The sequence below is a fragment of the Euprymna scolopes genome, chromosome 22 (assembly GCF_053919585.1).
Source record: "Euprymna scolopes isolate OS-2025 chromosome 22, ASM5391958v1, whole genome shotgun sequence".
NCBI classification, from domain to species: Eukaryota; Metazoa; Mollusca; class Cephalopoda; order Sepiida; family Sepiolidae; genus Euprymna; species Euprymna scolopes.
The window spans coordinates 105694247-106164246 of NC_136503.1; the positions used below are offsets into that span (position 1 = coordinate 105694247).

The following is a 470000-nucleotide window of genomic DNA, read 5'->3' on the forward strand; positions in this document are numbered from 1 at the left end:
TCATGAATCATGATAAGAAATAAGTAGTTTTGTGGAGTTTTTTTTTTTTCATGATAAATTTTACTTATGTTTTGCTCTATAATAAAGATTAACATCAGGGCTCTACGGACAAATTTATCTTTATTTGACCTTTGACAACTTAATATTCCCGTTTACTAGCCAAATAGAAAAGTTACTAGCCAAACCCACATGACTTTTAGAATATGACATTTTAATTCTGCGACGAGTACGTACATCATAAAAATTTTCCTGTGTGTGTGTTTTAATAAGCGTAATTCTAAATATACAACAAATTTTATGTTAATACTTGAAGGTATAAACATTCTAAATTTCTCAGATATTTTTTAAACAGCCTTCGTTAAAAAAAAGGAGTATATTGTTCTATTAAACTTTCATTGTTTAAATAATTTTTTTTTTTTTATAAAACGAACAAAGTTGAAAAGATATTTTTCACTCAGTAGTGAGCTTGGAAGATTGTTAGTGAAAGAAACACAATCACCAAAAGATAAGCGTTTCATTATTTCTTGTCGCCACTTTGAAAAATCACTCGCAAATGCGACTGTTTCACTTGCAATGTAGAACCCTGACATATATGGAGGGAACCAAGAAGAATTAGAGGAATTCTTTAAAAGGAAACTTATCTAGATAATACAAGCTCAACAATTGGGGTGGAGCTTATATATGAAAAGAAAAAGAAAAAAAAATATGACAATATACAGGTATATACTAATGCATATAAATTTCACCGATATCGATACAAGATATACCACCTAAATCTTATATTGAAAACTGACTCTCTAAATTCTTGTGTATAGAAAACTGATCCTGTAAATAATCGACCCTCTAATTATTTTTATTTCTTTTTCCCTTTTCAAAGTTTGATGTATGTGTCTGGTTGGAGAAGCTGAATCTTCCTCATCCTGAGGTTGTCAAATTGATCGAAGTTTTGTCAACGGCCTTCATCAGTTGTGGAGCTGAACCAATGGCCCGTGAGTTGATGTTGTTTGAGGTGAGCAATCGTCACTTTATTTTTCTTTTCTTTTTTTTTTCTTTTTTTAAAACATTTTCACGTTTTAATCTTTCTACTTTTTTACGACTGTGCATTTCTCAGAATGTTAAAATAGACAGGAAAAATAGATTCGTGTTTATTTTGGAGGCTTGTCTAGAATTCCCCCTCATATTAAAAAAACAAAAATAAAGAAAAATCTGTATGATGTACATCCCCATGATGAAACGAAAACATCATTTTCTTAAAGTCATGTAGATTGATCAAGTCGTTTTGTTTTTAGATAAGAGAGTCAAATTTTATGAATATCGGGGAAGTAACTGTCTCACCTGCCATTTTAAAAAAAACGTGAAGAAACAAAGGGAGATAATATGAACTGCACGCCTGTGGAACGTTCGTTTCCCTGCTTTCCAACTGACTACAATATGGTCGCCTTCAAGTACAACGTGAAAAAATTCTTGATGAAACGTCCCCTTAAGTAATCCAATTTACCAAATTTCAAAACCCATTAACCCTTATCCTCGAGTGGCCTCTGGGCCTTAATAAGTGGTGAAAAAAATAAAATCAATAGTAATTAAAAACTTGTGAGATTTATGTTGTAATGCCTACAAAAACCCATTAATCACTTAAAAATGATTTTTTTTCAAACTAGGGGAGGGGAAGACTGCCACTTTTTGTTTATTCATTAAATTTGATTTTCTTATTTAAAAATAAAACTACTAGATCAATTTACATGAATTTTGGAGTGTGATATTTTCGTTCTGTCGCAGGTACAGAAATCATACAAATTTTTCTTTTTCTGAATATATTATAATTATATAGACTGATTTGTTTTAATCATTTCTTTTCAGTTGTTTTGTACGCATCTCCACAAAGTCTTGAATGCAAGTTTTCATCTGTATCTCTCTCAAATCCTGTCCATGTTACTTAAAGGTAAATTTTCAGGGTTTTTTTTTTTTTTTCATTTTTCTTTTTTTTTTTTTTTTCATTTTTTTTTCATTTTTTTTTCATTTTTCTTCATTTTTCATTTTTTTTTCGTTTTTCTTCATTTTTCATTTTTTTTTCATTTTTTTTTCATTTTTTTAAAATTTTTCTTCATTTCAACATTCAATCATTACTTCTTAGTCTGTCTATTTGTCTGTCTTTTCTTGGAAACTACTGGACAATCTGGTTGAAATTTTGTATGGACTTTTGTTATAAGATACAGCCAACTAAGTATTATGGACAGTCAAGGATTAATAGGGATTAGTATTTAATGCAAAAATTAAGCACAAATTTAACCATATCCAACCATCAATTTAGCATAAAGCACCTAAGTTAATAGGCTATAATTTATGCCCGTTTTTAATGGACTAGAAACTCTAGTATATATATATATATATATATATATATATATATATATATATATATATATTTTAGTCATCGACATACAGTCCTGTTTCGTTGTTTCACAACTCATAAAAAGAGGAATAGGTAGTTTGCTTGAAGCATTGCTGATAAAGATAATATATGAGAGATTGGAAAAGTTAAGACCCAAGAGCAGAAAAATGAAAGGAAAACAAAAACAAACAGATGCGGTCATATTGAGACGATGGTAAACAAGTATCTATTTACTTTTATTTATTTTTTTTATTGAGTAAAAATATTTCACAAACTTCAGCAAACTAGGTAACATATGTCTGGGATAGTGTAAAGTCCATTAATGGTGAAAGTCTTTTATTAATTTTGGGAAAAAGGCCTCCCTTCAAAAAGAAAATTAAAAGTGATATTCAAAATGGTGGAAAAATCAGGTACGCAGAAACAGCAGTGCTGCAGCAAAACTTAATAATAGCTATATATATATATATATATATATATATATATTTATTTTATTTTTTATTTTTTTCTTTCCTTTCTCCCCCATCACTACCTTTTTCTATGTCATTTTTTTATCTTCACTTCCCTCTCCTTTTCATTTTTTTCTCTTCTTCCTAGTAAAATAAAAAAATAAAAATAAATGGATACTTGTTTACAACCAAATTAAATTATACGCATATAAAATTCATGGTTACAACTTCTTTTGTTCTCGGAATGCATGCTGTTTCTTTTTTTGGTAATTACATTCCGCTGTCTTTCCAGCCAAATGCTTTCAAGACTGTTGACGCTAACTCTGGAACTGACTAATTATTTTTTTTCTCGGACTCAAATTCTATGTGTATAAAACTCTTCCTTTCTAACTACGGCATCATCTACCATATAGCATAAAAGAATCAGTTGCCTTATTTTTGTTACATATTCACTCATTATTTATGGAAACTAAAATTCTTAACTGTTTGTTTCTAAAATTCCATTTTACCAAGTTAAAATTCCTAGTGTATATTTTAGCTGACATTCCAGTTTGCCAAATTCCAAACCCTATTGAAATATCTCGTTGTCATCAGCATTATTTCTCTATTGCATTTTTAACATTCAAACATCTACATTTTTAATAACTACAATCATAATAATAATTGTCTAGGTTACTTGGTGTTGCCCGGCAGTCCATAATATAACATCAATAGTTCTTTTTGTTTTTGTTTTTTTTTTTAAATTCTTGGTAGTTTGATGTTTTAAAAATAATAATTCATTAAAAACAAAGCATTTAATATTCTTTACTTTTACCTGTTGTCTCATTGACAGTTTCATCGAAAGGTCGGTTGCATGTCAAATGTTGGCAGATATTCAGTGAAACCTGTTTTCCTTACATAGCCGAATGTGTCACACCTGGCAGTTTTGATGAAGAATATCAACTCCAACAGATGTCTGTGACACTGCCATCAGCCGCTCAACTCTCGACTCAACAGGTAAGTCTTCCACTTCCCAATATACCTCTGACATCAACAACTTTGTTTTTTATCCAAAATTCCCCTATATTAAAAAACAACAATGAAGAAAAGTCTGTATGGCACTCATACCCATTACAAAATGAAAATAACGTATTCCAAAAATCACATAAATTGATCTAGTTTTATTTTTATAAAGAAAATCATTTTTAAGCGATTAATAGGAATTCCTAGGCATTACAATATAAATCTAGTATGAATTATTGTTGAGCTTGATTTTTTTAAAAAATTTATTTAAATTTTTTTTTTTTCATGGCAGATGATGCAGTCACTACTCCTATACTCATAAAATTTGATTTTATTCTCTATAATATAAATCTCACCTGTCTGTTTGAATGTATGTATGTATGTTTGTATATATGTATGTATGTCTGCCTAAAATTTTACACAGAGGCGACAGATTTTCACAAGATCAATATAGTTTTGAAGCTCGACCCTTGAACGACAAATATAAAAACAAATTGGCTAAAAACATTAATTCCTTCACCCTCAACTGGACACTTTCCTACAGGGGAGGGGTCGCTATATTCGTGAATATTTTCGAAAGTCATTCCCTCTTTTCAATTGACTAGCCTTAATTTAAACCTTCGCCACTTCCGGTTTGTGATGGACGCAATGGCAAAGATGTCACTTTTTTTTTCACATTCTTTTCTTCCTTTGCGGTACCGGTTTGAGTCTGCCTGTCTACTATCACTTTTTTTTTTTTTTGCTCAAAACACTTTCAAACACCCCGGCAATGCCGGACACCCAGGCTAGTTTAAAAATAAAATGACTTGATCAATTTACATGGTTTTTGGAATATGATATTTTGTTTTGTCACGGGTATGTACATCATACATATTTTTCTTTATTTTTGCTTGATAATAACCGCACTTTCAAAAGACAATCAGGGAAGGTAAGTATGGTTGTAGAGAGAATGAAGTCAACTTTTCTTGTAGTTGGTGAAATCATCCTCTATTGTTGAGTAGAGGAATCAATGGCTGCTCCATGCAAGAAATGAGTATGCACGGAATATGCCGATATTATAATTACAACTAAAGTAAATTTATTTACAGCATGGATAAAATTATTAAATTGTAAAAGTTCATAGCAAAAGATGCGTGTTGGCCTCAAGTGTCTTTGATGATAGATCCAACGACAGTTTGGCGGTTGTTCGTCATATCTGCATAGTAGCGAGGTCCAGCGAGAAAGTATGACACAAACCAGAAGTGAAGGTAAGCTGTATCGCCTCCTTGTGACAAAGAATGATATTACCAGAATTAAAGGGCAGTAATCGTGATTGACTTAAAGCCATCAGTTTGTATTGCCCCTTAGTTATCATAGCTCCCAGGTTCTCTGTAGTCCGGAGTTAGGGCATCTGGTGCTACCAGATCAGGCTGTCTGAAAATACTGGCTCCCTGACCTAAAGGTTCTGGATATGACCTAAAACTATATCCGATGGTGAGGCCCCACCTTGCGGGCTTGAGGAGTGTGGAGCCACTCTTTAATTGCCATTGCTCCCAGGTCCACTCTGACCCGGAGTGGTAGTACCTGTTAGGGTCCCAACTATGGGTTAAATAGAATCCGACTTAAAAAACAAATATGCTCCATTAAAAATCGTTCCTCAAAATAACTAGATTCGGCATTAAATAACCTGAAAAAGGTTGATATGCCGTAAAACAAAAACAACCAACCAACCCTGATCTAAAATGTACCGAACATTTATGTTATTGTTTTTTTTTTTCTTTTCCTTTGTGAAACTCAATCATGTTTTGCAAAGTCAAAAAACAAAATGTTCTGTACAAAATAACCAAGCCAAACATCATGATTAAATATTTGAGATATAATGAATTTCAAGCATAAAACCTTTTTCTAAAATTACTGGATTCAACATTAAATGACCTGAAAAGGGTTGCTATGCTGTAAAACTAAACCAAACCAAACCTGAAATAGGTGGATCAACTTATAACAAATAAAGAGATCAAAATCACTAATTAATTATATCCTATCCATCGATGTCTAAACACCTTATGTACTCCCCAAGAGACTGTCTTATTTATCACCATATCATTTCTAGTACATTCCCACAGCTTAAGCGATTTTTAACCCAGGATCATCAAGTTGACCACAGCTGACCTTTCAGTATTTTTTTCCATTTTCTGTTATTTTCAACTAGCTAAATTAAATACTGATTGTTTGAAAATAAAATAAATTGTCCGCAGAAAGATGATGAATTATTCAACATGATCTTTATTTCAAATCACTGACCTGTGTGTATGAGAGACAGAGAGATTAAAATCACTAATTAATTATATCTTAACAGCCTATGTCCTTACATGTCTGAGCATCTAATGTGCTTCCAAGCCGAATATCTTTGCTATCACTCTGTGTCTTTGAGCCATGTGATGTCACATTTGATTTTAGCACATTCCTATTGCCTGAACAATTTTCAACTCGGGATCATCAAGTTGACCTCACTTGACCTCTCAACAGTTTTCCATTTCCTATTATTCTCAACTAAGTTTTATACTAGTGGATTTACCCGCTTAATATTGAACACTCCAGTTTAGACTAAACTTGGGAGGAATTTTAGTGTAACTTCAAACTCCTCAAATTGGGGCCTCAATATTGGATGCAGTTCCGTGTCAGTAGTTGATAGCTATGAAATATGATAGGTAAAAAAGAAGAAAGGTGAATTTTGGAGTGGTAAGGTAGGTTTGACGTTAACTCCTTACTCAAGAGTGCCTGAGGCAGTTTCATGTTGTACTTATGACAATATGCTTTTTGATAATTAAAAAAAAAAATCTATGTACTAAAATCACAAATTAATTATATCTTACTAGCAGCGGTACATAGCATTGCCCGGGTGTAGAGAGGTTTTATGGTAAGAGTATTGATCAACATAGCCCTAAAAAAAAATGTTTCAATACCCCCTAAAAAGAATGAATATAGCAGCGAGTACCTGTACAAAAAAAAAAATAATAATTGATCAACGGAACCCTAAAAAAAAAAAATTAATCAGCCCTCTAAGAAAAATGAAAATAGCAGTGAGTAACTGTGCAAGGGTAAAAAAAAAAATGGAGTTAGCAGGCAGGCAGGCTTGAACCTGCAATGCTAAAAGGAAAAGGAAGTGAAAAAAAGCAAATGATTTAGTCACCATGGCCACCAATGTTGTCACCGTTCAAATTAAGTCATTGCAAGGTGTGACTTTGCAAAAATGTTGCCGAAAAAAAGTGACCCCCTTCTTATAAAAAATGGCCCAGTTGACGGTCAAAGAATTAATATTTGTGGCCAGTTTTCGGATATTTGTCGTCCGAGAGTTTGAGCTTTCAAACGATATCTATTTTTTCAATGTTTGGTTGCGTGTGTCGAAAGTTTTTTGCAGACATATAAATGCACACACACACACACACACACATTTTGCCTTTTATATATATGTTTCACATGTCTGAATGCCTTGTGTAGCTTCCAACAGACTGTTTTTTCTATCATCTTCTCTCCTTGAGCCATATGATGTCATATTTGTTTCTAGTAAATTCCCACAGCTTTAGCAATTTTTAACCGAGGTCTATTAAATCGACCTCAGCTAACCTTTTAGTGGTTTTTCATTTTCTGTTATTCTCAAATAACTAAATTATATACTAGTGGATCTACCTACTCAACATCTAAGACTTTGTGGAGTCCTGCTAAAACATCGCAAGACATAGAAAAAAAATATTCCTTGTGTCATATTTTGCCTCTGTTGGGGAAAATGGGTTAATACCTGTTCTGACCATCCGTAGATGTGCTCTTCCACTTGTACTTTCAACGAATACATTTCTGTTTAATTATTCTCTATGCGTTCGATTTTCTTTCAGCTGGCAGAGATACTTGAACTGCTTGCATCGTTCTTCATGGAACAGCGATTGCTGAACAAGGAGAGCAGTACGTTTGGTTTGTACTCCAAGTGGCACAGGTATGTGCCATACATCGCCTCCATCAGTGCCGGTTTTTTGAAAATTCTTGCTTCCAAATACCCGGAAACTCTTTATGACGACCAATCAGTGCAAGGTAATACATATATACTTACTCTCTCTCTCTCCCTCTATGTATATATATATATATATATTACAAACTCAAGTATTAATTCCTTTCATTACAATTGTTTCCGCAGAGAAATACACTGTTTGCTTCTTCAAATGGGAAGAGTCTAAATGGAAGGGAGGGAGATATGATTTTTTGGGGACACATGTGGATATTAAGAAAACAACTTTATTTTTATCTCCTCTTTCTTTATATAGTAAATTTTTATATAATTATTTTTTCTAATTTTATCTTGCTTTTTTGAGTTAATACTTGAGATTCTAAAATAAAAAAAAAAAATATTAAGCTCTACTAACATCTTGAGCACTTTTTATCCTGTTTTTTACCACTTCTACCTCTGAGAACACACACATATATATATATATATATATATAATTATTTACTATAAAAATTATTAAATTCCTACAGACACTAGTGTTTCATCTTTTTGGGAATCATCAGTGCAGGGTGTCACGATAAACACTGGTCGATAGATTCGAACCCGGCAACAGAAGCCACCATTTGGCCACGGTTAACCACAAGAAATACACTTGAAATTTAAACATTTATTTTTTAAATGCTTTTGAACGTCTGTCAGTGTAATCTAATACAATGATCTAGATAAATAAGAGCTAATATGACCGACTTTTTATTTCCGCTGAAAGTGCTCAATGATAAGAAACGAGTTTCTTAAAAGGGCTGACATAATTATTTATTATAATAATTGTTAAATACATATATATATATATATATATATATATATGTAATAACTATTTATTATAATAATTGTTAAATATATATATATATATATATATATATATATGTAATAACTATTTATTATAATAATTGTTAAATATATATATATATATATATATATATATATATATATAATAACTATTTATTATAATAATTGTTAAATACATATATATATATATAACTATTATAATAATTATTAAATATATATATATATAATAACTATTTATTATAATAATTATTAAATACATATATATATATATATAATAACTATTTATTATAATAATTATTAAATATATATATATATATATATATATATATATATATAATAACTATTTATTGTAATTATTATTAAATACATATATATATATATAATAACTATTTATTATAATAATTATTATATATATATATATATATATATATATATATATATATATATATATATATATATATAACTATTTATTATAATAATTATTAAATACATATATATATAGTAAAGATTCCCGGGCAACTCTGAGTAGATTATCTAGTATATATATATATATATATATATATATATATATATATATATATATATATATATATATATTTAATAATTATTATAATAAATAGTTATATATATATATATATATATATATATATATATATATATATATATATTTAATAATTATTATAATAATTATTAAATACATATATATACACTAGATAATCTACCCAGAGTTGCCCGGGAATCTTTACTTTCATGCCATATCTCTCAAATTTCTTTTGTAAAACTCGAAATGAGTTGAGTTTTGAACAAAGCAAAATTTTACCCCTTCGGCGATATGACCCTTTTTAGATGCGTAAAAATATAAACTGTAAACATTATATTTTTAATTTTCTGGTATGTTATCTTGCAATTTATTAAAATTTATATTTTGATACTGATATAGTTTTTGAACCCGACAAAGTAAATAAAATATGTACCCCTCAGAAAGCTTTCTACTCTAATAGTTTCTTCCCGCGAACAGCTAGACTTTTTAACTCCCATCCTGCTACCTGCTTCCCTGACTGTACTGATATGCAGAAGTTTAAATGTAATGTAAACCAACATCTTGTTAATCTTTCTTAGGCATAGTTCCAAATAGTAGCCCTTTACGTCCAAGTGGCGATATACTTTGTTAGGGTTGAACGTGAGTAAAAAAAAAAAAAGAAACTCAAATAACAAAGATTTTTTTACAATGTAGAGAAATCAATTTTTAAAGCAAATGCGTTAATTATAAAATGTTTACGATGAAACTTTCTATAACCGTGTATTATATTTAATGTTTGAAATGAGCATGATTAAAGTAAAAACAAATTACCAGGATCCATTTTGCTCTAAATAATTAATCTGGCTGAAATACCAAATGATGTTTATTCTAAAGAAATATTAGCTATATTGTTGATGATATTTACTTAAGTCAAAGTTCAGTTTAACGACGTTCAGTGATTGACCTTAGTATGTTCATCGGTAGAGATTCGGAATAAATGCTAATTCGTTTTTTGTTTTCGGGATCATATAACACACACATATTTTTCTGTTGTCTTTTTTAAATGTGCTCCTTTGTGAACAACTGTGTGCTGCGTTCGGCCGAATTAAGTTTGAAATGCATTCAGAAATCTTTTGTTTGTCTTTTAAATAAATAAAGCTTACTTCAATTTTTTTCTACTTTAGCAAACAATTAAAATAAATTAAATCAAGTTTATATAATATTCCCAAACAGAACAATTAAAACAATTCTATTAATAAAAACAATTAATAACATCAAGCTAATTATTAAAATAGATTTTAGTTAATGTACTATGCAAAGTATGAGGGGTGTGCAATAAGTAATGCCCCTGACCCACTTCCAGTTGTCTGATCTAGCTGAAATTTTGCATGTGCAATGATTTATATCTCTACGGGTTATGTGGCAAATTACAGCTCTGAACTAATTGTGGTTTCTGTTTTACAGATGTTTGAACTGAGTCAGGTGTGAAATGGATCCGGTTTTTGTATTTGAAAGGACGCACACCACAGGAGACTTTTGATGAAATGAAAGAAACTTATGGTGATAATGCCCCATCATATGACCTTGTAAAACGCTGGCATCGTGAATTTTTTTTTTTTTTTTTAAACAGTGATCACCATTTATCAAGGCCCGGAAGCCACTCATGGATAAGGGTTATTGCAAGTACATTACGTTAGTGTGGAGATTTGATGAAGTGTTTACTTAAGGGGGCGGTTCATTAGGAATGTGTTAACATTGGACTTGAAGACATCCAAGTTGTAGTCCGGAGGGAAGCAGGCAGACGGAACAGAGTTCCACAGGCGTGCAGTTCTAAGAAAGAAGCTTTGTTCATGGAATCCGCGTTTTGATTTAGGTACAGATATAGAGTGGGGGAAATTTTTCACAGTGGATTCAGCTAGACGGGTGTTTTTCGTGAAAGATTGGTGAGGGGGGACCAGAGATTGGAGCTCATACGAGCACCTGCCATGAATAACGATAAAACAAGGTTAGGCTCGCAACGTCTCTTCTGTGGGAGAGAGGTTGCAGGGTAGAGAAAAGGGCATCCCCCACTAAACCACGAAGTCTATTTTGTACTCTGTCAAGGCATGATAGGCTGTTTTTGGCAGCTCCCGCCAAGATATGGCAACAGTATTCCATCCTTGGACGTACTTGGCTTTTATATAGATAGAAAATTGCATCAGTAGTGAGATATCTTCTGGAGCGGTAGAAGGATCCCACCATCTTTCCAGCAACCTTGGCAACAGACTTGATGTATGTGTTCCATTTCAGATCAGGAGTAAAGGTCAAACCCAGAAGCTTGTCAAAACATGGGGCCTCACCCAGACGAGAGCCATCCATCACAATTGATGCCAGCTGGGGATCAGAGCGTTGATGATGTAAGGATAGGAGTTTGGTTTTGGATGCATTAAAAGTAACCAGCCACATCTTTCCCCACTGAACCACGCGCTCGAGATCAGAGGAGAGAGAATTTAAACATGGCCAGAAAAATGCTATTGATGAGGCATCTGTCCGTCAAGTTGAGGCTGCCATTTTGGAAGATCGCCGCATTTCTATTTGCCAAATAGCCCAAGATGTCAAGATTAGTACAGGGTCTGTGGAAACTATCATTCATGACCATTTGCATATGCATAAGGTGTCTGGCAGATGGATTCCCAGGTTGCTCACACCATTCCAGAAGCGAAAACGTGTCGAGTGCTCGAGGATGAATTTGGAGATGTGCCAAGAAGATGAGTCAAAGTTTTTCAAAAGACTGATTACACAGGATGAAACCTGGGTCCATCACTATGATCCAGAGACCAAAGCCCAGTCAATGCAGTGGAAGCACTTGGACTGACCACTTCCAAAGAAGGCAAGGGTGCATCCCTCTGCTGGCAAAGTCATGCTCACAGTCTTCTGGGACCAGGACGGAGTAGTGCTGACAGATTTTCTGGCAAAGGGTACCACAATTACAGAAGCCTATTATGCTTCACTTTTGAAGAAATTAAGGGAAGCTATCAAAATCAAGAGGTGGGGCAAGATCAGCAAAGGTACCCTCCTCCTGCAGGACAACGCTCCGGTCCACAACTCACATGTCGCCAGATCAGAAGCAGGGGCATGTGGTTATGAAATCCTTCCCCATCCTCCCTACTCTCTTGACCTTACACCCTCTGACTTTCACCTCTTTCCAGTGTTGAAAGGAAAGCGTTTCTCAGATGATGCAGCCTTGATTTATGAAGTCACGTCGTGGCTGGAGGACCAACCTGGGGGTGTTCTACAAAAGCGGTCTCCAGAGCTGCATTAAATGATGGGAGAAATGCATAACTCTGGGTGGTTCCTATGTAGAGAAGGCTAATAACTGTGTCAAGTTTCGTTGCTCTACTGCTATGGGAAGTGGGTCAGGGGCATTACTTATTGCACACCCCTCGTAGGTTACTTCTTGAATGTAGATTTCCTTTGAATAAATAGTATGTATAGAAATCCTGCTGGAATAAAAGTGTATGAAAGTTTGTTTTCTATATCTATATATTAATATGTGTGTGTGTGTGTGTGTGTTATTTTCTGTTTCACGCTTACATCCGGGTTGTTTAATTGTTATGTACTTCCATTTTTTTTGTCATAAATATATAATTCTTCATAAGTTTTGGTTTCGGTTATGACTGAAGAAATTCAAGTTATATATATATATATATATATATATATATATATATATACACATATTGGTTTCGGTTTCAACTGATGGCATTTAAGTCATCTAATTTTTTTTTATAAATAATTTTATCTAGAATTCTTCATAAGTTTTGGTTTCAGTTTCCATTATTGCTGAAGGAACTCAAGTTATGAATATATATATTTTTATTTTTCATAAGTTTTTATTTCGGTTTTGATTCAAGCTAATGAACCCAAGTCATATAGATATATTTTTTATCTTTGAATTCACAATTTTTCATATATAAAAATCGATAGAGCATTAACTCTGTAATAATATATACAAAATCTGCAAGAATTAAAATATCATATTTAAGCTTATTTTACGACTGGGTTTTGCTGGCTTTTCGTGCTAGCTTAGATAAATACTTTTGCAGTTTTAACAAAAGAGCTACAATAATATCATCTACAGAATGTCAACATCAATATATTACATATGAATGAGTCCCCTGTGGAATTTCCACATGTCCCGCTAGTGTATATATTAATACGATAGAGTGTGTGTTATTTTTTGTGTCATGCTTACATCTTTTTTCTTCCGAGTGACTATCGTTTAATTGTTATTATCTTCCAATTCTTTTAATTAATTATTTTACCCAGAATTCCTCATAAGTTTTGGTTTCGATTTCAATTATAGCTGACATTCTCTTATGTCTTTAATATATATATATATATATATATATATATATATATGACATTCTCTTATGTCTTTAATATATATATATATATATATATATATATATATTTTTTTTTTTTTTCTTCATAAGTTTTAGTTTTGGTTTCAATTCAAGCTGATGCACCCAAGTCATGGATATTTATTTTTGAAATCGCAACCTTATAATATATAAGAATTGATGGAAAATTGACTCTATAATAATATATATGAAATCTGAATAAATTAAAATATCATATTTAAGTATATTTTACGACCGGGCTACGCTGGGAATCCCTGTTAGCTAAGGTAAATACTTTTGCAGTTGTAACAAAAGAGCTACAATAATATCAGGGCGTCTCCATTTATGCTGAACGTCCACAGAATGCCAATATTATATATGAAAAAGTCTGCTGTGGAATTTCCACAGGTCCTACTGGTTATTATGATTATCATTTTTGTTATTATTTATAATTATAATTATCATTTTTATTATTATTTATAATTATGATTATCATTTTTATTATTATTTATAATTATGATTATCATTTTTGTTATTATTTATAATTATGATTATCATTTTTATTATTATTTATAATTATGATTATAATTTTTGTTATTATTTATGATTATGATTATCATTTTTGTTATTATTTATAATTATGATTATCATTTTTGTTATTATTTATAATTATGATTGTCATTTTTGTTATTATTTATAATTATGATTATCATTTTTGTTATTATTTATAATTATGATTATCATTTGTATTATTATTTATAATTATGATTATCATTTTTGTTATTATTAATAATTATGATTGTCATTTTTATTATTATTTATAATTATGATTATAATTTTTGTTATTATTTATGATTATGATTATCATTTTTGTTATTATTTATAATTATGATTATCATTTTTGTTATTATTTATAATTATGATTGTCATTTTTATTATTATTTATAATTATGATTATCATTTTTGTTATTATTTATAATTATGATTATCATTTGTATTATTATTTATAATTATGATTATCATTTTTATTATTATTATTATTTATAATTATGATTATCATTATTATTATTATTTATAATTATGATTGTCATTTTTGTTATTATTTATAATTATGATCATCATTTTTATTATTATTTATAATTATGATTATAATTTTTGTTATTATTTATGATTATGATTATCATTTTTGTTATTATTTATAATTATGATTATCATTTTTGTTATTATTTATAATTATGATTGTCATTTTTATTATTATTTATAATTATGATTATCATTTTTATTATTATTTATAATTATGATTATCATTATTATTATTATTTATAATTATGATTATCATTTTTGTTATTATTTATAATTATGATTGTCATTTTTATTATTATTATTATTTATAATTACGATTATCATTTTTATTATTATTATGTATAATTATGATTATCATTTTTATTTTTATTATGTATAATTATGATTATCATTTTTATTATTATTTATCATTATGATTGTCATTTTTATTATTATTTATAATTATGATTATCATTTTTGTTATTTATAATAATGATTATCATTTTTATTATTATTTATAATTAGTATTGTCATTTTTTATTATTTTTTATAATTATGATTATCATTTTTGTTATTATTTATAATTATGATCATCATTTTTATTATTATTTATAATTATGATTATCATTTTTGTTATTATTTATTATTATGATTATAATTTTTATTATTATTTATAATTATGATTATAATTTTTATTATTTATGATTATGATTATCATTTTTTTTTTATTATTTATAATTATGATTGTCATTTTATTATTATTTATAATTATGATTATCATTTTTATTATTATTCATAATTATGATTATCATTTTTATTATTATTATTTATAATTATGATTATCATTTGTATTATTATGTATAATTATGGTTGTCATTTTTATTATTATTATTTATAATTATGATTATCATTTTTGTTATTATTTATAAAGTTTAATTAATAAATATAATAACAAAAATTATAATAATAAATACAAAAGCAACATTGAGCCTGGTCAGTACTAAATGGTGACCATTTGGAAATACCAAGTGCTGTATGTGCTCTTTGCTTACCTTGACATTGTTTCCAGTCATCCTAGGTTTCTTCTTGCCACTGGAATCCAACTCAGGAGAGGTGTGGTTGGGGATTGTGCAATCATTGCTTCATAATTACTTAACCACCTTTCAGAGGGTATCCATTGTATCTCAAAACAAAATGGAGGCCAAGAAGAACATAGGCAACAGAAGTAATAATTGTAAAATTAGAGTGCTTAGTATTTGAAAAGAAAGAGCATAATAAAAATGGAAACAATTGAATTATTAAACGTATTTATTTATTTTTTCATTCTGTAAACCTTAATTTTTATTTTATTTTTATTAGCAATAGATTACATTTGGAATATGATAATTAATGTATTTAGCCCGTGGATCCGGCCACTGAAGGGGCCTGTCCAAACTCAACTGCTGATCCCCTGGACCGCTGGAGATCATGAAGCCGCCACAATTATGGTACAGAATTTCTGTGATGCTGTGCAGTATATCCATACGTTTTATAAATGTAAGTATATGAATATCTTCTTTGCTTGTCTCAGAGAAAAGCCCTCCCCCCCCACCTCCTTTTTTTTTTTTTTTTTTTAAGAATGCTAAAGAAAATGTAATGTGTAAAAAAAAGAAAAAAGAGGTGGGTGGGTTAAAAATGCAGCTCATTCAAGTGGAACAAACAAAAAGAAAGAAAATTTATATGTCATTAGCAAGAAAGTAAGGCTTGATCTTAATCTATATTTCTCTTAGTCTTCTTGGAAACTACTGGGCTGATCTGGCTGAAATTTCGTATGGACCTTTCTTATGATAAGGTGTAGCAAACCAAGTATTATGGTATCCATTCGATGCACAGTTAGGGATTAATGGAGAATAGTTGACACAATATCACATTTACTCTCACTTTTTCTCAGAAACTACCGGAGCGATCTGGTTGAAATTTTGTATGGGCCTTTGTTATAAGAAGGTGCAGTGAACAAAGTATTATGGTATTTGTTCATTGCATGTTTAGGAATTAAAAAGATTATTTAATGCAAAATGAGTGCAAATTAATCATATTCAACCATCAATTTGGCATAAAGCACTCATTCTAAGGCAACGGGCTATAATTTTTTTCCATTTTTAACTGCCTAAATAATTTAGTAACTGATAATAATAATAATAATAATAATAATACAGTAGAACCCCTAGATACGGCATTAAAAATTATTAACAAGATACAGTACAGTATATAAATAATACACATGTATATAATCAAATAACATTATAAGTAACACTGTAAGGTGGGGTAAATACCATAACTAGGGGCCAAAAAAGACATTGTATTCCACATCGTAACCTAAAAAAATCGTATTCTGGAGTCACCGTGTCCTGGGGTTCTACTGTAATAATAATAATGAAAAGGAAATAATAATCATGTATACAAATTTACATTTCATGATAAAAGAAGAAAAAGATTAATCTCATTAATAACTGATAATAATAAAAATAAAAGAAATTTTAATATAGACACAAAAACAGTCCCTTATTCTCATTATTAGAACCTATTTATTTATTTTATTGCAATGGGAAAGAAGTTAAGAGTAGTTGGAGTCATCAGGAGCGCTCTACGGATCATTTAATTTCCAGCCAATCTGGAAAAAATATCACCACATCATTAGTCAACATATAATTTGTCAAAAGTTATTTTTAAAAAAAACAAACAAAAAACGGGAGGGGCAGATAACTCTGGTCTAAATCCATTTTATTTATGCAGTATTACTTGAGTTTTCTAAAGTTTTTGATACTTGTACAATTTAATCAAGACATTAAAAAATGAAAATATCGAAACAAAAAGGTTATGTTGTACGTATCCGTTTTGAACTGAAGATCTCTGGAAAAAATTGCACTTAATTTGATCGAGTAGTTTTTTTACAGCGGAAAAACATGTTTTTATGAGAGCGCGTTGAAGACAGACATCTTGTATTTGTTTTAAATTTTTGTTTGAATTTTAGAAACGCCATGGGGAGATAACTCCATGTAAAGTGCTGACACTCCCTCCACATCTTTAATACTAGCTTTTCTTCCTAAAAATCGATCATTTTGCTCGGTATCATAACAAGTTGTTTTTTCACTGTAAAATAAAAACTACTTGATAAAATTAAGTGAAATTTTTTTTCCGGAGAACTTCATTCCATAACAGATATGTACAATTTAAACTTTTTTGGATATTTTCATTTTTTAATGTCTTGCCTAAACTGTACAAGTGCCAAGTTTTCAAATTTAATCTTATAAAATAATATTTTCAAAAGATTATATTATATTCATAAACCATGTTTGTTTTACTATTCTTTTCTCTTATTTCTATGATTTCACGTGTTTTTTTTTTGTTTGTTTTTTTTTGTTTTCTGTTCTCTTATTTCTGTGATTTCATAAAATGGTTGTTTTTCCACTGTTGCGTGTTTTCTAGCATTCATAACGCCTGTCAACCACACTCAGGAGATTCTCGGAAGACTCTGGGTTTTCTACACCTCAGTTTTAGCAACAAGGAAGATCCCTTCCTACTGTGTGACGCTACTTAATGTCGAACTTGCGCTTTTACCCTGGGAACAGCTCACGATTGATCTACAAGTGGCAGAAACCATGGCAACTGTGAGTAGATTCGGTTTTGTGTCATATATATATATATATATATATATATATATATATATATATATATATTATGGGGTGGATGGGGCTCACCATTGAAATTATTTCTAATGATCTCACTCCCCTCCCTTTTCATTACTTCTCCCCCTGAATTTTCCCATTTCTAACGTTAAATGTATATAAAACAGTGTTGTCTTCTTTACCCTTACTCTTGTCGCTGTTTTTGTTCCTTTTCTAATGAGAAGCATTTAGATTCGAAATGCCATTGCCTAAAGAATATATATACGTATACATAAATATATATGGAAACAATTTTGTGTTTACTATAAACTTTTTATGCAAATATTATGCAAGTATAAATCATGTAGAATATCTGCATGAATATAATTACACGTAATAGTTTACTAAAGATGATCATCCCATAAGAAAACCGGAAAAAAAAAAACTAATAGGGAATTAATTAAAATGAATTTTTAAAAGAATATGCAAATTAGCTAGATCTTTTTCTAGTGAATGCAATTCCAGAACCCATATATAAGAAAATTGTATTTTCTTTTTAAATAAATAGAAAAGGGGCTGCCTTTTTTCTGTTGTTCTTGGCCTTCGTGCCAGGATCAAGGTGTAGTATCTGTTCTGCAGATGCTGCACTTAAGATAGTTTGTACCAGTCAATGGAGGGGAAACCCTCTATACTGGGACAATTATTATTTTTGGTAACCAGAGTGCCCCCTTTTTGCCTACTTTTAGGGGAGCTGGTTTTTTACCCAACATTAAAAACGGCCTTGTGTCTAATTTGCTTTGGTGGGGAAGCAAATAAATACATTAAATAAATAGAAAAGAGGATTTTAATATGAATATCAATACACACAAAAGAAAAACGGATTTATAGGACACATACACCAGATTATAGGTATCCAAGATTTATAGGACACATACACCAGATTATAGGTATCCAAGATTTATAGGACACATGTACCAGATTATAGGTATCCAAGATTTATAGGACACATACACCAGATTATAGGTATCCAAGATTTATAGGACACATACACCAGATTATAGGTATCCAAGATTTATAGGACACATGCACCAGATTATAGGTATCCAAGATTTATAGGACACATACACCAGATTATAGGTATCCAAGATTTATAGGACACATGTACCAGATTATAGGTATCCAAGATTTATAGGACACATACACCAGATTATAGGTATCCAAGATTTATAGGACACATACACCAGATTATAGGTATCAAAGATTTATAGGACACATGCACCAGATTATAGGTATCCAAGATTTATAGGACACATGCACCAGATTATAGGTATCCAAGATTTATAGGACACATACACCAGATTATAGGTATCCAAGATTTATAGGACACATACACCAGATTATAGGTATCCAAGATTTATAGGACACATGCACCAGATTATAGGTATCCAAGATTTATAGGACACATGCACCAGATTATAGGTATCCAAGATTTATAGGACACATGCACCAGATTATAGGTATCCAAGATTTATAGGACACATGCACCAGATTATAGGTATCCAAGATTTATAGGACACATGCACCAGATTATAGGTATCCAAGATTTATAGGACACATGCACCAGATTATAGGTATCCAAGATTTATAGGATGCATGCACCAGATTATAGGTATCCAAGATTTATAGGACACATACACCAGATTATAGGTATCCAAGATTTATAGGACACATGTACCAGGTATCCAAGATTTATAGGACACATGCACCAGATTATAGGTATCCAAGATTTATAGGACACATACACCAGATTATAGGTATCCAAGATTTATAGGACACATACACAAGATTATAGGTATCCAAGATTTATAGGACACATGCACCAGATTATAGGTATCAAAGATTTATAGGACACATGCACCAGATTATAGGTATCCAAGATTTATAGGACACATGCACCAGATTATAGGTATCCAAGATTTATAGGACACATACACCAGATTATAGGTATCCAAGATTTATAGGACACATGCACCAGATTATAGGTATCCAAGATTTATAGGACACATGCACCAGATTATAGGTATCCAAGATTTATAGGACACATGCACCAGATTATAGGTATCCAAGATTTATAGGATGCATGCACCAGATTATAGGTATCCAAGATTTATAGGACACATACACCAGATTATAGGTATCCAAGATTTATAGGACACATGTACCAGATTATAGGTATCCAAGATTTATAGGACACATGCACCAGATTATAGGTATCCAAGATTTATAGGACACATGCACCAGATTATAGGTATCCAAGATTTATAGGACACATGCACCAGATTATAGGTATCCAAGATTTATAGGACACATACACCAGATTATAGGTATCCAAGATTTATAGGACACATACACCAGATTATAGGTATCCAAGATTTATAGGACACATGTACCAGATTATAGGTATCCAAGATTTATATGACACATGCACCAGATTATAGGTATCCAAGATTTATAGGACACATACACCAGATTATAGGTATCCAAAATTTATAGGACACATGCACCAGATTATAGGTATCCAAGATTTATAACTAATTAATTCAACTGAGTGCTTAATAAAAGGAGGAGAAGATATATTCTATTAATATATATTATTCATATATTTGTTTCTATTATATATGTAGATTTGTTTATATTAATATCTGATATTTCCTAAAAACCTCTGGCCTTGATGGAGAGGATACTAAAACTTGCTATTGTTTCAAATGATCTGAAAGAAATAACACTAAGGGGAGACTTGATTCCAAATATTTCTCATATGTTATATCTCCATTTTTTTTTGGAAATAGGGTATGATTATAAATATCTCCAGTATCAAATAATCCTTATGCACTGTGAAATTTACTTTATGTATGAAAAGCAAAGAGGGGAGATATAACATATGAGAAATATTTGGAATTAAGTCTCCCCTTGCTGTTATTTTTAATCATTTGAAATCATAGCAGCAAATTTTAGTCTCCCCTCCATTAAGGCCAGAGGTTTTTAGAAATAAATTAGATATTTTGTAATTCATATGCAAAACTAGGAAAACAAATGACTATGATTGGAATATTTTATGGCTGTAAGAAAAGTGCCAAAAATAAGCTCTGGATAATGGATGATTCCCTAAATATGCGACCTTAAGGGCAAATGTCACAAAGGCCACTACACAAGTCAGGGCATTACCTTTCCAATGAGCCTTCATTTGTTAAATTCTGATCAATAGTTGCTGAGATTTGAAACTTATAAACTTGCAAAAAAAGGTGATATATATATATATATATATATATATATATATATATATACATATAAATGTTTAAAGATACAAAATTTATATAACGATTTAAATAGAATGTGCGGAAATTTCTCAAGAGCTCTTTCGGCTATCATCTCGTCAGGAAAAACTCGATAGCATACAAAACAATATTATTGGCAAAATTAAAGAGCACTCCAACATAAACAAATTCCTGATGAACCGCCCCTTTAAGTAAGACACTTTATCAAATCTCCAATACTAGCCATTACCACGATACTATCCCATTGATTACTGTACACACAATAAACCTTATCCCCCAGTGGCCTCCAGGCCTTGATAAGTAGTGACCACCATGTAAAAACAAGAAAAATCAATCGGATTTTCCCATTTGACTTTGATTCATTTTTTAAAAGATTTTTAATTCAGCAATTCTATCACAAATTTTACATAAGAATGCACTTTTAGATTTTATATAAATTCTCTCACCTTTCTTTCTATAAGGAACACACAAACAACACACACACACACACACACAAACATTGAGTTTTATATATCGAGATATTAGATTATTTGAAATGGATGGGATCATAAAGGATGACTGGTAATTGTAGACAACTTTATAAACAGACTAGGATAACCTATGACCTTTTGGGTCGTCTTGAAAGACTAGAGAGTACGAAGAGGATCTTGAGTTTACCTTTGGTAGTCTTGTAACTGTTGCTTCCCTTATTTTGTCCTTTAGTCCTCACATTCCATGAGCAATGTTTCTGACAAAGAGGGAAGAATTGCAGTTTTCTGGATCTGATTCTACCCATCTAACACATTGTTACCTAGTTTTGAACCTTAAAGTGGTATTTTTTTCAGCTCCTTGCATCAAGTGGCTTTATGCCTTGTCTAAAGCGATTTTCATAAAAAGAAAAAGAATAGACAATATTTAGTATATATATATAATCATTATATATACATACACATATATATATATATATATATATATATATATATATATATATATATATATATATATATATTCTTTAGTTGTAAGCCATGTTTTAGTTTCAGAAAAGTTTCCGATGGGTGATTATTCTATACAAGTCCTGGAGATGACGAATTCTCAGTGGACAGCTGTTCTGTATACGTTCCGGACTTTCAATTAACCATTAATTTGTCAATGTAATACCAGAATGGTATTGATAGTGTCATATTCTTCTTTTTTTTTTTCCTGTTTAAAAAACAAACAATTCTATCAGAGCGAGTATTTATCTAAAGTCGGGAAATAATAGAATATCCGTTGTATAGAGTATCCGTCTTGTAGAAATTATTTAATATTTAGTTATCGTTGATCTTCAGTTGTAAGCTGTGTTTAGTTTCAGAAGAGTTTCCGTTGGTAGTTATTCTATACAAATCCTGGAGATGACGAATTCTCGGTGGCAGTCGTTCTGGACTTTATAATTTTGCAGCCAAGGAGCAAAAGATCCTCCTCTTGTTGACACGAAAAAAATATGTGCAAGGTTGCTAAAAAGGTTTAATTTTTATGGAACACTTCTGGTTTCTGATTGGTTGATAGCAGAACGTGAATTAATTTGATTTGTCAGTTCCTAGCAGCAGCGTTTATAAATAGAATCTCCCAACTCTGAGGGACCATACCTCCCCCATTATGAGTCAAAAATATTGCAACATATATATATATATATGGGGAGGAGGTCACCAGTTTTTAGGGTTGTTGATCATTAGTTTTATTGGAATGTATACACGCCAGTTTCCGGTTATACTTTAAGGAGTTTTGTAAAAAAGAGAAGCATTTTTGGGATGTGCCAGATTCAGAGAAATATTTTCAGTGAAAAAGATTTTCAGTGTTTATGTTCAAATGTGAGAAAAACACGAGACATTGTCATACGGTAAACAAAACAAAATAATGAGTTTAGAAGGCATACAATCACAAAAGAGATAATTTTATATATGTTTAAAATGGAAGATTTACAGCAATAGAAAAACATAGAATGAGTTTAGAGTTCTTGTAAAAACAAGAGATTCATTTGCTGAGACATTAGAGGAAATCTGGATTATTAATTAAAAGCAGGGGTCAAGAAAATCGTATTCAAAACTTCTCTGCTCAATTAAAATAAATTATAATTCATAATTGTTTTTAAGGGTTAATGTTCATTTGTTTATCATATTAGAAAATAGTTTCAGTGGTAAAGTTTGGGAATATTTCAATGAATAAGGTTTAACAGATGGACAGACGATAATAAGTCAATGTGTTAGGTATGTGTCTGTATTTTCGTTAATGTTTGTATATATGAGTGGAAGGAAATGTTGCAGAGATGATCACCCATAGTAGGGGTGCCAGTGACACTGATCTACAGATTTGAGTCAACTGAGTTCCACTGGTTTGTTGAAGAAAAATCTGGCTTTTAAAGGATTTAGGTGGCTTCCAGAAAGACCATTTCAAATAAATTCAGAAAGTTTTCTAATTGGCCCAAAATATAATTATTTGTCTTTATTCAGGACAGTGTATGCGCAGACGACATGCGTACAAACGTGTTTATGTATTTAGATTTTGTACGTCGATGTGTAAACATCGACTACACTATCATTATGATGACAAGAAGAAAGAGTGAATGCCAGTCTGTCAGAGCGAATGCTACATCGAAGTCTCGACTCTAACTGCTTTATGATTCTGAATTTAAAAAAAAAAAAAAAAATAGAGTGGAACTTACGAAATTAATTGGTTCCGGCTTGTTTTCGCATCTTGAAATGTTTTTAGATAATTAGTGATCAGATGATTCTTTACTATTGAACAGTTTAGATTATTATTATTTATTCGCTAGGAGTAGTCACACAAGCCATCATCAAAGATTTCTCTTTGAGAACAACTTGTGGTGTTCTCTGGAGTCTGAGTGACAACAAGTCTCCTCAGATTTTTTAAAGGGTTTGAGTAACTACTAGAAAGACCATTTCAAATAAATTCAGAAAGTTTTCTAATTGGCCCAAAATATAATTATTTGTTTTTATTTAAGATAGTGTATGCGCAAACGATATGCATACAAACGCATTTATGCATTTTGATTTTGTACATCGATGTGTAAAACATCCGTAAACATCGACTACATATAGAAGAAATAGGATGGCACTTTTTTCTTTTTTTTAAGTCGTTAATTGAATATTCAAATTTTTTCAGAATGCCAAAACAATATTTTTTTTTCTTTAAATAGGTATTTAAAGATATTAAGCAAGCTTTTGGCTCAAATGAGCCGATTTCAAGCAATTTATTTTTTTATCTTTTTTTTTTTTTTACAGCCATCTTTCTGAAATTGCTTTCAAATTTGTTTTGTATTAATGCAACGTTTATTCTTTTTTGTGCATCTGTTTAGATTCGAGAAAGCGGCAACCCCGAATGTTTTCAGATGGTCAAAGTAATTGCTCCGCACATCAACTGGAAAAACTGCTTACAAGGTTTCATAAATTCTCATCCGGCCACAATCGTGGCCAAACTGACATCGTATCTCTTTTACCTCTTTTTACAATTAGCGGGAGATGATAAAGACAGTTTTTTCGCACTGGTAAGTACCGCGATTCTCACTTTTGTTGTTGTCTTCTTCTCCAACGTACAAACGTGTCTGTTTTTTGTTTTTAGCCACTTCTTATTTTCTCTTTCTTCCAATATTTTTTAATCCCCCCCCCAAAAAAAAAACAATTGGTTTATATTGATGTCATTAAGACCAATGTATACCCTGGTTTACCATAAAACACAATAGCAGTCCTAACCACTAAATGATTATTAATATGGTTACACTCGATATTGAGCACCAGCAGGGAGACCCGACATTGCCCAGGATTAAATTATGATCAACAAATATTCCACACTTCCAAAACTTATTGTCATCAAAATTGATGAAATTGCCCATTTTTCAATCAAATCGATTGATTGCCTGCTCTTTACGTACTCACCTGCAGTGACTTAGTACACAATACATTGTAGTTAACAGTGCATTGTAAAAAACCTATGGTTGATTTTATATAATTATTTTATATATAATGGCTTGAATTATAGTTTTAAATGCAAAAGTCAAGTATCATGCTTCAATTGGGCTCTAAACAAAAACATTAATTTCGAACGCGCCTCTGTCATATCAAAGAATCTATTGTTGATTTTATATGCCCGGCCTTTTTGCTTGTGCGGTAATAAAACTTCTCAAATGCATTTGTGATTTTAGGTTGTATAAAGGTGTTAACTTTGGTCAAAATCGCCTGTTTCTTCTTTAATCAGATCAGTTTTTGATACTTATCGGGGACATTCCGACACAAAACCTATCTAAGAACACTCTCAGATGCATAAAGTACATTTGTTTGAAATTTCAAAAAAAGATCTGGCCAGCCTTTTTGGAGTCCATAGGGAACGATCTCACACAGACACAGTGCCTTCTATATATAGAGATATTTTTTTAGCGTATTTGAAATTACTATAAAATAATTATTTTATAATATTTGAAAAAAAAATTATATATCAAGTAATTAAATTTTTCTACATTATGCATTTAATTTTTAATGTCTGTTTCAGATTTAAAATTTTTTATAAATTTCTCAAATGACTTTTTTGAACACGCAATGTCCATTTTCCTCTCCAACCTTATTTGTTACTGTCTGATCTAAACCATATGCATACACAAACTGAAAAAAAAAAAAAATCATGTCGTTAAAGATATAAATGTATATCTATGCATACAAGGAAATAACACTTATGCTTGCTGTGTTAAAAAAGTTTTTCCAATATAAAACTTTAATATATCATCAAAACAATAAGGAAAAGCAAAAAGGGGAAAATTAAGAAAAAAAAAAAAACTCCTACAGGCCATAGCATTTCAAAGCTAAATGCTTCTCATCGGAAAAGGAGAAAGACCATAATTATACAAAGTGCAAATATTGATAAAAACTTGCTTAATAACAAATATATGAAATTTATGTAAATTTTGACATTTTTTTTTTCTCTCATTTCGACGTGACATGAAAGTACATAAGTGTTTTTTTTTTTTTAATTGAATTACCTTTTTCTCTTCTATATATCTATAAAAGTGAGAATGTGTGTGTGTGTGTGTGAGAGAGAGAAGACACTTCTCAACCTATATACGCAATGAATTTTTGATCCACATATTTGAAATTTGGTATATAGGATATTCAGACATGCGGAAAACTTTTTAATCAGTTTTTATTCCAGAATAAAAGGGTTGCTAAAGGGGTCAAAATTAGCAAATTGGTACTTGAGGTGGGGGTCGCTGGATTTTTTTATTTGTTTTCCAAGTGTTTCACAACTGTACGTGTGCGGTCGAGAAACACGACAGCTTCTTTATGTTAAGAATAAGATTTTTTTAAAACACTTTGTAAATCTTGTGTCAGGCTGATGTAATGGTGACCATACTTGACTTAATGTCTTTGTTTTGGTGTCAGTATTTTTTTTTTTTTTTTACTAACAAGAAGTGAACTGTTTAGAAAAAAAAAACATAATACTTGCATGCACATGTCTCCATTTATGCGTATTTTACAACCGGGCAATGCCGGGCGGCTTGCTAGTCTCTAAATAAATCGGATGCTATAAACGTCTTATTCATTAGAAAATTACCTCCACATGCTTTGCTTGCATCAGTTCCGTTTGTGTTCCTGTATCCTCATAAACACGGCCTTCTTACGTTACGAAACAAAATGGAATCACTGGCGGTCGTGACTAATTGCAGTTTTGAACATGTAATTTGATCTATTGGTGATTTCTTTTCATGTCCGCAGACAGAAGAAGTCGTCTCAATGTTCATGACAGCTGAAAATTTGTCTTGGACTTATTTGGATTCTTCCAGCTTCACCCAATCGGTTAACTGGTACCTCCAACATTGTCAACCAAAATCTGTCCTTGCTCAACGCTCATCATTACAGGCTCTGGAATTACGGTACGTCTTATATCTTGTTTAATTATAAAAAAAAAAAGTTTTCATGCATGCAAACAGCAATTCTTCCCCCTTTTTCAGAAACATCACTGAAAGAACGTGAGGACTAAAGGACAAAATAAGGAAGCAAGAGTTGCATTTCACGTTAATTGCACTGCATTTCTTGTGTATTCAGTGCTGCAAAAAAAAAAAATTTGAGTTGCATCTGAACTTCTTTCCACAAATTGAGCAGAAAAATTGCCCCCCCCCCCCCCCGGGGAACTTTTGAACACTACAACCACCTGATCATCACTTCAATTTTAGTACATTCATTCTTAAACCTTTAATTTCAATAGCATTCCACCAAGTCTTCTGTTGTTTCACAAACGAGTACTAAAACATCGGCATACAGTATCTATTCTGGACAACTTGTACGAAACTTAACGTTTAATGGATTCTAAGCTTTTGAACACAACAACCATTGATCATCACGTTCATTCTTGACTAAAGATACTTTATCTGAAAATATTTCATCCAAGCTCATTGGCTTAACATTCACAGGGAACATGAATTGAAACAGATACACTGAGAGCATTGCCAAGGCTGCTGCAAAGAATGTTCAAAATCATATGATGTCTTCAGAGGAATCTGACCAACAATGGACCGAAGTCTATGGAGAACACTAATCATGATTTCATCTGTGTCATGAACATGCCATGATACAAAAAGAAAAAGATCTGCTGCTAGTCTCACTCTTAGACAGGATTCCAAAGAGAGTCGCCAACCTAATAGGTCCCACACTGTCAGCTAGGCTTCAACCTCTGTCCCACCGACGAAATGTTGCATCCCTCTGCCTGTTTTACAAGTATTTTAATGGTGGATGCTCTGACAAACAACAAGGTCATGCATCCCTTCGACATAAATACTCCCGACAAACCCGACAAGCAGCAAAATCCCACCCCTACACAGTAGAGATCCCTAGATGTAAGAAAGCCTTTTACTCTAGTAGTTTCTTTCCCTTTGACTGCTAGACTTTGAAATTCCTTTCCAGGTTCTTGTTTTACCGACTGTACTGACATGCAGAAGTTCAAGTGTAATGCAAACAGACATCTTGCTGCTCAACTCCCTACATAGTATCCCTGCAAATTATGTCCCAAATAGTAACCCCCTACATCAAATAGCACTGTGCCTTGTTTGAGGTGAAAATGCAATAAATAAAAAATAAATTTTAAAAAAATTCTTAAACTTTTAATTTCCATAAGATTCTTTAAAGTCTTCCATTGTTTCATCATAAGCAACTGCTGAATCCGCAGCATCTCTTGTGTATGAAACGTAACAAACTTAACTGTTATATTTTAACGACACAATTGTATGTTTTCTTGATTTTTCTTGAGTCTTTTCTCTCTTTCAGGATAATCAAATCAGCCTCCAAATTCAACCAAGAAAGCTCCGCTTACTGGAATGCTGATATCAGCAAGAAACGTGTCGGTTATGTTTACTGCGTGGTCCAACTTTTGTGCCAGTGTTCTTACCAGGATGACATCAGCGAGGAAACATTTAGCAACACCATTTTAAACCTTCTTACGGAAATCGAGACTGTTGAAATATCAGGTAAGATTTATTATCATTAGAAATTGGCATCGATTTATTAAAGACTGAGGAGTACTCGTTCGCGATTGTGCAGTATAGTTAACAAGAACAAAAACAAAATAAATGAACAACAAGTAACTTGGTTCTTGTCCAGAAATCCTCCTATATTAAAAAAATCAAAAATATAGAAAATTCTGTATGATGCCTATACTTGTGTTGAACAAAAATGACATATTCCAAAAATCACAAATCGATCAAGCAGTTTTATTTCTGTTGTATTATGAATAAGCGTATGGTGGCGGGAAAGAACCAGACAAACAAACAAGTTTAATTTTAAACGATTAATTGTTCAATCATTTGAAAAAAAACTTAAGAAAAGCAAAATAATGTATTCTCCAGTTCATCGACAGTTTGTCGCTGCCGTTAAGGTTATTCATGTCAGCATAGTCTTTATCGGCGATGGAGAATTATTTATTGTTCACATCTTTCTTTGTTGATAAAATATGTCCGTGTTTGTTGTTCCTTGTGGTGTTGTTTTCGATAACAATATCGAAGGATAAAGCCTGCTTTTCAATAAGAAATGTCTAGTGTTAGCAACACAACAGATTTGTCGTCTACTTGTTACGAAAATGTTGTTCCTCTCATGTTTAGATGGGGCATTTATTCAATTATTCTTCACGGCTTTGTTGATCCTTCATGGTACAGATTTGTCGTCTGCCAGTCAGCTATATCAAAACTTTGTCTGCAGTCGTCTCTTCCCTTGGGCAAGCTGTCAGGTCTCCTGGTGTACATAGCAACAGTATTGCTAATAACTGCATCGGGGTGATTTGATTGGGATTAGCAATAGATATACAGCTGTCATTTGTTTGGTAGTAAGTAGCAACGTCTTCGCCGATCTGTTTTAAGATTAGTGATAAATATACAGCAATCACTGGCTTGGTCAGTGGTCTGGTGTGGAAGTTAGAATTGGCCGCTGGTAGACCAGTGAAGTTGTAGTATTTCTCATTTCTAGTTAGTCGAGACCTGTGGCCAAACTGGCTAGGGGTTAAAGTCGGTTACTCTCCTAGGTCTCCTAGAGTTGGGTTCTCAACTGACAGGGGGTTGTGCGGCATGCGCCAGGCTCTATTGAGCCAATCTCCTTAGTCAGCTTGGCTCCTCTCTATTTAAACATAAATTTAGCAAGTGCCCAGCTCCTACAGCAAGTCTCTTCTGATTGGTCAAAGTTGGATTTTGACAGCCAATCAAACTGCTGGAAATTAAGCAAGCAGAGTTGAGTATTTTGTAAAATTAGTAAATATTGTTGTTTTTAGCTGCTGCTGCTATTATTTGTCATGGTTGGGGCTGTCCCTTTTAATTTCATAATGTATTTGCTGCTCCTGCTAATTTGTTTTCTTTGCAAGAAAGCTTCATAAATCAAAATGAGATCTCGCTTTCAACTTCGTAACATTTTTAAATAAGGAAATCAAATTTTGTGAGTAACGGAAGAGCAATTTTGTTCACCATTTTGAAAACAATCTAAAGAAAACAAAAAGAAGATAACTCAACAATAATTCAAACTAAAATTAGCTATGTTTCTGCGATTTATCAAGAACCTTTAAATGGGACAGAGATTCATTTGTTTTAAATGGGTGTGAAAAGTGATAACGTACGTACGAACATAAACTTCAGTTTGTTGTTTTAGTACCTCATTGTAATACGTCTTCCTATTCCAGTAGTTTCTTTCTAAGGACTGCAATATTGTGGAATTCTCTTCCTGCTCACTGTTTTCCATCTGCCTACAGATGTCAGTGTATTATTATTAGGGCTGTGACAACAGAATACTCTTTTCATTCTTTTGACTCTCGAGTATATATCCAACACAGTCAATCAACCAAGAACCACATCAGTCGATATAAAAACATATAAGCTCGATTCATTCATATCTTGTCGCTCCATCTCTTCAACCAGCGGCGTGCGGTTTCATTACCAACACTGAGGTCTTCGTCCGTGCAGTTGGGCCCCAGTGGGCAAGATGTTAAAATGTGCTCGATGGTCTGAACTTGGGCACCACAGGGGCATTCAGCAGTTGTAGAGTAACCCCACATGAGGAGGTTGTCGCCAGTTTTTGCAACTTTTGCCCGTGCCCTATTCAGAGTGACCCACTCCGAACGGGACAGGTGTGTGCCAGGTGGTAAGGTTTCACTGGGCTCTGGCAGTGCTATATTTGTAGACTGAGGGTCTACCTCTCTCCACATCTGCAGCCGGTAAGAGGATGTAGGAGTGTCCGGTAGTTCCTCCACTGTGGCAAAGCTTCGCCGGGACACAAGTCATCTAGCCACCTCCAAGTATCCATAGAGAGGGTGTCTGGGGTCTTCGAGTTGTTTAGTATGCTCAACTCTCGCAATTATATCCCGGCGGACTTAAGCTATTAACGGATATATACTCAATAGTCAAAACAATGAAAAGAATATGCTGTTGTCACAGCCCTAATTATTATATAGATTATATTTCTGAATATTTGAGATGAGGATTGGTTATTCGTTTTATTCGAATTCTTGTTGTTCTCATCTTGAGTGTTAGTTTTTATTTTTTGCATACTTGAAAAAAAATCAATTGTAAAAAATGATATTCTTCTGAAGGTTGAAGGTTCAATTCTCAGTGTGGGCGACTGAAAAATATAATTGCGAATTATTTAGGATCTCTATCCAGTCATGACTGATGGAACGGGAGCATGCTACTCCTGTGAAGTAAATAAAGGGTTCTGCTCGAAATTCCATCCAGATGCCCGAGTTTGATAGAAACATTTCAGAGTTTGACAAGATACACTTGAAGACGGTCGGAGGTTACATCAACCAAAATGTTGTGGAAATGACATTCAAGATGAGAACAGTCGTCCGATGAATCCAAATAATATAAATATAGTTTATTATCTAAAAAATTTTTATTTTTTTTATTAATATTTACATTTTTTAATTATTATTTTTAATTATTATTTTTTTTATTAATATTAAAAGTTTTAATTATTACTTTTTTATTTATATTTTAATTTTTTATTATTATTTTTAATTATTATTTTTTATTAATATTTTAATTTTTTAATTATTTTTAATTTTTTTATTAATGTTTTAATTTTTATTTTTTTTATTAATATTTACATTTTTTAATTATTATTTTTAATTATTATTTTTTTTATTACTATTTAAAGTTTTAATTTTTATTTTTTTATTAATATTTACATTTTTTAATTATTTTTAATTATTATTTTTTTTATTACTATTTAAAGTTTTAATTATTATTTTTTTATTAATATTTACATTTTTTAATTATTATTTTTAATTATTATTTTTTTTATTAATATTTAAAGTTTTAATTATTATTTTTTATTAATATTTTAATTTTTTATTATTTTTTTACTTATTATTTTTAATTATTATTTTTTATTAATATTTTAATTTTTTAATTATTTTAAATTTTTTTTTTGATGTTTTAATTTTTTAATTTTTTTTAATTAATATTTACATTTTTTAATTATTATTTTTAATTATTATTTTTTTATTAATATTTTAATTTTTAATTATTTTTTTTACTTATTATTTTAAATTTTTTTAATTAATATTTAAATTTTTAATTATTATTGTTATTAATATTTTAATTTTTAATTATTATTTTTAATTATTATTTTTTATTAATATTTTAATTTTTTAATTATTTTTATTAATATTTTAATTTTTTAATTTTTATTTTAAATTATTATTTTTTATTAATATTTTATTTTTTTGATTATTTTAATTATTATTTTATTAATATTTTATTTTTTTAATTATTATTTCTAATTATTTTTTGTTAATATTTTATTTTTTAATTATTATTTTTAATTATTTTTTTATTAATTTTTAAATTATTTTAATTTTTTAATTTTTATTTTTTATTAATATTTTAATTTTTTAATTATTATTTATATATATTTTAATTTTTTTATTATTATTTTTTATTAATATTTAAATTATTTTTTATTAATATTTCATTTTTTTAATTATTTCTAATTTTTCTTTTAATATTTTATTTTTTAGTTATTATTTTTAATTATTTTTTTAATTATTTTATTAATATTTTAATTTTATTATTATTATTTTTTAATTATTTTTAATTATTTTTCAATAAAAAATAATTAAAAATGATAATTAAAAAATTTTAATATTAATAAAAAAAATAATTAAAAATAATAATCAAAAATTGAAATATTAATAAAATAATAATTAAAAATGTTTTAATTTCTTAATTATTATTTTTAATTATTTTTTTATTAATATTTTAATAATTTTTGTTTTATTACTATTATTACTTTATTATTAAAAAAATTTTTCTTCTTTATTTTATTTTTTTTTTCAAACTGTAGTTGCAGATCGTTACTCCCAGCATGAAGAATCTGTCGAGATGATGAAGGCCATGTTCAGCCTACTGAATAACTGTAATCCCGAGGGTGGCATATCCGAACTGATCACCAGTACTATCTACAGTTGGCTGGAATCTTCCGTCCATAGCATCCTCCTGCTGCCCACCATCAGTGCTGCGTGTCGTGCACTGGCCAGCGTATCCAACATGGCACAAATCATCGAGAAATGCATCGACGTCTACTTCAGTCCAGGTTAGAACCGTGCTCATCAACTTCAAATATTTTTTTTCTATTCTATTGTAAACCTATAGGATTATTAACAGATAGAGTATGGCAACCATTCAAGGGAAATAACTCTCGTTGACTAAGATTTAAAAAAAAAAAAAAAAAAAAAAAAAAGAAAAACCAAGAAGAGAATTTTAAGGCGCTCAAATGAACATCAATTGTACTTTTTATTAAAACTAGCCCGGGTGTTTGGAGGTGTATATTGTGCAAAAAAAAAAAAAAAAAGAAAATTTATAAATATTTAAAATCTTAAAAAGTGCAATAAAATGCCGATTACATTTTTATTAATGAATAAGGCACGTCTGATTGAGTGTAAATAAAAAATTAATTTTTTTTTAATTCTAGTACCTTGTTTCTGTTGAGGCAGACATCTTTTTCAAGAAAATAAAATATATTATCAATATAAGTGTGGGTTAAAGTTTATTAAATAACTATAGAACACTTAAAACAATTCTCTCGCTAAAAACATTCACTAAGATACTGCTATTTAGTAAAATTGATATTTCTTAATAATGCAAATGAGGTGATCCCTTAATTGTGTATATATATATAGTTGTTTTTTTTTAATTCTAGTATCTTCCTTTTTATAGTTTAATATTAATAGTTTTTGGTAAAATAATTTTCCAGTTAAACATTTTGTTGAACATTTTTCTGTTGAGGCAGACATCTTTTTCAAGAAATACCTAACATTTTAAAATTATATTTATCAAGAACACTAACGACAACAGAAATAATAGCATTATATTTATTAATAAAACGTGCTAAAGATCACATGAAAAGTATCATATAATGCAATATTTACAAAAAATATTAAACATTTCTGAGTTTAAATGATTTATAGGAGTGCCATCGTTTGCCTGAGGTAGTGGTTGAATTTAAAGGGAGAAGGCCAGCACTAATGTTTTTGCTATTTAGATATATAGATATATGCCCCGATTTTTGTCAATTATTTGTTTCTTTTATATTTTTCAAAATAAATGCCAATATTGTTGGACATTTTGGAATTGAAATTAACATTACAGGAAATGTTAGTGCCACTGATAATATTCCGCTTGTTATTAATTCGCTGAGGATTGTAATTTTTAAATATGCATCTATTTAATTGAACACACAAATATTTCATTGCAGTAGGAAAAGTTCTAGTGACTTTTTCCAAGTGCTCAGTATTTTATTGACATTCATTACAATGTTTGAGCATTAAAGAGTCAGTTTTGAGCAAAAATTTGAATTGTTTGAGTGTAAATAATATAGTTTTTTTTTTAACTCTAGTATCTTCCTTTTTAAAGTGTAATATTAATCAATAGTTTTCAGTAAAATAATTTTCCAGTTTAACATTTCATTGCACATTTATCTGTTGAAGCAGAAATCTTCTTTCCAATTGAGTTATAATGATTTATAACAGTGCCATTGTTTGCCTGCAGAGATGCAGTTACAAAAAAAACCCTCCCAATATTAAGAATGGCTTTCTAAATAATAATGCTTGTATTTCAGCACGGTCCGTATTCCATAATAGTAAAATACTTGTTCCCTTCTTATATTAGGAATTATTTAATTGCCTTATATGAAAAATTATTTAATTCTTAGGTGTAAGTACAGAAGATTTAAATATGATCCCCTTCCAATATTAAGAATGGCTTTCTAAATAACGTTTGTATTTCAGCATATTCCATAATAGTAAAATACTATCCCCCTCCTTATATTCAGAATTATTAAATTGCTATATACTGTTAGTTATCAGTACAGAAGATTTAAAAAAAAAACTCCCAATATTAAGAATGGCTTTCTAAATAATAACGCTTAAATTTCAGCATGGTCCGTATTCCATAATAGTAAAATACTTGCCCCCTTCTTATATTAAGAATTATTTAATTATTAGGTGGAAGTTCAGAAGATTTAAAAAGAAAACTCCCAATATTAAGACTGGCTTTCTAAATAATATCGTTCGTATTTCAGCATGGTCCCTATTTAGTAATAGTAAAATACTATCCCCCCTTATATTAAGAATTGTTTAATTGTTAGGTGTAAGTACAGAATATTTTAAAAGAACCTCACAATATTAAGAATGGCTTTCTAAATAATAAGATTTGTATTACAGCATGGTCCATATTCCATAATAGTAAAATACTTGCTCCCTCCTTATATTCAGAATTATTTAATTACATTATATAAAGAATTATTTAATTGTTACAGAAGATTCTAAAAAAGTTCCCCTCCCAATAATAACGTTTGTATTTCAGCACGGTCCGTATTCCATAATAGTTAAAATCTATCCTCCCTCCTCATATTTAGAATTATTAAATTGCCTTTTATTAAGAATTATTTAATTGTTAGGTGTATGTACAGAAGATTTTTAAAAAGTTCCCCTCCCAATAATAAGAATGGCTTTCTAAATAATAATGCTTGTATTTCAGCACAGTCCATATTCCATAATATTAAAATACTATCCCCCTATTTATCTTAAGAATTATTTAATTGCCTTGTATTAAGAATTCTTTTATTGTTAGGTGTAAGTACAGAAGATTTAAACAGGATCCCCTTCCAATATTAAGAATGGCTTTCTAAATAACACATTTCAGCACGGTCCGTATTCCATAATAGTAAAATACTATCCCTCTTCTTATATTTAGAATTATAAAATTGCCTTATATTAAGAATTATTTAATTGTTAGGTGGAAGTACAGAAAATTAAAAACAAACTCCCAATATTAAGCCCCCCCCCATTTTCAAATGTCTGTTAAAAAGTAAATAATTAATTTATGTACCAAAGTTTTATATATCACAAATTGAAGATAAAAGATCAATAAATAATATATTCAAATTTAAAACAAAAAAAAGTAGTGTTTTTTAAAAATTTACCTGTAAAGTCCGAAGTTTAAAACCTTTTTTTTTAAAAAAAAAACACGTTTTGTTTTTTGTTTTTTTTAATGAAACCTTGGTCCTTGCTCCTTTAATTGAAAAAAAAAAAAATTAGGGCTTGAATTACATTTTTCGAGGAGTTATAAACTTCGAAAGATAGCGGGTGGAATTATTCAATAGTTTTCACGAAATTTCTGACACTGCTACTCTCTCTCTCTCTAGTAATAGTAGTGATAATAGTGCCAGCAGACAGTTATTAAATGCGATTGGAAAACTCTTAAGAAATTAATTTGTGAGAAAGATTTTTTTTAAATCGATATTATATCAAATTATATAAAATAATATCTTAAATGAAACAGGAGAACATGGAGATTATTTTTATCAGTAATCCGAAGGAATTCATTAAATATTTGACAAGAAAATTAAAAATTTGTCGGGAATAGTAGTCTGTAAGTATTTTGTTTGTCGAGCAGTGACTTGCTCGACTAATATATATATATATATATATATAGAGAGAGAGAGAGAGAGTATATATGAACACCTTGCCTTTTTTCTTCGCTCACCTCTCTCTCTCTCTATATATATATATATATATATATCTTTAATTCTAGCATGCAGCCAGTCCGACGCTGTTAGAAATAAACAGTAGTAATAGTTTTAGCAGATAGTTGTTAAATCTTATGTTATGGTAGTATAAATAGTCGCTCTGTTGGAAAACTCTTAACGATCGATTTTGGAAAAAAGATTTTTTTTTTAAATCGATATTATATCAAATAATATAAAATAATATCTGAAATGAAACAGAAGAACATGGAGATTATTATTAATACTATTCTAATAGAATTCATTACATATTTGGCGAGGAAATTAAAAATTTGTTTTTTCAAGTGGTACCTACGGCGTGATTACTCAATAGTAGTCTGCAAGTAACATTTTGCTTGTCGAGCAGTTACTTGCTCGACTAATTCCAAAAATCACATAAATTGATCAAGTAGTTTTATTTTTTATAAAGAAAATAATTTTTACGCAATCAATGAGAATTTATAGGCATTACAACATAAATCTAGTATGAATTATAGTTAAATTATCTCCCTTTGTTAAATTTTTTTCAAAATGGTGGGTGAGACAATCACTTTTTGAATACTCATAAAATTTGATTTTCTTATTTTAAAATTTAAAAATGGTCAATTTACGTAATTTTTGGAACATGATTTGTTACGGCTAAGCACATCATACAGATGTTTCTTTATTTTTGTTTTTAAAATTTTTGAAATTTTGGACAAGGATCGTATTTTTTGTTAAAGTTGCCTTTTTTTTTTTCTTTTTTTTTTTTTTTTTTTTGTCTCTGCAAGGTTATAGTATTTTAAAAAGTTGTCAGTTCTTTCTTTTCATGTTTGTTTATTTTGTTGGGTGCAATTAATTCATTACTATGTGACCCTTCAAAGTTTGAAAGGAATTGGGAAGCCTTTAAACTGTCAAATAAAAAGTAATTTCTGAACTACTCCAAGACAAGATTTTACTTATTATATTTTTATAACAAGTTGACTCAATTCAAAACCAACTCCCAGGCGACGCTGGATAGGAAAACTGGTTCATCTGTTGGAATGACAAAAACCATTTGTTTGTATTATTTGTATTAATTAGATTAATGTCCTCATCTTGAGTGTTGCACGACATTTCGGTAGGTGGAACCTCAGACCTTCTTCAGGTATATAAATCGCCATATTTAGTAAAGAAACGAGAAGGGGTTTAGCGCAACACTTTCACGGTTTCATATTTACGTGAAGGTGAACATAAATTTACGAAAAATTATCAATAAAAATATCAAGCAAAAACAATATTTCTGAATTATTTGTAACAAAAAAAAGTGCGTTCAAAGTTTAATTATCGATGTTCTGTTCGTTCTCAAAAGACAAACGATACCCTCTGTGCTTGCAATTGTGAGGCAAGGGTGGCGCAATCTCCAACCACACCTCTCCTGAATCAGCACTGTTTGGGTTCAGTGGCAAGGAAAAGTCTAAGATGACTGGAAACAATTTTGAGATGAGCAGAGAGCGCATACAGCACCTGGAAGTCCCAGATGGTCACCCGTTTAATACTGACCAGGTTCAACGTTGCATAGCTTCGATGATCCAGCGGGATTATGCTATTAACCTAATGCAAGTTCTTAAAAACCTTAAAATATATAAAATAAAAGTTGTTGAAAAAACAATTGTCAAATCAAGTGTTATCCCATGTTGTCTCGTTCACTTTTAAATTCAAAATCTCTTGATGAGTTTTGTTGAAGATTGGAGATTACATCGATTGAAACATTGTGCAAATAACAGTCAAGATGAGAACATTAGTCCGATTAATCCAAAAATTTAAGAACTCTGAAGACCATCTGATCATCCTAGGAATGATCAATAACATGCACTAGGAGTTTGTTAAGCGTAGATCCAGCCTCACTCTCTCATCCCAACTAGCCTGATCCAGCGGCAGGATAGGGTCAAAACAGCTGAAGGCCAGGTGGGCTGGAGGAGTTGTCAGAGGTGTTGATATTCTCTTACCTGGTATTCCCAAATGGCTACCCATCTGATACTGGCCAGGCTCAACATTGCTTGACTTTGATTATCAACCAAGAACTGGTATGTAGTATTATAAAGCATTGAACCCCCCCCCCCCCTGCGCAAAAAAAAATTACTGCTGATAATTAATCTTTGTTTTTTTTTTTTTTTTTTTTGTTTTGTTTTTTCAGAAGATATCTCGTTAGAGAACGGAGACTGGGCATTGATTCTGTCGGACATTCAATTTCCTGAGCTGAATTTGTCCGAGTTCTTGGAAGAAGCGCAACAGCAGGGGGCCTACCTTACTTTGTATGCTTACCTCCAACAGAAACTGCCTTTGACTGTCGACATCAAAGAAGAACAGGCCTTGATTTGGAAAGTTCTTGACTGGAGTGCAAAGGGAAAGTCATGGTGAGTTTATTCCCTACTAAGAATATCTGAGCAGCCCTACTATTATTCCCTACTGAGCAATAAATTGAGTTTATTTTCTCCAGGAAGCAAACCGATGAGTTGAGATGAGGATTTGAAAAGCTAGCGCACGAGGATAAGAACACTCTTCCCTACTAAGAATATCTGAGCAGCCCTGTTGGCTTTCCCCAGTAGGGACACCTTAGGTAATTAGCAATAAATTAATCACTTTTCAAAGAAAAAGAAAATAAAGCCTTGGTGAGTGTAAATCCTACCTCAACCCACCAGCAACAAAGCTGCTTTCAGATTGATTGTCAAGGATGTACCACCTACTGAGATGAACGTCTAGATCATAAGCACTTTATTCAACGTCGCCAGAGCATCATATAGTGTTGCGATGTTAGTATTTGAATAATTGACGAGAGAGAACACAGTAACAGTTAAATAAATATGTATTTACAAAAATACATAAAAAAGATAAATTGAGCCATATCTTTGATCAACTGCTGGACTAGTGGTGACGACCATACTCTCCATGTGCCCGTCTCTGACTGACTTGGCAAACCGGTCCTTGTTACTTGGAAGTGACATCATGGAATAGTTCATTATTCCAGGGGGTAGGAGTGCGTCCCCAACATATAGCACAATTATCATATTTGATGCATCTTTTTTACATATTAGGTATTTTTTTTGACGTTATTTCAATAAATGATTCGATACTTGTACAGTTTAATCAAGACATTAAAAAATGAAAATATCAAAAAAAGTTTATATTGTACGTATCTGTTATGGAATGAAGTTCTCCGAAAAAAATTTCTCTTAATTTCATCAAGTAATTTTTTTTTTACAGCGAAAAAACAATTTGTTATGATACCGAGCAAAAGATTTGATTTTTAGGAAAAAAAGCTAGTTATTAAAGATGGGGAGGGAGTGTCGGCGCTTTACATGGAGTTATCTCCCCGTGGCGTTTCTAAACTCCAAACAAAAATTTAAAAAAAATCCAAGATGTCCACCTTCAACGTGCTGTCATAAAAACGTGTTTTTTCCGCTGTAAAAAAACAAAAAAAAACTACTCAATCAAATTAAATGAAATTCTTTTTCGGAGATCTTCAGTTCAAAACGGATACGTACAATATAACCTTTTTTCAGTATTTTCATTTTTTAATGTCTTGATTAAACTGTACAAGTACCCAATGATTCTTGCCCAGAATTACCCATATATAAAAAAAAAAAAAAATTGTATAATGTATGTAGTTATGAAGAAACAAAGATACCAGATTCCACTTCCATTATCTTCCACCAGAGAATTTTTTTATATATGATAAAAATCTCAGAAGAGGAAGTTCTAAATGAGATTTTGTTTTTTTTGCTCTTTTCCTTCGAATCAAATCTCCAATAATCGAAGTTGTTATCATTCGAGTTTGTATACCTATTTTTTCAGAGAGAAGGCATCTTTTATTCTCGATATTATTTCCAATGTTTTTATTTATTATTTTTTTTAATTATTTTTTATTCCTTACTTTTTGTCTTATTTTGTATCCTGTACATTTTTTTCTATTATTAAATTTTTTTTTCTACCCAACTCCAGTCCTACTTAGTATGCCTCTTCTCTTGCCTTTGAAATTTTTCTACTCCAATAGTTTCTTCTCCAGGACTGCTAGACTTTGGAATTCCCTTCCTGCTTCCCTGACCGTACTAACATGCAGAAGTTCAAGTGTAATGTGAACAAACATCTTGCTGCTCAACTCCCTACATAGTATCCTTGCAATTATGTCCCTGATAGTAGCCCCCCCTACAACAAAGTGGCAATGTGCCTTGTTTGGGGTGAAAATGTAATAAAAAAAAATAATTAAAAAAAAGAAAAAGTGCTCTCACCTCCCCTTTCATTGTATTTCCTCTCCCCTTATTTTTGCATTTCTAATCTAAAGTGTATTTAAAATCAGTGTTATCTATTTAGCCCATATAATAATACCGTATAATGCTGATTTTTTTTTTCTCCTCTTCTGATGAAAGCGTTTAGCTTTGAAATGGCATGGCCTAAGAAGATCCCCCACCCCCCATTATTTCCCTTTAACTTATTGTAATCCTCTTCAACCTTATTGACAATGTAATAAAGTTCTTATTTAATGCTTTGATGTTTATCTCCTTATTTTTTTTTTTAAATACAGTATTCCATTGAATGTCACAGATAGGGACCAAGACCACCTGTGATATTCGAAAATCCGTGAAGTAGGACAAAACTATTATTTTTACCTTATTCAATTGTTTATTAGGCTGTAGTCCATATTATTTGTATTCTTCGAACGACTGTTCTCATCTTGAGTGTCATTTTCACAGTGTTTCGGTTGATGTAACCTCCGACCTTCTTCAGGTGTATCTTGTCGATCTTGGGAATTTGGATTGAATTTCAAACAGAACCCTTTATTTACTTCATGGGGATAGCATGTTCTTGTTCCGTCAGCCATGACTGGATAGACATCCTAAGTAATTCATAATTGTACACTAAGGATTGAACCTTCAACCTTCAGGAGAATATAATTTTTTTACAATTGATTTTTCCCAGTATTCTAACCACTGCGCCACGGGTCCTTGCGAACAATTCTAGTACGGATTTTTGGAACCGTAAACCTATTTTTATTTCTAGTTATAAATATCACTATTTATTACTAATTACTCCTACATATTAACATATATCTATCTCTTTCTATATATTAATGTTTTTACTTATTACTTGTATATATTATCTATTTTTTATAATTACTGGTTCCCATATCGTATTGAATTCTATACTAGGTCTACTTATTCCCCAACATATGTGCTGTTTCTTTCAGTCGTCTTATTCTTCATCGCTCCTCCCTGTCTATAATTTTTACTTTCTCCCATAATGGTAGATGGTTTCCCTTTTCCTTCCAGATATGGTCCCTGTAATGTTTTTAAGCCACCCTTTACTATATTGATAATAATAGAAAGGTTGTAATACTTGTTACGTTGTACAGTACATTATTACAGTTTAGTTTAGGCCTCTTGATTCCTTTGGGTCTATAGGGCCGCAACGACGCTCCTCCAACGGACCCGGTTCTGGCTGGTCTTCTTCAGTTCGGCGCATTTCATTCCGGAAGCCCTGGTCTCAGCTTCAATGCTTCTTTTTCATGTCTGCCTCGGGCGACCAATTTTACGCTTGCCTTGCAGGTTCCATTTAAGGAACTGCCTGGTGATGTTAGATGCAGTTTCCGCAAGGTGTGGCCAATTGAGTTCCATTTTTGTTTTTTGATCTCTATCTCCATTCGGGTTTGGTTGGTCTTGTCCCAAAGTTGTTCATTGGAGGTGGAGTCTCTTGCCATCTGATGTTTAGGATGTTTCTGAGACATTTGTTGGTGAATGTCTGGAGTTTGTGGGTGTTAGTTTTGGTCACACTCCACATTTCTAAGTCATAGAGTACAGTTCAGTACTATACATAAATATGTACAGAATATTTGATTATCACGGTTTATATGGGTTTATAGTGGAAATCCGTGATATTAATATATTGGAAAACCTGTGAAGTAATGAGTCCATGATAATCGAACTGCAATTACTGTATATTTGTATTTGTTTCGTATGACCATGATCTTTTCTCATTTCCGTTGCAGTAGTGACAATGAAGCCAAAATGCTGTTGTGGTGGTACCAGTGTTTCAAGATATTGGTGCAGCAACTGGACAGTCAGTTATGTCCCACGATGCCCATCTCCGAGCTGATTGCCTCGTTCATTGTCGTATTGACACCACTGGCTGAAGACAAAGACACGACAGGAATTCTGGGAGCCATTGGCCTTGGTCGAAGGTCGAATCTATCAATCAAGTGAGCCTTTGCAATTCAATATCATCTTTTCTTTTAAACTAGGGGGGGGGGTACCCGGCGCGATGCCCGGGTGTCTTGAGGTAAATCAAAACTCCGGCAGGGGGTTAAATAATAAAAAAAATATTTTGGTAGGTGAGTGTATGAGGATCGAACCCGTACCTTTGAGTTTGAAATTAATGTGTGAAAAAAAAAAACGTGCTAAGTTAACCATTGAGCCACGGCGACAGACAACGCTAAGCAGGTTATTGAACTATAAAAACAGGCGTGCGCAATAAAAGTTAACTCTGCTGCTTCCATTTGACCTAATTAAGAAGGTCAAATAGAAGTCACGCAGCGTTTGGGTTTGTTTACCCAAATTTAACTGTTTCTTCCCCCAACAGATGTTGGGGAGGGGGAAAGCCGCTCCCAATTGTCCAGATTGAATAGCAACTGATCATCAAAGCTGATTGCTTCTGGACGTTTTTCCCGGCGCAATGCCGAAGACATCGTTTGAGTTTAGTTTCACTTTATTTATACTAAAAAGCCCAATCAACATGCGAGAAGCCAAAATAGCAATAATTTTGTAAAAGTCGGCGTAAATAAATCTATAAGTTACATGCGTTCCCAAATCCTACATATTATTATCTAGAACCTATATACACAGTTTTAAGCGATAGTAACGACCCCGGGAGCGTGTGCGAGAAAAGCCTTTTGAAGACATACATTAAATGGTCACACACATTTTGCCTTTTATATATATAGATTAGTGAACGTTTTCGGTACTCCTTCATAGATCTATCTAGATCAAGTGTGAATGTTGAAACAAAATAAAAAAATATATAGTAACATAACCTGTATGATGTACTTACTTGTGAGGGAAAAATAAATACAAGTGTTAGAGCAATTAATCAGAACTTTGACAGATCAGGCTGTCTGAAGATATCGACTTGCTGACCTAAAATGCACCAAACATTGACGTTATTGTCTATTTCTTCCTTTGCCAACACTTTTTTCAAGCACTATGGATAATAATAATCACGGTAATAATCACGACAAGTTTATGAAATGCAAAAATTCTCATATTTTAGAACTATCGAACTTCATAATGAAAGATTATCATTGTGAGACCGTCTTAAAATCTAAGTATCGTTACCTTTTAAACTAACTAAATTTAAAAGTAAAAATTTTTTAATCATCTATATTATAATTCTAAAAACAGCCTATCCTGCCTTGACAGAGTACAAAATAGACAACCTCTCTCCCAAAGAAGAGACATTGCGAGCTGTCTTTGTTTTATTTTTATTTCCATGGCAAGTGCTCGTCAGAGCTCCAATCTCTGGTCCCCCATCGCCAATCTTTCATGATAAACACCCGTCTAGCTAAAACCACTGTCAGTAATTTCCCCCACTCTTTATCTGTGCCTAAATCAAAACGTAGATTCCATGAACAAAGTTTCTTTCTTAGAAGTGCACGCCTATGGAATTCTCTTCAGTTTTCCTGTTTCCCACCTGACTACAACTTGGATGTCTTCAAGTCCAACATAAACAAATTCCTGATTAATCGCCCCCTTAAGTAAGACACTTTATCAAATCTCCAATACCAACTATTACTACGATATTATCCCATTGATTATTGTACACATAATAACCCTTATCCCCGAGTGGCTTCGAGGCCTTGATAAGTGGTGATCCCCCATGTAAAAAAAAAAAAAAAAAAAAAATTCAGATCATAAAGTGTTAATAATTAAAAAAAGAACGATAGTGGAAACAAATTATTAATTACTCCCCATACCCAACAAAACAAAAAACATCTGACCTAAAATATATTTCCAATTCCAAAACCAGAAGCCATCATCAAGTAGATTGCTCCCTTTTTATCAACTAGACTTAAGGCTATTATCTCTAGCGTGTATGCAAATGAACTCTCGAAAAATACTTTGGGTGTAAACTAAAAAAAAAAACAAATTCAAAATCGTTTTTGGTCCCCCAACAAAAGAAGGGTGCACCTGTAAATTCACCCTCGTCCGTTCGTCTGTCCACACTTTTCTCAATAACTACGCTTTGGAATTTTTTGAAATTTTGCACAAACATTAAACATGATATGAATAAAAAAGTAACAGAACAGATTTTCCAGGCAAACTCTGGTTTCAAAATTTGTGCTAACTACACAAACACACGCTGACTCAAATTTTATGTCAACAACATCGGAGAAATTGAAAAATAACATATCTACAACCATGGAGTTGTAGATGTTATTTTTTCTTTTGGTACTTGTACAGTTTAATCAAGACATTAAAAAATGAAAATATCGAAAAAAGTTTAAATTGTACGTATCCGTTATGGAACGAAGTTCTCCGAAAAGAAATTTCACTTAATTTCATCAAGTAGTTTTTGTTTTACAGCGAAAAAACAATTTGTTATGATACCGAGCAAAAGGTTCGATTTTTAGGAAGAAAAGCTAATATTAAAGATGGGGAGGGAGTGTCGGCGCTTTACATGGAGTTATCGCCTCATGGCGTTTCTGAACTCCAAACAAAAAACAAAAAAAAAAACAACGCGCTCTCATAAAAACGTGTTTTTCTGCTGTAAAAAAAAAAAATACTCAATCAAATTAAGTGAAATTTTTTTCCAGAGATCTTCAGTTCAAAACGGATATGTACAATATAACCTTTTTTCGATAATTTCATTTTTTAATATCTTCATTAAACTGTACAAGTACCTTTAATTTAGAGAATATAACCCGACAGTTCGACACATTAATTGTCAATATAACAATTGAAAATTATTCAAATCTTCCAATATTGTCATTATTTTTTTAATTTTATTTTTTACCTTGTCTCATACCTAACAGTGTTTTTCGAAAAGACTGTATCACCATAGCCTTACACACTATGCACAATGTTTCAAGAAAATTACAATATCTTCACCCCCCCCCCCCAAAAAAAAATAATAAATAAAGATTCTTTGTGTAGTTTTTAATGTCAAGAACTCTGAAAATTCCCTGCTACATGCTTAGGGCTATGGAATATTAAGCATGCAACAAATATATATATAAAAATAACCCTAGAGTTACAAAAAATAAGAAATATTTATTGTACCTAAAACATGGAAACATTTATTTTAAAATTTATTTTCTTTAGAAAAAACAAAACAATATTTACAAATATTAAATATGCTTTCTTTGTTCTACCAGACGTTTTAAAGCATTTAAGGGAGATAATCAAGTCTAACTTCAGTCTAATGTTTTCATTTAGAAGAAAGACAGAGTAAAAAAGAATATTGAAATAATATTTCTTTGGTTAGAGAGAAAGATAGAAAGCATTATATTTACCAGAAATCCAGTTTTTTCTTTGAGGAATGCAGGTAATTGATTCTTTTTTTTTCAATGGGTTCCTTTTGGTTGGAGAATTATCTTAGGAATTGTGCCGGAATCAACAGTAGTTAGCGTCTTAGCAACTGACATCTCAACTCGTTGATTATCTGCTTCATTAACTTGACTGCATAATGAAAGAGTATACACAAACACCGTTTTTTTTTTTTTTTTTTTTTATAGTTTTGGTGGATGGAACATTCCAGAATTGCTCCAAATAAAATATTTTTTAATATTCCATATTTTAGAACATTCCAGAATCTCTCCAAATGGAATACTTTAACGTTCCATATTTTAGGACGTTCTGGAATCACTCCAAAAAAGAACATTTTTATATTTCCTAATAATGTAATATTTTTAATAGTAATAATTATACATTTTTAATATTATTATAAAAAAAACTGGAACATCTTAATACTTTTATGAGGAAAATGTCCTCCCATGACATCCCCAAAAATGTTTCACTTCATTTCTACTCCTTTCTTTCTTCCCACAGGTTCCGCCTGATTGCACGAGCATTGGCAGTATTTCTTCACACAACCATTCACCCTGATCTCTCTCTGCGGGTCCACCCTGAGATGTCTATCATCTTCCAAGGACCTGGAAAGCATGCCCTCAACTCCCTGAAATGCCTCAGGAACAGCCGCCAATATGCCTCGCTGATTAACGAAATAAATTATTGCTGTGATTTTGTGGTCAACCCGGCCAACGTGTTCCGACACTCGCTCTCACTTTTGGAACATCTTGTGCGGAACTTCTACCCCCATAAGGGCTACTGGACGGTGTCATTGCCACCGTTAAAGCCTTCCACACCTGATTCTTGAAGCCTCATAATGCCCTCTTCCCTTTCTTATACACACACCACACACGCATGATGTAAAGCAGGAAATGAAAATAAAAAAAAATAATACGACTGAAATTCTTTAGCGGAAGAAGATCGACAGAAGATTGTGTATTTAAAAAACAAAAATACGGCAAAAATTGAAAACGGTTTTGAAACTGATGATGCTTCGACTGACATTTCACAGGTTATCCTCAGATGACATCACAGAATGTGTTGCTATAGAAATAGGATTTAAGTGATGCTTCATTAGAATTATACCAATTTTAAAAACAAAAATACAGAAAACTGTGAAAACCCCCCCCCAAAAAAAACTTTATAACCATCGTATGTCATATTCCAAAAATCACAAATTGATCAAATAATATTTTTGTTTGTTTTTACTAAGAAAATCAAATTTTATGAAGAAGTGACACGTCATGTTTTGATCTGAATAAGAGAGAGACAACTCAATTTGAACTATCGAGATCAAAATTAGCCTCATAATAGCTACAATTTCCTATTAAAAATCGCTAAAAATGATTTTCTATAGAAAACAACTCTTTGATCAATTTACATAATTTTCGGAATATGACATCTTTGTTCTCGATGACAGGTACATGCAAAAAAAAAAACTTTTTTTCCTGCAATTTAGTTTTTTAAAATAGGTTTGATTCTAAATAAGCACCGTTTAATTTGTTAAAGGTTTTGTCTCGGCCAATTTTAACCATCTGACATTTGCCAATTGTCCAAATCGGAATTCATCGTTCATCTCCAGATTTCCTTCGATGATATCTCACTCTGGGTGGAAATTTGAAGGGGTTGTCACTGCTCTCTTTGATTTGTTTTTAAATCCTGCGTGTAAAAATATTGGCCTTATAAATTATCTGACGTCACTCATGCTCACTTTTGGTTTTTATGCAAATGCAATGTAAAAGCCAGAAGTGAACGATGTCCGAGAAATAGTATATTGCATGAAACCTTTGGCTATGACTGAATGGTCCATAAGTTTTATTTAATTATAATGCGCTATCAGAGAATGGATCGAGCACTGTTAACAAATCTAAATCCAATATTTTAATCTGCTTCCGCCTTTTTAAAAAGCCGAACACACACACACACACACAATATATATATATATATGCAGTGCTTATCCATAATTCTCTCTACATAAAAAAAAAACAATAAAGAAAAATCTGTATCATGTCCGTGACAGAACGAAAACCATATTCCAAAAAGCATGTAAATTGATCAAGTAGTTTTATTTTCGTGAATAAAAAAAAATATCAAACAACTAATGGGAATTTGTAGGCATTACAAAAGGAATCTTGCAAAGTTTGAATTATGTTGAATTATCTCTGTTGTTTCTTGAAACTGTTTTCAAAATGGCGTTGCGAGACGGTTGCTCCTCAGTCATAAAATTTGATTTTCTTTGAAAAAAAAGAATGCTTGACATGGTTTTTGGAATACGATATTTTCTTTCCATCATGGATACGTTTTTCTTTATTTTTGTTCTTTATATAAAGGAGTTGTGGACAGGCACCAAATATGATTATGGCAAGTAAGCTGCACAGAAACGTTATTGTTTCATTCAATGAAGGAATACCTCAGGCCAACTGAAAATTAACATCCTCCCATTCCTTTTATGCTTAGATAATTTTACAGGCATCTATTATCAATTCGAAATATTAATTTTTATTGCCAACATGAAGCACCCACTTTTGTCAGTTAATAAAACTTAATTGATTTTATATATATATATATATATATATATATATATATATAAAAAGAATTAAAAGTTTATTATATCAGGTTGAAAAGAAAAAGAACCTCGATGCATTTCAAAGTTATTTAACTTTTCTCATATGAATTACTCCTCCTAATAGCGTAGAACTGTATAGTATCAAGATAGGGTTTTCTTTTTTAAACTGTATCTTTATCAATTTCATTTATTACTTTTATTATATATAAAATAAAATTTCTTTTAGTTTGTCTGTCCATTCCCCTTTTTAGGGATTAGTCATCACAGTACCACATTTATTTTAAACGTTTTATCGGAAACTACTGGACTGATCTGACTGAAATTTTGTATGGACCTTTTTTATGATAAACCGCAATGAACTTAGTATTATAATATTTATAATATCTGTTTGATGCACAGTTAGGGATCAATAGTGATTATTATTTAATGCAAAAATGAGCACACATTCAAAAAATCATCAATTTGGTGCAAAGCATTCATTCTAAGTCAAAAGTTTATAACTTTTTCTGGACTGAAAAGTCATATATATATATTATATATATATATATATATATATATATGGTGGCGGAGAAATTACTGATGTTTTTGAAATTTGCTGTTTTTTTAAAACCACCCATTATTTTATATATATATATATATATATACACACACACCGAACTTTGGAGTAATTCGCCAACTTATATATGCGTGGTTGCCAAAAGAGCACTTTTAGCTAGTTGCCGCAATTACCCCAAAGTATGGTATATATGAGAGAGAGGGAGGGAAAACGATTCAAAATAATTATCACCCCCCCCTCCTAAAAAAAAAAAAAAAAAAAAAATCCGGGGAGGAGAATCAAAATTTCCATTTTAATAATTTTTTGCAAGAAAATGAAAAAGATAAAAATCAAGATAATACTAAATCCTTTTGTAAAACCATTTTCTTTCCATATTGAAACAGATATGAGGAATTATTATAAAACGGTCATCAGACAAGGATTTAAACAAATATTTATTGGAACTTCAAAGTTTATAATATTGAGTTTGCAACAAAGTTCTTACTATTACTTAAACTGAAAATGTAAAAAAAAAAAAAATTTAAATAAAAATAATTAATTAATAATGAATTCTTCCCATCATTAAGATTTTTAATTGGTAGAAACAAAAAAAAAAATTTAAATAAAAATAATTAATTAATAATGAATTCTTCCCATCATTAAGATTTTTAATTGGTAGAAACAAAAAAAAAAATGAGAGCAAAAAGAAACGTGTTGAAACTGTTTGCATTTTTTGAACATTTCATTTTAATGATCTAAAAATAAATAAGAAAAGTAGATTCCAGGATTTTAAAACAATACAATAAAAATAAAAAAAATTATACGTGGGAACTAAGTTGCCAACCCAATGTATAAACTACATAGTTATCTTTTAGAAAACACTTAATCTGAGTCTAAAATAAGGAACTCATCAATAAATAAAATTAAAGATAATTTAATGTTCTATTATGGTAACGAAGTGGTTAACGTCAACACCACAGATTGAAAACCTGGTTGTGTCAAGTCCAAACCCACAACTGATCTTGTGTCTAACCTCCTGGTGGGGCGTTTAAATAAAATAATTTAAAATTCTTTGGAACTTGCAGACGTCTATTGTCTCGTTTCGCCTCCTGTCTACATCATGTTAGCATGATTTACATTTTTTTGTGTGTGTGTGACTTTGTATGCTGCTGTTTTTGCTGAAAATATCACCCCCCCCCCCTTTCTATAAAAAAAAAAAATCAGGTGAAGAATCTGTAATTAACAGTGAATAAGATTGAGTTTTGAATCACCCAATCTTGTTTTCTTCAATCTTGGCCTTGCAGGAAAAAGAAAAACGATGGCTTTGGCAAATGATTATAAAAAAATATAAATAAAGAAATTATTTGGATCTTTTTTTTTTTAAATTAAAACGAAAGCTGACAAAATACAAAACTTTCTGCTAAATTTGATAACAGATTCTTTTTGTTTTTGGTTGCAAAAACTATCTGAAAAAAAAAAAAATGTAAAATTGTTAATAATAAAATATTTCAAAAAAAAAAAAAAAAAAAAAGGATAGAAAACTGACCTTATTTTGTGCCTGAGGATTTTTTTTTTTAAATAAGAACAAGAGTTATGCCCTTTAGATATATATTTTTTCTTTTTCTTCAATCCTCTTTGAAATCATTCAGCAGTAATTAAAAAAATGAGTAAATGGTACGAAAACATTCAAATGAGGATAATTTGTTTTATTCAGACTACGAATCTCAGCCTGGTTGTTGTCACAACGTTTTGGCTGATGTTATCTCCAACCTTCTTCAAGCGCATCTTTTTGAACATAGACCCTGCACCATTCGAGTAGCCAGTCTATCGAATCTGCCTTATGAAAAAAAAAAAACTCAAACAGCTTAACTTTTTCTACCTTGAACGCCAACAATAACGTGATGATCTCATTTTTGTTTGCAATCTCAAGACCTATTATTTACTCCTGCTTCAGATAGAGATCTACACGGACACTACAAGAAGGAGGGCAAACTTTTTCAAGCAAAATCCCCGAATCTTGGAATATAGAATAAATAATAAATGCACCAACACGGCAATTCATGGTGAATTTGGATATGTGCTTGACTACTGTGTCCTCTTTCATGTAAATTTCAACAACTTTTTCCCTGCATGGCAATTAATGCATGGTTGTTTAAATTTTTTTGCCAAATAAATTGAATTAAACACAAAAGACCAACTTGGAAATCTTCCAATTGGTTTCCAAATCAACAATGATGTATTATATATATATATATACAAAAAAAAAAAAGGTAGGCTGCATCGGCTGACACGTTGTGGATAATTACAATAAGAATGAGGATAGTCGTCTGAATAATCCAACAAAAAAAAAAAATGGATTTTTTTTTTTTTTAATTTTATTAAAAGTCAAAACGTTAGAGACTTTCTTATTCCTTTTTTTTATCCTCAGGTACAACGGGTTGAATTCTAGAGTATTTATTAATATGTATATACATATTTTTTTTGTATATTTGAAAAAAGAAAAACCATATCAACAGATTATTAATTAATTACAGTACGTTATTGTTGTTGTTGTTGCTATGAGTGAGTTTTGAACAAGTGGGTGCGTCTGAAAGGATGAAAAACGATTGTAAAAAGGGGTTAAAAGGTCAGACAAAAACATTTTCAAAATGAGAGACATTTGACTATGGCTGACCTTGGCTCCACAAATTCCATTTTAAAAAATTTTTCCTTTTTTTTTTATTATATATAATTTTTCTTTTTACAAATTTTGTTATTTTCTTGTCCTCCATTAAAATTTTATTTACATTCAGTATTTTTCTTTAATCATTTTTTCTTTTAATTAAAAAAAAAAAAATGGAGAATGCTATTCCGAAAGAAAAATAAAAATAAATGCAAATCTGCTTCTTTTTTTTTTTTTTTAATTTTATTTTATTTATCCGGCATCCAGGGACCTTTACAGAGAAGGGGTGGGATTTCGCTGTTAGTTGGATGGATCAGGATTAATTACATTGAAGGGGACCAAGTTTAGCAGAGCATAATCTGAATGAGGAATTGTTGGTTAAAATCAATCATGGCTGGGAGGGGCTTCAGTATGAATTTAATTTAGAAATTGCAATGTTAAATATATTTTCTAAATTTTATTTGGTGCTTTTGCAGAATAATGAATTTTAAAAAATAGTCAGCGAACGTACTTCCTAACTTCCGGTGTAGCTGCTATCAAAATGATGACAAGGCAAATCAGTTTCTTTGCTTTTTTTTCTCCTACATCTATGCATGTACTCTTGTTTTTTTTAGATTTTTCCGATTGTTTTTTTTATTTAATAATCATTGAGAAGTTTTTTTTTTATTTAATAATCATTGAAAAGTTTTGTTTTTTTTATTTAATAATCATTGAAAACTTTTTTGTTTTTTTGGGTCTTATTTTAATCAAGAATTATTGAAATTAGCTTTATTTTTATGAATTCTTGAAAACACTTTTTAAAATTTTAATAAAGAATTATTGAAATTGTGTTATTTTTATCTGTATAATTTTGTTAATTTTTATTGTTTAATCTATATCTATAAAAGTGTACATTTCCCTATGCAATAACTCTGTCAATTTTTAAGTCTACAGACTCAAAATTTGATATGGAGTACTGAGATTTGGGAAAATCTTTGTAATCCGTTTTCGGCCATTCGGATTTGAACTTTGAGAACTCTACAAACTCCTCCACCAATTTTGGGTCTAAACACTTGAAATTTTAGATAAAGGTTCCTTGGACATGGAGCTAACTTAATAACTTGATTTGAGCCCAAAACAATAAATGTTAAGGGGTCAAAGTTAAAAAATTGACCGCTTTTTTTTTTTTTTTTTTGTGCTCAACATACACCTTCAAACCCCCGGGCAGAAATGCTAGTTTTTCAATAATATCATTTTCTTATATTTTATTTCAATAAATCGCTTCATGTTAGAAAATGAAGGAACTGATTTATCTTGTCATTGCTTCCAGTAGCAGACATGCTGGAAGTTAGGAAATACGTTCGCTGACTATATAAGCAAACACTATTATGTAGTTATGTGTGTCATGTCGAAATTAGTATACATTCCAAAAATTATGAAAAACTGATCCGGTAGATGTGTTAGTTCTGTTTAATTTATATGATTTCTGGGATATCGTGTTTTCGTTTTCTCATAAGTACATATACCTTACAGATTTTTCTTGATTTTTCTTTTTTAATGTAAGGGGAATTCTGGGGAAGAACATATTCTTGTTATTAAGAAATAAATTAAGAAATTATTAAGAAATAAATGCGAAAAAAAAAAAATGTTGTAATGTTGAATAATTTTACCTCATAATGTGATTCTCTTAATTTTTCAAACAAAATATTTGAAAAAATATTTATTTGTGAATATACATTCGTCATTTCATTAAAATCAATCAGTTTGTTTCTTCTTCAGGTTATGGCTTGCATTTCAGGCAGGATGATGTCTCTGTAGTTTTTCTGCAATTCTTTCATGTAAGCCAGATGTTCCCCAACATGAAAGCCATTCAGAGCCTCTTCCTGAAATCCAAAAGAAAATGGAACACTCATCTCTGTCGATAAACAATTTGAAGGGAGATAAAGTTATAGTGAGTTTACAAAGTTTTCCATCGTTTCTGAATTTTTGGAGAAAAGGATTGTATAATTCACATTATTTTGATTATTCGGACTACTGTTCTCATCTTGGATGTGATTCAAAATAGTAAACTGAATTGAGTAGTAATAGTATAGTTTCGGCTTCAGATGTGAAAGTAATAGTATTGACTACAGACAGATACCCAATCTCCATTATTAATAGATACCATGAAAAAGTACCTTTCTCTTTTCTTCAGAGACTTTTTTGATAAAAGCAAAAATGCAAGAATTTGTCTGCTTGGAGACTTATTACACACTGATAACAAGTTGACTGAAATACGACGCTGCATCATACTTAAACTCAATATCTTTTTATCAAACAAGGATTTTCATTGCTCATCCAATCATAAGAAAGTAAAAAAAAAAAAAAAAACTGCCCCACAAACTGTGACTCCTTGCTCATCCAATCATAAGAAAAGAAAAAATAAAAAAAAATGCCCCCCAAACTGTGACTCCTTGCTCATCCAATCATAAGAAAATAAAAAAAAAAATGCCCCACAAACTGTGACTCCTTGCTCATCCAATCATAAGAAAATAAAAAAATAAAAAAAATGCCCCACAAACTGTGACTCCTTGCTCATCCAATCATAAGAAAATAAAAAAATAAAAAAAATGCCCCACAAACTGTGACTCCTTGCTCATCCAATCATAGGAAAATAAAAAAATAAAAAAAATGCCCCCCAAACTGTGACTCCTTGCTCATCCAATCATAAGAAAGTAAAAAAAAAATGCCCCACAAACTGTGACTCGTTGCTCATCCAATCGTCAAAAAGTAAAAAAAAAAAAAAAGAATGCCCCACAAACTGTGACTCCTTGCTCATCACATCATAAGAAAATAATAATAATAAAAAAAATGCCCCACAAACTGACTCCTTGCTCATCCAATCATAAGAAAGTAAAAAAAAAAAATGCCCCACAAACTGTGAGTGACTCACAAAACTTGACTCAAGCAAAATTTATCATACTCGCTACTAATTATGGGATTTGAAGAATAGGAATATAAAAGAAAGATGGCATTAAAAATATGAACAAACTTTTTGGCCAAAAATTAATTCTCATCAAATATTGAAACATGCTAATTTGAAATATGATGCTGCATCATATTTAAACTCAACATCTTTTTATCAAACAAGGATTTTCATTGCTTGTTCAATCATAAGAAACTGATTGAATCACAAAACTTACCTCAAGTACGATTTATCATATTCGCTACACCAAATAGAATTAGAACATAAACCGATCTATTCAAAAATTGTTAGTGTCGAAAAAACTGACACTAACAAAATAACAAACGTTTTGGCAACTAAATATTTTTTGTTTCACACTCTAGTGCTTTCACTATAGATTTGAAAATTGTCCGTTTTACCTTGAGGAAAATGTTCAGATCGTGTTGTTGAGTGTGCAGAGCAATGTCCGTGTGAAGGTAACGCAATATGGCCATGCAAACATACACTTGGTAGTCGAGGCCAAGCACGCAGCATACGCAGATGTAGTGCACGATATCGGGCCAGTCCAAATAGTTCCAAAACGCCTGCAGCAGCCATTGCTGACAAATCTGAAAAAGATAAGAAAAATGACACGTGATTATTTATTCAAGCAAAAATATTAGACAGAACTTATTAAACTTAACGAATTCTTGCGGCTTGCAACGCATGAGTTAGAGTACAATACCATCATTTTCAATCTGAAGCCAGATCCACAGCATCTCTCGAGTTTCTTCTTGTTGCAATCAAATCTCTCTCGATTGTCTGTTTCTAGTTTATTTTTTTCCATAAGTGGTCAATTGGAGCATTTGATTGACTAGGGTCAATCTTAGAGTATGTCTGATCCTGCCTGCTGGTTAGTGCAATCTCTGACTTCTTGGTTGATAATTTTATCACTTCATTTGATCCAAAAAAAACTTTAGAATCAAACGCATCGAATAATTAATAATAAATGAACAACAGAAGAATATTTGGTAAAACTTGTCGAGAGCATCTGTTTTCAGGTTGTTTTGAAAATGGAAATTTAAATTTTATTCCATTTTAATCTTTCTTTTTTAAATTATGCGTGCACCAACAAAATCAAAAATTTACCGTTCACATTCGAAATGTCAACTTTTAAAGGTTTTTGGGTATGCCAACAAGGTTGGGGGTGGTTATTCTGAAAGCCGTTCTTAACATGGGGAGTTTGGGAGTGTCTATTCCGAAAACCATTCTTAACATGGTGGAGTTGGGGGGGGGATGTGTATTCCTTAAACCGTTCTTAATATGAGGAGGTTGTAGGCGTTTCTTCCGACAGCTGTTTTTCGTTGTTAGCCTAAACCTATAAAAGTCGACATTTCGAATACGAATGGTGAGTTGGAATCAATGTAAAAAAAATATCAAAGATTTTAACAAAAACTGACTTTGTCATTTTTTGTTAATAAAATTTAATTTTCTTTTTTTTTAGATTGTTGAATTTTATTTTATCGATTACTTTTGATTGTATTGGCGCATGTGCAAGAAAAAAATAAAACGGAACAAAATTTTAATTTCCGTTCCATTTTCCAAACAACTCCAAAACAGAACGCTCTCAACAAGTTTTACCAAACGTTTTTCGCTTGTATATATGATAAGTGAACATATACTACAATAGATACCCAAAAGTTGGAGGTAATACCTGGGAGGATTGTATTATGATAACATATACTACACTAGCACTCCCATGTTTTATCAAAGCAGGACTCACTTTATGTAAGCTGAACTGGCTTCCTCCAAAGGAGAAAAAAAATTTTTTTTTTTTTTTTTAATTTTTTTTTATTACATTTTTACCCCAAACAAGACAAATTGCCACTTTGGTGTAGGGGGCTACTATCAGGGGCAACAACTACTGGGGTACTATGTAGGGATTTGGGCAGCAAGATGTCGATTCACGTTACACTTGAACTTCTGCACGTCAGTACTGTTGGGGAAGCAGGGACCTGGAATGGAATTCCAGAGTCTAGCGGTTCTGGGGAAGAAACTATTGGAGTAAAAAGATCTTTTACATCTAGGGATCTCTACAGTGTAGGGGTGGGATTTAGCAGCCAGTCGGGTTTGTCGAGGGTGCTCACGTCGTGGGGGCACAAGTGCTTGCAGTTCGTCAGAGTATTCATCACTAAAATACTTGTAGAACAGGCAGAGGGATGCAACATTTCGTCGATGGGACAGAGGCTGAAGCTTAGATGCCAGTTCAGGGCCTATCAGGTTTACGACTCTCTTTTGAACCTTGTCAAGGAGCGAGAGACTAGTAGCAGATGCACCAGCCCAGATGTGACAGCAATACTCCATTCATGGGCGAATGGTGGCCTTATAGAGGTACAGGATACTTTCGGGTGTTAGTAGTTTTCTAGCATGGTAGAGAGAGCCCACCTTTTTTGCAGTGGCCCTGGCAATGCCTTCAATGTAATTGTTCCAACTCATGTTTTCTGTGAACGTTAGGCTAAGGAGTTTGAAAGATGTACTCTCAGATAAAGAGTCGTTGGCCATTGCTATAGGTAGTAGAGAGGGTTTCTTGTAATTATTTCATGGGAATACCAAATTCACAAGTGTTTTTCACTTGCTTGCATATTCCGGTTAGGGTAAATGACAACTTTAGGGTTAGTAGTCCTCTCTCTCTCTATATATATATATTTTCCACGGTCAAACATTGCAGACCACAAATTCCATGGTTGGATTTCGTCGCAGTTTACTTGATCTGTGTTAGTTAATAGACTTTCTTGTGTGCGTCACATTTACTTATGTAGCAGGATATTCACCTTGCATGCCAAAGGCTCGGGTTTTAAATTCCGAGTTCGGTTATGTCTAACTGATGAACCCAAATGAGTATGAAACTCGAGTCTTCGACTTCTGGTTTGTTGGCTGTCATGGCTATTGTGAGCTGCGACATTGTTTTACTGGAAATAATTTTATAATCTCTCATATTCTGAAAATATATATATATATAGTGGAAATGGTAATTAATAAAAACTGAAGAAAGTGCTCAATACCGTTGTAGAGCAGATATGCGTTTTATTTTTTAATAAAATGCATATATATATATATATATATATATATATATATATATTAGACATTAGCTCCCCTAGTGAGGAAGTAATGTCTGAGAGGATGGTATCATGACCTTGCTACCCCCTCCCCTGAAAAAAAAAAAAAAAAGGGAAGAGATAATGCCTATGAAGATGGTATTATGACAACAGAACAGATACACTACCCCATCCCCGCCCGAACTGGACACTGAAAAATAATATATCTATTTGAAATAGTAAACTGAATTGAGTATTACATGATAGTAATAGTATAGTTTCGGCTTCAGATGTGGAAGTAATAGTATTGACTACAGGCAGACAGATACCCAATCTCCATTAATAATAGATACCATGAAAAAAATACTGGAAGTTTCTAGAGGAATCTCTTTCTCTTTTCTTCAGAGACTTTTTGGATGTAAAATACATTCAAATACAAAAATAAAAAAAAAAGAAAATCATAATTTGAACACAAGACATCCACATAGGATTCGTCTTTTTTACTTCCCTCTCTCATAGTTGACTGACGGACACTTGTTGAATTTGATATTCCCAGGAAACTTTCTTCTTTAGAAGAAGCTGATTCAACCCACCTAGGGTGAGTACTGCTTCAATACAATCCACGTACTATGCTAGCCCTCCCCCTTGTATCGTTGTCATGATACAATCCTACCAGGTATGAGTTGCCATGCAGAACAGGTAAGAACTCCGCAGCATTTAATCAGCTCTGCAAGGTCTGGAGAAACCAAAAATTTACCTTCAGATCTAAACACAACATCTTATTCACACTGTTTAATGGAAGTGAAAGTTTGCATCTTGAAATCAGTCGAAGAAATTAGACACGTTTCATTTCAAGTGCCTTGGATAGTTTCAAGGGATCAAATGGAATGAATGAATTATCAATCAAGAAATCACAGATTACAGTAACCAACAGGTGGTATCCTGAATAATCTGCAAATGGTCATCTGGATTGGTTTGGACAGACCTTAAGATTGGCTCCAAACAAGTGCTAACATGAACCCTTGATAGAAAAAGAAGGAGAAGAGGGAGAGGGAGACAAAAAATGAACTGAAAATAGAGAATTGAGAAAAATTTGATTGCAACAGGAAGAAACTGCTGTGAATTTGACTCGTGCGTTGCAGGACACGAGAGTTCTTAAGACTAAGTGAGTCTATCTCCTTTCTTGGTCATAACGTCTAACTAAAAATATAATCTGATGGCATATTTTCAGAGCAAACAGTTTGACGTGAAATAAAAGTCTATCAGAAACATCTTTATTTTTATAGTTCACAGGTTTATTTACATTGCCAGAAAATAGAAGTGAATGGTGGCTGTTTAAGTATCCCTACCTCTCCTCATGCTTGGGGATGGAAAAGGGGTGTATCTTCTGACAGTCAAGATATGTCTACTGCAGGGAAAATGCATCAGAAAGAGAAAGGAAGCAGAAATGATCTCTTCTGGCTGTGATGTTATTTTCTTAGATTTGGTCGCGCACAATGGCCAAATGAAGAGTGGACAGTTCACTTTTATCGATTGTAGAAGTTATAATGAACAGAATCCTGGCATTATTTGGATTCTTCAGACTACTGTTCTCATCTTGAGTGTTATTTCAGATGTATGTTATCGACTTCAGAAATGTTCCACAAGGAGCCATGGCATAGTGGATAAAAGTATTTGGTGAAATTCAGTTTGGAGGTTAATAACAGGCACAAGGAGAAATTAATTAAACACATATCTAAGGAAATGGCAGAAACACTAGAGGATGACCTCATATCTGTAGTGGAATGGAGACAAAAATGGATGGTCACATTCAATGTTGCCAAGACTAAGCTTGTTTCCTTCAATAATTACAAGAAACCTTCTCAACCACCAATAGCAATGGCTAAAAACACATTACCTGAAAGTACTTCCTTTAAACTCCTCGGCCTAACGTTCACAAGGAACATGAATTGGAACAGATACATTGAGCGTTGCCAAGGCTGCTGCAAAGGTGGGTTGTCTCTACCGTGCTAGAAAGTTACTTATGCCTGAAAGTATCCTGTGTCTCGGAGTACTGTTGTCATATTTGGGCTAGTGCATCTGCTACTAGTCTCTCACTCCTGGACAGGGTTCAAAAGAGTCGCCAACCTGATGGGTCCTGAACTGTCATCTAAGTTTCAGGCTCTGTCCCATCGACGAAATGTTGCATCTCTCTGCCTGTTCTACAAGTATTTAAATGGTGAATGCTCTGATGAACTACAAGCACTTGTGCCCCCTCGACAAGCAGCTAAATCTCATCCCTACACAGTAGAGATCCCTAGGTGTAAGAAATCCTTCTACTCCAATAGTTTCTTCCCCAGAACTGCTAGACTTTGGAACTTCCCTTCCGGTATTCTGCTTTCCCAACTGTACTGACATGCAGAAGTTCAAGTGTAATGTGAACAGACATCTTATGCGCCTTTCCCTTCATAATATCCCTGCAACTTATGTGCCCGACAGTAGCCCCCTACTTCAAAGTGGCACTTGTTTGGAGCGAAAATTGGAAAAAAAAAAAGGGTTGAAGGTGTGCAACACTTAAAACACAATGATGAATTACTTAGGACTTTTACCCAGTCACGATTGACGGAACGAGAGCATGCTGCTTTCATGGATTAAATAAAGAATTACGTCCAGAATTCTGTGCTGATTCCCAAGAATGTCAGAGTGAAGAAAACTATGAAAATAAAACTGAAGATGAGAACAGCAGTTCAAAGAATCCAAATAATATGAAGAATCTTTGCAATTGTGGAGGGGCGGGGGGGGGGGCGACTGCCTCATTATACAATAGTAATCTGCTTTACCAACCTGTGCTGCAGAGAATCCAGACATCCTAAAAGCCGAAGCTACAAGGGGTAGTTCTATTTGCAGAAGTAAGTCCACCAGGTAGGCTGTCGTTGAGTAAAGCAATGGAGTAGTGATCAATTTTTGTTTCGGTAAATGAGAAATCTTTAAAATAGGAAAAAAAAAAAAAAAAAGATTTGATTATTGTGAAAAAGCAAAACATTCCAAGAATGGATCAATTGGTTAAATGAAACTGTTTCTTTTTTTGACTCCCACTTTCTGTTGTGCAAAAGTTGTTAAATTTACAATAAAAATTTTAAATTAGTTTCTTATAAAATAAACCTAAATACATACATTTGAAATTGGACTATTATCAATATTATCTAAGACAATAAATATAAATCATTTATAAATAATCTATATATCTATAAAAGTGGGAATGTGTATATGTGTGTGTGAGATGACACTTCTCAACCTATATACTCAATGAAGTTTTGATCTACAGACTTCAAAGTTGGTATATAGGATAATCAGATATGTGGAAAACTTTTTAATCAGTCTTCATCCAGAAAAACCTGAGATTTGGGAAAATCGATGTGATCGGTTTTCGTCCGGAAATTTGGCGATTAAGGGGTACAAAGTTCAACGATTTGACCTTTGAGAACTCTACCAAACTCCTCCGACAATTTTGGGTCTAAACACTTGAAATTTTAGATATAGGTTCCTTGGACATGGATCTAACTTAATAACTTGATTTGAGCCCAAAACAAATTTTAAGGGGTCATAATAGGGGTCAAAGTTTTAAAAATTGACCACTTTTTTATTTTTTGCTCAACCTACACCTCCAAATACCCGGGCAACACCGGGCATTCATGCTAGTAATCTATATATCTATAAAAGTGGGAATGTGTGTGTGAGAGAGATGACACTTCTCAACCTATATACTCAATGAAGTTTTGATCTACAGACTTCAAAGTTGGTATATAGGATAATCAGATATGTGGAAAACTTTTTAATCAGTCTTCATCCAGAAAAAAAACGGCTGCTAAGGGGTCCAAATTGAAAAACTAATACGTGGGGGTCGTCAGATTTTTATCTGTTTGCTAACTTTTTCATGAATACAGATGCATGAATGGTTCACAGATTAATTATGTAAAAAATAAGTAGGGTTGAAAATATTTTTTAAAGACTGGCCTAATGGTTATCGTACTTGACTCATTGTCTTTAGTTTTTGGTCTCGATCTCAGCTCGAATATTTTTTTTTTTCTTTTTACTTACAGGAAGTGAACTGTTTAGAAAGAACATAATACTTGCATGCGCGTCTCAGTTTCTATATGAATTAAAATATATTGATGCATATTTTACGACTGGGCAATACCGGGCCGTCTGTTAGTAAATTAATAAAGTATTATATAAAATATTTTTTTATGTTAATTATAACAACATGACTGCAGTATAGTAATATATTAGTATGGCATTGGTAACTATACATTGGAATTCAAAGATGGTATAACTAAAAGAAAACACAATTGTAACTTCGCTTCTGATTTTCAGATTTTGTAATCATGCCCGTATTCCCTTTTTTCTTTTTTTTAAGTTAATGAGTTCCTATTCTTCTGATGTGTGAGGGAAGAATAGATTAAAAAATTGAAATAATTATACTTCTGTGCTACGAAACAGGTGCTGTCAAGAATTGTGGAAAGAAATAAAAGGTAAGATGGCCAACATTTTGAAAAATAAAAGGATTGGTATAAATAAAAAGTGAAAGATAATTGAATAAGCATATTTTTTTCCATAGTAATATCTAGTAATATCTAGTAAGTAATAAATAATGATATTTACAACTAGAAATAAAATAGGCATAAAGTTCCCAAAATTTGTACTACAACTGTCTGCAAGATAAGTAATTTTACCCGTCCTATGATGAGTATTGTTTTAGTTGTAAAATAAATATACATTATTAATATTATTATTATTATGATTATCTTATTATTATTATTATTATGATTATCTTATTATTATTATTATTATGATTATCTTATTATTATTATTATTATGATTATCTTATTATTATTATTATTATTATTATTATTATTATTATTATTATCATGATTATCTTATTATTATTATTATTATTATCATGATTATCTTATTATTATTATTATTATTATCATGATTATCTTATTATTATTATTATTATTATCATTATTATCTTATTATTTATTATTATTATCATTATTATCTTATTATTATTTATTATTATTATTATCATTATTATTATCATCTTATTATTATCTTATTATTATTATTATTATTATTATCTTATTATCTTATTATATTTTTATTACTATAAATCTGAGGAAATCAATGCTTGTTTTACCTGTTATTCACACAAAATACATGTTAAAATATTCCTTGATTTTGCGATTGCGTTATGTTTTAGAAAAATGTTTATATTTAAAATTAGCCGTAATTTTATTCATCAAATCACTTATCTCAAGCTTTGTATAACTTTCACCCTCTCTTATTCACTCGTGTTACTTCTGTTTTAGGTGTATCAGAATTTTTGTAGGAATTTTTGACACTCCTAACACGAAACTGCAAATAAAATATAAAAAACTCGTAATTTCTCTTTTAAAAGTGGGTTGTTTATTTTCTTTATGGATTTTACTTCCAAAATAAACTATTAAGGTTGTTTAAAAAGTAATAGAAATATTTTTTTTTATTTAAAAAAAAAAACAGTAATGAAATTAATTGAATTTTACGAGCTCAGTATTTTTCAATTTTTAAACTTTAAAAATCTAGCAAAGTTTTTCTATTAATTCTATTTTTACAATATTTTCAGGGTCAATGTGAAATTTTATGCTCTTCCAATAAACCGAATATAATATTTTAGACAAACGTTCTTTTTTAAATTCACCCCCCAGCCCCCCACACATTTTGAAATGTCTATTAAAAAGTAAATCATTAATTTACTCACCAACGTTTTATATATCACAAACTGAAGATAAAAGATCAATAAATAATATATTCAAATTTAAAACAAAAAAAGAAGTGTTTTTTTTAGAAATTTACCTGTAAAGTCCGAAGTTTAAAACCTTTTTTTTTTTAATCACGTTTTTTTTTTTTTTTTTTTTTTTTTTTTTTTAATGAAACCTTGGTCCTTACTTCTTTAATTGAAAAACAAATTATGGTTTGAATTACATTTTTCGAGTAGTAATAAGCTTGGAAAGACAGGAGGTCGAATTATTCAACATTTTTCACGAAGTTTCTGACACACCTACTTCTGTTTATGAACAAAGTTAGCGAAACAAACTATAAATTAGAAGATTATAATAATCCGTTATAAACACTAAGAAAATATCCCCACAAGTATTAATACTATTTATCCCATATCTGGAGAGAAATACGAGAGATGAGAGACATGTGATAATAGCCCCCCCTGCATTAGTGCATTGCATTGCATTCCTGCAAGACACTCGCAACGGATACTCGTCATTCTAAAACAACTATCAACAATTTCCCTTACTCTCTATCTGTGGCTAAAACTAAACATAAACGAAGATTTTATTAGCAGAACCCCCACCCCACACACCTGTTGATTATCACATGGTCGTTTCCCTCTCCTATTTAAAAAAAAAAAAAATACCCATTTTTTTTCAAACAAAAACGGCTTAAAAACAATGAACGATGAAAGGGAGATAATTCATGATTCAAAGTCGAACAAAGTTATTTCCCTTGAATTTAAGGATTCATTTTTTTTTTTTTTTGCTTTTTTTTATACCATGAATAATAATATACTTATAAAAGCCCAAGGGCCACTCGAGGATAAAGGTCAAATGAGTGTCGTCTTTTTTTTTTCTTTTTACAAAGGAGTCACCACTTATCAAGGCCCAGAGGTCACTCGAGGATAAGAGTTAAAGAATGTACTACTGTAGTCAATGGGACAATATCGTAATAATCGCTGGTAGTGGAAATTTGGTAAAGTGGAACGGCTCATCGAGAACTTGTTTACATTGGACTTGAAGACGACCATATTGTAGTCAGCTGAAAAGCAGGTAAACAGAAGAGAGTTCCACAGGTGTGCAGTTCTAAGATAGAAGATTTGTTCATGGAATCTATGTTTAGGTTTAGGCACAGATAAAGCATGGGGGAAATTGTTGATAGTGGTTGTAGCTAGACAAGTGTTTCTCGTGAAAGTTTGGCGAAGGGGGACTATAGATTGGAGCTCAGGCGAGCACTTGATATGAAAACAATGATAAAGCAGAGACAGGCTTGCAACGTCTCTTCTTGCAGGTTGCAGGAAAGAAAAAAGGACATCCCCCACTAGCCTACGAATTCTATTTTGAACTCTGTCAAGGCAGGATAAGTTCTTTCTAGCAACTCCTGCCAAGATGTGGCACTAATACTCCATCCTTGGACGTACCTAGCTCTTATATAGATAGAGAATTGCATTGGCAGTGAGGTATCTACTGGATCGATAGAAGGATCCCAGCATTTTTCAAGCGATCTTGGCAACGGATTTGATGTATGTGTTCCATTTAAGATCAGGAGTAAAGGTCAAGCCCAGAAGCTTGTCAAAACATGGAACCTTCCCAAGACGAGAGCCATTCATTTCAACTGATGCCAGATGGGGATCAGAGCGCTGATGATGTAAAGATAGAAGCTTTCTGTCATACTCAAGAATCATTCCGTCAAACTCGGGAATCTTTCTGTCGAACTTTAGAATTTTTTTGTTAAACTCAGGAATCTTTCTGTCAAACTTGGGAATCTTTCTGTCAAACTCAGGAATCTGCATGAAATTTCAAACGGAACCTTTTATTTACTTCATGCTTTTGTACTGTCAGCCATAACTGAATACATAACTGAATACATAACTGAATACATAACCGAATACATAACTGAATACATAACTGAATACATAACTGAATACATAACCGAATACATAACCGAATACATAACTGAATACATAACCGAATACATAACCGAATACATAACCGAATACATAACTGAATACATAACCGAATACATAACTGAATACATAACTGAATACATAACTGAATACATAACTGAATACATAACCGAATACATAACTGAATACATAACCGAATACATAACCGAATACATAACTGAATACATAACTGAATACATAACTGAATACATAACCGAATACATAACCGAATACATAACCGAATACATAACTGAATACATAACCGAATACATAACTGAATACATAACCGAATACATAACTGAATACATAACCGAATACATAACCGAATACATAATTGAATACATAACTGAATACATAACTGAATACATAACCGAATACATAACTGAATACATAACCGAATACATAACCGAATACATAACTGAATACATAACTGAATACATAACTGAATACAGGTGCTAAGTAAGAGTTTGACAGGAAGATTCCCAAGTTCGACAAGATACAATTGAAGAAAATCGGAGGTTACAGATGAGAACAGTAGTCTGAAAAATCCAAATAATACAAATAACGAATCCACATCTCAAAAATTCAGAAACGCAAAACCTGTTTGTTTTTTAAAATAAAATAAAATTTTTTAATCTCTTTCCGGTCACTTTTTTAAAAAAATTTTTCACCCCCCCCCCCTTCTTCCGTCCTGGTCTAAGTGTGGATTCAACAATTCCTAACTCACCAAAGATGGAAGACATGCCGGCCAGATGAAAGTGGAGATAGGCAAGCATGACAGTTTGGACAACAGTCTCCATGCTTTGTCTTTGTTTCCGTTATAAATCAGGAAGATTGTGGCAGAGAACCAATCAAATCCAGGATAATATTCCATCGGAAATTCTGAGAAAAAGACTTTAAGGAGAAATTAACACAAACTTATAGGGAAAAAGTACAGTAGTACCCCACGATACGACATTAATCTGTTCTGGGGTTGGAATCGTGAGGTGAAATCGCTGTATGGCTGGGCCTAAGCAAAATTTTAAACAGTACATATTAAGAATTAGTAACAAAATACAGTACAGTATATAATACACATGTATATAATCAAATAACATTATCAATAACACGGTGAGGCCGGTAAAATAATGTAGCCAGGGTTCGGAAAAACATTGTATTCCACCTCGTAAACTGAAAAAACAACATATTCCTGGGTTCTAATGGGTGTATAGATTGTAAAATGTAGAATCAAAATTGGGAATCAAGAAACTCTAAACTATTTAAGGTATCGGTATCGGAGAAAATTGTTATTACTTTCCAATACCAAAAAACGATTCATTTGGTTTGTTTTTGTTTAAAACTTAATTTTTCATTGTTGCTACTAAAGATAAAATGGTAAATGTGTATTGGTTTTAAGCTACAAACAAAATTAAAATGTATAGATCAACCACAAAAGTATATTTTTATGTACATAGAAATATATATCATAGATTTTCACAGTAAACTAAAGAAAAACAACTCTGTAAATAAATATTTAGTGATTTTAAAAAAATCGGAATTGGTAACTGTATCAGAATCAGGAAAAATTTTGGAATCGTCCCATCACTAATATATTTATCACTCTTTTGGTTTTCTTTTACAAACTATGTGAGAATGTATATATATATATATATATCCAACTTTTTTTCTTTAAGAAAGCAGGACAAAAATATGTCAGAGAAATATAAACAGAAACTGAAGTGCACTGTATGTGGCAGATAACCTTTGCTGGTTTTGTAAATCATCTGCAATCACACAATCAAAGATAGGAACGACAGTCTTATGAGGAGCACACCTGGCAACACTAAGTTGTCATATTTGTGGTCTGACACGACATTTGAGGATTCACAATATTATCATGCAATCACCTTTACAAGAAGGAAAGTTTTTATGTCACATATGTGTATTTTCATGTAGGACTAAAGCTGGGTTAAAAAGTCACCTACGTCACATTCTAGGTTAAAGATATTCAACAATAAAAACCATTAAATTTAACAAGGCTGTTGATATTGCTTAATAAAAAGAGCAAGATATCATTTTATTCAATTCAGGTAAACAAAATTACCATAAGTCACAACAATAAATCTACTGTTTCAATCTAAAAAGATTCCATCAGGCGACCATAGCCCCTGGTCTTCATTGAGGCAAGTTTTATAATGAAAAGAAAAATATAAAAGAAACATTTGAAAGGCTTTTTTTTTAAATTAATAATTTCTAATGTGGGCATTTAGGAACATATGTTGGGGTTACTAGGAGAGAGGGAATGGGGTTTAATCAGCAACCACGACACAATTAAGAAGAAAGATGAACACTGGAGGCTATGATTGGCTGATGAAATCTCTTTAGATTGAAACAGTAGATTTATCGTTGTGACCAATGGTAATTTTGTTTACCTAAATTGAATAATATATATATATCTACACTGAATATTCTGCGTTTCATCCACTCTAGGACTCCTCAGGCTGAAGAGTCCTAGAGTGGATGAAACGCGGAATATTCAGTGTAGCTTAATCGCCATATATATTTTATAAATTACTAACTAGCTCTACCTACGTATTGAGCACTTTTAAAGTAAATACTTAAAGTTTACGCATAAATCTATACTTTCGTATATTAATTTTATGTGAGTAAATTAAGTACTTTATATATATATATATATATATATATATTGGATATTTGTCGTCTGAGAGACCAATCTTTTTAACGATACCAATTTTGTCAGCGTTCGTCGCATCCGTCGAAAGTTTTCGGGAAGATACACACACACACATTTTACCCTTTATATATAGATTTTCACACAGGTTCCATCATTATATTTTCTACATTCATTTTTAGTATTTGAGTCTCAATCATTCGAGCTATAAATTTTTTTTTTATTTGTTAAATGAGTCGGTCATCTACATAGAACTCACAAAGATTGCGCCTCAGAATTGTCTGAATTTTATTAAGTCCTCCTCGTTAGTCTCCGTAAATTTGCAGGTGTTTAACCCCGACACCAAAAACAGCAAGGCTTAGAGGTCACGTGCAAAATCGAGGAAGTTTTTTTGTTTTTTTACCCTAAACAAGGTGTATTGCCACTTGGACATAGGAGGTTACTATATAGGATCATGTCTAACAGGAAACTGTGGGGAGTTGAGTAGCAAGATTGTTCATATTACATTTCAACTTCTGCATGTCAGTACAGTTATAGAAGCAGGAAACAGGGAGGGAATTCCAAAGTTTAGCAGTACTAAGGAAAAAAAAACTACTAGAGGGACCTCTACAGTAAACATGGAGGATTTTGCTGTTTGTCGGGTTAGTCGGAAGTATTTACATTGAGGGGGACACAAGTACTAAGAGTTCATCAGAACATTAAAGTGCTATTTTGAACCCTATCTAAGCATGGTAGATGCACCAGTCCAGATGTGGCAACAATACCCGATGCATGGGCGAAGGGTTGCTCTGTAAAGATACAGGTGGTAGTAGTTTTCTGGCATGGTAAAGAGAACCCACCTTTCCGCAGCAGCCTTGGCAATATCCTCAATGTATTTATTCCAATTCATGTTGCATGTGAATGTTAAGCCAAGGAGTTTGAACAATGAGCTTTCATGTAGGGTGTTATTTGTCACTACAATCGGTGGTTGAGAATGATTTTTGTAATTGTTAAAGAAACAAGTGAAGCATGCATAGTCCCCCGTGAGTGCATATTGAACGAGGCATAAAAAAGTGAATAAGTTCAGCATTCCTCCCCCCCCCCCCACATTTAGCCCCAAAAGTCTCCAGGGGACGTCAAATCCTGGTGAAAATGAACAATCGGTGCAGTTTTAGGCCTTAACATATGTAAATTTGAGTTCAGCACCATGCAAAACTGCTAAATAGACATACACAGAAAATTTTGGACAAATATGGTAAAATAGTCCCAAAAATGGAGTTCTTTTAGTAGCCCTAAAAGTGCCCCTGGGGCACACCCAAGAGTTATCATGAAGTACAAACAAAATTATATAGAAATCAGTTAGTTACAACTTTTCAGAAAGTTTTATAAAAATCCAAGGCATCAATTATTTTTAAAAAGTACAAAAGTGTCAATTTTAGCCATTTTAACCCGAAAGACACCCCTAGGGGGGCAACCGGAGTTTTCCTGGAAAATCCGTTCTGTTACTTTTTTACTCATATCATGTTTAATGTTTGTGCAAAATTTTAAAAAATTCCAAGACGTAGTTATTGAGAAAAGTGCAGACGGAGGAACAGACGAACGGACAAGGGTGAATTTACAGGTCCACCCCCACTTTTGCCGGGGGACAAAAAAAGGCTTAGTCTTAGTTTTAGCACAAAAAGGAATGAAGCAATGTTGTCGCACTTATTGATTTGTAGTTCTGTGTCTAAAAATGTCTTTACTTTACAGAGGCCGAGATGACCAGAATGTGACAGATCCTGATGCTGACTTCTAAATGTTCACTGGATCCCTGTTAGAACAGAAGCCAAAGAGAACATTTAAACTTTTTTCTTTTTTTGCATGAAGTTATGGTGCTTGTGTCGTTTTGGTATCGCACTATTTTTGAATAGTTTTTTCAGGTTAAATTCAAATTTCATGTCTTTTTTTTTTTTTTTTTTTTATAAATTGTTAGGTGGAAGCACAGAATAGTTAGAAAACACCCTCCGCTCCCCATGTTAAGAATGGCTTTCAAAATAAAAACATTATTTCAGCGTAGTACCAAAAATATCAGGTTGTTGCCTAAGTTCCCGCTGTTTCATAAAAATTTATTGTTCTAAACCGTTTTGCTATTTGGTAAAGTATTATATATCATTATGTTCTTATTTGTCATACGCAGAGGCAGAGGCGACCAGAGTGCAACAGATCCTGATGTCGATTCCTCGATGTTCACTGGATCCCTGTCAGCCAGTTACCTCTGACACTACCATGTCTAAACCTCACCTCTATCACACATTAGGTTTGGTTTTGGTTGTTTTCCTTTACGGCATATCACCCCTTTTTGGTTATTTAATGCCGAATATAGTAAGTAAAAAAAAGTTTTTAATGTTTAAAGTTCTTTATATCTTTAAATATTTATTAATGGAGTTGTTTTTTTTTTTTGCAGCATATCAACTGTTTTCGGATTATTTAATGCCAAATCCAGTAAATTTGGAAAAAGGATTTTTTATGCTTTGAGTTTCTTTATGCTTTCAAATATTTATGGTGTCTGGATTGACTATCTATATGTTTTGTAGAGGAAAATTGTTTTTATTTTTGACTTTGTGATCAAGTTGTGCAAAGAAACAACAGCAAAAAACAAAAACAAAATAATAATATTAATGTTTGGTGCATTTTAGGTCAAAAAGTCTGAACTTTAAGGAACAAGGATCCTTTTGCTGCCAAGAATTTCTGATTTATTTCATCGGTCAGTAAAGAATCCATCCATCCATAGCCTTGAGCCCCTAAGGAGCATAGGCCATCTACAACTTTGTAGATGTTTTTGTAGTGACTGAGTTCTTTTTACGGGATGAGAGTGCTGGCCCCACGCCTAACCTTTCCAGAAGGTACATACAGCACTTAGCCTTCCCAAATGGTCACCTATCTGGTACTGGCAAGACTCAACGTTGCTTAACTTCGGTGATCTGGCGAGAACCGGTGTGTCAACGTGATTGTGCCGTACCCAGTAAAGAATGGACAATTAATAAAAGGATACTTGGTCTCTGGTCCTTGTCCAGCGGCTCCTTCTCTCTGGCGTGTTGTGGTGGCTGCAAGAGGTGGGCACTGGTGAGTTGAAGCAGTTGACCCAGTTCGTCAAAATGGTCAACTTCTTTGGACAACAATCCAAGCCGTTCTCCATATCTACAAAAAAAAAAAAATTCAATTCTTCCAAGACTAAGCTTGTTTCTTCAAATAATTACAAAAAACATTCTCAACCACTGATAGCCATGGCTAATAATACACTAACTGAAAGTTCTTTGTTCAAACTCCTTGGCTTGATATTCACAGACAACATGAATTGAAAGAAATACTTTGAGGACATAGTCAAGGCTGCTGCAGAGAAGGTGGGCTCCCTCTACCGTGCTAGAAAATTACTCACACCTGAGAGTATCATCTATCTCTACAAGGCCACCATTCGCTCGTGCATGGAATATTGCGCCTACATTTTCCACTAGTCTCTTGCTTTTTGACAGGGTCCAAAAAGAGTCTCCAACCTCTGTCCCATCACCGAAATATTGCATCCTTGTGCCTGTTTTACAAGTATTCTAATGGAATGTGCTCCAACAAACTCAAGCCACATGTACAAGCAGCAAAATTCCACCCTTTCAAATGTTGAGATCCCTAGATGCCGGAAAGCCTTCTACTCCAATAGTTTCTTCCACCGGACTGCTAGACTTTGGAATTCCCTTCCTGGTACCTGCTTCCCTGACTGTACTGACATGAAGAAGCTCAAGTGTAATGCAAACAGATATCTTGCTGCTCAACTCTCTACATAGTTTTCCTGGAGATTTGGTCCCAAATAGTAGCTCCTTACATCCAAGTGCCCTGTTTGGGGTAAAATAACAGTAATATATATATATATATATATATATATATATAAATGACAAAAAGTCTATATTCCAAGATATTGTTCATCTTACCATTTATATTATTCTTTCATCATGTTAAAATGTTCCATTTTTTACAGTACCTGTTTTGTAGCGCAGAATCAATTGTATTAATTTATGAATATATTCCGCTTTTATCTAACTGAGAATAATCTGAGCTCCAATATCTGGTTCCCCCTTGCCAATCTTTTGTGAAAAACACCCGTCTAGCTGAAACCACTGTCAATAATTTTCCCCATTCTTTATCTGTGCCTAAATCAAAATGTAGATTCCACGAACAAAGCTTCTTTCTTAGAACTGCACGCCTGTGGAACTCTCTTCTGTTTGCCTATTTCCCACCTGACTACAACTTGGATGTCTTCAAGTCCAACATAAACAAATTCCTGATGAACCGCCCCCTTAATAAAGACACTTTATCAAATCTCCAATACTAACGATTACTACGATACTATCCCATTGATTACTGTACACGCAATAACCCTTATCCCCGAGTGGCTTCCGGGCGTTGATAAGTGGTGACTCCCATGTAAAAAATATATATATATATATATATATATATATATTAATTTTGCTGAGTGATGGGTTAGTCAGATGGATTTACATCGAGGGGGGCATCAGTGCAGCAATTTCATTGGAACATATTCCATTAAAACATAGGGATACAGCACTGTGGTGATGGGATAGTGGATGGAGCTTGGTAGACTGTGGAGTTTCTTCTTTTTTTAAAGAAAGTAAAGACTAGTGGCTGATGCTCCAACCCAAGTGTGACAACAATACTCCATGCATGAATGAATGACGGTTTTGTAGAAATATAGGATTTCTAGCTTGGTAGAGGGAACCTACCTTCCTTGCAGCAATCACAGCCTTGGCAAATTCAAGTCTAACTGTTTAATTATTTGTTTCATTCACCCTTTCCCAATTTTTTTCATAGAAATCGCTTGAGACAAAGCATAAAGCAACTTAACGTAAGGAGCTAACAAGAACAAAAGATGATTATCACAAAGGCAAGAGATGAAAAGACCAAGGCTGGAGTTAGGAGGAAAACAGGGAACTTGCAGACATTGGAAAGAAGCTACTGGAATAGGAAGCTGTATTAAAATAAGATATCGAAACAGTAAACTGTATGAAGACCACTAGACCAACGAGTCAAACGACCTGGAACAAAGGAAGCAGAGAATAAATCAGACAATTCTGAAGAGCACACATCATAATAATATTTCTAAAAAAAACTGAGACCAGCAACATCACGTCTGTGAGAGAAAGGTTAAAGTGAAGAAAAAAAGAGTCGGGCCAATCAAATTACAGATAGGTTTGTGCACCTTATCTGCAATGGGACAGAGATTTACCAACCCAAATATGACGACAATACTCCATAAATGGTCTGATAGTAGATTTGTAGAGATAGCGAATAATCTCAAGTGTGAGAAATTGTTTAGAGCGATAGAGAGAACCGATTTTATGAGAAGCAGAAAGAGCAACGGATTTAATAGTAAATGGACTCCAAAAAAGGTTTGATGAGAAAGAAGGACCAAAAAGTTTTAGAGTCGATTTTTCATCAAGAGCAGAACCATCCACCAGAATTTCGGAGAGAAAAAGAAACACATCTATGATTGAAAGATAGGAGCTCAGTCGTAGTTAAATTAAACAAGCCACTTTGTATCCCAATTCATAACTGAACCCAAATCAACTGTATATTTCAATGGAGGCAGATGGACAAGAAGCAATACCAGAATAGAAGGTGATATCATCAGCATAAACGTTTATTTTTCAAATAGTATTCAGTGTTGGACCTAGAATAGATCCCCGAGGAACGCCGCTATTGATAGGAAAATAAAATAAAAAGACACCATCCAGAGCTACTCGCAAACTTGGATGAGAAAGAAAAGAAACTTCTTAAATTATTCAGGCGAACAGTAAGAGTGTCGTAGCAGAGTCAAAACTGTTTGCAAATCGTCCGAGCGCACAGATTAAAGCTATAGGGCTAAGATTTTTATACTATTTCAAGTTCAAAATGATAATAATCAATTTCAAAATAGACTTATTTTCCAAAAAAAAAAATTAATCAACTTCAAATTGGAAAACAACTTCAAAATGAGAATTAATATAATACCAATAAATTTAATTCATTTAAATAATAGTTGGAATTCAGCTGCTTTGAAAACTTTCCAACCGGACTATATGCATCATCACACTGGATTTAATTTTGGACTTCATTCTCTCTAAAGAACTATTTTTGCCTTTCAGATTATATTAATAGAATCTTCATGCAAGCTGAAATATTATGCGTGATTTATTTTTATATTTTGTTTACATATCCAACATTTTTTCACTTGAAGTTGATTAATTCATTTTGAAGTTGATTCATTTTTTACTTGAAAAAAAGTCCAATTTGAAGTTTATTATTATTTTGAATTTGAAATGGTATAGTTTTCATAATAGGAATTGTCTACAATTTAACCAAATTAGAAAAATAACAAGCATGACGAGACATGTCTGTGTTTATTTAGAATTCAACCTAATTAAAAAAACAAAAATACCGAAAAATCTTTATGACACAAAATGAAAAATTCAATATTGCAAAAGTCACCTAAATTGATTGAATAATTTTTTTTTATATTGAAAATCAGGTTTTTATTTTCCTTTTCATCTAGGTAAAATTATTTGATATCGCAGAAGCTGACTGACATGTTAGATGTTGACCAGGCAACGTCGAAAGACGTGCTGGTCGAGGTTTATTATGATTATTCAAGCCAAAATGTTTTGTCAGCTAAAATATGTTTTATGATAATCAAAATATTTCGAATAAATATTTATTTACATTAATTTAGGAATGTTAACTTAAAAATGTCATCATAATTTAATTTAGTTGACAACTTAGAAATAATGACATGTAAAAGCATCAGGTGATTATCTTAGTGACGTATACTGATGACGTCATTTAGAAGGGGGATATGGTATTTTCGAAATATGTAGAAACTGGTTAGAGTTAGTCGGGAGAGGGACAGAGACGTTTGACAGATCGGAATGGCTTCAAATAGAGGGGAGTCAGAAATAGCAACAGTCAAAATCAGGGAGAATTTCCATTGTTGCTTTTCCATCAAGACAAGACCAAAAGATGGACTAGATATGCTCCTGATTGGCCAGATGTTGAAACTCCAAATAAGTTTTATTCGTCCCTTTGTGTTGTCCCGTCATGAACTGTATTTAAATGTACAATCACATATAACGAATTTTCTAGATGGTCATAGATACACACATATGATGATCGCAACGTCTTGTCAGACGAGTGCCACTCCCTCAGACACTGAAAGTTCATGAGCCCGAAAAAGACATATAGTCCTGCCAGCGAATTCACATGCTCAAGCAGACATGACACTAAAGACGATCATTTTTATACATACATATATATACACACACACATACATACATATGTACACATATCACACACATATATACATGCGTACATACACAATACGCACACATACATATACATACACACACACATGCAAACATAAACAAGACGGTCATTGGTATACATGCATATAAATATATACATGTATACATACATGTCTATAAGCATACGCTCATATATACCCATATGCATACACAATGCATAATAAACAAACATACATATACATACCCACATGCATACATACTCATATATATACATATACATCCACATATACAAATATATACACACATATACTTACACATACACTTACCTACATATACATACACATCTATATATATGCATTCATATATACACTTGCATACAATCACATACACAAGACAAGTCCTGGATACGACCTTAAACTATATCACATCGTGAGGCTCCACCTTGCAGGCTTTGGGGAGTGTGGAGCTACCTTTTAATTGCCATTGCTCCCAGGTTCACTCTGACCCGGAGTGGTACTACCTATGGGTTAAATAGAAACCGACTTGAAAAAAAACAACTATATTCTATAAAAAATTTTTCTTCAAAATCACTGGATTCGGCATTAAATAACCTGAAAAGGGTTGATATGCCGTTAAAAAAAAAAACAACCAACAAACATACACAAGACAATAACGAATAGCATAACACTTCAAAGGCCAGCAATGATCAAAATCTTTCTGATTCTCTCTCTTCTGATCTTGAGCACATGGTACAATGGGGAAAAAGGTGGCTGATTAATTTTAATGCATCTATAACCAAGCTTCTCTTTTTTCATCATAATCACTCTGACACCCATCAGCCCCCAACTGAAATGAATAGCTCTCATCTCGGGGAAGCACCATATCTTGACAAGCTTCTGGGACTGACCTTTACTCCTGGTCTGAAATGGAACACACACTCTGTTCCAAGATCGCTGGAAAAAAATGATTAGGTCATTTAGCTGCTGCCGATGTAATCCTCTATCTATATAAGAGCCAAGTACATCCTAAAATGGAGTACTGTTGCCACATATGGGCAAGAGATGCTTGACGTTACCTATCTTGCCTTGACCGAGTTCAAAACCAGTTTCGAAACTTAGTAGGTGACACATTTTTTTTCCTTCCTGCAGCCTCTTTCCCACAGGAGATGTTGCGATCCTATTTCTGCTTTATCATTATTGTCATGGAAAGAGCTTGTCTGAACTCCAATCTATGGTCTCCGCTTGACAAACTTTCACAAAAAAAAACCCCACTTGACTAGCTACAACAATTATGAACAGTTTCCTCCATTTTCTATCTATGCCTAAATCTAGATGCAGATTCCACGAACAGCTTCTTTCCTAGAACCGCCGCCTGTAGAACATGGGTCTATTGGTCTGTTTCCTTGCCAACTACAGTATGGTAGCCTTCAAGTCTAATGTAAACAACTTCTTGTTGAACCGTCCCCTTAAATAATTAAATTCTACCCAACCTACAGTGTTAACAATTACTACACTACCACCTTACATTCATTAATCCTTATGCTTGAGTGGCCTTTGGGCCTTGATAAGTAGTGACTCTCTTGTAAAATACACACACACACACACACACATATATATATATATATATATATATGTATGTAAAATAAAAATCTTGCTATTGAAAATTTATTAAAATTCTCATTAAAAAAAAAAATTATAAACCTGTAGGAAGGTATGCAAAATTTTTATTATTCGACAAGGAATACACATAAACAAGAATAACCTTATTCCGTGGAGTTTCGAATGTTGTTAATATATACATACATATATATATATATATATATATATATATATATATATATATATATATATGTATGTAGAAGTACAAATAAACAAGAAAAACCTTATTCCATGGAGTTTTGAAGAATGCAGTTGTTCTCATCAGAGGTAAGAAATTTGCAAAATATACAATAAATTTTGGTTAATGTATTAAAGGGAACTAACATTATGAAATTAATTGTACTTGCATCCAAAAAGTTATTTAACAGTTAGTGACAGTTTATAGGAATTCAATGAGATTAATAAAGCAAGAAACAGGAAAAAGAAAAAGGATATGATAAAAATCCAATGAGAAGAATAGTAAAATTAAGAACAAGAAAAATCCGAAATGGGTTCATTGAAAATCCATTGGTAATCCATAAGAAAGCAGATTTATAAACGTCCAGGGAAAACTGCAGCTTCCAGAAAAAGAACCTATTAGATCATAGACAAGTGAAGATTCATTTTTTCATATTCTGTGAAAAAAATAGTCATAAAAGACTTCCTTTCTCATGCACACAATAAGAAATGTGACAATCTCCTGTTCTTACCTGAGGACCATCTTTGAGCCCATCACTTGTAACGGAGATAAGGGGGTACTTTGATCAAAAACTGCTTCAGGATCTAAAAAAAGAAAAAAAATAGTACGTAAAAATATTTGGATACATATAAGACTCTAACAAATGGAATCACTCACAAAATCCTTTTTTCAATACAAACATACAAATTTTATTTTTCTTATTTATGGAAATCGCTCCAGACAAGACACAAAGCTATCTATTATATAAATCTCGCCTATCTGTTAGTGTGTGTGTATGTATGTATGTTTGTATGTCTGCCTAAAACTTTCCACAGAGGCGACAGGTTTTCATGATATTGATATTGTTTTGAAGCTCGACCCTTCGGACGACAAATATCGAAAAAATTGGCTAAAAAAAATTCACCTGGGCACTTTTCTGGGGTAGCAAAAAATCGTTCCTTCATGACAATTTAGCCAAATACACACGCGCAAAAACGTTCTTTCTTGAATTAGTTTAAATATAAAAAGAAATGACTTAACTTCCCTCCTGGAATATTGTAATTGGCTGATTAAATTATAAATACTTAACTTGGAGAAGGAACCATCCACTATGACTACGAAATTCCTACAGCTACATACTTAGAAAATGGGGCTATTAAGCCTGACATAGTGATATGGGACAAGAGGGAGAAAGTAGCAACCCTAGTTGAAGTCAGTGTCCCTAATGATGCTGGCCTTAATAGAGCAGAGATGGGGAAAATAACAAAATATCAAGGACTTATGCACGACATGAAAAGAAACTGGAATCTTAAGAAGGTAGCAATCATTCCAGTCATTATAGGAGCAACCGGGCTAATGAAAAAGAATTTCAAAAATATCTAGCGAATATACCCGGTGAACCAAGTGCAAAAGAAATACAAACAATAGCATTTAGAGGGACGGTTAGAATCTTAGCAAAGTCTCTCGGTTGGAGTAGCTAAACTAATGGGAGAATGTTTAGCATCCGGTAGAATGCCCCATCCCCAGGAAAAACAAAGTAATAAGAAAAGTAAAACGAAGAGACATCGAAGGGCACGCTGCCTCACACTACAAACTATTTGTCAATACTGCGAGATACAAGATTTATCACTCAAACTATTTCAAAAATATATATATCCCTTTCTAGGGATCATAGCAGTAAGATATTGGATTTAGGTTAGGGTTATGAGCTCATATTGATATGTAATATATCCCAGGTTACGCCAGCATGTGGGAAATTCTGATTTTGCCGTGCAGGTAGGCTAGCGCAAAAAGAGCTCAAAGAGTTAATGTTGACATACATCAATCGCTGTAGTTAGGGTCAGCGATGTCACCTGGGGTATCATTTCGGTTCGTTGAAAGGAAACGTAGAAAGAAAGAGAGAAAGAGAGACAGCATGAAAAAGAAAGAGAGAGAGAGAGACAGCATGAAAAAGAAAGAGAGAGAGACAGCATGAAAAAGAAAGAAAGAGAGAGCATGAAAAAGAAAGAGAGAGAGAGACAGCATGAAAAAGAAAGAGAGAGAGAGACAGCATGAAAAAGAAAGAGAGAGAGACAGCATGAAAAAGAAAGAGAGAGAGACAGCATGAAAAAGAAAGAGAGAGAGAAAGACAGCATGAAAAAGAAAGAGAGAGAGAAAGACAGCATGAAAAAGAAAGAGAGAGAGAGAGACAGCATGAAAAAGAAAGAGAGAGAGACAGTATGAGAGAGAGAGACAGCATGAAAAAGAGAGAGAGAGAGACAGCATGAAAAAGAGAGAGAGAGAGAAAGACAGCATGAAAAAGAAAGAGAGAGAGAGAGACAGCATGAAAAAGAAAGAGAGAGAGACAGTATGAGAGAGAGAGACAGCATGAAAAAGAAAGAGAGAGAGAGACAGCATGAAAAAGAGAGAGAGAGAGACAGCATGAAAAAGAAAAAGAGAGAGAGAGACAGCATGAAAGAGAGAGAGAGAGACAGCATGAAAAAGAAAGAGAGAAAAGACTTTTTTGGCTCGCATACTACCCAATTTGCCTTCCACCTTTGGACGAGACAGACATGTCGAGTAACTCAGAATGGGTAAAAAAAAAAAGGAAGAAACATAAGAAAGTTTGAGCGGTCGAAAATGCAATATCTCCACCCCCCAACCCCCACCCGCTGTTCACTCATAAGACGAATAAAGAAGCCATGCCAGAACATCGGTGTTATGTCTTCGTCAGATGTTCTCTTTTCAGTATCGACCAGTGACAGGAAGAAGTCGCATCCTCAGAGCAGAGAAGAGAACAAAGTAAAAAGGTATGATGCCTTATCGCAATGCATATACACACACTAAAAGTGACACGACTACATCTATAGACACATATGTATAGACATACAAACATATACAGACAATCATGGCTGCGCACGTATATAGACACGTACACAATAATAAGAGATGAATATCAATAAGAAGAATCAAGACAGAAGAATCTCCTCCTCGAAAATGTAACAATATAAATGTTTTTTTTTTACATTTTCACCCCAAACAAGGCACAGTGTTACTTTGATGTAGGGGGCTACTATTGGTGATATAAGTTGCAGGGGCACTATATAGGGAGTTGAGCAGCTAGATCTCTGTTCACATTACACTTGAACTTCTGAATGCTAGTACAGTTGGGAAAGCAGGAACCCGGAAGGGAGTTCCAAAGTCTAGCAGTTCTGGAGAAGAAACTATTAGAGTAAAAGGCTTTCTTACATCTAGGGATCTCTACTGTGTAGGGGTGGGATTTTGCTGTTTGTCGGGGATATTTACATTAAGGGGGTACAAGGACTTGTAGTTTGTCGGAGCATCCACCATTAAAATACTTATAGAACAGGCAGAGGGATGCAACATTTTGTCGATGGGACAGAGGTTGAAGCTTAGATGACAGTTCAGGATCTATCAGGTGAGCGACTCTCTTTTAAGCCTTGTCCAGGAGGGAGAGACTAGCAGCAGATGCACAAGCCCAAATATGACAAAAATACTCCATACATGGGTGAATGGTGGTCTTGTAGAGATACAGGATACTTTGAGGTGTAAGTAGCTTTCTAGCACAGTAAAGAGAGCCCACCTTCTTTGCAGCAGCCTTGGCAATGCTTTCAATGTATCTGTTCCAACTCCTGTTTCCTGTAAACATTTAGCCTGACAGAAAGATTCCCCAAAACTCTGTAACTTGCTTATGATCATACCCAGGACAGCAATATTAATGAGGATATTATTATGATGAAAAACTATGCAAGTTACCATTTTTCAGTATTGAGTATCCACATTAATGTATACGGCACAATCATGCTGACACGTCGGTTCCCGTCAGATCACCAAGTTAAGCGACAATGAGCCTGGCCAGTATCAGATCGGTGACCATTTAGGAACGCTAGGCACTGTATATACCGCACCAAGTCATAAGAAATTTCTAGTTTGGTATCTGGAGGCGCATTAATTCACTGGGAGAGATGAACCCGTAGTCGTAGTTAAAACATGCATCTAGGAGAAGGTAACTCTGATGACGTCGGCAGCAGGATGTTAAATGGCAGTGGAAGAGGATGAATCACTAGCAGATCAACGGTTCTATGGTATTAAGAGGTATGTTATTTGACTGCAGTTTTGCGGATGATTTAAGGACATTGGATAGGTGTAAATAGGCGAGTCAGATGCCACTGCGGTGGGGAAGGTAATGGCAACCCACCCCATGAATTCGGCCAAGTTCAAGATCATGTGATGTCTACAGAGGAATCGGACCAACAATGGACTGAGGCGAACACTAACCATGATTTCATCTTTCGCATGAAAAATGTCACGATATGAGAAAATAATAAGATCCACATTAAATTACATGATCCAGTTTGCATTTGGTTTTTGTTTTTTTTTTGGATTACCTGGATTATTATTGGAATAATTACAACCAAAAGCCAAGAAAGTAGTTGAATTTCCTGTTCATTTCGTCACTTCCTTTAACACGCCAACTTAATTATGTGTCAAAGTTTCCTCTTTTTAAATAACTAACACATCCCACATATCATACTACAGCAGTGCGACTGAACCCTCTTGAGTTAGAAGCCATATTTATATTTTATAGAAGAGTTTCCGATGGGTGGTTATTCTATACAAGTCCTGGAGATGAAGAATTCTCAGTAGACAGCTGTTCTGTAAAGGTTCCAGATTTTATAATTTTGCTGCCAAGGAGCAAAAGATCTTGTATTTTGAAAGGTTGCTAAAAAAAAAAAAGGATTAATTTTTAGGGAGAAATTCTGGTTTCTGATTGGCTGATAGCAGAACGTGAATTAATTTGATTTGTCAGTTTCTAGCAGCAGCGTTTATAAATCGAATCTCCCAACTGTGAGGGACCATACCTCCCCTATTATTAATAAAAAATATTGCAACAAATCCTGACAATGTGTGTGAGTAGAAAATATGTAATGCAAGCCCCGAAAACAATTTAGAAAAATGTCTCCCTCACCTGCAGCAGGAGGATATGTGAAGTCCGTTTCAAGGCAAGCCGAGGTGACTTCCTCCAGCAAATGTTGCACAACTGAAACAAAAAAATTAGTGTTGGGACGATTAATCAGAATTGGGGATCGAGAAAATCGTGCCTACTTTCCGATGCCAGAAACGATTCTTGTATTTGTTTATTATTTTGTTTGTTTTTTGTTTTAGACTTAACTAAACATAAAAATTGTAAATATTTATTGATTTTAATCTAAAAACACAATTAAAATAAATCAACAACACAAGTGTATTTTTACATTCACAAATTAACGCATTCACTGCCAACTATGAATATTTTCGTACCCTGCCATTTACTTAGCCTTACTTGTTACAAGTAAACTCATACTAACAAAAATTTTTTTCTATTCGTCAATATTCGCTCGGCACATACGATAACTGTCTTTAACTTGGACTGGCATCTCAAAATAACACATATTGAATAATATGTTTGCGTTTTATCTTATTTGGTCCCTGCCATGTATGTTTTTTTTTCTAGCGAATACGTATATAAGTTATAAGTTGAATAATTCACTATAAATAAAAGCTGATTTGAGTTATTTTTATTACAAAAAATATACAAACTGATTAAAAATAACAATTCCTTTAGTAAAAGTGGCTCGTGACAATTTCTTTAAAAATAAATACAAATTTAATATATTTTCTATATTATATCAATGTGCATTATTTGTTGACTTTAGATTTTTGGAAATTGCAGAAAAAAATAGCTTGACAATGACAATCAATTTAATAGAATTAGCAGTGAATGCGTTGATCAGAATCGGGAATCGCGAAAATCAAAACTTTTTAAAATCGGCGAAAATTGTGCCTACTTTCCAATACCAAAAACGATTCTTGTAATTGTTTATCATTTGGTTTGTTTTTGTTTACAACTTAATTTTCCATTACTGCTACTAAAGATAAAATGGTAAATACGTATTTGTTTTAAGCTGCAAACAAAATGAAAATGTATAGAGCACCCACACAAGTATATTTTTAGGTTTTCTTGTCATTTCAGCAATGGCTAATATAATTAAAGAAAAGTTAATATATAATTAAAAATCAATAAAAATAAAATAAAAAAGATATTTGCATGATGACATTCAGCAAACTGACACCAATTAAAACATATTTTTTGTCACCCTTTTAATTAATCTCTTTGTTGAGATTTTTTGCTGAAAATAAAATATTTTAGATAGTTATTTTTATTACAAATATTCTATTGAATCGGGATTCCGAATTCCAGAATTCTTTTTTATGCAAATTTAATGCTTCACATTTTTTAAAGAACATATCAAAATAAAGATTTTATTTTATGCAAAATTTTAAAATATATTTTTATTATATAAAACAATTTTGAAAAAAATACAAAAAAACATTTCAAAGTAAAGACTAAAAACAATAAAACAATACAAAAATAAATAGATGTTAACTAGTATACATTTTTTTCACTCTCCTTAGAAGAGAAATTCCTTTTTTTAGTCTTCAGAGCACAACTGAATGTGGCAAATAATATTAGGTTGGTGCAAAAATAATGTTTCTTGACTTTCAACTTACAAGTCGAAAGTCAAGAAACGTCATTATTTTTGCACCAACCTAATATTATTATAAAAAACGACATTATTTCCACAATATAATAATAAATAATAATTAGTAATAAAATAATAATAAAAATAATAAATAATAATAAAAATAATGTCGTTTTTTATATATAAGTCGAAAGTCAAGAAACAACATTATTTTTGCACCAGCCTAATATTAAGGATGCCCACAGAGTACTACTGAAAGAAAGTTTCTCCCACGCCTTTTCTTTGTAGATAAATAATAATAGTTAAGAAAAGATGAATTAAACCCAAAGTTAACGTCTTTCAATTTAAAAAAAATGCTAACTCATTTTCTATGCTGTATAAAAACCATGATAACATTAAAAATCGTGTTTAATTCTTGATAAAATTAAATAATATAAGTGGCCATTTGACCCCCAAAGAATCTTTTTTTCTAAATTTTAAATATTATTTTTTTGGGGTTATGCTGATTAAAAAATATCAACTTTGTGGGAGTTTGTTGTGTATTTCTGAAGTTTTAGCCAAACACACAGACACAGATGATTTATTGTATACAATTAATAAAACACAAATTGCTGTTTTAAAATCATATCTGGGGGAGGGGGAATAGATCTCATAGGACATACATGATGATAACAAATTCCAGAGTCCAGGATGGTATCCATTTTGCTAATCATGAATTTGAGCTTTGATTTGAAAAGACAGGGTAATGTTGACTGCTGACATACCTGTTCCTTGTAGCTGGGCTGGGTGAGTGCAGAGCACATCAGAGACAAGGGCACGCAACTCTGTCAGCCAGACTGAACAGCGGCCACTCTCTTTTGGTGCACGCATTGTCGACAAACGCTGCAGTTGATCATTGTCTACGAACAGAAAATGAAAAAAAATATTTAATAAAAAAATTAAGAAAATGAATAAGTCTTTCTCCACTCTCTCGCTAATAACAGGTGGTAATGCCTAGGAGGATTGTGTCCTGAAATTGAACAGATACAACAGGCTGGATAGAATCTAACTTAGCATTTCTATTTCTCAAGACAGTGTTGCAAAATCTTTCTTTTTTTTTTTTTCCTCGTTTTTACTCAAAACAAGACATACTGTCATTTGAAACATAAGGGGCTGCTATTTGGGATGGTGTCTAACAGAGCACTGTGGTGGGGGGGTTGAGCAGCGAGACGTCTGTTCACATTACATTTAAACCTCTGCAAATTTTATATTATTTAATTGGAATTCATTATTGAGATGAGTATTATTTATTAATTTATTTGTTGCGGACTATTATCCTCATCTTTTTTAATTGTTGTTTCACAGCGTTTCAGCCAACTATTCCCCTGGCCTTTGTCAGGTGGTAACCGCGACGGGAACTCCAAATCTCCTAACTGCATTCTCAGCAATTACAGCCATCCATAGTTGTTGTCGTCTCACCACGTTTTGGCCAAGTAAGCCTCAGGACAGCTTTGGGTAGGATTGAATCCGTTATCTTCAGACAATTCTCACCTGGAACCGTATAGATTCAACGTCTCTATCCATTGCACCACGGGCCCCGAAGGGCGATCAAGGTTGGATTTTTTGGTCCTATAAATCCACGTTTATTTATTATCTGATCTTCCATCGTCGAGTCCGTACCGAATAGTATATATTATTTAATTGAAATCCATTATTGAGATGATTATTATTTATTAATTTATTTATTGCGGACTATTATTTTCATCTTTCTTAGTTTTTGTTTCATGATGTTTCGGCCTACTGTTCATCTGGCCTTCGTCAGGTGATAACCGTGATGGAATAGAAACTACGAATCTCCTAACTGCATTCTCAGCAATTACTGCCTTCCATAGTTGTTGTCATCTCACCACGGTTTTGGCCAAGTAAGCCTCTGGTTGGTTTTGCATAGGATTGAAACCACTACTTTCTATTGCTGTAAGTTAGTACAGTCAGAGAAGTAGGACAGAAGGAGGGAATTCTAATATCTTGTATCCCAAGGGAAGAAGAGTAGAAGGCTCTCTAGAATCTCGGAAGTTCAACAGTGAAGGACTGGGATTTTCTTGCTTGTCGTGTCAATCTGTCGAGGGGGCACAAGTGCTATAAGCACATTCCATTAAAGTACTTGTAAAAAGACACAGGGATGCAACCTTACGGTAAGGAGACAGACGTAGGAGCTTGACTGATAGTTTGCGACTATTATTTGGATTACCCGAACTACTATTCTCATCTTGGATGTCCACATTTTGGTTGATAACATGCAACTCTGGAACAGTTAGTATAAACTCTTTTCAACAATCAAGATTATATTATATATATATATATATATATATATATAATATAATGTAAATAAAATACGCGGAAGTTTCTCTAGAGCACTTTCGGCTATCATCTCATCAGGAGGAGAATCGATAGCGTAACAAAATAATATTATCTCGAAAGTTTAAAGAGTTCTAACGGGGAACTATTGAATGTGCCAAAAGTACGGGGCCAAGCTAACATTAAATTTATTGTCGTTTAAAAACGATTAAAATATTGGCACAACGAGGGAAGAAAAGAAAAAAGCGGGACAAAAGATTTAAAGTTGCCCAAAGAGAAACAATGCGTTCGCTGTTTCTTTTTTCGACACACACACACACAAACACATATATTACATATATATACATATTATATATACATATTATATACATATATCATATATTATATATATTATATATGTCATATTATATATATATATATATATATAAAATATATTATATATACAAACATATTATATATATATTATATATACAAACATATTATATATATATTATATATACAAACATATTATAGATTATATATTATATATACAAACATATTATATATTATATATTATATATACAAACATATTATATATATATATTATATATACATACATATCATATATATATTATATATATATACATATTATATATATATTATATATACATACATATTATATATATATTATATATATATACATATTATATATATATTATATATACATACATATTATATATATACATATATTATATATATTATATATATATATATTATATATATATACACATATATATATTATATATATATATACACATATTATATATATTATATATATACACATTATATATATTATATATATACACATATTATATATATTATATATATACACATATCATATATATTATATATACACATTATATATATTATATATACAGACATTATATATATTATATATATACATATTATATATGCATTATATATACATATTATATATGCATTATATATACATATTATATATGCATTATATATACATATTATATATATACATATATACATATTATATATATTATATATATATATTATATATACATATTATATATACTATATATACATATTATATATATTTTATATACTATATATACATATTATATATATATATTATATCTATATATTATATGTATAAATTATATATATTACATATATATATTACATATATAAATTATATATATTACATATATATATACAATATATATATTATATATATATACTTTATATATAGTATATATACTATATATATACTATGTATATTATATTCTTTTTTCGACACACACACACACAAACACATATATTACATATATATACATATTATATATACATATATCATATATTATATATATTATATATGTCATATTATATATATATATAAAATATATTATATATATTATATATAATATATTATATACATTATATATAATATATTATATACATTATATATATATTATATATATATATATATATATATTATATATACATACATATTATATATATATTATATATACATACATATTATATATATATTATATATACATACATATTATATATATATTATATATACATACATATTATATATATATTATATATACAAACATATTATATATATATTATATATACAAACATATATATATATTATATATACAAACATATTATATATATATTATATATACAAACATATTATATATATATTATATATACAAACATATTATATATATATTATATATACAAACATATATATATATTATATATACAAACATATATATATATTATATATACAAACATATATATATATTATATATACAAACATATTATATATATATTATATATACAAACATATTATATATATATTATATATACAAACATATCATAGATTATATATACAAACATATTATATATCATATATTATATATACAAACATATTATATATTATATATTATATATACAAACATATTATATATTATATATTATATATACAAACATATTATATATATATTATATATATATATACATATTATATATATATATTATATATACATACATATTATATATATACATATATTATATATATTATATATATTATATATATATATACACATATATATATTATATATATATATACACATATTATATATATATACACATATATATATTATATATATATACACATATTATATATATTATATATATACACATTATATATATTATATATATACACATATTATATATATTATATATACACATTATATATATTATATATATAGACATTATATATATTATATATATACATATTATATATATACATATATACATATTATATATACATATTATATATATTATATATACATATTATATATACTATATATACATATTATATATATTTTATATACTATATATACATATTATATATATTTTATATACTATATATACATATTATATATATATTATATCTATATATTATATATATAAATTATATATATTACATATATATATTACATATATAAATTATATATATTACATATATATATACAATATATATATACTATATATATATTATATATATATACTTTATATATAGTATATATACTATATATATACTATATATACTATATATATACTATATATATTATATATATACTATATATATACTATATATATTATATATATATTATATATATATACTATGTATATATCCTATACTATATATATACTATGTATATATACTATATATATATACTATACTATGTATATATACTATATATATACTATACTATATATATACCATGTATATACTATATATATACTATATGTATATACTATATATATACTATATGTATATACTATATATATACTATAATATATATACACTATATATACTATATATATATATACTATGGATATATACTATATATATATACTATGGATATATACTATATATATATACTATGGATATATAATATATATATATACTACGGATATATAATATATATATACTACGGATATATAATATATATATATACTACGGATATATAATATATATATATACTACGGATATATAATATATATATATACTACGTATATATACTATATATATATACTAGGTATATATACTATATATATACTATATCTATACTATATATATTCTATATCTATACTATATACTATATATATAGTATATATATATATCCTATATATATACTATATATAATATATGTATACTATATATATTTATATATTATATAAATTATATATATATTATATATATATTATTATTTATTTTTTACACAGTGGTCACCACTTATCAAGGCCCGGAAGCCACTCAGGAATAAGGTTATTGCAAGTACATTATGTTAGTGCGGAGTTTGGATGAAGTGTTTACTTAAGGGGGCGGTTCATTAGGAATTTGTTAACGTTGGACTTGAAGACATCCAAGTTGTAGTCAGGTGGGAAGCAAGCAGACGGAACAGAGTTCCACAGGCGTACAGTTCTAAGAAAGAAGCTTTGTTCATGGAATCCACGTTTTGATTTAGGCACAGATAAAGAGTGGGGGAAATTTTTCACAGTGGATTCAGCTAGACGGGTGTTTTTCGTGAAAGATTGGCGAGGGGGGACCAGAGATTGGAGTTCAGACGAGCACCTGCCATGGAAATAACGATAAAACAAGGATAGGCTCGCAACGTCTCTTCTGTGGGAGAGAGGTTGCAGGGTAGAGAAAAGGGCATCCCCCACTAAGCGACAAAGTCTATTTTTTACTCTGTCAAGGCAGGATAGGCTGTTTTTAGCAGCTCCTGCCCAGATATGGCGACAGTATTTCATCCTTGGACGTACTTGGCTTTTATATAGATAGAGAATTGCATCAATAGCGAGATATCTTCTGGAGCGGTAGAAGGATCCCACCATCTTTCCAGCGACCTTGGCAACAGACTTGATGTACGTGTTCCATTTCAGATCAGGAGTAAAGGTCAAACCCAGAAGCTTTTCAAAACACGGGGCCTCTCCAAGACGAGAGTCATCCATCCCAATTGATGCCAGCTGGGATCAGAGCGTTGATGATGTAAGGATAGGAGTTTGGTTTTAGATGCATTAAAGGTAACCAGCCACGTCTTCCCCCACTGAACCACGCGCTCGAGATCAGAGGAGAGAGAATCAGAGAGAACTTTGTCATTTACAGCCTTTGATGTGTTACCGTAGATGGTCATGTCATCAGCATAGATGTCAACGAATGATTTAAGTATGCATTTAGGGAGGTCATTGATGTAGATCAGGAAGAGAGTTGGGCCCAGGATTGACCCCTGAGGGCCTCCAGCATTAATACCACAGGCCTCTGATTTTTGTCCATCGACCACTACTCTTATGAGCCTATCGAAGAGAAATGATTTAATGATTGAGAAAACATTTCCAGTTATACCGTAGCTGGAAATCTTGTGAAGTAGACCCTTATGCCATACTTGTCGTAGGCCTTTGATATGTCAAGAGCAATTGCCCTAAAAAGGAAGCCTTTGTCAAGAGATTCGCTAATCCTGTGAGATATAATTGTTAGCACATCTGCTGTAGATCTTGCAGAGCGGAAACCATATTGTGTGTCACTAAGAAGGTTGTTTCTGCTGAGGTGGTTGATTATTTCTCTATTTAATATGGATTCCAGCAACTTACTCATAACACACAGGAGACTTAATGGTCTGTACTGAGAGGGAGATAACTTATCACCTGAATTCTTAAATACAGGGCAAACTGATGAGATTTTCCAGGGAGTCGGAAAGCACTTCTCCTTAAGGCAGCGATTAAACAGTTTCGTAAGTATGGGAGTAAGTTCTGGTTGAAGCTTTTTTAACACTATAATTGGGATGCCGTCAGGGCCAGTTGCTTTACTGGAATCTAGGTCCTTGATTAGCTTGGCGACCTCATGCACGGATATTTGTATGTTACCTAGCGTGGTCTGTGTTATAGGAGGAAATATGGGGAGTTGATGGCCTTCGTCGCATAGGGTAGAATTAGCTGCAAAGTTTTTTGCAAATAGTTTGGCCTTGTCTGATGCTGACGAGATGACCTCTGGTCCATTGATAATGGTTGGGATAGAACGCACACTTCTGTTCAGGATCCTATTTGTTATTTGCCAAAACTGGTGGGAACCAAGCCGCTGATCAGCTACCTTGGATTTAACAGACTGGGCATATAGCTCTCTTGCATTTATATATTATATATATTATATATATATTACATATATATATTATATATATTATATATATGTTATATATATTATATATATATTACATATCATATATATTACATATATATATTATATATATTATATATATATATATATTACATATCATATATATTACATATATTACATATATATATTACATATATATATTATATATATTATATATATATATATATATTACATATCATATATATTACATATATTACATATATATATTACATATATATATTATATATATTATATATATATATTACATTACATATCATATATATTACATATATTACATATATATATTACATATATATATTATATATATTATATATATATATTACATATATATATTATATATATTATATATATATATTACATATATTATATATATATTATATATATATATATATATTACATATATATATATTATATATATATATTACATATATATATTATATATATATATTACATATATATATTATATATATTATATATTATATATATATTATATATATATATAGTGTATATTTAGGCAGCATTTTCTCATTTAGACAAATATTATTAAATAGCACGAAATTATTCTGTTTTACAATTTTCTTTTTTATCTTCTCCAATCTACTTTTTGTGTTTTTCTCGAAATTGTATATGTTGGATCCATAATCGCGAGCGCTTTCGACAGAAGTACACACATGCAGTGGAAACAGCTTCAAATAATGCCAATCTTTCAATCAGACAATTATTTTTATTTACTTACACAGAAAAAAACTTCATCACAAGATTCACTCCTGAACTAAACAGATCTTAATATCAACACACAAAAACATGAAATGCAAGGCACACTCGCATGCACATCCATATAAAAATACACACCCACACATAAATCAGAACAGACACATTAAAACACACACACGCGCGCATACAACCACACATAGACAAAACACCCCTCCCCATGTTAAGAATGGCTTTTTAAATAATAACATTATTTAAGCAAGGATCACTCTCTGCATGAATACCGATTAACGTTTTGTTCTTTGCTTTTTTTACCGTATTTTTTTTTTTCTTTTTTTTTTTTACAGAAGTTGTTTTTATATAAGAAAATATGAATGCTTATAAAGAAATTGGGTACTCGTGCACTTATTGATCCGTGCTGAAATGATAACGTTATTATTTAAAAAGCCATTCTTAACATTGGGAGAAGAGGGTGTTTTGTACCTATTCTGTACTTTAACCTTACAATTGAATGAAAAAAACGGTAAATTTTTAGATTAGGTCCACCTCCACAATTTTCTTTTAAATGACGACTTTTGTAGGTTTTCGACTATGCTGAATACGGAAATCGCATTGAAATTTTGCAGAAATAAGTAGTTATCGAGATATTAAAAATTTGTATAATGCATTGTAATCTCTGGCAGCCGTCTTTTTTACACGCTTGCGCACGTCATAAACAAATCTACGTGCGTAACAAAGATGGCTGCCAAAGAATACAATGCATAAAACAACTATCTATATCTCGATAACTAATTATTTCTGCAAAATTTCAATGCGATTTCTGTATTCAGCATAATCGGAAACCTATAAAAGTCGCCATTTAAAAGAAAATTGTAGAGGTGGACCTAATCTAAAAAAAATACCAAAAAAACATAAAACTTTAATTAAGCTTGGAAATACGATTTAAAAAAATAGCGCGGATCAGTAAGTGCATTAGCACCCATTAATCGACTCACGTGACCTTATTAACAAATATTATCAAAGGCAAGATATGTTACTTTATTACCGAAATGGATAATTTTTTTTGTTTTTTTAATGCAAAATTTTATTCGGATCAAAAAACACAGCGTTTACTGTTATATTTGAAAATTACAAATGGCGGCAGACTGTGTTAACACATTAGGTTTGGGAAAATGAGTTAAAACTAAAAAAAACTATACAAAATACTGTTAAAAACCACTGAATACATGTCTGCCTATGTCACAGTAACATATATTGAGTGAGTTCCTGACAGTATTTTGTATAGTTTTTTTAGTTTTAACTCATTTTCCCAAAGTTAATGTGTTCAACAGTCTGCCGCCATTTGTATTTTTCAAATATACAGATAAACACTACATTTTTTAAAACCGATTAAACATTTTACACTAAATAAAAACATTAAAATCTTATCCAGTTAGGTAGAAAAGTAACTTATCTTGCCTTTGATAGCATTTATTTGTTATATTTATTTTTCAACAACTTTTTCGTTTCTGTGTTTAGTAATACAAACCCGTTTTATTTACTATAACGTTTAGCCGGCTCGAAGAACAGTGTTTATCAGTGTATTTGAAAAATACAAACGGTGATGGACACTGTTGATGATGTTAAGTTTGAGAAAATGATTTAAAACTAAAAAACTATACAAAATACTATCAGAAACCCACCGAATATGTCAGCCTATGTCACAATAACATATAATCAGTAGGTGTCTGACATTGTTTTGTATAGTTTTTAACTGATTTTCCCAAACTTAACGTATTCAACAGAGTCTGCGAACATTCGTCTTTTTCAAATATATAGATAAACACTGCGTTTTTGAGCCGATTAAACATTTTACATTAAATAAAAACACTAAAAAATTATCCAATTAGATAGAAACGTAATTTACCTTACCTTTGCTTTCATTTATTCGTTTTTGAACAACTTTTTCGAATCTGTGTATAGTACCCCCCCCTACCCAAATATTAATTAAAAACTCACATTTTTGAATACAATAAAAAAGAAAACTATTTAGCGTTTTAATGGTTTAGCAACTTTCGGCTTAATCCACTGAATGTTGGTCGAGCCCAAGCCATGATTGATGGTAACTCCCGAAGATCCGGATCCAATTCTGCAAGAGTACCATTTTTTTTTTTTTCATTTTCGCCTTTTTTTTTTTTTACTTTTTGGAGTGGATTGCTGTACTAAGAATATAAGAAACATGCATTTTCTCTTCTTATTAGAATTTTCCATTACACGAAATTAAGCCACAGCAACGCGTGGCAGGGTACAGCTAGTATATATATATATAAACGAGTTCCTTCAGCTTTATAAAAAAATAGATTACTGGATTGCCATCAGCTATAATCAAAACCGAAACCAAAACTTATGAAGAATTGTTGGTAAAATTATTTATCACAAAAATGGAAGTCCATAAAAATTAAACGACAGTCACTCGGATGTAAGCGTGACACACAAAATAAATAACACACACGTTATCCTATTAATCGACTTAAAGAATCAAAATTTTCCATAGTTCTGACAGAGACGGTTACATTCCACCATTTTGAAATAAAGAAATCAGAACGTGATTCAGAAAAATCTACCATAAACAAAAATAGTTCGCATCCTAAGATTTTTCAAAGTCTGTGCAGCAAAGTAATTGAACTAGTCATGTTTCCGATGAGGCCAGCCATATGTAGAAGAAATAAAAAAAAAAGAACGAAAACTGCTATCAGCAGTGTCGCCCCAAGAAAGCAAAGAAAATATTTGATATTTCGTTTATCAGTGACATTTCTTAAAGAAAAGATTTGTGACCTTTTATGCCGTAGATGCGACCTTTTATAATCCAGCATTTAATTTGGATTAAAGTCACATCTCGGATTTTACGCTAATGGTCGATAGTGGGTGGCATTCATTTGGATGACTGTTGTTTCGGAAAGAAGGTGTGTGAAAAAAAATAAAATAATAAAATAAATAAATAAATAAAAAATGGTAGGATCCTTCTACCGATCCAGAAGATATTTCACTGCTGATGCAATTCTCTATCTGTATAAAAGCCAAGTACATCCAAGGATGGAGTACTGCTGCCACATCTGGGCAGGAGTTGCTAAAAACAGCCTCTCCTGCCTTGGCAGAGTACAAAATTGGCTTAGTGGGGTATGCCCTTTTCTCTTCCACAGAAGAGACGTTGCGAGCCTATTTTTGTTTTATCGTTATTTCCATGGCAAATGCTCGTCTGAGCTCCATTCTCTGGTTCTCCCTCGCCAATCTTTCACGAAAAACACCCGTCTAGCTGAAACTACTGTGAAAAATTTTCCCCACTCTTTATCTGTGCCTAAATCTAAACGTAGATTCCACAAACATAGCTTCTTTCTTAGAAGTGCACACCTGTGGAACTCTGTTCCGTTTGCCTGCTTCCCACCTGACTACAACCTGGATGTCTTCAAGTCCAACATAAACAAATTCCTGATGAACTGCCCCCTTAAGTAAGACACTTCATCAAATCTCCAATACTAACGTACAGTACACACAATAACCCTTATCCCCAAGTGGCTTTTGGGCCTTGATAAGTGGTGACTTCTTCGTAAAATAAAATAAAAAAATAAATAAATAAAATACAAATGATTACTTTTCTTTCTTTTTTTTTTTTTGTTCAGGTTAATAAAATCAAGGAAGCAAAAAAGAGATAGGGAATTCCAAAGTCTAGCTGTCAGAACAAAGAAGCTATTTGAATAGAAGGTTTTCCGACATCTAGGGACTTCAACAATAAAAGGGGTGTGATTTTGCTGCTTGGTGGCTTAGTCTGGAGTATATCTGTCAAGGAGGCACAAGTGCAATGAGTTCCTCAGAGCACATTCCATTAAAGCACTTGTAAAACACACACAGAAATGCAACATTGTGGTGATGGGACAGAAGTTAGAGCGTGGCTGATAGTGCAGAGCCAAGTAGATTTGAAACGCTTTTCTGGATTCTGTCTAAGAATGAGACACTAGTCGTGATTCATCAGCCCAAATGTAACAATAATACTCCATGCATGGGCGAATTGTGGTTACGTAAAGATATAGGATACTCTCCAACATCGTAGAGGTAGTCTACTTTGCAGCAGTCTTGGCAATGTCCTCAATGTATTTGTTCCGATTCATGTTGCCTGTGAATGTTAATCCGAGGAGTTTTAACAACAGGCTCTCAAGTAGGGTGTTATTTGTCATGGTTGAGAAGGTTTTTGTTGTTGTTAAAGGAAAGACGCTTAGTCTTAGTAGCATGACAACGTTTCAATCGATGTAACTTTCAAACCTTCTTCAGGTTTTATTGTCAAACTAGGGAAGTGACATGATTGATTCAATGTTTTGTCCATTTGAGAACTTTATCAAAGACAATCTATCTATCTATATATATATATATGGTCGGTTGATTTCTCGTATCCGAGAATTTCAGTTTCCTCTTCCCTCAGTGTTTGGATCGCAGATGGCTTCTCAGATCAATCTGAGCGTGGAATTTGCATGGGCAGAGAAGGCAAGCAATGCTTGGCAGGGGGGCGTTGCTGTTTTCTTGCCTGCCTCTTGATCTCCACCAGTCTTCTTCTTTCTGCCTCGCATCCTTTGGTACCATGTATGATGGATTGGCGCCACAGGCACCGATCCTGAGATGTTGTTTCCCAGATGTGAAGATCAAATCCGGTGTTAGGGTGAACTTGAGTTGGTCTTTGTATCGATGTAGAGGGCGGCCGATAGATCTTATTCCTGTGGCTAGCTCAGAGTACAGGGTTTGTTGAGGGAGCCTGTTTTCATCCATTCTGAGGATGTGCCCCAACCAGCGGAGTCAAGAGAGTAAACAGCTGCAGTATTGAGGCCACCACACACACACACATATATATATATATATATATATATATATATATATATATATATTATTATTATTATTATTATTATCATTTACTATAATAATTATTAAATACCTACAGACACTAGTGTTTCATCGGGAATTATCAGTGCAGAGTGTTGTGATTAACACCAGGCAACAGAAGCCATGCCTGGCTTCATTAGCAAGGACCCAATCAATTCAGCTACCATTAACCGCGACAAATGCTGTTGAAATTTAAATATTTATTTTTTTCAGGTTTTTAACGTCTGTCAGAGTGATCTAATCATTATATGATGATCTGCACATACGAATTAAATTGACCGACTTTTTATTTCAACTGAAATGCTCAACGATAAGAAACGAGTTTCTTAAAGGGGATATCATAATAATACCTTCAACTGGACATATATATATATATATCCCAAGTAAAAGGTATTCAAGAGGGAAAACTCATCAATTAAAACAAAATTATTAAGAGTGCTCAATAAAAAAGAGCAAAATATAATATTTTCATGCATATAGACAAATATTTCATCGTCGCTACACTGAATATGCTAATGTTTTGGACAATTGGTCGGTAATAACCAAAAGTCTTCATCAGGCGAAATAATAATATCTATAATATAAAGCTGAACGCCTGTGTGTGTGTCTGGTCACGAATAGGCTCCTATATGTTTGACTATTATAGAAAACTGATTACATATAATGATAAAAGATGTATCGAGACACAGGAATGGGTATGTTTGATCTGGCATAATGATGATTCATTAAAATTCTGGGGTCTGCATACGCGCCTGGTCCACAAAGTATGGAAATAAAAAAGTTAAAAATTAAAAAAAAAAAGCGTTTACAAGTGTTTTTGATATAGATGTACATAAGAATACTTTGATAAGTATGTTTTAATTTAAATAGGGATGGTATAATAAAATTGTGAGGTCTGCGTTCACGCCTGGCCTCCATAGAATGGAAATAGGCACACACTTTAATAAAGACTTTTCATATCTATCTATGTAAGTATACTTTGATAATTATGTTTCAGTTTGAAGAAATATGGTATAATAAAATTATGGGGTGTTCGTTCGCGCCTGACCTCCATAGAATGGAAATATGTCACAAAGTTTAACAAGGTTTTTTAATATAGATCCACAGAATATTGTGATAAGTGTTTCAGAGTGAACAGGTATGGTATAATAAATTATGGGGTTTATTTTTATTTTTACTTTCATCATATTTTGCTTTGGTTTTGATACCCCAAATTCGAAGCTATCTTTTTACAACCCTTCCTTTTCATAACCTATCATACTTTCATAAATCAGAGTCCATTTTCTGTAGGCTGTTTTTGAACCCAGTCAACAATGAGTACTTTTGCTAGTATATATATATATATATTTTACCATACTTTACGGTAATTGGCCCAAGTCCGGGGTAATTGTGCCAACTAGCTAAAAGTGCTCTTTTGGCAACTATGCATATAAACAGCACTTTTTTTTTTTAGTTGGCGCAATTACCCCAAAGTACAGTATATAGTTGACCGTGTGTGCGTGTGTGGAATGATCACTAGAAACTATTGTGTCAATTTTTGGTTTACAAACTTGATATTTGATATATGGGATATTTAGACCTGTGGAACAAATTCGATTTGGTTTTAGCTGGATAAATAACTTCTACGGTGTAAATATTGAAAAACTGGAACTTGGCAGGCATAAGTCAACTTAATTTGTATATTCCATGCATGTGCAAATATACATTTTTTTATTGCATTTTCACACCAAACAAGACACAGTGCCACTTTGATGTAGGCGGCTACTATCTGGGACATATTTTTCAGTGATAATATGTAGGGAGTTGAGCAGCAAGATGTCTGTTTACATAATACTTGAACTTCTACATGTTAGTATATAGACTTTAGAGCTAGACTTCCATAACTATATATATTCTGTAAATACATTTCTTAAGGGTGTGTGTATATATATATATATATATATATATATATAGTGAATAAATGACAAAAAACTATATTCCAAAATTCATGATGTCGACCATCTTATAATTTATTCTTTTAATTCGGTTGACATTTACAATTCTTGACAGTATCTGTTTCGTAGCGCAAAATCAATCACTTAATTCTTATATCAATCAGTGAATCTATTATGCCCTTAACTCATCAGAAGAAATAGCAACAATCAATCCGTCAAAAGGAAATAAAGTGCGTTTTGACATGATTAAAATCCGAAAATTGGAAGAGAAGCTGCAAATACCTTATAATATGTTTCCATTACGCCATTTAAAAATTATAACTTATAAGATGGTCAACATCACGAACTTTGGAATATAGACTTTTGTCATTCATTCACTATATTGCTCTGTAATTACATTGAGCTTCTTAAATAAGGATTGGTATATATTATAAGAAAATATATTTCCACATAGAGTACTGTTTCGCTGTTTCACAGCTCATCAGTGTGGCTACACAGGCAACTGCCTCAAGCCAGGAGCGAAACCCGACCGCCCAAATGACAGTCAAGGCTTCTCACCATTGCGCTATACAGCTGATGCTGTGTGGGTAACGAATTAACGATGTTTTGACATATATATATATATATATATATATATATATGTCAGGTCATGTCATATGCTATATATAACCCAGTACTACCTGCCTCATGGTCGGGTCACCAGCGATTAAACTGGTTCCTCCGCCAGACTTGTTTGGTGAGGAGGGTGGCTAGTCTGCCTGAAGGATTAAAAACAAGACCTTCCAAAGGGCGAATGAACTCTTTTTCGGGGTCAACAGCCAACTAGCACCGTGTTTGTGTGTATGTATGTGTGTGTTGGGGTGGAGAGGGCTCCCGTAAGCCGTGGTGAAGGCAACCGTTCTAGGAGAAGCAAATCTCTGATTTAAAAAAACCTCAAAGCAGGAGACCAGTACCCACATTAAGCTGGTCTGCAGTTTAAGTTGTTGATGGCTATCTTGCTCTTACTTGTTGCTGGATCTCAACATTTTGAACCGAGAGAGAAACTTAGCTGTCGTACAAAGCTAACACTCTGTAACATCATCTGTGTATAGATACTCCTTCAGGCATTTGTCTATTAAAATGGTCCTGTGGCGATGGAAGTCATTTTTGGGCTCATGAACTTTAAGTGTCTGAGGGAGTGGCACTCGTCTGACAAGACGCTGCAATCACCATCATATATATATATATATATTATGGCTATGTAAAGACCAAATTTAAATTTGTTCGAAAACATTCTTTATTTTAGATTGTGAAATTAAAAAATAAAAATGAATGTGTCAGCTGACCGGTTTCGAAGCTCGCTCAACAGAGCTAAAATCGAGCTTAATTACATTTTAAAAAGAAAAGGGGGGTGGGAATAATGAATCGGAGATGAAAAAGTAGGGGTGGGGGAAAATATATGTATAAAAAAAGGGGGGATTAATTATTAAATAGAAACTAGATTAAGCTCTAAGAGATTCTCTTTTTGTTTGCAAAGAGAAGGTCTCAGAGTCTTAATAAATATAGTTTCTAGAATTTTGAGATGATAAAGAGAGTGCGACTTGCTAAGGATGGAAAAAAAGTCTGCACTAAAATTCGAAGCGCAAATACGATTATTATAAGGTGCTCTCCTATAGATGAGCCATGGGTATTACTCAAAACGTCCGAAGGTAGGTAGTTTCCATTTCGAATTTTGGATGGAACATGTTGTTTTACCCTATTATCTAATCTTTGAGACGTTCGCCCGACGTAGCGCACACCGCAGCTACATTTAAATAAATAAATAATAGAATTGTTGGGGGGGGGGAAGAACGTCTTTACAAATTGAAGACAAAATGGGTTTACAAGAAAAAACAACACGGGTATTTGATGCAAAGTAACATTGTTGTATGACAGAAGAAATTTGCTTGGCAAATCTTTCACTAACATTACCTAGCCAAGGTAGGCGTAGGTAGATAGGGTATTTGTCGACAGATGCCCGTTTAATTTTATTGAAATTAGAAATAAAATTTTTAATTGTAGATTCCACGATTTGCAATGGAAAACCATTATTGCAAAGAGTCTTGGTAATAAATGTGACTTCATCATTTAATTTGGTCTCTGAACATATCATACAAGCCCTATGGATAAGGGTGTTGATAAGATTATATTTTTGTTTAGTGGGGCAAAAAGAGTCCCAACGTGTGTAAAGACCAGTGAATGTAGGTTTACGGTGGATGGAAGTCAAGAAAACGGAAGGTGCTTTACACACCAGTACATCTAGAAAAGGAAGGGAAGAATTACTTTCCTTTTCTATAGTAAATTTTAGAACTGGGTGAATATTATTAAGGGATTCAGAAAAGGTATCTGCTTCCGTTTCATTGTTGAACAGACAAAAAGTGCTGTCAACACACCAAAAATAAATATCTGGTTTTTGAAAGCCAGATAAAAGATTCTTTTCGTGGAAACCTACAAAAATATTTGCCAGAGCTGGTCCCAGGGGAGAACCCATCGAAACACCATCTATCTGCCTGTACATAACGTTATTAAAACTGAATTCGACCGACATGGTGGCGAATTCCATAAGTTCCACAAAAATATTCTCAGGAATAGGTGGAATTGGGAGCTGACTGCGATAAAGGCACATATGTCAATAGTCTCTGAGAGTAGAACGCAGGTAAACAGGCTTTCAATATCAAACGAACACATAAATTTGTCAGTCTGAGTATAATTCTGCATAAATTTAGCAAAAGAAAAAGAATCTTTAATGCAGAAAGAACTATACTCTTCCAAAACTGGTTCTAAAATATTAGTAAGCCATTTGGCTACTTTATGTTGGGCGGAACCTATCATGGATAATATAGGTCTTAAAGGTACCCCACTCTTATGGGTTTTAGGTAAACCATAGAGACGGGGACGTAATGAAGCAGTCGGTCTGATTAAATCAGAAATAGAGGAAGAAAGAGCTCCACTCTTCACCCATTTGACTAGACATCTTTGGAATCTAGATTCAATAGATACAGTAGAGTCATGTGTCTTTACCGGACCTAGCTGTATAAATTTAGAGGTGTCATTGAGGATTGTCATCATTTTATTGATATAATCCTGGTGGTCAAGTATAACAACACCAGAGCCTTTGTCCGGTTTAGTGATAGTAAGAGATTTATTCTGGCGTAGTGTTTTGATAACACGAAAATGTTCATTACGCTATTTGGATTCACTAAACGAGACTGGTGTACCTGCATATGAATGAGCAATATCATTCAATTTCGCCTTAAGTTCACTCACCTTACTGTCGGAAACAGGGGAAAGTTTTGCTAATTGAGAAAAAAAGACTTCGAATTCAGAATAAATCTCTTCAGTTTGGGGTTAGAAGGGGGAATGCATGTGTCCAACTCATGTGAAAGTATATTCAATTCGAGTGTGGACAACTGCGAGGAAGAGATATTAAGGACGTTTCTAGAAATATCCGGACTAGTCGATGAACCAAATTTTTTAAAAATATTAAATGTTGCAATTTATTCTGGTGTTTTGACTTCAACCTGGAAAGACTGCGTTCGTGTATTCTTGCAACATAACGAATAAATCGTATTTTATCAAACAAGGATAAACTGCCTACATAATTTCTCCATAATTCAGAGTACTTCCTTCTCAAGTACGCCAGATCGCAAGAAAGTTAAGACAAAAAATTGGAGATAAATGCATCTTCAATCTTTTGTACAGGATATAAATTGGCTCTTTTTATTTTAAACAAAATAAAAGAGGGATAGACTTTATTGCTCTGGCACATATATAAAAAGGATTGGTTAGTCTGCATAGTTCTTATTTTACTCCTAATTTTCAACAATGAATTTAATCCATTGATTAATTCAAGTGGGTACCTAGTCTTAAGATATTTAAATATTTTTTGCAGGGTACAAAATTTTATTATGGCTTTCCATTGCAAATCGTGGAATCTACAATTAGAAATAACATTTCTAATTTCAATAAAATTAAACAGGCATCTGTCGACAAATGCCCTATCTACCTACACCTACCTTGGCTAGGTAATATTAGTGAAAGATTTGCCAAGCAAATTTCTTCTGTCGTACAACAATGTTACTTTGCATCAAATACCCGTGTTGTTTTTTTTTGTAAACCCATTTTGTCTTCAATTTGTAAAGACGTTCTCCCCCCCCCTAACAATTCTATTATTTATTTATTTAAATGTAGCTGCGGTGTGCGCTACGTCGGGCGAACGTCTCAAAGATTAGATAATAGGGTAAAACAACATGTTCAAACCAAAATTCGAAATGGAAACTACCTACCTTCGGACGTTTTGAGCAATACCCATGGCTTATCTATAGGAGAGCACCTTATAAATAATCGTATTTGCGCTTTGAATTTTAGTGCGGACTTTTTTTCCATCCTTAGCAAGTCGCACTGTCTTTACCATCTCAAAATTCTAGAAACTATATATATTAAGACTCTGAGACCTTCTCTTTGCAAACAAAAAGAGAACCTCTTAGGGCTTAATCTAGTTTCTATTTAATAATTAATCCACCCTTTTTTTATACATATATTTTTCCCCACCCCAACTTTTTCATCTCCGATTCATTGTCCCCCCCCCTTTTCTTTTTAAAATGTAATTAAGCTCGATTTTAGCTCTGTTGAGCGAGCTTCGAAACCGGTCAGCTGACACATTCATTTTTATTTTTTAATTTCATAATCTAAAATAAAGAATGTTTTCGAACAAGTTTAAATTTGGCCTTTACATAGCCATAATAAAATTTTGTACCCCGCAAAAAATATTTATTTATATATATACACATATATATATATATATATATATATATATATATATATATATATATATATGATTAAATGGGTAAAATATTATTGTGGGATTCGCATTCCAGTCGTGCTTCATCGTCATGAAATAGAAATATGTTTTATTTTATTTCCGATTATTTGAACTACTGCTCTCATTTTGGATTTTATTCTCACAACATTTCTGTCGATGTAACCTCCGGCCTTCTTTCCTGATTGCTGGAAAACCGCTTCTGTGGTACCAATTTTCAAGAATTCTGGCAAAAGAAATGACCCAGTAAATTATCGCCTCATTTAGCCTTCTCCCACTTTTTGCCAAAATCTTGGGGTCCTTAATTAATCAAGCTCTAGTCTAGTGTCAATTCGTGGCCATTTTTTTCTTGTTCTCACGTAACGCTTTATACTACTTGTGTGGGGGGGTGGGGACAAACAAACGTTTTAATGTAAGTAAAAACACTGAAGAGTTATCTAGCTAGGTAGAAGAGTAACTTGCCTTTGATAACATTTCAAAATTTTTGTGTAAATAAAAACACACAAAAAAATTAATGTTTTATGTTTGTGTTATTGTATTACTGTTGATATTTTCGATTCTCCCGGTTCCGAAATTGCATTGTCTCCCCTTGTTCTGCGTTCTTCAAATTGAAACAACAAAAAAAGTTTGTTCCATGGCAGTAATGTAAAAGTGCCGAAATTAGGTATCGTTTGCGGCCGTATCGGCTGAATGCGTTCTATCGAATGTTTCATAAAATTTTGTTTATATCTTTCAACTTTCCAGTCATGACGCCCCCCCCCACCGACCATTCATTCAATAACACCAGATTTGAATCAAGTGACCAGACGACAAAGCGCAGATGCCGAGCAGTGAACTTTAACGGGAAATGTCAAGAGAAGAGCAATAGCATCGTTCATGATCCGCTCGGAAATGACTGACATCTTCCATCTTCCTTTTTAGCGAATCTCGTAGCTCATGCGGGCAAACGAATGGATCCTGTCTAGCGTGGCGTCTCCCCGTGACACGGACACTTTTACGTCAATTTTTCATCTCGGTTGGAAATCCACGCCTTTGTCGACACACACCAAAACCAGACTGGGATGACGCGTCAATCTTTTCTGATGAGACGCCATTATTCCCCAACCACTCTAGGAGCCTGGCGTCATTTGTGAGGGGGGGGGCGAGGGGAGTAATAATTTGATGATGTCACAGTCTATTGAAAAGGCACATAGTGAATCAAAATATCAAGCCATACCCACCCCATTTATCTAAGAAATCTCTCACTATATATATATATATATATATATATATATATATAAATTATTTACTATATATATATATATATATATATATATATAAAATTATTTACTATATATATATATATATATATATATAAAATTATTTACTATATATATATATATATATATATATATATATATATATATATATAATGCGCGTTTCTTCATATTTATTTACTGTGTGATTTTTGATTTTGATTTTATATGTGCATATGTATTGTGTGTATGTGTGTATGTACGTACTTATGTATTTAAGATTGATGTGACACTTTCTCATTGACTATACCTCTTCCTTTCTCCTCTTCCCTCGTGCATGCGCATCATTTTCAATACACCGATAAAGACTGGAGGATCGGTTGAAAATTTTGTACTTGTAAGAAAAGTTAATAAAATTTTTTTTTTCATAATAATATTTTGTATTCCTGCACATCACAAATAGAAAACGAATACAGGAAAGTTATAAATTGTTATAATTTTCGTATTCTTTTTTTTTTTTTACATTGTCATTATATATATATATATATATATATATATATATATATATATATATATATATATATAGTAAGGTATCTATATATATAAAAGCGAAAATGTATGTATGTTTGTTCGCTTTTTCTGTATGTCAACAAAAGGCTTTTTTCAGAGAAGCGGTCGCTCGCTTCACAACTTTAAAAAACTTTTTATATCACATATAAATCGTAATATCTCACAGTTAACAACGAAGCTCGCCTGTCTATTTAATTTGCTCGATTTCGGGAAGATAAATATTCAATATTTGTCGCTCGCCGCATGTGGCTTAGTCTTTTTCCTATAACATCTTGGGGGGGGGAAGCGTTCAGCAGTAAATGAATACTATCCCGCAGTCAAACTTGACCTCATTAACTCATTAAAACGGGCACCTGCTAAATCCAAGTAATTAAATAAATTCAAACGTGTTTCTGTTAACATCTCGCGGTGGGGCAATGGTTATCGTCACAGGTTTCTTTGTTTTTATTTCACACTTTAATTTACAACTTTGCCTTAACGGTTCGGATTCGATCCTGATACTTAATTTTTTTGAACCCCCACTCCACACCTCCAAACACCCGGGCAACGCCGGATACCCCTCGCTAGTAAAATATATATGACAATTTACTTACTACCTAGCTCTACCTACGTATTGAGCACTGTTGAAGTAAATACTTAAAGTTTACGCATAAATTTATACTTTTGTATATTAATTTATGTGATTAAATTAAGTATATATATATATATATATATATATATATATATATATATATTGGAAGTTGAAAGTATTGAAAAGATTGTTGAATTCCAGTAAAGGTCATTGATAGTGCTCAATCAAAGAGAGCAAATTCTTGATTTTTTAAATTTTCTTTATACAAATAAAGTCATGTCTTGCTACGATGTGCAGACCGTTTCGATCATTATTGATATCATTAGGCAAGAAAAATTTTTGAAAATGAAAAAAAGTTGAAGAACTTTTTTTAATTTTAGAGGAGAAAATATTTTACCAGGTCTAACGTAAGATAAGACCTTTAAAGGATGCCACTCGTTAGATATGGTAAAATATTTCCTCTTCTAAAATTGTAAAAAGTTTTTCAACATTTTTTTTTTAATTTTCAACATTTTTTTTCTTGCCTGGTGAGATCAATAATGATCAAAACGGTCTGCATTTCGTAGCAAGATATGACCACGCACACACACTAGTAGGGTAACCCGATGTTGCCCGGGATATGATGATTAATACTCCCATATTCTTTTTTGTCATAAAAAAAAAAATCGATTGATTTTGGGGGCCCATCGCAGTGCACCGGGAGGAAGCTTCCATGCCTCTCGCAGTGACTTAGTTCCCAATACATTGTAGTTTACATTGCACTGTAGAGAAACCTTCTGTTGATTTTATAAAACTATTTTTTATATAATGGCTTGAATTAAGGTTAAAAATGAAAAAGTCAAGTATCACGGTTCAATCGTACTCTTAACAGAAAAATTTATTTTGAACGCGTCCGTTTCATCAGATTATTTCGATTATGGATTATCGATACTTATCGAAGACATTCCGATTTTTATCAAAGTTAACACCTAATAAAGCCTGATATCACGAATGTATTTGAGAAGTTTTATCACCACACAAGTAGAACGGCTCATCATATAAAAATCAACAGTAGGTTCTTTGGTATGACAAGGGCGCGTTTGAAATGAATGTTTCTGTTTGGAGCACAATTAGACCATGATACTTGACTGTTTCATTTTAAACTTTAATTCAAGTCATTATAATGATTTCCTTAACATTTTATAAAAAGAAATAATTTTACAAAATAAACGGTAGGTTCTCTACAGTGCAATGTGGACTAAGTCACTGTGTGGAGGCATGTGAAGCTTCCTGAATGAAAACAAAGGGAAGAATACTTGGATTACCACCCACACACCCAAGAGAGAGAGAGAGAGAGAGAGAGAGAGAGAGAGAGAGAGAGAGAGAGAGAGAGAGAGAGAGAGAGAACAACAAAAATATAAGTCCAAATTAAATTAACATGATTTGAAAAGATTTGGGAAGCAACAAAGACAACGAATAAACAAAAACATACACTCACACACGGAAAAAAGAATGAAAATACAGAAAAATGTATTTAAAAAGAAAAAAAAAAAAAGGAAAAAGAGAGACATTTGTAGAAAGAAGAAAAAGTAAACACGAAATTAACGAGTACATTCAATTGATAAAATACTGTGACATTCATGTTATATAGACACCTCCAAAATTCACCACAGAATTACTCCCCTATATGTAACACGATGCAACTTTATTATAAGTAAATACTATCAATATAAGTTTTGTGCCATTTAAAAGAAGAAGGACAAAATAAACTAGTAATAATTAAAAAAAAATTTTTTTTTCATCGTACGAAAATAATAAAATTGCGAGACGAAAATTCGTGTTTGCATAATTGACGCTTTAAAACAACGTTCCCGCGTAGTAAGAATTCCGAACATGAAAACATACCCATGTTTTTTTTTTTTTTTTTTTTTTTTTTTTTACAAGGGTGTCACCACTTATCAAGGCCCAGAGGCCACTCGAGGATAAGGGTTAAAAGGTATACATTAGTCATTGTGATTTTAGCATAGTAAACAGTGGGAATTTTGAAACTTGGATTACTTAGGGGGACGATTCAATTAGAACTTGTTCACATTGGACTTTTTCTTTTTTTTTTTCATAGATATCAACTCATTATCAAGGCCAAGAGGCCACTCAAGGATAAGGGTTAAAGAGTGTACAGTAGAAATTGGACAATATAATAATCATTAGTAATGAAAATTTGTTAAATTTGATAACTTATATGGAACGGCTCATCAAGAACTTATTTACGTTAGACTTGAACACAACCATATTGTAGTCAGCCGGAAAGCAGGAAAACGGAAGACAATTCCACAGGCGTGCAGTTCTAATAAAAAAGCTTTGTTCATGGAATCTACGTTTAGGTTTAGGCACAGATCAAGAGTGGGGGAAATTATTGATAGTGTTTACAGCTAGACGAGTGTTTCTTGTGAAAGTTTGGCGAGGGGGGACCAAAGATTGAAGCTCAGTTGAACACTTTCCATGAAAATAACGATACATCAGAGACAAACTCGCAACATCTCTTCTGTGAGATAGAGCTGCAAGGAGGAGAAAAGGACATCTCCTACGAGGCTACGAAGTCTATTTTGAACTCTATCAAGGCAGGACAAGTCCTTTCTAGCAGCTCCTGCCCAGATGTGGCAACAGTATTCCATCCTTGGACGTACCTGGCTCTTATATAGGTAGAGAATAGCATCCACAGTGAGATATCTACTGGATCGATAGAAAGATCCCACCATTTTTCCAGCGGCCTTGGCAACAGATTTGATATACGTGTTCCATTTAAGATCAGGAGTAATGGTCAAGCCCAGAAGCTTGTCAAAACTTGAGGCCTCCTGAAGATGAGAGCCATTCATTTCAATTGATGACAAATGTGGATTAGAATGTTGATGATGTAAAGAGAGAAGCTTGGTTTTAGATGCATTAAAAGTAACCAGCCACTCCTTTCCCCATTGTACTACGTGCTCAAGATCAGAGGAGAGAGAATTGGAGAGAACTTGGTCGTTTACTGTCTTAGATGTGGTACCATAAATGGTAGTGTCGTCAGCATAAATGTCTACAAATGATGTAAGGATATGATTTGGAAGATCATTAATGTAGATCAGGAAAAGAGTTGGGCCCAGGATGGATCCCTGAGGGACACCGGCATTAATACTGTGAGCTTCTGATTTTTGCCCCTCAACTACTACTCTTATGAACCTATCAGAAAGAAATGATTTAATAATTGAGAAGACTTTTCCAGCTATACCATAGCTAGCGATCTTATGAAGTAAACCTTTATGCCATACCCTATCAAAGGCTTTAGATATGTCAAGAGCAATTGCCCTAGAAAGATTGCCACCGTCGAGAGATTTGCTAATCCTATGCGATATAACTGTAAGGACATCTGCTGTAGATCTAGCAGAACGGAAACCATATTGAGTGTCACTAAGAAGGTTATTTTTGTTGAGATGTTTGATTACTTCTGTATTTAACACAGATTCTAGCAACTTACTCATGACGCACAGGAGACTTATTGGCCTGTACTGAGAGGGGGATGAGCGATCACCTGAATTCTTAAATACAGGGCATACTGATGAGATTTTCCAGGGAGATGGGAAACTATTCTCCTTAAGACAACGTTTAAACAGTTTTGTAAGTATGGGCGCTAATTCAGGTTGAAGTTTTTTGAGTACTATAATTGGAATACCATCAGGGCCAGTTGCTTTACTCGAATCAAGGTTTTTGATTAGCTTCGCAACATCACGTACAGATATACGTATATCACATAGCGTGTTTTCTGATACAGGAGGAAATATTGGGGGTTGGCGGTCTTGGTCGCAAAGGGTAGAATTAGCTGCAAAGTTCTTGACAAAGAGTTTGGCTTTGTCTGATGCTGACGAGATTACCTCAGGTCCATTGATAATAGTTGGGATGGAGCACACGCTTCTGTTCAGGATTCTGTTTGCTATTTGCCAAAACTGGTGGGAACCAAGCCGCTGCTCAGCTACTTTGGACTTAACAGATTGAGCATACAACACTCTTGCGTTCCTTATTACTTTCTTACAATGGTTGCTGGCAGTCCTGAAAACGGCTTTAGTTTCCATACATCTATTACGTTTGAAGCAGTGGAAAAAGTGATTTCTGTGCGCAATGGCAGCAGCACATTCTGGAGAGAACCATGGCTGGCTGTTAGGTTTTTTCTGAAACTTTTTAGAGGGTATGAAATGGTCAATACCTACAATTAACCATTCAGTTAGGTCTAATACTATAGAGGACACATCCTTTTTAAACATGGAATGCAGAGGTAGATCAGATATAAATGTACGGAAGCTATCCCAGTCAGCCTTAGTGTATCGATATACTGTACGATGAAGAGGTACGTCTGGGGACTTATTACATTTCATTTTTATCTTAATTGATACAACAGAGTGGTCGGAAGATCCAAGAGGCGACAGAACAGAAACTGAACATAGTTCAGGGCAAGTTGTGAGAAAAAGGTCTAGTAGGCTCGCATACTGGCCGTCATTATCGGGCACACAGGTAGGTTCCTGAACAATCTGAGTGAGGTCATAGGCAATGGAGAAATCATGACAGAACCTCCCCTCATCATCGGTCTTGTTTGAGTGGGTCAACCATTCGACGTTGTGAACATTGAAGTCTCCACATACGTGAATGTTAGCTGAAGGATAAGCAGATAGGACTTGGTCAATTTTCTCAGATATGCTTTGAAAGATAGTAACTCCACTGTTGTGGGGGCGATAGAGAGTAAATATAAATGCAGTAGTGTGAGCTAAAGCAACCCGGAAGCACATATAGGGTAAGTTAGGATCTTCCCTGGAGATGTCCCTCCCACATGGAAAGCTATCTTTAATATAGGCACATATTCCATGCCCATGGCGATCTTGGGGGTCAGATTTAGAAGTTAAGTTAGAGTATCCTGAAATTGCAAACTCATCTAGGGAAATAGCCTGTCCAATGCCAGTTTCACTTAAAAATAAAAGGTCTGGTTTAGTCTCCTGTAATTGGGTTTCAACCTCTGGAAGGTTAGAACGAAGACCCCTGATGTTGGAGAAGGAGACATGGTAGTAGGGGTCTACGTTGGAAGTTGGGGAACTGGGTTTAATCGTGTATTTTTTCTTGAAACTTGTCATGATGAAATTTTGGAATTTGTGGACTAGGTCGACAGATTTACTTAGAGCAGGACAGAGAAGGGAAATTAAGAGAGAAAAAGAAACGAAGAATTTTTTTTTTTTTATTTGTAGCTAATGATAAGGTAAAGCCGTAACAATTACCCACTAGTATGGCATCGTATTGTGTTAATATAGTGTTAATATGTGTTAATATAGTGTTAATTCATTTTATTGTGTTAATATAGTGTTAATATTATTAATATTGCAATTAAAAAACTGATATGAATTTAATAATGTTTTTTCTAATCAATATATACTACAATCAGTTGTATTGCCAAGAAAAAGAAACTTCCTAAAAATTAATTAATTTTTAAAGGATTAAAACGATTGAAATTCGATGATTTCAAAATGTTCCGTTACAGCATAGATTTTTGATTAACGGCGTTTAAATTTTTTTTTAATATGAAGTTATAATATAAACATAACTCTTGCCAGCTGTATTATCGCCAGATTAGACACGATTGAAAAATATTATTTCACAAAAAATAAATATTTTGTTGAACACTACGATATTTAGTTTGTCTCTTTTTACCAAATAAAAGTATGGAAGCCGGTAATTAACCAAATGAACAGTCGTATATATTTAGTAAACCGTATTTCATATTTAATATACAAATGTTTGTAATATTATTAATCATTAAGCTGTGTAAACCTTAAAACTTAACAAAATTATAGCGCACAAGTCATTTTTTTAAAAACTTTTTAAATCATCACTATATATTGAATCCAATATGATACAATAATAAATACGAAATCTGCATTAATAAAAATATGATATTTAAGTGAATTTTACGACGGGCAATGCCGGGCGCCCTGCTAGTATATATATATATATATATAATGTTTGTGTGTGTGTGTGTGATTTATTTTATTCAATTCAGTTAAACAAAATTATCATATGTCACTACAATAAAATTACTGTATCAAGTATCAATCAAAAAAGATTTCATCAGGCTTCTGGTTTTCATGAAGGCCAGTATTTTAATCCAAATAATATTAATATCAACAATCTTGTTAAATTCAATGGTTTTTATTTTTGGATATCTTTACCTAGAATATACATGTATGGATAAAAGTAACCTTGTCTGTCAGTGTGCAAAACGTTCTCTACAAAACTACTCTGTCAATTTTTGGTCTATAGACTTCAAACTCGATACATAGGTAATTCGTAGGTTTGGATATTTGTGTTACCTTGATTTGGATGCTTCCATTTTGGTAAAGTTGGACTGTAAAATGCAGGAACTGGAAACTTGGAAAAAAATGGAAATGGATACGGATCTTCACAATCCTGGAATGTAAAAATAAATAAACGAAGGGATTAAATTTTAAGGTGAAATTCTTTGAAATAAAAAAAATCAGATAAACAAAAAAATACAAACAAAAATATGAAAATTAAAAAAAATTCAAATACACCAAGCAGAATGCATGCCTCCATAAATGTTCAAATAAAAATTATCAAATAAAAGATTAAATAAAATAAAAATTACCAAATAAAAATAAAATAAAAGTTATCAAATAAAAATAAAATTAAATTAAAATTATAAAATAAAAAATGAAATCAAATAAAAATGAAATAAAATTGAAATTATGAAATTAAAAATGAAATAAAACAAAATTATCAAATAAAAAATAAAAATTATCAAATAAAAATGAAATAAAATAAAATTATTATATAAAAAAAATTTAAACCTGACGAATTCTCACGAAAATGAAACGCAGAATATTCTGTGTAGCTTAATTGCCATATATATTTTTATAACTTACTATAAGACACTCGTCTATATAATATATACTCCCCCAGTATACAACACCAGTCGTTTCTGATAAAAGGTGGGATGAACAGACAGACAAACAGAAATATAATATAGATATAGTTTTATTTATTTCAAATATTGAGTTTCGTTTTTGCTTTTAGGAAGTGTTTTCTAGTCAAATAAATCTACTAGTGTTGTTTGGTTGTAAAATACGCTTAATTCTGATACTGTAATTGATACAGATTTCATATTTATTATTATGGAGCTAATTCTCTGTTGATTATTATATTGTACCTAATATATAGTTTTAATTTCTGAAGTTAAAAAAACAACAACTTGAGTGCCATTAGCTAGAATTGAAAACAAAACACTTAGTTCTATATCGGTATTTGCTACCATCATAAATTAACGCATTTAAACGTATAAATGTATATTTGCGCATGCATAGAATAGACACATTACACCAAACTATGCCTGTCATGTTCCAATTTTTCAATTTTGACATCATTCTAGTTATTTTCCAGTTAAACATCAAATCAAATTTTTTCCATAAGTCTAAATATCTTATGTCAAGTTTCAAGTCTGTAGACCAAAAATTGACAGAGTAATTTGGTAGAGACTTTTCCTAAGGCAGACAGACAGTGTCACTTTAATACATAACAAATGAAGCATGCATGGTCCACTGTGAGGGCACACTAAATGAGGCAAAAAAAAATTATAACCCTTATCCCACAGTGGCTCTGGGCCTTGATAAGTGATGACTACCTTGTAAAAAAAAAAAAAAAGATTACTAAATTCAGCGTTACCCCACCCCCTCTGTAGCCCCAAAAGGTCCCAGGGGACATCAAATCCTGGTGAAAATGAACAATCGGTGAAGTTTTAGGCCTTAACATATGTAAATTTGAGTTCTGCACCATATAAAAAAAAATGACTAAGTCCATCATTTGCCCCCCCCCACATTTAGCCCCAAAAGTCCCCAAGGCCTTAAAATATTTAAATTTGAGTTCAGCACCATGCAAAACTGCTAAATAGACACACAGAGAAAATTTTGGACAAATATGGTAAAATAGTCTATTCTATGCATGCGCAAATATACATTTATACGTTTAAATGCGTTAATTTATGATGGTAGCAAATACCGATATAGAACTAAGTGTTTTGTTTTCAATTCTAGCTAATGGCACTCAAGTTGTTGTTTTTTTAACTTCAGAAATTAAAACTATATATTAGGTACAATATAATAATCAACAGAGAATTGGCTCCATTATGATAAATATGAAATAGTCCCCAAAATGGAGTCTTTTTATTAGCCCTAAAAGAGCCCCTGGGGCACACTCAAAAGTTATCATGAAGTATAGACAAACAAAATTATATAGAAACCAGTTAGTTACAACTTTTCAGAAAGTTTTATAAAAATTCAAGGCATCAAATTTTTTTTAATAAGCACAAAAGTGTTAATTTTAGCCATTTTAATCCGAAAGGCATCACTAGGGGGGCAACCGGAGTTTTCCCCGGAAAATCCGTTCTGTTACTTTTTTTACTCATATCATGTTTAATGTTTGTGCAAAATTTCCAAAAATTCCGAGGCATAGAAAAGTGCGGACGGACGAATGGACAAGAGTGAATTTAGAGGTCCACCCTCCTTTTGTCGGGGGACTACAACGTGTTCTTTTTAGAGGCGATGAACTTTAAATGGACAACTCTCTTTTCTTTAATTGCAGCTTTGGCAACTATCGGTTATTTTGAGTTCAGCTTGATTTGGCAATTCATTATGTGTTTCAGCAGGACGGAGCCACAGGCCACACAACACGCGATACAATCAATTTACTGAGAGAAACATTTGATGAACGAATAATTTCACAAGATGGACCCGTCAACTGGCCACCTCATTCATGCAATCTAACTCCATTAGAACATTTTCTTTGGGGATATGTAAAGTCTGATGTCTACACTGGTAAACCAGACAAAATAGACTACTTGAAAGACAACACTTGATGCGTTATTGCGGAAATACAGCCTAATTAATGTGTGGAGTTGTGAAAATTGGACCTCTAGATTACGCCGGGTGAGCCGTGGGGGTTATATGCCCAAAGTTGTATTTAAACTATAAAGTTAGAGTTAATCGTAATAAACCACATGCATTTGTAATATAAAAATATTTTTCTCTGATTTAATTTAAAGTTCGCTACTTAAAAAAAACCCCAAAAAAACACCCGATATACACAGACATGACAGAAAAGAATAGGCACTAATATTTTCCGTAAGATTCATGTTTACAAATAAAAATAATGCTGAAATAAATTCAAGTATCTTATTAAAATTACATCTAACAACATTGAAGCATGCTACAAAGCAAAGGAGCATCAGAATTATCAGAATTTCTGCAAGGACAAATCATAGCTCAACATGAAGGTGGTCTTAGTCAATGCAAAATAGCAGGAAATCTTTTAATAACCCTTTTTACTGTTACTAGAGTGATCGTACAATTCACAAGAGAAGACAAAGAGTGCACAAAACAGGACCCTCTGAAAGAACCCTGCGTCTTGTGTAGTGTGACCGCCTCGGGGAGTGATTACAGCTCCCCATTTGGGGAGATTGTGACCCCCTAACACTGAGTAAGGCCGGGTGATTAATTATGCTGATATTGTCTGTTAAACATTATTGGGTGCCCGGACAGCAGCAGGTAACCTAGCTGAAAGGATGAATTTATTGTGTTTTTGTGAAGCAGATATATAATTTTATTGTTTGAGAAAACAATGGCAAGAGATATCATTTGAAAAGTTATAACAAAATATAATTTCGTTCTTGGCCTGACGGACCCCAGCTCAAGGATGTCTGGCTTTTTGAGTACGAGAGGTTAAAGTGTCAACCTTTCTGGGCGTGTGAATGAATTTGAGTTGTGGTCTCAGATTTGCGGGCCTATGAAGGTTGGCAGGTTTGCACACACACAAGGAACATGGAATTCCCCGGATTGACGTATCTAGCAGTGACTGGTCTGGGGAACATCCTATCCTAACCCTTCACCTTCGAATATAAACAAATGTCCGGGCCAGAGAGGAGCAGATTGGAGCCGAATCTCGAGAGAAAAACACAGACTCAGAAAGATGCTACACCCACCTTCCATCACCGTCACCACCGTACAGAACGAAGAATAAGATTCCGGACTGTTTTCTGGTGTAATTGAACTGAACAATTGTACATATGTAAAACACCTGTAAATTTTGTGAATTAACTTTTGGTAGACTAGAAACCAGCTGTGTTTGTTTTCTTTTGGCTGGCATGAGAAGCTAATTAATTTTCAGTGGACGCCGGCATCGGGAACCGACGAAAAGACCTGAGATGTGGAAGAATCTTGTAAAGAGATTCTGGGAGAAGGACGATCGCAGCCAGTTTCGACGGGGTCAGAGGCCATATCTGGTAACCTGTGACTGGAGGATTTTAGACTTGTGAAAAGAAATGATGAAGAGGATCCTTCGTGTAAAGCCTCTGACATTGCAACACGAGCTGGTGTCAATCCCAGAACAGCTGTCAAGTATCTTCACAAGCTGGGCTACTATGGTAGAGCTGCGAGGAAACCTCTTCTTTCTGCCAATATCCAGCACAGAAAAGATTAGGTTGGTGGAGAGACCTATGATCTTTTGAAGCAATGTCATTTTCTCTGATGAGTCACGATTTGCATTATTTTCTGACAGTGGAAAGGTACGGTTATGGAGGCTCCCTCAGGAAGAGTTTGACTTAAAAAGACTGCAGCCAATGCTGAAACATGGAGCTTTCTCATTCATGGTATGAGGTGCAATTTGAAGTGATGGTCGCTCAGTCCTGGTGGAGTGCAAAGGAAACATCAATTCTGCAAAATATGTTTCAATAAAGAGAAAAATCCCATCCAGGTTGTCCTCGACGGTCGTACATCTAAACAATATGATATAAATGCGGGAGTGCTCCAGGGGTCTATCCTTGAACCTCTACTGTTCCTGATGTTCATAAATGACCTCTCCGACAAAATTTCCTCTGAGATGGGTATATATGCTGATGACACACACTCTATAACAGACACAACAGGAAAACAAATGAACACATATCAAAAGAAATGGAAGAAACACTAGAGGATGACCTCCAATCTGTAGTGGAATGGGGACAAAAATGGATGGTCACATTCAATGCCGCCAAGACTAAACTAGTTTCATTCAATAATTACAAGAAACCTTCTCTATCACCTATAGCAATGGCCAACGACTCTTTATCTGAGAGTACGTCTTTCAAGCTCCTTGGCCTAACGTTCACAGGAAACATGAGTTGGAACAATTACATCGAGGGCATTGCCAGGGCCGCTGCAAGGAAGGTGGGCTCTCTCTACCGTGCTAGAAAACTACTAATACCCAAAAGTATCCTGTACCTCTATAAGGCAACCATTCGCCCATGTATGGAGTATTGCTGTCATATTTGGGCTGGTGCATCTGCTACTAGTCTCTCACTCCTTGACAAGGTTCAAAAGAGAGTCGCCAACCTAATAGGTCCTGAACTGGCTTCTAAGCTTCAGCCTCTGTCCCATCGACGAAATGTTGCATCCCTCTGCCTGTTCTACAAGTATTTTAATGGTGAATGCTCTGATGAACTGCAAGCACTTGTGCCCCCACGACGTGAACAGCCTCGACAGACCTGACAGGCTGCAAAATCCCACCCCCACACTGTAGAGATCCCTAGATGTAAAAGATCTTTCTACTCCGGTAGTTTCTTCCCCAGAACCGCTAGACTCTGGAATTCCATTCCAGGTCCCTGCTTCCCCAACTGTACTGACATGCAGAAGTTCAAGTGCAACGTGAACCAACATCTTGCTGCCTAAATCCCTACATAGTACCCCAGTTGTTGTTGCCCCTGTTAGTAGCCCCCTACACCAAAGTGGCAATGTGCCTTGTATGGGGTGAAAATGTAATAAAAAAACAACAAAAAACAAAAAAAAAAACATGAAAGACTCCTACCAATATTAAATTTGTGACCATTTATTTTTAATTTTGTTCTATAAATTATATAGATATATATATATATATTTATTGAAATAAGCTGTTTCTATGGATGTCTATTCGTTTCTGTCATCTCTATGTGTAGATATATAAAGAACTTTGTGTGTGTCTGTGTGTGAGTTTGTTCCCTATGAACTCTGAAACTGCTGGAACTATTTTTATGAAATTTAAAGAAAGTTACTTTTATTATCTGGCAGTTTCTTTGGTTTTGTGGTGGGAAATGTCTTTGATAAGTATTGATAATCGAAAAAAATCCAATGAAAGAATGAATGGGCAATTTTGACCAAAGTTGACACTTTATACAGCATACCAACATATCCATTTGATAAGGTTTTTTACCACACAAGCCAAAATCAGAAGCTCACAGTATTAATGCCGGTGTCCCTCAGGGATCCATCCTGGGCCCAACTCTTTTCCTGATTTACATTAATGATCTTCCAAATCATATCCTTACATCATTTGTAGACATTTATGCTGACGACACTACCATTTATGGTACCACATCTAAGACAGTAAACGACCAAGTTCTCTCTCCAATTCTCTCTCCTCTGATCTTGAGCACGTAGTACAATGGGGAAAGGAGTGGCTGGTTACTTTTAATGCATCTAAAACCAAGCTTCTCTCTTTACATCATCAACATTCTAATCCACATTTGTCATCAATTGAAATGAATGGCTCTCGTCTTCAGGTGGTCTCAAGTTTTCACAAGCTTCTGGGCTTGACCATTACTCCTGATCTTAAACGGAACACGTATATCAAATCTGTTGCCAAGGCCGCTGGAAAAATAGTGGGATCTTTCTATCGATCCAGTAGATATCTCACTGCTGATGCTATTCTCTATCTATATAAGAGCCAGGTACGTCCAAGGATGGAATACTGTTGCCACATCTGGGCAGGAGCAGCTAGAAAGGACTTGTCCTGCCTTGATAGAGTTCAAAATAGACTTCGTAGCCTCGTAGGAGATGTCCTTTTCTCCTCCTTGCAACCTCTATCTCACAGAAGAGATGTTGCGAGTTTGTCTCTGATGTATCGTTATTTTCATGGAAAGTGTTCAACTGAGCTTCAATCTATGGTCCCCCCTCGCCAAACTTTCACAAGAAACACTCGTCTAGCTGTAAACACTATCAATAATTTCCCCCACTCTTTATCTGTGCCTAAACCTAAACGTAGATTCCATGAACAAAGCTTCTTTCTTAGAACTGCACGCCTGTGGAATTGTCTTCCGTTTTCCTGCTTTCCGGCTGACTACAATATGGTTGTGTTCAAGTCTAAAGTAAATAAGTTCTTGATGAGCCGTTCCATATAAGTTATCAAATTTACCAAATTTTCATTACTAATGATTACTATATTGACCAATTTCTACTGTACACTCTTTAACCCTTATCCTTGAGTGGCCTCTAGGCCTTGATAATGTGGTGATGCCTTTGTAAAAAAAAAAAAAAAAAAAAAAGGCCCAGCATAAAAAATCAATAGTAGATTCTTTGATATGACAGGAGCGCGTTCGAAATGAATGTTTCTGTTTAAAACACTATTGCACCATGATACTTGACTTTTTCATTGTAAACTTAAATTCAAGCGATTATCACCGCTCAAGCAGAAAGTCAGGCATATAAAATCCACAATAGGTTCTTTGATATGACAGGTGCGTTCGAAATGAATGTTTCTATTTAGAGCACAACTGAACCATGATATTTGACGTTTGCATTTTAAACTTTAATTCAAGTCATTATATATAAAAATAATTTTATAAAATCAACAGTAGGTTCTCTACAGTGCAATGTAGATTACAATATATTGTGGACTAAGTTACTGTGGGGAAGCATGCGAAGCTTCTTCCCGGTGCATCGCGATGAGTCCTCAACTAGAGCAGATAATTAATCGATTTGAATTTAAAATGGGGGATTTCACTGGTTTGGATGACAATAAAAATACGAGATTGTGAAATATTCATTGATCATCATTTAATCCCGGGCAATGTCGGATCAGTGTATGGCACAATCACGTTGACACACCGGTTCTCAGCAGATCACGGAAGTTAAGCAACATTGAGCCTGGCCAGTACTAGATGGATGACCATTTGGGAAAGTTAGGCGCTGTATGTACTTTCTGGAAAGGTTGGGAGTGGGACCAGTACCCTCACCCTGTAAAAAGACACCTCGCTACAAAAACATCTACAAAAAAGTTGTAGACGGCCTATGCCCCTCCAAGGGCTCAAGGGCTATTGATGGAACGTCGGGTCACTCTGCTAGTATATTATTAGAAGAATACCAGTCTCAGGACGAGTAAAATGAATTCCTCAAATGATATATAAGTACTTTGAAGTGTGACCGACTACTGCTCTTCTTGAGAGTAGCAGCTTCATCTTCCCATCATCCAGATAGATACTCAGCTTTTTACAGAATGCAACAAAATGAAAGATATATGAAAATAAAAAATAACGCAAAAAGTCTTGTAAAATATGGTTTTGCTATGGTTTCTCTTTAAACGAACATTCGAATATGATATTTACCGATTCCGATGGCAAGTATAATTTAATCAGATGCAAATAGGAAAGGAAAACAAGTCTTTGTTCTCCCCCCCCCTTCACTACTCTTCTTCTCTGTCGCGTTTATATACTTTATGTAATTTTGGACATTTCCAATAATTACATTAGTGTTGTCGTCATCTTCTTCTTCATCATCATCCAGGTCTTAGAATGAAAAGGTTGATTATTCTAGGAATAAATTGGTCTCAAAACAAACTGACATATTCAGGACCACCTCCTCCTCTTCCTTTTTTTCAAATATGATTTTTCATAAAACTAACAGTTAACAAAAAAAAAAAAAATGTATTGGAAGTCTATACTAAGCCTTTTAACAACATCATCATCATCATCATCATAATCGTCTTCATAAAAAATGTATTGGACATCTATTCTAAGCCCTGAACCCATCATTATCATTTTCTTCATAAAAAATGTATTGGACGTCTATTCTAAGCCCTCAACCCATCATCATCATTTTCTTCATAAAAAATGTATTGGACATCTATTCTAACCCAACATCATAATCGGTTTAATAGTTATTTTACATGCTGATATGTGTTGGACGATTTTCAGAAATCAACCCGTAAGTCTTGCATTTCAAACTGTATTTGTCATGAAGAACGAGTTCATAGTACTTGGATCCAGGGTTCAAATCGTTCGACTGGTAGTATGATTATGTCAATTTCTATACTTATGAGTATAAAACCATAAAACATATGTCTATGAATATTAAAATATTTATTAAATAATAGTTATCTATCTATATATATAAAAGACAAAACGACCACACGTGTTTTTGTATGTCCAGTAAAGGCTTTTTTCGCTGGGGTTCTTATATACTCCTTAGATTATAATATCTAAAATTTGCGAAGGGACGTCATCTCTAGATTTATTTTGATCGACTTTTATAAAATTCACGCTATTCCATCCTCTTGCATGTTTGTTTGTGTTTTTTGTATAAATAAAGCGAAACTCACTGATGCAAAGGCATCAGTGGCCTTTCATGCCGGGATGTCTTGAAAGCAATTTGCGTTGATCATATCAGACAATTGCTATTCATTTGAGAGTTCCCCCTTTTTTCAGGGGAGCTTTGTTTCCCCAACATTGTGGGGAAACAAATAAATGAAATGGCAGAAAGCTGAACGGGCCTTCAGCCAATGTTCATTTCTGCAACTTTTTGACTGACATTGCTAAATTTGAACGCTTTTCACTTCCTATGGCCTCATAGTGTAGCGGTATGATCTCACGTTTTCTTTCACTTTCTTTTCCGCCTTCGGATTCGTCACAGGTTCGAGTATGACACTATTGGTGTCATGAATGCATGCAGTGAGGTGCATATTGCAGGTGTTTGACCGGACAGGATGGGGTGAAAGAGTGCAGAGAAATGCAAAACCTTAGCTAGGAAAATAGAACCAGCCACCGATGTGTCATTGTAAGCTTGTTAGACGCAAAGCAGATGTTGTGTTGCCTCAAAAAGGGAGACAGATTTGGAATTATCTACATGTCAAAAGAGATGGTCTTGTTTTTCAAATAGAGGAAGAGAGGGCAGAAAAGGGGGGTGTTGATGTCTGATTGGGACAAAACAGAAATGTCTATGGGATTTTGTCAGAAAGAGAAAAAAAACAAATAATAATTGTTTTTATCTCATTGTCGTTATATATCTGTTAACATGAAAGGTTGTTTTTAAAACCTTTGTTGAGAGATTTGAAGAGATCCAGAGACCCTTAGCTGATTAAGGCTGACAACTTAGAATGGGGGTCAAGGGTAAAGGTCGCCGCCAAGCATTGTTCGACTTGGAATGACTAATCACTCCTAATTTGATAAGTAAAAACCTCAGTACAAATTAATAGGATAAAAGGGAGAGAGAGAGGTGCTGAGTGGACAAGACGTAGGGTAAGCTCTAAGAGGAAGAAAGAAAGGGTGTTTGTTACCACTCTCTGAAGGAGAGGTGGGAAAAGGGGTTGGATTTTTAGAAAAAGGAATTCTAAAAAGGGAAGAGTTGTAGCCAGCAAACGGAATGGCTGGGCTGGCCAAGCGCTCCTGATTTGGGAGCCCTCAGGGCCTGATGTTATGATGTTAACTAGCCTGTGTTAATGGGAAATCTGTGACTCTACTAGTTTGGTCTTACATCGTTTCACTGCTATAGTCAGTCACCTCAATTTAGACAGTAGCTGTTATGAAGTAATGAAATTAATAAATAGTTTGTTATTGTTATAAACCGGAGTTCTGTTTGTTTGTGGTGAGGACTCTTCATTTTGCAGCCAACCGCAAGGACCAGCGGAGTAATTGATGTACCCGGAGACTACCTACATAGGGTAGGAGACGATTCGATCGAGAGGCAAAGCGCCCCACCATGAAAACACAATGGGTAAGGACAATCAACAGGCTGCCTTGTAATGGGACAATGTACGATCGAGAGAACACCTGTCACATCGGGTGGAATCCGACGAGGTTAAGGACACCTGGTGTGGTTGGTGCGGTATCGGTCCTCGTTATACGAGCCTCCCTCCCTACTAACACATTTTTTTTCTTTTACACCTCCAAACACCCAGGCAACACTGGGTACCCCGGCTAGTCTATAAATATAAAAACAAAAATGTGTGTGTGTGTATGTATGTATGTTCGCTTTTTGTGTATGTCTGTAAAAGGCTTTTTTCCGAGAAGGGGTCGGTCGGCTCACAACTTCTTAAAACTTTTTATATTACATATAAATCATAATATCTACGAGTTAACAACAGAGGTCGGTTGTCTATTCAATTTGCTCGAATTTGTAAAGATAAATATTCAACATTTTTCGCTCTTTGCATGTGGATTAGGCTTTTTCGTATAATAAAAGCGGCACTAATTCTGGCGGTATTTTCCGATCATGATTGCCAAAAATGTCAAAAAGCAATCAGATTTGATCAATGTGGAAATTTTCCTTATATCAGACAATTGCTATTCAATTTGGGCAATTCCCTTGTTATTGAGAGCTGCCCCCACCAATATCTTTAAAAATAAAAATAAAAAAGCATTCACGCAGTAACTAAAATACTGTCCTGCAATCAAAGTCGACCTCATTAAGTCATTAAAACGTGCACCTGCCAATTCTAAATAGTTAAATAAATTCAAACGTGTTTCCATTAGTATTTCGCGGTGGCCCAATGGTTAACGTCGCACGTTTTTTTCATTTTAAACCCACCCCCCGGAGTTTTGGTTTATCCAAAAACCACACACACCTACAAACACCTGGGCAATGCCGGTTACTCCCCGCTAGTCTATATATACAAAAGGCAAAATGTGTGTGACCATTTCGTGTATGTCTCGCAAAGGCTTTTTTCGCCGACGGTCCCGGGGGGGGGGGGGTTACGATCGCTTAGAACTATTTATATACCCCCTAGATAATAATATCTAGGATTTGGGAATGCGGGTCGCCTCTAGATTTATTTACATCGACTTTTATGAGATTCGCGCTATTTCGCTCTGTCGCCTGTTTGTCCTGCTTTTTAGTATAAATAAAGTGAAACTAAATTCAAACGGTGTTCTTGGCATCGCGCCCGGAAACCTCCAGAAGCAATGTGGGGCCAAACTCCTTATACCAGACAGTTGCTATTCAATCTGGACAATGGGGAGCTGGTTTCCCCCTCCCCAACATCTTGGGGGGAAAAACCAGTGAAAGTTGGGTAAACAAACCCACCAAAAGTTAAGTCCGCTCCTTCTATTTGACCTCATTAATAAGGTCAAATAGAAGCAGCAGAGTTAACTTTTATCGCGGCTACTTAAATAAATAAATTCAAATGTGTTTCTGGTGTATGTCGTGGTGGCCCAATGGTTAACGTCACACGTTTTTTTTATACACTTTAATTTCCAACTTTGCCTCAAGGATTCGGGTTCGATCCTCATACTCACTTACCAAAACTTTTTTTAAAAATTTTAACCCCCCCCCTGGAGTTTGGATTTACCCAAAACCACACACACCTCCAAACACCCGGGCAACGCCAGCTACCCCCCGCTAGTATACTATAAAGGGCAAAAATCTGTTTAAATGTATGTATATATGTTTGTATGTCTGCCTAAAACTTTCCATGGAGGCGACAGATTTTCACAAAATCGGTATTATTTTCAGGCTCAACCCTTTGGACAACAAATATCAAAATCACTGAAGTTAAACAACGTTGAGCCTGGTCAGTTTCTTCATAACAATTAAACCAAATACACAAGCGCAAGAAACGTTCTTTGTTGAACTAGTTCCAATATATAAAAAAACCCACCTAACTTCGCTCATGCAATCATAGACCAGTTATTGTAGTGGCGGCATCGTTATCTTAAGATTGCACGTTCGAGCCGAGATATCAGATATACTTTTTTTTTTTTCGATTTTTCAAGTTTTAATATTGAAACAGAGGTTATTTATGCCATTTTTAAGTTCGTTTATTTATTTTTATTTTTCCATCACGTTTTTTTTTCTTTCCGATTTCTAAAAAAGTTTTAACATTTAAACAGGGTTATTTATGCCATTTCTTTTTCGTTCGCTTATTCTTTATTTTGCATCACGTTTGATGTTTTTTTTTCCGATTAAAACAAAGTTATAATATTTAAACGCGGTTATTACGTTCGCTTCTTCTTTATTTTACATTTTGTTTGGATTTACTTCCCCACACCTCACTATACTCGGGCAACGCCGAGTACCCCCGCTAGTCGATAATATAAATCTCACCTGTTTGTTTAAATGTATGTTTGTATGTATGTTTGTGTGTCTGCCTAAAACTTTCGACAGAGGCGACGGATTTTCACAAAATCGTTATCGTTTTGAAGCTCGACCCTTCGGACGACAAATGTCAAAGAATTGGCTAAAAACATTAATTCCTTCACCCTCAAATGAGCACTTTTCTACAGGGAGGGGTCGCTTTTTTCACCGATATTTTCGAAAGTCATCCCTTATTTTCGATTGACTAGCCTTAATCTGGGTTTGACGATGGACACAGTGGCAAAGACGTCACCCTTTTTTTTTTTTTTTCCCCCACATTCTTTTCCTCCTTTTCGGCACGGGTTTGAACCTGCCTACTACCACTTTATTTTTCTTAACACACATCTCCGGGCAACACCGGGCACCCAGGCTAGTATATATATATATATATATATATATATATATATATATATATATGTGTGTGTGTGTGTGTGTGTGTGGAAATAGTATTTCAACGAGATAAATAGATGAAAAAGGAACAAACCAAGTAACACGTCCATCAACGTTTCGTCTTTATTGCAAGACTTTTTCTGGACAAATGGATTTAAGAAAATAAAATACCAGTACAATATTTTAAAATATATTTGTTGTCATGAAAAGTATGACTTTGTTCTATTTCAGAACGAAAAAAGTCATTGGAAATTCCATAAAAAATTAAAAAAACAAAAAAAAAAAAAACAGTGTGTGTCAGTTTTATGAACCATGTAAGTTGATCAAAATAATGTTTTTCCTATATCTTTTTTTTTAAGGAATATATCCAACGAGTAAGCCACTAAAAATGCGATAAAGACATAATTTCGTTGACTTGTTAGTTGCAAATGAAACACTACTGTAATAATTTTCCTTTTGAAATGTAATAAGCTACCAACATAGGAGACTTGATTTTGGAACTTTGAAAAATATTATACATATTTCCCCAAAAGCTTTTGACTTGATGGAGGCGAGACTAAAACTTGTTGCCATGGTTTCAGCAGATCTAAAATAACATCAAGGGGAGACTTGATTCCAAATATTTCCCATATGTTAAATTTCTCCTCTTTTGGAAATAGAATACGATTATGAATATCTCCAGTATCAAATAATCCTTATACACTGTGAAATTTACAAAGAGGCAAGTTTTAGCAGATTCAAAGCTATTGATGTTTTATCGTTATTTCCTTGGCAAGTGCTCGTCTGAGCTCCAATCTCTGCCCCCCCTCGCCAATCTTTCACGAAAAACACCCGTCTAGCTGAAACCACTATCAATAATTTTCCCCATTCTTTATCTGTGCCTAAATCAAAATGTAGATTCCACGAACAAAGCTTCTTTCTTAGAACTGCACGCCTGTGGAACTCTCTTCTGTTTGCCTATTTCCCACCTGACTACAACTTGGATGTCTTCAAGTCGAACATAAACAAATTCCTGATAAACCGCCCCCTTAAGTAAGACACTTTATCAAATCTCCATTATTAACGATTACTACGATATTATCCCATTGACTACTGCACACACAATAACCCTTATCCCCGAGTGGCTTCCGGACCTTGATAAGTGGTGACTCCCATGTAAAAAAACAAAAACAAAACTTTTAGAAAAATAAACCAGCTTTATTTTATTACTTTGAGATGTGTGTGTGTGTGTGTGTGTGTGTGTGTGTGCGCGCGTGGACGCGCGTGAACATTAAAATGTACAGCTTTGTTTTGGCAATATGTTATATATCATAAATAAATAAATATTTCATGTGACAATCCGGATTGCGTTACGACGGCCGGTGCTGCCGTAAAGTGGCTCTAAGCCTTTCTCTTAGGGAATCCTAATCCGTAACAGCTTGTCTAATTTCCCCTGGGACTGAGAAAGATGTACGGATTTAGATCCGCTTTGCTAAATGTGGATGAAAGAACAGTTTGGAACATACTCTTTGTCACCATTTTCACAAATTCGTGATGACAAGCGGAGGACAGAAACAGAACGGCTTTAAAACACGACCCGAAAAATACATAAATAATTGTGAAAGACGAGAATGTTAAATAAATGTCAATATTTATTTTTTGTTTATTGATGAATCACTACTTATCAAGGTGAAAAGCCACTCGAAGACAAGGGTTAATAAGATAGATGGATTGTCAGTTGAATGATGAATAATTGTGAAACACGAAAATCTATATGAATCTTACCTGTCTGTTTAAATGTATGTATGTTTGTATGTCTGCCTAAAACTTCCAACAGAGGCGACAGATTTTCGCGAGATCGGTATTGTTTTAAAGCTCAATCTTTCGGACAACAAAAATCGAAAAATTGGGCAAAAACATTAATTCCTTCACTTTCAATTGGGCACTTTTCTACAAGGAGGGGTCGCGTTTTTCGCCGATATTTTCGAAAGTCATCCCCATTTTCGATTGACTAGCCTTAATTTAAACCTTCGCCACTTCCGGTTTGGTGATGGACGCAACGGCAAAGACGCCACGTTTTTTTTTTTTTTTTTCACATTATTTTCCGCTTTTGCAGCACGGATTTGTTATGAGGTTAAATGGTAATAAACGAAAGGAACACAGGATTTTTAGGAACGAAACATGTATTCATATAGATTACAGGCACTGTGAGTTGAGTAATCGCCCGACCTGCTTGGTCGCGTGCCAATCTCAGACTGCCAGGCACCGGTACTCGATACCGGAAGTGACGTCACCATTAAGTCCATTAATCCCATGGAGGGGCGTCTCCAACAGGATTCGAGCCTGCCTGCCTTTTTGGCTCAATACACACCTCCAAGCACTCGGGAAAGGCCGGGCAGCTAGACTAGTGTTAGATAAATGTCAATAGTCTTTTTTTTTTTATTAATGAATCACCACTTATCAAGATGAAAAGCCACTCGAGGATAAGGGTTAATGAGATAGACAGATTGTCAGTTGAATGATGAAGAATATGACGAGAGGATTGAAAATGATGAATGGAATGAAATATTTAACCGTTCATGATAAGTATCTGTTAACACTGCGTTAGTCATCTGCGTGTTCCAAACAGGATTAGTCCCATGGATTGTATAAACATCACAATACAAAAATGTTTATAGCGTTATTATTTTGTAAAATATAGTTATCCTGCTGGTTTGGGATATATCTACAGTTGCTGATGAACAGTTTGATATTAATATAAAATAATGCTGTAAAATCTATATATCTATAAAAGTAAAATTGTGTGTGTGTGTGTGTACATTTCCCTATCAAATTACTCTGTCAATTTTCAGTCTACAGGCTCAAGATTTTACATAAAGAGGTATTGGGGATTTGAGAAAATCTTTTTAATCGGTTTTCGGCCAGAAATTTGGCTGTCAAGGGGCCAAAGTTTAACGATTTGACCTTTGAAAACTCTACCAAACTCCTCTGCCAATTTTTGGGTCTAAACACTTGAAATTTTAGATTTAGATTATTTGGACGTGGATCAAACTTTTTAATTTGAGCCCAAAACGATAAATGTTAAGGGGTCAAATTTTTAAAAAATTCGACCTCTGCGGTCTCTACCAAATTACTCAGCCAAATTTTGGTCTAACATTTGAAATTTTACATAAAGTGTATTCAGACACAGAGCAAGCTTTTTAATCGTTTTTTAGCTGAAAATTTTGCTGCCAAGAGGTCAAAGTTCAAAAGATTTTACCTTTGCGGTCTCTAGCAAACCATTCAGCCAATTTTGTGTCTAAACATTTGAAATTTGACATAAAGTGTATTCAGACATGCAAGATTTTTTATCAGTTTTTGGGCGAAAATTTGTCTGCCAAGAGGTCAAAGTTGAAAGAGTTGACCTTTGTAGACTCTCCCAAAGTCCTCCGTCAATTTTGGGTCTAACACTTGAAATGTTAGATGTAGGTTACCTGGACATGAATCCAACTTTTTAATATATATATATATATGCATATGCACATAAAGTTATGAACAGTACATAGGGCCCGAGCAAACCCAGGCTGAACTGCTAATAAATTATAAAACTAAGGAAAAATTAAGATATTACATTAGCTAAACTCATAATTACAAAACTGAAAGAGTAATAATTTGTAAATAATAATCCCATCAAAACTTATGATAAAAAAGTACCAAAACATATTAATCCCATATTAAATATTACAAAATATATAAATCATGAAATCCTACCTACATTAGTCAGCTGGAGTGACTGGACTTCTCAGAAGGACCAAGCGACGGCTACTTCCAAAGAAAACTGAGATACAACGCGTTATACCATGTGGGCTATACTCTCACTGAGTCAGGAGAGTACTGGGAAGGAGGAAAAGAAATAAGTTGCCAACTAGGAATTATGAGCACTTAAGCAAAATTGAGGTGACAAAACATAGCATGGGACTAACGTAGGGTTAATATTGGATTTGAGGATGACCATGTTTCATCATGCATGGAAGCAATCCGATCATAATGTGTTCTACAAACAGAAATTTCTTAGAAAAAAATTCTGTTCATATTTTCTCTTATTTGCTACAAGGCATATATATATATATATATATATATATATATATATATATATATATATATATATGTAAAGTGCTACTATTTGGGTCCGTATCTACAGGGATACTATTAGCAGCAAGATATCTGTTCACATTAAATTGAAATTATTAGCAGCAACATATATGTTCACATTAAATTGAAAATTTCTGCATCTTATTAAAATGCTGGCAATGATCCTGCTGTCATAACTTGGATCGGTAGAGAGCATGAGTTGTACAGCGGCGCATCTCCGATCTTGCTTGTTGAACATTGTGTCACTTTCAGACATGATAGAAAACTATCACTCTTGGGATTTGTACACAACTGGCCAACTATTAAATGACCTGCAACAAAAAAAGAAAACCAGTTTTCATCAAACGGAAATGGAACCATGTCGTCTTTTCTAGGGCAAGAATTTTATCGTTCCAACCTGTAAATTTTTGCATGTTAATAAAGTAGGAAACAGGAAGCGAATTCCAAAGTCTAGCAGTTCGAGGGAAGAAACTGTTATAGTAGAAGGTTTTCCAGCATCTAAGGACGTCAACAGTGAAAGGGGTGGGATTTTGCTGCTTGTTGGGTCGGTTGGGAATATGTACGTCGAGTGGACATAAGTGCTATGAGTTCATCAGAGCAGGCTCCATTAAAATACTTGCAAAATATCACAGGGGTGAAGCATTGTGGTGATGGGACAGAGGTTCAAGCTTGGCTGATAGTATGGGATGTATTAGATGTGAAATTCTGTTTCGGACCCTGTCTAAGAGGATGAGAGTAGTGGTAGATGCACCAGTCCAGATGTACCAACAATATTCCACGTATGTGCGAATAGTGTCTTTATAGGTTGCTCTCAGGTTTGAATAATTTTCTAGCATGGTAGAGGGAACCCGCTTTCTTTGCAGCAGCCTTGGCAATGCACTCGATATATTTGTTCCAATTCATGTTGCCTGTGAATGTTAAGCTGAGGAGTTGGAAAGGTAGGGTGTTATTTGTCATGGCAATTTGTGGTTGATGAGTTTTCTTTTTGTAATTGTTTAAGTAAAAAAAAAAAAAACGGCCGAAAACACAGAAATTATATGAAAAACGAAAATCTTAAATGTCAATAATGAATTTTTTATCAATGTTCACTGTTATTCCCCAACATTTTTCGATAAATCGACAACTTTTACACATGTTTGAAGGAAAAAGAAAACCATTGAGTCTGAACGGAAATAAGTTCTAAAAACTTAAATGCTAAAATAATTCAATCAACTGAAAAAGAAAAGATTAAAAAGAAAACGACACAAAATTGACAACACCAACTTATAACCCTAATGGGAAAGCAGAAAGGTTTGTCGACACCTCCAAAAAAGCATTGAAAAAGAATAACAACATTGACACGGAAGAAAAGAGTATTAAAAAATACCTAACAATTTATAGGATAAGGCCAAACCAGGATACTAATGCAAATTTATCACCAGCTGAAATAATGTTTGCCAGGAAAGTATGTTCTGTGTTCGACCGATTAATTTCGAGAAAAAAAAAAGAGAAAACAATTATTAAAGATAATGCAAAGTACAGGACGTATAAGGACGGTGATAAAGTTTTCATATAAAGACATATAAAGCAATTGAGACCAAGATACATGGAAACAGTCGAAAACCGAGAGCTACCAATGGAATGTTGTATGACACTTTCCAAATGGGTCCTCCAAATAAAAAGGAAGTATCAGTAACTTTGAAAACTAGTCACTCTCTGTTTTATCGTTATTTCCATGGCAAGTGCTCGTCTGAGCTCCATTCTCTGGTCCCCCTCCCCACCAATCTTTCACGAAAAACACCCGACTAGCTGAAACCACTGTCAATAATTTCCCCACTCTTTATCCGTGCCTAAATCAAAACGTAGATTCCATGAACAAAGCTTCTTTCTCAGAACTGCACGGCTGTGGAACTCTCTGCCGCTTGCCTGTTCCCCCCCCCCCCCGAATTCAACTTGGATATCTTCAAGTCCAACACAAACAAATTCCTGATGAACCGCCCCCTTAAGTAAGACACTTTATCAAATCCCTAATACTAACTATTACTACGATACTATCCCACTGATTAGTGTACACACAATAACCCTTATCCCCGAGTGGCTCCTGGGCCTTGATAAGTGCTGACCCCCATGTAAAAAAAAAAATAAAAAAATCGAAGAATTCACAAATGCAAACTGTAAGGAGAAATGAAAGAAAAAGGAAAAGGTTTAAACGCTTTGGTTCAATCTCAAAAAGAACTAAAACGCCTTCGGACCGGGATCAAAGTGTAGTATCTGTTCCGGCAGATACTGCAAGCAAAGACCATATGTGGGGTTGCCCCCCACATATAAGACCTTGGTCAATGTAGGGGCAACCCTTCATACCAATTGTCACTATCCATCTCCCCTACTCCCCGGAGAGTTGGTCTCCATTTCCCCTTCACTCCTCACTTTAAAAATCGGCCTTGTGCCTAATTTGCTCAGTGGGGGAGCAAATAAATACCTCAAAAAGAACTAAATGGTAAAGCCAAATTCTAGGGAAGAATTTAGCTTGAGGGAAGGTGTTAAAATGGAATGACCTAGCATCCCTACGTACAATAATATACAGACAACGTAGAAATACTCCTCCGGGAATCAGAGAGTTCCAAAACACCGAGCGAGACAGACTCTCGTCTTGTATCCTCTTTGTAAATAAACCTTTGGATTTACCGTAAGTGAATGTCCTGTGTTATGATTATCTAAAGAAAGATATATCAGGTTTCAAATTTTTGGATATAGTTGGAAGTAAGTTTACACAAATTATAAAGATAATTTAATTATCAGGGAATACTAGGGGTATAATTTTTAATTTATTATGATTATATAGGCACCGCCAAAACTGATGGGGCAGGTAAGTACTTTTTGACGGACCGTCTTTTTAAAAATCTACCAAAAATCAGGTAATTATCCAATCAATACGAAATTTTCAGCGATTATTAAGAGAAGAATGAACTTTATAACAGTGTACTTATTTTTCATAAACAATATTTATATACATATTTTTTTTTTTGCTTACAAACCCCCTTTGTTTTGAGGCGGTTCCAAATATGCTTAAAATAATCATCTGAAACTGAACAAAACATGTTGTTGTAAGGGACAGGATTATAGATTAAAAAAAAAAAAAAAAACTTGTTTGCATACCTTATTTTGACGTCTGAATATCAGAACTTCGATTGTGTTTAATTATCCCGCTTTTGAGTTTTGAAGTGTGAAATTCGGTGAATATGTCAAGTAAAATAATTTAAGTTAAGCAAAACAAAAAAAATTTTTTTTAAATATTTATACAAAAAAAGCCATTTTAAAATCTTTGATTAATAAATTAACAATTTCTTTTTAGCGAGCCGAATAACGCATAACCATTATTAAACAGGGCATGCTTTGAAGAATCGATACAAAAAAAAAAAATTCGATAAATATTGGGCCCTTTGTGTTAAAAATATCATTTTTTCGATCAGGTTTGGAAACGTTTGCCGCCTTTCGACTACGGTGGACCAAACACACTGAAATAATTTTTTTATTCTGCTTTAAATTGCCCCCCCCCATTTTGGAGAGCCTGGCCCCTACACACATACACATTAAAAACCAAACTCATACAAATGGTCACCCATCTGGTACTGGCCAGCCTCAGCGTTAATAATACATTGAAATTTTCGTCACTGAAAAATAAGTTTTTTTTTTTTGGCTTTTTGGTCTTCCGTAGTTTGCTTTTTATCAAGTACAAATGTAAACAGTAATCAAATCGACTCGAAGTAACTGGTTGCCTATATGAATAAGTGGAATTATTTGAAATCCAGGTACTTATATTATAATATTTTTGCATATTCTCATAGAAAATCACCCTAAATCTTAGTTAGACAAGAAATAAAAAATTAATTCTTTCAAAAACCAGAGGTTGAAGCCCAATTACAGGAGACTAAACCAGACCTTTTCTTTTTAAGTGAAACTGGAATTGGACAGACTATTTCCCTAAATGAGTTCGTAATTAAAGGCTACTCTAACCTAACTTCCAAAACTGACCCCCAAGATCGCCATGGGCATGGAATATGTGCCTATATAAAAGATGGCTTTCCATGTGGTAGGGACATCTCCAGAGAAGATCCTAACTTGCCCTATATGTGCTTCCGAGTTGCACTAGCTCACACTACGGCATTTATATTTACTCTCTATCGCCCCCATAACAGCGGAGTTACTATCTTTAAAAGCATATCTGAGAAAATTGACCAAGTTCTATCAGCATATCCTTCAGCTAACATTCACGTATGTGGAGACTTCAATGTTCACAATGTGGAATGGTTGACCCACTCAAACAAGACCGATGATGAGGGGAGATTCTGTCATGATTTCTCCATTGCTTATGACCTCACTCAGATTGTTCACAAACCCACCCGTGTGCCCGACAATGACGGCCAGTATGCAAGTCTCCTAGACCTTTTTCTCACAACTTGCCCTGAACTATGTTCAGTTTCCGTTCTGTCTCCTCTTGGATCTTCCGACCACTCAGTTGTATCAATTAAGATAAAAATGAAATGTAATAAGTCCTCAGACGTACCTCTCCATCGTACAGTATATCGATACACTATGGCTGACTGGGATAGTTTCCGTACATTTATATCGGATCTTCCTCTGCGTTCCATGTTTAAAAAGGATGTGTCGTCTATAGTATCAGACCTGACAGAATGGTTAATTGTAGGTATAGACCATTTCATACCCTCGAAAAAGTTCCAGCAAAAACCTAACAGCCAGCCATGGTTTTCTCCAGAATGTGCTGCTGCTATTGCGCACAGAAATCACTTTTTCTACTGCTTCCAACGTAATAGATGTATGGAAACTAAAGCCGCTTTCAGGACTGCCAGCAACCATTGAAAGAAAGTAATAAAGAACGCAAGAGAGTTATATGCTCAGTCCGTCAAGTCCAAAGTAGCTGAGCAGCGGCTTGGTTCCCACCAGTTTTGGCAAATTGCAAACAGAATCTTGAACAGAAGCGTGTGCTCCATCCCAACTATCATCAATGGACCTGAGTTAATCTCGTCAGCATCAGACAAAGCCAAACTCTTTGCCAAGAACTTTGCAGCCAATTCTACCCTTTGCGACCAAGGCCGCCAACCCTCAATATTTCCTCCTGTATCAGAAAACACACTATGTGATATTCAAATATCTGTATGTGATGTTGCCAAGCTAATCAAAAACCTTGATTCCAGTAAAGCAACCAGCCCTGACGATATTCCAATTATAGTACTCAAAAAACTTCAACCAGAACTAGCACCCATACTTACAAAACTGTTTTAACGTTGTCTTAAGGAGAATTGCTTCCCATCACCCTGGACAATCTCATCAGTATGCTCTGTATTTAAGAATTCAGGTGATCGCTCATCCCCCTCTCAGTACAGGCCAATAAGTCTCCTGTGCGTCATGAGTAAGTTGCTGGAATCTGTGTTAAATAGAGAAATAATCAACCATCTCAGCAGAAATAACATTCTTAGTGACACACAATATGGTTTCCGTTCTGCTAGATCTACAGCAGATGTGCTTACAGTTATATCTCATAGGATTAGCGAATATCTTGACAGAGGCAACCTTTCTAGGGCAATTGCTCTTGACATATCAAAGGCCTTTGATAGAGTATGGCATAAAGGTTTACTTCATAAGATCTCCAGCTATGGTATTGCTGGAAATGTCTTCTCAATTATTAAATCATTTCTCTCTGATAGGTTCATAAGAGTAGTAGTTGATGGGCAAAAATCAGGAGCTCACAGTATAAATGCTGGAGTCCCTCAGGGGTCCATCCTGGGCCCAACTCTTTTCCTGATCTACATTAATGATCTTCCAAATCACATCCTTACATCATTCGTAGACATTTTTGCTGATGACATTACCATCTATGGTAGCACATCTAAGACAGTAAACGACCAAGTTCTCTCCGATTCTCTCTCCTCTGATCTTGATCACGTTGTACAATGGGGAAAGGAGTGGCTGGTTACTTTCAATGCATCTAAAACCAAGCTTCTATCTTTACATCATAAACGTTCTGATCCCCATCTGGCATCAATTAAAATGAATGGCTCTGGTCTTGGGGAGGCCTCAAGTTTTGACAGACTTCTGGGCTTGACCTTTACTCCTGATCTTAAATGGAATACGTACATCAAATCTGTTGCCAAGGCCGCTGGAAAAATGGTCGGATCCTTCTATCGATCCAGTAGATATCTCACTGCTGATGCAATTCTCTATCTATATAAGAGCCAGATACGTCCAAGGATGGAGTACTGTTGCCACATATGGGCAGGAGCTGCTAGAAAAGACTTGTCCTGCCTTAATAGGGTTCAAAATAGACTTCGTGGCCTGGTGGGAGATGTCCTTTTTTTCTTCGCTGCAACCTCTGACTCACAGAAGAGATGTTGCGAGTTTGTCTCTGCTTTATCGTTACTTTCATGGAAAGTGTTCAACTGAGCTTCAATCTATTGTCCCCCCTCGCCAAACTTTCACAAGAAACACTAGACTAGCTGAAAACATTATCAATAATTTTCCCCACTCTTTATCTGTACCTAAACCTGAACATAGATTCCATGATCAAAGCTTCTTTCTTAGAACTGCACGCCTATGGAATTGTCTTCCGTTTTCCTGCTTTCCAGCTTTCTATAATATGGTTGTCTTCAAGTCCAACGTGAACAAATTTCTGATGAGCCGTTCCACTTAAGTTAACAAATTTACCGAACTTCCATTACTATCGATTACTATATTGTCCTTTTGACTACTCTACACTCTTTAACCCTTATCCTTGAGTGGCCTATCGGCCTTGATAAGTGGTGACGCCTATGTAAAAAAAAAAAAAACTTTTTTTTTTTTTTTAACTATTTATGTACGTTTTTTTGTGCAAAACAAAACACGCCAATTGTTAACTTTTGGGGGAAATTTAACATTTAAAATTTAATTAAAAATAGAAAAAGTTTTACATTAATCTGCTTCTATATGATAAAATTCAGGGTTTTATTTTTCTGGAAAAAAAGTTACTCCGAAATAATGGATTTTAATAAATGTAATTTCGTTTTAAAAAACAACTTGATTTTTCGGCCATTTTTTGCGATGCCTATGATTATATTTTTAACTTCCGTCCTTGGTTTAATTTTAACTTTTTAACTTATGATTAAATTTTTAATTAAATCTATCAACCAATTGTAAGTTCTTAGAAACATTATATTTACGAAACTAAGAGGTTGCTGGTTTCAGTATGATTAATCGCGTGTTATTCATTTTTTTTTAACCAGATTTAGTTAAAAAAACAAAAAAAAAAACAAACTACATCTGGTTTAAAAATGGATAAATTGGACTTGTGTTGTTTTGTTTTGGATGGAGAATTCTTTGTTGCAGTACAGACTGGATTGAAGAACAACTTTGGCCTGGCACCTTCGGATGGGCATGTTAACAATTCCACTAAGTATTCTTTTGCATATCTTTGAACTCTGAATGACAAATAGAAATACCATGGTGAAAACAATAAAAGTCTTCTTTTTTTTTATCACTCACCTCTCGCAGGACTCGGGTTGGCAGAATCCGCTCTGTTGGGCCACCAATCACGTAAGATCGGACCAGAATGTGATTCCGTTCGACCGATAGCATGTCAATCATGATGGAACTACTGTAATTAGAATATGATTAGATATCTATGTTTTTGGAAAACAAACAAACAAGTAAAAATAAAAATTGTTTCAATTGTATTATCGATTATTTTTGATGGGAGAAAAGAATAAATTAAATCTGTTTACAAGGAAAGAAAGAAGGAAAAAGAAACATAGAAGTAGAAAAATAAGGAGGAAGATAAAAGAAAAGGAGGAAAAGTAAAAAGGGAAGAAAAAAATGGAAAAGGAAAAAGAAGAAACGGAAGAAACTGATGATGATGATCATCATCATCAGTTTAGCGTATGTTTTACATGCTGACGTGTTATTTTATTTTATTTTTTACTTGGGAGTCGCCATTTATCAAAGCCCAAGGCTACTCGATTGGTTGGTTGTTTTGTTTTTGTTTTACGGCATATCAACCCTTTTCAGGTTATTTTGAAGAAATTTTTTTTTATAGAATATATATTTTTTTCAAGTCGGTTTCTATTTAACCCTAACAGGTACTACCACTCCGGGTCAGAGTGGACCTGGTAGCAATGGCAATTAAAGGGTGGCTCCACACCCCCAAAGCTGGGGCCTCACCATCGGATATAGTTTAAGGCCATATCCAGGACCCTGAAGGCCACTTGAGGATAAGGGTTATTAAATATAAGCTAATAGTGTAGTAATCGTGTGACGGGACACCGGACGATGCCGGGTGTCCCGTTCAGCTAGGTGAAGATAAGAATGCTTATGGCCGGGGGGGGGGGAGGGGGGAGGGGGCGTGCTGATACTGTGTCAAAGATTAAGACAGGCGTTTATGAGGTTTTCGGGAGACATGGTATCTGTTTTAATGGCGGAAAAAAGAAATAAGTCTGAAAATGTGAATTTCGGACAAAGAGATTATTTTTCTAGTTGGATCTGGTGAGAATGAGTTTTAACTAATGTAATTGATTCGGACAGTCTCGAGAATTTGGGTTCCAAAATGTCTGCTCAGGCGTACACATCGGCTCTCGCCCCGCCTGGGGTGAGAGGGGCAGAAACCTCAATAAGAACTAACTTGAAAAGATCTTGTTCTTAGCTAGAAAATTAACCTGATATCTCAAGTATACAACCTGCATCACGAAGCGCGGATAACGAAAACACGACTTTAAACAAATGTAGAATGATTGCAAATAATTATTTTATTTGGTTTAAACGAAAATGACCTCAGAGTTTTTTCTTTGTTTTTCGATTGCCGGCATAAGTGAAGATGCAGTTTATTTCAGGTATGCCCTGACGCCAGACGACGAAAACACATACAATAAAACCAGAGTGACGGCCGAAGAGGACAATGTTGCCACACGGACTTGGGGTCATGCACGTTTAACGTGCCTTGAGCAGCGGAGGTATGTTTTCCAGTGACCAGTGCGAGTCTGGTCACGCTGGAGGGGTCCACCACTAGACGACGCATGCCCGGGACACGAAAGTGTCACATTCACGTGCCAGTGACATATATCTGTTATAATCTGGTGCCGATGACTATCACGATCTGTTGCCGTGACTCTTGTGTCACAACGTGACACGTCCCGTTACAATCGTTAATGGTGTAAATTGGGTAGAATTTGATTATTTTATGGAGATGGATCAACAAGAACTTGTTTACATTGAAATTGAAGCCTACTATGTTGTATTCAACCGGAAAGCAGGCCAGTGGAACAGTGTTCCACAGACGGGGGGGGGAGTTCTGGGAAAGAAGCTTTGTTCATGGAATCTGCGTTTAGATTTCGACACAGATAGAGAGTGGAGGAAATCGTTTATAGTGGTTGTAGCTAGTCGAGTGTTGGGCGGCTTTTAGAAATTGACTTCCAAAATACACAATCTCTGACCAGGTCTTTATTTATTCCTCTTTCTCATAAATCAATCTTTATCCCTGACCATTGCTCCCTTTCCCACAAGTGTTGAGAAGTAGGGGAAAAGTACAACAAATGAGGATGAAATATCGAGGTAGATGAGGGAGGGCTAAGGTGCGGTTGTAATTATAATGACGGAAGCAAAAAAGGGGGAAGACTTTTAAGCCAGTTGTGTGGTAGTTATTAATCTATTAACTGAAGAACTGAACAATGGAGATATTTTTAGGACTTGAAAGGGATTATACCAATGGTGTAGCAACTATTTTTGCCACCCGGAAGATTTGGAAGATTTGCCCCTTCTCCTCCTCCTCGTTGGCCATTGATAATCTGTAAAACTTAAAAATTCCAGAAAGTCCTCAAAAATTATGTTCATGGAATTACCATCAAGGATCTAAAATCCTTAAAAAAAAAAAAAAAAAAAAAAAAAAAAAAAAAAATATATATATATATATATATATATATATATATATATATATATTGGACACATAAAACGTATTACAACTTTAAAAAACGCATTTTGGTATAAAATTTCAGATTTTTTGTTAGCTTTTTTATTATTAAAATTTTTTTTTTCTATTTTCAATTTTTTACTCCCTCAAAACGCCGCCTTCTGGCACGTGCCATCTGGGACGAACCGCTTCTCCCACCCCCTTTTGGCCACGCCACTGGGTTTTATGTTTTATTGAGGGCTAAAGTGTGGTCGTAATTAAGATGATGGGAACAAAAAAGGGGGGGACTGTTAAGCAAGGTGTGATAGTTACTCAACTATTAACCAAAAAACTGAACAATAGAGGCATTTTTAGGCTTGGCAAGGGGTTTTATGACGTTTTATGACAATTGGGAGCTGGTTTTGGCAATTTTTATTTTCAATTTTGGTAGCTGGATATCTCCAATATATTGAATGACCTTGTGTCTAACTTTACCCCCATGACAAGTAAACAGAGATCATGCCACCTCAATTGTTTTACATTTACTAACCCAATAACTCATCCATTCTTTCAATGTGGCCAAACCAGCAAAGTCTCCTGTTCTACACACATCTACCTATGCTGTCCAGATTTAATCTTCCTCTGAGGTCATCAAATCTATGTCTGTCTTTAAAACTTGCATTACACATCCAATATATCATTCTCATTCCATGCAACACATGTCCTCAAGTCTGACTGACAAAGATTCACTTCCATACATCAGATGAAATTAGAAGAAAAGAAAAATGAGAAAAGGGTAAAAAAAAGAAGAGAAAGAGGAATATGAAAAAAAAATAAAAAGAGAGAAAATAAGAAAAGAGAACAGAAAAAGAAAAAAAAAACAATTAAAAAAGAAAGAAAGAAAAATGAGAAAAGAGAAAATGAAGAAAAAAGAAAAACAGAAAAGAAAAACAAATGAAAGAAAAAAGGAAAAAGAAAGAAAAAAGAGAAAATCTAAAGAAAAAAGACGAAGAAAAGAAAGGTTAAAGAAATACGAGTGGAAAAGAAGAGAATGAGAAAATAAAAAAATGAAAGAAAAAATAAATTGATTAAAAAAATAGAAATAAAAAGCAAAAGTGTAAAAGCAAAAAAACAAAAAAAAAAAACACCAAAAAACAAGATGTACATAGAAAAATCAACCCTGACAAAAAAGAAAAAAAGACAATTGTAATGTTGGGCCCTTTGGCTATGATCACAGCGTAGTATCTGTGTTATGTTGCGACGGGCACTGCCAAAACGTCTGATCGATTATTATTATTGATTTGATAACTGTTGTGTAGAAAAAAGTTATGCAGAGAGAATGTTTTGAAAGAAAGGAATGTTTAACTAAAATATTTATGTTAAAAATATAACGGACGAATTTTAATTTAGATTCATAAACAATAAGATATTGCAGAGATATTTATGTAGGAAAATAGATTTAGGAATTAAATGTTTGAAAACAATAAACAATGGAATTGACCTGCTAACAAAGAAAGAGTAGATTTTGATATATAGACTAGACATACAAGTAATTGTAGAGAGAGAACGGGAGGGGGGTCGTCGACGAGAACAGGTTGACTTTGTCAGTCATAGAAGCAGAGATAACTAAGAAGCAAGCATACCCGGTGAACCAAGTGCAAGTGAAATACAAACGATTGCACTGAAAGGGACGGCTAGAATCCTGAAAAGATCTCTTGGTTGGACTCACTAAAATAGGGGTAAATGTCAGACATCTGGTTGGATGTCCCATCCCCTAGAAGAAAAAGTTTAAGAAAAATGAAAAAAAAAAAAGGGAGAAATAATGTAAAGACAAAAAAAGAAGAAGCGAATGAGAACAAATGAGGAAAACCAGAAGAAGTCTTGTAATTACTGCTCCACAGTGAAATGTTTTCCTGCATTATCAAAAGGACGAAGGGAGCCACAACCTAAGATTAGAAGACCGTTATTAAACGGCCATTGTGTGTTTATGTGTCATATTTTTTTAACTTGTCCAAACTAATAACTGTTACCCTTGTCCATGTTACGGTGAACTCTGTTAGAATATGTGTAAACATGCACACACCCACAACGACATTTATAACCACTAGACGATACACGATCATCGGTTTTATACACACGTGTACTATATAGGCTAGACGTGCATAAACGCACGGATACGCTCGTTATACCCCCTCAATACACAACACAATGAGATAAGTAGAAAATAGAAAGAGTAAAAGAAAGCAGAAAAAGAAAAATTAGAAAAAAAAAATTAAAAAAGAAAGAAAAGACTAATGTTTGTGCAAAATTAAAAAAAATACAAGCTATGATTATTGAGAAAAATGTGAATAAATAAACAGATGAATGATTTGGGAGCAATTTTACCTCTATAATACCCACTAGGAAGGTGGACAATCAGAGTTATTCCAGAAAATCCGTTCTGGCAAAAATTTACTTACACCATTACCAATGTTTGTGCAAAATTAAAAAAAAAAATCCAAGGCGTGGTTATTGAGAAAAGTGCGAACAAACGAACGGGAGTGAATTACTAGGTCCAAACCCTCTTTTGTAGAAAAGAAAAGAAAAGAGAAAAAAAGAGAAAAAGAACAAAGAAAATAAAGGTTAAGAAAAGAAGAAAAAAATGAAGGAAGAAATTAATGAAAAAGAATAAAAATGAAATGATTAAAAAGAGAGAGAAAATAAAAAGTAACATTGAAAAAAAATGAGCAAAAAAAAAAAAAAGGATAAAGAAAATCACAAAAAATACATAAGAGGGGGGGCATAAAAAGAGGTGTGGTAACAGTATAAAGAAAAGAAAGAGTGCGCCAAAAAACAGGAAGAGAGAGAGGGGAGAGATAAATTATCGTATATGAAAAGTGGAAAAGGCGGTTATGCGTTGTTGGCGACATTCGCCATCTTGTGTGGCTTTTGGCTTCTGGCAGAGAAACCAGCATCGCGTCGCCTGCCACGAAAGGTAAGAATTGCAAAAGTTTGTGTTTGATCCGTACTCATCACCGTCCGTCAATGCAGCGTCATCCTGTGCTTCGAGGAATAATTCTTGGAAATGGTACTGTGTCTCCAGCAGTAGGCAAGCGTCCAGGGAACAGACCAATCCGCTTAGAACCCTGCAGCGATCGCAAAAAGAAACGAAAGAATAGTAAATCATTTCGATCACATCAAAGTCTCGGATCAGATGAGATCAGTCGCGTTTTGTTATTTATAATTTGACATTTTACACATTCCCCAACTTTTATATGGAAACACAATAGCGATATAAAATAAGAGTATCAGATATTCCATATTATATGATTTATTTGGAAATTTCTGAATTTTTGAGATGAGGATTAGTTATTTGTATCATTTGGATTCATCAGACTACTGTTCTCATCTTGAGTGTCATTTTCACAACGTTTCGGTCGATGTAACCTTTGACCTTCTTCTGGTGTATCTTGTCGAACTTGGGAATTTGGACGGAATTTCGAACGGAACTCTTTATTTATTTTGCGAGGGTAGCATGTTCTCGTTCCATCAGCCATGACTGGATAGAAATCCTAAGTAATTCGCAAATGTATTTTCTCGGTCGCCCACACTGAGGATTGAACCTTCAACCTTCAAGAGAATATCACTTTTACAATTGATTTTCGCGGTACTCTAACCACTGCTCCACAGATACTAATTGAGAATTACCTAGGACTTCTATCCAGTCATGACTGATGAAACAAGCCCTGTGAAGTAAATAAAGGGTTCCGTTCAAAATTCCCCGAGTTCGACATTAATATTCCTGAGTTTAACAAGACACATTTGAAAAAGGTCGGAGGTTACATCGACTGAAACGATGTGAAAATCACACTCAAGATGAGAACAGTAGTCCGAAGAATCCAATTAAACACAAATAACCAATCCTCATCTCAAAAATTCAGAAACGTTCAATCTATATCTTTTTATAGTGACCAACGTGTTGGAAACCCATCCCTGACATGAGTGTTGTCCTACTGAAGATATATTTTACTGAAAGCACGCGAGGGTCGGATGTAGATGGGGAAATCAACAACGAAATACATCAGAAACATAACTTTTATTTAGTATAGTGGTTAGATTTACCTGCTCACTATCGTGCTACATAGTTCGCTACTTGGAATCCTTGAAACGAAAATTTTAAATAATTAACATTGCATTCATATATTTCTTGTAGTACAGCCAGAGAAACAAGAAACAAGGAGGGAATTCCAAAGTTTAGCAGTTCAAGGGGGAAAAAACTATTAGCGTAGGAGACTTTCCGGCATCTAGGGACCTCACCAGTGATTGGGGTGGAATTTTGCTGCTTGTCGGGTTATTTGGGAGTATACATTAGAGCACATTCCATTAAAGTTCTTGTAAAAAAGACACATAGATGCAACGTTATGGAGATGGAACAATAGTTGGAGCTTGGCCGATAATGCAGGATTGGAGACTCTTTTTTGGACCCCGTCTAAGAGACGCCAGCCTTTTAAATAAAACCATAATAAAATACAAAGAAAGAAGAAATCAATTCGCCTGAGCAATGCTGTGTGTATGTGGACGTGGAGGGGGGTAGCTTTTAAAACTTTGAGTTTAGACTCGGGTAGCAATGTGTTGAAAATTAAATTGGTCTCTCTAAAGGCTGGAAAGGAACATTTAAGCCGAAGTGTAAAATGTTTTGTTAACAATATCAAAACAGTAATTGAACTTAAAAACAAAACGTCACTAGCACGAGGGAGGAAGAAATGAGATAATCTAGAGAGAGAGAGAGAGAGAGAGAGAGAGAGAGAGAGAGTAATCAGTCACCATCTCTTTCCCTTTTCTCTGTGAACTCTTCTCGTTCATGCCTCACCAGAATCTTTCTTTCTAGCAAGCTATGTTAGTTTAATTTAAGAACGGTTTTATAAATTTATCTTAAGTCACTTTAATCAATTACTGTGGATATCAGCCAAACTATTGCATATATACAGAAAAAATAGGATAATAAAATTACAAATGAATAACATCAAGTATTAATTTATTATGAACTGTGCTTTTTGCATAAATTAAGCATTTAAATAATTTGGCTAATTCGTCTGTACTATGCAACATTTCAGATAGATAGATAGATAGATAGATAGAAAGAGAGAGAGAGAGAACAAGACATCTTTCTCGATGTAGCGTCGTTACACGGAGAAAGAGAGATAATAATTTGAACTTATGCATGGTCGATATAGCATTCTTTTTAGTTAGTTCAATTTAAATTCTTCCCCTTTTTTGAAAATTAATAAGTATATATTTCAAGAAAAATTTCAGTAATTGATGCATTTTTAAAAAAAATTAAATCATTTTAATTAATTACTATTAATATTGACAACACTATTACACATATATGGAAAAGATATGATATTAAAATTACAAATGAATAACACTAACATTAATATTTTATAAACTGTCATACAGATATACAGTATTTCAGAATAGTATGTTGTGTAATTGATTTAACTCACATTAACCTGTTTTGATGATAATACAGTAGAACCCCGGGATACGGTATTAAAAATTAGTAACAAAATACAGTACAGTATATAATACACATGTATATAATCAAATAACATTATAAACGTTATATCTATATATCTATAAAAGTGAACGTGTCTGTCTGTCTGTGTGTCTGTCTGTCTGTGTACATTTCCCTACGCAATAACTCTGTCAATTTTTAGTCTATAGACTCGAAATTTGAAATACCGAGTACTGAGATTTGGGAAAATCGATGTGACGGGTGTCAGCCAGAAATTTGGCTGTTAAGGGGTCAAATTTCAACGATTTGACCTTTAAGAACTCTACCAAACTCCTCCGACAATTTTGGGTCTAGACACTTGAAATTTTAGATATAGGTTCCTTGAACCTGGATCTAACTTAATAAAGTGATTTGAGCCCGAAACTATAAATTTTAAGGTGTCATAATAGGGGTCAAAGTTAAAAAAAAAATTTACTCTTTTTTTTTTTTTTTGCTCAGCATACACCTCCAAACACCCGCGCAACGCCGGGCTGAAATGCTAGTATACCATAAAGCAAGGCAAATACCGTAACCAGGGATCTGGAAAATATCGTATTCCACATCGTAAGCTGAAAAAAAAAAACGTATCTCAGGGCCGCTGTATCCCGGGGTTCTACTGTATAGGAATGATAAATAGAAAAAATACTTGAAAAAATTCAGTTAGAAAAATTACATTTTTTTTTTTTACACGGTAGTCACCACTTATCAAGGCCCGGAAGCCACTCAGGGATAAGGGTTATTGCAAGTACAGTACGTTAGTGTGGAGATTTAATAAAGTGTCTACTTAAGGGGGCGGTTCATCAGGAATTTGTTTACGTTGGACTTGAAGATATCCAGGTTGTAGTCAGGTGGGAAGCAGGCAGACGGAAGAGAGTTCCACAGGCGTGCAGTTCTAAGAAAGAAGCTTTGTTCATGGAATCTACGTTTTGATTTAGCCACAGATAAAGAGTGGGGAACATTTTTGACAGTGGTTTCAGTTAGACGGGTGTTTTTCGTAAAAGATTGGCGAGGGGGGACCAGAGACTGGAGTTCAGACGAGCACTTGTCATGGAAATAACGATAAAACAAGGATAGACTCGCAACGTCTCTTCTGTGGGAGAGAGGTTGCAGGGAAGAGAAAAGGGCATCCCCCACTAAGCCACAAAGTCTATTTTGTACTCTGTCAAGGCAGGATAGGCTGTTTTTAGCAGCTCCTGCCCAGATATGGCAGCAGTATTCCATCCTTGGACGTACTTGGCTTTTATATAGATAGAGAATTGCATCAGTAGTGAGACCTTCTTCTGAAGGTTCAATCCTTTGCGTGGGCAACCAAAAATACAATTGCGAATTATTTGGTATGATGGAATGAGAACATGCTACCCTTTTTGAATTAAATTAAGGGTTCTGCTTGAAATTCTGTTATGTCATGTCAGTTCTAAGTTACACTCCTCTGGAGATTGAAGGTTCAATCCTTAGTGCAAAATATTAAAAATACAATTGTTAATGCTTTATACGTATGTGGGGCTGCCAATAAATTTTCAGACATTTTTCGTATGGGCAATTTTCTTGATAATACACACATGAAACTCTAGTCCCCTATGAACTGTCTTGATGCCCATCTTAGTCATGATAACGCCTTTTTTTCTGGTCTTCTCTGAGAACTCTTGGGACAAAATTTCTGCATCTTCAGTTCCTCATGAATAATTGTGTATGCAGTTTCCACAGTTTTAAATGCCTTTACAAAAAAGTCTGGAAACTTATTGAAGGCATCTCATATACACATATATTCTCAGCATGGTCCATACTCAAAACATAATAATGAATTATTTTTAAAAAATTTTTTTAAAATTACATTTTCATCCCAAAAAAGGCACAGTGCTACTATGCTGTAGGAGGCTATTATTTTGGATATAATTTGTTGGGGTACTATGTGGAGAGTTGAGCAGCAAGATGTCTGTTTACATTACACTTGAACTTCTGCATGTCACTACAATCGGGGAAAACGGGAACCTGGAGGTGCTCGTCTGACCTCCAATCCCTCGTCCCCCCTCGCCAATCTTTCACGAGAAACACCCGTCTGGCTGAAACTATTGTCAATAATTTTCCCCACTCTTTATCTGTGCCTAAATCCAAACGTAGATTCCATGAGCAAAGCTTCTTTCTTAGAACTGCACGCCAGTGGAACTCTCTGCCGCTTGCCTGTTTCCCACCTGACTACAACTTGGACGTCTTCAAGTCCAACATAAACAAACTCCTGACAAACCGCCTCCTTAAGTAAGACACTCTATCAAAACCCCCAATACTAATGATTACTACAATACTATCTCATTGATTACTGTACACGTAATAACCCATATCCTTGAGTGGCCTTCGGGCCTTGATAAGTGGTGAACCCCATGTAAAAAAAAAAAAGAAAAAAGTTTAGCAGTCCAAAGGAAGAAACTATTAGAGTAGAAGCTTTCTTACATCTAGGGATTTCTACTGTGTAGGGGTGGAATTTTGCTGCTTGTCAGGTTCGACAAGGGTATTTATGTTGAGGTGGTATTAGGTTGAACCTATTAGGTTGGCGACTCTCTGTTGAACCCTATCTTAGACTAGTAGCAGATGCACCAGCCCAAATGTGGCAACAATACTCCATACATTTATTTAAAACTTCTACCCAATCATCGCTGGCGAAGTGAGAGGATTATACCTCTGCGAATTAAATAAAGGGTTCCATTCGGAATTCCATGTAGATTTCTGAGTTTGACAAGATAGACCTGAAGAAGGTCGGAGATTACATTGACCGAAACGATGTGAAAATCACACTCAAGATGAGAACAGTAGTCCGCAGAATACAAATAATATAAATAAGCAACCCTCATCTAAAAAATTCAGACCCCCCCCCCCCCAAAAAAAAAAACAAACAAACTATTTTTTCATTTAGATTAGAGTAGATTAAAAATGGATTTACCTTAATCCAAATCCATGGGATTCTTCATAATTAAATAAAGAATGGATTTTTGCTGGATTGTTCAGGATGATAAGACGATCCAAAAAGTCCTGAAATAAAAAAAAAAGTTAAGGTTACAGTTTATTTTGTTTTACGGCATGTCAACCCTTTTTGGGTAATTTTAATGCTGAATCCAGTCATTTTGAAAAATATTTTTATGATTCAAGTTCTTTATATCTTCAAATATTTATTCATGGTGTTTGGTTTGGTTGTTTTATAGTGGAAATTGTTTTTGTTTTTGATTTTGCAGAACATGACTGAGTTTTGGAGAGAGAACGCAATAACATCAATGTTTGGTACATTTAAAGAACAAAAAAACTGCCACATAAAATTACTTGCAAGTTTCGAATCTTGAGTTCAGATATGTTCTACTGATGAGCCCAAAAGAAGAGCGAAACTTGAATCTAGGACTTCCGGTCTGTGGCTTTCTTGTTTTGTGTGAGCTGTGAATGTCTCACAAGTAGGATTTTTACACTTGCTAGGACAATGTCATCCAACATGCTAACCTAGCGAGCAAATTAATAATAGAATTTTCAGAGCGTGGGAGATGATATAATTATTTCCACAATCAAGCAACATCGGTTGGATGACCACGCCCCTTGTTTGAGACGATTTTCTTGTGCGTGACATGTTTGCTCAAGTGGTTGAGTACTCGCCTTGCATGCAAGAAATTTGGGTTTCGAATCCAGAGTTCGGATGTGTCTAACTTATGAGCCCAAATGAGGACGAAATTCGATTCTTGGACTTCCGGTTTGTTGGCTTTCATGGCTCTTGTGAGCTACGACGTTGCTTAATTGTGGAAATAATTATATCATCTCTCACGCTTTGAAAATTAATATATATATTTAAATATTTTTTGCGGGGTACAAAATTTTATTATGGTTATGTAAATATCATCTGTAGGAGAGCACCTTATAAATAATCGTATTTGCGCTTTGAATTTTAGTGTGGACTTTTTTTCCATCCTTAGTAAGTCGCACTCTCTTTATCATCTTTAAATTCTAGAAACTATATATATTAAAACTCTGAGACTTTCTCTTTGCAAACAAAAAGAGAACCTCTTAGGGCTTAATCTAGTTTGTACATATTTCCATTCTATCGAGGTCAGATGCGAACGAACACCCCATAATTTTATTATACCGTATTTCTTCAAACTGAAACATAATTATCAAGGTATACGTACGCAGATAGATATGAAAAGTCTTTATTAAAGTTTGTACCTATTTCCATACTATGGAGGCCCAGCGCGAACGCAGACCCCACAATTTTAATGAACCACTCTTCTGCCAGATCAAACATACCAATTCCTCACATCTTCTATCATTATATGTAATCAGTTTTTTAAAATAGTCAACCATATAGGAGCCTATTCGTGACCACACACACACATTCAGCTTTATATATATATATATATATATATATATATATATATATATATAGAGAGAGAGAGAGAGAGAGAGAGAGAGAGGGGGGGAGGGAGAAGGCAAACAGAACGAAACATAGAGAGAGAGAGAGAGAGCAGACAGAAGGAGACAGAGAGGGGGAACAGAGGGAGAGGATGACAGAGGGGGGAATAGAGAGAGAGAGAGAGAGAGAGAGAGAGAGAGAGAGAGAGAGAAGGCAAACAGAACGAAACATAGAGAGATAGAGAGAGCAGACAGAAGGAGACAGAGAGGGGGAACAGAGGGAGAGGATGACAGAGGGGGGAATAGAGAGAGAGAGAGAAGGCAAACGGAACGAAACATAGAGAGATAGAGAGAGCAGACAGAAGGAGACAGAGAGGGGGAACAGAGGGAGAGGAGGACAGAGGGGGGAATAGAGAGAGAGAGAGAGAGAGAGAGGACATCTCTTCTTGAAAGTTTTATCCAGGAGAATGACCGTACGAGAGAGGGGGGGGGGCAAAGTGCAACTACTTAAGTTGGGATTCATCTCTTGTGTTGCAAAAACGCGGTTACTTTTCATGACCCGGCTCCTGCCTTCTATCAGTTGTAATCAAGAGAAATCAATATCGCATGGAATAGTTGGAAACGAAAGCACGAAATGTCCGGCTGTAAATAACACTTCTTCTGAAACAAAAGCTACAAAAGAAGGTTCACCATAGCCCTCACTTTCCTTTTCGAGAAAACCACCAGGTAAGTACCTCGCTGCCCCTCTCTAACCAACCGCTCGCCCAAGAGACTGTTTCTCTTTTGTAATTATAAAATGTCAGCTTTTTTTTTTTTCTCTATAGTCATATAGCCATTTATTCATATCATATTCCAAAGATTCTATTGTTGGTATTGGTTTCACAGATATTTTTCTGTCCAGAATTCTTTCGAGAAAGACATCCTGGTACTTACGGGAGGAACCACGTGAAGGTTGCCAACATCCATAAGTGAAAGTAATTTTTGTGGAACGAACTGGATTCGAACTTGGAATGCCCAGGATGTCAATCTGTGTTGTTAACCACTTGACCACAAGCATGGCTACCCGGTGTTACCCAGAAGCAAAGATAAAAAAAAAAAAAATGAAAGAGTTAAAAAATGTTTTGATACTGATTTCGAATTCAACCTATTTTCAAAATAAAAATGCAGATTTTTTTTTTTTTAGAAACTTTATATCCGTAGCCATGAGGAGAAACCACATGAAGGTTGCCAACATTGTCAGTCAGTGTGGTTAACCACTTGATTTGGTTTGGTTGTTTTGTTTTATGGCATACCAGCCCTTTTTGCATTATTTAATGTTGCATCCAGTTATTTTGTAGAAGGTTTTTATTCTTTAAGCTCTTTGTATCTTCAATCGCTAATTTGTAGTGTTTGGTTTGGTTGTTTTGTAGTGGAGTTTATCGTTTTTGTTCCCTGCCTTGCAGCACATGGATGAGTTTTGTAATGGAAGAGGGAAAATGGTTACAGTATTATTGTTTGGTACATTTTAAGTTAGGAAACCAGTCAGGAAGTGGGGGAGATAGAAAAAGAAAGGGGAAATGGGAAGGAGGAAAAAGGAAAAGGTGGGTTGTTGTTTTTGTTTTTGGTTTTGCAGAGCATAATTAAGTTTTGCAAAAGAAAGTAGAAAAACAAAAAGCATCAATGTGCATTTCGTCTCAGGAAGCCACTATCCTCAGACAGCCTGATCTGGTAGCATCAGCTTAATCACCTGAGTACTGTCTTTATAATAGTAAAATGTTTGCAATTATTATTCAGACTACTATCTTTATAGTAATTGTCTGTATTTTTTAGATGAGGTGTTTTCATTGATTGAGATTGTCGGACTGACTTCCTCATCTTGGTTATCGTCATAACGTTTTGGCTGTTTTGCCCTCCGGCCTTCATCATGTAATAATAATAAAGGGTTGGGTTTGAGACTCCTAACAAACGGTTCCCCAGTTCGATACAAAACATCTGATGAAGGCCGGAGGGCAAAACGGCCGAAACGTTGTGACGATAACAACCAAGATGAGGAAGTCAGTCCGACAATCTCAATCTACTATCTTTATCTTGGTTGTTATTTTCATGTAAGGTTTGATCAGGTTGAAAATGGGTAGAATTTGATTATTTAAGAGAACAGTTTAACAAGAATTTGTTAACATTGTGTTGGATTTTGGCCAGGGCAATGTCGGATGTCGGATATATTGATGTTGCATTCTGTAGATGTTCAGCGTAAGTGGAGACACTCTGATATTATTGTAGCTACAATAATATCACCCCAAACAAGGCACATTGCCACTTTGGTGTAGGGGGCTACTATCAGGGGCAGCAACTACTGGGGCACTATGTTGGTATTTGAGCAGCAAGATGTCGGTTCACGTTACACTTTAACTTCTGCATGTCAGTACAGTTAGGGAAGCAGGGACCTGGAATGGAATTCCAGAGTCTAGCGGTTCTGGGGAAGAAACTACTGGAGTAGAAAGATCTTTTACATCTAGGGATCTCTACTGTGTGGGGGTGGGATTTAGCTGCCTCTGGTTTGTCGAGGGTGTCTACGTCGTGGGGGCACAAATGTCTGCAGTTCGTCAGAGCATTCACCATTAAAATACTTATAGAACAGGCAGAGGGATGCTACTACTTTATATATATATATAAAATAAAAGTTACAATAAGTTTACTAAGGTAATCAAAATGGTAAACTTAAAATATATCATAAATATTAAAGAGTTAATATTTACAAGTAAAATAAACTCAGCCAGATATTATAAAAAGCTCAATAAAACCGAAAAGGAAATAGAGCTTATCCATTCATGTGAAATCTTTTTATTATTTTTCTTTTGCCTCCTGTTCCCCTTACCTCACCCTTTTTTTTTTTAACCAAGTAAGATCTTTGACTTACTTGTAGTTTCATTAAATACTTTTATATGCAAAATCCGATCCTGCATTTTGCTAATTCCTGCCCTCTGATGAGAAGGAGAGTATTTCTTCGAAACTACGCGGATTAAGGACTATCAACTTATCTTGTGCTTCCTTTTTTTAAAATTAAATATGTTTTTAACTCTTTTTCAAGATGTCTTTTAACATATTTTATTAATCATTTGTTCATATATATATATATATATATATATATATATATATATATAACCTTTAAGTTCCTTCAGCTATAATTGAAACCGCAACCAAAACTTAAAGAATTCTTGATAAAATTATTTATAAAAAAATTAAGGTGCCATCAGCTAAAACTAAAACGGAAACCAGGACTTATGAAGATTTCATGATAAAATTATTATTTTTTAAAAATAGATTATTGGAATTCCGTCAGCTATAATCAAAACCGAAACTAAAATTTATGAGATGTTCTTGGTAAAATTATTTATAAAAAAATGAAATCACTTGAGTGCCATCAGCTATAATCGAAACCGAAATCAAAACTTATGAAGAATTCTTGGTAAAATTATTTATTACAAGAAATGGAAGTACATAACAATTAAACGACCCGGATGTAAGCGAGACACAGAAAATAACACGCACGCTATCGTATTAATATATAGATTTCGATAGCAGAAGAATGTTTTGAGCTACGACTGGAATTTAATGTTATAAATAACTAAGCCAGATAACAATAAAATGTTTACAGGGATTTTTAATAATATAAGATTGGAATGTTTGGTTTAAATAATCCAGAATATGTAGAGAAAAAAAAAAAACAAACAACATTTTAATGAGGACAGTCTTCTACCCTTGATAAAGGTATGCTTCTCTACTGAAAATTTGGACTTATTTGTAGGTTTGTGAATTTTTATTTGAATACTAGCAGCACCTGTGTCCCACCGTTGCCTGGGGAAAATATAAAATTCATATTTGTAGCAAATATGTTTGGATTGCTGAAAGGTTTGTGAATTTTATTTGAATACTAGTAGGACCTGTGTCTCGCTGTTGCCCAAGGAAAATATTAAATATTTATTTGTAGTAAATATATTTAGATTGCCAAAATGATTATGAATTTTATTAACGATTCCATGGGTGACATTTTTTTTCTGTCAGGGGAAGGGGGGTGCTTAGAGGGAAGAGGGTCAACCGAAATTTAACTAAGAGGCTCCATTTGATTCCCTAGAAGTTTGAGTAAAAGTTCTGACTTACAACCATAGTCTGCGGCACTTCGCGGAAGCTGTACGTGTCTTTGTTGGCAAGTGGTTCATTGGCTAGTAACTCATAAACTGCAGGAAACGCATAGAGAAGTGTCGACAGACGGACCAGTTGCTGGAAAAAGATGAAAATAAAAATGTGTCACATCAGATGTCGTACAGCATGCAATGGCGATGTGGTTTACTTGTATTCTGTACATAAAGATGTTATAAAGAAGGTTATCACAATGCATAAAATGAAAAGAAGTGGAACAAAAATGAAGCGGTTAAAAAAAATTTACAGTAAATGTTGTCACAATGATCTAATATGTGTAACCTCTTTATAAAATAAAGTTTTTCTCACAATGTTTATGCAATTTCAAACAAATGTACTTTACGTATCTGGCAGTGTTTATAGACAGGTTTTGTATCGGATTGTCTTCGATAAGCATCGATAATTGAAAAAAATCTGATAAAAAGAAGAAATGGACAATTTTGACCAAAGTTAACACCTTATACAGCCTAACATCACAAGTGCATTTGAGAAGATTTATCACCACACAAGCAGAATGGCCAGTCATATAAAATCAACAGTAAGTTCTTTGATATGATAGAGACACGTTTAAAATGAATGTTTCTGTTTACTGCACAATGGAACCATGATACTTGACTTTTGCATTTTAAACTTTCATTCAAGCTGTTATATATAAAAAATAATTTTATAAAATCAACAGGAGGTTCTCTCCAGTGCAACGTAGATTACAATGTATTGTGGACTAAGTCACTGCAGTGAGGCTTGTGAAGCTTCCTCCCACCAGAATTGGTCCACAACTAGAGCAAACAATCGATTTGACTGAATAATTGGACAATTTCACCGATTTGGATGACAATAAAATTATAGAGATCTGAAACATTCCTTGGTCATCATTCAGTCCCGGGCAATGTCGGGTCTCCCTGCTAGTTGTTGTATAAATAAAACTGCCAATTTGTGATTAATGCAGTGTCGTTGTTGCATCGGTTAACCTCCCACCTCATCTTTGCACCCAATATCCAAACATTTGTTTCTGGCTGAGGCCTTACAGCTTCCGTTCATTTCTGGTTGATTGATGACTTGTGGTCATGACCAGTGTCGCCTTCACAATACAAAATCATGAGAAAATAAATTTGGGAGTCAGAAACGAAGAAATGATTGGATGCACGAATGGTTTTTATCCTGTGGATGACATCAACTCATGGACACAAAGTTATCCCATCAATTTTAATAATTTATTGAGTTTTTGTCAGTGCTTGTGTAGAATAATAGGATTTCAAATAAATGCATTTTATTTTATTTTATTTCATTTTTTTTTTTACACGGTGGTCACCACTTATCAAGGCCCGGAAGCCACTCAGGGATAAGGGTTATTGCAAATACAGTACGTTAGTGTGGAGATTTGATGAAGTGTTTACTTAAGGGGGCGGTTCATTAGGAATTTGTTTACGTTGGACTTGAAGACATCCAAGTTGTAGTCAGGTGGGAAGCAGGCAGACGGAACAGAGTTCCACAGGCGTGCAGTTCTAAGAAAGAAGCTTTTGTTCATGGAATCTACGTTTTGATTTAGGCACAGTTAAAGAGTGGGGGAAAGTTATTGGGTCGCCTTCACAATACAAAATCATGAGAAAATAAATTTGGGAGGCAGAAACGAAGAAATGATTGGATGCACGAATGGTTTTTATCCTGTGGATGACATCAACTCATGGACACAAAGTTATCCCATCAATTTTAATAATTTATTGAGTTTTTGTCAGTGCTTGTGTACAATAATAGGATTTCAAATAAATACATTTTATGAATTGTCTTCAATAAGTCTCTAGACTTTTTTTCCGTATGGCCACTTTTATTGGTAGTAAACACATGAAACTCTAGTCCCCTTCGAAGTAATCTCCTCCGGCTGCAATGCACTTGCTGTACAATTCTTCTAGAAGGCCCCATAGAAGCCCTCTTGTGTGAGTGTGTTAATGACCCATGTCACAGCTCTTTCATCTCCTCAATTTACTCATAACAGCCTCTAAGGTTTTCCTTGAGCTTAGAGAATAACCAAATCATAGGGAGCAAGGTCTCGACAATAGGGTGGGTGAGAAACTATCTTTATGCTCATAACTATGTCTTTCTTTCTGATCTTCTCTGAACACCCTTGGGATAAACTCCGCGCAAATCTTCTGCATCTTCAGTTCCTTGCAAAGAATTGTCTTTAATAAGTCTCTAGACTTTTTTTTCATATAGGCACTTTTATTGGTAGTAAACACACGAAACTCTAGTCCCCTTCGAAGTAATCTCCTCCAGCTGCAATGCACTTGCTATACAATTCTTCTACAAGGCTCCATAGAAGCCCTCTTATGTGAGTGTGTTAATGACCCATGTCACAGCCTCTTCCATCTCCTCAATTTACTCATAACAGCCTCTAAGGTTTTCCTTGAGCTTAGGGAATAACCAAGTCATAGGGAGCAAGGTCTGGACAATAGGGTGCTCATAACTATGTCTTTCTTTCTGATCTTCTCTGAGCCACCTTGGGATAAACTCCGCGCAACTCTTCCGCATCTTCAGTTCCTTGCAAATAATTGCGTGTACAGTTCTCACACTGACATCAAACTTTGCACTTATTGTCTCTATAGACACACTACAGTCCTTATCCATGAAATTCTTTATTTGGCCAATCGCTAATGTTCTTTCTTACTCCTCCCACCCCTCTCATCATCCTTCACATACTCCCTACCTTCCTTGAATCTCTTATGTCATTCAAAAACTGATGCTTGATGCATGCAAGATCGTCCAAAACCAGTCTGAAGTATTCCATTAATTAATTGTGGTTGTTGCATTGGCTAACCTCCCACCTCATCTTTGCATCCAAACATTTTTTTTTCTGGCTGACCCCTTACAGCTTCCATTCATTTCTTATGCGGTCATAACCAGGGTCATCTTGACAATATAAATCATGAGAAAATAAACGAAATGATCGAATGCACTTCATCGACACAAAATAAACGCATCAATTTTAATTTTTTTTTCCAGTGCTTTTGCAGTATAATAGGATTTCAAATAAATGCATTTTACAAAGTGTCTTCAATAAGTTTCCAAACTTTTTTTTCGTATAAACACTTATATTAATGTAAACACAAACTCTAGTCTCCTTTAAAGTAATCTCCTCCAGCTGCAATACACTTGTTGTACTGTTCCAACAAGTTCTAGAAGTCCTTTTGCACAACCTCTTTCATCCCATCAATTGTCTCATAACGACAACCTTCAAGGTTCTCCTTGAGTTTCGGGAAAAAACCAAAAGTCACAAGTCTGAAGTATAAGATGAGGATAAAGAATTGTCTTGTTGCCCATCTTGGTCAAATAGTCTGTGACAAGGATGAAGTTGTGGATTGCACCCTTGGAGCAAACTTTGTGCAAATTTCTGCATCTTCAGTTCCTCGCCAATAATTGTGTGTACAGTTCCCACACTGACATCAACCTGTGCAATTATTGTCTCTTTAGACACACGACGGTCCTTATCCACGAAATTCTTTATTTGGCCAATCAACTTTAGCGTTCTGACTTGACTCCTCCCACACCTCTCATTATATCTCACAGACTCCTTGAATCTCTTATGCCACTCAAAAACTGATGCTCGATTCATGCTAGATGGTCCAAAAGCAGTCTGAAGCATTTCACACGTTTGTGGCATTTTCTCCAAATTTATAACAGAATTTTATTACATATCGTTCTTCTAAAGTGTCCTCACGTCCACATTGCATTTTTGAAATTCACCAGCTATGACAATCAGGCTTTAGTAGGGTGTATTCCACTCCCTGCTGTAATTAGTCATTCGAACCTGAAATCATAAAAATTGCTCAGTCATCTCATAGAATGTATAGCAATAACATTCTAAATTTTCAAGTGTCTACGACAATTTTAAATGCCTGTACAAAAAGTCTAGAAACTTATTGAAAGCACCTCATATGTAAAAACAATTACTTACGTGTCATGTCTAAATTAATAAAAACAATTACGATCAACGTTTTTGAGTGATTTCAAACTTGGACCTTTCACCGATCACAGATAAATCAACTTGTGATATTCCATAAATGATGCCTTCGTCGGGTTTCGATCCTGGCTTGAGGCAGTTGCCTGTCTAGTGTCTCTGATGAGCTGTGAAACAGCGAAACAGTACTGTATGCGGATGACTATATATATATATATATATATTTTTTTTTTTTTTTGTAGAAATATATTTTATTATAATATACACCAATCCTTATTTAAGAAGCTCAATGTAATTACAGAGCAATATAGTGAATATCAACTGAATTAAAGGGATAAATAATAAGATGGTCAACATAATGAATTTTGGAATATAGTTTTTTGACATTTATTCATTATATATATATATATATATATATATATATATATATATATATATAATCGGGGGGCAAACATCTTTTAGACTGCTGCTTGTGGGTTAATGAATTAACGATGTTTGACATCGTCCAAATGCCTCCGCTCGATTTGTTTACACACACACACACACACACACACATATATATATTTTTATTTACAGATAGTTTATATGAAATAAGTGATTGGAACCGTTGGTTTCAAACCTGATAATAGGGGAGCGTTTTAGATATCTGTTGTGGTGGCACACATTCATTTGCATATGTGGATAGTAATTACACATAAATAAGAAGACTCAGTTAGTCTGAGTGTGTGTTCACCAGAAGCCACCGAAGGCCGCCGAGAGCAGATATGTTTCTCCAGCAAAGACTCTCTTATTTGACACCATTATGTAAATATCCTGTAAATATACCTTTTCCTAATACACTTCTTATTTGATCTACCTTTGTTTGTTGAGTCGTCATTTGTATTGCTTTCTACGTTACTTGTTTCAACCTGCAAACTTGACAATATCCATATCAAGTTTTCTTCAGCCGATACTTATCATTAGAAACCGACGGTACTGATGACTCATCTAAACTTTTTGTATATAAAAAATATAAATAATATGCTCTTATTTTTGGAATTTTTTCCTTATAATAATCTGCGTGAAGTTTTTTTCTCCAAAAAGTATATCTAAGTATACATATATATATATATATATATATATATATATATATATATATATATATATATATATATGTATACACCCACACACACAAAGAAAAGCTCATGAGGAGGAATCTACTAATCAAGGAAAATCAAATTCCAAAACCAAATATAAATATAGTTATTTATATTTTAATCCCAACCAAATGAAAAAGCTCAATACATTCACTGACGATAGTAGAGCTTATGATAAATAATAACAGATTTGTAAAGTAAAATTTTATAAAAAGTTTTTATCATTTGGCAGAATACTTCAAAGCTGGGTGCTCCTTAAGCCGCGAAGTTTCAAAGAATGCTATTTCTTCTCATCTGAGGAAAAAATTGTTAGCAAAATAATCAGAAAGTCACGTTAAAAGTTTTACCATTTCTATGTATTTGTTGGTAGCTGCATAGGTTGAAACTTAAAGTTTTATTATTTGTAGTTACAAAACTTAAAAAAACATAAGATGTAAATATGCAAAACAGTTCATTCAGAGTTCAATGTTATAAAAAAATGACTAACCGTATTAGATAAAGTCCGGTTAAAATACTATAAGTAAAAATTTTGAATTAGATTCTGTAAATTAAAAGTTCATATAATAAAATACAATATATATATATATATATATATATATATATATATATATATATAGAGAGAGAGAGAGAGAGAGAGAGAAAATAAACAAAATGTAAAAAAAAAATTTCAATAACGATAATTTTCCTAAATGACTTTAAAAGTGAATATATTTAATAACAATTGATTTACTGAGGAACCCCCCCCCCAAAAAAAAGCAAACAAACAGAAAACACTTCTATAAATATCTTAAAATCAGTTCAGTCTTAGCTATCCCTGATGATGGATCCAAAAGTACTTGTGTCAACATTGATTATGGCAGCTACAGCAGCCAGTTCTTGCATAAAGCAAAAAAAAAAAAAAGGAAGAAGAAGAATATTAGAAAGGATCCAAACCAAAATATGCAGACAGGAATTGTCTGCTATTTAATGAAGTATGCCTAAAGCAAAGTATGCCTAAATGCACACACCCACATGTAAATTAAATCTCTAAGTTTCTTTGTCACCGACAGCTTTCTTCTTACAAAATTACAATTTGCTCAGATTTTCTTGTGGAACATGTTCAAAACAATAAAATATAATTCGATTTAATTCCTTTTAGAAAATACTTTGTTCGGCTTTGAATCATATATGGCAATGTCATTATTTTTCTCACAAATCCTTCTTACTCCTTTCCACGTTTTTATTTGTCAACTCATCCTGCCACCTAAACTGTCCTATATCTACTAATCCTAGCATCTTCAGGCATCCTTTCAATGTGCCCACACCAACGAAGTCACCTGTTTCAAACACCACTGGATGGATCATCTTCAGCATCGTCATAGACTGTAATAAACCAACCCTTAATGATTCAAGATTTCTGTCGACCTTCCAATATTATCATCATTATCATCTACTACAGCAGCTCTTCCCTTGAAACATATTACTACCGATAAAACAAACAAAAAAAACATACACAGTTTATAATTATACAATCATGTGGTCTTTTTTTGGTTGTCATCAGGTTTCTATTTTTTACTCGTTAGGATACACTGATCAACAGACTCTTATTCATCATCACCATGGCTTTCACTATACGGAAGTTCCAGAGATAACAAAAATAAAAAAAAGATAAAGTGCTTTTATGCATCCTTTAATTGTGCCCACACCAACGAAGTCACCTGTTCCAAACATCACTGGATGGGTCATCGTCATCATAGACTGCAATAAACTAACCCTTAATAATTTATTTTATTTAATCATTTGCTGACTATTATCTTCATTCTCTGATCGTTTCACAATGTTTCGGCCGATTATTCCTCTGACCTTCATCAGGTGGTTAACCACGACGGAATAGGAATATCGAATCTTCAGACATCAGAGGAATAATTGACCGAAACATCGTGAAAACAACAACGAGAAGATGAGGATAATAGTCCACAAATAATTAAATTAAATAAATTCTACAAATTACTCATCTCAAAAAAGAATTCAAAATTAACTCGATAACCCTTAATGATTCAAGATTTCTGACATCCTTCGAATATTACCATCATTATCATCTGCTACAGCAGTTCTTTGTTTAATTCGATAACCCTTAATGATTCAAGATTTCTGACATCCTTCGAATATTACCATCATTATCATCTGCTACAGCAGTTCTTTGTTTAATTCGATAACCCTTAATGATTCAAGATTTCTGACATCCTTCGAATATTACCGTCATTATCATCTGCTACAGCAGTTCTTTGTTTGAGGTATATTTATTATCCTCCCCTTCCCTCACCCTAACCCTAACCCCTTCCCTCAATTAAAACACGTTTTATTATTCTTCACTGATCTCTTTGTTTTTTTTCTTGTCATCAGGTTTCACCACACCTTTCTATTTTTTTTTTTTTTTTTTTACTTGCTAGCTGGCTTCAGGGTACACTGATCATCAGGTCCTTGCCTATCAGCACTCATGATATGGTCCTCACTGAACAGAAATTCTAGAGATAACAAAAAAAATTTTTTTTTAAAATAAGGTACCTTACTTTTTGACAGGACCGATCGATAACTTCGGTCGGCCAGCATTTTTGACGAATTGGAGGTGTATCCGATATGGGACATTCCAAGATGGACCAAGTATCAACCAATTGGTACCGAACATAATCTGAAACCGCAAACAAAATACAATGGAAATTTCTAGAAGAAAAAACAAACAAAAATGTCCTCCGTTTCATTAAAAATAGACAAGTGCCATAGTCTGTCTATCTGTCTGTTTGTCTGTTCCGCTTTTTCTTGGAAACTACTAACCCGATTTGACTGAAATTTTGTACGAACCTTTGTTAAAATAGGTACACCGAGCTAAGTATTATGGTATCCATTCGATACACAGCTGAGGATTAATATGGATTTGCATTTAATGCAAAAATGAACACAAATTTAACCATATTCAACCATGAAGTTGGCATAATGAATTTGGCATTTTGAGTCAACAGGATATAACTTTTTCCTGTTTTTAATGGGCTAAAAAGTCTAGTAATAATATTATATAGGGTTTCATTGAGAGAGTCTTATTATAAGTGATGCTTAGAAAGAGTCTTATTACACGCGCAGTCTTAGAAGAGTCTTATTAGAGTGTTTGTCGTTGAGAGAGAGTCTTATTACAAGTGATGCTGTTGAGAGAGAGAGAGAGAGAGAGAGAGAGAGAGAGAGAGAGAGAGAGAGAGAGAGAGAGAGAGAGAGAGAGATGTTGTTTTAAGAGAGATTGTTCGTTTATAACGATTCCTATATATTAAATGTTCATTCATTAGATGTGTAGAATGGAAGAGAAGGAGAAGTGAAGAGATAGTGTTCAGACAGTCTTAGTGTAGATATGAGATGTAGAGACGTGTATGTAATGACATTTTATAACACAGATATATAGACATATAATACAATTTTCACTTTACCTTTTTGTAAGAATCACAAACACAAGACGACGTTTTATCAAAACACATGATGGATTTATTTCTTCACGACCAGCCGTGGTTTTCAATCATCAAGAATTCAAAGCTTCACATTTTAGCTTCAAAGTGATCGTCTCGCTTCCTAGACGTTCGAATTCTCAGACCCTCTCTCAGTTTCTCACTGACTGTCTCTCTAACTAACTAACTCTCACTTCCTATATTGAGAAATCCATGCATGTCCGACCAACGTGACTAAAATTCACGTGCCATCAACATGCGTGGACTTGCACGTTTCTCGAACATTCTGATTTTTCAATAACCTATTTTTTCTTTATTTTCACAAAGGAATTCAACCTACATATCTAATTTATTTAACCAATATTTTATTATCCACATTCTTTTAACAATTGAATAGTTTATTTATTATTTATTTCATCCGAATTAACAATTTACTGGACATTCCATTTAAACCTATTGTTCTTTAAAACTTATGTCCAAGGTTCGATTTCTGCTTTCTCTTATTTTCATTTTAACTAATCTCTCTATTTTTATAATTATATGAAAAGGGGACATGTAACAATAAATAATTATATAAAAATATTATTATCACCCCCCCCCCTTAAAAACAAGGATTGAAACTCTAGGAGAATTTATAATAATTAGTCAAACTCGGCATATAACCATGTTCCGGCCCCTTAACAGTTATGTTAGGGAGAGGCAAGGTGCGAATGAACTCGAAATCCGGGCTATCAAAAATGGAACCTGGAATTGAATGACCTGGTCCTATGACGCAAGTCGTTTTATGGGTCAGGCTATTGAATGGAGCAAAGTTCGAATGAACTTAAACCCTGATCGACAAAAATGAAACCCAGGAATGAGATGACGTAATTCGGCCGCAGGTAAGACCAAAAGCAAACACCGAGAACATAGGTCGATGACGTAAATTGGTTAATGGGTTACGAGGTCGAATATCCATAAAAGAGAAATGATAAAAAAAACAGGCAGAGAGACGCGGAGAGAGAAACGAGGCAAAGACGACGAGAAACTGCCTGTCACGTTCGCAACCACATCTCTCCCACCACCACCTCTTCACTCCACCGCTGCATTGTGTAAATATGAATGCTTGTCAAATTAACCAAGTTTGTTATAACAAGTGTCTCGTTATTCATTGATAAATGAACAGGGTAATTCCAATCAGAGACGCTTACAACAAGCATATGTGTATAAATATCAAACAAACTATCTTTCTAGCTATCGAGGTATTCAAAAATCTGTGATAGTTAAATTACACACTTGGTGCTAATGTACCCTGGCTCTAGATGAAACACTAACAGTCTTCCTAAGACGAACACCAACAAAACAGAATAGACGTCACTATCATACCACCCAGTATATAACAGTTAAAGGAAGTTACCAGGTTGCATTATATTGCTTCAGAAAGTATCTCACTTCCAACTCAATCTTCTAACTCTACAAGATTAAATACGTCATATCGTTATTTCCATAGAAAGTGCTCGTCTGAGCTCCAATCTATGCTCCCCCACCAAACTTTCCCGAAAACACTTGTCTAGCTGAAACCACTATCAACAATTTCAACCACTCTTTAGCTGTGCGTAAACCTAAACGTAGATTCCATGAACAAAGTTTCTTTCTTAGAGCTGCACATCTGTGGAACTCTATTCCATTTGCCTGCTTTCCAGCTGACTACAAATTGGTCGTCTTCAAGTCCAACATAAACAAATTCTTGTTGAACCGTTCACTTACTAAATTGACCAAATTTCCACTACCAACTATTACTATGATATTATCCCATTGACTACTGTACACTCATTAACCCTTATCCTCGAGTGGCCTCTTGGCCTTGACAAGTGGTGACTCTTATGTAAAAAAAAAAATGGAATACTGTTGCCATTAGGTGGAGTTCCTAAGAGCATAGTTTCTTGCCTTGACATAGTACAAAAATGTCTTCGAAATTCAGTGGGTGAGGATCTTTTTACTCCCTTGCTTCCTCTTTCAGAAGACATGTTGCGGGTCTGTCTCTGCTCTAACGTTACTTTTATGGTAGATACTCGACCGAGCTCCAATCGTAAAACGTTCACAACAAATACTTATCTAGCTACAACAACTACATTCACCTTCTATCTATATAAGTTCCTGTTGAGCAGTCCTCTTAAATAATTAAGCCCTACCCAAGTTCTCCTATTACTGATCATGTTGCCTAACTATCTAAAATTAACCCTTATCTTAGAGTGGCTTCTGGACTTTGATAAGCTATGACCCAATAAAGGATATAAAATAAAAATATAAGTCTGCTGTATACTTAAGTCACTTCCTCCTCTTTCTTCTATTCCACTGCCTTAGCATGCTCTTGTGGAACCACATGCTATATAACAATAACAATCGCCGACCCCCAATGCTGTTTCCATTGTTTTCTTCTTCCGGTTCTGGCCATTTTTTTTTTACAAGGAAGTCACCATATCAAGGCCAGAAGGCCAATCAAGGATAATAGATTATGAATGTAAGGTGGTAGTTTAGTAGGGGAAGCTCCATGTTTTGATAAGCTTCTGGGCTTGACCTTTACTCCTGACCTGAAATGGAACACGTACATCAAGTACATTGCCAAGGTCGCTGGAAAAATGGTGAGATCCTTCTACTGCTCCAGAAGATATCTCACTGCTGATGCAATTCTCTACTTATATAAAAGCCAAGTACGTCCAAGGATGGAGTACTGTTGCCACATCTGGGCAGGAGCTGCTAAAACACTGTATCCTGCCTTGACAGAGTACAAAATAGGCTTCGTGGCTTAGTGGGGGATGCCCTTTTCTCTTTTCTGCACCCTCTCTCCCACAGGAGAGATGTTGCGAGCCTCTTTGTTTTATCATTACTTCCATGGCAGGTGCTCGTCTGAGCTCCAATCCCTAGTCCCTCCTCACCGATCTTTCACGAAAAACACCCGTCTAGCTGAAACCACTGTCAAAAATTTTCCCCACTCTTTATCTGTGCCAAAACCAAAACGTAGATTCCATGAACAAAGCTTCTTTCTTAGAACTGCACGCCTGTGGAACTCTCTTCCGCCTGCCTGTTTCCCACCTGACTACAACCTGGATGTCTTCAAGTCCAACATAAACAAATTCCTGATGAACCGACCCCTAAGTAGACCCTTTATCAAATCTCAACATTAACATACTGTACACGCAATAACCCTTATCCCTGAGTGGCTTACGGGCCTGGATAAGTGGTGACGACCTTGTAAAAAAAAAAATCGTTAATGGTATAAATTTGGTAAAATTTGGATTATTAAAGAGAATGGCTCAGCAAGAACTTGTTTACATTGGACTTGAAGGCTACCATATTGTAATCAGCTGGGAAGCAGGCCAATTAAACAATGTTCCACATGTGAACAGTTCTAGGAAAGAAACTTGGTTTAATGGAAGCTGTGTTTAGAATTAGGCACAGATAGAGAGTGGGGAAAATGTTATTGTCTCTCACATTAGCGACTTCCGAGGGGGAGGGCGAATATGGTTTCACAAGTATAAAAACAACTCAAAACAAAACCTCAAGAGAAAGAAAAGACTCCAATACATTCTTGCTATATGTGCGTGCATAACACCATAGTGGGAAACAACTCTCTAAATGCGAGTTTAATGTTCTGGCCATGTTCATCAGTCGGTTAATCAATTCATTTCCTTATCTTGGCCTCCTGAAGCTCTCCTGATCTGTTCCGAGCCACAACCTGCCTTCAATTTGAAAACGTCCTTAATTATTGCAAACTTGAGCCTTTTCATAAGCTGTTCCTGTCGTAATCTGTCGCAGAATTCACTCATTGTTTGTAAACTAACTCTGAATATTCACTCATTGTTTGTAAACTAACTCTGAATATTCACTCATTGTTTGTAAACTAACTCTGAATATATTGAATATTACATTTATATTATATTATAGTATATTATATTATATATTGAATATATATTATATTGAATATATTGAATATTATATTATATATTGAATATATTGAATTCACTCATTGTTTGTAAACTCTAAATATATTGATCTCTACTGTCCAGTCCTTTGTTTTAATCATTACCACACATTGATTAACAATCCTATTTTAGCTGCCTTTGTGTCTCTTAGTAAACAACTTCCTCCTCATTGTCCTCCTACCAAGCTCATTTTTTGCAACTTTTGTTCTGCTAGTAAATTCATTTCCTCTTTTTATAATAATTTCTCTCTGATTTTTTTTCTCAGCCACAACCTACCATCAACTGTCTCCAACTGGAGAAGGTTCTCAACTGTTGCAAACTTAAGACTGTTCGTAAACAGTTCCTCACTGTCGTAAACTGTCACAGAATCCACTGCCACTTCTAAAACATTCTGTAAACTAACTCAATTATAGTCAGCTTATGTATTTTCTCTTACTTACCCCACTGCTTATGTTCACTACGCTATAATTACATTGACTAATGTATACCCATTAACCCTTATCCTCGAGTGGGCTCCAGGCCTTGATAAATGGTGATTCCTGTGTAAAAAAAACAAAAACAAAAAAAAAAAAAAACTTCCAGTGCGTCTGCTACCAAAAGAAGGTGACAAAGCAAATCAGTTCCTTCACTTTTATTGTTCTTCAGCATTTCTATTGTGACGCAATTTCACCGAAAAGAAGTGCACACAGTTTAAGAATAAGCAATCGATGACATATTAAAAATTTATGTTCGTATGTATGTAGGGTGTAACAAAAGATATGTGTGTTCACCCCAGCAAGATGGAGTTTCTCCTCATCGCTACTATTGTAGGTACTGGTACAACTTTTGAACCAGACAAACTGACATTTGCTGACATAGAAATACATGGTTATAGTCAGCTAATGTACTTCCTAACTTCCAGTGTGTCTGCTACCGGAAGCAGTGACAAGGCAAATCAGGTCCTTCGCTTTTTTCTCTCATCACTTATATTAAATATTTGGTTATAGTCAGCTAACATACTTCCTAACTTCCGACATGATTGCTACTGGAAGTGGCGACAAGGCAAACCAGTTTCTTCACTTATATTGTTGTAAAGTGATTTATTGAAATAAAATATAAGAAAAGGAGGTTATTGAAAATTAATAAAATAAAATAAAAATAACACAATTAGTCTATATTTACATTTTTAATAAAAAATTTTTCAAATAAATTTTTACTAGAAATTTTATAAGAAGTATATGTTTATGAAATTAAAATAATTTTTTTAAAAATTTTATTTTAAATTTTATAAGTATATGTTCATGAAATTATAAAAATAAATATTTTAATTGCTTTGAAATTTTATACGTATATGTTTATGAAATTATAAAAATAATCATTTTATTATTTCATTTGAAATTTTATAAGAAGTATACGTTTATGAAATTATAATAATATTTTTTTTATTTTATTTGAAATTTTATAAGTATATGTTTATGCAATTATAAAAATAGTTTTTAAAAATTTTATTTTATGAAATCATAAAAATATTTTTATTTGATTTGAAATTTAATAAGTGTATGATTATAAAATTATAAAAATAGTTTTATATTTTATTTGAAACTTTATAAGGATATATTTATGAAATTATAAAATAGTTTATTTTATTTGAAATGTTATAAGAAGTATATATTTATGAAATTATAAAATAGTTTAAAAAATATTTTTTTTAATTTTATAAGTATATGTTTATGAAATTATAAAAATAGTTTTTATTTCATTTGGATTTTTATTAGAAGCATATGTTTATAAAAATATGAAAATAGATTTTTTATTTCATTTGAAATTTTATAAGAAGTACGTATTTATGAAATTATGAAAACAGTTTTTTTAATTCTATTTTAAATTCCATAAGTTAATGAAATTATAAAAATAGTTTTTTTATTATTTTATTTGAAATTTTTTAAGAGGTATATGTTTATGAAATTATAAAAAAGTTGTTTTCTTTAATTTTATAACCAGTATATATTTATTAAATTATAAAATAGTTTTTTTTATTCTATTCAAAATTTTATAAGTATATGTTTATAAAATTTAAAAAAAAATAGTTTTTTTTATTTTATTTGAAATTTTATAAAAGTATGTTTTTGAAATTATAAAAATAGTTTTTTATTTTATTTAAAATTTTATAAGAAGTGTATGTTTATATAAGTGTAAAAAGTTTTTTTTTTATTTTATTTGAAATTTTAAAAGAAGTATATGTTTATGAAATTATAATATTTCTTTTTTATTTTATTTGAATTTTTTAAAAATATATATTTATGAAATTTATGAAAAATAGCTTTTTTGTTTTATTTAGATTTTTATTAAAATATGTTTATAAAATTATACAAATAGTTTTTATTTGAATTGTTAAAAATCAACATAATCACACGTATTCATCAACGTCATTCAAAGTTGTAAAAACACTAAACTTGCTATAATAATAACTTATATTTTTCTTAATGTAGAAATGGCTGTCAGAAAATATCTTTGAAATAAATGAAATGATAAAAATAGATTTTTTATATTTTATACTAGCCTGAGTGCCCGGCGTTGCCCGGGTGTTTGGAGGTGTGCGTTGAGAAAAAAAGTGGTAGTAGGCAGACACACTTGAATCCGTACGGTGAAGGAGGAAAAGAACGTGAAAAAAACAAAACAAAACAAAACAAACAGGTCGAGCTTCAAAATGATATCTATCTCGTGAAAATCCGGCGCCTCTGTCGGAAGTTTTAGGCAGACATACAAACATACATATATTTAAACAGACAGGTGAGATTTATATAATAGATGAAGAAGTATATATTTATGAAATTATAAAAATATTTTATAATTTTAAGAATATAAGATTTTTTGAATTTATATAATACATATATGTTTATGAAATTATAAAAATAGAATTTTTTATTTTAAGAATAAGATTTTTCTTTGAAATTATATAATAAAATATGTTTATGAAATTATAAAAATAGTATTTATTTTAAGAATAAAAGATTTTTTATTTTAATTCATATAATAAATATATGTCTATGAAAGTATAAAAAGTTTATAATCTAGTCGGGGTTATCAAAATGTCGAAAAGAAGTGCACGCAGTTTAAGACAGAAATAATCAATCTACAAATGCTGTGATAACATATTAAAAATTTATGCTTGTATGTATGCAGGGTGTAACAAAAGATATGTGTTCACCCCAGCAGCATGGAGTTTTTCATCATCGCTACCATCGTCGTGTACAGGCTTAGCTCATTGGATACTCGTACAACTTTTAAACCAGACAAATCGACTTTTGTTGACATAAAAATACATGATTATAGTCAGCTAACGTACTTCCTTACATTCAGTGTGTCTGCTACCGGAAACGGTGACAAGGCAAATAGGTTCCTTCACTTTTATTCCTCTTCAGTATTTCTATTGTGATACGATGTATTGAAATAAAATATAAGAAAACATTGGAAAATATGCAATAAAAATTTTAAAAAGTAATCCTTAAAAAATAAAACTAATTTCAATAATTCTTAATTGAAATTTTTAAACGTGCTTTCAATAATTCTTAAAAAAAAAAGGGTACAAAAAGTGTTTTCAATAATTTTTAAAAACCAATAAAACTAATTCCAGTAATTCTTGATTAAAATAAGACCGAAAAAACTTTTCAATGATTATTAAATAAAAATGAACGATCGGAAAAATGTAAAAAAAAAAATACAGGCATGAGAGAAAAAAAGCTAAAGAACTGAGTTGCCTTGTCACCGCTTCCGGTAACAGACACACCTGAAATTATGAATTACATTAGGTAACTATTACCACTAACTCAATTGTTTTATCCGCTGTCCTAGTCATCTGCCAAACCTTAATTAACAATCCTATTTTAGCTGCTTTTGTGTCTCTTCATAACTAACTTCCTCCCTATTGTCCTTCTACCAAGCTTATTTGCTATAACTTTTGTTCTACTGGTCAGTTTATTTCCTCTTTTTTATTATAATTTTTCCTCCTTTTTTAAATTCCTAACACTTTAGAGAAGGAGAGAAAGGGACGTTGATATTATCACACTTTAAATCATTAAGATAACTTAAAATGCCTTTAAAATGAGATAGAATACGAATATAAATGGCAGTATTCGAAATTTATTTACATATGAAATCTGTAGCGCCCATATCTGCCATTAACTAGAAAGTGTTATGATTGTATGGACGCACTAATGTTCACAAAAATTAATTTCTATAATATCCCTATCAAATATGGTGTTTAATATATTACACACAAAAAATGTTCATTCGATATATTTAAAAATATACAACTTGTTTGGGTCTGTCAGTAAGATACAACAGTGGTGTAAACCATGTAATGCTTCTTCTCTTTATATTACTATTAATGTTGCACTTCTGTCTGGAGGATATTTGAATATGCTATCGTCAGAAAACTTTATGGATAATATTGTATCAATATTATTAAAACGGTTCACTGATTATTATAATAGAAAGAAAAAAAAAAGACCAGATTCAGAAATTAAATAAAATTGAAATAGTTTATTATTTCTTGTGGACCCAGAACCAATAGATCTGCAGATAGGTAACAGGGTGTGGCCTGGAAGTTGCAGACCACTAGTAGACTATCTATCTTGGATAGGTTCGTATCTGAATTTGGTACTTATGCAGAGAATGACCTATTTTTTGTGAATGTTTCTTCAGCATATTCTGGCAGCTTATTTAAACCACCAAAGTATGCTGATCAACTTTTGAAACGTTAGAAAAAAAAGAAAACATCATGATAGAAAATATTTATTATATTTTTTATTTTTATGAAGAAAAATGGAAATACACAAAAAATTAACGAATATGAATGAATATTTAATCTTTTTATAAATGAAAACTTTATTTTTATATAAAAAAAAAAACGTTAAGGAGTTTTTTGTCTGTTTTTTTTTTTCTGTAAAGGCTAGGTGGTAGGCTTTTTTACTTTGAAACTTTTCGATTATCTGCCAGGGATTCCTAAGGAAGTACTCTTTGTGAATGTCTCAGAGGAAATTGTTGGAAATTATCAATGTAAATATATGTTTTAAAACTGTGAAAATTGTAACAGTTGTCTCCCTTGGACCATGTGAAAGGTTAGTTCCATTTCTTTATGCTTTGATAATGTGTACTTCCCTTTTACATAAACGAGGGAGTTGCTGTTTTTCTCGCTTTTTGTCTCGAAATGTAAATAAAGGCAGGCATCTCTTTGTATCTGTGTCATAGACGAAAAAACATGTTTATGAATTAATTTTCTACTGTTGACGTCATTTTGACTTCTACAATGTGAATCCTATTTAAAACAAACAAGGTATGTTTTACTTAATTCTTAACTTTAATAATTATCAGAAATTTTTCCAATCGGTCATAGTGAGTTCCAAAGTGATGACATACTCTCGCTGTAAATTTGAAACAGTTGCAATTTTGTATTTATTAAAATGATTTATTTTTAATGATTAAAAATTTGTCACCATTAAAACTAATTTCAATTTATTAATTGTTGTCTGCTGAGGGTCTTGCCATATACCATTGGCTTACATAAACGGCTGGAATATGCTGAGGCAACATTCACGGAAAAACGGGTCATTCTCTGCATAAGTATCTTGAATTCACTTTCACTGCTTTTGTTTAGATTTTGTCAAAAAGATAGAAAAATGAAAATAAAAACTAATTTCAATCGATCTTCACTGACCTGTAGTTTGCAAAGCTTGAACTCCAGCAGCCGTTGCAGCAAATATGCTGATCATGAAACCATAGCCAAACTTTTCATATTTGCTCACCTGCAAACCATAATTCATCATTCATCAATGCAGTAGATCTTCTAGATATGGCATTAAAAATTAGTAACAAAATACAGTACAGTATATAATACACATGTATATAATTAAACAACATTATAAATAACACCGTAATGCAGGGCAAATACCATAACCAAGGGCCGGAAAAAATATTGCCTTCCACATCGTAACCTGAAGAACCATATCCTAGGGCTACCGTGTCCCGAGATTCTACTGTATCATATTATAATGTACGTTTGGTGTCTGTATTTACTTTTGTTTTATGACATATTTAGAAGAGATGTTATATGTCTCCCTTTGCTCTATTATTATTTTATAGCAAGTCCTCGACTGAGCTTCAATGTTTGCAACAAATACCCATCTAACTTCAATAATTTTCTTTACTCATTATCTGTGCTTAAAACTAAATAAAAATTCCATGAGCAAAGTTTATTTCCCAAAACTGTTTGTCTGTAAAACACAATATTGTGGGGCTGCTTTTCAGCTGACTATAACATGGTCATTTTTTTAGTCTAATATAAAAAAGTTCTTATTAAGCTAGTCTCTTAAAAAATTAAGTTCTATCATAACCGATCATTCCGATGTGATATCACCTAATACTCATTAATCCTTATCCTAGAGTATGGCGTGTTGCAATATTTTGGGTTCTAATGGGGTATGATCCCACACAGTCGGACGATTCTATTTATAAACGATGCTGCTAAGAACTGACGAATCAAATTAATTCACGTTCTGCTACCAACCAATCAGAAACCAGAATTGCTTCATAAATATTAAACCTTTTCTGGAGCAATTTCACATGTTCTTTCCCGGGTTTCGACACGGTAAGAATATTTTGTTCTGTGGAACTGTCTACTACAAACAAGTCACCTCCCAGGACTTGTGTGTAACAGCGAACCATCTGAAACTGTTCTGAAATTCATAATGGCTTACACTTCTAGAGGTTATGTGCCCAGCGTGCGTCTTTATTTCGATGGATCCGAATCAAAATTCGAATTGTGGCAAGTTAAATTTCTGGGATATCTACGAATCCAAAAGCTACACAAAGTACTACAAACACAACCTGAAAACAGAAACGACCCCGACTTCATTGAAAAGAACGCAACTGTCTTTGCGGAATTAATACAGTGTTTAGATGACCAAAGTCTATCACTGGTAATGAGAGAAACCCTGGACGACGGCTGCAAAGCATTAAACATATTGAGAGAGCATTATTTATCGAAAAGAAAACCCAAAATTATTTCTTTATACACTAAACTGACCTCTCTAAAACAAATGGAAGCCGAAACTATTACTGATTATATTATAAGAGCCGAGACAACTGCAAATTCTTTAAAAATGTCTGGTGAAGTTATAAGTGACAGTCTGTTAATTTCCATGGTCCTTAAGGGATTACCGAGTGATTTCAAGCCATTTACCACCGTGATAACCCAGAAAGAAAACCCATGACTTTTAGCCAATTCAAGGTAGCACTCAGAAGTTACGAAGAAACTGAAAAAATGATCACAGAAAGAAACGAATCCACAAATATCATGAAATTTAAAAATACACACATAAAAACACCAAAATCGAATTATACCCATGCCAGGAATAAAAAACGCAACTTTGCCAAAAGCAGTTTTTTTTCTAAGAAAAGTACAAAAATTATTTGTTATAATTGTGGACGACCTAATCACAAGAGTTTCCAATGTAGATACAGGACTCAAAATGGCGACTACATTAAAAATGTAGAGAGCTCTGTTAGCGAACATACATTTTTATTTTCGTGTACATTTGATACTTCAACAAACAATAATAATTTTCTTGTCGATTGTGGGGCCACGGCACATGTGGTTACAAAGGAATCTGATTTTATCAATTTTGATCCCAATTTTAAGCCACAAAATCATTTTGTAGAACTAGCTGACGGGAGTCGAGTCAATGATATCGTTTTGAAAAGAGGCAATGCGAAAATCTTGCTAAAGAACAATAAAGGTGAATTGTTAAGCTATTCTCTTAAAATATTAAGTTCTATCATAACCGATCATTCCGATGTAATCTCACCTAATACTCATTAATCCTTATCCTAGAGTATGACGTGATCATTTGCCAGGTTAGGATTACTTAGTTTGTCCGTGTGGACGTTTTTTGATCTGCTATTATGTCCCCGGAACGGCAACCAGCTCCTTATGCTATGTGTCCGTTTGTTATGTTGTTAGTTTACCGGAAAACACCGGAAACTATTAAAATGGTCGGTTATTTCGATTGAAATGAAATAGTTGATTATTATTATTGGTAAAAGTATATTGTTAGATATAAGTAATTTAAAGATGTAAACAGTTATGTTAAGTTGAATATTTACATTTATTAAATGAATGTTAATTTGATAGATGGAATTCAAGCTAACCATAATATAAGCAAATATACATGACAAAATACCCCAAAAAGATCTTTAGGCTACGTGTAGTGATGGCGTTATAAAAATATAGGTTTTGAAATGCAGTTACGTGGGAGATGAGTTTCGATACGCAATGCGTTAGAGACGGATGGGGGTTTTTATGACGGGGGGGGGCTCAATGGAAGTCAGAACAGGAGCAACTTAGAAAAATGTAATCTTATACACAGCGGCTAACTATGAAAAAGAACCCAACAAAGAATAAATGATTATATTTAAAAATATAACTTCCGGCTGAGCGTTTTCACTTTTAGAGAGAAGCACCTTTAATTTCAGGACGCATAGAAGAGACGCACGGAAAGAAGATTTGAGGTATGTTTTGGTTGCTGCTCTAAATGACAACGATAAAAAATAATGTTAACTTATGTATACACACATCAACACCCAATAAAGAATACACTAGACGAATCACACACACAGAATGTGAACACTCATAAGAGATTCATTATAGAAACGCCCATCTGTTATATATATATATATATATATATATAAATTTAGTAGGAATGGTAATTAATAAAAACCTGAAGAAAGTGCTCAATACTGTTGTAGAGCAAATATGCGTTTTATTTTTTTATTGCCGTTTTTTCTGTTTAGTTACATTTTTGTTTCAGCTACGCGGACGTTTTTTGGCCGTCTTGTAGCCTCCTCAGACTTTTATTCCACCATAAACGAACATTTCTGTAAAGTCTGAGGAGGCTACAAGACGGCCAAAAAACGGTCGCGTAGCTGAAACAATAATGTAACTAAACAGAAAAAACGGTAATAAAAAAAACAACACCCAATAGAGAATACACTAGATGAATCACACACAGAATGTGAACACTCATGAGAGACTCATTATAGAAACGCCCATCTGTTATATATATATATATATATATATATATATATATATATATATATATAATAGGACAACAAGAGTATGAAATGAAGACACAAAACAATAATTATTGGAGCTTATACAATAGGACAAGAGAATGAAATGAAGACACAAAACTATATATAGATAGATATAGAATAGTTCATTTATTGAATAATGGAATACAGCCAAAATTTGGGGGATAGAAGAGACTCTTTATGCCAGGGCATTTCGAAGCCTAATGCTTCTCGTCAGAAGAGTAGAGAAGGTGCTAGGTAGCATGGGGAAGATGCGGCGTCTAGCGTAGGGTTCATTAGGGATGAAAAAGATTAAGAGGAATTATAGAATGTTGGGGGAAGCTTTATTGAATTCTAAATAAATAAGAAGCTTATTATATATAGTATGATATATAAGAATATATATGGTCTTTAACATAGTATTGAGATTAAGGGGTATATGTATTATGGTTAAATAGGGGGTGTATTGTTGCTGCATGGTAATTTATTTTAACGGTTTGTGGGTTGTCTATTTTCTATGGAGTGGGTAATTTTGATTTTGATTGGGGGGGGGGTATGCAAGGTTGTAAAACTGAAAGGTAATATGCAGCAATATATTTATAAGTTTCCACTGTTATGATATAGAGATTATGATCATAAGGGGGCGGTCGGAGATTAGGGTGGCAATGACTATGAGTGCGTATACCTTTATGCAAAAGGTTAAGTATATTCAATTTTACTTCTAATTTATTTTCAGCTTTATTATTACTACTATTATGTAATTGCCATTACTATTATCTTCCGTACTATTATAATTACCCTACTATTATTTGGTATATGTTTACCACTCTCATAAGTAGCAATGGTTTCCTTACTCCCCCACTTTAACATCAATATGTATACTTAACCTTTGCATCAAGTTATACGCACTCATACCCCCCAAAAATTAATCAAAATTACCCATTCCATAGAAAATAGACACCTATGCTACCTAGCACCTTCTCTACTCTTCTGATGAGAAGCATTAGGCTTCGAAATGCCCTGGCATAAAGAGTCCCTTCTATCCCCCAAATTTTGGCTGTATTCCATTATTCAATAAATGAACCATTCTATATCTACCTATATATAGTTTTGTGTCTTCATTTCATTCTCTTGTCCTATTGTATAAGCTCCAATAATTATTGTTGAGCTTGGCATTATCCAGATAAGTCTTCTTTTGTAGAATTGAACTTTCTCTTTTCCTTTTACATTAAGCTATATATATATATATATATATATATATATATATATATATATATATATATATATCACACACAAGACAATCATATACGCTTGCTATACGGCTATGATGGTTATCTACACTGCAGTATACAACATAACAGTTAGTGCCGTTAGTGCTTTATATTATATTATACTAGCCTGGGTGCCCGGCGTTGCCCGGGTGTTTGGAGGTGTGTGTTGAGCAAAAAAACAAAAAAAGTGGTAGTAGGTAGGCAGGCTCGAACCCGTGACGCGAAGACAGAAAAGAAAGTGAAAGAAAACCTGATGTCTTACTCCTACTCCATGACACGACCGGAAGTTCGGAAAGCTGAAATTAGTAAAGTCGTTCCAACTGATCTGATGTTTACAATTACAATTCAATTCTCCAGAGAGAGAGAGAGAGAGAGAGAGAGAGAGAGAGAGAGAGAGAGAGAGAGAGAATGCATACATAACACTTGAACATTGTTTATTTAGTTTTTGTGGAGTTCTTTTGGGTTTGACCTTTCGAATTTTTGGTATCGTTTCGACACAACTTTCGTAAACAACTATCAGCCACACCTGGTTGATTTATTCTCACATTTTCAAAATCACGCTGCGTCTGTACGACACGTGCGTGCATCCCTACGAGAGCGAGCCTGACATAAAGGCCCAAAATGTGGGGAGCTAAACGTTCTCCCGAAAGGGTTTCTCACCAATTATGGAGCATTCCAAAAGTAATGGCTCCTATTTTTTATTCCGCCCGAATGGATCATAGGGGATTGCATTATTATGATGACTAAACTTGAAAGTTTCATTTCTCTGTTGCAGATATTGACGGTGTGGGACTCTAAGAAAGCAACCTCTGTCATGGATGTGCATCAGAAGCAGAGGTGCGTCAGTGAATTCCTCCATGCAGAAAATAATGGACCAGTCAATAATTGACCGGCGCCTGTTGAACGTTTATGAAGCCGATGCAGTTGATGTCAGCACAGCTAGGAGATGGGTTCATTGATTTCAGAATGGCGACTTTTATGACTGAACCATGAAAAGTGCACTGAGAGTGGCGGTGACTATGTACAAAAATAAATTCTGGAACATAAGGCTCGCTTGTTTTAATGTTTTAGGGTTTAAAAAAGAAGGTTACATTCCACAATGATAATGATGATGGCCGAATCAACAATCGCGTTTAATTTCAAAAATAACAATTTCTGTCATTTCTTTTATTTAGACACTCGTTGGTTACAATTAAAAATGTATGTAAGAGGACGTCGACACTTTCCTGCAAAAGTTGCAAAACCTCGTAATTTCCCTTAATGAGGATATACATGTGCTTGGGGGCTGCTCATGAATTTCATACTTCCATGGAACAAATACACAGAGGATATTGCAAAGGCTGCTGCAAAGAAAGTGGGTTCCCTCTATCGAGCTAGAACACTACTCACGCCTGAGAGTATCCTGTACCTCCACAAGGCTAGCATTCGCCCATGCATGGAGTATTGTTGCCACATCTGGGCTGGTGCATCTACCACTAGTCTCTCCCTCTTAGATTAAGTCCAAAAAAGAGTTGTTAATCTAATCGGTCCCATTTTATCAACTAAGCTCCAGCCTCTGTCCCATCGCCGCAATGTTGCATCACTGTGTCTGTTTTACAAATATTTTAATGGAATGTGTTCTGATGAACTTGTTTCACTTGTACCCCCTTGACGTACATATCTCTGACAAACCCGCTTAGCAATAAGATCTCACCCCTGTACTATTGATGTCCCTAAATGCCAGAAAGCTTTCTATTCTAATAGTTTCTTCCCTCGAACAGCTAGACTTTGGAATTCCCTTCCTGCTACCTGCTTCCCTGGCTGTACTGATATGCAGAAGTTTAAATGTAACATAAACAAATATCTTGTTAATCTTTCCTAGACATGGTCCCAAATAGTAGCCCATTTACGTCCAACTGGTGATATGCTTTGTAAGGAGTGAACATGATTAAAAAAAAAAAAAAAAAAATTCCTCCTTTGGAGTAAGATGGTTAAACCTGCATGAGGGTTAACAACATAAAACAAAATCTGCATTATATATTTTCTATTTTAGAGTGGAAGGGACCATGAGTGTTGAGATAGTTAGCAAGAGGGGGCCACGGATCATCAAAGGTTGGGAAACATTGACCTAGTTTAATATCGAAAGGTCTGCAAAAACTTATTTTATAAGGTGCCTTCAATAAGTTTCCAGACTTTTTTTTCCGTATGGGCACTTTTATTGATAGTATAGATGAGATATTGATAGTATAGATGAGATATTGATAGTATAGATGAGATATTGATAGTATAGATGAGATATTGATAGTATAGATGAAATATTGATAGTATAGATGAGATATTGATAGTATAGATGAAATATTGATAGTATAGATGAGATATTGATAGTATAGATGAAATATTGATAGTATAGATGAAATATTGATAGTATAGATGAAATATTGATAGTATAGATGAAATATTGATAGTATAGATGAAATTCTAGTCACCTTCAGAATTTATCTCCTCCAACTGTAATGTACTTGTACTGTACCAACAACTTCTGCTAAACACTCGCAACTGGTTATAAAAATTTCTCATTGTTTATTTTTGTATAGATAAGTTTTTAATGACAGATTGACAATCTAATAGGTGTAGTGATGGAGATGGCGGTGGTGGTGTGTGTCTCTCTTCTCGCTGTGCCTTATTTTATTTGGCCTAGATGACGACTTCCGATTGGCCAACATTTCGATTGGCATGTGGTCACTCGCTGCCCAGATATTTTGTTTGACGTCATCTCCTTGGCTCTCCTAGACTTGTGACCGACTTCTTTGTTTGCTGTCCTTGACCTCACAAAGATTCTGCATGTGACCCTTGGTCACGTTTTCTGGCCAAATTTATTGCTTAACCTCCTACCTGGGGGTCTGCTATGCAACAATAAGAGGCCTTACTTTTGGAATGACCCTCGTATTTATAATTCTTAAAAAGACTAAATATAAAACTAGCATGTCACATATTCATTATTGTAAATAAGAAATCATTAGCTTTGTACAGTTGTGAAAATGTTGAGAGTGCCATAAAACTAATGGAACAGTAAAGATAGTCTCTTATGTGAGATAGAGAAAGGCAAAAAGGTCCTGGATTTCGAAAGCTGCAATAGTTAAGGCTCTTGGTGCCAGACATGGTTTTTCATTGAATGAAGCTGTTAATTGGGTTGAGCTCTCTAGTAAGAGAAGTAATAATTTGCCCAGCATTACTCTCCTTGATTAGAATGGAGTTCTCTAGGTAACATAAAAACATTATAATTTTCCTTACTGGCGTGGTGAGTGAGTTTGCATACAGCTAAAACTGCTGTCTACTATACAAGCAATTGGGTTTCAAATCTCTTGAAAGCCTCAACATGTCTAACCATATAGAAAAACAGTTATATGGGGAAACAACCGTTTCTCTTTCTTTATATATATACATATAAATACACTAGCAAAAGTACCCGTCGTTGACTGGGTTCAAAAACAGCCTACAGAAAATGGACTCTGATTTATGAAAGTATGATAGGTTATGAAAAGGAAGGGTTGTAAAGAGATAGCTTCGAATTTGAGGGGTATCAAAACCAAAGCAAAATATGATGAAAGTAAAAATAAAATAGATAAACACCATAATTTATTATACCATACCTGTTCACACTGAAACACTTATCACAATATTCGGTGGATCTATATTAAAAAACCTTGTTAAACTTTGTGACATATTTCCATTCTATGGGGGTCAGGCGCGAACGAACACCCCATAATTTTATTATACCATATTTCTTCAAACTGAAACATAATTATCAAAGTATACTTACACAGATAGATATGAAAAGTCTTTATTAAAGTTTGTGCCTATTTCCATTCTATGGAGGCCAGGCGCGAATGCAGACCCCACAATTTTATTATACCATCCCTATTAAAGTTAAAGCATACTTATCAAAGTATTATTATGTACATCTATATCAAAAACACTTGTAAACGTTTTTTTTTAATTTTTAAATTGTTTATTTCCATATTTTGTGGAACAGACGCGTACGCAGACCCCACAATTTTAATGAATCATTATTATGCCAGATCAAACATACCCATTCCTATGTCTCGATACATCTTCTATCATTATATGTGATCAGTTTTCTATAATAGTCAACCATATAGGAGCCTATTCGTGACCACACACACACAGACGTTCAGCTTTATATTATATATATATATATATATATATATATATAATCAAGAAGAAAAATTAAGCCGAAAGCTTCTGTAAACTTATAGCGAATATAAATATTAATATTTATATAGTAATGCCAACCAAATAAAAAAAAGCTCAATACAACCAAAATAGGAAATAGAGCTTGTCATAAAAGAACACGATGAAAAACTGCAAACTATAATTCAAAAGAATTTAATTTTTGATAGGATGCTCAAAAAGAAATATTATTATTATTAATTAAAATATTACTTAATATTTCTTTTTGTCGAACAATAAATTCTTGTAAATTATAATTTACAATCTTTAATTGTGTTATATATATATATATGTATATATAAAATAAAAATTACAATTAAATTCACCAAAATGATCCAAGATGGTAAAATTAAAGTATATTATAAATATTAAAGAATTAATATTTATAAAGTTATCTCAGCCAGATGTAAAAGCTCGATAAAACCAAATAGGAGATAGAGCTTATAATACGAGCAAACAGTATATATATATATATATATATATATATATATATATATATATATATACATACACACACACACACACTTTTATAGGCTAAGTGTCCGATTGTAGTTGAGGGTGACCCTAAGGTTCCCTTTTCATTAGAGGTGCAGAGGAGGACGCCACTCCATTCCCAGGATTACCTCAGTTGCTCTTGATCCTCCCCTTATAATACTGAGTATTTAGCAAGGGAGACATCAAGTATTATATTTTTAGGTCTTTGGTATGAATTGATTGAGGACTGAACCTCTGTCTTCTGACCCATTAGCAGACACTCTTACCAATATGCCAAATGGGTTGCTTTATGTCTTCTTACAAAAATTAATATATAATGCTACTAAGCCTCATGTCTACAATTCTTATTCCATGATTTTGAATAGAAAAATGCCTAACATTTAAGGCTTGCTTACTAGTTTTTTTAGAAGATATAGAAATTCGAAGAATCTTGATTAATTTGTATTTAATGACTGGAGATCAAATTTAATGCAAATCTGAAATATTTCAATTATAATGGGAAATCACAGCATATCAATAATTTATCAGACTGCTACCTACTTGGAGTTCTTTGGCCATCCGACTGTTCATGTATGCAGCACACGGATACAAGAGACCCATCTGTTCAAGAAGTTGGATACCCTTAGCGCAACTTGCCATGCTCAGCAGACCGTCTTGCAGAATCAACTCCCAATTTGAATCAACACTGAAAAAAAACAAAAAAAAAAACAATTTCTGTCATATATAATTTTATTTTCAGAAAATTTGGAAATTAATTTAATCTTGCGAAATAATATTTTTAAAGATGTGATGAAACTTGTATTCAAAATTTGAGCCACCATGCAAACAGACACGAGGGAAAAACGAATGAAGACATATCTAAGGAAATTACTAAAACGTTAGAGGAAGACCTCCAATCTGTAGAGGAATGGAGACGAAAATGGATGGTCACATTTAATGCTGTCAAGACTAAGATTTTTTCTTTTAATAATTATGAGAAACTTTCTCAACCACGGCTGATGACACGCCACCTGAAAGCTCTTCATTTAAACTCCTCAACTTAACGTTCACAGGGAACATGAATTGGAGCAAATACATTGAGGGCATTGCCAAGGCTGCTGCAAAGAAGATGGGCTCTCTATACCGTGCTAGAGAGTTACTTACACCTGAAAGTATCCTGTATATCCACAAGGCCAGCATCCATCCATATGTAGAGTATTAATGTCACATTTAGGTTGGTGCATCTGCTATTAGCCTTTCTCTCCTAGACAGGGTTCAATAAAGAATCGTCAACCTAATAGGTATTTGCTTAAGTGACTCTTTTGTTGCTTTAGCCACTTTTTCATTCATGTAGATGCCGATGTGGCTTAGAATCCAGCAGAAGATTATGTATTTATCTATTTTTAAGGTGTTTATTTTATTTAGGAGATTTGTCATTTTTTTTTCTTTCAGTGATATGAGTAGCGATAGAATCTTGATTAATTTGTATTTAATGACTGGAGATCAAATTTAATGCAAATCTGAAATATTTCAATTATAATGGGAAATCAAAGCATATCAATAATTTATCAGACTGCTACCTACTTGGAGTTCTTTGGCCATCCGACTGTTCATGTATGCAGCACACGAATACAAGAGACCCATCTGTTCAAGAAGTTGGATACCCTTAGCGCAACTTGAGAATTTGTAAGGATGAGATAGTTTTGATGGTTATCAATTGTTATTATATCTAGCGCCAAATCAATGGCAAACACCTCTGCACTAAACACAGAAGCCTCACCCGGGAGTCTTTTTTTTTTTTTTTTTTAATTTTGTATTTTTATGGATAGTTGCAAATCCTACCCTGTCTCTATTCTTCGATCCCTCTGTGTAGATTTGTGAGTATTCTTTATGTTTATTTTGGATGTTAAGCACTCTTTATGGAAGGTTGAGAAGGAATGGGTTTTTGTTTTAGAATATTTACTCAATTTTAATATTACGGATGGTTGTTCAGCCATCCAAGGTAGAGTTTCCGAGTTGATAGATTCATGTAATTTTGTTGTGTCTATTTGGGTTTCTGTGAGGAGGTTCTTTATACAGAGGTTGTGGTAAAGATGTGGAGATTTTTGGTAAATATTTTTGGGTTTCAAGTTTTTTATAACTTCAGATATTCCTTCCTGGTGCCTGTCTTAGTTGTCCTGCTCTGCATCACATCAACCCTTTTGGAATATTTTATGCAGAAACCATTTATTGTATTAGAGTTGTTGTTTTCACGTTTTTCAAATCCTCAAGCAACTATACATGATGTTTGATGTAGTTATTTTGTTTCATAATACATCAACCCTTTCTTTTGGGTTATTCATGCTGAATTCTTCGTAGAAAACTCCTATGTTTCAAGTTTCCTATATCTTTCATCTCTAGTTCGTAGGACTTGGTTTGATTGTCTTGTAGTAGATTCTGTTATTTTCATTCCTGCAGTACATGATTGAGTTTTGCAAAATGATAATAATTATAATGTTTTTGTATGATGCGTCTTAAGTCAGGAAGCCAGTAGGGAAGTGGGAGAGGGAGGGAAGGAAAGAGTGGGAAGGAGAGGGGAGTGTGGTTTTTGTTTTTTTTTGCATGCAGGACACGATTAAGTTTTGCAAAGGCTTAGAAGACAAAACAAAAATGTGATAATGTACGGGTCAGTTATGATAGGAAGCCAATATTCAGACAGCCAGATCAGATAGGACCGGAAAAAAAAAAAAAAACAAATATGCAGATGGAGAAGATGAAAAGCAGTTTTTGATTTTTTTTATATAAAAATAATTGTAAAACGTTAATGAATGTGTACTTTTTAAAATCATATTTGATTGTTGCGATGTTCTCATACTTATCAGCGTCCATTTTGAAAAATTTGAAAATGGAGTCTTGATCTGTTTTGATTGGATGAAATGAATGAATTTTCTGTTGAATGAGGAAGAATTCAAATGAGTTGGATTCTCGATTTGTTTTTATCAATGACTCACTTCTTATCAAGGCCAAAATTAACTCAAGAATAAGGGTTAATGATATGGGTGGATTGTTTGTTGAATGATGATGAATATCATGAGAGGACTGAAAATGACGAATGAAATTAAACAAAATTTGATGACTTATGAGGATCGTTTATAAAAGGTATTTGTTTACATCTGCTTTGAAGAAAACTAACCGACGACGAGTGTTATATGAATTGATTCTGACCGAGAAAACAGTAATTCTTTCCCCTTTGTCAGAAATATCGCTAATAGAATGTGAGTACTAAAGGACAAAATGAAGGAAACGAGAGTTTCATGGCTGTCGAAAGTAAAACCAAAGTTCATTTCTTATTCTCCTTCAATCTTTAAAGATATTGTTTGAATGTTGCAATATTTTCATGTTAATCAGCATCGCTTAAAAAAAATGAAAAGAAAAGAGAGTCTTGATCTGTCTTGACGAGATAAAGAGGACATTAATTAAAGATGTCGACTTTAGAAAAAGAAAAAAAAAACTCTAGAGATAGCGAGATGTGAACTTGTACAAGAAAAATGTTTTTTAAAAACATTTTAAAAAATCTTTAAAAAAACATAATCATAATTCATAAATGTTAAAAGCTGTCAAAAAGTAAAACCACTTCCTAATCCCCCCTTCCCACACCAGTCTTTACAGACATTATTTGAATGTTGTAATATTCTTAAGTTTATCAGCAGTTGAATGGACAAAAACCACTTTAATAAAACAAAAGAATCATAAAACAATAAAGAATTTTAAAAAGGGAAACACAACACAAACCAATGAATACTTGAATGAATATGTACTTTTAAAAACTCTTCCTCACACTTTACAGATTTGACTGCTGTAATACCTTCTGCAACAAAAATTTCACATACAGGCCCCCCCTTCGTGGGTATCCATAGTCTGTTAAGACTGAAGGAGCCTGTCATATATATATATATATATATATATATATATATATATATATATATATATGAGCAAACAGTTAATAAAACATGTTAAAAAAACACTTTGAAATGAGTTAAAAACATATTTAATCTGAAAAGGAAACACTAGATAAGTGGATAGTTCTTAATCCGCAGAGTTTCGAAGAAATACTTTCCTTCTCATCAGAGGGTAGGAATTAGCAAAATGCGGGATCGGATTTTGCATGCAAAAGTATTTGACGAAACAACAAGTAAGTCAAAGATCTTACTTGAAAACAAAAAAAGTGAAGCAGAGGGAATATGGTGAAGAAAAAGGTGATTACACATGAATGGATAGTCAGGTGGAAGATAAATAATCCGGTGACGGTAAAATCCAAATATATAACTCTAAGAAAGTTAATTGAATTTCCATTTGCACAAGTAAAGTCCAAGGAAATCCCGTAATTGGAAGAAGATGGTCCATAATAATCCAAAGGCAGAAATCCATGGAAAAATTCACAAAAATGTGTACAAAGAGAAAAAGGAAAAAATTCCAATAATATTAATAAAAGAAAAATAAGATATGCTTTTCACTCTACTGCCGAGATATAAATATAAATAAGAAAGATCAAGGAAGAAAAAGAGGAGAAAAAAATGGTGATATAGTTAAATATAAAATAGAGAAACAAATGTCAAAATGACCCAGACAGGAAATGTTAAAGGCGCGAAAAAATATATAGGTCAAAATAATATAGGTCAACTGAGATGTACAGGTCATCACTTAAAAAAAAAAGGTCAGCAAGAGTTGTTAGAAGACACTAAATGGAAAATAAATAAATCAATAAATAAATAGAAAATAAATAATAAATTAACAATAAATAAATAAAAATGAAAAATAAAATATAAAATAAAAAAATGAAAATTATTTTAGGGGAGAGGATGGCCGGTATCTGCAAATTCAGGAAAAAGCAAGAAAAAAGTAAGTAAAAGCATATAGTAAAATATAAGTAAATATACATACAAGATATGAAAGTGTGGGTAGATTGATATATTAGATAGATAGGAAAGTTTAAAGAATAAAGCAGAAAATGCAAATAAAAAAAATATATATAACAGGCTCCTTCAGTCTTAACAGACTATGGATACCCACGAAGGGGTGCCTGTACGTGAAATTTTTGTGGCAGAAGGTGCGCAATCTCAAACCACGCCTCTTCTGAGTCGACATTTTTAAATACCAGTGGAAAGTAAAGTGCATGTACAGGATGACTGAAAACAAATGCCGAGATAAGCAGAGAGCTCATACAGCGCCTAGAATTCCCAACTGGTCACCCATCTGGTACTAACCAGGCTCAATGTTGCTTAACTTTGGTGATCTGACGAGAACCGGTGTGTCAATGCGATTATGACACACACACACACATGTGAGAGGCAATATATATATATATATATATATATATATATAGCCTCTCTCACACACACACACACACACATTCTCACTTTTATAGATATAATAGCCGGCGACCCGGCGTTGCCCGGTTGTAAAATATGCATAAATATAATATTTTAATTCAATACAGAAACTAAGACATGTGCATGCGAGTATTATATATTTTTAAACCGTTCATTTTTTGTGAGTAAAAAAAAAAGAAGAAAATACTTAAGCTTGTACCGGGAAAATATCCAGTAAATAAAACGTTGTTTAGTAAATCATTATTTTTTTGCATTTCCATACACCAAACATGGATATAAATATCACAAAAACATCCACTGATTCATAAGCTTCATTTCGGTACCTAACTTGCCTGGGTGAGTTTCCTGTAGGCTGAGAAAAACCGCGCCACACACAGACAGATAGACATTAGGAAAATTTATAATAAGATATAAGTAATCTGTAATGTGAACTATTCACGCATGCACATTCGTGAAACGGTTAGCAAACAGATAAAAATCCGATAACTCACATGTACTAATTTTTAAATTTTGAGCATTTAGCAGTCCTTTTTTTTTCCAGATGAAAACGGACTAAAAAGTTTTTCATATGTCACTCTACATACCAAATTTCAAGTCTGTAGATCCAAAATTCGTTGAGTATATAGGTTGAGAAGTGCCTTTACACACATTCTCACTTTGATAGATAGATAGATAGATAGATAGATAGAAGCTTGGCTTAAAGGCTAAGCAATGAAGGTGGAGAGTTGTATATTCTGGTTTCGATTCTAGCTGATGGCACCCAAGTCATATATATATATATATATATATATATATATATATATTAGATATTTGTAGTCATCGACGTACAGTCCTATTTCGTTGTATCAAAACTCATCAGTATATATATATATATATATATATTTAAAAGAGTGTAGCCAACAACAATTGTGGGTTTTTTTTAAAGGTTTTCATCATATTTTTATTTTAAAATATTTTTATAACGCGTTTCGAGCTTAGGGTGTGCTCTCTTCAGATATTTTCGTAAAAAGTTTTTCTTTAAAATGGGAGTTTGTGGATATGCCTCCGCTGATATTAAATATGTTTTTCATAGTGGCGCGATGCGTGTGTTCAGTGTTTAGACGTTCTGTCTCCAAGTGTAAGTGTTTTCACTGTGACCGGTCAAAGTTAGTTTCAAAGAGTGTTTTTTAGTCCATATGGTGAAGGTTTTTATGGCTTCTTTAGGGTTCTTTTTTATTTATTAAAGACTTTCTTTCCCCATGTATAGCATACACTCACACACAATTCCATACGCATACATATATATTCATGTACATGTACACATGCACACGCACACAGGCACACACACATACACACACGTACATACATAGAAATATATGTAGGAGCATACATATATACACATATACATACCCACCTACACACCCACACACGTACTCGCATACATCCACCGCTAACAATTATTTTTATTTTTTTATTTTTTATTTTATATATATATATATATACACTTTTTTTTTTTTTTTTTTTTTCCCACCAAAACACGCATGTATATATGCGCTTAATCATTCAGACATATGTACACGCACCCACACACACACAAGTAAGATGGAGAATAATAGGTAGAAGATATATATACACACATACACGCACATACACACATATATGTACACACATATATGTATGTGCACATACACTCACAAACATCCACATACTATGTAGGCACATACACATACACACACACATGCACACACACAGACATATGCAGGGGCTCACACATACGCGTATATCCATATTCACACGAACACATTTACTCACTCATACATGTGCATACATATGTATATATACATATATACACATATACATACGGATGTGTATATACTCATCCACCCATATATATATATACATATATATATATATATGGGCACATGCACTCACAATCCCACACACACATACATATTCATACCTCCCACCTCATGTATATATTGGTTGAAGTTTCCTTTCCAATCCATGCACATATGCATACATGGATTCGGTCACCCAAACATAAGTGCACGTATACATACAAACAAGATGTAGCATAGATAACAGATGATATATAATTATACACACACGCATACACAATCATATGCGTACACCCATACACATATACATACGCACACATGCGCGCACACACACACACACATACGTTTAATTTCTAGTTGTTTGTTTAGTTAAGAGAAATGGTACTGTACTGGGTATGGGCGCGCGCACCCGCGAAAGTGTGCGTGTGCCCTATTGTGCTTTTTTGTTGTTTTGTGTGTGAGGGTTCACACCTACCCAAGCATGCATGCGTGTAAGTGTATTTTGTGTTTTGCCTATTTATGTGTATAATTATGGAGAGACGTTTAAGGCGGGGTTAAACTTTGTTATGAAATTTTTTTCTTGAGTTAGCAAGTAGAAGTAGTTGTCAGTTTGGAAGATGGGCATTATCTCGAATCTGCCTCCACTGCATGTGTGTATATGTTGTGATACATGTAGGTGTCTATTTTCCGCGATTTTGATGTTGGATCGGTGTAGGGCTACTCTATTACTAAGGTTTTTTGTAGCGCCTATGTAGGATTTATCGCATTTTATTACATAGATTACGTTTTTTGAGGTGCAATCTAGGTTTTTTTTAATTTTGAATGTTTGTATGGGGTTCGCAAATGTGTATGTGTTTCCCTCTAATATTATGTTGCAGACTCCACATCGTTGTTTGTTGCATTTTGTGACTCCTTTTGTTGCGTCTTGATTGAGTTTGGATGAGGTAAGAATGCGTTTTAGGTTTTTGGGTTGGCGTTTGCTTTTTATTATTTTTGTTGTTTTAAGGAAATTGTTTAGTTTGCTGTTTTGGTTAAGTAGGACGAGGTTTTTCGTTATCTCTGTGAAAAGTTCAGGGTTGTTTGTGTTGTGTGTGGAGACGTATGTTAGGATTTGTTCTTTGTTTCGTTCTTTAGGGGTTCTCAAATCTTCTACTGGTATATTTGTCGCAAGTTGGATCCCTTTGTCTATAAGTTGTGATGGGTATTTTCTTTTTCTTAAATTTATTCGTAGTTCCTTGAGTCGGATTTTTCGAAGGTTATTGTCCGTGATTATGGTGCAGATTCTACGTGCTAGGGTGTAGGGAATTGATTTTATGCAGCTTTTAGGGTGGTGACTTTTAAAGTGTAGGTATTGTTGGGTGTCTGTAGGTTTGCGGTAAATGTCTGTGATAATGTTATTGTCTTTAATCTTTATCAGTATGTCTAGGAAAGGTAATTCTGTAGAGCTTTGTTCTATGGTGATTTTAATTTTTGGGTGTAGGTTCTGGAGTATGGTGTGTAAGTCTGTGATGTCCCCCCATGTGGGTTTCCATAGGATGAAGCAGTCATCTAAGTACCTTTTCCATGATTCTACAAACAGTATTTTAGTGCTGTGGCCAAATTTTTGTTCTATTTTTTTATATAGGGTTTCTTCTAGGTAGGCTAATGTAAGGGTTGCGTAAGTCGGTGCCATTTTCGTTCCCATTGCTGTACCTAGTGTTTGGATGTAGTTGGTATTGTTGAATTCGAAGGAATTATTATTTAGAATTATGTCTATACTATCGATAATGAATTGCTTTGTGAATCTGGGATGTAGTGTTTGTGCGTGTCTGTTGATCCAAAATAGTATTGCTTCTTTTCCTAATTCATGGGGTCTATTACTATATAAACTACTAACGTCAAATGTAACTAATAGTGTCCCGTTTTCTACTGTATGTGGTAAGGTAGTGAGAAAATGGATGTCGTCCCTTATGTAGCTCTTAACTTGATCTGTGAAAGGTTGTAATAAGATGTCTATTAAGTTGCTAAGTCTGCTTGTCGGACAGGCTGGTCCTGCTACAATGGGTCTAAATGTAAGGTCGCTAGGGTTTGGAGCGCTAATATATTCTGAGTTTTGTGTATCAATGGCAAGTTTTATTGTGCCAGATTTGTGTATTTTAGGAAGTCCGTAGAAGTTGTTAGTCTTTGTAATGAAATTTGTGAGGAAGTCCTTTTCTTTCTTTTTTAATATTTTGTTGTGTGTTGTACAAAGTTTTGTGATTTTTGAGATGGTGGTGTTATCTATGTTGGTACTAATGGGTTTATAGTAGTGTTTGTCATCCAGTAATTCTGTAATTTTTGTTTCATAATACGTTCTGTCCATGATTACTACGGCACTGCCTTTGTCTGCTTCTTTTATTATTATGTCATTATTATTACGGATCTTTTCGAGTGCTTGTTTTTGCTTATGTGTGAGGTTGCTTGTGGTTTTGTGTTTTTTTTGGAGGTTAAGGTTCCAGAGATTTTCGAAGTAGCTGTTTAGTTCTTTTGTGTTGTTCTGTTTATTAGGGAAATATGTTGATTTGTTTTTTACTAAAGAATCATCTTTGTCCCCTTTGTTATCTAGTGTTTCTATTAGTCTAAATTTCCGTTCGAATTCTTTAAGGTCCTTTTTTAGTTCTGCTATATTGCTTTTAGGGGTGTGGCAGAATTTGAGGCCCAGCTTCAGTATTTCCATTTCGTTCTTTGATAAGGAGTATGTGGATAAATTGATGATTTTGGGTCTAATTTTTTCTAACCTGGAATTGTTGTTCCCTGGGGGCTTCCTAAAAAATGCTGGGAGTTGTTTGTTTCCTTGTTTCGAGGAGTGGTGTGTTTTAGGGTGGTGTGATGTCTCCTTGTAAAATGAGTGTCGTGTACAATATTGTGAGGGTTCAGTGATAAATGGTTGAATGGGTTGTCGTTATATGTTTTTTGTGTTGGATAGTTGTGTTTCAGTTGGAATTGGTGTTGCTGTTGAGGATACATGCATTGTTGTATAGGGTTGTGTTGTCGGGGTTTGTTGTAGGGGAGGTCTGTTAGTTGGGATTGGTGTTGCATGGGATATTCTGATTGTTCCCGTTGATGGGGGAGGTGCCTTAGGGGTTTGTTTCTTTGTGTGGGATATGAGGGGTGAGAGTTGTAGGTAGTGTTTTGAATTATGTGATGTCTCAGGTAGTTGTGTTGCATTGTGGGGGTGTTTTGGTAGGGGTTGTTTAGTAGAGGTATTTTTTCGTTGTTTGTGTTAGCGATGTAGTGTCTGTGGGAATGGACTTTTGATTGTGTTCGCTGAATTGGGTGGTAATAGTTAGGTTTGTATTGCTTAGGATTGTATATAAGTGGGTATTTTTGTGGAGATGTATTGTGTGGTATGTTGTCCGGTGTGTTGTGTTTGTTAATAAACGGGTTCTTGTGTAATTTTGAGGTGTTATTAGTGTGCGTGTTGGCTGGGCCAGTTGTTGGGAATTTGTGTAAGATGTGAATATATTGTGGTTGCTTCTTTGTGTGTAGTTGTATCTGTTGTGTGGATGTGTTTGTGTATGGTGTATGTTTCGTTTCTTACCTTTGTTATGTGATCTCTGTGTTTGCGGATATCGTGTAAGAGTGTTCTGTTCCTGGTTGTCCTTGTATGTGTTTGTCGATTGTTTGCTTTTTTCTTTTTCTGGCAGGTTTTTTAGCCAGGTTATTTTCCGTCCAATGATTTCCCTGGATTTTTCCTCCTCTTTTTTGCATTCAGAATCCCAGAGTTCTAAGAGGAGTTGGTGTGTTTCCTTGGGGCAGAGTTCCTTGATTTTTTTAAATACTTTATTGTCAATTTCTGTGTACTTCTCCGTAGAGTGTACTTTTTTGTCTTCCCGTATGTCGATTTCGGCTTGAAGTTTTGAAATACTTAGGGCTTTTTTAATTTTCACTTGTTCCTCTGTATCTTGTGGTGTAATTTTTTCCCGGAATTTATATGGAATGAATTGGTCCTCCATCGTTAGAAATGTCTTGTATGTTGCTGCGGTGTCACTGCATTTTACTGCATGGTAAAAAGCCATTTTTCTTTGTTTAAGGAGGATGTTCCAGTTTTGGAGATTCCGTTTCTTGGTTTTTAGTACTTCATTCTGTATGTATGGTCTTCTAAAGTATTCGAGGTATTCTTGTTGTGCTTTGAGTTGGTTAATGATTTCCTCAAATTGTATCTCTTTCTTATCCTGTTGGTTGGAAATGAGCTGGATTATTCTGTCCATTTTCTCATTTAGTTGCTGCAATCCGTCCTCGAGATGTTTGTGTTCTATGGAGAGGTTTGTCTGTGAATCCATCAGGTCCTCCAGAGACTTTTTTCTTGTTGCTGGCATTCTGTCGTTGTAGTTATTTATATTTAAAGTGATGGTTGTGTAGTTCCAACGAGAGAAAAAATGTATATTTAAAAGAGTGTAGCCAACAACAATTGTGGGTTTTTTTTAAAGGTTTTCATCATATTTTTATTTTAAAATATTTTTATAACGCGTTTCGAGCTTAGGGTGTGCTCTCTTCAGATATTTTCGTAAAAAGTTTTTCTTTAAAATGGGAGTTTGTGGATATGCCTCCGCTGATATTAAATATGTTTTTCATAGTGGCGCGATGCATGTGTTCAGTGTTTAGACGTTCTGTCTCCAAGTGTAAGTGTTTTCACTGTGACCGGTCAAAGTTAGTTTCAAAGAGTGTTTTTTAGTCCATATGGTGAAGGTTTTTATGGCTTCTTTAGGGTTCTTTTTTATTTATTAAAGACTTTCTTTCCCCATGTGCTCGCCCATACCCAGTACAGTACCATTTCTCTTAACTAAACAAACAACTAGAAATTAAACGTATGTGTGTGTGTGTGTGCGCGCATGTGTGCGTATGTATATGTGTATGTGCGTGGGTGTACGCATATGATTGTGTATGCGTGTGTGTATAATTATATATCATCTGTTATCTATGCTACATCTTGTTTGTATGTATACGTGCACTTATGTTTGGGTGACCGAATCCATGTATGCATATGTGCATGGATTGGAAAGGAAACTTCAACCAATATATACATGAGGTGGGAGGTATGAATATGTATGTGTGTGTGGGATTGTGAGTGCATGTGCCCATATATATATATATATATATATATATATATATATATATATATGGGTGGATGAGTATATACACATCCGTATGTATATGTGTATATATGTATATATACATATGTATGCACATGTATGAGTGAGTAAATGTGTTCGTGTGAATATGGATATACGCGTATGTGTGAGCCCCTGCATATGTCTGTGTGTGTGCATGTGTGTGTGTATGTGTATGTGCCTACATAGTATGTGGATGTTTGTGAGTGTATGTGCACATACATATATGTGTGTACATATATGTGTGTATGTGCGTGTATGTGTGTATATATATCTTCTACCTATTATTCTCCATCTTACTTGTGTGTGTGTGGGTGCGTGTACATATGTCTGAATGATTAAGCGCATATATACATGCGTGTTTTGGTGGGAAAAAAAAAAAAAAAAAAAAAAAAAAAAGTGTATATATATATATATATAAAATAAAAAATAAAAAAATAAAAATAATTGTTAGCGGTGGATGTATGCGAGTACGTGTGTGGGTGTGTAGGTGGTTATGTATATGTGTATATATGTATGCTCCTACATATATTTCTATGTATGTACGTGTGTGTATGTGTGTGTGCCTGTGTGCGTGTGCATGTGTACATGTACATGAATATATATGTATGCGTATGGAATTGTGTGTGAGTGTATGCTATACATGGGGAAAGAAAGTCTTTAATAAATAAAAAAGAACCCTAAAGAAGCCATAAAAACCTTCACCATATGGACTAAAAAACACTCTTTGAAACTAACTTTGACCGGTCACAGTGAAAACACTTACACTTGGAGACAGAACGTCTAAACACTGAACACACGCATCGCGCCACTATGAAAAACATATTTAATATCAGCGGAGGCATATCCACAAACTCCCATTTTAAAGAAAAACTTTTTACGAAAATATCTGAAGAGAGCACACCCTAAGCTCGAAACGCGTTATAAAAATATTTTAAAATAAAAATATGATGAAAACCTTTAAAAAAAACCCACAATTGTTGTTGGCTACACTCTTTTAAATATACATTTTTTCTCTCGTTGGAACTACACAACCATCACTTTAAATATATATATATATATATATATATATATATATATATATATATATTAGTTTTGATCTCACAACTATATACTTTAATAATTGATAGAAAATTGTTTCTATAATAATAAATACGTAATCTGCATGAATTAAAATATATTTTTTAAGTGTATCTTACGACCGGGCAACGCCGGGCGGCTTACTAGTATTCTCATTATTATCAGCAGTTGAATGAACGAAGACCATTCTAGATTTTAATAAAACAAAAGAATCATAAAACAAAAGCATTAAAAAAGAAAAGAACAAAAAAACAAAAAAACAAAAACAAACGCCAGTGAATACATTTATAAATATGTACTTTTAAAAATATTTTTGATTGTTGTAATATTGTAGTGTTTATCAGCAAATTTTTTTTTGGGAAAAAAAAAATTAAAAACAAAATGGAGTTTTGATTTGTTTTAATAAGATAAAAATGACATCAATAAATTATCTTATTTCTATGACGAAAAATGTCGAGAGAAAGCGAGATATGAACTCATGTACTACAAAAACGTTTTAAAAATCTTGATAAACATTCAAATATTTAGTAAATGAGTCAAAATATTTTTTGATGAGAAATTCCAAACATAAATGATTAATTCCGACTATTATTCTTATCTGTGGCGAGTTTTGTTGTTTTGTTGTTATGTTTGCATCGTAGTTTCTCAAACAATATACTCCTGATCACACTTATATCTTAATGATCTTAATTTGTAACAGGCACAACATGATATATAATTGGGTTATCCGGTGTTTTGTTCTTATCTTGGATAACTGAACTCAGGGATATCTCATTAACTAGAAGTAATATATTTATTTAATATACTATTATAGGCACCGCCAAAAATGGCCGCAAAATCAAGTTGTTGTTGTTTTTTAAAACTAAATTACATTTATTAAAATCCATTATTTCTGAGTAACTTTTTTTTTCCAGAAAGATAAAACCCTGAATTTTATCATATAGAAAACAGAATAATGTAAAACTTTTTCTACTATTTTTAATTCAACTTTAAATGTTAAATTTTCCCCAAAAGTTAACAATTGACATTTTTTGTCTTGCACAAAAAACGTACTTAAATATTTAAAAAAAAAAAAGGTTTTTGAAATAATTTATTTATTTATTGTCTAACTAAGATTTAGGATGATTTTCTATGAGAATATGCAAAAATATTATAATATAAGTACCTGAATTTCAAATAATTCCACTTATTCATATAGGTAACCAGATATTTCGCGTCGATGTAGAGTCTAGATCGACTCTGTTTACGTTTTGCGTTTGATAAGAAAACTATGGAAGACCAAACAGGCCAAAAAAACTTATTTTTCAGTGACGAAAATTTCAATGTATTATTAAGCTGAGGCTGGCCAGTACCAGATGGGTGACCATTTGTATGAGTTTGGTTTTTAATGTGTATGTGTGTGGGGGCCAGGCTCCCCAAAATGGGGGGGGGCAATTTAAAGCAGAATGAAATACAATTATTTCAGCGCGTTTGGTCCACCGTAGTCGAAAGGCGGCAAATGTTTTCAAACGGGATCGAGAAAAATGATGCTATTTTTAACACAAAGGGCACAATATTTATCGAATTTTTTTTTTGTATCGATTATTCAAAGCATGCCCTGTTTAATAATGGTCATGCATTATTCGGCTCGCTAAAAAGAAATTGCTAATTTATTTATCAAAGATTTTGAAATGGCTTTTTTCGTATAAATATTAAAAAAAAATTTTTTTGTTTTGCTTAACTTAAATTAATTATTTTACTTAACATATTCACCGAATTTCACACTTCAAAACTCAAAAGCGAGATAATTAAACACAATCGAAGTTCTGATATTCAGACGTCAAAATAAGGTATGCAAACAATTTTTTTTTTAATCTATAATTCTGTCCCTTACAACAACACAATATGTTTTGTTCAGTTTCAGATGATTATTTTAAGCATATTTCTCCCCACTTCAAAACAAGGGGGGTTTTGTTAGCAAAAAAAAAACATATATAAATATCATTTATGAAAAATAAGTACACTGTTATAAAGTTCATTCTTCTCCTAATAATCGCTGAAAATTTCGTATTGATCGGATAATTACCTGATTTTTGGTAGATTTTTAAAAAGACGGTCCGTCAAAAAGTACTGACCTGCCCCCCCCCCAGTTTTGGCGGTGCCTATACTATTAAAAGGAAATCACACATACGTACGCATATTATATATATATATATATATATATATATATATATATATATATATATATGCACACACATATGCATATGTATATACATGCACACATGCATATAAACACATGCATATATGCAAATATATATATATATATATATATATATATATGACTGACGTAAATGAACATTTAAAATTAAAATGCTTAAATTCGACGTTATTTCACGCGGTTAATGGTAGCCGAATGGATTAGGTCTTCGCCAAGTCGAGCCAGAGATGTCTCGTGATGCCGAGTTCGAATCGTTCGACTGGTATTAATCGTGACACCCTGCACTGAAGATTACCGAAAGGATGAAACACTAGTGTCTGTAGGTATTTAATAATTATTATAATAAAAAAATAATTATGACAACCCCTTTAAGAAACTCGTTTCTTACCGTTAAGCACTTTCAGTTGAATTAAAGTCGGTCAATTTAGCTCTTATGCATAGATCATCGTATAACGATTAGATCACTCTCTGACTGACGTAAATGAACATTTAAAATTAAAATGTTTAAATTCGACGTTATTTTAGATTAGGTCTTCGCTAATCGAGCCAGAGATGTCTCGTGATTCAGAGTTTGAATCGTGACACCCTGCACTGAAGATTCCCGAAAGGATGGAACACTAGTGTCTGTAGGTATTTAACAATTACTATAGAAAAAAAATAATTATATATATATATATATATATATATATATATATATATATATAAATAAAAATTACAATAAGTTTACCAAGGTAATCAAAATGATAAACTTAAAATATATTATAAATATTAAAGAGTTAATATTTACAAGTAATCTCAACCAGATGTAAAAGCTCAATAAAACCGAAAATGAAATAGAGCTTCATATATATATATAATACGCATCATGCTATTGAAAGCAAATCAGAACTTAATATTAGGAAAATAAACATATTTTACATGTTTGAAATTGATCACAAATATATTTCGGAGGTGGACTCCATCTTAAGTGGGTTGCTTTGTTTCCTTTTTTTTTTTTTTTTTTTTTTTTAATCTTTTTCGTCTTCCTTACGATGTTGTAAATTTGGAGAAAAAAGTCTGTTTGTATAGAGCCGCGCGTTGTATCTGGCGGTTGTATTTTGAAATGTTTGAACTGTGCGTAGGTAACGCAAGAATAACGTCAAGAATGAGAGTTCAACAGAAACGTTGTTTTAATTTGAAAAAAATAAAATACTCTCATAAAGTTTTATTTTTATGAATTACTAAAGTAACGTTTTATTTTTTATGAATTACTACAGTAACGTTTTATTTTTATGAATTACTACAGTAACGTTTTATTTTTATGAATTACTACAGTAACGTTTTATTTTTATGAATTACTAAAGTAACGTTTTATTTTTATGAATTACTACAGTAACGTTTTATTTTTATGAATTACTAAAGTAACGTTTTATTTTTATGAATTACTAAAGTAACGTTTTATTTTATGAATTACTAAAATAACGTTTTATCTTTTATGAATTACTACAGTAACGTTTTATTTTTATGAATTACTAAAGTAACGTTTTATTTTTTATGAATTACTAAATTAACGTTTTATTTTTTATGAATTACTACAGTTACGTTTTATTTTTATGAATTACTACAGTAACGTTTTATTTTTTATGAATTACTACAGTAACGTTTTATTTTTATGAATTACTACAGTAACGTTTTATTTCTATGAATTAATACAGTAACGTTTTATTTTTATGAATTACTAAAGTAACGTTCTATTATTATGAATTACTAAAGTAACGTTTTATTTTTATGAATTACTACATTTACCTTTTATTTTTATGAATTACTACAGTAACGTTTTATTTTTATGAATTACTACAGTTACGTTTTATTTTTATGAATTACTACAGTAACGTTTTATTTTTTTGAATTACTAAATTAACGTTTTATTTTTATGAATTACTACAGTAACGTTTTATTTTTATGAATTACTAAAGTAACGTTTTATTTTTATGAATTACTAAAGTAACGTTTTATTTTTTATGAATTACTAAATTAACGTTTTATTTTATGAATTACTAAAGTTTTATTTTTATGAATTACTAATGTAACGTTTTATTTTATAAATTACTAAAGTAACGTTTTATTTTTTAGAATTACTAAAGTAACGTTTTATTTTTATGAATTACTACAGTAACGTTTTATCGTTATGAATTACTAAAGTAACGTTTTATTTTTTATGAATTACTACAGTAACGTTTTATCTTTATGAATTACTAAAGTAACGTTTTATCTGTTATGAATTACTAAAGTAACGTTTTATCTTTATGAATTACTACAGTAACGTTTTAGTTTTATGAATTACTACAGTAACGTTTTATTGTTTATGAATTACTACAGTAACGTTTTACTTTTATGAATTACTACAGTAACGTTTTATTTTTTATGAATTACTAAAGTAACGTTTTATCTTTATGAATTACTACAGTAACGTTTTATTTTTATGAATTACTACAGTAACGTTTTATTTTTATGAATTACTAAAGTAACGTTTTATTTTTATGAATTACTACAGTAACGTTTTATTTTTATGAATTACTACAGTAACGTTTTATTTTTATGAATTACTACAGTAACGTTTTATTTTTATGAATTACTACAGTAACGTTTTATTTTTATGAATTACTACAGTAACGTTTTATTTTTATGAATTACTAAAGTAACGTTTTATTTTTATGAATTACTACAGTAACGTTTTATCTTTATGAATTACTAAATTAACGTTTTATTTTTATGAATTACTAAAGTAACATTTTATCTTTATGAATTACTAAATTAACGTTTTATTTTTATGAATTACTAAAGTAAAGTTTTATTTTTATGAATTACTAATGTAACGTTTTATTTTATGAATGACTAAAGTAACGTTTTATTTTTTATGAATTACTAAAGTAACGTTTTATTTTTATGAATTACTAAAGTAACGTTTTATTTTTATGAATTACTACAGTAACGTTTTATTTTTATGAATTACTAAAGTAACGTTTTATTTTTTATGAATTACTTAATTAACGTTTTATTTTTTATGAATTACTACAGTTACGTTTTATTTTTATGAATTACTACAGTAACGTTTTATTTTTTATGAATTACTACAGTAACGTTTTATTTTTATGAATTACTACAGTAACGTTTTATTTTTATGAATTACTAAAGTAACATTTTATCTTTTATGAATTACTAAAGTAACATTTTATCTTTTATGAATTACTACAGTAACGTTTTATTTTTATGAATTACTACAGTAACGTTTTATCTTTTATGAATTACTACAGTAACGTTTTATTTTTATGAATTACTAAAGTAACGTTTTTTTCTTTATGAATTACTACAGTAACGTTTTATTTTTATGAATTACTACAGTAACGTTTTACTTTTATGAATTACTACAGTAACGTTTTATTTTTATGAATTACTAAATTAACGTTTTATTTTTATGAATTACTAAAGTAACGTTTTTTTTATGAATTACTAAAGTAACGTTTTATCTTTATGAATTACTAAAGTAACGTTTTATCTTTATGAATTACTACAGTAACGTTTTATTTTTATGAATTACTACAGTAACGTTTTATTTTCATGAATTACTACAGTAACGTTTTATTTTCATGAATTACTAAAGTAACGTTTTATTTTTATGAATTACTAAATTAACCTTTTATCTTTATGAATTACTACAGTAACGTTTTATTTTTATGAATTACTAAAGTAACGTTTTATCTTTATGAATTACTAAATTAACGTTTTATATTTTTTAATTACTAAAGTAACATTTTATATTTTTGAATTACTAAAGTAACATTTTATATTTTTGAATTACTAAAGTAACATTTTTATAAATTACTAAAGGAACGTTAATTTTTATTAATTACTAAAGTAACGTTTTATTTTTTATGAATTACTAACGTAATGCTTTATTTTTATGAATTACTAAAGTAACGTTTTATTTTTGTTAATTACTAAAGTAAAGTGTAACGCCAAGGAAGTTTACACACGGTCAAAAAGTGGGATTAAAAAGTCAACACCCCAGAGGAGGGGCACTCTGACCCGCAAAAAGTGTATGGCAGCCCCGCAGGCATTCCCTGGTAAAGGCACCTCAAGCGATTTTCAATAAACTAACCCTCTTCTCAAATAAAGAAGGCAATACTTGGGAAGTTGGACCTCCTAGAACTGCACAGAACTAAACTATGACCACAAAATCAACAGGGACCGGATCATTACAGGAATGGTCTAATCTCTGTTGATTTGGGGTGGGGGCAGAATAAAAATCCTTAGCCGGCGTCTGCGAAGAGAAGATCGGAGAATTGCTTAGAATGTCTACAAAAACGGTTTGAAATTGCTACATCAATTGTCTGTTAAATTTGATGAAGAGATAAATAAGATCTTAAGAAAAACGGTTATTCCCAAATTACAAAACATAGAATTGCAGCTTCGAAGCTTCTCATTTCAAAGCTAAACGAAAGGGAATGCTTGGAGCATGCGAAGGAATATGTTGTTTGGCCGGACGCACAATGGGATACAGTTCTTTCAGTAACGAATCCAATTTTGGTTCTGATGGCAAAACTTACGCATGCCGTATAACAGGTGAGAGGTTGACTTTCTAATGTGTACAAAGAAATGTTAAATTGATCGGTGGCAGCGTGATGGTGTGGGAGATGTTTTCATCAGAAGGAGTTGGCTCTATCATGCATATACACGGGAATATCAATGCTTCTTCAATGGTATGTGGTACTACACCATGATCATTATGATTGTTCATGCAAGACAATGTACACAAGGCTCAGGGGGTTATGGTTTTATTTGAAGAATGAATGAATCGCATTAATGAAATGGCCAGCCCAGAGACTCGACCTGAATCAAATAGAAAATGTTCAGAAGATAATTGGAAAAAGAGCTCATGAGAGAAACTCGAAATAGGATCATCTACGAGAGTGATTGAAAGACGAACAGGAGGGAAATAGTGATGATTTTTGCAAATACGATGCCGAGAAGTCATTAAAAATAATGGGGTATTTACCAAATTTGTTCACAATCAAGAATTAACAAAATCGTCCCTTAACATTTGTCCAATAGTTTATTTTTCTTGTTATGTTTAATCTTTATTTTAAAGAAAAAAAAATATTACGTAACATTTTATAACTTTGTATAATACTAGCAGGCCGCCCGGCATTGCCCGGTCGTAAAATATGCTTAAATATAATATTTTGATTAATGCAGATTTCGTAGTTATTATTTTGTTATATTGGACCCAATATAGAGTAAAGATTTAAAAAGTTAAAAAAAAAAAAAAATGACTCGTGTGCTACTACCGAGAATCGAAACCAAAACGTGTAGCTTACGATTTACTTTTTCCTTTCACGTGAATGCCTTAGCTATGAAGTGCAAAGCTAAAAATTAATTTATGCAGTTCTTGTTAACACATATAGAGGAGGGAAGAGACATTATTGATGACGATGGCGGGGACACATTATTTGGAAGGGAGTTATACAAAGTTCATTACAAGATGATGCTAATCAAAACGCATTTACCTTTTGGTTGAAATGACGACACAAAGACAAACAGTTACAAAATAAAGATGGTGATTTCTTGATTCAGCAGCCGGCTGATTGATGATGTCAGGAATTCAAGCTTGTATAGTTACATGGTCTCTCCCCACCCCTTCGCCTCTAAGGGCATAAGCTCTCTCTAAGTCGCTGTCCGACTCTCGACTGTGACTGTGATCCTCTCATTCTAACTTCGAACCCCATCTCAATATATTGAGAATCTCCTTTGTTTATGACGTCAGAGGTGTGATCCCAACGTGACTTTTTCACGTTTCAATTCACCCGTGCCCTTGCACATGTATTTACACACATCTCATAAACAAAAGAATCCGTAAATTAAATTGTATCATTTAACCTATTCATTACATAACATTTCCAACTTTGTTGTTGTCCATTCTTTTAACTGACATATTTAATATCCTGTTATTTCTAAAAGAATAGACAATAGATCTATCTCTGACATAAATAATTTTTTATTCATCAGCTGGCCGATTGATGACAGGAATTCAAGCTTGTAGGGCTACATGGTTACCCGCCTCTGCTTATCCCGTTCGCCTCTAAGGGCATCAGCTCCAATAATTCTCGCCTCTGAATGGACAATCGCTATATCTTTGACATAAATAATATTTAGTTATTTATAAAAGAATTAATAATCGACTGCATTCCTAGGATTTCAATTTATGCATTATCTTTTAACCCTTGCCTACAGGGTTCGATTCTAGCCTTTTCCTAATATCATTTTCACTTATCTAGCCTTCTTACATACATGACTTCTTATGTAACATTTATCCCTCTTTCTCTCAAGTCAATCCTTCACACAGGAGAATAAAGTGCGGACTGATAATTTGGATTATTTAGAGTTTTTCTTTTTTATTTTCATATTGATTGTTACTCTCACAACGTTTCAGCCGATGTAACCTCCAATCTTCTATATATTCGTTTTTTTTCGAACTTGAGAATATTCAAGTTGAAATTGAGAACCTGTACAGAGTTTCAAACTGAACCCTTTATTTAATTCATGGGGATAGTACGCTTTTGCTTCATCAGCCATGACCGGGTAGAAGTCTTAAGTAATTTGCAATTGTATTTTGAGTAAATTTTCACTGAGGATTGAACCTTCAACATCCAGAAGAGTTTAACTTTATAACTGAATTTTACCAAGTACTTTATCCACTACGGCACAATTTTTAAATTACAACTTTATAATATATGAGAATCGATAGAATATTGACTCTATAATACTATATACGAAATCTATATTAATTAAAATATCAAATTTAAGCGTATTTTATGACCGGGTACAATAATATCAAGTCATCTCTATTTACACTAGACATCCTCAGAATGTCAACATGAATATATCACAAATCAAAGAGCCCGCTGTGGAATTTCCACAGGTCTCGCTGGAGTTCTTTAGAATGATCATTGCTAATCTCATTCTTTTTTTTTCTTCAAAATTTTGTTAAAATTTATGTCTAAAACATTTACTTTCTATCAGTCGTATTTTCTATTCCTTCATTCAATTTCCAATTGTCGCTGGCTTTATTTTTATGTTTTTATCGTTTCTTACTGATTTTTATTGCTTGATTTTATCAGATTACTTACATGTGTTGCGATATTTATTGTGAAATGTGAAAATAAGAATCATGATTAGAACAATAGTCTAACGAATATAAATAACACGATACGCCACTATTCACCCATGTATGGAGTACTGCTGCCAGATTACTCGTCTCTCACTTTTAGACAGAGTTCAAAAGAGAGTCACCAACCTAATAGGTACCGCACTGTCAGCTAGGCTTCAACCTGTGTCCCATCGACGAAATGTTGCATCCAGGTTTACAAGTATTTTAATGGAAGGTGCTCTGATGAACTTCAAATTCTTGTACGCCTTTGACGTAAATATCTCCAACAAATTTGACCAGTAGCAACATTCCACTTCTACAGAGATATCGAAAACACTTCTCCTCTTCTTTCCCCAGACTGCTAGATTTTGGTTGGTTTGTTTTTGTTTTGCGGCATATCAACCCTTTTCAGGTCATTTAATGCCAAATCCAATGATTTTGAAGAAAAATCTTTTTAATAGAATATATATATATTTTTTTCAAGCCATTTTCTATTCAACCCATAGTTGGGACCCTAACAGGTACTACCACTCCGGGTCAGAATGGACCTGGGAGCAATGGCAATTAACAGGTGACTTCACACTCATCAAAGCCCGCAAACTGGGGCCTCACCATCAGATATAGTTTAAGGTCATATCCAGGACCGCTAGATTTTGAAATTCTCTTCTGGGTCCTGACATGCAGAAGTTTAAGTGTAATGTAAACAGACAGTTTGCTGCGCAATTCTCTACATAGTCCCCCTGCAAAATATGCCCCAGTGAATTATGTTCCAGACAGTAGTCCCCTAAATTAAAGCGGCACTATGCTTTGTTTGGGGTGAAAATGCAAAAAAAACAAAACAAGTGAAGCATGCATGGTCCCCCGTGAGTGCACAGTGAACGAGGCATAAAAAAATGACTAAGTTCAGCATTTGCACCCCCCCCATTTAGCCCCAAAAGTCCCCAGGGGACGTCAAATTCTGGTGAAAATGAACAAATGGTGCAGTTTCAGGCCTTAACATATGTAAATTTGAGTTCTGCACCATGAACAAAAAGAAATGACTAAGCCCATCATTTGCCCCCGCCCCTATTTAGCTCCAAAAGTCCTCAAGGCCTTAACATATTTAAATTTGAGTTCAGCACCATGCAAAACTGCTAAATAGACATACACAGAACATTTTAGACAAATATGGTAAAATAGTCCCAAAAATGGAGTGTTTTTATCAGCCCTAAAAGAGCCCCTGGGACACACCCAAGAGTTATTGCAAAGTATAGACAAACAAAATTATATAGAAATCAGTTAGTTACAACTTTTCAGAAAGTTTTTATAAAAATCCAAGGCATCAATTTTTTTTAATAACCACAAAAGCGCTTATTAAAAACTTTTAGTCATTTTAACTTGAAAGGCACCTCAAGGAGGGCAACCAGAGTTTTCCCCGAAAATCCGTTCTGTTACTTTTTTACTCATATCATGTTTAATGTTTGTGCAAAATTAAACAACTTCCAAGGCGAAGTTATTGAGAAAAGTGCGGACAGACAAATGAACGAACTAACAAGGGTGAATTTACAGGTCCACCCTCCTTTTGTCGGGGGAACGAAAAAAGATATAAGGAGAATTATTTTATTGCAGCAAAGATGGAGACAACACAACTGACATCGCGGTTGGTGTCGGAATTGAGCTAGTACTATGCAGCAGCATTATGAATCGACGATTAGAGTATGTGCAGTAAATGCACACAGACGTTTGATCGGTCTTCTTATATTTTGGGGTAACATTTTTGCGATTGCTGAAAAGAATTGAAAAATATGGGCTTACCTTTCTAAAGAGCAGCTATCGTCGCTGTCTGTATCGGTGGGGACAGGCGTGGCTGTATTTTCAGATTCTAAACATGCCTGAAAATAAAATGGAGTCAACAATTTTATTTTTTTCTAAACAGTTCAGTGCTTGAAAGTAAAAAAAAAAAAAAATACTCCAAAGATAACGTAACTAAAAGAAAACACGTAACTTCTCTTCGGATTTTCTAATCATGTCCATATTCCTTTATTTTCTTTTAAAGTTGATGAGTTTCTATTCTTCTGATGAGTTAAAAGCAGAATAAATTAAAAAATTGACATAATAATTACATAAATGATTCTGCGCTATGAAACAGGTGCTGTCAAGAATTGAACATTTTAACATATTCAAAGAAATAAACGGTAAGATGGTCAACGTTTTGAAATTGGAATATAGATATTTTGCCACTTATTTATATATATAGGGTGATCCAAAAAAAAAAACGGGAGCATTTTAACAATCCGATGAAACTAAGAATGATGAAATTTTCATTAAAAAAATTATGTCCTCTAGATTGCATTCTCCTGTATTTTACTGCTAAGATTGCTTATCGACTGCTGTAACATCGTGGATTCTCTGTTTTAACTCATCCAGAGTTCTTAGTTGAGTTGTGTAAACTTTACTCTTGGAGTAACCCCACGAAAAAAAAAAAAAAAGGAAAGAAAAAAAAGAAAAGGAAAAAAAAAAAAAAAAAAGAAAAAAAATCACAAAAGGATAAATCTGGTGACTTATCAAATCTTGAGATCATACTCTTTTTTTCATTTTCTTTCTTTGAAGATTGTAACGTTGGGTATTGTAACATTGCCCTGCTTTTTATTGAAACCAACCGAGAGCTCTTTTTAGTTTCCTTGCTGTTTCCTTAAGTGCAATTAAGAGTACTTCTTCTTGTACTCCAATAGTATTGTTTAAACACTAAAACTTCTTGACAACTTCGACGTCAACCACCTCTCAACCTATCAGTAATTTCACTGCTCATTTTGTGTAGCCAATGCTTACAAGTACCCCGAAGAGACCTACTGAGGATACAGAGCTGTTTTTAGTATCCTTTAAGTATCCCTTAAGTGCAATTGTCTGGATCTCTTTTGCACTTGGTTCACCAGGAATATTGGTTAGGTAGGACTTCAGCTTCTTCTTCATAAGCCCTGTGGCACCTATGATAACTGGTATGATTGATATCTCCTTAAGATTCCAGTTTCTTTTCATATCATACATGAGACCTTGATATTTTGTCTGTTTCTCTCTTTCAACTCTGTTCAGACCTCCATCATTAGGGACACTCACTTCAACCAAGGTTGCCACTCTTTCTGACTTATTCCATACTAGCATGGGTGCCCGGCGTTGCCCGGGTGTTATGAGGTGTATGGTGAGCAAAAAAAAAAAAGGTCAACTTTTTAACTTTGACCCCTATTATGACCCCTTAAAATTTATTGTTTAGGGCTCAAATAAGGTTATTAAGTTAGATCCATGTCCAAGGAACCTATATCTAAAATTTCACATGTTTAGCCCCAAAATTGTAGGAGGAGTTTCGTAGAGTTCTCAAAAGTCAAATCGTTGAACTTTGACTCCTTAATCACCAAATTTCTGTCCGAAAACCAATCACATCGATTTTCTTAAATCTCAGTACTCTGTATATCAAATTTCGAATCTGTAGGCTTAAAATTGACAGAGTTATTGCGTAGGGAAATGTACACAGACACACACACGGACACACAGATACACACACAGACACGTTCATATATATATATATATATATATATATATATATATATATATATATATATATATATATATATATATATAGATAGATAGATAGATAGCTATGTCAGGTTTCACAGCAGCATTTTCAAGGTAGGTGTCTGTAGGGATTCCAGCAATTGCCGTGCAGTGTGTGATGTTACTCCATCCTGTTCTAACCAGTGATCATGGTTTCTAAAATGGTGAAACGTGTACTTGATCAGGGTCACTATCTTGCAGTGTTACCATTTGCTCATGTCTGGCAATTTGTACTGTTAGATGATAACATGGTTAAAAGTTAAATTAGTTATCATCGATCTATCTAACTATTTATCTATCTATCCAGTGATGTTAAAATAGTTTATATTGGAAGTCATTTATTGTTTAGAAAATGAATTGGTCTGGAATGTAACAATGGGTTCTAGCTGAAGATGGTTACATAAATTAGCTCAGTTTAAAATAAATAAAATAACCTTGAGCAGTTGCGTACGGGACAGAGGTCACACGTTAGGAGACGTGTGCTTTTGATGAGGACGTAACGGAACTGACAGGTCAAGAGGTCAAGAAGATTAGATTGAAGAGTTTGGTCACAAAAGTGAGCAGACGTGGTTCAAAACCGGGAAGTGGGGCTGCACGGAACAAGCATGTAGGCACATAATGCAGACTCCTTGTGAATACCATTGAGACAGCTGAAATAAATTTATATTTTAAAAATATAAAGTGTTGTTCTGTGGTTTCACAAAAGCAGAAGAAACAGGTGTCTCAATCGGTTATGGCATTGGTCATTCCATGTTTCATCACAGAGCCCAGCAGTGAAGACAGAAGAACTCCGGGATACAGAAAAGGTATGAAGCATCTATACATTCTTATTCCATATCATTCACCTGAGAATGTAACATGACTCAGTGTATATGTTAATATCATCTCCGCTCTATACAGCAGTACTTTGAAAATTCCCGTTTTTTTTTTTTTGGGGGGGGGGTCACCCTATATATATATATATATTACAATAGAAAAATGCAAGCATGAAAAGTATTATGGTTAAGCTTAAACATGGAAAAGTAAAGGACTAGTTGTTAAAACTGGAAAAGAAAAGGACAAGATATTCTAGTAAAAAATATGATAAATGTATAACTTAAAATATTGCAGCATTAAGAATTATTTTAAAATTCAATTTATAACATTATATAATCAATTCTTAATGCTGCAATATTTTAAGTTATAAATTTATTTTTTTTTTTACTAGAATATCTTGTCCTTTTCTTTTCCAGTTTAACAACTAGTCCTTTACTTTTCCATGTTTAAGCATTTTTCTATTGCAATCCATGATTTTTCTAGGCTTCCAATAAATTCACTTGTTTTTGTTTAATTTCAGTCTTATTTTTTGTCCCCATAAACATAACATACACATATATAATAACAATGTACGGCACTCGTCTGCTTTCAATAAAATCCCCCAAATTATCTCCCTTTCATTCTTTCATCCTGTCTGTTTCACTTCTTGTTTCTCTTTTCGTGACAGCAGTGAATTAGTAGCAACACTAGTCGCTGAAGTGACATAGTTGCTATGGAAACCAGTCATTAAAAACGTTGGTCACCCCCTTATGTTTTTTTTTACGATTTTGAACACCAGTAAATTCATCATAACTTTTGTTTTATTGAAGGAAAATGGAAAAATTTTTTTTCACAATATAGCCGAGAAGGTGATCTATAAATTGTAATGATTGTTTGAAATTTGGTTGAAAAATGAGTGGGCGGTGAAGCTGTTCTAAATGATTAAAACTGCCACCTAACAATATATTCAATCACTGTAGTGCTTGAATGATATATACATATAAGATATTCATATGAAAGAACATAACTGTCCCTTCTCCAATCTTAGAAAGGCCCTCGTTGACAACATAAAGATTATACAACATGAAAATAATATAAAAAAATTAAAAATTCTTGAAGCGTCACATATTAGAACCCTTCAACCCACTATGAATGATATTGCATTAGAGAAAAGCAATAACGTTCTAAAATGTCTTGCGTAGTTCGTATTGGACGGACTTTGTTAATGGTATCCATGATTTTAATACTCGAATTTTAATCGACATATTTTTTAATCGACTTTTCATCGACTCTATATATTTTAACTTATCACCAAACGCCGTTTACTGTATATTTTAGTTTTCACTTTTATTCTCATTTTCGCTCCTTCGCACTTTTACTTCAACACCTGATGATGATTCGTGGACGAATCGAAAGCGCTAGTGACAGCAACAACTATGGAACTTATATTAATAGTTTTGATTTTGATACAAAAAAGATTATATGGAAAATCGCAAAATTAAAAAAAAGAATCTATAAAGCAAAGTGTCTCCATTACATTTAATAATATTTGCTTGAATATATATATATATATATATATATATATATATATATATATATATATATATATAAGTTCCCACTAGGTCCCATTTGACTAGGGACAGACTTCTCTTTGGGCTACTGCAGTGCCCGGAAAAAAACAATTTTCATTATTTCAGCTGTTTTGAAAACTTTCCAATCGGATTATACGCATCGTCACACTGGACTTATTTTGGAATACATTCTCTCTAAAGAACTATTTTGCATTTTGGATCAACTTGAGAGGAGTTTCATGCAAGCTGAAATATTATGCGCGGTTTGTTTATATATATATATATATATATATATATATATATATATATACATATATTTTTTTTTTTAGATATCGAACATTTTTTTGCTTTTTTATTTGGCAATTTATAACTACAATAAATTGCGGTTACACTTAATGCCTTAACTAGCAAATTCTAACATTGCTACAAATTAAATCTGCTGATTTCTTTATGTCCTCTGATGAGAAGAATAACAAGAATAGCATTCTTTGAAGCTCCATGGAATAAGGATTTTGTAAATTGTTTTTTTGGAGTATTCAGTCGAACAATAAATTTTGATTGTAAATTTTAACTTACAGTTTTTATTTTCTTTCTCTTATGTATATATATATATATATATATATATATATATATATATATATATATATATATATGATTAGTTTGTTTTTTTTTGGAAAAAGAAATCCAGCAGAGTGCTCAATTAAAAGGAAAATCCGAAAAATAAGAGCGTATTTATATTTTGTGTACAGAAAGTTGTTAGATGAGAAAAGTCAAATAAAAATATGATAAATGTATAACTTAAAATATTGCAGCATTAAGAATTATTTAAAAATTCAATTTATAACATTACATAATCAATTTTTAATGCTGCAATATTATCTCTCTTTCATTCTTTCATTCTGTCTGTTTCACTTCTTGTTTCTCTTTTCGTGACATCAGTGAATTAGTAGCAACACTAGTCGCTGAAGTGACGTAGTTGCTATGGAAACCAGTCATTAAAAACGTTGGTCAACCCCTTATGTTTTTTTTTACGATTTTGAACACCAGTAAATTCATCAGTACTTTTGTTTTATTGAAGGAAAATGGAAATTTTTTTTTCACAATATAGCCGAGAAGGTGATCTATAAATTGTAATGATTGTTTGAAATTTGGTTGAAAAATGAGTGGACGGTGAAGCTGTTCTAAATGATTAAAACTGCCACTTAGCCATATATTCAAACACTGTAGTGCTTGAATGATATATATAAGATATTCTTATAAAAGAACATAACTGTCCCTTCTCCAATCTTAGAAAGGTCCTCGTTGACAACATAAAAATTATACATGAAAATAAATAGTATAAAAAAATTAAAAATTCTTGAAGCGTCATATATTAGAACCCTTCAAACCACTATGAATGATATTGCATTTGAGAAAATCGGTAACGTTCTAAAGTGTCTTGCGTATTTCGTATTGGACGGACTTTGTTAATGGTATCCATGATTTTAATACTCGAATTTTAATCGACTTATATTTTTTAATCGACTTTTCATCGACTCTATATATTTTAACTGATCATCACTTAACGCCGTTTACTATATATTTTAGTTTTCATTTTTAATTCTCATTTTCGCTCCTTCGCACTTTTACTTCAACACCTGATGATGATTCGTGGACGATTCGAAAGCACTCGGGACACCAACAACTATGGAACTTTTATTAATATTTTTGATTTTGATACAAAAAAGATTATACGGAAAATCGAAAAATTAAAAAAAGAATCTATAAAGCAAAGTGTGTCCGTTGCATTTAATGATATTTGCTTGAATATATATATATATATATATATATATATATATATATAAGTTCCCATTAGGTCCCATTTGACTAGGGACAGACTTCTCTTTGGGCTACTGCAGTGCCCGGAAAAAAACAATTTTCATTATTTCAGCTGTTTTGAAAACTTTCCAATCAGATTATACGCATCGTCACACTGGACTTATTTTGGAATACATTCTCTCTAAAGAACTATTTTGCATTTTGGATCAACTTGAGAAGAGTTTCATTCCAGCTGAAATATTATGCGTGGTTTGTTTATATATATATATATATTTTTTTTTTTAGATATCGAACATTTTTTTTCTTTTTTATTTGGCAATTTATAACTACAATAAATTGCGGTTACACTTAATGCCTTAACTAGCAAATTCTAACATTGCTACAAATATAATTAGCTGATTTCTTTATGTCCTCTGATAGGAAGAATAACAAGAATAGCATTCTTTGAAGCTCCATGGAATAAGGACTTTGTAAATTGTTTTTTGGAGTATTCAGTCGAACAATAAATTTTGACTATAAAGTTCAACTTACAGTTTTAATTTTCTTTCTCTTATGTATATATATATATATGATTAGTTTTTTTTTGGGGGGGGGGGGGGAAAGAAATCCAGCAGAGTGCTCAATTAAAAGGAAAATCCGAAAAATAAGAGCATATTTATATTTTGTGTACAGAAAGTTGTTAGATGAGATAAGTCATTGGTTACCCATCTCATCAGATGAGTATTGGCTGAAGAGAGCTTGATATGGATATCTAAAACGGTCCTAATTATCAGGCTTGAAACCGACGGTACCAATGACTTATCTCATCTAACAACTTTCTGTACACAAAATACAATATATATATATATATATATATATATATATATATATTGATAGATAAGATATTGAAAATGATCGAGAGAATAAGTGAGCAACAAATAAGAGACAATGGAGATGAATGAGCACTCAGATTGGAGAAAGTATGATTGCATATTTATTTATTCATTTATTTGTGGACTGTTATACTCATCTCCATAGTTGTTGTTGTTGTTTCACTGTGATGAGGATAAGAGTCCGCAAATAAATAAAAAAATAAATATTTACTCATCTCAAAGGATTCCAATAAAACAAAAAATGATAATATAATTGGACAGTGAAGTTTTCTTACCATAGTGATAGCATTGAAGCACAGGAACAGATGCTAGTTTGATTGCAAGTATTAGGAATGGATGGAGCACGTTCAGAGAAATTCTGCCTTTCCTGACCAGCAGAACATTACCATTGTCGACCAAGGGAAGAGTCTATCAGGCATGTGTACTCGATATAACGATGTATAGAAGTGTTACCTGACCAATGAGGGTTGAGGACATGTGTTGCATGGAGAGAAAAATAATATGAGAACGATACAATAGATACGCAATGTAAGTCTTAAAGGCAAGCTTAGTTCTGATAATCTAAGAGGAATATTAAATCTGAACAGTATAGGGAGAAGTGTGCAGAACAGGAAACTTTGTTGGTTTGGTCACATTAAAAGAATGGATGAGAGTTTTTGGGTTATCTAAAAAGTAGAAACCAGTGGTTGGTGCACCAGCTAGGCTGTGACAACAATACTCCATGCAAGGGTAAATCGTGATAGGCAGGTGGGAGAAGTTTTCTAACCTTCTTTAATAAATATTTTGACTTTTTATACCTTGATTCAACCCGGTTTCTCTGGCTGGTTTATAAAACTTACCCGTTTCCAGGCTTGCATGAGGACAATGTGCAACTTGTAGTCCTGAAGGACATAAAACCCTTCACACGTACTCGAGAGTAACCGGCACAAATACAACATCTCTGTTATAACTTTTCGCGATGGCCATTCCGAATTCATTCCAGATGTCATTTTTTTCAGACAACAACTGCAAAATTCAACAAGTGTGTGTGCAGCAGGATTCCTGAAAATAAATAAATAATGAGAAAAATATATACATATATAGTGATCATAATAAAGCCCTACAAAATATCAGTCAGATCAGCCCGGTAGTGAAACAGACAGACAAACAAACAGTCAGACAGACTAAGAGAAATAGCTCTGTCGGATATTTAAAATTTTAAATATTAAATTACATTTTTGCTTTTGGGGATTTTTTTTTTAGTCAAAATCTGAACTATATGAATTTGCTGAATATATAACTAGCGGGAGTACCCAGGGTTGTCCGGGTGTGGAAGGGTTTTATGGTAAGGGTATTGATGAATGAAATCTTAAAAAAAAAAAATTTACCAACCTCCTAAGAAAAATGAAATTCTAAATATTTGCTTCATATAATTACCTATATATATAATTTCCAGTATTCAAACTTCTAAAAATCTGCTTCATATAATTACCTATATATATATATAATTTCGAGCATTCAAAATTCTAAATATTTGCCTCATATAATTACATATGTATATAATTTCCAGTATTTTAAATTCTAAAAATTTGATTTAATTACCTATATAATTTCCAGTATTCCAAATTTGCTTTATATAATTACCTACATATATAATTTCCAGAATACAAAATTCTAACAATTTGCTTAATATAATTACCGATGTATATAATTTCCAGTATTCAAAATTCTAAATATTTGCTTGATATAATTACCTATATATATATAAATTTCGAGTATTCAAAATTCTAAATATTTGCTGAATATAATTACCTATATATATAAATTCCTATATTCAAAATTCTAAATATTTGCTTTAGATAGTTACTTATATATATATATATAATTTCCAGTATTCAAAATTCTAAAATGAAATATAAATTTATATTTATAGATTAATTTTATCTTGATAAAAATTCTCAATATTCGAGGGGCCTTAAAATTATGAAAACTATGATTTACAAATATTTATCTTTCTATTATGTAAAAGGGAAAATGTCTATCTGTGTTTGTATATTTGCCAAAAACTTTTCACAGATGCATCGGACTATGACAAAATTGGTATCGTTAAAACGATCTTTCTCTTGGACGAAAATTGTCTAAAAATTTTCCGAAAAGATTAATTCTGTACTGGTCAACTGTGCCGTTTTTTTGCAAGGAGAGGTCACTTTTTGCATTAACATTTTTGCAAGCCTAGTAATCTCAATGCACGCTGAAAAAACATTATTTCAATCCATCGTGACGTTGTAAGTCGTTGTGGCTGTGACAATTAGCGTGTTGGCTTTTTTCACCTCCTTTCTCTTACAGGTTCAAGCCTACTTACTGCGGCTTGTTGCAATATTTTTGAACTGTAATGGGGGTATAATCTCGCACAGTTGGGAGATTCTATTTATAAACGATGCTGCTAGGAACTGACGAATCAAATTAATTCATGTTCTGCTACCAACCAATCAGAAACCAGAATTGCTCAATAAAAAGGAAACCTTTTCTGTAGCAATTTAGCATATGTTTTCTGCGTGTCGACACAGGAAGAATCTTTTGCTCTATGGATTCCAACTCGATAACTATCTACTGAGAACCAGTCAACTCCAGGACTCATATAGAACAACGAACAATCGGAAACTGTTCTGTCTACTGAGAACCATTCACCCCCAGGACTTGTCTAGAACAACTAACCGTTGGAAACTGTTCTGAAACTAAACATGGCTATCAAATCTAGACGGCTAATTAAAAAAATTTTTTTTGTGCTTACACGAGTACTCAATGCTATTTTTGATTCATTTATTATTTTTTTTTTGGGGGGGGGTGTTCAATATCCTTAGTATACCACCTCTCTCAACCCGGGCAACGCCGCGTAGCCATGCTAGTTGTTCATAAAACAAGAAATACAAGATAAACTGAATTATTTCCTTATTCCATAGAGTTCCAAAAATTTGATTTTTTTTTTTTTCAGAGAGAAAAGAATTTTATATAACATTGCTTCTTAGCACAAAAATTAAAAGTTTCCCATATATATATATATATATATATATATATATATATATATATATATAATATTTATTGATTTTAAACTATTAATAAAACTAAAATCTATAGACCACTAGTATATATTTTTTTTACGTTTAAGAAAATATTTGCACATTTAACATGTGTTTTTATGGTAATTGGGAAAAATAAAAATTCTATAGTTAAATATTTAGAGATTTGTAAAAAATTGGAATTGGTAATTGTATCAGAATCGGGAATTTAGTATGGAATCGATAAAATATATTGGAATTGTTCCCTCACTAATATATCTATACCCCTATAAATTTTTTTTTTTTTTTTTTTGTATATTGATATTCATATTAAAAACCCTTTTTTCTATTTATTTAAAACGAAAATACAGCTTTCTTATGTATGGATTGAGGAATTTCATTCATCTGCAAATTTGCATATTCTTTTAAACATTCATTTTAATTCCCTATAAATTTTTTCGGTTTTCTTATGTGATGATCATCTTTAGTCAACTATTACGTGTAATTATAGTCATGCAGATATTCTACATGATTTATACTTACATAATATTTGCATAAAAACCTTATAGTAAACACAAACCTCTTTCTATATATATTTATGTGTGTGTATATATATATATATATATATATATATATATATATATATATATATATATATATTTGCTTAAAAAATCTTGCCTACCAAACTGTCAGCTTTTAGTCTACGGACATGAAACTTAATATACAGGGTATTCGAACCCATGCAGAACTTTATATTTGGGTTTTAGCCTGGAAAAATCGATGCAAAAGTGTGAAATTAAAGAAATGGAATTTGGCAGGTGAAGGTCGAACGACAGCATTACGAATATGCATGCATAACGTAATAGCTATTGGTTCATGTTTAAATTTTTAGCCTTGTAGCAAACGTTTTGACAGCTCAGGCATTAAGGTCAAAGGGAAAAGTATTGCACACCCTTTGCCTCACAATCACACATGCAGCTTCCCCTACAGAGGGTATCTTTTTTCTTTCAAGACTGAACGGAGGCATTGAATGAAGAAAGCCTAGGTACTCACAAGGATCTGGATAAAAGGTCTTTGTCTTCTCCATAGAGCAGATGTTTCCTTCCGCTAGACGTTGATGCCATTCGACACAAAATGCCAATCACTTGTAAAAGGATTCTTTCATTCATAGCTGGAGGCTGACCATTTTTCTGCAGGTAAAAATGAAAATCATGAAGCCTTCTGTTATCATTTCGTATATTCAGACTAGTGACCTCATCTAGGATGTTATTCTCACAATGTTTCAGCAGATGTAGCCTTCGACCTTCTTCAGGTGCATCTTGTCCAACTCAGGGATTCTGAATTAAATTTTTTTTTTTTAATTGAAAAATTTTTGTTTTTATTTAAAAAACAAAATTAAACTAAAAAAAAACAAACTTTTAAAACTTTTAAATAAAAAAAAATTGTTTTTAATTCAAAAATTTAAATAAAAGTTTTTTTTTAAATTAAAAATAAATTTTTTACTTAAATAAAAATATTTTTAATAAAAAAGTTTTATTTTTAATTAACTTTTTTTAAGTTAAGAACACTTTTTTAATTTAAAATTTTAAATGAAAAAATATTGTAAAAATTATTTTTTAATTCATTTATTTTTATTATTTACTAAAAAAATTTTTTTTAAGTTCATTTACTTTTCTTTATTGCATTTTCGATTTCAATAAATATGCAATTAATGGTAAAATTCTTAAAAAAATTCAATATATATAAATATATAGCAAACTTCTGAGAAAAGAATCACACACATGGGATCTTTCCTGATGGTTTTATCAATACAGAGACAATGAAACATTTCTTGAAAGTCACGTTCAACAATACAATTTTTAGCGAAAAAAAATGTGCGTTCAATTTTGCATGATAATAATCTAGTCATGTTTTGGAATTTTTAAGATTTGGATTATTTGGATTATTTAGATTATTTGGATTATTTAGATTTGGATTATTTAGTTTATTTATATTATTTGGATTGTTTAGATTGTTTAGATTATTTATATTATTTAGATTATTTGGAATATTTAGAATATTTAGATTATTTATATTATTTAGATTATTTGGATTATTTATATTATTTAGATTATTTGGATTATTTATATTATTTATATTATTTGGATTGTTTAGATTATTTGGAATATTTAGATTATTGCGATTATTTAGATTATTGGGATTATTCAGATTATTGAGATTATTTATATCATTTGGATTATTTATACTATTTGGATTATTTGGATTATTTAGATTATTTGGATTATTATATTATTTGGATTATTTATATTATTTGGATTGTTTAGATTCTTTACATTATTGGGATTATTTAGATTATTGAGATTATCTAGATTATTTGGATTATTTATATTATTTGGATTATTTATATTATTTGGATTATTTATATTATTTGGATTATTTATATTATTTGGATTATTTGGAATATTTAGATTATTGGGATTATTTAGATTATTGGGATTATTTAGATTATTGGGATTATTTAGATTATTTGGATTATTTATATTATTTAGATTATTTGGATTCTTTAGATTATTTGGATTATTTAGATTATTTGGATTATTTATATTATTTAGATTATTTATATTATTTGGATTATTTTGATTATTTATATTATTTGGATTATTTATATTATTTGGATTATTTGGAATATTTAGATTATTGGGATTATTTAGATTATTGGGATTATTTAGATTATTTGGATTATTTAGATTATTTGGATTATTTAGATTATTTGGATTCTTTAGATTATTTGGATTCTTTAGATTATTTGGATTATTTATATTATTTAGATTATTTATATTATTTGGATTATTTTGATTATTTATATTATTTGGATTATTTAGATTATTTATATTATTTAGATTATTTATATTATTTATATTATTTGGATTATTTGGATTATTTATATTATTTGGATTATTTGAATTATTTATATTATTTGGATTGTTTAGATTCTTTAGATTATTTGGAATATTTAGATTATTGGGACTATTTGGATTATTTATATTATTTGGAATATTTAGATTATTGGAATTATTGGGATTATTTATATTATTTGGATTATTTAGATTATTTGGATTATTTATATTATTTATATTACTTGGATTATTTATATTATTTGGATTATTTAGATTATTTGCATTATTTAGATTATTGGGATTATTTAGATTATTTAGATTATTTATATTATTTAGATTATTTATATTATTTGGATTATTTAGATTATTTGGATTATTTGGATTATTTAGATCATTTGGATTATTTAGATTATTATTAGATTATTTAGATTATTTGGATTTCTGTTCTCGTTTTGGCTGTTATTGTCACAACGTTTCAGCCGATGTAACTTCCAACCATATTTAGCTGCATCTTGTCAAACTCAGGAATTTTGACTGGAACTTTTTAATTAATCCCCAACGTTAGCTTTTGCTCTATCGAATGGGTGAATAATTCTTAATTCTTCTACAGAACTCAAGAATGTTTATGCATGGAATCCTGAATGGAATCCTTTGTTAAATCTACAGGAGTAGCTTGCTTATATTGTTTTTTGTTTTTGTTTTTTTTTCTATTGGAATCCTTTGAGATGAATAGTTTGTATGTTTATTTATTTATTTACGGATTGTTAATCTCATCTTCAAAGTTGTTGTTTCATAATGTTTTGATCAACCATTCCTCTGACTTTCGTCAGGTGGTTAACTGCAATGGGATAGGAATTCTGAATCTCTTAACTGTATCTTCAGTAATTACTGCCTTCCATAGTTGTTGTCATCTCACGTTTTGCCAGCTAATCTTCTGGCCATCTTTGGGAAGGATTGAAACCGTTATCTTCAGAAAATGCTTACTTAAAAACGTGGATTTATAAGACAAAAAAAAAAATCCAACCATGATCGTCCTTCAGGGCGCATGGCACAGTGGATAGAGGCATTGAATCTCTATGGTTCCAGGTGAGCATTATCTGAAAAATAACAACAGTTACATAAACTAACGCTTCAGAACTATGTCCTGCAATGCATGGGGCAGTCAAACTGAGTCATTATTTTAGGTCTCAAGCCAAATCAACAGCTTCTTCCCATTGCGATCAAATCTGTCTTGATTGCTTGTTTCTAGTTTATTTCTAATCCGTCTTGTCTTCTTTTTTAACCAGCGGCCCACTAAACCAATTTCTTGGTAATTCTCTCTATGGCAAATTATAGTGCATGTTCGGTTTAGTCTAGAAATCGTTTGTAGATTATTGATGATACTACCTGTTCGTACTACTTTGATTGCAATATGCTTTGTTTGAGGTGAATGAAAAAAACCAACAAAACTTTTTAAATATCAGACTGAGAAGAAAGTTCTAGCAGCATTTTTAATTTGATTTCAAATGATGTATTTTCAAATAAGTTTTTGTTATAATACCTTTACTTTATATATCATTTTAAAGGGCGTTTTTCGTCTGATTTAATCGTTTAAATTACAATCGTTTTAAAACAATTATGTATTCTTTTAAGACCGTTGAATACAAGGTGAAAAAAAGCAAATTTAGCACAATTTTCTTATTTCAATTCAAATTAGGCCAAAACGATGTTGAAACAGCTCACGATATCAACAAAGGGGTTGGCCCAGAAACCACTACTGAACGCATAGCGAAATGGTGGTTTAAGAAATTTTATAATGGCGATGAGTCTTGAAGATGATGAGTATAGTGGTTGGCCATCGGATGTTGACAACAATCAATTAAGAGCCTTAGTCAAAGCCAATCCACACACAACAGTTTGAGAACTTGCTTCTGAATTAGACATGCTTCCAACGTAATAGATGCATGGAAACTAAAGCCGCTTTCAGGACTGCCAGCAACCACTGTAAAAAAGTAATAAAGAACACAAGAGAGTTGTATGCTCAGTCCATCAAGTCTAAAGTAGCAGAGCAGCGGCTTGGTTCCCACCAGTTTTGGCAAATAGCAAACAGAATCCTGAACAGATGCGTGTGTTCTATCACAACTATCATAAATGGACCTAAGGTAATCTTGTCAGCATCAGACAAAGCCAAACACTTTGCCAAGAACTTTGCAGCCAATTCTACCCTTTGCGACCAAGGCCACCAACCCCCAATGTTTCCTCCTGTATCAGAAAAAAAGCTATGTGATATACAAATATCTGTAAGTGATGTTATCAAGCTAATCAAAAACCTTGATTCCAGTTAAGCAACCGGCCCTGACGGTATTCTAATTATAGTAATCAAAAAACTTCAACCAGGACTAGCGCCCATACTTACAAAACTGTTTAAACGTTGTCTTAAGGAGAATTGCTTCCCATCACCCCGGAAAATCTCATCAGTATGCCCCGTATTTAAGAATTCAGGTGATCGCTCATTCCCCTCTCAGTACAGGCCAATAAGTCTCCTGTGCGTCATGAGTAAGTTGCTGGAATCTGTGTTAAATAGAGAAGTAATCAACCATCTCAACAAAAATAACCTTCTTAGTGACACACAATATGGTTTCCATTCTGCTAGATCTACAACGGATGTGCTTACAGTTATATCTCATAGGATTAGCAAATCTCTCAACAGAGGCAACCTTTCTAGGGCAATTGCTCTTACATATCAAAGGCCTTTGATAGGGTATGGCATAAAGGTTTACTTCAGAAGATCTCCAGCTATGGTATAGCTGGAAATGTCTTCTCAATTATCAAATCATTTCTCTCTGATAGGTTCATAAGAGCAGTAGTTGATGGGCAAAAATCAGAAGCTCACAGTATTAATGCTGGAGTCCCTCAGGGGTCCATCCTGGGCTCAACTCTTTTCCTGATCTACATCAATGATTTTCCAAATCACATCCTTACATCATTCATAGATATTTATACTGATGATACAACCATGTATGGTAGCACAGCTAAGGCAGTAAACGACTAAGTTCTCTCCGATTCTCTCTCCTCTGATCTTGAGCATGTGGTACAATGAGGAAAGGAGTGGCTGGTTACTTTTAATGCATCTAAAACCAAGCTTCTCTCTTTACACCATCAACGTTCTAATCCCCATCTGGCATCAATTGAAATAAATGGCTCTCGTCTTAGGGAGGCCTCATGTTTTGACAAGCTTCTGGGCTTGATCTTTACTCCTGATCTGAAATAGAACACGTACATCAAATCTGTTGCCAAGGCCGCTGGAAAAATGGTCGGATCGTTCTATCGATCCAGTAGATACCTCACTGCTGATGCAATTCTCTATCTATAGAAGAGTCAGGTACGTCCAAGGATGGAATACTGTTGCCAAATTTGGGCAGGAGCTGCTAGAAAGGACTTGTACTGCCTTGATAGAGTTCAAACTAGACTTTGTGGCCTCGTAGACGATGTCCTTTTCTCTTTGCTGCAACCTTTATCTCACAGAAGAGATGTTGTGAGTTGTTCTCTGCTTTATCGTTATTTTCATGGAAAGTGCTTGACTGAGCTTCAATCTATGGTATCCCCTCACAAAACTTTCACAAGAAACACTTGTCTAGCTGAAAACACTAGCAATAATTCCCCCCACTCTTTATCTGTGCCTAAACCTAAACGTAGATTGCATGAACAAAGCTTCTTTCTTAGAACTGCACATCTGTGGAATTGTCTTCCGTTTTCCTGCTTTCCAGCTGACTACAATATGGTTGTCTTCAAGTACAACATAAACAAGTTCTTGATGAGCCGTTTCACTTGTTAACAAATTTACCGAATTTCCATTACTAACGATTACTCTATAGTCCAATTGACTACTGTAAACTCTTAATGGTTATCATCGAGTGGTTTCTGGGCCTTGATAAGTGGTTATGCCTATGTAAAAAAAAAAAAAAGACATAAATAATGTATACAACGATTTCCAACCACTTGAGAGAAATTGAAAAGACAAACTTGATAAATGAGTGTCTCAGGAATTGAATGACAACTATAAGAAGTGTTGTTACGAAGTGTCATCTCTTTATTTATGTAACAAGAATGATTTGTTACTCGACCGGGTTGTGACTCGCGATGAAAAATGGGTTCTGTATGACAACCGGTGGTGCTCAGTGCTTAGATGTCGACAAAGCTCGATGTCACTTTCCAAAGCCAGAGCTGCACCAAAAGAAGGTCATGCTGATTGTTTGGTGGTCTGTGTCTCATCTATCACAGTTTTTTGAATACAGGCGAAACCATTACGGCAGAGAAATGCTGCCAACAAATGAATGAAATGCATCAGAAACTTCCACAACAACATCCAGCATTAGTCAACAGAAAAGGCCTAATTCTCCTCCACAACAATACCCGACCACACATAGTTATTAAACTGCGCCTGCAGAAGTTGAACGAATTAGGCTACAAAACTCTGCCTCATCCGCCAGACTCTCCAAACCTCTCACCTACCAACTACTACTTGTTCAAGCATCTTAACAACTTTCTGTATGAGAAATGCTTCAAAATCTTAAGCAATATCAAAAACGCCTTCAGCAATTCCATCGCCGCCAGAATGCAAGATTTTTATGTTATTGGCATAAATACACTTGTTTTGTGTTGGCGAAAGTATGTTGATTCTGATGGTGCTTATTTCGATCAAGAAATTTTTGTTTGAGATAGACATCTCGATATGTCCATCTTAATTGAAAAGTTAAAAACCGCAAGAATTTTCTTGTCAACCTGATAGAAATTTTAGTTATTATCACCTATAGTAAGAATTGAACCTGGAAGACTGTGACTTGTTACCTACCATCTTTAACTAGCACATCACAGATGCACGTAGACAATTTTAGTATGAGCGTATATTTTTAAAAGTTTTCTAGTCTCAAGGGTTTCGTAGTAACTGATTGCAATATCCTTTGTTTGAAGTGAATGAAAAACAAACAAAAAATTTTTAAATGCTAGACTGAGAAGAAAGTTTTAATTTTGGTTCCAAGAGAGAGCGAGAGAGAGATAGAGAGAGAGAAATAGAGAGAGAGAAATAGAGAGATATAGAGAGAGAGAAGGAAAGAAAGAGAGAGAGAAAGAGAGAGAGATGTATTTTCAAATAAGTTTTCGCTATCATACCTTCATTTCATATATCATTTTAAAGAAAGCTTTTCGTTCCACCTAATCGTTTAAATTACAATCGTTTTAAAACAATTATGTTTTCTTTAAGAACATTGAATACAAGATGGAAAAAAAAAGCAAATTCGCACAATTTTCTTATTTCAATTCAAGCTAGGCCGAAAACCTGCTGAAACAGCTCACAATATCAACGAAATGTTTGACACAGCAACCACTACTGAACGCACAGCACAATGGTGGTTTTAAAAATTTTGCTGATAGTTACATCGGCTGAAAAAACTAAACAAAATTGTATAGGTATAAAAGTTATCTGTCCCTGACAATAGGATACAACCAGAGTAACCTCCCCTGATTTCTATAAATACCAAACACACAGGTGCAACCATTGGTATTTTTATGTTGAGCTCACCACGAGCCGGAAGGATACAATATCCTGCGCTACGAACGGATTTTCACTGTAAAGGCTCAGATGCATAGGCTTGGGTGAGAGATGCAACCGGTGCTGATCCCTTTGGCATTACCTGTAGTCGAGTTCGTCTCCGTCGTCCGCTCACTAATTCCACCTTTGAATCAGCTTCCAAAATGTCAACTGGGCCGGTTTGAAAGATAGACTGCACTCAACAACGGTGTTTTCTTAACATAGAATAATTATTGCTTTCAACTTCACAAATAGCGGATACACAACTGGCTAAGTCATACAACAGGGTCTGGCGGTTTTTAACAAAGTACTTCACTTGTCTATCGTCAATATACTGGGAAGAAAAAGTTCACAGAGGTGCGTGTATCGGAAAAGTGGGAGCTGGCAAGATGCATGGCAAAGTGAGTGTGTTCCGATCTTTACTTCACATTTTGTCAATATCGGTTGATTGCAACCCCTCTTCTCCTAATATGCCCACGAGTGATGATCAACCAATCAGCAGTCGCGCTCTTGTTTCGGGGGGGGGGTCCAGTAATGTCCCACTGAACTCTGAACGTAGAAGAAAAAATAGAATATAAAAAAAAGACCGACCTTTACAACTATTGAAGAAAAAAAAAAAAAAACAAGGTTTTGTGTTTTAACCCCCCCCCCCGGCCAACAATTCCAAACTAAATTACCAGTCAATAAAGGCAATAAATTTTCACACGCCAGGAAGGGCGGTTGTCACGGTCAATTACCACTCAACCATGACCTGTTTGATGGTCTTCTATCAACAGATGATTATTATTTTGGTCCTGCCTAAACACCAGGCCCTGTGGATCAGCGACTTTTATAGTCTGTTCTTTGCTCAGCCACTTGACGTTGGTTAACCCTTGGTGGTCTATCGATCAACATAAGTGTCCAGCTTTCCTGCTTAGCAATTATTTTTATGACTTTCATTCCGGCATAGATACTCTTTGGCTATCCATTCTTGTGTGTGTGTGGGGGGGGGGGGAGAGATCATTTTGATTATCTATTAAGAGAACAGATTTATTCTTTTCATCATCATCACTATCATGATTAGAATTTAAACATTCGAATACTCCTGAATTCGTGTCAATGGGACCACCCAGACGACAGGCTGTTTCTTAATCCACTAGGAAGGTCCCACCGGTATTGTCCGTACCCCCCCCCCATCGGGTCACACTTGCATCTTACAAAAACCAATTTTGAAATTTTTTAGTTTCAATAATTATTTAAAAAATTTTTTTTTTTTTTTAAACTGGAATCACCATTTATCAAGACCCGGAGGCCACTCGAGGATAAGGGTTATTGGGTATACATTAGTCAATGTGATTATAGCATAGTAAACATAAGTCGTGGAAATTTTGTAATTTGGATTACTTAGGGGGAACGGTTCATCAAGAACTTGTTTACGTTTACTTGAAGACAGATTGTAGTCAGCTGGAAAGCAGGCACACAGAAGAGAGTTCAAAAGACATGCAGTTCTAAGAAAGGAGCTTTGTTCATGGAATCTGCATTTGGGTTTAGGCACAGATAAAGAGTGTGGCAAATTATTGAGAGTGGTATTTGCTAGACGAGTGTTTTCATGAAAGTTTGGTGAAGGGGGACCATAGATTGAAGCTCAGACGATCACTTGCCATAAAAATAACGATAAAGCAGAGACAGGCTCACAACGTCTCTTCTGTGGGAAAAAGGTTGCAGAGAAGAGAAAAGGGCATTCCCCACTGTGCTACAAAGTCTATTTTGAACTTTGTCAAGGCAGGATAAGCTGCTTCTAGCAGCTCCTGCCCAGATGTGGCAACAGTACTCCATCATTGGATGTACCTGGCTTTTATATAGGTAGAGAATTGCATCAGGAGTGAGGATCCTACTATTTTTCCAGCGACCTTGGCAATGGATTTGATATATGTGTTCGATTTCAGATCGGGAGTAAAGGTCAAGCCCAGAAGCTTGTCAAAACATGAAGCCTCCCTAAGACGAGAGCCATTCATTTCAATTGATGCCAGATGGGCATCAAAGCGTTGATGATGTATAGAAGTTTGGTTTTAGATGCATTAAAAGCAACCAGCCACCTCTTTCCCCATTTGTGATGTAATCATACTTGGGCTCTCTTTTATTGTGATAAGTGTTTCAGTGTGAGCAGGTATGGTATAATAAATTATGGAGTTTATCTATTTTATTTTTACATTCATCATATTTTGCTTTGGTTTTGATACCCCCAAATTCGAAGCTATCTTTTTACAACCCTTCCTTTTCATAACATATCATACTTTCATAAATCCGAGTCCATTTTCTGTAGCCTGTTTTTGAACCCAGTCAACGACGGGTACTTTTGCTAGTATATATATATATATATATATATATATATATATATATATATAAGTAATTATATATATATATATTATCATTATTAGCTGAAGTACTTGTATTTCATATATTTGAATATTCTGTCCTCATACATAATTATCTTATTGATTAAATGAAACATTAATTCAAAATGGCTTCTTTTTCCATATTCCCCATAAGGTAGGAGCAGTAGGTACGTTTTATTTTATTAAAGTCTCGCTCTTTTCTAGTTTAATCTTTTTTGTTTTAGTTATTCTTTCAAAATATGATGTAAGAATTGCAATTATTATTTCATATCATAGTGCATATCTGAAAACAGTTAAATCTACTTTCGTTTTAAGTATTTAATGTACAATATATTTAAAGATGACATTAGTAATCTATTCTGTTAATGAAATAATAAAAATTTAGTTTCAAGCACTGAACACTGGTAGATGTAGCTTTAGCGTTAATTTTGAAGGACCTCTGCATAAACAACATTTTAGATGTGACATGTAACAGCTGTTAAAATGTAGAGTTTTCACGACTTCCAATGCGTGAGCAACCAACATACAACTGGCCATGAGAAAAGCAAGGTGTCTGAAGGTTAAGTCCAACAATTTTGAGGCTTTGTCTTTGAGCTTTATTTATAGACGTGACAAAGAAAGTCTTATTAGGAATTGTAAACGCTTGAACATGAATGGCATGTCAGAAGGAATAAGGGGAATTAACACAGTTTCACCTTTAAAAATTCTCAAAAATGGCTTCCAGAACATTAGTTTTCAAAGATTTTATTGCTAACCGTGTGCCATTGCACAGTTTAGGTGGATTAAGATTTCTTAATGATAAAACTGTAACTCTTTCCTTCAATATCAAGTTATGATGTGGCATTCCAGGCAGTTGTAGTGAATTCTAAAGGAAATTCTACTGCCTGATTGTCATTAATAACACAATAAATTCATTGATAACTCTTGCAAAAGATTATAATTTATCATATCAACAGCATCATTTCTAGGGGCCAAGATTGCTCTTTCACAAAGCCATCCAACATCATCGAAATTTTTAGCAATATTCCGGAAAAACTTTAGTCATCAGGTCATCAACTGAATTTACCGCCTGGCCACACAGTAATTTGTGCAATTGAAGATTTTTCTGATTACTGATACTTATCAAAGACATTCCAACTGAAGATCTCTATTCAATGTTATTGAACCAGTGCCAATGAAAAGAAGGTGATTTGAGAAAAGTGCTATAGACTGATCATCAAATAAATATTCTCCAAACTGAAAACCAAAAACGTGGTTATCACGCAGTATTACAGAAGTTCCGGATAATGTTATCAAAGCTTTTACACATTCTGCAAAGTTGATGTCTAAGTAAGCCTAGTAAAATAATAAGAGGGTTTATATTAAAGTCGCCTTTATTGTCTTTGAATGTAAATCTAAAAGTTTGCTATCTCATCATTTCTCTAGGTTTTTGAACATAAACTTATTGAGTTAGCTGAGCGATTAATTTTAATATCACATCGAGAGATGAATTTACTAAATTTTAGTGAATTCGTCAAAATAGCTATACATATATTTTATATTATCTATGTATTAATATAAGTGATAATTTGTGAGAATAGATCATGAGATTTTCTTCCTTTTCAATTTAGCCATACATCAATTTAGTTTCAGCATTTGTTTGATATATAAACCACTTATTGCAGACTATAACGTTCCTTTTTTAGCATTCTAAAGGTAACTTATAGTAATATCATAATTAAATATTAATAATATAAAGTTATGGTATAGGATGATTTCAGAATACAACATAAAAAAAATAGAATTATACTGACAATATTGTAATGACTTGGCAACTGTGTCTTGGCATTTCTACCGGCACAGGGTGGATGAACATACACTATATAAAATTTATTGTTTTTGAGCAAATTTAAATTTTATTGAATTTCGTTTAAAAATAACGGGCAAGAGAACTTTGTTTGTTTAAATGATTGCTTTTGTGTTAACCTTTCATTGGTTGATTTGAGTCTGGTGGCATGTATCTCATAAAATGCTATAAAAAAATATATGATGCTTTATGCATCGATTTTCATCATTTACTTCAGCAGTGCTCAATACATGAATAGACTTGGGTAGTATGTTATAAAAGTATATGGCAATTAAGCTACACAGAATCTTCCACGTTTCGTCCCTGTAAGGAATCGTCAGACTAAAATGTATCTATATGTCTCCCTCTCCCTATATATATATATATATATATATATATATATATATATATATATATAATTTGAGGTTGCTATTTTCCAAAGGTAGGTTAACCAGTGAAATATAACGAGGTTCATACGAGAGTGCTCAATACAGAAGTAGAGCAAGGTCTCTAGTTGGTAAATACTGGTAGACCGAAACATGCTCATGACTGTGTAGCAACAAACTACTGCTTATGTAAAGACAAATGTGTGTATATATATATATATATATATATATATATATATATATATATAATTTGAGGTTGCTATTTTCCAAAGGTAGGTTAACCAGTGAAATATAACGAGGTTCATACGAGAGTGCTCAATACAGAAGTAGAGCAAGGTCTCTAGTTGGTAAATACTGGTAGACCGAAACATGCTCATGACTGTGTAGCAACAAACTACTGCTTATGTAAAGACAAATGTGTGTGTATATATATATATATATATATATATATATATATATATATATATATATAATTTGAGGTTGCTATTTTCCAAAGGTAGGTTAACCAGTGAAATATAACGAGGTTCATACGAGAGTGCTCAATACAGAAGTAGAGCAAGGTCTCTAGTTGGTAAATACTGGTAGACCGAAACATGCTCATGACTGTGTAGCAACAAACTACTGCTTATGTAAAGACAAATGTGTGTATATATATATATATATATATATACAATAGCATCCAAAAGTTAACGAAGGGTCGATCATTTTTATTGAGTGGCTTCTAACTTTATCAATGAAAAAGGAAAAAACAAATTTTGGTGAATTTTCCAATGTTTAATGATGGTAGTTAAATAAAAAATTTTTTTTTTTTTTTTTTGATTTTGAATACATATAAATGATTTTATTTAAATTACAGTCGTCCAAAATTTAAGAGACGGGGAAAATTAATACAAACTTTAGCAATTTTAATAAAAACTTAACAAAATGTTGAAAAAAATCTATACAATAAAAACAGCTTATTTGTGAGCATTATGATGAAAAAACAAAAAAAAAGACCATATGCTAAAATATTGAACAGGTCTAAAAGTGTTGTTTTTCAGGTTATTGAAAATAGAAAAAAAAAGGTTTACCATTGACTGAAAAGAAAAAAATGGGGCTGACCCCGAATAACAACTAAGAGGGAGGATAGAAAAATCACTTGATCATCTCGTTCTGATCGTTTTAAAACTGTGGCTTCGATATCCCGGAATTTTACATCCGAAACTGGACAAAAAATTTCCAGAAAAATGATCTCACGAAGATTAAATAAAGTTTAATTATTTTCAAGAAGTCCATGCTCAAAGCCTTTAATTTCTATTAAAAATAAAAAGGCCAGATTGTTATTCTCTGAAAAACATTTGTTTTGGGAAGAAAAAATGGGAAAAGATTCATTTTAGTGATGAATCTAAATTCACTCTTTTCGGATCAGACAAAAGACCACATGTCAGGAGAAAAAAATGGAGAAAGACTGTCCCATAAGTGCGTTAAAAGTACAGTAAAATTTGAAGGGGGTTAGTATAATGGTATGGGGCATGATATCATCAAAAGGAATTGGCCCCTTTGTGAGAATTCATAGAAAAGTAAATGCCCAAATGTACAGAGAATTGATTAGAGAACATGTGATTCCTAATATATATTATTCCTTAATTGGAATTCATTCACAACAACTAATAAAGATGAGAATAATAGTTCGAAATAAAAATAAATTAATATATAATGCTCATCTCAAAAATGAATTCCAATTAAGGAATAATATATATATATATATATATATATATATATATGTATATATACATACACCAATCGGTACGAACCCGACTATAGAAGATCAGATAAATAAACGTGGATTTATAAGATCAAAGAATCCAACCTTGATCGCCTTTTGGGGTCCGTGGCGCAGTTGATAGAGACGTTGAATCTCTACAGTTCCAGATGAACATTGTCTGAAGATAGCGGTTTCAATCCCACCCAAAGTGTGCCAGAGGTTAATTGGCCAAAATGTGGTGAGACGACAACAACTACGGATGGCAGTGATGGCTGAGAATGCAGTTAGGAGATTCGAAGTTCCTATCCGTCGCGGTTACCACCTGACGAAGGCCAGAGGAATAGTTGGCCGAAACGTTGTGAATAAACAAAACCAATAAAAGATCAAAAACAACAACTAATAAAGATGAGAATAATAGTCCGGAATAAAAATAAAGTAATATGTGATTCCTAATCTTTCTGTTTCTGATATCTTTATGCAAGACAGCGCACCGTGCCATAAAGCAAAAATAGTTTTAGAAGAGCTAAATAGATTCAATATTTGCATTATGGATTGGCCAGCTCAGAGACCCGACCTGAATTAAATTGAAAATGTTTGGAAAATTATTGGTGATAAGATCACAGTACCCCCCCCCCAAATCTTGATTTATGGGAATGTATAAGAAAATCCTGTAATTATACTCCCCTATAACATGTGAACGATTGGTTCTGTCTTGCAGCAAAAGATGTCATAGTGTGATTGAAAACAAGGGGCTTTTCACTAAACACTGAAAGGATTCTTTGCTTTTCATTAATAATTTTCCACCATTCCTTAACTTTTGGACGCCAGTAATTTAATTAAATTTGTTTATATGTAAAAAAAATTAATATGTATTCAAAATCAAAAATAAAATATTTTTTTTTTATTTAACTACCATTATTAAACATTGGAAAATTGACCAACATTTTTTCCCCCTTTTTCATAGATAAAGTTAGAAGTCATTTAAAAGAAAATGATCGACCGTTCTTTAACTTTTGGACGCTATATAGTAATAAGTTATGAAAATATATATGGCAATTAAGCTACACAGAATATTCCTCATTTCATCCTCGTGAGAATTCGTCAGGCTTATGAAATGCAAAATATACTGAGTAGCTTAATTGCCATATATCTCGAGAGTAGGAGACATATAGATGCATATTATCTTCTTATATTAATTCATGTCATTAAATGAAATAGTTATATGCATATATATATATATATATATATATATATATATATATATATATATATATATATAACGTGGGTTTAAAGAATTCGGGTGAATTTTATATAGGACTTTATCAGGATATATGAAGCTCAACAAACAAACTCCTATATTTATTTTATTTGTCTAAAATTTATTATTATTTATTATATTTGTGTGTGTATTCAGGTAATATTGTTACATTTAAAGAAATAGTGCTAAAAAACACAATTGATTATAACTTTTTCAATTCATCTAATGGCCTGTTTGTGCTAAAATGATATATATATATATATATGTTATGAGGAGCATATATATATATATATATATATACTAGCAAAGTCCCAACCTAAAACCTTTAACCATGACCTTGAAAAATAGTGTGTACTATCCCTGGGTCGGAGACCATTATCATGCCAGGGTTGGTCATGATATAAACATAGGCTATGTCCTTAGCTTCGAAAAATGGGGTGCATCATCCTTAAGTGGAGGATCATCATCATGCCAGGTTTGGTCATGATCGCTCCAGTGGTGTGGGCTATGGGAGAGTGTATATATATATATATATATAGGCTATAACCTTGACCTTTGAACTTAACCTTGAAAACTGGTGTGCGACATCCGTCATAATGTCATGATTGGTCCAGTGGTGTGGGCTGTAGGAAAGTTGTACACACAAACATTTCTAAAATACAATTTTGATGTTAGGCTTAATAAAGGTGTTAACTTTGGTCATAATCGAACTGTTCTTTCTTTACTTGAAATCTTTTTGATTATCGATTTTTTATATTCATTGGAAGCATTCTGATACAAAACCTATCTTAGAACATTGTCAGACAACCAGAAGATATCTCACTACTGATGCAATTCTCTATCTATATAAAAGCCAAGTACGTCCAAGGATGGAATACTGTTGCCATATCTGGGCAGGAACTGCCAAAAACAGCCTATCATGCCTTGACAGAGTACAAAATAGACTTCGTAGTTTAGTGGGGGATGCCCTTTTCTCTACCCTGAAACCTCTCTCCCACAGAAGAGACGTTGCGAGCCTATCCTTGTTTTATCGTTATTTTCATGGCAGGTGCTCGTCTGAACTCCAATCTCTGGTCCCCCCTCGCCAATCTTTCACGAAAAACACCCGTCTAGCTGAATCCACTGTGAAAAATTTCCCCCACTCTATATCTGTGCCTAAATCAAAACGCGGATTCCATGAACAAAGCTTCTTTCTTAGAACTGCACACCTGTGGAACTCTGTTCCGTCTGTCTGCTTCCCTCCGGACTACAACTTGGATGTCTTCAAGTCCAATGTTAACAAATTCCTAATGAACCTTCCCCCCTAATTAAACACTCATCAAATCTCCACACTAACGTAATGTACTTGCAATAACCCTTATCCCTTAGTGGCTTCCGGGCCTTGATAAGTGGTGATCACTGTGTAAAAAAAAAAAAAAAAAAAAAAATTTGTATAAATTAAAAAAAAAAATATAGACTCAGCCGTTTCAGAGTCCATAGGGGATGAACTCACAGACTCAAAGTGGATTATATATATATATATATATATATATATATATATATATATATATATATACTAGCAGGGAGACCTAACGTTGCACGGGATTTAATGATGATATTTCACACTCCCATATTTTTATTATCAAAATCGATGGAATTTCCCATTTTTCAATTAAATCGATTGCCTGCTCTAGTTGGGGACCCATCGTGGTGCACAGAGAGAAAGCTTCACATGCCTCCCTGCAGTGACTTAGTCCAAAATATAGTGTATTCTACATTGCACTGTAGAAAATGTACTATTTTATAAAAATAGTTTTATATATGCTGGCTTGAATTAAAGTTTAAAATGCAAAAGTCAAGTATCATGCTTCAATTGTGCTCTAAACAGAAACATTCATTTCGAACGCATCCCTGTCATATCAAAGAACCTACTGTTGATTTTATATGCCTGGCCTGACTGCTTGTTCGGTGATAATGGCTTGAATGTAAGTTTATGAAAAAGTCAAGTATCATGGTCCAATTATGCTTTAAACAGAAACATTAATTTCGAACTCACCCCTGTTATATCAAAGAACCTACTGTTGATTTTATGTCGGGCCTTTCGGCTTGTGTGGTAATAAAACTGCTCAAATACACTTGTGATGTTAGGCTGTGTAAGGTGTTAACTTTGGTCAAAATCGCCTGTTTATTCTTTCATAAGATTTTTCTGATTATCAATACTTATTGAAGACATTCCAATATAAAACCTATCTAAGAACACTGCCAGGCACATAAATACCTTCGTGTGAAATTTCATAAAAATCGGTCCAGCCGTTTTAGAGTCCATAGGGAACGAACACCCGACATTGCCTGGTCACACAACACTCTTAGACATGATATTTTAATTTATGCAGATTGTGTATGTATTCTTATAGAATCAATCTTCTATTAGGAGGAATAATTTGTTCGGTGGACTAATTCGCAAAAAGGTTTAAAAATAATAATGATAATGTTGCTCATCAAATTCTTTCTTTGTTTGTTTACAATATCACGTCAGCTGATATTTGAGTTTGATGATGAATGCCCTGGGAGAGTCACTTCTGATTAATGTTTAGTTTTAAAATATGCAAATGAAGAAATGATTTGCGGCGATTTTAAATGGTATCGCTGCTTTTACTGTTAATTGAATTCATTAACAAGAAAAAAGTTCAAATAAAATAGTGAGGTACACCCGGGCTTGAACACAGGGTCATTTGACCTGTAATTGAATGCTCTATCACTGAGCTATTTCTCAAGAAAAAAAAAAAACAAAAAAAAAAAACAAAAAAAACTACACATTTATTGCTAAGAAGAAGAAACGGGTTTGTATTACTGTACACATAGATTCGAAAAAGTTGTCAAAAAAACAAATATATAACAAATAAATGTTATCAAAGGCAAGATAAGTTACTTTTCTACCTAACTGGATATATTTTTTGTGTTTTTATTCAATGTAACATGTTTATTCAGCTCGAAAAACATGCAGTGTTTACCGATGTATTGAAAAATTCAAAATGGCGCCCGACTCTCTCTCGAAGAGGGTAAGCTTGGGAAAAGGTATTATAAATAATAAACTAGACAAAATACTGTTAGAAATTCGCTCAATATATGTTACCGTGACATAAGTTGACATATATTCGGTGTTTTTTAAATAGTATTTTATCTAGTTTATTATTTATAACACCTTTTCCCACACTTACCGTGTTAAAGAGACAGTCGGGCGCCATCTTGAATTTTCCAATACATCGGTAAACACTATATGTTTTTCGAGCTGAATAAACATGTTACATTGAATAAAAACACAAAAAATATATCCAGTTTGGTAGAAAAGTAACTTATCTTGCCTTTGATAACATTTATTTGTTATATATTTGTTTTTTGACAACTTTTTCGAATCTATGTGTACAGTAATACAAACCCGAAGAAACAATTTGCTGAGATTTTATAATTTCCCTCGGGCGGTGTAACGTAAAATATTCCCCTGTAAAAATTCTGCTTTTTATATAAAAGAAGAAGAAAGACCATTTTTAAGATTGCATTTTTTCGATACTTATCGGATGAAATCCTGTAAAAAACATATCTAAGAACACTGCCAGACATATAAATTAGCTTTGTGTGAAATTTGCAAAAGGTAGGTTCAGCCGTTTCGGAACCTATGAGGAAGGAACTCACATACACAAAGTGACTTTGTATATATATATATATATATATATATATATATATATATATATATATATATACAATAAAATATAAAGTTTCCATTTATAAATCTATGTCTCTGGGTCGTCATCGTGCTGTTTTCAAAATGGAGATTGAATAAGTTTAGAAATAACAAAAACTGAAATATTTACATTAAATATTCAAAAGGAAGGCATGATACGAAACTTCCCTGCGGCTTATTGACGTTTTGACTCTATCATAAGGAAAAGATAATAAATACAATTAAAGCAAGAATCCTTTTCTATCTGTTTTTTTTTTTTTTTGGTGTGTGTGTGCAGGGGGGGGGGGTTAAAACTGCACTCAAAGAAACATTGTAAAGATGCAATTTACTTTTTCGGAACTTCCGTACATATAGAACCAGCAGACACAATGACTTTTGCCTTTTGTTGAAAATAATAACCAAATGGAAACACAGAAATCTTTGATTTCGATGTTAAAACATAAAATATTAAGAGATGTCAAGATGACTTATTGCTATTTCCACGATAGGTGCTCGACTCGGCTACAATGTACCTCCCTTCTTCCTGTAAAACCTTCACAGCAAGAAAAAGAACTAATCCGGCTAGGGATTTTTATCCTGGGCCTACAAAATCAACAGAGATTAGACCATTTCTGTAACGACCTAGTCTCTATGTCCGCCTATGTCAAGTTTATATATATTGAGTGAGTTTCTAACAGTATTTTGTATAATTTTGTAGCTTGAACTCGTTTTCCCAAACTTACCGTGTTTAAATAAAAGCCCGTCGCTATTTGTCTTTTTCAAATACATCGATAAATACTGTATGATTTTCGAACCGATTACGCATTTTAAAGTGAGTAAAACCACTAACACCTTTTCTAGATAGGTAGAAGAGTAACTTATCTTGCCTTTGGTAACATTTGATATACATTTGTTTTTTTGAATCTATGTGTACAGTAACACAAACCCAAAAATGTTGTTGTTTTCTTATTTAAAAACAAAAATGCCCAATAAAAATAATATAGTTATGAAAATGTCAATTGTTTATTAAAACGTTTGTAAATAAAAAAAAAAAATGCATCCTACATTAAAAAAAAAATATCTTATTGGCGAAAAATCCGAACAATTCGATTTTTTGTTTGTTTATAAATGTAGAGTGCGAAGGTCAAGGTCAACAGGTGTTGACCGAAAGTTGTCGCTTTTGTGCCTCCGATCTCCTGGGGTTCTTTTATACCCTATATGTTCCAAAATAAAAAAAAAGAAAAAAAAAAAAGAAAAGGAAAAAAGAACAGGAAAGACAAGAGATGAGGTAAAAAGGGAAGGAAAAAGAAAAAAATAAATCAGGATAAAAACAAAGAAAAGAAAGGAAAACAAAAAATGGAAGAGAAAAAAAAAAGTCTATCAGAAAGTTATTTTTAACAATCAGAAAAGAATTTGTATAATATATTTTTTGTTGCTTGTTTTTCTGTCTAGAAAGGGTGGAGTTGTAAAAAAAAACAAAAAAAAAAACAAAAAACAAACAACAGCAACAAAAAAAAAAAAATAAATAAAAAATAAAAAAGGAAACTAAAATTTTCTATGAATTGTACTGAAAAAGAAAAGGATATTTTTTTTTTTTTATAATTCGTTTGATTCACTTGTTGAGATGATCGTGGAGGCGCTGTAGACAACAGCAACAACAACATAATATCACCCCCACCCCCACTTAACGACGTAGGTATTTCCAGACATCTTCATCTTCTACATTTATTCACTCCAGCTTCTTTGGCAAAGAAAAACAACCAGAAGAATTGCCAAGGATAACGATGATGCCCGTCTATCGTAACCGATAAAGACCACGAACATCACTGGTTTGTAGTTGATTGGGTTTATTGGGTCCGCAGATGACTTGTCAGGCCAATGCAGGCTTGAAAGTATCGTCCACAGGTGAAGAAGCACCTATGATCAGCATCAGTCGTTGAGATGCTTGTGGAGTATGCACTTCCTTCTCTTCTCATCCAAACGGTTTGTCTCTGATTCCATAGGCCCTCTGTTGATCAAACTACGTCACTCACACCCGTTCCTTGCTAGCACCTCTCGCGATTCGGTGAGTATGCCTAAGACTTTGAGGTACACCTTTAGAGTGTCTTTGAAGCGTTTCTTCTGGCGGCCTACACGCGTTCTTCCACTCAAAGTTCACCATGCAAGAGCTGCCTTTGGAGGCGCTCATCTGACGTACGTGCGACATGTCCAGTCCAACGAACCTGGGACTTCTGAAGCAACGTGAAGATAAATATTAATTTGGTCCTTAATTTTCCTGTTTATTTTCCATCACGTTAATACCCATGTAACGGACTGTTTTTTCCCCTGATTTTTAAAAAAAGTTTTAACTTTAAACAGGGTTATTTATGAGATTTATTTTCCCGTTCGTTTTATCCCATCTTTTATTTTTCCATCGGGTAGCCATGCTCTTTTTTTATGCTTGGCCCTTGCTCAATATCCTTACTACACCACCTCTCCACACCCGGGCAACACCAGGTACTCCCGCTAGTCTATTATAGAAATCTCAAACGTCGGTTTGCTTGTGTGTTCGTATGTCTGCTAAAAACTTTCGTCAGCCATATCGGACCTGGTCGAAACCAGTACCATTTGAAAGAACGATACCTCGGACACATAATATGCGAAAATTAGAAAAAAAATTGATTTTGTGGTGTTCAATTAAACCATTTCTTACAAGGCGGGGGGAGGGTCACTTTTCGTGTCGCGATTTCTACAATTCATGCACGAATAGCAAACTGAAAGTATGTTTAGCAACGTTGTTTTGCAGTGTCATGACATCATAAGTCGTCATGGCCGTGACAGCTAGCACGTTAGCTTTTTTTCCTTTCTTTTCCTCTTTCACGTTTCAAGTTCAAACCCAGCTGCCGTGGCATTTTTTTTTTTTTTTTACAGTCGCACAGGCACTCACTGCTGTTTCGATTGAAAGAAAAATTGTTTTAATTCATTTCTTTTTAGAGGGAAGGATTCTCTTCATATCTCTTCTGCCGATATATTTGGTGGGGAGGTTGTTCTTGTTCTTTTTTGTGAGGGGGGTATCGATGAAAATGCTCAATATTCTTAGTATAGTAGCTGTGTCCAAACCGAACTTCATGTCCACCCGGCCAACGCCGGGTATCCATGCTAGTCTTCAATATAGGCGATACTAAGAAGACAATTAAAAATTGTCAAATCAAGGAGAAGCTTTCTCAGCCATATCTAACCTCTAACAACATATCAGGAAGAGACCAGACTACAGTTTTGAATGGCGTCTCTTTCTACTGACATGGGAATTTGCATTTTGGCTCCAGTGGAAAACACTCAACCGCCTGAGAACAGGAATGGGGCGATGACCAGATGAGGTTACAAAACTGACCCAACCATCTGAAAAATTGAAGAGGAGGATATGATGCATTGTTCGCCCTCTATTTTGCAGCTTAAAAGATCTTACAAAATACAACCATTACGCAAAGGACGGCATAAAAAAACATAGGAAATATAGGTTATATGATCACATGCTTTCCAAAACATGCAAATAAAGAATTAAAAATTACCTGAGACTTTTACTCAGCCATGGCTGATGAAATGAAAGCAACCTACCTGTTAAGGGTTTTTAAAATGGATGTTGTTTGTGAAATAACCACATAAAAAATGATATAAGAACTCAGTGGAAGGTTCAAAGGATTTTAACAAGGTATGATTGAGATCTACTTCTCTTTGTGTGTGTGTTTGCATGTCTGCGGAAAACTTTTCACAGATGCATCAGACCATTACAAAATCGATATCGTAAGAAAGATCAATCTCTCGGATGAAAAATATCTAAAAATTGGCTAAAAAGATTAATTATATTTTAGTCAACTTGACTGTTTTTTTTTGCTTTGTTTTTTTTTTTTTTTGGAAACAATGACACGAGAACTCAGTGAAACGTTTAACGGATTTATTTAACAAGTTACGATTGAGATTTCGATAATTTTTTAGATGAGATGTGAATGCTTGTGTTATGTTGATTAATCGGACTATTATTCTCATCTTGGATGTTATTAGCACAACGTTTCGGTCGTTGCAACCTGCGACCTTCTTCGGGTGTTGAAAACATGCTTCCTTTTCTCTACTAAGAAAAAGAGGGTTGGCCCTGCATTACGATTGAGATTTTGATAATTTTAATTAATGACTGTGCAAAGATAAAAGTGTCTTGTTTCATTTTTCTTCAATCAAAGTTCTCAGAAATCAAGAGACCCCTTCCATGGGCTAACACGTCATCTCTATACGTTCAAATATTCCAATAAAGTTCTTATTTACCTATAAACCACTGAGTTAGTACAGAAATTTAGAATATAATTTTCCTCTCCCCATTTATGTTATAGAATATCGTTCTTGTGGTCTCTTGGTCTTACTAGATTCCAGAACAAGAATTCTTTTAGTCTGGTAGATATCCAGCTTCATGCTATTACTTGAGGTAACATGATTTGGAGAAATGGCACCATTCCTCATAAAAGCCTGTGTTGGTTCGTCATATTGAGGAAATCTTATTTCAGCAGTGAATACTACGGGATTTTGAATATTTAGTCAGGATTTATTTATAGGAAAAAGTATCCCCATGCCAGTTTGTTCTGGCAAACTCCTGTACAGAGAGACCCTAGACACTCGAGGATAGTGTCTAGTAGGCATTCAAGTTCTCTCCTCATCTGGGAGCTGCATATGTATCTCAAAGTGTCATGGCCGACCTCACTACTTTTACTATCACATCCAAGGACGATCACTTGTTAGTCAAAGGGAAATACAGTAGGACCCTGGAATATGGCATTAAAAATTAGTAACAAAATACAATACAGTATATAATACCCATGTAATCAAATAACATTATAGATAACACAATTAGGTGAGGCAAATACCGTAACCTATACTTCCCTGGCCTTCTTGGCCCGGGATCAAAGATCAAAGATCAAAGCATAGTATCTGATCAGGTAGATGCTGCACCAAAGACCATATGTGGGGGTAACTCCACATATCAGACCGTTGCTCTTGTAGCAATCAGTTATTGGTCAATGTTCATACCAATTGTCACTATCCAACTCCCCCAGCCCCTCGGAGGAGCTGATCCCCCCTCTCACCCCTCCCCTTTCTCTCCACATTAAAAAACGGCCTTGTGCCTAATTTACTCAGTGGGGAAGCAAATAAATACATATTTTCTTGGCCTTATAAAAAATAAAATTTTCAATAAATTTAAGGATAATAAGTAGGGCCGTCCCTAAAGTAAATAGGGTAGGGGTGATGGAGATTTAGGTAAAATGTACGATAGACAATGGTGATCAACGACTTCCTTTTTCTCCCACATTTTTGATAGCCTTGTGCCTGATTTTGATGATGACGCATATTTATGTATCCAAGCTCCTTCCAATTTTGAAAGTTGTAGGAAATAAATAATTTCAAAACCTTGTCGAATTATGTTACCTGTTTTTTTTCTTTTTACTTTTCTTCATCCCCCCCCCACACACACTTGATTGTAATGGCTACTATTTATGATCGTGTCTAACAGGGCATAATTCAAGTTGACACTCAACGGCATAATTCATGCTGGCACATCGGTTCCTGTTAGATCACCAAAGTTAAGCAATGTTGAGTCTGGTCATTACTAAAATGGGTGACCATTTGGGAATTCTAGATGATATATGTGCTCTCTGCTTATCTCAGCATTGTTTCTAGTTGTCTAGCACTTCTTCTCACTTTCAACGTTTCGGCCGATGTAACTCCCCCTCTTCTTCAGGTGTATCTTTTTTAACTTGGGAATCTTTATGTAAAACTTGGGGGCTTATACTGAATTCTGAACTGAAACCTTTATTCAATACATGACGGTAAATTGTTCTCGTTCTATTAGCCTCGATTGGTTAGCGGCATTAATTAGTACACCATTCTTAGTTATCATACCTATACCTTGTACTATAACGAGATGGCACTCATGCTAAGCATGTTAAACTCGCTTCCAGCAAAAGAGGAAGTTTTATGGAAATGTCAAATTTACATGCAATCACTTATACATCCTCGTTAAGGAGAGATGATGGACAATGTTAGGTTTTTGCAATTCTTTTAGAGAGGTGTCAACGTCCTCCTACATACAGCGCCTGGTATTCTCAAATGGTCACTCAACTGGAACTGACCAAACTCAACGTTGCTTAACTTTGGTGATATAATGAGAACCAGTGTGTTAACATGATTATATGTCAGGAATCCGATATCCTCAGACAGCCTGATTTTATAGCACCAGGGATGATGATGATGATGATGATGGTGCTGTCTGATGAAATGAAATATCCAATTTCAAAGCGGCAGATTGCCCAATGGATAAAATAAATTATCTTTTTTTGCTTCAGCATATTTAATTTCCATAAAACCGGGGAGGGGGTGGTTTGCCAGTCACCTTCAAAAGACTATTTCTACTATCAAATTCTTCACTATTCTTCTGACTCGGGCAACATACAGCAAGCAATTAATTAGAAAGAGAAGTTCAACAAATCTCAAAACGCCCATGAAACGAAAGTGGCCGCTTTGATCATCCATAACATTTTTTTTTATATCGCTAGTACCTTAACATCTTGGATCTTTTTGAACATTTGTGAATCCCCCCCCCCCAATATCAAGTCCTCCCTCTTCTACAAAGACACTTGTCTGAAGCAAAGGTCATCGACAACTTCACTTAAAAGAACCATGATATGAGATTTTAGTTCTTGCGACGAAAATTTCAGAAATTGTAATACTGAATTTCACACAAAAACAATGGTATCTACATATTCTTCGTATTATTTTAAGATGATTATATCCAAAAATTACGAAGATGAATAAGGTAGAAAATTATTTATTAAAGAAAATAAAATTTGAAGAAAATGATCGTGTTTGGTATGTAAGACACAGGAGAGTTCACAAGGGGAGGTAATTCGGCAGGTTCACTGTATATATGTTATGTTTATTTTGTTATTTGTTTTGCGTTAGTCACATTAAACATTTAGAGTTACTTCCCTTGTTTATGGTTTCGTTTTGCTTTATTTTATAAAAACAAGATGGCCACAAATTTTCACCTGCTAATATGATTAAAGTTTTTTTTTTTTGTTTTTTAATAATTTAGTAATATTCAGGTAATTTCGACTGCATAATTTGTAAGCTTCCATTGTAATTTATTAGAATTGACAAAAAAAAAAATCAGTAGAAACCATTTTTTTTTTATCTGAAAACTTCATTTATCGACTACAAAATTTCATCCTAATAGTGTAAAAGCGCCAATTTAATAACTGCACATTTAGCTGGAGCTACAATCATAATTTACTAGTGTGACCACCAGATGTTGTCCGGGAGCAATAAATTTAACATTTCAAGTACGGAAAAATTTTGTTACATATTTCTTATTTTTCTTTAAATTCTAAGGATAAAGAGCTAAAATTTAAATTAAAAAATGCTCAACTAAAAAAAAAAAAATAATAATGCTTACAAAATAAGGTTCATAAAAGCAGGTTGACTATAAATGAACTAGGTTCGACTATAAATGAACTAGGTTCGACTATAAATGAACTAGGTTCGATTATAAATGAACTAGGTTCGACTATAAATGAACTAGGTTCGACTATAAATGAACTAGGTTCGACTATAAATAAACTAGATTCGACTATAAATAAACTAGATTCGGCTATAAATAAACTAGATTTGGCTATAAATAAACTAGATTCGGCTATAAATAAACTAGATTCGGCTATAAATGAACTAGGTTCGACTATAAATAAACTAGGTTCGACTATAAATAAACTAGGTTCGATTATAAATGAACTAGGTTCGACTATAAATGAACTAGGTTCGACTATAAATGAACTAGGTTCGACTATAAATGAACTAGGTTCGACTATAAATGAACTAGGTTCGATTATAAATGAACTAGGTTCGACTATAAATGAACTAGGTTCGACTATAAATGAACTAGATTCGACTATAGATAAACTAGATTCGACTATAAATGAACTAGGTTCGACTATAAATGAACTAGGTTCGACTATAAATGAACTAGGTTCGACTATAAATGAACTAGGTTCGACTATAAATAAACTAAGTTCGACTATAAATGAACTAGGTTCGACTATAAATGAACTAGGTTCGATTATAAATTAACTAGGTTCGACTATAAATGAACTAGGTTCGACTATAAATAAACTAGATTCGACTATAAATAAACAAGGCTCAACTTAAAAAAAAAAACTTCAAACTAAAAGGTTAACTATAAATTGAAAAAAAAAAAACTTCAACTAAAAGGTTAACTATAAATTAAAAAAGGGTGGAACGATAAAATTGTCGCCCCAGAAAAGACGAGCTGATTCCGTTTCCGTTTGATGAAAACCGGTTTTCTTTTTTTTGTTGTAGATCATCTACTAGTTGGCCAGTTGCGTACAAACCCTAAGAGCGATAGGAGCTTTCTATCATGTCTTAAAATGACACTATGTTCAACGAGTGAGATCGGAGATGCGCCACTGTGCAACTCATGCTCTCTACCGATCCAAATTATGACAAAAGGACCATTGCCAGCACTCTCAAAATACATCACTAGATTGCTACGAATAACAGGGATGTGTCTCGGGTGATGAAAACAAAGTTTCTGGCCACAGTCATGGTCTTTGGTGCGGTTTCAAGCAAGGGCCACATCATGCTGCCTCACATCTTCGAAGTCGGCTTGAAAACCAACACCAAAATGTACCTGGATGTGCTGAAGAGTGTGATGATCTCCTGAGACTCAGGCTTGGTTTAGAAGGAATGGTGCGACTTTGTTTCTTTCACTGCCCCTCTCTTCCATCAACCTGAACCTCTGAACTACTTCATTTCATCATACGTCGAGAATATCACCAACATGACCTCCTACAACACCAAAGCCAACCTGATCGCCAAGTATTCGCTAAGCTCCCACTGGCGCTTGTGGAAAAGGCATGCTCCCAGTTCTGGACCCGTGTTGAGGTGGTGATTGAGACTGAAGACGGCTGCATTGAATAGATGTCAGCTCTACTATATAATCAAGTTACCTGAATTGATTTTTTCTTTCGTTTTAAAATAAAGCTGTATATTGTTGTTTTCTTTAAGGCGACATTTTTATCGTTCCACCCTGTAGATTAAAAAAACCCAACTAAACTTTGAATTCAAATGATAAAATTACTGTGAAAGTAACCAGATATATTTTACTTTTTTTTTTTTATTTGATCTAAAATAAGCTGAGGCATACTTTTCCTATATATTTTTATTAACATGTCACTGCTTATTAAGGACCAAAAGCCACTCGAGGATAAGAGTTAATGAGGATTGTTAATGATGGTTGTAACTGGTCAGAAATTGATTATCAAGGAGGACGGCTCAACAAGAATTTGTTTACATTGGACTTGAAAACGGTCATGTTATAATCGGCTGGGAAGCAGCCTTGTGGTATTGTGTTCCACGGATCGGCAGTTCTAGGAGAGAAATTTTGCTCATGGGAGTTTTGTTTGGTTCTAAGTACACAGAAGGAGAAAGACAAATTATTGGCGGTGGTTGTAGTTAGATGAGTTTCTATTGTGAATATTTTACAGAGGAGAGCCATAGATTGGCGTTAAGTTGAGCACCTACCATGAAAAAAAACGGTAGAGCAGAGAAAGACGGGAAATGATGGGAGTAGAAAGTGAACCATTGGTTTACTTTTGGCAATCTCATAACCCTCGCTTCCTTTATTTTGTCCTTTAGTCTTCATACTGTTAAATATTGAGCTGGGGCAGCGCCAATAAAATCAGAGGTTTGCACACATGTACATTTGACATGGATTTTGATCTACATTCTTGTGTCCCATAAAAATTATCTGAATTGTAATTATCACCAAAAACAAAGAAAGGCTTACATTCCAGGTTGGGAATTTAGAATTGTGCAATGCCAACCAAATAAAGAACAATAATTAAATATTTTAAATATTTACAGTTCAGGAATGTCGGTTGATGTCATTATAAACACGGATAGCATAAACAAAAGAGAAGTAAAGAGAGGAAAGCTGGCTGTCATCCAGTGTGAGTGATACGTACACACCTTTACCGCTAAATACAGTTGCTCAGTTCCATCTCTCCCCCCTCCTCTCTCTCTCTCTTGCCAATGGTCATCAGTGAATTGCAAATAAACTTGTATGTTCCTATTTACAATGCCTCCCCACGGGACAGAGTTAGACACCAGCGTCGTTTTTTTAACGTGGAGAAAAGGAACAAAAATAAAAATTGTCTCAGTCGTGAAGGATTTCTCCTCCACTGACAGAGAACAAGAAATTGAAGTGCAGCATCTGAAGAACAGATACTACACTTTGATCTTGTCCCGAAGGCCAAGTAATAAACTTGTATGTTGACAAAATTCGTCTGTGTTGATTTGGAGAACAATGACAAAATAATTTTCGAGTGTGTATATATAATTTTGCAAGCATTTGAAATGTACAAGTGGAAAATTATATATACATTCAATAACACAACAATATTCCATGAGCGATGTTTGTGATAAAGTGAGAAAACGCTTGTTTTCTGGGTCAGAATATATTATATCCATCTAACAATTATTATTATGTAGTTTTTGACCTTGAAGTAGTATTTTTTTGGCTTCTTACATGATGTTATGGGGCTAAGCTGATTTACCTAGTTCAGGAATAATGAACTTACCAAAAAGCTATAAATACACCTGATAAATCCAACAAGCAGCAAAATTCCACCTCTACACAGTAGAAATCCCTAGATGTAATAAAATCTTCCACTCGAATAGTTTCTTCCCCAGAATTGCTAGACTTTGGAACTCCCTTCTGGCTTCCTGCTTTCCCAAACTGTACTGACATGCAAAAGTTCAAGTGTAATGTGAACAGACATCTTGCTGCTCAACTCCCTACATAGTATCCCTGCAACTTATAACCCCGATAGTAGCCCCCCTACATCAATGTGGCACTATGCCTTGTTTGGGGGGAAAATGAAAAAAACAAATCGAGCATGCATCCTCTTTACTGCAGAGATTGCTCAAAACGACCATGTTGTAGTCGACTTGGAAGCAGCCCCACAGTATCGTGTTCCACAGATATGTAGAACCCTTGCTCATTGAAGTCCTATTTAGTACATAGAGGGAGAAAGGGAAATTATTGTAGTTAGATTCGGAAAGAACCATGTGTAACAGTGCGCGGAGGTGCATATGCAAATGTATACGAAATGCGAAATAATGGTTCCGTAAGGATAAACGAAAAAGACGAAAAGAATGTGCACAACAGACAGAGGAGCACATTCGGGAGCATTTTTAAAACAATGTTTGAGAGGGCAGACATCGGAGAAGACGATCATGTTAGGGAGGTAGGTGACGTCACGGCTGTAACGTGATGTCACGTGTAGCAGGAGAATGAGGAAATAAATGTTATTGTTACAAAAAAAAAGTAGTTGAGTTATTGCTTGCCTTATGTTCCTTGCGATGTACTCTGCTACAACGTGTTGGGTCTACATGTGTAAACGTGTACTACGGCACACATGTTACAATTGCCTGAGAAGCAGCCTCATAGTATTGTGTCCTGCAGACAGGTAGAAACTGTGTTCACAGAAGTTCCATTAAAAACACAGGGGAATAAAGGAAAATTATTGACAGTACTTGTTACTGACTGGCGCATTGCATTTGACTTAGAATGTCAACTCGTATTTTCAACCGAAATAATGTTAATGGATCAGCGTCCGGATATCATCATTTGGTCCGTTAATTTGGATAAAGTTTTTTCTTGTTAATTTACAGTTCCATTTGAGGAAAATTTTGACTGGGTACATCAGCGTAAGTTGGAAAGAGGAAAGATATGAAGATCTACAAGAAGAATGTATCAGAAATGGCTGAAAAACCATTGTATTTCCTATCGAAGTCGGATGTCAAGGTTTTATTGCTAACTCAACCTCCACATTCTTTCATAATCTTGGTCTTTCTCCATCAGATAAGAAAAAATGCATAAAGAAAATACAAGACAAGGCTCTATCTGATTCATCATGAATATGGCAATCCCACCAAAGTCTGGTGATATTCTGAGATACTGCTGGGGCAGTCTGGGCTAGTGGTAATGATGCTTCGGCCTTGAAACCATGGAAGCTGGCATTATACAAAAGTAAAGAGAAAAAGTCTTTGAAAACATTGGACGAGGCTCTATCTGCATCATCGTGGATCTGGCAAAGTCTGGTGGTATCGTGAGGTACTGCTGGGGCGCGCTGGGCTAGTGATAATGATACTTTGATCCCAACACCATGCCTGAACCCAGAGTCATCATCTGATGAAGGTTTTGTTGGAAGCAATGCTGCTGTAAAAGCAACAGTTATTGTATAAATACTTTTAGATTATAGATTGGTGTTCAGTTGAGCACCTACTATGAAAATAGCAATTGAGCAGAGAAAGACTAGCAACGTATCACTAACACTAACAAATAAATTCTAACAAAATAAAAAAAAACAAGAAAGATATTTGAAAGCCGAGTACCCACCTTATACGAATCGAGCCATCGTGTGATAGGGATCATAACGATGTCTGTGACCATATCTTTACACAAGCAAATCGAGCAGGCATCCTCTTTACTGCAGAGATTGTTCAAAACTTCAGTCGCCAGGATGGATGGGTTCAGATTGTCACCTATAATTATTGAATAGATGAAAGTTCAAAGGTCACATCGTTGGAAACATGATTTTGTAAAGTTATTTCAAGAATTTAACACAAAAAAATAAGAAGAAGAAGAAGAAGAAAAAAAGAAGAAATCTATTGCTTGAGACGCACTCGATGTTAAGAATTTAAAATTTTATGGTTGAAAAAAAAAAAAACAGACGAGTGCAAAATTGATTTTAATAAACATTTCTACTTATTAAAAATAATTTTTTTTTTTTTTTTTCAAATTTTCGAAAAATAAAATATTCTTCTTCGGGAAATACAGGCAGGTTTTTCTTCTTTTTCTTCTTACATATCATTTAAACATCATTCAGCCTTATCTTCTGACCCCTGAGGACGTGCCGGGCGTTACCTCCACCATGACACGTAATAATAATGATAATAATAATAATAATAATAATAATAAAAGGGTCTGTATTTACTGAAGAAGAATATTTCATTAATCGAAAAATTAAAAAAAAAAAATTCAATTTAATTTTAATAAATAAAAATGTTTATTAAAATTAATATTGCACTCGTCTGGTCTTTTTTTTAACAGTTAAATTTTAAACAAAAAATGTTATTTTATCACCATGATTATTACTCACTAGGAGTTTTCACACAGGCCATCATCAAAGAATTCTCTTTGAAAACATGTGATGTTCCCTGGAGTCTGAGTGACAACAAGTCTCCTCAGATTTCTAATATTCACCCCCCTCTTTCAATAACCTTTGCAAACTAGTTAGTGCTATTGTAATAGCCGTTTACCATTGATTTCTTATTGATGGCGACCATCGATCTTTACTGAAATTAGGGTGACAATAAGCTTTCTAAGATCCTAGTCTACTTTGCACTCATCCAGTGGAGGCATTCTCCTTGACCTTCCTCACTTATTTCCAATTTATGGCGATACACATTAAAGTACTTGTGAAACAGACACATAGATGCAAGACTGCAGTGATGTGACAGAGGTTAGAGCTTGGCAGATTATGCAGGAGCTATTAGATTTGAGACTCCTTTTTTTTTTGGACCCTGCCTAAGAGTATGATAGTAGCAGCCAGATGTGGCAACAATACTCTATGCGTTGGCGAATGGTGACTTATATACAGAATACTCTCTGGTGTGAGTACTTTTCTAGCACGGTAAAGGCAACTCACCTTCTTTGCAACAACAATGTATTTGAGAAAGGTGTTCCCTGCTTATTCGCTATGCTGTTTCCTGTCTCCAGCCAGGACATGTAGCCTTACTCAATTTCTAATATGAAAATTCCACTCTCCCTAATTTTGAATCATACACTTCTTCTCTTTTTTTTTTTATTGTTGTATGTCCATGTCGTAAATGAAATCATGGTTAGTGCTCTTTATAGGCTTTGGTCCATTGTTGGTCTGATTCCTCTGAAGACATCACATGATTTTGAATTTGGCAGAATACATGGGGTGGGTTGCAATTTCCTTCCTCGGTGCAGAGGTATCTGACTCGCCTGTCTGCACCTATCCGTTGTCCTTAGATCATCTGCATAGCTGCAGTCGAATGACATAACTCTTAATACCGTAGAACCGTTGATCTGCTAGAGACTCATCCTCCCCCATGGCCATCCAACGTTCTGCTGCCGACGTCATCAAAGTTACCTTCTCCTAGACGCATGTCTTAACAAAGACTAGGGGTGCATCTCTCCCAGTAAATTAATGCGCCTCCAGATACCAATCTGGAAATTTCTTATGACTCTGCACAATACATACAGCGAGCGCCTAGTCTTTCCAAATGGTCACCCATCAGGTACTGGCTAGGCTTATCGTTGCTTAACTTTAGTGATCTGGCAGGAACCGGTGTGTCAACGTGATTGTGCCGTATATCTTTACACATCTGCATCTGAATATTATTTACTTGCAGGCAGAAGATATTACTTCGAAGGGGACTAGAGTTTCATGTGTGTACTATCAATAATATTACCCATACGAAAAAAGTCTGGAAACTTATTTAAGGCACCTCGTATTTCTGCATTTGGGCCTTCATAAGTGGTGATCCCCAAGTAAAAAAAAAAATAAGAAAAAAATTTTGTGTTTATTATTACAGAGCCAATTTTCTCTATTGAATATTATATTGCATCTAATATATAGTATTGCTTTTAAAAGATTTTAAAAATGGTTTGGTTGCCATCAGTTAGAATTGAAACCAAAACATTTAGCATACCAGCCACGTTCCCTACTGTTTGAGCTATCGACAGTAATAATAAAGTTGTGCATACATAAAAGTAATAGAAATTTGTCAGCAAATTGAAATGAACAGTTTGCATTTCAACTTGCCGAAATACACGTTATTCATCCATTCAAGCAAAAATTTTACTCATTATGAACCAACCTTGGTGTATAATTACTATTTTCTGTTAATTTCAGTGATATGTGACCAGTAGTTTAATAGTTTATCGGTTAAATATCTTTACACAGACATACATCTACTATTTATGTAGATTACAAGATTTGATATTGGATATCACAATTTTGCCTATTTATTTATAAAAGTATTGCAGCACAAAATGGTCCTAATTTTATGTTTTGGTACACAAAAATACATCAGGTTCATGAAGAAACAAAATGTCAAAATAGTACCCTTTTGTGCTACCATAGATTAACTTTACTTATGGTGGGTGCTTTTTTACAAACAAGAATCTCCAGAAAATAAACATAACCCTGCCATACACCTTAGACAAGTTTTACTGGAGAAGGAAGTTTCTAGGGAACATAATATTCGCAAGTGATCCCCTGTCATATGTGTATCTTGTTTAGGAAAGATAATTTTGAGCAATGACGTCACTGTCTATCTATATATAGTCCTTGATATCCCTAAATTGTCACCTATCTGATATTGACCAGACATAATATCACTTAACTTTAGTGATCTATTGAGAAGCAGTAGAGGTTATTATTTAAGGGTGACCTGGAACTGTGTATGGCAAACATGTTCATCTCCCAGAGGTATTATACATACACTTTTCTGAATACATACAGCGCCTGATATTCTCACATGGTCACCCATCTGATACTGACCAGGATCAATGTTGCTTATGTGATTAATAAAAATAACTTAACGACAAAAGAAAGTCATGATCAATGATCTGCATTGAATATTATCTTTAATTAATTTCATGCAAGAAAAAAAAAATGACAACTGTGACAATGAATTGTTGAAAAGGTACGATATTGGGTGTCATATTCTTACCTATTTCTGTTTTATAAACTACAGCAACACATAACGCTCACTATTTTTTATGTTTCATTACACTGTGACACTTACGTCACCCGCGTGTCGTCTAGTAGTGGAATGCTCCCCGATTATTGGTCTCCGTATCTCCTTAATGAGAATGTCAGCGGCCTGTACCTGAAAGAGACTCATCAAGTACTTCTGCAATCATGCAAAACAAATTAAAAAGACAAGTCGATATTTGTTTTTTTTTCTTATGCAAAATTCCTTGTTATTCAGAAAGGTTACAATCGTCGTTTTGTAATTCACTATTAAGTTAGGGACTGGCCGTTGGTTAACTGCAAAGTTCTTTCTTTTTTGATAAAAACTAAATAGCTACGGGACAGGGTCAATCGATGAGGCAGTCGGCTTTTGCGCTCGTTCAAGCCCAGGGGAGCAGATCTCTCTCTCTCTCTCTCTGTCTGTCTCTGTGTATCTTGCGCTCAAAACTCGCTGCTTATATTGTGGGGGCGGGAGCTATATCTTCTTTTTCTTTCATTCGGCCCTTTATCCAACCAGGATGCCGGAACCGCTGTCACTCAAATCTTCACCAGGCGGCCTATGCCCAAAAAAGGGGCTGTTTCTTCTTCTTCTGTTGGCAATCGAGTAGAATAGGCGGACCCCTAATCTCAGCCGGCGTGTGCCTAATGGAATTTGACGGGCCATTAAAACCAGAATGGTCTCGTTCAATTAACTTTGAGGGATCATAAAAATGAACCAAATCCAATTCCACGAAGGCCACATGTCTTTTCAATAGAGGCCACTTACCCATCAGGGAGCAGCCAACAATGGTCGCTTTGTAAATTGGAATTTCATTGGTACCCTTCCTTCCACTCACATATTGGGCTGTCATGGTCAATTAGCGTTTACAGCTTTCTTGGCCAAAAGAAGTATCCTTCACACATACCATTCTGGCCCTATCTACCTTTTTTTTCCTTTTTAATTTTTTCTCTTTTGTTTACAACTGTTCTTTTTTTATGCCTGTCGTCCGCCCCACCACTACCTCTTTTCTCGGTCGCCTGTTACCTCTCTCCGTGTCTATCCCATTGGGTGCATTTAGCTTGCAGTTTACTGCACCTTCGAGCCTGTCTCAACATGATGTTACATGAGGTTCGTGCAGAAACAAAATGTTGAAATAATGTGCATTTTGTGCTACCATAGTTTTAATAAACAACTTAAAAAAAAAAAAAAAAAAAAGCAAGATTCTCCAGAAAGGAAAAATGCTCTTGTCCTGGTACGACATACATCTTGGATGGGTTCAGCCGACTTCCTCTGAGGGGAGAAGTTTCTGGGGAATATAAAATTTACAATTTTCCAGTCCTATGTTTATCACGTTCAGGTGAAATATTTTTTAATGACGTTTGTTTTTACAGTTTTTTGCAAGGGCAGGGAGGTCACCATCATCCCCCATAAACTGCTTACTTAGAAAGTGGATGTTGTGTTTATTTTCCGCAGCCTCGTAAATCTTGCTTCTCTTATTTTTGTTCTTTAGTCCTCATATTCTATGAGCGATGTTTCTGATCTTGGTTGTTTTTGTTTTATGGCATACCAACCTCTCTCAGGTTATTTAATGCAGAATCCAATAATCCTAAAAAATTTTTTTTATGCTTCAACTTCTTTAGATTTTTAAATATTTATTCATAGAGTTTGGTTTGGTTGTTTTGTAAAACAAAAAGTGTTCTTTTTGTTTTTAACTTTGCAGAACATGATTGAGTTTTGCAAAGGGGAGGGGAAAAAACACTGAAATCAATGTTTAATGCATTTTTTATCAGGAAGCCAGTATCTTCAGACAGCCTGATCTAGTAGCACCAGCTTCCCTGACAGGTATTACCATTTCGAGCCAAAGTGGACCCGAGAGCGATAGTAATGAAACGGCAATTCCGCATTTTCCACACACCACAGATGGGGCCTCACCACTTGATGTCTTTTAAGGTCAAACCCAGTGTTATGTAATAGGTTGAACACAAGATAGTATTTGTTAGCTGTTTATCCGTCTCTATCTAACTGGAGAGATGGACAGGAGATGAATATGAAGAATATTTATAAAAAGCTGTCAAAATATAACAAAGCTAGATCATAGACAAGTTTTTCAGCTGATCGGATCTACGTGCATGTTATGTGGATCAGGTTAGCTGGAGATCATTGAGAGTTGGAATTTGGACTTAAAGAAGAGCGGACGGTTTAATAGGTCGTCCAGCCCCCTTCACTGGGTAGGGAGCTGACGTGCATGAAAGTAGAGGCCTAGAATTAACCATGCAAGCAAAAATATTCACTTTCCATTCTTCTGCGATCGATATCTGGAAAGTGAAGAAAAACTATATAAAACTAACCAGCGTTCTTGGAAGTGATTGAATATTCGTCCGAACAGGTTCCAGCCTCCCCTCCCAGAACAAGATGAATTCCAGGTGGACAAAATCAACGACGCATGGAGGCATGTCCAAAATACATGCATCACACACATACACACACACACACACCAACAAATAGATATGAATATATCATAAATAGGCAGCAACAACATAATTCTACGGTTCAAACAGTGAAGAATCACTAACAATAGACATTTAGTGACACGTATACACATCAGGATGAACCCTTCGTCCCAAGTACACATATTGACATACACCTTTTAGTACGCCATAACATAACATCAGGACTTGATGTTTCTGACAAAAGGAGAAGAATTGCTGTTTTCTGGGTCGGAATCTGTTCATGTAACACGTATTGTTGGTTGTTTTTTTTACCTTTGAAATAATATTTTTGTCTTTTTAGTTCTTTACATCAAGTGGCTTTATGCTTTGTCTGGAGCTATTTCCATACAAAATGGTCACCCATCTGGTTCTGACAAGGTTCAATGTTGTTTCGATGCCTCTGTTCAGTCTCGAAAGACAACGGATACCTCCTGTAGGAGCAGCTGCACGTGTAATTGTGAGGCAAGGGTTGTGCAATCCCTAACAACATCTCTCCTGAATCGACACTGTTTGGGTCCAGTGGCAAGAAGAAGACCAAGACGACTGGAAACAATGCCGAGATAAGCAGAGAGCACATACAGCACCTGGAAGTCCATAATGGTCACCCATTCAGTACTGCCCAGGCTCAACATTGCTTAACTTTGGTTGATCCAGCGGCAATTGGTGTGTCAACGTGATTATGCTGTTGTTTACGTGATTAAGAAACATAACTGGACAACAAAAGAAACTCATGATCAACAATCTGGGCTGGTTTTCAGATCATTGAATATGCTCCTCAAATAATCCAAGTTGTATCGGAAAAAAGAAACAGCCGTAAGAAATAAAACAAACTGAAAATTGCGAGAATCCATGCGGAATGAATTGTGGACAAGTGGTTAATGGTCTTTTGCGAGCTTTTTTTGTGTATGGAAAAGGCGTTGACGTTGAAAGACAGAGAATCAGTCTTTTGCCGGGTCTACTTACAATAATAATGGCCATCAGGCGTGGATGCTGAGCGGACGATGAGGGTGCAAAGAGAAATCAACAGCTGCGGTATACTGACGGCAACTGGAAAAAAAAAAAAACGAAGGAAGGACAGAGAAGAAATGAAATGATGAGTTGTTATGGAAACAGAAATAAAATTACATTTAGACAAAAAAAAAATGGATAAATAAGTAAGAATGTACAGTAGACTTGTTAAATTGTTAATCAATATAAATGATTGATTCCGAGTGTTTTTGAAAGATTCTCAGGATCAAATGGTGCGATTGAATTATCGACTAACAAGTTTGACACAACTTCACCTACTTATATAAATCTCAAATGTGTGTGTGTATGTGTGTGTTTTTATGTTTGCTAAAAACTTTCGACAGACGTGATGAACAATGACAAAGTTGATATCGTTAGAAAAATCAGACTCTCGGAAAAAAATATATAAAAAAATTGGCCAAAACGATTAATTCTGTCTGGGTGAACTCAACAGTTTTTTGCAATGGGGTGAAAAAATTTTCTGAAGATTCCAGGGATCAAATGGAGCGATTGAATTACCGACTAACGATTCAGACACCATAATGTCCCCTAATTAGGAAGCTCCATAAACAAAGGAGGTAATAGGGACTAGGAGTTACAGTGCAGATAGGTAAAGTCTCAGCAGCATTTAACAAAATCCAATCCACATATATACGGCATAATCAGGTTGACACACCAGTTTTCATTAAATCACCAAAGTTAAGCAACGTTGAGCCTGGTCAGTACCAAATTGGTGACCAATTTGGAAATTCCAGGCGCAGTATGTAGAAGGACATCAACATCTCCCTGTAAGAGTTGCAAAAACCTAACATTGTCAACGGGGATATACATGCAACTGGAAACTGCTTGTGAATTTCATACTCCCATGGAACTTCCTCCTTTGGAGGAAGCCAGTTAAACCCGCATAGAGTTAGTGCCATTTCTCTTCCTCTCCTCCAACTTTAACTTCTTGGTTAATAATTCGATTGCTTCATTGGAGCCCTAGCATCTTTCTAAGACATTTGAAATCAAACGCATCTAATTTCTTCTCTTTTCTGATTTTGAGATGCCATGTTTCACTTTCATATAGTAATGTGGACAAGACGTTGCTGTTATAAGATTTTAAATTAGATCTGAGGGTGAACATTTCCAAAGGAGGCTGTACGTAGAAAAGTTTCCGGTGGAGTTGCAAATCGATCATTATCGATTAAGATGTGGGTCACCTTAAACGCGTGTACATGTAAATCAACTTCACCAACTACAGGGGGGGGGCAGTCGGCGTATTCTAATGCCCCACCGACAGGGCCACCTACTAAGGAAGCTTCATACACAAAGAAGGCAGTATTGAATATGAGTTGCAGTGCAGGATAGGTAAGGCCTCAGCAGCATTTATCCAGCTCTGCAGGATCTGAAGAAAATTCACCCTCAGATGGAGATCAGATCCACGTTAAAATTTTATAACAGCAAAGTCTATTCTACACTGCTATATGGAAGTGAAACTTGGATTAGACGCGTTTGATTCCAAGTGTCTTAAAAAGATTCTAGGGACCAAATGGAGCAATCGTACTACCAACCAAGAAGTCAGAGATTGCACTAACCAACAGGCAGTGTCGTTAATAATCTGCAAACAATCTTTAAGCTGGCTCGAGAAAACCTTAAGATTGGCCCCAAAAAGAATTGCCAATCACATACTCCAATAGAGCCCAGATGGAAAACAAAGAAAGGAAGACCAAAACTGAACTAGAAGCAGAAAATCAACAGATTTGATTACAATGGAAAAAAAAACTGGAGGGACGCTGTGGATCTGACTTCATGAGTTGCATGTCGTGGGAGTTCCTACGTCTAAGTAAGATGCGAATTCTCAGTTTATTTTTTTAGACAGAACTCTGCTGTGAATCTGGCTTCAAATCGAAAGCAATATATTGAAAGACGTTGTATCGTCATCAAATATATACTCTTCTTTTTTTATTACGTTTTTCCGATCTTTATGTTTTATTTAATAATCGTTGACAAGTTTTATTTAATAATCGTTGACAAGGTCTTATTTTAATTTTAAAATTTTTTATTAAGAATTATTGAAATTAGTTTTTTTTTCTTATAATCTTAATTCTTAAAAGAATTATTAAAAACATTATTAAAAAAATTATTGAAAACAAATAAAGATAGTTGCACTATTTTTATCTGTATAATTTTGTTAATTTTATTGTATAATTTTTAATAACTTATTTATCTTATCATTTTATTCCAATAAATCGCTTTACAATATGAACAACAAAAGTGAAGGAACTGATTTGCCTTGTCACCGCTTCCGGTAGCAGTCATGCCGGAAATTAGGAAGTGCTTCAGATCGAAAACGATGCATTGAAAGATGTGGGCGTTTCTAAGTCCAAGTAAGTATAAATGATAGACAGTATCAAGTTAAAAATTTATAGACATGCAGAAATGTGGCACTGAACGCTGAAATTGATTTTACAACATATATACAATCAATGTTCTATTATATATATACTAGCTGGCAGCCCGGCGTTGCCCGGTCGTAAAATACGGTTAAACATGATATTTTAATTTATGCAAATTACGTATGAATTATTATAGAATCAATCCTCTATTGATAATTATATATTATGAGGAATAATTTGCCTGGTGGACTAATTCGCAAAAAGAATAAAAAATAAGAAATTAATAATGATGTTCATCAAATTCCGTCTGTGTTTTCTTGTAACACCACGTCAGTTGATATTTGGGCTTGACGATGAATGCCCTGAAAATGTCACTTCTGATTAATGTTTAGGTTTAAAATAGGCAAAAAAAAAAAAAAAAAAAAAAAAAAAAAAAAAAAAAACATGCTTGCCAGTCGGTTTGCCTTAAACTCCACACTGGACCCTCTAAACCACCCCCTACCTCAAGTTCCTATGCGGACAGACCATACGCTAGACGATCTAATAATCACCCCTGCTCAGGTGCATGCTATCATAAAAAACCTTGACACTTTAAAAGCATGTGGACCCGACCTCATCCCAGCTGTGCTATTAAAAAAGTGCTCAGCTGAAGTAGCTCCAGTTCTCTCCAAACTCTACAACAAATGTTTTAATGAATCTTGCTTTCCGGGCTGTTGGAAAACGGCTTCTGTGGTACCAGTATTCAAGAATTCTGGCGAAAGAACTGACCCAATAAATTATCGCCCTATTAGCCTCCTCCCACTTTTTGCCAAAATATTTGAGACCTTAATTAACCATGCTCTAGTCCAGCACCTTACAGATGCTAAACTTCTGACCGACCAACAATATGGATTTAGACAAGCCCGTTCCACGGCAGACATCCTCACTGTAATCTCTGAACGCATATACCATTCACTGGACAAAGCGGGAGAGGGCAGAGCGGTAGCTCTAGATATATCTAAAGCTTTTGACAGGGTATGGCATGAGGGTCTCCTCAGGAAGATTAGATCATACGGTATCACTTGTAGAATACTTAACATAATTAAATCCTTCTTAGATAAGAGAAAAATCCAGGTTGTCCTCGACGGTCGTACATCTAAACAATATGATATAAATGCGGGAGTGCCCCAGGGATCTATCCTTGGACCTCTGCTGTTCCTGATATTCATAAATGACCTCCCCGACAAAATTGCCTCTGAGATGGGTATATATGCTGATGACACCACACTCTATAGCAGGCACGACAGGAAAACAAATGAACATATATCTAAAGTAATGGCAGAAACACTAGAGGATGACCTCCAATCAGTAGTGGAATGGGGACAAAAATGGATGGTCACGTTCAATGCCGTAATAATATAAGAATATTAACACTTCACCCCACTAAAAAAAATAATATAGACTTCTAATGAAAAGGTTTCCACCAGACTTTGAATTATTATCGCTGGGCCCACAAACAAATTTATACAAGAACTTGCCCGATTCGGATATCTACACAGCTATGCGGATTACCCAATATATAACTTGGACATTATTACCAAACGGATGTAGAGAACGTATAATATGGATTTTACCAAGCAAGCTGAATCTAAAAAAAACATTCATATCCTTTTTTTACAAATCCTTCTGCTACAGGACTTCTGATAAATGTATTATTTTCACTTTGACTTTCCATGTCTCACTGACTTTAGCAAATAGGGTGCATACCTTATAACTATTTGCTAATATTTTCTCTCCTCTGATGAGATGGTAGACATCGAAACCCTATAGGTTAAGGAGATTAATTTTCTAAAGCATTCTTTGTCTTGCTTAGAATAATAAAAATTCTTTGATATGAAACTCAACCACTTCATTTCATTTCAATGAGAGTTTTTTGAAATTCATTGAATCACAATTTATATATATATATATATATATATATATATATATATATATAGGGTTGGGCAAAATAATAGAAACACCTTGTGAATTTTGCATCAATTAGTGTTTTAAACGTACAAAAATTGAAAAATTACCAAAATATTGGTTTTATTTTTTCAGCAAGACACAAGTCTTTCTACAGTGGTCCAGAGGAAAAAAAATGCTCTGATGCAAGACCTTTTCTGCCCCCTTTTCCAACACTGGTCATATCTAGATAATTCAGTTGCACTGGATTATATGTTCTGAGTAATAAAGATTGCTTATTTAGAATTAAACTTGATTAAAAAACAAAAATACAGAAATATATTTATAATGTACATATTCGTCATGGAATGAAGATGTCATATTACAAAAATCAGGTAAATTGATCGAGTAATTTTTTTGTTAAGAAAATCAAGTTTTAATTTTTACCGATTAAAAAGTTTTTATTATTTTGAATACAAACAAAATCTCTGAATTGAATTGTCGCCCTTGAAGTTTAGCAAAATTTAAAACAATAGGGCTGCTGCCGGCCTCCTTATGGCTTCCTAAAATAATCTGATTGTCAAACTGACAGATAAATTCATATATATATATATATATATATATATATATATATATATATATATATATATATATTCATATTAACAAGGGAATCACCACTTATCAAGACCTGAAGACCACTAGAGGATAGGGTTAAAGAGTAGGCAGTGGTCACCGATATGCCAGCGTTGTAATCATTAGTGATGAAAATTGGGTATTATGTTATTATTTAAGAGGACGGCTCAACAAGTTCTGGTTTACATTAGATTTGAAGATGACCAGACGGAAAGCATGTCAGGCTGGCAGCTCTAGGAAAGAAGCTTTGTTCATGGAATCTACATTTAGATTTAGACACAGATAAAGAGTGGGGGAAATTGTTGATAGTGGTTGTAGCTAGTTGAGTGTTGTTGCTAAAAGTTTGGCAAAAAGGGGGATTATAGATTGGAGTTCAGACGAGCACTTGCTATGAAAGTTAATGTCTTCACATGGCACCAAAAAGTAGAGTATTTGAGGCAAGCATTTATTTCATCTGCTGGTGTTGATTGAGAAATTACAGGGAACATTTGTCTGAAATCTCCTGCAAGCAATATTACTGCATTCCGAATGGTCTGACATTGCCACACAAATCTTGCAAGGACTGAGATTTTTTGAAAAATTGAATGTTTCAAAGTAGAATAAATAGTTCTTCTACTTGGTAGCAAGGTCGCAGGTATTCCACATGCAGCAAGGGCTAAGGCTATGTCATTTTGTCACCGAATGTCTGCCAAAATCAATTTATTTAGAAAGGTTTTACTAGTTACTCCTGGTGCTGTTCAAGGTAGCAATGCTTTCCAAATAACCTCTATTCTCACAGTCAGTAGATTAGGTGACTAAAATAGGATTTATCCATGTTTTTACAATGCCTTATTCACTGTAATTAATTTAGGAGACTAAAATAGGATGAGGGATTAGAATTAGAAACCGACTGGGTTATCTGTACTTTCACCTAACAATTTAATAAACAAAAAGATATTGTAGAACTTGAATTTAACGTGAAAATACTATTTTTAAAAAATAGCACGGTAACATAACTGCATAAGCGCCACTTTATTTTAAATATTTATTTTCCAAAAGATTGTTGAATAAATCCACAATGAATTAAATTTCAAGTGTTGTGTAATTATTTTCTCATCGTTCGGTTCGGCTTCCACCGGCGCATGACGTCAACAGCCGGATAAAGCCGAGCGTTGCCGATGAAATAATAACAACGCTAGGAAAAGTAAAGTCAAATTTTAAATGTAGAAACATCAACAACAAAAAAAAAAAACAGGAAAAAACAAAAAAACTACCGTTTATTTGTATTTCTTATTAAATGTTTGTAGAAAATGTCATTTTTTTTTTCAAATAAATAAATTTTAAACAATTTTTACAATAAATAATAGCAACTTCATTAATTTTTATGACTTGCCCCAGCGTATTATAAACACCCCAACCTCCCCATTTTAATAATGGCTTTCGAGGTTGGGGTGGGGGTATTTAATCCAAAACCCATTTTTAACATGGGAAGGTTAGGGTGTTTATAATACGCTGGGGCAAGTCGTAAAAATTAAACAGCAAATTTCTTATTTTTTTATAATTTAGAAAAGGTGAAACAAACGTTTTTGTGCATTTTTTTTGCAAGCAATTTATGTAAACAACAAACAATTTGAGATGTAATGTTTGATGGGTGAAAGCCTTAAGATAAACAAATGAATTTAAATTTAAAAAATAGGGGATGTTTTTTTTTTTACTCATCGATAAAACAGAAAATGAAATCTTGTAATTCGAAAGTCGTCAAATCGTGGTGCATGAAGTGACCGGAAGTAAAACCGAGAAGAGTCTTGCAGAATATTTTTTATTTTATTTAATTTTATAATTTGCAATTTTAATTTATTTTAATAACATAAAAACATTCCTCGACTCTAAGGATAGACTGTTTGAAAATTTCAATTAAATTGGTAATGTAGAAATATCATTTTATGAAAAACTAATGAACCAAGAATTATATATATATATATATATATATATATATATATATATATAAATTTGTAATAATCTGCAGTAATGTCATAATGATATATAATGATAAGTAGTCAGCTTGCACACCTAAAAACAAAAATCGGTTTAAAGCCCCTAAAATTTCATACTCACATTGTCTGTAGATGAAATACTTAGTAAAATTCAGTTGTACATTATACTCTTCTGGAGGTTGAAGAATCAAATCTCAGTGTGGACGATATTCCAAAATACAATTGCAAACTACGGGACTGGCATGCTCTCGTTCCGTCAATCATGGCTGACTGAACGAGAGCATACTAGTCCCATGAATTAAATAAAGGATTCTGTTCGAAATTCCATGCAGATTCCCTTATTTGACAAGATTCATTTGAAGAAGGTCGGGGGTTAAATCGATCGAAACGTTGTGAAAATAACATTCAAATAATACAGGCTAATAAGCTGTTAGAGTTAATTATTAATTACTTAATAATTAACTACTGCTAATATTTTTATTATTGCCTTATTGTTTATCTTTGAATTCATGTTTTGAAACATTATGTAAACCTATGACGTCACACCAAAGCTATTTTGGTAAGGTAATGCTTTAAGCTCTATTTATAAAAACGTTCAAATAGGTCAATTGATAGAATCTCAGGTTTTGGTTTCCAACCATGGCATCTGCATTATTTGTTGAGAATTTATTATTTGTTATTAATGCAATAATAAGTTAGTGTAGTTTGCTTGAAGCATTGTTTAGTGTGTATATAAAGGGAATTTATAGAAGCCAAACGGATAAACGCTGAAGCAAATTAAGACATGTAACAGTGGATTCACAAGAATTAAAGAGACAGTGTTATATAGACCGACTAAATAATAGATTGTTATTTGGTGCCGTAAATATATATATACTCATTACAAAAATGTTATATACAACTATATAACATTATAAGTAAGCAAAAAGTGACTGCCTCGCGTGCGCGATTACACTAAGAAAGCACAAAAGTACGGTTGAAAACCCTGTTCATTTAAAAAAAAAATTTTTCAAAATACATTTTGTATTCCTATGCATCACTAAATAAGACGTGGCAATTTTATGAGTTCCAAACCTTAGCAACTATTGATCAGAATTTAACAAATGAAGGCTCGTTGGAAAGCTAATGACCTGAATTGTGTAGTGGGCTATGTGACATTTACCGCTAAGGTTGCACATTACGAGGATTATTCACCATACAGAGCGTATTTTTGGGACTTTTTGACAGCCATAAAATATTTCAATCATAGTCACTTGTTTTCCTAGGTTTGCATATAAATTACAAAATATCTGATATTTCCCCCAAACCTCTGTCCTTTTTTTTTTTTTTTTTTACAAGGTGGTCAACACTTATCAAGGCCGGAAGCCACTCAGGGATAAGGGTTATTGTAAGTACAGTATGTTAGAGTGCATATTTAATAAATGGTCTACTTAAAGGGGCGGTTCATCAGGAATTTGTTTACATTGGACTTGAAGACATCCAAGTTGTAGTCAGGAGGGAAGCAGGCAGACGGAACAGAGTTCCACAGGCGTGCAGTTCTAAGAAAGAAGCTTTGTTCATGGAATCTACGTTTTGATTTAGGCACAGTTAAAGAGTGGGGAAAGTTTTTGACAGTGGATTCAGCTAGACGGGTGTTTTTCGTAAAAGATTGGCGAGGTGGGACCAGAGATTGGAGCTCAGACGAACACCTGCCATGGAAATAACGATAAAACAAAGATAAGCTTTCAACGTCTATTCTGTAGGAGAGAGGTTGCAGGGAAGAGAAAAGGGCATCCCCCACTAAGCCATGAAGTCTATTTTGTACTCTGTCAAGGCAGGATAGGCTGTTTCTAGCAGCTCCTGCCCAGATATGGCAGCAATATTCCTCTGGCCTTGATGAAGGGGAGACTAAAACTTGCTGCTATGGTTTTAAATGATCTGAAATGACAGCAAGGGTAGACTTGATTCCAAATATTTCTCATATGTTATATCTCTCCTCTTTGGTTTGTATACATAAACTAAATTTCACAGTGTGTAAAGATTATTTAATACTGGAGATATTCATAATCGTACCCTATTTCCAAAAGAGGGGGATATAACATATGAAAAATATTTGGAATCAAGTCTCCCCTTGCTGTTCTTTCAGATCATTTGAAACCATAGCAGCATAGTCTCCCCTCCATCAAGGCCAGAGGTTTTGGGGAAATGTATATCTATATATCTATGAAAGTGAAACTGTCTGTCTGTCTGAGTGTCTGTCTGTGTACATTTCCCTGTGAATTTTCAATCTACAGACTCGAAATTTGATATACAGGGTAGTGAGATTTGGGAAAATCTTTGTAATCGGTTTTCAACCAAAGATTTGGCTGTTAAGGGGTCGAAGTTCAACGATTTGAACTTTGAGAACTCTACTAAACTCCTCCGACAATTTTGGGTCTAAACAATTTAAATTTTAAATATAGGACATGGATCTAACTTGATTTGAGCCTAAAACAATAAATTTTAAGGGGTCATAATAGGAGTCAAAGTTAAAAAAATTTGACCTCTGTGGGCTCTACCAAATTTCTGGTCTAAACATTTGAAATTTTACATAAAGGGTATTCAGAGATAGGGCAAGCTTTTTAATCGGTTTGAGTCGAAAATTTGAGCTACCAATATATAAATGTATGTATGTATGTATGTTTGCATGTCTGCCTAAAACTTTCGACAGAAGCAACGGATTTTACCAAGATCAGTATCATTTTGAAGCTCTATCGTTCAGACGCCAAATACCGAAAAATTGGCTAAAATCATTAATTTCTTCACCCTCAACTGGGCACTTTTCTACAGGAGGAGGGGGGGGGTCGCTTTTTTCGCCAATATTTTTGAAAGTCATCCCCTTCTTTCAATTGTCTAGCCTTAATTTAAACCTGCGTCACTTCTGGTTTGGTGGTGGTCGTAACAGCAAAGATGTCAGTTTTTTTTCCTGTTCTTTTCCTCCTTCATAGTACGGGTTCGAGCCTGCCTTCCTACTACCACTTTTTTTTTTTTTTTTTTGCTCAACACACATCTCCAAACACCCGGGCAACGCCGGGCACCCATGCTAGTATATATATATATATATATATATATATATATATATATATATATATATATTACAATAGAAAAATGCGAGCATGAAAAGTCATATGGTTAAGCTTAAACATGGAAAAATAAAGGACTAGTTGTTAAAACTGGAAAGAAAAGGACACGATATTCTAGTAACAAATATATAAAATTTATAACTTAAAATAATGTATAATTTAGAATTGATTATATAATGTTATGAATTGAATTTAAAAAAATTCTTAATGTTGCAATATTTTAAGTTATAAATTTATTATATTTTTTACTAGAATATCTTGTCCTTTTCTTTTCCAGTTTTAACAACTAGTCCTATATTTTCCTATGGTTAAGCTTAACGATATTACTTTTCATGCTCGCATTTTTCTATTGTAATCCATGATTTTTCCAGGCTTTCAGTAAATTCACTTGTTTTTTGTTTAATTTCAGTCTTATTTTTCGCCCCCATAAACATAACATACACATATGTAATAACAATGTACGGCAATAGTCTGCTTTCAATAAAATCCCCCAATTATCTCCCTTTCAGTCTTTCAATCTCTCTGTTTCACTTATTACTTCTCTTTTCGTGAGAGCGGTGAATTAGTAGAAACATAGTTGCTATAGAAACCAGTAATAACAAACGTTGCTCACCTTACGTGTTTTTTTTATGATTTTGAACACCAATAAATTCATCATTACTTTTGTTTTATTGAATAAAAATTGAAATTATTTTTTCACAATATAGCTGAGAAGGTGATCTATAAACTGTAAAAATTGTTTGAAATTTGGTCGGAAATGGGTGAGCAGTGAAGCTTTAAAGCAGTTCTAAATGACTAAAACTGTCACTTAACCATATATTCAAACACTACTGTATTTGAATGATTATATATATATATATATATATATATATATATATATATATATATATATATATATATCAGTGTTGGGACGATTAATTAGAATCAGGAATCGACAAAATTGAAACTTTTTGGAGTATTGGAATCGGTACGGAAAAATTTGTGCTTATTTTCCGATGCCAAAAACGATTCTTTTAATTGGCTTTTTTATTTGATTTTCCATAAGGAAAAAAATTCTACCGCTGATGGTAATACTAAAATAATGAATACCGATTTGAGACTGTTAGTAAAACTAAAACCGATAGATCATCTCGCACATGTGTATTTTTACGTTTGAGAAAATATTTGCATATTTAACATGTGTTTTACGGTAAATGTGAATAATAAAAACTTTATAGTTAAATATTTAGAGATTTATAAAGAATCAGAATCGGTAATTGTAACGTAATCGGTAATTGCATTGGAATCGTCTCATCACTAATACATATATATATATATATATATATACACACACACAAATACTCACAAAAACTATCTCTCCTCTGTGCAACAATTAATGAAACTGTAGTTTTCTTTACAGCAAAACAAAAAAATAATTTTCATTTCACATTTCGCTAACAACAAAAAATAACTTTATTTGATATATCTCAACGTTGATGAAATTTACTGTGTATAAACATAGTCATATTTTATTAATTAAGAAAGAAACAACAAAACATTTTGAGTGTCATTTTCACAATGTCTCGATCAATGTAACCTCCGACTGTCTTCAGGCGTATCTTGTTGAACTCAAAAATGTTTCTATCGAACTCCGGCATTTGGGCGAAAATTAAAAAATTTCCGAGTTACAACAGAAATATTCCCGAGTTCGACAAGATACACCTGAAGAAGGTCGGAGGTTACATTGACCACAACTGTTATAGCGACCAAAAGCTAAACAAGAAATAACCCTAATAAAGGAAGTAAGAGTTATTGCCCTTATATAAACGAAAAGAAAAAGACTAGAGAGTTCCAGAATGGACAAGATGGTGGCTGCACTAACATGTGCATATCGTGCTGTAAATATAATTTGTGTTTCGACTGTAATAAACAGCATTTAATCTAAAATGAGCTTGTTTACTTTTCATTCAAATATTCCATGATTCCGATAACCCATTTTTCCGGACACAACAAAAACGGTGTGAAAATAGCACTCAAGATGAGAACAGTAGTTCAAAGAATCCAAATAATACGAAAAATTAATCCTCATCTGAAAAATTCCAAAATAGTTATTTTATATGTTCTGTTCGCTATTTAATACGTCGATATGGGCAAAGATTTGTATTCCAATGTCTACTTACCAAGTGTATCCAGCATGTGGACAGGGAACATTTTGCGTCCACTTTTAAACATCAAAAGTCGCCCCAAAAGGTTGATGGAGTGCACAACGAAGGCATAGTTCAGTTGTCCACCAGAGTATCGCAAATCATGGGAATATTCTGGCAATAATAATAGAAAAAAAAAATAATTCTTCAGTTTTTGAAAAACAAAGGTCCTTCTTTAAAATTAAACCTATTTAAAAAAAAAAAAACTAAATTGTAGAAAAATCTTTATTAACTAAGTCATATTCTAAAAATCATGTAAATTAATCAAGTGTTTTTTTAACTAAGAAAATCAAAATGTACGATTTTTAGCGATTAACATCGAAATCGGTACAAGGCTGATCTTGCAAGTTTGAATTATTGTGGACTTATCCGCCCCCGTTTTTTTTTTTTTTTACTAGATATTGACGGGAGACAGTTCCTTTCTGTTCACTCATAAGATTTGATTTTCTTTGTTAAAAATAAAACTACTTGATTAATTTACGTTACTTTAGGAATATGACATCTTCATTGCGTCATGGGTACAAACATCATATAGTTTTGTTTTTTTAATTTCTGTATTTTTGTTTTGAAAATAGGGTGAATTCTAAATAAGCATCGAAACAACATTTTTTAACCCTTTCATTTTATTATCTATACTTCTGGGCAACACCCTCAGGTAGCCATGCTTGTGGTCAAGTGGTTAATGACAGACTGACAACCTGGGCGTTCCAAGTTCACATCCAGTTCGTTCCACAAAAATCACCTTCACTTAGGATGTTGGCAACCTTCACGTGGTTCCTCCCGTAAGTGCCTGATGTCTTTCTAGAAAAAAAATTCTGACCAGAAATATATCGGAGAAACCAATGCAAACAATAGAATCTTTGGCTTCATATGAAGATGAAGATGATCATGGTACCGAGATGTTTACAATTAAATAATTTGCAGATTCTTACCTGATGGAACTTTTTCAAAGAAACGCTTGTTAACCGTATCAACTTTTTTCTCTTTTATCTTCTTAATATACTCCAAGACACACCGCACGGAATTATTCACCTAAGAAAAAAGATATGTAAGGACATAAGAAGGCTGTTAGCAATGTAGGAAACCCGGATGTTAAAAGTAACATGACATATGAACAAAAACATACAGACTTACTGTTTCATATGACCAGGATGATAAATGTCTTTGGTTGGTTGGTTGGTTGTTTTTGTTTTACGGCATATCAACCCTTTTTGGGTTATTTAATGCCGAATCCAAAGATTCGGAAGAAAAATTTTTTTAATAGAATATATTTGTTGTTTTCACGTCGGTTTCTATTAAACCACAAGTTGGGACCCTAACAGGTAATACCACTCCGGGTCAGAGTGGACCTGGGAGCAATGGTAATTAAAGGGTGGCTCCACACTGGATATAGTTTAAGGTCATATCCAGGACCCCCATTGAGGAACTTTTACCCTCTGCAGGGGGGCAGTCGGCGTATTCTAATGCCCCAGCGACAAGGCCAGATAAATGTCTTTGAGAATTTCGAAAAATACCTCTTTTTTGGAAAAAGAAAAAGAAAACAACAACAAAAAAAATGCCGTAAAAATGAAACAGGAACATATATATATATATATATATATATATATATATAAAGCTGAATGTGTGTGTGTGTCTGGTCACGAATAGGTTCCTATATGGTTGACTATTTTAAAAAAACTGATTGCATATAATAATAGATGTATCGAGACACAGGAATGGGTATGTTTGATCTGGCAGAACGGTGGTTTATTAAAATTGTTGGGTCTGCGTTCGCGCCTGGTCCACAAAGTATGGAAATAAAAAATTTAAAAATGAAAAAAAAAAAACGTTTACAAGTGTTTTTGCTATAGATGTACATAAGAATACTTTGATAAGTATGTTTCAACTTAAATAGGGATGGTATAATAAAATTGTGGGGTCTGCGTTCGCGCCTGGCCTCCACAGAATGGAAATAGGCACAAACTTTAATAAAGGCTTTTCATATCTATCTGTGTAAGTATACTTTGACAATTGTGTTTCAGTTTGAAGAAATATGGTATAATAAAATTATGGGGTGTTTGTTCGCACCTGACCTCCATAGAATGGAAATATGTCACAAAGTTTAACAAGGTTTTTTTTAATATAGATTCACAGAACATTATGATAAGTGTTTTAGTGTGAACAGGTATGGTATAATAAATTATGGGGTTTATCTATTTTATTTTTACTTTCATCATATTTTGCTTTGGTTTTGATACCCCCGAATTCGAAGCTATCTCTTTACAACTCTTCCTTTTCATAACCTATCATACTTTAATAAATCAGAGTCCATTTTCTGTAGGCTGTTTTTGAACCCAGTGAACGACGGGTACTTTTGCTAGTATATATATATATATATATGCAGGAATGAAGGTGGAGAGTTGTATGTTTTGGTTTTGATTCTAGCTGATGGCAGCAAGTCATATATATATATATATATATATATATATATATATATATATATATATATATATATATATAGTCATCCACAGACAGAGTGTTTCGTTATATTACATCTCTTCAGACCAACATCGACTTCAAGCCCAGGGTTGAACAAACAACCATCGAATTAATAATCAATAGTTCTAGTCATCAGGCCACTAGGACAGGTGCCATTAGCCATGACAACTAACGATGCTTTGTTTTTTATTTATTCCTTATCAGTATACTTTTCTTTCTAGTTAGAGATGTTGGTTTAATAATCTCTCTCTCTCTCTATATATATATATATATATATTAAATATTATTTTACGTGCATAAAAGTATACCTATGGACACGCGCGTTTCTGGCTTTTAGCATTCGTCCATAGGTATACTTTTATGCACGTAAAATAATATTTAATAATAAAAATAAATAAATACGAGATCTATATATATATATATATATATATATATATATATATATAAAGAGCTTATAGCTTTAAAAAAAAATCCCCCAAAACGCTAAGATAGCGGAAAAAAAACTGCGTTTCGAAGTTGTTAATATCGCTACAAAAATACCAACAACAAATCTTATATATATATATATATATATATATATATATATATATATATATATATATATAAAATTCAGAATAGTGAAATACACTAAATCTACTGGTGTGCAAATTTAGTGATTATCGGTCTTACAAAATATTATTGGATGTAATATTTTATATAAGACAGTCCCAGCTAAATAAAATTTCTCAATATCCTAGATAGAGCAATAAATCATAATTTAGGAATTTAAAATTTGTGATTTGAAAAAGTTAAATTTAAAATATAGAAATTTTATTGTATGCAAGACAAAGTATAGTAAAATATATTTCCTTACCCCATGAGTTTTCGATATTTATAGATCTCCTCGGAGGAAAAATATTAGCAAATATTATAAAAGGTTTGCCCCTAATTTGCTAAAGGTAATAAACATAGAAAATTAAATTAAATGTTTTTAAAGTTTTTAAATCATTTTAGCTACGTAGAATAAGGGAAATTGGATATTGATGCAGCCAAAAAAAAAAAAAAAAAAAAAGAAAAAAAAAAGGATATTGAACTTCAAATCGAAATTGTATGCTAAATCCTGTAATGGAAGTTCTTGGTATTCGGCAGGTAAAAAGATCCAACGCGTATTGTAGTAAATCCAAGGAAGCTTTGGCAGATTTTACCGGATTGATATAATAAAAGATTTGCCGGATATCCAATCAAACTAAAGAAAAACTATGGAAATATGTTTATATTGGATTGTTACCAGCTTCCTTGGATTTATTACAATACGCGTTGGATCTTTTTATCTGCCGAATACCAATAGCTTCCATTACAGGATTTAGCATACAATTTCGATTTGAAGTTCAATACCCTGGGTTAAGGAAATATATTTTACTATACTGTATTCTTCGTCTTGCATACAATAAAATTTCTATATTTGAAATTTAACTTTTTCAAATCACAAATTTTAAATTCCTAAATTATGATATATATATATATATATATATGATGATTGCAACGTCTTGTCAGACGAGTGCCACTCCCTCAGACATTTAAAATCCATGAGCCAATATGCCTGAGGGAGTATCTATACAAATATGATGTTACAGAGTCTTAGCTTTGTACGACAGCTAAGTCTCTCTCTCGGTTCAAAATGTTGAGATCCAGCAACAAGCAAGAGCAAGATAGCCAGCAACAAATTAAACTGCAGACCAACTTAATGCGGGTAATGGTCTTCCGCTTTATGGTTTTTTAAATCAGAGATTTGCTTCTCCTAGAAAGGTTGCCTTCACCATGGCTTACGGGAGCCCTCTCCACCCCAATACACATATACACACACACACACAAATATACACGGTGCTAGTTGGCCGTTGACCCAGAAAAAGAGTTCATTCGCCCTTTGGAAGGTCTTGTTTTTAATCCTCCAGGGAGACTAGCCGCCCTCCTCACCAAACAAGTCTGGTGGGGGAACCAGTTTAGTCGCCGGTGACCCGACCATGAGGCAGGTAGTACTGGGTTACATGGTACCAGTAGCACATGACATGACCTGACATAATATATATATATATATATATATATATATATATAAAATTCAAAATGGTGTAATGGAAACATATTAAAGATATTTGTAGCTTCTCTTCCAATTTTCAGATTTTAATCATGTCAAATAACACTTTATTTCCTTTTGACGGATTGATTGTTGCTATTTCTTCTGATGAGTTAAGGACATAATACATTCACTAATTTCCTTTTTCTTATTTACTTAACCAAATGGATAATATAAACCAGAAGTCAAAAAATAATCTTGACTATAACCTGCCATCTTCTTTGACCCTTCACGAACATTATCTGCAGCATCTACCATTGTCTAAACGCCAACTCTCTCCCATTGATTACTGCTTGCTAGCGTCTTTTATAGAACGAGTAATCCATTCTCAGGAGGTGTCAGGATCTTCCACTATATCACATACATCTCATACCATAGCCTTGAGCACCTGGAGGGGCAGAGGCCATCCACAACTTTGTAAATGCTTGTAGCGAGGAGCTCTTTTTCTGAGGTGAAGGTGCTGGCCCCACGCCCAACATTCTCAGAAAGTACATACAGCGCCTAGCCTTCCCAAATGGTCATCCATCTGGTACTGGCCAGGCTCAATGTTGCTTAACTTTGATGTGGTGTGTCAACGTGATTGTATCGTATATTGTACTATATCACATATTTAAGCATATTTTACGATCGGGCAATGCTGAACACCATGCTAGTCAATATATTTTTAAAAAGTTTTAGTATTTTATCCTTTTTTTTATTAAATCACTTTAATTACTGTTAATATTAACAAAACTATTGCATATGTATTGTAATAATAGAACAATAGAATTACCAATGTATAACACTAAACATTAATTTATTACAAACTGTTTAACAACTAATTAAGCAAATAAGGCATTCAGATAACTGTTTTGGGGTCTTTCCTCTGTACTATATTTTTTTTTTTTTTTTTTTTTTTTACACAGTGATCACCACTTATCAAGGCCCGGAAGCCACTCAGGGATAAGGGTTATTGCAAGTACATTACGTTAGTGTGGAGATTTGGTGAAATGTTTACTTAAGGGGGCGGTTCATTAGGAATTTATAACGTTGGACTTGAAGACATCCAAGTTGTAGTCCGGTGGGAAGCAGGCAGACAGAACAGAGTTCCACAGGCATGCAGTTCTAAGAAAGCTTTGTTCATGGAATCCACGTTTTGATTTAGGCACAGATAAAGAGTGGGGGAAATTTTTCACAGTGGATTCAGCTAGACGGGTGTTTTTCGTGAAAGATTGGCAAGGGGGGACCAGAGATTCGAGTTCAGATGAGGACCTGCCATGGAAATAACGATAAAACAAGGATATGCTCGCAACGTCTCTTCTGTGGGAGAGAGGTTGCAGGGTAGAGAAAAGGGCATCCTCCACTAAGCCACAAAGTCGATTTTGTACTTTGTCAAGGCAGGATAGGCTGTTTTTAGCAGCTCCTGCCCAGATATGGCAACAGTATTCCATCCTTGTACATATTTTTATTGCATATTAGGAACCCTGTGTAAGTAGTGATTTAATTAGCTTGTGAAAATTTTGACAAGGGTCATATGATAACTCAGATCTGTAAAACAGAATTGTTTCCAGGGTTGTGTAAGAGATGGGTGACAAGTCAAACGAAGTTCTCAAGTGAGAGAAAAATAAAGTTTTTAATTTAGTCATCTCATGGAGTATTGTTGCCACATCTAGTCAGGAGCTGCTAGAAAGATCTTATCCTGCCTTGGCAGAGTTCAAAATAGACTTCATAGCTTAGTGGAAGGACGCCCTTTTCTCTTCTCTGCAACCTTTTTCTCATAGAAGAGACATTGAGAACCTGTCTCTGCTTTGTTATTTTCATAAGCTCCAATCTATGGTCCCCCCTCTCCAAACTTTCACGAAAAACACTTGTCTAGCTGAAAACACTATCAATAATTTCCCCACTCTTTATCTGTGCCTAAACCTAAACATAGATTCCATGAACAAAGCTTCTTTCTTAGAATTGCACACTTGTGGAACTCTCTTCCATTTGCCTGCTTTCCGGCTGACTATATGATCATCTTCAAGACCAACGTAAACAAGTTTCTTATCCTGCCTTGACAAAGTTCAAAATAGACTTTGTATCCTAGTGGGGGATGCCCTTTTCTTTTCCCTGCAACCGCTTTCTCATAGAAGAGACATTGCGAGCCTGTCTCTGCTTTATCGTTATTTTCATGGCAAGTGCTCGTCTGAGCTCTAATCTATGCCTCCCCCCCTCTCCAAACTTCCACAAGAAACACTCGTGACTATTAATAATTTCCTCCACTCTTTATCCGTGCCTAAACCTAAACATAGATTCCACAAACAAAGCTTCTTTCTTAGAACTGCACACCTGCTTTCCGGCTGACTAAAATATGGTCGTCTTCAATGATGAGCCGTTCCCCTTAAGTAATTTAATTTACCAAATTTTCGCTACTAATAATTATTACGTCATTGTCCCATTGGCCACTGTACACTTATTAACCCTTATCCTCAAGTGGCCTCTGGGCCTTGATAAGTGATGACTCCTTTGTAAAAAAATAAAAAAGATATAAGTCATGTAAATCAGTCGAGAAGCCATGTGAATGAGACACGGCCCATATGGTAGAAAACTGATAATCTCATACGCGCATGTCACTCATTTCGTTAATAAGTTTAAGAATAAGAAGTAAATAACTAAGACAACATTAGTCTCTCTACTATGTAAATTCTCTCCAAATAAAACCTTGAACAAAACTCAACGTACGTCTCCTTTGTGTATATTACTTTCATATTTTCTCATTTAGATTACAATAATAGAAATAATAAGAAAAATGTCATGATGTTATGTTTTATTATAACTGCAGAATTATGCGATGATTTTAAAATTGGTGCTTACCAAACTTTCATGCTTCTTCAAGAGTTTCAGTAAAGGTGCTCGGCTGTAAATCCCATGCTGTGAAAAATGACAGAGACAGATTATTTTAGAGAAAGAGCATAGTTAATTTACCAAATAAAACTCAATTTCTTTCTGAAAAAAAAAAAAAAAAAAAAAAAAAAAAAATATATATATATATATATATGTATATATAAATGGGAATTCTGAATTAAATTATGTAGAACTATCCTGGGTGCCTGGTGTTACCCGGGTGTTCGGAAGTGTGTGTTGAGCAAAAAAAAAAAAAAAAAAAAAAAAAAAGTAGGAGTAGGCAGGCTAGCTCGAACCCGTACCGCGTAGGACGAAAAGAATGTGAAAAAAAAAAAGTAACGTCTTTGCTGTTCTGCCCATTGCCAAACTGGAAGTAACAAATGTTTAAATTAAGGCTAGTCAATCGAAAAGAGGGGATAACTTTCGAAAATATTGGTGAAAAAACAACCCCTCCCTTTAGAAAAGTGCCCATTGAGAGTGAAGGAATTAACATGCTTGGCCAATTTTTCGATATTTGTCATCCAAAGGATCGATCTTCGAAACTATACCAATCTCGTGAAAATCCGTCGCCGCTGTCGAAAGTTTTAGGCAGACATACATACATACATACATTTAAACAGACAGGTGAGATTTATATTATAGACTAGCGGGGGTGCCCGGCATTGCCCGGGTGTTTGTAGGTTTGTGTAGGGGGTAACAAAAAAAAGTTTTGGTAGGTAAGTAGGTAGGATCGAACCAGGAGCTTTGAGGCGAAGGTGGAAAAAAAGAAAGTGTGAAAAAAACCTGACATTTTACCGCTGCGCCAGTGAGGGAGAGTTACAGAAAAACGTTTGAATTTATTTAAGGATTAAAAAATGAGGTCAAATATCACACCATAGAAATCGCACAGTTAACTGTTACTGTGAGGCAGTTTTTGGGGGTTTATTTACCCAACTTCGACTGGTTTTGTTTCCCTAGATTTAGGGGGGAAACCACTCTATAAAAAGGGGAGTGTCCCAATGAATAGCAATTGTCTGATATAAGGGGTTTCCCCAACATTGATCAAAAGCTGATTGCATTCTGGATGTTCCTGGTATGGAAGCTGGGTAAGTTGCTTCACTTCAGATTAGTTTCGGTTTTATACGAAAAAGCCGAACACACACAAGAGGGGCCGAAATAGCAAGAATTTTGTAAAAGTCGATGTAAATAAATCTAGATGCGACGTGCGTTTGCAAATCATACATATTATGATCTAGGGGGTATATAAACAGTTCTAAAATGTAGTAACCCCACGGAGAACCCCCCTCAAAACAGCCTTTGATGGACATACAAAAAATGTGCACACACATATAGACTAGCGAGGGGTACCCGGTGTTGCCTGGGTGTTTGGAGGTGTGTGTAGTTTTGGGTAAATCAAAACTCGGGGGCGGGGGGGGGGGTTAAAATAAAAAAAATGTTTTGGTAGGTAAGTATGAGGATCGAATCCGAACCGTTAAGGCAAAGTTGGAAATTAAAGTGTGAAAAAAAAAAAGAGTGCGACGGTTTTAACCATTGGGCCACCGCGACATGCTAACGGAAGCACGTTTGAATTTATTTAATTACTTGGATTTGGCAGGTGCACGTTTAAATGACTTAATGAGGTCAAGTTTGACTGCAGGATAGTATTTCATTTACTGCGGGAACGCTTTTTTAAAATTTTTATTTTCCCAAGATGTTATAGGAAAAAGAAAGTCGAGCAAATTAAATAGACAGGCGAGCTCCATTGTTAACTCTGAGATATTACGATTTATATGTGATATAAAAAGTTTTACGAAGTTGTGAACCGACCGACTACTTCTCTGAAAAAAGCCTTTTGTAGACATACAGAAAAAGCGAACACACATACATACATACATTTTCGCTTTTATAGATATAGATTACAACAAAATTTATTGTTTGACAAAGAAGTACAAATAAATTGTAAAGTTTTTCCTTAATCCATGGATTTTCAATGAATGGCTCATCTCATCGGAGGAAATGTTATTAGCAAAATAGATGTGGGTAATTATAAATTTTGCTTATCAGCACATAAATTGAAAATTAAAATTGAAATGATGTATATTTATATAAATCGCTCAAGACAAGACATGAAGCCACTTGATGTAAGGACTAGAAAATATATATAACTTCAAGGTCAAAAAACTTGGCAACAATAAGCGTTAGATGGAATAGATTCCAACTCAGAAAACAGCAATTCTTCCCTCACTGTTCATGGAATGTTAGAACTAACAGAACAAATCATTTTGATGGGCAGATTTAATTTTTCAAATCTCAGCAAAGAACAAGCGATAGAATGATCTCGTTTTTAAATGGGGTTCATTTACGGCATATCAACATTTTTTGGATTATACAGAGTGACTCCCACCCTCAAAAGAAAATCCTAACCATGGAACCGTTTATAAAAATCACATTACTGCAATAAAACCATATTCAGGACAAATAAAATTCAGACTATTCCTGACTTGTCCATCAAGTTTCAGTCATGAATGTTTAACAGTTTTTGTTGTATCGCTATTCAATGCTATGTAGGGTACACTTTGGTGATTGTCTCATCAGTAAGTAGTGTGATTCTAAATGAATTTCACACCTAGTTGACCTTACAAACTCTTGAGTTTTTATCCAAATCTTGATACTTATGCAGAATAAGGACTATGCTGAAACCACCACCCACCAACCCTGTCACATGGCCATCAGATTTGTCAATCATTCATTAACACTTATATGTACAGAAAATAAAACAACGATATATTTTTATAACCAACTGCATGTGTTTTCGATTTTCACCAACAAGTGTTTAAGTCAAAGAAATGACAAAAATTGTTATTTTTAACATTAACTAGACTTGAATTCAAAATTGTCTAATCTAGTTTCTGCTTCATTTGTACCAGCTCGTTTGTCTAATAGTCTTCATCAATTTGTTATTTTGATACCTCATTATAATACAGCTTCCAATTCCAGTAACTTTTTTCCAAGAACTGCAAAAATATTTCTATTGTTATTTTTGAAATTAAATAGACTTAAACGAAATCGGCCACCCTCATCCTCATCATCATCCTCATCATCATCACTAGTATGTCATTTGTTATTCAAAATTGTTTGATTTATTCTCTGCTTCATTTGTACCAGCTTGTTTGACTCGTTGGTCTAGCAGTCTTCATCAATTCGTTATTTTAATAACTTATTACTAGGTCTATGACAACAGCATATTCTTTCCATTGTTTTGACTCTCGAGTGTGTATCCGTTGATATCTTATATGCTTTTATATAGAGTGATGTGGTTCTCAGTTGATTAACTGTGTCTAACTGTATCGGATATATACTCGAGAGTCAAAATAATGTAAAGAATATGCTGTTGTCATAGCCCTACACATTATAACACAGCTTCCTATTCCAGCTTCTGAAAATTTCTATCTGCTGACTGTTTTCCTCCTACCAATAACCTTGGTCTTTTCAAGTTGACGATCAACATCTTGTGTCTTTGCGAGAATCATCTTTCATTCTTGTTAGTGCCTTACACCAAGGGGTTTCATACCCTGTCTGGAGCGATTTCCTTATAGAAAAATGTCCGAGCTGTAAAAGGGTTTTACCATCCATTTTGAGAACCAAGAGGCTCTACAATCCAGCAAGGCCAGGAAATGGACAGGATGAAGTAACGCTTGACCACTTGGTGTTGTTGTCTCGTTCACATTGCTGACGAGTTTCAACGTGCTTTCCAAGATCTTCTTCATAAATCTGAAAGTATATGAGAGCACCATAAAAACTAATGATTATGTTCTCAAAGACTCAACACAAAACAGAGGGTATATACGAGGGGCGTGCAATAAGTAATACACCTGACCCACTTCCAGTTGTCTGATCTAGCTGAAATTTTGCATGTGCAATGATTTATATCTCTACGGATGATGTAGCAAATTACAGCTCTGAACTAATTGTGGTTTCTGTTTTACAGGTGTTTGAACTGACTCAGGTGTGAAATGGAGCCTGTTGAATGTCGAGCAGTGATCCAGTTTTTGTTTTTGAAAGGACGCACACCACAGGAGACTTTTGATGAAATGAAAGAAACTGATGGTGATAATGTCCCATCATATGACCTTGTAAAACGCTGGCATCGTGAATTCAAACATGACCGGAAGTCTGTGGAAACAGCTCCCAGACCTGGTTGCCCCCCTTCTGCCATTGATGAGGAATCTGTCCGTCAAGTTCAGGCTGCTATTTTGGAAGATCGGCGCATTACTATTCGCCAAATAGCCCAAGATGTCAAAATTAGTACAGGGTCTGTGGAAACTATCGTTCATTACCATTTGCATATGCATAAGGTGTCTGCCAGATGGATTCCCAGGTTGCTCACACCATTCCAGAAGCAAGAATGCGTTGAGTGCTCGAGGATGAATTTGGAGATGTGCCAAGAAGATGAGTCAAAGTTTTTCAAAAGACTGATGACACAGGATGAAACCTGGGTCCATCACAGGTTACTGGGACCAGGACGGAGTAGTGATGACAGATTTCTTGGCAAAGGGTACCACAATTACAGGAGCCCATTATGCTTCACTTTTGAGGAAATTAAGGGAAGCTATCAAAATCAAGAGGCAGGGCAAGATCAGCAAAGTTATCCTCCTGCAGGACAACTCTCCGGTCCACAACTCGCATGTCGCCAAATCAGAAGCACAGGCGTGTGGTTATGAAATCCTCCCCATCCTCCCTACTCTTCTGACCTTGCATCCTCTGACTTTCACCTCTTCCCAGCCATGAAATTGTTTTTGAAAGGAAAGCGTTTCTCAGATGATGCAGCCTTGAGTTCTGAAGTCACGTCGTGGCTGGAGGACCAACCTGGGGTGTTCTACAAAAACGATCTCCAGAGTTCCATTAAACGATGGGAGAGATACATAACTCTGGGTGGTTCCCATGTAGATAAAGACTGATAACTGTGCCAAGTTTCGTTGCTCTACTGCTATAGGAAATGGGTCAGGGGCATTACTTATTGCACGCCCCTCGTATATATATATATATATATATATATATATATATATATATATATATATATATATATATACGTATGTATACCTTATTCATATTTTTTTTTTAACCAAAAGTTTAATATATTAAAATTTTGGTAATGTTTATATACCAATAAAATGTTTATATACCAATAAAATCCATGATTATCAGTATGCGTATAATATTTTTGCAAAAATAAAGACAAAAAATATAAAAAGAAAACTTTTTTGTATTTTCTTATGAGATTAAATTGTTTCATAATGATTTGAATAATTTTGAATATTATATCATTTAAAATATTCCAAAAATAGCTACTCTTCAGACAGCAAACTACACTAGTTATACATATATGAATACACTCATAATCTCTATTTTTACCAAAATTAAATATAAGAGTAGTGGAGAAGTCGGTCCAACTGCTTCATCTCTTAGTATATACATAATATATATAATTGGCAGAAGCTCTGAAAAGCACCATTTATAAAATTTAAAATAAACAAATAAACTGTTTTTAAGAAAACACTTGAAGGTGCTGATATTTTATAGAATGAGAAAAAAAAAAATGTCAAAAGAAAAAAAGAATTCTAAGGAAAAAAAATCGAATGATTTTTTTTTCGTTTCTTTTTTGTTTTTCTCACTTAAAAAAATGTTTGCGCCATTTTTAAAACAGTTTAATGTTGAGACGATTAATCAAAATCGGAATTGAGAATTGAAAAAAAAATCAGAACTTTTTAAGGTATAGGAATCAGAGAAAATTGTGTCTACTTTCCGCTGTCAAAAACGATTCTTTTAATTGTTGCTTATTTCGTTTGTTTAAACCCTTATTTTCCAATACTGTTAGTAAAGATAAAATAGTAAATATCTTTTTATATTTTTTTTTTGCATAGGCATCACCACATATCAAGGCCAAGAGGCCACTCGAGAATAAGGTTAAAGAGTGTACAGTAGAAATTGGAGAATATAATAACCGTTAGTAATGGAAATTCGGTAAATTTGTTAACTTATATGGAACGGCTCACCAAAAACATGTTTACGTTGGACAACCATATTGTAGTTGGAAAGCAGGAAAACGGAAGACAATTCCATAGTTCTAAGAAAGAAGCTTTCGTTCATGGAATCTGCGTTTAGGTTTAGGCACAGATAACATGTAGGGTAAATTATTGATAGTGGTTTCTGCTAGACGGGTGTTTCATTTCATCTATTGGCTCTAAGTACCCAAACTTTCCCTAAAATTATGATTGGGAAGGGAGTGTCTATGTATGCCTGCCTCTGACAAAATCCAAAAGAGAGAGGGAGAGAAAAAACGGAAGTAACATTCTGAGGGCACATTCGACATGGTTATTGACAGTGGTGGGAAATGTGTTTGTCTTTCTTTTGTGACGACAAAAGACCCAAAATCTGGAGGGAATTACAACTCATACAACAAAACTATCACTAAATAAACAACACACTCCAAGAAGGCCTGAGGTTGAATCGGCTGAAACAATATAATATATATAATATATATATAATATTATATATATAATATATATAATATTATATATATAATATATATATACACATAATATATATATAAATAATAGATATACATATATATATATAAATAATATATAGATATACATATAATATATATACATATAATATATACATATAATATATGCAGATAATATATACATATATATACTTATAATATATATATGCATATAATATATACATACATACAATATAATATATACATACATATATATAATATATACATACATATATATAATATATACATACATATATATAATATATACATACATATATATATATATAATATATATTATATTTATTTTATATATATATAATATATAAAATATATAATATATATATAATAAATAATATATATATATATAATAAATAATATATATATATATATAATAAATAATATATATATATATAATAAATAATATATATATATATATATAATAAATAATATATATATATATATATAATAAATAATATATATATATATATATAATAAATAATATATATATATATATATATAATAAATAATATATATATATATATATAATAAATAATATATATATATATATATAATAAATAATATATATATATATATATAATAAATAATATATATATATATATATAATAAATAATATATATATATATATAATAAATAATATATATATATAATAAATAATATATATATATAATAAATAATATATATATATAATAAATAATATATATATATAATAAATAATATATATATATAATAAATAATATATATATATAATAAATAATATATATATATATATATAATAAATAATATATATATATATATAATAAATAATATATATATATATATATAATAAATAATATATATATATATATAATAAATAATATATATATATATATAATAAATAATATATATATATATATATAATAAATAATATATATATATATATATAATAAATAATATATATATATATATAATAAATAATATATATATATATATAATAAATAATATATATATATATATAATAAATAATATATATATATATATAATAAATAATATATATATATATATATATATATATAATAAATAATATATATATATATATATATATATAATAAATAATATATATATATATATATATATATATATAATAAATAATATATATATATATATATATATATATAATAAATAATATATATATATATATATATATATATAATAAATAATATATATATATATATATATATATATAATAAATAATATATATATATATATATATATATATATATATAATAAATAATATATATATATATATATATATATATAATAAATAATATATATATATATATATATATATATATATATATATATATATACTAGCATGGGTGCCCGGCGTTGCCCGGGTGTTTAGAGGTGTATGCTGAGCAAAAAAAAAAAGGGGGTAATTTTTTAAACTTTGACCCCTATTATGACCCCTTAAAATTTATTGTTTTGGCCTCAAATCAAGTTATTACGTTAGATCCATGTCCACGGAACCTATATCTAAAATTTCAAGGGTGTAGACCCAAAATTGTCGGAGGAGTTTGGTAGAGTTCTTTAAAGGTCAAATCGGTTAAATTTGACCTCTTAACAGCCAAATTTCTGGCTGACACCCGTAACACTGATTTTCCCAAATCTCAGTACCCGGTATTTCAAATTTCGAGTCTATAGACTAAAAATTGACAGAGTTATTGCGTAGGGAAATGTACACAGACAGACAGACAGACAGACAGACACACAGACAGGCAAACAGACACGTTCATTTTATAGATATATAGATATAATCTATAATATAAAGCTGAATGTCTGTGTGTGTCTGGTCACGAATAGGCTCCTATATGGTTGACTATTTTAAAAAACTGATAACATATAATGATAGAAGATGTATCGAGACACAGGAATGGGTATGTTTGATCCTGCAGAACGGTGGGTCATTAAAATTGTGGGGTCTGCGTTCGCGCCTGGTCCATAAAGTATGGAAATAAAAAATTTAAAAATTAGAAAAAAACGTTTACATGTGCTTTTGGTATAAATGTACATAAGAATACTTTCATAAGTATGTTTTAACTTAAATAGGGATGGTATAATAAAATTGTGGGGTCTGCGTTCGCGCCTGGCCTCTATAGAATGGAAATAGGCACAAACTTTAATAAAGACTTTTCATATCTATCTGTGTAAGTATACTTTGACAATTGTGTTTCAGTTTGAAGAAATATGGTACAATAAAATTATGGGGTGTTCGTTCGCACCTGACCTCCATAGAATGGAAATATGTCACAAAGTTTAACAAGGTTTTTTAATATAGATCCACAGAATATTGTGATAAGTGTTTCAGTGTGGACAGGTATAGTATAATAAATTATGGGGTTTATCTATTTTATTTTTACTTTCATCATATTTTGCTTTGGTTTTATACCCCCAAATTCGAAGCTATCTCTTTCCAACCCTTCCTTTTCATAACATATCATACTTTCATAAATCAGAGTCCATTTTCTGTAGGCTGTTTTTGAACACAGTCAACGACGGGTGCCTTTGCTAGTATATATATATATATATATATATATATTATATATATATATATATATATATATATGTATGTATGTATGTATGTATGTATGTATATATAAATTTATTAAATTTTATTCCTGTTGTTTCTTTTGAAAATTTGTTTTTCCATTCCCAATTAATTCCACTTAGTAGTTACACCGATTAAATTGTCCTTAAAAGAAAGAAACTAACGGATTTAAATAATCTCTGACTGCAAACAGATTTTTCTGCAAAGCTGGGTTACACATATTTGGATTATTACAATCCTTTTGGATCACTACACACATTTTAGATTTTAATTTGAGTCTGCGTGTCAACAATATAATTCTGAAGTTTTCTTATGGGAACCTTGTCTCTTATTACCTTTTCGTCTTGATAATAACTGACCTCTCCATATCTTTTTATCTGTTTTTTTTTTAATCCTTGACTTGTAATGTATTCTCTTATTTCTTAAATTTTTCCCCCATTTTATAAACTCTTTGCCCCCCCCCCAATATTTTTTTTGCAAAAGTAGCCCCGTTGAAATTCCCAGCAGTGTCACCGGTGCTTAAAAGTCGAAAAAAAATCCGTATGAAAATAGTACATTTGTAACGGACAAGATTTGAACGTTTTGCTTAAGATTTGAATAGAGAAGGAAGGTCTTATATCTCAACCAGATTTTAATTACCTTTAATGTTCTATTCAAAAAGTTCACAGCATGGTAAATTTTCTTTCTAAAATAAAATGCTGCACAGTACCAACACTGAGTGGAGTAAGATGAAGGACGGCTATCATTCTTTTGTCTAATGCTGTTTTACTTAATGTCAGTACCAGCAAATTCATAGCTTTGCTATAATTTCCATTTGCTAATATCTTGTCCTCCGATGAGAAGAACGCATTTCTTTGAAACTCCACTGATAAAGGAAATCTCAACATATTGTCGAACAATAAATTAATGTAAAAAATATTTTTACAGTTTAAAAATTTTATTTTTCTCTCTATATATATATCAGGAATTCGATATATATATATATATATATATATATATATATATATATATATATATGCTAACGGTTATATCACATAGGATTAGTGAATCTCTTGACAAAGGTTTCCTTTCCAGGGCAATTGCTCTTGACATATCGAAGGCCTTCGATAAGGTATGGCTTAAGGGCCTACTTCACAAGATTTCCAGCTACGGTATTACTGGAAATGTTTTCTCAATAATTAAATCATTTCTCTCTCATAGGTTCATAAGAGTAGTGGTTGATGGGCAGAAATCAGAGGCCCACAGTATTAATGCTGGAGTTCCCCAGGGGTCCATCCTGGGCCCAACTCTCTTCCTGATCTACATCAATGATCTCCCAAGACACATACTTAAATCATTCGTTGACATCTATGCTGATGACACGACCATCTATGGCAACACATCAAAGGCCGTAAATGACAAACGCGCTGATCCCCATCTGGCATCAATTGAAATGGATGGCTCCCGTCTTGGGGGAGGCTCCATGTTTTGACAAGGTTCTGGGTTTGACCTTTACTCCTTATCCGAAATGGAACACGTACATCAAATCTGTTGCCGGGGATGCTGGGAAAATGGTGGGATCCTTCTACCGCCCCAAAAGATATCTCACTACTGATGCAATTCTCTATCTGTATAAAAGCCAAGTATGTCCAAGGATGGAGTACTGCTGCCATATCTGGGCAGGAGCTGCTAAAAACAGCCTATCCAGCCTTGACAGAGTACAAAATAGACTTCGTGGTTTAGTGGGGGATGCCCTTTTCTCTTCCCTACAGCCTCTCTCCCACAGAAGAGATGTTGAAAGTCTGTCTTTGTTTTATCGTTATTTCCATGGCAAGTGCTCGTCTGAGCTCCAATCTCTCGTCCCCACTCGCCAATCTTTCACGAGAAACACCCGTCTGGCTGAAACTACTGTCAATAATTTTCCCCACTCTTTATCTGTGCCTAAATCCAAACGTAGATTCCATGAACAAAGCTTCTTTCTCAGAAGTGCACGATTGTGGAACTCTCTTCCATTGGCCTGTTTCCCACTTGACTACAACTTGGACGTCTTCAAGTCCAACATAAACAAATTCCTGACAAACCGCCCCCTTAAGTAAGACACTATCAAATCTCCAATACTAATGATTACTACAATACTATCTCATTGATTACTGTACACGCAATAACCCTTATCCCTGAGTGGCCTCCGGGCCTTGATAAGTGGTGACCTCCATGTGAAAAAAAAAATATATATGTATATCAGGAATCCTAAGTAATTCACAGTTATATTTGAAGTGTCTCCCACACTGACGATTGAATCTTCAACCTCCAGAAGAGTGTAACTTTTCAACTGAATTTTACCAAGTACTTTATCCACTATGCCATCGTCCTTGATTGAAATTCTGTGCAGATTCCTGGGTTCGGCAAAATACTCCTGAAGAAGGTTGAAAATGTTGTGAAAATAACACTAAAGAATAGCAGATCGAAGAATCCAAATAATACGAATAAAAATATATATTACCAAAGGAGGGGTGATAAGTAGTAAAATGGATTCGTCCGAAAAGGAAGAACGTTGTATATTTTATAGGGTGAGTGGCGGTATATTTATTCTTGTGTGTAGATTCTTTATATGGTTGTTTGTTCAGTGTTGACATTTTCAACTTTCAGTAGTGCTCAGCATATATATATATATATATTTAATAGGACAATGATTGTATATATGTTGTAAAATCAATTTCAATGTTCAGTTCCACATTTCTGCATGTCTGTAAACTCTTAACTGGATATCATCTATAATTTACAATTAGATTTAGAAACTCCAATGCATTTTTACAAAAAACACCCATCTAGTGAAGCCACTGTCAAAAGTTTTCCCCACTCTCTATCTGTGTCTAAATCAAAACGTAGATTCCATGAACACAGCTTCTTTCTTAGAACAGCACACCAGTGGAACTCTGTTCCGTCTGCCTGTTTCCTACCTGACTACAACTTGGATGTCTTCAAATCCAACGTAAACAAATTCCTGATGAACCGCCTCTTTAAGTAGACACTTTATGAAATCTCAACACTAACGTACAACGTACTGTACATGCATTATCCCTGAGTGGCTTCCGGGCCTTGATAAGTGGCGACCTCCTTGTAAAAAAGAAACAAAAAATCGATTTGAAACCAGATTCACAGCATATTTCCAGTTTCTCTCTGTAGCAATCAAATTTCTCTCGATTGTCTGCTTCCAGTTCAGTTTTGGTCTTCCTGTTCCTTTTCCATCAGGGGTCAATCTTAGGGTTTACCCGAGCCAACCTAGACGTTGTTTGCAGATTATTGACAATACTGCCTATTGGTTGGTTATTCTCTGACTTCTTGATTGGTAATTTGATCATTCCATTTGATCCATAGAATCTTTCTAAGGCACTTGGAATCAGACACATCTAATTTTTTCTCTTGGCTGATTTTGCTATGCCAAGTTTCACTTCCGTATAGTAGTGTGGAAAAAACTTTGCTGTTATAAAATTTTTACTTAGATCTGATCTCTATCTGAGGGTGAATTTTTGCTTCTCCAGATCTTTCAGAGCTAGATAAATACTGCTGAGGCCTTACCTTTCCTGTACTGCAACTCACTTTTGAGTTCCCTAAGTAGGGGAAGCTGATTTACATATTAAACGTGTCCGACATCTTAATCTATAATGATTGATTTGCAACTCCACCGGATACTTCTCCACTTACAAGTGTTCATTCAAACTGATCAATCAAATTACCTATATACAGGGTGGGCCAAAATAAGGGTCCTATTTTTAAAAATTCATAAATTCATGTAAGTTTTAAGAAGTGTTTTTCGGCCAAAATTTGTTTTGTTTATTTCAAAAAAATCTCGGAAGGGTCAGTCTACACACACATAAAGTTTGGTGAGTTTATCTTTTATTTTGTGGAAGTTATTCAAATTTAAAGATAGGACCCTTATTTTGGCCCACCCTGTATATATATATATATATATATATATATATGATTATTTTTATTATTATTTATTTTTTTAACAGTAATCTATGGAAATGCATATTTCCAAATTCCTACTGCTCTTCAGCATAGCTTGACTATATCTCTAGGTATTGAACCCCGAATCATGCGTATTAGAGTCTGGCACATTAAACGTTACGCTATGAAGAGAGGTAGGAACCTTGAAACATGCATGTCCGTAGATTGCTGTTTTCAAATTAATAAAAGACATAAAAATTTTATTTATCTGAATCCAAATAAAATATGGGCGATTTTCAAAGCAAAACAATTTTCGGGGTGAAGACGATACTTAACCGTATTTATTGTTAAAAAAAAAATCAACAAGAAATCTACAATTACCAACCAAGACGTCAGAGATCATACAAACTAAGAGGTAGTATCGTGAATAATCTGCAAACGACATCTAGATTGTCACACAATACTCTAAGATTGGCTCTTAGAAAGATTTGCCAACCAATGGATCCTTGATGGAAAAAAAGAAGAAGAGGAAGACCAAAAATGAACTGAAAGCAGACAATCGACAAAAGAGATTTGATTGCAACGGGAAGAAACTGGAGGGACATTTAACTTCCTAGTAATATATGTTCGTTTGTCATGATACTATCCTCCCAAGTATGAGCTACAGATCTGGAGAAACCAAAATTTCCCCTTCAGATCTAAACACAATGTCTTATCCACACTCTTATAGTTAACGGGGGGGGGGGGGACACTTGTGGATTTGATAATTTCATGAAGTTTTCTCTTTTGGAAGAAGCTGATTCAACCAACCTAGGGTGAGTGCTGCTTCGATACACTCTGCGTACAAGGGGGAGGGCTAGTGTAGTATCATTGTCATGATACAATCTTACCAGGTATGAATTTCCGTGCAGAACAGGTAAGAACTCTGCAGCATTTAATCAGCTCTGCAAGATCTGAAGAAACCAAAAATTCACCTTCAGATTTAAACACAACAACGTCTTATCCACACTGTTTAATGGAAGTGAAAGTTTGCATCTTGAAATCAGTCGAAGAAATTAGACACGTTTCATTTGAAATGCTTTAGATAGTTTCAAAGGATCAAATGGAATGATTGGATTATGAACCAAGAAATCACAGATTACAGTAACCAACAGGTGGTATCATGAATAATCTGTAAATGGTCATCTGGATTGGTCCGGACATGCTTTAAGATTGGCTCCAGAAAGAATTGCTAACCAAGTGCTACAATGAATACTTGATCGAAAAAGAAGGATGGGTGACCAAAAATGAACTGGAAATGAAGAATTAAAAGAGATTTGATTGTAACGGGAAGAAACTGGAGTGATACTGTGAATCTGGCTTCAGATCAGAAACAATGACATACTTTGATTGCCCCATGCGTTGCAGGACGTAGTTGGTCATAAGTCTACTTGATGAAGACGATAGTCGAAGCACAGTCAACTTAAACAAAGAAAAAGTAAACATCGTGAAATTTCGGACAAAAAATCCCTTCCAAAATTAATTTTAAATTCTGAGACGCAACATTATCATGGTTCAACAAATTACCGTCATTATATACTGCGTCGTATTATGGCATCGGCATTGGTCAAGAAAAAAATTGGTTGGAATTAAGATCAGAAATCAATAAATAAGAAAGTCTGACTAATTTGATATGATTTTCTTTTTTCCGTGATTAAAGAAATATGAATGTTTTGTTTCATGCTTATAATGATGAAAGGTAATTACCAATGATTTTATGTTATAAATGACTTGACAGAAGAATCAATATTATCTTTTATATTCGGATATTTAGGTGCATATACAACAATATATATACTTGTATGTGTGGTGTATATGTGTATATATATATATATATATACACACACACACGTGTGTGTGTGTATATATATATATGTATGTAGTAAGTTAGAAAAATATATATGGCAATTATGCTACACAGAATATATATATATATATATATATATATATATATACACACATATATATATATATGCTTGACAGACTATGGATACCCACGGTAAAGGTGCCTGCGTGTGAGATTTTCGTGGCAAGAGTTGCACAATCTCCAACCACACCTGGTGGAAACTAGGAAGCTGATTGGCTAACTAAAAATTCAATAGAATGTACGTATATAAAAATGCGAGATAACTACAATTCTCCGCATAAGCCTGATGGATTCTCATGAGAATGAAACACGGAATATTCTGTGTAGCTTAATTGCCATATATATTTTTATAAATTACTATATATATATATATATATATATATATATACTGAAATAACAGCAAGGGGAGACTTGATTCCAAATATTTCTCATATGTTATATTTCCCCTCTTTTGGTTATCATTATCTCCAGTATCAAATAATCCTTATCTTTTATCATTCCACCCTGTAGAAGTCTATTTCTAGAAGCCATCCAGCACATACCAGCATATAAAATGGACGTTACACCGATGATGATGATGATGATGATGATGATGATGATGATATTTCTGTATTATTTTGGTTTGTTTGTTTTTACTTACTTTTCAGGAAACCTCACCCAATAATTTGGTATTTCATGTTGAAAGTCATTCATCAGGCGGAACTGATTAAAAAAAAAAATAAAAAAAAAAAAAAAAAAATAAAATAAAAAAAAATATAAATAAATCAATAAAAGAGATTATTATTTCTTTGGAAAATAGTCAGGAAAGAAAGTGAAATTAACATTTCATCTACAGTCAAAAGTAACTCCCTATTATTAAGTGCTTATAATTTACTAGCAGGGGTGGTGGTGCGGCTTTACCCTTTACCATATGCTTAAATATGATATTTCAATTTGTTCAGATTTCGTATATGTTATTATATGCTATGTTATTATAGAGTCGTGATTTCAAAAGTAAAATAAAGTATTTGGGTGCCATCAGCTGAAACCAAAACCAAAACTAGAGCATTAAAAAGTTGGTGACGTTACCACCGTACCAACGTGACACGCATATGAACTGATTAAAAATTAAAAATAAACTAAGATGAATGTACAAAATGTATAAAGAATTTTTTCAATTATGATCCATTTTTGACCCCTTTGGTCAAGATCAAAGTGTAGTATCTGTTCCGGCAGATACTGCAAGCAAAGACCAGATGTGGGGGCAACCCCACATACCTGACCTTTAACCAGCTCCCATTTCCCACCTCTCGGGAGCTGGTCCCCTTTTTCCCTTCCCCCTCCCTTCACTCCTCACATTAAAAATTGGCCTTGTGCCTAATTTGCTCGGTGGGGGAGCAAATAAATACCATCTGTTCTTCAGATGCTGCACTTCAATTTCTTGTTCTCTCTCTCAGTGGAGGAGAAATCCTTCACGACTGAGGCAATTTAAAATTTTTGTTCCTTTTCTACACATTAAAAAACGAGCCTGGTGTCTAACTCTGTCCTCGTGGGGAGGTAATGTAAATAGAAACTCAGATGAATGTACAAAATGTATAACAATTTTTTTTTTTCAATTTTGACCCCTTTTTGACCCCTTAAAAACTATTTTAACCGTCTAAAGACCCATAAAAGAACGGTCCATAAAAAATCCAATCATTTGAAGCCCCTACCACCGCTCTGCAACTTTTAGTTTGAAAATATGGAGACAGACAGACAGACAAACATAGTTAGTTTTATAAATTAGATTAGTGAAAATAATTAACATTAATGTTTGGATAAAAAATCCATCATTTGAGGCCCCTACCGCCGCTCTGCAACTTTTAATTTCGGAAGAGATAGAGTTTGAAAATATGGAGACAGACAGACAAACATAGTTTTATAAATTAGATTAGTGAAAAAATCCATCATGATGAGGAGACGCACTAATCCTTATTTTCTCATATACAAAGTGATTCGAAATTAACATTTTATTACAAGGGTCATTTCGAAAGTAAAACCTCCTATTTTTTAACTAAAAAAATTAAAAGAGCTACGAAAACGAGAGCGGTGCGATTAAAACGAGGGCCCTTTTGTGCTCCAGAATGTATTTTTCTACATAGTCACCCCCATTTTCAATGTACTTTTGCCAGCAATAAACGATGGCTGCGCATGGGTGTTTGGAGCGTATGTTGTCATATGAGAGTCGTTTCAAAAGTAAAGCTTCCTATTCTTTTTTAACTCGAAAAGTTGAAGAGCTACAAACATGGAAGCGGTACCATTGATACAAACGAGATTCTCTGCTCCAGAATTTATCTTTTTCTACATAGTCACCACCTTTCCTGATGCACTTTTGCAAGGAATTCAATGACGCGTCTCCGTTTATGATGCACGTCTGTGACAAGGGATGCTTTCTTAGAGTCTCGCACCATCAATATCTGCAAGAGAGAGATGAAACTTTTGGATCACGAATGCATCAGTTCAGTCATCATAACAATGGAATTTGCAATCCCCTCTGATCCATTCGAGTGAAAGAAAAGAATAGGAGCATTACTTTTGGAACGTCCTTTATATTATGTTACTGCAATATAATTTCTACAAGAAATTAATAATTTATACATTTAACTACATTAATTTGTCAAGTTTTGATATGCATGTGTTGTTAGCTCAGACAGTAGCAAATACTGCTAGAGAACTAAATGATTTGGGTTCGATTCTATGATTGCACCCAAGTAATATTTTTTTTTAATTTTTTGAAATCATAACTATATATTGGGTACAATATAATAATCAATAGAGTATTAGCTCTATAAAAATAAATATGAAATTTGCATCAATTAAAATATCATATTTAGGCATATTTTATGACAAAACAATACATAGAATAGAAATCATAGTGGATCCAACGAGGGGAAAAATATGTATTTATAAAATGGAGAGCTGTGAAAGTTTTCAATTTAAAAATATGTATTTCTTATATTATTCATTAGGCATGGTTTTAAGCTTCTTGAGTTTGCTTTGCTAATAAGCAGAATTGGAAAAAAAAAAAAAAAAAAAGGAAGGGAAATGGCACTAATCCTATGCAGGTTTAACCAGCTTCCTTCAAAGGTTGGTTGGTTGTTTTTGTTTTACAGCATATCAACCCTTTTTAGGTTATTTAATGCCGAATCCAATGATTTTGAAGAAAAAGTTTTTAATAGAATATATATATATATTTTTTTTTTTTTCACGTCAGTTTCTATTTAACCCATAGTTGGTACCCTAACAGGTACTACCACTCCAGGTCAGAGTGGACCTGGGAGCAATGACAATTAAGGGGTGGCTCCACATTCCCCAAAGCCCGCAAGCTGGGGCCTCATCATCGAATATAGTTTAAGGTCATATCCGGGACCACTTCCTCTAAAGAAGGAAGTTCCATGGGAGTATGAAATTCACAAGCGGTCCTCAGTTGCATGTATATCTCCATTAGGGGAGATGACGATATTAGGTTTTTGCAGCTCTTGTAGGGAGGTATTGACGTTCTCCTACATACAGCACCTGGAATTCCCAAACTGGTTACCCATTTTAGTAATGACCAGGCTCAACATTGCTTAACTTCGGTGATTTAACTAGAACCGGTGTGTCAACGTGATTATGCCGTATGAGCAGAATTAACATTAATTTATGTGAAATGGTCTTAAAATCATTGGTTTTATAATCCTATTCATTTTTATATTTACTGACATTTCATCCTTTTCTGTGAAGTGTGTTTCTAATTTATGAGTACATTTATTTCTCATTATTTTGTTTATTCATGTTCGCCCTTCTACAAAGAAAAAACAAAAAAGTTATTTGAAAAAAAAAAAAACACTCTCCACATCATACTCTTATATCTTAAAAAAATTGGCCTATATAAAAATTTTTAAAAAGAGCCCTTTTACACAACGGTCCTGAATATGACCTTAAACTATATCCGATGGTGAGGGCCCCAGCTTGCAGGCCTTAGGGAGTGTGGAGCCACCCTTTAATTGCCATTGCTCCCAGGTCCACTCTGACCCGGAGTGGTAGTATCTGTTAGGGTCCCAATTATGGGTTAAATAGAATACGACTTAAAAAACAAATATACTATATTAAAAAATCGTTCTTCAAAATCACCAGATTCGGCATTAAATAACCTGAAAAGGGTTGATATGCCGTAAAACAAAACAAACAACCAACCAACTAACAAGGTATATTGCCACTTGGATGTAAAGGGCTACTATTTGCGACCATGCCTAGGAAAGATTAACAAGATGTTGGTTTACGTTACATTTAAACTTCTGCATATCACTACAGACAGGGTAGCAGGAAGGTAATTCCAAAGTCTAGCTGTTCGAGAGAAGATGCTATTAAAGTAGAAAGCATTCTGGCATTTAGGGACCTCAACAGTGAAGGGGTGAGATTTTGTTGCTAAGTGGGTTTTTCGGTGATATGTATGTCGAGGGGGCACAAGTGCAACGAGTTCATCAGAGCACATTCCATTAGGATACTTGTAAAACAGACACAGAGATGTAACATTGTGGCGATGGGACAGGGGTTGGAGCTTAGTTGACAAAGTGGGACCTATTAGATTGAAAACTCTTTTTTGGACTCATTCCAAGAGGGAGAGGCTAGTGGTAGATGAACTAACCCAGATGTGGCAGCAATACTCCATGCAGGAGTGTATGGTGGCCTTGTAGAGGTACGGGATACTCTCAGGTGTGAATAGTTTTCTAGCTCAATAGAGGGAACCCATCTTCTTTGCAGCAGCTTTTGCAATGTTTTCAATGTATTTGTTCCAGTTCATGTGTGGAAATGTACTTGTGCTTTTATAAAAAGAGTGTTTATAAATGTTTCTTTGCATGTTAATCTGTTTCTGTATTTTGTTTGGATGTATGTGTTGGTGTGTATTTAGGCATTTAATGATGTTGATGCAGGCGTATTTTTGTTAGTGTATATGTATATACTATATGTATATGTGTGTATACGGTTAGTAGACGTTTATTTTTTGTGCATATTCATTTCTGTGCGTTTGTGCTAATTTTTCAATGTTTTTGTATATCTTATTTGGTATGTGTGAACGAGTATTCGTGCATTTTGTAATATATACATATCCATTTTCTACTCTCCATAAACACACACACATATATCATTCACACTGAAGAAGGCCGAAGGATCGGTCGAAAATAATGTGCTTTTGAAAGAAACATTTTCGTTTTTTTCTAAAGACTTTTTGTATTCCTACACGTCAACACATAGGAAATAAATACAGAAAAAATATAAATATTTATATATTTTTCGTATTGATTTTTTATCCATACATAATTAAACACACACACACATATATATATATATACACACTTGCATATGCACATATACATAATTAAACACACACACACACACATATATATATATACACACACTTGCATATGCACATATACATAATTAAACACACACACACACACACATATATATATATACACACTTGCATATGCACATATACATAATTAAACACACACACAGACATATATATATATACACACTTGCATATGCACATATACATAATTAAACACACACACACACATATATATATATATATGCACATATACATAATTAAATACACACACATATATCCACTTGCATATGCACATATACATAATTAAATACACACACATATATACATTTGCATATGCACATATACATAATTAAATACACACACATATATACATTTGCATATGCACATATACATAATTAAATACACACACATATATCCACTTGCATATGCACATATACATAATTAAATACACACACATATATCCACTTGCATATGCACATATGCATAATTAAATACACACACATATATACATTTGCATATGCACATATACATAATTAAATACACACACATATATACATTTGCATATGCACATATACATAATTAAATACACACACATATATATCCACTTGCATATGCACATATACATAATTAAATACACACACATATATACATTTGCATATGCACATATACATAATTAAATACACACACATATATACATTTGCATATGCACATATACATAATTAAATACACACACATATATCCACTTGCATATGCACATATACATAATTAAATACACACACATATATCCACTTGCATATGCACATATACATAATTAAATACACACACATATATCCACTTGCATATGCACATATACATAATTAAATACACACACATATATACATTTGCATATGCACATATACATAATTAAATACACACACATATATACATTTGCATATGCACATATACATAATTAAATACACACACATATATATCCACTTGCATATGCACATATACATAATTAAATACACACACATATATACATTTGCATATGCACATATACATAATTAAATACACACACATATATATATACACTTGCATATGCACATATACATACACTGATAAGTTACAATAAACAAGTCTTTATTCAGTTTTTCTCATCAAAATTCAATTCGCGCACAAACAAAAATAAACATGTAATTACTACGATTTTTTGATAATGAGGTGTTTATTCCTAGTTGTGTGCAAAACAATTGTTTATATATATATATATATATATATATATATATATATATATATATATATATATATATATATGTGCGAAGGGAAATAAATAATGCAATATGAAAATTTACAAAAATTTATTGTACATAAACAAGGAATACATTACTATTTTTAATTACATCTCCCCCTTCTCTCTCCTATATATATATATATATATATATATATATATATATATATATATATTAAATATTTATCATTTGCACCTATAAATACTAGCGTTTCAGATTTATACAATCTTTAGTGTAGGAAATGATAATAATTGCCGGTTGGAGGATTTTATATATATATATTCTAGTAAGATTTCAAATGTTTAAACCCAAATTTGTCTGAGCAATTTTTGTAGAGACCGCATAGGTCAATTTTTTTTTTTTTAACTTTGACCCCAATTTTGACCCCTTAACATTTATTATTTTGGTCTCAAATCAGAATACAAGGTTTTACCCAAATTAATTTTTAATCCAAGTTACCGACATCTAAAATTTCAAGTCTTTAGACCCAAAATTGGCAAAGAAATTTTGTAGAATCTGCAACGGTCAACTTATTCAACCAGCCAAATTTTCGCTTCAAAACTTATTAAAATGCTTGCCGCATGTCTGAATATCTGTTATGTATAAATTTCAAATGTTTAGGCCCAAAATTGGATCAATAGTTTGCTAGACACCGCAAAGGTTAAATTTTTGTAACTTTGAGCCCTTGGCAGCCCAAATTTTCGGCCCAAACCAATTAAAAAATTTGCCCTATCTCTGAATACCCTTTATGTAAAATTTCAAATGTTTAGATACACAATTGGCTGAGTAATTTGGTAGAGACCGCAGAGGTCAATTTTTTTAAACTTTGACCACAGTTTTGACCTTTTAACATTTATTGTTTTGGGCTCAAATCAAATTAAAAAGTTTGATTCATGTCAAGTAACCTACATTTAAAATTTCAAGTTTTTAGACCCAAAATTGGCGGAGGGGTTTAGTAGAGTTTTCAAAGGTCAAATCGTTGACAGACAAATTTCTAACTAAAAACCGATTAAAAAGATTTTCCCAAATCTCAATACTCCTTATGTCAAATCTTGAGTCTGTAGACCGAAAATTGACAGAGTTACTTAGTAGGGAAATGTACACACACACATCCACATTTTAACTTTTATAGATATACTAGCGAGGGGTACCTGGCGTTGCCCGGGTGTTTGGAGGTGTGTGTGTGGAAACTCCGGGGGTGGGTTAAAAAAAAATGTTTTGGCAGGTAAGTATGAGAATCGAACCCGAACCGTTGAGGCAAAGTTGTAAATTAAAGTGTAAATAAAAAAAAGTGCGACGTTAACCATTGCTCCACTGCGAGACGCTAATGGAAACACATTTGAATTTCTTTAATTACTTGGATTTGGCAGGTGCCGGTTTTAATGAGTTAATGAGGTCAAGTTTGACTGCGGGATAGTATTTCATCTACTGCTGAACGCTTTTTTTTTTATTCCTCTATATAATATATTAATCGCTCGTCTTCACTCTCTAGAGATTTTTGTTATCAGTTTGCTTTGTTTTATTTACTATATATAAATACATACATACAAATATATATATATATACTATTTACTAATATTATTATATTATATTTACTATTTATTTACTAATATTCATAACTTTATGTGCATATGTATCTATTAAAAAGTGTGAATATGTACGGTAATGCCTTTCTATATAATAGATATCCTAAACTACAGTTGGTAGAGACCGCAGAATTTAGCAGGTGCCCGTTTTAATGAGTTAATGAGGTCAAGTTTGACTGTGAGATAGTATTTCATTTACTGCTGAACGCTTTTTTTTTCCCAAGATGTTATAGGAAAAAGACTAACCCACATGCGGCGAGCGACAAATGTTGAATATTTATCTTCACAAAATCGAGCAAATTAAATAGACAGGCGAGCTTCGTTGTTAACTGTGAGATATTACGATTTATATGGGATATAAAAAGTTGTGAACCGACCGACCGCTTCTCTGAAAAAAAGCCTTTTGTAGACATACAGAAAAAGCGAACACACATACAAACATTTTCGCTTTTATATTCATAGATATATAGATTATATTGGATCGAATATAAAGTAATGATTTAAAAAGTTGTTAAAAAAAGAATGACTCGCACGCCACCACCGACAATCGAAACCAAAACGTTTAGCTTACCATTTACTTTCTTTCTTTGACGTTAGTGCCTGAGCTATGAAGACGTTTTCTGTAAGGCTAAAAATTAAAACCATAACGTTAAAAGCTATAAAGTTACATATGTGCATTCGTAATGCCGTCGTTCGACCTTCACCTGGCAAATTTCACTTTTTAATTTTCACACTTTTGCACCGATTTTCCCTGGCTAAAACCCAAATTGATTAAATTTCATGTATGTGGACCAAAAACTGACAGAGAAGTTTGATAGGCAAAATTTTTTAAACAAATATATATATGCATACATAAATATATATGAAAAGAGGTTTGTGTTTTTACGCAAATATTACGCAAGTATAAATCATATAGAATATCCGCATGAAAATAATTATACGCAATAGTTAACTAAAGATGATCATCCCATAAGAAAACCAATAAAAATAAAAATAAAAAATAATAGGGAATTAATTAAAATGAACGTTTGAAATAATATGCAAATTAGATCCTTTGAAAAGGAATGCAATTTTCACAACGCATATATAACAAAGTTGTATTTTCTTTTTAAATAAATAGAAAAAGGTTTTTAATATGAATATCAATACACATACAAAAAGAAAACACATTTATAGGAGTATACATATTAGTGATGGGACGATTCAAATATTTGAATTTTCGCCCAAATGCCGGAGTTTGATAGAAAAATTTCTAAGTTCAACAAGATATGCCTGAAGAAGGTTGGAGGTTATATTGATCGAGACGTTTCATTAATTGTTGCATAGAGGAGAGATAGTTTTTGTGAGTATGTGTGTGTGTGTATATATATATATATATATATTAGGGATGAGACGATTCCAATGCAATTACCGATTCTGTATTAAATTCCTGATTCCAATACAATTACCAATTCCGATTCTTTATAAATCTCTAAATATTTAACTATAGAGTTGTATTTTTTCTTTGATTACTGTAAAAATACACATGTTAAATGGACAAATATTTTTCGTAAACGTAAAAATATACTTGTGGGGGACGATCTATCGATTATAGTTTCACTGGTGGTTTTAAATCGATAAATATTTATTATTTCATCATTATTACCAGCAATGAAAGATTTTACTTTAAACAAAATAAAAAAAAACAATTAAAAGAATCGTTTTGGCATCGGAAAATCGGTAAAAATTTTTCCGATTCCGATTAATAGATAAACTTTCATAGAACTTAGATACCAGGGTCGGAAAGTGGGATTTAAAAGTCAGCACCCCCGAGGAGGAGCACTCTGACCTGCAAAAAGTGCCTGAGCAGCCTCATCGATATTCCCTGGTAAGCGTACCTTAGACGATTTAAAAAAAATTTTTTTTTATTCAATTTCAATTTTCACCCCAAACAAGGCACAGTGCCATTTTGAAGCAGGGGGCTACTATCAGGGACTTAATTAGTAAAAAGATGTTTGTTAACATTACACTTGAACTTCTGCATATCAGTGCAGTTGGGTAAGCAGAATCCCGGAAGGGAGTTGATTAGCAATAAACTAACCTCCTTCTCAAAGAGAGAAGGCAACAAGCCCTGAGAAGGCGGACCTCCTAGAGCTGCGCAGAACCAAGCTGCCACAGAAAAATCAACGGGAACCGGATCTAATCTCTATTGACTTTGAAAGAGTATTCTTTCACAAAAAAAAAAAAAAAAAATTCTAAAAACAACAATCTGGGTTCTTCAATTTCTCTGATATCACAACACGAAGGATCCTCATGGAACAAAAAATTAACGGAATAAATTTATTTATCTATCATGTGCTTTTATTCTCTCTTCCTCCTACTACCCCTCACCTTAACTCCTTCTCCTCTCATACTCAACCTACTACCCCCTCTCCTCTTGTTAACGGCTGACACAAACGTCCACCCTACTTTCTTCGGCTCTTACCTTTTCATCCCTTTTCTAATTCCTCTTTTGAATTTAATAATTAATTAATAACTTTCTACTCTCGATCGTTTTTACCGCTTTGCTTTTTTTCTGCAATGTCTTTAATGACAAAAGAAACTCTTTATACATATATATGCGTAGGTGCTTATATGTGCTAGTGTAACGTAATAGAAGGTTGCCCGGCATTGCCTGGTCATAAAATACGCTTAAATATGATATTTTAATTTATGCAGATTTTCTATTCATTCTTATAGAGCCAATTCTCTATTGATTATTATATTGTAGCTAATATATAGTAACGATTTCAAAAGTTAAAAAAAATATGACTTAAGTGCGAGCTAGAATCGAAACTAAAATGTGTATAGCATTCTAGCCTTATTCGTTACAATCTGAGCCACGTCCATATGTAGAAAAAAAAAAACTTAAAAAATAATGTTGTTAAACCTATAAATGTATATTTGCGCATGGGTAGAGAAGCACTTTAAGTCGACTTACGCCTGCCAAGTTTCATCCGTTTACTATTTTGACTCCTTAGCAGCTATTTTTTTTTTTTTACCGACTAAATAGGTTAGTGACATGACCTATATATTGGTTATAATAAGTATTGTATCCATTTTGTGCTTCCATACTTCAATTGTCAGACCTGCAGCCATCTTTGAAACTTAAGGTCTTGTTTTATGCACAATTAACGGAAAAGAAAACTATGAAGATGAAGAAAGATGAGGAGGTTAAATAGAATAAAAAGCAGAGGAGGAGGGGGAGGCGGTAAAGAAGGAGGAGGAAAAAGAGAAGATGAAAAAGGATGAGAAAAAGAATAAAAAAAAAGGATGGTTGGAAAAGACGTTGAGGAGGAAGAAAAAAAGAAGAATGAACGAGAAGAAAAAGTAGGAGAAAAAGAAGAAAGGCAAGCAAAAAGAGGTAAAAAAGTGAAAAATGAGGAAAAAAAAATGTGTGGAAATGTACAAACCATTTTGATTATTTTGTCAATCGCAGGGGACGAAGTGCAGAGGCCATTTTCAAGCAATAAATCATTGTTTTTTTCTAACGTCTGCAACTGATGAATCAAATTATCAACTGGAAAAAAAAAATGAAACACTCAACCATTACAAGAATTTGAATAACTATATAAATAAAATATCACATCTGTAGGTTTGACTATATATATATATATATATATATATATATTAGTGGCCTGGCAAGACCACAGGGAAAACAACTAAGCAAAAAAAAACAAGCAAACAAAAAAAAAAAAAACTAAACAAAATTCAACCAAAGCAGCAAAACTGAAGCTGGCCTGCAGGACACTATATATACAAATGTAGGCAAATTTGAGCATATTTTATTGGTTTGAAAATATAGGTTCTTTTTTTTACCAATTGTCATAAAATTTTAACCATAGTATAGTATTATAATCTTCAAAAAGCCTGCAGATTTTCATGTATTTTTGTCCTATAGAATCAAATATATTAGCATTTCAATATTCAATTTGGCTACAAGTATAGATATATCACTAGCAGTTCAACCCGGTTTTGCTCGGGCCCTATGTACTGTTCATAACTTGCAATACGTGTGAATACATTTTATGTAAATTTCAAATGTTTAGACCAAAAATTGTCTGATTAATTTCGTAGAGACCGCAAAGGTCAATTTCTTTTTTTACTTTGACCCCAATTTTGACCCCTTAACATTTATTATTTTGGTTTCAAATCAAAATAAAAAGCTTTACCCATATCCAAGTTACCTACATCGAAAATTTTCAAGTATTTAGACCCAAAATTGGAGAAATTTGGTATAATCTGCAAAAGTCAACTCTTTCAACTTTGACCTTATGGCAGCAAAATTTTCACCCCAAAACTGATAAAAATACTTGCTGCATGTCTGAATACCCGTTATGTATAAATTTCAAATGTTTAAATCAAATTAGCTGAGTAGTTTGCTAGATACCGCAAAAGTAAAATCTTTTGGTCTTTGACCCCTTCGCAGCTCAAAATTTCGACCCAAACTGATTAAAAAGCTTGTCCATTCTGTGAATACCCTTTATGTAAAATTTCAAATGTTTAGACCAGAAATTGGCTAAGTAATTTGGTAGAAACCGCAGAGGTCAATTTTTTTTAAAGATTTGACCCCAACTTTGACCCCTTAACATTTATTTTTTGGAGGCTCAAATCAAATTAAAAAGTTTGATCCATGTCCAAGAAACCTACATTTAAAATTTCAAGTGTTTAGACTCAAAATTCGTGGAGGAGTTTGGTAGAGTTTTCAAAGGTCAAATCGTTGAACGTTGACCCTTGACAGGCAAATTTTTGTCCGAAAATCGATTAAAAAGATTTTCCAAAATCACAATACCCTTAATGTCAAATCTCGAGTCTGTAGACTGAAAATTGACAGAGTTATTTGGTTGGGAAATGTACACACAGACACACACATGCACAGATAGATATTTTCACTTTTATAGATACTAGCATTTCAGTCCGGCGTTGCCCGGGTATTTGGAGGTGTGTGTTGAGCAAAAAAAACCCAAAAAAAACAAACAAAAAAAGGCAGGCTCGAACCCATACTGCAAAGGAGGAAAAGAACGGGAAAAAACGTGACGTCTTTGCTGTTACGACCACTGCCAAACCGGAAGTGACGTAGGTTTTAATTAAGGCTAGACAATCGAAAGGAGAGGATGACTTTCAAAAATATCGGTGAAAACAGCGACCCCCTCCTGTAGAAAAGTGAAGGTGAAGATATTAATGTTTTTAGCCAATTTTTCAATATTTGAACTTCAAAACGATACTGATTTAGTAAAAATCCGTCCCCTCTGTCGAAAGTTTTAGGCAGACATACAAACATACATACATTTAAACAGACAGGTGAAATTTATATTATAGAAGATGAGCAAATTCCAATTGCAAAGATAGCATCCTAAAATTATGGAAGAAGATTTTTCCACTTCAAAAGAACTACTTTTGTTACAAGAACAAGTCACCTCTTCTTGTAAGTGAGTAAATATGAGATAGGATAGCCGAGGATTCGAACCTGTGAAGCTAGGATTGGAATTGAGAATTCCGATCATAAGTTAAAATAAATAATACACAATGTTATTTAAAATGGAATGTAGAATTAACCATTGTTTAGTTCACATAAAATAGTTAGATATCTGTTTATTGAAAAAGGAATGTGATAATGCAATTTTGTTTCTGTTAATGAAATGATATTAAAATAAGGAATCTAGATCCAAACAATAGAAAATGGGCAACATATTTGTAAAGTGGGTTAGGAAAATTAGGTTAGAGAGAAATCAGTCGTTGTAAATATGTGAGGAGCGATGTATGCTTGCACACGTGAGGCATGTCAGGCCATGAGTCAGATATGCACGTTGATTGGTCATGCAATGACGTCATGAGTTCTCAATATAGAGAGTTTTAAGTCAGTAAGTCAGTCAGTCAGAGAGAAGTCAGGTCAGGACAAGGTCGGACAGACAGAGCTGACATCGAACCTTGGAAGCGAAGGGGAGGAGAAAAAATCATGTAGAGACTTTGAATTCCTTGATGCAAAGCCATTGACCGGTCGAATAGAATAAACGAACAACTTCATAATTTTGTATCTGCGTCTTCGGGTTATGTTATTCAACAGAAACGTATTGTGAATTTGTATTATAGACTTGTGTTCCACTCATCTGTATTTATAAGACTGCATATAAACTCATCTAAGAATGAGTCTCTATCATCTTAAGAATTCGTCTCCCCCTCAGTTAATATAAATAATAAATGTTCCTTCATTATGATAAAAGACTGAGATCCTCATCTCAAAAATATATGTGTTAAAGAAAGATAATGTTTATAGAAACACTCCCGGAACTGTCAAACGTATAAATGTCAATCTCTCTTCAATCTATCTATCTATATATCTAAATCCACCTCTCAATGTCTATAACATGTTCCCGGCTCTGTATTAAAATGTACCCTGTCTCTGTATTAAATATACCTACCTCACACCAATATGAGCTCTCCACAATATGAATCTCCCTAATATGAACACTCTAATATAAACACTCACAACAAATATAAAATACGTCACTCATCTCTTCCTAACAAGACAATACATAACACTAAATGTTGAGGAGATGAAAAACAAATAAACCAAATTAAAAAAGTGTCGATGGATGAGTAATTAGTATGGCCATGACAACAGCATACTCTTTTCCTTGTTTTGATTCTCAGGTATATATCTATTGATATCTTATGTTTTTATGTAGAGTGATGTGGTTCTCGGTTGATTAATTGTGTCTGTGTCGGATATATATACTCGAGAGTCAGAACAATGAAAAGAATATGCTGTTGTCATAGCCCTAGTAATTAGGCAGCATGTGGGTGGCGAGCATTGCCAAGGCTGCTGCGAGAAAGGTGGGCTCTCACTACCATGCTAGAAAACTACTTATGCCTGAAAGTATCTTGTACCTCTATAAGGCCACCAATCGCCCATGTATGGAGTACCGTTGTCACATTTGGGCTGGTGCATCTACTACTTGTCTCTCACTCCTGGACAGGATTCAAAAGAGAGTCGCCAACCTGATAGGTCCTGAACTGTCATCTAGGTTTCAGCCTCTGTCCTATTGATGAAATGCTGCATCCCTCTGCCTGTTCTACAAGTACTTTAATGGTGAGTGCTCTGACGAACTACAAGCACTTTGTACCCCCCTCGACGTGAATACCCCCGACAAACCCGACAAGCAGCCAAATCCCACCCCTTTACAGTAGAAATCTTTAGGTGTAAGAAGGCCTTCTACTCTAATAATTTCTTCTCTAGAACTGCTAGACTTTGGAACTCCCTTACAGGATTCTGCTTTCCCAACTGTACTGACATGCAGAAGTTCAAGTGTCATGTGAACAGACATCTTGCTACTCATCTCTCTTCATAATACCCCTGCAACTTATGTCCCCAATAGTAGCCCCCTACTTCAAAGTGGCACTGTGCCTTGTTTAGGGTGAAAATTGAATAAAAAAAATAAAATATGGCACCTGACAATAAACCGCATGCTAACACAAATAAAATCATGGAATTATGCAAAAGACCACACCCGAACACTGATACTTGCACAGACTCAGATAGTGAAACGGAAGAAGTAACCACTTACTATCCAATGAAAGTAGTTCTTGAGTTGGTGGATAACAAACCCATCACCAAACTCTCATCCTTCATAATAGAATAATATCAAAGTTTGTTTCAAAATTTTGTGTGTGTGAGAGAGAGAGAGAGAGAGAGAGAGAGAGAGAGAGAGAGAGAGAGAGAGATAGAGAGAGAGATTTACCTTCTGGTGGCATGTGTTCGTATTCAAATTGTTGAGTTAGCTCTTGCTAACTGGTGACCCGTTTACACCATTCATCTTTTTCATTCACCAATTTAACTATATGTGTATTCATTATATAGCGCTGTTCTTGACACTTTTCAGAAACGTTACTGCCGCCAAAATACACTATCCAAAACCAAGAGCGGCACTACAAAGTTAAGAGTTTTTTTTTTTTTTTTTTTTAAACCAACTTCAAAAATGATAAGTTGGAGACTGTCAGCCGACTTGTGAGAAGTGAAAGTTGAAGTCACATGATCTTCAGCCCCCCCCCCACTCCTGCTACCTCATCTACAACAATTTATATCATTTTACACTTTCCATAGTAATACCTTTCTGATTTTGACATCCTTTACAACAAATTTCTTCATTTGTTTTAATACTATGGTGTCTATAAATACAATTAGTATGCTTGGCCGGATCGGCATTACTGGAAATTGAACCCGGAACTTCATGAGTTCTGGTTGAGTGCACTTCCACCAAATCAATATCGTTCGAAAGCAGTGAATCATGGTCAAAATGAAATGAGACGTGAAATGAAAACGAGGCTTACCAAGCAGGGAATAAATTTCTTTTGTCTGTGGATTTACTGTGCTGAAAGCATGTGATATGAATTTCAGGCTCAGATTCTGTAAAAGAAAATACAATTGGTGATGCGAATGAAAATAATGATTGTTAATGAAAAGCAATGATTGCTATTGAGTGCAAAACAATGATTGTTAAGAAATACAAAATGGAAATTTTTAATGATTGTTAATAGATGTTAAACAGTCATGGTTAAATAAAAAACAGTGGAAACAAGACAGTGATTACTAATAAATGCAAGACAGTGATTGCTAACAAATGCAAGACTGATTGCTAACAAATGCAAAACAGTGATTGCTAACAAATGAAAAACAGTGATTGCTAACAAATGAAAAACAGTGATTGCTAACAAATGAAAAACAGTGATTGCTAACAAATGCAAAACAGTGATTGCTAATAAATGCAAAACAATGATTGCTAATAAATGCAAAATAATGATTGCTAATAAATGCAAAATAATGATTGCTAATAAATGCAAAACAATGATTGCTAATAAATGCAAAATAATGATTGCTAATAAATGCAAAATAATGATTGCACTGGTAAAAAAAAATTGTCTGCGTTTTTACAGCTGATTTAGAACAAATCTGATGCGCTGAATCCAAAAATCACATTGGCTTTGTTCAATCAGGTCAAAGTTTTGAACTATGACTACATGTCATTTTTTACAATTTTGTACGGAGTTAACATATGTGGAGTATTTTAGAAGTTGGCGAGTGATAAAATGGCATGTTGAATAATTGTTTTGATTGGAAATTATTATTTTAATGACAAGAAGTATTCACAACTGGTAGTTCATGGTGATTATGTTGAAAAGGGATTAGTTTGAAGTCATGAAACCTAGAAATTTTCCAAAAATTGGTGCACCATTACATGAAGAAGGACTGACCTGTGCAGGAGGAATTAGTGCTTTGCATAAAAGGAACATCATCAACGCCCTCTGATGGACAGAGACAAAATACTCTTCCCACCGATGCACATCAAGCTCAGCTTAATCAAGTGGTTCACCAAGGCCCTGGACTAGGATGGTAACTTTACTAACTTGTGACAGGCTTTTCCAGAATTGACCATAGAGAAGTTGAAAGCTTGCATCTTTGACGGTCTCCAGATCTGACAGCTCATCAAGGATCCCAAGTTCAAAAACTCAATAAACGAAGTGGGATTGGAAGTGAAGAATTTTCTTGGTAACACTAAGAAACATGCTGATTGTAACATCAAGCGAAGTGGAATTGGAAGTGAAGAATTTTCTTGGTAACACTAAGAAACATGCTGATTGTAACATCAAGCGAAGTGGAATTGGAAGTGAAGAATTTTCTTGGTAACACTAAGAAACATGCTGATTGTAACATTAAGCGAAGTGGAATTGGAAGTGAAGAATTTTCTTGGTAACACTAAGAAACATGCTGATTGCAACATCAAGACGCACTACCTATTTTCAAATATGGACCTGTTTTTTGAGAACTTGGGTTCAATGGGTCATGAGCATCGGGAGAGATTCTGTCAGGATTGAAAAGAGATGGAGACAAGATATCAGGGTCACTGAGACGCAATCATGATGTTTGATTACTGTTGGAATATGAAGAGAGACCTCCCTGCTACCGAGCATTCCCGAAGTTTGAATAAACGGAAGTTCAAGCTCTGAAGTTTGAACAACGATGAAGCAACATCCAATTTACGTGCATCAACATCCACTGTTCAGTTAACACTAATCGATGTCTCTATTGGGTGATCAATATATGTTATTCGCAAAACATTTTTTTCTCTTAAAAACATATTTAAGATGATATGCGTTGACAAAAATCACCTGATAATGCCACAAAAATAGAATTTTTTTCGTGTCAACTTCGCACAAAAATCTGATATGATGGAAAAAATGGGACCCAGTGTTGTTATAAAATTTCAAATAATGATCGTTAATAAATGCCAAATAATGATCGTTAATAAATGCCAAATAATGATCGTTAATATATGCAAAATAATGATCGTTAATATATGCAAAATAATGATCGTTAATAAATGCAAAATAATGATCGTTAATCAATGCAAAATAATGATCGTTAATCAATGCAAAATAATGATCGTTAATAAATGCCAAATAATGATCGTTAATAAATGCCAAATAATGATCGTTAATAAATGCCAAATAATGATTTTTAATAAATGCCAAATAATGATCGTTAATAAATGCCAAATAATGATTGTTAATAAATGCCAAATAATGATTGTTAATAAATGCCAAATAATGATTGTTAATAAATGCCAAATAATGATTGTTAATAAATGCCAAATAATGATTGTTAATAAATGCCAAATAATGATTGTTAATAAATGCCAAATAATGATTGTTAATAAATGCCAAATAATGATTGTTAATAAATGCCAAATAATGATTGTTAATAAATGCCAAATAATGATTGTTAATAAATGCCAAATAATGATTGTTAATAAATGCCAAATAATGATTGTTAATAAATGCCAAATAATGATTGTTAATAAATGCCAAATAATGATCGTTAATAAATGCCAAATATTGATCGTTAATAAATGCAAACTAATGATTGTTAATAAATGCAAAATAATGATTGTTAATAAATGCCAAATATTGATCGTTAATAAATGCAAACTAATGATCGTTAATAAATGCAAACTAATGATCGTTAATAAATGCAAACTAATGATCGTTAATAAATGCCAAATAATGATCGTTAATAAATGCCAAATAATGATCGTTAATAAATGCAAACTAATGATTGTTAATAAATGCAAAATAATGATTGTAAATAAATGCAAAGTAATGATTGTTAATAAATGCCAAATAATGATTGTTAATAAATGCCAAATAATGATTGTTAATAAATGCCAAATAATGATCGTTAATATATGCCAAATAATGATCGTTAATAAATGCAAAGTAATGATCGTTAATAAATGCAAAGTAATGATTGTTAATAAATACAAAATAATGATTGTTAATAAATGCCAAATAATGATTGTTAATAAATGCCAAATAATGATTGTTAATAAATGCCAAATAATGATTTTTAATAAATGCGGATCAAGTAAAGATTAGCTATCCCGTAGCAGACGACAAAAATAAGCGAACAATTCAAGCCGCACCGTTTGTTCGACCTTGACATTGTCGTTAGTTGTTTCTAAACTTGTAAACACGTCAAATAGCAGACATATTAGAATGTTCGTGTGCAAGATTTTTTAAAAATATATTTACAAAACTTTTAAAGATTTAAAAGAAAAAATAAATATTTACAAAACATTTTCTTTAATATTAAATATTTACAAAACTTTTAAGGATTAAAAAAAAACTTTTTCGATTTACACAAAACTTTTTAATATCGAATATAGTTTAAGGTCATATCCAGGACCATGTAAGTATCCGATGTCTTTCTAGAAAGAATTCTGACTAGAAAAATATCGAGGAAACCAATGCCAACAATAGAATCTCCGGATTCATACGAGATGGTGATGATGAGGATAAAAATGCTAGGATGGTGTCAGGGTGGGGTTCCAAACAGCGGTCAAATCATTTTTTCTTTTTAGCACTTAAAGTCAGACATGATCTGCTTGGAAGAATTTGAATGATGGATTTTTGTCGATCATCCATGTTATGTCTAGTCTCAGGTGCAGTCAAAACTAATCTGCGGAGAAAATTGAAGATTTTATAATCTTATTGTTAATGGGCAGAACACATGTGGACCACAGAGATGATGATGACGATGATGATGATGACGGAATTCATTGATTTGATTAATTTGGAATTTGAACAATTCATAAAGTTTGTTTGAAATGTTTTGCAGTTGTAGAAAACGTTTTTGCAATTCGCTATAAAATAATTAAATGATGAAAATCGTCTTTTATTTATTTTGGTTTTCGCTTCATTTGTTGGATTAGAAAATCCATTAAGATGGTATGGAAGTGAATAGCGAATAGTAATTGAGATGGAGGATAGGTGGGGAGGAAGGGTAGTGATAGAGATTAGTAAAAATAAGAGGGTGGAAAAAGGAGTTAACGTGAGGAGAGGGGGGGATGGAAAGAGAATGGAGAGCGGAAGGAGAGAAAAAAGATGAGATAAAGTGTATCCAGAGGATGGGAAGAAAAAAAAAAAAAAAAAAAGAATGGGACGAAAACATGCAGGCATGGAAATGGGCGGCTGATGGAGGAGCAGGGAATGGGAAGAGGACGCCGAAGCAGGGAGGAGGAGGAGGAGGAGGAGGAAGAAGGAACAGAAAATAGGAGGAGTAGGAGAAGGCGGAAGAAGCAGAGAATAGGAGGAGGATAAGGAAGAAGCAGAGAATAAGAGGAGTAGGATGAGGTAGAAGAAGAGAATGGAGAGAAGGAGGAAGATACATAGGAATGGAGGGGGAGAGAGAAGAAGCAGATAATGGGGAAGGGGGTGGAAGACTAAGGAATGGGAGGAGAAGTAGAAAGAAACTGAGAATTGAATTGAAGAAAGCAGAGAATAGAAAGTAAGAAGCAAACATTAAAACTAAAACGAGAGGAAAAGGAGAGAATGATAGAAGACAAAGATGATCGGATCAGATGGAAATGGAGAAATGCGAGGGGGAAGGAGGAGGAGAAGGAATTAGACTGGGAATGTACAAAGTATGAGGAGAGAAAGCAGGAAATGAGAAGAATAGGATGAAGCTAGAAGGGGAGTAGGAGGAAGCAAGTAAGGGAGGAGTAAGAAGAAGCTAGGAAAGGGAGGAGTAGGAGGCAGAAAATAAGGAGTAGGCTGACGAAGGGACTGGAAGTAGTAGTAGGAAGTGAAAGTGGAAGAGGTGGAGGAAGCAAGAAAGGCAGGAGAGGAGTAAGAAGCAGCAAGGGAGGGGAGGAGTATGAAGAAGCAAGGGAGGGGAGGAGTAAGAAGAAGCAAGGAAGGGGAGGAGTAAGAAGAAGCAAGGAAGGGGAGGAGTAAGAAGAAGCAAGGAAGGGGAGGAGTAAGAAGAAGCAAGGAAGGGGAGGAGTAAGAAGAAGCAAGGAAGGGGAGGAGTAAGAAGAAGAAAGGGAAGGGAGGAGTATGAAGAAGCAAGGAAGGGGTGGAGTATGAAGAAGCAAGGAAGGGGAGGAGTATGAAGAAGCAAGGAAGGGGAGGAGTATGAAGAAGCAAGGAAGGGGAGGAGTATGAAGAAGCAAGGAAGGGGAGGAGTAAGAAGAAGCAAGGAAGGGGAGGAGTAAGAAGAAGCAAGGAAGGGGAGGAGTATGAAGAAGCAAGGAAGGGGAGGAGTATGAAGAAGCAAGGAAGGGGAGGAGTAAGAAGAAGCAAGGGAGGGGAGGAGTAAGAAGAAGCAAGGGAGGGGAGGAGTAAGAAGAAGCAAGGAAGGGGAGGAGTAAGAAGAAGCAAGGAAGGGGAGGAGTAAGAAGAAGCAAGGAAGGGGAGGAGTAAGAAGAAGCAAGGAAGGGGAGGAGTAAGAAGAAGCAAGGAAGGGGAGGAGTATGAAGAAGCAAGGAAGGGGAGGAGTATGAAGAAGCAAGGAAGGGGAGGAGTATGAAGAAGCTAGGAAGGGGAGGAGTATGAAGAAGCAAGGAAGGGGAGGAGTATGAAGAAGCAAGGAAGGGGAGGAGTAAGAAGAAGCAAGGAAGGGGAGAAGAAGCAAGGAAGGGGAGGAGTAAGAAGAAGCAAGGAAGGGATGATTATCCCCACTCTTTATCTGTGCTTAAATCAAAACGCGGATTCCATGGACAAAGCTTCTTTCTTAGAACGGCACGCCTGTGGAACTCTGTTCCTTCTGCCTGCTTCCCACCGGACTACAACTTGGATGTCTTCAAGTCCAACGTAAACAAATTCCTAATGAACTGCCCCCTTAAGTAAACACTTCATCAAATCTCCATACTAACGTACTGTACTTGCAATAACCCTTATCCCTGAGTGGCTTTCTGACCTTGATAAGTGGTGACCACCGTGTAAAAAAAATGAGGAAGGAAGGAGGAGGAGGAACAAGGAAGGAAGGAGGAGGAGGAACAAGGAAGGAAGGAGGAGGAGGAACAAGGAAGGAAGGGGAATAGTAAGAGGAAGGAGGGATAGGGGGCCTAGGAGGAAGCAAGTGATAGGAGGGGTGGAAGGAAGCAAATGATAGGAGGGGTGGAGGAAGCAGGGAATGGGAGGGGTTGAGGAAGCAGGGAAGGAGAATAGTAGGAGAAAGCAAGGAATGGGAGGAATAGGAGAAAACAAGGAAGAGTTGGAGTAGGATGAAGGAGGGGAGGGGAGAAATAGCAGGAGGGAGGGAAGGGAAGGAGTAGCAGGAGGGAGGGAAAAGAAGTAGTCTCATGAAATGTAAGCAGAGAAGTAGCAGGAAGGGGAGGGGAGGAGTATTAGGAAGAAAGGAAAGGGGAGAGCAGTCCAAAATAAGGAATTTCGGGAGGGAATGGGAGAAAGTAAGTAGTAGAAAAGGAAGAAAGTGGGAACTGAGAGGGAGATAAAGCAGGGGAGAGTAAGAGTACCAAAAGAAGAGGAGATAGAGAAATAGAGATGATGGCGTGAACAAAATTTACAAAAGAAGTGAATAGGAGGGGGAGGATAAAAACCAGAAAATGGATGAAAGAGGGGGAGAAAATGAAAATAGGAAAAAGGTAGACAGAGGAGAAAGGGATGCAAGAGAATGAGAAAGCAAAACAAAAAAAAAAAAATAGGAGGAGAAAGAGGAGGGAGTAGGGAGTGGAAGAAGGAGGAGTATAAAGCAAGTAATGGCAATAGTAGCAGTAGGAGTATAAAGCAGGGAATGGAAGGGGGAGGAATATAAAGCAGGGAATGGGAGGAGGAGGAATATAAAGTAGGGAGTAGGAGGAGCAAAAAGAAAGCAGAGAGTAGGAAGATGGAAGTAACAAGATGAAAAACGAGAGAATGAGTAAAGGACAGGATGAGTAGGAGGAGAAAATAGGAAAAGGTAAGAGGAGGAGAAAGAGTAGAAAGCAAGATGTGAGTAAAAAAGAGGAGGAGAAAACAGGGTTTTATTAAAAAGGTAGAGGAACAAACAATTTAGAGATAGGAGGAAAAATAGTGACTGAAGAAGAGAAGGAGAATAAAATAAAAAGAGGAGGAGGAGGAGGAGGAGGAGGAAGAGGAATACTGAAATAAAAAGATAAAAGGAGGGGTGAATATGACAATGACTCCGGATGGGAGGGGAGGAAGTTAATGATTAATGAAATAATTAATTTTTAAGTAAAATGAAGTCGATTAATAACATCGACATTTAGGGGGAAATAATGCCAAATCCATAAAATGCATCAATTATGTTCGATATATACATTTGACGAATTCCCCACCCCCACGAAACAAAATCAGGAATAAAAATATATATATATATATATATAAACCCTTTCCACTTTTCAATGTTATTTTCAAAACAAATTGGTAAAAAAGATTGAAACATTTTGGAGTTATCTCCAAAACTTTGGAAAATGGAAATATAATGGATGCAAAATGAACGAGATTGACTTTATAAATGTGTAGGTATAGGTGTGTGTTTAATATATATATATATATATATATATATATATATATATATATATATATATATATATATATATGGAAACAAGTTGTGCGTATGTGTGAAAAGCTATTTCCTGTGCATTAACCTTGATTTTGCAGATATTGTGAAAAGACTCAATTCCGAAAAGAAGAAAAAATGTTTGACTCTTTTGTATTTGACATGTTCAGATGTGGATATTTTGCGGCTTATTTTAATTATGGAATTGTATTTATTATTTCCTACATATATGAATACATATATTCTAACATAGGCACGCACACACATATATAATTATATATTCATACAGACCGACATACATATAGTCACACATACACGCAGGCACATATATATATATATATATATATATATATATATATATATATATATATATGTATATATTCATTCCTACATACATTCACACACACATTTATATATATATATATATAAAAGTGAAGTGTCTGTGTGTCTGTCTGTCTGTGTACAGACTCGAAATTTGATATACAGGGTACTGAGATTTGGGAAAATCTTTGGGATCGGTTTCAACCAGAAATTTGGCTGTTAAGGTGTCAAAGTTCAACGATTTGACCTTTGAGAACTCTACCAAACTCCTCCGACAGTTTGAGGGCTAAACACTTGAAATTTTAGATATAGGTTCCTTAGACATGGATCTAACTTAATAACTTGATTTGAGCCCAAAACAAATGTTTAGGGGTCATAATAGGGGTCAAAGTTAAAAAAAAGTTTGACCTCTGCAGTCTCTACCAAATTACTCAGACAATTTCTGGTCTAAACATTTGAAACTTTACATAAAGGGTATTCAGAGATAGGGCAAGCTTTTTCATCGGTTTGGGTCGAAAATTTTTAGTTACCAATATATAAATGCATGTATGTATGTTTGCATGTCTGCCCAACACTTTCGACAGATGCGGCGGATTTTCTCAAGATCACTATTGTTTTGAAGTTCGACCTTTCATACGACAAATATCGAAAAATTGGCTAAAAACATTAATATCTTCACCTTAAACTGGGCACGTTTCTACAGAGGGGGGGGGGGTCGCTTTTTTCGCCGATATTTTTGAAAGTCAACCTCTCCTTTCGATCGTCTTGCCTTAATATTAAAATATATCACTCCCGGTTTGGCGGTGGTCGTAACAGCATAGACGTCAGTTTTTTTTTCCTGTTCTTTTCCTCCTTTGTGGTACGGGTTCGAGCCTGGCTTCCTACTACCACTTTTTTTTTTGCTCCATATGCACATCCAAACACCCGGGCAACGCTGGGCTGAAATGCTAGTGTATAAATAAATATGAAAATATATATATTTAAATTTAATTGAAATTTCTTATCAGTCAGATTTTACGTGTCATAAATACTAATTTAAATAAATATATATATATCTATAAAAGTTAACGTGTCTGTGTGTCTGTCTATGTATCTGTGTGTCTGTGTACATTTTCCTATGCAATAACTCTGTCAATTTTTAGTCTACAGACTCAAAATTTGATATACATATGGTACTGAGATTTGGGAAAAAAACAAAAGCCCAAAAAAAAACGGTCAATTTTTTAAACTTTGACCCCTATTATGACCCCTTAACATTTATTCTTTTGGGCTCAAATAAAGTTATTAAGTTAGATCCATGTCCAAGGAACTTATATCTAAAATTTCAAGTGTTTAGACCCAAAATTGTCGGAGGAGTTTGGTAGAGTTCTCAAAGGTCAAATCGTTGAACTTTGACTCCTTAACAGCCAAATATTTGGCCGAAAACCGATCACATAGATTTTCCCAAATCTCACTACCCTGTAAATCAAATTTCAAGTCTGTAGACTAAAAATTGACAGAGTTATTGCGTAGGGAAATGTACACACACACACATTCACTTTTATAGATATATAGTCACACTCACATGCACACATACATATAGTAACACTCACACACACATACATGTTCATACACATGTTGTAGAAGATATCTACATCTGTATATTATGTGTTAACAACATACACACATGCAACGAAAATTACATAGATGATCATGAACACTAGAGAAGACAACAGACACACACACACACATATATATATATAGACATAAAAAAAGGCTCCTGCAGTCTTTGACAGACTATGGATACCCACGAAGTGCTGCCTGCGCAAGAACTTTTTGTGGCAGGTGCGCAATCTCCAACCACACATCTCCTGAGTCGATATTGTTAAATACCAGTAGCAAGTGAAGTGTACAAGACGACTGGAAACAAATGCCGAGATAAGCAGAGAGCACATACACCACCTAGAATTCCCAAATGATCACCCATCTAGTACTAACCAGGCTCAACGTTGCTTAACTTCGGTGATCTGACGAGAACCGTAATGTCAACATGATTTTGCCAAATATATTGCTAATTTGGGCACATTTTGTTAGTTTGAAAATATAGTTTTTTTTTTTTAAATCAATTGTCATAAAATTTGAACCAAAAATGGTATCATAATCTTCAAAAAGCTTTCATGTAATTTTGTCCCATAGAACCAAAGATATGAGCATTTCAATATTCAATTTGCCAATGAGTATAGATATATCAATATATAGATATACAACTTTTTGGGCAATTTCATAAGTTTGAAATCTCGGCAACTACTGATCAGAATTTAACAAATGAAAGCTCGTTGGAAAGGTAATGATCTGAATTGTGCAGTGGGTTGCGTGACATTTGCTCTTAAGGTCGTACATTATTGTTTAAAGAAGTAAGGAATCACTTTTCTTTATTAATTTAACGTGAAATGAGCACCCACTTTATGTCCACCATGGCTATAAAGCGGATGTTCATTTTCCGTTAAATTAATATAAAAAAGTGATCCCCACTTTATAATTTTTTCATATCGTGGAAACTACTCGTTTCCTGAAATTTTTACTGTTGTTTTCGTTTTCAGCACCCTCGAAAACCTATAATAGTGGTAATTTTAAAGGATTTTTTTTAGGGTGAAAAGATACTGCACCTTTACAAATATTTCAATCATAGTTATTTGTTTTCCTAGTTTTGCATATGAATTACAAAATATCTGATATTTTCCCAAAACCTCTCTTAATGGAGGGGAGACTAAAACTTGTAGCTATGGTTTCAAATGATCTGAAATAACAGCAAGGGGAGACTTGATTCCAAATATTTCTCATATGTTATATCTCCCCTCTTGTGTTTTCCAACATAAAATAAATTTCACAGTGTATAAAGATTATTTGATACTGGAGATATTCATAATCGTACCTTATTTCCAAAAGAGGGGAGATAACATATGAGAAATATTTGGAATCAAGTCTCCCCTTGCTGTTATTTAAGATCATTTGAAACCATAGCAGCAAGTTTTTGTTTCCCCTCCGTCAAGGCCAGAGATTTTGGGGAAATATATATATATATATATATATATATATATATATATATACACACACACATATACAAACTTACATAGACGACTATGTAATATGTACACGTTTTGGCTCTCGTTTATAAGGCACATTCAATAAGTTTCCAGACTTTTTTTTGTGCAAGTGTTTAAAATTGTCATAGACTCTTGGAAATTCAATATGATATTGCTATACATCTTATAAGATGACTGACTACTTTTTATAATTTCAGATTCAAATGAACAGCTACAGCAGGAATTGAAATACACCCTACTACAGCCTGATTGTCGCAAGTGGTGTACTTCAAAAATGCAATCTGGACGTGAGAACATTTTATAAGAATGATATGCAATAAAATTCTGTTTTAAACTTAGAAAAAATGCCACAGAAACGTATGGAATGCTTCAGGCTGCTTTTGAACCATCTTGCATGAATCGAGCATAAGTTTTTGAGTGGCATAAGAGATTCAAGGAAGGTAGGGAGTCTGTGAGGGATGATTAGAGGGAGTCTGTGAGGGATGATTAGAGGGAGTCTGTGAGGGATGATGATAGATGTGAGAGAAGTAAAGAAGTCAGAACACAGAGTTGATTGGCCAAATAAAGAATTTCATGGATAAAGACCGTTGTGTGTCTATAGAGACAAAAAGTGCACAGTTTGATGTTAGTGTGGGAACTGTACACACGATTATTTGCGAGGAACTGAAGATGCGGAAGATTTGTGTGAATGCACCAGTTCACAACTCCATCCTTATCACAGACGATTTGACCAAGATTGGCATCAAGACAATTCCTCACCCTCCCTATAGTTCAGACCTTACTCCCTGTGACTTTTGGTTATTCCCTAAGCTCAGGGAAAACCTTAGAGGCTGTCGTTATAAGACAATTTAGGAGATGAAAGAGGCTGTGACGAGGGTCATTGACACGTTCACACAAGAGGACTTCCATGGGGTCTTCCAGAAGTTGTTGGAACGGTACAACAAGTGCATTGCAGCTGGAGGAGATTACTTCGAAGGAGACTAGAGTTTTATGTGTGTACTTATTAAAGTGCCCATGCGAAAAAAATCTGGAAACTTATTGAAGGCACCTATTTGTTCTATGCTCTTTCACTATGGAAGATTTGTGTTAATTTTTGTTGCCGCCTTCCCCACTTGTACAAAAAAAAAACAAAAAAAAAAAAAACACTAAACGACGACAAAGAAAGATTATTTTAGCTTTTTTTTTTTAAATTTATTATTATTTATTTTTACATCCAAATAATGGTTTCTCACTTTTTTTTTTTATAATCAACGAGGAAATTGAAACTTTACACAAAGCAAAAATGATAAAAAGTTAATTATTTTTTAAAACTTTTTTTCGCCATTAATTTTCAAAATTACAGTTTATTGAAATATCACCATGAGATTTTTTTTTTTTTGTATTTCAAAAATATTAGTAGATTTTGTTGAAAAAACACAGACAAAAATAAAAGTCTTTCGACGAGAATGTCAACAGGAATCATTTAATGATACGGGAATTGTGAAACCACTATTCTTTGAAATTTTTTTTTTTTTTTTGACTGATTATTCTTACATAAAAAATAGTTGGAATAAAACAAAAACAGAAATTCTTAAGTTACGTCTGTGTATTCTGCATGTTTCGGCAGAAATGCTTTTTCGAAATAAAACGTGACAGACCAACGAATATGATATTTCAAAATAAAGCATGACAGACTAACGAAAAAGGTATTCAAAACTGAAATATGACAGACCAACAAAAATCCTATTTATAACAATGAGCAGACCAATGAAAATGATATTTCAGAATGAAGAACGACAACCCAACAAAAAAGTCTATCTAAACTGAAGCATGATCAACCGAACTGCTGTAATTTTAAACTAAGTGTGACAGACCAACCAACTGGACACATCTCAAATAAAATGTATCAATTTAATCTGCTTGTTCAGCAATGAAAATATGATTGCAAACGTAAACGTGACAGACCAAAGAAAAGTAAAATGACAGACAAAGCTTCTTATAGAAATGTGTGGATGCATATAAAAATGAAAAAAAAAATCCAAAGAAAATAGAAAATGGACGGCATTTTTTTCTGCTGTTTCTTTTTCAGTTAAACATAATTTTCATCATCAGTTTTATTATTGCTATTACAATTGTATCATTATGACGATTATTATCAGTGGTAGTATTAGTATTATTACTATTTTTACTGTTGTTATTATTATTATTATTTTTGTTAATACCATTTTTACTGTTGTTGTTATTATTATTTTTGTTAATACTATTTTTACTGTTGTTATTATTATTTTTGTTATTACTATTTTTACTGGGTAATGTCGCAAAATAGGGTTTGATACGAGAAAAACAAGGCATTAAAAATATTTCTTATCTTAAACATTATGACACGAGGAATCATTTTCTGTAAAAAAAGTTAATTTATTTTATCCATCGAAACTCGAGAAATGCACGGTTAAAATGTGTAAACATTAAATGAATAAAAAAATCAATATGGCTGCCCAGTTGGCATTTTGTTGACTAAAAAGCGGCCTTGACCTTGCGAAAAAAAAAAAAAAAAGATTGTGTCACACGGAACGAATCGACGGGAGTTCGGTGACTCTGTTTGGTTCGTATCTTTATGAAATTATGTGGAGAGAGCCAGTGGCACAAATGAAATCGGCGAAATCTGTTGCTGTATCACGTTTCATGACGATTTTATTACCATTATTACTGTCTTATTACTATTATTACTAATAATAGGATAACGTTTGTGTTATCTATTTTGTGTGTCACGCTTACATCCGAGTGACTGTCGTTTAATTGTTATGGACTTCCATTTCTTGTAATAAATAATTTTACCAAGAATTCCTCATAAGTTTTGGTTTCAGTTTCGATTATAGCTGAAGGAATGCAATTATATATATATATATATATATATATATATATATATATATATATATATATATATATATATATATATATTGTTGCAATATTTTGGACGAAGAATGGGGTAGCTATTTATTTGGTGTCCACCACACCAAAATGTGGCAGAAGGCCGGAAGGTGGAAATAGGCAAGCTCCCCTAAAGGAGGGGCACCCTTGCCTCATCAAAAATTGCCTGGTCACCCCCGTCGGCATTCCCCGGTAGGGGCGCCTCAGGCGACAAGCAATTAATAAGTTTTGGTTTCGGTTTCGATTATAATTGTTGGTACTTAAGTAATCTATTTCTTGTAATAAATAATTTTATCAAGAATTCCTCATAAGTTTTGGTTTCGGTTTCGATTATAGCTGAAGGAATGCAATTATATATATATATATATATATATATATATATATATATATATTCACCCAAGTTATAGATATATTTTTGAAATCGCAACTTTATAATAAATAACAATCGTGGAAAATTGATTATAATAATATATAGGAAATCTGCAAGAATTAAAATATCGTATTTAAGTGTACTTTACATCGAGCGTCCCTATTAGCTTAGATAAATACTTTTGCAGCTTTAACAAAAGAGCTACAATAATACCAGAGCGTTTCCATTTACACTGAACATCTACAGAATACCAACATCAATATATTACATATGAAGGAGTCCCCTGCGGAATTTCTACAGGTCCCGTTAGTTATTATTATTATTACTACTATTGTTATTTTTACTGTTATTATTACAAGTGCATATTATTATTATTATTATTATTATTATTACAAGTGCATCTCAGCTGGAATCTTCCTTATTTTTTCTTGCTGTCTACAATTGTTCTTTCCATGTAGTTTTATAGCAGGTGTCACCTGATCCGATAAATTCTACACAAAGACATTTTCCTGACAGAAGAAATAAACATTTAAAACATGTCCGACATATAAATGAATAAAAAAACGTAGACATGTGACAACCATTACCGGCAGAATTATCAACAACATTGAACGCCACCGTCTACTTCCTCTTCATCCAATAAAGTATTTAAAAAAAAATGTCTATAAAATATATTTAAATTCATTTTTATTCGTTCATTTGCTTTTTGTCTTCAGCTGTATTATCATAGCTGAAGGAAAGTAACGGTGGTCTAGTGGTTAATGACATGACTGGGGACCAAAGTGTTCCAAGTTCGAATCCAGTTCGTTCCACAAAAATCATTTTCACCCAAGATGTTAGCAACCTTTAAATTAGAATCCTAAAAAGGGATTTCCAAAGAAGGAATTTTTTATTACACTCTTTTTCACTCTGAACAAGGGGCTATTATTTCGGATTGTGTCTAATAGGGGACTTTGGATAGTTGAACGGTGAGATGCCTGTTCACATTACATTTAAACTTCTGTACGTCAGTGCAGTCAGGGAAGCAGGAAACAGAAAGAGAATTTCAAAGTCTGGCAGCCCGAGAGAAGAAACTATGAGAGTAGAAGATTTTCCGGCATCTAGGAACCTTAACAGAGAAGGGGTGGGATTTTGCTGATTGTCAGATAATCCAGGAGTACGTTTGTCGATGGGGAGACAAGTGCCCTGAGTTTGTCAGAGCACGTTCCATTAAAGTACTTGAAAAACAGACACAGGGATGCAACATTGTGGTGATGGGACAGAGGTTGGAGTTTGACTGATAGTATGAAATCTATTAGACTTAAGATTCTTTTTTTGGAGTCTGTCTAAGATTGAGAGACCAAGAGCAGATGCACCAATACTTCATGCATGTGTGAAATTTTGCAAAGATATAGGATACTCTCTGACGTGAGTAATTTTCTAGCACGGTAGAGGGATCCCACTTTCTTTGCAGCAGTCTTGGCAATGTCCTCAATATAGTTGTTCCAATTCATGTTGTCCGTGAATGTTAAGCTGATGAGTTTGAATGAAGAGCTTTCAGGTAGCGTATTATTAGTCATGGCAATCAGTAGTTGAGAAGGTTTCTTGCAATTGTTAAAGGAAAGAAGTTTAATCTTAGCAGCATTGAATGTTACGATCCATTTACGTCTCCATTCCACTACAGATTGGAGGTCTTCCTCTAAGGTTTCAGCCATTTCCTTAAATATGTGTTCATTCATCCCCCCCTAACCCGATCTGTTATAGATGGTGTCATCAGCATTACCCATCTCAGACACAATTTTATTAATCAGATAATTTATGAATAGCAGGAATAATAAAAGTCCAAGGATAGACCCCTGGGGCACACTTGCATTAATATCAATGAGAAGGGGTTAGTTTATCGCTAATCGCCTGCGGCGCCCTTACTGGGAAATGCCGATAGGGCTGCCTAGGCATTTTTTGCAGGTCAGAGTGGCCCCTCCTCGGGGGGGGGGGGCTGACTTCTCAATCCCCCTTTCCGACCCTGGTGGCCCATTCTTGCAGTGACAGAGAACTAAATACCTTGACGTATGACCATCGAGGACAACCTGGAGTCTTTTTCTTATTTAAGGATTTGATTATGTTAAGTTATCGTCCAATAATACCATATGATTTAATTTTTATGAGAAGACCATCGTATTGTACCCTATCAAAGGTCTTAGATATATCTAGGGCTACTGCCCCCCCCAGCCGTATCCGATGCACGGTATATATGTTCAGAGATTACAGTTAGGATATCTGCAGTAGAGTTTATTATCTATGAGATGGTGGAGTATTGCTTGATTGATTAAGGATTCAATGATTTTGGCGAAGTGAGGAAGGAGGCTAATGGGTCGACAGCTTAGTGAGTCATTCCCTTTGCCAAAATTCTTGAAAACTGGTACCACAGAAGCAATTTTCCAGCAATTAGGAAAGCAAGATTCGGGAAGGTATTTGTTGAGTTGAGAGAGAACTAGGACAACCTGAGGGGAGCATTTTTTTTTTTTTTAATAGTATAGCTAGGATGAGATCAGGTCCACCTCCCTTCAAGGAGTCCAGGCTTTTTATGATATCGTGAACATGGGGAGGGGTGAGTTTCAGATTATCGAGTGTGGCTTCTGTCTGTGAAGGAAAATCTGGGAAGGATCTAATTATGCTGTCATACTTTTTAATTCTAAGTCATCTACTGTGCACAGTTATCCCCATCACTTTTGCAATCTATAACATCATTACCCCCCCCCCTCTCCATGATTCTGAAGTTTCTTCTAAGGTAAATCCCTGTAGTCGACAATAGCTTAAAACCTGCTGCAATGCCAAAGGAGCTAAGGTAATTCTTTTTTAATCTGACTTAAGCATTTGGGAATCCTATTTCGAACTGACCTTATGTCAAACTTAGCCATATATGTTTGTTCTCTTTTTCACTCCAAACAAGGCATACTACCATTTGGACATAAGGGGCTACTATATATCACAAAGAATGGTGGGGAGTTGAGCAGCGAGATGTCTGTTCACATTAAATTTAAACTTCTGTATGTTAGTACAGTCAGAGAAGCAGGAAACAGGGAGGGAATTCCAAAGTCTAGCAGTCTGAGGGAAGAAACTATTAGAATAGAAGCCTTTCCGGTACTTAGGGACCTCAACAATGAAGGGGTGGAATTTTGCTATTTGTTGGATTAGTCGAGAGGATGTACGTCAAGGGGGGCACAAGTGTTGTGAGTTCATCAGCCCACATTCCATTAAATTACTGCTGTCTGCCTAAAAAGCTGATGGAATGCCAAAGGCTCTATGGTAATTTTTTTTAAGCTCAGCATTTTATGTCACTGGAAATCCCAATTTGAACTGACCTTGTGTCAAACTTAGCAATATAAGGAGAGGCAAGTGGATAAATTTAAAGAAAAACGAACAATCCTTTCTGGAATTATTAAAATCAGAACATCAAATTAATAACTTTTGTGCAATTAGTCTGTTATTTTCGGACTTGCGGGTCGACAGCGAAGCACAGCGTTATCATCGCAGTAGGAAAGGATGCGTAAATTACAATTAAAATGGCGCGGAATCTGGGGGAAAAATTTAATCAACTTTTGAAAATGAGAGAAAAAGAACAAAACGGTAAAAAAAAAGAAGTTCCCTGAAAAAAAATAAAACAAAAAATAAAAACGAAACGAAATAAATTATAAAATAAACAAAGTATCGTAAAAGAATGTAAAAATTCAGAAATAATTTTTCTTGCATTACTGAAATGTTTATTTATTTTTTATTTAAATTTATTTGGAAATTTCGTGAAAGTTAATTAAAACGATGCATCAGAAAATGAGGTAGGAATGGCAGAAATGAAGAAATAAACGTAAATTGTGTTGAATTATTTTGAAATCAGCAAGACAAACATGAAAAATTACAAAATGAGGGCAGGGAGGCAATTAAAAAGAAACACAAAAATTATGTTCGGTTTGTCTATATCTGTACAACTAAATAAACAATGTCTAGCGTTGTGTTACAGTTTTTACAAACTCTATTCAACATAAGGACCAATTATTTCACTAAGACCATCAAAACGATAACGTGCCAGTAATTTGATACTCAGAAATACATTAGAGCAGAAACGCATAATTATATATATATATATATATATATATATATATATATATATATATATATATATATATATATATATATATATATATAAATAAATAAAATCCTCTTCTTCTTCCCTGATCTTTCTTATTAACATTATGTCTCGGCAGTCGTAAGTGAGTGTTCCTAATGATGGCGGTCTTAACAGAGCTGAAAGAGAGAAACAGACCAAATACCAAGGTCTCATGTATGATATGAAAAGAAACTGGAACCTAAAAGGGATATCGATCATACCAGTTATCATAGGTGCCACAGGGCTTATGAAGAAGAACCTGAAGTCCTACCTAACTAATATTCCTGGTGAACCAAGTGCAAAAGAGATTCAGACAATTGCACTTAAGGGAACAGCGAGGATACTAAAAAGAGCTCTCGGTTGGTTTCAATAAAAAAGCGGGGCAATGTTGGCAGCTGGTTTGGCTGCCCCATACCCAGCATTACAATCTTCAAAGGAAGAAAAATAAAAGAAATTAAAAAAAAGTGAAAAGCATATCTTATTTTTCTTTTATTAATATTATTGGAATTTTCCCCTTTTCCTTGTACATATTTGTGAATTATTCCATGGATTTCGGCCTTTTGAATTATTTTGGACCATCTTCCAATTACGTGATTTCCTTGGATTTTACTTGTGCAAATGGAAACTCAGTTAACTTTCTTGGGGTTATATTTTTGGATTATAACGTCACTGGATTATTTATCTTTCACCAGACTATACATTCACGTGAAATCACCTTTTTCTTCACCATATTCCCTCTGCTCCACTTTTTGTTATCAAGTAAAATCTTTGACTTACTTGTTGTTTCATCAAATACTTTTGTATGCAAAATCTGATCCCGCATTTTGCTAATTCCTACCCTCTGATGAGAAGGAAAGTATTCCTTCGAAACTCCGCGGATTAAGGACTATCCACTTTTCAAGCGTTTCCTTTTTAGATTAAATATGTTTTTAACTCTTTTTCAAAGTGTTTTTAACATGTTTTATTAACTGTTTGCTCGTATATATATTAATTATTAATTACTACGTGCATAAAAGTAAGTCATCTATATACATGCATGTTTCGGAGTTTATTCCTCATCAGTGTAGCTAGACTTTTATTGACAAGGATCGAACCTATAACGGTTTGGCAATAAAAGTCTAGCCATACTGATGAGGAGTAAGCTCTGAAACATGTATGCATATAGATGACTTACTTTTATGCACGTAGTAATTATTAATTAATAATTAAATAAAAAAATTATCAATTAATAATTAAATAAAAAAATTATCAATTAATAATTAAATAAAAAAATTATCAATTAATAATTAAATAAAAAAAATTATTAATTAATAATTAAATAAAAAAATTATTAATTAATAATTAATATTTAAATAAAAAAATTATTAATTAATAAAAAAAAAAAAGTAAAAAAACGTTCTAAGATCTGGGCGAAGAAAAATGTAAACAAAAGGGCAAATAACTCCTTTCTTACAATAAGAGAAAACGTTCAGGGAGCGAAATAAAGAAATTAATCGCTAAAAAAAAAAGAAAAAAATATTCAAACAGTCTTATATATATATATATATATATATATATATATATATATATATATATATATATATATATTTAAAGGAGATTAGAACAATAGTCTAAAGAGCTGAGTGTATTTTAATGTAACAGTGAAATTACTAGTTTTATTAAAATACAGGAAAGAAAAAGTGCTCGTTGTAATTTAGATATATAATAAGCTCGATAGGTAAATATCCTAGAGCTAATTCAATATTAGGTAATGTGATTGATAATTTAAAATTTAAAAATCAAATTATAATTAAATTAAAAATCAGTTTTACAAGAAGGAACAACAACAAAATCAATTATCTGTACGATCGTTTCGGAAAACCGTGTTTTTATTGCGGTAGACATCAAGTTACGGACAATAATTATTACATATAGTTTTTTAATAAACAAGGTCTCCTCGTCTGCAAATTTTAAAGGGTTTTTATTAAATTTAAAAGACACCATAAATAAACCTAGCATTAAAAGTAAGGCAGATGTATCTTTTAGTTTTTCGCCGTTTGAAATCAGGAACTATGGTTAAAATACACATATGTGATGTTTGCTATAGCTTTTCACCTTATTGAAACTGATTTTTAATTTAATTATAATTTGATTTTTAAATTTTAAATTATCAATCACATTACCTTATATATATATATATATATATATATATATATATATATATATATATATATATATATATATATAAAGCATATTTCATTCATTTTTGTCTTGATTCTATTTCCGATCCTTTCCAACTTCCGAATAAAAGTCTTCACTTCTGGAAGAAACTGACTGATGTAATCGCCATATTTATCATAAGTCTAGGTACTTTCCAATCCCTCATGATTCATCGTCAGGGATAGATTAATCTAACTCGTTTTGAGCAATTTATATGCGTTTTTTTTTCCCTTCTCTTTAGTTTATTTATTTTACTTTATTTTTTCATTGGTTAATAGTAATATCAACCTGAAATGTTTGAAAAATTATTAAAATAAATAACTTTACAAACATTTCAGGATGTTATTACTATCGAAACAATTTATTTTTGCTTATATAACAGTTTATATTTTAATAGATATTCTTTTAAAAAAACTTTATTAGTAATGCTTCTAATATTTCAAGTTTTCGTTTATTATTGGTCAGAAGTGAAGACCGATATTTAGACCAATAATAAACGAAAACTTGAAATATTAGGGGACATGTCCCCTGTCCTAGGCAATAACAAATCTAAATTTATAAGCGATAAAAATAAACAGTATAATTAATCTAGGGATTATGGCCTAACGGTTAAGGCACCGGACTGTGGTAAACATGGTCTGAAGTTCAATCCCTAGAAACAGTTGAACTACGCTGATGAGAGGTAATGACCTTGAAACACGCGTGTACGTAGATTACTGTTTTAAAAATAATAAATAAATAAAAAAATGTTATATACGTCCAAACAAATAAAAAAAAGGGCGACTTTCTAAGTAAATAAAAAAATGAGCTTCGAGGCGGAGCCAATATTAACCGTATGTATCGCTTGAAAAAACAACAATAACAAATATATATATATATATATATATATATATAGATTTGTATACGTAATAAAAATTAAGCTGAAAACTAAATTTTCAATTGTAAGACATATTCTATATAGCCTCAAACGTAATTTGTTGAGCTTTGCATTATCCTGATAAGTTTCTTCTTAAAGAATCTTATTCTTCTAACTTCCCCATATATAAGCGAACGTGTCTGTGTGTGTGTGTGTCTGTGTACATTTCCCTACGCAATAACTCTGTCAATTTTAAGTCTACAGACTCGAAATTTGATATACAGGGTACTGAGACTTGGGAAAATCGATGTGATCGGTTTTCGGCCAGAAATTTGGCGATTAAAGGGTCAAAGTTCAACGATTTGACCTTTGAGAACTCTACCAAACTCCTCCGACAATTTTGGGTCTAAACACTTGAAATTTTAGATATAGATTCCTTGAACATGGATCTAACTTAATAACTTGATTCGAGCCCAAAACAATAAATGTTAAGGGGTCATAATAGAGGTCAAAGTTAAAAAAATTGACCGTTTATATTTTTTTTTTGCTCAGCATAAATCTCCAAACACCCGGGCAACGCCGGCCACCCATGCTAGTATATATATATATATATATATATATATATATATATATATATATATATATATACACACATATATATATATACTATACATATACACACACACACATATATATATACATATACATACATATATATATACATATACATATATATACATATACACATATATATATGTATATGTATATATATTATGTAATAAAAATTAAGACAAACCTACCTTGATAAAAAGCTCCACCCGATTAAGAGGAGCAAACAATAGCCTAAATAAGTTTTTTCCTTATTCCCCTTTCTGTTACCCTTATTGACTTGATAATGTAATAAAGTTCCTATGTAACTTTACTCTTTATCTTCTTAACTTATTCTCTCTACCTCTCTCTCTCTCTCTCTCTCTCTCTCTTTATATATATATATATATATATATATATATATATATATATATATATGAAACAGGTCTTATAAAAATAGTGGACGTAAAATATCCAATCATTTGAGGCCCCTAGCAACTTTTAGTTTCATAAGTGATAAAGTTTGAAAATATGGAGAGAGACAGACAGACATAGTGAGTTTTATAAATTAAATATGCAATAATATACGTATATGTTAGTGGTGGGACGATTCCAATATTTTTACCGATTCCTTACTAAATTCCTGATTCCGATACAATTACCGATTACGATTCTTTATAAATCTCTAAATATTTAACCATACATTTATTATTTTTCCCGATCACATCATGTTAAATGTTCAGATATTTTCTTAAGCATAAAAATATACTTTTGAGGATGAATTATAGGTTTTAGTTTTACAGGTACTTTAAAATTATAAATATGTATTTTTTTTATCTAGCAGTGGGAGATTTGTTTTAAACAAAATAAAATAAAAAAATAAAGACAAAAAAATCGATTTTGGCATCGGAAATATACACAATTTTTTCCGATTCCGATACCCCCAAAAGTACCAATTTTTCCAATTCCGATTAATCGTCCCAGTACTAATATATATTTATATACATAAGAGAAAAGAAATTAAAACTGTCAGTTGAAATTTACAATCAAATTTCTTGTTCGACTGAATACTCCAAAAAACAATTTACAAAGTCCTTATTCCACGGAGTTTCAAAGAATGCTATATTTGCCATTCTTTTCATCAGAGGACATAAAGAAATCAGCAAATTATATTTGTAGCAGTGCTAGAATTTGCTGTTTATGGCATTAAATAAAACTGCAATTTATTATAGTCATAAATTGCAAAAATGTACATGTCCTTAAAAAAAAAAAACAATTTACAAAGTCCTTATTCCGTGGAGTTTCCATTGCTTATATCAGGTAAACACTGCAGCTCCTCTGATTTCATTATAGATTAGTGTAGGGACGATTAATCGAAATCGGGAATAAGAAAAATCGGAAGGAAAAATTTGTGCCTAATTTCCGATTACAAAATTGATTCTTTTAATATTTTTCAAACTTAATTTTCCATTGCTTATATTGCTGATAAATCTTTATTGTTTTTAAACTATTAGTAAAACTAAATTCTATCGATCATCATAATGGTACCCGGAAAACTTGCTCATTTTTGCTAGGTAGGAAAACTCGTCCATTATTGAATAAATATCGATTGAAAACAAATTTTATGACCGTTATTGGATGAGATATTGTTTTTAAAAAAGAATACACATCCCATAATATTAAAAAAAATTTTTTTTTCTTGTTTACTCTTGATTAAAGAAAATAAACTTAGTCACAGAGTTAAGACCCAAAAAACGAAACCATATATTTATTTAAAAAATACTTTAGTTTTAACACTTTTTTTGTGCTAGTATTATGGAACAAAAATAAAAGAAAGAAAACAAATATTTCATTCAGAAGAAATAAATTAGTTTAAACAATTCTTGTGCTATTACGAAACAAAAAAAGAAAACACGGTACTTATGCATTTTGATACCGCGCTGAAATAATAACGTTATTTCGAAAGTCATTTTTAACATGGGAGGGAAGGATGTTTTGGAACTAATCTGTGCTTCCACCTAACAATTTAATAAAAAAAGCTATCGTGAAACTTGAATTTAATCTGAAAAACTATTTTAAAATAGCGTGGTACCAAAATTACATAAGAACCGAAAACACTTTTTGTATTATTTGATAATATAAGATTTTTTGTTTACATCATTGGGGGGGGGGCACTTCTGCAGTATGTAGACAGTCACTATTGTCATGGGGGGATAACTCCAATTTCTTCTTGGTCAAAGAATGTGGCAAATAAGTAACAAACAAAATTTTTTGTCCGAACAGAAAAATATTTGAAAACCAAAACATTTATTGTATAAAAAGTATTAATATATAATTGTAAAAAAATTATTTAAAAGCCTGCGTAAGAAAATATATTTTTAATAAAACAATTTTGTAATAAAAACAACATTGGATTTTATAAAGTAAAATATTTTTTTTCCGAACAAATAAATAATTTAAAAAAAACATTTTTTTAATTAAAGCAATTTTGAAGGGTCAACAACACATTAATAATTTAAATGCTTTTTGATCGAGAAATGCCAGCTAGCGACAGTTTAACAGAACAAAAAGGAAACTTAACCCGGTTTAAAAAAAATGTTTTAAACATTTAATGTTTAAAAAAACAAAAAAAAAAAACGATGTTAAACTTGTTAAAAAAATAAAACAATAAAACAGCGATTTTTAAAAATGGGGGAAAAAAATCTTTTGTAAAAGAAAAAAAAGAGGGAGTCGGTAGCAAGTAGGCTCGAATCCAGAGCCTCGAGGCCAACAGGCTGACGACATACACCTGCGCTACAGCGACGGAAGCAATGTAAGACGTTAAATTTAACGATTAAAAAGTGAATGAGTTTAAATTGAGGCCAAACATTACGCTTGCGAGACAGTTTTTAAGTGCATGTTTAATGAGGTGAAATCCGCACTTAATTTTACTGCGGGATAGTTCTTTGGATTTTATTTTTTTTTTTACCCAACTTTGTCTGGTTTTGTTTCCCCAACGTGTTGGGGAAAACCAGCTCCTCCTTTATTAGGGGAGTGTCCAAATGAAAGCAATTGTCTGATATGACGATGAAAACCGACATTGACCAAAACGTCCATTGTTTTCTGGACGCTTCCAGGCCGTAGGGCCGAGAACCGCGCCTTAGTTACACATCAGTTTCGCTTTTATATGAAAAAGCCGAATCAACACAAGAAGGGCCGAAATAGCAAGAACTGTGTAAAACTCGATGTAAATAAATCTAGCCGCGACGCGCCTTCGCAATTCGTACATATTATGATCTACACGGTATATAAGAAGTTCTAAGCGATAGTAGACCGCCCCCCCCGAGACTCCTCCTCCGAAAAAAGCCTTTCTTAGACATACAAAAACTCTCGTGCGCGTTTTGCCTTTATATATATATATATATATATATATATATATATATATATATATATATATATATATATATATATATATATATATATATATATATATATATATAGAGAGAGAGAGAGAGAGAGAGAGATTTAAAGTGCAAGATCAGTTTCACACATAAAGTTAACATTCTAGCGTGTTAGGGCAGTTAACCAAAAACAAAATATTTTTTCTATTAGAGATAAATTATGTGCGTTTATTTGGGGGATGTGTACTTTTTAAAGCGATTACGCATGGTTTTACGACTTTGTCAATCGAATTTAAGTTAGTGCAAAACAATTTAGTTCACATCCATAAAGAAGTAGAATGGCCTAGAAATGATTATTATTTTACGTTAAATTTATATTCGAAAACGAGTTCTCCCTCTAAATACTAAAATGATTGCTTTTCTTTCCGTCAAGTTTTTTTTAAAGGGTTTTACACGTAATCACCTATAGAATTAACATTTCATTTTGGAATGGGGATTTAGCTGAGAGTGTTAATCATCATCATCATCATCATTATTATTTGCATCTCGATATTTTTTTGTTTTTACAGAAACCCTAACCCACCAATTTTTTATAATTAAAAGAAAATTTTCACTTCATTCATAGAGAGAAGGCACTGGATAATTAACAAAACCTACACCCTTTCCATGTTAAAAATGTTCTTTCTAAATAGTAACATTATTATTTAGAAATCCGTTCCTAACAATGGGGGGGGGGCGTTGTTAAATATTTTGTCCTTACATCGTTTTCTCATTTTGTCTACCAATCGTCGACTATTTTCAACTGTTTATGAAAACTTTCAAGTAGCATGTTGTACACTAACGAAAAAAAATATACGCGGAAATTAGCAGGGCTTATGTAATAATTTAAAAATTTACAAAAAACAACAAATCTGTAATTAAGTGTTTATAAATTTTAAAGGAATCGGGAATCGTATCGAAATCAGAAATTTAGAATGGAAATGATAATTGTATCGGAATCGGGAAAAATTTGGGAATCGTCCCATCACAATCATGTTGACTCGCTGGTTCTCACCAGATCACTGTTAAGCAATGTTAAGCCTGACCAGTACCAGATGGGTGACCATTTGGGAAAACTAGGCACTATATGCACCACGCTGAATCGTAGAAATTTTCAGGTTGGTATCTGGGTTGGTTAGTTGTTTTTGTTTTACGGCATATCAACCCTTTCTAGGTTATTTAATGCCGAATCCAAATATTTTGAAGAAAATTTTTTTAATAGAATATATTTGTTGTTTTCAAGTCAGTTTCTATTTAACCCATAGTTGGGACCCTAAGAGGTACTACCACTCCGGGTCAGAGTGGACCTGGGAGCAATGGCAATTAAAGGGTGGCTCCACACTCCCCAAAGCCCGCAAGTTGGGGCCTCACCACTGGATATAGTTTAAGGTCATATCCAGGACCTAGTATCTGGGAGCGCATTAATTCACTGGGAGAGATGCACTCCTATATATATATATATATATATATATATATATATATATATATATATACTAGCAGGACCCGTTAACTGGCGTTGCCCGGTGGAAGCCTGCCCCATCCTTCCTCGCAAAAAAGTAAACTATGGTTGTTGTTGGTAGTCACTACCGTCCCTGAACGAATCCAGAATCTGGCGGCAATGGCCGAAATGAAATAATCTGGCTTTCACTGGCGATTAGTGATGGTTTGGGACGATAACATGCAGGTACTTTTTGAACTAAAAAAAAGCAATTAACACATTCGCTAGCAACTACCAATAATTTTGTACCATGGCATTTGCTAAGCCTTGCCTAAAACTCATTGTAACAAATTTCTTTTTTCTATTAGTCAATGTGCATTCGGCACGTACGATAACTCTCTTTAACTTGAACTGGCATATCAAAATAACACACATTGAATAATATATTTACGAGTTATCTTATATTTGGCCCCTGCCATGTATTTTGTTGTTTTTTTCTTTAGTGAATACGTATATAAGTTATAAGTTGAATGATTCACTATAAATAAAAGCTGATTTGAGTTACTTTTATTACAAAAAAAATGTACAAACTAATGTGAGATATTTTCCTATTTAATGTGTTAATACCTATTTTAAAAATATATTTTTAACGTGTATTGTACATTCTTAGCTGACATTTTTAATATTCAGTTTTCTAAAAGAATGAACAATCAATTATTTTTACAATATAAACAATATCAATTTCTAATCGAATTTAACAATCAATTCTTTTTACAATATAAACAATATCAATTTCTAATCGAATTTAACAATCAATTCTTTTTACAATATAAACAATATCTAAATATTCTAATAGAATTTAACAATAGACTAATTTCTAACATTCCAATTCTTAACTTTGCTTACAAGGTTCGAGTCTCGGCTTATCCTAGTCTCATTTTCACTTATCTAATACTCTTATTTACATAAAAAGGGGGCAGCCTTTCCCTGTAACATCGGGACAAATCCTTATTTCAAGATTGGCGGTAGCAGACATAAATTTTATTTTTGCCGTCGAGTCTCACCACATCCAATAGTTGAAAAGGTTGAGGAGGATTAAATAAGACAAATTTAATAATAAGCTTTTTACTTATTTCATGTGTTAAATACGAGAATATTATAAATAAGACAAATTTAATACATATTATATTTATGTGCATTATTTGTTGACTTTAGAATGCGTAGATCAGCATGAATTAAGAAAAGCACAAAAATTTGTCGTTGGATTTTTTGTTTTACGGCATATCAACCCTTTTCAGGTTATTTAATGCCGAATCCAGTGATTTTGAAGAAAATTTTTTTAATAGAATATATTTGTTTTTTTTTTTCAAGTCAGTTTCTATTCAACCCATAGTTGGAACCCTAACAAGTATTACCACTCCGGGTCAGAGTGGACCTGGGAGCTATGGCAATACAGGGGTGGCTACACACTCCCCAAAGCCCACAAGCTGGGGCCTCACCATTAGAGAAAGTTTAAGGTCATGTCCAGGACCTAAACATGCTTTTAAGAGAAAAAATGTTTTACCAACACAAAAATTTGTCGATTAGAATAATAATGGAAAGTAAAAAACAGAAGTTTGGAAGTTAGGGATTCTCACTGAACTGTTTAGAGCAATCGAAATTAGTCCTAGCTGTTTCCGTTTGTTGTTCAAGTCTTCCTCTTCTTTTCAACTCTTCCATCAATAGTATTAAATTAAATTCCAGTTTTATACCGTCTTTTTTTAATGTGTAAAACCAAATAATTACGACTTTTTTTCACTTCACTTTTTTGAGTATTGTCATGTTAAGTTTGGAATAGATACCTCCAATATCCCTATGTAAAGAACGGCTTTCGGGTGGACAATCCCCTTAGTATTTGGGGGGGGGGATATGGAAAAATAATTCCCACAAATTTAACCATGAAATCGTTGTCAGCATACCCACCCGCAAATGCTAAAAAAAAATAAATATGTTGTGGGGTGGGGTGTCGTGTTGGTAGGAGAGAAATAGATTTGTTTATCATGTGTATAAACCTGGCAGCCAGTGAATTACAGTGCATAATAAAGGTATTTATATCTCTATAAGTACTTGTCTCCACACAATTTGAATGAGATTTGCTTAATTAGCATTGTCGATAATCTATAAAAGTATTCATTCTAAAGAAAATTGTATAGGTGGACCTAATGTACAAATTAACTGCCCTCCCCAAAAAGTTAACGTGTGCGCAATATCGAGAATCAGTCTGGAAAAGAAATGAAAATAAAATACTCCACCGAATTCAATTCCCTATGTAATGTAATTTATGGTGCAAAATGTAGCATAGGTAATTGTAACTAAAATCAGACCTGGACTTTCAAACACGCGTGCAGGTCTGTCGATTGATGTATGGAAGAATAGGAAATTAACTTAAATAAACATAGTTATTTGCAAAGATATGGAGATAAAAACTAAAAAAAATAAATTGCTTAAAAAGGTAACAAATTTTTTAAAATTTTTTTATTATAAGGGTGGTGAAAAAATGTACTTAAGAATAAAAATAGTTTAACAATTTCAAAATGGGAAGAATATATACAAACCAAGTGAGTGAGAGAGATAGAAGATAAGAAATAAATGTTTGTTGTTTTGTCCTCAAAGAGAGAGAGAGAGAGAGAATATATGGGAAGAATATATACAGCGAGAGAATCTAGTTCATGGCGCAGGTTTAAGTAAAGTATAATTAAATGAATCACCTCAAAAAGAAACGTAACTATGTTTGAAAAATATAATTAATTACTGAAAGAAATGTACGGAGAGAGCGAGCAATTCACTCATAGGGCAAAAGTAGATATCATTGCGACGCCATATTTGAATGGTACATTAGTATTCATTTAACATGCAATACCGTTATTCTGGAATATAAGAATGGCCAGAACTCATCCAATCAGAAGGAGCAGAATAGTTGAGGGAGACTTTATTACTTTGTAACGGAAAAGGGAAAGATTATGTTATGTCAAGGAGTTTAAGATCCAGTTACGAAGGGTGAAAACTCATTTGTCCAAAGTGCAGAATACCTCCTTGTGATGACTAGGAGCAATAAGAGGACTTGTTATATAGAGGGAAAAATAGGAACTACTTCCTCTAAACACGGTTACGATGGTGATGTTGCTCTTAGGATGGAATGTAGGATTTTATTATAATGACTAAATGTGTTTAAAATGGCGTTCTAAAGTTACATAAGGTAGTGGCTGATAGTCTAGACATAGTAAATTTGTATGTGCCTTCTGTTGTACTTTGGTCCAGAGGGGAATTTCTGCAATTAAAATATTATATAGGAGAGGATATATATATATATTTAAATAAGGGGGTAGTCACCAACAATGTGTATTTTTTAACATTATTTCATTATTCCGTGTCTTGGCTTTTCATTGAGAATTCTGTTTGGATCATTGTAATAATGTTTTTAAATCATTGAAATCGTTTTTACGCGTTTCAGACGTTCTGTGAAGCGTCCTCGTCAGAAATTATTTTCAAATGTGTTGGAGATGTAAAAAAAAGTGTTTCCAAGGGGTGGAGGCGTGTCATCCCCATTGTTGGCTTAATTGGAAATATTTTTATTATATACATATACACACACACATATATATATATATATATATATATATATATATATATATATATATATCAAATTATAGTGATTCAATGAAATTAAAAAAAAAAACTTTATTCAAATCAAAGATTTTTTATTATTCCAAGTAAGACAAAGAATACTTTAGCAATTTTATCTCCTTATCCTATAGGTTTCGATGCCTATCATCTCTTCAGAGGAGAAAATATTAGCAAATAGATATAATGGTATTCACCTTATTTGCTAAAGTCAGTTAGACATGGAAAATCATAATCAAAAATTGATTAAATAGAAGAAGTCACAAAACAGGGGAAATTGAAGAAAAGGATATAAAGGTTTAGTTCCAAATTGTGCGGTAACTGCCCTTTAAAGCAGCGAGGTAATATTTTATAAATCTTATAATCAAAGTGTTCCATACCAGCTGATTGTTGGATAATTCTATTCGAGAGTATATATATATATATATATATATATATATATATATATATATATATATATATATACTAGCAAAAGTACCCGTCGTTGACTGGGTTCAAAAACAGCCTACAGAAAATGGACTCTGCTTTATGAAAGTATGATAGGTTATGAAAAGGAAGGGTTGTAAAGAGATAGCTTCGAATTTGGGGGTATCAAAACCAAATCAAAATATGATGTTTTTGAACCCAGTCGACGACGGGTACTTTTGCTAGTACATATATAAAATAAGAATTACAGTTAAGTTTACCAAAATGATCCAAGATGGCAAAACTAAAGTACATTATAAATATTAAAGAATTAATATTTATAAAGTAATCTCAACCAGATGTAAAAGCTCGATAAAACCAAATAGGAGATAGAACTTATAATAACCGCAAATAGTTAATAAAACAGTTAATAAAACATGTTAAAAAAGAGTTAAAAACATATTTAATCTGAAAAGGAAACACTTTATAAGTGGATAGACCTTAATCCGTGTAGTTTCGAAGAAATACTTTCCTTCTCATCAGAGGTTAGGAATTAGCAAAATGCGGGATCCGAGTTTGCATACAAAAGTATTTGATGAAACTCCAAGTAAGTCAAAGATCTTACTTGATAACTTGCAGTTTCATCAAATACTTTTGTAATCAAAATCCGATCCCGCATTTTGCTAATTCCTACCCTCTGATGAGAAGGAAAGTATTTCTTCGAAACTCTGCGGATTAAGGACTATCCACTTATAAAGTGTTTCCTTTTCAGATTAAATATGTTTTAACTCTTTTTCAAAGTGTTTTTTAACATGTTTTATTAACTATTTGCTCTTTATAAATATATAGTCTTTGAAGTTTTTAACCTTTAAAACTATACAAAAAAAATATTTTTTATCATTCGTTAGAAAACCATCTAGTCAGTAAGTCATTTAATCACCTGCAAGCACTGCATCAACTCGCTCTCAAATTTACTATCATACCAATAATTTATTTTTCAAGGGATCATCAGTTGTTTATCATGAAACACTGTTTCGGGAATATATATATATATATGTACACGCACACAAGATAATAGTTTGTACAAAATATTGGTTGTCTGTCGAAAGAAATGCGTCGATGTGTTCGTGTGCGTGTGTTTCTTTTATGAAAAATGATTTTGTGTTTGGCTTAGGATTTGATGAAATAAAATTAAATCTGGAATTACAGGAAATAAAACAGTGAAATCTGCCGGAAAATGTTGCTGCTATCAGCCATATCCACACGAACACGAGAGTATAACGATTGACGAGTCATAGAATTGGACAGAAATAGAAAGGGGGGGGAGAGAAAATATAGCAACAGGGAAGGAAAGAGTGAGGATGATAAAGGAAGGGAGGTAATGAACGAGGAGGATGGAGGAGCTGAAAGAAAGGTGCTTGTTAAGATAGAGTCGACAGATCGATTTTTTAAAAATGTTCTTTTAAGCAGAAAAAACAATATTAGTAGTCTTGTCGAAAATATTAATATATCTAAAAATTACGAAAATTCATCAAGTAAAACAACTGCTATTGTGTTTTTGGTTTTTTAGCTATAGGCTAAATGCAATGCGTTCCGAGTTATGCCTCCTGTGTGTGAACTCTTGATTGTTTACTTTAAAACATCTAAGAAAAATGCAATTTTACCCAATTTTCCGTGAAAATTACTTTTAATTATAAATAAATTTCTACTTGATGAATTTCTGTAATTCTTGGATATATTTGGTGGTGGGTTCTGTCAACCATGCTAAAAAGCTATTAACGCCCGAAAGTATCCTATACCTCTATAAGGCCACCATTCGCCCATGTATGGAGTATTGTTGTTATATTTGGGCTGGTGCATCTGCCACTAGTCTCTCGCTCCAAGACAAGGTTCCAAAGAGAGTCGACAATCTGATAGGTCCTGAACTGTCAGCTAAACTTCAGCCTCTGTCACATCGACGAAATGTTGCGTCCCTCTGTCTGTTCTACAAGTATTTTAATGGTGAATGCTCTGACGAACTGCAAGCACTTCTGCCCCCTAGACCTGGGAGCAATGGTAATTAAAGGGTGGCTCCACACTCCCCAAAGCCCACAAGCTGGGGCCTCACCACTGGATATAGTTTAAGGTCATATCTAGGACCTCCATTGAGGGACTTTTACCCTCTGCAGGGGGGGGGGGCAGTTGGCGTATTCTAATGCCCCACCGACAGGGCCTTGTGGATAGGAGAGAAAATGTAAGAATTTAAATGCGATTCAATAGAAAAACATGATAAAAAAAAATACAAGTAAAACAAGAGAGGGGGTGGTAGGGAATATTTAAAGAGGAGAGGTGGGAGGTTCTAGTAATTTAGTACGACTTACGGTGAGTCGAGGCTCGGTGTCAGAGAAGGCATCAAACAGGTGTTTTCTCATCATGGGCCAGTGGTCACCGCAAAGGATTTCGGCAGCGATTGGCACCTGGTTCAGCATTCGAAGGGCTTCGCAACGGCTCTAGATGAAGAAAAAGGAAATTGAAGATGGAGATTTAAAAAAAAAAAAAAAAGAATGCAAAGGACACGTATCACATTCTAAACCCACTCAACTAAGCAGAGGGTTGTGAGATAGATAGCGGTAGAGGAAGCGAGAAAGAGAAAAAATTGTAGAGAGATAGGGAATCGGGAAAATATAGAGAGTTAGAAAGAAAAAAGAAGAGAGAGATGAAATAAAGAAACAGAAAAGGGAGAGATAAAGGAAGGGGGAGAGAAGGAGGGAGGGAGAAGGGAAGAGAAAGAGGGAGAGAGAGAAGGAAGGAGAAAGGGAGAGAGGAGGGAGGAGAGAGTGGATGAAGATAGGGGGAAATAGAGAATTAGCAATATATATATATATATATATATATATATATATATATATATATATATATATATATATAAAATTTAATTAACTTTCTTGGATTCTGCATCTTTGGATTTTACCGTCATTGGAAATTTTACCCTATCCATTCACATCATCAACGCTCTGATCCCCATCTGATATCAATTGAAATGGATGGTTCTCGTCTTGGGGAGGCTCCATGTTCTGACAAGCTTCTGAGTTTGACCTTTACTCCTGATCTGAAATGGAACACGTACATCAAATCTGTTGCCAGGGACGCTGGGAAAATGGTGGGATCCTTCTATCGCTCCAGAAGATATCTCACTACTGATGCAATTCTCTATCTGTATAAAAGCCAAGTACGTCCAAGGATGAAGTACTGCTGCCACATCTGGGCAGGAGCTGCCAAAAACAGCCTATCCTGCCTTGACAGATTACAAAATAGACTTCGTGGTTTGGTGGGGGATGCCCTTTTCTCTTCTTCTGCAGCCTCTCTCCCACAGAAGAGACGTTGTGAGCCTGTCTTTGTTTTATCGTTATTTCCATGGCAAGTGCTCGTCTGAGCTCCAATCTCTCGACCCCCCCCTCGCCAATCTGTCACAAGAAACACCCGTCTGGCTGAAACCACTGTCATTAATTTTCCCCACTCTTTATCTGTGCCTAAATCCAAACGTAGATTCCATGAACAAAGCTTCTTTCTCAGAAGTGCACGATTGTGGAACTCTCTTCCGTTCGCCTGTTTCGCACCTGACTACAACTTGGATGTCTTCAAGTCCAACATAAACAAATTCCTGATAAACCGCCCCCTTAAGTAAGACACTCTATCAAATCTCCAATACTAATGATTACTACAATACTATCTCACTGATTACTGTACACGCAATAACCCTTATCCCTGAGTGGCCTCCGGGCCTTGATAAGTGGTGACCTCCATGTAAAACAAAAACAAACAAAACATGAAATCACTTTTTTCTTCATCATATTCCCTGTTTCACTTTTTGTTATCAAGTAAGATCTATGACTTACTTGTAGTTTCATCAAATACTTTTGCAAGCAAAATCCGATCTTGCTAAATCCTACATTCTGATGAGAAGGAAAGTATTTCTTAGAAACTCCGCGGATTAAGGACTATCCACTTATTTTAAGCTTCCTTTTTAAAATTAAATGTTTTAAACTTTTTTCAAAGTGTTTTTAACATGTTTTATTAACTACTTGTTCTTTATATATATATATATATATATATATATATATATATATATATATATATATATATATACTAGCAGGGGTGCCCGGCGTTGCTCGGGTGTTTGGAGGTGTATGCTGTGCAAAAAAAAAGCAAAAAAACAAAAAAAATGGTTAATTTTTTTAAACTTTGACCCCTATTACGACCCCTTAAAATTTATTGTTTCGGGCTCAAATCACTTTATTAAGTTAGATCCAGGTTCAAGGAACCTATATCTAAAATTTCAAGTGTCTAGACCAAAACTGTCGGAGGAGTTTGGTAGAGTTCTTAAAGGTCAAATCGTTGAAATTTGACCCCTTAACAGCCAAATTTCTGGCTGACACCCGTCACATCGATTTTCCCAAATCTCAGTACTCGGTATTTCAAATTTCGAGTCTATAGACTAAAAATTGACAGAGTTATTGCGTAGGGAAATGTACACAGACAGACAGACAGACAGACACGTTCACTTTTATAGATATATAGATATATATATCTATATATATAAAAGACAGATGGAGAAAAATAGAGAGGAAGAAACAAACATGTATACTTTCAAGATACGTTCATCCCATCTGCACGATTAGCGCTGAAAATACTATTTCAAAATCTTAAGCGTGACAGACGGATTGATGCTGTCGTCAAGATCATTAGACGTATCTCAAATGTTCGTCCTCAAAAATAAATAAAAAATAAAAAAAGGAGGAAAGGGGAAAAATAGTCTAAGTGGGCGGGGAATGCTGCAAGGTGTCCAGGTGTCACAGGAAATGAACAATGGTAAAAGATTTGTTTCATTTTTTTTTTTTTAAGTTGAAAAATTCGCAAAAATGAAGGTCGTTAACCTTGACTTGAAAATGTTTGGAACAAATTGTGAATGGATGCTAGTGTTATTATTTGGTGAACGTGATTTGAGTTAGGGTTTATATATGGGTTAAGTATTGTTGGGTATGATGGCCTTTCAATCACGGAGAGAGATGGCAGAAAGAAAGGGAGATTGCGATTGTATGGAACGAGTAAGAACTGTGTGTTCAGGAGAGAGAGGGAGAGAGAGAGAGAGAGAGAGAGAGAGAGAGGGTGGGGCATGAGTCTATAGAACGAAAGTAAACAGTCGGTATAGAAAGAAAGAGAGAGAGAGAGAGTGGCATAAAGAGAGAGAGATAGGGGGTGAAACAAGTGGGTTAAGTATTGTTAATATGATGGCCTTTCATTTATGGAGAAGAGGGGGTCAAGATAGGTTTGGTTTTACGGCATATCAACCCTTTTCCGGTTATTTAATGCTGAATCCAGTTATTTTGGTGGAAAAAAAGGGTTTTATGCTTCAAGTTGTTTATGTCTTCAAATATTTATTAATGGTGTTTGGTTTGGTTGCTTTGTAAAGAGAAAAGGGCAAAATTTGGTTTTGCAGAACATAAGTTTTGCAAAAGGGAATAGAGAAACAAAAACATCAATGTTAGGTGCATTTCATCTCAGGATGCCAAATTCTTCAGACAGCCTAATCTGGTAGCACCAGGGTGAAAGCCTAGAGAATGAAAGCAAGAAAGATTGTATGGAACGAGTGATAATCGTGTGTGTGTGTGTGAGAGAGAGAGAGAGAGAGAGAGAGAGAGAGAGAGAGAGAGAGAGGGGAGGGGAGTAATGGAGAGAATCGTGCATCTATGGAACGAAAGAGGACCGCGTGTATAGGAAATGAGGAAAACGAGAATAGGAAAGAAAATGAGAGGAGGAATAGGAGAGAAAGAAAGAGGGGAAGTGAGAGGCGGATAAACAGAGAGGGGGGAAAGAGAGGGGATGGAGAAAAAAGTAAAAAGATCGATAATACAAGCGGGGAATGAATTGGAGGGATGGATAAAGTGATCGGAGAGACGTGGAAAGATGGCTAAGGCGAGTGGAGACGTGGAAAGATGGCTAAGGCGAGTGGAGACGTGGAAAGATGGATAAGGCGAGTGGAGACGTGGAAAGATGGATAAGGCGAGTGGAGACGTGGAAAGATGGATAAGGCGAGTGGAGACGTGGAAAGATGAATAAGGCGAGTGGAGACGTGGAAAGATGAATAAGGCGAGTGGAGACGTGGAAAGATGGATAAGGCGAGTGGCGACGTGGAAAGATGGATAAGGAGAATGGAGATGTGGAAAGATGGATAAGGCGAGTGGAGATGTGGAAAGATGGATAAGGCGAATGGCGACGTGGAAAGATGGATAAGGCGAGTGGCGACGTGGAAAGATGGATAAGGCGAGTGGCGACGTGGAAAGATGGATAAGGCGAGTGGCGACGTGGAAAGATGGATAAGGCGAGTTGGGAGATAAGGCAAGTGGAAAGAAGTTTTAACATTTAAACAGGTTTGTTTATGCAATCTTTTTTTGTTCGTTTATTCTTTATTTTGCATAACGTTTGCTGTTTTTTTTGGTTTTTTTTTCAATTAAAAAAAAAGTTAAACAGGGTTATTACGTTCGCTTATTCTTTATTTTACTTTTTATTTGGATTTACCCCCACAAGGGTTAGTTATAATATAAAATGATTTTATAGAATGATCAGTAGGTTCTCTACAGTGCAATGCAGACTACAATGTATTGTGGACTAAAACACTGCAAGAGTCGTGTGAAGCTTCCTTCCGGTGCACCATGATGGATCCCCAATCAGAGCAGGCAATCAATCGATTTGATTGAAAAATGGGCGATTTCACCGATTTCAATGACAATAAAAATATGGGAGTGTGAAACATTTCTTGATCATCATTTAATCCCGTGCAACGTCGGGTCACCCTGCTAGTATATATATAATTTAAAGTTAAAAAGTCAAATACCATGGTTCACTTGTGCTCTAAATACAAACATTCATTTTGAACGCGCCCTGTCATATTAAAGAACCTATTGTTGATTTTACATGTCTGGCTTTTCTGCTTGTGCGGTGATAATGCCTTGAATTTAAGTTAAAAATGATAAGGCCAAGTATCATGGTTCAATTGTGAAAGACATTCCGATACGAAACCTATCTAAGAACACTGCCAGACGCATAAAGTACATTTGTGTGAAATTTCATAAAAATCGGATAACCGTTGCGGAGTTTATAGTGTTAAAGTTGAAGTTATCGAACTTGGTGGCTTTTTTTCTACATATTCAGTTATGTCCTTTGTTTCTGGTAGATATTCAATATGGCGTCTGGCTAACAGTAACACGCGTTTATCCTCCGTTGTGACAAGTACTAAGTAAACTAATTAACATTGGTAGCAGATCGTCTTCTTTCGTGTGACAGATATTATATCTGTTCAACTTACGTTGAAACACAATTGAAAGAAAGATGGCGTCATCTACTAACCAGCCAGCTATCTAACAGAGTGAAGTGCACACCGAGTGGAAACAAGACGTAAGTATGTGGTCTATTTTCAAACTATCCAAGTTGGCTGGAGTACTTTGCAAAACAGACAACGAATCTTTGATAGAGACCTGAAAATCATCAAATCTTGTAACTAACAGACGTTTGAGAGTTGATGTGACCAGAGTAAAGGAAATGTTGGGAAAGGCGGAAATCCAACGCGAATGGATCAGTGGACAGGAACAGGCTGCAAACTGTTCAACAAAGATGGGAACCTCTACTGAAATTCTAAGAGACTTGTGGTGTTAATAAGCCATTTTTTTTTTTTAAACTTTATTTTAGCCTGACACCAAAATACACCAGAAATGTTAAAGTTGGAGTTATCGAACTTGGTGGCTTTTTTCCTCTATATTGAATTATGTCCCTTGTTTCTGATGGATTCAATATGGCGTCCGGTTAACAGTAACATGCGTTTATCCTACGTTGTAACAAGTACTAAGTAAACTAACATATAGAGAATGAACACACGTGCATAAAGTTCCTTTTATAATGATAGATAGGTAGATAGATAGATACATTTACGGCCTCCGCTAATCGAGCCAGAGATGTCTCGTGTCGCGGGGTTCGAATCGTTCGACTGGTAGTAATCGTGACACCCTGCACTGAAGAATCCCAAAAGGATGAAACACTAGTGTCTGTAGGTATTTAATTATTATAGTAAAAAAAAAATAATTATGACAGCCCCTTTAAGAAATACGTTTCTTATCGTTGAGCACTTTCTGTTGAATTAAAAAGTCGGTCAATTTAGCTCTTATGCGTAGATCATCGTATAACGATTTGATCACTGTCTGTCTGATGTAATGAACATTTAAATTAAAATGTTTAAAATTCAACGCTATTTCACATGATTAATGGTAGCCGAATGGATACGGCCTCCGCTAATCGAGCCAGAGATGTCTCGTGTCGCGGGGTTCGAATCGTTCGACTGGTCGTAATCGTGACACCCTGCACTGAAGAATCCCGAAAGGATGAAACACTAGTGTCTGTAGGTATTTAATTATTATAGTAAAAAAAAATAATTATGACAGCCCCTTTAAGAAATACGTTTCTTATCGTTGAGCACTTTCTGTTGAATTAAAAAGTCGGTCAATTTAGCTCTTATGCGTAGATCATCGTATAACGATTTGATCACTGTCTGTCTGACGTAATGAACATTTAAATTAAAATGTTTAAAATTCAACGCTATTTCACATGATTAATGGTAGCCGAATGGATACGGCCTCCGCTAATCGAGCCAGAGATGTCTCGTGTCGCGGGGTTCGAATCGTTTGAATGGTAGTAATCGTGACACCCTGCACTGAAGAATCCCGAAAGGATGAAACACTAGTGTCTGTAGGTATTTAATTATTATAGTAAAAAAAAAATAATTATATATATATATATATATATATATATATATATATATAGAGAGAGAGAGAGAGAGAGAGGGGGAGAAAACGCAGAGGAGAGAAAGGGGAAATCAGAGGGAACGGAAGGAGGGTAGAACAAATTGAGAGGAAAATGAGGGCGACAAAACGAGAGAGAGAGAGGGAAAGTGAGAGAGAGAGAAAATGTTAAGGAAAACATTAAAGATGTAGCAAACCTTTAATCATGGGAAATGGGTGTGCCACACTATATTTAATTCAAAGAAACCCCCATTCACCACCGCATTCTTTTCTTGTACCTGGATTTTTCCATGGAGTCCATTGATCGGAAACATTACGGATTCAGTTGAGAGGAAAATTAAATTTTGATTGTGAAATCAGCCATTGCTTCCCATTCGCGTCTCTTTTCATCGGCCATTTTAACGAAAGCGCAAACAAAATTAAACCCGTTACAACACAATGTGAACGAAGAATTTTGTTTATCTTTCTTTCTTGAAGGAATTCAACAGAGAATTAAAAATCAGGAGTTATTATTTATGGAAAAGTATCTTTGCGATATGTAGGGGGGGGGAACAAAAAAAAAACGCCACCGTGTTCCCTTTGACAAGATTTTTTAGACCCGTGCTCGCTTTCCTGTTAGAGGTTCTGTCCGTCAGTCAATCATGCTTTTCTTTTAATATACGAAGTGCCTTCAATAAGTTTCCAGACGTTTCTATACAAGCATTTAAAATTGTAGGCTCTTTAAAATTCAGTATGTTATTGCTATACATTTTATGATATTTTATGAATTCAGATTCAAATGGACAGCTACAGCAGGAACTGGAATACACCCTACTAAAGCCTGATTGTCACAGCTGGTGAATTTCAAAAAATGCAATCTGAACGTGGGGACACTTTAAAAGAACGATTTGCAATAAAATTCTGTTTTAAACTGGGAAAAAATGTCATATCAGTACGTAATAGTGTTTGTATTTAAAATGCATTTTTTTGATATCCAATTATAATGAACAAATACCATTTCAGTTTTAAATGTTGACTGCCAACGTTTATGTTATCACTGTCTCTTGGCATGTATTCAACCATCTATCCTTCCCGTAACATAACGCGAACGCGCGCAAGCAAATGCATACGAAGTGATATCACTGGTAAAGAAAAAAGACTAGAAAAAAAGAGGAAGATGACCATCACGTCGAAGACGTAAATAACGTTCGAAGTCACGTTAAAGGCACGAATGACGTTCGAGGTCACGTTAGAGGCGCGAATGACGTCCGAGGTGATGTTAGAAGCGCGAATGACGTCCGAGGTGATGTTAGAAGCGCGAATGACGTCCGAGGTCACGCTAGAAGGGTGAATGACGTCCGAGGTCACGCTAGAAGCGTGAATGACGTCCGAGGTGATGTTAGAAGGGTGAATGACGTCCGAGGTCACGCTAGAAGCGTGAATGACGTCCGAGGTGAGGTTAGAAGGGTGAATGACGTCCGAGGTCATGCTAGAAGCGTGAATGACGTCCGAGGTCATGCTAGAAGCGTGAATGACGCCCGAGGTCATGCTAGAAGCGTGAATGACGCCCGAGGTCATGCTAGAAGCGTGAATGACGCCCGAGGTCATGCTAGAAGCGTGAATGACGCCCGAGGTCATGCTAGAAACGTGAATGACGTCCGAGGTCATGCTAGAAGCGTGAATGACGCCCGAGGTCATGCTAGAAGCGTGAATGACGTCCGAGGTCACGCTAGAAGCGTGAATGACGTCCGAGGTCACGCTAGAAGCATGAATGACGTCCGATGTCACGCTAGAGGCGACGCTTGAGAAGACGATCACGTGAGGGACGTCACGGCCATAACAATGAGAAAATAATTGTTGTTATAAAGAAAAAAGCGGGTTGAAATTCTTTCCTATTCTTTATCTCCTTTTATGACTGAGCATACAACATGTTGGTTTCCGGACAACGTTACATTCCCACTGCAGTCATACTTCAGCTTTTAAGCAGTTGGGTTGTGACCGTCGCAAATATAGATTCAGGCCCTTGCACTGAAAAATGACGTCCATGAACAAAGCTTCTTCCCTAGAACTGCCCACTCGTGGAACTCTATTCCACTGCTCTGCTTTCTTGCTAACTATAATATCATTATCTTCAAATCCAACGTAAACAAGTCCATGCCCAGCCGTCCTCGTAAATGATCTGATTATACCAAATTACTTCTACAAACGATTATTATGACTACAATACACACATTAATCCTTATTCTTGAGTGGCATCCGGGCCTTGATACGTAGTGATCCCTTTGTAAAGAAAGGTCACGGTTGGATCCCCTTACATGCAAATTAAGAATAAGCAAATACCCAATAGATACCACAGGTACTTCGAACAGTGTGAGTGCAAGTACTTATGATAAAAATACTCGCACTATTTTTTTTTAAAGTCGAGCTCCCCTTTGGAGAAGATGAGAACACTTTGAAATTCAGGATTATTTTGAGTTTTTTTTTTGACAGTGATTAAACGTGAATTTAAATCAGGGTTATTAAAATGTTTGAAATGAGCGTGGGTCATGGCGCAATCAGCAAACGCCTTTAAGAAATTCAAATCTATCACAAACGAATTTTTTTTCATAGAAAACCACCACTTATGAAGGCTAAGGGTTATGGTAAAAACTATGCAAAAATCATCGTTATCATTTATTCAGCAGTATCTTTGGGAGTAAACAAAAAATCCAGTTTGGAGTCCCCAATAGGCGGATGGTGAAACACTGCAGCATCTTTTCCGGCAACTCCTATAGCTGCGCTGGCTCCGACTGTATTTCCACTCTAGAATGAAGGTTATGGTAAAAATCCATGCGAAAATCATAGTTATCATTTACGAAGTAGAATCTTTACGGTACGTAGAAGTGAAAAACAACCGTTTCCTTTGACGAGATTTTTAGATCCATCCTCGCTTTCCCATGGAATATTTTGTCTTTCGGTCGGTCACGCTCTTTCTTTTTTTACTAAGGGATCACCACTTATCAAGGGCCAAGAATAAGGGTCAACGTGTGTTGGGTAGGTATGATACTAATTTCCAACACCCATAAGAAAAATACAAGTAAAAACTAATAAAATGAAATTAATTCATTTTAATTCTTACTCTATATTAAAGAAAGAAAGATCAGGATTTAAATCGCATATAAATATTTAATTTTACACTCCATAAAACCAACGAACTTTGATTTTAAGGTTGCAGAAAACCAAAAACTTTAAAAACGAGAAAAATATTTATTCTAGGAAATATCAATTTTTAAATGGCGGAAGCGAATTCCGATATATACTAGCAAGGGGTACCCGGCGTTGCCCGGGTGTTTGGAGGTGTGTGTGAAAACTCCGGGGGGGGGGGTTAAAATAAAAAAAATGTTTTGGTAGGTAAGTATGAGGATCGAACCCGAACCGTTGAGGCAAAGTTGTAAATTAAAGTGTGAAAAAAAAAAAAAGAGTGCGACGGTTTTAACCATTGGGCCACCGCGAGATGCTTACGGAAACACGTTTGAATTTATTTAATTACTTGGATTTGGCAGGTGCACGTTTTAATGACTTAATGAGGTCAAGTTTGACTGCGGGATAGTATTTCATTTACTGCGGGAACGCTTTTTTTATTTTTATTTTCCCAACATGTTATAGGAAAAAGACTAACCCACATGTGGCGAGCGACAAATGTTGAATATTTATCCTCCCGAAGTCGAGCAAATTAAATAGACAGGCGAGCTTCGTTGTTAACTGTGAGATATTACGATTTATATGTGATATAAAAAGTTTTAAAAAGTTGTGAGCCGACTGACCGCTTCTCTGAAAAAAGCCTTTTGTAGACATACAGAAAAAGCGAACACACATACAAACATACATACATTTTCGCTTTTATATTTATAGATGAAAAAAAAAAGAAAACAAGCTTATTAAAGTTCATATTTCAAGGCAAAAGCAAAATTTTTACTGTTATATTTTACTTGACTAATTATTGAACAAAAACTTATTTAAACAAGACCTAATTAAGTACAAATATACATTATGTTTTGTTAAAGTTTTTGTTCAATTATTAGTCAAGTAAAATATAACAGTAAAATTTTTGCTTTTGGCTTGAAATATGAAAAAGACACATATTTGTAAATCCAAAATATAATGTCACGTTTGAGCAGACAACAGCTAAAACAATTAGTTTCTTGTTGATATGGAGACCGCAAACTGACAAAATGTCCATTATTATTAATTTTCAATATCGTAATTTGTAGCCCCCCCCCAAAGTAATATTTAATTTTTTATTTATTAAATTCCTCTTTATTCTAAGAAATATCAATTTTTGATTCCTAAAACTGAGCTTTTTTAAATCTTATTCTATTTTCTTCTATTATTCTATTATATAAACCTGTCTGTTAGTGTGTGTACATATGTTTGTATGCTTCTCTAAAACTTTCGACACACATTACCAACACTGACAAAATTGGTATCGTTTAAAAGCTCAGTCTATGCCGAAAAATATAAAAATATTGGCACCAAATATTAATTCTTTTACCCTCAACTGAGCCGATTTTACAAGGAGGGGTCACTTTTTTCATTGACATTTTTGCAAAGTCATTATGCGCCTTGCAATGACCAAAGTTAATTGGAATGGCGGCGACGTCGTATGTCATGGTGGGCGACAAAACAGTTTGCTTTTTACCACTTTCTTTTCCTCTCAGCATTACAGGTTCGAGCCTGGCTACTGCGGCGAATAGTCCTTTTTTTTTGTTGTTGGAAATATTTTTTTAGGATGCTGGTTATTTTTTTTTGTTTGAAACAGTTTTTTAGGGTGTTGGTTATTTTTTTTTGTTTTAAACATTATTTTAGGGTGTTGGTTCCTTTTTTTTTGTTTGAAACATTTTTTAGGGTGTTGGTTATTTATTTTTTTTTGTTTGAAACAGTTTTTAGGGTGTTGGTTATTTTTTTTGTCCGAAACATTTTTTTAGGGTGTTGGTTATTTTTTTTGTCCGAAACATTTTTTTAGGGTGTTGGTTGCTTTTTTTTTGTTTGAAACAGTTTTTTAGTGTGTTGGTTATTTTTTTGTTTGGAACATTTTTAAGGGTGTTGGTAATTTTTTTTTGATTGAAATATTTTTTAGTGAGTTGGTTACTTATTTTTTTTTTAAATGAAACATTTTTTTTAGTGTGTTGGTTATTTTTCTTTGGTTGAACTATTTTTTTAGGATGTTAGTTATTTTTTTAATTTAAAACATTTTTAGGGTGTTGATTATTTTTTTTTTTTTAATTTTTTTAGTGTGTTGATTATTTTTTTTGTATTGAAATATTTTTTAGGGTGTTGGTTATTCTTTTTTATTTTAAACATTTTTTTTAGGGTGTTGGTTATTTTCTTGTTTGAAATATTTGTTAGGGTGTTGATTATTTTTTTGTTTGAAACACTTTTTTAGGGAGTTGGTTATTTTTTTGTTTGAAACCCTTTTTAAGGGTGTTGGTTATTTTTTTGTTTGAAACACTTTTTTAGGGTGTTGGTTATTTTTTTTTGTTTGAAATATTTTTTTTAGGGTGTTGGTTATTTTTTTTTGATTAAAATATTTTTTTTAGGGGGTTGGTTAGTTTTTGTTTGCAACACTTTTTTAGGGTGTTGGTTATTTTTTTTGTTTGAAATATCTTTTTAGAGTGTTGGTTAATTTTTTTTTGAAACATTTTTTAGGGTGTTGGTTATTTTTTTTGTTTGAAATATTTTTTAGGGTGTTGGTTATTTTTTTTGTTTGAAATATCTTTTTAGAGTGTTGATTACTTTTTTTTTGAAACATTTTTTAGGGTGTTGGTTATTTTTTTGTTTGAAACATTTTTTTAGGGTGTTGGTTATTTTTTTTTTGTTTGAAATATATTTTTTAGGGTGTTGGTTATTTTTTGTTTGAAACATTTTTTTAGGGTGTTGGTTATTTTTTTGTTTGAAACTTTTTTAGGGAGTTGGTTATTTTTTTGTTTGAAACCCTTTTTTAGGGTGTTGATTATTCTTTTTTTGTTTGAAATATTTTTTTAGGGTGTTGGTTATTTTTTTGTTTGAAACACTTTTTTAGGGTGTTGGTTATTTTCTTTGTTTGAAATATATTTTTTAGGGTGTTGGTTATTTTTTTTGTTTGAAATATTTTTTGTAGGGTGTTGGTTATTTTTTGGTTTTAAACATTTTTTTAGGGTGTTGGTTATTTTTTTTTGTTTGAAATATTTTTTTAGGGTGTTGGTTATTTTTTTGTTTGGAACATGTTTTTTAGGGTGTTGGTTGTTTATTTTGCTTGGAACATTTTTTTAGGGTGTTGTCTTTTTTTTTTGATTGAAATATTACTTAGGGTATTGGTTATTTTTTTTTATTCAAATATTTTTTTAGGGTGTTGGTTATTCTTTTTTTTTAAACATTTTAAGGTGTTTTTTTTGTCTGAAACATTTTTTTAAACCGTTGGTTATTTTTTTTTTATTGAAATATTTTTTAGGGTGTTGGTTATTCTTTTTGGGTTGAAACATTTTTTCAGGGTGATGGTTATTTTATTTATTTTTTTTACATCGGCATCACCACATTATCAAGGCCAAGAGGCTACTCGAGGATAAGGGTTAAAGAGTGTACAGTAGAAATTGGACAATATAGTAATCATTAGTAATGGAAATTCGGTAAATTTGTTAAATTATATGGAATGGCTCATCAAGAACTTATTTATGTTAGACTTGAAGACAACCATATTGTAGTCAGCCGGATAGCAGGTAAACGGAAAACAATTCCACAGGCGTGCAGTTCTAAGAAAGAAACTTTGTTCATGGAATCTACATTTAGGTTTAGGCACAGATAAAGAGTGGGGGGGAATTATTGATAGTGTTTTCAGCTAGACGAGTGTTTCTTGTGAAAGTTTAGCGAGGGGGGACCATAGACTGAAGCTCAGTCGAACACTTTCCATGAAAATAAAGATACATCACAGACAAACTCGCAACATCTCTTCTGTGAGATAGAGGTTGTAGGGAAGAGAAAAGGACATCTCCTACGAGGCTACGAAGTCTATTTTGAACTCTATCAAGGCAGGACAAGTCCTTTTTGGCAGCTCCTGCCCAGATGTGGTAACAGTATTCCATTCTTGGACGCTTACCTGGCTCTTATATAGATAGAGAATTGCATCAGCAGTGAGATATCTACTGGATCGATAGAAGGATCCCACTATTTTTCCAGCGGCCTTGGCAACAGATTTGATGTACGTGTTCCATTTAAGATCAGGAGTAATGGTCAAGCCGAGAAGCTTGTCAAAACTTTAGGCCTCCTGAAGACGAGAGCCATTCATTTCAATTGATGCCAGATGTGGATCAGAATGTTGATGATGTAAAGAGAGAAGCTTGGTTTTAGATGCATTAAAAGTAACAAGCCACTCCTTTCCCCATTGTACCACATGCTCAAGATCAGAGGAGAGAGAATTGGAGAGAAATTGGTCGTTTACTGTCTTAGATGTGCTATCATAAATGGTAGTTTCATCAGCATAAATGTCTACAAATTATGTAAGGATGTGAGTTGGAAGATCATTAATGTAGATCAGGAAAAGAGTTGAGCCCAGGATGGACCCCTCAACTACTACTCTTATGAACCTATCAGAAAGAAATGATTTAATAATTGAGAAGACATTTCCAGCTATACCATAGCTAGAGATCTTGTGAAGTAAACCTTTATGCCATACCCTATCAAAAGCCTTAGATATGTCAAGAGCAATTGCCCTAGAAAGGAAACCTCCATCTAGAGATTTGCTAATCCTATGAGATATAACTGTAAGCACATCTGCTGTAGATCTAGCAGAACGGAAACCATATTGAGTGTCACTAAGAAGGTTATTTTTGTTGAGATGGTTGATTACTTCTGTATTTAACACAGATTCCAGCAACTTACTCATGATGCACAGGAGACTTATTTGCCTGTAGTGAGAGGGGGATGCGCGATCACCTGAATTCTTAAATACAGGGCATACTGATGAGATTTTCCAGGGTGATGAGAAGCTATTCTCTTTAAGACAACGTTTAAACAGTTTTGTAAGTATGGGCGCTAGTTCTGGTTGAAGTTTTTTGAGTACTATAATTGGAACACCGTCAGGACTGGTGCTTTACTGGAATCAAGGTTTGTGATTAGCTTGGCAATATCACGTACAGATATTTGTATATCACATAGCGTGTTTTCTGATACAGGAGGAAATATTGGAGGTTGGCGGCCTTGGTTGCAAAGGGTAGAATTAGCTGCAAAGTTCTTGGCAAAGAGTTTGGCTTTGTCTGATGCTGACGAGATTACCCCAGGTTCATTGATGATAGTTGGGATAGAGCACACAGTTCTGTTCAGGATTCTGTTTGCTATTTGCTAAAACTTGTGGGAACCAAGCCGCTGCTCAGCTACTTTGGACTTGACGAATTGAGCATACAACTCTCTTGCGTTTTTTTATTAGTTTCTTACAATGGTTGCTGGCAGTCCTGAAAGCAGCTTTAGTTTCCATACATCTATTACGTTTGAAACAGTTTTTTAGTGTGTTGGTTTATCTTTTTTTGTTTTAAAAATTTTTAAGGGTGTTGGTTATTTTTTTGTTTGAAACACTTTTTTAGGGTGTTGGTTATTATTTTTTATTTAAAACATTTTTTTAGGGTGTTGGTTATTTTTTTATGTTTGAAAAATTTTTTTAGGGTGTTGGTTACTTTATTTTTTTGGAATATTTTTTTAGGGTGTTGGTTATTTTTTTTTGTTTGAAACATTTTTTTAGGGCGTTGGTCATTTATTTTTTTTTTTGATTGCAATATTTTTTAGGGCTTCGTTGCTCAATACTCTTACCATAAAACCTCTCCACACTCGGGCAACGCTGGGTACCCCCAGTAGTCTTAACTAAATCCTTAGACTAACTTTAGGAAACTTATTTTCAATTCAAAATTTTTGTGTAGCTAAAAGCCACATTTTTATTTAATATTAACAGATTGTAAAACATGCCGTGCACAAAAAAATTTAATTAACTCTCAAGTCATAATTGTTTCAGTTACTTGATTTAGAAGTTATATTTTTTTTCTTACAAAAGAAACGAGTAACACTACGATTTTTATCAGCATCGTGCAAACAGATTATTACGTCATTTGCCTTCCATAGAAAAAATTATTCACGTTTGATTTCTATAAATATTCTTAATTATTTACTATTCAAAAACGGTATTGATGAAAAGGATTTATTTTTTATTGTTAACAGTAAGATTGTCTGTTTTTCATAAGTTTTAAGACTGAATATTCCACATTTTTTCACGAACCTTGAAAAATTCAATCATTAAAAAAAAAAAAAGAAAGAATTTCGGAAATTGTTTGAAATTTAAACACTGTAAAATGTAAATAATTTTTTTTTAAATTTGTAAAACTTGAATAATTTTGATACATTTTCCACATTCATTTTTTCTGAAAAATCAATAAAAATCATATAAATCGGTAACGTTTGTGACCCAAAATTAAATATATTTTATTTCATCATTCCAGTATATTTTAATTTGTAACAAAAACTAAGATGTAAATCCCCCCTCCAATTCTGATAAGATCGCAGGGGGAGGGAATATAAGAATTTTTTATATATTTTATTTCAGTTTATATATAGTTCAACTTTTTTTTTTTTTTTTTTTTTTTAAATAAGTCTGTAAAAAAATAAACGAAATTGATCAATTATTTTGAGAGAATTTAAAATATCACGTTGTTTTCATTGTTTATGCCAAAATATGTAAAAATAACATGTGGTTCCAATTTTCACGTTTTTAGCATTTTGGGGAATTTTTCTAAAATTCATCAGTTTATGGAGAATAAAAAAAAAAAATTAAAAAAAAAAGATTTTTTTTTAGAATCTTTCTTCTTGAAAATACTGCAAAAAAAAATTACAATGAATCAATTTTATTTTACAAGTTTTTAATGTTATTATTTGTTATGGGGTTGAAATTGCCACCTTTATTATGGTCATACCTGGTGTTGGGTAGATTGTGAGACAACACCTTGATGATCAGTAATGGCGGAACTTGGGTAAGGTTTGATTATTTAAGAGAATGGCTCAACAAAACTTGTTTACATTAGACTTGAAAACAACTATGTTATAGTTAGTTGGGAAGCAGAGTCGTGGTGCTGTGTTCTACAGATTGACAGGTTTAAGAAAGAAACCTTATTCATGGAATTTTTGTTTAGTTTAGATAGAGTAAGGAAAATTATAGTTGTTATAGTTAGACGAGTATTTGTTGTGAATGTTTTGCAAGGGAAGACCAAAGATTGAAGCTCAGTCAAGCACTTGCCATGAAAATAACAATAGAACAGAGATAGACTTGCAACATTTTTTCTCTGAGAAAGACGAAGTAGATAGATGAAAAGAATCTTGCCCACTAGATTTTGAAGATGGTTTTGTACTCTGCCAAAGACAGGAAAGAATGTTCTGAGCAGTTCCTCCCCAAATGTGACTCTTGTATACATAGAGAAATTTGTGAGACCCCACCACCACCAGTCATGGTGGAAGGAAATTACTCCAGAACTAAATTAGAGCTATGGTTGAAATTGCTCCAAAAAAGGGGCCAGCGAAAGAGAAATTAGAGCCTTTCTATTTTAATGGCAGGTCCGGGAAAAACAGCAGATAACTCTACCAGTTCAGTTGGAAGAGAGATGGCATGGTCGCTGATGTGAAATACATTTTCTCGTAAGAGAAAAAATGAATAAAGTGTAAAGGTGATTATTTGGAGATATCTAGCGGATTGTTTAGGCTAGAGTATTGACCCGAGGGGGCCAAGGACAGGCTCCCTGGTGCGTGAGAAGATTGTTAATGAAACCCTTGTTCTGTGGAAAGATACTCGATTAAGATATATGGGAGAAGTAGCTGATTATCCAATCAGGACGAACCACATGACAGATTGGACGATGCTTGATTAGCTGGGGCTCCCAGGCATGTTCTGACTCACACCAACCCGATATACATAAGCTGGTGTAGAGCAAGAAAAATCAGTTGGCAGTGAGTTCTTAAGTAAGTCTGGAGTGAGTTGGAATTCGGGGGTGGCACACCCTGCCATTCAAGAAGCAGTTATTTCTTGACTGATCAAAAGCAAGAAATCGGTTGTTGAAAACCAGACGAAGGCCGAGTTCATCGACTGTTGTAACTACCAGAAAAAGAAACTTGAATCGATATTTTATCTCTCTTATTTTTGATTCTCCTGTGAAAAACTGTGCATACTTATTTTCTTTTTCTTTTGTAAATAATTAATTCCATATGAAAGCTATAACCAGAGTCAACGATGTTTATTGTTGCTAATACTTACAAGTGAACTTAAGGAGAAAGAAACAACCAAGTTGAATGATTTTTCATTTCAGCGAAAGAAAGAGGATAAAAAAGATCATCAACTGCTGTGTCCAACGTCATGTCAACCCTGTCTCTGTGAGAGTGACTGGAACTGCATCACAGGACCTTGGTGGATATTCGAGCTGAACCACGTAGGACTGCACTTGTAACTGTGTGAACGCTGCGGTCTTCTTCATGTTTCATATTAACTGTTCTGTCTGCCTGCTTCCCACCTGACTACAACTTGGATGTCTTCAAGTCCAACGTTAACAAATTCCTAATGAACCGCCCCCTTAAGTAAACACTTCATCAAATCTCCACACTAACGTACTGTACATGCAATAACCCTTATCCCTGAGTGGCTTCCGGGCCTTGGTAAGTGGTGATCACCGTGTAAAAAAAAACAAAAAAAACTGAAAGAGGTTGGGTCGTCATGCAAACATAATTGTATCGGAAGTGTGATACCTTCTAGAGTGATAGAATGATTCAACCATTTTTCCAGCACCTTTGGCAACGAATCTAATGTAGATCTTCTATTTCAGGTCGGGAGTGAACTTTAAAATCGCGTTTTTGTTGTTAAACTTGCAGACAGAATGGATACATCTTATTTTATATATGATAATGATGATTGTCATAAGATTAAATTCCATTTTGTTTTTACCTGGAAGTCACCACTTATCAAGCCTGAAGGCCACTCAAGGATAAGGGTTAATGAATGTAAAGTGGTAGTTTAGTATTTTTTAATGGTGTAAATTGGGTAGAATTTGATTATTTATGGGGACGGCTCAAAAAGAACTTGTTTACATTGGACTTGGAGGCTACCATGTTGTATTCAACCAGGGAGCAGGACAGTGCAACGGTGTTCCATAGGTAGGCAGTTCTGGGAAAGAAACTTTGTTCATGGAATCTATGTTTAAATTTAGGCACAGATAGAGAGCTGGGAAAATCGTTTATAATAGTTGTAGCTAGTCGAGTGTTTTTTTTTTTAAGTTTGGAAAGGGGGAACTATAGATTGGAGTTCAGTCGAGCATGCTAACAAGTTATTAGATGTTTTTGTTTTTTTTAAGATTGATTTCCAAACCACCTTACCTCAGGAAGAGGGAAAGGGGAGTAGAAATTGAGAGAGAGGTACGAGAAGAATGCATGAGAAAAAGAGAGTGTTGCGTTGCAGAGAACGAAAGAGAATCACATGTATAGAAAATGAGAGAGAGGTGTAGGTCTCTCTCTCTCTCAATATCTTCATACCGAATCCCCTTTTTTACCACTATAGCTCCAACCGGAAGTATGCTCCAACTACTTCTTCTGAGAGGTTTTTGGTTGCATGAACTATGTAAATCGTTCAAAATAATGTTTTTTTTTCTATGTTGTCATAAGGTGAACATCTGAATAGTAAGCGACTAAAAATGCAGCAAAGACATAATTTTGCCGACTTGTTAGTCGGGAATGAAACAGTATTGTATTGTATATTTTTTGAAAACAATAAATTACCAACAGAGTAAACTTGATCTTTGGAATTTTGTGAACTTTTCTATTGCACTATATATACAGGGTGAGCCAAAAGTAGTGTCTTATTACTAGGGCTGTGACAACAGCATATTCTTTTCATTGTTTTGACTCTTGAGTATATAGCCATTAATATCTTATATGTTTTTATATAGACTGATGTGGTTCTCGGTTGATTGACTGTGCCTTACTGTGGTGATAGTCAAAACAATGAAGAGAATATGCTGTTGTCACAGCCCTAATTATTACATATAGTTGTACATATACGTGATCTTTAAATAAATGTTGAGATCACGTATGCATATAAATATATGTAATAAGACAATGCTGCCCACCTACTTTTTTCTCATATATATATATATATATATATGAACAAATGATTAATAAAACATGTTAAAAGACATCTTGAAAAAGAGTTAAAAACATTTAATTTTAAAAATTTAAAAAAAGGAAACACAAGATAAGTGGATAGTCCTTAATCCGCGGAGTTTCGAAGAAATACTCTCCTTCTCATCAGAGGGCAGGAATTAGCAAAAAATGGTCACCAATCTGATACTAACCAGGCTCAACGTTGCTTAACTTCAGTGATCTGACGAGAACCTGTGTGTCAACACAATTATGCCATATATATATATATATATGGCATAATTGTGTTGACACACAGGTTCTCGTCAACGTTGCTTAACTTCAGTGATCTGACGAGAACCTGTGTGTCAACACAATTATGCCATATATATATATATATATATATGGCATAATTGTGTTGACACACAGGTTCTCGTCAACGTTGCTTAACTTCAGTGATCTGACGAGAACCTGTGTCTCAACACAATTATGATCACTGAAGTTAAGCAACGTTGAGCCTGGTTAGTATCAGATGGGTGACCATTTCGGAATTCTAGGCACTGTATGTGCTCTCCGTTTATTTCGGCATTTGTTTTCAGTCGTCCTGTACTTCACTTGCTACTGGTATTTAACAATGTCGACTCAGGAGAGGTGTGGTTGGAGATTGTGCACCTCCTGCCACAAAAATTTCACGCACAAGCAACACAACCCTTCGTGGGTAGCCATAGTCTGTCCAAGACTGAAAAAGCCTGCTGCTTTTATATATATATATATATATATATATATATATATACATACACACAAATCGCTCCAGACACAGCATGAAACAATCTGATGTAAGGTATCAAAAAAATACTTCATTGTTTAAAAATTAGCCAATGATAAGTGTTAAATGGATAGATTTCGATCCAGAAAACAGCAATTCTTCCCTATTTGTCAGAAACATCGCTCATGGAATGTGAAGACTAAGGGACAAAATAGTAGGGAGCAAGAATTACAAAAGTAACCACTTAGTTTATTTTCTACTCATGCCAATTTACATTTGTAAAAAGCATCACGAAACATGGATTAAATGGATGCGATAATGTACAAGGGTCTGATTATGCTAAGAATCAAGTTCTTCATTGTATGTCTCAGAGTCCAGTATAAGTCCTAGTACTAAGAAATATAAAAAAGGTAGATAGTTTGAATGTGATTGGATGCCCCCATACTCGCCACTGAATGGATGCCTCTGGAGAACAGACCCATTCCTGTTGTGAAGGAGCCAATGATGAATTCTTTCGGAAGATGAAACTGGCATTTCCTTCTGGGAAATGGTTTACTGGTGCCGTTGCATGCATTATGAATGGTTTAACAGTTGGGCGAACGTGTTGGTATTTTGGCACTTCAACAACAAGAGAATTGCTAAATAGAGTTAAAAGAAAAATGGCGCCAGAGCCGAAAAAGCAATGGTTTGCATTCGAGGTGTTAAAGCTTTTGATAGTAAGTAAATTTCTTAATGAGTGCTCTCAGACTGAATAATTAAGGAAATGATAAAGAGAGCAAAGAGAGGTAGAAAAAGAAGGGAGGGACAGTGGAAGATAGAATATCAATAGAATAGGATGAGAGAAGGAAGAAGAAAGTATCTACGAGGCGTAATGGTTAAACATACTAGTTAACAGTTAGAGGATAATTCCAAGTCAAACTTTAATGGTGAATGCTCTGACGAACTGCAAACACTTGTACCTCCCTGACATAACTACCCCCGACAAACCCGACAAGCTACTAAGTCTCATCCCTTTACAGTAGAAATCCCTAGGTGCAAGAAAGCCTTTTAATCTAATAGTTTCTTCCCCAGAACTGCGGGTCTTTGAAACCCCCTTCTGGGATTCTGCTTTCCCAACTGCACTGATATGCAGAAGTTCAAGTGTAATGTTAACAAACATTTTTCTACTCATCTCCCTTCATAATGACCCTGCTAATTAAGTCCCTGATAGTAGCTCCTACTTCAAAGTGGCACTGTGCCTTGTTTGGGGGGAAAATTGAATAAAAAAAAAAAAACAAGTTCGAAACCCGTATCCTCAGATTTTAGTATAAATTGCACCACAGATGGACATCATAAAAACTAAGAAATCCTCAAAATGTAACTTCAACTGGTTGCTGATTTAGAGTATTTTCAGTTTTGCATAAATTGCGCAAGACATCACCCTGGCAACATTTTAATAATTACATTTTTTTTTTCAATATTTTCAGTTTGAGGTCTTCAGAATCAAGCCTGTCTTTAAGACATCACACGTCTATTGTAATTCCATATCAAATCATCTAATGCTTGAAACCAATATTCTCAGATTTTGTTCTCTTGCACCAAAAATGGACGTCATAAAAACTAAAAAATCCTCAAAATTTGAGCATATAACTCCAAGTGGCCTTTGGACCAAGATCACAGTGTAATATCTGTTCTGATACTTGCTGTTGTTGCACTTCGCTTTTTCTGTCCTCAATCAATGGAGAGGAAGTCCTTCATGACTGAAACACTTTTTGTTTTTGTTCCTATCCAGAGAGCCCCTTTTGGGAGCTGGATTTTCTCCACATTAAAATCCGACTTTCTGTCTTACTCTGCCCTCGTGGGGAGGCAAGTAAATAGGAGCTCCAAGTGGTTACCGATTTAGGACATTTTCTGTTTTGCGTAAATCATGTGAAAGATTACCAACATTTTGATAATTACATTTTTTTTTTAATATTTTCAGTCTGGAACATAATGTGGCCCTGAAATTTAACTCTTAGTAAGTTTTTTGACTTGGGGAATCCAAAAATGGCATCAGATTTGCTCAGAAATTAAGTCTTTTTTGTGATTTTATTGGATATTTAAATTTTTCATACGTGCACCAATCCGGAGAAAAAAAAATGGTATGGCTGAGATTGTACCAGTTTTTTTTTTTTTTCAAACTAGCATGGTTATCCGGCGTTGCCCAAGTGGAAAAAGGATATTGAGCAAACCAGCCCTAAAATAAATATTTCAATCCAAATAGCAGCGAGTGCCCGTGTGAGCGAAAAAAAACAAAAAAAACAAACAAATTAGCCGCAGTAGCTAGGGTCAAACCTGTAATGCAAGGGGAAAAGAAGGTGAAAAAAGCTAACGTGTTAGCTGCTTTGACCACAACGACTTATAACGTCACGAGCCTCTGAAATAAGGTTTTATAAACATACGTTGAGATCAGTAGGCATATGACTTGCAAAAATTTCAACACAAAAGCTGACCTCTCCTTGCAAAAAAACAACCCGGTTGACCAGCACAGAATTAATCTTTTTGGCCAAATTTTAGATACTTTTTATCCGAGAGATTGATCTTTCTAACGATACGAATTTTGTCATTGTTTTATGTGTCTGTCAAAAGTTTTTGGCAGACATCCAAAAACACACACACATCCAAACACACACACACACACACACACACATACAAACTAATGCACATTTTCCCTTTTACATAATAGATTACATCTTTTTTTCTGAGAGTTCAGAAATACTCTAATGACTGAGAGGATAATATCATGATGAACGCTCTTTCCCTTAATGCCTGGGAGGAGGATATCATGACAACAGAACATTATCTCCTCCCACCTCAACAGAGAAGACAATAGTGATAGGATGTCACGAGAAATGAATATATACTATACTGCCCTCCCTCTCAAAGGAGGTAATAACTGGAAGGGTCGTGTCATGGAAACCGAATAGAAAATCCCATAAAAAAAGGGAAATCTTGGAAAGAGCGACTATTCAAAGTTAGGCCATTTTTCTGAGAGTTCAGAAATACCTTATTGCGGGAATCAACTAGTATATGCTATGTAAGCTTAGATGACAGTTCAGGACCTATCAGGCTGGCGACTCTCTTTTGAACCCTGTCTAGGAGTGAGAGACTAGTAGCGGATGCACCAGCCCAAATGTGACAGCAATAGTCGATACATGAGCGAATGGTGGCCTTGTAGAGGCACAGGATACTTTCAGATGTAAGTAACTTTCTAGCACGGAAGAGAGAGCCCACCTTCCTCGCAGTGGCCCTGGCAATGCTCTTAATGTATCTATTCCAATTCATGTTCCCTGCTAAGCCGAGGAGTTTGAAAGAAGTATTATTATTATAAATTACCCCAAACTATATATATAAGCTTAGATGACAGTTCAGGACCTATCAAACTATATATATACTGGTGCTACCAGATCAGGCTGCCTATTGGCTTTCTGAGACGAAATGCACCTACATCGATTTCTGTTTTTGTTTTCTATTCTATTTTGTAAAACTTATGTTCTACAAAAACAAAACAAAATCAACAGCCCCTTCCCTCCCCCTTTCTTTTTCCTTCACTACGTCCCGGTCCTGGATATGACCTTAAACTATATCTGATGGTGAGGTCCTAGTTTGTGGGCTTTGGGGAGTGTGGAGCCACCTTTTAATTGCCATTGCTCCCAGGTCCACTCTGACCCGGAGTGGTAGTACCTGTTAGGGTTCCAACTATGGGTTAAATAGAAACTTTTTTTGAAAAAAAAATCAAATATTCTATTAAAAATGTTTTCTTCAAAATCACTGGATCGACATTAAATGACCTAGAAAGGGTTGATATGCCGTAAAACAAAAACAATCAATCAAACAATCAACTATATATATAAGCTTAGATGACAGTTCAGGACCTATCAGATTAGCGACTCTCTTTTGAACCCTGTCTAGGAGCGAGAGACTAGTAGCAGATGCACGAGCCCAAATGTGACAACAATACTCCATGCATGGACGAATGGTGGAAGAGGCTAAGAGGTGATAATTTAATGGGTCAGTTCTTTCACCAGAATTCTTATAAACTGGGGCCATAGAAGTAGTTTTCCAGCAGTCAGGAAAGCAAGATTCGTTAAGGCATTTGTTGTGAAGTTTGGAGAGGATTGGAGCAACATCAGCAGAGCAATTTTAATAGTACAGCCGGGATGAGATCGGGTCTACATGTTTTTGAAATGTCTAGGTTTTTATTATATCATGTACCTCTAAAGGGGCGATTTTCAGATCATCTAGTGTGGTGTCAGTCTGCAAAGGAAAATCAGGGAGGGTGTGGTTTGCTGGGTTCAATATAGAGTTTGAAGCAAACCAACTGGCAAGCATGTCAGCCTTATCGGTTGATTATTGGATAGTGGGAGAATTGTTGACTACCCATTACTTACTACATTGTTGTAGATTTTCCAAAAATCACGAGTTCCTAATTTCTGTGCTTCAATATGTTTTCTGGTGGTTTCAGTGTATTCTCTCTTAGCTGTTGCTATTTCTTTCTTACAATTACTTCTAACTTCTATAAACTTTTGTTCGGTATATAAGTATATAGGTATATAAGATGAAGTTGGGGAGATCATCTAAATTTATATAAAATTCATTTTGAAAGATTTAAAACATAAACAGTTAACTATTACAACAAAATCTGAGGATACGAGTTTCAAGTCCTCGATGATTTGAAACGGAAATTACCCTTTAATAACTAAGAACATCATGAAAATGAACACTTTTACTTGTTCATGGATGACGGGATGAGAAGAATCTACTCCTGACGATTAAATAAAGAGTTCGGTTCGAAATTCTACATAGGTTCCTGAGTTTGGCAAAGATTCTCAAGCTCAAACAGATGCAACTGAAGAAAGCCGGAAATTACATCAGCCAAAATGAATAATTCCCAGAAACAAAAGTTGGCATCATAAAAAATGGGGGGGGGGGGGTTATATCAATATGTTGAATCAGCGACACATATAAAATAAGCATAGTTATCTAGTGTTTGACAGCAGAGGCGGGAACATTGCTTTACTGCTTAATATAAATTCTCCTAGATCTCAATCCTTGTTTTTAATATATATATATATATATATATATATATATATATTTGTTGTTTGGCTGTGGAAATAATGATATATGTATAACCAGCAGTTGTACGAGATAGCCCAGGGATAGAGATTTAGGCTTCTAACCATGGAGTCCCGATTACGAATTTCGCTAGATTCAGTCACTCTGATGAGTTGTAGATGACAAAACACATGTCAGTGAATAATTATATTTTAAACAATATATATATATATATATATATATATATATATATATATATATATTAGTTGCACGGGATTGAACGAGGATCAATAACTGTTCCACAATTCCAATATTTTTTAGGTCATCAAAATTGGTGAAATTGCCCATTTTTCAATCAAATATATTGCCTGCTCTAGAAGGGACTTAGTCCACAATATATTGTAATCTACATTGCATTTCAAAAAATTATTTCAATGATCTAAATAATTAAAAAATTATTTCAATGATCTAAATAATAAAAAAAATTATTTCAATGATCTTAATAATAAAAAAAATTATTTCAATGATCTAAATAATAAAAAAAATTATTTCAATGATCTTAATAATAAAAAAAATTATTTCAATGATCTAAATAATTAAAAAATTATTTCAATGATCTAAATAATAAAAAAAATTATTTCAATGATCTAAATAAAAAAAATTCTTTCAATGATCTAAATAATAAAAAAAATTATTTCAATGATCTAAATAATTAAAAAAATATTTCAATGATCTAAATAATAAAAAAAATTATTTCAATGATCTAAATAATTAAAAAATTATTTCAATGATCTAAATAATTAAAAAATTATTTCAATGATCTAAATGATAAAAAAAATTATTTCAATGATCTAAATAATCAAAAAATTATTTCAATGATCTAAATAATAAAAAAACCCACAAAAAATGAAAATATGAAATAATAAAATAAGTATAAAAAATATAACAATTGTTGGTGACTCATTTAAATATACTTTTTTCTCTCATTCTATATATAAGATAAAGAAAATTAAAACCGAAAGTTGAAATTTACAATCAAAATTTATTGTTCGACTTAATACTCCAAAAAACAATTGTCTGTATACATATATGAATATATATATATGTGTATATATAATTGTGTGTGTGTCTATATATGTCTACGTGCTTATATTCCTATTAACATTTATTAATATCTATATTTATGTAATTCCATATGCGTGTGCAACAGTAGATTCATATGTATGTGTATGTATGTATCTGTGTATGTACATCTACTTATTACTGGAGACCTAATCCCCACATATATGCATATGTGTGTGTATGTATATGCATATATATGTGCCTATATATTTTTTGTGAGTGTACGTATATGTATAAGAGTTGTGTATATATGTGTGTATGTCTACTTATGGACCCATGTATGTCGGCATTTACTTTGTTTATATATATGTGCGTGTACGTATGTGTCTGTATGTGGATTCCTAGAAGTGTACATATGTATGTATATGTATATATGCAAATGTGCGCATGCGTTAACCTATGTAACAAAAAATAAACAAGAAAAAAGGGAAAGAAAGGGGAAAAAACCCATTAGAAACGGCAAAGAACAAGCTGACGTCAAAAAAAAAAATGACATCTACACTAACCCTTTCCCTCTCTCTTGCTCACTCTCTTTCTTATTCTCCAATCTATTTACTATACCTTGCTGAAAAACCAAAAGCCAGTTAAAATTTAAAACCAAAATATTGAAACTTCCCCCCCCCTTTTCTCTTTATCATCCTCTCTCCAACCCACCTCCCTATATCGATATATCTCCACCCACGCCTACCTGAATCTGCTACCCCTACACATACAATACAATCGAATGTATCTTTAACCTTCAAAACTGAAATATTGTCAACACCAGCTTCTACCCTTTCTTTCTTTCTTTTTTCTTAAAAACACTTTTTTCCAATGACTAACAATCACTTCTGCGAGGCCTGACGAGGCTGTTGGATCGTAAACATGGTCCAACATCCGAAACATATGTAGCCAAACAGATAAAACGGTAATAAAAAAATAAAACGCACACACATACATACAATTTATATATATATATATAATAATATATATATATATATTATTATTATATGATTATTATATTTCATAAGCTGAAAAGCCATAGCAAACATCTACATGAGTATTTTAACCATAGTTCCTGATTTCAAAAGGCGAAAAATTAAAAGATACATCTGCCTTACTTTAATGCTAGGTTTATTTATGGTGTCTTTTACATTTTATAAAAACCCTTCACAATATTTGCTGATGAGGAAAACTTGTTTATTAAAAAACTATATGTAATAATTATTGTCTGTAACTTGATGTCTACCACAATAAAAACACTGTTTTCCGAAACGATCGTACAAATAATTGATTTTGTTTTTGTTCCTTCTCATGAAACGGATTTTTAATTTAATTATAATTCGATTTTTAAATTATCAATCACATTACTAAATATTATATATATATATATATATATATATATATATATATATATATATATATAAAAACACACATACTATGATTTCCCATAAAGCAGTCCAAAATTCAATAGTGTGGGAGCATCTAAGTTATACACTAAGCTCTATCATATTACACCCATATATACATATACATGTGTATGCTCTCACTATATATATCTCGTTCTTACTCGAAATATATATTTTAAAGTTACATTAATAGAATATTTTAATTCATTTTCGCCTCGAGTCTAAAATCTGAAATTATCTTTTCCAACTCTGAAGCAACCTTTGTTTTTGAATCAGATTTTTTTAATTTTCTTTTTTATTTTCCAAATTGATTTTCGATCAAACCTGAAAACATTGACTTTTCTTCCAGGCATTGTTCCATTTCTATTTTCCTGAACTTAATCAGATGTTGGAATTATTAAAGTTATTTTAAGCTAATTCGCATTAAGTCTCTTAATTGCACTAATAGCGGCAACTCATCATTCTGCTGTTGCAAGCGGCTCTGTTTAATTTTGTTGTTACTTAACAAAAATATTATGGTTTCATAACAGAATATAACAAAAATAAGAGTTGTTTCCCTTGCAACTAAAATTGTACTTACTTTTTTTTTTAAATATAAATTTAAAATATGTGCAAACAAACTCAAATAAGTGACGAACTGCAAGGAACTGGAATACTTTAGATACAAGACAAAGGCGATTATGCAAATTTGGGTACTGTTGGGAGTTCAAAATGGCAGAATAAAAATGGATTGAGGAAGTAAATCAGTAAGTTTTTATGCCCATGGATAAGCAGCTATTAATTCTTAAGTGGTTTCATGATGTAGTTTATACAGAATGACAGCAAAACCGATTTGGCTGATGAGTGGGTTGTTTGATAAAGTGAAACATGTTACTCTAATGTGAAACCAGTTTCCGTACTTCACTATATTATTTTATTATTATTATTTTACTGTATTATTTTATTATCATTATTATTATTATTTTACGATATAATAATTTTACTATATTATTATTATTATTATTTTATTATTATACTATATTATTATATTAATAGCAGCAGTTCAGCCCGACTTTGTTCGGACCCTATGTACTGTTTATAACTGGCCCTACGTGTGAATACACTTTATGTAAGATTTCAAATCTTTAGACCAAAAATTGTCTGAGTAATTTTGTAGAGACCGCAGAGGTAATTTTTAAAAAACTTTGACCCATCTTTTGACCCCTTAACATTCATTATTTTGGTCTCAAATCCAAATAAAAAGTTTTACCCATGTCCACATTACCTACATCTAAAATTTTAAATGTTTAGACCCAAAATTGGCGGAGAAATTTGGTAGAATTTGCAAAGGTCAACTTTTCAACTTTGACCTTTTGGCAGCCAAATTTTTTGCCCCAAAACTGATTAAAATACTTGCTGCATACCCATTATATAAAATTTTAAATGTTTAGACACAAAATTGGCTGAGTAGTTTTCTAGACACAGCAAAGGTAAAATCTTTTGAACTTTCACCCCTTGGCAGCTCAAATTTTCGATCCAAACCGACTAAAAAGCTTGCCTATCTCTAAATACCCTTTATGTAAAATTTGAAATGTTTAGACTAGAAATTGGCTGAGTAATTTGGTAGAGAGCGCAGAGGCCAAATTTTTAAAAAACTTTGACCCCTTAACATTTAGATTTTTGGGCTCAAATCAAATTAAAAAATTTGATCCATATCCAAGTAACCTATATCTAAAATTCAAAGTGTTTAGACCCAAAATTGGCAGAGAAATTTGATAGAGTTTTCAAAGGTCAAATCATTGAACGTTAACAACGAAATTTCTGGCCGAAAACCAATTAAAAAGATCTTCCCGAATTTCGATACCCCTTATGTCCAATTTCGAGTCTCTAGACTGAAAGTTGGCAGAGTTATTTTCACTTTTATAGATACATAGATTATTATTATTATTATTATTATTATTATTTTACTATATTATATTATTGAGGTAAAACTTTAGATAAATACTGGGGGCATAAAATATGCTTAAACATATTTTAATTCATGCAGATTTCCTCCTTATTACTACAGAGCCAATTCCATATTGAATATTATATATTATATATAAAAGTGAACATGTGTGTGTGTGTCTGTGTGCATTTCCCTACGCAATTACTCTGTCAATTTTTAATCTACAGACTCGAAATTTGATATACAGGGTCCTGAGATTTGGGAAAATCGATGTGATCGGTTTTTGGCCAGAAATTTGGCGATTAAGAGGTCAAAGTTCAACGATTTGACCTTTGAGAACTCTACCAAACTCCTCTGACAATCTTGGGTCTACGCACTTGAAATTTTAGATATAGGTTCCTTGGACATGGATCTAACTTAATAACTTGATTTGAGCCCAAAACAAATTTTAAGGGGTCATAATAAGGGTCAAATTTTTAAAAAATTGACAGCTTTTTTTTTTTTTTTTTTGCTCAACATACACCTCCAAATACCCGGGCAACGCCGGGCACCCATGCTAGTATATATATATATATATATATATATATATATATATATGATGAGAAAAATGGAAATAGTATTCTGACAAAATAGAGAAATGAAAAGGAACAAACTGACTTATGTATTCATCAATGTTTCGTCTTTATTTCGTCTTTATTTCAAGACTTCCTCTGGATGAAATTTCATCCAGAGGAAGTCTCTGTTCCTTTTTATTTCTCTCTCTCTCTCTCTATATATATATATATATAGAGAGAGAGAGAGTAGCGTCCAAAACTAAGGAACAAAATTTTAAAACCTAATATTTGTTAGAAATAACAACTGTTAAAAGCTGAAATTTTGACAACTTTATCATCCATAATAACATACTAAAATTGAATCATTTGCAAAGGATAGAAAAAGAATTATAACATTTATTTATTTTCAAAATAGGAACGTCCAAAAGTAATTTTATCAAAAACCCTTTTTTTCTATTCATTTAAATATAGAACGGATGATGAAGCGAGGTATTTCCATGATTTCTCCATTGCCTATGACCTAACTCAGATTGTTCATGAACACATTTATGTGCCTGACAATGACGATCAGTATGTAAGCATCCTAGACCTTTTTCTCACAACTTGTCTAGAGCTATGCTCATTCTCCATTCTGTCTCACTGGGATCTTCTGACCACTTGATTGTCTCAGTTAAAATAAAAACAAAATGCAATAAGTCCTCAGATCTACCTATCCATCGTACAGTATATCGATATTCTATGGCTGATTGGGATAGCTTCCCTACATTCATATGCACAGAAATCACTATTTCTACTGCTTTCAGTGAAAGAGATGTACTGAGTTTAGTCTGCCTTTAAAAGAGTAATAAAGAATGCAAGAGAGTTGTATTGTCTAGTCCAAAGTAGCTGAGCAACAGCTTGGTTCTCATGAGTTTTGACGAGTAACAAACAGAGTCCTGAACCGAAGCGTGTTCTCTATCCCTACCATAATCGATGGACCTGAGGTAATCTCATCAGCATTAAACAAAGCCAAATTCTTTGCCAAAAACTTTGCAGCAAATTCTACCCTATGCGATCAAGGTCATCTAACCTTCCTTTATTTCTTCCTGTGTCTGAAAACACATTATGCAACATACAAGTAACCACGTGATGTTGCCAAGCTAATCAAAAATATAGCAACTGGCCTCAATGACATTCTAATTATAGTGATGAAAAAGAACCAGAACTAGTCCCCATACTTACAAAGCTGTTTAAGCGTTGTCTTGAGGAGAAGTGCTTTCCAACACCCTGAAAAACCTCATCAGTCTGCCCTGTATTTAAAAATTCAGGCGATTGGTCATCTCCTTCTCAGTACAGACCAATCAGTCTCCTTGCATTGCGACTCAGTCATGAGTAAGTTACTGGAATCTGTGTTAAACAGAGAAGTGGTCATTCACCTAAACAGAAACAACCTATTTAGTGACATGCAATATGGTTTCCATTCTGCTACAGCTGATGTGCTGACAGCAATATCTCACAGGATTAGTGAATCTCTCGATACAGACCCTGTTTCTTGGCATATCAAAGACCTACTACATAAGATCTCCAGCTACAGAATAGCTGGAAATGTCTTCTCAATTATTAAATCATTCCCCTCTGATAATTTTTATAAGAGTAGTGGCTGATGGATAAAAATCAGAGGCTCACAGTATTAATGCTGGCATCCCTCAGGGTTCCATCCTGGGCCCAACTCTCTTCTTGATCTTCATCAACGATCTCCCAAATCACATTCTTAGATCATTTGTAAACATTTATGTAGACGATACTGCCATCTATGGCAACACTTTAAAGACTGGCAATGACTAAAATCTTCCTGATTCTCTTCAAAGGCTGGAAATGGTCAAGATCTCTCTGATTCTCCCTTCTCTGGTGTGGGACACGTGATGAAATGGGGAAAAAGGTGGCTGGTTAATTTTAATGCATCTAAAACCAAGCTTCTCTCTTTCCATCATCAATGCTCTGACTCACATCTGGCCCGAATTGAAATGAGAGATTCTTGTCTTGAGGATGCTCCATGTTTAGACAAACTTCTTGGTCTTACCTTCACTCCTGATCTGAAATGGAACACATACATCAAATCCGTTGCCAAGATCGCTAGAAAAATTTTTGAATCATTCTACCACTCCAGTAGATATCTCACTACCGATGCAATTCTCTATCTGTATAAGAACCAAGTACGTCCTAGGATGGACTATTGTTGCCACTTCTGAACAAGAGCTTCTCAGAGCATCCTATTTTGCCTTGACAGAGTTCAAAACTGACTTCGTAATCTAGTAGGCGATATCCTTTCCTCTTCCCTGCAACCTTTCCCACAGAAGAGATGTTGCGAGCCTGTCTCTGCTTTATTGTTATTTTCATGGCAAGTGTTTGACTGAGCTCAAATCTATGCCCCCCCTCCCCCCAGCCAATCTTTCACAAAAACACTTGTCTAACCAAAACCACTATCAATAAATTCCTCCACTCTGTATCGGTGCCTAAACCTAAATGTAGATTTCATCAACAAAGCTTTTATCCTAGAACTGCTCCTCTGTGGAACTCTGTTCTGGCGGTCTGCTTTTCAGCTGACTACAATATTGTCATCTTCAAATCCAATGTAAACAAGTCCTTGTAAATAATCTGATTATAGCAATTTTCACCATAAACGATTACTACACTACAGTCCTAATGACCACAATACACACATTAACCCTTATCTTCGAGTAGCCCCTAGACCTTGATATGTGATAACCCCTTTGTAAAAGTGATTCTTCCAGTAATAAGTGAGCAAATAAATATTAAAGCAAAATAATAATAGAATAACAAAGACTTTCGCTGGCGAGGACTACTATTGAGCGTAACCAGTTACACAGTCCTTTTGAAATTTTCATCTCTATTTTTCTCGTTATGTACTGAATATTTGCTACTGAAACCTATATGAAATATGTTCCTTATTAAATTTTAAAGATTTTCTATTCTGAAAGAAGTTTTAAAAATTTATTTTAAAGTTTTTGTTAAAAAAAATGTCAGATTTTCTCATTATTCAGACATGTATTACAAAGAGGGAGTTTCAAAAAATGAGTTGTGGTGTGAGGAGAAACACAAACTGAAATAGAGAGGAGAGTTTTAAAATATAATCTTAAAAAGATAAGATACAAGTTAGAAAAGCATTTCATCTAAGGCATGAAAATTGTTAAACAAAATGTTTTTACTATAGGCTTTAAAAATAAAGGTACAAGATTCAAATTGAAATTTATTTATCTTCAAAGTGCACTTTTATAAATTTTACAAAGTAAGGTATAAAAATTTAATTTAAATTGAATCAAAAAATTACCTTGGATTTATTTTATGTAATGTACATTTTGTTGCAATTTAAAAACATTATCTTTCATCTAGCAATTAATGATATAGATATAAAATTCTCAATGATTTTTTTTTTAAAAGTGCAACAAATTTTTGCGAGACATACAAACATACATATATTTAAACAGGCAGGTGAGATTTATATTATACATAACTTCATCTAAAGGTATAATGTGTACGGCATCGTGTTCCACAACTGGGCAGTTCTAAGAAAAGGAACTTTACTCATGGAAGTTTCGTTTGATTTGAGAGAGAGAAAGAGAGACAGAGAGGGGGGGAATTATTGATAATGTTTGTAGCTCGACAGTTTTTACATTTTTGCTGGACACACAGACAGACAAGTTTCTTTATATGAAAAAATGGCAAAACCATTCCTGTGCACTCTCTGCCAACATTGATTTGGTTCCTAATGTATTTGAGAATTTGGCAACGCCAGCAGCAGAACTATTTGCAGACAAGTATGCGACCATTCTGGCTTTATGTCATTTTATTTCTGGAGAAATTTGAGAACTCGCGATGGCAACCTGTTTCTGCTTCTCTAACAATATATATATATATATATATATATATATTTTCTGCACTGCTTGACCCAGACTCCTGATTTTTTTAACAACTAGTCAAGCCTAAAACAATAAAGATAAAGATACTCATAAATAATTATGCCGTACATATTAAGAAGTTAGGGAAAAGTAAAAGAGAGACAGACAGCGAAAGGAGAGGGGGCGGAGAGCAAAAAGAGGGAAAGAAGGAGCAAAAGGGAGAAGAAAGAAAGAGAGAGAGAGAGCAAAGGGGGAAGAGAGGGAGAGAAAAGGGGAAGAGAGGGAGAGCAAAGGAGGAAGAGAGGGAGAAAAAAGGGGGAAGAGAGGCAGAGAGAGCAAAGGGAGAGAGAGAGAGAGAAAGCAAATGGAGTGAGACAGAGAGCAAAAGTGAGCAAAGGGGGGAAATGAAGATGAAAAGAAAGCAAAGGGAGAGCTAAGAAGGCCAGAGAGAGTAAAGGGGGAGAGCGAAGAGAGGGAGCGAGAGAAAAAGAGGAGAGAGAGCAAAGGAGGTGAAAGCTGGGACAAGGGGTGAGAGAGTACAACGAGTGAGAATGCAAACAAATGGAAGAGAGAGAGAGAGAAAACAAAGGGGATAGAGAGAAAAGCAGAGAGAGAGAGAGAGAGAGAACAAAGGGGGGGAGAACAAAGGGAGGAGGGAGATAACAAAATGGGGGAGAGAACAAAAGAGGAGAGGGAGAACAAAGGAGGGGAGGGAAAACAAGGGGGGGAGAACAAAGGGGGGGAGAACAAAGGGGGGAGAACAAAGGGGTGAGGGAGGGGACAAAGGGGGAGGGAAGAGAGAACAGGTGGGGGGAGAGAACAAGGGGGAGGGGAGAGAGAACAAGGAGGAGGGGAGAAAACAACGGGGGGAGGGGGGAGAGAACAATGGGGGGAGAGAGAACAACGGAGAGAAAGAGAAGAGAAAGGGAAGAGAGCAGACAGGCAAAAGGAACAGAGAAGCAAAGAGTGAAAGAGAGCAGAGAGAGGGGGGTGGTGGAAAAGAGAACATGTTGGGAAGTGAAGGTGATTATTTAGCGAACTAGGGTGGTGGTAAAAAAGCGAAACAGTGAAACAGAGATTTTAGAACTGAAGTTTGAAATGTTTGGTTGAAAAAACCGAAAAAAAAAACCTGAAAAAAACTTTCTCGCATGTATAAGCAGGTTGTAATGTTAGCATTTGTGACTCATTCACGTGTCGGCATTCGTTTCTACAATTCTATTTTAGAATCAGTTACTCACATGAGAGACCATGTGAAGGTTGCCAACATCATTGCAAGTGCTCGTCTGAACTTCAATATATGGTCCCCCTCTTGCCAAACTTTTACAAAACACACTCGTCTTACTACAACAACAATCAACAATTTCCCCAACATCCTATCTGTGCCTAAATCTAAATGCAAATTCCATGAACAAAGCTTCTTTTTTAAAACTGCCTGTGAAACTGTTCTGCTGACCTGCTTCCCAGATGACTACAATATGGTCGTCTTCAAGCCCAATGTAAACAAGTTCTTGTTGAGCTGCTGCCCTAAAAAATCCATTTCTATCTGATTTCTACCACTAACTATTAATATGCTGTTGTCTCAGTGACTATTGTACAGTCATTAATCTTGAGTGGCTTTCGGGCCTTGATATAAGTGATGACTCCCATATATAAAAATATCTTTTGAAAGTGGTTCAGTAGCTACCACAGAATCCAGGCTGGTAATCATTGCAGTTTAACCCGGATAGAAGAGACTTCATCTCCAGTCCCTACAGCTATCTTATATCTGGGTTATAATGTACATTAACACAGGTTCTTAAATCTGTTTTTCTTATATTTGTGTCTCTTATATCCGGGTGTATTATCACTTCCTTACTTTACAAAACCTAAAGGTTTTTTTTGCTCTGAAAGGGACAGTCATATGAAACAGTGCATAGGTTGTTTGCTCTGAAAGGGACAGTTATATGAAACAGTGCTTAGGTTGTTTGCTCTGAAAGGGACAGTTATATGAAACAGTGCTTAGGTTGTTTGCTCTGAAAGGGACAGTTATATGAAACAGTGCATAGGTTGTTTGCTCTGAAAGGGACAGTTATATGAAACAGTGCTTAGGTTGTTTGCTCTGAAAGGGACAGTCATATGAAACAGTGCTTAGGTTGTTTGCTCTGAAAGGGACAGTTATATGAAACAGTGAATAGGTTGTTTGCTCTGAAAGGGACAGTTTTATGAAATAGTGCTTAGGTTGTTTGCTCTGAAAGGGACAGTCATATGACAGTGCAGAGGTTGTTTGCTCTGAAAGGGACAGTTATATGAAACAGTGCTTAGGTTGTTTGCTCTGAAAGGGACAGTTATATGAAACAGTGCTTAGGTTGTTTGCTCTGAAAGGGACAGTTATATGAAGCAGTGCTTAGTGCTATTGTATGAAAAGGGATCCCAAATTTTAGACTTCCGAAAATGTAGGACACATGGTATCAGCTGATCTGTGTCCCATCAAATGAAATAACCTCTTTTTGATGATTTTGGTTTATTTGCTTTAACTTAACAGAAAACACAATTCAATTAGAATGTTTACAAAAAAGTAATTTTAATGTAACGAATCCCGGACAACACAGGATTTGTACAACTAGTTCAATATATGAAGTAAATAGCTGTTGCTATCTCGCATTGTCTGGGATTCCATTTTAGTTTTTAATCTTTATATTATTGCACATTTTAAAACTTATATGGAAAAAAAAATTCTTCCAATGCATCAAGGGTAGTCTTCAGTGATGCACTGCCCTCATTGCCGACTTCAGTATTTTGCATATCAGCTCAAACAGCAATCCCAATCTGATTCCGGACATGGCAGGTCGCCTCTTTAAAAAACTTTCAGATATGTGTCGACATTACCAAAAAATCCTATTCTGACAATTTTCGGCCTTTCTTTTTAACGACACGTTAGCAGGAGGCAATGAGAACCGTTCCCAATGTTCTCGCTCCTATATAACATTATTCCTCACTATTTCATCTTTCCATGTTTTTTTATTTTATTGTTCTTGTTTTCTCTTCGCCTTTTTTTGCTACCTAACAAATTTTTTGAAACAATATTAAGATGAATAGTTATCCCTATATATTAAACTAGCAAGGGTACCCGGCGTTGCCCGGATGTATGTAGATGCTGAAGCAAGGAACCCCGGGGAGGAGGGATTAAAAAAAAAGTGGTATTAGCGGGGGCAGGGATCAAAACAACAGTAGGACGTTTGGGTGGCGAAAGGTGTTTAAAAAAAAAAAAAAAGTGGTAGTAGGCAGGCAGGCTCGAACCCATAACGCAAGGAGGAAAACAAAAAAAAAAACCTAACATCTTAGCTGATGTCTCCATCGTGCAATCAGAAGTTGAGAGCATTGAAATTAAGGATAGTTAATCCAACAGAGATGATGAATTGCAAAAATGTCAACGAGAAAAGCGACTCCTCCTTGTAAAAAACGGCCGAGTTGAAGATGAAGAAAGAATGAATGTTTTTGGTCAATTTTACGATATTTGTCGTCTGAAGGATTGAGCTTCAAAATGATACCGATCTTGTGAGGATCCGTCGCATGTGTTGAAAGTTTTCGCGAGACATACAAGCACACATACATTTTGCCATTTGTATATTAGACTAGTGGGGGTACCTGGCATTGTCCGGGTGTTTAGAGGTGTGTGCGCTTTTGGGTAAATAAAAACAAAAGAATAAGCAAAAACTTCCTAAAAAATCGTTGCCCGGGTGTTTCTGTCGGGGGGGGGAGGGAGTTTCAAAAAAAGTTTTGGTAGGTAAGTAGGAAGGACCGAACCCGAAGCCTTGAGGCGAAGTTGGAAAAAAAAGTGTGAAAAAAAAACGTGCGACGTTAACCGCTTGGCCAGCAAGAAATAGTAACAAAAACATGTTTGAATTTATTTAAGTATTAAGAATTGACAAGTGCCCGCACTTAATGACTTAATGAGGTCACATATTAGTAGTGGAGTTAACTTCCACTGCGGGGCAGTTTGTTATTTACTGCAGAGCAGGTTTTTTGTTTTTATTGTTTCCCCAACATGTTGTTGGGGAAACCAGCTCCCCATAAAAAGGGGATTGTCCAAATTGAATAGCAATTGTTCGATATAAGGAGAAACTCTGCATTGATCAAAGCTGATTGCTTTTGGATGTTCCCGGCGATCGCACCGGGAACAATGCCACAAGCTTCGAATCAGTTTCGCTTTTATACGAAAAAGCCGAATCCACATGCGGCGATCCAAAATTGTGGAATATTTAGCTTTTCAAACTCGGGCAAATTAAATAGACAGGCGACCTCTGTTGTTAACTCGTAGATATTACAATTTAGAGGTGATATAAAAAGTTTTAAGAAAGAGCGAACCAACCGAGAAGGCTGACGGAGAAAGCCTTTTGCGGACATACATAAAAACGCACAAACAAACACACATTTTGCTTTTATATATATATATAGATTATTTAATTAAATCTATCTAAACTGTTTTAAGATATAAAATTTATTTGATTATACATGCGAGTTATTACCCCTTTCAGAATTTTTGGAATGATTATTTAAAAATGTTCCATATTAACAATTGTCTAAGCTAGACTAAGTAATTTTTTAAAGTAGTTTATAACAAAGTATGTTATTATGTTGCCAATAATATGGTACTTTGCAGAATTAGGTTTTGTTTAACGCCCATTTTATATGCTGGCATGGATTAGACAGCTTTTAGAAATTGACTTTGTAGTAGTAATGTCAGAAATAGCCTTATCACAAAGAGACAAAGGGTGTGTTCTTCCTGCCACCTGCACATGGAAAGAAGAAAAACGAAAAAAAACAAAAAAAAACACACACATAAAAAGTGTACTTGGTTTTATACAAGACAGCGGGGTACCTGGCGTTGCCCGGGTGTTTGTAGGTGTGCGTGGTGTTAATCGAGCCGGAAGCCTGAGGCGAAGTTTGAAAATAGAATCGGCCAGCCAGAATGAGTTAGTGAAAGATGTTTGAATTTATTTAAGAACGAAATTGACAGGTGCGTGCTCGGAAGTCATCAAGCATTACAACAATGACAACGACGTAAGTTTGTTTGTTATAAGCGAAGTAACAAAAAAAGAAAACAACGTTAACACTTAAACGGGGGGAAAAAAAAATCTAACGTAAGGCAAATGAACGATGAAAACAGAAAAACGAACACGTGGAAAATGGCTTAAATAACGCTGTTTCGATATCAAAATTTAAAAAATCTGTGGGTACCCGGGTGTTTTTGGGTGTTGCTAAGAATAAGCAAAGTAAAAAAAAAAAGCAGAAAAACGAACGTTACGTGAAAAATGGCTTAAATAACACTGGTTCAATATTTAAATTTAAAAAATCGAAAAAAAAAAAACATTTAGATAACGAACCAACTGAGCTAACACGACGTACATGAAATTTGTTCGGTTTTTCAACTATTTAAAGTAAATCAGGTCACGACGTCATCTGACGCATGCGTAGAATCGGTCATTGTCACGAGAGGACTGTTTTTGTTGACACCCCCACCCCTGTCAAAAACTGTCGATTTCGGGGTGAAAAAGTTAACGTTTTTGGCCAATTTTTTGATATTTTTCGAGCAAAGGATAGAGTTTCGATGTGATACCGAGTTTGTGAATTTTCGTCGCGTCTGTCGAAAGTTTTTAGCAAACATCCAAACATACACACATACATTTTCGCTTTTATATATATAAAAGATGTGACGAATGTGATGAGGAGGGCTATGACAACAGCATATTCTTTTCATTGTTTTGACTCTCAAGTATATATCTGACACAGTTAATCAACCTATATAAAAGCATATAAGATATCAACGGATACACGCTCGAGGGTCAAAATAATGAAAAGAATATGCTGTTGTCCTAGCCCTAGTGATAAGCCCATGTGACTGAGCAAGATCCAAGGCGGATAAAAGTATCCGGCTTGGAAGAAAAGAAAGCAGTTCTTCGTTACATCTTGCATGGGTGGAAGCATTACGATTAGTCGCAACCTTGTATAACAGACTTCTAAACTAATGTATCTCTGGCCAGATCTTTATTTATCCCTCTTTCTCTTGAATCCATCTTCTCATGTTTGCCTTGGCTTTTCTCTGCCAACTGACCTTGCTATCTCAACTATCCTACATGTACTAAACAAAGAACCCGATTCTTACAATGTAATTAAGCAGACATTTTTTCAGTTTCGCCTGATGAATGATTTTGAACTTGTAATAGCAATGTATTAGGTGAATAAGAGGGAAAAAAACAAAAACAAAAACAAAAAAATCTAATCATACCTTTTGTTGCGGGCATGCATGCATTGGCTGGCCTTCAGAAAGTGATCTCTAAACCAAGCCACCTCTGATCATGTCTTTATTCATTTTTGCATATCAGGTCAAACAGCAATCCCGATCTGATTCCAGACATGTCAGGTCGCCTCCTTGAAAGCTTTCATGTACGTGCCGACGTTGCCAAAAAATCCTATTCTGACAATCTTCAGCCTTTCTTTTTAACGACACGTTAGCAGGAGGCAACAAGAACTGTTCCCAATGTCCTCGCTCACATATGAATCTATCTTCTCATGTTTGCTTTGGCTTTTCTCTACCAGCTGACTGCTACCTCAACTGTCCTACATCTACTAAACAAAGAACTCCATTCCTACAATGTGACCAAGCCAACAATTTTTCAGCAATCTACAAGGTGAGATTCTTTGAAAAGTAAGTAAAAAAACAAAACCCAAACAAAATTTAAACATCACTTTAACATACCTTTTGCATGCGGGCATGCATTGGCCGGCCTCCAGAAAGCGATCTCCAAACCAACCCATTTCCGACCAAATCTTTATTTATCCCTTTTTTCTCTCTATCTTTATCACTTCTTCACATGTTTATCTTGGTCTTCCGCTATGAACTTAACTTACTACCTCAACTGTTCTACATACCCAACCATCCATTCTTACAACATGACCAAACCAACAAAGTCTCCTGTTCTGCACATCTCTTTATACTCTTCATATTTAACTTTACCCTAATGTCACCAGCCCGTCTGTAAGACTTACATCACACAGCCATTGTGTCATTTGCATATTATTTCTAGTCATGCTACACATATCCTCAACCCTACTTGGCCATGTTTTATTACCATACGTAGTCACACTGCAGACACATGCCTGGTAGATTCTTCTCTTGATCAACAGTGGCAATGCTTTGCTTGTTAGTAATGACAGAAGTCCCCTGAACTTATTCGATCCGCCGATAACATTTGCTATAGAAGCAGCAGCAGCTCTTCCCTGTGTTCCCCCAACACCATCATCAAAATTGGACACACGAAAAGGAAAAATCTTTACTTACAGTGTAGTCCCTTCCTTTAGCCAAACTGCTGCACAAGTCAAGTAGTTTTTCATGGCATATAAACACAAGACTCCCCTGCAAAAAAAAAAAAATAAATAAAAAATAAATAATAATGTTCGCCATCAAGCGCTTCAATATATTTATAAACTATCAGGTGACCCTGACGTTGCCCGGGATTGAATGATGATGAACGAATGTTTCACACTCCCATATTTTTATTGTCAACGGAATCAGTGAAATACTCTATTTTTCTATCAAATCGAATGATTGCCTGCTATAGTTGGGGACCCATCGTGGTGCACCTGGAGGAAGCTTCACATACCTCTAGCAGTGATTTAGTCCACATTACACTGTAGAGAATCTAGTCCACATTGCACTGTAGAGAATCTAGTGCTGATTTTCTAAAACTATTTTTATATATAAAAGTTTAAAATGCAAAAGTCAAATATCATACTTTCATTTCGAATGCGCCCCTGCTATATCAAAGAACCTACTGCTGATTTTATATGCTTAGTCTTACTGCTTGTGCGATGATAATGGCTTGAATTAAGTTTAAAATGCAAAAGTCAAGTATCATGGTGCAACTGTGCTTTAAACAGAAACATTCATTTCGAGCGTGCCCCTTTTATACCAAAGAACCTACTGTTGATTTTATATGTCAAACCTTCCAGCTTGTGTGGTAATAAAACTTCTCAAATACACTGGCGATGTCACTTTGCATACATCCACATGATGTTACAATGATTCTTGTTTTCAAATGAGTTCACTGAATTTATTTGAAAACGAGAACTTAGAATGATATCGACACAATCTGTGCATTTGTTTATTAAAAAGTTTTGTAAATAAAAAAACAAAAACACACCCTACATAAAAAAAAAATATTTAATACATCTCTTTACTTTTCTTAAAATAAATTTTTCCACTAAAAATCGATCTTATGACGATCTCTGTTATCATAACATGTGCATTGAAAGCCAACCGGTGCAAAACAATTTTAGGAGAGTGTGTGTGGTTTCTGACTTTTTTGACCAGACACACGGTGATAGATTATCTCAGACACACGGGGATAATCCATCTCCGTGTGTCTGGTTAAAAAGTCAGAAACCACACACGATACATTTACAAACCTTACATTAAGAACTTAAACCCCATCATGATTTTGCTATCAAACCAGACTGTTTGAAGAGAACGGCTTTGTAATCTAAAATGCAGCAAACATTGATGTTATTGAGTTTTCTTTTCCCTTTGTAAAACTCAATCATGTCTTGCAAAACCAAAAGTCAACAAGAAAATAAATAAAACATAAATAAATAAATATTTGAAGATATAAAGAACTTGAAGGATAAAAACTTTATTCGGATATTGACATTAAATTACCAAAAAAAAAAAAAAAAAAGGTTGATATATTGTAAAACAAAACAACCAAACCAATCATCATGTCTAAATATTTAACGATATAAAGAGCTTGAAGCATAAAACAGATTCAGCATTAAATAACCAAAAATGAGTTGACATGCCATAAAACCAAGCCAAACATCATTTGAATATATAAAAAACATAAAAACTTGTATAAAAATTACTGTATTCCGCATTGAGCCAAGCATGCATGGGTGAAAAATTTACTTTTATCATGACTAATGTTTGTGCAAACTTTAAAAAAAAATTCAAGGAGCGGTTATTGAGAAAAATGTGAACATGAACGGATGATTGGGGCAATTTACCCCTATAATGGCCTCAAGGGGAACAACCAGAGTTATCCCGAAAAATCCGTTCTGCAAACAAACGAATAGCTGAACAGGAGTGAATTACTAGGTCCAACCCTCCTTTGTAAAAAGTTAATATGCTGTAAAACAAAGCAAACAATCTCACTTAATTTGTGCGGAATAAACTTGACTGAAAAATCAGGATTAAATGTGGCTCACCTCTGTTAATTCTTGCAGGAAAGATAAGTATTTTCAAACGACAACAAGCGAAATTACCCCCCCCCTCCCCAACCAAAAGCAAAAGACTAGCTTGAAAATTAATGAAAATGGAAAGAGACACACAAAAAAAGACATTAAAAATTATGGATCCATTAAACTCGACAGACCAGAAACGTCACTACAATTAACTGTTAACAGCCTGAGGTTCAAGATGGAGAATTCAGAAAGATGTTGGAAAAAAAGAAGTTGGAAGTAAGCCAAGAAAAATATAGATTTTCCAGTTTACAACAAAAGCTGTGGGGGGGGGGAGGACGATGTCTGTTGTTTTTAGTGAAAGTAAGATAAAAAAAAAACAAACAAAAAGAAATGTTTCTCATTTTCAGCGAAAAGTAAATAAGTTTTAGAGATGATGGCTTTTTGTCAGCTTTATTTTACGGTTTCTTGTAGAATAAAATTGAAGTGAAGTGTTTGCAATTAAAACTGAAGAAAAACCAATATTTTTTATTCGAATCTGCTCCCCAGCTTGAAACCTAAGGTATTCGTTGAAGGGAACTTTTATTAGTCCTCGCGCGAAAGAGCAGGACAGAAAATGTTTTAAATAATAATAACAGAAAAACAATAATAAAGACTTTCACTGGCGAGGACTACTATTGACCGTAGCCAGTTATACAGTCCTTTTGAAATTTTCATCTCTAGTTTTCTCGTTATGTACTGAATATTTGTTAATGAAACCTATATGAAATATGTTCCTTATTAAATTTTAAAGATTTTCTATTCTGAAAGAAGTTTTAAAAAAAATTTAATCTAAAAAAGTTATTTTAAAGTTTTTGTTAAAAAGTTTCAGATTTTCTCATTATTCAGACCTGTATTACAAAGAGGGAGTTGCAAAAAAAAAAAAGTTGCGGTGTGAGGAGAAATACAAACTGAAACAGAGAGAATATTCAGACCTGTAATAATACAAAGAGGGGGTTGCAAAAATGAGTTGTGGTGTGAGGAGACATACAAACTGAAATAGAGAGGAGAGTTTTAAAATATAATCTTAAAAAGATAAGATACAAGTTAGAAAAGCATTTCATCCAAGGCATGAAAATTGTTAAACAAAATGTTTTTACTATAGGCTTTAAAAATAAAGGTACAAGATTAAAATTGAAATTTATTTATCTTCAAAGTGCACTTTTATAAATTTTACAAAGTAAGGTATAAAAATTTAATTTAAATTGAATCAAAAAATTACCTTGGATTTATTTTATGTAATGTACATTTTGTTGCAATTTAAAAACATTATCTTTCATCTAGCAATTAATGATATAGATATAAAATTTTCAATGATTTTTTTTTAAAAAAGTGCAACAAATTTTTGCCAGACATACAAACATACATATATTTAAACAGGCAGGTAAGATTTATATTATACATAACTTCATCTAAAGGTATAATGTCTACGGCATCGTGTTCCACAACTGGGCAGTTCTAAGAAAAGGAACTTTACTCATGGAAGTTTCGTTTGATTTGAGATAGAGAGAGAGAAAGAGAGAGGGGGGAGGGAATTATTGATAATGTTTGTAGCTCGACAGTTTTTACATTTTTGCTGGACACATAAACAGACAAGTTTTCTTTATATGAAAAGATGGCAAAACCATTCCTGTGCACCAGTGCAACAGAATGTACATTACATAAAATAAATCCAAGGTAATTTTTTGATTCAATTTAAATTAAATTTTTACCTTTATTTTTAAAGCCTATAGTAAAAACATTTTGTTTAAAAATTTTCATGCCTTGGATGAAATGCTTTTCTAACTTATATATATATATATATATATATATATATATAATTATTTATATACAGGGTGAGCCAAAAGTAGATGGACAGTAAAAACCATAAATGCAACATACTTATAATAAAGATTTGCAACAATATAATTGATACATAAACCTGCTGTCCACCTACTTTTGACTCACCAAAGTATATACATTACCATCCATTTCCTCTAGCTTATTCGAAAAAGCATTAGAACATTAGAACTAGCTATAAAGAAAACAAACCTAACTCAATTAGAAATATGGATATCTTAAACAGTCCCAATTATTGGGCTTGAAACCGACGGTACCAATGACTTGTCTCATCTAACAACTTTCTGCACACAAAATACAATACCTTGACTAAGCAACTATCAGCGAAAGCATAGCTTCACTATAACAATTATTTTGCTAAAATATTTCCTCTGATGAAAAACGCATTCTTTGAAACTCTATGGATTAAGGAACTCTTAATGTTGCTTGTTGAGTTTCTGTCAGATAAAAAATTCATAGATTCATGGAATTTATAATTTAAGTCTTTAACTTTGTTCTTATACTAGCAGTTCAGCTCGGCTTTGCCCGGGCCCTATGTACTGTTCATAACTTTATGTGCATATATATTTATATATTAAAAAGTTTGATTCATGTCCAGGTAACCTACATCTAAATGTTCAAGTGTTTAGACCCAAAATTGGCAGAGGAGTTTGGTAGAGTCTGCAAACGTCAACTCATTCAATTTTAATCTTTTAGCAGCCAAATTTCTGCCCAAAAACTGATTAAAAAGCTTGCTACATGTCTGAATACCCTTTATGTAAAATTTCAAATGTTTAGACTCCAAATTGGCTGAATAGTTTACAAGAGGCCGCAAAGGTTAAATCTTTTGAACTTTGACCTCCTTAGCAGCCAAATTCTCAGCCAAAAACCGATTAAACAACTTGCCCTATGTCTGAATACCCTTTATGTAAAATTTCAAATGTTTAGCTCAAACATTTGGTAGAGACAGCAGAGGTAAAAATTTTTTTTAACTTTGACCCCTTAACATTTATTGTTTTGGACTCAAATCAAGTTTAAAAGTTTGGTCCATGTTTAAGCACCCTACATCTAACATTTCAAATATTTAGACCAAATATTGGCAGAAGAGTTTGGTAGAGTTCTCAAAGGTCAAATCGTTGAACTTTGACCTCTTAACAGCCAAATTTCTGGCCGAAAACGGATTACAAAGATTTTCCCAAATCTCCATACCCTACCATAAGCTGTAAATGACAAAGTTCTGTCTGATTCTCTCTCCTCTGATCTCGAGCGCGTGGTTCAGTGGGGGAAGAGGTGGCTGGTTACCTTTAATGCATCCAAAGCCAAACTCCTATCCTTACATCATCAACGCTCTGATCCCCAGCTGGCATCAATTGTGATGGATGGCTCTCGTCTGGGTGAGGCCCCGTGTTTTGACAAGCTTCTGGGTTTGACCTTTACTCCTGATCTGAAATGGAACACGTACATCAAGTCTATTGCCAAGGTCGCTGGAAAGATGGTGGGATCCTTCTACCGCTCCAAAAGATATCTCACTACTGATGCAATTCTCTATCTATATAAAAGCCAAGTACGTCCAAGGATGGAATATTGTTGCCATATCTGGGCAGGAGCTGCTAAAAACAGCCTATCCTGCCTTGACAGAGTACAAAATAGACTTCGTGGCTTAGTGGGGGATGCCCTTTTCTCTACCCTGCAACCTCTCTCCCACAGAAGAGACGTTGCGAGCCTGTCCTTGTTTTATCGTTATTTCCATGGCAGATGCTCGTCTGAACTCCAGTCTCTGGTCCCCCCTCGCCAATCTTTCACAAAAAACACCCGTCTAGCTGAATCCACTGTGAAAAATTTCCCCCACTCTATATCTGTGCCTAAATCAAAACGCGGATTCCATGAACAAAGCTTCTTTCTGAGAACTGCACACCTGTGGAACTCTGTTCCATCTGCCTGCTTCCCTCCGGACTACAACTTGGATGTCTTCAAGTCTAATGTTAACAAATTCCTAATGAACCGCCCCCTTAAGTAAACACTTCATCAAATCTCCTCACTAACGTAATGTACTTGCAATAACCCTTATCCCTGAGTGACTTCCGGGCCTTGATAAGTGGTGATCACTGTGTAAAAAAAAAAAAAAAATATCAAACTTCGAGTCTGTAGACTGAAAATTGACAGAGTTATTGCATAGGGAAATGCAGACAGACAGACAGACACTTTCAGTTTTATAGATATATATGTATATATCCACATACGAAAGATAATATCGAAACATATTAAATTACCTGATTAAATGAGGTGGCATAAGAGCCATCTTCATCACTAAAATCATCGGGTTTGTTGGAGGAGAGAAAACAGTCGGGATTCGTCTGTTTACTCACGACAAACTCAGCATTGAAATTCTTCTGTAATTGGTCAAGGACTTCAGTGAGGTTTGTTTTCAGTCGTCGGTTGAACTCTGTGTGCCTGTAATACAATGAGTGCGGAAACCAACTTGATTACATGAGCATTTGCGATAATCAAAGATTTTTTTTCTTTTTTTTTTACATAGGCGTCACCACTTATCAATGCCGATAGGCCACTCAAGGATAAGGGTTAAAGAGTGTAGAGTAGTCAAAAGGACAATATAGTAATCGATAGTAATGGAAGTTCGGTAAATTTGTTAACTTAAGTGGAACGGCTCATTAGAAACTTGTTCACGTTGGACTTGAAGACAACAATATTATAGACAGCTGGAAAGCAGGAAAATGGAAGACAATTCCACAGGCGTGCACTTCTAAGAAAGAAGCTTTGATCATGGAATCTATGTTTAGGTTTAGGTACAGATAAAGAGTGGGGAAAATTATTGATAATGTTTTCAGCTAGTCTAGTGTTTCTTGTGAAAGTTTGGCGAGGGGGGACCATAGATTGAAGCTCAGTCGAACACTTTCCATGAAAATAACGACAAAGCAGAGACAAACTCGCAACATCTCTTCTGTAAGATAGAGGTTGCAGCGAAGAGAAAAGGACATCTCCCACCAGGCCACGAAGTCTATTTTGAACCCTATCAAGGCAGGACAAGTCTTTTCTAGCAGCTCCTGCCCATATGTGGCAACAGTATTCCATCCTTGGATGTATCTGGCTTTTATATAGATAGAGAATTGCATCAGCAGTGAGATATCTACTGGATCGATAGAAGGATCCAACAATTTTTCCAGCGGCCTTGGCAACAGATTTGATGTACATATTCCATTTAAGATCAGGAGTAAAGGTCAAGCACAGAAGCCTGTCAAAACTTGAGGCCTCCCCAAGACGAGAGCCATTCATTTTAATTGATGCCAGATGGGGATCAGAACGTTGATGATGTAAAGATAGCTTGGTTTTAGATGCATTAAAAGTAACCAGCCACTCCTTTCCCCATTGTACAACGTGATCAAGATCAGAGGAGAGAGAATCAGAGAGAACTTGGTCGTTTTTTAAAAATAACCATTTTATAGCCAAATATTTATAGATTTCAAAAGAATCAAAATCGGTAATAGTATGGGAATCGGGAAAAATACTGGAATCGTCGCAGAGCTAGTAATTGGTCAAGAGCTTCATTGAGGTTCGTTTTCAGTCATCGGTTGAACTCTGTATGCTTGTAATAGAATTATTTCAGGAATCGATTTGATTATATGTGAAGTATAATAACATGTCTTTATGGGGTTCTTCTCGACAATCAGTAACAATTTAGTGAAAAATAACACTGTAAAGCTATCAAATATTTTATATTCTAGTTAGGGTCATTGTTTTATCACTATTCAATGAAAATAAATCAATGGATACAACGTGCGAAATTGTTAATAACTGACCCTAACCCCTCTGTTAATAACTAACTTAAATTGGATTGTGATGATCCTCTTCAGTTAAGCAATAGTTTGGAGATCATTTTGATGGACATTATCTTTGGGATTTTTCAAGATTGATGAGACCAAATTCGTGGCACTCACAAGACTTCTGGATCCTTGTTAAAAATGTCAGGTCTTTGTCAGCTTGAAGAATCAGTAACAAATTATTGTTCTCAAATCCAAATGAATCACCACAAGTAACGAAAAGCAAGGATTGGATCATAAATAGGATGAAGAAAGAGAAAGCCAAGTCTATGCTTATATTCTTGAAGCTCACAGACAACATGGGACAGAGCTAGTGATTATCTAGTATATAAAGTAAAGGCAATCTTTTCTTTGTTTTTTTTTCATTATTAATATATTACTTACTTTTATTTTTAAATTATTGATTAGCAGGCTGCCTGGCATTGCCCGGTTGTAAAATACGTTTAAATATGATATTTTTATTAATGCACATTTTGTATTTATTATTATACTAGCCGGGGTGCCTGGTGTTGCCCGGGTGTTTGGAGGTGTGTGTTGAGCAAAAAAAAAAAGAAAAAAGTGGTAGTAGGCAGACAGGCTCGAACCCATGTCACGAACGTGAAAAAGAAAGTGAAAGAAGATAAATATGACGTCTTAGTCGATGTCTCCATGATGCGACCGGAAGTCAAAAACGTTTAAATTAACCGAAGTCAATCCAACGGTGACGATGACTTGCTAAAATGTCGGCGAAAAAAAATCGACCACTCCTTGTACAAAATAGGCTGAGTTTAGGGTGAAGAAATTAATGTTTTTGTCAAAAGTTTTGTGAGGCATACAAATATACATACATACAAACAGACATGTGAGATTTATATTACAGACTAGCGGGGGTACCCGGCGTTGGCCGGGTGTTTGGAGGTGTGTGGGTGTTAAAAAAAAGTTTTAGTAGGAAGATAGGATTGAACCCCGAAGCCTTGACGCAGAGGTGAAACAAAAGCCAACCACTTAACCACCTCGGCCACCAGTGAGAGAAATCGGTTAGCATGTTAAGTTAAGGGTTATAAAGTGAGTTAAAGAGGTTTGATTGACAGGTAGCTGCTTAATGAGGTCATCGCAGGAGCGTTACGTTTATGTGGCAGTATTTTATTTACTGCGGGGCAGCTTTTTGGGGTTTGTTTACTTTGTTTCAATGCGGGGCAGTTTTCGCTTCCCCCAAGATGATGGCGCGTGTGTGGTGGGTGGGGGGACCAGCTCCCCATTTAAAGGGGATTGTCCAAATTGAATAGCAATTGTTTGATATAAGGAGAAACTTCACATTGATCAAAAGCTGGTTGCTTTCTGAACATTCCGACGCGAAAGCCGAGAACATGCAACATTTCAATTTAGTTTCACTTTATTTATATTAAAAAGTCGATTTTTATAAAAGTCGATGTAAATAAATCTAGACGCGACGCGCGTTCGCAAATCTTCGATATTATGATTTAGATGGTATATAAAAAGTTTTAAGACATAGTAAGCCCCTCGAGAATCGCGGCGAAAAAAGCCTTTGCGAGATATACATAAAATGATCACGCATATTTTGCTTTTTATATATATAGACTAGTGGGGGTACCCGGCATTGCCCGGGTGTTTGGAGGTGTGTGTGCTCTTAAATAAAAAAGAAATCGGTGGGGGGGGGGGGATAGGATCGAACCTGAAGACCTGAGTTTGAAAATGAAATGTGAAAAAAACATGAACCATTCGGCCAGCCAGAATGAGTTACTGAAAGATGTTTGAATTTATTTAAGTAAGAACCAAATTGACAGGTGCCTGCACAGAAGTCGTAGAGCCGTATGACGACGATGACGTCGTAAGCAATAGCTATTCAGCAAATGAGGTCAATGACTAGGTTTATTTGTTATAAATGAAGTAAACAAAGAAAACAAAAACTAACGTTAAAACTTAAGCAGGGGGAGGGTGGGGGTAATCAAAACATCGAAAAAAAACATTAAAAAAAAAAACTAGCGTAAGGCAAACGAACGATGTTAAATGTAAAAATCGAAAAAACAAAAAAGAAAACAGAAAAACGAATGTTAAAAAAAAACATGTGAAAAATGGCTTAAATAAGCCTCTTTCAATATTAAAATTTAAAAAATCAGTGGTACCCGAGTGTTTTTGGGTGTGTGGTCGGGGGTGGATAAGCGAAGTAAAAAAAAAACCCCAGAAAAACGAACGTTACGTGAAAAATGGCTTAAATAACACTGGTTCAATATATAAATCTAAAAAATCAAAAAAAAAAAAAAGAAGACATCTCACACTACGACTCAAACCCAAAACGTTTAGATATTGACCCAACGCGCTAACCAACTGAGCTAACACGACGTACATGAAATTTAGTCAGTTGTTCAACTATTTAAACTAAATCAGGTCATGACGTCACCTGACGCATGCGTAGAACCGGTCGTCGTCACAAGAGGACCGTTTTTATTGATCCCCTTCCCCTGTCGAAAATTGTCGATTTTGGAGTGAAAAAATTAACGTTTTTGGCCAATTTTTCGGGCGAAGGATGGGGCTTCAATATGATACCAAGTTTGTAAATTTTTGTTCTGTGTGTCGAAAGTTTTTAGCGAACACACAAACACACATACATACATACATTTTTGCTTTTATATATATATAGATTATACTGGACACAATATATAGTAATGATTTAAAAAGTTTTTAAAAAAAGTCTCCTGCGCCACCACTGAGAATTGAAACCAAAACATTTAGCTTACGATTTACTCTTTCCTTTGACGTTAATGCCTGAACCATCATACTTTTGCATTTTAAATTTTATTTCAAGTCATTAAGTAAAAATAATTTCAGAAAATCAACAATAAGTTCTCTCCAATGCAATGTAGAATACAATATATTGTGGACTAAGTCAGTGCAGGGAGGCATGTGAAGCTTCCTTCCGGTGCACCACAGTCGGTTCCTGACTAGAGCAGCCAATTAATTTGATTGATGAATGGGCGATTTCGATGACAATAAAAGTATTGGAAATATGGAACATTCACTGAACTTCATTCAATCCCGAGCAATGTCGGGTCTCCCTGTTGGTATTCTATATATTCTCAGTCATGTTACTTTTTTTTAAAGTACTTTTTTTTCCAAATCTTTTTCTGACAATTGGTTTAATATAATATAAAAAAAAAACAAAAGAAAACAAAAAACAAAAAAACAAAAAACTAGTATATATATTATTTAATTGGAATTCATTATTGAGATGAGTATTATTTATTAATTTTATTTATTGCGGACTATTATTCTCATCTTAGTTGTTTCACGACGTTTCGGCCAACTATTCCTCTGGCCTTCGTCAGGTGGTAACCGTGACGGATAGGAACTTCGAATCTTCTAGCTGTATTCTCAGCAATCACAGCCATCCAGGCTTACTTGGCCAAAAAACGTGGTGAGACGACAACAACTATAGATTGCTGAGAATACAGTCAGGATATTCAAAGTTCCTATCCGTCGCGATTACCACTTGACGAAGGCCAGAGGAATAGTTGGCCGAAACGTCTGTAAACAACAACTAATAAAGATGAGAATAATAGTCTGCAATAAAAAATTAATATAAACAATACTCATCTCAAAAATGAATTCTAAGTAAAACAGTACATATACCATTCGATATGGACCCGACCATGGAAGATCAAATAATAAATAAACGTGGATTTATAAGACCAAAAGGTCAAACCTTGATCGCCCTTCGGGGCCCGTGGCGCAGTTGATAAAGACGTTGAAACTCTACGGTTCCAGATGAGCATTGGCTGAAGATAGCGGTTTCAATCCTACCCAAAACCTGCCAGAGGTTTACTTAGCCAAAATTCTCAGCAATTACTGCCTTCCGTAGTCGTTATCGTCTCACCATGTCAAAATTTAAAAACTAGTAATAATATTTATAGCTTAATTAGATTAATTCTTACAGAACCAATAATTAGCTTGATTTAGATATCAATATTTCATTCTGTTAGGACCATGTTCAAAAGAAAAAAAAGAAACAAAACTATTGGGTTCTAATTACATGTTTTTGTACTGAACTGTAATAAAAGGTTAAAGTCGTACAGTTTAGAGCGTATAATGTTGTCAGTAATTTTCTCCACAAGTGTTTGGCCTCCTTGTTTCGTAATGGTGTTCACTTGGATTTCAGCAGAATGCTTTTCGATTTCATCATCAATGAGTGGACCCAGTACGCAATCAACATGTTTCTTCAGTTGCTTTACAAAGCCGAACCTGCAGGAAGAGAGAAAATTCAAAGATTAAAAAAATTTAAAAAAATTTAAGCTCATAATTTTCCTATCTTTCTTAATAGGGACTACTAGTTAGACAAAAAATATATATATTATATTTCTCTTTGTCTGTCTGTTTGTCCATTCCACTTTTTCTTGGAGACTACTGGGCCGATCTATATAAAGGGTAGTTGTATGTATCTATCTATGTATGTCTAACTAAAGCTAAAAAGTGACAAAATATAAACACAAAGTTGGTATGTTTGTGATCAGTATTGCCCCGGATGAATAATATCTAAAATTTAGAAAAAATATCATTCTTCAACCTTAAACTGGCAAAGATTTTGTCAACAGGGTTGGGGGGGGGGGTCATCCACTAAATAAAGTGGGAGGTAACTGCTTTTTTTTTTTTTTTTTTTAAAGAATTTACTTCTTTTCTGCCAATTCATTCTTTGAGGAATAAGAGAATATGTATGTGTGTGTGTGTTTAGAAAGAGGAATGGACTTGGTGAGAAGAAAGTTTAAGAGGGAAGGAGAAAGGGAGAAAAACAGAGAAGTGATAGAAGTATTAATAAAAATATGTTGCACTTTGGTCCTGGGCAGTGGCGGGCAGCCCTGCTAGTATAAATTAAAAGGCAAAATACAATCAGCCTGACACTAACAGTGACTTTGTTGCAATTGAACCAAAGTATTGTTCTGTTCAGTCCTAGGAGGTTAACCTTGCCAGGCTTTACCTTCTCACACGTTGAGAAGGCGTTAGTTTATTGTTTGAGGCAATCCTGCTGAGAATGGCGATGAGGCTGCTCAGGTATTTTTTGTAGGTCAGAGTGTGCTTATTCTAAAAAAACAAAACAAAAAACACCTGACCTCATGTATAACCTTCCCTGGAGAGGAGATAAATAAACATTCTTTATTCAATTTCAAACTTAAGCGTGACGGACTAATGGATAAATAAAAGAAAAAAAATTCTCATAGAAATATGAAGACGCAACTAATGGCGCGATTAGATTTTTGAAATTTTACGGTCGTTAATTCCCAAATCTGAAAACATTTCAAATCCTGAAGAATTTGCACAAATTAATGGCAATAAAAAACGAAAAAAAAAAAAGAAAAAAATAGAACGAAAAAAAACAAAAAACAAAAAAAAGCAAAAACAAAATACAAACAAAATTAAGAACCGAAAAGAGGAAATCCAATTCCTTTTAATTTAAATTTGATTTCAAATACCAATTATCATTCGATAACTTTTATCAGTACGACCTCGACAGGAACTTTAACTTGTGTTTTACATGTTACTGTGATGAAGGGAGACGGATTAAAACAAACAAAAATATGACGTTTCTGAATTTTTGAAATGAAGATTAGTTATTCATATAATTTGGATTCATCTTGAGTATCATTTTCACAACGTTTCGGCCGATGTAACATCCGACCTTCTTCAGGTGTATTTTGTTGAACTCGGGAATGTTTCTGTCGAACTCGGGAATGTGGACGGAATTTCGAGCGGAACCCTTTATTTACTTCGAAATTCCGTCCAAATTCCTGAGTTCGACAAGATACACCTGAAGGTCGGAGGTTACATCGACCGAAACGTTGTGAAAATCAAACTCAAGATGAGCACAGTAGTTCGATGAATTCAAACGATACAAATGGAAATGTCACAATTTTTTGTACTAAACTTTTAAAATAAAAATTAAATGTCTAAAGAAGAAGGGAAAAAAAAAAACTTTTCGAAACCTACAGAAAAATCTTCTAGAAAGATCAATTCCAGTGGAATCATTTAACAATAAACGTAGCAATTTTTAGATATGAAAGGGGAGAGGGCTCACCTTAAGATTAAACCCGATGATTAAAAAAAATTCTTAATATGTAAATTTTTTATTTATTTATTTTTTTTTTTATTTTATTTTTTTATTACATTTTCACCCCAAACAAGGCACATTGCCACTTTGGTGAAGGGGACTACTATCAGGGGCAGCAACTACTGGGGCACTATGTTGGGATTTGGGCAGCAAGATGTCGGTTCACGTTACACTGGAACTTCTGCATGTCAGTACAGTTAGGGAAGCAGGGACCTGGAATGGAATTCCAGAGTCTAGCGGTTCTGGGGAAGAAACTACTGGAGTAGAAAGATCTTTTACATCTAGGGATCTCTACTGTGTGGGGGTGGGATTTAGCTGCCTGTCGGGTTTGTCTGGGGTGTCTACGTCGTGGGGGCACAAGTGTCTGCAGTTCGTCAGAGCATTCACCATTTAGATAAAAAAAAATCAATAGCTAATATTAGATGGTTAAAATTGCAGTATAGTTAACAGTTGTGAAATTGTAAAAAAAATAAATAAAAACAACAAATAATTGAGAGAAAACGAAATAGAATAAAATTCTTTATCAATCATAGATCATATACAATTTCTCCCACTTTCTATAATCTATGCCTAAACCTAACCGAAGATTCCATGAACTAAACTTCTTTCCCAGAACTACCCGCCTGTGGAACACTATTCCACTGACATGCTTCCCGGTTGAATACAACATGGTAGACTTCAAATCCAATGTAAACAAGTTACGGTTAAACCGTTCCATATAAATAATCAAATTCTACCCCATTTACACTATTAATAATTACTACAACCTTGCATTCATTACTCCTTATCCTCGAATGACCTTTGAGCCTTGATAAGTGGTGGCTCCCAAGTAAAAACAACTAAAACAAAACAAAAAAAATTGTACATCACTATTTTGAAATTCGGACAGCATCAGATTGTCTTGCTGGTAACCATAGGGGGTAGTATAAGTCTTGGAGATGAAAAAAAGTTTTTGGTGGGTAGCAAATCTGTATAAGTTTTGGACTTTACACTTTTGTAGGCCAAGAACAAAGATCTTTTTCATGTGGACATGAAAAATTATGTGCGTGAATTCTAAAAGATCTAATATGTTTACGGGGCAATTCTGATTGGTTGCTAATAGAACATGGATCCATTTGATTGGTCAATTCCTATCGGCAGTGTCTATAAGTAGAACCTTCTAATTTTTTTTAATCATAGCCTCCATTCATAAAAAATATTGCAACACGTATGTATGCATAAATATATATAGTATAAATTTATTGATTTGTACAAAAATCATTGGCTACGTATATGCGGCGATCTCAGAATTTTGTATTTGATGGAAAATATTTTTAATTAATCAAAGTGGTGATAAAAGGAAACGTTGAATGAAAGAGCCAACAATATATGCTGTAAATTACTGTACTGAAGCGCCACTTACCCTAGGAAGATTGAACCGACTTCCTTCAAAGGAGAAAGTTTCATAAAAACATCAAATTCACAAGCGATGTCGAATCGCTTTGTATAATACAGGGTGACCCCAAAAAACGGGCCCAACTCTAATTAGGCCCCGTTTCTTAGAGTTTTGTCCGAATGAAATGAAACTTTGGTCATAACTAGTTTATTATATTCAAAACATCACATCAAAACACAAAGGTCTTTGGCCTTTTTTTTTTCTCCGTTCTATAGCATATGTTCTAGATGGCCTCCATTTAGCTTTTGTTTTTTTTTGGGTCACCATATATATATACATATATATATATACATACACACACAACCTTTTTTGGCAATTTTATATTCAAATCTCAGCAACTATTGATCAGAATTTAACAAATGAAGGCTCATTGGAAAGGTAATGACCTGAATTGTGTAGTGGCCTTTGTGACATCAAAACACTAGGGTCTTTGCCCTTTTTTTCTCCGTTCTACAGCATATGTTCTAGATGGCCTTCATTTAGCTTTTGTGTTTTTTTGGGGCCACCCTGTATATATATGGCTTTCTTCAGTCTTGACAGACTATGGATACCCATTGTAAGAGTTGCGCAATCTCCAACCACACCTCTCTGGAGTCGACATTGTTAAATACCAGTGGCAAGTGGAGGTTCAGAATGACTGGAAACAATGCCGAGATGAACAAAGAGCACATACAGTGCCTAGAATTCCCAAATGGTCACTCATCTGGTACTAACCAGGCTCCAGGTTGTTTAACTTTGTTGATCTGATGAGAATTGGTGTGTCAATGTGATTATGCTGTACATTGCAGCATTAAGAAATTTTTTTTAATTTAATTTAACATTATATAATCAATTCTTCATGCTGCAATATTTTAAGTTATAAATATATCATATTTTTACTAGAATATCTTGTCCTTTTCTTTTCCAGTTTTAACAACTAGTTCTTTACTTTTCCATGTTTAAGCTTAACTATATTACTTTTCATGCTCGCATTTTTCTATTGTAATATATATATATATATATATATATATATATATATATATATATATATATTTTTTTTTTGAAGGTTCAATCTTTATTGCAGGTGACACACACAATAGCAAATACTTAAAATTTCTATCTGGTTATTATTTAAGAAACAAGAACATGCTATCTCCATTGATTAAATAAAAAGTTTCATTTTAAATTCCAGATAGATTTTGACAGAAAGATTCCAGAGTGTTATAAGATACATCTGAAGAAAGTCTGAGGTTACATCAAATTATATATGACTCGCATATGAGTGACCTCCCTTTGATGTAGCCTCGTTTTCAAATAATAACATACAGGGACTCATTCATATGAAACCTATTGATGTTAGAATTATGTAGATGTTCAGCATAAATAGAGACGCTCTGATATTATTGTAGCTCTTTTGTTAAAACTGCAAAAGTATTTATCTAAGCTAGCAGAGACGCCCGGCATAGCCTGGTCGTAAAGTATGCTTAAATATGATATTTTAATTCTTGCAGATTTCGTATATATTATTATAGAGGTAATGTTCTATCGATTTTAAAAATAAAAAAAATATATCCATATGACTTGAGTGCATCAGCTTGAATCGAAACCAAAACTTATGAAAAATTCTTGGTAAAATTATTTATTACAAGAAATGGAAGTCCATAACAATCAAATGACAATCACTCGGATGTAAGTGTGACACACAAAATAAATAACACACAAGCTATCCTATTAATATATAGATAATTGCAATTCTGAGTTTCCTTCATTTTCCCGGGCCATGCTGGGAGACAGGTCCTGCTAGTACAGTGTATTTTGAGCTATTATTATAGATTTTTAAAGATGAATTTAGTTAGATGCTCATCAGATGATGTTTATAAGATGAGACAATCCTTCTTTTCATCGGATCGTTTTCTTGGTCGTCGTTTTAAAACTAATTTGTTGTCGGAAAGTTAAATGATCCTCAAAGTTTAATCATTTAAAAAAAAAAAAAAAAGGACCACTTCATGTCGGGTTGATTTTGGATTTCAATAACAGAATTAATTGACAGTTACAAGTTTTGGAGGAAAATGAATTGGAAAGATCTTGAAAGATCAAAAAGGTAAACGTATTAAAACAAACCAAGAATAAAAAAAAAAAATTTAAATGTTAATTCGATAATCAAGCATGGATAATCACGAACATTCTAATGACTTTCTTCAGTTTTCCTTCGTTTCAGTACAGATCACAGAAAACATAACCAATTTTCCCAGAAGAGGGAAGCAAAGAATCTATATTTCTTTTAGTCTGTCTGTCCGCTCATTTTTCCTCGGAAACTACTGGGCTGATTTGGCTGAAATTTTGTACAACCCTTTGCTATGATAAAGTGCAGCAGACTAAGTATTATGGTATCCGTTTGATGCACAGTTAAGGATTAATAGGGATCAGTCACCATTATTAACTCTAAAAGTGTGTATATATATATATATATATATATATATATTATATGTGTGTATATATATAGATATATTATATGTGTATATATATACACACATATATATGCGTATATATATGTGTGTGTATATATATATATTATGTGTGTATATATATTATACGTATGTGTGTGTGTGTGTATATATATATATATATATATGCGTGTATATATAGATATCTGTACTCCTATAAATTCGTTTGTCTTTTGGGTGTATTGATATTCATATTAAAAACCCTCTTTTCTACTTATTTAAAAAGAAAATACAAATAATGTACAATTGCATCCATCTGCAAAAGATCTAACTAATTTGCATATTCTTTTAAATATTCATTTCAATTAATTCCCTATTAGTTTTTTTCGGTTTTCTTATGGGATGATCATCTTTAGTAAACTATTACGTGTAATTATATTCATGCAGATATTCTACATGATTTATACTTGCATAATATTTGCGTAAAATGTTTACAGGAAACACAAAATTGTTTCCATATATATTTATGTATATGTATATATTTTTGTTGCACAAATTTTGCCTACCAAACTCCTCCTAGAGTTTTTGGTCTACAGACATCAAACTTCATATATAAGGTATTTGAATCCATGCAAAACTTTATATTTGGGTTTTAGCCCGGAAAAATCGGTGGAAAAGTGTGAAAATTAAAAAAAATGAAATTTGCCAGGTGAAGGTCGAACGCCGGCATTACTAATGCATAACGTTGTAGCTATTGGTTCATGTTTTAATTTTTAGCCTTGCAGTAAACATGTTTTCATAGCCCAGTCATTTACGGCAGAGGCAGAATCAATCGTGAGCTGAACGTTTTGGTTTCGATTCTCGGTGGTGGTGCATGAGTCTTTTTTATATACTTTTTAAATCAGTGTTATATATTGCATCCAATCTATCTATCTATCTATATCTACAAAAGTGAAAATGTCTGTCTTTTTTCTCTATGGTAGTTAAGGAAGACTATTATACAGAAAGGTATTACTTTACATATTCACACTTTTTAATATATACATATGCACATAACCTTATGAACAGTACATAGGGCCCGAGCAAAGCCGGGCGAAACTGCTAGTATATATATATATATATATATATATATATAAATAAGTAGATTGTAGTTTGCTTGAAGCATTGTTGAAGAAAATTATAAGGTAAAATTAAAAGCCAAGAACAATGCGAGATTTTTTTTTTTATATAGAGTAAAATTAAATGAAAACAAAAGAAATAAATTTCTTTTTTTTTTGTTGTTTGTTTTTTCTTTTTCACACAAATTTTAACTCTAAACAACAGTAAATTTTTTTTTTTCCTGTTGTATTCAATGGTGTTATAAATCTCAATATATTTCAGACCTATTAGTCCTTTTTCAAGAGAAGACAGCGGAAGAGGGTTCAAAATTGGAAAAGCAACTACAGAGTTTGCCACGTGATACCGTGAAATATAGAACAAAAAATGACGTTAGGAGAACGTTAAAATAAATCAGTTGGTGTTTAAAATACTTATTGCGTTTGTGAATCAAGGGAGTTTCATTTTTAAGTTCATGTGTGAATGACAATCAGGTAGTTTGTTATGGTCGTCCATCTATGTGGATGATGACATCTTCATTTTTTTTTTGACTCTGCGACTTCGTTGATGACTGTGAAGCCTGATGTATGATCTGCACTGCTGTGCACAGATAGAGCACAGGAAGACAGGATTTGGAGTTTGATGGTGAGTGACTGCCACTCATCGGTATCTCAGTGTACGACGCTCTGTAGCTGCTCACTCATGCTCGTTGTTGAAGAAGGCCATCCCGCTATCACATGTGGAATGCCAAATGTCTCTGTCCACTGCCAAAGTCTCCAAAAGATTGAAGGGGATATTGTAGCAGGGTGAGCCTGATGCAGTCTATGTAACGTTCCTTCAGGCAGCCAACGTTTCATTGGCCCTGAGAGAGCTGAATGAAGAGAACTCTTCAAGGTAGTCTATTTGAGGGCATCCTGATGACGTGGCCCAACAATCGAAGCTGGCGACATATAAGGACCGACTCTAGAGGGGCAACTTCAGCTCTCCTGTGAATCTCTGAATGGGACACCTTGTGCTACCAATGGAGGCTGAGGATCTGCTGTAGTCGTCTGATGCGAAAAGACTCTAGCAACCTGATGTGATGATGATACCGAATCCATGCCTTGGAACTATACATAAGGTTGGGTATGACAGCTGCGTTGTATACAGCAACCCTTGTATGGGTTCTGAGATTGCGGTTGGCGAACACTCAGTCATTCAGTTACGCATTAAAAAACACAAGAAAAGAAAGTATGTCCAAAAGAAATTTAGTATTTAAACGTTTTGTTATTAATTTAGAAAGGAAAGTATTTCGTTTTATTTCATCATTTATTTTGTTGCAGCATTCAGCTCCGGTTGGTGTTTTTGTTGTGAAACCGACATATTTTTAGTTTCGTGGAAGAGAGTAAGCCAGTAGTCAATTGTCACAAAGAAAATGATAAGCCGGAATAAATGCAAATGAAAGCAACTCTATTTCACTCTGTCTCTGTTTATTTACTAATGTCAAGAAAATGTACTTATAGATAAAAAGCTATGGCAACACTTCAAAGGCCAACAATGACCAAGATCTTTCTGATTCTCTCTCTCTTTTGATCTCCTTTCATGAGAAATGCTCTGACCCTCATCATGCCCCAATTGAAATGAATGGTTCTCATCTTGTAGAGCTCCATGTCTTGAGAAGCTTCAGAAACTGGCCCTCAATTCTGATCTGGAATGGAATACATAGACCAAATCTGTTGCCAAGACCGCTGGAAAAATAATTGGATCACTCTACCGCTCCAGTAGATATCTCACTGCCAATGCAATCCTCTACCTGTATAAGAGCCAGGTACACCCTGAAATGGAGTACTGTTATCACATCTGGACAGGAGTTGCTCGGCGCACCCTATCCAACCTTGATAGAGTTCAAAACAGACTTCAAAACCTAGTAGATGATGCCCTTTTCTCTTCCCTAAAACCTCTTCCCCACAAAAGGGACACGTTGCGAATCTGTCTCTGCTCTATCGTTATTTTCACGGCAAATGTTCGACTGAAATTCAAGCAGTTGCCAAATTTTCACAAAAATTACTCGACTAGCTACAACCATTATATACGATTTCCTCCACTCTAAGTCTAAATCTAAACGCAGATTCCATGAACAAAGCTTCTTTCCCAGAACTGCCCGCCTGTGGAACACTGTTTCGCTGGCCTGCTTCCCAGTTGAATAATGCATGGTAGTCTGCAAATCCAATGCAAAGAAGTTCTTGTTGAGTTGTCCTCATAAATAATCAAATTCTACCCAATTTACACCATTAACGATTACTACACTACCACCTTACATTCTTAAACCCTTATCAAGGCTCGAAAGCCACTCGAGGATAAGTGGTGATTCCCAAGTAAAAGAAATACACATATATATATACCATATATTTCGGCATATAAGGCGACCGTCAGATAGGACGAGGTACAAAATTGGAGCAAATTTTAGTAAATTTATTATATATCGGTTGTATAAGACGATTGCTAAATCACGAAACCATGTTTGTTTAGCCTAGGCTAGACATTGCAACACTAGGTATCTTATGAAATATTGGTTTTTAAAGATGATTTTTTTAACTTTAAGAGTCGTCTTATACACCGAAATATATGGTATATATATTCTTTCCATGTTCATATGCACCCTGTTTCGCTCCTATGTATGTAGATGTCCGCATAGATGTTGCCGATGCATGACAGAGAAACTGCCTCCTGCTCCTAGTGTCACTTCTTTTTATTCACCTACTTACAAAAACAGAAGAAACGCGAGGATTAATAAATAGATGCAAGCAGTTACACGTCTAAATACATAGATGAAGCAAAGAAACAAATTAATGTCGCCTCAATAAATTCCGATCACTCAAAGACACGAGAGGAAGGAACTTTTCCCGCATGCAATTATCGTCGTAGAAATCCGAGATTGATGAAAGGAAATCCGATTAGGATGTTCTGCGGCTTTGATATATGCCAGTGGTCAGCTGATTTGCTGTGACCGTTGTCATTAGCAACTGCTTCCTGAACGGCAAAGAATGGTCGATATGGAGGCAGAAGGCAATAGAGTCAACAGATAATGTGTGATTCCAATGGATACGGAACAAATTAAAGGAATAAAAGAATCGACTTTGGAATAACTAATTTAGCTTCTTGAATTTAGTATTTAGTTGAATATACAACACAGAAGACCCAGTGGAACACGCATGCACACACACATACATACATACATTGACTGGTGTTAATCGTGACACTCTGTACTGAAGATTCCCGAAAGGATGAAACACTAGTGTCTGTAGGTATCTATCTATCTAGATCCACCACCACCACCATCATGTTCCACAGGGGTTTCTGTGTTGTATATTCAACTAAATACTAAAATCAAGTTGAATTAGTTATTCCGAGGTCGAGAGAGAAATAAAAAAGGAACAAGCCGAGTTATGTGTTCATCAACGTTTCGTCTTCCTCTGGATGAAATTAAGAAAACAAAACGCCAGTACAAATATTTGAAAATATATTTTGAATGAAATGTATGATCCTGCTATATTTCAGAAATGGAAGAAGTCGTTGGAAATTCAAAAAGTTTTTTAAAGAGAATAAGATTTCTTTTTATAACGCAATATAGCCGTTAATATATTTAAAAAGATATGATACAATCCATATTCTTTTTAGAACAAATAATATCCGTTATAATTCAAATATGGATGTGCAACCGAAATGAAATGAGTTTATTTTTCTTATGTAATTTATTGACCGAGATCATATGTATTAATTATTATAGGACGTGTTTTTTTATCGTGTGTGAGAGTTCCTATTTACAATGCCTCCCCATAGGACAGAGTTAGACACCAGGGTCGTTTTTTAATCTGGAGAAAAGGATCAAAAATAAAAATTTTCTCAGTCGTGAAGCATTTCTCCTCCACTGAAAGAACAAGAAATTGAAGTGCAGCATCTGAAGAACAGATACTACACTTGTATCTTGTTTATATAGTTTATTTCCGCAATGAAAAGTTTTTACAATTAAATAATGAGAAATTCGAAAAAAAAAAGCAAAAAATTAACATTTGTAAACAAACTTAGGCACAAGGCCCTACAAGAAATGGGGTGGGGAGTGTTGCAGGGTCTTTGTTACTAAAGTGAAAATGGAGTCTTTGGTGACTTTACTCTTGACTGGCAACATTTACCACAATACCTCATTCAATCTGTGAACTCTAAACTAACTAATGAAAACCCCAGCGTTTTTGCTAAAAAAAAAAAAAAAAAAAAGTGCGTGCGTGTGTGTAAGTGAAACATTTTTTTTCCCCCTTGTCCCGAAGGCCAAGACAGCTAAAAAGAGTTGACTATCGTGTGTGAGAGTTAACCTGTGTCTAAGATTAAATTATAACGGACATATTTGTTCCAGAAAGAATATTAATTGCCTCGAATCTATTAAGATTTATTAACGACTATATGACGTTATAAAAAAAAAAAAAGAAAAAAGATCTCACTCTCTTTCGCAACGCAAAGCCCCGCCTCCTATTTTTTGAATTTCCAATGCCTTTTTCCGGTTTTGTGATGGAAAAGGGTGGGTCATACATTTCATCAAAAATATATTTTCAAATATTTAAATCGATTTTTCAATATTTTTCTATGAATTTTTGTTAATTTTAACTGAAAATTTCTATTTTGCAGATCATTATTATTACAGCATATAATAATAAGTAAAAAAAAATTAATCCTAAAAATGGCAAGACCGCATCTTGGCGAGGATATAAAAAACCGAATTGCAGGGTTAAGGCAGTCGAAAATGATTTACAAGCAGATTTTTGACATTTTAAGAAAAGAAAATGTGAAAACATCTCTTCCTATAGTGAAGCGAATTGGTCGAAGGTTCAAAGTCGAATGCTTGGTAAAAGCGAAATTTGGATTTGGTCGCCCTAGAGCATTAACTTTGAAGGACGACCACAGGCTTAAATTAACTGTTTTGAAGGATTGAAAGAAAACTTATGTTGACCATAGCAAAGAATTCAAAACATGGGCTGGAAATTCTCTTTCTAGATATGTAATATCTAGACGAATGAAAGAAATGGGATTTTCTTCTAAAAGGTGTGCAAAGAAGCCATTTTTATCTAAGAAAAACATCAATGATAGAAAGAAATTTTTCTCATGTTATGGCAAGAAAGATACAGACTGGTTCAGAAATGTTTTCTGGTTACATAGAATCAAGATTTTGTCTTGTTGTTGTTCTCAATGCTCCTGAACTGTGCAATCGAAGAACTGGAGAAAGATTTTTGCCAAGTTGCATAAAAACGACAGTTAAATACGGGAATGGAGGGGTAATGTATGGGGACTTTTACTGCAGCAGGAGTTGGGGAACTTATTAGATGTGAGAAGTCATTCAATGCAAAGGAATACATTCGAATATTAGAAACAGAACTGTTACTAAGTATTCAGAAGCTGGGAATATCCCAGAACATTATTTTTCAACATGATAATGCCCCCTGCACACACTGCTAAAGTCACAAGAAAATGGTTTTCTGATAATTCAATTGATGTGATGTTTTGGCCAGGTCAAAGCCCGATTTAAACCCAATCGAGAATATTTGGTCCATAATATTTCGTGCATTTTTCGAATAATGACAAACTGTGGGAAGCTGTGCAAAGCGAATGGAATAGCATCTCCTCTTCAGTGTTCCACTTTGGTTGAGAGCATATCTAAAAGGGATCCTGGATATGACCTTAAATTATATCCGATGGTGAGGGCCCCAGCTTGTGGGCTTTGGGGAGTGTGGAGCCACCCTTTAATTGCCATTGCTCCCAGGTCCACTCTGACCCGGACTGGTAATACCTGTTAGGGTCCCAACTATGGGTTACATAGAAACCGACTTTAAAAAAAAAAAAAACCCAAATATACTCTATTAAAAAATTGTTCTTCAAAATCACTGGATTCAGCATTAAATAACCTGAAAAGTGTTGATATGCCGTAAAAGAAAAACAACCAACCAACCACATCTAAAAGGATTGATCTTTTAAAGAAATCAAAAGGGAATGCGATTCCATACTAAGCATGTATTAAAGTAAATGTCTTGTTCTGTGTTATTAGTATCGTTTAAGTTTCCTTGTTCAATTGTTCATTGTTCAATATAGCTTTTAGTGCAATAAAATGTATTAAATTTGTTTGGTCCATTGTTTTTGCTCACGAGTGTGTGTGTGTATATATATATATATAGATATATATATATAATGTTAAAAGTCCACGTATATATATATATATATATATATATATAAAAGTCCACGTATATATATATATATATATATATATATATATATATATATATATATATATATATATATATATATAAAAAATGTTAAAAGTCCACGTATGCTTCTAGGATAGTGATTCAAAAGTTATGAGGGTTTTTTGAAGCATGAAAAACGATGTTACTTTTTGTATTTAATATTTTTATTGTTATTTTTTATATTTCAAGCGGACCTCCGCTCTTGGTCACAAAAAAGTATCAAAAACAAAAAGAAAACCGTTGAAAGAACTGGAGATTTGTAGCGTGGACAGCGTTCATTCCTAGCAATCATGTTCGAAAAAAAAATATTAAAAAAACACAATCTTCTTCCACAAACAGATAAAATGATTCACGTGAACTTTTTTGAACATGATTGCTAGGAATGAACGCTGTCCACGCTACAAATCTCCAGTTCTTTCAACGGTTTTCTTTTTCATTTCGATACTTTTTTGTGACCAAGAGCGGAAGGGGAAACCAGCTCCCTATTGTTCAGATTGAATAGCAATTGTCTGATATAAGGAGTTTGGCCCCACATTGATCAAAGCTGATTGCTTCTGGTTGTTCCCCAGTGCGATTGCTGGGAACCTGCCTTAGCTTTGAATTAGTTTCGGTTTTATACAAAAAAGCTAAATGAAAACAGGATGGGCTGAAATAGAACTAATTTTGTAAAAATCGACATAAATAAATCTAGATGCAACGCGCGTTCACAAATCGTACATATGATGTAGGGGCTATATAAACAGTTCTAAACGATAGTACCCCCCCCCGAGACCGTCGGCAAAAAAAGCCTTTTCGAGAGATACAAAAAATGCGCACGCATTTGCCTTTTATATATATATATATATATTATATATATTTGTAGTCATCGACATACAGTCCTGTTTCGTTGTATCGCAACTCATCAGTGCCGCTAGACTAGCATCTTTCCCAAGCCAAGGATTGAACCTAGAACCATCGTGTTGACAGTCGTCAGTTCTCCCACTCGACCACAGAAGTGACGCCTGCAAATAACTCGTCGGAATGTCTATTTAAATAGACATCCGCCACCACTCTTACAGTGCTCAAACCGCCTGTTTGTAAACAAACAAACGAGCTTCGCATTTTTCAGCCAATTAAGTAGCGGGTGAGATTATTTACGACAGTGTTCTACCCAAAGAGGGGGGCTTAAAATATATATATAATGTTCTTATACAACGACACACATATATATATATATATATGGCTGACTGGGATAGCTTCCATACATTCATATCTGATTTACCTCTCCACTCCATGTTTAAAAAGGAAGTGTCCTCTATAGTATCAGATCTGACCGAATGGTTAATTGTAGGCATAGACCAATTCATACCATCTAAAAAATTCCAACAAAAACCTAACAGCCAGCCATGGTTCTCCCCAGAATGTGCTGCTGCTATCGCGCACAGAAATTACCTTTTCCATAGCTACCAACGTAATAGATGCACTGAGACTAAAGCTGCTTTTAGGTCTGCCAGCAACCACTGTAAAAGAGTAATAAAAAATGCAAGAGAACTATATGCCCAGTCTGTTAAATCCAAGGTAGCTGATCAGCGGCTTGGATCCCACCAGTTTTGGCAAATAACAAATAGGATCCTGAACAGAAGTGTGCGTTCTATCCCAACCATTATCAATGGACCAGAGGTCATCTCGTCAGCTTTAGTCAAGGCCAAACTATTTGCAAAGAACTTTGCAGCTAATTCTACCCTATGCGACGAAGGCCATCAACTCCCCATATTTCCTCCTATAACACAGAACAAGCTAGGTAACATACAAATATCCGTGCATGAGGTCGCCAAGCTAATAAAAAACCTAGATTCCAGTAAAGCAACTGGCCCTGATGGCATCCCAATTATAGTGTTAAAAAAGCTTCAACCAGAACTTGCTCCCATACTTACGAAACTATTTAAGCGCTGCCTTAAGGAGAAGTGCTTTCCGACCCCCTGGACGACCTCATCAGTTTGCCCTGTATTTAAGAATTCAGGTGATCTCCCTCTCAGTACAGACCAATAAGTCTCCTGTGTGTTATGAGTAAGTTGCTGGAATTCATATTAAATAGAGAAATAGTCAACCACCTCAGCAGGAATAACCTTCTTAGTGACACACAATATGGTTTCCGCTCTGCAAGATCTACCGCAGATGTGCTGACGGTTATATCCCACAGGATTAGTGAATCTCTTGACAAAGGCTTCCTTTCTAGGGAAATTGCTCTTGACATATCAAAGGCCTTCGACAAGGTATGGCATAAGGGTCTACTTCACAAGATTTCCAGCTATGGTATAACTGGAAATGTTTTTTCAATCATTAAATCATTTCTCTCCGATAGGCTCATAAGAGTAGTGGTAGATGGACAAAAATCGGAGGCCTGCAATATAAATGCTGGAGTCCCTCAGGGGTCAATCCTGGGCCCAACTCTCTTCCTGATCTACATCAATGACCTCCCTAAACACATACTTAAATCATTCGTTGACATCTATGCTGATGACACGACCATCTACGGCAACACATCAAAGGCTGTAAATGACAAAGTTCTCTCGGATTCTCTCTCCTCTGATCTCGAGCGCGTGGTTCAGTGGGGGAAGATGTGGCTGGTTACCTTTAATGCATCCAAAACCAAACTCCTATCCTTACATCATCAACGCTCTGATCCGCAGCTGGCATCAACTGTGATGGATGGCTCTCGTCTGGGTGAGGCCCCGTGTTTTGACAAGCTTCTGGGGTTGACCTTTACTCCTGATCTGAAATGGAACACGTACATCAAGTCTGTTGCCAAGGTCGCTGGAAAGATGGTGGGATCCTTCTACCGCTCCAAAAGATATCTCACTACTGATGCAATTCTCTATCTATATAAAAGCCAAGTACGTCCAAGGATGGAATACTGTTGCCATATCTGGGCAGGAGCGGCCAAAAACAGCCTATTCTGCCATGACAGAGTACAAAATAGACTTCGTGGCTTAGTGGGGGATGCCCTTTTCTCTACCCTGCAACCTCTCTCCCACAGAAGAGACATTGCGAGCCTATCCTTGTTTTATCGTTATTTCCATGGCAGGAGCTCGTCTGAACTCCAATCTCTGGTCCCCCCTCGCCAATCTTTCATGAAAAACACCCGTCTAGCTGAATCCACTGTGAAAAATTTCCCTCACTCTATATCTGTGCCTAAATCAAAACGCAGATTCCATGAACAAAGCTTCTTTCTTAGAACTGCACACCTGTGGAACTCTGTTCCGTCTGCCTGCTTCCCTCCGGACTACAACTTGGATGTCTTCAAGTCCAATGTTAACAAATTCCTAATGAATCGCCCCCTTAATTAAACACTTAATCAAATCTCCACAGTAACGTAATGTACTTGCAATAACCCTTATCCCTGAGTGGCTTCCGGGCCTTGATAAGTGGTGATCACTGTGTAAAAAAAAAAAAATATATATATATATATATATATCGTTGTATAAGAACATTTTACAACATTTTTTATTATGTGCTATCATATGCTCTCATCCATGAAATAAAAAACATCTCAAATTGACGTTTGAATGTTTTTCTTCCATTTCTATTACCAATTTTCAATGGATTATATGTTAATAATACTAATAGATCAACCCAGGTCCGTTGGGTCAGTATTTGTAATACATATATTATTAAAAAGTAAATTTACTAAGATTGGCTAGTCGAACAAGGCAAAGTGTCACTTTGAAGTATTTGGCTACTATGATGTAGGGGCTACTATCTGAGGTATAAATTGCAGAGATACTATGTAGGGAGTTGAGCTTAGTTTATCTTACATTTGAACTTCTGCATGTCAGTACAGTCAGGGAAACAGGAACCCAAAAGGGAATTCCAAAGTTTAGCAGTCCTAAGGAAGAAACTAATAGAGTAGATAGCTTTATGACATCTGGGGATCTCTGCTGTGTAGGGGTGGGATTTTTGATGCTTGTTGAGTTTCTTGGGGGGGTATTTACGTCAAAGGGAGTACAAGGACTTGCAGTTCATCGGAGCACCTACAATTAAAATGTTTTATAAGGATTACAAGGTCAAAAGATTTTAACAATGTCAGAATGCATTGTGATGTCATTATATAACCCTCTATATCCTCCTCTCTTAATTATTTAAAACTTCTGCAGGACTGATTCTCGAAAAAGGTATTCAAACTTCAGTATCTTTGACTACAGAAAATGCTATTTCAAATTTTTGCAGAACAGACTAACGAAAATTCTATTTTAAACTTAAACATGACAGACTTATAAAAATGTTTCTTCGAATTTAAACATGACAGACCAACTGATAAGTCTCATATAGCTGTAAGAACAGAAAAAAAAAAAAAAACGAAAAGGAAACAAGGACTTGTCAACAGGGACTAATGGGAACTCCATTAATCATGTTTCTAACTTTTCTTTTCTAAACAGTTTATAGATATTTTGAAATCCAATGGAAAGTGGATTTGAGGCGTTCTCCGGGATTAAAACGAAGTAAAAAAGACACCCCCCTCCTAAAAATAAAAAAATAAAAAAGAGAAAGAGTAAGCAAAAGCCCCCCCCCCTCTTCTCAAATTCTTGAAATGATTGCACATCTATCTTGGCTGGTTTAAAGACGTTCAAAAAGAAAAAAAGATGTCGAAACAGTCTTTGTTGGAAAGTGAATAAAGCGAGCTAACAAAAACAAAAAAAAAAAGAAAAAAAGAAAAGAAAAGACAATGGAACAAGTAGGAGGATCTCAGAGAGAGAAAAGCTAACAATTTGGTTTCTAAAAGAACCTTCACTCGAACATCCGCTTCCCTACGTCCCTCCCCCTGTCTCCTGTCAACAAATTCCAAGGTTTGGAAAAAAGAAAAAATGCTGAGAAAGGTATGAATTAAAGCGTTGTCAACTGCAAAACAGAGTTTTAACTTCAGGCAATAATTCCATGAATCTCTACTGGAATATATATATATATATATATATATATATATATATGAATAACAATAAAGCTATATTCCAAGTTCCAAGGTTTTATCCAATCATACAAAAATTCCATACATTTTACAAACCTGTTTTGTTACACGGAAGTAATCATTATTTATAATCATTATTTATAGGCCAATATTGAATTTTTACTCGCATATACTCATCAGAAAAATCAGGAATTTTACTTCAAATGAAATAGACATGACCATACAATGTCAGAAAAAAAAATTATAGAAGAATTACGAGTAACATCACATATTTATTTTAGGAGCCATCTTAGTTCTCTCTCTCTCTCTCTCTATATATATATATATATATATATATATAAGGTATGTACCAATTAGCAAATTGGCTGATTACCAATTACCGATTAATTGGCCTTTGATAATTGGCTGATTAGTAGGTTTTCTAATACTGATTTATCAGCAAATTTTGTTGTCATAAACGATACTAATATTAATTAAATTTAATTGTAAATAAAGACAAGTTAATTCCCATTTTGTTTGCCAGTGAACATTTATTTAAAAAAATTTTTTTTTTACAAGGTGGTCACCACTTATCAAGGCCCAGAAGCTACTCAGGGATAAGGGTTATTGTAAGCACAGTACATTAGTGTGGATATTTTAGAGTGTCTACTTAAGGGGGCGGTTCATCAGGAATTTGTTTGCGTTGGACTTGAAGACATCCAAGTTGTAGTCAGGAGGGAAGCAGACAGTCGGAACAGAGTTCCACAGGCGTGCAGTTCTAAGAAAGAAGCTTTGTTCATGGATTCTACATTTTGATTTAGGCATAGATAAAGAGTGGGGAAAGTTTTTGACAGTGGATTCAGCTAGACGGGTGTTTTTTGTAAAAGATTGGTGAGGGAGGGACCAGAGATTGGAGTTCAGACGAGCACCTGCCATGGAAATAACGATAAAACAAAGATAGGCTTGCAACGTCTCTTCTGTGGGAGAGAGGTTGCAGGGAAGAGAAAAGGGCATCCCCCACTAAGCCACGAAGTCTATTTTGTACTCTCTCAGGGCAGGATAGGCTGTTTTTAGCAGCTCCTGCCCAGATGTGGCAGCAGTATTCCATCAAAGAGACATGCATTGTCTACACCATATTATCAAATAACAGGCATGACGTGCTGTTAACATGTAGACTTTTACAACTTCATTCTTCATCAGTCATATTCTTGTTCCTCATTTTTGAACTCTTGTTACTATTACATATATATTTTTATGGTTTAGATAATGTATATTTTATTGAGATGAATTACTAAACAGATACCAGACATAAGTAATTTAAATATATAAAAAATTAACTAAATATTGAGAACAATTTATTGAAGATACATGCATTGTCTACACCATATTATCAAATAACAGGTATGACGTGCTGTTAACATGCAGACTTTTACAACTGCACTGAATTTGAGGCAAATGTCGAATTAACATCATGTTTTTTTTTTTACTTTAAAATCAATGTCAAAAAAAATTATATCGAAGTTTTCATGTTGAGGAATTGTACAGTAAATTGCGATGATGTGCAAGCCAAAAATAAAGCATTCTTCATCAATCATACTCTTGTTCCTCATTTTTGAACTGTTACTAGCATTACATATATATTTTTATGGTTTAGGTAATGTATATTTTATTGAGATAAAATATTAATTAGATATGTGATTTCAATATGTAAAAAATTAACTAAATATTGAGAACAACCTTGAACCATTATGGTAACCAGTTTCTGTTGGAAATATTTTGATATCAATCCCAAGAATAAGAATACAGCTGCCTGCAAGTTTTGCCAAACCATCACATCAAAGGGTGGCAAATCAACAAAAAATTTTACAATGTCTAATATGTTAAACCATCTTAGAAATGTTCATTCAAAAGAAGCAAATGTTGCAGATAAGAAATAGAAACAAAATGAATATTCAGGAACAAGTGGCAGCAACATTTATCAAAGAGCATTGTCTACACCATATTATCAGATAACAGGTACAACGCAGTGTTAACATGTAGACTTTTACAACTGCACTGAATTTGAGGCAAATAGATATAAGCACATGGAAAATTTCACTCCTTTCTCTTCCTGTCGAGTTAACATTATTTTTTTTTTTACTTTAAATTTCTGTCAAAAAAATTATATCGCAGTTTTCATGTTGAGGAATTGTACAGTAAATTGAGACGATGTGCAAACCAAAAATAAAGCATTCTTCATCAGTCATACTCTTGTTCCTCATTTTTGAACTCTTGCTAATATTATACATATTTTTATTTTTCTGGTTTAGATAATGTATATTTTATTGAGATGAATTACTAAACAGATATCAGACATAAGTAATTTCAATATGTAAAAAATTAACGAAATATTGACAACAACCTTCAACCATTATGGTAACCAGTTTCTGCTGAAAGTACGTTGATGTCAATCTCAAGAATAATAATACAGCTGCCTGTAAGTTATGTTGAACCATCACATCAAAGGGTGGCAAATCAGCAAAAACTATTCAGGGACAGACATTCCAGGAACAAGTGGCAGCAACTATGAGTCTCCAGCAAAACACCAAACTACTTAGAATCAATATTGGCCCCCCAAAAAAGTTTGTGATATTAATGATCACAGGTTACAAGAGATCCATCATCTGATAAGAGAAATGATTGCTGTTGATGTTCAAACATATTTTGTAACATCTGATTAAATAGGCTTATTGCAAAACTCTGTCCAAATTACAGTATTCCATCAAAAATGTACTTCACTGACAAAATAATTTCAGATATATTTACAAAAATAAAAACACAAATTCAATCATCTGTTGATGAAATTAGCAGCATTTCTTTGACTACAGACATTTGGACAACAGATAATGCTCCCTTTCTGAGTGTGACAGGTCATTGGCTTTCAAATGACTTTGAACAGGTGTTACATCATGGATACAGATCACTACAAATCCCGGGATTTCCATTGTTTATTTTCGTTTGCCTGGATGTAGCTTAGGTCACCTTTTCCTGCGACCGATTGTTGTTTTGATCGCCTGGAATTTCCATTGTTTATTTTCCTGCTTGCCTGGACACAGTTCGCCCGTACCCATCCTTTACAATATTAGGGACATAACAGAACTCATAATGCAGACATAACGATAGTGATAATGAGAGAGAGAAGACATTTATATATATTACATCATGACAATGACTGTGACAATTCTTGGAGTTTCATATTAATACGAACTGGGAGATATGGTGCAACCGTTCTTAAGACAGAGGAGGGGAGGACACATATCTTGGAAGGGTTGCACAATGTTCGCTATAAGATGATAAACACATTTACCTTTTCTGTTGTAAGGAATGACGACACGAGACAACACAGTTACAAACATCGTCGGTTTCTTTATTCTTCAACCAACCGATTCCAGCCTTTTCGACTACATGGTTTACTCTTCTATCCTTCGCCTCTAAGGGCTCCCACTCTCCAACTATCACTGTGTGTGATCTGCTCTGATTATCTCATCCTCATTAACTCTTGACTCTCAACTGACTGCCTCTAATTCCGAACCCACAAAATCCTATATTGAGAAATCTCCTTTGTTTATGACGTCTGAGGTGTGTTTTAACCCGTGACTAATTTTCACGTGGATTCACAAATGTTTGTCCAAACACACTTTTGGCAAACAAAAGAATCCTCAATTCTAATTCTAACCTATTTTTAAACAATATATTTTTAATTTGCATTGTGCATTCATTTAACTGACATATTTAATATCTAGATTTCTAAAAGAATGGACAATTGACTCTTTTTCTGACATCAATACATAACTATTCCGACTAGAATTACCAATAGACTTAATTTCTAACATTCCATTCTCCATTATCTTTAACATTTGGCTACAGGGTTCGATTCTAGCCTTATCCTAATATCATTTTCACTTATCTAGTATGTCTTCTTACTTACATGAGAACGGGACAGCCCTTCCATGTAACATATGGTTAAGAATCAAAGTTATCTGAAGAGTCACTTGGCAGTGATGAAATGGTTTAAATTTAATAAGAAAGAGAAAAGTAATTAATTGGCCGATTAATTGGCAAAGTAGTTAATTAAGCTGATTAATAGGTACATTGCTATCAGTATAGATAGATCGATAAACAGATATATTATAGATGCTAAGTAAACAACTTTATGACATATTCGTTTAAATATTCCATTTCATTCCAAGAATGCAACACAACAGTTTTATGCACGCTCGTTTCTGAGATGTTATGGATTTCTATTGCTATGAAGTCTCTTCATCAGCATAAGATTTAGATACCAACTTTGAAGTCAGCACATCACATCAAGACTAGAATATAGTTCACTCTTAGTTATACAGCAATTCAAAAGGATATAATAAGTACAATCCATGTCCAATAGTCATGAAATCGAACACGTAACGGGACACGATAGGGGAAAGAAACAATTTCAAAAATACAGGAAGAGAGATATTATGCGGATTCAAAACATTTTCAAAATCAAAAGAGTACACCAAAGTATTATGATTGTTTACAGCTGTTTGAAAGCAGTGTTTATTTTAAGTCATATAATGAATCATAAATTTATAAATGCTGTTTCTCCTCTGAACTAAATCTATTTTGGTAACAGATCGCATGTGGGCACGTGTAAAAATGTCAGCAGGAGCTGTACGATAGCTGACTTGCGAAGATATTAACAGCAGCAGCTGTTAATATGCAAATTAAGAAGTGGGCTTGTGCCACAAGGAAAAAGAAAAAAAAAAGACAGCATGTGGGCTTGATCTTTACTCCTGATCTGAAATGGAACACGTACATCAAATCCGTTGCCAAAGTCGCTGGAAAAATGGTCGGATCCTTCAAGCGATCAAGTAGATAACTCACTGCTGATGCAATTCTTTATCTATATAAGAGCCAGGTACGTCCAAAGATGGCGTACTGTTGCCACATCTGGGCAGGAGCTGCTAGAAAGAACTTATCCTGCCTTGATAAAGTTCAAAATAGACTTTGTAGACTAGGGGTTGCCTTTTTCTCTTTCCTGCAATCTCTTTCTCACAGAAGAGACATTGCGAGCCTGTTTCTGCTTTATTGTTATTTTCATGGCAAGTGCTCATTTGAGCTTCAATCTATGCCCCCCCCTTCTCACCAAACTTTCATGAAAAACACTTTTCTAGCTGAAATCACTATCAATAATTTCCCCCACTCTTTATCTGTGCCTAAACCTAAACATAGATTCCATGAACAAAGTTTCATTCTTAGAACTGCACGCCTGTGGAACTGTCTTCCGTTTGCCTGCTTTCCAGCCGACTACAATATGATTGTCTTCAAGTCCAACGTAAACAAGTTCTTGATGAGCCATTCCACTTGTTAACAAATTTACCGAATTTCCATTACTAATGATTACTATATTGTCCAATTGACTACTGTACACTCTTTAACTCTTATCCTCGAGTGGCTTTTCAACCTTGATAAGTGGTGATGCCTATGTAAAAAAAAAAATGAAGCAAATTATGCACACCAGGAAAGATGGATGTGTAAAGTCAAAGGTGAAAAATATGTGGCCAGCGTGAGGTCGGGAGAAAGAAAAACATGCACCAGATGAGATGGACATGTGGTCCTATGGTGGCAGCGAGAAACTTTTAAGCTGGTGTTGAGACGGTGGGGTTTTGTTAATCTCATTGTTTAGAAAGTAACGGCAATGGATGCCTTTTGCTAAAACAGAAGAAAAGCCGAGTTGGATTTATTTTTGTTTGTTTGTTGATTTGTGACAGTACCAGACGGCGTGGGGGTCCGAGTGAGGTTTGAACTGTAATGAACACATTTCAAGTATAATGGCCATGTTACATTTTTAAATCAGAAATGTAAATACAAATAAACATATTTCTGTATACAGGATTCATGCCTAAACTAATTAACCTATCAATATAAATTGTGGAATATATATTCTTGGCAACATGGTGAGTAACTGGAACATTATTGGTTTTTGTAAATTTTACCATTTAGGGGGTGTGATCTTTCAAACTTGAGCTCCCCTCCTCAAAAAAAAAAAAAAGGCAAAAAAAAACAAAAAAACAAACATTATACCGCTGCAAATCAGAATGAACCTGTGAGTACTGCCACATTCCCCAAAGCTATAAAACTGGGGCCTCGCCATTGGATGCCCTTTGACATCATCCCAGGGCAGTTTATGTGCAATGTGATGTTGCAACGATTAATTGGAAATAGAAAAGTTGGATCATTTTGCGGTATCAGAATCTGTATTGGAATCTGTTGCAACGTTGAAAGGCGAAGACTCATTATGACAATGAGGTGGTACATTTACAAAAGTACAGAAATAGTATGCAACGTTATTTTACGTTATGTTACACAAAGTCTGCACCCGATACTGTGGCTAGGGCTGTCATCAATGACTGGCACAATACTTAACCGTAACTATATTTATTGTATATTTATTTATTTGCAGACTCTTATCCTTATCGTCATGTTGTTGTTTCATGACGTTTCGGCCAATTATTTCTCTGGCCTTATCAGGTGGTTAGCCGTGACGTGATAGGAATGCTGAGTCTCTTAACGGTATCCTCAGTAATTACTGCCTGTAGTCTCAAGACTTTTTACCAACTAATCCTTTTTTTTTTTTTTTTTTACACAGTGATCACCACTTATCAAGGCCCGGAAGCCACTCAGGGATAAGGGTTATTGCAAGTACATTACGTTAGTGTGGAGATTTGATGAAGTGTTTACTTAAGGGGGCGGTTCATTAGGAATTTGTTAACGTTGGACTTGAACACATCCAAGTTGTAGTCTGGTGGGAAGCAGGCAGACGGAACAGAGTTCCACAGGCGTGCAGTTCTAAGAAAGAAGTTTTGTTCATGGAATCCGCGTTTTGATTTAGGCACAGATACAGAGTGGGGGAAATTTTTCACAGTCGATTCAGCTAGACGGGTGTTTTTTTGTGAAAGATTGGCGAGGGGGGGACCAGAGATTGGAGTTCAGACGAGCACCTGCCTTGGAAATAACGATAAAACAAGGATAGGCTCGCAACATCTCTTCTGTGGAAGAGAGGTTGCAGGGTAGAGAAAAGGGCATCCCCCACTAAGCCACGAAGTCTATTTTGTACTCTGTCAAGGCAGGATAGTCTGTTTTTAGCAGCTCTTGCCCAGATATGGCTAGCTTTGGGTAGGATTGAAACCGCTATCTTCAGACAATGCTCACTTGGAACCGTAGAGACTTAATGCCTCTATACACCGCGTCACAAGCCCCAAAGGGCAATCGGTCCTGGATATGACCTAAAACTATATCCGATGGTGAGGCCCCACCTTGCGGGCCTTGAGGAGTTTGGAGCCACCCTTTAATTGCCATTGCTCCTAGGTCCACTCTGACCTGGAGTAGTAGTACCTGTTAGGATCCCAACTATGGGTTAAATAGAATCTGACTTAAAAAAAAAATATACTCCATTAAAAATCGTTCCTCAAAATAACTATATTCGGCATTAAATAACCTGAAAAAGGTTGATATGCCGTAAAACAAAAACAAGCAACCAACCAACCAAAGGGCAATCAAAGTTGGATTTTTAGGTCTTATAAACCCAAATCTTTTTGTTGTTTTTTGTTCTTATCTAGTCTTCCCTCGTTGGGTCCATAAAAAATGGTATATTATTTTATAAATCACTTCCATATAAAAAACTCCCGACTTTTAATAAGCACTGATCCTTTAATCAATGTTTCTTCACTTTTTTTTTCACTGTTTTATCGCTGCTAGTTATAACAGACTTATTGTATGTTGCTCATTCGAAATTCTGTTTATGATTGATAAGATATATGCTAAAGTCACGATTCTGTAACGGCATCTGCCCTGCTGGCTTGGTGCCATGCATTGCAAACCTGTGATGTAGTGCAATAAAACAGCTTTGGAAAATACTGACTCCGAGGGTAAATACGACTTCATTTAGCGAAGGTTGTTTTATTATTCATAAAAGATGGTTTTCAATATAGACAGCTGCTCATTATAAACATCTTTTACTGCAAAAACAAGATTATATACATTTTGTATTGCATTATATCTTGCATATGTATTGATACATGTATATGTATTATATTATGTATTACATCACACATTATATCATGTAAATGCATTACTTCATGTATATATATTACATCACTTATATATATATATATGTACATGTATATATATTACATCACTTATATATATATTACATCATGTATCTATATATATATATATATTACTTCATGTATATATTATACCATAGCTATATCTATATATATGTATATATATATATTACATCATGTATCTATATATATATATATATTACTTCATGTATATATTATATCATGTCTATATATATATATATATATATATTACTTCATGTATATATTATATCATGTCTCTATATATATATATATGTATATATATATTTGTCTTTACATAAGCAGTAGTTTGTTGCTACACAGTCATGAGCATATTTCGGTCTACTAGTATTTACCAACTAGAGACCTCATCAGGCAACAACCCTTATTTCCGAAAACGGAATTCCGTTTTGGGAAATAAGGGTTGTTGCCTGATGAGGTCTCTAGTTAGTAAATACTAGTAGACCGAAACATGCTCATGACTGTGTAGCAACAAACTACTGCTTATGTAAAGACAAATGTAACTTGCGCTACTTCTGTATTGAGCACTCTCGTATGAACCTCGTTATATTTCACTGGTTAACCTACCTTTGGTAAATAGCAACTTCAAATTATATATATATATATATATATATATATATATATATATATATATATATATATATTACATCATTTGTATATATTACATCATGTATCCATATATTACATCATTTATATACATATTACATCATGTATAGATATATTACTCCATGAATATATAATACACCACGTATATGTATTACACTATGTATATATATTACATAATGTATATATATCACATCATATATATAGATATATTACATCGTATATATATATATATATATATTACATGCATGTATATTTTACATAATATACATATATTTTACATCATGTGTATAGAATACACCATGTATTACATCATGTATATGCATTACACCATGTATATGCATTATATCATATGTATTATATGATTATATGCCTTATATCATGTAGCTGTATTACATCATGGAAAATCATATCTTGATCCCAGAAAAATATTATATAGATAACATTGTAGAACAACAAATAAAAATTTGAAAAGTTAAAACCGAATTTTACATGTCAACTTAAATGCTACTTAGGTATAATAGTAAAAATCCGACTGACTCAATTTTATATAGTAGATATTAGAGAAGGTATTATAAGATATGTGTGTGTTAGTTCTGCTTATAAGAAATCTGCCTTTTATGATAAACTAACCGGATTTTGTGATTTTGAAACAATTGTGAATCAGTTGTCTTGCATTTGGTATAAATTATTTTTTTAATTTACTTTTATTCACCTTGTGTCTCATTTTGCTTTTGTGGGGAAGCAAATAAATACATAGGAAGAAATATAAACGCGAAGTAGATGTGGAAGATAAGAAAAAAAAACCCCCAAAAAACAAACATTTAAACAAATAGAAACAAAGACAAAAAGTGTTATTATTAGGGCTAGGACAACAGCATATTCTTTTCATTGTTTTGACACTCGAGTATATATCCGACACAGTTATCAACCGAGAACCACATCACTCTACATAAAAACATATAAGATATCAATGGATATATACATGAGAATGAAAACAAGGAAAAGAATATGCTGTTGTCATGACCATAGTTATTATTCACTCCTGATCTGAAATGGAGTACTGTTGCTACATCTGGGCAAGAGTTGTTTGGCACACCTTTTCCAGCCTTGATAGAGAACTCTAAATTAGATGATCATAATGTTAGGTGGTCATAGACAAACACTTATATACACACATCATATAGATGACTGCGGCACATATGTACACATGTATATACACTCTCATATGATCTAACCACTAGAAGACACACGTAAACATAACATATTCCCCCCTCCCCCAATACAACATATTCATTCTGGTGCTATGACCAGATAACACTAATTCCAATTGCTTAATCTAGCTGAAATTTTGTAAATGCAAAGATTTATATCGCTATGGGTTATGTGCCAACTTACAGCTGTGAACTAAATGTGGCTTCTGATTTACAGGTGCTTGAACTCAGTCAGGTGTGAAATGAAATCTCTTGAGTGTCACACAGTTATCCGCTTTTTTGTTGTTTTTTTTTGTATCTGAAAGGATGCACACCACAGGAAACTTTTGATGAAACGAAAGAAATATATGGTAATGATGCCATATGATATAAACTTGTAAAAAGCTGTCATCTGCAATTAAAACATGGCCATAAATCTGTAAAAACAGCCCCCCCCTCTCGCCGCCTTCTACTATTAATGAGGCATCTGTCAATCAAGTTGAGGCTGCTATGTTGGCAGATCAACAGGTGACTATTCACCAACTACTCCAAGAGGTCAAGATTAATACAGGATCTGTGGAAACTATCATTCAAGACTATCTGCATATACATTAAGTATCTTTCAGATGAAATATCGGTTTGCAGACACTTTGCCAGAAGTAAGAATGCATCAAGTTCTCGAGGATAAATTTGGAGATGTTCTAAGATGAGTCAAAGGTTTTCAAAAAAAGCGATTACATAGGATTAAATTCGGATCTATCACAACAATCTACAGACCAGTCAATGCAGTAGAAGCACCTGGACTCACCATCTTCAAAGAAGGCAAGGGTGTAGCTCTTCACTGGCAAGATCATGCTCAAAGTCGTCTGGGACCAGAATGGTGTCATAATAACAGATCTCCTCGCACAAGATGCCATAATTACAGGGGCTTATTATTATGCTTCACTTTTGAGAAAATTAAGATAAGCTATCAAAATCAAAAGACAGGATGGTATCAACAAAGCTATCCTCCTCTTGTACGACAACACTTCGGTCAACAATGTACATGTCACCAGATCAGAAGCACAAGCGTATGTCTATGAAATCTCCCTCATCCCCCTAGTCTCCAAACCTTACACCTTTTGATTTTCACTATCTTCCCAGCCATGAAGTCGTTTTTGAAAGAAAAGTGTTTTCCAGATGATGCAGCTTTGATTTCTGAAGTCACGTCGCGGTTGTAGGATTAACTCTGAGTGTTCTACAAAAACAGTCTTCAGAGTTACATTAAACGACAGGATAAATGTGTAACTCTGGGTGGTTCCTATGTAGAGAAATATCAATAACTGTGCCAAGTTACGTTGCTCTATTGTTATGAGAAGTAGATCAGGAGTATTACTTATTGAACGCACTCTTATGAGGCCTGCATAAGACTTTAACTCCAGGGTGTGCAGCATTTTCTAACGTTGGGCGACATTTGAATTTTGTAACAACAATGCAGGCCAGTTAGCATAAGAAAATGAATTCTTACGTAAACTTATGAGAACCATAGTTTAGTAATTAAATACCTAAATAGTAAATATTGTGAATGCATTTCTATATAAAAACATGGCATTGAGATATTGGATGACTTTTTTCATGTGAAAGTTGTTTTGCATTTGGACATAATTTATCAATGTCATCTCTTACAGATGTTGTGGCCATTCTAAGTTGATTTCATAAATTTCCATCTGTAAGCTGACTTCGGTAGTGATTGGTTGTGAACTTCATTTTTGAAAAAGTATTGTTCACAGTAGGCGCAGTAGAAGGTAGAAGTAAAGAGAGAGAGGTAGTAGGAGGGAGAAGTAGAAAGAGGAGCAATAGAATAGAAGAGAGGGGCTGTGGGAGGGAGAAGTAGAGAGAGGGGCTGTGGGAGGGAGAAGTAGAGAGAGGGGCTGTGGGAGGGAGAAGCAGAAAGAGGGGCAGTAGGAGGGAAAAGCAGAAAGAGGGGCAGTAGGAGGGAAAAGCAGAAAGAGGGGCAGTAGGAGGGAAAAGCAGAAAGAGGGGCAGTAGGAGGGAAAAGCAGAAAGAGGGGCAGTAGGAGGGAAAAGCAGAAAGAGGGGCAGTAGGAGGGAGAAGCGGAAAGAGGAGCAGTAGGAGGGAGAAGCAGAAAGAGGGGAAGTAGTAGGGAGAAGCAGAAAGAGGGGAAGTAGTAGGGAGAAGCAGAAAGAGGGGAAGTAGTAGGGAGAAGCAGAAAGAGGGACAGTAGGAGGGAAAAACAGAAAGAGGGGCAGTAGGAGGGAAAAGCAGAAAGAGGGGCAGTAGGAGGGAGAAGCAGGGAGAGGGGCAATAAGAGGAAGAAGTAGAGAGAGGGGAAGTAGGAGGGAGAGGTGAGGAGAGGGATAGTTCGAAGGAATAGAAGATAATTCATATTTCCTGGTATCTGATCAAAACTTACATTGTCAGTATGCAGTCTCAAGAGTAGTTTCATGTTTCTGTTGTTTAATAGTTTCATGTATAAATATATTCCACGCATGCAGTTATCTTGAATCTTTCAATTCGCAGGAAATATTCGCCGGAGACAATTTTACTGGCAGGAATCTTAATCCATTTAACAGAGTTATCTCTGAAGTTTTCGACATTCTCAGACTTCTTTGTCCAAGACATATACAGATTTGGCAGACATTTCGGGAGCTAATCGCTTCGATATAACCAAATGTTGTAAATAAGAAGGATTAAAAAATAACTAAAATAAATGTCAGCTTTATTCTCATGATAGCTGGAAATAGAACAGTTGTAAGGATCTAACATATAAAATTATCTCGTTGGATTTTGAAAGTCAGACCCAAATGCATTTAAGCTGACTAATCAAACTTTCTTCCAGACATACAAAGTCCACATTAATTGTTTTTCTATACTTGTCTTCCCATGAGAGCAAAGTTAGACACAAGGTCAGTTTTTCAGGTGAAGAAAATCGAGCTTGTCAAAAAAGGTCAGTCTGAATTGCAACAAAAATAAAACTTCTCTCAGTCTAAAAAGAATTCTCCTTCACTAATTAAGGACAGAATAGAATGACTGTGGAATCTATTGTTTCTTTCATTCAAAAAAAAAAGCATCAAATATTCTTCCAAAGGTTTTTTGTTTTCTTTTCAATTATATATACGTAAAGTTGTAATTCTGTTATTGTGTGTCTGCTAAACGTAGAGAGGTAGAAAAGATGGATGATATGGAAGAGAGAGTCAATAGAAGTAACAGCTGGTGAGGGCCAATTGGAGGGAGAAGATAAAGAGAGATATGGAGAGAGGGACAGTAGGTGTAGGAAGCAGCGAGAGGTGGAGAGAGAGAGAGAGAGTTAATAGAAGGGAGAAATATAGAGAAATGCAAAGAGGGGCAATAGGAGGGAGAGGTGGAGAGAAAGACAGTAGGAGGGAGAAGTAGAGAGAGGGGCAGTAGGAAGAAGTAGAAAGGGAGAGGCAGTAGGAAGAAGAAGTAGAAATTGAGAGGCAGTAGGAGGGAGAAGTAGAAAGAGAGAGGCAGTAGGAGGTAAAAGTAGAAAGAGAGAGGCAGTAGGAGGGAGAAGTAGAAAGAGAGAGGTAGTAGGAGGGAGAAGTAGAGAGAAGTGGGAGAGGGGTAGTACGAAGGAGACATAAAGACAGGTGGTGAGGAGCAGTAGGAGAAAGGAGAGAGGTAAAGAGAGGGACAGTAGGAGAAAGAGGTACAGAGAGGGACAGTAGGAGAGAGAAGTGCGGAGAGAGGCAGTAGGAGGGAGAAGTAGAGAGAAGTATAGAGAGGAACAGTAAGAGAGAGAGGTGCAGAGAGATGCAATAGGAGGAAGAAGTAGACATGTCGTTGTAATACAGTTTCTTATTCCAGTAACATTTCCTAGAACTACAGGCTTGTGGAGCTCTCTTCCTATTGACTATTTTTATTCTATCTATTAGCCTAAGGTTAATAAGTATCTCCTGTCTTTACAATTATCCTCAACTAGCAAGACCTGTGGAAATTCCATAGCGGCATCTTTCATATGTAATATATTGCTGCTAAGCATTCTGTGAACGTTCAGTATGACTGGAGACCCGGCGATATTATTGTAGCCCTTTTGTTAAAACTGCAAAAGTATTTATCTAAGTAATCTGGTTAATGTAGTGCCAGAGTATATCTGGTTATTACGGTTTATCTCCAATATCTTTACAGGAGTCATTGTATGGACGCCCGGCGCGAATGGAAACCCCACAATATCATTATACCATCTTTAGACTGAACAGATACTACCCTGGGATCCTAGTCGGAAGACCAAGAAGATATATTTTAGCTTTATGTGCAGTTCAAAAGTGATATTCTTTTAATTTAATTTTTTTTTTACTTTGCGTTTTCAGTGATCGGGAAATCCTATTTATTAAAAAGAAGGATAGCATACTATGAATATTAAATTAGCGAATCTATAAACTAATTTAATGTTCATAGTATGTTATCACCTTCTACCTTATTTTTAATATATAAATCTCACCTGTCTGTTTAAATGTATGTATGTATGTCTGCCTAAAACTTTTGACAGAGGTGATGGATTTTCACGAGATTGGTATCATTTTGAAGCTCGACCCTTCAGACGACCAATATCGAAAAATTGTCTAAAAACATTCATTCCTTCACCCTCAACTGGGCTCTTTTCTACAAGGAGGGGTCGCTTTTTCCGTCAATATTTTCAAAAGTCATCCCCTCTTTTCGATTGACTAGCCTTTTCGGTTTGGCAATGAACGCAACAGCAAAGATGTCACATTTTTTTCTTTTCATGTTCTTTTCCTCCTTTGCAGTATGGGTTCGAGCCTGCCTGCCTGCCTGCCCACTACCACTTATTTTTTTTGGCTTAACACACACACCCGGGCAACGCCGGGCACCCATGCTAGTTTTTAATAAATAGGATATTCCGATCGAATAATTTAATATCTGGAAACCGTGACACACGTATGTATGTTAAAGGTGCTATTGTATTAATACATAGATTCTTGCTAGCTCCTATCATCAAGTGACTTCATACTGTATATGTTCATAATAATAATCTATATATTAATACAATAGCATGTGCGTTATTTTGTGTGCCACGCTAACATCTTTTTTCTTCCAACTAACTATTCTTATGACCTTCGATTTCTTGTAATAAATAATTTTACAAAGAATTCTTCATAAGTTTTACTTTCGGTTTCGATTATAGTTGAAGGAATTGAAGTTTTTATATATATATATATATATATATATATATATATATATATATTTCTTCATAAGTTTTGGTTTTGGTTTCGACTCAAGCTGATGTACCCATGTCATATGGATAGATTTTTTGTTATCTTTGAAATCACAGCTTAACACAATAAGAATCGATAGAATATTGACTCTAAAATAATATATACGAAATCTGCATGACATAAAATAAGCATATTTTATGACTGGGCAAGACCGAGTGTTCCTGCTAGCTTAGATAAATACTTTTGCAGTTTTAACAAAAGAGCTATAATAATATCAGAGCGGAATTGACCTTTTGGTCAAGATCAAAGTGTAGTATCTGTTCTTCAGATGCTGCACTTCCATTTCTTGTTCTCTTTCGGTGGACGATCAGTCCTTCACGACTGAGACAATTTTTTATTTTTGTACCTTTTCTTCATGTTAAAAAAAACGAACCTGGTGTCTAACTCTGTCCCGTGGGGAGGCATAGTAAATAGGTACAATAATATCAGAGCGTCTCCATTTATGCTAAATATCCACAGAATACCAACATCAAGAGTCCGCCGTGGAGTTTCCACAGGTCCCGCTAGTAATAATAATTGTATTAAAAGCAAAGACGTTTATTATTTTTAACTATGTTAAAAACGTTTTAAAAGGTACAGTAGTTGGACAAAATAATGGAAACGTTATGAATTTTGCATCAATGTTTTTTTTTAACACAAGAATCACCACTTATCAAGGCCCGGAGGCCACTCGAGGATAAGGGTTAATGGGTATACATAAGTCAATGTGATTATAGCGTAGTAAACATAAGTAGTGGGAATTTTGTAAATTGGATTATTTAGGGGGACGGTTCATTAAGAACTTGTTTACATTGGACTTGAAGACAATCAGATTGTAGTCAGCTGGAAAGCAGGCAATCGGAAGAGAGTTCCACAAGCATGTAGTTCTAAGAAAGAAACTTTGTTCATGGAATCTACGTGTAGGTTTAAGCACATATAAAGAGTGTGGGAAATTATTGATAGTGGTTTTGGCTAGACGAGTGTTTTTCGTTAAAGTTTTATGAGGGGGACCATAGATTGAAGCTCAGATGAGCACTTGCTATGAAAATAATGATAAAGCAGAGACAGGCTCGCAACGTCTCTTCTGTGGGAAAGAGATTGCAGGGAAGTGAAAAGGCCATCCCCCACTAAGCTACAAGGTCTATTTTGAATGCTGTCAAGGCAGGATATTAAAACAATATAAAGAAATTAGCAAAATTTTTTTAAATCTATTTTTATTGTTGTCCTGAATTAATTGGTTAATTTTTTTTTTCAGATAGTACATATCATCCTTGTTAACTTTGCAGGACGGCACCAGTTAAAGATCATGAACATGTTCTTCAAGAATAAAAACAAACAGACGCTGGACTTGGATATCCCCTAATGACACCACAAAGAATGAAATTTACTTCTTCCTTACGAACAGGCCACACACTGTGACTGAAGTTTCGGCCATAAACAGATTAAACACAGGGTGTGACCACCAAATGATCAGAATGTCTCTTACCATAGACACCGAGCTAGAGAGAACAAAGCTCATCAAGTGACACAAGAAACCAAACACTCAGGGTCTAGCAGACACGTCATCACAGTTCCAGCTGCTACTATCCAACAGATTTGAGGTGCTAGCAACATCAGAAGATCTAAACACTGACTACAAGAAAGTGATATCAGAGAGGAGCCAGGCTTCACTGAAAGCAGCTGGTCAATACAAACCACAGAAACCAGACAAACTGTCTACAATTACGAAACAGCTGAGAGATTTTGGGAAAGTGGAGACTATCACGAGAAGCCGAAAAGCAAATATGTCAATCAAAGGGAAGATCTTCAATGAATATGTACTACCTGTGATGATCTACGGTAATGAAACATGGGCCCTGACAACTTGCCAAAGTAAAATCTTGGCAGCAGCACAAAGGGAGATGGAGAGGATAATGTTAAACATCACTCTACAAGACAGAAAGACAAACATCTGGATCCGCCAACAAACAACAGTTATTGACATCAATACTGCCATCAAAACATCCAAACACAGATGGGCAGGGCACGTAGCCAGACAACATGGCAACAGATGGTCCATCAGGACAACGGAATGGACATCTTTGAACATAAGAGGCCAAAGGGAAAACCAAGAACGAGATGGAGGAAGGGCCTGATACAACACATGGGTCCTAAATGGCAGCGAATAGCTCGAGAGTTAGATGGCTAAAGTCCAGGGAGGGGTTCCTCATTAAGTGATAAAACTCTTGTTGATGTTGATTTGACATATCAATAAGAACACTTAAAATAACAGGTCCATCAGATTTCCAAAAAAAGCAGATTGTTGGTGCCTATATGGCAGTTTCTGTCATAATGAAAAGTCTGTGTCGGATATATACCCGAGAGTCAAAAGAATGTAAAGATTATGCTGTTGTCACAGCCCTATTTATTATTTTTGCATCAATTTTTTTTTTTCACACAAGAATCACCACTTATCAAGGCCCGGAGGCCACTCGAGGATAAGGATTAATGGGTATACATAAGGCAATGTGATTATAGCGTAGTAAACATAAGTAGTGGGAATTTTGTAAATTGGATTATTTACGGGGACGGTTCATTAAGACTTGTTTGGACTTGAAGATAATCAGATTGTAGTCAGCTGGAAAGCAGGCAATCAGAAGATTTTTTTAAATTTATTTTTATTGTTGTCCTGAATTAATTGTTTTTTTTTTTTAGATAGTACATATCAATAAGAACATTTCAAATAACAGGTCTATGAGATTTCAAAAGAGAGCAGATTGTTTGTGCCTATATGATGGTTTCTGTTGTAATGAAAATGGCTGAGATGGTGGCTGTATCAAGAGGAAACGTCTCATAGTTGACGACAGCCTACAAAAAAGGGAAAATATAAAATTCTGGAAGAAAGCCGGAGCTGTCTGAAAGAAATCGTGAAGATCTTGTAAGGATTGCGAAGAAAAATCACAAAAACATGGCACCGAAAATTACAGCCGAGCTTAACAATCATCTGGCTAATCTAGTTTCAAGAAAATCTTGTTATCGAGGGACTCGCACTTGACTGGAGTTCATGAGAGAAGTGTCACCAGAAAATCGCTTTGTCATATGAGGGTCTTGTTCCAAAAGTAAAGCTTCTACTGTTTTTTTTTTTTTGTTTTTTTTGCAAATCAAAAAGTTGAAGAGCTAAGAAGACAAAAGTAGCACCATTAAAACAAGCGACCTTTTGTGCTACAGAATCTATTTTTTTACATAGGCACCACCATTCTCAATGCACTTTTGCCAGGAATTCAATGACATATGTCTGTTTCTGATGCAAGTCCATCACAGAAATTGTTTTCTTAGAACCTCACACCATCAATATCTGCAACAGAAAGATGAAACCGTCAGGCTATGAATGCATAAATTCAGTCATCATAACTACATGATTTGCAATCTCCTCTAATCCATTCATGTAGAATAAACAATAGGAGGCATTCCTTTTGGAACAACCCACTAAACCATACATACACATGCTCATACAATCACACAAAACACCATACACCACACACTTGCTCACACATAAGACCACACGCATGTTCACACACAAAACCATACATACACATGCTCACACACAAAGCCACACATACACATGCCCACACACAAAGCCACACATACACATGCCCACACACAAAGCCACAGATACACATGCTCACACACAAAACCACACATACACATGCTCACACACAAAACCATATATACACATGCTCACACACAAAACCACACATACACATGCTCACACACAAAACCATATATACACATGCTCACACACAAAACCATATATACACATGCTCACACACAAAACCACACATACACATGCTCACACACAAAACCACACATATACATGCTCACACACAAAACCATATATACACATGCTCACACACAAAACCATATATACACATGCTCACACACAAAGCCACAGATACACATGCTCACACACAAAACCACACATACACATGCTCACACACAAAACCGCACATACACATGCTCACACACAAAACCATATATACACATGCTCACACACAAAACCACACATACACATGCTCACACACAAAACCATATATACACATGCTCACACACAAAACCATATATACACATGCCCACACACAAAACCACACAAGTCTATGACAGGGATTGTTTTCTTAGTCTCATACTGTCAATGCATGCAACAGAAAGATAAACTATCAAATCATGAATGCATAAATTCAGGCAACATAACAATATGATTTGCTATCCCATTTGGGAAGAATAAAAAATAGGAGGCATTCCTTTGGATTCCTTGAGAAATGAAGGATTACTTAGCCTCCTTAGGAACACAACTAAAACTGGCGCACTTATATTTTCATTCTCTTTCAGTTTGCCATTTCAATGTTTTGCTAAAAGATTTTTGAAGAGTTTGGCATTGGGCATAATGCAAGTCTCCATTTGCACCAAATCTAAACAAGCACAATCAGATCCATTTCTGTTTCCCTACTCCCCTCTCTTTTTTTCTTTCTTAAACTTTTATCATTCACTTAAGTGAAAAATAAAGAATCTAAAATAAAAGAAAGAAAAAGACTAATAGAATGAGGATCCTGATTTTCCGATTCCCAATCCTGTTATGCCTCAAACGCTGCAAGCATCGACTTTGTGCGTTTCGACATTCGCAAATTGCCTCGGGCCTCTCAGCAGATATCTATGTCTGTTTACGTGTGCACACAACACATCTATTCATGTATAAGAGCACACAAACACATATCTTTAATTAAACACACATGCTCACACACAAAAAAATGCTCACAAACGCTTAATTAAACACACATGCTATACACACAAAACCACACACGCAAAACCCCACATGCTTGCTCACACACAAAACAACACACACAAAACAATACATACACATGCTCACACACAAAACCACACACCCATTTTCATGCACAAAACCACACTTACATGCTCATATACGGAAATGCCATAAACACATACTCACACACACACACAAAACATGTTCACACACAAAACCACACATATATGCTCATGCGGAAAACCACACACGCACACGTTTATGCAGAAAAGACATTGCAAGCGTGTCTGCTTTATCATTATTTTAATGGCAAGTGCTCGTATGAGCTCCAATCTATGATTCCCCTCTCACTAAACTTTCATGAAAAACACTTGTCTACCTATAACCACTATCAATAATTTTCTCCACTCTTTATCTGTGCCTAAACTTAAACATAAATTCCATGAACAAAGTTTCTTTCTTGGAACTGCATGCCTGTGGAATTCTTTGATTTGCCTGCTTTCCAGATGACTACAATTTGATTGTTTTCAAGTCTAATGTAAACAAGTTCTTGATGAACCATCCCCTTAAGTGATCCAATTTACCAAATTTCTACTACTAACGATTACTACGATGTACTACTGTACACTCATTAACCCTTATCCTCGAGTGGCCTCCGAGTCTTGATAAATAGTGACTCCTATGTGAAAAAAAAAAAAAAAAAAATGACTCAGACTGACCAAGGGGTGCTGTCTAAACAAGGCCCAAGTTGAGACTTGTGAAAAATCAGAATGTATGATTTTTTTTTCTACGAATAATTATTGTTAGGTCGTCAAAGTGTTATTCTTCTTCTTAATTTATAATTGTGCTTATGAGGTTATATATAAGTGTGTATGGTATAAGAATTCAGATATTTAAGTCACCTATCTGGTACTAACACATACAGCGCCTAGAATTCCCAAATGGTCACCTATCTGGTACTAACCAGGCACAACGTTGCTTAACTTCGGTGATCTGATGGGAACCGGTGTGTCAACACAATTATGTCGTATTATGCAAACAGCAAATACATTTGTTTTATTAGATACTAGCATGGGTGCCCGGCGTTTCCCAGGTATTTGGAGGTGTGTGTTGAGCAAAAAAAAAAAAAAAGTGGTAGTAAGAAGGCGGCTCAAACCCGTACCACGAAGGAGGAAAAGAATGGGGAAAAAACGTGACGTCTTTGCTGTTACAACCACCGCCAAACCAGAAGTGACATAGGTTTAAATTAAGGCTAGACAATCGAAAGGAGGGGATGAATTTCGAAAATATCGGTGAAAAAAGCGACCCCTCCCTGTAGAAACGTGCCCAGTTGAGGATGAAGAAATTAATGTTTTTAGCCAATTTTTCGGTATTTGTCGTCTGAAGGGTTGAACTTCAAAACAATACTGATCTTGTGAAAATTCGCTGCCTCTGTCAAAAGTTTTAGGCAGACATGCAAATATGCATACATACATTTATATATTGGTAGCTCAAATTTTCGATCCAAACCGATTAAAAAGCTTGCCCTATCTTTGATTACCCTTTATGTAAAATTTCAAATGTTTAGACCTGAAATTGTCTGAGTAATTTGGTAGAGACCGCAGAGGTCAAATCTTTCTTTTAACTTTAACCCCTATTATGACCCCTTAACATTTGTTTTGGGCTCAAATCAAGTTATTAAGTTAGATCCATGTCCAAGGAATCTATATCTAAAATTTCAATTGTTTATACCCAAAATTGGTGGAGGAGTTGGGTAGAGTTCTCAAAGGTCAAATCGTTGAACTTTGACCCTTTAACAGCCAAATTTCTGGCCGAAAACGGATTACACAAATTCTCCCAAATCTCAGTACCTGTATATCAAATTTCGAGTCTGTAAACTGAAGATTGACAGAGTTATTGCGTAGGGAAATGCAGACACAGACAGACAGACAAACACTTTCACTTTTATAGATATATAGATAGATTAATATATGTTCTAAAATAGTATTTGCACCTCATCTATCTGTGGCCAGATATATTTGTTTTATTAGATACTAGCGAGGGGTACACGGCGTTGCCCGGGTGTTTGGAGGTGTGTGTGGAAACTCCGGGGGTGGGGGGTGGGTTAAAAAAAATGTTTTGGTAGATAAGTATGATGATCGAACTCGAACCCTTGAGGCAAAGTTTTAAATTAAAGTGTGAAAATAAAATGTGCAACGTTAACCATTGCCGCACCGCAAGATGCTAACGGAAACACGTTTGAATTTATTTAATTACTTGGATTTGGTAGGTGCCCGTTTTAATGAGTTAATGAGGTCAAGTTTGACTGCGGGATAGTATTTCATTTACTGCGGGAACGCTTCCCAAGATGTTATAGGAAAAAGACTAATGCACATGCAGCGAGCGACAAATGTTGAATATTTATCTTTCCAAAGTCGAGCAAATTAAATAGACAGGCGCGCTTCGTTGTTAACTCTGAGATATTATGATTTATATGTGATATAAAAAGCTTAAAAAAGTTGTTAGGCGACCGACCACTTCTCTGAAAAAAGCCTTTTGTAGACATACAGAAAAAGCGAACACACATACAAGCATACATACATTTTCGCTTTTATATTTATAGATGAAAATATGTCATCAAGTAGGAGTTTATTCCCATTTATATGTTAAATATAGAACTGGTCCAAATGAGATAAAAGTAATAAATAGTCAGTAAGTAATATTGTGCTACATAGTTCAATACAAATGATAAAAATCACATTATAAGAGACAATCTTTAATTTATTTCTTCATTCGTGCAAACAATATTCTTCTTTGTTTTTGTCCCATTTCTTTTGAATGTTCCCCTCATTACATAATGTTTTGTTGATTTCTTTCTTTGGGGAAGAACCACTGCACGTTGAAATTACTATTCCTTTCTCACACACTAAAATAATGATCACGTATTGTTATAATGATATTCGAAAGCAAGGCTAAATCAAAGGGAGGTCACTTCCATATTCTTGTCCAGCATCACCAGATTATTTTTTATTTAAGCTAAATTTTGCAAATTTGGCCTTTTTTGAAGCAGTTTGGCCTTCAAAAATTGCATTTGATCTTTTTCAAAGTGTAACGTACAGACGAACTAAGGAAGGAACAGAATATTATATAGATGACTAGCCTAAAACAAAAAAAAAAGTTGCAGTAGGCAGGCAGGCAGGCTCGAACCTGTGAGAAGGTGGAAAAGAAAGTAGAGGTGTGTGTAAGAGTGTTGGTGTAACAAAAAAAAAGAAAGAAGAAAATAGGAGTAGTAAGTAGTAACCCGTGACGTGCCAGAGGAAAAAGAGGTGAACCCCCTCCCCCCAAAAAAAACGGTCTTACCGATGTGCCTACCATGATTGTGACGTCACATCATGCCTTTTATGCGACGATGAGGGTTGAATAACTTGCAAAAAATGTCAGCGAAAAAAAAAAAACGACTCTCCCTGTAAAAAACTGCCCAGTTGAGGGTGAAGAAATTAATGTTTTTGGCCAATTTTTCGATATTTGTGATCCGAAGGGTCGAGCTTCAAAAGGATGCCAATCTCGTGAAAATCCGTCACCTCTGTCGAAAGTTTTAGGCAGGCATACAAACATACATTTAAACAGATGAAAAAAAGAACTGGAGACTAAAGAAGACAAAAAGAAATGGAGATAAATGTAAAGTTTGCAAAAAACAAACAACAAAAACATATTGTAGTGCTTATAGGCACCTGCTTACATTGTCTTAAACTTCTCAACCTACCAGTACTTCCACTGCACTTCCTGTGCACCTAATGCATCATGGACTCTTAATTATGACATATGAGGTTCTTACAATTTTGTCTGTTTAACTTTGTGCGTGAGTTGCAGATGACATTTCAGTCCAGCCAATAATCTGCAAAGAAATCCACAAATTGTGCAAAAGTGTGAATTGTTGGAGTATATAGCTGGGACGGCAGACGATACTTTATTTCTTCCCCTAGTTTGATGCAGTTTGACAATGTTTTATGCTGTGTTTTTCATAATTCCATTAAAGCATGTAGATCCCCATTCTTTACGATCAATCACAGAATCTTCGAGGGCAACAGGGTTTATTTCAGCAGCTGAGAGGTTGCTTTTTAATTTGTTCTTGCACCTAAGTAATAGTCGGTCTACTGTCTGGTGACCACTGTCAAGTTGACTGTACATCAACAATTTCGGAATTCTTAGAAGTACCTTACAAGAACCATAAGAGATTGAATTGAGCCTGACTTCCTTTCCACTCGGCAAGCAGGGGAAATGCTTACAAATATACAGAATTTTTTTATATTAATGAATAAAAAAACAAAAAAAAATGAAAATAAAAAAAAATGATTTACTTGTGAAAATTGTCTTCGTATTCTTCCAAATGGCGAAGTGTTTCTTCCGCTTGCTGGAATGTTCCAGCATCCCGGATGTGAGGTTCTAAACTCACAAGCAGTTGTCGGATTTTCTTGATCAAATCGGGTGTGCTGTCAAACCTTTGTTCAGCCTGGAGTGACATCCTCATAAGTCTTTCATATAGCGTTTTTCGTTATAATTATCTAAAAAAAAAAAAAAATAAATAAAAAAAACGAAAAATTATGCATATATAGTTTGTAAAAAAACGTTTTTGGTTTTAAATTATCTAAATAAATAAAAATAATAAAGAAAAACTATGAATGTATAGGGTGTTAAAAACATTTTACATTTTTAATTATCAAATTAAAATAAAGAAAAAATATTAAAGAAAAACTGAGTGTGGTGTGTAAAAAACATTTTTCGTTTTGTCATTTTTTTATTTTAGTCTTTATTTTTCTTTTTCTTCAGATAATTATCTAAACAAAAAGAAAAATAAAGAAAAGGAAAAAACAGAAATAAAATGAAAATAAAGAAAAATAAAGAAAGACTGAGTTTAGTGTGTAAAAACGTTTACCATTTTTAATTATCTAAATGAAAAGAAAAATAAATAAAAGAAAAACAAAAACTAAAATAGAAATAAAAAGAAAAAATTAAAATAAAAAATTAAAATAAAACATTAAAATAAAAATTAAAATAAAAACATTAAAATAAAAACATTAAAATAAAAAAATTAAACTAAACTAAATAAATTATCAATGTGATATTTTGAAAATGTTATTTATTCTAAACTCTGTTTTAATTTGATAAATATTGAGCTTTATTTTTACATTTGGAAACTGATTCCTATCAAATTGATTGATTGCCTAGGTGGAAACTCACTGCGTTGCACTGAGAAGAAACATCACATGCGTTCATGTCTATAATATTTTGCTCGAAAAAAATAAAAACAACAATAAAAATTTTTTTTAAAAATAATAATAAAGAAATACTATGTAGTATAGTCGTAATATAGAGTAGACGGCTATATGCAAATGCATGCGGAATGAAGTCACTGGTAGGGAAAAATAAAGGTTTAAAAAAAGATCACATTAGAGATGGGAATACCGTTCGAGATCACATGAGAGACACGAAGATGATCACATGAGGGACGTCGTGACCATAACAATGAGAATAAATGTTGTTACAAAAAAAAAGAAAAAAAAAGCGAGTTGAAGTTCTTTTTTAGTCTTTGACCACTTTGCAATTGAGGCTACAACGTGTTGGTTCCCGGACAATGTTATATAGTGTGTAACAAAAATATTTATGCTGTTATTTTGAATTTGTTGTATTATAGCATGAAATTATTTTGAATATTTTATTTATTCCAAGCTCTATTTTAATTTGCTAAATATCGAGCTTCAGGTTTGTATTTAGAAACTGATTTCTAATCAAATCGATATTTACTTTGCCAGTTTAGTATGTATTTTGGGTTATTAAAATATTGAATGTTGATTAACTTGCATTAAAAAATAGTCAAACTACAATCTCCGTTCAGATAAGAGAAAAAATAATTTTTAGTCTTCCGATAAAAGGAGGATGGACATGTAAATTCGCACTTTTTGGAATTTTTTGAAATTTTGCACAAACATTAAACATAATATGAGTAAAAAAAAGTAACAGAACGGATTTTCGGAGTCACGGACTAATGTACCAAGTTCCAGACGATCGCGGTTGAGGTATTGTTCCATAATTAATGTTGAATAAATTGTAATAAAAGAATAAAGCTTAATTAGAATTTAGAAAAATTTTATTTAACACTAGCGACTGTATCGTGTCGGCACGTGCAACGGTGACTCAAACACAAAACCGAGTACACTCAACATCGTCTTACCATCAACGCTTACCCTGTGAACTCGGATTATGGGAAATTCCCATATGCACAAAAGAAAATCACTAAAAAAAAACAAAAATACCCTAAGGGTAAGGATAATGAGTAAACGGATAAAATGATGATTAAAATTATTACGGACTTGCCAGGATTCGAACCTGGAATCTTCTGATCCATAGTCAGATGCGTTATCCATTGCACCACAAGTCCTGTCTGTATGCCGAAAGATATAATTGCGACTGTATACAGACAGTGCTAAATTCCGTTGACATGGGCAGGTAACTTTTTCGAAATGTCCCAAAATCTCTTATTTCGGGCTTTTTGTGTGACTCGGCATTGTTCATTGTGAACCATATATAGATAAGGACAATCGAGGGTCTCGCACCTTTCAGGGAAAAAAAAGAAGAATTTTTCAATTCGGTGCATCGTTCAAAGTTTTATTGATATATATACAGACAGAAATAAATAAACATTTAGAATTTTATTAATAGTATAAATTCAAACTACACAAATCGAAAGGCTAATTCTTGTTTCGTTTTTATAATCAATCTGTACTATAGGTGGAATTGTTGGTTGTAGAAATCATTTAATATAACATGTAACAGAGCACGTGTGAGAAAATCAGCAGCAGCCAAAGTATAGCTGCCTAGCAAAAATATTAGCAGTAGCAGCATCTGTTAAGACATATATATACAAATTAGCAAGTGTGCATGAGCTTCAGTCACAAGAAAAGAAGAGAAAAATACACCACGTGGTCGAGAAGAGAAGCGAAGTGCATGCTGGGCAAGATGGACATGTGAGGTGGCAGGGACAGAGAATTCTAAAAAGCACATGTGTGCGCAAAAAGACTTTTGCAAGATAATGAAATGCGTTATTTTGGAAGAAGCACAGGTAAATACATTTCATTTCAAATGGCAAATTGGATTTTTGTTTCTTTTGTTTGTTCATGCGACAGTACCCGTGTTAGAAACATACGCAAGCATGTTGGACGTGTTTATTTATCCATTAATTAAAATAAGACAATGAAAAATGCAGCATTATTTCATCTTTATATTTCAGTTTTTAACGGTTTTTTTTTTTACATAGGCATAACCACTTATTAAGGCCCAGAGGCCAATCGAGGATAAGGGTTAAGAGTGTACAGTAGTCAATTGGACAATATAGTAATCGTTAGTAATGGAAGTTCGGTAAATTTGTTAACTTAAGTGGAACGGCTCATCAAGAACTTGTTTACGTTGGACTTGAAGACAACCATATTGTAGTCAGGAAAGTTGGAAAGCAAGAAAAGGAAGACAATTCCACAGGCGTGCAGGGAAGAGAAAAGGACATCTCGCACAAGGCGACAAAGTCTATTTTGAACTCTAAGGCAGGACAAGTCCTTTCTAGCAGCTCCTGCCCAGGTGTGGCAACAGTACTCCATCCTTGGACGTATCCGGCTCTTATATAGATAGAGAATTGCATCAGCGAGATATCTACTGGATCGATAGAAGGATCCCACCATTTTTCTAGCAGTCTTGTCAACAGATTTGATGTACGTGTTCCATTTAAGATCAGGAGTAAAGGTCATGCGCAGAAGCTTGTCAAAACTTGAGGCCTCTCCAAGACGAGAGCCATTCATTTCAATTGATGCCAGATGAGGATCAGAACGTGTCTTCATATCCACTATCTTGAAAAAGTCTTTGAAGAATAAAGACGAAACGTTCATAAACATGAATGCAATTTTCAGTTTTAGTAAATTTTTCTTTAAATGTATGTACGCTCATTTTTCCAAGGAATATGCAAATTAGTTACCTAATTAATTCATGTTGTCGCTTACATAATTATGACTGAGGATCTAAACAGTGCATTTTAATAGTTTCTAAATAGAAAAGGTAGGCTTTTAATATCAATGTCAGAGCGAAAAAAAAATCCAACTTTATAGGTATACATGTTTATTCGATGTACACAAAATGAAAGCTTAATTCTTGTTTAGTTTTAATAAGCCGTTTCAGGAACAGTCCATTGTACTAAATGTGGAGGTGCAGGTTGTAGAAATAATTTAACGTAACTACGTTAGGCTTATTTATTTATCCATTAATTGAAATCGGGAAGTATGTCATCTACATATTTCAAATTTTTTCACATCCACTATCTTGAAAACGTCTTCTAAAATGTGTGTTAGTGTGTGTGTGCATTTTTTGTGTATGTCCGGCAAAAGCCTTTTGGAGGGGGGCGCTCGAGGGGGTCACTGTTTCTTAGAACTTTTTATAGGCTACCTAGATTGTAATATCTACGATTCATGAAACGAGGCTGGGTGATTTTTACATGCTATTTTTATGATTTTTAAAAAATCTACTTGTGTTTGTTTGGCTTTTCCGTATACAAGTGAAACTGAACCCAAAGCAAAATGAATCTCCCTGGCACTTGTGCTCGGAACGTCCAGAAAGCAATGAGGTTTGATCAATGCGGCCAAAACACGTCATATCAGACAATTGCTATTCATTTGGACACTCCCCTTTCATGGGGAGCTGGTTTTCCCTACTCGCCAATCCTTCACAAAAAACACCCATCTAGCTGAATCCACTGTGAAAAATTTCCCCCACTCTTTATCTGTGCCTGAATCAAAACGTGGATTCCATGAACAAAGCTTCTTTCTTAGAACAGCACGCCTGTAGAACTCTGTTCCGTCTGCCTGCTTCCCACCTGACTACAACTTGGATGTCTTCAAGTCCAACGTTAACAAATTCCTAATGAACCGCCCTCTTAAGTAAACACTTCATTAAATCTCCACACCAACGTACTATACTTGCAATAACCCTTATCCCTGAGTGGCTTTCGGGCCTTGATAAGTAGTGGTGACCACCGTGTAAAAAAAAAAAAAAAAAAAAAATCTTCGGGAAAACTGGCTTGCAGCCAAAGTTAAGTTTACGTACCTGTCACTTAACATTTTAATTGTTAAATTAAAACACTTTTCAGTTCCTGCCCGTCGTGGGCAAGCGATAAAATGTCAGTTTTGTTTTTGCTCACATTAAAACGGATCTTGTATCTAACTCTGCCCTCCTGGGGAGGCAAGTGAACCATCATTAACTCTTGGATTTTTTTAACCATGCTTATTTATCTATAGAGTGAGATAAAAGATGGGATTATTTGAAATTCAGGTACTTATAATATTTTTGCATATTTTTATAGCAAATCATCTTAAATCTTATTTAGACAAAAATAGATAAATAAATAAAATAATTAAGTCACAAACCTTTTAAAATATATTTAATTAAGTTATCCATGGGGACAAAAATGGCGATAAATTGTATTTTTTATGGAAAATTTAAAATTAAAAATTCTATTAAAAATAGTAAAAAAAAGTTTTATATTATTCTGCTTTTCATATGATAAATTTTTATTTAAAAAATTTTTTTTTTAATTACATTTTCACCCCAAACAAGGCACATTGCCACTTTGATGTAGGGAGCTACTATCAGGGACATAATCTACAAGGGTACTATGTTGGGAGTTGGGCAGCAAAATGTCGTTTCACGTTACACTTGAACTTCTGCATGTCAGTACAGTTGGGGAAGCAGGAATCCGGAAGGGAATTCCAAAGTCTAGCGGTTCTGGTGAAGAAACTACTGGAGTAGAAGGCTCTCTTACATCTAGGAATCTCTACTGTGAAGGGGTGGGATTTAGCTGCTTATCGGGTTTGTCGGGGGTATTTATGTATTGTAGAACAAATTCAGGCTTTTATCTTTCTGGAAAAAAAAGTTGCAAAGAATAATGGATTTTAATTAGTTTTCAAAAAAAAAAAAAGCAACAACAACTTTTTTCCCCCCTCTTTTTTAGCCGTACCTAATTTATACCATTACCGATTACCACACTACAACGTTATATTCATTAACACTTATCCTCGAGTGGCCTTCGGGCTTTGATAAACGATGACTACCAAGTTAAAAAAAAGTACAATTTTCAGGTTTACTTTTTTCATGACATGTATACATATATATACAACCACGCTTATTTATCCGTTAATTGAAATCATACATGCAAATTGACATTCCTTTGTTCCTATGAGAAGGCCCCCTCCCTCCATTAAAACCTCATTTCGAATTTTTTTTTTTTACTAAGGTTTCAGTTCATTGCCATTTTGGTAACTCAATAACAACAAGATAAACATTTGGTAAAAAAAGAAAAGAATTGATAATCGCTAACTGCCATCTCCATTAACCGAAGTCTCCGCTTCCTCCACTTTGGCTTTCTTCATTTCGTCTCCGATGCGTTTTGATATCGAAACGCAAAAATGTTCAATTAATTCCTTTTGAGATACCACTCAAAGTTTCAAAACAATGACAATATAAGTTCTGCGGGCGGAGAGAAATGTCTTAAAATGAAAAAAAAATTAAAAAATGTCAATTGAACAAATATCAGTACAGGAATGTCGATAAAGATATTGTTGATGAAACTTTATATATATATATATATATATATATATATATATATATACATATATATATATACTAGCTGTACCCGGCTATGCGTTGCTGTGGCTCAGTTTGTTAAAATGGAACACATTCCTCAAGAAAAATTGCATTTTGTATTGTTAATTTACTTTTATTATTTTTTGCAATTTTTTTTATCAAGAAAAGTTGGGGGTTTTTTCCACAAAAAAGATTAATTTTTTACCATAAATTGTTAGGTGAAACATTTTTTTTTAGGGAAGCTTGCACTTTTTTAAAAAATAAAGTTGGCAGTAAACATTTCTTTTTGAAAACGGAATATTTATTATAAAAAGAACAGATGAATGCTTTATATGAACACTGTAAATAGTTAGGTCAAAGTAGAGAAAAGTTTTTTTTTTTTTTTTCAAGAGAATGTACAAATTATTTTTTTGTCAACAGATGTTAAGAAAATAAACAGAAAAAATACTCCCATCATTAATTAATTAATTATGCAAAAAAAATAAAATGTTGATTTAGTGTTTCAACATTTGAACAACGCTCGGTTGAATCTGGTGATTGCCGATCGAACCCTAACCATAATTGGAATCCGGGGCGCGGGTCAAATTCTGCATGAGTACCATTCTTTTTAATTTCGATTATTTGTTCAATTTTTTGAGTGGGCTATCAACGATTGCAAACTAACAAATTTAACCAAAATGAAAATTCAACAATTAAATAATTTTTAAAAGTGCCCAGCTTCTAATACAAATCCTAGTAAATCAATTTATTTATTGGAAAAACTGAAGGGAAGAATGAAACCAAATTATTGCCAGTATGTTTAGGAGACGTTCTATTTTTTCCTTTTTTTTTTTCAATATTTTAAGCAGATTTGACATTTAGCTAACAAATTTTTATGGGTCGCTCGGTTTTTAATATAAATTTAAGTAGATCTAGATGTTTATAACTTACGATAAAACTTGCTGAGTATGCGCTGTTTTATGGTTGTTGTAAAAATGGAACGGAAACTTAAATTTCGCTCTGTTTTAATCTTTTCTTTTAATTGTTTTAATCTTTTTTTTTTAATTGTGACCCCCCAAACGATTATAATCAAAATAATAACATTCAACAATTGTACTTTATATATATAAAATACAAAATATTTTAAAAAGTTATTAACGAAAGGGAAATAATTCCATTTTTAAACAAAAAAAGTCTTTTTGTTATTTTTTACATAAGTCCAACTTACCATTCACATTGGAAATGTCGACATTTATAGGTTGTCGGGTACGTTAACAATGAATAAACACTCCAATCTACCATGTTAAGAACGGCTCTCGGAATAGACACCCCAACCTCCCCATGTTAAGAACAGTTTCGGAATAGACATCCCTAACTTTGTCAGCATACCCGAAAACCTATAAAAGTTGACATGTTGAATGTGAACGATGAGTTGGACGTAATGTAAAAATGTACAGAATTTAAAAAGGAACAGAATTCAAATTTCCGTTCCATTTTTACAACAATTATAAAGCAGAGCATTCTATGCAAAATTTCCCTAACTTAGTGTATTAATGTTATTTTTTTTTAAGTAAAAATAATATTTAGGTGTGGATATAAATTAATAAACTCATTTCACACTAAATAATTTAGGTGACTGAAATAGGAATCTAATTGAATTTTTAATTTCCTGAATAGTAAAAAGATGATCCACAATCGTCGATCTGCTGCTAATATCCATTTTTTAGGTACGGGCAAAAATAAACGAAGAATAGGGGGACCTAGTTTTGAAAGCTGATTTATCATAATTTTTTGTAGGTTTCCGACAACTTTTTGACTGTATTTGAAAGATTAAGGACTAAACTTAATTTTCCAAATATTTGTACATGTGAAAAAAAAGTTATGAAAAATGTTTTCACGGCGAGCTTACCAATTCAGCTAAATTTTGAAGTTAAATAAATTCATTGTAAAAATCCTTTTAGAGATAAGTATTAGTTTTCTGGGTCTATTTCAAAGATAATAAGTAAAGTCCTAAGATATTGAATCAAATAAAAAAACCCACCTTGTTTGTGCTGAAAATAGCTGAATTAGCCCTACAACTGAGTGTTTTTGCTGTTCCCATAAGCACAACAAACCATACTTTTGGAAATACGGAATATACAGAGGCCCAAACTCTGAGACAGTCGAAAAGCTGTCTGAGAATGATTTCATAAAAGGAAGAAGGGGTGTTTTTTTTTTTTTTTGACCCAGACGGGCATCCCCATCCATACAATTCTATTGTAAATGTTTGTATAAATTTTACCATTTTTTAATTTAATTATTTTCTATGTTCCTGTTTTTAAATTAATTTTTTTTTTTAATTACTGGCCAATATTATATAAAAATTTTGTTACACCGAAAGTTGCATATTCTTGCAAGCAAGGAAATTATTAAACTCTTGCGTATAAAAATTTTGCGAAATCTGTAATTTAAAAAAAGTAGAAATATTTTTGCTATTATAATCTTTTTTTTTGTAAAAATATTAAATAAACAATGCTTAATTCAATGATAATATTCGGTAGTTCGAGAAATTCATTTTTCTTCGAGTTAAATCAAATTCATTAATACGGATTTTAGGGGATTTTTTTTTGTAATGTTCCTGTAAAAATTATTTTTTTTTTTTGTTGTTACAAATTACGATGTTTTATTAATATAAAAAAAGCAAAAATAAATTCTTGCGTTTTTTATTTACCATAACTTTAGTAAAGGTATTTTTTGTTTAAACAAAATAAAACATTTTCACTAAGATTTAAATAAAAAAATAATTCTGCGATCATTATTTGATAAATACTGAAATTTTCATTAAAATTGGTTAATTTCCTGATTTTTGGTGAATTTTTAAGCAAAGGGAGGGGTCAAAATATTTATACATTTTGAGCGTCGGCATTCATTTTGCCCGTAGTACGAGTTGACAAGCACATCTCATTTCCTGACTACCGAAAGTAAGGATAGAATACAATAAAAAAAACAAAACAGATAAAGCATCCCTATCAAGAGAATTGGTCAACCAACTTCCCCAGGACAAACGAAATGTAAAATGTGATGCTCAAATTACAACAGTTGACTTCATGGCACTCGTACATAGACTACCAATAAAAAAGATGGACATTGAAACATTTGGCCAATTGGCTGAGACTTTATCCAAAATTATTCTTGCTACCACAGAGGAGTCAACAAGAATAGATATCATTTTTGATGTTTATCAGAAATCATTGATCAAGCAAATGGAACGTGCAGTGAGAAGTTCTGAACAAATTATCATCACCATTAATTCTGACAATCAGAAGGTACCTGTTGATCTAGATATGTTCTGGAGCTCAATATTAAACAAAGAGAGGTTCTAAGAATACTTCTTCAATTGGATGCTACAAAATATTGTATAAAATAAAAAAATCTTCATCGGTGGAGTATATGGTGGTGAGTGTAGAAAACGATCACAGAGCTCTCAAGGAACCAAAAAGAGGCTGATGACAGAATCATGTTCCATATTAATGATGGTGTAAAACATGGTTTTCAATCGATACTAGTTGACTCAGCTGACACGGATGTTATCATAAACCTCATCTACCATTTCAAGAAAACATTGGAACTACAAAAACTCTATGTAAAGCTTGGCAACAAGAAGAACAAGACTGTGCCTATTCCACTGCATAGCAATTTTTTGTCCTGTCTACCAGCAATTCACGTATTAAGTGGGTGCGACAATACCAGTAAGGTGGGTTCCAAACTGGCTGGTCTGAAGGCTTCAATTGATCTCACTTTATTGGATTTAGGGTTTGTTGCAGAGGAATTGTTGTCAAAGATAAGTAATGCTGAAAAATTCCTTGTAACTGTATTAAAGAAAACCGACTGTTCAACATTTGATGAGTATCGATGGGAGCAGTACCATAATTCTTGGAAAGAACTTGACTTTAACCAGCTTGTGTGTTGTTCTTCCACACTACAAGAACACATAAAACAATCATATCTACACTGCAGATTGTGGTTAGAAGCCCGAAATCCTGTAATAAGTAAACTAGATTCGCTCAAGTTTGGATAGGAAACAACAGAACTCAGCATAACTCCTGTGATACTGCCTGTACCATGCAGACCAGATGACCTACCGCCTCCATGCAAATGCCGAACGTCATGTAGGAGTACAAAGACATGCACTTGCAGAACAAAGAACTTAAAATGTGTGGTGTTTTGTGGTTGTAGTAAGAGCACAAAGTATCGAAATCCACAAAATTAAACTAAAAAATTATGGATAATGTACATAAGTAATATAATGAAAATCAGGATGCAGTACACTGTGCGATGAACAACGTTGAAATTAGTTTATTGCAAATATCTCGAAAGACATTGGTTTTAGAACACCATAATGTATAATTGACCCCCCCCCCCCATAATGTGGCAATTCCGGACATTTTGAGTGGTCACATGACCATCTATGCTCAACGGTTTCAGAGATACAGTGCTGGTAGGTGTTCGTACTTTGCTAAAAATGGGCGTGGCCAATCCATCAATTTTGCCGTCAGTGACAGATGTGTCACTTAGCAAACATTAATTAGTGACCTCAAATTCGTAGATTTCTGAAGAGTTAAGCTGTATACATCAAAGTGCATACATAACCAGCATGAGTTACTCTAGTAAGAGGTAAATCATGTTAAGATTATCTTAGAATTGATCATAGTTGCTTCCAGGTGATACGAGCTTCCTATTGTCCATAGAAAGTAAATTAATCTGGTAGATTATTTGTAACAAAGTACCCATTTACACACGCATTAACATGTAAACACCCTGGACCCAACACGTTGTAGCAAAGTATGTCGCAAGGAACATATGACAAGTAATAACTCGATTTCTTTTTCTTGTAACAATGGCATCTATTTCCGGGTACTTCCCTGAATAAAATATGATTGTGCTCCTTCTCTCTGACCGCTTGATCGTTGTCCATGTAGCTGATGTGACCCTCTTCTCTACCGTGCTCTCTCGTATTTTTTTTTCTTTATCATGACATCATTTTGCACATGGCTCGATATTTGCATGTAGCCGCTATATGCGCGTCCGCGGCCTATTATACATTGACATACAGGAGAAACAGAACCGGAACCCAAGAGAGCACTCCGCTGCATATACCCACATCCACTGCAAAAGCAACCATTACTGGACGCAAAATGTATGCCAACAAAAGAATGATCTAATGCATTCTATTACTGAAAGATGCATGTTGTGTGAATAAAGGTTTCAAAGGGGTAACCAGTAACTAGGAGTAACTTTGAAAAAAAATGTCCAATGTCATCCAAGCTCTTGTTTATCTAATCTTATATGAGTGCTAGATTTTGATTTGAATAAAAAAAATCAAATTTTCTCATTAAAAATGATTTTCTTTTACTCATAGTATATATATATATATATATATATATATATATATACACTTGTGCCCGATATTATTCATACCCCTCGGATCTTTGAGATTTCTATAAGATTATTGCTCAAACCAGAAGATAGACAATATTAAAGGGATTTCAAACAATAAATCAAGCATAAGCATTTAATTTAAACTCAACAAATAAATAAATTATGCAAGTTTGAAACATTATACAAAGAAAAACAATAATGGCACTAGTTCAAAATTATTCATACCTCTCTTACTAATAGTCAATAGCATGCCCTTTATTCTTAATAACTGCCTGTAACCGTTTTGGATATTTATCAACAAGGTTTTTACAAGCATCAACACTGATTTTTGACCATTCTTCAATGCAGTAGTTCTCCAAATCCCTCAAATTTCTAGGTTTCCGCTTTTTAACCTCAGTTTTCAATATGTGCCAGAGGTTTTCGATAGGGTTCAGGTCGGGACTCTGGCTAGGCCATTCCAAAACATTAATTTGATTATCCTCAAACCATTTCTTGACTATTTTGGCAGTATGTTTTGGATCATTATCCTGTTGAAGGACCCAGTTTGGTCCTAAATGGAGCTTCTCCGCATCCTGTCTAATGTTTTTTTTGGAGTATCTCCAAATATTGCTCCTTCTTCATGGTTCCATCTATCTTGACCAAACTACCTGGACCACTAGCCGAAAAGGAGCCCCAAAACATTAGGCTACCACCACCATGTTTCACCGTGGGTATGGTGTTCTTTGGGTTGTAAGCTTCTCCTTTCTTCCTCCGAACGTAAGAAGCATCCATATGGCCAAACAATTCAATTTTTGTTTCGTGAGTCCACAAAATACTTGAGAAAACGGACTCTGGAGAATTCACATGGTTCCTAGTAAACTTTAGACGTGCTGCAAGGTGTTTTCCGGTGTGCAATGGAGTCCTTCTTGGTCTTCTTCCTTTCAGACCATTTTCATGTAGAGTCCTTTGCAATGTTTGCCTTGATATTTTTATGCCAGAAGACTCCAGATTTTCTAAAATGTCCTTAGTAGTGGTGGTTGGATTTGCATTAACACTTCTTACAATATTCCTGGTGGCTCTAGCAGACAGTTTCCTTTTCCTTCCTCTACCAATCAAGTTGTTTGTTGTGTGGTGGCTCTGGAATTTTTTGATGATGCTCTGTACTGTTGCTGTAGGGACCTCAAATTTCTTGGAAATTGACTTTTAACCTAAACCATCCTTATGTGAATTCGCAATTTTAGTCCTAAGATCATTACTAAGCTCTTTTTTCTTCCCCATTCTAATAATTTTTATTCTTTTATTGGTTTTCAGTTGATATCATTTTAATTTCTGATAAAATGCAAAAAAACGAAATGAAATTAATCAAAGGTTGTATAAAAGCATTCAAAATAAGAATCAAACAGGAAACAAACAGTCAGAAACTCGATTAATACTGAAAAAATAAGGGGGTATGATTAATTTTGAACATTGCAGATTTTATAAATAGCTGTATATTTCTTTTATTACAAGTATCCCGAGATTTTAAGATGACGAAAATGATCAGAAGAGGTTTATTAAGAATATGTATCAATATGGACGTAAACAATAAATTCTAACAAAGTTACACCTAATAAACTCAATTTTCAAGGGGGGGTATGAATAATATCGGGCACAACTGTATATATATATATATATATACTTCAGACTAAAATTATCCAACAATCAGCTGGTATGGAAACCTGTGAATATAAGATTTACAAGATATTACTGGCAGTAATCTATATATCTATAAAAGTGAACGTGTCTGTCTGTCTGTCTGTGTACATTTCCCTACGCAATAACTCTGTCAATTTTTAGTCTATAGACTCGAAATTCGAAATACCGGGTACTGAGATTTGGGAAAATCGATGTGACGGGTGTCAGCCAGAAATTTGGCTGTTAAGGGGTCAAATTTCAACGATTTGACCTTTAAGAACTCTACCAAACTCCTCCGACAATTTTGGGTCTAGACACTTGAAATTTTAGATATAGGTTCCTTGAACCTGGATCTAATTTTATAAAGTGATTTGAGCCCGAAACTATAAATTTTAAGGGGTCATAATAGGGGTCAAATTAAAAAAAAATTTACTCTTTTTTTTTTTTTTTTCTCAGCATACACCTCCAAACACCCGGGCAACGCCGGGCTGAAATGCTAGTATTCTATAAGTATTATCCCGCCTAAATAAGAATTGCTTGATATACAAGATAGCTTCCCTTACTCTATGACTTTTAATTACTCAATCAATTTTTAATTATGATTTCCCATGTCTCACTGACTTTAGCAAATAAGGTGTAAACCATTATAATTATTTGCTAATATTTTCTCCTCTGAAGAGATGCTAGACATCGAAATCCTATAGGATAAAGAGTTAAAATATTTCTAATGTGTTCTTTGTCTTACATAGAATAATTAAAATCTTTGATACGACACTCAAACATTTCACGTCATAAATTTTTAAATTCATTGAATGACTAAAATTTGATATATATATATATATGCATATATATATATATATATATTATTAATAAAAAAAAACAAGTGAACCATGCATGGTCCCCCGTGACTGCACAGTGAACGACGCATAAAAAAAATGATTAAATTAAACATTGCCTCCACCGTCCTATTTAGGCCCAAAATCCCCAGGGGACGTCAAATCCTGGTGAAAATGAACAAACGGTGCAGTTTTAGGCCTTAACATATGTAAATCTGAGTTCTAAGTCCATCATCTGACTTCCCAAGGCCTTAACATATTTAAATTTGAGTTCACCACCATGCAAAGCTGCTAAATAGACAGACATAGAAAATTTTGGACAAATATGGTAAAATAGTCCCAAAAAATGAAGTGTTTTTATTAGCTCTAAAAGAGCCGCTAGGGCAAACCCAAGAGTTATTGCAAAGTATAGACAAACAAAATTATATAGAAACCAGTTAGTTACAACTTTTCAGAAAGTTTTATAAAAATCCAAGGCATCAATTTTTTTTAATAAGCACAAAAGTGTCAATTTTAGACATTTTAATCCGAAAGGCATGCCCTAAAGGGGCAACCGGAGTTTTCCCGGAAAATCTGTTCTATTACTTTTTTTACTCATATCATGTTTAATGTTTGTGCAAAATTTAAAAAAAATCCAAGATGTAGATATTGAGAAAAGTACGGACAGACAAATGGCAAGGGTGAATTTACAGGTCCACCCTCCTTTTGTCAGTGGACCAATAATATATATATTGTTGGTCCCTTATAGGGGAATAATTATATCTCAGGGGTGTGAGTTCTGTCATAGAAGCGTTGGTTTAATTTGAATTAAATATGTATCAGATATGTTTCAAAGCCAAATCACAACGCAATATTATGAAAATAAACAAATATTTTATTGTTTGTAATTTATAATTTATATATTTTGGAGTATAACTCCATCCTCAGAATTTTGTACGTTTTTTTTTCTTTTTCTTGATGTTATTAAGTTGGAGAAAAGAAACATCAGTAAAGGTCTGAATGCTGTTTTTCAGCGGTTGTATTTTGAAATGCTGCAATCGATTGAAAACTGCTTTTTCTAAAGCTTATGAAAATCTATTAAAATCCGTTATTTCTGAACAACTTTTGGTTTTACCAGAAAGATAAAACCCTGAACTTTATTATGTTGAAAGCAGAATAATACTTTTCTATAATTTGTAATAGAATTTTAAGTTTAAAATTTAAAAAAAAAAAAAACATGTTTGCCCCAGTTTTCGCTGAATGTCAATAAATATATATTTTTTTTAAAAGGTGTTTGAATCAATTAAACTAACCCAGTCGCATCTAAATATTTATTTAAGCATTTTCATGACTTTTAATGCAGCTAGACAGGCAAATACATTTTCTTTAAATAATTGGATTATAATTACAAACACCATTTATGGTGAAATATGTTATTTTTAGCTTTATAATTTTTCTTTCATAATAATTGATCAATCAAGTTTAAAATTTTTCCTAATACATATTAAAAGTAAAGAAAAACTGTTTTTTTTTTTTTTAATATTTTTACATCAAACATAAATTTTTAGCATTATATTTCTCAGTTTTAATATCACTTTTAGTCAGTTTTTAATTTCATGATTAAAATCATTTTTCCTTTCTTATTTTCTAATTAATAATAACCAATGAGCCACACTCTTTTTCTATAAACTAGATCATACTGTATTTTCCCCAATTCTTTATTGCATAACTCAAGTTGACAAAGACTTTCATTAGAATTTGGTGGCCCTTAAAAAGATCATTTTTGGTAATCCTCTGGAGGGGGGGGTGCAACTTGTTGGAATGTCACAACCATCATCTATGGAAATCCAGGTCTTCATAGTTATAGTTAATTTTTTAAAAGGGATAACAACTTTTTGTAAAGCGTAATGGGCTACCATATCTTGAAAAACCGTAATACGCAGATACAATTAATACTTATAATTTTCACACTGTTTTTTTTTCTTGGTATCGATTCTTTAAAACATTCTTTATGTACTGGTACATGGAAAGTTTACACATTCTAAAATAAAATTTTTAATTTATTTCTCAAGATTTAAAAGTATGCCTATTTTAGCGTTTTCGTAGAAAATTTTTTTTTTCTTCATCAGAAAGATAATAATTATTGATAACATACTCAATGGATCTCACACTTCAAAACGCAAAAGATAAAAAAATTCGCTCAATGTTCACTGCTACGCCAACTGAAGACGCCTCAAATTTTTCAATAAATTGACAACTTTAATAGGTTTTCGGCTATGCTGAAAACAAATATCGCAGGGAAAATTAGCGCAGACAAAAAGTTTTTGAGATGTAAATACCTGTATTTTCTAATGTAATTTCTAGTAGTTTTATTTGGCCGCCATCTTTGTTGTTTTATTGAAATGGTATATTGCTGCAGTGAGCAAATGATCTGTGTTCTCAATTCAATGCTATTTCGAAAGCCGTTCTTAACATGGGATAGGAAGGTGAGGGGGGTGTTTATTCCAAAAGCCGTTCTTAACAATGGGGAGATGGGGGAGTGTTTATTCCGAAAGCCGTTCTTAACATGGGAGGTAAGGGCATGGCCATGGTGAGGGGTATTTATTCGGAAGAAATGACGTTGAATAAACGTTTGCAACTCGTAGACTTAACTACACACATTGTCTGCACATACTCACTATCCCATCATCGTTGAAACAAAGATGGCGGCCAATTCAAACTACTAGAAATTACGATGCATCTCAAAAACTATTTGTCTGCGCTAATTTTCCCTGCAATATTCGTGTTCAGCATAGCCGAAAACCTGTATAAGTTGTCGATTTATTGAAAATATCGAGGCGTCTTCGGTTGGTGTAACGGTGAACTTTGACCAAAAAATTAAACACATTCAAATTTCACTTGGACTTTAAGGGGTCGAACAAGGGACAAATGAGGAGGGGGGTATGAAGTCCCCAAAAATATATTTATACAACGAATATGAAAAAAAGTTACACACATATAAAGTGCATTCTTTACTTATTAATTGGAAATTGTATATTGATTAGATAATTACCTGATTTTTGGTAGATTTTTAAAGCCAGACGCTGTTACGAAAAGCAAAAAATTGGCAGTAACTAAAGCCTACACGAGATTTACCTTTTAAGCAAAAACAATATTACGTACTTAATTTTCATGTCGAAAATAGTAATATATCTCAAAATTACGAAAATTCATCGAGTAGAAAATTATTTATAGTTAAAAGTAATGTTTAGGGAAAATTGGATAAAATTGTATTTTTTTAGACGTTATAAAGTAGACGGTGAAAAGTTTTTTTATTTATTTATTTTTTTATTACATTTTCACCCCAAACAAAGCACGTTGCCACTTTCGTGTAGGGGGCTACTATCAGGGGCAGCAACTACTGGGGCACTATGTTGGGATTTGGGCAGCAAGATGTCGGTTCACGTTACACTTGAACTTCTGCATGTCAGTACAGTTGGGGAAGCAGGGACCTGGAATGGAATTCCAGAGTCTAGCGGTTCTGGTGAAGAAACTCCTGGAGTAGAAAGATCTTTTACATCTAGGGATCTCTACTGTGTGGGGGTGGGATTTAGCTGCCTGTCGGGTTTGACGAGGGTGTCTACGTCGTGCGGGCACAAGTGTCTGCAGTTCGTCAGGGCATTCACCATTAAAATACTTGTAGAACAGGCAGAGGGATGCAACGTTTCGTCGATGGGACAGAGGCTGAAGCTTAGATGCCAGTTCAGGGCCTATCAGATTGGCGACTCTCTTTTGAACCTTGTCTAGGAGTGAGAGACTAGCAGCAAATGCACCAGCCCAAATGTGACAACAATACTCCATACATGGGCGAATGGTGGCCTTATAGAGGTACAAGATACTTTCAGGTGTTAGTAGTTTTCTAGCACGGTAGAGAGAGCCTACCTTTTTCGCAGCGGCCCTGGCAATGTTTTCAATATAATTGTTCCAACTCAGGTTTCCTGTGAACGTTAGGCCAAGCAGTTTGAAAGATGCACTCTCAGACAGGGAGTCACTGGCCATTGCTATTGGTGGCAGAGAAGGTTTCTTGTAATTATTGAAGGAAACCAGTTTAGTCTTGGCAGCATTGAATGTGACCATCCATTTATGTCCCCATCCCACTACAGTAGAGGACATAACTAATCTCAAATTTTAGATTACTTGTTCATAACGTCAGTTTTGTTGTCTATAGCAATGGCCTTTTTTTCTTTTCTTTTTTACTATAAACAGTAAAGTTTTACTTATTCTCCATCCACCTTAACAATCACCTTTAAAATGCCAACTTTTATAGGTTTTCGACAGGTATGCTGAAAACGAATATCGCATTTAAATTTTCTGCAAACAAGTAGTTTTTTTTGGATATTAAGCAATATGGTTCCTTTATGTTATAAGTGGTGACGGTACTTATGTATTTTTGGTACCGCGCTGAAATAATAACGCTACTACTTCGAAAGCCATTCTTAACATGGGGAGGGTGTTTTGTAACTATTCTGTGTTTCCACCTAACAATTTAATAATAATAACAATAATAATAAGAAGAATAAAAAGGGTATTTTTTACGACCTGCCCCAGCGTGGTATGAACACTCCCAACCACCCCATGTTAAGAACAGCTTTCGGAATAAACACCCCCATGTTAAAAACGGCTTTCGAGGTTAGGGGTGTGCGTGTTTATTCCGAAAACCGTTCTTAACATGGGGAGGTCGAGGTGTTTGTAATACGCTGGGGAACGTCGTAAAAATTTACCATAAAAAGATATTGTGAAACTTGAATTAACCTGAAAAAACTATTTAAAAAATAGCGCGGTGCCAAAAATACATAAGCACCGTGGTGACTATTGTTGTACGCGCAAACGCGCACGTAAAAAAAAATGCGCTTGCGCATACAACAATGGCCACCTGTGATAACAAGGGAATAGCGATTGAGCTCCAGTCTATGGTCCCCCCCCCTCGCCAAACTTTCACAAGAAACACCAGTCTAGCTGAAGACACTATCAATAATTCCCCCCACTCTTTATCTGTACCTAAACCTAAACGTAGATTCCATGAACAAAGCTTCTTTTTTGAACTGCACACCTGTGGAATTGTCTTCTGTTTTCCTGTTTTCCGGCTGACTACAATATGGTTGTGTTCAAGTCTAACGTAAATAAGTTCTTGATGAGCCGTTCCATATAAGTTAACAAATTTACTGCATTTCCATTACTAATGATTACTATATTGTTCAATTTCTACTGTACACTCTTTAACCCTTATCCTTGAGTGGCCTCTTGGCCTTGATAATGTGGTGATGCTTGTGTAAAAAAAAAAAATATCTGGAAAACTACTTGTTTGCGGAAAATTTAAATGTGATATTCGTTTTCAGCATACCTGTCAAAAACCTATAAAAGTCATCGTTTTAAAGGTGTGAAAGTAAGTAAATATTTACCCTCAAAACACAATAGCAGTTGTTCTAATTGATGAGTTTTCGTAATTTTGGGATACATTACTGTTTTCGGCATGACAATTAAGTAAATAATATCCTTTTTGCGTAAATTTGTCGACGCTATCTAAATAAACAACTAATTATTTTTGGTTGTTGTCAAGTACTCAAAAAAAAAAAAAAATAAATAAATAAAAAAAATACTGTTTTAAAAAAAAATATAACAAAAATTTAGATGCTAATGCAGAGAGTGATCCGTGCTATTTTTTAAAATCGTATTTCCACGTTTAATTAAAGTTTTATATGTTTTTTCGGGTTTGTATTACTGTACACATAGATTCGAAAAAGTTGTCACAAAACAAATATAGAACAAATAAATGTTATCAAAGGCAACATAAGTTACTTTTCTACCAAACTGGATATGTTTTTAGTGTTTATATTTAATGTAACATGTTTATTCAGCTCGAAAAACATACAGTGTTTACCGATGTATTGGAAAATTTAAAATGGCGGTCGACTTTCTCTTTGAGACGGTAAGTTTGGGAAAATGAGTTATAAATAAATAAATAAAAAAACCAGACAAAATACTGTCAGAAACTGGCTCCAATATATGTTACTGTGACATAGGCTGACATATATTCGGCGGGTTTTTAACAGTATTTTGACTGGTTTTGGTACTTGTACAGTTTAGTCAAGACATTAAAAAAATGAAAATATCGAAAAAAGTTTAAATTGCATGTATCCATTATAGAACGAAGTCCTCCGAAAAAAAAATTTCACTTAATTTCATCAAGTAGTTTTTTTTACAGCGAAAAAACAATTTGTTATGATACCGAGCAAAAGGTTCGATTTTTAGGAAGAAAAGCTAGAATTAAAGATGGGGAGGGAGTGTCGGTGCTTTAACTGGAGTTATCTCCCTTTGGCATTTCTAAAATTCAAAGCTGTAAAAGAAAAAAAAAACTACTTGATGAAATTAAGGGAAATTTTTTTTTTGGAGAACTTCGTTCTATAACGGATAAATACAATTTCGGTATTTTCATTTTTTTAATGTCTTGACTAAACTGTACAAGTACCTGTTTTTTTTTTATTTATAACTCATTTTCCCAAACTTACCGTCTCAGAGAGAAAGTCGGCTGCCATTTTAAATTTTCCAATACATCGGTAAATGCTGTATGTTTTTCGAGCTGAATAAACATGTTACATTAAATATAAACACTAAAAACATATCCAGTTAGGTAGAAAAGTAACTTATCTTGCCTTTGATAACATTTATTTGTTATATATTTGTTTTTTGACAACTTTTTCGAATCTATGTGTACAGTAAAACAACCCCGTTTTTTTTCATTAATTGTAAGGTACAGAATAGGCACAAAACATCATCCCCCTCCCCATGTTAAGAATGGCTTTTTAAATAATAACGTTATTATTTCAGCACGGATCACTCTGCATAAGTACCAAAATTTAATAGACATGACAAAATAAATGAGCCAACGTCTGGCGTCACTCAAAAATAATTAAAATTAATTCAATAAATCGAAAAATAATCTTAATTCAAGAAACAACTTCAACAGGTGCTGTTATAAACAAAAAAACAAAGTTTTTCGAAGTTTAGTTTCGTATTTGAAAACGGCCTACGTTGAAATAAATTAATTAATTAAAATAAAAAAAAGTGGTAAAGTAATTCTATATTTATTTATAAACGAAAGCTGGAAAAATTCTTACCCTTTTTTAAGCGCGGCAGAAAAAAAACCCCAGGTATTTTTAGGGGAAAAACTGAAATTTGTTTGTTTACAAGTAGAGGGACTGAAAGCCGGTCTCCATGAAAACGGCAGCCATATTGTTTATATGCTGCTAAGTAACTGGTAAAACGTGGACCGGATTTCAGGAAGACGAAAAAAGAAAAAAACTAATAAAACGTGGACCGGATTTCAGGAAGACGAAAAAAGGAAAAACTAATAAAACGTGGATCGGATTTCAAGAAGAAGAAGATTTGGGACAATTTTAAACATGATTTAAATAAAAATGTTCGCTTTCGTTTTTCCTTATATTATTTTTGATTTCAATAAAATATTTGGTACTCATGCAGGGAGTGATCCGTGCTGAAATAATAACGTTATTATTTAAAAAGCCATTCTTAACATGGAGAGGGGAGGGTGTTTTGTACATATTCTGTACTTTAACCTTACAATTGAAAAAAAAAACAAAAAACAAAAACATATAAAACTTTAATTAAACTTGGAAATACGATTTAAAAAATAGCGCGGATCACTCTCTGCATTAGCACCAAACATTTATTAATATTCAAATAAATAAAATAATTTTACTCGATGATTTTTTTAATTTATAATTTTCGCGTATTGCATTTGTTTCCTATTTGCCCAGGTGGGGTGGGATAGAAGATGTAACACAAGGGCCGGAAAGTTGGATTGAAGAGCTAACGCCCCAGAGGAGAAGCAAAGAAAGCACTGACTTGAAAGAAGTACCTGGACAACTCAGTCGGCATTTCCTGATCATGGCGCTTCTGAAAGAGTGATGGTAAAGCATGGGAGGATGAACCTCCTAGAACTGCACAGGATTAGCAATAAACAGTGTGTAAAAATAAATAAATAAATAAAATAAAATAACTTCTTTTTACGTTATTAGAATTTTCTTTAAAATGTCCACCAGTCCACCACCCCCAAGTCGCACGTATTCCACTAATGCCTCTTCCAAACTATTTATAAATTTTAAGGCATACATTTTGACAATTTTCATTCATTTCAGAATTTAGTGCTTATTCTATTTATGTATTTATTTAAAAAAAAAAAAAAAAAAAAAAAAAGGAGTTACCATTTATCAAGGCCTGGAGGCCACTCGAGGATAAGAGTTAAAGAGTGTACAGTAGTCAATTGGACAATATCATAGTAATCGTTAGTAGAGGACATTTAGTAAATTGGATTACTTAAGGGGAACAGCTCATCCAAAATTTGTTTACGTTGGACTTGAAGACGACCATATTGTAGTTGATCAGAAAGCAGAAAAACGGAAGAGTTCCACAGTTTTAAGAAAGAAACTTTGTTCATGGAATCTACATTTAGATTTAGGCACAGATAAAGAATGAGGGGAAATTATTGATAGTGGTTTCAGGTTGCACTTATGGCGGCAATTAAAAGTAAAGAAAATGCAGAAAAATCTGTATCATGTACATACTCGTTACAGAACAAAAATATCATACTCCAAAAATCACGTAAATCGATTAAGTAGATTTTTTTTATTCAAGAAAATCAAATTTTGCGACGAAGCGAGTTGAAGTGTTTTTCGGTAGGAATAATTAAATAGGATGAAATAAGAGTTCGACAACTCAAATTGATTGATTTATGTGATTTTTGGAATATGACACCTTTATTGTGTAACAAGTACGTACATAATACAGACTTTTCTGTATTTATTAAACTTTTAATTGCCGACATAAGTGAAATTCTGAATAAGCATCCAGAACTTTTGTGTAAAACAAACTTTAAATTTCTATTTTGTGTTATTAGGATTTTCTTAATTTTATTTTAATTCAATAAATGTTTAAATAATTAATGTTTTATTTTGTGTTATTGTTGCTGATATTTATTGATATTTTCAATCCCCATCCCTGGTTCTGAAATTGCATTATCTCCCCCTGTTTTGTGCTCTTCAAAATGAAACCAAAGAGGTTGTTCCGTGACAGTAATGCTTTATATTAATAACTTCTTCTGTGTGTTTTTATCGTCTCATATAGTGACTTACACATTGTTATTAAGTTTTTAAGTATTTACTCTTAATTGATTATTTATTGTAACATAAAAGCCGATTATCTTGAACTTTTCAGCTCTGTAATGGCTGCCCAAGGCTAGATGTTAGTTTTGTCTCACACTGCAGCCGATGTGATTTTTGCAATATAACATTTTCATTCTGTGACGAATACGTACATCATAAAGACATTTTGTATTTTTTTTCTTTGAAATTAAGTTTGTAAGTCTCTGTGTGTGGAGTGCCGAGGTTGCATGATGAATATATATAAAATGAACAACAATTACGATCGTATATATAGTATTTAATTTGAATTCATTATTGAGATGAGTATTATTTATTAATTTTTATGTATTCTTAGATGTTGTTTCACGACCTTTCGGCCAACTATTCCTCTGGATTCGAAGTTCCTATCCCGTAGCGGTTACCACCTGACGAAGGCCAGAGAAATAGTTGGCCGAAACGTTGTGAAACAGCAACTAAAAAGATGAGGATAATAGTTCGCAATAAATAAAATTAAGTTACGATCGTGTTTAAAAAACATTAATTCGTTTCCAAGAACAACGTGAAGGCTTTTGCAATGAGTGTTCAATAGATAGGCTTAGCTAAATGAGTGTCTCGTGGAAAAGGCATGAAGTTTAAAAGAAGAAGAATTCTCGTTCGATATTGTAACTTTCCATGATGAGAATTTAGGTGCACGACGTGCGCAAAATCATGTTTGCTGATTTAACGTCTTATTAGGACAGAGTCAAGTTGGAGAAATCTGAAGAGAAACTGGTTTAATTTTCGCAGCATTCTTGGCGAAACTGTTTAATGTCTGAATGACTGGAGTCTGTGCTGGTGATGAGCAGTGGTGATGTTTACTCGTAAAACTGCATCCTGGACTGGTTTGATTTTCATGGGCAAAACCTTATATACATTCCAGTCTGTTTGTTGTAATACTGCACATGGAACACAATATAGTTCCTTTATCACATGTGTGCAGATGGGCAAATTACGACGTTTTGTGTTTACACGTATTTCATACGCGTGCATGTTGAAAACGGTGATTGCTATGAGATGTTCTTGCCAAAGATTTGTTCCAGCCATATATAGCGGTCGCTACAGGTTGAACTCTGAACTGACACAAAAAAAAGTAATACATTTCCATTGAATGGATTTTATGATTTGGTAACCTTGTGTTAGTCACCTGAGTGCTTCAAACATGGTTAGTCCCATGGGGTGTTTATACACCCCAATACAAAAATGTTTATAGCGTTATTATTTCGTAAAATATAGTTAGCCTGCTGGTTCAGGATATATCTACAGTCCTTGTTGAACAGTTTGTATTTTGTTGATATTAATATAAAATAATACAATAAAATAAATTATAAAACTAAGAAAAAAATTAAGATATTATAATATCGAAAGCTGACATATCGACCTTGAATAACGGATAGAACCCCTCAAAATAAACCGTTTAAAGAGTGTGGGAGGATACCATACCCAAACAGGCTAAAAGGAACTGTCCAGCGAGAGAACTCAGGTGTCATAATTGTGGAAGAACTGGACACTTATGAAAAGTGTGTTGAAAACCACAGAGGTCGACAATGGAGTCAGTCAACGAGTGATTCAACACGGCAGCAGTCAAGAATACTTAGTATTAGAGGAGGAGGAAGAGCGTTTTGTGAGAAATAATCAGCAATACCACATCTTGCATGGAGCAGAGGTAGATTCAAAAGAAACACCCCCAAACCGCCACCATAAAAATTCAAGTATCTTTGATACCGGAGTCCCATGCCAAATTTGAGCATGCCTTGAATAGGGTAACTTGCCATCTAATACATTATATCCAGGCCATTGCAGATACTGGTGCTCAAATATATTCATGTGGCCCTGAAATACTGCAAGTATTGGGATGCACTAGCGACATGCTAATATCACCTACCCATAGGATACTTTTTTTTTTTTTTACACATTGATCACCACTTATCAAGGCCCGTAAGCCACTCAGGGATAAGGGTTATTGCGCATACATTACGTTAGTGTGGAGATTTGATGAAGTGTTTACTTAAGGGGGCGGTTCATTAGGAATTTGTTAACATTGGACTTGAAGACATCCAAGTTGTAGTCCGGTGGGAAGCAGGCAGACGGAACGGAGTTCCACAGGCGTGCAGTTCTAAGAAAGAAGCTTTGTTCATGGAATCCGCGTTTTGATTTAGGCACAGATATAGAGTGGGGGAAATTTTTCACAGTGGATTCAGCTAGATGGGTGTTTTTCATGAAAGATTGGCGAGGGGGGACCAGAGATTGGAGTTCAGACGAGCACCTTCCATGGAAATAACGATAAAACAAGGATAGGCTCGCAATGTCTCTTCTGTGGGAGAGAGGTTGCAGGGTAGAGAAAAGGGCATCCCCCACTTAGCCACGAAGTTTATTTTGTATTCTGTCAAGGCAGGATAGGCTGTTTTTAGCAGCTCCTGTTTAGATATGTGGAATTAAGGGAATAATTTTTATGTGTATTAAAGTAGGCCTTAAAGAAACCCGACACGCCATTTACGCATCAAAAAACACGTGAGAATTTTACTTACCCGAATCGACACTGCAAGACTTAGAGTTAATTCCTTGCGATTTCCCACACCAAATATCGAAAGCTGACATGTCAACCTCGAATAACGAAGTGGTTCTTAACAAACCTACAATAATCCCGTTTACCCTTGTTGGAAATAATAGGGACCATTTGAAACAGTGGTAATGGAGACACTTCAAATTAAGTGAATTCAATACCTGCCCCATCAACCGTTACAAGTGATGTCAGGGAGACGACTGGATATAATGTTTGTGTCGAGTTCGAAACCATCAGCTGTGCGCACAAACATTCCTGTTCCTCATCAGTAGAAAAAGAAAGTGACGGGAGATTTAGATAAGGATGTTGCACTGGGTATCATCGAGTCAGCACCAGCAGGTATGCCTAACGTCTGGTGTTCGAGGACGGTGATTGCACCAAAGAAGGACGGATCACCAAGAAGGACGATGAACCTACAAAAATTGAATGCCACGACAATGAAGGAAACCGATCACACATCATCCCTATTTAACCAAATGTCTGTTGTGCCCATGCAAACCAAGAAAACAGTTTTAAATACATAGAACGGATATCACTCTCCCTAATGACCCAAAACGCAACAGAGTGGGGCTGTTATCGGTACCTTAGAGCACCCCAAGGTTTCCACATCTCTGGAGATGGGTATACTTGCCAGTTCAACGAGATTATGGATTATGGTAGACATTCCCTGAAGGACTCTTTGCATTAATGATATCCTTCTCTGGGATAAAACTATGGAATCTGCTTTCTGGTTCACAGTGGACCACTAGCCACTGGTAAAAATATTCTCAGATCAAGTTCTGGAAAACATAAAGAACCATCACTTGTTTTCTTTCAAAGAACGTCCGTTAATGTACAGGATCCGGATTAAGCATGTTCCTGGAAAACTTAGCACCATACCGAACTGCATCTCTTGATACCCGGCACCATCAAGACATAGCAGATTAAAAATTACCGATACTACTCATCAGATTGAGGGGGCCATGCAAACATCAATAACAGCCGCGTACATGCATGAACTCAAATTTCAAGCTATAATCTGGGATAAAATCGTGGCAGCTGCAGCCATTGACGAGGATGCTGAACGTTAGCAATATGTGTATGAGACAGGTTTCTGAAGTCACAACACAAATTGCCATCGAATGTCCGGCAATGGAAGACTAATTATGTTGTTTGGAAGGGGTACCCGTAAAAGGGGATAAAAGCTGAAGTACTAGTGAATGGAATGTTGGTCCCGTCTGGACGCTAGTATCTGACAAACAACGACGCAATGTTAAAAATGTTATTTGATCGCCCTGTCCCAACCAAGAGAACCACTAATCCACTAATGCCACCCTCAAACCCAGAATTCCCATTCTAAAAGATTGCCACGGATCTACTGGTTATGCATGGAAAGAGTTACATGGTTAATGCAGACCGATATACTGGCTGGATTGAAGTTGTTCCCCTACCATCAGGGAAGGTTGCAGCAGTATGCGATGCATTGAGGGGTTGGTTTTGCACATATGGTGCACCAGAGGAGATATCATCATTCAGTTCATTAGAGTATAAATAGTTCCTGGAAGACTGGGGCGTAAAGAGACATATATCATCCGCACATTATCCCCAAAGTAACTGTTTTTTTTTCTTCTTTTTTTTTTTTTTGAGTCTGACGAGGGTTCGTCATTGTAGTTGGTAGTAGTTATTCCTGTGGGTAGTGGTTCGCTTGGTTTTCTTTGTTGAGAAGTTCGTTTTTTTTTTCTTTATCAAACAAAATGCGCGTCTCGCCCAAAACAATTACTCTCAACACGGTAGGGTCGCCATGCCTGCTTGTTCCACGTCAGTCGGGCGCCAGTTTGTTGTGGACGTGGCATAGGAGGAAATGCGTGCTCCTCTCGCGTTCCGAGGGAAAATGAATTGTCTCGAGGAAGAAGCGAACGACGTGTTAAATTGAATTAAACTAACAGGAATTTCTTTGGTGAAAGAAACAAGTAAAAGAAAAGGGTACCACACGTGGTTAGTTTTGCGTGCGTCTCTCATTAACTGGTGAAAAGGAAAAGTTTATAGCTTGGCGTGCGTCTCTTGTTAAGTGGTGAAGAGGAAAAGTTTATCTTTGTAGAGAAAGAGTCTGTGTGCGTATGAGTGCCTCGTTCAACCTCATCCATTTCATTTAAATAAAGGGGTCACCAAATTTGTAGGGGACTAGGATATATAAATACCCCAATCCCGTTACAAAAGAATAATGAAACGAATGGGAATTGAAGGAAACAAAGACTCAATTAATGGATAAGATAAATGTCGTTTATTTGCTGTTGAAAGAAATGAACGTTTTAGTTATAACATGTCCGCGCGTATGTAACCCATGTTCGTTACAGGACTGGTGTTGTAGCAAGAATAGGAAATGTGTTTTCATCTCAAGTTCGGGTCACTATTGTTTGTTCGTGCGTGGGAAGAGAAATAAATGTTGTAGGAAAATTGAGAATGGTAGTCCAGCGTGTAGACAAAGAAGAGGATATTAGAGTTGTCATCAGTTAGTAGTCAGCTACGCGAAGGTGTTCTTAGTGGCCAGTAGTAGATGGAGAGAGAAAGAGTGAGAATGTATACATACAGTCTTTAGCTCGTGCCCTATACATAGTAGGAAGTGGGCGTGAGGTACGCGTGCACGCGCGCCGAAACGGCGGCGGCTTGTTAGCCCAACCTCTCTCGTTGAGAGTTGGTCCTAAAGAGAGGTAGAAACAGCTTATCGCCTTGTTTTATACTCGCTTCCAGAGTGTATCTTGCGCATGTGTATTTCCTTAGAAAGTGGAAGTGATGTCGTCCATGTGCGTGTTCGTGTTCGCGTGTGTGAGTACATGTGTATACGTAAGTGTGTGTGTATATATACGTGAATGTGAGTGTATGTACGCGAACGTGAATAAGTGTACATGTGTGGACGTGGGCACGTATGTTTGTGTGCGCGTATGTATATGACAGCTTGAAATATGAATGTGTGTTTTGTGTGAGACTTGAAAAAGGCTTGTACATAACGGCCAAGCCAAACTGGCCAAAAAAACAGCCAAAAGAATGCTCATGGACTGCATTGATGGCTACGGCCAACTACGCCATGATAGGGCAGCATAGGCGATGATGACACTTAGGACCTCGGATTATCACCAGCCGAAATGTTATATGGTCAAATAATAAGGATCATGTTCCTATACTTGATGAGATTAACAAACGAATTGAAAGAAAGGGCGATGGCAAAAAGGCATGTGCTAAAAACCATGTACAGTCATTCACTCCAACAGCTTCCGGTCGGCGAATCTGTTCAGGTTTAGAATTGTTACCGTAACGACGAGACGTTTGCTTATTGTAGTGAAAATTGTAGTGTGAATGCAGTCACGGAGGTGGGCTGCTTGTGCGAACTCGAAAACCGAGCGATGGGGCACGAGAAGGGGACAAATCATCAGGTTTGATCGCGCATTAATTTGCATAAATGAGATAATATAAAGCCGGGAGTAAAGATATTTGGGAGAGTCTAGCCGTTGAGTTCTCAAGAACCGGATGGAACCTGGTTAGAGCAGAGAGTGTCGCTGAGAATCGAGTCCAGGTTTTTTTTTTTTCGATTTGACTTATTATTACTGATTATTGTTTATTATTATTACTGATTATTGTTTATTATTATTACTGAATATTGTTTATTATTATTACTGATTATTGTTTATTATTATTACTGATTATTGTTTATTATTATTACTGATTATTGTTTATTATTATTACTGAATATTATTATTATTACTGATTATTGTTTATTATTATTACTGATTATTGTTTATTATTATTACTGAATATTGTTTATTATTATTACTGAATATTGTTTATTATTATTACTGATTATTGTTTATTATTATTACTGATTATTGTTCATTATTATTACTGATTATTGTTCATTATTATTACTGATTATTGTTTATTATTATTACCGATTATTATTTATTATTATTATTACTGATTATTGTTAATTATTATGATTACTGATTATTCTTTATTATTATTACTGATTATTGTTTATTATTATTACTAATTATTGTTTATTATTATTACTGATTATTGTTTATTATTATTACTGATTATTGTTTATTATTATTATTACTGATTATTGTTTATTATTATTACTGATTATTGTTTATTATTATTACTGAATATTGTTTATTATTATTAATGATTATTGTTTATTATTATTACTGACTACTGTTTATTATTATTAATGATTATTGTTTATTATTATTACTGAATATTGTTTATTATTATTAATGATTATTGTTTATTATTATTACTGATTATTGTTTATTATTATTACTGATTATTGTTTATTATTATTACTGATTATTGTTTATTATTATTACTGAATATTGTTTATTATTATTACTGAATATTGTTTATTATTATTACTGAATATTGTTTATTATTATTAATGATTATTGTTTATTACTATTACTGAATATTGTTTATTATTATTACTGATTATTGTTTATTATTATTAATGATTATTGTTTATTATTATTACTGATTATTGTTTATTATTATTACTGATTATTGTTTATTATTATTACTGATTATTGTTTATTATTATTACTGATTATTGTTTATTATTATTACTGATTATTGTTTATTATTATTACTGATTATTGTTTATTGTTACTGATTATTGTTAATTATTATTACTGATTATTGTTTATTATTATTACTGATTATTGTTTATTATTATTACTGATTATTGTTTATTATTATTACTGATTATTGTTTATTATTATTACTGATTATTGTTTATTATTATTACTGATTATTGTTTATTATTAAACGTTTACTTTTACTAATCGTGCTCTTTTACGTTTACTTTTTTTTAATTACATTTTCACCCCAAACAAGGCACATTGCCACTTTCGTGTAGGGGGCTTCTATCAGGGACAGCAAGTACTGGGGCACTATGTAGGGATTTGGGCAGCAAGATGTCGGTTCATGTTACACTTGAACTTCTGCATGTCAGTACAGTTGGGGAAGCAGGGACCTGGAATGGAATTCCAGAGTCTAGCGGTTCTGGGGAAGAAACTCCTGGAGTAGAAAAATCTTTTACTTCTAGGGATCTCAACTGTGTGGGAGTGGGATTTAGCTGCCTGTCGGGTTTGTCGAGGGTGTCTATGTCATGGGGGCACAAGTGTCTGCAGTTCGTCAGAGCATTAACTTTTACATTTTGTTTACTTTTATAGGTCTGTGTGTTTATCACTGTTCTTACATATACGTGTGTGCGTGTGTATGCTCTTACATGCAGTTCATTGTTATGTGTGTGTGTGTGTGTGTGTGTGTGTGTGTGTGTGTGTGTGTGTGTGTGTTCTTATTCTTACAGAGTTTCTTTTGCCTTGGAAGGTTTCTGAGATGTGTATGTGCAACAATATAATGCGAACACATCTGATTTGCCTTTGCCTTCTGGTCGCTTGTCTGCCATCTTGCTGAGGAGTGGTACTGCTGCAGACAGATTCATCAATGAACAACAAGATGGAATTTGAAGCTTCAATCTTTTTTTATTCAAGGCAAGCCTAACATCTCGGACTCTGGTTGTTCGGAGGGACCCAAATTCCCGTCTGCTTCATCTGCTGCCTAGACCAACTCTACCCATGTGGTCGTCAACCGAAAAGGCATATGACCACAATTCTTGTGTCACCCCTTAATTTCCGGTACATCTAATCTAAGTCATTAAAGGTGACTTGGTTTGATGCCTGTCAAACCTAACCTTTTATGACCCTTCTAAATCGCTGATGGAAAATCAAAAATATGCTTATATCTTTCTATTTCTAAAACTACCTATATAACATTTAAGCTGGGATTCCCAATACTACAGAATCAGGAGAGACCATATTTGTTGAGACCATGAGTAGTAGACAATACCAGATACAGTTGGATGGTAGCTGCAGGATCACACTGCGCAATTGTCGTTTTCTCCGAAAGATCCAACCTATCATGGATATGCTAGATTATTCACCCGTACAACCATTCTCTCAACCACCTCCCGTGTGACATAAACGAGATGATGGATGTGGAAAAGATGGATGATGACGTAGTGATGGCAGATGACACACCTGACACAGATATGGAGGTGGATAACCCAGACCTGATTGGCACAAACCAACGAGTCTGATCCCACAACTCACAACTACACATAACTTTCCTAATGTGACTGTAGCAGACACAAATAGACCCCTTTTCTTTCTGCTATTTGTTATGCTACCTTTCTCTCTGTCGGCTTTCAGCCTAAGCAGGGGGTTATGTAACAGACACAAATAGACCCCTTTTCTTCTCGCGCATTCACTTACTCTGAGTGAGTGATGCGGCCTTAAACTGTCCAATCTGAGGACTTGCACATGAATATTAATTAACCCCTAGGGACCAGACAGCTTCCGGTCTTAGAAGAAAACTCTCGCTCTTACGCTACCAGCCTTCGTCGGTGCTAGACGTCTGTTCGCTTCGCTGCCCCTACTAAAGGTATCGACGACAGCCACTGGCTGTAACTACCTCGTAAGGCAGTGGAGACCCGACTCTACTTTCTTCCTTCCTTTCTTTCTAAAGTACGCTTTGCGAATAAACCTTTCCCTTGTTAAGTTGAAGAAGTTGTTTGTCATTTGTTCATAGAATTGTGTTATTTTATTTTATCAGGGGAATTCCCTAAATGACCATAAAACACCAGTGTTGCAATCATAAGGTGGAGGAAGCATGTAGAAAATGGGGATGGCCGATGAGACGGGTCGGGAAAAAATGAAACAGCAGTTGTCATGCAGCGTTATAAATTGAGCACTAGTCTCAGACTCAGTAGACTTTTTAAGTCCACTTTACAGACTGAAAGAGCAAGAGAATTGTAAATAAAATAACAATCCCATCAAAACTTAAAGAAAATACCAAAACATATTAATTCCATATTAAATATTCCAAACCAATGATATTGTTTGCAGGGAATACCCATAAAAGGGGATAAAATTCTGATACCAAAGCAGCTTAGAGCTGAAGTATAAGAGGCACTGCACTTTGCCCATCAAGCAGTGCATGGAATGTTGGCTAACGCTAGACATTGATTATTATCATAGTTGCAAAATTGAAAGAGTAATAAATTGTAAATAAAATAACAATCCCATCAAAAAAGAAAATACCAAAACATATTAATTCCATATTAAATATTCCAAACCAATGATATTGTTTGCAAGGAATTCTGATACTATTTTCTTTCTTAGAACTGCACGCCTGTGGAATTGTCTTCCGTTTTCCTGCTTTCCGGCTGACTACAATATGGTTGTGTTCAAGTCTAACGTAAATAAGTTCTTGATAAGCCGTTCCATATAAGTTATCAAATTTACCAAATTTTCATTACTAATGATTACCATATTGTCCAATTTCTACTGTACACTCTTTAACCCTTATCCTCGAGTGGCCTTTTGGCCTTGATAAGTGGTGATGCCTATGTAAAAAAAAAAAAAAAGATACCAAAGCAGATTAGAGTTGAAGTATAAGAGGCACTGCACTTTGCCCATCAAGCAGTGCATGGAACTAGATATCGATTATTATCATATTTGCAAGATTGAAAGAGTAATAAATTGTAAATAAAATAATAATCCCATCAAAACTTATGATAAAAAACTACCAAAACATATTAATTCCATATTAAATATTACAGATGTAAAATGTTTTTGACTTGTGATGGGGGTATGAGACGAATGGATTCGCCAATCATTTTTATAACCAACGGCTGTGCTAAACAACCAATGAAAACGTTGCAAAATTATTATAAAAATCGTCGAATTTTGGATTCAATCAGTTCGCCATTTACTACGTCACAGACCGCATTTGATTCTTGGTCGCCACCTTGGTTAGTGATCTGAACTACGCCGCCATCTTGGTTACTGATCTGAACTACGCCGCCATCTTTGTTCAACACAATATCTCAGAACTTAAGAGGTTAACTACGCCACGGACCGCATTTGATTCTTGGTCGCCATCTTGGTTACTGATCTGAACTACGCCGCCATCTTTGTTCAACAC

General features: G+C 34.0%; 2 protein-coding genes and 1 non-coding gene across 7 annotated transcripts in view; 1 reads left to right on the forward strand and 2 right to left on the reverse strand.

The window, feature by feature from the left end:
* The window catches only part of LOC145243621 (ectopic P granules protein 5 homolog), a 230294-nt gene extending 182450 nt beyond the window's left edge, over positions 1-47844 (forward strand). For both annotated transcript variants that reach the window (XM_080106641.1, XM_080106642.1), the window contains 13 exons: positions 878-1009; positions 1858-1939; positions 3665-3828; positions 7704-7896; positions 15974-16150; positions 18080-18261; positions 24925-25113; positions 27329-27486; positions 28874-29073; positions 33428-33676; positions 39303-39522; positions 43149-43358; positions 47203-47844. In XM_080106641.1, the coding sequence (XP_079962767.1) occupies positions 878-1009; positions 1858-1939; positions 3665-3828; positions 7704-7896; positions 15974-16150; positions 18080-18261; positions 24925-25113; positions 27329-27486; positions 28874-29073; positions 33428-33676; positions 39303-39522; positions 43149-43358; positions 47203-47530 (2484 nt within the window). In that variant the 3' untranslated portion in view covers positions 47531-47844. The remainder of the gene's footprint in view (positions 1-877; positions 1010-1857; positions 1940-3664; positions 3829-7703; positions 7897-15973; positions 16151-18079; positions 18262-24924; positions 25114-27328; positions 27487-28873; positions 29074-33427; positions 33677-39302; positions 39523-43148; positions 43359-47202) is intronic.
* Positions 47845-54146: 6302 nt separating this feature from the next.
* Positions 54147-457478, reverse strand: LOC145243622 (protein broad-minded-like). Of its 4 annotated transcripts, XM_080106643.1 has the most exons (34): positions 457340-457478; positions 436005-436208; positions 393500-393667; positions 387866-388046; positions 381844-381918; positions 340198-340326; positions 306920-306995; positions 302005-302111; positions 291010-291071; positions 278993-279137; positions 275358-275414; positions 268867-268966; positions 267911-268048; positions 255699-255782; positions 248873-249018; positions 217685-217821; positions 214436-214637; positions 206750-206826; positions 182739-182883; positions 172790-172877; positions 162218-162336; positions 154545-154664; positions 148963-149051; positions 143503-143619; positions 138103-138214; positions 113260-113356; positions 85305-85439; positions 82986-83057; positions 78549-78621; positions 71914-72059; positions 66960-67114; positions 61306-61446; positions 55828-56016; positions 54147-54347 (listed from the first exon to the last, which is right to left on the reverse strand). In XM_080106643.1, exons 2-34 carry the CDS (start codon positions 436172-436174, stop codon positions 54240-54242), a joined length of 3960 nt encoding a protein of 1319 aa, XP_079962769.1. In that variant the 5' UTR covers positions 436175-436208; positions 457340-457478; the 3' UTR covers positions 54147-54239. The 4 variants fall into 4 exon arrangements, with proteins under 4 accessions (XP_079962769.1, XP_079962772.1, XP_079962770.1 ...); XM_080106646.1 differs by lacking the exon at positions 387866-388046 and having other exon boundaries at positions 457340-457473; XM_080106644.1 differs by lacking the exon at positions 340198-340326 and having other exon boundaries at positions 457340-457473.
* Trnah-aug (transfer RNA histidin (anticodon AUG)) lies at positions 438010-438082 on the reverse strand. Its single transcript has one exon. It is a non-coding gene; the product is annotated as a tRNA-His (tRNA).
* Positions 457479-470000: the final 12522 nt, after the last annotated feature.

Coding starts and splice junctions, on each gene's coding strand:
- LOC145243622 (XM_080106643.1), bottom strand. CDS start 436,174: ATGAGGATGTCACTCCAGGCTGAACAAAGGTTTGACAGCACACCCGAT. Junction 268,967..275,357: donor TGAAGAAGCATGAAAGTTTG/GTAAGCACCAAT, acceptor CTTTTTTCTTAG/GTGAATAATTCCGTGCGGTG. Junction 162,337..172,789: donor TCAAGCTTTGCAAACTACAG/GTCAGTGAAGAT, acceptor TTGCGGTTTCAG/ATTATGTTCGGTACCAATTG.